The sequence below is a fragment of the Gnatocerus cornutus genome, chromosome 5 (genome assembly GCF_029298725.1).
Source record: "Gnatocerus cornutus isolate USDA-ARS CGAHR chromosome 5, icGnaCorn1.1, whole genome shotgun sequence".
Taxonomy (NCBI): Eukaryota; Metazoa; Arthropoda; class Insecta; order Coleoptera; family Tenebrionidae; genus Gnatocerus; species Gnatocerus cornutus.
Window position 1 is genome coordinate 18503074 of NC_142237.1, and position 520795 is coordinate 19023868.

The 520795-nt window shown below is 36.2% G+C and overlaps 76 protein-coding genes and 1 long non-coding RNA gene across 137 annotated transcripts; 38 read left to right on the forward strand and 39 right to left on the reverse strand.

The window, feature by feature from the left end:
• The first annotated feature begins 20721 nt into the window (after positions 1–20721).
• LOC148175377 (gem-associated protein 6-like) lies at positions 20722–21345 on the forward strand. Its single transcript, XM_088037148.1, has one exon. The coding sequence runs from the start codon at positions 20791–20793 to the stop codon at positions 21259–21261; it is 471 nt and encodes a 156-aa protein (XP_087893274.1). The 5' UTR covers positions 20722–20790; the 3' UTR covers positions 21262–21345.
• On the reverse strand, positions 21250–27255 carry LOC148175378 (armadillo repeat-containing protein 2). Of its 2 annotated transcripts, XM_088037147.1 has the most exons (11): positions 26773–27253; positions 26591–26729; positions 25815–26092; positions 25541–25765; positions 25233–25480; positions 23131–23233; positions 22912–23084; positions 22650–22846; positions 22437–22605; positions 21609–22389; positions 21250–21565 (listed from the first exon to the last, which is right to left on the reverse strand). In XM_088037147.1, exons 1-11 carry the CDS (start codon positions 26894–26896, stop codon positions 21351–21353), a joined length of 2652 nt encoding a protein of 883 aa, XP_087893273.1. In that variant the 5' UTR covers positions 26897–27253; the 3' UTR covers positions 21250–21350. The 2 variants fall into 2 exon arrangements, with proteins under 2 accessions (XP_087893273.1, XP_087893272.1); XM_088037146.1 differs by having other exon boundaries at positions 25233–25765; positions 26773–27255.
• A 395-nt stretch (positions 27256–27650) lies between these two features.
• On the reverse strand, positions 27651–86886 carry LOC148175379 (midasin). The gene is made up of 30 exons (XM_088037609.1): positions 86715–86886; positions 86435–86670; positions 85636–86389; positions 85424–85587; positions 82315–84655; positions 82019–82271; positions 81673–81968; positions 81155–81624; positions 80618–81110; positions 80337–80565; positions 79659–80287; positions 79479–79607; positions 39133–39274; positions 37739–37956; positions 37477–37688; positions 34662–37023; positions 34111–34586; positions 33897–34064; positions 33426–33850; positions 33213–33376; positions 32515–33165; positions 32263–32424; positions 32029–32214; positions 31769–31983; positions 31559–31721; positions 29797–31480; positions 29456–29751; positions 29041–29409; positions 28585–28995; positions 27651–28540 (listed from the first exon to the last, which is right to left on the reverse strand). The coding sequence occupies exons 1-30, from the start codon at positions 86802–86804 to the stop codon at positions 27668–27670; spliced, it is 15261 nt and encodes a 5086-aa protein (XP_087893735.1). The 5' UTR covers positions 86805–86886; the 3' UTR covers positions 27651–27667.
• On the forward strand, positions 54398–79302 carry LOC148175380 (uncharacterized). Of its 2 annotated transcripts, none has more exons than XM_088037610.1 (8): positions 54398–54637; positions 56893–56978; positions 64677–64875; positions 71371–71699; positions 71746–72011; positions 77319–77501; positions 77547–77765; positions 77941–79302. In XM_088037610.1, the coding sequence occupies exons 2-8, from the start codon at positions 56969–56971 to the stop codon at positions 78043–78045; spliced, it is 1311 nt and encodes a 436-aa protein (XP_087893736.1). In that variant the 5' UTR covers positions 54398–54637; positions 56893–56968; the 3' UTR covers positions 78046–79302. The 2 variants fall into 2 exon arrangements, with proteins under 2 accessions (XP_087893736.1, XP_087893737.1); XM_088037611.1 differs by having other exon boundaries at positions 77547–77782; positions 77941–78046.
• Positions 86887–86986: 100 nt separating the features above from the next.
• Tsr1 (Tsr1 ribosome assembly factor) lies at positions 86987–89727 on the forward strand. Its single transcript, XM_088037238.1, has 8 exons — positions 86987–87179; positions 87225–87495; positions 87542–87725; positions 87774–88029; positions 88075–88204; positions 88254–88878; positions 88927–89503; positions 89550–89727. Exons 1-8 carry the CDS (start codon positions 87068–87070, stop codon positions 89693–89695), a joined length of 2301 nt encoding a protein of 766 aa, XP_087893364.1. The 5' UTR covers positions 86987–87067; the 3' UTR covers positions 89696–89727.
• Positions 89728–93144: 3417 nt separating this feature from the next.
• LOC148175382 (uncharacterized) lies at positions 93145–95575 on the forward strand. Its single transcript, XM_088038052.1, has 3 exons — positions 93145–93239; positions 94250–94980; positions 95264–95575. The coding sequence occupies exons 1-3, from the start codon at positions 93219–93221 to the stop codon at positions 95418–95420; spliced, it is 909 nt and encodes a 302-aa protein (XP_087894178.1). The 5' UTR covers positions 93145–93218; the 3' UTR covers positions 95421–95575.
• Dera (deoxyribose-phosphate aldolase) lies at positions 95566–96912 on the reverse strand. The gene is made up of 5 exons (XM_088038051.1): positions 96720–96912; positions 96478–96668; positions 96265–96430; positions 95841–96220; positions 95566–95795 (listed from the first exon to the last, which is right to left on the reverse strand). Exons 1-5 carry the CDS (start codon positions 96748–96750, stop codon positions 95589–95591), a joined length of 975 nt encoding a protein of 324 aa, XP_087894177.1. The 5' UTR covers positions 96751–96912; the 3' UTR covers positions 95566–95588.
• A 232-nt stretch (positions 96913–97144) lies between these two features.
• LOC148175384 (uncharacterized) lies at positions 97145–98658 on the forward strand. Its single transcript, XM_088038050.1, has 3 exons — positions 97145–97490; positions 97538–98033; positions 98083–98658. Exons 1-3 carry the CDS (start codon positions 97308–97310, stop codon positions 98559–98561), a joined length of 1158 nt encoding a protein of 385 aa, XP_087894176.1. The 5' UTR covers positions 97145–97307; the 3' UTR covers positions 98562–98658.
• LOC148175385 (uncharacterized) lies at positions 98647–103631 on the reverse strand. Of its 3 annotated transcripts, none has more exons than XM_088038048.1 (6): positions 103259–103631; positions 100505–100832; positions 99912–100451; positions 99291–99865; positions 98989–99129; positions 98647–98888 (listed from the first exon to the last, which is right to left on the reverse strand). In XM_088038048.1, the coding sequence occupies exons 1-6, from the start codon at positions 103313–103315 to the stop codon at positions 98769–98771; spliced, it is 1761 nt and encodes a 586-aa protein (XP_087894174.1). In that variant the 5' UTR covers positions 103316–103631; the 3' UTR covers positions 98647–98768. The 3 variants fall into 3 exon arrangements, with proteins under 3 accessions (XP_087894174.1, XP_087894173.1, XP_087894175.1); XM_088038047.1 differs by lacking the exon at positions 103259–103631 and adding an exon at positions 101742–101850; XM_088038049.1 differs by lacking the exons at positions 98989–99129; positions 103259–103631 and adding an exon at positions 101742–101850.
• Positions 103632–106759: 3128 nt separating this feature from the next.
• On the reverse strand, positions 106760–109633 carry Pss (phosphatidylserine synthase 1 homolog l(3)77CDf). Its single transcript, XM_088035300.1, has 2 exons — positions 109316–109633; positions 106760–108457 (listed from the first exon to the last, which is right to left on the reverse strand). Exons 1-2 carry the CDS (start codon positions 109471–109473, stop codon positions 107323–107325), a joined length of 1293 nt encoding a protein of 430 aa, XP_087891426.1. The 5' UTR covers positions 109474–109633; the 3' UTR covers positions 106760–107322.
• A 60-nt stretch (positions 109634–109693) lies between these two features.
• EMC4 (ER membrane protein complex subunit 4) lies at positions 109694–110542 on the forward strand. The gene is made up of 2 exons (XM_088035305.1): positions 109694–109994; positions 110041–110542. The coding sequence occupies exons 1-2, from the start codon at positions 109942–109944 to the stop codon at positions 110501–110503; spliced, it is 516 nt and encodes a 171-aa protein (XP_087891431.1). The 5' UTR covers positions 109694–109941; the 3' UTR covers positions 110504–110542.
• Positions 110543–110891: 349 nt separating this feature from the next.
• LOC148175388 (traB domain-containing protein) lies at positions 110892–112479 on the forward strand. Of its 2 annotated transcripts, none has more exons than XM_088035303.1 (5): positions 110892–111174; positions 111222–111469; positions 111513–111764; positions 111812–112115; positions 112160–112479. In XM_088035303.1, the coding sequence occupies exons 1-5, from the start codon at positions 111150–111152 to the stop codon at positions 112468–112470; spliced, it is 1140 nt and encodes a 379-aa protein (XP_087891429.1). In that variant the 5' UTR covers positions 110892–111149; the 3' UTR covers positions 112471–112479. The 2 variants fall into 2 exon arrangements, with proteins under 2 accessions (XP_087891429.1, XP_087891428.1); XM_088035302.1 differs by having other exon boundaries at positions 110893–111174; positions 112157–112479.
• Positions 112480–112547: 68 nt separating this feature from the next.
• On the reverse strand, positions 112548–114039 carry LOC148175389 (formylglycine-generating enzyme). Its single transcript, XM_088035304.1, has 4 exons — positions 113287–114039; positions 113066–113237; positions 112862–113021; positions 112548–112792 (listed from the first exon to the last, which is right to left on the reverse strand). Exons 1-4 carry the CDS (start codon positions 113792–113794, stop codon positions 112655–112657), a joined length of 978 nt encoding a protein of 325 aa, XP_087891430.1. The 5' UTR covers positions 113795–114039; the 3' UTR covers positions 112548–112654.
• Positions 114040–117984: 3945 nt separating this feature from the next.
• LOC148175390 (uncharacterized) lies at positions 117985–123139 on the reverse strand. The gene is made up of 4 exons (XM_088037201.1): positions 123050–123139; positions 122263–122521; positions 119074–119333; positions 117985–118847 (listed from the first exon to the last, which is right to left on the reverse strand). The coding sequence occupies exons 2-4, from the start codon at positions 122517–122519 to the stop codon at positions 118096–118098; spliced, it is 1269 nt and encodes a 422-aa protein (XP_087893327.1). The 5' UTR covers positions 122520–122521; positions 123050–123139; the 3' UTR covers positions 117985–118095.
• Positions 123140–128636: 5497 nt separating this feature from the next.
• On the reverse strand, positions 128637–132020 carry LOC148175391 (uncharacterized). Its single transcript, XM_088036397.1, has 3 exons — positions 131807–132020; positions 130377–130438; positions 128637–130105 (listed from the first exon to the last, which is right to left on the reverse strand). Exons 1-3 carry the CDS (start codon positions 131825–131827, stop codon positions 128749–128751), a joined length of 1440 nt encoding a protein of 479 aa, XP_087892523.1. The 5' UTR covers positions 131828–132020; the 3' UTR covers positions 128637–128748.
• Positions 132021–133636: 1616 nt separating this feature from the next.
• LOC148175392 (uncharacterized) lies at positions 133637–134335 on the forward strand. The gene is made up of 3 exons (XM_088036526.1): positions 133637–133728; positions 133785–133822; positions 133867–134335. The coding sequence occupies exons 2-3, from the start codon at positions 133820–133822 to the stop codon at positions 134230–134232; spliced, it is 369 nt and encodes a 122-aa protein (XP_087892652.1). The 5' UTR covers positions 133637–133728; positions 133785–133819; the 3' UTR covers positions 134233–134335.
• A 4-nt stretch (positions 134336–134339) lies between these two features.
• On the reverse strand, positions 134340–135588 carry LOC148175393 (uncharacterized). The gene is made up of 3 exons (XM_088036470.1): positions 135434–135588; positions 135158–135380; positions 134340–135114 (listed from the first exon to the last, which is right to left on the reverse strand). The coding sequence occupies exons 1-3, from the start codon at positions 135443–135445 to the stop codon at positions 134405–134407; spliced, it is 945 nt and encodes a 314-aa protein (XP_087892596.1). The 5' UTR covers positions 135446–135588; the 3' UTR covers positions 134340–134404.
• An 888-nt stretch (positions 135589–136476) lies between these two features.
• Positions 136477–139213, reverse strand: Cpr73D (Cuticular protein 73D). Of its 2 annotated transcripts, none has more exons than XM_088036367.1 (4): positions 139118–139213; positions 137929–138536; positions 137065–137885; positions 136477–137019 (listed from the first exon to the last, which is right to left on the reverse strand). In XM_088036367.1, exons 1-4 carry the CDS (start codon positions 139130–139132, stop codon positions 136538–136540), a joined length of 1926 nt encoding a protein of 641 aa, XP_087892493.1. In that variant the 5' UTR covers positions 139133–139213; the 3' UTR covers positions 136477–136537. The 2 variants fall into 2 exon arrangements, with proteins under 2 accessions (XP_087892493.1, XP_087892494.1); XM_088036368.1 differs by lacking the exon at positions 139118–139213 and adding an exon at positions 138589–138935.
• A 3346-nt stretch (positions 139214–142559) lies between these two features.
• Positions 142560–146262, reverse strand: Obp73a (Odorant-binding protein 73a). The gene is made up of 6 exons (XM_088036516.1): positions 146003–146262; positions 145865–145961; positions 145507–145595; positions 145187–145222; positions 142907–143063; positions 142560–142783 (listed from the first exon to the last, which is right to left on the reverse strand). Exons 1-6 carry the CDS (start codon positions 146072–146074, stop codon positions 142698–142700), a joined length of 537 nt encoding a protein of 178 aa, XP_087892642.1. The 5' UTR covers positions 146075–146262; the 3' UTR covers positions 142560–142697.
• A 6743-nt stretch (positions 146263–153005) lies between these two features.
• On the forward strand, positions 153006–155980 carry LOC148175396 (1-acyl-sn-glycerol-3-phosphate acyltransferase delta-like). 7 transcript variants are annotated; one of them, XM_088036444.1, is made up of 6 exons: positions 153006–153164; positions 153601–153800; positions 153845–154017; positions 154065–154226; positions 155021–155579; positions 155627–155980. In XM_088036444.1, exons 2-6 carry the CDS (start codon positions 153623–153625, stop codon positions 155713–155715), a joined length of 1161 nt encoding a protein of 386 aa, XP_087892570.1. In that variant the 5' UTR covers positions 153006–153164; positions 153601–153622; the 3' UTR covers positions 155716–155980. The 7 variants fall into 7 exon arrangements, with proteins under 7 accessions (XP_087892570.1, XP_087892565.1, XP_087892564.1 ...); XM_088036439.1 differs by lacking the exon at positions 153006–153164 and adding an exon at positions 153175–153418 and having other exon boundaries at positions 153587–153800; XM_088036438.1 differs by lacking the exon at positions 153006–153164 and adding an exon at positions 153175–153418.
• Positions 155851–156593, reverse strand: gdl (gonadal protein gdl). The gene is made up of 3 exons (XM_088036518.1): positions 156509–156593; positions 156303–156463; positions 155851–156255 (listed from the first exon to the last, which is right to left on the reverse strand). Exons 1-3 carry the CDS (start codon positions 156586–156588, stop codon positions 155981–155983), a joined length of 516 nt encoding a protein of 171 aa, XP_087892644.1. The 5' UTR covers positions 156589–156593; the 3' UTR covers positions 155851–155980.
• Positions 156594–156893: 300 nt separating this feature from the next.
• Positions 156894–158004, forward strand: LOC148175398 (osteopetrosis-associated transmembrane protein 1). The gene is made up of 6 exons (XM_088036484.1): positions 156894–156984; positions 157032–157200; positions 157245–157359; positions 157409–157635; positions 157682–157844; positions 157893–158004. Exons 1-6 carry the CDS (start codon positions 156947–156949, stop codon positions 157940–157942), a joined length of 762 nt encoding a protein of 253 aa, XP_087892610.1. The 5' UTR covers positions 156894–156946; the 3' UTR covers positions 157943–158004.
• Positions 157955–158955, reverse strand: Pex2 (peroxisomal biogenesis factor 2). Its single transcript, XM_088036517.1, has 4 exons — positions 158845–158955; positions 158385–158801; positions 158129–158338; positions 157955–158084 (listed from the first exon to the last, which is right to left on the reverse strand). Exons 1-4 carry the CDS (start codon positions 158953–158955, stop codon positions 157995–157997), a joined length of 828 nt encoding a protein of 275 aa, XP_087892643.1. The 3' UTR covers positions 157955–157994.
• A 202-nt stretch (positions 158956–159157) lies between these two features.
• On the forward strand, positions 159158–160423 carry Eaf6 (chromatin modification-related protein EAF6/MEAF6). Its single transcript, XM_088036506.1, has 4 exons — positions 159158–159243; positions 159289–159492; positions 159541–159577; positions 160013–160423. Exons 1-4 carry the CDS (start codon positions 159166–159168, stop codon positions 160255–160257), a joined length of 564 nt encoding a protein of 187 aa, XP_087892632.1. The 5' UTR covers positions 159158–159165; the 3' UTR covers positions 160258–160423.
• An 826-nt stretch (positions 160424–161249) lies between these two features.
• On the reverse strand, positions 161250–163060 carry LOC148175401 (uncharacterized). Its single transcript, XM_088036501.1, has 3 exons — positions 162090–163060; positions 161914–162042; positions 161250–161868 (listed from the first exon to the last, which is right to left on the reverse strand). Exons 1-3 carry the CDS (start codon positions 162105–162107, stop codon positions 161341–161343), a joined length of 675 nt encoding a protein of 224 aa, XP_087892627.1. The 5' UTR covers positions 162108–163060; the 3' UTR covers positions 161250–161340.
• Positions 163061–163674: 614 nt separating this feature from the next.
• On the forward strand, positions 163675–167849 carry Gclc (glutamate--cysteine ligase). The gene is made up of 7 exons (XM_088036369.1): positions 163675–164463; positions 165933–166105; positions 166154–166350; positions 166396–166962; positions 167009–167203; positions 167251–167432; positions 167480–167849. The coding sequence occupies exons 1-7, from the start codon at positions 164018–164020 to the stop codon at positions 167634–167636; spliced, it is 1917 nt and encodes a 638-aa protein (XP_087892495.1). The 5' UTR covers positions 163675–164017; the 3' UTR covers positions 167637–167849.
• Positions 167850–167942: 93 nt separating this feature from the next.
• RpLP0 (ribosomal protein LP0) lies at positions 167943–169665 on the reverse strand. The gene is made up of 4 exons (XM_088036469.1): positions 169588–169665; positions 169150–169240; positions 168190–168945; positions 167943–168138 (listed from the first exon to the last, which is right to left on the reverse strand). Exons 2-4 carry the CDS (start codon positions 169201–169203, stop codon positions 167998–168000), a joined length of 951 nt encoding a protein of 316 aa, XP_087892595.1. The 5' UTR covers positions 169204–169240; positions 169588–169665; the 3' UTR covers positions 167943–167997.
• A 6760-nt stretch (positions 169666–176425) lies between these two features.
• Dh44 (corticotropin-releasing diuretic hormone 44) lies at positions 176426–215331 on the forward strand. Of its 3 annotated transcripts, none has more exons than XM_088036523.1 (3): positions 176426–176643; positions 211857–212108; positions 214468–215331. In XM_088036523.1, the coding sequence occupies exons 2-3, from the start codon at positions 211866–211868 to the stop codon at positions 214696–214698; spliced, it is 474 nt and encodes a 157-aa protein (XP_087892649.1). In that variant the 5' UTR covers positions 176426–176643; positions 211857–211865; the 3' UTR covers positions 214699–215331. The 3 variants fall into 3 exon arrangements, with proteins under 3 accessions (XP_087892649.1, XP_087892646.1, XP_087892645.1); XM_088036520.1 differs by lacking the exon at positions 214468–215331 and adding an exon at positions 212397–212853 and having other exon boundaries at positions 176558–176643; XM_088036519.1 differs by lacking the exon at positions 176426–176643 and adding an exon at positions 210068–210165.
• On the forward strand, positions 192205–195271 carry LOC148175405 (uncharacterized). The gene is made up of 6 exons (XM_088036981.1): positions 192205–192242; positions 192293–192384; positions 192535–192586; positions 192650–192731; positions 192818–192851; positions 193023–195271. The coding sequence occupies exons 1-6, from the start codon at positions 192205–192207 to the stop codon at positions 195269–195271; spliced, it is 2547 nt and encodes an 848-aa protein (XP_087893107.1).
• On the reverse strand, positions 203473–204811 carry LOC148175406 (uncharacterized). The gene is made up of 2 exons (XM_088036463.1): positions 204594–204811; positions 203473–204548 (listed from the first exon to the last, which is right to left on the reverse strand). The coding sequence occupies exons 1-2, from the start codon at positions 204723–204725 to the stop codon at positions 203664–203666; spliced, it is 1017 nt and encodes a 338-aa protein (XP_087892589.1). The 5' UTR covers positions 204726–204811; the 3' UTR covers positions 203473–203663.
• A 63-nt stretch (positions 215332–215394) lies between the features above and the next one.
• On the reverse strand, positions 215395–216363 carry Mpv17 (Mitochondrial inner membrane protein MPV17). The gene is made up of 2 exons (XM_088036511.1): positions 215997–216363; positions 215395–215945 (listed from the first exon to the last, which is right to left on the reverse strand). Exons 1-2 carry the CDS (start codon positions 216183–216185, stop codon positions 215595–215597), a joined length of 540 nt encoding a protein of 179 aa, XP_087892637.1. The 5' UTR covers positions 216186–216363; the 3' UTR covers positions 215395–215594.
• LOC148175408 (uncharacterized protein C9orf85 homolog) lies at positions 215875–217906 on the forward strand. Of its 3 annotated transcripts, none has more exons than XM_088036513.1 (2): positions 215875–215973; positions 217257–217906. In XM_088036513.1, the coding sequence occupies exon 2, from the start codon at positions 217257–217259 to the stop codon at positions 217794–217796; it is 540 nt and encodes a 179-aa protein (XP_087892639.1). In that variant the 5' UTR covers positions 215875–215973; the 3' UTR covers positions 217797–217906. The 3 variants fall into 3 exon arrangements, with proteins under 3 accessions (XP_087892639.1, XP_087892640.1, XP_087892641.1); XM_088036514.1 differs by lacking the exon at positions 215875–215973 and adding an exon at positions 217113–217205; XM_088036515.1 differs by lacking the exon at positions 215875–215973 and adding an exon at positions 217117–217201.
• Positions 217907–217967: 61 nt separating this feature from the next.
• On the forward strand, positions 217968–219289 carry CSN6 (COP9 signalosome subunit 6). The gene is made up of 5 exons (XM_088036465.1): positions 217968–218277; positions 218323–218454; positions 218501–218652; positions 218700–219059; positions 219109–219289. The coding sequence occupies exons 1-5, from the start codon at positions 218076–218078 to the stop codon at positions 219247–219249; spliced, it is 987 nt and encodes a 328-aa protein (XP_087892591.1). The 5' UTR covers positions 217968–218075; the 3' UTR covers positions 219250–219289.
• LOC148175410 (uncharacterized) lies at positions 219252–223413 on the reverse strand. Of its 2 annotated transcripts, XM_088036352.1 has the most exons (11): positions 223254–223413; positions 222765–222899; positions 222519–222715; positions 222240–222472; positions 222016–222192; positions 221675–221839; positions 221110–221629; positions 220868–221060; positions 220340–220823; positions 220127–220273; positions 219252–219907 (listed from the first exon to the last, which is right to left on the reverse strand). In XM_088036352.1, exons 2-11 carry the CDS (start codon positions 222893–222895, stop codon positions 219575–219577), a joined length of 2580 nt encoding a protein of 859 aa, XP_087892478.1. In that variant the 5' UTR covers positions 222896–222899; positions 223254–223413; the 3' UTR covers positions 219252–219574. The 2 variants fall into 2 exon arrangements, with proteins under 2 accessions (XP_087892478.1, XP_087892479.1); XM_088036353.1 differs by lacking the exon at positions 220127–220273 and having other exon boundaries at positions 223254–223411.
• Positions 223414–225699: 2286 nt separating this feature from the next.
• LOC148175411 (leukocyte elastase inhibitor-like) lies at positions 225700–243484 on the forward strand. 26 transcript variants are annotated; one of them, XM_088036423.1, is made up of 3 exons: positions 225700–225805; positions 230418–231470; positions 243198–243484. In XM_088036423.1, exons 1-3 carry the CDS (start codon positions 225730–225732, stop codon positions 243329–243331), a joined length of 1263 nt encoding a protein of 420 aa, XP_087892549.1. In that variant the 5' UTR covers positions 225700–225729; the 3' UTR covers positions 243332–243484. The 26 variants fall into 26 exon arrangements, with proteins under 26 accessions (XP_087892549.1, XP_087892537.1, XP_087892541.1 ...); XM_088036411.1 differs by lacking the exon at positions 243198–243484 and adding an exon at positions 242287–242479; XM_088036415.1 differs by lacking the exon at positions 243198–243484 and adding an exon at positions 242046–242280.
• Positions 226138–227424, reverse strand: LOC148175412 (uncharacterized). Its single transcript, XM_088036476.1, has 3 exons — positions 227226–227424; positions 226744–227182; positions 226138–226696 (listed from the first exon to the last, which is right to left on the reverse strand). Exons 1-3 carry the CDS (start codon positions 227340–227342, stop codon positions 226398–226400), a joined length of 855 nt encoding a protein of 284 aa, XP_087892602.1. The 5' UTR covers positions 227343–227424; the 3' UTR covers positions 226138–226397.
• A 98-nt stretch (positions 243485–243582) lies between the features above and the next one.
• Positions 243583–245048, forward strand: LOC148175413 (dnaJ protein homolog 1-like). The gene has a single exon (XM_088036460.1). It carries the CDS (start codon positions 243901–243903, stop codon positions 244933–244935), a length of 1035 nt encoding a protein of 344 aa, XP_087892586.1. The 5' UTR covers positions 243583–243900; the 3' UTR covers positions 244936–245048.
• Positions 245049–245099: 51 nt separating this feature from the next.
• LOC148175414 (4'-phosphopantetheine phosphatase) lies at positions 245100–247069 on the forward strand. Its single transcript, XM_088036457.1, has 4 exons — positions 245100–245759; positions 245798–246143; positions 246191–246479; positions 246525–247069. Exons 1-4 carry the CDS (start codon positions 245521–245523, stop codon positions 246713–246715), a joined length of 1065 nt encoding a protein of 354 aa, XP_087892583.1. The 5' UTR covers positions 245100–245520; the 3' UTR covers positions 246716–247069.
• Positions 247007–249531, forward strand: LOC148175415 (myotubularin-related protein 9). 2 transcript variants are annotated; one of them, XM_088036381.1, is made up of 5 exons: positions 247007–247097; positions 247271–247453; positions 247500–248220; positions 248267–248494; positions 248542–249531. In XM_088036381.1, exons 2-5 carry the CDS (start codon positions 247307–247309, stop codon positions 249138–249140), a joined length of 1695 nt encoding a protein of 564 aa, XP_087892507.1. In that variant the 5' UTR covers positions 247007–247097; positions 247271–247306; the 3' UTR covers positions 249141–249531. The 2 variants fall into 2 exon arrangements, with proteins under 2 accessions (XP_087892507.1, XP_087892506.1); XM_088036380.1 differs by lacking the exon at positions 247007–247097 and adding an exon at positions 247132–247223.
• A 19181-nt stretch (positions 249532–268712) lies between these two features.
• On the forward strand, positions 268713–271541 carry LOC148175416 (uncharacterized). Of its 4 annotated transcripts, none has more exons than XM_088036446.1 (5): positions 268713–268802; positions 269235–269317; positions 269368–269917; positions 270751–270931; positions 270989–271541. In XM_088036446.1, exons 2-5 carry the CDS (start codon positions 269275–269277, stop codon positions 271373–271375), a joined length of 1161 nt encoding a protein of 386 aa, XP_087892572.1. In that variant the 5' UTR covers positions 268713–268802; positions 269235–269274; the 3' UTR covers positions 271376–271541. The 4 variants fall into 4 exon arrangements, with proteins under 4 accessions (XP_087892572.1, XP_087892571.1, XP_087892575.1 ...); XM_088036445.1 differs by having other exon boundaries at positions 268754–269006; XM_088036449.1 differs by having other exon boundaries at positions 268754–269006; positions 270781–270931.
• A 420-nt stretch (positions 271542–271961) lies between these two features.
• NaPi-III (Na[+]-dependent inorganic phosphate cotransporter type III) lies at positions 271962–274881 on the reverse strand. Its single transcript, XM_088036384.1, has 6 exons — positions 274786–274881; positions 273695–273951; positions 273047–273646; positions 272368–273001; positions 272170–272322; positions 271962–272120 (listed from the first exon to the last, which is right to left on the reverse strand). The coding sequence occupies exons 2-6, from the start codon at positions 273888–273890 to the stop codon at positions 272027–272029; spliced, it is 1677 nt and encodes a 558-aa protein (XP_087892510.1). The 5' UTR covers positions 273891–273951; positions 274786–274881; the 3' UTR covers positions 271962–272026.
• Positions 274882–275173: 292 nt separating this feature from the next.
• On the reverse strand, positions 275174–276137 carry DCTN3-p24 (Dynactin 3, p24 subunit). Its single transcript, XM_088036507.1, has 2 exons — positions 276051–276137; positions 275174–276003 (listed from the first exon to the last, which is right to left on the reverse strand). Exon 2 carries the CDS (start codon positions 275973–275975, stop codon positions 275412–275414), a length of 564 nt encoding a protein of 187 aa, XP_087892633.1. The 5' UTR covers positions 275976–276003; positions 276051–276137; the 3' UTR covers positions 275174–275411.
• A 516-nt stretch (positions 276138–276653) lies between these two features.
• LOC148175419 (uncharacterized) lies at positions 276654–296142 on the reverse strand. Of its 2 annotated transcripts, XM_088036334.1 has the most exons (15): positions 295954–296142; positions 295299–295379; positions 284872–285526; positions 283506–283652; positions 283071–283192; positions 282365–282773; positions 278981–282311; positions 278847–278931; positions 278556–278795; positions 278367–278503; positions 278076–278319; positions 277719–278026; positions 277509–277671; positions 277313–277458; positions 276654–277265 (listed from the first exon to the last, which is right to left on the reverse strand). In XM_088036334.1, exons 3-15 carry the CDS (start codon positions 285522–285524, stop codon positions 277083–277085), a joined length of 6168 nt encoding a protein of 2055 aa, XP_087892460.1. In that variant the 5' UTR covers positions 285525–285526; positions 295299–295379; positions 295954–296142; the 3' UTR covers positions 276654–277082. The 2 variants fall into 2 exon arrangements, with proteins under 2 accessions (XP_087892460.1, XP_087892461.1); XM_088036335.1 differs by lacking the exon at positions 283506–283652.
• Positions 296143–297833: 1691 nt separating this feature from the next.
• Positions 297834–300091, reverse strand: LOC148175420 (MFS-type transporter SLC18B1-like). Its single transcript, XM_088036385.1, has 7 exons — positions 299803–300091; positions 299405–299574; positions 299027–299358; positions 298670–298976; positions 298527–298622; positions 298158–298475; positions 297834–298108 (listed from the first exon to the last, which is right to left on the reverse strand). Exons 1-7 carry the CDS (start codon positions 299908–299910, stop codon positions 297904–297906), a joined length of 1536 nt encoding a protein of 511 aa, XP_087892511.1. The 5' UTR covers positions 299911–300091; the 3' UTR covers positions 297834–297903.
• A 1661-nt stretch (positions 300092–301752) lies between these two features.
• Positions 301753–306527, reverse strand: LOC148175421 (protein takeout-like). Its single transcript, XM_088036485.1, has 5 exons — positions 306342–306527; positions 303311–303551; positions 302942–303075; positions 302087–302239; positions 301753–302041 (listed from the first exon to the last, which is right to left on the reverse strand). The coding sequence occupies exons 1-5, from the start codon at positions 306418–306420 to the stop codon at positions 301887–301889; spliced, it is 762 nt and encodes a 253-aa protein (XP_087892611.1). The 5' UTR covers positions 306421–306527; the 3' UTR covers positions 301753–301886.
• A 2746-nt stretch (positions 306528–309273) lies between these two features.
• On the reverse strand, positions 309274–311614 carry LOC148175422 (protein takeout-like). Its single transcript, XM_088036477.1, has 5 exons — positions 311014–311614; positions 310511–310603; positions 309995–310142; positions 309661–309944; positions 309274–309612 (listed from the first exon to the last, which is right to left on the reverse strand). Exons 1-5 carry the CDS (start codon positions 311099–311101, stop codon positions 309416–309418), a joined length of 810 nt encoding a protein of 269 aa, XP_087892603.1. The 5' UTR covers positions 311102–311614; the 3' UTR covers positions 309274–309415.
• Positions 311615–311655: 41 nt separating this feature from the next.
• Positions 311656–313206, reverse strand: LOC148175423 (protein takeout-like). The gene is made up of 5 exons (XM_088036488.1): positions 312957–313206; positions 312668–312908; positions 312486–312619; positions 312290–312439; positions 311656–311843 (listed from the first exon to the last, which is right to left on the reverse strand). The coding sequence occupies exons 1-5, from the start codon at positions 313030–313032 to the stop codon at positions 311692–311694; spliced, it is 753 nt and encodes a 250-aa protein (XP_087892614.1). The 5' UTR covers positions 313033–313206; the 3' UTR covers positions 311656–311691.
• Positions 313207–313318: 112 nt separating this feature from the next.
• On the forward strand, positions 313319–316489 carry LOC148175424 (protein takeout-like). The gene is made up of 3 exons (XM_088036494.1): positions 313319–313536; positions 315755–316120; positions 316170–316489. Exons 1-3 carry the CDS (start codon positions 313467–313469, stop codon positions 316469–316471), a joined length of 738 nt encoding a protein of 245 aa, XP_087892620.1. The 5' UTR covers positions 313319–313466; the 3' UTR covers positions 316472–316489.
• Positions 316490–317391: 902 nt separating this feature from the next.
• Positions 317392–318233, forward strand: LOC148175425 (circadian clock-controlled protein daywake-like). Its single transcript, XM_088036495.1, has 3 exons — positions 317392–317473; positions 317521–317886; positions 317932–318233. Exons 1-3 carry the CDS (start codon positions 317407–317409, stop codon positions 318231–318233), a joined length of 735 nt encoding a protein of 244 aa, XP_087892621.1. The 5' UTR covers positions 317392–317406.
• A 2020-nt stretch (positions 318234–320253) lies between these two features.
• LOC148175426 (uncharacterized) lies at positions 320254–323332 on the reverse strand. The gene is made up of 16 exons (XM_088036983.1): positions 323327–323332; positions 323278–323283; positions 322885–322910; positions 322610–322761; positions 322192–322293; positions 322005–322124; positions 321927–321963; positions 321852–321866; positions 321697–321800; positions 321497–321507; positions 321358–321422; positions 321202–321290; positions 320869–321109; positions 320659–320792; positions 320464–320616; positions 320254–320412 (listed from the first exon to the last, which is right to left on the reverse strand). The coding sequence occupies exons 1-16, from the start codon at positions 323330–323332 to the stop codon at positions 320255–320257; spliced, it is 1419 nt and encodes a 472-aa protein (XP_087893109.1). The 3' UTR covers position 320254.
• Positions 323333–324346: 1014 nt separating this feature from the next.
• On the reverse strand, positions 324347–325506 carry LOC148175427 (uncharacterized). Its single transcript, XM_088036487.1, has 5 exons — positions 325332–325506; positions 325042–325282; positions 324867–325000; positions 324670–324819; positions 324347–324623 (listed from the first exon to the last, which is right to left on the reverse strand). Exons 1-5 carry the CDS (start codon positions 325402–325404, stop codon positions 324466–324468), a joined length of 756 nt encoding a protein of 251 aa, XP_087892613.1. The 5' UTR covers positions 325405–325506; the 3' UTR covers positions 324347–324465.
• A 1033-nt stretch (positions 325507–326539) lies between these two features.
• On the reverse strand, positions 326540–329696 carry LOC148175428 (uncharacterized). The gene is made up of 5 exons (XM_088036490.1): positions 329607–329696; positions 329268–329517; positions 328940–329073; positions 326979–327128; positions 326540–326799 (listed from the first exon to the last, which is right to left on the reverse strand). Exons 1-5 carry the CDS (start codon positions 329662–329664, stop codon positions 326648–326650), a joined length of 744 nt encoding a protein of 247 aa, XP_087892616.1. The 5' UTR covers positions 329665–329696; the 3' UTR covers positions 326540–326647.
• A 1195-nt stretch (positions 329697–330891) lies between these two features.
• Positions 330892–333282, reverse strand: LOC148175429 (protein takeout-like). Of its 3 annotated transcripts, XM_088036483.1 has the most exons (5): positions 333186–333282; positions 332978–333135; positions 331517–331757; positions 331336–331469; positions 330892–331284 (listed from the first exon to the last, which is right to left on the reverse strand). In XM_088036483.1, the coding sequence occupies exons 2-5, from the start codon at positions 333036–333038 to the stop codon at positions 330986–330988; spliced, it is 735 nt and encodes a 244-aa protein (XP_087892609.1). In that variant the 5' UTR covers positions 333039–333135; positions 333186–333282; the 3' UTR covers positions 330892–330985. The 3 variants fall into 3 exon arrangements, with proteins under 3 accessions (XP_087892609.1, XP_087892606.1, XP_087892605.1); XM_088036480.1 differs by having other exon boundaries at positions 332978–333271; XM_088036479.1 differs by lacking the exons at positions 332978–333135; positions 333186–333282 and adding an exon at positions 332530–332641.
• Positions 333283–337033: 3751 nt separating this feature from the next.
• On the forward strand, positions 337034–340983 carry LOC148175430 (putative beta-carotene-binding protein). Its single transcript, XM_088036492.1, has 5 exons — positions 337034–337154; positions 340061–340301; positions 340347–340477; positions 340527–340676; positions 340730–340983. The coding sequence occupies exons 1-5, from the start codon at positions 337094–337096 to the stop codon at positions 340882–340884; spliced, it is 738 nt and encodes a 245-aa protein (XP_087892618.1). The 5' UTR covers positions 337034–337093; the 3' UTR covers positions 340885–340983.
• Positions 340984–341103: 120 nt separating this feature from the next.
• On the reverse strand, positions 341104–344019 carry LOC148175431 (circadian clock-controlled protein daywake-like). The gene is made up of 6 exons (XM_088036496.1): positions 343910–344019; positions 343760–343852; positions 343578–343716; positions 343398–343531; positions 341381–341530; positions 341104–341333 (listed from the first exon to the last, which is right to left on the reverse strand). The coding sequence occupies exons 1-6, from the start codon at positions 343971–343973 to the stop codon at positions 341182–341184; spliced, it is 732 nt and encodes a 243-aa protein (XP_087892622.1). The 5' UTR covers positions 343974–344019; the 3' UTR covers positions 341104–341181.
• A 298-nt stretch (positions 344020–344317) lies between these two features.
• Jhbp2 (Juvenile hormone binding protein 2) lies at positions 344318–346886 on the reverse strand. The gene is made up of 5 exons (XM_088036491.1): positions 346735–346886; positions 346350–346593; positions 344768–344901; positions 344574–344723; positions 344318–344527 (listed from the first exon to the last, which is right to left on the reverse strand). The coding sequence occupies exons 1-5, from the start codon at positions 346796–346798 to the stop codon at positions 344379–344381; spliced, it is 741 nt and encodes a 246-aa protein (XP_087892617.1). The 5' UTR covers positions 346799–346886; the 3' UTR covers positions 344318–344378.
• A 1807-nt stretch (positions 346887–348693) lies between these two features.
• On the reverse strand, positions 348694–350623 carry LOC148175433 (protein takeout-like). The gene is made up of 5 exons (XM_088036486.1): positions 350344–350623; positions 349501–349741; positions 349320–349453; positions 349119–349268; positions 348694–349072 (listed from the first exon to the last, which is right to left on the reverse strand). The coding sequence occupies exons 1-5, from the start codon at positions 350408–350410 to the stop codon at positions 348906–348908; spliced, it is 759 nt and encodes a 252-aa protein (XP_087892612.1). The 5' UTR covers positions 350411–350623; the 3' UTR covers positions 348694–348905.
• A 4045-nt stretch (positions 350624–354668) lies between these two features.
• On the forward strand, positions 354669–356004 carry Jhbp16 (Juvenile hormone binding protein 16). The gene is made up of 5 exons (XM_088036489.1): positions 354669–354815; positions 355099–355191; positions 355239–355386; positions 355435–355727; positions 355774–356004. The coding sequence occupies exons 1-5, from the start codon at positions 354755–354757 to the stop codon at positions 355923–355925; spliced, it is 747 nt and encodes a 248-aa protein (XP_087892615.1). The 5' UTR covers positions 354669–354754; the 3' UTR covers positions 355926–356004.
• A 3202-nt stretch (positions 356005–359206) lies between these two features.
• Positions 359207–370749, forward strand: RasGAP1 (Ras GTPase activating protein 1). 2 transcript variants are annotated; one of them, XM_088036355.1, is made up of 12 exons: positions 359207–359274; positions 359327–359511; positions 359735–359855; positions 359907–360527; positions 363152–363344; positions 363393–363541; positions 366753–367173; positions 367224–367459; positions 369044–369150; positions 369201–369444; positions 369497–369820; positions 369872–370749. In XM_088036355.1, exons 2-12 carry the CDS (start codon positions 359463–359465, stop codon positions 369942–369944), a joined length of 2538 nt encoding a protein of 845 aa, XP_087892481.1. In that variant the 5' UTR covers positions 359207–359274; positions 359327–359462; the 3' UTR covers positions 369945–370749. The 2 variants fall into 2 exon arrangements, with proteins under 2 accessions (XP_087892481.1, XP_087892480.1); XM_088036354.1 differs by having other exon boundaries at positions 359208–359511.
• Positions 370750–371066: 317 nt separating this feature from the next.
• On the forward strand, positions 371067–373775 carry CngB (Cyclic nucleotide-gated ion channel subunit B). The gene is made up of 5 exons (XM_088036362.1): positions 371067–371338; positions 371465–371598; positions 371645–372179; positions 372314–372893; positions 372941–373775. The coding sequence occupies exons 1-5, from the start codon at positions 371312–371314 to the stop codon at positions 373675–373677; spliced, it is 2013 nt and encodes a 670-aa protein (XP_087892488.1). The 5' UTR covers positions 371067–371311; the 3' UTR covers positions 373678–373775.
• A 9424-nt stretch (positions 373776–383199) lies between these two features.
• Positions 383200–384713, forward strand: LOC148175437 (outer dynein arm-docking complex subunit 4-like). The gene is made up of 2 exons (XM_088036458.1): positions 383200–383966; positions 384031–384713. Exons 1-2 carry the CDS (start codon positions 383535–383537, stop codon positions 384631–384633), a joined length of 1035 nt encoding a protein of 344 aa, XP_087892584.1. The 5' UTR covers positions 383200–383534; the 3' UTR covers positions 384634–384713.
• A 1431-nt stretch (positions 384714–386144) lies between these two features.
• On the forward strand, positions 386145–396235 carry LOC148175438 (uncharacterized). Of its 2 annotated transcripts, XM_088036455.1 has the most exons (6): positions 386145–386402; positions 393635–394085; positions 394311–394421; positions 394546–394620; positions 395604–395813; positions 395860–396235. In XM_088036455.1, exons 1-6 carry the CDS (start codon positions 386247–386249, stop codon positions 395937–395939), a joined length of 1083 nt encoding a protein of 360 aa, XP_087892581.1. In that variant the 5' UTR covers positions 386145–386246; the 3' UTR covers positions 395940–396235. The 2 variants fall into 2 exon arrangements, with proteins under 2 accessions (XP_087892581.1, XP_087892582.1); XM_088036456.1 differs by lacking the exon at positions 394546–394620 and having other exon boundaries at positions 386146–386402.
• Positions 396236–397065: 830 nt separating this feature from the next.
• On the forward strand, positions 397066–458942 carry tai (basic helix-loop-helix family member taiman). 8 transcript variants are annotated; one of them, XM_088036339.1, is made up of 12 exons: positions 397066–397150; positions 447813–447920; positions 448779–449816; positions 450660–451425; positions 453129–453407; positions 453491–454183; positions 454234–454842; positions 454949–455213; positions 455681–455872; positions 456558–456734; positions 457884–457963; positions 458147–458942. In XM_088036339.1, exons 1-12 carry the CDS (start codon positions 397086–397088, stop codon positions 458219–458221), a joined length of 4347 nt encoding a protein of 1448 aa, XP_087892465.1. In that variant the 5' UTR covers positions 397066–397085; the 3' UTR covers positions 458222–458942. The 8 variants fall into 8 exon arrangements, with proteins under 8 accessions (XP_087892465.1, XP_087892468.1, XP_087892467.1 ...); XM_088036342.1 differs by lacking the exon at positions 397066–397150 and adding an exon at positions 397994–398276; XM_088036341.1 differs by lacking the exon at positions 397066–397150 and adding an exon at positions 416679–416786.
• LOC148175440 (uncharacterized) lies at positions 415559–416668 on the forward strand. 3 transcript variants are annotated; one of them, XR_015770134.1, is made up of 2 exons: positions 415559–415806; positions 416360–416668. It is a non-coding gene; the product is annotated as an uncharacterized LOC148175440 (long non-coding RNA). The 3 variants fall into 3 exon arrangements; XR_015770133.1 differs by having other exon boundaries at positions 416387–416668; XR_015770135.1 differs by having other exon boundaries at positions 416427–416668.
• A 179-nt stretch (positions 458943–459121) lies between the features above and the next one.
• LOC148175441 (COMM domain-containing protein 2) lies at positions 459122–459999 on the forward strand. The gene is made up of 4 exons (XM_088036503.1): positions 459122–459267; positions 459317–459477; positions 459525–459698; positions 459745–459999. Exons 1-4 carry the CDS (start codon positions 459201–459203, stop codon positions 459961–459963), a joined length of 621 nt encoding a protein of 206 aa, XP_087892629.1. The 5' UTR covers positions 459122–459200; the 3' UTR covers positions 459964–459999.
• On the reverse strand, positions 459957–461511 carry Hacd1 (3-hydroxyacyl-CoA dehydratase 1). The gene is made up of 5 exons (XM_088036499.1): positions 461419–461511; positions 461135–461358; positions 460347–460691; positions 460125–460303; positions 459957–460074 (listed from the first exon to the last, which is right to left on the reverse strand). The coding sequence occupies exons 2-5, from the start codon at positions 461221–461223 to the stop codon at positions 460001–460003; spliced, it is 687 nt and encodes a 228-aa protein (XP_087892625.1). The 5' UTR covers positions 461224–461358; positions 461419–461511; the 3' UTR covers positions 459957–460000.
• A 96-nt stretch (positions 461512–461607) lies between these two features.
• Positions 461608–464130, forward strand: LOC148175443 (PAX3- and PAX7-binding protein 1). The gene is made up of 2 exons (XM_088036359.1): positions 461608–462504; positions 462555–464130. Exons 1-2 carry the CDS (start codon positions 461733–461735, stop codon positions 464087–464089), a joined length of 2307 nt encoding a protein of 768 aa, XP_087892485.1. The 5' UTR covers positions 461608–461732; the 3' UTR covers positions 464090–464130.
• Positions 464131–464176: 46 nt separating this feature from the next.
• Positions 464177–464582, forward strand: LOC148175444 (uncharacterized). The gene is made up of 2 exons (XM_088036528.1): positions 464177–464236; positions 464283–464582. Exons 1-2 carry the CDS (start codon positions 464177–464179, stop codon positions 464529–464531), a joined length of 309 nt encoding a protein of 102 aa, XP_087892654.1. The 3' UTR covers positions 464532–464582.
• A 125-nt stretch (positions 464583–464707) lies between these two features.
• On the forward strand, positions 464708–465978 carry LOC148175445 (uncharacterized). The gene is made up of 2 exons (XM_088036468.1): positions 464708–465002; positions 465049–465978. Exons 1-2 carry the CDS (start codon positions 464856–464858, stop codon positions 465859–465861), a joined length of 960 nt encoding a protein of 319 aa, XP_087892594.1. The 5' UTR covers positions 464708–464855; the 3' UTR covers positions 465862–465978.
• Positions 465979–466013: 35 nt separating this feature from the next.
• beta3GalTII (beta-1,3-galactosyltransferase 6) lies at positions 466014–467320 on the forward strand. Its single transcript, XM_088036452.1, has 2 exons — positions 466014–466937; positions 466984–467320. The coding sequence occupies exons 1-2, from the start codon at positions 466087–466089 to the stop codon at positions 467258–467260; spliced, it is 1128 nt and encodes a 375-aa protein (XP_087892578.1). The 5' UTR covers positions 466014–466086; the 3' UTR covers positions 467261–467320.
• TfIIFbeta (transcription factor TFIIFbeta) lies at positions 467250–468317 on the reverse strand. Its single transcript, XM_088036478.1, has 4 exons — positions 468104–468317; positions 467909–468057; positions 467648–467859; positions 467250–467601 (listed from the first exon to the last, which is right to left on the reverse strand). Exons 1-4 carry the CDS (start codon positions 468247–468249, stop codon positions 467308–467310), a joined length of 801 nt encoding a protein of 266 aa, XP_087892604.1. The 5' UTR covers positions 468250–468317; the 3' UTR covers positions 467250–467307.
• Positions 468318–471075: 2758 nt separating this feature from the next.
• On the reverse strand, positions 471076–475639 carry LOC148175448 (sodium-dependent proline transporter-like). The gene is made up of 16 exons (XM_088036984.1): positions 475595–475639; positions 475398–475459; positions 475329–475344; positions 475231–475282; positions 473374–473429; positions 473174–473327; positions 473001–473132; positions 472764–472959; positions 472590–472719; positions 472411–472545; positions 472131–472368; positions 471972–472087; positions 471801–471929; positions 471559–471756; positions 471389–471520; positions 471076–471342 (listed from the first exon to the last, which is right to left on the reverse strand). Exons 1-16 carry the CDS (start codon positions 475637–475639, stop codon positions 471289–471291), a joined length of 1845 nt encoding a protein of 614 aa, XP_087893110.1. The 3' UTR covers positions 471076–471288.
• Positions 475640–481948: 6309 nt separating this feature from the next.
• Positions 481949–484028, reverse strand: hb (zinc finger protein hunchback). Its single transcript, XM_088036391.1, has 3 exons — positions 483920–484028; positions 483761–483865; positions 481949–483703 (listed from the first exon to the last, which is right to left on the reverse strand). The coding sequence occupies exons 2-3, from the start codon at positions 483854–483856 to the stop codon at positions 482312–482314; spliced, it is 1488 nt and encodes a 495-aa protein (XP_087892517.1). The 5' UTR covers positions 483857–483865; positions 483920–484028; the 3' UTR covers positions 481949–482311.
• A 19103-nt stretch (positions 484029–503131) lies between these two features.
• Positions 503132–505657, forward strand: LOC148175450 (uncharacterized). Its single transcript, XM_088036464.1, has 6 exons — positions 503132–503238; positions 504359–504463; positions 504510–504707; positions 504753–504935; positions 504982–505197; positions 505244–505657. Exons 2-6 carry the CDS (start codon positions 504362–504364, stop codon positions 505538–505540), a joined length of 996 nt encoding a protein of 331 aa, XP_087892590.1. The 5' UTR covers positions 503132–503238; positions 504359–504361; the 3' UTR covers positions 505541–505657.
• On the reverse strand, positions 505655–507148 carry LOC148175451 (O-glucosyltransferase rumi homolog). Its single transcript, XM_088036436.1, has 4 exons — positions 506977–507148; positions 506766–506934; positions 506238–506718; positions 505655–506191 (listed from the first exon to the last, which is right to left on the reverse strand). The coding sequence occupies exons 1-4, from the start codon at positions 507095–507097 to the stop codon at positions 505766–505768; spliced, it is 1197 nt and encodes a 398-aa protein (XP_087892562.1). The 5' UTR covers positions 507098–507148; the 3' UTR covers positions 505655–505765.
• A 277-nt stretch (positions 507149–507425) lies between these two features.
• On the reverse strand, positions 507426–508901 carry Tmem43 (Transmembrane protein 43). The gene is made up of 6 exons (XM_088036450.1): positions 508797–508901; positions 508530–508753; positions 508351–508482; positions 508061–508301; positions 507799–508018; positions 507426–507756 (listed from the first exon to the last, which is right to left on the reverse strand). The coding sequence occupies exons 1-6, from the start codon at positions 508899–508901 to the stop codon at positions 507530–507532; spliced, it is 1149 nt and encodes a 382-aa protein (XP_087892576.1). The 3' UTR covers positions 507426–507529.
• Positions 508902–508945: 44 nt separating this feature from the next.
• Positions 508946–514688, forward strand: SiaT (beta-galactoside-a-2,6-sialyltransferase). The gene is made up of 4 exons (XM_088036402.1): positions 508946–509036; positions 509176–509882; positions 509927–510301; positions 514070–514688. The coding sequence occupies exons 2-4, from the start codon at positions 509186–509188 to the stop codon at positions 514309–514311; spliced, it is 1314 nt and encodes a 437-aa protein (XP_087892528.1). The 5' UTR covers positions 508946–509036; positions 509176–509185; the 3' UTR covers positions 514312–514688.
• Positions 514689–520795: the final 6107 nt, after the last annotated feature.

Here is a 520795-nt window from a genome sequence, read left to right on the forward strand (position 1 = left end):
ATTTTCAAAGTTAAATATCTCGGAAACTATTAGAGATATTGAGATGCGGTTTGCGCCATCGTTTTTCTCGGCTCATTTTACGTTAGAAAAAGTGCTTAAAAGTCCAAAATTCGATAGTCGATTTTTCGCGAAAAAAAATTGCGACTCAAACGATGAAAATTTTTAATTTTTTTTAATTTTTGGCCATAACTCGCAAACTATTTGTCCTATAGATTTCAAATTTGGCCAGTAGATAGATTTTGAGCTCCTCTTTCGACTGATGTATAATTCAATGCTATAGTCCATACAGTGAGAGTTTGAGTGACAGAAAAGTCACTAAATCTACGCAATATAGAGTGTACTATACGCGCGAAATTTAAAATAACAAAATAACCCTAGTTACTGACAACCCTGTTAACCCATTTCGCGTAGAAATTTAGTGTTTTTAGTGTATTTTGTAGCATAATTTGCTGCCAACCTATATGTCAACTGTCGAAATGTCCCAATCTCTCACCGGATATTTTATATACACTATTTTTTTTATTTTTTTTAGAGCCAAAGAATCTGGCTTGTATTTTAACCGCAAAAATTGTTTGAAATTGAATTCAACGGTTTGAATTTACTGACGAATAAACACGAAGGACAGTTTTTTGCTCAATTACCGAAGTTTCGTAATGACTTATAAATCACTTAATTTCAATCAGTTCAACGCTGCCACTCGACGGAGTCGGATGTTGTGTATGTGAAGTGAAAATGTGCCGTTTTGGATTAAAATTGTAAAGGTAGGTGCTAAACAAGTTTATTTGGGAACAATGCAGTGCAGAAACATTTCGCGGGACTTTCGATTCAATGCAGAGTTTAGTTGATAGAGCTTCACGCGTTAACTTCTCTAGTGGACAGATACAGTAATTTAATTAAAATATCGGGTTTATTTAATTTCAAGTTTCTTCACTTTGGGATTTAGAAACATTTATTAGTACACAATGTTCTTTTGAGATAGTATTATAAATCGGTCGAGGTGTCAATCGGATCGCGCTTTTGGAATTGAATAGTTGCGGGGTGGTTTCTAGCAGATAGTTTAGTTAGTGCCGTTTCAGTTTAGACATTTCGCGTTAGTTTCTCGGGTCGTTTTGTTTATTAGTTTCAACAATTTTGCTATGGTTTAAAGTTAATCGATGAACAGCGCAATTTGATGGTGTTAGTCGGACCGCGCTTTTGGAATTAAATAGTTGAGGAAAGGGCACTAGCAGATAGTTTACTTAGAGATGATTCTATTTAGACACATTTTGCATTAGTTTCTCGGGACTTGTCGTTTATTTTGATTGGTTTAAACAATTTTGCTTTTGTTTAAAGTTATTATACGGCTTTACGCGTTAGCTCTTCAAGTGGATAGAAAAATATAGGAGACGTTCGGTTTATTCCCTTTAAATTTTCATAGTTTTAAAGTGCAGTGTCTTTGTTAGCGCAAACCATTTTTTGCGCAATAAAAAAAACACGTAATTAGGTGATTTAGCGATTTTGTCTGGGCCTTTGTCTGCCACTATTAATTTTTTTGCAATGACAAAAAAAAGTTAGGTATCACGTAACAGTATTTAATTAGTCGGTCGAGAGGGCAGTTGTGCAGTGGCTCTCGACGAAGAAAGACGTGTTATCAGTGCGTTTGTAGAAATAAAGTGATTTTTGAATTGAATCGTCGCAGGGTGAGTACTAGAGTGATGGTTGATTTAGGGACGTTTCACGTTAGTTTGTTGTGATTTTTCGATTACCTTTTGTGTTCGCTGATTGTACTTGCTCGTTGGAGGTGTTAGACGGACCGCGCTTTTGGAATTAAATACATAGTTGCAAAGTGGGTACTAGTGGATAGTTTACTTTTAGAACCGTTTCCATTTAGACACTTCACATTCGTTCCTCGGGATTTTCGTTTATTAGTCTACACAATTTAAAGTTATTTAAAATGTGTTTAAATGTTATTCAGTGCGCGGCTCATTTGAGAACTTTGTTTTGATTCGATTTGATTTTTAACTCCGCCTGCAGCGTCCTAGGGTGTATTAAGTTATGCACTAAGGACGCTGCTGCCGGTCCCAAGCCCGGATAAAAGGAGGAGGGTTTGTGGACAGGTTTGCTAGCGACTTGTCCACTGTAAAAAAAACATGAGAAGCTTCAGGACTCATTCCTGTTGGCTCTCTCCACGGAAATCTTCAGATGGGTTGATGGGAACAAATGTTGCACTCTTTTCTTAGTTATAAAGCATAGAAGCGATTCCTCAAGTGTGTCTTTTCGATTAATTTCTGTTTGTTTCAGATATTCATTACCGGAAGGATAAGAAGATCTTCAATAAAAAATTTGTATATTTTTATTTCAGAGCTCTCCTGTACCTAGTATAGTTAGTGATTAAGTTAGCAAGTAAGTTTAGAAAGTAAGTTTTGAAATAAGTTAATTTAATGAAGATGCGCCAATGAATGTAATTGAAATATTTAACTCTCGGGAAACTAACATCTTGGGATATTAATATGAGCCTAACACAAGCATGGAATGTAATATGTTTTAGGTTCTCCTGGTCGACTTCGAGGAAGATCTTCATGGATGGGAGAAGACAACGCCCCGGCCAGCAAGCAAGTCCCATTTCATTACTACTTTCCTTTTTAGGGCTTGACTAGAAGTTTTTAATGTTCTGAATGTTACAGAGAGCAGCCGTCATCGAAAAGGAGGACACGACTTCGACTTCCAGGACCGTCTTCAAGAGTGCGAGGAATCAACGCCCCGGCCGGCAAGCAAGTTTCATTTTAATTATACTAGATTCCTTTTCAGGGCTCGTCTAGGAGTTTTTAATGTTTTGAATGTTACAGAGAGCAGCCGTCATCGAGGTGGAGGACACGACTTCGACTTCCAGGACCGTCTTCAAGAGTGCGAGGATTCAACGCCCCGGCCAGCAAGCAAGTGTCATTTTATTTATACTAGATTCCTTTTCAGGGCTTGACTAGAAGTTTTTAATGTTCTGAATGTTACAGAGAGCAGCCGTCATCGAAAAGGAGGACACGACTTCGACTTCCAGGACCGTCTTCAAGAGTGCGAGGATTCAACGCCCTGGCCAGCAAGCAAGTGTCATTTTATTTATACTAGATTCCTTTTCAGGGCTCGTCTAGGAGTTTTTAATGTTCTGAATGTTGCAGAGAGCAGCCGTCATCGAGGAGGAGGACACGACTTCGACTTCCAGGACCGTCTTCAAAAGTGCGAGGATTCAACGCCCCGGCCGGCAAGCAAGTGTCATTTTATTTATACTAGATTCCTTTTCAGGGCTTGTCTAGGAGTTTTTAATGTTCTGAGTGTTACAGAGAGCAGCCGTCATCGAGGAGGAGGACACGACTTCGACTTCCAGGACCGTCTTCAAAAGTGCGAGGATTCAACGCCCCGGCCGGCAAGCAAGTTTCATTTTATTTATACTAGATTCCTTTTCAGGGCTCGTCTAGGAGTTTTTAATGTTCTGAATGTTACAGAGAGCAGCCGTCTTCGAGGTGGAGGACAGGACATCGACTTCCAGGACCGTCTTCAAGAGTGCGAGGATTCAACGCCCTGGCCAGCAAGCAAGTGTCATTTTATTTATACTAGATTCCTTTTCAGGGCTCGTCTTGGAGTTTTTAATGTTCTGAATGTTACAGGGAACAGCCGTCATCGAGGTGGAGGACACGACTTCGACTTCCAGGACCGTCTTCAAGAGTGCGAGGATTCAACGCCCTGGCCAGCAAGCAAGTGTCATTTTATTTATACTAGATTCCTTTTCAGGGCTCGTCTTGGAGTTTTTAATGTTCTGAATGTTACAGGGAACAGCCGTCATTAAGGAGGAGGACACGACTTCGACTTCCAGGACCGTCTTCAAGAGTGTGAGGATTCAACGCCCCGGCCAGCAAGCAAGTGTCATTTTATTTATACTAGATTCCTTTTCAGGGCTTGTCTAGGAGTTTTTAATGTTCTGAATGTTACAGAGAGCAGCCGTCTTCGAGGTGGAGGACAGGACATCGACTTCCAGGGCCGTCTTCAAGAGTGCGAGGATTCAACGCCCTGGCCAGCAAGCAAGTGTCATTTTATTTATACTAGATTCCTTTTCAGGGCTCGTCTAGGAGTTTTTAATGTTCTGAATGTTACAGAGAGCAGCCGTCATCGAGGAGGAAGACACGACTTTGACTTCCAGGGCCGTCTTCAAGAGTGCGAGGATTCAACGCCCTGGCCAGCGAGCAAGTGTCATTTTATTTATACTAGATTCCTTTTCAGGGCTCGTCTAGGAGTTTTTAATGTTCTGAATGTTGCAGAGAGCAGCCGTCATCGAGGAGGAGGACACGACTTCGACTTCCAGGACCGTCTTCAAAAGTGCGAGGATTCAACGCCCCGGCCGGCAAGCAAGTTTCATTTTATTTATACTAGATTCCTTTTCAGGGCTCGTCTAGGAGTTTTTAATGTTCTGAGTGTTACAGAGAGCAGCCGTCATCGAGGAGGAAGACACGACTTTAACTTCCAGGGCCGTCTTCAAGAGTGCGAGGATTCAACGTCCCGGCCAGCAAGCAAGTTTCATTTTATTTATACTAGATTCTTTTTCAGGGCTCGTCTAGAAGTTTTTAATGTGTTGAATATTACAGAAAGTAGCCGACATCGAGGTGGACTTTCAGGACCGTCTTCATGAGACTTCTTGTCATTAATGTATTTTTTTCTTCATTTCAGAGCTCACCTGTACCTAGTATAGTTAGTTAAGTTAGCAATTAAGTTAGCAAATAAGTTTAGAATGTAAATTATGTAAAAAAGTTTTAGAATAAGTTATAATATGCATGCATGTCAGAAAACGGGATAATAAGTAAATATAAATAACATTAAGTTTTTAACAAGATCTAACTGGGAAACTAACGGTACTAACGCCATTATGTGATGTAATATGTTTCAGATTTAATAATCCACCAGGTCGGGCTGTCAGCGTAGAAGATGTCGACGACAGGTTTGAGTTTCTAATCCTTTCCTCTTTCAGGTTTGAAAATGTTGGGTGCTAGCACCGGTTTGTATCTTTTTTAATTTTTGTTGTTTTGTTTTGTGTTGTGTTCTTTGTTTCAGATAGCAGAGTTCTGCAGAGTTCCCTTGGTCACTTGTGGAGCGCTTGCGCCCACTACACCAGGGCCGGCCGGCCGAAAGGTCGGCCGGTCTCACCAAAAGAAATTGTTTCCAGAGCAGAAACTGCAAGAGTTCCAGGATCTCTCAAGCGGTTCGTGGATTCCGAAGTTTCCGGAGATGTGCCTACAAATAAAGCGATAAGTTTCTAACCGTTTCTCTTTTAGGTTTGAAAATGTAAAGTGCTAGCACCCACTTGTATCCTTTTTTAATTTTTGTTGATTTGTTTTGTGTTGTGTTCTTTGTTTCAGATAGCAGAGTTCTGCAGAGTTCCCTTGGTCACTTGTGGAGCGCTTGCGCCCACTACACCAGGGCCGGCCGGCCGAAAGGTCGGCCGGTCTCACCAAAAGAAATTGTTTCCAGAGCAGAAACTGCAAGAGTTCCAGGATCTCTCAAGCGGTTCGTGGATTCCGAAGTTTCCGGAGATGTGCCTACAAATAAAGCGATAAGTTTCTAACCGTTTCTCTTTTAGGTTTGAAAATGTAAAGTGCTAGCACCCACTTGTATCCTTTTTTAATTTTTGTTGATTTGTTTTGTGTTGTGTTCTTTGTTTCAGATAGCAGAGTTCTGCAGAGTTCCCTTGGTCACTTGTGGAGCGCTTGCGCCCACTACACCAGGGTCGGCCGGCCGAAAGGTCGGCCGGTCTCACCAAAAGAAATTGTTTCCAGAGCAGAAACTGCAAGAGTTCCAGGATCTCTCAAGCGGTTCGTGGATTCCGAAGTTTCCGGAGATGTGCCTACAAATAAAGCGATAAGTTTCTAACCGTTTCTCTTTTAGGTTTGAAAATGTAAAGTGCTAGCACCCACTTGTATCCTTTTTTAATTTTTGTTGATTTGTTTTGTGTTGTGTTCTTTGTTTCAGATAGCAGAGTTCTGCAGAGTTCCCTTGGTCACTTGTGGAGCGCTTGCGCCCACTACACCAGGGCCGGCCGGCCGAAAGGTCGGCCGGTCTCACCAAAAGAAATTGTTTCCAGAGCAGAAACTGCAAGAGTTCCAGGATCTCTCAAGCGGTTCGTGGATTCCGAAGTTTCCGGAGATGTGCCTACAAATAAAGCGATAAGTTTCTAACCGTTTCTCTTTTAGGTTTGAAAATGTAAAGTGCTAGCACCCACTTGTATCCTTTTTTAATTTTTGTTGATTTGTTTTGTGTTGTGTTATTTTGTTTCAGTCAGCAGAGTTCTGCAGGGTTCCCTTGGTCACTTGTGGAGCGCTTGCGCCCACTACACCAGGGTCGGCCTTTGGGCCGGCCCGTCTCACTAAAATAAGTTTTTTCCAGAGCAGAAATAACAGAGGACCAGTTGTCAAACGAGCCGTTCTTGAAGACACAAGATACTCAGCGAAGGTAACAGTTTTTCTTTTTGTAATCACTGTTCCCAATAACACGAAATGTAATTTCAGATTCGGAGTCCAAAGGAAATCCAGCCTCGCATCGTCTACAGCTAGGAAGTGGAGACTCCTGGTGAGTACATTTCTTCCTTTCACTATTACGCACAAAACAGATACTTACACACAAACAGATTTTTAACTCCGCCTGCAGCGTCCTGGAGTGCATTAAGTAAGGCACTAAGGACGCTGCTGCCGGTCCCAAGCCCGGATAAAAGGAGGAGGGTTTGTGGACACGGTTTGCTAGCGATCTGTTCACTGTAAAAAAACATGAGAAGCTTCAGGACTCATTCCTGTTGGCTCTCTCCACGGAAATCTTCAGATGGGTTGATGGGAACAAATGTTGCACTCTTTTTTTAGTCATGAAGCAGAGAAGCGATTCCTCAAGTGTGTGTCTTTATTAATTTCTTTTTTGATATTTCTAGGTAGCATTGGATGAAAGAGGGAATTTCTAGGGCAGCAGTTTTTGAATTGGAAGATTGAATTTCCTTCACGAACTGGATGGATAGAATGTGGATCGCCGAGTACATCGATGGATTGGCAAGCACCCAACTCAACCTCCCACAACTAACTGACTTCTTGATGCCTTTCACTAATTTCTGTTTGTTTCAGGTGTATTCCAGTTCCATTCTCTTCAGCGATTCTTCTTTCTTGTAATTACTATCTTTTGTATGTCTTCATTTCAGAGCTCTTCTGTACCTAGTATAGCTAGCTAAGTTAGCAATTAAGTTAGCAACTAAGTTTAGAAATAAGGTTTTGTGATAAGTTATAGTACAAGTGCACTACTAACAAAACGGGATTTACAATCTAACTGAAAGATTTTAATTAATGGAAAACCAACATTTTGGGACTAACACGAATATGCAACATGATTTGTTTCAGATTTTAAAATTCTGCGAATTTTCCGGTTTCACAACATTGCAGTCCACCAGATCGGGCTGTCAACGCAGAAGATGACGACTTCCCGGAGGATCTTCAGGATGCGAGCAATCAACGCCTCGGCTAGCACGCAAGTCCCATTTCATTACTACTTTCCTTTTCAGGGCTTGACTAGAAGTTTTTAATGTTCTGAGTGTTACAGATTGCAGCAGTCATCATCGAAGTAGAGGACAAGACGTCAACTTCCAGAAGGTCCTTCAGGATGCAAGGAATCAACGCCCCGGCCAGCACGCAAGTTCCATTTCATTACTACTTTCCTTTTCAGGGCTTGACTAGAAGTTTTTAATGTTCTGAGTGTTACAGATTGCAGCAGTCATCATCGAAGTGGAGCACAGGACGTCAACTTCCAGAAGGTCTTTCAGGATGCGAGGAATCAAGGCCCCGGCCAGCAAGCAAGTTTTATTTCATTTTACTACTTTCCTTTTCAGAGCTTGTTTATAACTGAATTCTTGATTATTTTCACTAATTTTTGCTTCGTTCAGGTGTATTCCAGAGAAGAATTTTCTTCAGTGTTCCTTCTTCCTTATAATTAATGTCTTTTGTATGTCTTTATTTCAGAGCTCTCCTGTACCTAGTATAGTTAGTTAAGTTAGTTAAGTTAGCAATTAAGTAAGCAACTAAGTGTAGAAAGTAAGTTATAAAATAAGTTTTAGAATAAGTGCGCAAATAATAAATCGGAATATGAAAACAATTATTTGGTAACATTGGGGTTTTAACCATAACTAACTATTGGGAATCTAACATTTCGGAGTACTAATACGGGACTAACACCAATATGTAACTATAATACGTTTTAGATTTTAGAATTCTGCAGGATATTCCAGTGCCCACAACGTCACAGTCCACTAGGTCGAGCTGTCAACGCCGAAGATGTCGACGACAGGTTTGAGTTTCTAACCGTTTCTCTTTCAGGTTTTGAAATGTTGAGTGCTAGCACTCAATGGGTTTGTTGATTTGTTTTGTGTTGTGTTGTTTTTGTTTCAGATAGCAGAGTTCTGCAGAGTTCCCTTGGTCACTTGTGGAGCGCTTGCGCCCACTACACCAGGGTCGGCCTTTGGGCCGGCCCGTCTCACTAAAATAAGTTTTTTCCAGAGCCCAAATGGCAGGGGACCAGTAGTCGAACAAGCCGTTTTTGAAGAAATAAGATGTCCAACCACGGTAATTGATTTTCTTTTTGTAATTACTGTCTCCAATAACACGAAGTGTAATTTCAGATTCGAAGTCCAAAGGAAATCGATCCTCTCATCGTCGTCAGCCAGGAAGTGGAGAGCGCCGCCCCCAGTGAGTACATTTCTTCCTTTCACTATTACGCACAAAACAGATACTTACACACAAACAGATTTTTAACTCCGCCTGCAGTGTCCTGGGGTGCATTAAGTAAGGCACTAAGGACGCTGCTGCCGGTCCCAAGCCCGGATAAAAGGAGGAGGGTTGGTGGACACGGTTTGCTAGCGACCTGTCCACTGTAAAAAAACATGAGAAGCTTCAGGACTCATTTCTGTTGGCTCTCTCCACGGAAATCTTCAGATGGTTTGATGGGAACAAATGTTGCACTCTTTTCTTAGTCATAAAGCATAGAAGCGATTCCTCAAGTGTGTCTTTTCGATTAATTTCTTTCTGTTTCTGATATTCATTCCCGAAAGGATAAGATCTTCAATAAAAAATTCTAATTTCAGAAACGGAGTCCAAAGGAAATCGAGCCGCTCGTCGTCTACCAGCTAGGGGGTGGAGACCCCCGGGTTAGTGTACATTTGTTTCCTTTACACTCACAGATAAAACACGTGTTGTTCTCTTTTCTTTCGAGTCAATCATCGTGGATCCAATTCTGGAGAGTCCGGTCCTGACTAAATACACCGATACGATATGACGCTTCACATCTATTTTTAGCTTTCATGGGTTGAAAAAGCTAGAGATTGTAAAAATGTATTAATTTAATTAAATTATGTTTGAATTATTAGTATTATGAATGTATTGTGAATGTGGGGCATATCACTGCAACTTTAATTCGATAGAACTGATTTGGTCACAATTAAAACATTTCGTCCGGAAGAAGAATGTTGGGCCCAAATTTGGATCTTCCACATTGGCTTTAATTCGCGGAGGAGTTGCAACCATACCTGGTCAAACTGCGTGCAGCACGTAAATAAAGAAGATTTTTATAGGCAAAATTTTGTGCCGGAGCTTATTGTTAATTTAGAGGAAGACTCAGGTTGCGACTGATACTTGAGTTTAATAAATTTTAACTTTATTTTGTTATTTTGTAACTATACCAAACTCGAGTTATTATACATCAGTGAACGCAGAATTTTACGCAGATTCCAAATCTGAGATTTAAATTCAGATCCGACAGCAAATAACTGAGTTATGGCCGATCAAAGTTTCGGATAGTTGATTTTCATTTTTTCTCAATTTTCCCAATTTTCAAAGTTAAATATCTCGGAAACTATTAGAGATATTGAGATGCGGTTTGCGCCATCGTTTTTCTCGGCTCATTTTACGTTAGAAAAAGTGCTTAAAAGTCCAAAATTCGATAGTCGATTTTTCGCGAAAAAAAATTGCGACTCAAACGATGAAAATTTTTCATTTATTTTAATTTTTGGCCATAACTCGCAAACTATTTGTCCTATAGATTTCAAATTTGGCCAGTAGATAGATTTTAATCTCCTCTTTCGATTGATATATAATTCAATGCTATTAAACGTCATTTTCATTTTGAAAACATTGATTGAAAATCACCCTAAAATGATGTTTTCAAAACAGTTTTTGGCCAATACCTCGTTTATTTATTAAGCAAACTCAACAAATTTGGGTCTCATTTTACGCAAAATTTCACGCTGAATCCAAAAATATGATAATTTTATAAAATTTGTCAATAAATAACCGAGTTATGGCCGTTTGAAATTTTGGGTTGTCGCCCGAGGGTCAAATTTTCGAAGGTTCGAAACAATTCATGCTCAATATCTCGAAAACTATTCCAGATATTGGAATGCGGTTTGCGGCATCGTTTTTCTCGCTATTTTTTACATAAGAAATCGTTTTTAGATTTTCCAAAAGTCGAAATTTGCAAACTTTTGCGAAAATTCATGATTAAAACTATACCAAATTTCTCATATCGATATCTCGCTTATTTTTTAGAGTAAACTCGAGTTATTATACATCAGTTAACGCAGAATTTTACGCAGATTCCAAATCTGGTATTTAAATTCAGATCCGACAACAAATAACTGAGTTATGGCCGATCAAAGTTTCGGATAGTTGATTTTCATTTTTTCTCATTTTTCCCAATTTTCAAAGTTAAATATCTCGGAAACTATTAGAGATATTGAGATGCGGTTTGCGCCATCGTTTTTCTCGGCTCATTTTACGTTAGAAAAAGTGCTTAAAAGTCCAAAATTCGATAGTCGATTTTTCGCGAAAAAAAATTGCGACTCAAACGATGAAAATTTTTAATTTTTTTTAATTTTTGGCCATAACTCGCAAACTATTTGTCCTATAGATTTCAAATTTGGCCAGTAGATAGATTTTGAGCTCCTCTTTCGACTGATGTATAATTCAATGCTATAGTCCATACAGTGAGAGTTTGAATGACAGAAAAGTCACTAAATCTACGCAATATAGAGTGTACTATACGCGCGAAATTTAAAATAACAAAATAACCCTAGTTACTGACAACCCTGTTAACCCATTTCGCGTAGAAATTTAGTGTTTTTAGTGTATTTTGTAGCATAATTTGCTGCCAACCTATATGTCAACTGTCGAAATGTCCCAATCTCTCACCGGATATTTTATATACACTATTTTTTTTATTTTTTTTAGAGCCAAAGAATCTGGCTTGTATTTTAACCGCAAAAATTGTTTGAAATTGAATTCAACGGTTTGAATTTACTGACGAATAAACACGAAGGACAGTTTTTTGCTCAATTACCGAAGTTTCGTAATGACTTATAAATCACTTAATTTCAATCAGTTCAACGCTGCCACTCGACGGAGTCGGATGTTGTGTATGTGAAGTGAAAATGTGCCGTTTTGGATTAAAATTGTAAAGGTAGGTGCTAAACAAGTTTATTTGGGAACAATGCAGTGCAGAAACATTTCGCGGGACTTTCGATTCAATGCAGAGTTTAGTTGATAGAGCTTCACGCGTTAACTTCTCTAGTGGACAGATACAGTAATTTAATTAAAATATCGTGTTTATTTAATTTCAAGTTTCTTCACTTTGGGATTTAGAAACATTTATTAGTACACAATGTTCTTTTGAGATAGTATTATAAATCGGTCGAGGTGTCAATCGGATCGCGCTTTTGGAATTGAATAGTTGCGGGGTGGTTTCTAGCAGATAGTTTAGTTAGTGCCGTTTCAGTTTAGACATTTCGCGTTAGTTTCTCGGGTCGTTTTGTTTATTAGTTTCAACAATTTTGCTATGGTTTAAAGTTAATCGATGAACAGCGCAATTTGATGGTGTTAGTCGGACCGCGCTTTTGGAATTAAATAGTTGAGGAAAGGGCACTAGCAGATAGTTTACTTAGAGATGATTCTATTTAGACACATTTTGCATTAGTTTCTCGGGACTTGTCGTTTATTTTGATTGGTTTAAACAATTTTGCTTTTGTTTAAAGTTATTATACGGCTTTACGCGTTAGCTCTTCAAGTGGATAGAAAAATATAGGAGACGTTCGGTTTATTCCCTTTAAATTTTCATAGTTTTAAAGTGCAGTGTCTTTGTTAGCGCAAACCATTTTTTGCGCAATAAAAAAAACACGTAATTAGGTGATTTAGCGATTTTGTCTGGGCCTTTGTCTGCCACTATTAATTTTTTTGCAATGACAAAAAAAAGTTAGGTATCACGTAACAGTATTTAATTAGTCGGTCGAGAGGGCAGTTGTGCAGTGGCTCTCGACGAAGAAAGACGTGTTATCAGTGCGTTTGTAGAAATAAAGTGATTTTTGAATTGAATCGTCGCAGGGTGAGTACTAGAGTGATGGTTGATTTAGGGACGTTTCACGTTAGTTTGTTGTGATTTTTCGATTACCTTTTGTGTTCGCTGATTGTACTTGCTCGTTGGAGGTGTTAGACGGACCGCGCTTTTGGAATTAAATACATAGTTGCAAAGTGGGTACTAGTGGATAGTTTACTTTTAGAACCGTTTCCATTTAGACACTTCACATTCGTTCCTCGGGATTTTCGTTTATTAGTCTACACAATTTAAAGTTATTTAAAATGTGTTTAAATGTTATTCAGTGCGCGGCTCATTTGAGAACTTTGTTTTGATTCGATTTGATTTTTAACTCCGCCTGCAGCGTCCTAGGGTGTATTAAGTTATGCACTAAGGACGCTGCTGCCGGTCCCAAGCCCGGATAAAAGGAGGAGGGTTTGTGGACAGGTTTGCTAGCGACTTGTCCACTGTAAAAAAAACATGAGAAGCTTCAGGACTCATTCCTGTTGGCTCTCTCCACGGAAATCTTCAGATGGGTTGATGGGAACAAATGTTGCACTCTTTTCTTAGTTATAAAGCATAGAAGCGATTCCTCAAGTGTGTCTTTTCGATTAATTTCTGTTTGTTTCAGATATTCATTACCGGAAGGATAAGAAGATCTTCAATAAAAAATTTGTATATTTTTATTTCAGAGCTCTCCTGTACCTAGTATAGTTAGTGATTAAGTTAGCAAGTAAGTTTAGAAAGTAAGTTTTGAAATAAGTTAATTTAATGAAGATGCGCCAATGAATGTAATTGAAATATTTAACTCTCGGGAAACTAACATCTTGGGATATTAATATGAGCCTAACACAAGCATGGAATGTAATATGTTTTAGGTTCTCCTGGTCGACTTCGAGGAAGATCTTCATGGATGGGAGAAGACAACGCCCCGGCCAGCAAGCAAGTCCCATTTCATTACTACTTTCCTTTTTAGGGCTTGACTAGAAGTTTTTAATGTTCTGAATGTTACAGAGAGCAGCCGTCATCGAAAAGGAGGACACGACTTCGACTTCCAGGACCGTCTTCAAGAGTGCGAGGAATCAACGCCCCGGCCGGCAAGCAAGTTTCATTTTAATTATACTAGATTCCTTTTCAGGGCTCGTCTAGAAGTTTTTAATGTTTTGAATGTTACAGAGAGCAGCCGTCATCGAGGTGGAGGACACGACTTCGACTTCCAGGACCGTCTTCAAGAGTGCGAGGATTCAACGCCCCGGCCAGCAAGCAAGTGTCATTTTATTTATACTAGATTCCTTTTCAGGGCTTGTCTAGGAGTTTTTAATGTTCTGAGTGTTACAGAGAGCAGCCGTCATCGAGGAGGAAGACACGACTTTAACTTCCAGGGCCGTCTTCAAGAGTGCGAGGATTCAACGCCCCGGCCGGCAAGCAAGTTTCATTTTATTTATACTAGATTCCTTTTCAGGGCTTGTCTAGAAGTTTTTAATGTTCTGAATGTTACAGAGAGCAGCCGTCTTCGAGGTGGAGGACAGGACATCGACTTCCAGGGCCGTCTTCAAGAGTGCGAGGATTCAACGCCCTGGCCAGCAAGCAAGTTTCATTTTATTTATACTAGATTCCTTTTCAGGGCTCGTCTAGGAGTTTTTAATGTTCTGAGTGTTACAGAGAGCAGCCGTCATCGAGGTGGAGGACAGGACATCGACTTCCAGGGCCGTCTTCAAGAGTGCGAGGATTCAACGCCCCGGCCGGCAAGCAAGTTTCATTTTATTTATACTAGATTCCTTTTCAGGGCTCGTCTAGGAGTTTTTAATGTTCTGAATGTTGCAGAGAGCAGCCGTCATCGAGGAGGAGGACACGACTTCGACTTCCAGGACCGTCTTCAAAAGTGCGAGGATTCAACGCCCCGGCCGGCAAGCAAGTTTCATTTTATTTATACTAGATTCCTTTTCAGGGCTCGTCTAGGAGTTTTTAATGTTCTGAGTGTTACAGAGAGCAGCCGTCTTCGAGGTGGAGGACAGGACATCGACTTCCAGGGCCGTCTTCAAGAGTGCGAGGATTCAACGCCCTGGCCAGCAAGCAAGTGTCATTTTATTTATACTAGATTCCTTTTCAGGGCTTGTCTAGAAGTTTTTAATGTTCTGAGTGTTACAGAGAGCAGCCGTCTTCGAGGTGGAGGACAGGACATCGACTTCCAGGGCCGTCTTCAAGAGTGCGAGGATTCAACGCCCTGGCCAGCAAGCAAGTTTCATTTTATTTATACTAGATTCCTTTTCAGGGCTCGTCTAGGAGTTTTTAATGTTCTGAGTGTTACAGAGAGCAGCCGTCATCGAGGTGGAGGACAGGACATCGACTTCCAGGGCCGTCTTCAAGAGTGCGAGGATTCAACGCCCCGGCCGGCAAGCAAGTTTCATTTTATTTATACTAGATTCCTTTTCAGGGCTCGTCTAGGAGTTTTTAATGTTCTGAATGTTGCAGAGAGCAGCCGTCATCGAGGAGGAGGACACGACTTCGACTTCCAGGACCGTCTTCAAAAGTGCGAGGATTCAACGCCCCGGCCGGCAAGCAAGTTTCATTTTATTTATACTAGATTCCTTTTCAGGGCTCGTCTAGGAGTTTTTAATGTTCTGAGTGTTACAGAGAGCAGCCGTCTTCGAGGTGGAGGACAGGACATCGACTTCCAGGGCCGTCTTCAAGAGTGCGAGGATTCAACGCCCTGGCCAGCAAGCAAGTGTCATTTTATTTATACTAGATTCCTTTTCAGGGCTTGTCTAGAAGTTTTTAATGTTCTGAGTGTTACAGAGAGCAGCCGTCTTCGAGGTGGAGGACAGGACATCGACTTCCAGGGCCGTCTTCAAGAGTGCGAGGATTCAACGCCCTGGCCAGCAAGCAAGTTTCATTTTATTTATACTAGATTCCTTTTCAGGGCTCGTCTAGGAGTTTTTAATGTTCTTAATGTTACAGGAAACAGCCGTCATCGAGGTGGAGGACACGACTTCGACTTCCAGGGCCGTCTTCAAGAGTGCGAGGATTCAATGCCCCGGCCAGCAAGCAAGTGTCATTTTATTTATACTAGATTCCTTTTCAGGGCTCGTCTAGGAGTTTTTAATGTTCTGAGTGTTACAGAGAGCAGCCGTCATCGAGGAGGAAGACACGACTTTAACTTCCAGGGCCGTCTTCAAGAGTGCGAGGATTCAACGCCCCGGTCGGCAAGCAAGTTTCATTTTATTTATACTAGATTCCTTTTCAGGGCTCGTCTAGGAGTTTTTAATGTTCTGAATGTTGCAGAGAGCAGCCGTCATCGAGGAGGAGGACACGACTTCGACTTCCAGGACCGTCTTCAAAAGTGCGAGGATTCAACGCCCCGGCCGGCAAGCAAGTTTCATTTTATTTATACTAGATTCCTTTTCAGGGCTCGTCTAGGAGTTTTTAATGTTCTGAATGTTACAGAGAGCAGCCGTCTTCGAGGTGGAGGACAGGACATCGACTTCCAGGGCCGTCTTCAAGAGTGCGAGGATTCAACGCCCTGGCCAGCAAGCAAGTTTCATTTTATTTATACTAGATTCCTTTTCAGGGCTCGTCTAGGAGTTTTTAATGTTCTTAATGTTACAGGAAACAGCCGTCATCGAGGTGGAGGACACGACTTCGACTTCCAGGGCCGTCTTCAAGAGTGCGAGGATTCAATGCCCCGGCCAGCAAGCAAGTGTCATTTTATTTATACTAGATTCCTTTTCAGGGCTCGTCTAGGAGTTTTTAATGTTCTGAATGTTGCAGAGAGCAGCCGTCATCGAGGTGGAGGACAGGACATCGACTTCCAGGGCCGTCTTCAAGAGTGCGAGGATTCAACGCCCCGGCCAGCAAGCAAGTGTCATTTTATTTATACTAGATTCCTTTTCAGGGTTTGTCTAGAAGTTTTTAATGTTCTGAGTGTTACAGAGAGCAGCCGTCTTCGAGGTGGAGGACAGGACATCGACTTCCAGGGCCGTCTTCAAGAGTGCGAGGATTCAACGCCCTGGCCAGCAAGCAAGTTTCATTTTATTTATACTAGATTCCTTTTCAGGGCTCGTCTAGGAGTTTTTAATGTTCTGAATGTTGCAGAGAGCAGCCGTCATCGAGGTGGAGGACACGACTTCGACTTCCAGGGCCGTCTTTAAGAGTGCGAGGATTCAACGCCTCGGCCGGCAAGCAAGTTTCATTTTATTTATACTAGATTCCTTTTCAGGGCTCGTCTAGGAGTTTTTAATGTTCTGAATGTTGCAGAGAGCAGCCGTCATCGAGGAGGAGGACACGACTTCGACTTCCAGGACCGTCTTCAAAAGTGCGAGGATTCAACGCCCCGGCCGGCAAGCAAGTTTCATTTTATTTATACTAGATTCCTTTTCAGGGCTCGTCTAGGAGTTTTTAATGTTCTGAATGTTGCAGAGAGCAGCCGTCATCGAGGAGGAGGACAGGACATCGACTTCCAGGGCCGTCTTCAAGAGTGCGAGGATTCAACGCCCTGGCCAGCAAGCAAGTGTCATTTTATTTATACTAGATTCCTTTTCAGGGCTCGTCTAGGAGTTTTTAATGTTCTGAATGTTGCAGAGAGCAGCCGTCATCGAGGTGGAGGACAGGACATCGACTTCCAGGGCCGTCTTCAAGAGTGCGAGGATTCAACGCCCCGGCCAGCAAGCAAGTGTCATTTTATTTATACTAGATTCCTTTTCAGGGTTTGTCTAGAAGTTTTTAATGTTCTGAGTGTTACAGAGAGCAGCCGTCTTCGAGGTGGAGGACAGGACATCGACTTCCAGGGCCGTCTTCAAGAGTGCGAGGATTCAACGCCCTGGCCAGCAAGCAAGTTTCATTTTATTTATACTAGATTCCTTTTCAGGGCTCGTCTAGGAGTTTTTAATGTTCTTAATGTTACAGGGAACAGCCGTCATCGAGGTGGAGGACACGACTTCGACTTCCAGGACCGTCTTCAAAATTGCGAGGATTCAACGCCCCGGCCAGCAAGCAAGTGTCATTTTATTTATACTAGATTCCTTTTCAGGGCTCGTCTAGGAGTTTTTAATGTTCTGAATGTTGCAGAGAGCAGCCGTCATCGAGGTGGAGGACACGACTTCGACTTCCAGGGCCGTCTTTAAGAGTGCGAGGATTCAACGCCTCGGCCGGCAAGCAAGTTTCATTTTATTTATACTAGATTCCTTTTCAGGGCTCGTCTAGGAGTTTTTAATGTTCTGAATGTTGCAGAGAGCAGCCGTCATCGAGGAGGAGGACACGACTTCGACTTCCAGGACCGTCTTCAAAAGTGCGAGGATTCAACGCCCCGGCCGGCAAGCAAGTTTCATTTTATTTATACTAGATTCCTTTTCAGGGCTCGTCTAGGAGTTTTTAATGTTCTGAATGTTGCAGAGAGCAGCCGTCATCGAGGAGGAGGACAGGACATCGACTTCCAGGGCCGTCTTCAAGAGTGCGAGGATTCAACGCCCTGGCCAGCAAGCAAGTGTCATTTTATTTATACTAGATTCCTTTTCAGGGCTCGTCTAGGAGTTTTTAATGTTCTGAATGTTACAGAGAGCAGCCGTCTTCGAGGTGGAGGACACGACTTCGACTTCCAGGGCCGTCTTCAAGAGTGCGAGGATTCAACGCCCCGGCCAGCACGCAAGTTTCATTTCATTTTACTACTTTCCTTTTCAGAGCTTGTCTAGATCAAAATTTATTTGATTCTTTTCACTAATTTCTGTTTGTTTCAGATGTATTCCAGTGAAGAATTTTCTTCAGTGATTCTTCCTTCTTCTAATTAATGTCTTTTGTATGTTTTTATTTCAGAGCTCTCCTGTATCTAGTATAGTTAGTTAAGTTATCAATTAAGTTAGCAACTAAGTTTAGAAAGTAAGTTATGAAATAAGTTTTAGAATAAGTGCGCTAATAATAAATCAGAATGTGAAAATAATTATTTGGTAATATTGGGGTTTTTAACTATAACTAACTATTGGGAAACTAACATTTTGGGATACTAACACGGGACTAACACGAATATGCAACATAATACGTTTCAGATTTTAGAATTCTGCAGGATTCCAGTACCCACAACGTCACAATCCACCAGGTCGAGCTGCCAACGCTGAAGATGTCGACGACAGGTTTGAGTTTCTAACCGTTTCTTTTTCAGTTTTGGAAATGTTGAGTGCTAGCACTCAATGGTTTGTTGATTTGTTTTGTGTTGTGTTTCTGTTTTAGATAGCAGAGTTCTGCAGAGTTCCCTTGGTCACTTGTGGAGCGCTTGCGCCCACTACACCAGGGTCGGCCTTTGGGCCGGCCCGCCTCACTAAAATAAGTTTTTTCCAGAGCAGAAATGACAAAAAACCAGAAGTCAAACGAGCCGTTCTTGAAGACACAAGATGATCAGCGAAGGTAACAGTTTTTCATTTTATAATTGCTGTCCCCAATAACACGAAATGTAATTTCAGATACGGAGTCCAAAGGAAATCGAGCCTCGCATCGTCTACAACTAGGAAGTGGAGATCTCCGGTGAGTACATTTCTTCCTTTCACTATTACGCACAAAACAGATACTTACACACAAACAGATTTTTAACTCCGCCTGCAGCGTCCTGGGGTGTATTAAGTAATGCACTAAGGACGCTGCTGCCGGTCCCAAGCCCGGATAAAAGGAGGAGGGTTTGTGGACAGGTTTGCTAGCGACTTGTCCACTGTAAAAAAAACATGAGAAGCTTCAGGACTCATTCCTGTTGGCTCTCTCCACGGAAATCTTCAGATGGGTTGATGGGAACAAATGTGGCACTCTTTTCTTAGTCATAAAGCATAGGAGCGATTCTTCAAGTGTGTCTTTTCGATTAATTTCTGTTTATTTCAGATATTCATTCCCGAAACGATAAGAAGATCTTCAATTAAAAATTCTAATTTCAGAAACGGAGTCCAAAGGAAATCGAGCCGCTCTGATAGGATCTAATTTAATAACTTCATCTATTTTCGTTTCGGGTTTTATTCTCAAATATCTTCGCTTTTTACTTCTTTTTTGATGGGCGTGGTAAATTATACGGAGTCTCATTCTCAGGAGGAGCTGGTACATAATTCACTTGGTGTTCAGGCTCCTCTTGTTGATAAGTTTGAACATTTTTATAGTACATTTGGGGCATATCTGATTGTTGATAATAATATTGCTGGGTTGACCCATCGCCTGGACTAGTATAGCCGTAGTGCATCTCAGGAGTTTGTACCTGAACAGCGCTGTAAGCACCATCTGAGATTGCAATTTTGATCGTTTTAATCCCTTTATTTTAATTTTGATAGTTTTGGGAGTGCCTTTGTTAGCGAACAATTTTTTGCGCAATAAGAAAAACAGTTAGGTAATTACGTAATCCCAAACCAAAAATTCAAACCAAAAATAAAAAAAATAAAAAATTTTCATCGTTTGAGTCGGATTTTTTTTCGCGAAAAATCGATTATCAAATTTTGGGCTTTTGACTTGTGTGAAAATAACAAAATAACCCCAGTTACTGACAATCCTGTCCCATTTCGCGTAGGAATTTACTGTTTTTAGTGTATTTTGTAGCATAATTTGCTGCCTATATGTCAACTGTCGTAATCTCCCAATCTCTCACCGGATATACTATATCTATTTTTAAGATAATAAAAATGGTGTTAAAACGAGACGTAAATAGTAATAAATTATTATTGAAAAAAATCAAGTGGAGTGTAAAAGATTGAAAATTATCCCGGCGCATCCACCATTTTTCATAAACAATAAAATTCTTTTTCATCAAGTTAAATCTAAAGACACAAATTTTAGAAATTTTTATTATTGAAGGTGAAGCAAAAATATGAGAAATCCTACAGCAAAATTCGTAATTTTGGTAATTTTAGTTCAACACCTATGCAATTTGAAGAAATTACAAGTTTTTAATCGAATATTAACTCTACGAAATTGTAGATCAAAAACCACAAATTTTATAATTTTGATTTTCAAGGCGAAGCAGATGTATGAAAAATTTCTAAAAAACGTAATTTTGGTTATTTTAGTGCAACAGCTATGAAACTTCAAGTAATTACTAGTTTTAGATCGTTTAATCACTCTGCAAAATTCTTAAACTCGAAAAGAAGATCAAAAAACACAAATTTTAGATATTTTATTTTTAAAGTGAGGCAAAAATATGGGAAATCCCACTCTAAAAATCTTAATTTTGGCAATTTTAGTGTAACAGCTATGAAATTTCAGGAAATTACTACTTTGTCTACATAAAAGTTACTAGGAAAGTAATGCAGTAACTGCCAAATGATTATTTTATTTGTGGCGGTGTGTGCTGGTCTTCGTGGTGGGGGTGATTTTGCAATAGAGAGTTAACTTCACACAAGTGACTTTACTGTTCTAACCTCACTTTTTTGTTGATGTGTTTAAAATTCAAACCCTTGTGCTATGGAGGAAGCTGTATTCAACTCCGACGTGTTGTACCTAAAGGATTTAATAGGGAAAACAGTAACTGTTGAGACCGTGGACGGTAATATTCACACGGGGGTAGTTTACGTTGTGGACCCAGTCTTCAAGACGCTCGTTTTGATAAACAAAGACTCTAATCGCCTTGAATTCATCCTTCACCATGCCTTAAAGTCATTTACTGTATTACCCGAGGCTCGAAAAGAAGAATTTCTTGTTGAAAACACAAGCAACGGGTACAGTGCTGAAGACTTGGAGCAAAGAAGACTGAAACTAGTGAAATGGCTAAAGCACATGTTTCTCGACGTTAAAGAAGACGGTGATTTACTTAGAGTTGAAGACCACTTGGTGATAGGGCCCCCATACGGTAAAACAGAGTGTCTTTGCGATAACACCATCGTTTTGGAAAGGATAAGGAATATCATAGATGTGATGCCTGTGGACTTTAAATAGGAATAGTTTATTTTCCAATTAACACTGTTAAAAAATTTATAATTAAACAATAAATAAAAGGGCTCTTTCAGCCTTCTAGTTAAATATCTCTACCAAGCTGTGAAGCTAAGATTTGTATTGGAGTCCTTCTTAGTAACCGCCTCGTTCTCAATATGAATCTGATCAAAAGTCTCCAAGAAGTACTCAATTTTCTCTAAAAGATTCGTCGCGACACTTGCGAACTCCTCCCAGATGAGATACTCCTGCGTGACGTAGACTTCACTGTCTTCCGAGTTCTCGGTGATCCCGAAGAGCTTTTCCTCGTCTAAAAAAAAGAGTAACGTTTCGAACTCAATCGGAAAACTCACCAAGATAGTCGGCCAGTATCACCAAAAGCTGTTGAATCTCGTCGTCGGGGATAAGCTCGTACAAATCCACCGTGTCGATGCAGTAATTCCAAAGCACCTGACAGACCAACATCCCCAAAAGCCAATCATTCTGCGCGAAGTTGGTCAAAATCGTAATCAACTTAGCGACTCCTCCGTGGTTCTTAAATAAATTCCTCGATTTGTTGTCCGCCATCAAGTTAACGAAAACCCCGATCGTCGTCTTAAGGAGAGTCAAATCAACCTTATCTAGGATGTTGATGAGGACGTGGAACACCTCCGATTTCGCGATGTAATCCCGCGTGATTTTAGACCGCGAGAGGTTGCCGAGGATGCGCATGGACTCGATGACACATTCTTTGTTTCGTGATTTGCAATATTCGGTGATTCCCTCGACGATTTCGACTTGTTTGATGTGAAAAACGTCCTGTTCCATGTCGGAGGTGTAGTAATACGACAAGTTATTGAGGGTGCTCAGGATGGACATGACGAGCTCCTCGTTCTTTTTAAAGGGGTTGCTGATCAACACTTTCAGGAACTCGTCCACGAGGAGACAGCCGTACTCGTCGTTGACGGCTTTCCCGATTTCGGGGTTGATCACGATGTTTGCTATGACTCTGATGACTTTGACCATGACGTCTTCGGGGTTCCCGTTTTCGATAGAGTCGTTTTCGGTTTTCAGCGAGCAGATCTTTAGGGTCCTTTCGAGGTAGATTTTCCACAGGTTGAGGAGACTAGCGACTGAGTTCTTCTCGTGGTAAAACTGGAAATGAGGGGGTAAAGACGGAAGGGGTTTTTAAATTAACTCACTTTAACTCTGGTGTTGTCGATTTTCGCCACCATGTTCCCGAGGGTGTATGCGAGTCGGACGACGATCTCCTCATTTCCCGGGTACTTTTCAAACAGGTGGATAAACACCTTGTAAATATCTTTGTATTCAACCAAACTGTCGCAACAGCAGTCGTTCGTTGATACGGTGCTGCAACGGCGATTCTAATTGCGCCTTTCTAGTTAAAGTCTTACCTTAATATCCTCGATATGTTGCTTATAATATCTAAATCCGAAGAAAACAAATTCATGGTTTGACACAACTGTTGGACAGCCCCACAAGATATAAAAATTTCGTAAATACTTTCCTCTGACACTATATTTCTTAAGGCACCAGTTAATTGGAATAAGGCATGATTGGTCTGCTCGGGCATCGGCGTTTTGTCCATTTTCTAAAACAAGATATTGTTGGATGAGCGCGAAACTTGGCCATTTATACTACGACAGCTAAACTTACAACGTTGTTGATAATTTTGATATGTAAAACCATCAACTGTAAAATTCCTAGCGATAAAATCTTATCCAAAAGTTTCGTGTTCATCGTTAAAAATTTGACGGAGCCATAGCCGTAGACGCACGCTTCGGCGTCGTCTAAAGGGCTCGAGCGTCCCAAGGCGTCCAAAAATAATTCTGCAAACCCAATTGTAGCTAAAAACGCGTGGAAAGAGAAACTTACCTAAGATATTTTTCTGGAAGAATAAGTGGTCGTTTTTGTCGTTTTTCGATACTTTAAATATCAGTTTGCACACTCCGCTCAAGTTATTTCCGGTTACTTTGAGCTGAAATTTTTTTAAAATTATGTAATTCGGTCTAAAAGTGGCTCATTGTACACCGACGCTTCGTAATAATTCATGTCGGGTCTATTATTGGATTAAACAGTCGAAGTTTGATCAATACTCTGATATTGGCAACTAATTAAACTATAGTCGGAATTTTATAACTTTGGTTTAACCCCGCCCACATGAACAAATGACGATTTGAATTTGTCGAATTAAGAAATGGCTAGCCTCCTTTACTCAACACTATCAAAAATTTGACGGCTCAAGTGTCACACATGTCAAGAAGATTTGCGGTTTTGCGAGAATTTATTTAATCGTGAAAGTTTCGTCGATTTTGATAGTGTTTCATCTTCTAATGTGTGGACATTTCTACCCCGACTTTTAGCAAATATCGACGAACTATCAAAATTTTGCGGAGTGAATCAGACTTCCAGCTAAAATTTAATTGGCCCAAAAGGTAGGCGGAATTAAACCAAAGTTACAAAATTCTGAGTATAGATTTGATGTTTTTAGTGTTGGGAAGTTAAAATGTGTTGGCCCTTAATAGAAAATACAGAATGTTCCAGAACTCGTGACCCAGAGAAAAAAGGCTTTTGAAGGCAACAATTCTGAATCCAAAATTTTACCTCAAAAAATAATGAAGATAAGGGGAAAAAACGGTAGCCAATCCCGAAGCAGAACAGAATTTGAAAATCGGTAACTATGAACACAAACTATCCCTCATTGGTCATATGAATATTACACTTTCGTTACCTAGGATATTTTACTCGATCTCTAGAATAAGCTTCCGAGATTGGTTGTTGATTTTTTATCCTTTCTCGAATACTATGAAACTTAAGCAATTTTTGTTTTGTAATTTACAATCTGTATTGCTGTCGGCACCCAAGGTTACTAAAATTAACAGGTTTGCTATGAAGCTTTGAGCCAATAGAAGCAGGCCTCCAGAACTGGCGCGAATACGTCATCGGAAAGCTCTTTTAAATTCCGATTCAATTTTTTCATTGCTAATATCTATTATTTAAAATAGCAATATTTAACACTCTGATGTTTCTACAAAAACTTTGTTAAACAACAATGGCGATCAACAATGTTTTTACACCGCAGAACAATTGACAGAACTTTCTTGTGACGTCATTTATTGTCGCATGTATCTAGCAACCAAAAGGGGGTGGATTTTCAGCCTTAAGGGGTAGCACATCCCCACTACACATCTCTGTTTAAATCACTGCGGCGCTCACCGCGAAAATTCATGTGCGTTGGGTACGCAATATAGAAGGGGTCAATTTCAAGTTATTTACGTAGCGACGCCGCAAACGACTTGAAATTGACCCCTTAGTAACGAGCAAACCTGCTTAATTTAGGAACCTTGGTCGGCACCTCCTTTTGTTCTCTGGGTCATGAGTTCTGGGACAGCCTGTATGTAGTGCTACCAACACAGCAGGAAAAAAAACAAAGCTTACTACACCACTGACCTGTGACAACAGAGGATGACACATTTTTAAAATAGTTTTTGATGAATCGGCAAAGATAACATGCACGCATCAGTGGAAAAAGGTTTTGCATGTCACGTAATATCATAAAAGCAGTGTAATTATCAAATTTAAAATTTTATTCTAATTCTAAAAAACGGAAGTATTTAGCAACGTTAATTACAGCCCAGAACAATAAATAATTTCAATCAAAATACAGTCAAACAGTTCAGTTTTTTTTGAATATTTGATAGATTGTTAAACAGGAAATAGAGCATGTAAGTTAATAGAATGAATGGAAAATTACCAACCAAACAAAATTGATGAATCGACTCTAAATTTTGATTGATTATCTGAATTTCCAGTGATAAATATTCATCAGCCGGTAAAACAAAATTTTCTACATGAACTGTCGGAAAACAGTTGTATTTAATTAACTGATAATTTTGTCAATAATGCCCTCGTTTGGGGTGTTTGCCCCTACAGTAGAACAACAGCACTTATCGCCTCGGTGCAATGTCAACACTCACCCCCAGAATCACCCTTGCGATGTTCAACAAAAGCTTCTCGTTCTGCGCCTCCACGAATTTATACAGCGCTTTCAAAACGTGAATCTTCATCTTCGAGGTAACTTTCGTGGTCAAGAGATTTTCTTTCTCCATGCGGTCGTACAACTCCTCCAAAAGCTCGATGACGCGTTCCTCATTGTCCATTTTAACACTTTCGTAATTGAGGTCGTTAAGAACGTCCTCCACGGTCCTCTCTTTCCCTTCCGCGGCTAAAATTGAATTTTGTATTTTATTTCTGCGCTGGGGACTCAGTTCCCGGTTAAAGTAACCTGTCGTGACAAAAAGAGTTTCGGAATTTTCGATTATCTGCTTATTATCGAATATTTTGTTAAGGTTTTGTGGCCCCAAAAGAAGACATTGAGAGAGGTTTTTTTGCTTGATGGACGGATGGCCGAACGGAGAATCAAAACTTTCAAAGTCTGTGCGTTCTTGCGGAGAACTGAACGCTTTTCGCGGTAGATCGACAGGCTTAGCTTCTTCTTGCTCCTCAGGTACTGCAATTCGTACCGTTTTGTTACGTTGTTAGAGAAGGAACTCACTTACAGTTATCTAAAGACGTCGTATTTTTGAAGATTTTCCTCTTCTGGAGGGGCTTCAAGTGGTCCAACGACGGTAAGCGCACTTTGTTAAGAGAGGGCTCTTTCAGCCCGATGTTGAAGATCTTATTATCGCTGATTTCTGACAACGAGTGTGAACGTTGCTTCGATTTAGGGGTGGTGGGCACGGGGATTTTCGCCGATGAGAGCATCTGGGGGCTGAGGATGAGGTTGGAGTCGGGGATGGCGATGGGAATTTCCGCTTCATTTTGAAGGTATCTTAAGCTAAAATGAAGAAATTACGTGTTACCCGGCGCCGCCACCATCAATTTGCGGGAAAATTGATCTGATAAGCCCCGTCCAGCTGCTTTGTACGTGGAAACCCATTTCCTTTAATAAAAGGTCGAGTTCTACGTCTTTGCGTTCTTAATCAAGATTCTCTGAACGAAACCTTCGCTGACATGCATGAGAATTAATGTCGCGATAGCATCGAGTCAAGGTCAAAAAACCCTTGTTGTTGTGAACCGTATTTGCGAAAAACCTCCAAAGCTGCAACACCCCCAAACAAAAAATTTGATTGATGTTAAGAAATCGATTTGCGCCGAAGAAAAACCGCGACCTTGGTGTACTTCCAGTGGAGCGAATCACAGTAAACATTTCTTTGCACTTATCGATCGGAGGATTCTATTTATTCTGTCGGGGATCTCATTTGAGCTGACAGGGATAATTTTATTTTTCACTTAGGGTAATGAAAAATGACCGACTTAATTAGATTGAACTCACCTAAAAGAACTCGGCGGTCTGTTCGACTTGGCCTTTTTGCCAAAAAGCAGGCGCTCTTTATTTCTCGGGGTGAAGGGTCTTTGAGTCTGCAACGGCTTAATAGAAGTGGAAACGAAGGAGCTTTCCGCCATCTGCGACTCTGAAAAACGAGTTAAAAACTGTAAGAAAATTCAAAAACTTACCTCGTATTGCCAATCGCGCCTCGTTGATAATCTCCGCGCTGGTTTTCCTTGCAGGGGGCTCGTAGAAAGGCAACGACACTTTACTAATGCCCCCGAATTTAAAATCATCACTTTTTGCCTCCATGGTTTTGTATCATCGTGTTTTGGGGGAAAGACGCGCGTGGTGTTTCGTGCGGGGCTCTTGCTGGCAAACTGCGACTTTTCCACTGGAAACGACGGGAATGATACGACTATTGATTATTTCATGGAATTAGAAATGTTCTAGACATGCAACGGATGAACACGGAAAAATCAATAGGAAAAAGAAAAGGCAAAAACGAAATGTCGTTGACACTGTTTAATAACCATTGAGGAGAAAAAGACATTTGTCAGATGTGACATTAGTAGGTTACGCTCATGATGGATTATTTGAGTTATTGTTGGGCGCATTATTTCGATTTTTGTTGAGCGGATGTGATGGGCGCTCCGGAAGATTAGCGCTCATGCTTGATCGCAATTTTGACACTTCATTTCGGTGTTATGGCAGCAATACAAAGCTCCTAAGATCCAAGACTTTGAGTAACTGCTCATTTGTGCCTGCATCCTCTTCTAACATCTTATCGATTCGTTTGAAACCATCCAGGCTTATCCAGTTTTGTTGGTCAAATATTTCCAGTACGCCACGTATTTTCCAGTTATTGGTTTCAGAATGAAATGTTGATTTGAAAGATTACAAATCAATACAATCCGTGTCCAATTTCCCTACAAACCTACATTTCGTGCGTTTTATTGGCTTGACAAACACATTATCTGTTAACGACGAAATATTCAAAATTAATTGGGTCACTTCCTGTAAATATTTCATGACCTTCAATTGGGTGAAGGTAAATAACAACAAATTTTCCTATTTTATTTTTTATTGCTTATCTAAATTCGAGACAACTTCAAACCACTGTCTCAGCGCATCACTTAAAACGTTTGGCAAAGAATTAATGTCCCTCAAAATTATATAAAACGAAAAAGGGAAAACGTCCATATAACTCTGGATTCCCAACAGCTTCCCGTCTTTGAACGTGGGCATCCGGATGTCCAAAATTGAGTTTTTATTCTCCGGATTATCAATTATAACAAAGACCATAAATATGTTAGACAACTTCGCTCTTCTCACCGCTTGGCGAACCACAGATTCACCTTCAGAGTACACTCCTCTGCCGTCACTTACTACAACCAACAACTTAGCATTCAAAGCCGCAGACTGCAACTGAGATTGCACCAACATCTCCGTAACAAAATCCACTAACTTCGCCACACAAGTTTTGTTTTGATCAAATTTAAACTTTTGTAATAACTTCACACCGCTTCTATCTGTAAATTGATCAGTCAGTTTGTGAAGGATTTCTGTATTCTCCCCGAAGCTAACAACAGACAATTGTCCACTTTCCAACAACGAGAGAGCTTTCGAGATTAACGCGACGCTCTCGAAAGCGAGTTCTTTGGAATGATTATCGGCCATCGACGACGAGTCATCGATAGCAAGCACGATTTGGTACTCTCGTTTCGATGGTTTCGTGCGACGTAACCAAATTTTGTCTTTCCGGAACTGCGAGGCAATGTAAGGGATGACTTTTCTCATGTTGATCCGGCGCCCCGTTCTGTAGTCTCCTTTCAAGCGGCTGCACTGCGTGGGCTCCAACACCAATCGGAGTTGCTCTGAAAGATCTTGCGCTAAAGAGGACATCACTGAGGAGATTTTTTGCCACGCGCGATCGGCCTCGACATCCGAAGGAACCTAAAAACAACTATAATTATTGTTTCCACGGTTTAGAATGGTACCTCTGTCCACGACGACAACTGCGTTTCCACTTCTGATCGTAAAGAAGTCATTTGTTCTGGAGTTAGTCTGGGTGCTGACATGTTTCTGAGCTCGTCGTAAAGCGTGTGATAGGAGGAGTCCACACCTCTTGCAGCTCCGAAAGTTGCAGTTATGTCGCCTTCTATTTCGACGTCTTGGAGTTCGTCGAGAATATCGCCTTCGGGGTGTTGCTTCTTGTCTCGTTTGGTCTTCTTTGATTCTGTCTTCTCCGGTTTTTGAGCCGCCACGTCGATATCAATCTCTTCTTCCTCCCGTTCTGGTGGAACGGTCTCCGAAGATTCTATTTCTTCTTCTTTCGTTTCTTCATCTCCAGTTTTCGGTTCTTCGTACTTCTGCGTTTCTGCTTGTTCTTTCGTTGCCACATCTAAAACCTGACGAAAACGTAGCACCGCAAAAAGGAAATCAAAAGAACATACTTGTGTGGTCGAGTCTTTAGCGTCCTTGATGTGTTTATACATTTCTGCCTCTTCTTTGTCGTCGCCGAGCTCTTGACCCTCTTCTTCATTATCTTCCTTCGTGTCGACAGTCTTCAATTTCTTCTTCACCGGCTCATTGACATTCCCCAGACTTCGTTGAGCGTCGGAGTCTCCAGGCTTCTGTTGCTGCTTCAACTCGTCTCTTTGTCGTTTGGAACCTTGCATCTCTTGAGGTGCTGTGGTTTGAGCAGAATGTCCGGTGGAACTCTCCTCCATTTGGGACTGTCCGACTCCTTCTTTATCGGGTTTGTCTTCTTGACATAATTCTTCGTTAGGCTGATTCGAAGATTGGGACTCGCTGGGAGTGGTCTATAAAGTAACTTAAGTAACGCAAAGAATGAAGAAGCAAAAGTACCTTATCAGTAGCGTCCGCGTTGTCAGTTTCCATCGCTTCAACGTGGTCTTGGTTGGTTTGAGTTTGATCCATACCCGACTCATCTACTTCTTTTTCTTCATTGGTTTTGTCGTCTTCATCGTCTGCGACTTTATCGGCTTGCTCGTCGCGCTGTTTTTTACCACCGTCTTCATCGTCGGGCTCATCGTCTTGTGTTTTAACAATGTCTTCGTCCTCGCTGCTGTACTCATTCTCTTGTTCTTCCTGGTCCTGTTCTTTCTCTTCTTCCTTTTCTTTATTTTCGAAGGGATTATCCTCTGAAATTTAAATATTAGAAGAGATACGAGTAAAACTGAACGCACCTTTCATGTTGTCGACATCGAAGGGATTTTCTTCAGGATTTTCATTATCTTGTTCCTGCCCGTCATCCAACTGGAAATCATCCGGTAAATCCATAGGCTCCGGTTCCGGCAACTCGGGTTGGTGGCCGTGGTAAGGATCAGTTTGGTCATCATCAAACTCCGGCTCTTCCATCTCGTTGATCTCCTTCTTATTCTCCTCTTTCTCCTTGTTTGAATCTTTGTCAGGTTTCTCATCGTCATTTTTACCTTTCTGGTTATCGTTGGCTCCTAATTCTTGCTCGCCCTCTTTCTCTCCATCTCCTCGCTCTTCTTTATCTTCACCTTCGACGTTTTCTTCATCGTCAGATCCGAACGTCTCTTTATCCTGTTTGTTAGCATCCTTCTCTGTGTCACCCATTTGTTCATCCGCATCCGACTCTTCACTCTCTTCGTCATCTTCTTTGGGCTCAACATCTTGCAATTTACTGTCGAAATCTTCACTCATTTCAATACCTTTGTCTTCTTCTCCACAGTCAGGATCATCGGTTTTCTCCTTTTCTTGTCCAGAGGGTTGCGCATCGTCCAATTGGTCTTCAGACTCGATCTTATCCGAGACGTCTTTTTCGCCCTGGCCTTCCCCGAGACCTAAACCATCCGACGGTTTACTCACACCTTTTTCGTCTTCGTCTGTGAGCTCTGGAGGGACGCAGAAACCTTTCGACGCTAAATCAATGAATATATTGATCAAAATCGAGCTCATCTTGCAGATGACTCGGTAGGCTGAAACTTGCTGCGTTAAGAAGTACTGGTGGTATAGAATTATCTGTTCCAACAGCGGCAACAGGCAACCGATAAGAGTCTTGCGTTCTTCCAAGTGTTGAGGGGGCACCGTGAAGAAGTCTCTGGCAATTTCATCGCACGACTTGAGAATCGCTTTGATACGTAAAATGTTGAAGTCGCTTTGGAGATTTTCCACGATTGCCACTTTAAGGTGGTCGTCTTCAATCGGTGCTTCTTCGTCCCAAGATATTTCGGGTTCGCTGAAGTACTTCTGGTGGAGACTGCGGATAACTGTGGAGATGTCTTCAGACAAATTGTTGATTAACTTCTCGAATTTTGATATGGAAGAGACGTGTGGTTGGTGGTCTTCTACTAATTTGAGGTCGTTAAGCTCGGAGGCTAACCATGACAAAGTTTGACTGACTTTCGTGTGCCCGAAAAGTGAGATGAGACTCTGTAAATTGGTTTTAATCTCGTCGAGTTTAGTCTCAATTGAGCTCAAATCCGAGATCGGGATAAAAGAGAACGTCGCGACGTCGAATTCGGTGTGGGGAATTTCTCCTTTGGATCTCTCAATTTCGCTGCTGATTTTGTTCCTAGTGCTCAAAATTTCATTGATTAAGCTCAATGCGGTATTCCAATTTTGATCGTGTTTGTAGTGGATACTCTCAATTGGAGCCGGTTTCAAAATTACGATTTCCTGGGACGTGGTGAATTCGTCTTCAGGACAGGTGTTTAAAATGATCTTGACTTGGTTCACCACGACGTAGAGATTTTTCATCGTTTTCAAAATCCTCGCGGCTGTTTCGGTGTGTAAGAATTGTTTCCCTTCGCAAAGTTTCGTCATCTGAGTGGTGAAATGCCTCAGGTAATAAAAGGAAGTGCTGCTTTCGGTAAGTTGAGCTTTATGTCTCCGCGCCAGACTCTGAAAGACCCAATCGATCGCTGCAGTTTTCCGGATAACGTTGCAGGAAAAGTGTGTAGGTGGCGTAGGTTGACTTACCAGTAAATTCGAGGCAAACCCTCTGCATCTCGCTACGTTTTGTTGTCCCAAGTCAGCCGCTGGTGATTTAAGAGCCGTATCCAAGACGTCAGCCCGCATTAGAGCCTTTAAATAGTACATCTCGCAGCTGTCCCAGATCGTTAGAATTTTTTCGTCGCACCGGCTAAAAAATTAAGTTAAATAGATATCTTCGCTGAGCTCTTTTATTACTTGTAGTTGATGTGGCTGAAGTTTGCGCTGATATCAACCGGTTTCAGTAGGAAATCCTCCGTTGCCATTTTTAGCTTCGCTTCCACGAGTCCGCTGCGGAATGAAAGTCCCAGTTTCGACAAAGTCTTGAATAAGTCGGCTAAAGCTCTGTGTTTCTGGTTTAGAATACTTTTAGCCAATGACTTTTGTTTGCTCTTCTCCAGGGTTGTATCGACCTAAAAATCATCGTCAAATCAGGATAAAATGACGTATCGATTTACCTCTAGACCCTGCAGATGAGTGCTGGTTTCAATGACTTGCGTCACGAAATTGTCCAAAGTTTGTATCATCTTGGGGTATTTCATCGTTGAAATCGAATCCTTACACAGCTTGCGTAGTTCGGTGAAATATGAGTCTATTTTGTTTAAAAGTTCCAGACGACACTTTGAACTCCTCGGGCTTAATTTCTATAAATCACGAGTTAGTCGAGACTTTTGGAATATTTTTGGGCTCACCTTTTTAGACGGCTCTTTTGCTACGTAAACTGACGGGTCGGGGCTGTAATGATACGTTTTGACGACATTCCTCTGCGGTCTGTCCCAAATTCCGACGTTTTCAATTTTGTTGGAATTGCTTGTGTTGACCAAATAGGTTGACACTGGTTGATTTAGCACGTCCTGGCGAAAATGGGTGAGAGGTTAGTCATGTTTGGGGAGGGAAGATATTTTGGGGGTGGATGAAATCAACCGTTATAATTAGCACGTTACCTTAAACTCCCTGACGTATTTGTGGAGCGTTTTGTGCGACTTATCCACCGTTTCCTTAATCGCCCAGTAGTTAACATCCTTCCACCTGACGATCTTCACGTAATCTCTCAACTTCTTCTCGATCGGAGTTCTAAGGTCCTTAATTTTATTAGCAACGCTCGAACTGAACTGTTGGAAGTAGTTGTAGACGTTCCATAATATACAAACGAACGTCTCAGTTTTTCTGGTCCGTTTTAAATGTATGGCATGACAATGGAACGCGTGTAGCAGATTTAATCTACTCTGGAATTCGGCCAAATTTGACTTCGTGATATAACTCTGGAGTGCCTCTATTAATTCAATATCAGTAGTCTTTTCTTCGGATGTAAACTCTTCCATTATGTTGTACAAATAAAACCACCACTTGTACGTAGCTTCGTTTAGACGGGCGAACGTACTGTTCAGTAAGTCTTTCCAGACGTTGAGTTCCATTTTTCTCCAAGAGATAATTTGTTGTGTGATCGTCTGGGAGAATTCGCTCAGGCTGACACCTGAATGCGCCACTTCTTCCCATTCGTGACATTTACTTAGGAGAATTTCGAAACCGGTGAGGAATCGCGACAAAGGACTGCTCACGTCGAAACTGGAAACTCGTTCAATGACGGTGGTAATCTAAAATGAAGTGAAGAACAAACGGAAAATGAACAATTTTTAAATACCGTTTTGAGAGTCGGATGATCCGGCCATTCATCCAGTAATCCCTCAACTTTCATTCGTAGCTCCTCCAGTATATGAAAGGAAGCCTTGACTTCTTCAACGTTGGAATCTTTATAAAAGTCGCACCGTTTGTTATGTAGAGTTTTTACAGGCGAAGGAGGCTCCTCTGGAAATGCATTTGCTAATTTATAAAGGAAAGTAACGAGAATGCTCACCTAAATTATTCGTTTCTCCGTAGCTTTGCACGAAGGTAAGTAAGACGCTTATGCTCTCTATTAATTCTTTATCCATTCTATAATCCAAGGCGGGGAAAACTTTCCCACAAATTTCCTTAAACACTTTGTATTTTTCCACAAGCGGTTGTACGAAATTCGGAACAGCTGTAGGATTCTTTTTCGGGTTCAACCACTCAGTTTTCGTGATACTCTGAACGAGAGTTAAATGCAAATCAACGACGAATTTGGTATCATCGCTTGAAATTACACCAATAAATGTGTTATCGGTTGACTGAGGTGCGGGATCATCCGTTAAATTACCAGTTTTTCCCAAATCTGCAAAATCAACTTCGTGGTAATTTGGAAAGAGTTCTTTCAGTTCGTCGTCGATTTGTTCACTTTCCGGTTTATCGTCACATTTTGTCCTGCAAAAAAAATTGAACGACACGGTGATGGTATAGACAGACTTACTTAGTTTTGTACAAAGAATCGGCTTCTTTTTCCGCGAGCTCGCGGTTTTTCTCCTGCTCGTTCCACGCCGATACGAAGGCTTTCAGGAAATTTTCAAAGTGCGAAAAATTCGAATTACCCTCAATCACGCAGTTGTTGAAGCTTTCTTGTATCCCGCATTTCAACAATCTAAAATGAGTCGTTTGCAGGAGAGTCAACTACTATTGATTCTCACCTTAAATTTGCCCGTTTTCCATCCTCCAGTACGTGTTCGACGAAATTATATATTCTGGGGTTGGTATACATATCAATTACACATTCATAATCAGCGTGTTCTCGGTCAAGTTGTGGCATCCTAACCAAATTCAATAATTCCTCTTGCACGTCAACCCCCAACTTTCCGTACTCGAACCGCAAAAGAAGTTTCCGTAATAGCTCCAAATTTGATTTGAGACCGAAGACGAACTCGCTCACGTTACTTAAAAGAGGCTCGATAACATCAGGATAAGACGAAGTGTATTTAGTCCATTCGTAAATGAGATTTGCGAAACTTGAAGCCGCAGACTCGTACTGTTTTAAAATTCGACGGGATTCCTCCGGGCAAAAAGTAGAGTCGGCTTTGATTAAATCCTTGATCGACTTATCCAGACTCTGAATAATCCCGTCGATGTAGTTGGGGGATAAAATTGTGGAAAAAGCGTGATTCACAACCTGAAAAAATTACGTACATTTACGGTTGTTCACAAGTGACTCTTATCCATAATTAATTATAAAAAATTGACTCACCTTGACGACGTCGTCGTAGAGCACTTCCTTGGGTCGGACGGCGACGTAGGTCCCCAGCTCCTCATTTTTAGTGCGCAAAGTTTTAATCGCCTCCAACACGGGCTTGTAATGTGGATGCAAAGTTCGGTCATTGCCACTATAAACTTCGTTGGCATTAAGGAAACTATCTCTTAAATCCTCGAAATTACTGATGGTTTCAACACAATATTTCTTCTTTAGGGTTTTCTTTGCCGAAGGGTCTATTAAGGGTAATCTCGAGTTCAAGATGGCTTTAGCGTAGCTCACTTCCATGTGCATGTTATAAACGAGAAGAAGACTCTCATGGAAGTCCCGACACTCGCTCAAATTCGAGTAATTCTCAACGGAACTACTCAAATGTCGCATGAAAGATTTGCTCAAGTCGCACGACGCCGATAATTGTTGCCAACAAACTTTTACTAATTGATTGACATCGGTTTGAATATTCAAACTTTCACAAAGAGAAGCGACGAATAATTGGAAACGATTAGAGATAAATTTGCGCTCGTTTTGTAGATAATCATAGCTCCGGTGTTGTAGCTGTTGTAAATTCCGCCACAACGTCAAATTCAATTGGTTATGCTGTTTCATCAGCTGTCTGAAATTACCAAATTTGGTTACGCTACCGCTGGTAGTGTCCATTAGTAAATGACATAAATGATACATTAATACCGGACTGAACCCCGACATGACCTCATTTTGCGGTAAAACCGGAGTCATATACACGAAAAATGTCCTCAGCAGCGCATGGGTTAACCTCAAGTCACCCGATTTACTGTAATTCACTAGATTGGTGACCAATTCGACGGGGAGACTCGGACACGACTTGAACTCTTCAGAGTTTGTCGCAATGTCGCTCGGAGAAAGTATCGCCTGTTTGAGCAACAACTGCACCAGGTGTTCAATCACTGGAAGCACTTCCGTCGGTTTTTCAATGACGTCGTCTTCAAGCGACTTCAGAAGCTTCTTACGTGTCTCCAAGTCAGTGTCGTCTAGACCCAGAGCGATCAATTGGTGTCGCGGCTTCGTCTGGTTCACAGCTTCTCGGAAACTCACAGAAAACTCGATTTCCGCGGCGGAGACTTTCGGCGGAGGATGATAATCAGACTTCTGGAAACTCCTGCTGAACTTGTGGAGGAGTGAAAACTGTTTTTCCAGACTCCCGTTGATGCTGTGAATAATCGCGCTCAGTTTTGACGGGAACTCGGAGTTCAGCAACACCTTAACTTTCTCGACAGAGTACTTAAGAAACCACCGGTAGTGTACTTTCAGTGACGTTACTATGAGGTGGCGTTGGCGGCGATCAATCCGTTGCACGTTCACCAAGGAACATCGGTAAAAAATGAACCTCCACGTCAACAACTCGAGGATTTGAACGACGTCTTCGTTCCCAAGTTCGACGTTCTCCTTCAGAGCCGCGAGTAAAAACTGGTTGTACTCTTCAATTAAATCCAGGAAGTTGTCGACGAGGACGTCGTCGAACTGATCTTCGACGAGGTTTTTCCGTTTTCTTCTGACGTACTCGTTCAGAGACACCTGTCCTTGCTTTTCTGTGCTCTCCAGCTGCTCCTTCTTAAACCCGGCGATTACGTGCAGTCCCAAAATGAACCTGTTACTCCTGAACTGATTCCTCCCCAAATACCTCGTCTCAGCAACCCACCCACAATCTCCCGGAAAGTCCTTAACGAGAGGGAAACTCGTAACAAATTTATACAGTGCTTCGGAGGTCGCGAACAAATCGCAACACTCATCACTTAATAAATTACTAAAATAACGAAAGCGGATTTGCAAATCCTCGGCGCTGCTAATGCCGTAGAAATTAATCAACAAATATTTCATCCGATTATTAATACGCCCTGGAAGTTTCTCCCGCGGCACCAGCTGTCTCAAAGAAGTGGCTTGCTGCTTAATTTTCTCCAGATCGGAAGAAACATGCAATCTGTCCGTTTTCATCGTCACGTCATCACAAAACACGTCATTACCACTCAAAACGTTTCTAATTTCATTGATGATGACCGACTCGAAGTCGTTGCAGCTGAACTCCATCGAAGATCTCGTCTTGTAATAAATCTCCATCATCGTCGTGGCGAAAGCTCGGACCTCATCGACGCCGTGTCGAAGTTGCTGGGAAATTAAAGCGGACGCCCGCAGTAACTCATTCGTGTTTGGTTTTTCTCCCAGAATCAAATCGGAAACGAAATCATGTAAATGCAACAAGGAATCGATGTGGCTCATATTTCTCAACCCCTTTCGACTTATTAAGCTTTTCGTGTCGAGAGCATTCCTCCGGCCTGTTTCTTTTTCGCTCAAGATGTAAATTTCCACGCCTCTGTTTCTCATCGCCCTAAATAAATTCAAGCGAATTAATGCGAAAGTTTTAAATAAAACACATTTTTTCCAGCGCGAATGTGGAAATAACTCGAATTCCATTTCCCGAAATTAAACGCGGCCCTTTCATGTGCCGAACGAATTGTTGTATCGAACGATTTTGATGGGTTTTTATTCCCGCGCTAATTTCGCTTTTCTCGCCAACGAAACGAGCGATGTGCCTCTTATTCATTTTTCTAATAACTCTACAATTACGTGCCCATCAAAGCCGTGAAATATCGACTTCATAAATTCGCGTTTCAGTTTTACGATTCATTTCAAGATTTTATTCCGCGGAACCGAGCATACTGTCTGTTAAGAATAATTAAGACGCATTTCGAGGATATTAGATTATGGTAATCAGTTTTCATGAGAGCTTTACGTATCAACACTAGAAGGATAATTAAAACAGTGTCGCATTGAAACTTACCGAGAAATCTCCCCGTTTTTGGGGTCCATCGTCAAGAAGAGCCTAAAATCGGGATGTGGAACGACCTCGACCATCCGTCCATCGGCATTCACGCCTCTTTCGCTCACCGTTAAAACGCCTTTCGGCTCTAAAAGCGCGTTAAGTCTGTCCAAAACGGCGGCACTGCACAGGTTAACATTATCGACGAGTAACCACGATCCATCTTGTAAGCACTGAAATCAATTTCTTAAGACGTACATTTAACACCGCTTATCATCTATACTTTTATCAAAACGGAATCTACCCATTCGAACTTGCCGCCGGCATTCAAAGACCCTTCATTTATTACCGACAATCTCATTTTCTCAGCTTTATTCCGCAAAACATGTATGGATTTTTTCTCCTCGTCACTTTCGCAGAGGACATCCCAGATCTTTTCCAATTCATCAAGTTTTTTCAGAAACAATTTCGTTTCTTCTTCCATAGTTTGCGCTTGGGTGTCTGAAATAGAAATGTTATGCTCAACATGGTAATAATTGGATTTCGAATTCAATATTCATGGCGGATTTAGCATGGGATCATAAATTTTCAAATTTATTGGTATTACAAAAACAGAGCGTGGAAATTCGTTAATTTTACACGACTAAGCAGGGGGCGCATGCATAAATAAATCCACTTTTGAGATTTAATTAATTCCCCTTATGACAATATGCTTATTGGCTAAGCCGTGATATGTTCAGTTGTATAATTTATACATGGCATTATTACGTTGGAAATGTAACGGGGCGCGATGATGGATGTCTACGATTAAACTCAGGTGCGAAATTAGAACTATCAAAGCGTAATCAATTATACAAGTAAAATCAAATTCCGCATTGATCGGCTTTAAACGCTGTTTATTATTACCACCAAGCGTATATCTTTCTTAAGACCGGACCGAATTTATCGCCCGGAAAAGATAGCGATTAATATAAATTATTACGTGTAGAGGCATTTTCCCACGTCTGATACACAATGCAACTGATAAAATCGATAAAGGAAAACTGAAATGCAGAGTGCAGTGATAATAAATTTGACACGCCATGTTCTGCATGAGATACATTTCAAATAAATCGAGGAAAGTGCCAACTTCTTCCAGGATTTATGGAATCCGTTTCGGCTATTTTTAACACTGATGGCCTTTTTCTTGCGACGGCGCATCCACCATTTTTTTTCGAAATTAATTACTGTTTAACTTTAGCTCATTTTCCGATAATCCTCTTTTAAAACCAAGTTTTAACTGCACGTGCACGATAAGCCAGTTTGTAAAGCTAATCTAGCAAAAGATTGTGATTTTCGGCACGTCTCCCGCGTACATTTATGTAAACTCCGGCCCTGGAAAGTATTAAAATCGTATCCGTTTTCTCGTCCTGATTAGACTCTTGAAGAAAAATCAATTACACGTTTCCTCGCACGTTACCAAACTAGGCAAAAAAACGAGATCCAATTGGCAGCAAGCACCGAGCTTCAACTTTAATGAAAAAACGTTGATATTAAAATTCTCTGTCAGTGTGGCCGAGCTGATTTATAGTATCGCAATCTCGCAGTTTTGTGGCCGGAATTTTAAAGCATCGTGAAAAAGGAAAAACTGCCATTTCTGACGACATTATGTTGTTGTAAAAAAGGAAACTTTCTTACCAGAATCCACGTTCGAGTAACCCTTCCAAAGGCGGAGTAATTCGGTGCAAGGTCGAGCTTTTACGAGTCGGGTTCGTACGCTTTCTAGCAGGACTTGTTCTGTTTGCTTCACGATCTCTTCTAAATGTCGAGTGTAATCAGTCTGAAAAGAAGAGTTAAGTGAATAAATTGTAAAGTGGGACGGGATAAATGAAGCGGATTAAGGAAAAGACATAACTGGGTATTGCGTGGAAATATTTCGAATATTTAAATTTTTGAGGGTGCAGGGTAGTATAATTTTATTGACGAATTTACGAGTTTGCCGCAATGGTATTGCCAATGCCATATCTGTGGAACTGATAACCTCGCAGCGGCAGTTGTAATGAATAAAAACAGGAAATTGTACGAAAATATGTTGTAAATGGAGAATAACATTTTTCAAGTTATTCGATTTTTTTACAAAATTCCTGTTCCTAAATCCCTCAGTCCTTCAGATCCTCAAATACTAAAGGCTTTCTTTTCATATTTACGTTTGAAACTTTCTTTTTCTCTATTTAACTTCTTCACTTTTCTTTTACTTCCAATTTCTTATGTGTATATTATCTAAATCTGGGACTTTTATATCGATTTTTAATACATACAGGGTCCGGCAACACTTGTGTCCACCCCTAAAATCGTCTTTAATTTTAAAGATAAAATTTTGAAACTTTGCATACGCTCATAGTTGACAAAGCTCTAGAAGCTGGCGCAAAAATTTATTTTTTATACCGTTTGGTTGGCGTCGCGACGCCTAAGAAGTATAATTTTTAGCGATTTTTGAGTTTTTGCGGAAAAATTCGCGAATTCAATTTTTTTCATCATAACTGTGATACAAATACATATCTGAGTTTTTATTTTAAATCTAATACAAATTGTGTTTAAAATTTGCGAAGAAAACCCTGTTTTATCAAGTTAGCTTTCAAAATTATGACAGCGCAGTGGCAAACTACGTTTACACCAAAATTTCACAAGTCAATTCATTCACTCTTATAAAGGTTAATTTTGATTAACACAAGCATGTTGCACTTTATGGACACCAGAATTTGTTAATTAACATCGACAAAGCGACAATTTTACCAAGTAAGACTTTTGTTACAATCCGAAGCGAACCAAAGGATAGATGTCATTTGTGACACAAGATGTTGACAGATGGGTGTAAACGTAAACGTAGAAACTAACTTGATAAAACAGCATTTTTTTCTCACATTTTGAAGACAATTTGCACTGAATCTAAAATAACAACTGAGATATTTTTAACACATTCATATTAAAAAAAAAAATAATTAGACGTTGATATCACAAACCCTCGCGATTTTGGAGTGGACACAAGTGTTGCCAGACCCTGTATATTTTTATTTTCGATGTATCATTAAAAATCGATATTGCGGTTTCGATGTATGTATTTTATTTTACACTCTTAATTTTGGTGATATTTATAAAGAAGAAATTTAATCAAAGGGAGTTATATTTTAAAATTTTGTTTATTCTTATTAATCTTGAATTTGTTATTTTTTTTATAATTTATTCACTTATTATTTTGTTTATTACTTAAGGTTTTTATTTAATTTTGTTTTTCTCGTATTTGCTTATTATTTTGTTGCTTTATTAAGAATTTTATTTATTTTTGTTTTTCACAATGAACTATGCTATATTGAGTTTTTTTATTTATTATTTTTCAAAATCGATGTTTTCTCCGATGTATTGGAGATCGATGTAATTGTGCTCTTGTTGAAATTGAGTTCAACATCGATTTTCCAGATTTAATATTATCGATTCCTTCAATCTATGTTTTGAATTCTGTTTTTTAGACCAATTAGGTCGTTTAGATTCTTCGAATTTTTTAGAAGCTCTGAAATTTATAACAAATCTAAAAAAAATTCTCTAATTTCTCTAGACTCTGAATTATAGAAACATTCGATTTCAATTCTAATCAGTTCGTAAAATCGTGAAGAAAAAAAAAACAGAAAATCAAGTACAACATTCTAAATATGTTCACCCATAAAATCCGCCCTTGAGCAATGAATAACCGGACACCCCGTCATTAACTCCCCCAAGTGATGGTTGAATAATATCAGCTAATGTATACAATACCCCTTTCAGCAAAATTCCGCCTAAATCGCTCTCAGAACGAATGATCCGCGCCCGAAAGAGGTTTATAAGCTTATAAATGGATAAGAAGGTGATGTGTGACGTGTTCTCGAGATCATCTTCGCTTTTTCGACGGCGTCTAAATGTTAGGGCCCGTCATCAACACTTCAGACACATATTACAAAATCCCACGGAAGCAATGAGTGGTCAGGTCAAGCATAGCTTCCAATATCCGCGCGTAAATATGCAGAAATAAACATGAATCCGTGGAAATCCGGAACCGTTGAAACACGTGTTAATTTGTAAAAAACAGAAAGCTTTTAAACGGGGTTGATTTCACACAGAATCATTATCTCGGATGATGGCACACTAATTTCAACACGTTGATGGAGTTATCTTTTTGACTGGTGTCTGTTCACGATCCTTTGAGGGATTTGTTTGAACTGGCAGGGGGTTTTAATTAACGATTTTCATAGATTGTAAAATTGATGCTTTACACTTGTGTTGGTAGTTGATAAATTTAGTTTTTCAGACAGTCCCATTTAGCAACACAATATGTAATGTAAATTGACAAACGAATCAACTTTCCAATATTCACACCTAATGATCTGAAACAAAATCCCATTTTGCATCACTGTCAATTTTGTAAATTAGCTGACCCGTTTCGAGTTTTCTCTCAAAACAATGTTATTTCGTAATGTAATTCTCAAAATAAACATCTCGGGAATTCGAGCGAAAAAACAACAAAGAAATATCAATCTGGACGTAATATCTCGCTCCGTCAAACATTCCGAGCAAGTGGTATTAAACAATAATCTCATCGGTATGAAAAAACACCAAACACACTATAGAGGTTTATTTTTTCGAGATAAGGGGTGCAGACTTCAGGCATTTTAAAGACAAACAAGCAATATATCTCCATTATCAAAACTTTATAAATACAGAACATTGTCAAGTTCTGCGCAACAATTAATCAAAGATGGTAATGGAGGAAAATAGAAAAGCACAATGCGAATTTTTAGTCCAAACTATTAACAATGAATTGCAAAACAAGCTTGTATAGAAGCTTATCATCTAGGAGGAATACCCGTATCAAAACGACCAAGACAGTATTCCGCTTTATCAACACATCTTTAGTGTGAAACTCATAGCAAGAGTTCATGACTTTAATGAAAGGAACTAGACTCAAGTTGATGATTTTAGCAGTGGCGCATCCACCATTTTTCACCTTCCTCTTAACCATCCATTTGTATTAATCCCCGTGTTGTATTTCCCAATACAGTAATATTTACCCATCTACTCACCCATTATCCACCTGATTAGTCTCACATTGTCCGATAATGTCGTGTAATTAACACATTGCCCACATCCTCTCAATTACGAATCTGGCGTAAGCACACACGTACCGAAATTATCTCGATACTGCACAATTGAATATTACAGAGTACTCAGTAGATAATTGATGTAGCGAGCAGCCTAATTGCTTGTTATTTCACCGCATTGTTGAGCTTAATCTTAGGAAACAAAAGCTCCGACACTTTCGTAATTCCAGCCCGGCGGTCAAGGAAATCGTAATAGATAAAATTCGCCGTGAAAGAACAGCAATAAGTGCGTCAAAACCGTTGTTGTGGATTTTATGTCGATGTTCAAAAATGCGCCGGCAATAAAGTTTACGTGAGAGTGGTTTAGGGACGAATTTTTTGCACACTTTTTTTTTGGTGAGCGATTGCCACATCTTGTCCGGATATTTTCACAGGCGATTGTGTAATTTTTTAGGGTGCTCGAAAGTTTGATTAATTTCTTACATTCGAGGAGGTTTCATTACCGTTACGAGCGGTTGTTTTGTTTTTTTGGGGACATTGAGGACGACGCCGGAGGAAACTCTTATTGGAAAATAAGACATTGAGGATTTTTTTCTCTCCAGTGGTCTACAATGTATGTTTGTGCACCTTATTAACATCAAAAAGTTTACGATTCGGTTTACACCCTCCATTGCATTGTAAGGTTATTACTGGTATAAAGAAAGAATTGTTAAGGTTTTCCGATACCTCGACTACATGTTATATGAATCAATTTTTCGTTTTTCATTCTTAAATTAATTTAAGGTATTTTCCGGAATTTTTAGTGCTCCAGATCTCCAGAACTACGTTTAGAAAACTATGTAAATCAACTTCGGTCAATATTTCGCTAATTTTTGGAGCACACTTAAGTTCTAGAGTACTCTTTTTACGCAGAATTTTACGCCGATTTCAAATCCGTTCTCAAAATCGACGTATAATAATAAATAACTAATTGTAAGTTATGAGTGACTAAAGTTTCAGATAGTGAATCATCTCCACCGTCTTTCTCCGGCTTTTCTTGCTTAGAGTCCGATGATAGTCGGAAAAAAATTCAAAAGAAAATTTTTAAATTTTTGTTTTCTTGACCGTCACTCGAAAAATATTTGACCTACCGATTTGAGATTTTGCTAGTTGATAGAGCCCGAGCTGCTCTTTCGATTGATGTTAAACTCAACAATATTTTTTGTCGTTTTCACCCCAAAAAAGTTCCTTAAAAATCACCTCAAAAAAAAAATTGGTCAATATCTTGTTTATTTGTTAAAGAAGCTAACGTTATTGAGGTTCATTTAATGCAGAATTCAAAACTGTGTTAATTTTTCCCGTACGGCAACAAATAACTGGGTAATGGCTGATTAAATTTTGGGGTTGTCGCCAGAGGGTCGATTTTTAAAGATTCGAAAATGTATGCATCATAGCTTGGAAACTACGACAGATAGAAAGATGCCGTTTTTGCCATTTCTCTCGTCCTTTTGTTGCCGGTTTAAAAATTTCGAATTTTTCAAGGCAAACCGACATATTTCGAATTTTTCAAGGCAAACCGACATATTTCGATGAATATTTTTTCCGGAATTCTCGTTTTTTTACAGTTTTTGTTTGTTTCTGTGCAGTTTTTAATTATACCATCATTTTCCGAACATAATCCTCTTAAGGGGCAGTTAACCACAGAATAAACACGCAAAAGAGCTCTTCAAAACAAGCATAAAATATATAAATAGACTAAATGTTTTAATTAATAAAAATTGGGTTACGGTATTGTTGACAACCGACATAAACGGCTTTATAGCAAATAAACTGTAAAAAGATGCTTAAGAGAACAAGCATCGAAGAATCGAAAATAAATGTTCGCCTATAATTTTTTAAAAATAGTTGCAGTGCGACGTCTGAAAAATATAAGCTGAGAATCTGCGAATTTGTAGACATTTTTGTTTACGACAAAAATGGGAATAGCCGCGAACAAAGCTACTTCCTGGGATTATCTGTCATATAAACTGCAATTTAGAGATTAAAGCGAATTTTACGATATCCGTTTTCATGACAAAAATCGTGCATTCGTGCAGACATTACCAGACTAGAATTTAATTATTCTTTCGAAATAAAATATGCACATGATGGCGACGTCCGTTTTTAATTTTTAATGGACCAATAAAAACAATTTCGCCACAAAAACCCAACAGGGGTAGTTTGGTGAGTGAAAACCCACCAAATTCCCCCGCCGTAAAATAATTAAATTCCTTTCTTGAGAGGTTTTAAATATACTGCTATGAAATAAATTATCCCGGAAGCCGATACCTGAGTTGTTTGTTAAATTTAATTTCCGGTAAACATATTAACACCAATGATATTATTATGACCACATTAAAATAAGTTTTATTGCGGAGTCCATAAAAGTGAGTCCTTCGTTGCCGCAATTTCATGTAAAATTTACAATTGAGGTTTGGGTTGAAGTAACATTTCCATAGACGACATATTTAATAAAGTTTACACAATTTACATTCAAAACGTTTTGATAGTGAAATGAGCACCCAGAGACTTGTCTAGTAAAATTCAAAGAAATGGAAAATCTCAAAGCGTCTCCGAGAATCGTTTTGTATTTACAGAGGCACAAAACCTCGCAAATTTAAAATTGAAATCACGGAATACTTAATTACTGTTTGCAGGTGCTTAATAGTCACTTTTCAGTCAAAAATTTCACGCAACTTTGCCAACCCGATGCAATTAACGGCAGGCCTGTCCCACATAAATCTCTATTTTTTGTAAGACTCCGCTAGATAAAACAGCCCCAGCAACACAATAGTCCAACGAATTATTGTTCATTATTTCCATTGTTCCATCCGGACATCGATCACTGGTCGCTGTTCTGCAGCAGCAATCAATCATGCCACGACTCAGCTTTTGTTCCCACCGAAAAGAATCGGGTTTTAAGTGATCCTAGATAAACCTGACTCCTTCAACATTTTAACATTTTTAATTTCTCGTGTGTGAAGTATAAACTCGGTTTAATTAAATTTGAAACTTGTTTAACACCACTTGCAGGATTAATTAATCATTGAAGAGATGTGCATGACGTTGTGCCGAGAATTTGCAGGGATTGGGAAAGTGTCTGACATGCAAATAGGAATTAACTTTTTCTACGGAAAAACTGCAGGGACAAATTGAGGTTTATACAGTCAAATTGTAGATTTTACATAAAAATCGCAACGCATCCACCAAAGTCCGTATTTTGATCACATCCCTGTAATTGAATCCGGGGATTTCCACAAAGAAAAATTCATATTTTCATTAAAACAACATGCTTTCTAAAACACTCAAACCCTTTGAAAACCACATTAGCCGACATTTGTACAAAATCCCAACAAATTCATTTAAAATTCTTACGCAATCCTGTTACAATGTCCTTTCTAGAAAACAATACAAAGCGTGTGTGGTAATACCGAGGACAATGAATACGAAAACGTGAGTGGGCTAGCGAAAATACCGGAAAGGATCCCTCCAAAGCTTTAAAAATGTATTCAAATCGCGCGTTTTAAGGATCTACGTTTATATACCTTTTGATAAATGCGTCCATTTTTTCTGTTTCGCTTGATTAATACCTTAGAATTTCACAAAATGGTGTCGCGGCAGTAAACTCGATGTCATCGACGTGATTTCAGTTTAATGTCGTTGGCTGTGATCCACAAGGATTAGTGCAAGCGTAGGACACTGACATTGCAGGATAATAAAAGAATTTTGCGGCTGAAATAATAGACGGCATAAAATCCCAGATTTAAGAAATTTATCTGTCGCGGTCGTACAGAGCGAAATATAACAAGAAAAAAAGTTTAATTAAGTGTTTACACAACCCAATGACAAATAAAATAAAATATGACGAAATAAACAACATAGCGCACCATTTTATCAACTCTAACAACATATTCTCTCTTGCTATTGTTCATTATTTATTAAAATCCAGTGATGTTTTTTATCGCTCCCTGAAAAACCTGCGGCAATTTATTATAACCATACCGCATCTGTCTTCCTGTCAGTAAAATATGTTGCATAAGTTTTATCGATGTAAAGGTTTAATCGACGACGACGATAGACATCCTGAAAGACATTAGCTTTCTAAAGCGCATTTATTCTGGATTTTTGTCGGGTAAATACGCGCAGATTTCGACGTCATATTTGAAAGGAAATGTGCAAACGTTTCATCGCGATAAAATCCTAGTTTTGTGCAAACAGTGTAGATTAAACCCGATAAAGTAAATTACTTGAAGCACTATAAATTCCACTTGCGGTGAAATGCTTGATGTTTCAACAATTTGTTGTAAATTTTGTCTTCAAACAACTAGGTTAGCTTTCCTTCTAAATTCCCTATTATGTTTCTACAAGTTTTCCGAACAAATCTAACGAAGTTTCTGAATCAATCTCGGAAGTAGGAGTAACCGAGAATATCGATAACATAAGAAAACTCTTTTTCTGGGAAATTTCCTTGATTATTTTATTTGTATTTCTTACCGCAGCACTTTTTCAGGCTCCTGCTTCAAATAGTGAATATTAAGTTCAGCTCTCGCTAATTTAATTTTTGTTTCATTCGGCATGAAACCGACTTTCTGATGTGAAATGAAGAAACGCTAAACCATTTATCTTTAAAGAGTAATGAGGATAAAAATCATCTTTTTACAGTGAAAAATATTCGGGCATCAGTTACCGGACTCGGGATCTGGCAAACGTGTGACACGGCAATTATTTGAGGGAAGAATAATTCGTTGGAAATTTAATTCGTTTGAAGTAGACTTTGTTGCATAGATTTCACTCTTTCTCCATAAATTTTCTTAACGTTTGTACGGCTGCTTTAATGGTCATAAAAAGGCCATTATCAACCTGACGAATACCTGAGGTGAGTAAAAGCTAACCGTCTGTAAATCCGATAAGTATCGAATTGAACGCACTAGTGTAAAATCAAGACTAAACGATAATCGCCTCAGATGTTTACACTGCAAACTTTTCCATCGATTTCCGTTTTGCTTCTTGTTTCCTCAACTGATTGTGTGATATAAATCAAAATTTTGGAACTTTGATCCCGGAGCGCAAGCAAATACCGGATGCATAATGTATGACTATGTTTTCCTTCGATCGAGTGTCTCTTTCTGATCCTCATTCGCATCAATTTACATAATAATAAATTTATACGTCAACAACGGCTGCGTCTACAATAATTACGATGGGAATTTAGTTTGTGGTAATAATCCCAAAAAGTCGGAACGACAAAGGGCGGGTCTAACAACGATAAACTTATGACTGGGTCATGTTCGGAGCGAACGTTCATTATATTAGAGCGGAGACTGCATGAAACAAATCTCTAGCTTTATTAGTCACGAACGATATCTGCTGATTTAACTCCAAAGTTGATTTTTGTAACGTAATGGCGCCAGGATTGTATTAAGCCCACGAGGCAGGTTGTGAGTAAGTTTATGACGTGAAATAATTAATGAGTTAGCTGTAGTTACTCCATTTTCTAATTGGTAATTAACCGATGTGTAACAACACTCCTAAGGCCCGAAAACAAGTTGTGTGAGGGTGTAATTGAATGCGAAAATTATCACATTATGTGTTATAATTTCTGCGGCGAGGATAAGCTCACTTTTCGTGGTATTTATGTAAAAGTGCAATCCCTGATATCGTGTTGTGTAAAAATGCCAGCTCTACATTATCTCTAAAAGCTTCTCATAAAAATCTCAACATTACATTCCTTTATCATTTAAATGAGACAGAAGCAAAAATTTGTTGCTTTGTCCAGTTGCTAAAAGGCGCCGCTTTTTCTCACTTTATGTAATTTTTCGTTTCAGGCAATCATCTTTCCTATTATTCTCAATGAAATATGCCACAATTAAGGATTATAAATAGTTCTATTTCTCTATATCCGTGCCTGCTGCGCGAGTTTTCGATCTCCTTTATTTAATAAGACCACAAGAATCCCCCTCTTATTCAACGTCAGTGTGTTTCACCGATTTCTTCAACTAACTCTAGTTATTAGAAAATTTAATCGCATTGTCCCGGAAACTGTGTTTTTGTCCCCTCGAACTTTTCCGAAATGGGATTTTCTTTAAGAGTACCATCATTAATCATCGAGCTGCAGAATTAGCTGCCATAACCTATTTCACGAAAAGTTTTTAATGTTGTCTGATCCACGTCTTGGGGAATTTTCACCGGGAAGTTTTAATAACGACTTTCCCCTCGTATCCATTCACGAATCGCACTGTCATTGTCAAATTTCCATTAGAAAGCACGATCCATCATAATTTTTCAGTTTGCTTCTTGCCATCTTACGTCACAATTGTCGGGAAATAATTCCTTTTCACACGCGGAATTGGATCTTCAAACAAAACACGAAATGTAGGAAAAAACGCTTCTTTTCATGTCATTTTCCGTGGTCGTTTATTTACTTATTAGAATGTCAAGATCTCCTCGAACTTTTAGTATCATGTCAGGATCGGCAAACTCCCCAGAATTTCTACACGAAATGTTAAAAAAAGGCCGTTGCTTAAGTAAATACGATCAATCTTGTTAGAAATATGTTTTTTTGGAACGTCGACCTCTGGGCAGTGCTCACGTACAACTCTCCCTTGAACTGTATCATCGAAAGACAAGGGCGGAATAAAAATACGGGAAAAACAGCCAAACTGAAGAATTTCCCGCAGCCTCCATAAATTTATCTTAATAATAATACCATACATTGATTCAATTTCCCCCACGAGAATTGCGGTGATAATAAACGCCGTAAATCGGGAAAGATCACAAATAGAGATTGGATTTATTGGCGATGTTAAAAATAGAAACTCGATTCTTTATTCTGAGTTTACAAGGAATTTCGTTATTTCAGGTGCTTTCATATTTTCTCGTAAAAATATCTCGGTTTTATGTCATAGTTAAAAATGGTGGATGCGCCAGGATAGTTGCGACTTTTTTAATATCGTTTCAAATGTGCAGAGATGTTTTCCCCGAAATGCAGATAATTGAGTGTGAATCTAATGAAAACAGTGACCAATGCACGCCGAAATTGAAAATAAATAAACCGGCGGATCCACAATTTTCACTTTATGACATTGTTGTATAAATACCCACTCAATTACTTGGATAATTACGCGTAAACATGTAATTTCCCTCGAAAGTAATTACGATCAAAATACTAGTTCGGAAACCAAAGTTTTGCCATTGTGATATGAAAATTAGCCCGCATCACCGGGAAACAGAGATTATGAAAACCAATTGTTGGAAACCTGTTTCAATATTTCCGCACGAATTAGAGTTGTTTTCTGGTAAAAACCGGTTATCCGGGAAACCCATTTATTTATATTATGCGAAGGCTTCAGTTCGTAACTTTGCACAATTAGGGTTTCAACAAAAAATGCTATCAAATGATATCGCGCAAACTGAAGTTTTAAGTTTCAGCCGCTCAGAAAGGAACAAAAAATCGGTCAATCTCTGACGTCAACGCCTAATTCCTGCACAAAAAGACTAAAGGTAAAACTCTCGTAAAAGCGAACAAAACCGGAACGTTCGGTTTTATTTGTCTATACAAGCCGGGACGAGTTTGACAAATCTGTTTTTGTCCTTTGATGCTATTTCTAGCCCAGGCCGTGGAATCTTTCTTTAACTTCGTTAAGAAATTTCGGTAATCTTGTTAATCTCGTGGTGACTCATTTCACTTCGACAAGCTATAAAGCGGTTGAAAATTAAACACGAAGCGCCGGTTGTTTTCCAATAAGATCGATATGTGTGATTCCTATTAGCATTTCCGAGTGTACTTTCCATGCAAATGGAAGGAAACTGTAGCGAGATGTTCCAGTGGCGGGTCGTGACTAAGTGATCGGGAGAAATTAGCGAGGAGAGCTTTTCAGATTCCATTATCTTATTAAGAACAGTCTTCTTGGTATTTATTGACGATCTATCGTTATAAATTTCAGATTTTATCACGTCTGCTGGGTGCACAAAAATCGACATGTGGTGAAGCGTTTAAAGCCGCCCGCCTCTGTTGACATTCAAATCGACAACTTCTAGAATTGATTGTGATTGATAACATTATATGTAGGAGTTTCTCTAATGAAAACAAAGTGGCTTCTTTGCGGTGATCAACGAGCCAGCACAAAAAATTCTTATCTGTACTTGACGACGAATACTTGAGGTAAAATGAGGGTAAAATCGAAGCCCGTTTTATGAAACACTTATGGGGTAACTAACGGACGCTTAAGCCTCATTTCCACGGTCCGTTCTAGAGAGAACAGAATTTGATTTACGATGGAATTTGAGTTATTGCACCATATTTTGCGGTCAGAAAATTTGCAAATCCTATTGCACCCTTGGTTTACAATCCTCTGTTCCGATTCGGGCGGACAAGCTGGTTGAAACGCCGAACCAACACACGGACTGCTACATTTGGTGATAACCAAACAGTTTTAATTACTCCAATTCTTTTAATTTGAACACTAATTTTTTTTCATAATGTTAATAAGGTAAATAACACATAAATGTGGATTAATTTTAATAAATATGCTGATAAATGTAGATGAACATACTTATTTCCTGCATTGAAATGTACAGAATCATTGTATGAAAACAGGCGCGAATGAATGCAGGTAGGTACGTTTCTTATCTCTGTGAGTGGATTTACCCTTTTGAAATAACCGACAGGTCTGTATTTTTGTGGATTTGGTCAGTTATTACCTGAGGATTTGAATTTTTAATTTTGTTCTATGAATTAAATTTTCTGAATATTAGTGAAAGTTAACATACCAGACATATCCACGAACTAAGTAACTTGAAATATAAATAAAATAAAATAAATTTATAAACATTCTGTACTGGTTTAAATGCACGAACCATCTTGTCTGTTCGACGGACATTTCAACGCAGAACCAAGACAGAACGCACCGGACAGTTCAACACAGAACGCACAGAATAATTGAAATTAGCCGCTCCTTTGGAGAAAACTTCCAATAAACAATGCATTTCAGAATTTTTGTATAATTAATCTCGTTAAATAGGAATAAAAAAATGTTACTGTATTTCAATTGATTATTCCTGACATTATTTTACTGGTGGAGAAGTTATTTTAACATCAAGCTAAATATTGCAATGAAATATACAAAATTATTGTATGAAAACAGGCGTGAATGGATACAGGTATGTAGGTTTCTTATCTCTGTGAGAGGATTTACCCTTTTGAAGAAACCGACAGGTAGTATTTTTGTGGATTTGGTCCGACTTATTACCTGAAGATTTGAATTTTTAATTTTGTTTTCTGACTTTCTGACTTACCACGGTTTATATAAGAATTTACCTACAATATAAAGTTTACTGCTTTAATTGAACGAACTATCTTGTCTGTTCGACATCGGTTCGGCGGCATTTCAACACAGAACAAAACACAGAACGCACAGTAATAAAATTGGCCGCATAGAATGAACCTAACATATGAAATTATTTTGTACGTTCGAAAAACAGGGATTTTTGTATGCTTGGTCTGCGTTCTATGAATTGAATCTTTTGGATTTTGGTCAGAGATATTACCTGAAGATTTAAATTTTTAATTTTGTTCTATGAATTAAATTTTCTGAATATTAGTCAAAATTACCATAGCTGACATATCCACGTAATAAGTAACTTGAAGTATAAATAAAATGAAACAAATTTAAGAACATTCTGTACTAGTTCAACTGAACGAACGAACCATCTTGTCTGTTCGACATCGGTTCGGCGGACATTTCAACACAGAACCAAGACAGAACGCACCGGACAGTTCGACAGAGAACCGAGACGAAACGCAGAGAACCTAATTAATTTTTTTTAATTGCACTTCATGATTGCTGACAATTGATTGGTAAAAATGAAAGTTATTTAACATCAAATAGTAGCTGCAGTTTTCAGATTATAACTTTTGAAATGGCCAAAAAAAAGTTCAAATGATAAGATCTAAGGTCATTCTCAAATATCAAACATAACGTATTTGATCAGTGGCTATTTAATTCTCCTAAAAATTATAACACGTTGGACGAACAAGTTGGTTCTGTCCGTTCTGTCTTGGTTTTGTATTGAAATGTCCGTCGAACCGATGTCGAACAGACAAGATGATTCGTTGAGTTGAACCAGTACAGAATTTATTTAATTTCATTGATCCTTCAAGTTTCTTATTTCGTAGATATGTTGTGTAAGTAAATTCTACTAAAATCTATTTAGCAGATTTAATTTACAGGATCAAATAAAAAACTTAACTCTCCAGGTAATAAACCCAACTAAATCCATAAGAATATAGAGGCCTGTCAATTACTTCAAAAGGGTTAATTCACTTACATAGATAAGAAACCTACCTGTATTTATCCACCTTTTTCCATACAATGATTCTGTAAATTACAATGCAGGAAATAAATATATTCATCTGCATTTATCGCCATCTTTATTAAAATGAATCCACATTTATATAAGTTAACCTTAAACATTATGATAAAAAATTAGTGTTCAAATTAAAAGACTTGGAGTAATTAAAACTGTTTGGTTACGATAAAATGTAGCAGTCCGTGTGGTGGTTCGGCGTTTCAACCAGCTTGTCCGCCCGAATCGGAACAGAGGATTGTAAACCAAGGGTGCAATAGGATTTGCAAATTTTCTGACCGCAAAATATGGTGCAATAACTCAAATTCCATCGTAAATCAAATTCTGTTCTCTCTAGAACGGACCGTGGAAATGAGGCTTTAGGGCATTTTTATCGGCACTAAATTTTCCACCAAATTCGACTCCAGATTATTTTTTACAAGTACACTTTGGAGAGTGGAAAAATAAATACCGCGGCGACATGAAGACAAACTTGCAGGTAATTAACCGATAGGACTCACCGGCAAAAAAGAAAATTGTTATTAATGGCGTCATTAGCTCGTTTTTATGTACACATGTGGAAATTTTGCTAGGCGATTTATAGAATTTTAAAAATGAAGAATTTTATGGAGCGCTTTTATGGGAATTAATTAGTAAGCAACAACGCGGGAGCTCATTCAAGTTAAATGAAGGAAAGCGTAGGAATTTTGATTTTAGGACAATACAAAACTCGTACAAAAGATCTGCAGGAGTCAGAGATCTACAAAAAAATCTTTTATTTGATGATGTGCTCTTTAAATTTCATGGACTTTCAACGCTACCTTCCACAATTCTCTTCCTTTAAGAATAATTTAATATGGAAAAGTTACCGCAGATGCACTTTTCATAAAATCCCCTTTTTATTCATCACTTTTACAGCTAGAACGTCACATTTGCCTTTTTTTTAAGACTTATAACGAACTAATAACAGGAAATTTCGTAAAATCCATGGAACTTAAACACTAAAGTTTGAATTGCAAATACCGGGATTAACTAGTTCGAAGTCTGCGTCATCGTGACGTCATTTCTCCTTACTTCATATTAATGATTTTCCTATTTAATTCTAAATACATAATTTATAATTTCAACGTCCCTGACGGCAGCACCCTAATTCTTTAATTTCCACAATAAGCTGATCTTCCCTTTATAATTACCGCTTTACAACGAACAGTGAAAAATTTCCATATTTAATTAAAATCCTATTATATCCTCGCAATCTTTCATTAAAAGAATTTAAAGAATCTTCGCAAAAAAATCCGCCCCACTTGTACAATTATACCTCACGGAAGTCTTCAGAAACTTTTCATACGTCACCATTTCGACCAATTAAAGAGCATAACCCGCCGTGAGCAGACCTCGGCACTCACCCCTGGGATATCAAGAGAGAGCGATGGGGTGGCACACGTTACAGCATCCCTGCAGTATCCTCGCGATCTCCGGCACAAATACACGCGAGAGTTCGCCACGGAGTTACTCAGACGCACGGAATTAAAAAAACTTCGGTGAAGTGCCGCTAATTAAACAGGAATTGGTACAGCCGACCGACACCGAGTGCGTCGAGTCTTCATTTTTAGCGAGAAACTTTCATAACAATGTAATAGAATTGTTGTTATTAGCTCCAAACGAGGATTTGAGACTTTACAAAATTAATTAATGCGCTAAGCTCTGGGAGATCAGTAAGTTTGATTCCGTTAATTAAAAAGTGAAAACGAGTTGAGGGTGTGTAGTTGGGGGGGTTGAATTTTAATCTAAATCGCTCCGTTACTCCCACAAACGTTTTTGTTTTGTTTGTGTAATTGTACCCCAGTGGTGTGATTTTTTACACAATGCACGTGGTTAAATGTACCTGGGTGGATTTTCTTTTTGGAAGAGCAGATATCGATTGTGTTAAACTGTGAATTTTGAAATGTTCTTGGCACTAATCCAAGGACTCCCTAAAAGACGACTCTTGCTGTCCCAATGAAAGAAATAAATTATTTTTATCTCCACCCAGTGTTTACGATAACTTTGAAATTAAAAGAAGGTAGAAGGGCCCAAGGGTAAACAAACACATTATAGACCAAAGTACAAAAAGTTCTGTGGTAAAACGGACCTTATTCAACCAGTTTAAGCGCTTACGCATAAAAATGAAACTTGTTTTGCTAAAAAGCTTCGCAGGTTTTGAAATTTCCACACCGAATTTTCCGCCCCCGTGCTTTCAGTTGAACCGATATTTCACCGTGACAATATTTAAGTAATTATTTTTCTTGTAATCCACCCCCGACGGTTTAAGTATGCAAAAACGCAGGCTGCATTATCAAAAAATCTCCCGGGTTTTCCCGACTTTCCAAACTTACGTGCTTTGCGTTTCAACATCCAGGTGCTACAAAATTTAGTTCGCTTAATGAATAAGAACGTGTTTCGTTAAAATCAACCCCTAGCTAACAATAGCCGCAGAAAAATAGAACAAACAAGCCAAACACAACTTTCGTACAATTTTCAACAACATTAAGCACCCAAAGTCGTAACATTTCCTTCTTATTGTCCCAAAAACAATTGTAAGGGTCGGATCGTAATTTAATTGTCGTGTTGCGTAACTTTGTTGGAGGCAATACGGTTAACATTCTAAAATATAATAAATCGTCTTTAACAAACAACGTTTCGATTCATAGATAATGTAATCGCGCAGTCGAGAGAGATTTACGATTTTAAATCGGGCATTGGAGAGTGGCAGATTTGGATGTTATGTAATGTCAAAATTTGCATTTGGTTTCCATTGGAGCCAGACTGGATGAAGATTCTTTTCTCTGTTAATGAGAGTGCTGGCAATTTGCATTTTTTTCGGGGAAAAATAAACAAATTTTCTCCGTAAATAATTAGTAATTATAATATAATAATATAATAATAATAATATAATTAATTATTACCAGTGGCACCTTTGATTTACTAAAAGTGCTTCCTCAGGGTGAAATATTTACTCTTGGCCTGCTTAAAATAGAGAACCCTTTAAAATGACGAAGCTTTGCAACTCCGGACAAAGTTAATCCAACAGCTCTTGAAGGAAATTGTAAGCTATAAATTTTACTGCACGCAGCATATAAAGGTTCGCGTATAACTCGATCGTATTGTGCTGTGTTAACCTTTTTGTACTAAAACTGACCAAAAAATCAATCACTACAGAAAATTTGATTCAATTAATTTCAAGCTTTGTTTTTTCCGTTTAATCTCACTTGACAAGCTTTTATCACCCCATTTAACTGCACACGTTAAAGTAATATACCAAAACGACCAATTTTATGCCAAGCTTTATGATCGTTCACTGAAATTTCTTAGACCTGAGATTGCAAGGAGACATTAAAACCTCCTTTTATGCAAAAAATACGATTTCTTTAATAAAAAACAAACGAATCAATATCCATTAAGAGAAGCCACCCTTTTTATATCCGCTTCAAGAAAACGGGAAGATAAATCAAAATTCAAATGATGCGCTGGGATAACCTCGATTCCAGGCAACGACCCAACCTGGTGTTGTTTTTTTGTCTTTATCTGTGTACGCCACTGATTTAAACAAGGGTTCTATCATCGCTATTCTCTGCACTGTTCAAGTTGTAAAATTATGTGTATATTATCGCATTCCTTCAACTTTAAGGTCTTCGGTTAAGCCGGTCCATATTTCATGTGTCTACCATCCCATAAATAATTTAGACACTTTCATTTTCACACGAAAATATATTTTCGATAGGTGAATGGGACTTTAAAACAACACTGATAAATCTAATTTCGCTTTCACTGTGGGGTGGATTTCCAGAGAATCTGGTACTAATTAGACTCCTTGATTACAAACTAACTGACATGGTATGCGAAATCGTCAAAACGGGTTGAGTTTCCACGTCAGCTGTGGGTCAGGTGAAAACTCGCTAAAAGAAAATAAAACAATCGTTCTCGCTTCCAGGATACAAGTGCCACAAATCATGGTCGCACCATCTTCTGATAAAATGAAATAAAATAAAGAAGAACAAACAGACAAAATGGCGGCGGGTAAGTATCTCCCAAAACCAAATACTATAAAAAAAAAACCGCAAACCTTGTGTTGACTCACTTCCGCTTCAACGGAAAAGTTCAGTCAATATTGGAAAACTGTAACGATATATTAATATGAAAATTACGCTCGACATAAATTTCCCTACGTCAAATAAAATTCAAGGGTGAAAAATTGTTGATTTGTTAAAGATTGCTCGGGTTTTGGAGTTTTCCGAGATTTGAACAAGGGGAGTTGGAACTTTGTGATGACTTTGAAAGGTAGTTGAATTATATATTGACCTCAGCTGCGAGGGTAGATCGAGACAAAAAGATACTTTGCCGGTTAAGAGGTAATTCTGGACAAACGTCAACACCCAACTTTTACCACTTGAGGTCCCAAAAATTGTTCTCATCTGGAAAAGCCGTAAATCATTCGAAAAAAGTCCCCACAATCCCAATAAGAATTTAGGGGAAATGGTGGATGCGCCGGGTTTAAAAAAAAAATTATGGAAACATGTTCACTTTAACTAAAATCTACTGCAATTTCCCCTAATTTCAACCCGCTCGTTCCAAAAACGAAGCCGCTGCGCAATTACAATCCTTCCTGCCACATTATTAGTACCAGAATGAGCTAATTTAAAAACAGTAATGACTCCGCACAGTTGAATTTGCATCCTGTCGACTTCAGTTTAGTAAATCTCAAAAGTAATTATCTAATTTATAAATAAATTCAACAATCAATTCATTCAAAATTCCCAATTCAATTAAAGGAGCACTTCACCCAAATTTACAATTCCGCCTCATAAATTCCACCGCTAAAAAATCGCCTTCACACCAATTCAAACACTCACAAAGAACATTTTAAAAAGAACCGGGAAATTTCCTGTTCTAGAAGGTTTGTTTTTGTGCCCGTTAATAAATGACTGTGGATGGTCCTCAATTTTATAGAGTCGGGAAACTTTTCCAGGGAAATTATGTAAATGTCAGTAAGAGCTTTCCTGGAAGAAAAATTCACACGTTGCAAAGTTGAAACAAACTTTTCCCCGGGAATCAAAATAATTGTGATTTTTGGAAGTTCGTTTAATGAAATTTATTCATGAAGGGACGACGAATAAAACACGTGATCTGGACAAATTGATATTGATGTTCGCATGAGCTGGATTTATTCGAAAGCGCCGCTTTTATGATTAATACCTGAAGTGATGAATTTTAGGATTACAAAGAGGGGTGAAAAATGGCCAATAATGTGTTTTTTGTGATTTCTTGCTAAACTGTCGCTGAAAGAGGTGTATCCAATAAAAAAGATCATTTTAGGGTGGTGATTTGTCAGGAATTACGACTCAATTTGTTAGTCAACGGAGAATGGGATTGAGACGAACTACAATTTATTTTATCCTCTCGGATTCCAAAGAAATAAGATTTAAAGACCAATATGTAAATAGCACACGTCGACCATCAATCAGTAGAAAAATCTTCACCCCCGACCCTGATAACTAACCACCTACACCGCAAATACCTCGTCGATGATCCGCAAACTTACCAAACTCACCAACTTTATTAAACCAATATTAACAAACCAACAGGAAGAAACTCCCAAACTCCTTAATCATCTCTAAACGTATTTTTTGTTTACCAAATAAACCGATGAATGAAAAGCGAACGTAATTAATTTCGACCAATAAAAGTTGTTTTCATCCGACAAATTTTTTGTTACGTTAGTTAATCGAATCTTATTGGGAGATATCATCACGCAACCTAATCAATCATTTTACGAAGTTTCCTATATCTGGTACCAAAGCCATTAGGAGCTTTCAAAAGCTTTTGTTTGCGAAACTTGATGCCTGATGAAGTATCTACAGACAAGTCCGATGCAGCTGTGATTAATTTTAAAAGAAACTTTGCTATTGAAAACGATTTACATTCAGAAAAAGCTGCAGGTCAAGCTAAAGATGCAATCGTAATAATTAAGTGCGCGCAAGTTTTTCTTTTAATTCCTTATCAACTGCAGATTTTCTTTGCAAACTTTAAATAGATAAATCCGGAAAATGATCTCTTTGTGCGCTTGTCTCCACAAAGAAAAATCATTATAAAGAAACGACAAAACAAAATCCTCGAGGTAGTTCGCGAATGTCGCCTGGAATGTGATATAATATGCGCAATTTACTTTCACTTCCTGAAGCTTGAAAAGGAATTTAGCTAGAGCTTCTTTTAATCTCTATTTTTACAGAAATTAATGTCTGGAAGAACATGAAGCATTAATTTCGGAGCTGGAAGATATCATTTCGTATTAACTGAGATTGGAATCAAGTTTTCCGGCCACCTTAGAGCAGTGGCTCCCAATAGAAAACACACGGAATTTCCTAACTCTAGGATAGACCTAGAAACTGAATTTACACTCAGAAATTCTTTAAAAAACTTGCCAATTTAAAATTAAAAAATTTGCTGAAAAATGCTGAAATAAAATTTTAAAATATGCAATAAGAAGAACTAGCAAAAATTTTGAATTCAGCGAATCTAAACCACCTTAAAAATTCAAAAACGTTTAAACTATTTCTGCAGAGAAAAACAAACTTGACAAACAAAGATTTGAAAGTCCTTCGATTAAGAAATGAGAAATCTGAAAAATCAGAAATACGATCTTCAAGTAAGTTCTTCCAATCGAAAATTTAAAAGTAGACAGCCAATAGAAATGTAAGTACAGAAAATCAAATATCGAATTTCCTAAATTCTAGAATAGACCTAAAAACTGAATTTATGTGCGGAAAATATTGGAGAACTGATATTCTTTTGACTGCAGGTGAGAGAATTTGATAATTTGGGATCAGAAAATTTACTGAAAAATCCTGGAAATTGCAGAAATAGAACTGAAAATGCAAATTTAAAAATTTCAGAAACTTAAAAACTTTTAATTTATTCCTGCTGAAGAAAATTAAATTATAACATCAACTACAAAATTACAGAATCTTCAATTTTTGAACCGAAGAACTTGGCTACGGATTTTAAAACGACCACTGACATTTAAAAGTCTCCGCTAATAAAACGAAAAATCTGAAAAATTATAAATACGATCTTCAATGCTTTCATGTTCTCTGAATTCAAAATTTAAAAGTAAAAATCAAAAATCGGATTTCCTAAACTCTAGCATAGACCTAAAAATTGAATTTAGGCTTGGAAAATCTTGCAAAGTTGGAATTCTGTTGTTTACTGCAAGTAAGAAAACTTTTGAATTTGATAATTTCAAATCAGAAACTTTGCTTGAAAATGCTTTAAACTGCAGAAATAGAATTTCAAAATATGGAATAAAAATTTAAAATCTGCGAAGAACTGATTCGCAGTCTCAGAAATTCAATAACTTTTAATTATTCCTGCTGAGACAAATAATTATAACATCAACAGTAATTGTAAAATTCCGAAAACTTTCAATTTTTAAACCGAAGAGTTTAACTGGGAATTTAAAAATGAATATATCTGAAAATTTAAAGACCTTCAATTAATAAATGAGGAAACTGAAAAATTATAATTACAATCTTCAACGCTCTCTAGTTCTTGGAATCCAAAATTTAAAAGTAAACCAATACAAAAGAACAGAATATCAAAAAAACAAAAATCAAATTATCTAAACTCTAGAATACACCTAAAAACTGAATTTAAACTCGGAAAATCTTCAAGAGTTGAGATTCTGTTTACTGAGAGTGAGAAAACAAAAAAACGTAATAATTTGGAATCAGAAAACTTGATGGAAATTGCAGAAATAAAATTTAAAAATATGGAATAAAAAAAATATATAAAAAAAACTAAAGTCTGTGAATCTATAAATCTTATAAATTCAAAAACTTTTAAATTATTTCTGCTAAAAAAAATGGTAACATTAACAACTGAAAAATAGCGAAACCCTCAACTTTTGAACTGAAGAACTTAGCTGCAAATTTTAAAACCGAACATCTGAAAATGTAAAAGCCTTCGATTAACGAGAAATCTAAAAAAATCATAAATAGGAAATTCAATCTCTCAGTTCTTGTAATCTAAAAATGAGAAAAAATCTGACCCAATAATCTATGAACTGAAAATTCTTAGAACTAATAGTAGAAGTAGAATTTAGAGACCTCAAGTTTATTAAACTAAAATTTCAAAAATTTAATATCAACTTAAAAGAATCTGGAGCCACTAGAAATTGACAGTGTTAAAAATAAAAGGCCCTTTAAGAAAACCTAAAAAATTGCCCATAGTTTGAGCCTCCCACCGCTTGAGAGCCACTGTCCTCCCTGTCCAAATCTTTCTCACTGGCATAACTCGCATAATTATACAAAGTCAGGTACCGGGCTTTCATGCCGTTTATAATAGAGATCCATGTTGACTTGGGTCGTCTCCAAGATCTCATTTTCTTTAACGACCGTTATTTGACTAAAATATTCCTAGTTTTTGCACCAGCAATTATCCCAATTGTAATCCCAACCTGAAAATCTCAAGGAAACGTAGAACTAGGTTAATACTACAAATTTATGGCATTTCCTCTTCTTCCTGCTTCGTACCAAATCAAAAAAAGTCAATAAATATTATTCATCTTACAATAAAATTTAATTACGCCGATCGCTCATCTCACTGAATGACAATAACTCCATGATAAAGTCAATTATTTTCGCACGGAGACGAGTAAAGTAAATGTAATTAAAACTCTCATCTCAAAATTTAATCTTGGGCTGATAGCAACATTCGATATATGAGAAAAGTTCGTAGCACTGCGAGTGGCCTGGAAAAGTTTCATCTAGGGAATTAAGGCCAGAAAAACACTGCTTTGTTGTTTAGTTTAGCGCCTATAATAGGTGACATAATTTATCGTCGTGAGAGAAAAAAATTCCAGCAATTCTGCAAGTTTCACGTAATTGAGTCAAACGGAAAGAATGATGAGAAGAGGATTTTGTATCGTAAATTGCTTGGTTTATTAGAGAGATTGGAGCACGCTGTTTCAAATGGAATTGTTACTTCTTCAATTATTAAAGAGGTTTTTATGTGGTTAGACTTCTGTCGGATTCATTGTTTCGAGTCACTGAGTGGAAACTTCGTAGATGTTTTTGTTTTCATTTTTTCCTGGGAAATTCAAGAAAAGAATGAAATTCACATCGCTGACAAAACCGCATGCAATCTAATTAATTCTACAGCTTGCATCAGCTGCGTCCTAAATTTCCCGTATCACTATTTATTAAAATCGTGATGTGCAGTTTGCAGGAAATTTCCTGTGTGGGATTTTGGTAAACCTTGCGATTCTCACACATTGTAGGAAATATTAGAAGCAATTTCTCTACTCTCATATTTCAAAAGTCTTCTCCGTTATCACAAGAAGCTTTTATTTTTCTACATCCAAAATGTTCGGTTCGGTTATTTGCATCATAAAAGAAACAAAGCAACAAAACACAAAGGTAAACAGAAATAAAGAATTTATTCTGCCATAAAATACTTATCTACAAATCAAACAAAAGATCGCTACAATAAAAACTAGCGTGGAAATTGCGAGCTTTATGTTTGTTCCTGATAAAGCTAGAAACAGCTACAACGCATGCAGGACTAAGATAAAATAAGCCCTTCGAAAAATAATTTATGCAAAGATTTACCTACATTTCCCAGTAATGGAAATGAAAGAGAATCGCACCTAACCACGCTGATAAAGCTCGTAATTACCAGGATAAATTTATTCGGGAGCTTCCCTTTCGATGGAATTAATCGGTTCTTTTGTTAAACTTTCCTTCTGGAATACGCCACATCTGAACTTTCACTTGAGGGATTTTACGACTGTCAGCTTAGGCTCAAACGAAATTTGGTAAAATAAAAACGTCACATTATCAATCATAGCTCCGTGGTTATCGACTTGAGATAAAATGAGATGCTTTTTTATCGCGATATCTTAAAGAGGGTAATAACCATTAAGGTGCCTTAAAGTCGGAGAACCTATATTCTCACAGGCTAAAAGCGACAAAATTTGCGCCCTTTGTTAAAGTTCTGCAATGCAGGATGTGTTTGAGATTTAATTATTAAAGAACGATCTCACAGGAAGTCGCCCTTCGCCCTGTTAATAATGGAAAAGATCGCACGAAAGCTGCAATTTTCAGGAATTTTCGGGAAGAATTAACTACCCTCAACTACACCAAATCCCCGAAGAATTCATGAAATTTAGTTCGCATGTCCATGTCATTTGTTAGTGGCTTTGAATCGTGTCCGATTGATAAAAGAATCCAATTAGAGACCATTTTATTGGCAGATATTTCGTTTTGTTCGCTGGAAGTCATTACCGAACTTGTTTGTTTTACTCATTCAAGTTTAATTGAGTAAAATGTACAAAAAATGAGTGCACTAATGGCTCGTTTAAAAATGTACAATAACGCACTCGTATGAATTTTTATCCGTTTGAATAAATCTTTTTGTGAGAATCCACTTAAATCGACTTGATTTGAATAAGTTCAATACATTATTCAGCGTATTGCAGTCAACAAGAGGCGTAAACATGAATGTAACCTTGAAGTTCTTTAAAAATTCAACACGTTATAACAAGTAACTGCATGCGACGAGTAAATCTTTTCGTTAAATAAGAGCCAATGTTGTTTATCTAGTATACAAAGGCTTACAGCCGTAGATAAACAACACAACCGTCAGAGAAAATAGTTTTATAGAGACCCTCAAGATGGATGTGTTCTATACGACAAATATTTCAGATGGCTCTATTGGATTAGGGTCGTTGGATTTATTCGACACTACCCTTAGAGGATTGATATCACTCTTTTTCGTTTCACATGGAAATGTTTCAGGATCTTGTCCTTTTTACAGGTAATTCCCAACACGGAATACCCCAGGAATTTACTTTACGAATGGGTAAATGGGACTTTAAAACCGTTCTTTTTATGGTGGAAACTTAATTAAAGGCTACGCTTTTTGAAGGCAATTTACATGTAGATGATAAACAAACAGAAACGATTATGGTCTTTTCTTCAAACAATTTCTATAACGTGTGTGAACATGGCGGTGTAATCATTTGAACACGCTGAAGAGCAAACATTTACATGACATATTTATGCAAATCGTGGCTAATCATAATTGAATTGACGCTGCATACGGTAAATGGAACTACCGGCGCATCCACCATTTGCCCAAAAAATTTTTAATAAAAAAAAAAATACTGGAAATCGATGCATATAAATTTTATTACCCGCTCTCTGATGAATTCTTTTCACGCATTGAAATTGATTTTATTAATTTTTAATTTGCATTGTCATCAACGCAAAAATCACATTTCCCCAAAAACAAATACAATCACCAACCTAATCTAATTGTCCGCATAAATTAAATCCCACTACCACAAAATAACGGCACGAATAAACTGCAATAGTCGAAATTCGCTCTTTTACTGCGAACTCACCCCATCCATAAATGCTAGAAAATTACCCATTCGACTGCGATTTTATCGATGCAAGCGCTTCCCTGAAGGAAGGAAAAAACGTGCAATCTTTCTCAACGCAACGAGATAATTTTAATACAATTCCACTGCATGTTATGCATCCATCACCCGACCATTCTTTCCATCTGTTTCCAGTCATAACATTAGCCTCAGGCTGTCGAAAAATGTGTTTACACTGAAAACAACATTAAAAGCCCCCTTATAAGGACCTTCAGAGTGATTCATGGGGTTTGCGGTTACGTTGATTCCCTATGTATACCGGATTTCTCTGACAGGTTCTGCGGTGGCGATGATCGGTGCGAATTTACGTTTTGGGAACATTGTCGCCAACGCAAGTCAAAATGCCACTAAAGTCTTTCAGTGTCATCCTGGAGGAACGGCGGAGGCGGCGTTGATATTCGCCTTAGGAACGATGGGGATGGCCGCAAATATCGCACTCATGGGGGTTATATTGGCCAACCGACAACTTAGGAGGTGAGTTGACTACTTTTTACCTTACTAGATACTTTATGAGTTTTCTTGACACTACAATGCGAGCTAACAAACTAAGTTTGACTCGAGCAAGCGGTGGCATTTGTATTCACGCCGATATATCAAGTTTACTTTAGGAAAGAACACATCGCGGGCTGAAATGCCAACATGCAACGGAAGGTGAATTGCTGCCAACGGCGAATTTTAAATTTCAATCAGATTGTGACGGGTGACGCGGGCTATAAACTGTTACAAACTGTAAGAAAAATAAAAATCACATTCTAGCCGAAATGATGGTGGATGCGCCGGGAAAAATTGTGATATTAAACTGAAATTACCCCACGCATGGAACCAACTAAAACTTGTTATTGGTAATACAATAACCGATGGAAACGTGCTGACTAACTTTTAGAACAAGCTCACTGTTGTTTCGTGGAAGTTAAACGTTTTTTAATCCCAAGTCTGCGACATTTATCATTGTGTAATAAAAGTTTTATAGTGTTTTAAGCCGCTAGCTCAAAGAAGCGACTGAAAGTCGAGTTTGGTAAAGTCTAGAATTTTTGGAACAGCAATAAACGTGTGGGCGTAATTCGCTTCTTACTGCAGAGACACAAATTTAACGAAAATTCAATAACGAGAGATGATTAAGCTCGATCCAATGGTACGTTAATTTTATGGCGCACTTAAAGTTCTTGTTTTGTTATAGAATATAACATATAAATTGTACAACTCGCTAGCTACTCTAACATCTCAGACGAGTGTTCTTTTGAATTTCCTTCAATTAGTAAAACCCATTTGTTCCTTCCATTACTTATCAACTGTCCAATGAAACTCCAAATAGATTCCTACATAAAAATTCTAAGTGCACTTCGTAACGATCATTTCCGTCCCAAATAAAACTTGCTGAAATTCCACTCGACATTCAGATTTCGTAAAATAAAACAAACTCTTCCACACTACAAGACTTAGCGACAGTTTCATACATGCTGCTGTTATTGAACCGGTGACACAAATATAAGACATAATAAATGTTGGCATAAATCCCGGCGAGATATATGCGTTCGAATCATATTGTACTGGAAATATGAGATATTTATTCAGACCTAATAAAAAGAAGTTTCGCATGGGGTCTTTCGTCCGCAATGTGGGCGTTTCATAGTTTCAGAAGTGTGCCCCCAGTCTCATACATTATGCAGGATGATTGTACAGTTACGTGCAAAGTAAATGCCTCGTGCAAATGGCTATTTATTAAATGCTAGAACAAGCGGATTCGAGGAACAATAAAACGGGAGAGAACAAAACTTGACACATCAGATTCTCGCGGGTTTTTAGATCAAACCGTTGGTTTATGGAGGGGAATCTGTGAAATGACCCGGGAAAAACTCAACCCCAAGACTAAATTTTTTTTCGCTCTAATCCACAAGTGAAATATCACCATTTCTTACCTTTGGTCCACGCTGGTCAAATATAAAATTTAAAGCGGCTTATCCCTTTATTCCCCGTTTCCTTAATTCCAAGGATTCCGCTTGGCTTTTGACAAATGCCGCAACATCGTTAGACCGCCTGGTTGAATTCGAAGCGGCTTTTTCGCTATGTATATTTGAACAGCGGCCGTAGTTTTACAACACCTGTGGCGTTAATAATTGAGTGGCTTTCTGGAAAGGTTTATTGACAATACCACTTAACGCTGGCATCCTCGCAAGAGCCATTTCATTGCACTTTCTACATTAACTTATCCAATCCATAGCTAATTTCGCGAAAATTCAGACTGACACGTCGTAAATCGCACGGAAAGTTCAACCGGTTTTTGTTACGCGCCTCTTGTCAAATGCTAAAGTAACAGAGACGTTTCAGTTCCGGTGATTCCGGTTGGTTGTGCACTTGAAAAAGGACCTTTAGTTTAGTCTTTTGGATAAAGATTTTATAATGGTCGTCTTGGAAGAGTTTTTTCTGAGCGTTAATTTACCAATTCTTTGCTGCAGTTTTTCCGCTGGGAAATGTGAAGAAGAGAAATTTCAGTTTTTACTTTAATAACGAAGAGTAATTAAGAGCGTTCGTTGGTGGTGAAATGCACTGGAGACCTCATTGAGAGAGGCAAAGTGATGGGAATTTTCTTAGCGTTCCTGAGGTAATTTCGACGTGCATTTGCACTTCAACGTGGCCAAATTGATTCAATTTATTCACAATTAACAGACTGTAGGCGACCGGAACAGTTCTATTCAACGTTATTTTGACATGAACAAAGTGGTACTACCAACTAAAAATATCGATTAACGTTGAAGAGTTTCAATAAAATGTTACTAGCTCGGCTTCACATGTTCATTTCACTTCTGTAAAACAATACAGCAGTAAGGGTCCTTGTCTCATTCCCAGGGAATGTAATCTCGTCCTAGCAACGAAACAATGTAAATTACAATAAGACGAGCTCCACATTTTTGTCATCAGATTTAAATTCATCATCCTGTGAAATCAGTGAAGTTGCAACACAGAATCAGAGCTGTGGAAAAACTGGCGCCAGATGCAAACCTCTTAACGTTATCTTGCACAGTTAAACCAACTAGACCGTTATGATTACACCAAATTCTAGGCATCTAGCAGTAAGTAGTTTGAGAGAATGTAACTGGAACGAAATTCAGGTACATTCCCTAAGAATGAAGCAATTTCTAACTAACGCTAAGGAGCTACTTTAAACGATGACAAAAGTAATTATCCAGGTTTGAAGCTGAGATGTGACAAAAGTAGAAAACAGACTGTTTTGGATTTAAATGCAAATTTTCACTTGGGAACGGTTTGTAAAGTTCGCGCTCAAGCCTTAAATTAGATGTGTCGGGTCATGGAGGAAGAAAACTTATTTAGTTGTTGCAATGTGGTTAATGCAAGAGAACATGTTGTCATCAACGAATAGTAAAACTTGCCCACCATCACAAAAACGCGCCAATATACCGTTGTGACGAACCATTATAATGGAATTATACTTCTAAATGAGACAGGGCAAATCGTATTTCATTTTTTATTGTACATAATTCGGCGGAAATTTCTCGCTCCGTCACCCAATATAATTATAAGGATCCCTCTAGTGTAATTGATTTCGTGGACGAAAGAGTCGTAAAGAAGAGCCAAGGACGAAGGATAATTTTTATTCAAACAAAGTTAATTTGCTTCTAATTAAAGTGTTGGAGTGCACCTTTTGGGTATTGTGAAGAATTACTTCGTAAACGCGATATTGTAGCTTGAAATTACCTTAGATTTGATTGAACAAAGCTTTTTATTTTTGTAATCCTCCAACAAAAAGAAGGAAAATTAACATAAAAATCTATGCAACACACTTTAAATTTGAAAGCCTAGATTGGGAGCTACCGCGATAGTATATCACTCAAGACGTAAACAAATGGTCTTAGCATGTTTGCGGAGGAAATATAAAACATTTCCGGGAAATATGGCGCTTTTCATACGACTAATTGTCTAGCAACACCACCCGCTTACGCAATAGAAATAAACCGCATACCCGCAGAATTAATCATTAGAATATTATTCATAAAGTTCATGCATATTTATCTCCCGACTTCCGGCTTTTGGTAGGGGAATCACCATTAAAATTTAAAACGACTAGACAAAATTAATACACAGTTTCATGTGTGACAGTCTCAACAAGAAAAGGTTTTAAAGCCAAACTCCCAGTAGATATCTCTATAAAGATCGATGTTGCTATTTAACAATTTGATAGCGTCTAACATCTATCATCCTACTCCAACACCCTTTATCTTGTACAGAGATCCCAACTTTGTAGCAAATATCCTTCCTGCCCCGGCCAAGTTTAAAGAAAAATGATTATAATTAAGTTGCTTGTGAGATAAAACGTACAGACAGATAATAGCAAAAGTTAATTGAAGTTGATACCGAGTTTTTAACTTATCAAAACAATTGCGTACAATTCTTCTTCGAAACATTTGACAATTTCCGGCTTCCCTTTCTTTCATTAAACGGTGATCGATAACCACCTTTTGGCTACAAAGCTCAACAGACCAAAGATTAAGTGCGGCTCCTAATCTTGATAATTGATGAAGATTCAGGTCAAAAATATAGCGGAAAAGGGATTCATTTATTACAACCCGACAAACGTTTATCGTGCTATCAATAAAAAGTGTGTACTTTATAGCTTGTATTTTCGAATTCCTCCGTTTCCATGCATTTTTAAACCGAAAAAAGCAAAGTTGGTGCATCAGTTGGGCCTACAGTAAAACTTGGTTCAAAGTTAAATGGGTTACATCGATTCAATTTATTTCGTTTTTCGTTTACAACTGACATGAACACACTTTCGGAGAGGCGATACAAAAACTTCGGTTATAAACTGGCTCGGTTGGCAACAAAGACTCGCAAAATTTAAACTCTAAGAAAATGTATGTACGCTGGCAAAAAACAGTCTTGATGCAGTAGATCATAAATTGTAATCTACCAAAGAAAAGACGGCAGATAATTAGCTACAACTGATGGATTTCAAAATTCTTAGCCCGGCGCATCCACCATATATCAAATCATTGACCGGATGTGTAAGTTAGATCTAATTAGATCAGAATCAGTGACCGGACACGTCAGTTCGAATTAATTAGTTACAAACGATTACTTCGAGAGATAAAAAGGAGTCATCTTGGGAGACAGTTTCAATTAATTTTTTGTTGGGAAAAAAATAATTAATAGTTTAAAATCGGGGCTGCTTCGAACAGGATGAACTCTATCAACTTCACTTTGGTGGAAATAATTGACAATTGGCTGTCCAAAGAAATGATAAATTTTCGGAGAATTGCAAAACATTACGGGACAATTAAGCGAGTTTGCAAATTTTTGGTCAAATTAAAACGTATAAACAATTATTTTGAGTACTGCAAGCACTCACAAATCACAGTAAAATGTTTCGGGGTGCAAATATTCGTTATTTCAGTTAATAAATCAAATTATCTGTCAAGTTCAAACACGCACATTTCAAATTTCAGCACCCTTGTAATCATTTCGATACAGCAGGGTTGGCAACCCGGCAAATTAAAAATACAAATGAATCAAAAGTTTGGAAATTGGTCCAGGCGAGAAAACCGCAACTTTATTAGCTTAGCGGAGCTCTAAAGTGAAAAGAAATGCCTCCCTTGTAAAAATGTTCAAGTTGATAGGTGCCAACTTCACCATTGAAATTTCAAGAAATCAAAGTAAACAAATGCCATGTTGAAACTATTGGTTTTAGAATAAAACGACAAAAACCGTATAAGCAAAGTTTTGAACTTAAATCTTCTATAAAGTTGTTAAGTTCGCGTAACCCTTTATTCTAGCATATGCACTCAAAGTTAATGTTTCTTACTTCAAGGCTGTTAAAACATGAATAATCGTAAAGAACAGGTGCACTCAAAATGTCGGAAAAAACGTAAACATGTAAATTACCAGTTAGAAGAAGAGATGCACTCAGTGCCCAATTCGGACGTTTCCGCCCTGGGCCAGTGCCCCCATTGTCCGCTGATTTATCGAAATCCCGATTTTCCCTTGGTTCGCATTTTTGACGCGTCCAGCGTGATTTCGCTGATTGGAAAATTGCAAAGAAGCGATTCTATCGATCATGTCATTTATCACCTGCTCCCGCAAATTTTCGCTCTTGTATGCTCCTTTCTACAGCCTTATTAATTTTATCAAATTCTGAGCAATTTGCTTCTCCATAGCGCAGTCCGAGCAGTTATTTCCGACCACATATCGTAAAGGAACACAACAATGGAAAGTGTCGACGTACTGAACGATAATAATCTCTAACACAAGAACCCAGTCGGCGGAAACAGGACCTAAAAGTCTCATTTCCTGAGTGGCGGTGCCATCGGAATTAGATTTGTAAAGGGCTCGTATTGACTCTTAACAGACTTGCAGTGTGCTGCTCTTTTGGTGCGGTGAGAAAGATCTCTAGAAACGAAAGTGAATTATAAAATAAGACACGACGGCTCGAGTTTCACCGGAAATTAATTTTTTAAATGCCTAATCTTATCGATTTTAAACGGAACACGCTGTTAGATCACTTTGAGCACCGGCAATTTGCTCCAACTAAACCAACAGCCCCGTTTAAATAAACAGGAATAAAACACTGAATAATGACCGTGGCTGGTTGGATAAATATTTACCATGCTCGTATCGAGTGTCTTTTTTGCTTCATTTTCTTCCTTCGCGCTTTACATATGCGTGAATTTCTCGCAAACAATTTCAAACAAAGCTTATTTAAAATTCCACCCACCAAACGAACTCCCAGCGCTGCGTGCGTTGAACACTGGAAAACGCTTAAAATTATTGACTGTCCTCGATCATCACCGATGAGTTCTTTAATCTAATTTCGCCATGTAATTAAGAGTTGAAATTAACAACTTCAGTCAGGCCGCGGGCGTAATAAATTACGTGATTATTTTATCCAAGACAGGTCGCTCCTTAAGTAAAACGAAACTCCTTAAAAAGCAGTTTATCATGGACTTTTTCTTGTTTCAGATGGTCTCAGGGTCTGCTATTCCATCAAGGCGCGGTGGATTGTGCCAGAGCGGCGTTGTTACTCCCTTTAGGAATTTCAATACTCCACTGCCAGCCCGTGCAGAAGTGCTCCCTCGTGGAAACTGCCTTCCTTCTTTTGGTCACGGTCGCCACGGTTAATATGCTGACCACGGTTTTGAATGATTCTCCCGTGTTCCCTGAAGACGATGATGCTGACTCTTTGTCGGATGTCCCGCTGTTGATGGACTCGCCTCAGTGCGTGCTTTTCGGGACTTTTATGATTTGGTTCGCTTCCATCACCATCAACTTGGGGCCCACGTTCCTCTCCGGTGAGTTTTTATTACTTGAAGTTACAGCTATTGCGGTGTTTTTCAGGTGCTCTGGCGGCACAAGGTGAAGCGGGCCATAAAGCCCCATCGTGTCCCTTGATCCACGGCCCTTTAAGACACTACATCCTAAACGCCCTTTGGATCGCCGTCAATTTGGTGTGTGTGTTTTTAACTCTTTTCCACTTGAGAAAACTGCACCGAGACCTTACCAAAGCGAACGTCGAAGCCGTGAGAGTGGCGGGTCTAGTCACCACTCTCGTGAACGTGACAGGGGGCGGTGGTGCAACGGGGACCAACGCAAACGGGGAGAGGGTAGGTAATTAAGCTACACGTACTCATCATCTGCAGACGACATCTAAACACATGCTATAACTATCTCCTTGGCATAATGAACGGAGCCACTATATTTCATAACGAGATGGTTTGTGCTTTACCAGGACTTAAAGTACTTGTACTTTTAAGTCCTGTTGCATAAATTATAACAACAGCTTAGGTGATAGCGTACTTATGTTACTTATATCGCACAGCGTCGAAACCGGAAGATCCCGGATAAAAACAATATAAAAAAAATGGGAGCGCCAGACTTGATAAATATTTAGGGGCGCTGCTTGCGGTTCGAGTTTTTCAACTCTTAGCACCGATCGAGCATGTAAAGTGCCTTTAAAATATTTCATACGGGTACTTTCCCGAAGAATCAGCGCAATTTTAAAGGAAACAAGTGCGTTTAAAACCTTTGTTACTCCGGTTCACAAACTTCTTCAAACGGCCTTAATGTGGAAAACGTTGTTTCGAGGGGAAACATAAATCCACCTCTTTTGTACAATCATGTGAATAATTAACGCGGGAGAAGACGTCGCTGTCGCGTAGACTTTAAAACTCTCGACAAATAAAATTAAGTGCCTCGAAGTAACAAATTAGTCTGCTTCTTCTAAGTGTGTTGCAAAAATTCATTTCGTTAAAAATTCATTCAACTTGCCATCTGCAAAAACGTAATCTCTGCGTTTTTGCGACTTTCTAGGTACTTACATAGATTAGTTGCTTACGGTCTCGAGGAATAAACACATTTGTAATAAAAAGTCAAACTTTTTACCTTGGTTCGTAGATAACTACAGCCGCGGACACAAAATCTTAGACGTCATTTTTATGTTGATTTTTCGGGTTGTCGCCAAAGAGCCAAATTTTTTTAGAAACAATTCGTGCTCGATAGCTCGGAAACTATTTCAGATATTGAAATGCGGTTTATACCATTGTTTTTCTCGCGACTTTTTACATAAGAAATAGTTCTTTGATTTTTCTACAGTCGAAAGTTGCAAATTCTCGCAAAAATTCATGGCTAAAACTATGCCAAATTTCTGATATTGATATCTCGCTTATTTTTTAGAGTAAATTGAAGTTATTATACATCAGTGTACGCAGAATTTTCCGCAGATTCCAAATCTGGGATTTAAATTCAGATCCGACAACAAATAACTGAGTTATGGCCGATCAAAGTTTCGGATAGTTGATTTTCATTTTTTCTCATTTTTCCCAATTTTCAAAGTTAAATATCTCGGAAACTATTAGAGATATTGAGATGCGCTTTGCGTCATCGTTTTTCTCGGCTCATTTTACTTTAGAAAAAGTGCTTAAAAGCCCAAAATTCGATAGTCGATTTTTCGCGAAAAAAAATTGCGACTCAAACGATGAAAATTTTTCATTTTTTTTTATTTTTGGCCATAACTCGTAAACTATTTGTCCTATAGATCTCAAATTTGGCCAGTAGATAGATTTTGAGCTCCTCTTTCGACTGATGTATCATTCAATGCTATTAAACGTCATTTTCATTTTGAAAACATTGATTGAAAATCACTCTAAAATGATGTTTTCAAAACAGTTTTTTTCCAATACCTCATTTATTTATTAAGCAAACTCAACAAATTTATGTCACATTTTACGCAGAATTTCACGCTGAATCCAAAAACATGATAATTTTTTAAAATTTGTCAATAAATAACCGAGTTATGGCCGTTTGAAATTTTGGGTTGTCGCCAGAGGGTCGAATTTTTGAAGGTACCAAACAATTCATGCTCGATATCTCGGAAACTATTTCAGATATTGGAATGCGGTTTGCGGCATCGATTTTCTCGCGATTTTTTACATAAGAAATAGTTTTTAGATTTTCCAATAGTCGAAAGTTGCAAATTTTCGCAAAAATTCATGACTAAAACTTTGGCCAAACTTCTCATATCGATATCTCGCTTATTTTTTAGAGTAAACTTAAGTTATTATACATCAGTGAACGCAGAATTTTACGCAGATTCCAAATCTGGGATTTAAATTCAGATCCGACAACAAATAACTGAGTTATGGCCGATCAAAGTTTCGGATAGTTGATTTTCATTTTTTCTCATTTTTCCCAATTTTCAAAGTTAAATATCTCGGAAACTATTAGAGATATTGAGATGCGGTTTGTGTCATCGTTTTTCTCGGCTCATTTTACTTTAGAAAAAGTGCTTAAAAGCCCAAAATTCGATAGCCGATTTTTCGCGAAAAAAAATTGCGACTCAAACGATGAAAATTTTTCATTTTTTTTTATTTTTGGCCATAACTCGTAAACTATTTGTCCTATAGATCTCAAATTTGGCCAGTAGATAGATTTTGAGCTCCTCTTTCGACTGATGTATAATTCAATGCTATTAAACGTCATTTTCATTTTGAAAACATTGATTGAAAATCACTCTAAAATGATGTTTTCAAAACAGTTTTTTTCCAATACCTCATTTATTTATTAAGCAAACTCAACAAATTTATGTCACATTTTACGCAGAATTTCACGCTGAATCCAAAAACATGATAATTTTTTAAAATTTGTCAATAAATAACCGAGTTATGGCCGTTTGAAATTTTGGGTTGTCGCCAGAGGGTCGAATTTTTGAAGGTACCAAACAATTCATGCTCGATATCTCGGAAACTATTTCAGATATTGGAATGCGGTTTGCGGCATCGATTTTCTCGCGATTTTTTACATAAGAAATAGTTTTTAGATTTTCCAATAGTCGAAAGTTGCAAATTTTCGCAAAAATTCATGACTAAAACTTTGGCCAAACTTCTCATATCGATATCTCGCTTATTGTTTAGAGTAAACTTGAGTTATTATACATCAGTGAACGCAGAATTTTACGCAGATTCCAAATCTGGGATTTAAATTCAGATCCGACAACAAATAACTGAGTTATAGCCGATCAAAGTTTCGGATAGTTGATTTTCATTTTTTCTCATTTTTCCCAATTTTCAAAGTTAAATATCTCGGAAACTATTAGAGATATGGAGATGCGGTTTGCGTCATTGTTTTTCTCGGCTCATTTTACGTTAGAAAAAGTGCTTAAAAGCCCAAAATTCGATAGTCGATTTTTCGCGAAAAAAAATTGCGACTCAAACGATGAAAATTTTTCATTTTTTTTTATTTTTGGCCATAACTCGTAAACTATTTGTCCTATAGATCTCAAATTCGGCCAGTAGATAGATTTTGAGCTCCTCTTTCGACTGATGTATAATTCAATGCTATTAAACGTCATTTTCATTTTGAAAACATTGATTGAAAATCACTCTAAAATGATGTTTTCAAAACAGTTTTTTTCCAATACCTCATTTATTTATTAAGCAAACTCAATAAATTTATGTCTCATTTTACGCAGAATTTCACGCTGAATCCAAAAACATGATAATTTTTTAAAATTTGTCAATAAATAACCGAGTTATGGCCGTTTGAAATTTTGGGTTGTCGCCAGAGGGTCAAATTTTCGAAGGTTCGAAACAATTCATGCTCGATATCTCGGAAACTATTTCAGATATTGGAATGCGGTTTGCGGCATCGTTTTTCTTGTGATTTTTTACATAAGAAATAGTTTTTAGATTTCCCAATAGTCGAAAGTTGCAAATTTTCCCAAAAATTCATGACTAAAACTATGGCAAACTTTTGATATCGATATCTCGCTTATTTTTTAGAGTAAACTTAAGTTATTATACATCAGTGTACGCAGAATTTCACGCAGATTGCAAATCTAGGATTTAAATTCAGGTCCGACAACAAATAACTGAGTTATGGCCGATCAAAGTTTCGGAAAGTTGATTTTCATTTTTTCTCATTTTTCGTAATTTTTAAAGTTAAATATCTCGGAAACTATTTGAGATATTAAGATGCGGTTTGCGCCATTCGTTTTCTCGGCTCATTTTACGTTAGAAAATGTTCTCAAAAGCCCAAAATTCGATAGTCGATTTTTCGCGAAAAAAAAATGCGACTCAAACGATGAAAATTTTTCATATTTTTTATTTTTGGCCATAACTTGTAAACTATTTGTCCGATCGATCTTAAATTTAGCCAGTAGATAGATTTCGAGCTCCTTTTTCGACTGATGTATAATTCAAAGCTATTAAACGTGGTTTTCATGTTGAAAACATTAATTGAAAATCACTCTAAAATGACGTCTTCAAAACCGTTTTTGACCAATGTCTCGTTTATTTATTAAGAAAACTCAACAAATCTGGGCTCATTTTACGCAGAATGTCTCGCTGGATCCAAAAACACGAGAATTTTCAATTTTCGTCAACAAATAACTGAGTTATGGTCGTTTGAATTTGTGGGTTGTCGCCAGAGGGCCAAATTTTTGATAGTTCAAAACAATTCGTGCTCGATATCTCGGAAACTATTTCAGATATTGAAATGCGGTTTACGCCATCGTTTTTCTCGCGATTTTTTACATAAGAAAAAGCTCTTTGATTTTTCCATAGTCGAAATTTGCAAATTTTCGCAAAAATTCACGACTAGAAATAGTTTGGCATAGGCCAAACTTCTGATATCGACATCTCGCTTATTTTTTAGAGTAAACTTAAGTTATTATCAGTGTATGCAGAATTTTCAAAATCTGAACGCTTTTGTGTCAAATTTTACACAAACTTTATACAGAGTGATTTTTATAAACGCAGCCCTGTGCATTACTGTCATTGCCATTACTGACGTTTAAAATATCAAAGTATTGACAAGTTGACAATTAAGAATTATCATGACTGAAGTATTTAAAACGGATAAAATTAGGACAGCCTCTTTAGTACAGAGTGGTATGATCTAGTCAGATTCTCACAATATTGAAAGTACCAAAAATTTTGAAATTAAAAAATTATAACTCAAAATTGGCAATGCAAAAAAGTAAGGTTACAAATTCTAAGAGGGGTTTTACACAATGCGACAATTAGATAACATTGACGTCTAAGTTTTTTTGTCCGTGGCTGTATGTAGTCTACAAAAAAAAAATTCAAAACGATTCAGTTTCCATCTACGAGACGTAATCTCTCCCAATTCAAGATTAACCAATAATCCCACTTTTACTCTCAGGTCCACATAACAAAACTGAGAACACACCGGATTTTTATCTACCGGAAAACATAAAAGCGAAATTGGAAAAAACAAAGTTCCAACTTAAATTGACTGTTTCCAATACATTTTAAACCATCATAAATCTCATTTATGACAGCCGATATCGGTCCCAAACAAAATTAAATAAAACTCGCAGTAAATAACAGTTTATGCAGAGGTTGGCATGCTTCCGCATCCTTTGTCTGTTATTATAGCCGTTCCCATTTCAGGCTTCCGGAGCCCTGGAAGAGCACCGGAGGATGCGCGAATACCTCCGGAGAATGGAACGCGACGGCGTTCAAAGAGTGAAGATGTTTCTCGTTATCACGGCGGCGTACGTCCTTTTCTGGGGGCCACTTTTCTTCGTCACGCTAGTCAACCACCCGATTGTGGGGAATCCACTCGGGCATGAGGTAAAGAAAAACATTCAAAGAAGACGTTCAAACAGTGTGTTCCAGATAACGCTGCACATATCATACGTTCACGCCATCGTCAACCCCACGCTGTTCTTAGTTTTGCACCGAGGGCTGCGGAGGGCAACTCTCGACCTGTGCTGCGGCTGGATTCCCTTGTGGTTAGGAAATCCCACTGTGCCCCCACCCCCGGATCCTCCTAGAGCTGACATATCTCTGCTTAAGCCACCCCTACCCGTGCCAGCCCACCCTGATAGCTCTATGGTAATTAAATATTATATGTAAGTGGTGTACACAGCATGTTCTTTTACTATCTTATATCCTTAAGCACCGAGTAGTTTTGGGACATTTCTAATTAGAGTCGAAATTTAGCTAGACAAATCACACAGTAGAAATCGCGACTAAAACAGTTCATGTTAAATTCGCTTTTCTGTTACAGGGAGACTCCGATTTGAGTCCGTGGGCTCCGGAACCGATAAACGGAGGAATACAAATCCCGCTTTACATCAGCCCGGAGCCGAGTTCGCCACCTGAGAGCGACTAGCATCCGGATTGGGATAGATCCACCAGGATCTAGCCTTCTTCAAGAATCATACATACGATCAAAGACTGCAACCTGAAGGATTTACGTGAAATTTAAGAAAATCAAGACTGTTAAAGTTCTTCGGATTTGACGTTTCTTCTAGTCTAAATCAGTTGTGAGTCTAAATCGAATCTCGAAAATTTGGATTTCACTTGACCAAAATGTTAACTCTTTGTGAGGATGATAATAAAGACGTGGCCAAATTCACAACTCCAAGCGGATCACAATCATTACAGTAGTCCAATCAAGTTATAAGTAAACGCACGTATCGTTAGATGAGTAAAGCGGTTTGAATGACTGTTTTAGTTACACTTGAAGAGTGAAAAAAGGATAATTTGATTGGTCTATGGTACAACTTTGTTTCACTGTCACTGCGTCAACGAATAACCACTTCAAAGGTAGCAAACTTTTCCTGCGCGCTATAAATCGCCTACAAAGGAATTGATAATTTTAAGGAACACGGCACGTATAGCGAAGACCTGGTACTAACTATATCATTGTAAAAGAACACTGTCAATGGGTACTAATATTTTAATACAAATCAAGAACTGATATTGTAAATCTCAAAGTCTTTCTCGTAGAATAGAAATTTCTCATCTGCAATTACTAAAATGAACGTCCACACCTTGAAATTGCTCAAAAACTTGGGATGCCGACGATGCAACCAAATTTTAGAAATTGCAGTTTAACATTACATGTAATAGAATAGTACTTAGGACCACAGCTGCAATCAAATCCGTGTGATTAGATCGTAAATGTCACATAGAACACATTTTCAATAATGGGAAATCTGTCATGCACGAGCTTATCGTTTCACGCCATTTTAGACATATCTTATCATTTTTTTTTCCACCCTGTACACTTTAGCATAGTTACACTATATCATGTAAAGTAAAACAAAGCTAAAGAGTGTATTCTTTCGTTGTGTGAGTCAAAGTTGTCGTCAAGTCGATTTCTCAGAATAAACGCAATAACACGATTTTGTCCAAATGTATTCAGGTTTAAAAAGTAACCACTAAACCATGTGCCTAAATGTATAAATATTAAAGAATTGCTTTTGTATATAAACAACAGTAACGTAAGTTACACCGAAGTAAACCGTTACTCTAAATTGTGGAAGATCAAAGTAAATAATATCGTTATTTGTCTAATGCACTCTTAATATATTCTTCCAGGAGATTCTGTTTCTATATGTATACTCAAAAAATAAAGATTTATGAGAGCACTCAGCCCGATTATTTACCCCACACCAAAAATATTCAAATTTCGCGCCTTAAATTACCATTCACACGTCATTTTTCATCAGATTTGACGTTAAATCAAAGGCGACTGGACGCTTTTTTTGTCATCATAAAGCGCGAAATTTGAAATTTCCACTAGATTTGTGCACTAACCTGTTCAAATCCTCCAAGAATATCAGTGGTATCCATCGCGGACGTCACCGGCAAAGTTTTCAAACTTTTCCCGATGATGTTAGCCAAAGCTCGTACTACTGCGCTCTTCCCCGACGCCGAAGGGCCCACCTGGAACAGCACTCTCCAATAAAACTCGTCGGTTTTCTCTGTCAAACTTACCAACAAACTCATCCAGTTGAGATTAACACAGTACGCTAAACTTCTCAAAACTGGCAACTGACTTCTCAAAACTAGACAGCTCTTATCTTGGCTGATCACGTCCGCGTCAATGCCAGAGCTATTTCTATTCAGACTCACGTCGCCGATAAAGACTTTTTCATTATTCACGTAGAAAATTGGAGCGTCTCCTGAAATTTCGCGCTCGAAAACTTCCGCAAATATCTCGTTGACCGTAGTTTTATCACTTAATGTTCTCATGCGATCGGCGTAAATTAAGTGAACTAGACATTCAGGTTGGTGAAATCTGTCGTCGCTGGGGTTTGAGTTATAATGATAGATTGTGGCTTCGCACCAACGGGTTAGGTCACGCAAGTTGAACTCCCAAGGAGATCCCTTGTTACCGAAGGAGTGACTTGCCAGTTCCTGGTGGATTCGGGAATTAAATTTTAACATTTTATCAAGCAATTCCGAGGGGACACCCGGAAACTGGTTCTTTAAAATGAGACCCAAATCGCCATCCGTTAGGGGAGTCACATAAACTTGGATAAACCGGTTTAGGAACGACTGTGGCAACCCTCGGCGAGACCCGCCTTGTTTCAACGGGTTCTGACACGCGAAGAACCGTGTCCCTGTAAGAAAAAACACATAAAAACCCTCCAAAACGACGGAATTTACTACCTGTCTTCACGTGGAACGTCTTTCCTAACTCGGGTATAAAAATCTCCCCGCGATGATCCAAACACGCATTCAACCCCTCCAAAACTGACTGCGACGCCAAATTCAACTCGTCCAACAAAATCCAATGCCCGTCTTTTAGTGCTTGGAGAAGCGGGCCATCGCGCCAACAAAACTGACCACCAGTGCCCCCTTCCAGTGGTAAATCAGCCCCAAACAAATCCGAAATATCCTTAAATAAACAATGAGATTAACACCACAAACAAACAAACAAACGAACTTACTGTCTGGTCCGACAAATTAACCCTGAAAATTTTATGACGGGCAGCTTTGGCCAGAGCCGTAACGAGGCTGGTTTTGCCCACTCCAGGGCTGCCTTCTAGTAAAATGGCTTTGTTCAGTTGCATCCCTCGGAGGAGTCGCAACGTGTTGTAGGTCGTTGTGGGCGCGTTGAACGAGAAGGGGTTGGTTCCCGGGGGCTCACCCCCAAAGTCTATGTAAAACGGTGGGACTCCGAAGTGGGTGCAAGTCTCCTCGATGCTCAGTTTCGGAGTTGAGGATATTTGGGTTTGGAGCTGAGACTTGATGAAGGCCGCACTCTGACGGTGAAATTTCTCCAACGCCACTAAATTCTCTGTGCCTGTGATCCCCGAACCGAGACCATCGAGGAATGTTAAGTGTGCCCCGTGATGGTACGCCTCCGGTACTCCAATCTTCTCGGAACATTTGTTGATGAAAGCCACCCAAGTAAGAATGTCGCGAATGCTCACAGTGCATCTAAAAATCCAATCAGAACCTTTCAAACTTAAAGTTAAACCCACCTCTTTCCAATCTCCGTCTTTTTGAACCAGTCAACGAAATCCATGATCTTTTTTCCGACACCACTAGACCCATCCTGCTGATTCCCAAACGAAATTCCCTCTTGGATATTTTGTTCAATGATTGCGATTTGATCGTCCCGATCAGTGCAAGATTCACACCAGATTTCAGTAAAACGATTGCGCAGAGCCGGAGAGAGTTCCTTTTTACCAAAGTCCCCGCCGGGGTTCATAGTTCCAACGAAGTAGAAGGTTGGATTGGCCACTATAAGTTCCGAGTTGTTCAAATTGTTAATGTCTGCGCCCTTCTCGGCCAAGAGCAAAGACCGTTCTGGTTCTAAAAGCGAGTTGAGACGCTCCAAGACACTATCATCCGCCAGCGAAATTTCATCAGCCAAGAAAACGTTGCCTTTTAGCATGGCTTGGATGAGTGGCCCATCGACCCACTCAAACAACTTGTTGATTTCTTCACCCTAAAAGTCACGTGTTAAACCCCACCAATCGGTAGTTTTTGAACTTACCACGTGGTCTCTCACTGGACGCAATCCACCAATGAAATCGCTGCTTTCCGTGTGCATGTGACAGTTCACTGATAACAGTTGTTGTTGGTTCAACTCAGCGATCAACTGACAGACTGTGGTCTTCCCGCCTCCGGTCTCACCGACCAGAAGCACAGGCTCTTTGAACTGGAAGGCTTTAGCTACCAGAACCGCCAATTGTCTCATGTTGTAAGTCCAGACAATGTTAGGGTACCTGTGGCTGTTCTCTTGGATCTTCGTTAAGATGTCTCGAGTAATCGTCGAAGTCTTTTCCGAAACTTAAAAGTAAAAATAAGGAGAATAAAAGACAAAGTTTTAGGAGGCTTACGGGTGAAGAGATGGCAAGGTTCGACCTTACGTTTCAACTGTTTCTGAAGGACTTCAATTATCTCCTTTTTCTCCTCGAGTTTTCGTACCCTCCCTGCTAAAACAAGGTAGCCTTCATCCGCCAAATGTTGGTCCCAATCGTACAATTTATCGGAAATCTTCGCAAGACGGTACCGTTCGCCCCAACGGAACAAATCCCGGAGAGTAATGAACCCTTTTTTCCCCGCAAACGCCGCAGAGCCACGTCTCCTCATCTACAACCAAAATCAGACAAAGAACCACAACCACAAAACCCACCTGGAGCTCCGTCATGACGTTGATCATCTTCTTCGCATAAGACGGAGCCATCTGACACCGCTTATGCAAAATAAACTCCAGCTCGTGAGGAGGAATCTCGTTGAAATGGAGCTCCACGAATCGATTCCTGAATGCACGAGACAACATTTTACGGCCTCCATACGAACCTGGAGGATTCTGAGTGGCGAAGAGCATGAAGTTAGCACTCGCTTTAACCGTTTCTTGAGTTTCAGGGATGAACAACTCGCGATTGTCGTCGAGAACTCTGTTTAAAGCCTCGAGGACGTCAGTTGGAGCGAGATTGAGCTCGTCTAAGATGATCCAATGGCCTTTCCGCATGGCTTCGACAAGCAGGCCTTCTCTGAAGACGAGTTTCCCTTCGGAGTCCGCGACGTAGGAACCGATGTATTCCTGGAGGTCTGTGTGCTCGTGGTTGTTAATCCGCACACACTTATTTCCACTTGATTTGGCTAGGAACGTAATTAGACTAGTCTTGCCAACGGAGGTGTCACCTTGGAGGAGGACTGGTAATCGTCCAATCGACACGATGCGCACCAAGTCCTTCAAGTTCTTTCTAACGGAAGTAGTGAGGATGTAGTCTTCCGGTGTGACACCCTCGAGGTCGCCTTTATGAACCCAATAGCCCTCAAACTGTACGTAATCGTCCGGGTTGTCTTTCGGGGGCGGAATGGACTGCTTCACTACCGCCTTCAAGGCTTTTTCGTCCCCAATCAAATACTTGCCAATCATTTTCTCCACCGCAACGTAAGAAGAAGAGTCCAACTGGGTTAAGAAACTCAAGCAGAAGGCTTCGTACAAACTCTTCTTGACCATCCCGCACGGGTTTCTTGCGGCGATCATCAAAGCCCGACACAACGACCGCAGAGAGAAATGAGGTTTGTGCCCCAAACCGTCCGTCAGAACAGTTTCCGCTTCCTTCCGAACTTTGAGATAAAACTCAACGATCTTATTGACTTCGGTGTCTTTTAACGAAAACGCGTCCAGGTAGCTCCCAACCAAGAGTAAAAGATCGTTTTTCTGAGTCAACTCATCGACGAAGAACTCGGTAAAGCGGTTCCGTAGCCCTGCAGGCAAATCCTTCTTCCCCACGTCAGTCGAAGGGTTCATACAAGCAAACAGGGTGAAATTCGGGTGTCTTTTCACAGGTTGTTTATCGCCACGTTCGAGAAGACACAACGAGCCCTGGCTCCCTTCAAGCAGCCCAGAAAGACACTCTAAAGTCTCCGCGTTGGCTAAATTGATCTCGTCTAGCAAGACCCAGTAGCCGTTCTCCACAGCTCTGACTAAACTTCCCTCGATGAAAGCAAACGCTAAAGAACTCTTCTGTCTGAGTTGTAAACTTATCTTGTGGAGCTTCTCTCCAACAGCTTGCCACAACGGTAGCAACTCCTTCTTCGCCGCTGATGGTTTTGAAAGTCGAGCTATCGCGGCTTCGTAGCTTTTAGTCATCAACTTCACCAGGTCCGAGTATCGTTGCTCGTTATAACAATACGCAATGTGCCCTAAGAACGTGCGGTTTGGTTCAACTTGGAAGTATTGACAGAAAACTGTTTCAAATTCTTGTTTTATCGGATTGACTACGAATTTAAGATCCACGGGTTTGTAACCACCAAGCAAATCCGCCGAGTCCGATTGTTGGTTCATGTTAATAACCACAAGCTTTTGTCCGATAGCGTTCGCTAAATATTGAACTGAAGAAGTCTTCCCTGTTCCGGTCTCCCCAACCAAAAGCACAGGTTCGTTCAACTGTACGCAACACATTACGCGTTCCAGCAAGACCGCTGAAGGCCGCGTGAAGTAGTAACTCTGACGATAAGACAACACCTCGCCATCTCGCGCGATAGTAGCACGCCCAACTTCCAACGTCCCTGGAGTTAGTTTAATTGTCGGTTTGTAACTCTTCAAAAAGTACTCAGCTTTCTCGTTAATAATCCCCAAATGTGTGCTAATTTCCTTAGCCAAATTCAACGCTTCGTCCGGTTTAGAAAAAGAACAACAAAACACATCGATGGCGTCTTGAAGCACCTTGAGAGCACTACTTTGGCTACTAATATTAAAATCAGATGCCGCTCTCGAGCACCATTTGAAGAAATCTCTCGTTGAGATCAATCGAGTTGTTTTAAAGATGTTCTCTTTAAAGAGATAAAAAACGCTGATCATGCGATCGGCGATTGTCGTAAACCGCGGGTGAAGAGTAATGAGGATTTCTTTAAGTTCTTCAGGGGATAATGAATCGATGTTGACTTGAAGGACGTGCTTTTCAAGAAGAGTCATGGCGTTTGAGTGTTTTTTGTGGTGGCCTGTGATTGTTGATACGAGCCTGAAATTAGATTTAGTTAAGAACGAGAAGAAAATAAAAGAGCGTCGTCTGATGAAACACATAAGAAACTAGTAAAGTTGAAGTCTCTTGATACGAAGTTTGTTGGAGAAACTCGTCAAAGTTTAACGAGCTTGTTGTAGTTTAATCAGATTGGACAGCAGAATTATTTATAATATAGCGGAATTATGGACTTATTAAATAAACTAAAAAAATCTTGTTAATATTTAAAACTCTTTGAAAGGAACATTTTTCACAGTAAATGTCATCAATGACAACTACATGCATAGCGATCCATGTTTTTAGTTTAATTTGCGTTTACTCATTGACGGCTGTGGAACTGAATTTAACGTTTGAAAAAAAAGTTGGATTTGTTATTTGGCTGAAAAGTGGCTTTGCTGTCTCCCAATTTTGCATACGCTCGGCTACGCTACGCTTCGCCTCGCTATTAATTTAATTTCTCGACAAAAAGTATCACTTTTCAGCCGTATAACAAAATCTACTATTTTATACTTAGAGATATTAGCTGTAGTTTTCCATTTTGGTTTTTTGGTTCTCAACAAAATTTACTTTAATATTTTTCAAATGCAAGTTCAACATTTTAGACGACTGCGGTAACTGCATATCAGTTACCCGAATTTTGAGCAAGTAAAACCATGATCGATTCAAAACAGCTAGTTTTCCGCCAATTTAAAGTACAATAACTTTTCTATTTCACATGAAAGTCAACAATACGAAAGTGCAAGTGTTAAGAAAATCTTCTAAACTCACCTTTGTGTGAAAAACAACTGGAATCCCGGACTCACAGCGACAGAATCCCGGTATCCCGGAACAGTCAAACTCTCATTTTCCAACAAGCTGGACAAAACAGAAGCTATATCCATACTAGCTGAGTCAATATCCTCCAGCAACAACCAATGTCCCTCAACAACAGCCTAAAACCCATCGTTTAAATCTAATTTTATAAAACCACGCGAAAATACCTGTGTCAGAACCCCGGGCTGCCACACAAATTCCCCTGGAATATCCGTACATCTGTATGTCCCCAATAACATCTTACTATCAGTCTGATCTCCTAATTGCACTTTGATGAAATTCTCCCCTAATTTTCGCCCCGTTTTCTTCGCGATGTGTTCTACTAGAGTGGTCTTACCACAACCCACAGGACCTTGAAGACAAACAGCTCTGTTTGATGAGAGCCCCATTGCAATTTTCTTCAGGTTGTTACAGGTAGAGTCAACAGGAACTAAAGTGTCTTCAGTGCGATAACAAGAAAGAATTCTGGGGATGTAAACACCAGAGATGTTGACAACGTCACTGGGCTCAACTTTAACAGAGACGTGAGGATGTTGGTCTAGGCTTATAGTCTGTTCCGATTCAACCAAAGTTGATTTTAAGTTGTAGACGCAAGTGAAGGTTTGGTGGGATTTTAATGAGACTTTCGAGACTACAAAAACTTGTAGCTCTTTTTCACTCATGTGGGTGACTGTGGCAATGCAATGACAGGCAACCCATCTGACTTTTTCCTCAGAGTGGCTTAAGTAGTTTTCTATGAACTCTGACCAGTCCCATTGTTTCTCATACCAAGAAGGGTTGCTTCGAAGTAAGAGATAACAACTCTCGACGACTTCCAAATCGGTTATTGCCACATTCTCCGCCATTTTCGCCTTTTTAGCGGGGCTGTGATCCTCAGAAATAAAAGGAGCGGGATTGGTTTCAAAATACTTAGTGGCGCACCTAGAAAACAATATTTAGATGGAGCTACAAACGTAACGACACTACCATTGCAAGTCATCTCTCATTTGCACTATCTTCCCTAAAAGAACGCAGTTTTGTCTGTGGTGCTCACTGTTAAAAACGCGAGATGTGGAAAAAGACACAATTTTTGCTAAGAATTCACAAAAATGCGTGCACACATCGTGGAAATAGCCGGGAACTGTAATAAGCCGCCGCGCGATGTAATGCAAATGTAAGTCATTTTTTTGGTTTCGATCCAAACTCTTGTTCTTCTCGGTTAACTAAAATTTTCGTTCAAAACATGGATTGCACAAATTGCTGTTACCTTAAAAGCAATAGAGAACTGCTCGTTGACATCACAAAACGTCCGTAAAGTCTTCAGAAGCCCCTCACTTTCTTTACACGTGTTCGTCATGTTTTAAAACTAGTTATAAACCCGATTGAACGAACACTGACACACTAGAACTAAGACTAACCTCCTCAAAACACGCGGTGGACTTAACTTCTCGACAACAGAATGCGCATGCGTGATTACATAGCAGCCAACACAACAACAAAAATACGGAAGCGTGATTGGCTGAAACGTAGTAACTTTTCTCTTTGAAGGTTTTACGTATTGTTATTGACGGTGGTGTGGTGTTGTGTCAATTTGCACGTGGCCTCAAAATTGGAAAGTTAATGGGAGTTGATAAAGTACAGACCCACAGACCGGGTCTTTTGAAACAAACTAACAAGTCTCATAAGCATGGTCGACACCGATCCAAAGGGTCGATCACTAGCGACATCAAAGGTTGGTATTTGAGGTTGTGTCCAGTTTCACATTTTGATGCTCTAGGTAAAATCAACGTGAAAACTCTATCGAAAAAGGCGAAACGAGCTTTAAATCGAGAGGAAAGACGTCATCAAGCTTTGCAAATCCGCCAAAACAAGCGCAATGAAGTGTTGAGTAAAAAAAGGTCTTTAGGTGGGCTCGATTATGCCCCGTTTTTGGTCTGTTTGCTGCCTTTGAACAAACATACGGATCCTGCGGAGGTTTTAGAGCGTTTGGTGAAATGTGACACTGAGGCTGTTGTTAACAAGAGCCCCTCTGGAGTAACACACATTTGGTAAGAGAGACTCATGTGAGAAACCCCTTCAATCATTTTTTTTTAGTACCCCACGATTTAAGCAGAGATTTTCCTTTGTGGTTCCCACTACTGACAATGAACTGGCTGTCTTAGATGCACTGAAAGTTTGCGACACTGTAGTCTTTCTATTGTCCACTTCAGGAGGTGTTGATGAAGACACTTTGATCGACAAATGGGGGCAAAACATCCTCATGTCTTCATTTTCACAGGTTTTATCGTAAAATTCATTCAACACTTATGCCAACTGTGTGCTTTAGGGTCTCCCAACTCCCGTCATTGCTGTCACAGACCTGGAAAATATCACCCAGAAAAGAAGAAATGACTACAAGCAACAAGTGCAAAAATTAACCTCCAAGTGGCTCCCCGACGAAAAAATCATATCTGTAGATAATGATACAGACTGTATAAACTTACTGAGAAAAATTGGAAACCAAAAACGAAGAACTGTGTTGTACCGAGACAGAAGACCCCACATCTACTCTGAAAAAGTAGAGTTTACTCCAGATGATTCAGGTTAGAATTAGCCTCCTCGTGACTGTTCTCACGCCCCCATTTCAGGCCCTTATGGAACCTTGAAGGTGACGGGTTATTTGCGAGGTTCTCCACTGTCTGTTAATAGCCTCGTCCACTTACCGGGAATCGGCGATTTTCAGTTGTCTCAAATAGACGCTCCGTCTGACCCCTACAAGTATGACGAATCGATTACGTCCAATATTTGTCTACAACTTTTTTTCTAGGGATAAAAGCACTGTGGAGTCTGATAGAGTTTTAGATCGAGCAGACCCGGCGAAACAAGAGTCTTTAGACGCTGAAAACGTCCCCGATCCTATGGACGCTGAACAAACCTGGCCAACAAACGAAGAACTAGAAATGGCAGAGAAAGGGAAGAAAGTTAAAAAGGTCCCCAAAGGGTGGTCAGAGTACCAAGCAGCGTGGATCCCAGACGACGACGCCGAGTTCCAAGACGATGTCGATTCAGACGAAGAATCAGAGATGGAGGCCATGTCTGAAGAGAAATCCGACTCTGAGCACGAAGAATTCGAAACAATGACGGAGTCAGAGGTGGCTCCCAACGACGAGAAGTACGATCAGGAGATGGACTTGCTCGAGGAACGACAAGAATTGGAGAAGTTGAAGGCTGCAAAGAGCGATAGAATGTTCCCTGATGAAGTCGACACGCCTCTGGATCAACCAGCGAGAGTCAGGTTCCAGAAATATAGAGGACTGGAGAGTTTCCGCACGTCCCCGTGGGATCCTAAAGAGAACTTACCGTTCGACTACGCGAGAATCTTCCAGTTCCAAAATTTTGATCGGACCAAGAAGAGGGTACTGAAGGAACAAGAGGACGTCGATGGTGCTAAAGTAAGTCTGGATAGTCAATAATCAGGCAATAATAAGTTTGACCCACAGCCAGGATGGTACCTCACCGTCCACGTGAAACAAGTTTCCCAGTTGTTGTGGGCAAACTTCGAGAAACTCTCCTCTCCTTTGATCCTCTTCGGGTTGCTCCCTCACGAATATAAAATGTCTGCGATCAACGTCGTGTTGAAACGCACCCCTAATTTTTCCCTCCCCATCAAATCCAAGGAGAGGCTAATTTTCCAGTGTGGCTACAGGCGCTTTGCCACCAACCCCATTTTCAGTCAGCACACAAATGGACAGAAGCACAAATTCGAGCGTTTCTTCCAGCCAGAGTCCACCGCGGTGGCGACTTTCTTCGGGCGGATACAGTTTCCGCCGTCTCCCGTTCTTTGCTACAGGGAAGAAAACGGACAGTTGACGCTAGTGGCGACGGGAAGTCTCCTCTCCTGTAATCCCGATAGGATCATATTGAAACGGATCGTTTTATCGGGACACCCTTTCAAGATCTACAAGCGATCGGCTGTGATCCGATTTCTGTTCTTCAACAGAGAGGATATTGTCTATTTCAAACCGTGCAAACTGCGGACGAAGATGGGGCGCACTGGACACATTAAAGAGCCTCTAGGTAGGGTCGAATCGATTGGTAAAGTGTCACTTGAGCTTGATTTTAGGTACCCATGGTCACGTCAAGTGCGTGTTTGATGGGCAGTTGAAGTCTCAAGACACCGTTCTGTTGAATTTGTACAAGAGAGTGTTTCCTAAGTGGAGCTACGAGGACCTCGTGGTGAGCGTCGCGAGCGAAGAAATGGACATGTAAATTATTTATTGTTGAATAAATGCTACAAATTAGTCTCTGTTTAATTACCGAAGAGGACACAAAAATTATCACATCGCTACCTGAGCAATTACCAACGTGGGAAGTTATTCAGAAATGTTAAGTGAAGGCTTCTGGTTATCTTCCGCATCTCGACTAATTACCACTCACTTAAATTAAATCTTTTTAATCACACTGATGGCCATTTCGTTTAAAAAACAGGACCTTGAATTTTTAAATCCGTCTTTGTGCGCTTTTCAATTGATAACATCTTCATTGTCCTGAAGAAGAAAGGTACGAAAAGTGAGTCACAAGAATATAAAACGTTTTATTGCGGCCATCTCGTGCTATATGCGGAAGAAAATAACACCTTGTTGGGCAAAAGATGTAAATTTTATAGATAATGCGAATTAAAACGAACACGGATGTTTTTTGTATTCTATGAATCCGTGTCACCCGGAAAATTATGATCTCTAATTGTTATTGAAACTACGTCGAATCGAAAAAACCGGGGATACGGAAATTTCCTGCCCGATCACGATTTTTTCCAGTGTTATTAGATAATCGTGCTTCTTCATTGTCAATGTTAATTGAACGCTCAATTTGTGGAAATGTTATTGAACTAGAAATTGAAAAACCACAACGAGATCGCCGCTAATTAAGACAACTCTTATTAGAGATCGTTTCTTTGAGTAAACAAAACAAACAGCCGGAGTGGTTAAACAAACTTGAGTTAATTGGATGGAGAGTAATGAGAAAAAGGACTTGTTTAAAATGGACACGAGCTCATTTTCGGCTTGTGAATTTGCAGCTTTTATGCTCCATGAGAGGCGAAAGTTTACTTTACAAAGGATTTTGTTTTATCATCAGAGACAGTTTAATTACTTACATAAAAGAGTGTAAAAAATGTTATAATCAATACATAACATTTGATTGTTATGTAATCGGAATAAGAATTGGAACAATTTCCTGGGTAATTTCTATTCATGAAAAACTTGCGCTCATTACCGGACACACGCCAACACAAATGCATCTTTAGAAACGTGTTGCAAAACAGAGAAAATGAATCTTGAATTATTGTTGAACGAAGGAATTCAAATTTCGCGCTTCTCATAAGAAACATGAAGTTAAATTATTTTAAAAAAATTAGGAATCTCAAAAATATCAAAAAATAAAGATGTATAATAAAGAAAGACCATGGAAAAAGTTTTAGGAATCTCGGAGGGATCTAGAAAAAGTACAGAAATTAATAAAATTTAGAAAAAATTGAAATCCATGGCATTCAGGAATTAAAAAAAAAACAAAAGAGTCTACAGATTCTAAGGAAAATCTAGAAAATTCAAGAAGAAGACAATAGAAATTGGAGAATATCAAAAATCAAAAAAACCTGAAACCGAAGAACTGACAAAGTTTAGTTATTTAGAAGCTTGAAAAACTTAGAAATAAGAAACTAAACGTCTATAAATAAAAACTGGGTAAAAACCAAAAAAGTTTAAGAATCCTAAAACTTCAACAATGTGGAAATTAACAAAATTGAGAATGGAAGCCTGACAAACTAAAAACTTTTTCATGCTGAATTTTGAGCATCCCAAAAATTTTCAAAATAAAATGTATTAGTTCTGGAAAATAGGATTCCAACGTCGTGATTCCTCGCTTAAACTCGATTAAATTCAGCAAAACGCACGACTCAAGTTTTTGAAATATTGACATAAAATACGCCACACCAAAACTAATTTAAATGCGTCAGATCAGGTAAAAACAATTGTCATAAAATTTAACGATCGCTGATACCAACAATAAAATTGAATATCCAAGAGACTGTCGTGTTTCACATGCGAATTGGTGATAAATTCGTAATTTTTAGTATGCATACTCAGAATAATTAGATAATTAATTATGACCTTTATTCCACGCATTGCTACAAATTTTGATAAAGTCGTAATTAGTTAATAACAAATCTAAGCAATTTACTGTGAAATTAGAATTAGCATATCGTACGGCCTTTCAATTTATTGCCAGCCAGTCTGGAATTGCTTGATTGTTTTTCCAGTTTCAATATAATTGTAAGCAATCACAAAGAGTCGTTTTTGCATATTTATTTGTGAAAGTTCAACAATGACAATCTGTTATCATTATTGATCTGTTCCGAGAAACGCGCGACAAAATAAGTTTTTGTTCTGATTGAAACGAAAAAAAATGAATTTGAAAATCGGAATTTAATCGTTGCTTAAGTGAAGGGTTTTGTAATATTTCAAATTTTAATATCGTTGCCATAAAAATGAAGAACTTTCTAGTTTGTTTTAAGACATAATTGGTTTGAAACAATGCGTATTTTTATGTTTTCATGGTTCATTAAAATAACCACAATTTATGGAGATAAAAATATTCATTGTATGGGCAATTGCAATGTTATGTCATACAATGAAACTGCTTATTTGTTTCAAATTATTTCAAATGACGGAGATGAATTCGAATTTCACCGCGGGAATTTCGAAAAATTTCACACCTAAACTGTGCTAAAATTTCGTGGTAATTACCGCATTGGAGCAAAAATCCTGTCCCCAAAAACGAGGAAGATACAATGACCCGGTAAAATTCCAAACTGCTTTGGTTACACGAAATATAAATAAATAAATGAGCAAATACCGGTAGGTTAAGGTTACGTTGCTCAAAACAAATTAGCATAAAATGTCCAATACAATTCTTCTCACAAAACAAAGAACAGACCTCAAATTAATTATTGTATTAAAAATGATTGCATAACTTTTTGAATTTTTGTCGATGAAAGTTGCTGAGACAGAACTGGTATTTTCGTTTTCATAAACTGTAAAATTGCGAGCTTAAAAACCACTGCAATAAAAATGTGAAAAGTCAAACATGAACCGTTTCCGGTAATTTTTTCGGAAAATTGCGCAATGGAATGATTTAGTGACATCCTCACTTTCAGTGATCGATTTTCTCAAATTTCACTGATCAATCGGATCGAGTTTTCTTAAGTTAAAAATCCAATTTCCTCACATACCGGACTTTCTACTATGAATAAATAAACGAATTCAAATCGAGCGTAATTTAAATTGAACACTGCAAAAATTGACAAGAAACTAATATGCAAAACCGCGCTAATATCGAACATTATTAATTTTTTCCGTTTCCTGATTATTCTAATGCTCGCATTTGAATAAATCCTGCAAAATCCAACCACGTGCGATATTACGTGAAAGTTGACATGAAATTTTTACAAGAAATGTCTCCATCGATATCAACGCTAGACGTTGGTTTTTCACTTTCCTAAAAGGTGATAATAGAGATGAACTTTTACTTATTGTTTAAAAACGCGTTTTTTTGCACAAACTCGCAAACTGGACCGACACAAAAGAAAACGAAATTGCCCGAGTAATTTTTAGATGACGTACGAAAATCGGCGCGGGAGAAATGGTAAGCTATATAAGAGCTTAGAAAGGAGGATCATGTTTATATTTATTGTTGTAGTTCCGCAGTGAGACAGTGTTTGGTGTTTACATTAGCAATGGGTTTTCTAAATAAACTGGTAAGTTCTTAAGACTTTGAATTTAAAAAGCTGAGTCTAGGCGGAAACAAATTTGCAAAAAACAGAAAGTGAAATTCATGCATCAGGAATCGGATTCAGATTATTAGAACAGAAAAACGGCACGAATCAGGAAGTGGATTTTTCCGGGCACGCTCTTCAGGGAGCGTCCGATGGCCAATGCCAAAATACTTTCGTTTTTCGGGCGACTTTCTCAACTCCATCATAATAATTCTTCCAGAATTATGTAAAGTCTTGTAACGTTCTTCAAGGCCTGTTTACTGCGCAAAAAATGGGATTTTACCACTCTGGTTCTTTTTGGTAGACGCGCAACAAAGGTAGCCGCAAGGTCACTCATTTTAATTGCTAAGTGGATTTAACATAATTGCCGTGGTTTATGGCATGCAAGATCGATGTCTTTATTTTCAATTGGCGCTGTAATTTCGCGAGGCTTTAATTGGACGTTGCCGGAATTTAAATTAGAGTCGCAATTAACTTAAATTAAAATAAATCGGTTCTTATCATTGAAAGTGAAACTGAGTCATGTGCTAATCGCAGAACCAGTTTATTGTGTTTTGCCGGAATTACGTGTTTCCAGTTCCTAATCTCTCTCGTTTTTTATCCACGCATTGAATTAGATCAGCCACCGTAACCGCGATTGAAAGAAATGGGGAGAAAGTCATATCCATCTCAAGTTCACTGCTAGAGAAATGCACTGTTTATTTTAAAAAAAGTGAAAGGTTGTCTCGATATGATCGAAAATGAAAGCAAGTCTTTCAACCGTCTCGTAATACTGTTTTTGAGAATGTGGCTTTTGACCCAATAATGTAGGTGTTGGCTGAAGATATCTCGTTGCCCTTTACTTTTATGATCATTTGTCTTGTCGCTTACATAAGTGTTTTCATAAAAGGACATCGCTTTTTGAATATCAATTCTAATTACACAACAAGTGCTAAAAAAAGAAAGTGAGCACCACTTAGCGCGAGATGCGGAAATAATTTTGTGACTTTCAGGTGTACTGCATTGCTATCAATTCGATAGCAAGAGCTTTACCGACCACAAAAAGCCCACAGTACCAAACCGAGGAGGCTGACAGTTACAATCCGAGCTACGAAGCATTCGTTATCCCGACTAATCTCCAGTTGCCTAAAACCGAAGCTTCTGAAGTCCCTTTCTACGTCCCTGACTTGAACACTGCTCTTAAAGCTCCTCAATACAACGCCGAACCCAACTACTACGAAGTCCCGATTCCGGCGCAGGACCTCATCGCTCCCGCTGAGAAATCCTGGAACCCTGACAACGACCCCAAGTTCTTCTACGAGGTTCCCGCGTCCCTCACCCAACAAAACATCCCGACCAATTATTATCCAAAGAAGTTCAATAAAGATATCCATGTTAAGAGTAAGCCTTATTCCAGCAAGCCTAAGCAGGAAATCATCCTTGAGCCCATTGAAGAGAAACAGTTTATTGCAAAACAGAAAGCGTTGAGCAAGGTGTACGACAATCTCGCTAAACAAGAAAATAAGAAGGAACTGCAGGTACAATTTGCGCAGCCTAAGGCTTTTCATGCCGATTTCGAAACCGAGAAGCATGGAGGTTTCGGAGGGGCCAGTGCTGATCTAACAGCAGCTTTCGGCGGTTCTTCGGCTCTTACTCATACTCCTCATGGCGAGCGCCAGGAGTTTCACATGGCGGGGCATGATGGGCCCCACAGCTACAAGTGGGGCTATGACACTGGCAAGGGGTAACTTGCATGGCCTTTCTTTTACTAACACTACATGCTTCTAATCAGTCTTTCTGGCTTGAGACGCAACCTTCATTCTTAACACAAATCGCGTTAATTATTTCTCCACATGACTGCTTTATTAATCTTTCAAGCGTGTAAACGACATGAATGGGGTCACTTGCGTACCCCGTCACGATATTACATACTTTTGATTGCGCACTAGGAAAGACATCAGGAAGTGTAATACAGTAACCTTGCACGAACCAGATAATTACGTACTCACGTATTTTGTTGTTTACAGTCACAACAGGCAGTTCAGATATGAAGAAAGAGATAAAGAGGGGATTGTGAAGGGTCATTTCGGTTTCTACGACAAACACGGAAAATTGCAAATGGTCAACTATGACGCACATCCCCACGATGGTTATCACGCTGACGGAAATTTCGGCAAATATTAACCAGTTTTAGCTAAAACACGCTCAAATAACGCTATTGTTTTTGTACAAATCAATGTTTTATATTGGTTTTAGTCGCTAGTGTAGCTCTTGAGAGATGTTAGTTTTTACTCTCTTGTTATCTATTGTTTATTGTATAAAATATACGTTTTAATAAACCCCCAATTTATTTCACCCCATTGTGAATTCGTATGCAACTGGGTAATACTTCGTCGCGTACTTAAACAAGTTGTATTCTATATCACCCAGAAGTCCCGAGGCCCCGAAACGGAACAACTCGCTGCTGAGCCACTCGTCCCCCAACACTTCTTTTACCATCACCAACCAAGAAATTGCATCATTCCCAGTTCTAATACCGCCGGCTGGCTTCAAACCAACCTAGAATCACACCGTTAGGTTTCAACAAAGGTGCAGATTTATTACCTTATAATTAAACTTATCGTAGTACTCTCTAATGGCTCTGGCCATGACGAGCCCAAACTGTAAAGTCGCGTTGATGCTTTCTTTACCAGTAGACGTTTTTATGAAATCTGAGCCTGCCATCATCGCAACCAAAGACGCCTTGTACACATTGTCCAAAGTTCCTAATTCTCCCGTGGCAAGGATGCTTTTCATGTGGGCCTTCGGCCCACAAGCTTCTTTCATCTGTTGGATTTCTTGATATAGCAGCTCCCATTGTCCTGTAAGAACAAGACTTCTGTCGATGACGATGTCGATCTCAGTCGCTCCTTTCTCGACAGCGTATCGAATCTCCTCAAGGCGCGTTTTCAGAGGCATTTGCCCACTAGGGAACCCAGTCGCGACTAAAATCATCACTAAATTTACATTTTCAAACAACCAAGAATACCTGAAGCGACGTTAATTTTATCGTAAACGTTCAGTTTTCTCAAGGTTCTCACAGCGTCCTCAACTCTTGATGGGTACACACAGATCGCTGCTGTTCTGATGGGACAATCGGGGCCGTATTCAAAGCCCAGCTCATTCAGCAAATCTTCAGGTAATGGCTTTGTTGCCTACACAACCAGAGCTAGTTTAGTGGTACTAGAAGATACCTTACTACCTTGTGACACAGCCTGGAGACATTACTCGCAGTGTCATCTCCACCCAAAGTCGTCAAGTCAATACAAGTGATCGCCTTTAGCAACCAGGCCGCTCTGTGCTCATTCTTTAATTCCCGTGAGCTGAGGATGTCTTCAACGGCCGTGTTCACAGCGTTCAGGTTTATAGCGACTTTGTTCAGCCAACCTAAGTCTGAAACACGCAATGTTAAGGGGCCCACAAGGTTACAGAAGGTTTTTTTACCTAACTCACAGCCTGGGTTTCGCTCGAGCATTTTTAATGAAAATTGTTGTTTTAGAAGTACATGATAAGACAATGACGTTTGAAATAAAACGATAAGAGTGGTAAGAGCATGTATTTCGTATAAATAAACAATGATAACAAAATGTGACAGATAAACCTAACCTAAAGTAGTGACAGTGACATCTGTCAGTGTGACATTGATTTGTTACCCGAGGCGATTTTTGCCGGACAGTTGGTATCACAAAAAACTGAATAATTTCGCGTTGATAAAAAACTCAAAAATGACACAGTTTTTGAATAAATTTTTCCAACATCACCGCTTCGTTACATAAGTTGAATTTCACAGCTCCGTTTTCGTTAGTTTGGTATTTTCGTGTTTGCGTCACAGCTGGTAATTTGCACTCGCGAAAAAACTTCGCAAGCCATGACAAGTGACAAGTGACAAGTATGACATTTGGCGAATGTTTTCGTTTTTATTTTAATACGTGGTTATTTTCATTTCGAGTTAATTACCGATTTTTTGATAATTTTAAGTTAAATGTGTGGTAAATGACCCTTCAATGTTAAGCCGCACAGCTCCGAAAGATAATGACTTCAAAACAATTCTGTTTGAAATGGAACAATTTTCATAACAATATTCTCAACGCTTTTGAAAGTCTGCAAAACACAGAAGACCTCGCAGATGTCACGTTAACATCCGAAGGAATCAGTGTGAAAGCGCACAAGTTTATTTTGTCAGCATGTAGTCCGTATTTTCGCACGGTTTTTAAGGTACCCCCTTAGATTCTAACCTCTCAGAACTAACAGTTGTATTGCAGGAAAATCCATGCTCCCATCCGATTATTATTTTGAAAGACGTTTTGTACACTGATTTGATCGCTGTAATCAATTTTATGTATCATGGAGAGGTCTTAGTGTCTGAAGACCAGTTAACCTCATTTCTGCAAACTGCAAAGTTGTTGCAAGTGTCTGGACTGAACAATACAAACGAGACGTACTCAAAAAAGTCCCCAAAGAAGTTAAAAGTGCAGAAGAGCGAAACAGGCGAACAACCCGTGAAAAGGATCAAAGTTTCAAATAAACCTAAGTCTAAAGTGATAAATAGTGATGCCAGCCCCCACTCTCCTAAAGAAACAATTCGGGAACCCCCCAACTGTGACGACAAGAAAGAGAGTGAAGAAGAGTACTGTGCGGACGTCAATGAAAATGTTGAAGTCGTCGTAAACGAAAAGTCTGAGCAGAGTTCTATTTTAGAGGCCGCTCTGGAAAAGCCTGAGAGTATCTTAGAGCGGTCGTTAATGTCGCAGTCTGCTGGTACGCTCATGCGATTTTTGTCGCAATCTTGTCTCATCGAACTTTTCAGGAAAATCCCCATCATCTCTTCCCTTCGCCCAAGATCAAATAATGCCTGACGTTGCCAAGTCTATTTTCATCAGCCGGAAAATCCCAGACGTGGATCTTGAGAGAAAAGTCTCGAAATCCACGTCCTCGGGGTCTTCAAGCCCTTCAACTTTCGACCGTCCTTCCGAGTTCTTGCAACAATCGATCAAAATTGAAGAAGATTCCTATGACAGCATGGAACCCCCTGATGATGTTATCCAACGTGAAGGCAATATTCACATTTCCCGCGCTGTGGAGATACAGCCTCATCACAGTTCGCAGTGCGGGAATTGCCCTCATTGTGGTAAAGTCTATTCTAATCAATCAGCGCTGAAGTACCACGTCAGGTTGGTGCATTCAGACCTGACCAACATGTACTGTTGTCATTTATGTCCCGAAGCCTTTAACTACCGGGAGGGCTATAAAAAACACATGGTGGAAGTCCATTGTATAAGAAATTAGCGTGCTGGGCACGATTTTGTAATTTTATACCGAGCGGTTGACAGTTTTTATAAAAAGCAATAAAAAAATGTAAAAATAGACTATATATTAGTAAAAACTTATAATAGTTCTTCTGTACAAAGTGTAGATAACCGCATATCTACCAGTCAAACATAACTTAACAATTCTCTACAAAGGACGTTCAGATCCAATCAAATAAATGGAAGCTCAGCTATCGAGGGGGTCCGCGATGATTAATTCGTCTGCTTCAGAGGTACTTATTGTGATCATCATTTTCTCCTCGCTCGAACTGTCGGAGGATGCGGACTGCGTAGACGTGGCGGCCTCCTGAAAAAAACGACAGTTCTTGAGAGGGGAAACAACACGGACAAAGCAATGGTGTAAAGATTGGTGTCACAACCAAAAGAAGAAAAAATGGTTTAACTACCTGTGCGTAATTAACTTGTGTGATCTCATATTTTATATTGTTTTTATTGTCAGTTATCCACATAGGTTTTGCCTGGTCGTCATCAGCGTCCCAGTCGTCTTTGTCTTCTTGAACTTCATCAGTGTCGTCTCCGTTTACTCGCTGTAGAAAAAATGAAAATAAAATTTAGAATAAATAAAAGGGGACAAGGTGCAATAAATGAAATGTGAATCTTTACACCATTAGACCAGACGCCACTACCTAGAAACTAGTAGTTCCTTTGTACCACAAACGAACTACTTTCAAAGTGCCCCTTTGCTTACCGTAATTCTTTGTTTCTGGTGCGTCTTGAGATGCTTGGAGAGATGATCAGACCTCATGAACTTCTTACTGCATTCGTTACATTGAAACCGTTTTTCGCCCGTATGCGTCCGCCGATGTCTCTGTAGCTCGTCTGATCTGGTGAACCTCTTCCCACAGAACAACCAACTGCAGACAAACGGACGCTCTCCTGTGTGCCACCTCAAGTGTGCCCTCAAATGCGACGTCTTCCCGTAAACTTTATTACATCCAGGGATGTGACAAATGTGTTGTTTTTTCCTGTCAGCGTGGCGCTCTCCTTCTTGGCAGTTGGGACAAGTACACGCGACTCTCCTCACTCTTTGTTTCTGTAAGCCGTCTTGGCCGTTCTCGCCCACAGGAGTACTGTTGTTGATTTCTGGAGGTGTCGCCGTTACTACCACTCCCGGAGTAAGCGGAGCCGCCGTCTGTTGCGTGGTTGCAACGTTTGGTATCACTTGCCATTTATTCGGGTCGTTGGGGTCCTGTTGGATGTGCTGCCCCACGGCAATTTGCGAAGTGGCGGGCTGCTGCGTGATCACCTGGACATTCCCTAAGCCTGGAAACAAAAGACAGTATTTTACAGTACTCAACATCAATCTCACCTGGGATGTTCTGCATGGTCGGTATCGCTTGAATATTAGGAACTTGTATAATATTGGTCCCCCTAACTTGCTGCAAATTCGTCGCAGGTATCACTGTAAACTGTTGTCCATTGGCCCCGGTGAAAGTCAGCGGCGTCGTGATGTCCGACTGAACAGTGGCACTTTGTGAAACCGACGTGGGTGTTTGAGGCGCCGCCACTGAGGTTGCTATTTGCACCTGTTGCAACTGACCACTTGGTGTAATGATATTTGCAACCTGTGGCATTATGTGTTGAGCTTGAATTATGTTAGGAACCGCCGCCGTTGCCAGCTGCACGGGGAAATGTATAGTCTGGTAGATCGTTTGGCCGTTCCCTGAAGAGATCGGGACTTGGATGGGAATAGTCTGCTGCATCGGAAACTGGACCACTTGTGGCATCGTCGGACGAACCGCCACGCTTTGACCATTGGACAGTTGCACGGTTTGGAGGTTCGTTGGGAGGACACCCGGACCGCGGATTATCTGCCCAGGGCTGAAGATCTGCTGCGGCTGCTGTCCACCTAACGAAAGCGTGTGATTACCCAATCAATAAACACACGTCGTGTCCTTTTACCTGCAAGCGACATGGCAGGGATGAAGAGCGCCTCCTGCCCGTCAACGGTAACAGTCTGCATGGGCTGCATAACATTGTACGCCAGATTCTGTCCTGCAGCGGCGCTGACGATCTGCGCCCCCTGCTGCTGGAGAAGTTGTTGTGAGATCTGCTGTGGTAGTCCTACGGGGACGCTGACCACCTGGGGATTGGCTACGGGCACGTTCTTAACCGGGGTAGGCGTAGTGGACATGGTGATGGTGGGAGGCGTCGGTTCACTCGAGGTGGGTCCGATCCTGCTGCAGGTCGCGGCCAGCAGCGCGAGCGGCGAGGGGGTGGGCTTGTTTTCCTGCAATCACAACAGGGCGGGGCATTAGACCTTGCTGAGGCATGTTTGAGGGTCTTGTGCACGCGGATTTACGATTATAGTGCGTGAAATACTTCGGTTTCAACGTGCGGGAATGTGAGAGCAGTCCAGAGTTGGATTATCTGGCTCCAGCACAGCAGGAATCGTGCTGGTGATTAATTATGTTAACTCAAAGAAACGAGTCTTTTTCAGCAAGAAAAACGTGCAGTTTCAACGGCCCCAACTATTGATTGCCAACGCCTGCGAAACATATGAAATGCTTGCATGCTCAAACATAAATAGAGAAGAATGAATACTCTGATATTTAGAGCGCACCAGAGAACGAATATTAAACAGATCTGCATCATCAATCTCGTCAGATGTTCGTTTAAAACGCTCGGAATCGATTTCTGTTTCGTATCGCAATTAAAAGAAAAAACGCATAAATATCTGTTATTATTCATTCTTTCATCCTCCGCCCCAACGGTTGTTACGTTGTAACCTAAGACCGATGATTTTTTCTGAACTTTACACGTCTATTGTTCCTTACTTGCAGATAAGGTTGAATGCAAACGGGACACTTGCTCCACCTCTCTTCCGCTAGTTGAATATGCTAAAGTTCCTTGTCTGATAAGATAATCACCAGTTATGTAAAGAAAGAGCTGATAAGAATAATCGTAATAATAAGGCTAAAAAACGGACGTTCGCTTTTCGCTTATTTGCATATGAATGCTGGGGTTTTTCATTCAGCGTTTCACCTTAACTTATTGATCGATGAGAATTCTGAAAAACTTCGCGTCTTGTATGAAAATTTCTTCTCTCGATTGGCGACACATAAAATGAGTATGTCGGTGATTGAATTTAGGTAAATCTAATTCTGCAATCTATTTCTACACTCTAGTAGGTACTAACCATTAAACCGGACTTTTTAGGTGTTTTCTTTGATTTAATTTTCGATTTTTGCTTTTTCATTTTCTTTCTTCTAAAAGTCAGCACGCATTCTTTTTTCTAATTTCGAAATCAACACCTGAAACACAAGATAACGTCGCAGAGGCCGATTTTAATTTGGATTTTCCCAAACTCGTCTTATTTCGTTATTAAAGTTTGGTAGCCGCATTTTTCAAATGGAAAATTGAATCTCAAAATTTAAAAACTGGTGCCTTTGATTTTCAGAGCGTAATCCGTTAAATTTTCATTCTAGGAAGGCCTTGCATTTTGAAGGTTGACAAAAAACAGTGAAAAATTCTGCGTTTTTTTTCCAAAGCTGACTGCGAATGGAATTTTAATGGATCACACGATAGACGCAAAATCTTCACGTGCAGTTAATTGCAGGAATTTTATTTATATCATTCGAAAGCGCAAGGCGCGAAATTGGAAGATATTTAGAAATAAGGTTCATTTCGATGTTTTTTCTAAATTGTTTGGGTTTTATGTGAAAAAATGACGATTTACATGTCGATCAAGGCTGCTGTGAAAAACAAAAAATACAATGACAAGACGTGGAGCGCAGACACCCCAATTCTAATAAATGTCATCTATCCAATAATTTTGCGAGGTATTTTGTTATTTATTCAACACTAAAAATCTACTTCAATAATTCCTTCAATAATAATAACTAAATTTACTGTTAAGTGCGGATCTGGTTAAAAACTTTTTAGATCATGCGGTACCAACTGTCGAAAAAAAAAACAAGTTTCCAACATAAAGTAAACAAATGACAATCAAAGTCCACAAATTTAAAACATGCAAAAATAAAAAATCGCCCGTTTATAATGATAATGAAAGGCAATACGAAATATTCATTTATCCCCTGTAATAGACCCGGAAACCGGAAACCCACACTTCTCTGCCCTAATGCTTGCAAATAATATCAGTGGGGTGAGAAACAAATAACTGAGCGGAATTGAAAACGGCACCATAAATATAAAATCCGCTCAACCGAGAAAAATTTTCAATTATTGTAATTTAACTGTCTTCAAGAGACGTTAAACCTCAAGTCTGCAGGTGTAAAGTTGTCATTTCCTACAGAACTGGATGCTATCGTTCAAAGTCAACAAAAAGAATGGACTGTTGACACGTCTAATTGAAATTAATTCAGAAGAGTCGCCTGGGATATAAAAATGTAGTCACTCTAGACCTTGTTTTGTTTTATTGTCAATTGTATGAGATGACCTTGAGAGTATGTCAATGAGATAACAAAATCGCATCGTTTTTTAAGAAGTGTAATTTAGGATGATCGCTCGGTCTCCAAGAAGAAGGATGAGTTCCGACCCCTTGGTTGGAGCCAAAGTTCGACCTCCTCTCCTATCTTGGAACCGGGACAAAAGCAACTCCCACAGCTAACGTCACGATCTCCGCCCTAAACTAACAATCTAGTGGGCCACGGCCTAAAATTACCACCAACTTACACCAGCACAAACTACACCCACCTGTGCCGAGTTTTGAACGTATTCCGTTTTAAGATTTTGGTTCACTTCAGTAGTCATTCTTGTTGTCCATTTGGATAAATACGTTCATTGTTGAACACTGCTCGATCGGTTGATTGTACGATGTGAACCGTGCTTCACTGTACGGAAATCGATATGGTTTCACTGCCTACTTGACGATAGGTTTTTGACACGAATTTAGAAAAAACGAATTTGTTGTAGCCGGTGGGACACTTGTAATTGATAAAACACACAGTTGGGCGTGATGGGGTCTTGCAAGACACCCAACGCTAGCTAAATTGGACAAGTTACAGGCAGGGCAACGAAAGCGCAAACCACGCCATTCTGGGACTGGCTTTGGTGGGGAGGGAACCGAGCTAGCGCGGTCTTTCAAATAACGGATGCCACACAATGCCATAGGCGGAGGCTGGGTTGGGGACGGACTTTATTATCACTATTGTTGCATAACTGCCATGTGCTGCGGATATCTAGCAGGCACTGAAATGTCATTTTTGACATGCTTAATTTGACAAATTTTACATTTATCGCGCTTCGCCTTATTTGGAGACCTGAAATTTTTACCTGGTTTTCCGTTCAGGTAAGAAGATAATCCACTTTTACCTCTTAAGGATCCTCCCGTAGAAGACATTCAAATGCTAGCGTTCCAAGAATATGATAAAAGCATTTGCAGATGTGAAACTTTAAAAGATTTTTCACTTTGTGCCAGTTTTTTGCGGCCGTTACGTTAGAAATGAGCATCTTGGAAAGTCTTGGAGTTAGGAATTCGATGGGTTGGTAGCTCTGAATTACCAATATGAAAAAAAAGTACAGACCTTCCAAAATAAATCTATATTGGACGAATAAAGTCTTCAGCCTTCGTTCTAATGGCAAATATGCCAATCAATAAATTAATTTAACTGATAGGTACGAAAATTAATTGTTAAACTCATAATTGTATTATGTCAAGTGAACGAAGGAAATTTATTGTATTTATGCTTTAGTTTTAAACGTCAATAAATACATGTGAACGTGACAAACACTTCTTTTATTATTTCTTTTTCTTTTTTCGAATTTTTCCGATTTTTTAAAGTTTAGATACCAACGATAAATTTTCCTTGGTTATTAATACAGTTGAGAGCAAATTATTGTGGGAAGCATCCTCAAAATATCAATATGTTTCATTTTATCGTAGTGGGCTTTGTAATTTGAAATATGGTGGTAGCAGTGTATGTAAAGTCCGTTTTTTTTTAAAAACTTCCAACACCGCAATCTTCCCCTGCATTACAACCGGCAACGTTGACTAGGGAGATTTTTAGTGAGAAAATAGTTGTCAAATTTTTGACATTTCTGAAAATTAGGCAGTGTTTCCGTTAAAAACGTTTTTTTACAGCCTGTTGGATTGCAAATCAAAGATTTAATAGTGAAAAGACTCGGCACAGCCTGAAAGGCCGTTTTGTGTAATCAAATTGTCAGTTAGGCAGCTAACCTATTTGATTTTATCACCAAAAAGTCACCATCGACGATGTTGCCGGTTGTAAAGTGCTGGGAGGGTGCAAAGTTGGTGGTTTAAAAAAAAAAAACGGACTTTATATTGATTGTTCAGAATGGCTTTAACAGTGAGGTTTTGCAGCAGTGACCGTGAAATGTAGATTTAATTTTGATGTTCTCTGACATTTCAGAAACGTCAAAAACCTATAGGTACCAACATCTAAACAAAATTACAAGCCTACTAGATATCGATTTTTTTTCTTTTCCTGTTCATTATTTCGGGACATGAATAACCATTAATTAACGTAAGACCGCTCATTTTATCTGAAAATTCATTATTTTTTTGAGTAGCCTACTTGCCTGTCTAACATAAAAAAAACAAACTTTTGAATTGTTATGTCATGTATAACTGCAAAATAAAATACACATAAAACATTAAATATTTATCTTCAGTTTTCACGTAGAATTAAATTTCCATTTAAAAACCAATCTGAAGTCGGGAGCTTTTTATTTAGTAACTCTGTCTGAAACTGGCTGTGATAGGTATTTTAAAATTAGCTATTTTTCTGTTCTTAAACTGCCTAAATTCTGAATAATTTTATTGATCACTCTGTTGAATTAGCCCCAAGATGTTAAATTTCTCTGAATTTCGCAACTACAGTCTTTTTAAACCACCAACAAACACCACCAAAATTCTCTTATTTTACAAACGGCAACATCGCCTAGGGAGATTGTCTGGTGAAAAAACAAATGTCAAATTAGTGAAATTTCTGAAAATTACGCGGTTTTTCCGGTTAAAATGCCTCTTTTACAGTCTGTTGTATTGCAAATCAAAGAATTAATGAAAGTGAAAAGACTCGGAACAGCCTGAAATGCCTATTTACATTATTGAATTTTATCACCAGAAAATCACCATCGACATTTAAAGAAAACATGCAGCTCTTCCATTGTTTCCTAGATTTTTACGTAGTGAAGAAGCTTGTAATTTTCTTCTGGATTAAAATGAATTAGAGAAAACAAAATGAATGCGCTTGCGGAAAATCCGCGCGTTCCGCCACTGCTTAGTTTAGGGTAACCGCCAGCTGATATCCGTCCCGTAAACCAACAGCCGAGGGCTAAGGGGCGTCAGCCGTCTCAAATACGCCGTCCCTCCACTCCCCCCATGTTCAGCTGACCCTGTTGATGGGCTTGTCCCCCGATTTAGTGCACGCTGTGTCGTATCACACTTATCAAACCATCAAAAATCAATAGCGATATTTTATTTCATCCGACACATCAAACGTGTTCGTGTGTACTCTGCCTCTTCATACTCTTCTTGTTTCTTCATTGTTGACTCAAGTTACTTTGTGATTGAACAACGTGTGGTTCATCGACGCAGTGCATGTCTCGCAGAGGTTGCTAACCGAGAATACATGTGCCAACGTCCCCTGCGGGGGCAGTCCCGCGAGGGTGTGTTGCATGGTTACGCCCACCGCCTTTGCACCGAACCTTGGCGAAATTAGTGCCATCACTATGCCTATCGCTGGCTGCAACGGGCAAATTGCAGAGCCAGAAATCCATAAACGCGGGAAGGATATTCAACTCGGGCCTAAATACACCGAATTTATGGCGGTTGCTGCAGAAATAGCTTTAGAACATGCGTTAGAACTTTATGGGAGCTATAATAAACTAGGCGCACAAAGTTGCGGACGCGGTGGAACGAATTTACATATTTTATGACTAATTTCAGAGTTTTAGATGTTGGTTACGACAGACTTTGACGATATTTTTATTATTTTTTCCATTGGAACTAAAATTGATCTGTATATTGCAGATTTTTATTAATTAATTGTTACTTACCTTCTTCGCTTTTTATTTTTGACCTATTGTAAGATTTTTTATTTCTTCTATTTCAGTTGTGTAAATCGGATTTTTTGCATCAAATTTCTATGAAATATGACGTCATAATTTTTGCGGTCAAAACGTGTCCCTAAATTGCCTTTTTTATATAATATTTGGAATTTTAACACAAAAAACAACATTTTTACCAATTTTTATTTTTCTTTGGTATTTGTACAACTTTATTTGTACGGTGAGATGACACTTTGACACTTTAGTTACATTTCTGAAACACCATGCCACAACCATGGTCAAACAAATGACTAATACAGCGTCACTTTCACAACAGGTGCTCAAAAATGGTTTAAAAATGTCGTTTTTTGACCACCTGTTATTTTCACCTGTTGTGATAAAACTACTATTATGAACTAAGTTTACGTTGTGTACTTATACATCACAGCAATCTATCAAATTTAGACACATATCGGTATTATATACCGTGCGATCGAAATAAAGCAGGCCATTGTCACAGCCTGCTTTGCTTTTTTTCGTGCAAAAATGGACCATAGTGAGCCGGGTATGTACTAAAAATACATATTGGTTGTGGTATAGTGACTATAAAATATGAGAAAGCTGTAACAAATCAAAGATTAACTAAATTCGCTAACGATCAACGCATTTTCTACATGACTAGATCACAACAAGAGGTAAAAAATAGCTAAGTCTCAACTAAAATAGAATCACATTAGCAGTCTTGACTTTCAATCGTCTTTGCAGTGGTTGTTTTCCAATGAGGATTTCGACGAAGACTTGATTTTCACCGGACTTGAGTCTCTGGACTTTGGTGATTTTTGATACTTGTTCCACATAACACAGCCAATCACACATCCGAGTGAAATTAGCAACTGTATTATCAACCACACGATTATATTGATTGCTTGAGTGCGTTCGAAGAGTTCTTTTCCATGTTTGATGCAGATCAGTGCTTCCGAGACCATGATGCACCCATAGACCCAACATTGGGTTCCTACTCTTTTGCAAGTGGTGTCAGTGACGTAGCTATAATACTGTCTTACAGAAGGCGCCACTATCACACCAATCAGAATCAATCTAGCTGTGACTAGCACGTGAGAAGCGGGTAATTCGAAAACGTGTTTGAGAAAGAAAGTGTTGAGTTCTGAAGTTTGCCAGAAGAGAACCAACTGGCAGAGAGCGAAAATTCGCATGTATGTGCAGCTCGGGTCTAACCATCGCACGGAAGTGAAACTCTCTGGGGTGAATTGCAACATGGCACGTTTTATCTTGCCTGTAGTCGATTGGATGTGTTTTATACTAACCCATTTGTACTCCCGCATCTCTAAGATCTGACAAATCTTCAACCCGCACCAAATCCCAAAACCATTACAGATTAACACGTCGAGGACGATGGCGTCCCACCAACATTCGATAAAGTTGGGTAAAAGATGAGCAAACGCGATCTCTGTAATCTCCCACATGCAGCTAATCGCCCATAGAATTCCCATGTGTCTGATGAGTATCGCTTTGAACATCCATCCTAGGTAGTGTCCCAGCGCGAAGACGTCCATATGGGACCAGATGCGCTCCACGGTGATGTCCGAGCAGTTGACACCATATTCCTTATCCATGTCTATATGGAAGTCTTTCAAACTTGGGTCGAACCAGAGTAAAATATTCTTGACTGTTTGGTAGTTTTGGAACAGCACAAAGAGACACCCCATGAGGTAAATCACACTCATGCCGAAGACTACCCTCCAGATTGCGGGATGAGGGCGGATAAACGGTCCGTTAGGGAAGGCGAGGACTGAGATGATGAGGAAGAAGAAGATGCAGCATTTTACGCCGGCCCAGATGTTGTTTTCCAGGCTGTCGGTGTCTCTGGAAAGGCAATTTTATCGTACTTATTTTTTTGTTACCAACATTAATAAAAATGCAAGGTCTACTAGTGACGCTTAATTTAATTATTTATTATATGAGGATCAAAGAGATGCTTCGTTTTTTACAATCTTAACACGTTTTCGTAAATCTGAGTTGGGTAATCCTAGATAAAAAAGTGTCATTGAAATTTGAACTCTAGCGTGATATAATATTAGTGGTGTAACTTTTAAGCTTCGATTGCTGATTACTGGCAGATTTGTAAAGATGACTGTCATAAAATCGGAATTATCGTTTCATTACATTTCCGCTTTTAGAAATTAAAAACTGTTCAACTCCACTGTAACTTCCGGAATAAATTCATTCGTTGTCTTCCTGTTCTATTAATTAATAATTTAGAACGTGTTGGCAGCTCTTCATTGCTAACGGTCGGAAAAGTCTGAATCAATATTTTACCAGTTCTACCAACATGTAAAAAACTGAACGGCCTCTTGAACAACGTTTTTTTGTTACAAATTATTTAATTTCTCACGGGTCCATTTGCGCAACATTACGTCACTGTTTGGCTTGAGCCAGCCCTGTACGTATTGAGAATTTAGCATCTCAATTGCGGAATTTCCCCCTCGTTATCACGAACAAGCGCTTAGAATTCTTTGGCGGACTAGTATGAGAAAGACCTTCAACAAAATGTCAAAGATCAGCGATTATCGAAAATTGATGCTTATTAATCCGGAACGCCCCAACAACGCGTGAAAAGTTTTTTAGCGGGTTTTTTGCTTCTCAGTCCGGCGAACATGAATAATAATAAAAAGGCCTTCTGGCAGCTTACATAACTTTTTTATTTTTATTTTAAATACTAACCTGACAAATGCGAAATAGATGACTATTGCTATTGATATAGCAAGGGCTGAGATACTGTGCGGGGTGTAGAACATCCTCAAGGAAATATCATCCACCGGTTTTTCATTGATGGTGTCGAAACCATCAGATTTCGTTTTCCCTTTTGCGTTCCACTCCATTCTACTTATCTAATGAGTAATCATGGACACTAAAATAAACTTAAACTAAACCACTGAGCTGGTGCTCTTTTAAACATGTGATTTATCTAAACCATTAACAACACGCGCGAACACCTCTCAACCATTGGATGACAGATCATCATCGCCAACATAAATCGCGATGTTTATCAAAAATCAGCCTTGAAAAAGTAGTAACTTTCGCTCTGTCTTATTGGTATCGAAAACCAACTAATCGATGGTGGCTACAGCGCCGGTCGCGGTTGTCAAATTCAATAATAAATTAATTGATTAACTGCTTGTCATTTACCTTCGCAGTGTTCAAACCATTTTCGCTCCACTTAAGTGCATCACGACAAGTGTTTTAATTTTTAATAGCCCGCGTGTACTTCCGATGTGTCGTGGCTTGATACACGTAATGACAAGTTGACATAACCTGAAAGAACTGTGTCAATATTTCTCTCGAATAAAATGTCAGGGAAGCAACAAAATAAACGCGTGAAATGGGGTCTAGACACCGTCAGGTAAGACGTCGCGGAAAATAGCGGCAAATTTATCGTACGTTTGTAGAGTTCGCACCTCAACGGAAGGTTTGGCTGAGCCCCCTGCGTACAATGCCTCAGGGTATGCATCGAGTAACGAAGTGTCGAAAAAAACAGACGTGAGTCGGCTGATTACCAAAAAATCGTGGGATTTGGCGTTGGCGCCCTTGAAACAAGTTCCTATGAACCTGTTTATTATGTACATGGCTGGGAACTCTATTTCTATTTTTCCTATAATGATGGTTGGGATGTTGTTGATGAGACCCTTTCAAGCGATTTGGGCGACCAAGAGTACCTTCAAGATGGTGGAAAACACCAGTGCTGTAGCACAGATTTTTGTATATCTTCTAGGAAACTTGATTAATATTGGGTTAGCTTTGTACAAGTGCCAGAGCATGGGGCTACTCCCTACACATTCCAGTGACTGGCTGGCCTTTGTGGAGCCTCCCGTAAGACTAGAATATCTAGGTGGAGGAGTAACACTATTGTAATTAGCATAATTTTATTAAAATAAATCACATCCAGTACTATTCTTTTTTATGCTTATCTGCAAAGTCTTTGATTTTTTCAAATAGAGCCTGAGGGTCGTCTACCCGGGGAACCTGAGAGTAATTAAAGGTCACGTTTTTAAGATAAGAGATAGTCATTGTTAACTTACATCATAATTTTGAGCAAAATAAACTCCAGCATAGAGGCCAACAATAAAACTAAACTGTAAAGAAAAAAAATTAGGAGCACTGTTTTTTAATAGGGGCAACTTACCACTCCTCTGAACATCGCTGGGAATTATTTTGGGGCCGCTTTATTTGATAAGTTTCAGTCAAATGAAATATTTACGTAAAATTCAAGTGACTGAACTTGACAGCTGCGAATGACAATGACAGGTGACAGCTGACATTGTCAAAGTCACGTTGTTATTTTTGTTTACTTTAAAATAGTTTGTTTCTGTTTCAAACATAACGGAGATTAATTGCTCCGATAAAATATCGCACGAATTATTAAATTGGCTTAATTAATTTCCCCCTGGTGTAAAACGAAAAGTCCCTAAACATTTCCAACTTGTCACTTCTTTGACAGTTTTGAAAGTGTCTTTTGTGCCCGTTAGTTTTAGGTAGTTGTAGTTTTATTTGTTTTAAAATGGACAGTTCCCTTACAAACTTCGGTAACTATGAGCCCCCTGGTTTCCCCTTTCCACGTGTAAACTTCCAGAGCTAACTGATAGCACCATTAAAATAAACTCAGATTCTGAGCATGGCTCTGATAAAAGCGAAACAATGGAAATTTTGAGCATTGGGGAAACCGATCAGTCTTCCTCCAACGGGGCTAAATCCGACGAGGATTTCGACAATAATTTACCAGAAACTGTTACTCTTCTGAAACATGAAGCAACAGGTGCCAAAGTTTATCTGGTTGGTACGGCTCATTTCAGTCAAGAGTCCAACGAGGATGTTATCAAAGTAGGGGTATCTTCATTGAGACTTTAATAATTGTGCGTTTTAGGTGATCAGAAATGTTGAACCACATGTGGTTGTCTTAGAACTCTGCGCTTCCCGCACTAATATCCTATCTTTAGATGAGAAAACTATTTTAGAAGAAGCTAAAAACATTGATTTTCAAAAGATTGTAGCTAATATTAAGTCCAGTGGCCTTTATAATGGAATCATGTACATACTGCTGCTTAATATGAGCGCTCACATTACTAAACAGCTAGGGATGGCCCCTGGAGGTGAATTCAGGGCTGCTTATAAAGAAGTACTTTCCCAAGTTGTACTGATTTATTTTAATTGTTTTCATTGTAGGCTGGGAAGATTGAGAACTGTGAAGTCCTGCTAGGGGATAGGCCCTTGGGGATCACTCTCCAAAGGGCGCTTTCAAAACTGACTTGGTTCCAGACGTTCAAACTCGCGTGGCATCTACTTACCTCCAATGAGTCCGTCAGTGTTGAAGACATAGAAAAATGCAAGAAACGCGACATGTTGGAACAATTGTTGACGGAACTCGCTGGGGAGTACCCGGCTTTCCGCGACGTCTTCTTGAACGAAAGAGACGTTTTCCTCACGCATTCCCTCCAAGCGGCAGCTAAGAAAGTCCGGGCTAGAGAAGGTACTTTTTTTTTTGTTCAACACAATTGTATGTCTCTCCAGCAGGTGGTGGAGACGCAAGTGAGCCTGTCAAAGTCGTGGGGGTGGTAGGAATAGGGCACGCCCCCGGAATAACGCGTTTGTGGCCTAAGGACCAAAAGTCCTACATCGCCGAGATTCTCACAGTCCCTCCGCCGTCGTTGACTTCTAAAGTCGTAAGGCTTACATTCCGCATCACTTTGTTATCTTTTGGGGGGTACTTGGTGTACCGTTTTGTTCCTGTTCCCAAGATGCTCAAAGAGAATGCTCATTTGGCTGTCCAGAAGCTGTTGACTAACGTCAGAGGAAGCTCTGACTTTAAGTACACCTTGCCTTAGTTTGGTTGAAGCTCTCGTTTTGTTTGTGAATTTTAAAATTGTTACTGTTTTCTAAGTCATACATTCCAGTTTTAGCATAGTTTTGAATCAATATATTTCTAAAATATTGTAAACAGTGGAAGACTTCATGGCAGGAATTCTTAAGTACTTTTGGTTTTTTTCTTTGTACTCACTGCCAAGGAATTCAAACATCACCCGCGCAACGGAAACCTAAATTCCCCGCTGAGCTATCTTTAGTGTTGAAGGATCTGGCCGCGCATCTGTACCTCCAACAGTACGACTCGTGGCAAAGATACGAGCCCCCTTTTTTCACCTTCGCATCCTAGAATTTTTAATACTATATTTTTGTTATATTCATATTGGTGTAAATAAACACTTTGGTAAAACTCACTGGATCATTCATCCAATTATCTTGGGTCCACTCCCAAACGTTCCCGGCCATATTGTACAGCCCGAATTTGTTCGGGGGGAAACTATCCACGGGGGCTGTCGACAAATACCCATCCTCCGCCGTGTTGGTCGCGGGAAAATCGCCCTGCCAGATATTAGCCCTATAAGTTAAAAATGAGATAGGAAAACAGTCAGGGATACAGACCAGTGTTGTCCTTTGGCGTTAAGTTTGTTCCCCCATGGGTACAATTTCTGTTTCAATCCGGCCCTGCACGCCATCTCCCACTCGGCCTCGGTAGGGAGTCTCTTCCCGATGAAATCGCAGTATTTTCGGGCGTCGTTCCAAGACACGTGGATGACGGGGTGGTCGAGGCGGTCTGCAACCCCAAAATTATCCCAAATGGAAGATAAAATAACTCAAAATACCCTCAATGTTGGAGTTTTTCCCTTCTGGTTCCTTCCAAGAGACTCCTTTCATTTTGATCCACCACGGCGCTTGCACAGCTCTAACATCCTGATACTGATCTCTCTCTTCCTCAGGAACTAACATTTCAAATATAAAACTGTCGCCGAAGTTCTCGGCTTCTGTTAAATACCCTGTTTTTTCAACAAAATTGCGAAATTCCCGATTGGAGACTTCAAACGTATCTAAATAAAAAGATCCAAGCGTAATGTTGCGAACGGGGCCCTCGTGGTCACTCTCAAACACTGGTTTATCAGTTCCCATTTGAAATTCTGCTCGGTCGATGAGAATCATGTTATTCGCGTCGAATTTCGCCCCCACGACGTCTTCATTGAGAGCTTTTGAGTATTTCTCATGAACTTCTTCTTTTGAGCACTGGGAGTTTCTGTTGAGTGCACAGCCACAGTCGCTGGTACAACAGTTGATATTAAGTAAAATGATGATGCTTAAGTATAAGAGACTTAAGTACATTTTACGTAGGAATGTAAAAAGAACTAATAAAAAAGCTTGAAAGTTAAGGTTAAGAAATGCTAAGAAATGCAGTGAAACGGAACAGCGAATAAAAATTCAGTTCGCATTGTTCGCCACTAAGATTGATATGCGGTTTGTGAGCATTTGATTAATTGGGTCATTATTGTAAAATATGAGGTTATGTTTAATTATGACATTTTAACTGTGCATTTTAATTGGACGCGAGCGCTGGGGTGTGTTCATAAAGAGAGACGTCTGTTGGAGCGTGTGACGTCAGAGGGATGTGATTAACACTCTGAGATTCGTCAAAGTGTTGTTGCGTTTATGAACGGTTTCCGTGGTTATTTAAATGTTCGACAAATAGATACATCACCTACATACAAAACGCAATTTTTGCGAAAATTCATGACAAAAACTATACCAAACTTCTGATATCGACATCTCGCTTATTTTTTCGAGTAAACTTAAGTTATTTACATCAGTGTACGCAGAATTTTTCGCAGATTCCAAATCTGGGATTTAAATTCAGATCCGACAACAAATAACTGAGTTATGGCCGATCAAGGTTTCGGAAAATTGATTTTCATTTTTTCTCATTTTTTCTAATTTTTAAAGTTAAATATCTCGGAAACTGTTTGAGATACTGAGATGCGGTTTGCGCCATTCTTTTTCTCGGCTCGTTTTACGTTAGAAAATGTTATCAAAAGCCCAAAATTCGGTAGTCGATTTTTCGCAAAAAAAAAATCCGACTCAATCGATGAAAATTTTTCAATTTTTTTAATATTGGTCATAACTCGTAAACTATTTGTCTCATTGATCTCAAATTTGGCCAGTAGATAGATTTTGAGCTCCTCTTTCGATTGATGTAATTCAATGCTATTAAACGTCATTTTCATTTTGAAAGCATTGATTGAAAATCACCCTAAAATGATGTTTTCAAAACAGTTTTTTTTTTAATACCTCATTTATTTATTAAGCAAACTCAACAAATTTGGATCTCATTTTACGCAGAATTTCACGCTGAATTCAAAAACATGATAATTTTTGAATTTTTGTCAACAAATAACCGAGTTATGGCCGTTTGAAATTTCGGGTTGTCGCCAGAGGGCCAAATTTTTGACGGTTCAAAACAATTCGTGCTCGATATCTCGGAAACTATTTCAGATATTGGAATGCGGTTTGCGCCATTATTTTTCTCGCGATTTTTTACATAAGAAATAGTTTTTAGATTTTCCAATAGTCGAAAGTTGCAAATTTTCGCAAAAATTCATGACTAAATCTATGGCCAAACTTCTCATATCGATATCTCGCTTATTTTTTAGATAAAAATTGAGTTATCATACAACAGTGTACGCAGAATTTTCCGCAGATTCCAAATCTAGGATTTAAATTTAGATCTGACAACAAATAACTGAGTTATGACCGATCAAAGATTCGGAGAGTTGATTTTCATTTTTTCTTATTTTTCCCAATTTTCAAAGTTAAATATCTCGGAAACTATTAGAGATATTGAGATGCGGTTTGCGCCATCGTTTTTCTCGGCTCATTTTACGTTAGAAAAAGTGCTTAAAAGCCCAAAATTCAATAGTCGATTTTTTGCGAAAAAAATTTGCGACTCAAACGATGAAAATTTTTCATTTTTTATAATTTTTGGCCATAACTCGCAAACTATTTGTCCTATATATCTCAAATTTAGCCAGTAGATAGATTATAAGCTCCTCTTTCGACTGATGTATAATTCAATGCTATTAAACGTCATTTTTATTTTGAAAACATTGATTGAAAATCACCCTAAAATGATGTTTTCAAAACAGTTTTTTTTTAATACCTCATTTATTTATTAAGCAAACTCAACAAATTTGGGTCTCATTTTACGCAAAATTTCACGCTGAATCCAAAAATATGATAATTTTTTAAAATTTGTCAATAAATAACCGAGTTATGGCCGTTTGAAATTTTGGGTTGTCGCCAGAGGGCCAAATTTTTGACGGTTCAAAACAATTCGTGCTCAATATCTCGAAAACTATTCCAGATATTCGAATGCGGTTTGCGGCATCGTTTTTCTCGCGATTTTTTACATAAGAAATAGTTTTTAGATTTTCCAATAGTCGAAATTTGCAAATTTTCGCAAAAATTCATGATTAAAAAACTATGCCAAATTTCTCATATCGATATCTCGCTTATTTTTTAGAGTAAACTTGAGTTATTATACATCACTGAACGCAGAATTTTACGCAGATTCCAAATCTGGGATTTCAATTCAGATTCGACAACAAATAACTGAGTTATGGCCGATCAAAGTTTCGGATAGTTGATTTTCATTTTATCTCATTTTTCCCAATTTTCAAAGTTAAATATCTCGGAAACTATTAGAGATATTGAGATGCGGTTTGCGCCATCGTTTTTCTCGGCTCACTTTACGTTAGAAAATGTTCTCAAAAGCCCAAAATTCGATAGTCGATTTTTCGCAAAAAAAAATTGCGATTCAAAGGATGAAAATTTTTCATTTTTTTTATTTTTGGCCATAACTCGCAAACTATTTGTCCTATTGATCTCAAATTTGGCCAGTAGATAGATTTTGAGCTCCTCTTTCGACTGATGTATAATTCAATGCTATTAAACGTCATTTTCATTTTGAAAGCATTGATTGAAAATCAACCTAAAATGATGTTTTCAAAACAGTTTTTGGCCAATACCTCGTTTATTTATTAAGCAAACTCAACAAATTTGGGTCTCATTTTACGCAGAATTTCACGCTGAATCCAAAAACATGATAATTTTTTTATATTTGTCAATAAATAACCGAGTTATGGCCGTTTGAAATTTCGGGTTGTTGCCAGAGGGCCAAATTTTTGACGGTTCAAAACAATTCGTGCTCGATATCTCGCAAACTATTTCAGATATTGGAATGCGGTTTGCGCCATTGTTTTTCTCGCGATTTTTTACATAAGAAATAGTTTTTAGATTTTCCAATAGTCGAAAGTTGCAAATTTTTGCAAAAATTCTTGACTAAAACTATGGCCAAACTTCTCATATCGATATCTCGCTTATTTTTTAGAGTAAACTTAAGTTATTATACATCAGTGTAACGCAGAATTTTCCGCAGATTCGAAATCTGGGATTTAAATTCAGATTTGACAACAAATAACTGAGTTATGGCCGTTCAAAGTTTCGGAAAGTTGATTTTCATTTTTCCTCATTTTTCGTAATTTATAAAGTTAAATATCTCGAAAACTCTTTGAGATATTGAGATGCGGTTTGCGCCATTCTTTTTCTCGGCTCATTTTACGTTAGAAGATGTTCTCAAAAGCCCAAAATTCGATAGTCGATTTTTCGCGAAAAAAAATTTCGACTCAAACGATGAAAATTTTTCATTTTTTTAATTTTTGGCCATAACTCGTAAACTATTTGCCCGATCGATCTCAAATTTGGCCACTAGATAGATTTTGAGCTCCTCTTTCGACTGATATATAATTCAAAGCTATTAAATGTCGTTTTTATTTTGAAAACATTGATTGAAAATCACCCTAAAATTACGTCTTTAAAACCGTTTTTGGTTAATGCTTCGTTTATTTATCACGCAAACTGAACAAATCTGGGCTCGTTTTACCCAGAATGTCACGCTGAATCCAAAAACATGAAAATTTTCAATTTTCGTCAACAAATAACTGAGTTATAGTCGGTTGAATTTTTGGGTTGTCGCCAGAGGGCCAAATTTTTGGAGGTTCGAAACAATTCGTGCGCGATATCTCGGAAACTATTTCAGATATTGAGCTGCGGTTTACGCCATCGTTTTCTCGCGATTTTTTACATAAGAAAAAGTTCTTTGATTTTTCTTCAGTCGAAATTTGCAAATTTTCGCAAAAATTCACGACTAAAACTGACCAAATTTCTGATATCGATATCTCGCTTATTTTTTAGAGTAAACTTAAGTTATTATACATCAGTGTACGCAGAATTTTCTGCAGATTCCAAATCTGAATTTAAATTCAGATTTATGTATAACAGAAAGGTAATAAACGTCGTTTTCCGCTCGGATCTCTAAAATTCGACTTAAGAAATAAAAAAAAGTTTTTTTTGCTTGCCCCATTGCTAAACTCTTTGTCTGACCGACCTAAACTGTGCTCGAAATGTCCGTATGTCTAATAATAACAAATTAGGAGCGATGAAAATTTCCTGTAGTTGCCAAATGAATTAAAAAAGTATACACGATATATTTAAATAAGAAACCTACAATTTAGAAGTATGGTGTCCGCAGAGCAATCGCTAATTAAGCCTAATCAGTTATCACAAAATATCACTCAGGACTTCTTCTTTTTGTTCTTCTCTTCAACTCCTTCTCCCCGGCTAGGTCCAGCAACCGCTGTAGCTCTTGGACTGGAAACTGCCACTCCTTCTTTACCCACAAAAGCGGTACCGCGTGGCGCGGCTGCAGCTACGCCTCCAGGTCCAGCAAGAGCGATGGCTCCAGGTTGAGCTTGAGCAATAGTTGGCTCTCCTTCTTTCTCAGCAGCCGAGACGACTTCGTCTTGCATTTCTTCTTCTTTGTCGTCTTCGTCCTCTTCTTCATCATGTTGTTGTTCCGCGTCGATCACCACAGCATCATCGTCTTGTTGTACTAAGCCATAATCGTCTTGGTACTGAGCGTTTTGCTTCAAATTAGGGGTTTTAAAAAGCGACTCCTGGAAACTTCCGGGTTGATTTAACAGAACGAGGTTGTCTGGATAGCCGAACGGGACTTGTTTGTTGTCATAGTCATTAGATTTACTCCTGAAGAGGTTGTTTTGATAAGGAGAAACTTTCTTGATTGGAGTCTGCGGAATGTAACTGGAATATTTCAAGTTGATTCCCGGATAGATGTTGTTCGTGTACGGATAGTTAGAGAAGAGCGGTTGTCCGTTGAGGATGAAGAATCTTTGCCCAGGCCGAAGATTCGTCTTGGTGTTGAACGCAGGGTTGCGATCAGCCTCGGCGAGACCGTCAGCCTCACTAGCTTGCTTCTTGGAGTTGTCGTCATCTTCAAACGTTTCTAGTTTCTCAGGTTTGTTTTCGCCTGCAACCAAAAGTCACCAATTTTCTTGTCAACTTTCTACACTCTGTTATTACATTTATTATTGTTTCTCCCGTATTACAAGGCAATAATTTATTATTACAGTGAAATTCGCTCGTGCACACCTTATTGCATAAACGGTGTCATTGTCCCCGCACGCGATTTGAATACTCGAAACATATTCGCGTTGACAGTGACCTATTTATGAAACCCGCATAGCAATCATCACCTGTAGGTCTCAACGGCGGAATTTTCGACGGGTTAGTCGGCACTTCTTCGGCGTCTTTCTCAATTGGAGGGATATGTGCTGGTTTGGGGTACCCGGCGACAAAAACAGGACGTGGTGGTGCCGGGGGCGCGTCTCTTAAGATGACATTTGGACCTCCTTGAGGTACCAAGAAGTTTCCAGGTGCTGATCCCGGTTGTAACAGGAAGGGTTGGCCGCCGGGGGCGGCGCCTCCGTGGTAAAGTACGATTTGTGGTTGCACACTGCAATTAAATGTCTTAATTGTGATGGTGGTGACCCTGGGCTAGTAGAGGAATTGTTTGAATTATTATAAGCATGCAGGAGACTTACATAATTTTAAGGACAAGTATTAATTGCTGTTATTAGATATGCATCGGTTTGAGAAAATTGAATTGCCTCATTTGGACTAAATATGTGGCGAGGGGAGGGTGATTAAAAAAAAAGACGTAATTATTGTAATTTACAGGTTACAAAATTCCAATTAACAAGTTCAAGTATTAAATAATTGGTGTGAAGTTTTATAATTGATTTTACGCATTTATTTAGGGAACTTAGAATTTAATTATCACCGTTACGCACTTGTTACATAAGTCATTATTTAGCTTTCATTGTTTACATTCTTGCCATTGCCAGAATTTAGAAATTTTTTATTATCCCGTTTATTTATAGGGTTACTACAATTTACATTTTTTTTAATAAAAATTTTTGTTTATTTACAGCAACTTTTTGATTTTAAGGATAACATAATTGAAATTTTTAGGAATTGGTAACAGATATTTAATTCGTGATTACGGCTGTAAACTTTTAAAACTTTATTTTAAAAGGAACAGATTTTACAAGCTGCCGTTTCATTGTTAATCCTGCATTTTAAGCGTTATAAACTTCAAACATTTTTGGGAGTTCCTGCTATTTATTTTGTGAGTAGGTATGCAACATGCACCTGGAAACAGATTTTAGAAACTCCCATTTCATTGGCAATCGAAATGTTTGATTATGTGTTACCTTATATGTCAAAACTCTTTCATTTTAAGAGTTATCAGGTTAAAACTTCTAGGAGTTACTACTATTTAGTCTCTCATTTAGTATTCACAATTTCAAAATTTATCATTGAACGGGAAATATTTTGGAAGCTGACCTTTCTTTGACAATGGGAATTTTCTATCACGTGTTGCATTATATATAATAACTCTTTTATTTTAAGAGTTATCTGATTGAAATTTCTAGGAATTACCACTTTTTAGTTTCTGATCAAATTCGTAAAATTTTATAATGAAACATTAAAAGGAACAGATTTTATTTAGATGCTGATATTTTTTTAGCAATCGGAATTTTCGTTCATGTGTTACTTTATATCTCGTAACTTTTTCACTTTAAGAGCTACATAGTCGGAACTTCTAGGAGTTATTATCGATTAGCTTCTGATTAGGTATGCAAAATTTTAGAATTAAATACAGTTAAATGGAAACAGATTTTTGAGGATGTCATATTTTTTGGGTATCGGAAGTTTCGATCATGTGTTACTTTATATCCTGTAACTCTTGTATTTTAGGAGCTACAAAGTTGAAATTTCTAGGAGTTACTACAGTTTAGTAGCTGATTAGGTGCATAAAATTTCAAAATTAAACATTAAAAGAAACAGTTTTTAGAGATTGATATTTCTTTGGCAATCGAAATTTTCCATCACGCGTTACTTTATATCTATATTTATATTACAAAGATGAAATTTCTATGAGTTACTACTATTCAGTTCCTCATTAAGCGTGTTAAATTTAAAACTTAAACATCAAAAGGGACAGAGTTCGGAAGCTCACCTTTCTTTGACAATAGGAATTTTCTATCACGTGTTTATATCCAATAACTCTTTTAGTTTAAGAGTTATCTGATTGAAATTTTTAGGAATTACCACTTTTTAGTCTCTTATAAAGTTCGTAAAATTTCATAACGAAACATTAAAAGGAACAGATTTTAAAGGCTGATATTTCTTTGGCAATCGAAATTTTCGATCATGTGTTACTTTATATCTCGTAACTCTTCCACTTTAAGAGCTACATAGTTGGAACTTTTAGGAGTTACTACCGATTAGCTTCTAATTATGTGTGCATAATTTTAGAATTACAGTTAAATAGGAACATATTTTTTTGGCAATCGGAAGTTTCGATCATGTGTTACTTTATATCCTGTAACTCTTTTATTTTAGAAGCTACAAAGTTGAAATTTCTAGGAGTTACTACATTTTAGTGCCTGATTAGGTGCATAAAATTTCAAAATCAAACATTAAAAGGAACAGATTTTAGAAATTGACATTTTTTTGGCAATCGGAATTTTTCATCACGCGTTACTTTATATCCCGTAAATCGTTTATTTTAAGAGTTATAAATTTGAAATTTTTATGAGTTTCTACTATTCAGTTCCTTATTAAGTGTGTAAAATTTTAAACTTAAACATCAAAAGGGACAGATTTTGCAAGCTGACATTTTTTTGGCAGTCGGAATTTTTGATCGATCGGGAGTTACTTTTATTTTAAGAGCTACAAAGTTAAAATTTCTAAGAGTTACTACTATTGATTAAGTATCTAAATTTGAAAATTAAACTTTAAGAGCTAATTTCTTCTATATCGAACGAAAATGGTCCAAAAATATTTCTTTGTACCCATTAATATCATAATTAAAGAACTAAAAATCATTCTTTATAAGAAACAGATTTTAGAGCTGGTCATTATTAGAAGTGAAATTTTAAAATGTTATTTACAAACTCAGTTGCCTTTTCAGTCGTTTGCGCTTTGATGCAATCAAACTATAAAACACTCAAATTGTTTGCTATTGTCGTTTCTCTTTCAAGGCAATTCTATTATATTTTTACATAAGAACAGTTTTATTGTTTACCGCTAAGTTTCTTCTCGCTATGATGTACGCTTGTTAGTATAATTAACCATATTTTATAAAGAATAATAAAAATACCGATAGAAAGTCAAGAGAAATTGAACCATAACTCTGACATTAAATCCCCAAAAAAATCAAAATTCAAGCATAACATTCTCATTATAACAAATCTTTGTTCCTTCAAATTGCGAAATCTCAAACAATAAATACAATAGAAATGGAACACCAAACGTGTGGTTATTTGGTTATTACCAACAAAATTATTTCTACATCTTAAAACTAAAAAAAATACCTGGGAAAGTGTTGTTTATCGCCGATAAAATTATACGGGGGAATCTGAAACTGCGGCTCTAAAACTGACACGTCGTACTGCAGCCCAGGGTTGTACTGTTGTCCAGGATTGTACTGTTGCCCAGGGTTGTACTGTTGCCTTTGGGGGACGAAAAAGACTTGTTTTGGATCAAATCCATTGGACGTTTGCGTCTGGGGTCGGGGAAGACCTTGCGATGAATATACTGCTGCTAAAAGTAGGACTGTATGGAGCAACATTTCTGGAAAATATGAAGAAATGTGCATTTAAGTACACGGTTATACGAAATAGTATATTAAAACACCGAGTTTCATAAGGCAATTTTTTAGGCACGAATCCAAGTTTATAAAACGAGCGGCAAAGCCGCGAGTTTTATAATGGATGAGTGCCTAAATGGCCTTATGAACGAGGTTTTTATATTATTTTTCCTAATTTGTTCTTGTAACAGAGCTATTTTCGCTATTTTCCAATTCGTTTTCAGTGCTAGAATATCCATTTCGATACGGAATGTTAGAATAGCTTTGTTTCCATAGCAACTTGGGAATATTTAAGATACAAATTAGGAAAACTATGTTATAAAACTAAGTCGAAAAATACTAAAGAGGCTGACCCGGTACAAATTTATTCACCCTTAAATTTAAAAAAAAAGATAAATTAAAATGTATTCAAAAAAGTTTCATCTCTTCTGTTGAAAAAATTAAATTAAATCTCAAAGAAACTGGGAAATATCAACACGAAATAAAATTAAAAAACTCTTGAAAGCACTCACCAGCTAAAACTCACGACAGCCCCGTGCACAAGAGTGATAACTAATAACTCCTTCAGAGGACCAACGACCTCTCTTATACACGCCTGAAGGAGGGGAGGAGTCACCAATGCCAAGTGTCTTCAACGTTGTCCCGATGATACCAACATCTTGGATGCACCTCACGATTTTTATTTTATTCATTTGTGAAATATAGTTTCTTTTCATTCTTGCACTTCGAGTCATTCTTGCTTTTGCTAAATTTAAGAGTCGTTTGTATTCAGTGGGTGGATTTATCGTCTTATTATGGGGCAGTGCCAAAATCCTGAGGGTCATTGTCAAGACAATTTTTTCGTGTTTTATCTCGAAGATTTTAATTTCTTATTTCTTAATAAAATGAAGTCTCAACCCGGAAAAATCCGGACACTTTCAAACGAAGTGGTACAATTCCTTCGATTTAATTGAAATTGCTTCTATTTATTATATTTACATTCAGTCTCGTAGAACATTTTTTCTGGGATTTTTTTCTTTTGTGCTCAAATAGTCGGTCAGTGAGAGCACCAATCCAGGACCGTGCTTATGATTTTTTTTAAGGAAGTGACAGGCCTTTCCTCGACAATTAATATCCGATATCCGTTGAGCGTTTCCGTATTTAGATAAAATTACAAACGTATAATTGTCCAAAAAATCCAAAAGATCGATGTTGGTAATGCTGTCGTACTTACGAGTTAACGTTCTGTTTATTTACACCAAAACGAAAAAACAGTTAAACAAAGCGCAGAAAATTACACCAAATTAAATGTACCACTATTGTTTGCTGAAGATTTTCCGAAGAATGCGTCCAATTGCCGCCAATTTTCACTTTTTGTTTACACTTTTTCATATTGTTAAAAACAGGTGAGCGTGCTCTCTAATCAACAAATAATATAATACAAAAATCCTAATCAAATCCGAACGAAAGTTTAACACGCCTTTTGAGATTAACAAAGAAAAGAAAGTAATATCTTTGTCACTGCAAGTTCTGAAAGTACAAAATGAGCGAACGCATTAGAGTCTTGATTACCTTTTTTCGATCCCATTTCTAATTGATTGCATGTCCCAAGGACAGCCGTGTTGTTTAGTCTGGAAATTTTTGACTCTGCCCATAAAAAGGAGTGACTTTTGACTCATCAGATTTCTGAATAAATTTGTGGGTTGAAACCCAACTTGATGGTAATCTGACTCAAATGAGATCAAGCGTAAATCCACTCGTGGTTAACTTCAAAGAAAATTATGCAAGGGACAAGTATTGTCATGACACAGCATAGAGAGTGTTAAGAAAATGTTGTCACCGTGACATGCAGATATGTTTTGAAATTTTACAGAAATTAGTCTTCACTGATGAGCATTGACCTTGCTATTGCTTGTGGAGAATAACAATCGATTTTGGTTTAGTATGCTCTTTATGTTGGCACTGCTTAAATTGTTTCTGTTTACGGATGATTGCGAAGAAAGAGAAAGATGATTATTAATAAAATTGGATTTTGAAAGCTTGAGATTGTTGCAGATCCCAACAAATAAGGAAGTTAATTGTAATTATTATAGAGGTGCACCTTTAAATTCTTGCAATTTCAAGCGTGTGGTAATACTGTTGTGGAATAAACCAACCACTGATGATTTTATGGGGAAAAAAGTAGACTAAACTTAGTACTTTTCGCACTGTCTTGTTAATAGCACAACGACCTCTAACTTATTGTTATTGAAATTCTTTAATTTACATAAATAAATACTTTGTTTTGCCAGGTTTTACTATTTCATTTATCAGTGAGATACAATAAAACGGTGGATGCAACAAAAATATTTTAATACTAATGTTTTCAGTGAATCATTGAAGTTCTATGAGGAAATCGCATCCACTGAATTTATTTGTGGAAATCTCGGAAAATACTCGGTTTGAAGGCTGAAAAATAGATAAAAAAAATTATATGGTTCACCAAACATGATGAATCAACTAAACTAATTATTTTTTGCTAGACTTTATGATTAAGTTACATCCCGACAACATCCCCATCAAATGTTTCATTGATGCGGAAAAATTGTGGTAAACTTTTTGCAGATTTTCTTCGGCGGCTGGGGGGCATTGGATTTTTTTTACATGTTGGTAGCAATGACGTGCGCCACTCAATAATGACATGTTTGCACATCAAACAACAACTTTTTTATACAGTCTAAAAGAAGTTAATTTGTGGGAAGGACCAAGCGTGAAAAATGAAGCTCAATTTTGCACGATTTTGACCTTTGATTCTTTGGGAAATTGTCGGTGGATTGGTTTTATTAAAAGACTTGAAAATATGAAGTATGAGCAATTTTCAGTGCTTTGTTCGCTTCTAATTTAACTGTTTCTTCGGTCTGAAAGTTTGTTTGCTGTTAGATTGTTTGGAGCGGAAAATATGTATGAAAATGCAGGCTATGGAAAATTCGGAGTAAAATGATGGAATTTTTTTGAACTTTTAAAACTGTGGAAGTTTTCAGACTCCATTCCTGCACCATCTGAATTTTCATAGGTATTTTTGGTTTTTTTATTATTTATTATCTTTCTTCTTTGCATTCATTTATAGTTTTTCATATTGTAATTTTTTAAATATGTAAAGCACCACCGAGTTTTTCATATTTTTTATATCTACCTCTTAAAATTAGTTAAAATCTTTGTATCTCTTCAATTCTCTTTTAAATTAGGATTTCTCTCTGGGTATTAATAATTTCCTCAATTTTTGGAGATTTGATGATGTTCCTGGCTTCGTAAATTCCTAGCTCATCTCAAAGAAGTAAAAACTTAAGAAATGAAAAATTTAAAACATTATTTGAATACTGTTGAATCGGAAATTTGAAGGTGACATAGTTTGGGAAGTTTAGAACCTGACTAAAACCTAAAAAACATCAATTTTGTGGTCGCAAGTTTCCACACTGACGTGCATTCGCAACTCAGAATTTCGACCACTGGGTAGTTTCCCAGTGCTAAAACTACTCATAAAAAACATTTTCTCCGTGTTTATCACGTACCATCACAGTACCACGTAATTAAGCCCATTAAATTCAATTCACTCTTCGATTACCATATTAATTAAGATAAATTGTTTAGTTTCTTATTCCTCTCAAGTTTCCAATCAATGCCACTGCACATGGGAAATTGCATTTTCCGCAAGTTCTCTTCTTTGTTGCTATCATTTTTATGAACCAATAAATTCCAACCCAAACGGTATTTCACCCGTTATTTTAAATGCGTCCAGATCGATGCTATTAAACTGGTTCCATTAAAAAAAACCTGAAATTAACAGTTCCGTTGGACCGGTGGCCTTAATAAGGTCAACCAAAGACGTAACAATAGAATCGATTTTATTCAGTTTCTACGTTTGATGATATTTGCTTATAATTTTATTGAGCAACTCGCTGGCGGCGTCTGGTTTAGTGCTAGAGCCGTATCTCTTCGGTTTGGTACCTGCGATGTACCCCTCCGCGTAGATAGGAACTAGAGCTTGATCAGGAGCCACTCCTGCGATAGCGGTACCAACAGGTCGGGCAATGGCGAGTCCTCCAGGTCCTACCACAGCAGTCGCGATGGGTTTACTAGCGGCAACACCTCCTTCACCTGAAGAAAACAGTCAAGCTTAATTTAACAGTGGTGGGTTTTTACCAGCGACGGCGAGTCCCACAGGTTTGGCTTCAGCAACGGAGGCGTCATCTGCAGGAAGTCCGATGGAAATAGCATCGCCGTCTTCGCCTTCCTCGTTTTCTTCCTCTTCCTTGGGCTTATTCTTCTTCTTTTCTTCCTCCTCCTGTTTTTTTCTTTCTTCCTCCTCTTCCTCTTTCTTTTTTTCTTCCTCTTCTTTCTTCCTATCTTCCTCTTCTTTTTTCTTCTTGTCTTTCTCCCGTTGAGTCAACTTCTTTCGTTCAAACCACTCAGTTAGTCCTTCTCGGTTCTCAAAACTAAACGAGTCTTCTCGTTCTTGCAGGCGGGTGAGGTCCTTTGCTGAAGAATTCAACTCGTCCATGTTCTTCTGGTACAAACTCTCCTCGTTTTCACTCAACTTTCCATTCTTCTTCGCGGCTTCTTGTAACTTTATGATGTTAACAGCCGTACGGTGGATGTTCCGGAGACTCGACCCAAAATTAATATCTTGTTTAGTCGGCAAGGGCGGATTCTCCAACTCCGACGTGTTAACAGCGTCTTCAGGAGTAGGAGTGTGCACAGGAGTCTTCACAATATGCGTTATAACAGAACCATCAGGTCTTTCAATAATTTGTAAAGATTGACCTTTTCCACCTCCATAGAACGGAATTAGGGTGACTTTAGATTGGGGGTCTTGCAAAGAACTGAAATTAAGATGCAGAAATTGTATTCACGCCGAAGAAACGTTAACTAGGTAACAAATTTATGCTTCTTGAATCGTAAAGGCGCCAAGACGAAACTGGTGGTGGAAGACGTGCTTTTGCTTGGTATTCTTCAGAAATGTGTTACTTTTAAATTATAATTATGTAATGGTCAATTGGTGGATGCGTGATGCGAATGGTAAGGCGATGAAGAGGTAATTGTGGGATGATTAGTGTTAATTAAAAATGCGGAGGAAATTAGAAATTTTATTTTGCTAATTACATATTTACAGTTTGTACAATTGGCCTTCAAGGTACAAAATGCGATTCTTTTATGAAATTTTTGTGGTTTTAACTGCAGATTTGAGCTTCCGGGATTTTGTTTGCCAAAAAATGTACCTCACCATAAAATACAGCTTTGGTTAAATAAAGAGTAACTTTTATATCCAACATTTAATTTTTTTTTTATTTTTTTTTTCAAAACGGTTTAATTTCCTGAGGCTCCATTTTCATATTTTGGGATTTTCACTTTTTATCTCTTGTCTAAAAAATCTTTGGAATTTGACAGTTGCCGTTTAAACGTCAAAATTGACATATACTAAGTACCAACTTGAAAAAAAAAATGTAAAGCCTCAGACAAGTGTAAAATTTCTATCAAAAAATAAAATCACAAAAAACGTGAAAAAAACTAATAATAATTATAAATCACTACAAAAAGGAACTATTCCGTAAAACACCTCTTAACTGCTCATTTCGCGATAATATCATCATAAATAATTTCCAAATCGCTCTGAGCGTGTGCTATTCCTCCAGGTCCAGCGATCGCAACAGCCTCTGGCTCAAACAAAATATCAACATTAGTTCCTTGCCTCAAAATGGCTCTAGACATCGGTGTTGAAATCGCCTTTCCTTCGATTCCTGCAACTGCTTTAGCCACCGGTTTTAAAATCAAAGTTGTAATTTTATCATCACTTGAATCTTTGCGAAAACTGATAATTCTATCAGTGTTGATAGTGTTCTTGTTTTTCAAGAAATGAAATAACGGGTGAGCTCGATAAGGAGCTGAAGTGTTGTAGTCTTCTGTGGTGTCTCTTCTTGGTGCGTTAGTAAAAGCAGGGGAGGTTTTTGGTGGAGACCATTGCAAATAATGAGGTCCGGTAAGGAATGTTATGTATCTGAAGAAGAAAAGAAGATTAGTAAGCAAATTTAACTAACTAATGAGAGGTGGTAGTAAGTTAGTAAAGACGCTACTGATAATAAGGGACTGTGTAAAAAAATATATTTTTATTATTATAACTTTGTGAACTAAACCTAATTTGGCACAATCCGTACACTGGTGTATAATGTGTTGCCTATAACAACAACGTAAAACTAAATCAACCCTTATTATAATAAATAACTGGCCCTACGGCAACAATCTTCCCTATTCTCGACGGCAGGTGTCCACTTCCTCTCGTCTTGTTCTTATTATGATCCGCTATAACCTGCGCCAAGTTTATATTAGGCTCCACGGCGACGACTTTCGTCCCTGATCCAGCAATAGCCAGACTATCAGGATGCGTGTAGGCAAACCCATTTGGCCCCACGATCGCCGTGCCTCCACTTCCAGCGGTCGCTATTCCTCCAGGTCCCGCAATGGCAACCCCTCCTTTCCTCACTTTAATCTTGTGAACAAAAATCCCACTCCCTGTGTTATCCTTACTGACCAATTTCTTCGTTCCTTGATTAGAAATCTGGATTTCCTCCGCTTTCTCCTCATCTTCAGCGACGACCTCATCGTCGAAAAGAACTTGATCGCGGACTGGTGGCGACTGTCTCAGCTCGCTTGTTTCATTAACTCCTTTCGCTTCTCTGAAGTTGAGCTTGAGCTGTAACGGATCTTCTCTATTATCGGTAATTTGCAAGTCCTCGATGTCCAAAACTGTGGTTAAGTCGGAGTCGTCGTTATTTTGTACAGTTATCTCCGCGCCTTTACCATTATCTACAACGTTGTACGTCATTTTAGTGTCAAGTTGTTTTGCTTTCGTCGCTGATGGCTTCTTCTTATTGTCCGTTTTTTTACAATTTCCAGGTGAAGAAGCTTGAGGACCGTACTCTACCATTGTGGTAACAGCATTCATCATGTGTACAAAGGGGTCATGGACGACGATCGGGAAAAACTGTCCAAACGGCCACTGCCACTGTTGTTTCCCCGGTCGGGAGGCGTACAACTGAGACTGGTAAAAATTCGGGTACTGGGAGCCCCCAACTATACTTTTGATATTATCTACAGTCTGTTTTTCCAAGTGTGCTTTATTGTCGTAAAACATGTTTGGAGCCCCCATGTACCCCATAGGAGGCAGCACCATGCTCTGTTGATGCGTCACTTTCCGTTTAATATAATGCCCAGGAGGTACTTCTTCTTGGGCCGAAGAGGGCGAAATCCTCGTGTTACCAGCAACATCTTGTTTCTCAATGTAATCAAAAATGGGATTCGTGAACGGATCTCGAGGAAACTTAAAATTGTTGGCTTCCCTGTGAGGCTCTTGCGCTCTCAGGTGGTAACTAAATGGGAAGTGGTAAGGTCTCGGTTTCTTCTTATTCAACCCCTGTTTCTCGTTGACTAGCGCGATTTTTTCCAAAATCTCCTTCGTGCTTTCCTCCAACTCTTTCTCAACAACTTCCGGTTGTCTCGTGTCTGCAAACAAGTCTCGAGAGTCTGGATGGAGCTCAATGACATCTTGTTTTTCGACCCTAAAACACAATGTTGTAATTCTCCACAGGAACCAAGAAGGAATTTTGTTAATCACATTAATACTGAAAAGAATATTAGTAACTTACCCTAAGAGTAAAGAAATGGCATCCACAGTTCTTCTAAAACTACACTTTACCACACTACTTGTTGCAGCCGAAAAAGTATATTACAACAGTTTTACTACCCCTAAACACATAAGTTGTCAGTCACAAAGTAGTTAGATACGTTTTGGCAAGCTGATAGGCATAACAGGAGAAAATTTTGACTTACTCGACGGCCGGTTCTTGGGTGTTGAGTTGCGGTCTACAGTGCGTCAAAGCTAAAGTTGATATCTAGAAATAAGAAGAGAAAAATTAGGTCATTTGCCCAAAAGTGACGTAATGCTCATGCGAATTGATACAGCTCCTAAATTTGTTTTCTTATTTAAAAGTACTTTTAAATAAAGCAAAAACAAGAAGCAAAACAATTTAAATTCGTGTTATTTGTTTTGTTTGCAATTTTCTACATGTTGGTACTACTGATAACAATAACTACATATTTTGCAGAGTAACCAACTTACATATTTCAAATTTCTGGTTAGAAACTATTTTTAAACTCCAGCTCATTGCCATCAGTCCACTCTACTGTAAAAATTTTCTAAAATTCTTGTTTGTAAATCTGGCTTTCAATTATTTAGAGAGAAAATTAGGGGAAAATTGAATAACGATTTTTGGAGTTAACACGTTGTCAAAGTTTAGTGTATCAACATCTAACATTAGTTAAGAATTAATCAAAGGTAAGTTCCAAAAAAGAGATTTAAATAAGGATTAAACAAGTTTTGGCAAACTTGCGCAGGACGATTAGCTTATACGGATGTCTCAATTGCTCCAAGGTCAAACGCTTTTTCTGCCAACTGTTTCGAATAAAAAATTCTAAGGGCTGCTTCCAACTTTACTTTTTAATAAGTGGACCGATAGTAATGAACTCTAGAATATTTCTAATATATTATATCATATTACGTCATGGAGCACATTTTTTCAAAAATTGAGCTGTGTAAATCAAACTTTTAAACTAGGCATAATTATAATTTTTGTAGGCTTAACAATGATATTAATAAAAGAAAAGAGACAACAGAAAATCGAGCTACGTGAGGCTTTGAAATTTGAAATAAAATGGTTTGTTTGTGGATTTATTGGATTATTTTTAAATGAATTTAAATTAAAATTGACTTTAAAACTGAAACCTAAATAAGCTCCAAAAACAGAAATACGCTCTGGTATTTATGACAGATCTCATCTACACCTAACCCCAAACTGTCAGCACTTGACGTAATAACCAGTGCTACCAACAGGTTTGAAATTCCAAAGCCTCCTTCAAGCGAATAAATTACAAAATGTTAGTTTTTGCGGTGCTCCATTTGTCTTAATGTCCACCTTTGGGAGAATATCGAAATGTAAACAGGAACATTAAAATAGTGATAATGGAAACGAGTTGAGATAGCAGGTGTCAAAGTACCCAAAAAAATGAAAAAAAATCGACACACATTTTTGTAAAAATGATCGTAACGGTAATCTACATACCTAACAATTACAGTACTTGTTGAATTAGCATTTAATTTTGGTTGTAATGCCTGTGGCCAGAGTTCATTACTCGATCAACCGCAAAAATAGTTATTTACATGACTTTTTTCTAACGCCCCTAAATAGATAAAAATTACTTACAAGAAAAATCCAGTAAATCATTTCGTAAACGATTTTAACACTACATGGACATTTGTCGAACTGTCTTCTCAATATTTACTTGCAGCCTTTTTAAAAGTAACGGAAGATATTATTGGGAGCTCCTATTGGTAGAATACCAATTGAGAAGGAGAGACGACATCAAAAGTTACTTCTTTTACGTAAAGAAGGGGCAGGTAACGTTATCTAACGTGATGAGGAAGACACCTTGACTAAGGGTGGGCGAAATTTCGCAAAAAAAATAAAATCTTCTGTTTTAGAACTTTTGGTATTCTAATTAATACAACAGTAAACATTACATCACACAACAGTTCCGTGGATCAAAATCTTTGACATCAAGTGCAAAAAACTGGTTCTCGAATGATCGAAGTTTGCCTTCGAGCAATACCAAGATCCGTTACTTTTATTGTAACAACAATAAAAATGGAGTAAAGTTTCGCTACCAAGACGCCACTCGTAACTGTAAATGTTTTATTTTTTACAATGTTGAGATGGTCATTATGGGATTAAAATGGTACTGTTAGAATATTAATAGGAGTCTTCAAACCTTCACTCGTACCAACATAATGGTACTCTTAGGCGTCAACCTGTGCAAATTTATCAGGTACTTATTAGTAAAAGTTATGGTGGAAGAAAACTGCTTGGGCGTCAATTGAGTTCATCGACCAATCTCTTGCAATGTCAAGGTTGCTGCGTAAACAGTGCAACCAAGGCAGTACCATGATTGTGGGTTTCATACTCTTAATATTACAAGAATTAACTGTAACTCCTAAACTTTTCTATTGGCGGAGGCGCAATTTCGCAATGGTAAATCTTCTGTGTGAAGTGAAACTAAAAAGACATTACGTTAATAGTCACATTAAATTTTACCTGAGTAGTACTGAGAATACAAATCCGTCTCACGTTTTGTTACATATTCGAATTTTATTGTTGCAATGGTACGGTCTGGATCTGAATAACAGAATGGGTTTGGTAGACTTGGGTGTGTCTTTTTGCATTTGAATTAAACAATGTACTAATGTTGCTACTTTATGGGTAATAACAAGTTTAAATTTCAATAATACAAAGTTGCATTCTGTTTGGAAAATTGGTTTAGCCTTCAAGAAGGATCACGTTGAATCGCTTGGTCTGGTCGCGGACTAGACCTTTTATAAAAATGGAACCAGTTTCATTTAATGTGTTTTACACCACGGTAGATTTTCTGTGCTTTTACTAAATTCTGAATTCTTATAAAATCGTTTTAGAATCAAGCCGCAGAAACATTAATCACAATTTGCCATCCAATGAACAACAACTGCTTGCAAGGAACCAATGAAAAAGTTTCGCAACAATTGTTTTATCAATAAACACTGGAAAAGCCAATAAATTGATTCTCTTTTGTGCGGGATTTAATTAGCCCATAAATCCATCCAATAAAACGACAGTTTTGTACAAACATGTAGCCAATGAAAAGCTACCCAGTACATTAAGCGATCGAGTTGGTTGTTTTGTGTAGTTTTTATTATAAAAACTACTTCGATGAAGATAACGTCAGCCAATCAATTAATTCTTTTTTTGGGTTCAATCTAATTTCGACCACATTCTCCATTGTTTGTATAATAGTACTGCTAACTGTTGATTTCGAGATTCCAAAGCTACCAACATATTAATAAAATTTGAACTCCTGAAAGGTAATTTTTGTGCGCGAAAAAAAAGCCCTACAAGCAAAGTCTAGGAATTAGCATCAAACCGATTCTTGTCTCCAACCGTGGTGTAAAAGCAATCAATACCACAAACGTCCGGTCGCTTTGTTTTTGTAATAGTGAAGAACATGGCCTATTGGTTACATTCCAAGAAAAATGCATCCGTCTGGTACAGCCTTCATAAAACTTGAAAACTCCAGATTTTGATATCCATTTAAAGATGTAAGCATTTTTACACCAACCCCTATATAAAACACCTCTCATTCTCTAATCACCAGTAGACCAACAACCACGAGAGACAAAAGACTTCATAATGGTAAGTGCTGACCCTCATACTCTCTCTTCTAATTTATATTTTAGTTAGTGCTTCTCGCTGTAATTTCGCTCGTCGCTTTTGCCCAATCTGCAACTTTACTTCCAGTGGATTCTTCCTCCGTCAATGTTAAACAATCCGGCCATGATTACTCGTACACAATTCAAGAGAATCATGGAATTGCTATTGAACCTCTGCCACATCGCCAGATTCCTGTAATTAAAATCGCACCGGAAAACAACTTGAAACATGAGCATTTACCGATTAAGGAGCAAGAAGTGAAGCCTTTGCAGCATATTAAGACAACGCAGATTCATTACTCGCCTGTGGTTTATTACTTACCGGCGCATCAGTACGGAATTCCTTATGCTTATGGGGTGAACTACCCCTATAATCTTATTGGTGCTTTTTAAGTTGAAAGTGACTTAGGGTTAAATGGGGGCTGGAGGTTTTTGGGGTTTAGAGCTTAGCAATGAATGGATGTGGTAACTGGTGAAAAATAAAAAGTATGAAGATATTTAGTGTTTTATTTATTGTTACGAAGAGTTGCATAGGCAACACATTATACACAAGTATATCTTGTTTTTAGAACATGTAAAAATATCCAAATCCTTTGTGATTGGGGTTATTTAACAAAAACAGTAATTGATCTCTTATTGATAAAGATAACGGCACGTCCGCGTTTTTAGCCGCGGGCTGTGGTGTCTCTTCGTCTGTTTTTCTTCCTTTCGCACCTTTCCACAGCGATCCTCCAACTGGTAAAAACCCGGTCTCACTTCCGGCAACGTACCGCAAGTCGTGGAAACCCCCTTCGTTTTCAAACGAGTACCCCCCATAGACATTCCCTTTGGAGTCCGCAATCTCATGTCGGGACTGCGTTGGAGTCGAAAATTCAAAACTGTAAGACCCATCGTGGTTCCGCGGTTGGTAAAAAATAGCAGACTCAGGTGACTGGCGAAGACCATTCGGCTGCGCTAAGCTTCCTCCAGTTACCACAAACCCCGTGTTTGCCCCGGCTGAATAAGACAAATCATGCTTTGTCTCCCCATCACTGTACGAGTATTTCCCCAGGACGTTGTTGTTGGAGTCTGCAAATTCTTGTCTCGTCGAGTCTTTCGAGGCGTAGAAAAACGCGTACGAGCCGTCAGGGTTAAAACTCCCGTGGGTTTGCTCAGGTGAAGCGGTGGTTGTGGACACAGTTTCAGTAGTTTCCTCATGAACTTTCTCGTCTTCCACCGGCTCTTCCTGAGGGAGTTCAGATGCGGATTCGATGACTTCACTATCACTATCAGTTTCTAAGAAGAGGATTTACGACTCACGTAGAAAATTAATACTCACGTTCGCTTCCCGAAGGAACAAATCCTTCAACTCCCGCTGTGTACTTCACCTCAACATCCTCACCCAAGGCATTCTTGTAAAAGTACTTTCCGGAAACCTGGTTAAAAGCGTCTGCGGTCTGTTCAACACCGCCGTACCCATACTTATAGCTACCATCGTCTTTAGAAAGAAAAAACTGGGACTGCGTCAAACTTTTTTTACAAACGAGGAGAAAAACGAGCGTCTGAAACTCTTGTGTTGTAGTTTTTACAACAACAACCGCCGCGTCGTACTTACAGAAAGCTTCATTACTGTGGAGGAACAGTGTCACAAGAACGTTTTTTGTCTAGATCGCAAGAGTCTTTATATCTATTCCGGGTTATAATTGATCTACATACGAAGCGCGTGATTGGGTTATCTACAAATCTCAAGGATTTTTAGTTGTAGGAGAGAAGCAGGGACCAACCCAAAAACTCGTAGTCGACTTATTGTTATGCGCTATTTAAGAAGCTGCATGTTTACTGCGAAGAAACGCCGCATTATGCAAAAATGGTGATAAGGCAACGATTTTGGCACCTAGAAATTTAATTTTATTAATTACGATTTTTGGTTAATTAAAATTTTAAATTTGCCGCCTTTGATCTATCGTGACAAATTGACTATTAACACGTCGCTTTTAAATTATCGTCAAATTTGCTCAAATTTGGATTAGATTTGAACGTTCGCAACTATTTTGACGTCAAAACTGGAACAAAAACCAAAAGAAAATATCGTTAGTTTGGGAACATGCGGTACATTTTTGAGTACCCACATGTTGTACCTTTAAAGAACAAAAGACGACCTTTATTTAAATTAATGTCGTCATTTCTATTGTCATTACAACGATTAAATTTTAATTGACTTATCTCATCTTGGTTACCTACGCGGAATAATTAGCTTCGGGGAAAAATTATTTCCCTAAGTAATGTAGGCATAATGATAAAGATAATGTCTTTCGGACTAAATTTATGTTTGTAATTTTTTTTCTGTTTCAATTCAATCATTTTGACTTGGAATTTTGCGGAAATGAAGATCGCTTTATGTTTCAGGATTTTTTGCTCTCAACAGTACTGAACCATCTAAGTCAAGAAAATGAGACAAATTTAACATTTCTTATTAGCTTTATTTACAATCTTCATACATTACATCCTTCATAAAAATGTTAATACAAAATCTCCGAATGTGTGTCACTGATAACTTACACATGTTTTTAATTGTTTAAACAATTTTCTTTAAGTAATAACAACCTTGGGAAAAATTAAATATGCGCATAAAAGAGTTCTCACAATAATTCACTAATCTTTCAATTAACTTTATATTAAAAATCTTATTAAATATTACAAAAATAATTGTTCAAATAAATTATTCATCAACTGTTGTCGCTTCAACGTCCGCTTCTGTAGTACTCGCTATCGTCGTCGTTATCGTACTTTCTGTAGCGGTAGTATTGCTGACTATATCACTAGCTGCCGAATTTAGCTGCTCTGTTTTTATGTTCATTTCTTCGTTGTATTGCTCACTAGGTGAAGGAACTTTAGAAACCAAAGGCAACAAATCAATAGACTGCACGTGAGCCCGCACCGAGACACCTGGAGGGACCGTGAAGAGTTTGTCGCCAACATTTGTGACGATGGTACCAGAACACCGGGGACAATTACCACCACTAGGTCCTGGTTGGATCTGGATTACCGGAGGTCGTGGAGGACGAGCGTTTGATTCGCTTCCAAATAAACCGTTAGCGTCGTCGTAGTCATCTATTGGACGTGGAGGAGATGTACTACCAGGACGTGAAGGACGTGGTGGTGGCGTAACGCCAAAACCACCAGGACGTGGCGCCTCGCCTCCTAAACTCCTAAATTATATTTGGTTTTCTTGGCAGTTATACGCACCTGATTCGTCAGGAGTTGGTTTGTAGCTACCGTCGTCTTGGTTGGGGTCACCTGGGGGAATGTAGGCGCCATCATTGCCGGGTTCGTAAGAACCATCGTCGGTTGGTCTTTGGGTTCCGGGACCCCCCACAGGTCGGGAGGGTTTGGTAGGTTTTGATGGACGTGGACGAGACGCGGCGCCGCCTCCAGAAGGTCCGAATAACTCACCTTCGAAATCGTCGCCTGAATCGTTATCGTCGCCAAAATCGTCTCCTGTTGGGACAGTCGGCCGCGGTGGTAAAGGTGGTCGACTTCCTCCTGGTCTGTTTGCACCACCACCACCTCCTCCTGGTCTGTTTGCACTACCACCACCTCCTCCTGGTCTGTTGCCACCCCCACCGCCTCCGGACGGTCCATCAAACCCTCCACCCTCATCGCCATCAAAACCGCCTCCTGAGGGCTTGTTGAAATCATCCCCGCTACCGTCGCCTCCTGCCGCCGGGACGTTATCATTGTCGAACGAGTCATCCTTGTCGGGCCTTTCGGGCCTCGCGCCGCCCCCACTGGGTTTCACGTGCCCACTGGCGGCGGTATCAAAAACATCATCCTTCGTGTAGTCGTAGAAATCCGGTGGAATAATATCGGGGCTCCCGAACGGGTACACCGTCGGTAAATGCGGTCCTTTAACATTCTTAAGAACTCTGTATCCCGTTTCAGGTCCTGCAATGTAATGCACGGAGTGTTGCACTCCCTTATCGTCCAAATAAGTGTACGACCCTCTAACATGTCCGGAGGAGTCGCTCGTTTCCGTCCTCCGTTGATCAGGTCCCGCTGAAACAAACCTAAAATCTTTGTTATCAGAAGATATTTAACCTTTCAACTGACCGATAACTGCCATCGAGACCTCTCTGAATCGACGTTCTTCCTCTAGGAATCGGTTTCCCGCGCCCCCTGTAGAACAACCTTCCGTAGTAAGCCCTCGGGTTTGAATCTGGAAACGGTGTTTTCACATGAAATCCCGTGTTCTTCCCGGCGATGAACTCCACGTTGTGCAATTCCCCCACGTCGTCTATGTAGTTGTATCTTCCTGTAACATCCCCAGCTCTGTTAGCATTCTCTTGTCTGTTGTAAGTCCTCGTTTTAAACTGGAAACTGTAACTGGGATCTTCGAAAGGATCGTAGTACGGGTCATCCTTGGACCCAATAGGACGCGGACCATTTTGATTCAAGTCGTACTTCCGATGGATGTTTTTCCCTCGCGGTCTGTATCCTCGAGGACCAGCAGTGTACTCCACCGAGTCAATCCGACCAGTTCCAGGATTCCTTCCGCCGAATTCCCCTCTCACGACGTTATTCCTGTTACCAGCAGCGTGATGGTACGAGTCAGGGTTGTTATATCCAAACTGGAACGATCCGTCGCGATGAACAATGTTGTAGTCATCATCAGCAGCTTCAACCGTCGCAAGAACCAGAAGAAAACACCATGATGGCCACTGCACAAAAATTAAGAATTAGATCCAAAACACGAGTCACTTCTCCACTCACATTTCCCCACATCTTGCCACACGTGCTACTGAACCCCAAAATCCATAAAGAACTTTTATATAGTGGTGGTTGCAATAGTGGGGCACCAACACTATTTTTTATTCAGCATTGTTTTTAATAAGACATATGCAAATAAGCGACCATTTTAGCACTGTTTGCTTGCAAAATGAAACTTGATGAACATCCAACTGGACCATTGTAATGCGAGAGAGTGCTTTCTAGCGTAAAGATCCCAGAGATGCCCTTGCAAATCATTCCTTGGTCTGGTGATTACAATTAAGTTGGGACCTCAGATTTTGATGGTAAGAGTGGGTGCGTAATTAAGGGAAAAATCTATTTTATAGTTGTCACAGTTTGATTAAACTAACGTAATTAAACTTAAAAGCCATCAGCTTAAGATTTTATTAAGATACCCAAATAAATTACTCTTGGATTAGACAAATGGCCTCCAGTCGCGGTAAAATTTATTGGTCAATTGTTCACAAATTTCTAACGATAAAAGTAATAACCTATCTTACGAAATTCTTACCCTTATAGTCCTCATCTTCACACTAGACTAGCTTTTTGCTTCTTGTGGTTCAGTTTTATCCCACAAAACCGGATATCATGTGATTCGATGCTCATTTTGAAGTAAAAATTAGTTCTGCTGGGTTTTTTAGCCTAATTACGTCTAATTTCAAGTTAAAATGTTTCAATTCTTTGAAACACTCGGTATATGTTCACATAACCGACTCATTTATAAATCCGTTCAAGGTCTGTTATTGTTGTTCTTCTGGGCATTGGTTTCATTAAGACTTAAATGGTAAGTCATTTAAATAAAACCCGCCCAAATTTCATGACAATTACTCATTCAACTAGTCTTTGGAATTTGAAATTATGTTGGTAGGCCCTGTGCGTTGACATCTTGACGTTGTGATTGAAATGTCACACCTCCAAGGCCTCCTAGATCCTCCCTAATTAGCGACAAAATTCCACAATTATGAAAATCCAGCGACATTCCCACAAAACTGAGAAAAAGTTGCCGAAATTGACTTCACCTTCGATCTCATTCAGACAAAGCTGCAATAATTAATCGTGTGAACTTATCAGATTTTGAAGTTGAGGTCGATCAGGAACATTTCAAGAATGTGGGTGTCGCAATTTTAAGTTTTTGTGGTAACCTTGTTGAAGATGTTACAGTCGGGTTGTTGGAATATCTTTTTAAAAGTCATCCATTGTGTATCAAACAATGCACTGAAGTCGTTTGTAAAATTTTAACGCTGCAGTGAAGTTTGAACTGATCATGAGGATCAGCCTCCAAATGTTTTCCGTTTTTTAACATGTGATCTTCTATGTAGATCTGCTGGAATGTTGCGAAGAACAAAGGTGGATGTGTTAAAACCATTTATAGCCTGTTCTAGGTTTTAGGCCTAAAGAAGTCTTATTTATTTTATTATAAAAACCATAAATTGACAAGTAATTACCTAGTTAATTAATTCAAAAAAATAGAGAGGCAAAAGTTACAAGCATTTTTGTAGAAAAAAAATGGTTGTGAAATCTTAACAAATATTTACCTATGTGGTTATTATTTTGGGTTTATTAAACAATTCAAAAAGAATAAATTAAAAAAATTCAATGTTAATAACTCTCAAACTAAGCAATTTACATTTACATTTAATTTTGGAATGTTTTCCCAAATTAAATTTCTAAAATCTCTTTCGTCGTAGTCAAAATTTCAAAATTTTGTGTGCTTTACTATAAATTCAAAACTAGTAAAATCTAACTCTCAAACCAAAATAATTACAAAACGTCTGATCAAATTTCCAGTTTCTAATTCGGGTTTTTAAAATTTTTAAATTTGTAAATTTATCTACAATGCAGTTATAAATTTGTAAATTTCTGTCTTTAATGGACAATCAAAAACTAGTAAATTTTGAAAATTTGGAGCTCATAAGCCAAAAAAAAAATTTACATCAGTAAGTGTTCTGATAAAATCGCAAAATTTTCGAATGTCTTCCAAATAAAATATATAAAATCTTTTCTATCGTAGTAAAAATTTCAAAATTTTGTTTGATTAACTAAGAGTTCAAATCTAGTAAAAACCGAAAATCATTATAGGAGTTAACAAAATGTCCCGATCAAGTTTCTAGTTTTTACTTTATGTTGTATTTCTAATTTTAAAATTTGTAAAGTTGGCCACACTGCAGCTATAATTTTATAATGTTCTGTATATAATAAACAATCAAAAACTAGTAAATCCTGAACTTTTGAAGTCCGTAACCCTCAAAATAAATTATTTACATAAAATTGAAAAATTTTCGAATGTTTCCCAAATAAAATTTCGAAAATCTTTCTCATCGTAGCATAAATTTTTGAATTTTGTGTGCTTGATTAAGAATTTAAAGCTAGTATATTCTGAAAATTTTAGGTGAATAACTCTTAAACCAAAATAATTACCAGACTTGAGAGAATGTCCTGGTAAAATTTGTTATTTTTAAATCAAGTTTGAATTAAAATTTGCAAACTTTTTCACACCGCAGTGTCAGTTAATTAAAAATTAAAAAAAAAAATAAAATTTAAAGCCAGTAGCTCTCAAAATTAATAATTTACTGAAGAATATTTTGCAAAAAACGCTAAAATTTCGTTAATTTTGTAATTAAAATTTCTCAAGTTTCCACCATCCAGATGTAATTTTAAAATTTCGGGTACTTAATAAACATTACAAAAATAGTGAATCTTGAAAATTTGAAACCAAAAAATAAATAATTTACAAGACTTAATAAAACGCTATGTTGAAATTGCTAATTTTTTGATATCAAAAATTCTAAAATTTTTCCCGCCGAAACAACAATATTTTGACAATAATCGAAAATTTTGAAAATTTGAAGTTTGTTAGGGTAACGTAGCCAGTGATTGGCAGGTTTAATAAGCCTTCATGTAAACTTAGATTGCAACACACTTTGTGGTATTTATCTACGGAAATAAGAATGGAAATTCAGTTTTCATCATTTTAGTAAAAAAGAGTTGCAGGTAAATAAGTTGATATTTCATTTATTCCAAAAAAATAAAAAAATTAAAATACGAATGGGAAAGGAAACAACATATTGAACATATCAAAAACACAAAGTGAAGACAGAGTAGGCCAATAACTAGGCAAAATAAACAAAAAAATATTATTTTTTAACTATTTAGGACAATAACTGATAAATTAAACACAAATTAAATGATCAACTTAACGATTACTAATACATTTGAAGCAATTTTTGAAAAGATGAATTTCTTTCAGCGAAATTTAGCCTTAGAAGTCAATCGCTATGTGTGTTACTCCACCCGCAAAAAAAATAAAACAAATAATACATACAAAAATGATGAAATTTTTTTATTAAACAAGTCGAAAATTTCCTTTACGAACAGCTCTGATAGGCATAAATTTATTAATTGTAATACGTAATAAAAAAATTGGAATGTAGGCAACCAATTATACAAACATATTAAATGTTTTTTGACACAATCCTATAATGTTTTATTATCGATACTAAATCAATATACGCAAAAAAAAACATTTTAATTATACGCAGAGTGAGTCATTCATTGCTGAATCAAAAAAAATTGCTCTTTTTTTAATATACAGAGTGATTCCAACTTGAGCCACCCAACCGTACAAGACGCGCTTTATGGTATCTGACTGCATCGTTAAAATTTTGCAAACGACATTACAGCATTGTTCTCTTTATCTTTCTTTTAATATACAATGGGTGGATGGTTTTATGAGATATTCTAATAAGACGTCTGTAACATCCTCTAGCGAAGTTACGACAATAAACAATAACTCTATAGTCTATTAATTTTATTGCGGGAAAACAGCAAAATCCCCGCAAAATTTAGGACTTAATTTCAACTTCGCACATTGAATTTATTGCTGTTTCAGGTAACTTTTTTCTTAATTTTCATAATTTAACAGTTTCGTCATTCATTATTAGTAATTAGACTCGTTAAAACTAAGTATTTATTAAGTGTCAATGTACTTATGTACAAACTATGAGCAATTAAAAAAATGATTTGATGGGTGATCGCTAAATTTTGTTGACTAGTAGCTAATGTCGCAATGGTCCAATTTCCTGGCCATGACTTCAGGGCGTTTGGCCGCAATAGTCTCCGATTTTCTCCGCAACACAATCGAACACGTCATAGGCAATATCGCACGTTTTTCCATGTTCTGTAACAAATCAAAAAACAATAACAGAAGATAATTTCTTGGGTAATTAGGTCAGGCGATAAAATTACGCAAATACCTGTCATAACCCGTGAGAAAATCAACTTTTTTTAAACAGATACGAACCTTGGAGGGATTCAGACGTTTTGATGTAAGTTTTTTGGGCTTTGTTCAAGCAAAAGTTCACCGATTGGAGGGTCGCAATGACGTAGTCTTTCTGGGTTATGCCTTCGGTGTAGAGAGCTACGAGGCCGTCCACTGTGGGGAAGCCTCTGTCATTAACCTAAGCCAAAATATAATTGTTTAAGTTTGCATAATGGTATAACAAACTGGTATTAGAGCCTCATTTCCTCAATTGCGGTTTTGCAATGTGAAGTTGCATAAAAGTATTTATTCTAGAAAAACCAAGGGCAGGCCTTGTACCGATATCAATTGTTTCAATTAAAAATAGAAAGTTTCAATTAACTGGAAAAATTGTCACCGTTATCTAGTCTAGGCGGCTCGACGTTTTTCTGTGTAGTGGTAGCACTGTTATCTAACGATTTTGACATTTCAGCGGCATAATTTGCATTTCAATTAGCGATTAACCTTAAACTGTCAAAGGTGCGTTGAAAAAAAGGAAAAAATGCGACAAGCATAAAGACAGTAATTATGATGGCAGAGAAATCGTCCAATATTTCATAATGGACGTCAATAGTAATAAATTATATTATAGTTAGACCTTTACATAAGAAATGTGCCACTTTTCGAAATATACGTTTAGCAATATTCTTCAACTTCTTTAATCATATTTTGATAACGTTTGTACACGAAATGACTCAAGTCACAAAAATTCTAGTTTTTTGTACTAATTAAACCTGTGATATAATTTTTAGTTGGTCTTTTAATCAAAAATTTGTCAAATTTCTCCATTTCAGCTATAATTTCGTATTTTACGGTTCAACAAAAAAAAAACGAACAAAAAATACAAAATTCTGAAAATTTGAAGCCTCTAACTCCCAAAATTATTGATTTTTAGCTAATCTCTCAAACTAGTTATCAAAAATACTAAGAATACTAAAAATGCTTAGCATTTTCTGACGAAATTTGGTGTTTGCGGATAAATAGCATTAATAAACCGTCGAAACCCAGTAAATTTACAAAATTTAAAGACTATAGCTCTGAAAATAAATATTTAAAGAGTTCATAGAACTGTCTAATAAAACTACAAATTTTTACTTGGTTTTTCAGTCAAAAATTTTTAAAATATTCTCTAGTAAAACTATAATTTTAATTTGGTGCCTTTAATAAGTAGTCTAAAACCAGTAAATCCCCAAATTTTAAAACTAATAGATCTAAAAATAAATAATTTGCAAGAGTCAATAGGGCGCTCTAATAAAACTGCTAATTTTTAGTTGGTCACTCAATCAAAAATTTTGAAAATATTCTCGAGTAATACTATAATTATTGTCTAACTTGGTGATCTTAATAGACGGTCGAAAAACAATATTTCCAATATTTCAAATTTATATCTCACAAAATAAATAATAAAAGTTAATAGAAAACTCTCTGATGAAACTGCTCATTTTTAGTTAATTTCTCATTTCAAAATTTTTAAAATATTCTTCAGTAAAACTATAATTTTGAAATTTATATCTCTCAAAATAAATAATCGTTAATTTTTAGTTGGTCTCTCATTTAAATTTTTTTAATTTCCCCGAATAAAACTATTTATAATTTTCCAATTTGGTAACTTTATACATAGTTCAAAAACAGTAGGTAAATCCCCAATATTTGAAAATTTTTAAAATATTTTCCAGTAGAACTATAATTTTTTAATTTGGTGGCTTTAATCAACAGCCAAAGACCAGTAAATACGCAAAATTTGAAGCTTATATCTTCCGAAATAAAGAATTTACAATAGTTAGTAGAACGCTCTGATAAAACTGCCAAGTTTTAGTTGATCTCTCAAGTGAAAAATTAAAAAATATTTTATAATTTGGTGTAGTTTAGTGTCTTTACTAAAAGTAGTTTAAAACCAGTAAATTCTCAAATTTTAAAATTTATGACTTTCCAAATAAATAATTTACAAAAGTTAAACTAATTTTTTATTTAATTTTTCAATAAAAATTTTAAAAATTCCGTTAGTGCAGTTATAATTTTGAAATTTCATGCGGTCGATAAGTAGTTCAAAACTAACAAATTCTGAAATATTCAAAAGAATTTGTATCATCATATCGTAAACTGTCCCAAAATCGTTCCAAAGATTCCAATTTTTTGTTTAAATGGAGCAAACAACTTTTATTTTAAGCACTTTCCTCAGTACAATTACCTTCTGCCAAAACTTTCTTTGATGCAACTTAATCACCGTGACAACGTTACGAAATTTTGATTCCATTACCAAATTTCCACCAAAAATTCACTTACCGCTTTCATTTTACGGTAGACACACTGAAGCAGGCACTAAAACAGAAATCGTGCTAAAAGTCAGTTAATTAACATTCATCGACAATAAACCCAGATCTAGTTTTCATTCGCTAATTTGCAATTACCAAACCGAAAATTGGGACCACATTGTGTGCAACTTGATGCAAGTTATGTAACTTTAAGTAAAGTTCTGTTTTCAATGAGTAAATGATAACCAGTTTAGAAAGCTGATTGCAAAATGTATGTCGAGACTTTAATTTTGAGGGAAATGTTTGGGTTATTGTTGATGAAGAGGTCATTGACGAAACTGGAGGACTCACCCCGGCGATCCGCTTCTCGTCGTCGGAGAATGTGGAGCGCTTGGTTCTGCTCTTCTCGGGGTTTTGGTGATTGAGGGCTTCAAGAGCCTCTGCGAGAAAAAAACAGAACCTGTTAAATTTAATGGTAGAAAGTAAATTTATCGTGCTTTCTAGATAGATTAAGAAGTGCAGGTCCGACTCAGGCACGTTTACCCTATGTTCTCACCGAAAACAAAAATAAGTCATAAATTATTAATAAGCAAAAAATTCCGTTTCCAAACATATAATTATTGTGACGTTAATCTCTAACAAAACATCTAAAAATGAGAAAATCAAACTGTGACCTTAAAGCAGAGAATGGCATTTTCATGGACATTACCTGACAAAATCGCCAATTTGATCTCATCCTGGCACTGATTGATAACATCTTCAATCTTCTTCGGCGCCGTGGGTGGAATTTCACATTTATTCGCCACCTAGACGAAGAATTAGCTCGATCAAACAACAAAAATCTTACCTGTGTCTCGCTGTTAACAACAGCAACAACCGCCAAAATAACAAATATTTTCGCGCACATTTTCAACTCCATCCGCACTTCTTCACCGAGTGAAATAAAGTGATCCACCGCGGCTCAAGACGAATTACATACAAGAAGATTTTAATTGTAACAGGTTTGCAAGAAATGTGGGGAGTGTGACAGAACCAATAAAAATCGCTCGAATGTTGATGAAATCATGTAAATATATGTCTACAAACGCTGCCTTTATAAATATTCACCGCAATGGACTTTCACTGTTAAATAATAGTAATGCTTGAGTTGTGTGAAGATGATGAAGATAAATGCGAATGATTTTGGGGCAAAATTTGTACAATGGGAGGTTGTGATGCAACGATGGTAAATCAGTTACACTTGTTAAGTTCCATCCTGACATTAATTTGCTGCTTAAGTACACATTGGGAGATTTAAGAAGATAAGTCGATTGGGATCTTGAACGAAATTGGTTCAAATTTATTAGGTTCCGAATGGTGTTGTGTAAGGATACAAAGCGTGCGCAATTAGATCATTTCCTTTTCCTCCTCATGTTTAATTTTAATATTATTACGACTTGCTAAACGGGGTAAAGAAAGTCGAGTTTGAAATTGTTTATTAGCTTCCTTCATTTCACTGGTTTCGAAGTGGTTTCAACAATCAGAGGGTTTTTAATTAATTATATTTCCGTAAATGTTCTTTTAATTAAATTATAAATTAATTATTTATTTATAATTTTTATGTTGAATTCCGCCTCAGTGCGTCTGGTGTATGCAACCAACATTACACAGATGGTAACAAATCGATTATATCAAGCCCAATTCTTGGATTTACAAAACATTTCTTCCATTTCATTAATCAAGTTTATAAATAATTAAGTCAAACAAATCCGTTTTTTATTAATTGTCATGGCGACCACTCGCATCATACAGTGTGTCAATTGATACGTTAAGTAAAATGTTGCCAAATGAAAATCAACCAAAAATTGAATCTAAAAACCAGAAAAATATGGGAAATGTAGATTTTTATTAATACAATTCGTTATCAAGTTGTTAATGAGTAATTCAACATAATTTGTTCTTAGTTTTATTTTTCAATTTCTTAAACAAATCAGTTGAATGCTGCCAACTTTAAAACGCTATAACTTATTAAAGAAGATAAAAAATAACTTCCGATTGTATAATAATCTATGTTTTACGATTCTACGGTATAGTTTAGTGTCCATAAAGTGACTCTTTATGGCGTCCGTAATGATAAAGTAAAACGGCCGCTTATCAGTGTCAAATAATTATGAATAATAATACAATTTAACCCCCTGTATGCGTTGTAAATTGTATCGTCATACACAATTTTGGACTTGGTATAAAGAAGAAATTCCTTCTTAGAGGAAAGAATATTCCTTAGCTTTCAACGCTATTCTAGTTATTTCTTCCATTTTATGCACGATTTAAATAGTTTACTTTGGAACCGTCACAAGTTTCGATATCAAAACTCATTCTTTTGAAAGAAAATTATCTTCATCTACATACAAAACGCAGTTTTCGCAAAAATTCATGACTAAAACTATGCCAAACTTCTGATATTGATATCTCGCTTATTTTTAAGAGTATACTTAAGTTATTCAGTTCACATCAGTGAACGCAGAATTTTACGCAGATTCCAAATCTGGGATTTAAATTCAGATACGACTGCAAATAACCGAGTTATGGCTGATTAAAATTTTGAAATGTTGATTTTCTTTTTTTCTCATTTTTCCTTATTTTTAAAGCTAAATATCTCGGAAACTATTTGAGATATTGAGATGCGGTTTGCGCCATTCTTTTTCTCGGCTCATTTTACGTTAGAAAATGTTATCAAAAGCCCAAAATTCGATAGTCGATTTTCGCGAAAAAAAAACCCACTAAATCGATAAAAAAATTTCATTTTTTTTATTTTTGGCCATAACTCGTAAGCTATTTGTCCGATCGATCTCAAATTTAGCCAGTAGATAGATTTCGAGCTCCTCTTTCGACTGATGTATAATTCAAAGCTATTAAACGTCGTTTTCATTTTGAAAATATTGATTGAAAATCACCCTAAAATGACGTTCTCAAAACAGTTTTTGGCCAATGCCTCGTTTATTTATTAAGCAAACTCAACAAATTTGGGTCTCATTTTACGCAGAATGTCACGCTGAATCCAAAAACATGAGAATTTTCAATTTTCGTCAACAAATAACTGAGTTATGGTCGTTTGAATTTTTGGGTTGTCGCCAGAGGGCCAAATTTTTGAAGGTTCCAAACAATTCGTGCTCAATATCTCGAAAACTATTCCAGATATTCGAATGCGGTTTGCGGCATCGTTTTTCTCGCGATTTTTTACATAAGAAATAGTTTTTAGATTTTCCAATACTCGAAATTTGCAAATTTTCGCAAAAATTCATGATTAAAAAACTATGCCAAATTTCTCATATCGATATCTCGCTTATTTTTTAGAGTAAACTTGAGTTATTATACATCACTGAACGCAGAATTTTACGCAGATTCCAAATCTGGGATTTAAATTCACATACGACTGCAAATAACCGAGTTATGGCTGATTAAAGTTTTGAAATGTTGATTTTCATTTTTTCTCAATTTTCCTTATTTTTAAAGCTAAGTATCTCGGAAACTATTTGAGATATTGAGATGCGGTTTGCGCCATACTTTTTCTCGGCTCATTTTACATTAGAAAATGTTATCAAAAGCAAAAAATTCGATAGTCGATTTTTCGCAAAAAAAAAATCCGACTCAATCGTTAAAAAAATTTCATTTTTTTTATTTTTGGCCAAAACTCGTAAGCTATTTGTCCGATCGATCTCAAATTTAGCCAGTAGATAGATTTCGAGCTCCTCTTTCGACTGATGTATAATTCAAAGCTATTAAACGTTGTTTTCATGTTGAAAATATTGATTGAAAATCACCCTAAAATGACGTTCTCAAAACAGTTTTTGGCCAATGCCTCGTTTATTTATTAAGCAAACTCAACAAATTTGGGTCTCATTTTACGCAGAATGTCACGCTGAATCCAAAAACATGAGAATTTTTAATTTTCGTCAACAAATAACTGAGTTATGGTCGTTTAAATATTTGGGTTGTCGCCAGAGGGCCAAATTTTTGAAGGTTCCAAACAATTCGTGCTCAATATCTCGAAAACTATTCCAGATATTCGAATGCGGTTTGCGGCATCGTTTTTCTCGCGATTTTTTACATAAGAAATAGTTTTTAGATTTTCCAATAATCGAAATTTGCAAATTTTCGCAAAAATTCTTGATTAAAATACTATGCCAAACTTCTCATATCGATATCTCGCTTATTTTTTAGAGTAAACTTGAGTTATTATACATCAGTGAACGCAGAATTTTACGCAGATTCCAAATCTGGGAGTTAAATTCAGATACGACTGCAAATAACCGAGTTATGGCTGATTAAAATTTTGAAATGTTGATTTTCATTTTTTCTCATTTTTCCTTATTTTTAAAGCTAAATATCTCGGAAACTATTTGAGATATTGAGATGCGGTTTGCGCCATTCTTTTTCTCGGCTCATTTTACATTAGAAAATGTTATCAAAAGCCCAAAATTCGATAGTCAATTTTTCGCGAAAAAAAAATCCGACTCAATCGTTAAAAAAATTTCATTTTTTTTATTTTTGGCCAAAACTCGTAAGCTATTTGTCCGATCGATCTCAAATTTAGCCAGTAGATAGATTTCGAGCTCCTCTTTCGACTGATGTATAATTCAAAGCTATTAAACGTTGTTTTCATGTTGAAAATATTGATTGAAAATCACCCTAAAATGACGTTCTCAAAACAGTTTTTGGCCAATGCCTCGTTTATTTATTAAGCAAACTCAACAAATTTGGGTCTCATTTTACGCAGAATGTCACGCTGAATCCAAAAACATGAGAATTTTCAATTTTCGTCAACAAATAACTGAGTTATGGTCGTTTGAATTTTTGGGTTGTCGCCAGAGGGCCAAATTTTTGAAGGTTCCAAACAATTCGTGCTCAATATCTCGAAAACTATTCCAGATATTCGAATGCGGTTTGCGGCATCGTTTTTCTCGCGATTTTTTACATAAGAAATAGTTTTTAGATTTTCCAATACTCGAAATTTGCAAATTTTCGCAAAAATTCATGATTAAAAAACTATGCCAAATTTCTCATATCGATATCTCGCTTATTTATTAGAGTAAACTTGAGTTATTATACATCACTGAACGCAGAATTTTACGCAGATTCCAAATCTGGTATTTAAATTCAGATCCGACAACAAATAACTGAGTTATGGCCGATCAAAGTTTCGGATAGTTAATTTTCATTTTTTCTCATTTTTCCCAATTTTCAAAGTTAAATATCTCGGAAACTATTAGAGATATTGAGATGCGGTTTGCGCCATTCTTTTTCTCGGCTCATTTTACATTAGAAAATGTTATCAAAAGCCCAAAATTCGATAGTCGATTTTTCGCGAAAAAAAAATGCGACTCAATCGATAAAAAAATTTCATTTTTTATATTTTTGGCCATAACTCGTAAGCTATTTGTCCGGTTGATCTCAAATTTAGCCAGTAGATAGATTTCAAGCTCCTCTTTCGACTGATGTATAATTCAAAGCTATTAAACGTCGTTTTCATTTTGAAAATTTTGATTGAGAATCACCCTAAAATGACGTTCTCAAAACAGTTTTTGGCCAATGCCTCGTTTATTTATTAAGCAAACTCAACAAATTTGGGTCTCATTTTACGCAGAATGTCACGCTGAATCCAAAAACATGAGAATTTTCAATTTTCGTCAACAAATAACTGAGTTATGGTCGTTTGAATTTTTGGGTTGTCGCCAGAGGGCCAAATTTTTTAAGGTTCCAAACAATTCGTGCTCAATATCTCGAAAATTATTCCAGATATTGGAATACGGTTTGCGGCATCGTTTTTCTCGCGATTTTTTACATAAGAAATAGTTTTTAGATATTTCAATAGTCGAAATTTGCAAATTTTCGTGAAAATTCATGATTAAAAAACTATGCGAAACTTCTCATATCGATATCTCCCTTATTTTTTAGCGTAAACTTGAGTTATTATACATCAGTGAACGCAGAATTTTACGCAGATTCCAAATCTGGTATTTAAATTCAGATCCGACAACAAATAACTGAGTTATGGCCGATCAAAGTTTCGGATAGTTGATTTTCATTTTTTCTCATTTTTCCCAATTTTCAAAGTTAAATATCTCGGAAACTATTAGAGATATTGAGATGCGGTTTGCGCCATCGTTTTTCTCGGCTCATTTTACGCTAGAAAATGTTCTCAAAAGCCCAAAATTCGATAGTCGATTTTTCGCAAAAAAAAATTGCGATTCAAACGATGAAAATTTTTCATTTTTTTTATTTTTGGCCATAACTCGTAAGCTATTTGTCCGATTGATCTCAAATTTAGCCAGTAGATAGATTTCAAGCTCCTTTTTCGACTGATGTATAATTCAAAGCTATTAAACGTCGTTTTCATTTTGAAAATATTGATTGAAAATCACCCTAAAATGACGTTCTCAAAACAGTTTTTGGCCAATGCCTCGTTTATTTATTAAGCAAACTCAACAAATTTGGGTCTCATTTTACGCAGAATGTCACGCTGAATTCAAAAACATGAGAATTTTCAATTTTCGTCAACAAATAACTGAGTTATGGTCGTTTGCATTTTTGGATTGTCGTCAGAGGGCCAAACTTTTCAAGGTTCCAAACAATTCGTGCTTAATATCTCGAAAACTATTCCAGATATTCGAATGCGGTTTGCGGCATCGTTTTTCTCGCGGTTTTTTACATAAGAAATAGTTTTTAGATTTTCCAATAATCGAAATTTGCAAATTTTCGCAAAAATTCTTGATTAAAAAACTATGCCAAACTTCTCAGATCGATATCTCGCTTATTTTTTAGAGTAAACTTGAGTTATTATACATCAGTGAACGCAGAATTTTACGCAGATTCCAAATCTGGGATTTAAATTCAGATACGACTGCAAATAACCGAGTTATGGCTGATTAAAATTTTGAAATGTTGATTTTCATTTTTCCTCATTTTTCATTATTTTTAAAGCTAAATATCTCGGAAACTATTTGAGATATTGAGATGCGGTTTGCGCCATTCTTTTTCTCGGTTCATTTTACATTAGAAAATGTTATCAAAAGCCCAAAATTCGATAGTCGATTTTTCGCGAAAAAAAAATCCGACTCAATCGTTAAAAAAATTTCATTTTTTTTATTTTTGGCCAAAACTCGTAAGCTATTTGTCCGATCGATCTCAAATTTAGCCAGTAGATAGATTTCGAGCTCCTCTTTCGACTGATGTATAATTCAAAGCTAATAAACGTCGTTTTCATTTTGAAAACATTGATTGAAAATCACCCTAAAATGACGTTCTCAAAACCGTTTTTGACCAATGCCTCGTTTATTTATTAAGCAAACTCAACAAATTTGGGTCTCATTTTACGCAGAATGTCACGCTGAATCCAAAAACATGAGAATTTTCAATTTTCGTCAACAAATAACTGAGTTATGGTCGTTTGAATTTTTGGGTTGTCGTCAGAGGGCCAAATTTTTGAAGGTTCCAAACAATTCGTGCTTAATATCTCGAAAACTATTCCAGATATTGGAATGCGGTTTGCGGCATCGTTTTTCTCGCGATTTTTTATATAAGAAAAAAGTCATAGATTTTTCAAAAGTCGAAATGTGCAAATTTTAAATGTCAAAGTTTTGATATCGACATCTCGCTTATTTTTTCTAGTAAACTTGAGTTATTATACATCAGTGTAATGCAGAATTTTCCGCAGATTCCAAATCTGGGATTTAAATTCAAAGTCGACAACAAATTTTACACAAACTTTACACAGAGTGATTTTTATGAACGCAGCCCTGTACTGTAGTCATAAATTTCGGTCCCTTTAGATGTCGTTTAATCCGTCGATTCTCCGTAATTCCTTTTGATTATTCCCTTTCGCGTTTTGTTGTAAACAGGATGCAGACAGCGCACAGGCATTTCTGCGACCCTGACCGCACGCCACTGCCCTCCCGTTATTGAACTTAGATAAAGTAATCGAAAAGATAAGATTCGGAGATAAGATTTAACGCTTATTTATTGATAAAAAGGTAAACAACCCTTGAATAACAACAAAAAGATTTTCTTCATTGTCCAAACTATTGTTAGCATGAACTTTGGTTTACGTATAAAAACGTTAGCGAAGTCCTAACGTTATCATGTAAATACCATTCATTTAAAATTAGTTGTCAGAACGAGTAATAGCAAAGTATCGCGGCACCGAAAGTGGGGTTGTAATTATACAAAATAACACTTCTTCTTTGAAGTTTTTTTATCCGTGTTCATTCGAAGTCCAACTGTCAAGGTAGGTTAACCTCACTTTGTTAATTTGTCATTTTGTCAAGGTTAAAAGTCATCATTTAATCAAATCTCACGAAAATCTTCCTTTGGAGCCCCAAAAAATTAACAGTAGGTAGTTTGCTCTATTTATCTGTGTTTATATAAACGTAAGAATTGAATTGACTGGGATTAGTTTATTTGTTGTAGGTTGTAAGAAATAGTCTCAAAAATGGACTTTTCTAAATTAAAACACTCACGACTTGTACATCTCTGTTTCGCCATCACCTTCTTCAGTTCTGGAGTCATCATCAATTTAATTCAGTGTTTCTTTTACTTGACACTAAGACCGTTCAATAAGAGACTCTACAGAAAGTTGAACTGGTACTTCTGTTTCACGATATACTCACGTAAGTCATTATATTGATAAATCACGTCTAAATTCGCCCCATAGAACTCGTTTTTCTGGGCGATTGGTGGTCAGGCTCCCGGATAAAATTCTACATTGATAAAGAAGAGTTTGATAAGTACTATGGTAAAGAACATGCATACTGCGTAATGAATCACACTTATGAAATAGACTGGCTGGTGGGCTGGATGATATGCGACCGAATTCATCTCTTAGGGGTAACATTTCATGGTGGAACCCCAAAATTCTAGTCTTTATTTTACAGAACTGTAAAGCCTACGCAAAGAAAGTCATACAGTACATCCCTGTACTGGGCTGGGGGTGGAAATGCTCCGAGTTTGTTTTCCTCGAGCGCTCCTTTGATAAAGATAAAGAGGTGATAAATTCACAAATCACGAAATTAGCAGAACATCCGGATCCTATGTGGGTAAGACAAACATATCCTGGTTGTTATCACAAATCAATATGATTTGTTTGTTTTGCGATAAGATTCCTTATCTAACACAATTTTTCGAATTAGGCAAAAATATGCTCGTGACCTTTACATTGTGTGATTAAATAACGGAATTTTAAAACAATTTTTACGTGGTGTCATCACTGTCTGCATTGTTTTACATGTTTGATAGACTCAGTAAACCTGAACTGAAGTTATCAGTTTCTATTTGAAGAAATTGAGAGCAATGAACGATTTTTATAGCGAGGAACAAAGTGATGTTTGATGCTTATCTTGAATTATTTGTTGTTTTTGTTTATTTTTTTTTGACAACACTTTGTTTTATGTTTTATGAAATTGTAAAAAAATATTGAAATCGTATAAATCTAGGTCAAAATAAAGTGCACGTTTATTGTCGTTGAAATACAGGGCAACTGTTAAAAGGACGTCATCATAATTATCATGTAATATAATTAATTAATGACAATTAACGACAATGTAGTCAATTAATGACTACAACAGGTAATTTGTGTCTACAACAAAAAGGTATTATGCAAATAATGGTACAAGAAATGTTTTTTTTTTTTATTTATTTTACCAGCAATAGTGTTTAGCCTACGGTAACAATGTTATTACGTCTACTTCGTTGTAGTTTAGTCACAGTTTACACAACTAAATGTTTGAATACCTAATCCACGTTTTTTATGTACGTCCGATACTGTACTCGTACTTAAAAAAAATATTTTACTTCCTTCTCTGTAATTTCGTACAATCTCTTTTCCCCGCAGCTGCTTCTTTTCCCCGAAGGCACAAGGTTCACCCCAGCCAAGCACAAAATCTCCGTCGAATTCGCCCGCCAAAAGAGCCTCCCCGAACTGAAGCACCATCTTCTTCCAAGAACTAAAGGTTTCCTCGCCAGTTTGCCCTCAATGAAGGGCAAAGTCCCCGCTCTCTTAAACATAGAAATATGTTTCGACGAAAAAGACCCTCACAAACCCACGATAAGAAATCTCTTGTTCGGAAAACCTGTGATTGCTCACATGTACATGAAGCGCATTCCTCTGGAAGAAGTGCCCGAGTCCGAACCTGAACAAGAAGAGTTTCTCCGAGAATTGTTCGTCCAGAAAGACAAACTTAGGGATAGTTTTATAAAAACTGGAGATTTTTTTGAGACTTCTGGGATTCCGAGACTGGAGCCGTTTGAGGTGGAGCGCAGGATCAACTCTGTGGTTAATATCGCCGTTTGGATAGTTCTGATTTGTTGTCCGATTGTTTATTATTTGATTAAGTTGCTGTTTAGTGGGGAGTTGTTGTACTTTTCCATTGGTGCTAGCATTATAGGAGCTTGTAAGTATTTTCTGGTTTTCACAAGAAACTGAAGAGTTGTGTTGCAGTTTACTTGCTGTTGAACAAAACCATTGGGATGTCCGAGATCAAAAAGGGATCCTCTTATGGAACGAATACTCCAAAGAAAAACGCATAAGTAGTGCTTTCGACGGTATTATTTTAAAATAAGACATTGCGTTGTTCGTGCCAAGCTCTTAGGCATTTTTTTTTAACCAACCTTAGCGTCTAACGCATAAACGCAACAGTTACTGAAGAGATTTAGCCAGCAAAAGAAGACTCATCTGTTTTATATTATTTCTTGTAAGACTCACATTGTAACAATAGGAGATTCATGTTCTAAATTATTAGAATTTTTTATGTATATTTGTTAATGTTATATAAATAGAAAATTTTAAAACGCATCAACTCGGAAGCGTCATTTTACTCAGCCTCATCATAAAGTCAAGCAAATGCATTTGTACTTTAATTTCTACAGCATTTTTCGTCACGTAAAATCCCGGAACTCCCGCCTGCTCCAGAACCTGTTGCTGATCAGCAACTTTTTGGTCCAACTGTAGAACCAGCCCCATATCAAACTGCTTTAACTGTTCTTTTTGCGCCACCATTAACTTTCTTAACGCCTCTACTTTCTGCTCAGAATCACCGCTGTACTGAGACAGCAGTTCGTGCTCCTCCACTAAAACTAAGAGTCAGTATGTGTCAGTACAGTGGGGCTATAAATACTCTTTTTGGAGTTCAGAAACTGGAGGCGCTGCTGGTACAAGTGCTGCTCCGTCACGTGCTGAATTTCCAACAGCCCTTTTACGATTTCGAAAACAGTGTCGTTGAGTAGACAATTGGCCAAGCTTGATAGGAGCTCGTAGGACAGCCGCATTTGGTACTTCCTACAAAATTACAATTGTTTGGTGTTTATTTTATATGACACCTACGCGGGGAGGTCTCTGGCCATGTTCTGGAGCTGCTCCAGGAGGAAGTACAGCTTCTTTTGTAGAATTTCAGGGGGGTCCATGATGGGGCCCAACGATTTGACGGAAGAATTATAGGTTATGTCACACGTGTCAAACTTTCCGTGCTTGTAAGTGTAAAACGCCCTTAGCTATCATCACAGGAATATCGTCTTCGCGTTAAAACACTGCGAAAGCCCATTTGCAGAGTGCAAAACTACCGAATTCTGCGAATTTTAGTTTGAAAGTATTGCGAGTAGTTCTAAAGTCTACCTACAAATCGTAGGTGCACTTCCGAGACAGAAGTGTCAAACTAGGTTATGTCATTGTTGTGATAATGAAAAGGAAAAGATTTCCACGGTAGTTTTTATGATTCACTTTATCACTTATCTGCTGCGGAATTCCATTATGCCCTAGTTTGTCATGTGGATCTCCATCGCTTTTCTCGTTGTCGCTCATTCGTAAGTAGCAATAAATTCCCGAAATTGGAAAAAATTGTGAATTCTAGGACAATGTCAGTGAGTGAAGACCCTTGTGATCTGCTTAGAAATAAATTGGCGAATTCCACGGCCGAGTTTGTATCCTGTGCCATTAATAATTCAAGGCCTGTAACACTTTGTTCAACATGTGTTGAGAGCTATTTAGATATTCTTGACACATATCAAAACATGACAAAGGTGAAGTTGTGTGCTGGTTATGCAGTAAATAAAGCTGTCTTTAGCTTGTAGATAATTCAACTCATTGTATTGATAGGTTTGTACATCTAGATAGATTAGAAATTGTAAATAGTCTCTACAGTAATAGCTACAGTTTGTGGAATGATGCAAAGTGCTACAGTGAGTTTTCAAATAATTGGCTTTTAGCTATTTAACTAAAATGTTTCAGTTTGTTTCGAGTCTGATAATGGTACACTAACTGCCAATAAATCTGACCAAGCAGAGAGATTTTATCAGTACTATGATAACTTCACTTCCTGTGTTACAGAATATAATGGCAGTGACACTACTTTGTGTACACACTGTATGAACAATTACACCACCCTGTATGAATATTATTATGAAATTAGTAACGAAAATGAGAGGATTGGTACCTGCATGGACATGGTTGACTTGGTATGGGACCATCACTGGTAACAAAGAACCTGAGAATATTTTACAGATGAACACAACAATGTCGTTTTGGAGCCAAAGATGCTGCAAGTACAGGAGACACCAAGAATATATTTTTATCGCTTCAACAATTGTCGTTTTAATCGCAACTTTGTGTTTCTACGTCCTCGCGCAGTTCTGTTCCGTTAGGAAAGCCCCAATGATACTTCATCGTAAGTTAGTTTTCCAACCCTTAATGTTGTGTACAAGGTTTTTTCCAGAACGCAGACTCGCGGAGTCCTTCAACCAAACAAGTGCTTTAGATGAATAAAAACAAGTGAAACTGTGATCCCTGTTCCATTTTACTATAATAAATATGTTATTTACATCACAGACACTCTATCACATAGAACGTTGGGATTTCTGTGCTCACAGATGGGGCACTCGTACTTGGAATCGGCAGTCTGGTTACCCTAAAATGATTTTTAAAACAGTATCTCGTGGTATTGTGCCTTACTTTTAAACACACGTAGCAAAAAATATGGGCACAACCCATATGATGGGGCAAAATGGGGTTTTCTCCACAATGGGCACATTTGGAATGCATTGTCATCACGCGGGAGTTCAGTACGACGTACGTTGGTCTCTTATGAAACGGATTGTATTGTCTCGCCATCCTTCGGATTTTGTGGTAATTAATGAGGGGTAAAATATGAATGAGAATGTCCTATAAAACTAGAGTAAAAAACTGTGTAGAAAAGACGTTTTCTCACTATGAATCCGTTCCATAGAAGCTCCCGCGCCATGTACTTTGATTCGAAGAACCTCGGGGAGCTCTCACTAGCGTACACTTGCTCGAGCCCCAAAATCCTTTCGATCAACAGCGGTTTGGCCCCTCTCCGCAAAAATATCGACATATTAATAAAATTCATCACAACTAGAATTGTCTGGAGCTTGAAAATGTACGTGTTGACTTTATGGGAGGGTTTCCACAATTCGAAGCGCGTTTTCACGTATTCGCAACAGTTCCCAAGTAAATAGAGCACCTTTTTAGTGTTTGAGATGTTGCGGTATTTGATTGAGAGGAGCTGCTGGCCGAAGGTACTCCCCCCTCGACAAACCGAGTTTCTCAGTAGTGCTAACCGAAGGATTAGGCCTAGTTCCGGCTCAAAGGGGGCCACAAACCCAGGCTGGAACCAACTCTGTATTGGGGTCTCCAACTGGGCTACTTACAGGGAGGAATCTACTCGTGTCGTGTATTATCTGCATTAGAGCCTTGTAGATTTCGTTGTCGAGGAAGATTGCGTTCATTTGGGTGACGCGTAATAAGTTGTCTTTCGACATTTTTCCAATTTGGGGCTGTGACAGAAGATATAACCTCAAATCTAACTTGGGGATTTCAGGGAATTTGTTTTTTGTACATTGACAGGTGAAAGATCTGTCATATCTGACACTTTTTTGACAGCGTTGGTTAACAATAATCGTTTTTTTGTGACGAAAATGAGTGAAATTCGTGGATTTTAGCCCCCAGAGTTTGCAGTAATTACCAGCGGGATGTCCTCCAAGAACAGCGTCTCCGTAGACGCCCGCCAGGAGCTCGCAGAGCTCGTCAAACGGAAGGCTGAAATTGGGGTAAGATTCTTTGTGTCCGCAGCCCGGTCATGATTAAATTCTTAGGACACGCTAGCGAATTTAGAAAGACAGATCTATGCGTTTGAGGGGTCATACTTGGAAGACACGCAGTTGTACGGTAACATAATCCGAGGTTGGGATCGCTATTTATCGAGCAATAAAACAACAAATTCGAAAGCTGATAAGCGGAATCGAAAGTTTAAAGAAGCAGAACGTTTATTTTCAAAGTCTTCAATTACTTCAATGGCTGTGAGTTGGTTTTATTGTAATGTTTTTGTTCTATCATGTCTATTTTAGGCTGTTAGCGGAATTGTTGATCAAAGCCAGGAGAAAAGTAAGAATAGTTATGACAAAAGTAATTTTGTGTAGATGTAGAGTAGTCGTAGCCCCACTTGTTCTAGAGAAATAGGAAGATTACCTCATGTAGATCTAGATGAGGTAACGTTTCGATTTTGTCTAGTTGTAACCACTCTTGTACCTTTTTTTCTGCTTGAGCAAGAAAGACGTTGTCAAAGTCTGTTCAGTGTGAATGAATCTTTAGATAGTATCACTAACAATTACGTTTTTTCGACAACCATGTTCACAATCTGAGGATCCCACGCTTTGTGTTGTAGTTAGTTGTACAATCAAATACCTTAACAGAAAAATTTCCAGTGATCGATTCCGAATTTTTTCAGCCGAGTGAATGATTGGCCTAGTTTTTCTGTGCAGGTATTAGACCCGATCGCTGTTTTTTCCAATTGATTATAGCGTTATTTTTTACCCGTAGTGGAACCTCATAGCGATACCGAATCTCAGACAAATGAAGATTCTAGTGATACTAACTTAGGTCCAAATTCAAATCACATAGATTCAGGGATGAAAAATGCGGGGAAACATTCTACAAATTCGCTCAACGGAGTTCAGAATGGGCTCGATCATCGTAACAGTCCTAATAGAGACATTTCTGCCAAGCAGAAAAGTTTTAGTGCGAGTGCCAAGAAAACGAATAACAAGAAAGCTAGACATAGATGACTTTGGTGTTGCGTGTTTACAGTTGAGATTTTGAGATGTGTTCAAGCATGTTTCATCGCTAATGTGTGTTTTTTGACTTGCAAATTTTCAATCAAGTACCTGCATTTTGGAAATTAACGGTTTTCTGATAAGTGTAATTTTAGTAATAAAAATGACAAACAAACAATTTCTTATTTTTCCCACATTGTTGATTCACTTAAAATTTAATCTTCTTAATCTTTCCGGTTTTAAAAGTCCCACTTTTCTTTATAAAAGCCAAAAATTTCAGAAAAATAAGAGTGAATCTAATTGATTCGATTTTTCTTATCTCTGATTAGACAAAAACAAGAGAACGTTTTCCTAAAGAGTCGGAAATCCGTCCAAGCGACATTCTTATGCAATGTAGATCGATCCTTTTTCCAGTTTTTTCATCTTCCTTATGCACTCAACAAGTTATATGAAATCGTGTTTACTTCCTAACGTTATCTCTTCGAAAAATATGCCTCAATAAAATAAAGTGTATTAATTGCAACTCGTTAATTAAGTAGCTATCACGTGGGTAGTGGAATTAATTAGAGTTATATAATGATCTAAATTAAACAGTCAGGATGTAAATCTCTCACGCCACGGAATTTCGAATTTTATCCTAATGAATTTTTTCACAACTTGAGATATTCAAATTCGCTTTCTTTTATCGCCTTTGGAATAATTCGAACGTGAAACGTTTGGTAGAAACTTGTAATTATAATGCACGCGCCGCGCCATTATGGGCAAAAATGTGACAGCTTTGGGTCACGTTTTATCATAATTATCTGCATTCTTAGCCCAACCTTCAAATAGGAAGTTAACTACATCCGATTTTAATTTATCTCTTGATTATGGATTACTTTCTATCACTTGCTGTTACGATTACGTATTTATGACTTCACTTTCTCCCATACAAAATTTTTAGATGTCATTAAACCATGGAAATGGATTTCCTATAATTAAAACTTCGAATTTTTCCACTATTTTATTCAACAACACCTCAAAATATTATCACAATCAGTTTGTACAAATACAAAATATAAGGGACTAGGATAGAGAAGAAGCTTCACCGGGCGGTCATCCCACGTGCGGCTTGGTGTTGTGGACTTGGGCATGGAATCCAGACTTCCAGTCAGCGAAGTACTTTACAGTTCTTACATTCCCGTCTTCCTCCAGGAGAGAATACTCCCCATTGACTTCATCCCCTTTTCGCTCTTCTCTGTGCCTCTTCACATCGCCCGTTTTATGGTCATTCACCGAGTACTCGAATTTGTAGTACGCATTCTTCTTGTGGTGATGATCGTGGTCGTGGTCATGGTCGTGTCCGTGATCAAGATCATGATTCGCCAAACCATGGTACTCTTGCCGGAACGACTGCTGGCTCGTCCCGGACCCATGATGGACAGATTGGCTCAGTTGCGAGCTGTGGTGGTCGTTTTGTTGGTACACTGTGGCACTACCATGGTGCCCTTGTTCTTGCAAGTGTGACCCGCGGTATCCATGCCCACCGCCGTGTTGTTCTTGCAAATGTTGCACGCCCAAATCCAGCTGAGGATGGTACGTCTGCCCGTGCTCCTGCAGAGGTAAATTCCCTATATGTGGTACCTGCAAATCCCGAATTACTCCAAATCCACCAAAAACCCTTTTTACCTTATCAGGACACCCCGTGAAGTGGCTCTGTTTGTAGCACTCGGGGGTGCACACCGGCACGTACACCACCCCATGTTTGGGGTGCCCGCCGAAGCAAGTTCGCGTGATGATTGCTAACACTAGGGTAATCTGCAACGAAAAATTATAGTACCTGACAGTGCTATAATGCGACTTACCAACGTCAGACTTGCCATCGCGTCAATTCTTCACTGATCTTGCGGCGAGATGCCGTTCTGCTTTTATACTACTGGAATTGCTTCATATTTTGAATCAAAAATGATCGATCAACTGGTTTGTTATCGTCGCTAATTGGTCGAGGAAAAGTAAAACGTGCCAGGTCCACTGGAAGCTGGCTATCTGCACTTGGGAGAAAGGTGTAATGATAACACAAACATCGCAGTAATTGCGGCAGTAATTCTTATCCAGTTCCGAATTAAAAAGAATTTGAAATTATAACATCGACGGATTTTAGCGATGAATTATTCATTGTTACGTGCCCGCGGATTTCACAGAGACACCCTGTATGTAACGACTTACACAAGCGTTTATTACTACCTGTACTTGCAGTGGTGTAGCCTATAAATTATCTTGCTTTAGAAACTGGAGTAATAACCAATTAAGCGACGACACATACCCAGGAAAATCGGAGGAAATAAACTAAAAAACAGTTTAGTATAAGTGAAAATAATCGCCGATGAAGAGTTGTGCTCTAAACTGGCAATAATTAATTTTTAATAGTTCGAGGTGAAAAAACCGGGCAATTTTAACCATTTTTGGGTGAATGTCCTCATTGTAAAAATCGAAAACAACTTCGCAAAATCGTTTCATAATTCTAATTTGTTCTGCATTTTTCCAGCGGGGTCAGGAAGTTCAAATAATGGGTGTAGGTAGAACGGCTGAATAATAGCTTGCCGGTTTTTGCTCCAATTATTGTAATTCGATTAAGACTAATTTAGAATTACCGGTTTGTAGGCTATATATAACTGCATTAAGTTACAAAAGGAACTATAATTATTCACTCTTAAAGGCGCTATAAATCTACGCCTTAAAAAATTTTGTAGGCGAAGTGAAAATGGTGTTTCCTAAATTTTCAAATCCATCATTTTTGACAAATGTAAGCGAAAAATTCATGCGCTGGAATGTGAATACTTTTTAATGCAATATTTTAATTTCTTTAAAATGTAATAAGTGAGATATCTATTACTTTCGGTTCTATTTCATCAGTACTTTTACTTCTGATTTGATTAGATTTTTACTTGATTTCCCATTAACAGGATGAACTGAAATAGTCCCGCCAAATTCTAGGATTTTATAGAATCCATAAAACTGAACATTCTTCAAAAATCGTAAGTTCTTAAAGAATCTCAGGGAATTTCAAAACATTCAATTGAATTTAAAGAAGTTTAAAATTCTGAAAATTGAAAAAAAGCTACGATATATCGTGCTCATAGGATTTTAAATATATTTTTTGTTAGACTCAGCACTTCTTTATCACCACGCTTATTAATAAAACTTTTCCTAAAAGTCTATTCTGGCAAGTCACGATGCCTGAAAAAGCCTAGAATTTTCTATGACGCCACAAGACTCGGCACTTTTCTTATCAGGAAGTATATAAAACCTTCGCTGAAAAACTAATAATTTAGTTGCGCGTTATCAAACGACGAAACCACCCCATTTCCGCTTTTAAATATTTTTTAATTAAGAATACAGAAATCTGTCAATTCATTGTTATAGTATTGAGTCGAAGGACGAGATGTCGCCACACAACTTCATTCAAATTTGACACCTCAAGGCCACATACGTCACTCGTGCTGTCAAACTAGTGGTCAAAAGAAATGTGTTATAAAAAAGTGCAGAATTCAAACTAAAGAATAGTTCAGAGTAGATACTCGTCTGTATCTTATCAGTTTGTGTAACATCTTGTGATAAATTCGCGTACTTTCGCCTGTCATTCTTAGTGTGAAATAGATAGCAGAAGTGTGCGTTCCAATTCATTCCCAAGTCCGGGAACTAAACAGTTTTAACAAATAAAAAACTTGCATTGACTCGTAGAAATTTCGAGGTCTTCAGTGATAAGATAGTGTTTGTGTGACAATTTCGTATTATGGGTTTACTCTCTGAAGGAAGTCCTTTATCCTGGGAAAAAACGAAGGAATTAGCCGAGCACGTCCGGGAGCACGGGATTATCCAGTTTATAAATTTATACAAGCGTCTCCGAGACCGCCAGGGTGATATTCTCAAATGGGGCGACGAGGTGGAGTACATTATTGTTAAATTCAACGACGAGAAGAAACAGGCTAAGGTTAGCTTAAGAGCGCAGGAAATCCTCGCCGAGTTGAACAAAAAAGAGCTTGAGAATCCAGAAGGAGTTAAATCTCTGTGGAGGCCCGAATACGGGGCTTACATGATCGAAGGAACACCGGGGAAACCCTATGGGGGTTTATTGGCGCATTTTAATATTGTTGAAGCCAATATGAGGCACCGGAGGGAAGAAGCGACGCAGCTTTTGAAACCCGATGAATGTCTGATGTCTTTGACTAGTTTCCCTAGGTTGGTATAATATGATGTAATATTTGACTTGTAATGCTGAAAATTGAGTTATCAAGTTTGGGAGTGTGATTCAGCGGAAAGTATTCTAATCGATAGCTGACACGTTTTCATAGTAACATTAGTGTAAACGCATTGATTTTTTGCTTGTTTACCACGTTTTTTAACATCGAGGAAAAAATAGAAGTAGGCTTTAAAATTTGGGGACCTATTGGTAGCACTGGTTGCTGTCAAGTTGGGTTTAACCTTAAGCTGTCACAACAGACCATGATTTTGCAATTAAATCCGCAATTAAACTTAAGTGGTGATAACTTTATCAAAAGTTAATCCTTTAATATGTGGTGCAGAAAAACACCGATTTGATTTGACTCGAGATATGATTTTAACTCTGAAGTGGTATTGATAAGACTAAAGTTCTAGTAGGCTTTGTGTTTTCTGAGTCTGTTGTCAAAGAGGCAGAGTTGCCAACGTATTTGAAACAACAAAGCCTCCTCAGACACGATTTTTCGTATGCAAATGACTTGGAAATTACTGTTTCAACATGAATAAGCAATTATTAAAACGTAGCTTCAATTGGTGATGTAATCGGCAAAACTTGTTACGCTCTTAATTTCAATTTGCAACTCGTCATTATCCATCATTTGAATGATTACATAACGTTCGATTTGAAGGGAGTTGATTTTCTGCGTGTTAAGTATGAAATATTTCTTGAGCATATCACGCAGTTTTAATGAGATCTAATTAAATATGTAAATGAGTCATGATAGATATCAATTAAAAAAATTATCTTTTTTAACCTCACGTACCCAATGGCGCATTAAACATGTAAATTTCGAGTTTCTGTTTTTATTTATTAAATAATTTGTCACTGTTATCTGTAACTACTGTAACTAATTTGTGTCAAGCGCTAAAAAAGAGCCCCAAGTACGAATAATTCGGTCTGGTAAATGACAATGGTTATCATTTTATCACTAAATAAATAAAAATGTTTGCGCGTTACCTTGACTCGCTGTATTGGAAAATCATTTAGATAAAGTCGGCATGTATTGTCAAGTGATAATAAAAAAGAATATCGTGTAACGATAATGATATCGTGCACGGGAAGTTATAATTGTGTGTTTTTTATGGTTTCTTGGAAAATGGAAACCGCAAATGTCTCGTTTCTTATCTGTTGATTTAGCTTCTTGTTGCAAAACCGGCTGTGCAAATGATTCAATGAATGTCGTAAAGAATTTTTTCCAGGGCTTTAAAAATCGAAAGCAGGTTGGTAGCCCTGTTAACAAACCCGAAACTGTTGAAATGACAATCAACAAATCTCAAATTCCACATGTGCACAATGCAGATGGCTTGCATCATTTGACTAAAAATAATTTGCAGTGGTAATTTATGTCACAATAAAACAGCAATTTGGCAAATAATCAGATAACTGGAAGCTGAACGTCATTCGCTCATCCGGAGCATTTTTTTTTCAGATTGGGCTCTGAAAACTTCACGGACCCCCCAACTCAACCGACGCCCACCCAAGGAGCCACCAGATCCCTTTTTTTCCCGGACGAGGCGATTTTTCCGGGTCACCCCCGCTTTAAAACGCTCTCCAGAAATATACGACTCAGAAGAGGTGAAAAAGTCGCCATCAATCTGCCAAGTACACACTTAGAAATTATCTTTCAATCTGTTTAATAGTGAATTTCAGTTTTCAAGGACCAAAACACAAAAATCCCCGTAGATGATTCGCATAAATATTCCGCAGCCGCGTTGCCTGACCATGTCTACATGGACGCCATGGGGTTCGGAATGGGCTGTTGTTGTCTACAGTTGACGTTCCAAGCGTGCAATATAAGTGAAGCTAGGACTTTGTATGATCAATTAACGCCGCTCTGTCCCATCATGGTAAAGTAACAAATGAAGTTACCACCATTAGCAGTTTCTTTTTAGTTGGCTTTGACAGCGGCGTCTCCTCTTCATCGCGGCTTCGTCACTGACGTCGATTGTCGATGGAACGTCATCTCTTGCTCGGTTGATTGTCGGACTAAGGAAGAACGCGGCCTGGAACCCCTTAAGAACAATAAATTTGTGATAAAGAAATCTAGGTATGATTCAATAGACTCGTATTTGTCTCCACAAGGCGAAAAGTTCAACGATGTGCCCTTGGTTTATGATCCCAAGATCTACCAAAAACTCGTCGACAACGACATCGATCACCTGTTGGCTCAACACGTCGCTCATCTTTTTATAAGAGACACCGTGTCTCTCTTCTCTGAGAAAGTCCACCAGAACGATACTGAAGATACTGATCACTTCGAGAACATACAGTCAACGAACTGGCAGACGATGCGCTTCAAACCGCCTCCACCGAACTCCACCATCGGATGGAGGGTCGAATTTCGACCCTGTGAAGTGCAGATTACCGATTTTGAGAACGCGGCTATCGTTTGCTTCGTCGTACTCTTGACCAGAGTCATCTTGTCTTACAATCTTGACTTCTTGATACCTATAAGCAAAGTAAGTAGTACTACCAACATGGCGAAATAATTAAAGCCTCCTGCAGGTGGATGAAAACATGCAAAACGCCCAACAACGCGACGCCTGCAAAGAGCGTAAATTTTGGTTCAGGAAAGAAATAACGACTCATATTAGCCCCCCGGAAGCCAACGAGTGCTGTAAAAAAGGAACAACAAACTGTGAGCCTACCAACTGTGAAGCCTACGCTTGTATGACCGTCAACGAGATTATAAACGGAAAGGTAAGTCATGACAATGTATTGTCGTCGTATGAACCCGTTGATTACAGGAGGGCGAATTTCCAGGTCTCATTCCTTTGATCAACACGTATTTGAGTGGTATGGACGTTGACGCAGACACTCACTGTACAATTCAACAGTATTTGAAGTTTATTCAACGGCGAGCGTCTGGTGAAATTTTCACCACCGCCTCGTGGATAAGGAAGTTTGTAACTGAACATTCGGAGTACCAGTAAGTGATGGAGTTTCACGCGCTTGTGTCACAATTTACTGTTGCAGGAAAGACTCCAAAGTGACGGATCGGATCAATTATGATTTGTTGAAAACAATCAGTGCCATACAGAAGGGAGAATTGTCTTGTCCGGAACTGCTGGGGTATTCTACCATGTCGAAGACAAAAGAGAATATTCCGTCGGCGTTATCAAAGACTTGTTAACGCGGACGCGCTTTTGTTAATCGTACTTAACATAGCTTTGAACACTATTTTTTTAATGTTGACTTTTGCAATTTTTTAAGTAGATGTGTGAAGACACCGAGACGAGCAGTAGCGTTTCTACAGTAGCTGACAGTATTTCACAGAGAGAGCATTTATGTTGTTTTATATAAATGTTTTGTTGTTTAGAGTTTTAAATAAAAATGATTTATTTTTCTCACGTTTTTTCTTAACTTCAAACATTCGGAGCTCATTTATTAGGGGAAGACAGGAAACGGGACAAAATGTGTGGAATATCAAACCCTCAACCTTGTTCCATTGTTTATTGACAGTCTGGCGTTATGCAGATGCAAACAAAACCTTCTTAGTCAAAGAGACCAAAGCCCATATCATCATCTTCGCTCTCGGACTCCTCTTTCTTTTCTTCCTTCTTCGCAGCAGCTGGTGCAGCGGCGGCCGGGGCGGCAGCAGCAGCAGGAGCGGCGGCGGCGAACTTGCTCGGGTCCTAAGAAAACTCAATAAACCTCAATTTTACAATCATAGTTCGATTCTTTACCTTGATGTACTCCTTGATAGTGGTGGCTTCCTTGAACTCAACCTCGGTGACGGCAGCAATAGCCAAAAGATTCTTGAATCCGTTGGCGATACTGTGAGGCGCAGACGCAATGGTGGGATACCCAACAGCCAAGCAAACAGCAGCGACGTTAGCAACACCAGCCAAGAACCTCTCTCTAAGATCCTCAGGTTTGATGTCCAAAATCGCTGGAGCAAAGATGGTGCCAGAGTCGTACACTTGTTCAACGATCAAACCGTAAGAAAACGGAGAGATGTTCAACATGTTCAAAAGAGTGGCTTCAGAGGCACCAACTTTGTCTCCAGGCTTCAGAATGTGGACGTCATTGATGATTTCAATAGTACCCTTGGAAATCTTGGTCGGGATCGACAGAGCTTGGAAGAAACTTGTTTTTTCGGGACCTAAACCGGTGTTCTGAGCTGGGATGATAACAGGCAATGGGGCGATCGCGCCAGCACGAGCAGGAGCACGGACTTTGTTCTCAAGAAGCTTGTCGCGGACTTCCACGAGGTCACCGCGAGTGAAGACAAAACCGACATTTCCTTTGATGCGAGGGAGAAGTTTCTCCAGGGCCGGGTTGCGTTCGCAATGACCCTTGATGGCTTTACGCATCATGGTGTTCTTACCCATGAGGACCACAGCGGAACCTCGGAGGGAAATGCGGATTTGTTGCATCTGCTTGGAGCCGACATTGTCAGCGCCGACAATGAAACATTTGGGGTAGTCTTCAAGAAGTTGCTGGAAACAATAAAAGTGTCACCGCGAGAAGAAACTGGAGGTCAAATGCAGTCGCACGGTTTAGTCAGTTAAAAATTTCCACAAATGAGGCCAGCATGGTAGTGGGTTCTGCTATTTCTAGCTCTACCATGCGTGACTTTTCAGAGACGAAAAATATCATCATTTAAGGCAGTTGAGAGGAAAACCACACAACGAGATACTCACGACTAATTTGCTGAAGTAGTTGGACTTCCAGGTTGCCTTGTCCTCCCTACCCATCTTTGAAGTGTGTAGGGACTCTGAATGAATTTAAGAACTGAAAAGAGAGGAATTTAATAACATACGTGAACATAACCTCAATTCTGATGAGACGTGTTTTTGCCAACAATTCTAGTCAAAAGACATGATTTGACATCACACTCTCTCGTACGTGCCCCAATTAGAGCAAGCACCTAAAAACAGCGATTTATTTGCTGAATTTGTAAACACTTTCACATAACCTAAAAACTTAAATTTCGTTTTTCTTAACAAAAACAAGTTCATTTTATGGAAAGAACGGTAAAAACAGTCTTGGCATTATTTTGGGAACGTAAAAACGGAATAAAAACGTCGAATTCTGTTAAGATGATTGAGATTTTATAAGAAAAAGTAAAAACAACTTACCTCGGCGGAGACAACAGGCGCAATGGCTGAGTTTTGTTTCCGTCGCGGCAACTTCACACCACTGCAAGAGCGCTGGTTGTTTTAAAATTTGGCGCCAAGGTGGTTGAAAATTCGTTACGACATCGTCACATTCTCGTGTCTTCTTACTGACGATTTTTTATCCTCTGTTAGTCTCATTCGATTGTCTCCTCTTTGACGGTGCCACATTTTCTTATTACATTTTCTTTGAGAGATAAAAGCGATAAAAAGGCCTCCCGGTCTCCGTCCTACAACAATTTAAAAAACTGGTTTATTTGTAATCTCGGTGTTTTATAAAAACATCAAAGAGAATTAATTAGCGCGTTGTCGTTTTAATCAATTTTGGAAAATTCTTTATCTTGAATAAATTTGGGGTGTTGTGTGTTCGAAATAATTGTATCGTGCACTGACTCTGGAATAAAAATAAAGATAAATGTAATAAATGAGGACGATGAGAGTAGAATTACAAGAGTAAATAAATAATAAATGCGGAGGTGGATTATGGAAATAAAAGCGCAATAAAAGGTCGATTAGAGGTAATTGTTTTAAGTCAACTTTTTCGGCTTGAATTCGGTCTGAAAAGTGAAGCTCTGTTGTACCTAATTTTAAAGTGGCCCGGCGCATCCACCATTTTCAATTGTCTTTGAATTCCCTCGGGACTCTCTTGATTAAACTCTCTTCATTAGCTCCCAGCGAAATTTTTCAACTAAAATATCACCAAGATATTTGTGTACATAGTAAGTTAAAATTACGCGTTTATTCTTACCGTAGCTTCGCGCAAAAGAATGCGCAATAATTATTCTTAGTAAATTTCCTTCGCTGCAAGAAATCACGAATATTCATTAGCAACAAGCGTGTAATTTACGTTGATTAATCTGACATTAGACTTTTAAAAAGGCAGTTGATGTAGAAATTAAACGCTCTATTCAGTGATCAAACGCAATTATCGCTTCACGACTGATCAGTTCAGTATTTCGTTTCATTAAGCTCTCATGATAATTTTTCGTAAAAAATTATTTAAATTGCACGTCACGGTCGAAAATAGACGAAGTAATTTACTTCCATTATGGAAATTATTCCGGCGAAACGGATACAAATTTTGACACTATTTTTATAAACAGTTTCAATTAGATCGGGCTGAGAATGGAAGCTAAAGAGCTCGAAAATGTCGATCATTCTAACGCCGCTTTGTAGCTATAAACGTCACATTTTTTCGTGTATATAAAAATTTATCATGCAGATAAAAGAGGATATTTCCATCTGGAAATTTTCTGGAATAATGCTGGATTTATCCCGGCTTTGTGCGCAAAGGCTGTGCTCTTGATTATGTAAAACATATTCGCAACAAATCCCAACTATCTCTCGCCTTTATAGAAACTACTAAATTCAAATTGTAACGGAACAATTGTGATGAATGCAAATAGTCCGAGTATAAGCTTCCAAGCAGTGGAGTTCGTCACTTAATTCGCTCCCTACTGGCCCTTGATTAGCACCGCCTCTGGTAATCCTGTTTCATACACAGACGGTGAAATGTTGCAACTCAATATGAATGCAAAGAAGTTAAGCTCATGAAGGATCGCCGCAGAAAGTTCTTAAGTAGTTCTAATCCACTTAAACTTCCTGCATATTAAAATTAGGCGCTCTGAAAATGATAAAGAAGAGAAATAAAAGACACAGACAAAGAGTAGACTTTTAATTAATTTCTAGTCTAGTCGTGTAATTTTGTCACTTTAGAACTGTAAATATTTCGGCACGTTCCGAAGGTTTACAATCCTCGTTAATAATTCTTTCGGAAATGGGCGAGTTGACAAGGTAATCATTTATTCAAACAACTCCACGGTAATCGTGTTTGGCTAATGTGAAAAATCGAACTGCTGATACAGAGGTATGAAAATTATGAATTTCACGAGAATTCTCGAGTCTGACCCGCGCCCACGGAAGGCTAAGACTTCCGCAAGAAATTCCCAAAATTCCAGGCTTCCCGGACATGTCCGGGACTTGAACTCACCGGTAACCTAAACACGCGAAATTTTAGGGTACATTTCCCCTGCGTATCCGGAGAATAATAGTTCTGCATACACGCATTTAATTATTTTTCGTTGTTTTTCGGCAACATTAGCATAAATTTCCCTGAAAATCGCAATAAACCCGAGATAATTCCTAATTTTCCCCTTTTAATTAAACAAAATGCTCCCAGCGCTGTAGCACATATCAAAGGCAAATTCTCCTCGAACCACGTTCACGTCATTCCAGGTGAGGTCCTAACAACGAAAATCCTCCCGGAGCTTGTCACGTGATTTATCTAAATCCAGAAAATGTGAGTCAACTTTTTCCCAATTTTGTTTGCAATAAACTCCACTTTCCTATAATTTTCGATTCACGGGAAAATTCGCAATATGCTCGGGTCGTTATGAAATTTCTCTATTTGCTACTTTTCGTTTCATGATGCTCTAACCGCCGGTGCGTTATCCTTTTTAAATCTTAATCCAGCGATTTCGTATTCCTGTCGCCGCCGAGTTCCAGGATCAGGATTTTTATGTAAGTTTAAGTATGGCGAAAACTGTCATAATTGTGGTAATTATGTAAGAGCGAGGGTTGTGTAAACATGTGGAGACGTAATGTTGAACGTCTGCTGCTGTCATAATAACACCGGTGATAAAATTATATGTCTGGTATTTTCTTTAATGTCATTTCATTCTATTCCTCGCTTATCCACGTTTTAGTTAAGGTTACACGCAACTAATTGGATACTCAATCTTTTGTGGTAAAAATTGTTGAAAAAAATCTACTGTCCACTTACGGGATTATTGATTTTGTCGACCACCAACATGATTAACTAGCCCTTCAAATTTAACATTTTTTTCCTTTCACAGCTCTGAGTTTTAGTTAAAAAATTAAATTGTTGTAGTAAAGTCTCTCCGGCGCATCCACCCCTTTTCTTTCTTGTTTTTCTCTTCAAATTAACGACGCTTTGCTTTCACCAAAATGTAAATAAGGCATTAACTCAAGAACTATCTGCTTTGCAAGTAATTTTTGCAGACCACAAAGTTAATTCCTTTATTTCAGCGCCGAAAAGCTTTGAATAATTTGACTGTAATTATTTTATTGTCATATAACAAGCTTTGAGCAAGAGAGGCATTTGCATTAATTAAAATGCTTTGATTGTACTCCCACTTATGTTCCCTTTTTAACGAAATTAATCAGTAGAAGGCAAAGGAAAGATTATTTAATTTTGGCCACACCTGAAGAAGCATCGCTTTGATTTGGAAATATTCAGAACTCTCAAGTTACCGCCGATATAATCGCTGCTTCTGCAAGTGAGCGATAATTCAATTCGGGCGAAATTTCGCAAGAAAAAATTTTAATAAACTGAAACAACGGTCTCGGCAATTTTGAGTTCGCTCGACTGTTTGGTTTCGTTCAGTTATAAAGTCGCACATAAAAAAGCATCTGAATTTTTGTTGCGTACTCAAAAAAATTGTTCGTTTTGTAATTAATATCTACTTAGAGAGTTTGGTCACATATTTCTGGTAATTTTAACTGGCATTAACCTTTAGGTTGTTTACTAGTTTAAATGTGTTTATAAATTTCGTCAGATTATGAAAGAGTAGACCAGAAGATACAATTTTTGGGAAATTTAAAATTGAGAATAAACCCAATTTTTTTAAATACAGTTTTGTTATTTTAGTAATTTTTATGCTATAGCTATACAACTTGGAGAATTTACTAAATAAAACTGTAGAGCAAATGAGACAATATTTATAATTTTTAATAATCACTTTTGTTCATTTTTGCGATATGGTAATATATTATAATTTTACTAGTTATGTAATATTTATTACATCCGCCAAATTAGAAAATTGGAGACCAGAAGAAACAGTTTTTAGAATTTTTTATTTAATGGTCAGAGGAAAAATTTAGAATTCTTGAAAAAGAAAATTATAATTCATATAATTTTATAGCCAAGCTAATAAAATTTAGGCAGTTTACTAGTTTGAACATATTTATCAAAATTGGGCCAAACTATAAAACTTCACTGCAGAAGGGACAGTTTTTAGAAACTTTTTAATATAAATATAAAAATTAATATAAAAAAATATCATTCTGGTAATTTTTGCGCTATGGCAATAAAGTTTTGCGATTTTACTAGTTTGAATTTGTTTATTAACTCTGCCTAATTGGTTAAAAGCAAATGAGAGAATTTTTATATTATTTTGTTTTACAGACGAATTTAAAAGTTCAATTTTTTTTTTAAATAAAAATTTGTATTTCTGCTAATATTTGCGCTGTGGCAATAAAATGTGCGGAACTTACTAGTTCAAACATGTTTATAACCTTCTCCAAATAATAAACTTGTAGAGTAGAAGAAACAGTTTTTATAATTTATTACTTCGAAAGTAAATTTAAAATTTTGTATTTTCAGTAATTCTAACAATAAGAGTATGACAATAAAATTTTTGAATTTCACTAGTTTGAGCATGTTGATCAACGTCGCAGAATAAGAAAATTTTCCATTTCCATCCCATCCATCCATCCCAGCAAACTAAATTTATCTGAAATTGGCAAATTCTCGTTTTGTGGCTACTGAATTATGTATTTATTGAATTAGCAATGTAGAACTAATAAGTTCAGATTTAATTAGTGAAAAGAACGTCGCCGTCGCCACGAAAAAATTTCAATAAACTCGAAGTGTGCGTGAGTGATTCTCGTCAATTTTGACTTCTTTCGCCTGTTTACTCCCATCCAATAATAAATTCCCACGTAAAAACATCCCAAGAAATGAGTCCAAGTTTGTAAATATTTTCCAATTTGATGTATTAGCAAATTATTGGTTGCAACACGATAAATATAGGTGCTCCGTTACGCAATTTTATAGAAAGGTTTCAGCTGATAATAAAGTTTCCATTGAAACAAGCAAAATGAACATTGTTATATTGTAATAAAATGAGCTTTTATCGAACACTGTCAACGTGTCGTATTTTTATTTGTTCAAGCTCGTACAATGTTCCATTTAATTGATTTAAACAATCGCATTGGAAGTTTATAGTGCATGGAAAAATTTCAGTATGGAAAACCGCTCACCTTTAACTATCTAATCTTCAGCGACGATGTTTGTGGGGAAAATATTATTGTAAGTTATCGCTTCACGTTTAACAGATTTAGATAATCGGAGCCACTCACGTGAATATTAAATTATTGTGAAATATGCGGAAATAATTGCAACGTAATCGGTTTCATATCAAATTTATACGTCTATAAGATGGTGGATGCGCCGGTTTATGATTAGAGTGCTCCTAAAACAACTTGTAGATTAGCGCCAGGTTATAATGTGTGCTTTTAAGAAACTCCACGCCTCGAAACAAAGAAAACTGGCATTGTTACAACTCGTCCTGTTCATTTTCTCTAATTTGAGCTGCACTGAATTTCACTTCCAACTTGTCCATTTTTTTTAACGCGTAAATTTCCGGTCTGTTAGTTCCACAAAATGTGACAAGGTCAATTGTGTTGTATTGTGTATAGAAATCGATTTGGAAAGAAAGAATTAATTAAAGAAATGAAAAGGAAACCAACAATTTAATCTAAAAAGCGACCTTTCATTAATTTTGGTGTCAAGATTTTTTTGTTTGGTGTTGTTGTGGTGCAATATGTGCAATATTTGCTCTTGATAAAGATAATTGTGTTATTAAATTAATAGATATGTAATTTGGTAGTTTATATGAGTGGTATTACCGAGGGACGTGACAAAGCGATTTAAAAGTTAGTTCGCGATAATGTTTGATGGTCGTAAATGAGCGTAATCGGAAAAGTTGTAAATGAGTCATTTTGATAAAATTGCTTGGGGACGAGTGAACAATATTTCGCAGTTTTGCAATTTGAAAGTTTTTTTTAGATATTCTTGCAAAAACGCAACAGGTTTATGTATCGTAGTTACAAAAAATAGTAAAATTTGTCTTTTTGCTCTCTAATTTTGAGATTTTGTACAGTTTTAATAATAAATAAAATTAAATTTTCCATTTTTAAGAGTTTTCGTGTTACACGATTGGTAATGGTTTTGTAACCACGACTTGATTTTCAAATTTAATTTAAAATTTGACATTTCTTGAGTTTCACGGTCACTGAATTTTAACCTAACCTCACAACCTGTATTTACATCTATTATATTTAGGTACATATTCAATTATATTGATACATTTTTTATTCACGCAGCAATTTATTAAACACAAATTGTAAAATCCAAATTGACCAAGAACTTGACAGAAAGCAGGTGACAGCCAAATTAATTAGTTCTGCCAATTCTTAAAAAACAAAATTTCCTGCTTTGAGTTTTTTTATAGATACCTATAAACGACTCAAAATTGAGTACTCTAATGGACCTATTAAAGCAGCAAATTCGAAAAACAATTTTAAAATAGCTTTGTTCCAAAATTTAATTTTCAGAGCATTAAAATTACCGAAATTTCGGATTTGTCAGTACCAGACTTTATAATTCAAAATTTTGGTTCACTATTAAAAAGACAATTTTTAACTGCAGAGGTTCGTTTTTTTTAACTTTTTTATCCTTTTTAATTTCGTTGTGATACAGTTCTGTATTATTTTTTTTTACTTTCCTTTATAAATAAATTTATGAAAGAAAACATTCCACTTTTTTGTCCATTTCCCTCCCCGTGCCTCACTTTCAGCAGCACCCATCCCAGCTCATCACTTTAACTCTCCCTGATGGCTGTTGAATCGTTTTGATTCTTGCGGAATGAAGTCATGAGCCATCAGCATCAAGTAAATGACCGACGCGCATGTCACTGCCTATAAAGACGCTCTATCACCGTCGCGACGTCCATAACCTGCGTGATCTTTACCACTTACAGTCGGCACCATCACCATCGGCTTGTGCTCTTTCAGCAACTTTTTCGCACTTTTGTCGTTCGCGACTCGGTGTTCGGAGTTTATCCAGAAAAATCCCCCGCACCTTTGTTAAGGAAACTACTCCCGAACTTGTTCGCCAACCTGTTGAATTTAACTTTGATAGTCAGAAGTCATAAGGTAAGTGCATTTTAACTTTTTTAAATTTTAATGGGAGTGGAGTTTTTTTACTTGAGCACTCAAGTAGAAATGTACACGTAATAATACCGTTTTCCACTACAGGGAGTTAAAAATCGAAAGCTTGATTGTTTCCGGACGGTGATCGTGCTCGATCTTTGGGCTAAAGTTTTAGCTTGAGGTAGTTTTCCGCAAATATTTAATTTCTGAGGGTTTTGATGTTGTTAACTTAAGTTATTACAAAAGAGGGTGTGTCTTACCATGCGTGAAATTTCAATGAGCTGCTTATTAAAGTAAGCTCTTAAGTAAATGTTCTCAAAGTGGTTGATGGAAGTGATAATGAGATGTTCTCAGATCTGAAATTAATAAGTTCACTACACGCAAACTTCCAAGATGGACAATTTATTTGGACGAGTTTGACCCAAAAAGTGCGTATCAACAAACATTTATTTATATTCTTTGTTTAGGACTTAAGATAAAAAATTAAATAAAAATAAATGGTGGATGCGCCGGGCCAAAATTTTTATTTTCTTTTCTAATTTAAGTGTTTTTTCTAAAAAATAACAATCAATGAAAATGATTTGGTTGTAAAAACGAGAAATTTTAAAAACATCTACAAAATTAAAAATAAATATTTTTTTTATAGAATCAATTTTTAAACAAAATTCATGTTTTAATTCTCAATTTCATTATCAATGACACTTTTTTGTACATTGTAAAAACAAACAAAATTTATAGAATTTACTACTTGCGTCTTGTTTCTAAATGTCAACATTTTACAGCAAGAAACTTTCATTTTGAAGACGAACCAAAAATTTTACTCACCTTCAATAAATTCTGTAAGTTTGCCACTTTTTATTCTAAAACAAGGAAAATTTTACAATTTTTTAGTTGTTTATTAATTAAGCTCAATTTTAAAATTTTAGAGCAACATTTAAAAAAAATATTTTGAAGATGACCGAAAAAGTTCTTTTACTTTCTTTTCGTAACTTTGCTAGATTTAATCCTAAAATTGTAAAATTTGGAGGTTTTACTATTTTATACCTGCTTATCTACAAGGATAAATTTCAAAATTTTAGAACAAAAACCAAAAATTTTAAAGATTTTAATTTTGAAGACGAATAAAAAATTTCCACCGTTTTCTATTAAATTTCGTAACTTTGCCAGTTTTAATCCAAAAGTAGTAAAATGTTAAAGTTTTACTATTATCTAGCTCAAACTTAACTAAATTGTAAAATTTTACAGCAAAAATCTGATTAAAAAAAAATTGAAAGCGAATCAAAAATTTTCATCGCTTTGTATTAAATTCCGTCATTTTACCATTTTTACTTCTAATATGAAATTTGAAGGTTTTACTGTTTTGTAAATCTTTATCAACTGAGCTAAATTAAAAAAGTTTAGAGCAAAATCAACATAAAAAAATAAAAATAGACGAATTAAAAACTTTCATCGCTTTGCATTTATTTTTCAGTTTGCCAGTTTTAATTCTAAAATAGTGAAATTTAGAGCCTTACTATTTTGTAAATTTTTATTAGACAAATTAAAAATTTTTCTTTTTTTCTATGAAATTTTGTGAAATAGTCACTTCTACTCTTGAAATTGTAAAAATTCGTGCTTTTACTACTTCCGACTTGATTATTGACGGTATTCAAAATTTTAGAGATAAAAACAGAATTATTAAAAAAGAATATTTTTGAAGACGTTTTGGAGATTTTAATACTTTCGATCAACTATGCTCATTTTCAAAATTTTAGAACAGGAAATAATAATTTTAGAAATTTTTATCATTATGACAAACCAAATCATTTAGAAGCAAATTAACCACAATTATTAGTAAAACTGTCTCACACAAAAACGATAAGTTTTATATCCAAATAATAAATCTTAATAAAAATTAAAAATACAAATGTAGAAATAAAATTTCAAAATATCCAATTTTTATATTTCTTCAAAATGTGCTAAAACAACAAATTAAAAACTAAATTTCTAAGTTGGACCAAGCAAGTTTATCTCGTAAAAATTTCTTGTAAAAAATCTGAACACGACTTCTTCTATTCTTAGGTTTTTTTGCCCGGCGCATCCACCAAAATTCCACTTCTATTTTTCCTTTCACAAATCCACTTTAATTATCTCATCATTAATGGAACTCCATCCTTTGAACTCTTTGATTCTTCTTAAAAACCGTATTTTCCATATTCAGAAATAGCATGCAAACAAGCGCAAATACGAATCTCAACCGATCCGATTATTATCAAGCGCAAAAAAGGAAATCCGACTCTTATGAAAATCCTTTGACCGTTAAATGTGAGGAGTAAAATTACCGAGTTCTTTTAAAAACAGTTTTCCCTAAACAGTCACCTGATCTTTTTTTAAAGTGTTGCACTAAAAGTGATACCCAGTAATTTCAGCTCAAGTTGATTTAATTTGTTCACAACAATTAATCATACTGTGACTTTGTAAATAAATTCCAGCAACAAATCCGAAAGAAAGTAGATGATTGATGGTTATATAAATATTTACGATACATTTCGGAATTTCAATCAGTGGGATATAGTTTGGTTTATTTGTGTAGATGCAACGAGCAGGTTGATTTCGATTCTTCCGCGTGGGTTGATAGTAAATCGAAAATTGCTTTTAAAAAGTCAAGTACTTTGTGTGTAATTAATTCTAACTCGTCTCGATGAAGCGAGCAAACGTCTAACACAAACTTGAGGAACAACGAAACGGGCTTAGGGCAAGAAACATGTATCCACACCAAATTTGATTAATAAAGTTTGCTTAACGAGAAAGACTGAACAACACTTAACCTGACAGTACGAATAATTTTGAGCCTTTTCCCAGAATTGTTCTCAAATAAATTTCATTCCTGATAACTAGGTCAGCCATCTCGCTATAAATTAATTTGCTAAAACTCCACCGTCTTTGATCTTACCCACAATTGTTGTTTTTTCTTGCGAAAATAATATTTGAAATTGCTTGAAGTTTTCTTCCATCAATCTTCTCTCCTTCAATTTTCAAGAGTATATGCAGGAGGCCCAAGAGACTCAAAATACCGGCCATTAATCTCAAGCCATTATAAATACTTAATTTGTTAAGAGGTGACAGTTTTACCTGAATTGTACAACGATTAATTCACAACTGACATGGGAATAAAGAGAAAATCTTTTGGTGTGAAGAGGTGGTGATTAACATAGCTAATTGTCGGGGTGCGTAAAATTTTAGCGAAAGTTTTAATTTGACTCGTTCGGTGGGTAAATTGAATTAAAACTTTCAATTGGATCAGCTTTGTGTGCAAACTCTTACGTTTTAGAATTTATCGCAATTTTGTTTTTTGATACGTGTTGTTCACTTCTAATTAAGAAATTAATTTAATTTGGCGTTTTAATAAGAGTTTTAATAAGGAACAGATAGCAATTCTGAAAAGAAGCCGTTTATTAAGATTTAAGAAAATTATGAAGAAATTTTAAGATTTTTTTGTTGCTACCAAATATCTTAGTTTTCAAGATTTCTAAATTTGTATTCATTATCAAGATAATTTAAAGAGAGGATTTTAACGAAATTCAATAAAAAATGTAGATTTTTATTCGTCTTTAAAATAAAAATTCTAAAAATTTTTCAATCAATTTAGATCAATTGATAAGCAGCTAGATAATAATAAAACCTCTAAATAACACTATTTTAGAATTAAAACTAGCAAAGTTACAGAATTTAATCGTAAACAGTGTAAATTTATTATCCTTCTTCGCAATAAAATTTTCTAAAAAATCTGTTTCTTGTTCTAAAATATTGTAATTTAGCACAATCTATAAACATTAATTCTTTTACGATTAAAATTGTCAAAGTTACAAAATTCAATGAAAAGTAGAAGAAATTTTTGGTTTTGGTCTTCAAAATACACATTTTTAAAAACACAGTTTCTTGCTTTAAAGTTTTGAAGTCAAACTCCGTTGATCAGCAACCGGAAAATTGTAAAACTTTTAAAATTTCACTGTTTTAGAATAAAAAGTGGCAAAGTTACAAAACTTAATAGAAAGTAGATAAAATTTTTGATTCGTCTTCAAAATAAAAATTTCTAATAATTCAGTTTTTTGATCTAAAATTTACTTTACGACTTCAACTAAAGCAACTAAAAACAAAATACTAAACCCTCCTAATTTCTATTTTGGAATTAAAATTGACAAAGTTACGGAATTTAATAGAAAACTCTAGATTCATTAATCAAAATTGATTTAAAATTAAAACTTTCTAAAACTTCTGTTTCCTGCTTTTTATTAAATTTCAAACTAACAACTAGAAAACCGTAAAACCTCCAAATTTCGCTTTTTTAGAATTTAAACTGGCAAAGTTAATAAATTTAATAGAAGCAGTAGAAAATTTTGATTAGTGTTCAAAATAAAAATTTCTAAAAAATCTCTAACTTGTTCTCAAATTTTAAAATTAGTGCCAAATTAAATAAGCAACTGTATACAAAATATTAAAACTTCCATATTTTACTACTTTAGAATTAAAACTGGTTATCCTACGGAAAAAAAAGGGAAAATTGTGATTTGTTTTAAAAAAAAAATCTAAAAATTCCTGTTCTTGTTCTAAATTTTTGATATTTACTCCAAATATTAAGCAACAACAAAATAGTAAATCCTCCAAATTTCACTATTTTTGGAATAAAACTAGCAAAGTAACAAAGTTTAATAGAAATCGCTGGAAACTTTTGATTTGTCTTCAAAATATATTTAAAGAAAGAAAATGCTTTGAATATTGAATCGTGAATTCCGAATTTTTATTCATTTGTATTTATTTTTATTTATATTTATTTGGTTTATTACAAACATTCAAAACAAACCCGCCAAGCAGGTTAAACTATCGAGCCCCAACTACCACATTAACTTTTCCCTCTGTAAATGCGAATTTCTCTAATTAAACTGTAATTTGTCCATAACTACTCTACATTGGTCATTCTAACGTAATTCGGTACAAATTTCCACCTCCAACGCTCGGCAAATGGATGTAACGTATCCCAAAGCTTACATAAAATAAAAATGATAGCACAACATCCACGTAAATACTCTGCTTAAATTTTACAGCGAAATTTACCGAATTGTGTAATAAGCGCAAATAGCATCTGCATCACGAAGAGCGTTTATTAATGCAAATGGCGTACAATTTATTCTGGACAAGACGTTTGTTTGTTTAATTCATCGGAAATACAAGCTGGAAATTAGCTGTGGATAAAAAATCGGTGGGCTTGGAATTAGTTGCGCGACTGGCAAAGTTTAAGTAATTAAGCTCGTAATTACATAAAATATTTTCGTAAGAAAACGCGCGTTTAATTTTAACATGACAATGACAATTTGCGGTGTGGCACTCTCTAGACAAAAACCGTCTCCATAGGTCCCTAAAGGTGGCAAAGCGGACGATGTTAATGCTTCAGTGATAAAGTTCAGAACGATGTGTTTTTGATTTAATTAGCAAACTCAATTTGAAGCTTGCTCGTTCATTCGCACTGCAATCTTGCAAGCTCTTACAGATCGCTTATCAAAAGGACCAACTCTAATGAATACTATTATTTCTTATTGACCTTTACAGATATTTCAAGCCAGGCGAAAAGCCAATATTTTCCAGATTATCGAAAAAACGTACGTCAATATTTGCTCAAAATTGATTACATCACGTGTCTAAAACTCATTATTAAAAACACAATGTTTCAGAATAAACTCTGTCGAGATTGGAAATCTGATATAATAGTGTGAATGCGGTGGCGGCCATTTCTGCAATTAAAACTGCGGGTGTTGACCCATTTCCAAGGTGATGCAGAGATTCTGTTCAAGTGTAATGACATGCTACCGGTTTTATTCTGATTCGGAAAAAGCGATTTTTCGAAGCACGTGCCACTTTTTCGGAAGGAGCAATTTAGGGCTCTTAATTGCTTTCAATTTAGTTTGAAATCTAGGGATTTATTAGCGTAGATGCTCTGTTTTTTAAATTTTAATTGGAATTCTGCTTTATTAACGGTGGGGATTGAAAATTTCTAATCTTTGTTAAAAATTCGCTTTACAGCCCCTAGCTGCGATAAACTTGTTTGACAGATTTTCGCGCAATGATATTAAACCTGAAATATTGGAAAATAATAAAAAGGTATTACACGCTGTGCATTGTACCGTTTGCTTACTTCTCCACGCCGTCACTCATCGGAGGTTTTGCGATTTACTACCCTTTCATTCAAACAAGCGACCTTAAAACCCAACGAGACAGAACCGATCCACGTGGTCCCAATCATTATCGCCACAATAGCTCTTGTCTACAGTCTTTTTAATGAAGGCGTTTACTTTATCTAAACAAATCGTTCCTATCGTGACAAAACCAGAACTTTCAATTCAATCGACGTTTCCGATGAATAGGTAAACCTTAGACAACCTGAATCAATTTAGCGTTTTCAAGGGTTCCCCCTTGAGCCCCTATGTAATTAACTCGTGAGTGAAGTGGCGCGGGTCGAAATTGTCAAGAGGTAGAACGTCAATGAGATATAAAAAGATCGCTTCTAATCCAACTAGTTAAATATTTTAAGTGGTATAACAGTATTGGAATTAGATTTTCTCGTTTTAATTTAATCCGTTCGTAATTTATTTATTATCGATTTATAAGTCGGTGCTTCGGTCTCTTTTTCTTTGGAGCTCATCCGACAAGTTGATTCGGTTGGGGTTTACATTGGGTTTCTTTGAGCGGAATAAATTTCGGTGCTGCTGTTTTTTTCTAAAGAGAGGCTCAAGTTTTTCTAATGTAATTTTCTACGGACAAGTGAACTCCGGTAAGTTGCGAGACAATTTCCCGTTGCGCAAAGCTAAAAAAACCCACATGTAAAAAATTCGCTCCGGTAGAGTCGCGCAAGAAATATGTACCTACGAATAAATTTCAAAATAATTTTTAATTAGTTTTGTTTAATTGGGTTCTTTGCATCGATTAAAGGACAATCTCATTTCAACAAGACCACAAATAATAACTGGATTTGAATTGAATTTCACTTAATTAGAATTAAAACGGGCCCAGTTAGAGAATTAAAGAGAAAAAAGTCGAAATTTCTCAAAATTTTGTTTCTTGCTTTAAAATTTTCAAATTTACCCCAGTTGATAAACAGCTAAAAAATTGTAAAACTTCCCTCCTCTCAAATTTCACTGTTTTAGAATAAAAACTGCCAAAGTTACAGAACTTAATAAAAAGTAGAGAACATTTTTGGTTCGTCTTAAAAATAAAAATTTCCAATGATTCAGTTTCTTGCTCTAAAATTTTTAAATTTAATGCACTTAAAATAGTAATTTCACTAGTTTGGAATTAAAATTGACAAAGTATAATTAATTAAGGAATTTAATAGAAAATTAATTTTTGATCCGTCTTTTTTTTTGCTCTAAAATTTTGAAATTTCCCTCTGTTAATAAGCAACTACAAAATAGTAAAATCTCCAAATTTCACTATTTTGAGATTAAAACTGGCATAGTAGCGAAATTTAATAGAAAACGGTAGAAATTTTGGATTCATCTTACAAATAAAAATTTCTAAAAATTTTGTTTTTTGCTCTAAAAATTTGAAACTTATGTCAAATAATAAAAAACAACAAAATAGTAAAATATCCAAATTTCACTGTTTTATGATTACAACTAGCAAAGTACGAAATTTAATAGAAACGAGTGAAAAATTTTTATTCATCTTACAAATAAAAATTTATAAAAATTCTATTTTTTACTATAAAATTTTGAAACTTACCTCAGTTAATAAACAACTACAAAATAGTTAGATCTCCAAATTTCACTATTTTATGATTAAAACTGGCAATGTTACGAAATTTAATAAAAACTGATGTACATTTTTTATTCATCTAACAAATAAAACTTCATAAAAATTCTGTTTTTTACTATAAAATTTTGAAACTTATCTCAGTCAATAAACAACTACAAAATAGTAAAAATTTCAAATTTCACTATTTTAAGAATAAAACTGGCACAGTTACAAAATTTAATAGAAAACGATAGAATATTTTGTTTCCTCTTACAAAAAAAAAAAAATGAAAATTCAGTTTCTTGTTTTAAAATCTTGAAAATCAACACAAGTGATAACAAGCCGAAATGAGTAAAATTTCAAAATTACACTGTTTTAGGATCAAAAATGAAAGTTACTCAATTTAATAGAAAACGGTTGTAATTTGTGATTCATCATGAAAACCAAAATTTCAAAAAGTTCTGTTTCTTGATCTAAAATTTTAATTAAAAAAAAATAAACCTAGTTAATGAGCAGCCACAAAGTAGTAAAACATTCAAATTTTATTATTTTAGAAATATTTTAGAAATTACGGAATTTAATAGAAAACCATGGAAATTTTTTATTCGTACAATTACAAATATAAATTTTAAAAAATTCTGTTTCTAAAAATTTAACACAGTCAAAATAAGTAAAATTACCAAAGTACACAGTTTTAGGATAAAATTGGCAAAGTGAGAAATTTTTGATCGTTTTCAAAGTGAAAATTTCTAAACATTGCTCTGAAATTGTTAAAATAGTTACAATACAAAATAACGAGTTCACAATTTTAGGATTAAAACTGAAGAAACAACACAAGTTGCGAGACAATTTCCCGTTGCGTAAATCTAGAAAAATCCACACGTAAAAAATTTGCTCCGGCAGAGTCGCGTACGAATTGCTACTAAATTTCAAATTTAATTTTTAATTAGTTCTGTTTAATTGAGTTCTTTGCACCAATTATTGGAAAATTTCATTTCAATGCGACTAAAAATAATAACAGAATTAGAGGTACATATTTGAAAAGACGTTTCCGTTAAATTGAATAAAAAATTAGCATTTGTAATTACAACTTACAAAATACTGATCGTATCGGAGTAAAATTCAGTGAACTTACAGATTTTGAGGTACTTTTTCGATTCATGTCGATTTCAACCAAATTTGTTAAATATATCATCTAAAAAATTGATCTTCAAAAGCGAAGTACAAAATTGTGTACAAATTGCCCTATTATTTCAAAACCGAGAAAATTTCATCAAATATTCTACAATACAAAACCAGCTGGTGCTCACAAAAATCATGAATGAAATTTCTCCCAATTCGAAAGCTTTCCGGAATCCAGACAATTTATTTTGACTCCAGTGTGAACGTGCTTAACTGTACTGCTAATATTTTTAAAATTCAATGCCATTAATAATTTTAAAGGCACCATCAACTACCAGATGGTGGAAAAAGAAACGAAATTTTATGTCAATATTTTCTACGTATCTGACTACTTTTCTGTGTAATTCAGTTTTGTTTGACGGAACGAGAAGAAGTGTATTCTCGATATATGCGAATTTTTCCGTTTGGAATAGAATGTAGGTCACATCAGATAAAATGTTTTGTGAAAATTAATTTAACCAAAAACCACTGAAAATGTAAACAGAATCAGAATTTGTATCAAAAACATTTGGAATAAAATTACCCTGCACATATTACCGCTTTTTTTGAAATAACTCTTTCGACATTTAATCTCATGTAAATTAAAAAACACACAATACCCTAAAAAGTAATCTAACTTTAAGCTCGGGCCTATTTAAATTCACCATTGTCGCCCCGAACATAAATCACAAATGCAAGAATGTATGCAAAACTTTTTGTTTAAAACTCCTGGGTTTTGTTAATGAGAGAAGCCACAGGTGCGCCAATTCAAGTCTCTTGGAATAGCCGCAAACAATTTAAGGAACTAACTTAACTCTTGTGGTAAAGTTACGTAATTCCTCGCATGTCATTCTGGACGTCGTGGTGGTTAGTCAAAGTTTAAGTCGAGTAATTGTAGTTTTGTCTGTGTGTTAGGCACGTTTGAAGTTGGAGATTAAAGAAAAAGTTTGTTTAATTATGGCTTTTACGATTAAGACGATAAAATTTACAACGAGAGTAAAAATAAAATTTTAATGCCAAAATAATTTTCATGAAGTAGTCACAAAATGTTATTGCAGCAAGAAGAGTCGCAGGTTTATGGTTATAACGAACTGTGCACTATAATTCTTGCATTGTAATCTTAAATCGATTAACGTTTCCGGCTTCTTCCGGTACATTTTGAGAAGTTTGGTGGATGCGCCGGTTTTAAAACATCTTGTTTATTATGGTTTCAATATTAACAATCTCAATTTTAAATTAATTAATTAAAATTAAATTTTTAAAATTGATATTTCTGAAACTGAATCAAACATGCAAAGCTCCACTTTGTTTCTTATAATTTAAATTTTATCGATTAAATTTTATTATCATTAGTGCCGTTTTAAAGCCAACACTTTTGGACCAACAAAAAATTCAACCGTTTTCTATTAAATTCTATAATTTTGACAAATTTTATTCTAAAATAGTGGAATTTGGAGATATTGCTACTTTAGATTGCTATCAACTGTGCAAAATTACAAAATTACAAAAGGATTTAAAAATTTTCAGCTTTTTTTTCTACTAAATTCCATAACATTGGCAATTTTCATCCTAAAACAGTAAAATTTAGAGACTGCTTTTGTAGAGATTATTAATAATAACTGTCAAGTTACAAAATCTTAGAAGCAAAATGTGATTTTTTAGAATTCTCCTTTTCTAGATCAACAAAACTTTTCCATAAAATTCCGTAATTTTCGCAATTTTAAGTCTGAAACAATAAAATTTGGAGACGCTTTTTTCTTTACACTTGTCCATCAAGACCGCGAAATTACAAAATTTTAGGGCAAAAAATAGAATTTCTAGAAATTTTGATCCTAGAAACGTTTTTTCTAATAATTTCCGTAATTGTGCCAATTTTGATTCTAAATTAGTAAAATGTATAGACTTTACTATTTTTGGGCAGATTAATAACTGTGCCAATTTACAAAATTTTTGGACAAAAATGTGAATTTTTAGAAATTTTCTTTTTCTGGACCAACAAAAACTTTAAACTGTTTTCTGTTAAATTTCGGAATGTTGGCAATTTTGATTCTAAAACTGTAAAACTTGGAGATATTACTACTTTAGATTTGTCTATCAGCTGTTCTAAATTCCAAAATTTTAAGACAAGAAATAAAATTCTTTGTTTTTTTTTCAGAACAATTCAAAAATTATTTCTAGCTTTTTTTTGACTTACTAATCTTATGCCGATTTTTGCATAATTTCCTAAAAACCAGATTTTGGGCAACAAATTTTTAAGTGGTTTTTCTCAAAATGTATAAAAATCAGAGACCCATTTTGTTTCTTATAATTTTATATTAAAGATTTAATTTTAATATAATTAGTACTGTTTGGAGTCCAATGGTTCACGACCGTAACCCATTTTTTTCAATTTACAAAACGAATTTTGAGTTCCAAAGTTTTTCTGCTAATGTATAAAAAATGCTCCATTTGGAGTTCCATTTGGTTTCTTATAATTTTAATTTAATCGGTTAAAGAATAATATAATTTATGTTGTTTAGAAGCTCACAGTAGACGATCTTGTAAACATTTTTTTCAAAATTTTCTGAAAACCAGATTTTTAGTTACAAATTTTTAAAATTGATTTTTCTGAAAATGTATCAAAAATGCAAAAACCCATTTTCTTTCTTATAATTTCAATTTTATTAATTAAATAATAATATAATTAGTGCCATTTAAAAGCTAACAGTGGACGATCTTATTCTGATTTTTCTCAAAATTTTCTAAAAACCAGATTTTGAGTATCAAATTTTTAAAATTGAGTTTTCTGAAAATGTCTCACAAACCCAGAGTTTTGTTTTATTTCTTATAATTTAAATTTTATCGATTAAATTTTATTATCATTGGTGCCGATTTGAAGCCAATACTTCATAATCTTATACCGATTTTTTTCATAATTTCCTAAAAACCAGATTTTGGGCTACAAATTTTTAAGTGATTTTTCTGAAAATGTATAAAAATCGGAGACCTATTTTGTTTCTTATAATTTTATATTAAAGATTTAATTTTAATATAATTAGTACTGTTTTGAGTCCAATGATTCACGATTGTAAGACTTTTTTTCTCAATTTTATTTACAAAACGGATTTTGAGTTCCAAATTTTTAAAATTGGTTTTTCTGCAAATGGATAAAAAATGCAGAGCTCCATTTGGTTTCTTATAATTTTAATTTAATCGGTTAAAGAATAATATGATTAATGTTGTTTAGAAACTCATAGTAGACAATTTTATTATAATTTTTCTCAAAATTTTTTGAAAACCAGATTTTTAATTACAAATTTTTAAAATAGATTTTTCTAAAAATGTATCAAAAATGCAGAGCTTCTATAATTTCAATTTTATTGATTAAATAATTATATAATTAGTGCCATTTAGAAATTAACAGTGGACGATCTTATTCTGATTTTTCTCAAAATTTCCTAAAACCAGATTTTGAGTTACAAATTTTTAAATTAGATTGTATTTAAAATGTATAAAAATGCAAAAACCCATTTTCTTTCTTATAATTTTAATTTTATTAATTAAATAATATAATAATTAGTGCCGTTTAGAAGCTAACAGTAGACGATAACAGTAGAAGTATCAAATTCTTAAAATTAAGTTTTCTGTAAATGTCTTATTTTTCTTATATGAAAAAGTTTTATTTATTTCTTATAATTTCAATTTCATCAATTAAATTCTATTATATTTAGTGCCGTTTTGAAGCAAACAGTCCAACATCTTATTCCGGTTTTTGTCAAAAAATTTTGAAAACCGGATTGTGAGTTACAAATTTTGAAAATTGATTTTTTTGAGAATGTATCAAAAATATAATGACTCATTTACAAATTTTTTTAATATAATTAGTGGCGTTTTGAGTCCAAAGATGCATGTCTTTGCTCCACTTTTCTTTCAAAATTTTCTGTACACCCTATTAAGAGTACCAAATTTTTAAAATTATATTTTTTAAAAATGTGACCGGAATTAACCGCCTCGAATTTATTTAAAAAAAAACTTGACATGCAGAAAGTTTTACCGTTCGCTGCAGGCGATTATTAGAAAAATTCTCTGCATTTTAAGCACTCAACTTAATGACTGGAAAAATCGATAAAAGCTGAAAACTAAAAGAAATTCGAAAATGAAGTAACTCTAATTAATTTATGCAGAACATGATTTTTATTTTCGTCTAATTATTCAAAAAAAGCGGAAAATTTCCCTGCGCTCGATAAACCTGATTACGAAACGTGAATGACAATCCTCGTCATTTTGAGCACTAAAGGTAATGACTGGAAAAATCAATAAAAGTCACTGGTGGTCTCCATCGCGATTTTTCCTCCGCAAAACATTAAACTTAATGATAGCATAAAAGATCGCGCAATTAGTAAATAACACGAAACAAATTAAGTTCATTAATAAATTAATGAAGTTTGAGGGAAAAACCGAATCTGGTTGTCACGGTAGCGTCTAATTAATTTCGAGTAAACCCAACATCTAAGTTTACATCTCTTTAACGATGATTTTGTCTTGTTATAACTTTTGTGCGGGATTTACCTGCAATAAAAGAGTTATTAGAAATATTTTCTTTCTATAAAAGTGGGTTTTGATATCAGCTCCGGTTGAGTGCTGGTGACATGTGGTAATAAATGTATATCTACTCTCCTGAAAACAAAGAGCTTGTAAACATGACGGTTACATCTCTTCAAAAATAAATTAATTTAGCGTTGTGTGGAACAATGGGAATGGCTGGGAAGAGCCAAAGGCACAGCAACAAGAAGATGTAAATATATGACAAGGTTATATGACCTGTTGTGCAGGTGTCTCTTGAAAAGAACCGAAATCCATAATTAATTAAGTGAATTAGCTCGCTTCTCCCTTATTAACTTACCAAATTTATTCCAAACAGGTTTTCGTTTGTCTTTCATTAATTATCTCGAATTACAAAACACTCGAAAATCCTTCCTCTCTCAGCATATAAATTACATCAACTCCGATCTGATTTTCCGACTGATCTGCCATGATCACCACTAACGATTACAATTTCATAGCGTAATTACCATTACAAAGACGCCGTAAATTTCGAGTAATTTCAAAACTTCTCGTCTCGGAAATAAGAATAAGACCTCTTACAGCACGAAATTGTTCCATCTGCACCTCAAAATTAAGTAATTAAAAAGTCCCCGCATGACTCTTTTTCTTGTAAATATTTGAACGGCTGTAAGTGCACGTTTCGCTCCGAGGGAATCGGGAGTTTTTGCAGCAGGTGTGCAATTAGAAGAGCTGTTAACGCAGCCGTTTCAAATGAAGCAATTAGATAAAATGGATAGTCATTTAGTGTCGCAAACCATAAATAAATACTCTGCTTTATCACGGAACTAAGCAAGCAGAGTCTGCGAGGAGAAAATAAACATGTTAATTGCAGCCCCCATTGCTAATTACGATGCATGCATGCAAAAAGGCTCTACATTTCACTTTCGCTAAAATTTCATTGAATCCAGCTTGTAAAGACGAATTGTTTAGACTTCATTTCGTCTACCTTCCAACGCACATCTGTGACACTTCGGCTTCAATGAACGCAGTCTCAATAGTTTCAGAGGTAAACAACTAACAATGATTTCTTGAAAACGCGAGACTTGCGAAGTTTGCTGTTAATTACACTGCGTGACTACGTTTGGTATACATATACTCTAAAAACTGATAGATGTAATAGATTTTAATATGACTTAAGCTGTTAACCGCAAAGCAACCACGTTGCGTTTACAATAAGTTTACAAGAAGTTAAAAAGTGTTATTTTTAGGCGACTTAAACTGAAAATGAAATTTTTAGGCCTTAAAAGCGGCCTAAAAGTGAGTCTTTTCTGGCCGCAAACATTTTCGGCCGATCTATGGTGGCGCCATCTACCCATAGTTTTGCATATTACATCAAGATACCGATATTACCCTCAATTTTATAATTATTTGGGTAAAATCAAATCGACAAACTGCTGTAAAGTGCAATAAAGACGTGTTGAATTATTGAAAATGAGCATGTCTAGCAGTGCTCTTGCAACAACATTAAAAAACACATTAAACCTAATTCATACAAATTGTGAAGCTACACGTGCTAAAACTGCAAATGTAAATAAAGAAAATATGAACTTTTCTGAAGGATTCATAAATATTTACAATTATTCAGTTGTTATAATTGACTGAATCAATAAATCATAAATAAAAATTAATTAACTTGTAAATTTAATGATGTCGCCTAAAAAACCTTGTGTGTAACACGGCCAAAAAGTGCCATTTTGCCCTCGCCTTCTTTCTAAAGAAAATTAAGAAAAAGCTCGGCCAAAAAAGAACCACTTTTACACAAATACAAAATGTACACAAATAGCTATTTTTCTGCAGGGAATTTTTATAAGCGCCAAATTTAAAATGCGGCTTGGTTACCTATTTTTATGGGTGCCATATATGACTATCGGTCTTACTTGGTTTAAAATGTAGTTAAAATTCTAAAATTAAAATATGAAAATTAAGAAATGGGCTTCCGTTCTCTCTATGTTTGTGAGCTAAAATATCCCGATTCATTGTTGCTTGGAACTATTGAAATTGATTGTTTTTTGCTCATTAAATGCTGTCTTTTATGCGGCAAAAACGTTCGTTAAAATGAGTATTTTGCTAAAGGCTAGAGACAGTTTCTTCCGGTAACGTTGTGGATTTATTAATTGACTCAATTTATGTGACAAACTATCAGAAATGTAGTAAATATTTCAAAGTTTCAGCGCACCCACAAATATGTTTTGTGCTTATTTTCAATTTATACTTTTGCGCATCCACTATATTTACGTAACTAATATTTTGCTTCAATATTTTCTAATCCGGTCCTGCTAACTTTTTCACTTAACTTAGAGGTGATCAAAAATTGCAAATTTGTATTGCTTTAGGATAAAAAATGCCAAAATAATAAAATTTAGAAAAAAGTCTGTAAATTTTTAGATCGTTCACGAGAAAACATTCTAAAAGTTCTATTTTTTTGTCCTAAAATTTTGTAATTTAGTACAGTATACAGGGTCCGGCAACACTTATGCCCACCCCAAAATCATTTTTGAAGAAAAAATTTCGAAAATGTGCATATGTTTAGAGTTGACAAAGCTCTAGAAACAGGCGCAAAAATTGGTTGTTTATCACCGATAGTTTTGGCGTCGCGACGCCTTAAAAATTTATTTTTTAGCTAAATTTTCTGAAATCTACAGCTTATTTAATTTTTTCCAATATACAGTATGTCCCTGGATTAGGTTCACAAGAGAGAAAAAGTTTATTTTCTATTTTACAAAAAAATGACAAAGAAATAACCTTTTTTAATTTTTTCATATTTTTATTTATTAAATTTTATAGTCGTATTTAAATAATAGCAGGCTGTGGATGCACAATATCAAATAGTGCGTTAAAAATTAAAGGAAAATTTACCTAATAATGTTTCCCAGCCCTGCTACAATGGGGACTGGATGTACTCCTTCCTCACCTAATGCGCATTTTCCGGGCATGTATCACTCTCAGATACATCCCGGTAGAATGGAGAGAAGTAAAGGTGGTTTTTATACCAAAACCAGGACGTAATGATTACACTGCGCCCAAGTCTTACCGACCAATCAGCCTAACATCGTTTTTACTGAAAACGCTAGAGCGATTGTGTGAGAGAGCACTTCGAGAAAGAGTGCAAATGTCTTTACACCCTAGGCAACATGCTTTCACCCCTGGCAGGTCTACCGAAACTGCTCTACACGAAGTGGTAGGCAGAATTGAGAGATCCTTGGAGGTGAAGCAGTCAACTCTAGGAGTATTTATAGATATCGAAGGAGCGTTTGATAAAACCACCTTCTCTTCAATCAGAACCGCCCTGTTAAAATATAACGTCTCCCCGACTCTTGTCGAGTGGATTGGACACATGTTGCAGTGGAGGACAATCACAGTAGGCCACGGAGCCGTAAGTACAAAGGCTGTAGTGGGACGAGGCTGTCCGCAAGGCGGAGTCTTGTCACCGCTGCTATGGAACATAGTGATTAACAGCCTACTTGAAATTCTAAACGACCATGGATTTTATACCGTCGGTTATGCAGATGACATTGTTATCATGATTACTGGAAACTTTGAGGGAGTCCTGTGCAACTCAATGCAAGAAGCTCTCTCGATAATTCAGAAATGGTGTGAAAAGAACAGTCTGACAGTGAATCCTCACAAAACAGAGCTTGTTCTTTTCACAAACAAAAGAAGGCTGGCCCCTATGCGTCTACCTTCAATTTTCGGTACTTCCTTACAGCTTGCAAAAGAGGTGAAATATCTGGGCATCACTCTTGATAGTAAGCTGAACTGGAGTAGACACCTTGAAGTAAAAACCGAAAAAGCATATAGGGCTTTTTGGCAATGTCGATCAGCCATTGGCACCACCTGGGGCTTAACTCCAAGGGTGGTTCTTTGGCTGTACACTGCAATCATAAGACCTATGCTTACTTACGGTGCAATAGTTTGGTGGCCCAGAACTGAACAAGAAACAGCAAAGAAGCGCCTGAACCAGGTGCAACGTCTAGCTTGCATTGCTGCTACAGGTGCCATGAGAACTACACCCACTGCTGCGTTAGAGACTGCCCTTTCGTTACTACCCCTAGACATTTACGTTCAGGAGGTGGCGACAAGAACGGCGCTCCGACTAAAAGCGGTGGGAATGTGGAAGGTGGGGAGCTCGGCCAGTCGACACGGAAGCATCCTTAGAAAGGCTGTCAAAAAGATACCTTTACTAGGGGCACCTGTGGACAGACGTACACCGACCTTTGTTTTCAACAAACCCTACCAAATCCACCTAGAAGATTCATCCACTGCGGACGAAACACCGTACGACATCGTCCTTTACACTGATGGATCTAAAAATAACTTAGGTTCAGGAGCTGGTCTGTACTGTCAACAACTGAACTTAAAAGAAACAATACCACTTGGAGAAGGACCCACAACATTCCAAGCGGAAATCGTACCTATTCTACACGGAGTCCTAGAGATGTTGCATCTAAACATCACAAACAAAAACCTTCTATTTCTGACGGATAGCAAGGCAGTTTTACAAGCTTTAAAGTGCAACAAGATCACTTCAAAGTTAATATACGAAACCCACGAAGAACTCACAAGGTTGTCCAGAACAAACTTGATCACTCTGGCTTGGGTTAAAGGACACAAAGATAACAGCGGCAACGACATCGCCGACGGCTTGGCGAAAGGCGGATCCAGGAAACCATATGGACCGGGACCAACCATACCCCTAAACCTCGAAGCAATGTACGGACTGATAAACAAAAGCAATCTCGAGCACCACAGCAATAGATGGCGAAACACTATCGGTTGTCGGATCTCGAGACAAACAATGCCAGTACCTCTTCAAAAGGTCACAAATTATCTACTGCGGTTGTCTAGAGGAAACCTCCGCTTATTAGTGGGAATTCTTACGGGACACTGCGGTTTAAATAAGCACCTACACCAGGTAGGTGTAAAAAGCAACCCTCAATGCAGAGGATGTGAAGAAGACGACGAGACCGTGGAGCATGTATTTTGTCACTGCCCCGCGCTCGTCGATTTAAGAAGATCCATGTGGGGAAAGGATCAATACCCAGATATGGGCATGGTCCCCAGCACTTCCCCCTCCGCCCTCCTTCAATTTGCTTTGAAGCTGGGCTGGTTCGAGGGAAGCTAGCTGGGAAAAATGGGAGGCAGCACAATGGGCCGATTGCGGCCTGAGTGCAGTGAATACATCACCCTCCCCCTTAATACCATACCATACCATACCTAATAATGTGTAGGTATTAAAAAATTGCATAAGAAATGCACTTGCATCCTTAACAATAATTGAGGAAATCCGAAACAATGTTAAAGAATTACGAGTTAGAATTAAACTGTGCTGACACAGGTAATGGGTCAATCAAATAGTAGAAATTGGTTTGAGTTAAGGAATAAATTTCATTTCTTTGACATTTTTTGCAAAATTAAAACAGCGTTTTTTTCGCAAATTTTAAACATAATTTAAAATAAAAACTCAAATATTTGTACCACAATTATGTTGAAATCGCGAAAATTTCCGCAAAAACTCGAAAATCTGTAAATCATACTGTAAGAAAAAACAAATTTTTTCGTCAGCTTCTAGAGCTTTGTCAACTTTGAGCGTATGCAAAATTTTCAATATTTTATTTTAAAATTAAAGACGATTTTGGGGGTGGACACAAGTGTTGCCGGACCCTGTATTAATTATTACCAAATCTTGAGTTTAAAAATCAAAATTGCCATCGTTACGAAATTTAATGGAAAACGGTTCAATTTTTTTGTTATTTTAAAAAACAAAAATTTCAAAAAATTTACATTCTTGGTTTAAAAGTCTGTAACTTGGCATAGTTATTAAACTAGTCAAAAATAGTAACGTAAAATAGTAATTCTATTGGCTTAGGATTAAAAGCCACAGTTATACAATTCAGGAGAAAAAAAAAACTGAAAATTTTTAGTTCGTTCAGTAGAAAAATTTCTAAAAATTTTATTTTATCTTAACATTTTGTAATTTAGCACGGTTGATAGACAAGTCTAAAGTAGTAATGCCGCCTAATCAGTGTTTTTGATTCAAAATTATCAAATTAACGGTTCAAATTATTAGTTCGTCTAAACAAAAATAATTTCCAAAAATTGAAAATTTTATTCTAGCGACCCGAATACTTCACACTCTATAAAGACAACAGTACATTTTTTAAGCCAAGTCCTAACTCAATTAAATCCATTTCCATTATTAACCCAAACTCTAAAGCCACTTCGCTGTAAAAATGACCACGAGCTGAAACGTAGAATTAATAAATCCAACTTTTCACTTATTTGCATTATAAAGTTAAATAATAAAAATTTTCCAATTAAGATATGAATCGTGCAAAAAATCCCAAGTTTGACTCGTCTTTATGACGCTTAACTTTTTTAATAAAAGAAGAACCATGTTCAGTAGTTAACTTTGCAACATGGAAAATGAAATTAGAGCTTTGCGGTGCTGCACTTCTTAAATATTAAAACCGTAAAAATGTTGAAATAGATCAAAGCTTCCTTTCAAACCCATTGAATCCGCCCCAAATGCAAAAAATACAATTTAGTCTCCCAGATCCATCATAGATATTAAAATCCGAGCTACCATCAATTTCATTACATCTCCATAAACCGAACTTTTCATTCCTGGCTCTTTTTGTTTCAGATGTATGAACTGTGTCCTGTATTAGTTTTTATTCCGACGAAATGATAAAATATTTCTCTTTCATGTCAAATGCTTTTTAAATTCCCATGAATACCGAAACGATTCATTAAAAATCAAACTAAAAGCTCTGAAAGCTTCAGGAAATTATACCGATAGGTGTGGAATTTACGTGTACAAAACACAATTCATTTAACACGATGAGTAACGTGTCAGGTCGGTATTGCGAATTTGTGATGGGTGGAGACAAACTGGTCGAAATTTAGTGGAAATGGATTAACGGTTAGAAGAACTCCCCAGTGCCTTCAGCAATTTGCTTTGTCAGAAAAGTGTAAAGCAAACGAGTGGATATTTACATCGCAAATAAGAAGTGGTGGAAGAATATAAATTTTAATAAATTTTCGTTTCTTTTACAGGTGAGTTCTAGGCAGAGTGGTCGGGTAAGTTGGAAATTTACAACATTTTCATTAATTTAATTATTACATCTGATTGGAATAAATACATTTTAAATTATTTGCAATGCGTGTTGAAAACGTAAATACAAATTTACTGACAATCATGGAACTACATTAATTGCAAGATAAATTGATAATAAATTTAACAGACAAAGCACGTTGTAAATATCGCCGGTGTGACATATTTACGCTTATCATGCATAATTAACAGTTTTATTGTTGATTTTTACACGGGGAAAATTGCGATTTGTTGTTTCGACGTCAGAATATTTGTTTCGGTTTAATAATTTCGAGTCCGGCACTGCTGTTTTGCTGTCACGGCTTTACACATTGTTGGAGCATTTTTAAATTTTTTTTATTTTACTGGTTTACCAGTTTTATAGAGTCGCTGAAACTAAAATTTTCCTCTGGCGTCAAAACAGCTCTGATCAAAAGAAATTAAATTAATTTTTTAAAATGCTTAGATTTTTTTAATACCATTTTCCCTCACGCTCTTCTTAAGCTTCGCAAACATAAATCCACTCCTCATCATAAAAAATCTTGATAGTATAAAAAAGAACGTGTCCTTATACATAATAACTGCAGCTGAAGTTATTTCCTCTATATCTCTCCGAAAATTTGATTTTTTCCATTATCACACCCCACAAACCCTCTTTTATACAACGAAATATTTTATAAATCTAAATCCCATTGATCACCTGTTGTATAATTTATCGATTACTTAGTCAACGACAGGATGTTCCAAAATATATTATCGTAGGCGTGTAACGTACTATAATACTCTAAAGTATAACTTTCAGAACGATAAAATCGCAGCTTTGAGAAGTTTCTGGACTCCATGGGAACAAACAGTGAACCGCAGTGATCTGTCGTGGGCGTGTAACTTTATTTTAAGACTTTTTAATGACCCACTGACCTGCGGCTTATTTTTGGAGAATTTATTTTCATTTCTGAGGACCTAATTTAGCAGTAATCAATACCGTAAAGGTTGTAATGTTATAAATAGAGTGTGAGCGTCCCCTGATAATTATTGGTAATAATAGAAATACGATTCAGAAGGTGGTGAAAGTTGTCGGTATTTTTGGTGGATGCGCCGGGAGAAATAAACAGGAAGCTTTTAATTCAGCGCGCCCATCACTGTCCCATTTTACCATTTGCTGGACAAACACGCCTCGAGCACCAGCTTTGTGGTTTACAGGACCGGACAGAGTCCGATTTAATGGTTGTCGCCTTTAAGAAGTGCTTTCTAGAAGCTTTCAAAGCTTTACTCTGACGTCACGTCATGTTGTAACTTCCATCACGCTACAGGTGGCTTTTCTCTAAAAAAGAAAACTAATCGAACTTTGATCACTTGTGACAACATAGTTGGAAATATTAGCCACAAGTTTCGTAATGTCGTTACTGTTCTATTCAAATAACGTTTCTCATTATCTCCTTCAATGAATGAGTTGGTAATTACAAGTTGGAAGTTTTCTTCATTTGTAGCGCAGTATTTTCAAAAGTCGGCCTACGTGCTGATCAATAGAGAGTTAGGGCTTTCAAACCGATATCTACCTAATATCACCGACATAATAGAGCATATCAAGTCACGTAGCTCTTGACGCTGTAATGACATCTGTGGATTACAATGGTCTTGTCAAAACACCGCCAAAACTACTAAAGCTCTTGTCTGAAGCTCGGAATCGATGGTCATCAATTAATTTTCCATTTATACCGCCTTTAAAACCGACATAAATGCGGTAATTTAAATGCGAGTAGGCGAAATTACGTGGCACTGAAGCGAAATGTTTTGTGCTTTTAAGCTGTGACGAAAACTGTCTGAAAGCTCGCGATATTTTTAAAGTTACAGCTAATCGCTTTAATGTTCAAAACTGTTTGCGTTTTTTGTGAATTCGTTCGTATTTCATATTTAAATTTCTCGCACGGTTATAACTTTGTATTTATAAGTAGAGAATGTTCATTTATTATTGTTTTAATGGCTGCAAGTCTCAGAGAGCAGAGTTTTCTTCTAATTAGACATAAAATGCATGTTTATGGCACTTTGAATTATATTTTGTGTCGTATTTCTGGAAGGATAAACTAAGAGCTGCAAGCGGAAATAAATCATTTTAATCAGTTTGCTTATCAGAAACGACGGTATTAACAAGTTCGGAAATAAATCAGTAATTTGTGATTTTTGCTCCGTTTTTGTTACTTTATATCCACTAAACCTGGAGCACTGAAATAGCTCGCTGCGCTCGCCCCAAACTTCGGAATGCTCCAATGCTTTCAAAAAAACTTATGATTAGGTACACTAGACAACAATTTTTGAATTAAATTTGTGCTGGAATACTGAAAACTCATTTTTAAATTAGAATTGCCTTCTTATTCTAAATCCGAAACCCGTTTTACCCCATCAGGTCAGGACTCAGAGATAAATACTTTTTTGAGTACCCCACGTTCATTTTTGTTTATTTAATTATTAAAACTATTTAATTTATCATTAGAAAGATAATAAAATAAACTTCTCAATCAACTGTAAAAGTTGCTAAAGGAGTTAATTATGCCTAAAATAATTTCGAAAAACGAACGGATTTTAAAAACTCTTTGACACTTTTTTGCATAGAACTCCTAAACTGATACTTTCATTTTTTTATTGTTATACGTCTATACATATATAAAGATCAGATTTTTGCTGCATTTAATAGTTACATGACAAAAATATGGGGTAATTAAAAAAAATCTCTTTTTGCTAACTGTCAAAGAGTTTGTAACAACTGTACTTTAAATGCGACTTTTTAGTCTTTTAATTTTTACTCGATCATTGGTAGTCCTGTCGTTCGGACGATTTCGTGCAGATTTCTGCTGTTTTCTTGGAATTCAGCCGTTAAATCTTAATAAAAATTTGTGGTTTTGTAAATTTCGAGCTTTTCTTTACGAATTCAAGCCAAAAAACGGCAAAAATCAGCGAAAAATCGTCATTTTGCATCGAAATAAGCGGATTTTTCTAAGAAATTTGATGATTTCGTGCAGATTTTTGCTGTTTTCCTGCAATTCAGCCGTTGAATTTTGATAAAAATTGGTGGTTTTGTAGATTTCGAGCTCTTCTTTGCGAATTCAAGTCAGAAAACAGTGAAAATCAGCGAGAAATCGTCGTTTTGCATCGAAATAAGCAGATTTCTCTAAGAAATTTGATGATTTCGTGCAGATTTCTGCTGTTTTCTTGCAATTGAGCCGTTGAATCTTGATAAAAATTTGAAGTTTTGTAGATTTCTAGCTCTTATTTGCAAATTCAAGCCAGAAAACGGCGAACAATTCGACAATGTCACGTAAACAAAACTTTAACTACTCTGCGACGACATGCAGACCTACCAACATAATTTAAATTTTTAAGACCAAAAAATAGTTAAGTAGATTCTTTAATACATTCGATTAAAATATGCAAAATCCATTTGATACCAAATCTGTTGGCTCAGATATTTAACGAATGGACGAATATTGAAACCAGACGCTGAAAAAATCGCTATTCTGGTTTAAATAGCATCACTGTGTATATTTCCTTCCTCTATAGATTCCCGACAAAAACGCTTGTTTTGAATCACAATTCCCGGGAAATATTCCTTCTTGTTACGATATTTCAGAAACCTCTCGCGTTCCTGCAGTAACAGATACCAGCGAACTACAGATAACAACATTCGAGTCGAAGCGCAATAAATACGTTTGGGACATCGTCACTTCCGTCTATTTTTCATATATTGGAAGTTCTATCGCTGTGATAACCGCCATAAAAACGTAGTCAACTTCAGAGTTTTCTGTTCTAATTAACAGAATTGGGGGTGACAGGCGAGAAGCTTGTTTGAAATTTAAATTTGCATTCATTCTTTCAAGTGCATTCGTCGGACTCTTCATCCAAAGCTCTGTTTTCATGCGTTGCTTTGACGGATAGTACAAAACCTCAAGCCGTTTGTGGACCAACTCAAGTGATAAATTAATGTAATCATTTACAATAATCTGAAAGAGCTGTCTAATGTTACGCCGGAGTTGGCTTTATTAGACCACTGAAGACGTTTCGGGGAATTTTCGGTGGCATAAATCACCTGTTGGTAGTTTGTTAGCGTGACTATGTGTAGTTAACGGTTTAGCAAAAGAAATAGCTGAAAGAGCCGAAGGGGAAAGTTTGTAGATTATCTAAAATTTTCAGTTGAGCAACGATGTGGGTATAATTAGTTGAAACGGTTTTACTGATAAAAAGCACCTGCGTTTTTGAGAGATTGGGATTTCTGAGAACTGTGACATTGCTACCAACCAATTTTCTATTTTGTTGATTGACTAACGGCTATATTACGAAGCAGTGACTGATATAAAATAAATAGAAATCTTACGAATGCGCGGTTTATTTGGATTAGGAAAATAAATAACGTTTTTACGGTCGAGTTGTTCCAGAGTGTGTGCTCGTCTAAATTTGCAATAGAATTGATAACTATGTGCGGAAATATCAAGGGGCTGCTAATCAATAATTTCAGGTGGAAAAGGTAATTGTGCTCCACTTAATAGTCGAGAAAATATCTCAAACGTTTTATTGTTAAAACTGAACCGGCGCCTCCACCATTGTTAGGCACAAAAATATTTTTAATCTTTTAAACTTCTATGAAATTATAATTATTTTTGCTCGGTTGGAAAGATAGTTCAATTTAATTAAAATGAGCTCATTTTCTTCGCTGTAATTTCAGAAATAATTGAGCAAGATATTTGTATCAATTAGTGTTGCCTTAAAGCATCAGTCGAGACTTTAATCAAGAAAACCAACAGATTTCAAAAAAGTTGAGCCTACAAAGCTTTTTCTTTTTCAAATGTGATTATAAGCGGTTTTAAGAAACAAATTTGAGCTTCAAAATGATGTGACTTTAATAAAAATTGCAGGACCGGATTAGACAATACGATGTCTGTTTTTTTACTTCTGTTTTTAAACTGTTCTGATTACGCTGTAAATAATAGAACGAAGAGTTCAGATTTTTTTCATAATTTTTAGCCTTTATTGAAATCGCAAAACCGTTATTCATAATTTTATTAACAGCAAAAAGTTTATATTGTGTCGGTTTATCAAAATCGCATTCACACCTTCTGTTTTTGACAGGGTTTACTACTTGTTTTTCTCTCTTTGGAAAAATTGCTTTTCTAAAAAAAACTGGGGAAACAAACGAAAGTTTTGATTTGAAACAGAATTAAAGCAAGAAAAATGTGGGAAATAGAAAAAGCATTTTCGGTGACTAAAACGAAAAAGAAACTATAAAATAAAAAACGTCAAAAAATATTGGTTTTGATAGAAATAGAACAGAAACTGTGTAAAACAAAGTACTACAAGAAAATATTAAAATCAAAAAAGGTAAAATTGCATAAAATAAAAACAACAAATTATAAAGAAGCTCTTCAAGATAAAACTAAAAAAGATCGCAACGAAAAAATTGTAAAAAATTAATGAACACATAGATAATCGTCATAGAATGAAAGAGTTTAAGACAGCAGAAATCCACCAATTAGAACAAACTGTATAATGTCAAAAAAAAAACAGATAGAGATAATAAAAGAAGTAAAATCAAAATGAGCAAAATGGCAAAATAAAAACTGTTCTAAAAATGGGGCAAATACCGAATAAGAATAAACAAACCTTATTGTGGTAAACTGCTGAGATAATAGAAGAAATAAACATAAAAAAATGTAAAATGGCAAATGAATTGAACAAACCGAAACAAACGAGATCAAAATAAAATAAAATTAAAGAGACTAAAATTAGAATGAGTAAAATCCCAAAATTTTTTCTCATCGATATTATTTAATTTGTTGAAAATTAAGAACTCTGAAATTAAATGAATGTGAGCGATATGATTTTGATTTAAAAAATCTTACACAATTAGCAGTACGCAAAAAAAACTTATTTTTGTTAAAAACCCTAATAAAATATCTGACCATGCTAATTTGAATATTAACAAATGAAAAAAATGTTTTAATTTAAAATTTAATGAATGCTATTGAATTGATGTATAAATCCAGTTGGTCTAGATTAAATTTCGTATTTTTGCTATTTTTAGAAATACAAGAATAAAATCTGAAACATTACTAACTTTGACACATTTATTAACTAACTTTTTAAAAAAAAATCCGCTCCGACACCTTTTTTCGATGTGCTAAAAATGGTGGATGCGCTAGGATAAACATCCATCAAAACTAAAAAACAGAAATAATTCTTTATTTTTATTAAAATTCTTCTGAGCCATCCTCGGTCATTTTATTTTACAAACGTACAGAATCTACAAGCGTATTAAGTATCCTACAAAAACAAACAATTCTAGAGATCACAATTTTACAGTTCCGTTCCTCTTCAGTCAGCTTCTACCCTGGAACAACTCTAAACGTAAACCGACAAAAATAAAACACTAAAAACCCTAAAGCAAATCACTCGGCTTGATATCATTATCCTGAAACTCTTTAATATCATTAGGCCCAAACTCCTTCGTAATATAATAAATCGGGATGTCCTCCACCAAAGTTTTCGACCTGTAATGTCTATTATTTATATGTTTCAACATACACGACTTTAACGAAAACTTCTCTCCGCAAGTATCACAAATGTAGGGCTTCTCCCCCGTGTGCGTCCTCATATGAACCTGTAAATGTGTCGACTGAGTGAACCTGCGACTACACAAAGTGCACTCAAAGTTTTTAATTCCAAGATGAATGCGCATATGTCTCTGCACCCCGTTAGAAAACGGGAAACTTTTCCCGCAAATCGTGCACAAAAACGGCGTTCTTTTCGTTTTATGTCCCGGCGGGGCGTTGTGCGATTTTACGTGTCTCCTTTGTGACGACTGTCTTTGGAACTTTTTGTCGCAGATAGTACATGAATAGTTTTTTTCACCAGTGTGGGATGTTACGTGTTCTTTGAGGTGGTACGCTTGTTTGAACTCTTTCCCGCAGTATGGACAGACGTATTTGCGGATTTCGTTGTGGACGCGGGCGAGGTGCTTCCGGAGCTGCCAGTTTTTACCGAACTGAGCCCCACAGTACTCACACGGAAGGACTTCCGTGGTTTTAGTCTTACGTTTCCGTTTACTGTCGGTTTTGTTCGATTCGTCACTTGTATAATCACTTTTGGCGTCACTATCACTGTCGGAGGACCCAAAAGTGTCTTCAAAAGGGTCCTGCAGCTCCAATTTCACCTCAGTCTTTCGCAGCGACTCCTGAGACTCCAAAACAGTCATTCTAAACTTGTAACTGATCCGTAAATTTTTTATACACAACCCACACATCTCCATGTTGTCATTCTCGACCTGAAACCCCCTTTTAGTTTGATTTAGAGGCGAAGAACAACGTACCAAATCCGAGGACACACAACTTTTCAATTTATCCAAATACGTGATTTTGTCAGTATCGCTACTTTGCACGTTGTAGAATTTCTTGGAATCGCTCTTTCGACAGGTGTAGCACGTTTTCACCTCATCACTCATTTTTATTCAACATTTACCAAACAAAATTCGATTTTTAGGTTAGGCGGTGAGAATTGACACCTGACATCACAGGGGTCTACTTTATCGATCGCGTAGAGAGCGCGGGCGCAAAATTCGATTTAAAGCTGATGAAAAAAATTATCTCGCAATCATTAAAGAGTTTTCGTATAATACGAAAGTTTACCAACAATTTCACTTCAAAGCACAGCGTACTGCAGAGACTGAATGCTTCGCATTTTTAAGAGAACACAGAAAATCTACCTCTGGTCCTTTAAATTTCATTCTTAAAATTCCGACGCTTAGAAATAAATTAATTTCAAAGATGAAAAGGTAATTTCAGGGATGTTTTCCACGTTGTAATTTCCTGCGTTTATTTAAAAAAGCTGCATCGTGACAAGCTTGCGACTTGCATTTTAATTAGAAAAGTTCTGGTTCATTCTTAGGGGTATGTGGAAAATTTACACAAATTTTAGTTAATTTATTGCGCAGAATTTTTAATAAAAATGTGAGTTTTGAATTCAATTTGATGTTATGAAATAAGGTTACATCAACAAACTCTAGAGACAGATTAAATTCAAATTCAATTATCTAAATTGGGCTACAATAAAATGAGTGAAGTTGTTCAAGCTAATTACTCTAATTATAACACCGAAAGTAAACTTAAACTTGATTTATATTTCATTTCTCGATTGGTGGATCTTTTAAGTATGATTTTCGTAAATTGGAAAGTAAAAATTTGATCTAATAACGTAACAATCCAGAAAATTTAATCTCACTATTGAAGCGAGTTTCTTTAAATTAACTAGTGAAAGTTATAGAAATGTACTCGTAAATCTGTTACTTCTTAGGTTTACAGTTTATTGATTTAATGCTGAGCGTATAAAAAATTCCAGAAAAGTCACCCAATAGCAATTTATTTTCTTCACATCAAAGTCTTTCTAGTTCGACAGGTATTAAATCAGAATGTTATGATCCGTTAGTAAACTTTTTTTTAATTGCGCTCAAACGATGGAAAATATTGAATTTTGTATTTTTGGCTGCTATTCCTGTATTACTTAACTTACCAATCTTAGATTTGGTCAGTTTATAGACTTTGAACTGCTCTTTCGATTGATATACATGACAGATAAATTAGGTGTCGTTTTCCTCTCAAAAAAGCTTCTTGAATATGTCCACCAAATGAAATCGAGAAATTTTAAATGTGCCAATATCTAATTTATTTGTGGAACAATTATAACAGTATGAGCACTCAATTTACGCAGATTTTCACGCTGTATCCCAAAATGTACTCATTTTCTCCATACACACACTTCTAGCTTCTAACCCCCCAAAAAATTCATTTTTTTGAAGAAAATATTCGCCACCCAAACAATGAAAAAATTGAATTTTTGATTTATTTTGGCTACCATTCCTGAATTACTTGACTTATCAATCTGAGATTTGATCCTTGTATAGACAATGAACTGCTCTTTTCATTCATGTACAAGACAGAAAGATTAGACGTCGTTTTCTTTTCAAAAAAATTACCCTCAATATTACCCTCAAATGTCATCGAGAAAATCTAAATGTGCCAATATCTAATTTATTTGTGGGGCAAACATAAAGTGTGAGCGCTTATTTTACGCAAATTTTCACGCTGAATTTCAAACTGTGCTAATTTTTTTCGTACATCAATAACTGAGTTAGAAGCGATTGAAATTTCGGCTATTCATCAATTGGCCAAAATTTCTAAATTTCGGAATTTTTCTGAATTACTTGACCCATCAATCTGAGATTTAGTCAACTTCTTGAAAATTACCCCCAAACATCAAGTGTGTAGAAAAATATAAAATACAGCAACGCGTAGGTTGGTAGACTAAATATAATTTTTTTTGATTGTGGAATTTAGAAATTAGGCTTCGGAAAAAATCATAAAGACAAGAAATTAGCTGTAAGTTAAGTAATTTAATTATCTGGAGCACCTAAGCAACAAAGAACGAAATTTTTCTCTGCCAACTTCTCCCCGCGCTTTCTTTTATGAAGTTTCGCGAATCCTTTCACTCTTATTTATTCAACACCCGTCAAAAGAGTTTATCCTCGCAACATATAAATCTTATAATAAAAATCCATATACACGGAAGTGATATTCCCACTTTTGACACTCCGCCACCAAACTTTAATATTCTCTCTATATGCAAACATCGAAAAGCCGCAACGAAAGCAACAAAAACTGCCACCTCCAGTTCCCAATCGCACAGATTAGCTAATCCATAGTCCATTACACGGTCCAAGAATTCGGCAAAGACGTTGACCGCCGCCGCAGCTGCAGACTATTTGACCAAGCTTTCAATCAATCTACAGGTTCGAACAGCAAACAGAACACACCCATTTATTCCAGTAAATAGCACGTAAAAAGTTTGACCTGTTAAATAGGTCAAAGCATCATCACATGGGAGCTTTGACCACTGAAGCTCGCCCGGATTATGTGATAAAAGCAAACGTTTGTATGTTAATAACTGGCACCGTTTGATCAAAGTTGGGCGTATCAAAAATTCCCGGGAGGATTTGTGTCATTATTGAAACCTCAAACAATCAATAAAAATGAATTTTGATAAAGCGAGTGTAAACATTTTAAAAGAAAAATATTTTACCACGGGTAAGAAAACAATATGGGCAAATATTTACGCGCCGTGGGAGTAATTTGTTGAAAAAATGGTTATCAATCATACTTTATAAAATTAAGCGCCCCCGCACGTACGTAATTTTCAAAGTTTTTTTAGAATAATTAATAATCAATAATTGAATTCTCGTCGTTAAAATGAAATTTGTAACGTGGAGAACGTTTTGTCTTTGTCAATTTGTAGTATTTTAGCTAATGAATGCAGCATAATGGAACCACTTTTATGACTAAAACCCAATAAATTTCTGATAATACAATTCTCCAAAATTACTGTCTCATTTTGTAAACATCACAATATTACAACGTCACTTACATGCTAACTCCACAATAAAAATCTTGTTAATTAATCATAAGGTGATGACGGCTTTGCTTTTACAATCTTGTGACAGTCACAATCATTCTGAATCATCCATTTGTTTAACAATTTTGGCCAAAATTAATTTATCTTAAAACAAATCATTTTGTTTGTTACTAAATTTCTAGGGCACATATTTGCTCGATTTCCTTCATTTGAATAATCACGTGCTATTGATGTTGGGTCACGGATATTGAAAGAATTCGAAAATCAATATTTGCTTGGAAAATAATATATTAAACATATAATTTAGATGATGGCTAATTTGTTGAATTGTTATGAGAAAGGACAACACGACGGTGGGTTATCCAATGTTATCCTCAATGTTAAATAATATAAATAAGAATTGTTGCATAAATTTAACAAAAAGATGTGGTCTGGGAATAACCAGTTTTTAATTCGTTCTTATGAGTTTGCAGAAATGCAGGTAATGTGGTATTCGAATTTGTTTGGAATTACACCACAGTGTAGCCCAATATAAAAAAGACTTCATTTACTGGTCTAAAACTCTGTACAAAATCTCATGTTTCAATTTTAAAAATTGTGTTAAAACGAGACAATTTTGCGACTAACAACGTAAATTTAGCTCATTTGATACCTGGATTAATACTGAAGCAAAACTAAGTTAGTTATTTCACTCAAAATTTTATGCAGAATTCAAAACTAAATTAGAAGCGATTGAAGCTGCAAAAAGGTAATTTTAAGTTCCAACATTTTTGAGAAACTACAACGGTACAACACAGAAATTTCAATTTTAAGCTTTTATTGCTTCAAATCTGGTCTTAGATATCCAAAATTTTATAGACAACTTTTTTCGAAAAAAAAATGTTTGACTTATGCTAAATACATATGGTAATTTTTGAATTTCTGTTTTTTAACCACCAATTGTAACTATTTTACCTACCGATCTAAAATTTGACCATTTGATAGATTTCGAGCTGCTTCATGAGCAAACATGAGGTGTAAGCGCCCATTTTACTCAGATTTTCACGCTGAATCTCAAACTGTGCTTATTTTTTCCGCGTCCTAAAAATTAACTGAGTTAGAAACGATTGAAATTTTAGATAGTTGCCAAATGACCAAAATTTGTAAAATTCCGGAAATTTCCGGATCTGGTATCTCCGGAACTAGAACAAATAAAAAGATGAGATTTCCACCATCGTTTTTCTTATGTCTTGTAAGTTAAAAATCCGTTCTTACTACGACTCAAAAAAAATGCATGCAATTTAAAAAAAAATTGAAAACAATCTATACCTAATAAAATTAAATTTTTAGATTTTTGACCGCAATATCTGAGTTACTTGAGCTATCGATTCAAAATTTTGTCAGTTTATAGACATTGATGACACTGCTTTTTCGAATGATGTAACACAGAAAGACTAAAAGTTATTTTCCTTTCGAAAAGCCACTTTCAAAAGCCATCCAGAAAATTTAAATGTGCTAATATCTAATTTATTTTTAGAACAAACATGAAATATAAATGCTCATTTTACTCAGATTTTCACGCTAAAGTAAAAACTGTGTTCATTTTCTTCGTACACCAAAAAATAATTAACTACGACAGATAGAAAGATAAGGTTTTTCCAATAATTTTTCTCGTATTGTCTTTGTAACAAAGTTTCTCTTAAATTTTCCAGAATTTCATAATTTAATTTAATAACCGCCAAAAACTACCAACAAATTCTTCAAATCTGTGAAATCTAAGTTAGGTATCTGTTACTACTGTCTTCACGGTCACTCAAATTTATGTCTTATTGGCCCGAGAAATTGTTATAATTTTTATGCTACGTCGACCAAGAATTGTGCTATTTTCAAGTTACAATATCTTTCGAGCAAAATCCACTTAAGATCAAAATCAAAATCACTTTTAAGAGGGTAAGTTGTTTGGCAAAAATTCTTGGAATTAAATTCCAGAAAAAAATAGTATTTGATTTAAGTCTAAAGTCCCTATGCTGTAATAGAAACAAATCTAGGATATCAACACATTCTTAGTGGGTCAAATTTAAACTTTCTAGCGCAAGTAGTCGTATGAATTTCCACCAAATCCCAATTTCCATCGTTGCAGCTCGCGGATTTTGCAAACGGTATTTACGAATCAAATCCAAACTACTACATATTTATTAGTTACAAAAGCAATTAGATCTTGGACAACCGCTAATGGTCCCCAAACAATAATTTATTATCGGAAAGTTTCACGTACAAAAAAATTTCAAACAACTATATAACTAATGACATCGTTTTGTTTGTTTGCGTCACGTGACTATCATTAATCTCACACTTCAACATATATAGTTGTGAAACATTGCAAGATTTCACAAATCTACCACTTTAGACTTTATCATGACAACATTAAATCCATTATAATCCTTGCAGTGAGTGTAAAGTTAAGTGATTTGTTTATTCTTGGCCATTTATGAAACATCAATGTGAGTACTAAATGAGAATGCTTTTTTATTGAGCGTTTTTGAAAGCTCTCAAAAGTTGTAGTGGCGGTATTAATAGAAGTTCTAAATTTAACGTCAATTAGTGATTTATATTTCAACGAATTACCCAATATTTGCCGAGATATCATCTTTGGATCAGAGTTTTATTACATCGCTATCACGATATGATGAAGATAAATAAAACAATATAAAAAGAATGAATATTTATTTTTAGCCGCGACAGATTATTTCCATAGTCTGTCGTCCCGTTTAATCAGCACAGAAATAAATAAAATTGCTAAATCACATTATTAGGAAACAACCGCAATTAACATATCCAACTAACCTTTCAACTCGTCTTCGGGTGTCTGATAAAATTTTCCATCATTTTTCTTCAAAGAACACGCACAAATAAAATGGTCACTGCCATTAATCTATTTTCTGACGTCTTGTTTCTTTATTACACAGGTAATTTTCACCCTTTATGAAAATCGAGCTAAATAAAGCTTGTGATGGCGCTTTTAAATGGTCGCTCAAGTCATAAAGAAAATTAAGACCGCAATTTTTGCTATAAAAGATGCTTCAGAAAGGTGGTGGATGTTGTGCGTACTTTTCATTCTGCAGAGAACAGTTGGCTTTTCTACTGATTTTAGTGGGTACGTAAAGTGGTGCAAAAAAAGTGAGTTTAGTCTGGAGAAATTCGATTTGTTTGTGACAAACATTTCGTGCTTGGAATGGTATTTTACAAATTCGAAGATGCACGATTCATGACTTTGTTGTTAAGTTTCAAACTAATACTTTGTTGGAGGTTGCAATACGACACTTTTCGATTCATACGCAAGTTTGGTTGTTGGATTTTAAGGGAATTTATTTCGATAAATCTTGCTCATTTGTGAAGAAAACTTAAGTTAAAGGGTACTCAATTACGCAGAATTTCACGCAAATTCCAAATCCGTGCTCGAAATCCACGTACGACAACAAATAACTGAGTCATAACCGATTAGAAGTTTAAATAATTAATTTTTTTTTTGAAAAATTTTGAAATTATAATAAAATCAAGCGAGGAATCTTCCCTTCTGTATAATTGAATTTCACCTTTTAAATCCCTCGATTTGCTTGACCCCGAGTTCAACAACACCCCTTTCGAATAAAATATTTACCGGATTTTTATCCACGACAGTTCGAAACTTCCGCTATTTTCCCCGATTGATTGCAATCAAAACATTCCGTTCCTAGCGACATTTAAAGAAAACAGACTTTATTTCATTGTCGACTTTTTATTTTCCGAGCAAACACAGCGGATTTATCCGCTCATAAAATCCCTATTTGTTCACTCCACTTTGCGATTTGAATTTTCCAGTCCCATTACGAACCTGCGGATGAGTGTTTGCTGGAAAACAGGTATCTGCTTCAACAAACATCGCGGATTACACTTTCCTAAATAATTCCGCAATGTTGGAAGTTAAATAAATACGAGCGAGGGAGTTTTTTGGTTTGTGTTATTTATGAGTCTCATTGCACGAGATGGACGGTCTTGAGATAAGGACGTGACGGAGATATTGGAAATCTTGAGTTCGATTATTGCATTCTTTGAAGGTCTTTACGATTCCGAGAGAGTTCGGAGCACAGTAGCACATAAATATTGTTTTAAAAATATGTGGAGATCATAATTCTGACTTTTTACGTCTTTCCAGGACCGTAACATGCGCGTGCCCATCTATTTGGTGTGCGCTGCTTTGGTTGTCGTCGTGAGGAGTGAAGACCATTCAAATTTCTACGGAGGGAGATATTTAGAGCCTGTCGATGTTGCCGCTGACCAAGAAACTGTCAGTTATCTTCTGCCAAAACTCACCGCGAAGTACAGACCTAACAGCGACTGGAGCGGAGTTACAGACCCCAGATTTTACGTTTTGACGGAGATGGAATCCAACGACATCGACAATCAGGTATAACCAATGAATTACAAAGCAAAAGCAAAAAATTAAATAATAGTGTCGATCAGTGGTAGTAAAACCCTGGTAGTGTGGTTCAAGAAGATTTTTTTCAAAATCACCCTGTAAGTATTTCTCCTTTGATGTGAATGAAATAGGAAATTGGCACTTTGTAGAGCATGGAATGACCACAAACACAAAGTAGTTTTATTTGAATTAACACGACACAAACAAAACTGACAGTAGAATTTCTTTTTTGTGCATCGAATGGTGGCAAGTCAGACTAATTCATTCTTTTTTTAGGTGCCTATCCAAAGGTCCATTCAAAGAAGAAGTCCAACAATTTCGATAACAGCACCGATAGACGTTTTGCGAAAGTCCTGGGAACAAGAAAGGGCCCGAAAACAGATGATGAAAAACCGAGAATTCCTCAAAAACCTACAATAGATAAACCTGTCACGATAAACGCTTGAGTTTTTATTGCGAAAGCCCTTCAATAAAGACTCGGTGTTTATGTAATACTTTTGGCAACAAAAGTCACATATGCTAGTCATTTGTAAATTTAATGTAAATGTTTTTCAATTCAGTATAACTTCAGTATTTATGTGCAGTTGTAATGCAAATTAAATAGAAAGCTAGTCAACGTTTTGCAGGGAGTTTGTTTAATTTGCATTATGCTATTTTTTACTTCAGCTATGTATTTATACTATTTATTTTATTTTGTTACGAATAGAAAATAAAAGGAGAAGTTTAGTCATGATTGGGATGTTTATTCTTAGCGCGGACGCAAAACGGGCATTTGCAAGATTTTTGGAACATGGGCCTTAAATTTTCTCTGGACTTATAGATACGATTACTTCATCCTGGACCCAATGACATGAAGAACATTTATGATTTTTTTCAGATTTTTATCGATTCAGTGAAGAACTCCAAGTTCAAGTTTAAACTTAAACTACTTGGTAATTTTTTGTTTGGTGCTACAGAGTCTCACGAGACGGATATAGATTTCGGGCGTCAAAATACATTAATCGACTAAATTTTAACATTCTACTACCCTCAGCTTGAGAATTTGCATTTTGATTGAATCCTGCAATATGGTAATTTTACAGGAGATACACTCGCGGCCCCAAATCTTCAGAACCCGTCTCTGGATTTGGTTAAGATTAGGTAATCTTGACGTCGACATCCCGAAATATTCGTGTGATTTTTTTCGTAATTTTGTAGCCACTGGTTTTACTTTTACTGTAGAAGAAACACAAGTTATCCAAAAAATTACTAAAAATTCAAAACTTGCCGCCAATTTTTTTGTCGTGATCGCACTTCTTTCAATGTCAAAGGGGTGAAATTAGAACATCAACATGCGTTAATTATCCAAATTTTAGCTTTGTACGACGTTCAGATTGAAAAGTAGAATTTTGTTTGTGATAATCCAATGTGGTCAATTTTCAGCTCATACGATTCAGGGCCCAAATTTTCAAAACCCATCAATGGATTTTTCTTTTACTATTTTTTTTAGTCAAAGAGTATCTGTAATTATTTTCAAGCTTATAAACTCAATTTATACTTTGCATAATCAGATTGAAATTTAGGATTTTGTGAAAAATTTTTACGAAGAAATATTTGGGATCGTAAATTATATTACCTGACAATGAATTTAATTGAGATTATGCCAGTTTAAAGCTAATATTGTAAAGATCATTTATGGTTTATTTATATTTTTTTAGCTTAACAGTTTTTATAGAGCTTTGAAGAAATCTGAAAGTCCCCAAAAAATCGTAAAGCAATTTCTGTAAAAATCCTAAATAAATCACAACTATTGCAACTTACCTTTCTCACCACGATTACGCAATCTAGAATTATCAAAATTCAACACACGTGAAGAAGTCCCCGATAAAATCACTGTAATTTCACAGATAACAAAGGTTCAAAACGGTTTCTATTATCAAAAACCTTCCCCTGCCTAAACACAATCAGGTGAATTACGTGAGCTGTTTTTTTGCTTCAGCTAATAACTTGTTTGTGCCCTTGAATCTACCCATAGTCTTTTGTAATTTTTTTAAGACGTCTCCCAACCCCGAACATTCCGCTTTCTGAGCACATCAAACACTTTTGTCGCTTCCCATTATTCCCCGACTCCTGAATTTCATGAAACTCAGCCTGTTGTACAAAACACCTCAAAACGCAACGTGAGAAAGTTGTAAATACCTGAAATGACAAACGTAGAAACTTCCAGTTCATTGACTTTGCACAAAGCGGATTCCCCGAAAATCCTATCAACAAGCCTGGAGCAAATCGGATCATCTTTTTACATAAACTGTGCTTGAAATTAACGGGTTGGAGGAATAAAATCTTCTGATTAGCTGTTTTTTTTCAGAACAAGATAAGCCCAGAATCTCGGAGTAAAAGAGCCGGAGCTTTGGGAGAATCTGGAGCGTCTCTTTCAATTGTAAATTCCTTGGACGTCCTTCGCAACCGACTCTTACTCGAAATTGCCAGAAAGAAGGCTAAAGAAGGAGCTAATCGGAACCGACAAATCCTGCTGACACTGGGCAAAAGAGCATTCCTGCAATCACGAGCTTCCGGAAATTACGACAATAATGTATAAATCGAGCAAGAGTTTCATCGAATTTCTCGGTGAAATCTCCATCACCTGCTGCTTTCCTTCTTCGCTCTCCGTCAGTGAATAGTTTCTGGACTAGTTAACATTCTTTTGGATAAATCAAAATGCGTAGTCCAAGTGAAGTAGATACAGGTGTCCTGTAAGTACTTTGAGTTACCGTAACATGTAGACAAGTCAAATCAAAATAGGTGCAAGTTTTGTTACGTTCTTGAGGGACACCTGTAGTTAGTTTCCGTTGCTCGTACTGATTTTGTTGACGCTTATCGGCCTATACAGTATTAAAAAAAGCATAAATGTACCTAAATTTATCTACCTTCAACGTCTATGATTGAATGTTGATATTTTTTTATTATATAAGTGTCCACAATGTTTGTAAGGAGAGGGATTGATCTGAATGATGTATATTTTGTGGACATACAACGACTATTTGTTCACATCTGTAACTTTCTTAGTAGCTATAAATAAATGTTATGTTATAAAAGACACAAATATATAGTATATTTTATAATGTGTTTAAATAATTGAATTTTTAAGATGTACGTAGATGTCTTCTGTTACCGATGTGTATCATATAATGTACAAAATAAATGGAATTAAAAAGAATAAAAAAAAGTCGCATCTAGTGTGTATTATTAAAAACACCTCTTCATCCTAAAAACTAAAATTCAACAACAAATAACCGTTTCAAATAGCATAAATGACTCCGAAAGTTTTAAACGTCAGAGGAATCAATTAGAAACACCTTTTCACCCTTATATAAACATTTATTTACATCTAAACAAAATATAGTAAAAATAAAGCGCTATCTTCATAATACTGAAGTCTGGAAAGAGAGCAAAAAAATAAAATTTCTACAAAACATAAATGCGCAGCTTTTTGGTTTACTCCTCTTTAGGCTTCGTCACGTAACACATATAAGTGTTCCAAAACAACGCAACGATCTGCACAACCAAAACTTGGAAATGCAACGGTACAAAGCTAAAATTAATGATCTGAACTGCCGGCCACAGCTTGTAATTATTAATCAGAACATCCCAATATACACTCTTAAAAGTATTCTTAATATTTTCCCTCGACTGTCCCTGCAAAACATTCGCGCTCAGGATGAACCCACCGATTCCAAACGGAGCGAATAAAATCTGATCACACGCCATTTTTTTCAAACCGGAGTATCTCCCGCCAGATCCAATCAACCTATCCAAGCACCGGTACCATATCGTTAAAACAGGTCCCTGTGAAGTTGTTTACATTGTTCACGAGGTGAGTGTTACATTTTTACTTACCAGATAAAAAGCGCCCACGCAAAAAAATTGGAGGGTCCTTTTCGCGTCGTACGTCTTTAGGGTTCGTTTTTCGATGAAAACTTGAGCGATTACATCGCCGCTACCTACGAGAAGGCTTGTTTGAATGGTTTGGGAAGTTACGGGATATCGAATTAGAAGAGATTTGTAGGCTGAGAATAAGCGACTCATTTTGTACTTTGAATGGCCGTGCCTGGGAGTGAGGGGAATTTAAACCATTTCGGGGGAAAAAAAATGAGGTGTTATCACGATTTTTAGGTTAAACTGTCAAGTTCATTTTGAGCATGGCACACTTGAAAAATTGAGTGTGACGTGGCGCCATCTGTGGATTAAACAGGCGTCGTCGCATACCGGGCTTTTAAATTCGAATTATGTTGGTAGCTCTAAGTAACTATCCTACATGAGATTTTTTTATGTTATTCAGACACAACGGTGGCACCAACATGACAAATCATCTAATTTTGGCTGAACGTAGTTGTAGATGTCATTGTCACAAAATTATCAGTAACTTCACACTTCCCTTCTTACGGTGGTATATTTCAGGTAAAAAAAACCCTTTTCGTAAGTCCAAAAATGTTCGCCAAAGTAATCAAAAGACACCATTTTCTTAGAAGACTGTACCAACTCCAACGTCCCCAGAAACTCCCCATCCCTAAGGTTCTCGTCCTCACCACTCCTTATCCCTTTGCGAACCTCAGCGTCAGAGACACGATGGAAAACTTCGACGCGAAACTCCAAGAAGCGTGCCAACAAGGAGAGAGTGCTGTCAACGAACTGATGAGCTTCTTGAAACAGAACGTTCAGGATATCAGCAAGGATTACAAAGAGTCTTTGAAGAAGCAAATAGAGATTGTCGAAGCAGCAACAAAAGCAGGGGCTCAGTCTTCGAAATGGGACGAGTTACCAGAATTTCGAACCAAAACTGAAGACCTCAGTCGTCAGTTTAATGAGTTTGCTGCTACTATTCAAGTTCTTGGGAATCTCGCCGCGAACAAACTTTTGCAACTTGTGGGCACCCACAGTAAATTGTTGGAAGAGAAGCATAAAGAGCTGGAGAAGATTGTCACGAAGGAGCTTAAAGAGATAAAAGCTTTAGAGGCGAAGTTGTTGGCCAAGAACAAAAACAGTATAGAGAAGGCGAAATAAAGTAGAAAAAAAAAGTTCGACTCCTTTTATCATTTTTTCTTGTTGGTAACACCTCCAAATAGCTTCTTCTAACTTCTACATTTTTTCTTTCCACAGATGAGTACCCAGAAAGGCAACAACCACAGAAGTCGCCCCCAGAAGCACCAGAACAAGACCTCCTTCAAAAACAGTCTCCACGACACCAGCCAACGAACCAAAACCATCAATAATATCCAAGTCAGCGATGTTTGCACGCGATGTAAAGAAATAATCGAGTGGAAAATTAAGTACAAAAAGTACAAACCGCTTACGCAACCAAGAAAATGCGTGCGATGCGAGCAAAAAAACGTCAAAAAAGCATACCATGTTATGTGTACGGAATGCGGCAGAAAACTAGGGCTGTGTACGAAATGCTGCGAAGCTAAAGAGGTGATCACCGCGGAGCCCGACAAAGAAGAGCAGTTAAAGTTGGACAACGAGATGAAGACTTTGCTGCAATCGCTACCAGAGAGAAAAAGACGGACGTTTTTGAGGTACATGAGCAAGAAAGGCGACGGCGAAGATAAAGAGGAGGATCTGAGAGGGAAGCTGGAGGCTCTCAAAGCCGAAGACGACGATTTGAGTGATTTCGACGAGTTTGATGACTCTGATGAGTGACTTTCAAATTTCGCGCCCCACGTGGATTGATAATGTGGATATCTGCACTCTGTTGCGTTGTTGTTTTTCTCAAGACCTTGAATTTTTATTAAAGTTATCATTAAAACTAACTCGTACATTCGTTCTTTTTTTTCACTTCCTCAATAATTAGTTCACGGGTCAAATTTGAAAATTAAGCCGGTAACGTAGATCCGTGTCGGTAAAACAGCGCTCTGATTACCTGTCAAAAGTCAAAACACTGCGACCCGTCCGATCATTTTCAAACAAAACTTTGCAAAAATGACTTCTAAAGAATCTATGGAGATGGAAGTGGACACTGCAGCCCCCGCAGACGCGAAGAACCCGCCCGAAGCCTCAGAGAAAGGGGTTATGGCAGGAGGGGCTGTCGGTTCAGTAACCTGCTCGTTGCACCCCCTGGTTATTATGAACGTTTCTGAGCACTGGACGCGAGAGAGGGCACAGGAGGGCTCAGTCCAACAAGGTTTGACTACAATTTATCGTGTTCTTTTGTAATGTAAAGTTGTAGTGATTGGGGCCCTCATTGGGAAGCAAAAGGGGCGCAACATTGAAATCATGAACTCGTTTGAGCTAGTGTTTAGTATGATCGGGGGGGATGTTATTATAGATCGAGACTACTACAATATGAAAGAGGAGCAATGTAAGTGTGGTTGCAATTTTAGCTTTTATGACTTTTGTCTTTGCAGTTAAACAAGTCTTTAGTGATATGGATTTTATTGGGTGGTACACCACTGGAGATGCCCCCGCCAGCATGGATATTAAGATTCACAAACAGATCTGTGATATTAACGAGTCCCCCATTTTGTTGAAGCTGAACCCCCATGATAAGAATATTGATGTATTTTTATTCATCAATCAGTTTCTATATTAACAGTGTTGTTGTAGCACCTACCAGTGGCTCTCTATGAGTCGGTCATTGATCTAGTAGGAGGAGAAGCCACAATGTTGTTTGTAAATTTAGCCTACACTCTAGCTACTGAAGAAGCAGAAAGAATAGGAGTTGACCATGTGGCTAGAATGTCTTCAACAGACTCAGGAGAGAGCTCTTTAGTTGCTGAACACTTGACAGCTCAACATAGCGCTATAAAAATGTTGCACTCGCGTGTGAGGCTTGTTTTAGAGTACATGAAAGCTGTGCAAAGTGGACAGTTGCCCACAAACCACGAGATTCTTCGTGAAGCTTACTCTTTATGCCACAGACTCCCAGTAATCCAAAGCCCAAGATTTAGACAAGACTTTTACAATGTTGGTAACTTCAATCTTGTTCTCATTGTACTAATTTTTAAGTTTCCAGCAATGCAATGACGTGGGTCTGATGACGTATTTGGGTACTCTAACAAAAGGCTGTAATGATCTAAATCAGTTTGTAAATAAGTTCAATATTTTGTATGATAGGCAAGGCTTGGGAAGGAGAATGAGAGGGATTTTCTTCTAAAGCACGCCTGTAGTGTCTATTAAACAATCCTTCATTATTACATATTGTCTTTTCTTGTACATTGTGCGCGTTTATATCAAAAGGTAGCAAAAGGCGTTGATATCAAAATTTGGGAAGACTAGCCTGGTGATAGAGAGACTCCTGAGGGCGTATCACAGAAGCAAAGGCAACAGTTCCAAATTCTTAATTTTATCTCATTCTTAATTCCTCCAAACACATCAAAAGTCTCTCCATGACCACCACAAGTGGCACTCAATTGAAGATATCGTTTTTGTACACTTTGTTGCGTAAGAAAAATAAAATATGTCTGTAGAAAAAATTACAGTTACGTCCTTTCTATTCCTATTAATTCTTCGAATAGTGTGCCCCCATCTTCGCGCCCATGCAACACCTGATTTGAGTATCTTAGAGTAGCTTGAGCAAGATCTTTAACAGTCCATTTTCTATCGACGAGTATTCTACAGACAGTGTCTAATTTTGCTAGTTTTGTATGACCACAAGTGTAGTATCTAAGAAATGGAATTCCAGCGACGCTCGCTGCGAGCCACTGGATTATCACTTTTAGTTGGACGTCTCCACATCTGGAGGAGCCGCAGCCCCAATTTCCGGTGGAGACGGGTTTCAGCCCGTTCGAGGGCTTGCGGATCATCTCGGATATCTGAAACGGGGGGCTTTAGGGTGCTTACACTCAAAAGGCTGACCCTCACGGGAGTTTTCTAACTTTTATTTATGGGTTTTTAGTTCGTCCTTGAAACTTTAACGCAAAGTTAGAAAAATCCGAGAATTGTTATGACCAGGGAAGAAAAGGCCAAGACGTTAGTTCGTCACGTAGAAAGAAAGGCACGTTAGAATTAGTACAGTTAGTCAAACACATTACCTTCTCTTCTTGAGGCATATTTAGACTAAAAGTAACATCTTCCAACGTCTGAACGATGGCTTCATTAACACAAGATATAAACCAAGCCTTACGTTTAGCTGTTAAACTATCTCTAGGTTTGTTTTCATCTATCTGCTCTGTATCTATCTGTTAAAAAAATATAACTTCTACCATGCCTTTCTTACTACCACTCCTCGTCGTCAACACACTTACCAATTGAGCCGCGAGCTTGTGCTTCTGTCTTGCTAACTCAAGACTTAGCGATTTGGCACTAAGAACCAACTTGTTCTTCTTGGGGGTGTTATAATCAGCAACCCGTGCAGCATCCACGCTTTCCGCCAGTGGTACTGGAACCCCCGCGAAGGACTCACTTAGAGTTCTTTTGAGAAGAGACCCAGCGAACTGAACCACCGCGAGTTCTCTCCCTTCGAGCTCTTTTTTGGTGCCTTTGTCGGTTTCAAGAATGGGGTTTTGGAGCCACCGCGTGAACTGCTCGTAAACTTCTTCTAACTCGGAGCTGTACTCCGTGCTGAAGCTATACTCTGAAGACTTGTTCGATTCTTTTCTGCTAAGAGCAGACTGCTTGCTGCGGAACTTATCAATCCATTGCCGCTCCTGTTGTAAGGAGTCCTGGAGGAAGTTTTCGTCGAGGGAATCTTCCTTGAGGGCGAAACCAGTGGAGCCCCCACGCCGCACTCTGGAATTCTAGTTAGATTTTCATGGGAAGGTGGTGGTACTCACTTGATCTGGTGGTCTTGGACGTCTGAGCCAGCGATGGATATCCCGACGGCATAACTCGACTCTTCAGAACTGGTTAAACTCTCTGAAATCTCTCTCCTTAAAGCGTCTCTGAGTCTTTGAGCAAAAGTGTGTCTTCGCTCGGGCGTCTCCAGGTCTATACTGTACCGCTTGTGGAAGTTCTCATCCTCGCTACCTGAAGTGTTACATGTGAGAAGGAATAGTTGGACACCACCTCAAGTTACCATCATCTAAACTAGTTTTGGCACTGATGAACTCCTCCTCGCTGGATTCGCAACTGGAGTAGACACTCACTGGAGGAGTGTCCACCTTTTGTCTTGTCACCGGAAGACATTCTCCTGAAGACCCCAACACTATAAACCTCCCGCGTCTGTTATTAACCAACATCTCATTGGTGACCCCTTTCTTCTGCAACGCTTTGTCCGCCTCCAATTGGACTCGGAGTTTATCCTTTGAAACATTGTTATTATCACAAAGAGAAGGAGGAGACGCGCTTCTGTTGGTACTGCAACTCTGTTGGGTAATCAGCGGGATCGGTGGATCTGATTGAGTAGACCCTATAGACTCCCCAATGGGTGATAACCTTCGGGGACGACTCTGTACAATTGGCACTTCGTTGTTTTTGTATTGCTTTTGCTGGAAGGCGAGAAGACACTTGTTGAGTTCTCGTAAGATGTTATCTTCTTCGTATTGGCCAATGGGCAGTTTTTTGTAATCGTCGGCATCGATACAGCAAATGGTCATCTACAAAAGGGGGTTACTTTGTGAAAAGAAAGGGGGCGAAACTACTTCTTGGGGGGCTTCTATTTTTTCCAAGCACGCTCGGGTTTTTGGGTCCACGATTCGGGATATATGGCGGATTTTTTCTACAGTTAGGGCTTCGTTATCTTCTAGGGCTTCTACGTTTAGTAACACGGTAAGGAGTTCTGGATACGTGACTAAATTTATGCATTCCTAGAAGAGAGAAATTCGATAAAAAAAAATCTTGGGACTTTTGGGAAAAACAACTGAAATCTTTGACCTTATTTAACAATTCAAAAGTGTGGAAAATTTCATAGAACTTCTTAATACATATGTGTGGCTACATTTTCGGTGTTAAAACTACGAGCTCAAAATTTCGTTAATCTCACCTGAGTACTTCCATCACTTAAAACACTCCCTCCAACCTTCGAACTAGCAAAACAAATCTGCAACGAGTCCGTCTCTGTCCTTTCCAATTTCCCTTCATGTCTTATCTGCAACGGACACAGTGGCAGACTACATTCTAACCAGTCTTCAATAGTCAACCATTCTTTACTTGTCATCACCTACAAATTTTTTTCAAGTTGGTGTCACTGCCCCCATACTTCCCTACCTGTCGCGATATTTTAAGGCACCCTGTATCGTTATTTTCCAACCAATCAAAATAATACAAAATGCTCTTAAACTTGGATTTCTGCACATTATGATGCAAATGTTTGAAAAAATGAGTAAAATTAAAATTCTGTAGAGTCGGATGACTTTTATCGGACCTCCTAGGAAACGTGGAGAAAAACGCGTTTGCAATGAGAGCCGCCACGAAAGAATACTCGAGCTCCGTGCAATCAGCTACAAAAAATAAAGTAATTCTAATTTCCCACGGTTTTCCCATTACTTTGCTGTTGTAAACTGAAATGTAATCCATTTTTCGGTTTGTGCTCCTTCAGTTTTAAGGCTCTTTGAACGATGTTCGGTAACGTCTTACTCAAAAAATTGCTTCGTTCTTCACTGGTAAGATCATTATCTAAAAAATTTAAAAGTCCCACAAAAATATCAGGGTCATTGGTATCTTCTTCTGGATCTAAACTGACGCTGAAAAAACTCCAAATTTTATCAGATTTTTTCGAGGTTTGACCCTCACTTGCAGATATCGTGTATCTTTTGCATTCCTTCGATCAGTTCTAACGTGTTTTTCGTGTTGGATATTCGTTTTAAGTGCTTCTTGACGGAGTCCCACCAGGGAAGGTCGCAAGGGAGCATTACTAGAGCCATTTCGCTGCAAGGTGAATAAAAAGTGAGAATTTTTGGGGAGCTTTGCTCCCAATTTAACCAAAGCTGCGCTGCTTAAAAAAAGTTTAACGTGTGTATAATAACGTTAAAAATAATTTGCAAGTAAATTAGCTTAATTTATAGGATGATTAATTAAACTGTCACGCCGGTAATCTCAAGAATCGATCCGTTAGATATCACAATAAAATTCCGGGATTTGATAAAACGTCTGGTATCAATTTAATCATGACTCATGGACACATTGCTTGCATGGAACTTGGCAAGTCATTATTGTCTCTTTCATCCCAAAATTCCCGGTTATAACCTCAATCCATCCCTTAAAACGCACCCTTTATCTTACCTTATCTCAAATTTCTCCAATATCTTCACCAACTAACTAATAATAATCGGGTATTTTTAGAACCATCATCGCACGTCCACATATTCTCCTTCCTCGTTACCAAAACACTCTCTTCCCCATCCCAACTCTTTTATCAAAAATCTGTTTTGATTAATGAAATCTACCGTGATACACATTCACTACACTTTGCTGTTGTCATATTTCCCGAACGCTCCGAATTGTGGAACTGGCAGCCCTAAAAATACGACGTCGGGACGCCCAAGTGCGCTCTCTCTATGTTCGATGGATGCGGGTTTGAATGTACGTTTGGGTGATTGTAGCGTCGCGGTGCTAGTTTGCAGGCGCTTCGCCTGAAGGCGGCAGCTTTGATATTTGATTGTTCTCATTTCGTCATCGAAATGTTTGAACGCGCATGTTTTAGAAGATTCAAATAAACGACGTCTAACGTGTTTGCTTGCAATTTACGGATTTATAATGGATTGGAGGTAATTATAGGTGCGTGTTTGACTTGGTTGTGACGTCATGGGAGAGTAAATAGGGACGAAAGCGTTGACGTCATGGGTTGGTATTGAGTGATGGCGCGGGGGATTGGATGATTCAGGGAAAAGTTGGGACGGAGATTTTGATGATGAATGAAAATTTTTCGAGATGGAATTTTATTAGAGAATCAACTCAAATTCTCAAAAATGTTATAAAAAAAATAAAAACTTATTATCTAGCATTTTTTGCACGTAATTGTAAAAATTTTACACAAATTTCTTAACTCCATGTATTACTAAAAAAATTGATATTTCTGTGTTTAACCACATAAAAAGAATCAGATGATAGCCAAAAATCGGTTAAAATTGGTTTAGCAAACATGTAAAATTTTATCTGACTTGGCGCATCCACCATATTTTAATTCCAAAAATTAGTATTTTTTTAATTCTGTGGGATTTTTCCTTATTTTTATGTTTTTATATAAATAAATAGATCCTTAAGTGACCACAGATTCCTTAAGATTTTAATTTAGGCTAGAAATTTTGTGTAGATCGTTTCTGTTTCATTTTCATAACATTTTTATTTTTTGAACTGAAACCTTAAAATTTCCGGAGTTTCTAACCTTCTTTATTAAACTTACTAAATGGCAACATAATTCCTCAAACAAAGCAATTTTTAGAATTTTTTAATTTAAAGGCAATAGAATAAGTTGAAAGTTGCTATGGTCTTGGTCTCAGTTTTGTAACATTGCAATTTTTAGAACAATAATTTTCAAATTTGCGTAGGTTCAGGTCACCTTCTTAAGTTTACCAAACGGCAAACTCATATTTTGAACGAAATAATTTTTGGAAATTTTTAATTAAAAAGGCGACAGAATAATTTGAAATTTACGATCATCTTGGTCTCAGTTTTGTAACATTGTAACTTTTGGAACTGTAACCTTGAAATTTCTGTAGGTTGTATTTTCAGGTCTCTTTCTAAAATTTACCAAACGGCAAACACATATCATAAAGGAAACAATTTTTAGAAATTTTGAACTAAAAAGCAATAGAATAATTTGAAATTTGCGATCATTTCGGTTTCAGTTTGTAAAATTGTAATTTTTGGCACCGTAATCTTGAAATTTCCGAAGGTTGCCCAATTTCAGGGACCTTTTTAAGTTTACCAAACGCCAAACTCATATCTTGAACATGACAACTTTTAGAAACTTTTGTCGAAAGGGCAACAGAACATTTTGAAATTTCTGATCGTCTCGGTCTCAGTTTTATAACACTGCAATTTTTGGAACTGTAATCTTGAAATTTCCGGAGATTATAACTTCAGGCATCCTTCTTAAGTTTACCAAGCGACAAATTCATATTTTGAACAAGACCATTTTTAGAAATTTTTAATTGAAAAAATAATATATTTATTTAGAATTTTTTTTGGTCTCTATTTAAGGAAAAAAAAAGAAATTCTGATTTATCTCGATAAACCTTTTAGCGGTTGTTATTAACGTGATTTGAACGAGCGCATCCACCATTTTTTTCAAGAATTTTCAAAATTTGCAATTATCTTCATTCTGTAAATAAATTGAAAAACCTCTCGTTTTTCTTTTCAAACAGATGAAATCTACAAAAAAATTACAAAGATTTCCTCAAATTTAAGTTTCAGCTAAAACAATTTTTAAGAAACTTTTTTAGAAGCCAATAATAGTCGCCACAATTCTGATAACTGAGATAAAACCGCTGACTCTTGAACTGTTTTCAAATAACCTGTGAATCATAGACCTTAAATAATCTCTTATCAGTACCAACAAAAATTGAAAAAAATGATTCGAGAAAATACACCTCATAAATCATCACAGAAAAATCTCGTTTTAAACAATTCCAGTTTATTTAAGTAACGCCTACGTGTGGAAACGTTATGTGTCACTTTTAGCACCTGCGTACCGGTAGATAAGAATGTATAGATAACGCAATTATAGATAATATTTAACGTAAAAGCGGCGCACCTAATGGATAGTAATAAAAAGTGTGTGGAAACAAGTCAGTGCTTTCAATATCTGTCGATATCTTACTCGTGTTTGTTAAGTAAGTTTTGATTTAATTTAGAGTAATTAGAATAAGAATCAGCTTCGATTAAAGATTAATAAACAAACTGAAAATTTTAATTTGAAGCGTATTTTCAAACAAAATTTTCTTTTCCATTGTTGCGGTGCAATTGCAAAAGAAAGTGTTTTTGCGCGAATTAAATAAATATTTATATTTCTTAAATAGCCAGTTACTGTTTTCGTTTGCGTCTTTATCGCCGATATTTTCTTATAAGCTTATAAACGATTAATAAAAGAGATTAGATGTACTTAATCTAGATTCGAGGAAAGTTACATAATAATCTGACTAAGCTTTATAAAAAATGAAAAACATTTATAAAAAAGATGATTAAATCTTTATTCAGTTGTGAATGAACGAGGCAGACAACAAATAATGAGTTTATCAAATGCGTCAACAGGAAGGTACAATTACTTATAATTACTTAACATTTGTACTAAGAATATGAGGAGAAATAGTAACAACTGTGTAGGTGGAAGTAATTTAAAATGATCAACAACTAAGTCTACTAATTATTACTCATAGCAGATGTAAATGAGGTACTTTGGAAGCAATAACTGCAAACTGACCTACATCAGAAACGCAGCAAGAAAAAAATAGAAATAAAGAGTGTCCCTAAAGTAAATTTCACGCTTGCAGTTCCATTCCAACACACTTTTTTAACCGCGTTAGCACTCAATCCTCTCCTGTTCAATAAATTGTGGACACTGTGTATATCAGTTTGAGCAAGTTTGTTCTCCCGACTCAAAAGAATGGTAAAGAGTTGCCTCTCCGGTAGACGATGGCAGAATGTTAGTACCAAGTGGTTCCCAACGGCTTTGATCACCTGCACGGTACCCGCAAAATCGCTGTATTGTGGTTCCAGTTCTGAACCTGTAAAACTCTAGTAGTTACGCGAACTAGAATAAAACCAACGGTACCATTCTGTGGTCCTGAACTTATCCAAAATCCAGGTCTACTCGTGTTATATTTGAGGTGGTACTCGGTTCCACTCCCGTTTTCGTCCCACCAGATCCTGACGCGTTTCATGCTGAAGGGAAATTCGCGCTCTCGGTTGTTGTTTTTGGTACCATAACGTCTATTGTTGTAATTTCTATTGTTGTACTGATTGTTGTAGTCTTGGCGTGGACGACCGTACTGGTCGTACTCGGGGGTTGTTGTCCTGTCGGTGGGATACGGGGGTCTCCTCTCCCCGTAGTTGTACCCATAATTGTAGTTTTTATACAAAGGGTTGTACGCAGGGAGCGGATAATTCTTGTCTTCTGATATGTGCAAGATTGGACAGGAAGTACCAATGTAGACGTAATGCTCCTCGGAGTTGTGGGTGAGGATCTCAATCCCGTACCACATCCCCATCAACTAATCACAATAAAAATACTACTAAAATTGAGAGAAAACTCACCTGTTCGATATTCACGTGCTGCTGGGGGTTCATATCGGCGCAATAAAAATACGAAGACGACGTGTCCCCCCAAGACAGTTTTATTAAGACACAGAGAACTGCAGCCAGCGACCACATTTTCACAGATTAACTTAGACAGTCGAGCACCCACAACAATTCTTCTTAGACTGATTTTAATGTAAAAATTGGACGTCGTTTGACCCATGTGCGGGGAAGTATTACGTGTCTTTTTAATCTAATTAAAAACAATAACAATCATTTGTATGGTAATGACGACTTGGCGAAGGAGGAGATAAGTAAAATTCCAATTGGTTGCTGTAGTAATTAATTAATGGGTTTGGTGGGTTAAAGTGTGCGCGTTTATTTAAAGGAAATAATTAAGAGAATTGGTAGTTAGAATTTTAATTTCTTCCGGGGGTTTTAGGTCCAATTGTTGGGTTTCCAAAATAAAATTCTCTTTTTTGACAGTCTAAAAATACAGTAGAAATTTGGAAGCTTTTCACTTATGGATTGATTGTGTCAAATTACCTAGAAAGCTATCGGCAACGAAATTTAGAAATTTATTTTTACCGAGTTTTATTAAAATCTGGAACTCTGATTTGAACAATCCTTAACTCTGCTAATGTTAGTATTACTCGACTAATTTTTAAGTGTTCAAAATATCAAAATAAATTTAAAAAAAACATTTATTAAAAATCTGAAACTCTGGTAATTTTGGCACCATATAACGAAATTTGCAGATTTATTACTTTTAGCTCGTTTAATAACTTTTCAAAATTTAAAAATTTTTGAGCGAGAAATTTTCATTTAGCGGACCCACCAAAAATTTTCTGCAATTTTTATTAAAAAGATCATTTTAGCACTATAACAACGACTTCTATGAAATCTACTAATTTAGACTCGTTTATTATTTGTTCAAATTTCCAAAATTTTAAGGCAAAAATAACAAATTTTAGACATTTTTATTTTAAGAACCAACTGAAAATTGCCTGTGAGTTTTATTAAATTCTGCCCTATAACAACCAAATTTGCAGAAACTACTAATTTTTTTTTGTTTATTAACTATAGAAAAATCCAAAATTCTATAGCAAAAAAGACGAATTTTAAAAATATTGATTTTGAAATCTAACAAAAAAATTCTGAAATTTTTTATTAAAAATTGGTAACTCTGGTAATATTAGCCCAATAACAACAAAATTTGCAGAATTTACAATTTTTGGTTTGTTTATTAACTATTCAAAATTCCAAAAATTTAGAGCAAGAAAGACAAATTGTATAAATTTTTGTTTTAAAAACCAACTTAAAAATTTCAATTTTTTTATAAAAAATCTGTAGCGGTGATAACTTTAGTTCAATAACAACGAAAATTGGCGAAACTACTACTTTTGACTCGTTTAATAACTTTTTAAAATTTCAACTTTGGGAAAGGAAGATACATATTTTTCAAAATTTTATTTTGAGAAAAAACAAAAAAATGTAAGAATTTTGATTAAACTTTGGTAATTTTGGCACTGTAACAACGAAATTTGCAGAATTTACTGTTTTTTGCTCGTTCATTATTTTTCAAAATTCCAAAATTTTCTAGCAAAAAAGACGAATTTTAGAAATTTTTGTTTAGTGAACCTACCAACAATTTTGTGCAATTTTATATTAAAATCTGTAGCGCTGGTAATTTTAGCATTATAACAATGAAATTTGCAGAAACTGCTACTTTTCTATCTTCTATCTTCTATCTTCTAGCAAATTAGACGAATTTTAGAAATTTTTGTTTAGTAAACCTACCAAACATTTTCTGCGATTTTAATTAAAAATCTGTAACAATGGTAATTTAAGCACTAGAGCAACAAAATTTGAGGGCTTTACTAATTTTAACTTGTTTATTAAGTGTAGAAAATTCCAGAATTCTAGAGCATGAAAGACAAATTTTAGGAATATTTATTTTAAGGACCAACCAACAATTTTGTGCAATTTTATATTAAAATCTGTAGCGCTGGTAATTTTAGCACTATAACAATGAAATTTACAGAAACTGCCACTTTTGGCTCATGTATCAACTGTTCAAAATTCCAAAATTCTAGAGCAAGAAAGACAAATTTTAGAATTTTTTTATTTTGAGATTCGTCAAAAATGTTCATAATTTGTATTAAATCTCTTATTTGTAATATAGGTAATTTTAGCACCGAAACAACTAAATTATTGGATACAATAACTTTTGATTCGTTTATTTACTGTACCAAATTACAAAATTCTAGAAAAGAAACTAATTTTATAAATTGAAAAAAGCAAAGTTTTCTCGAAACTATTGTTGTTTCTTCTTGTCTAAAACGCTAAAATCGATCGTTTCCATTACCCTCCAGAGCCAATATTGACTTTTTACTGTTATCCTTATCACCCAACAAAAATCCCAGATAACTTTTTCCATCATCCACCATCAGTTCTTTGCGTCTCAACTCATATTTTTACTGTGAATCACAATAGTGTTTGTTACATGTTGTATCGTCATATTACCTTTTTATAAATAATAGTAGCGGGGAAAAACCATTTAACTTTTATAAACAGAGATAATTTAATCACGACTCTTCATTCTTCATTGTGCTAGTTTTTAACTGTGACTTGCTGGCAGCAGCATCATGAAGGGTACGTAAAAAAATTGCATTTCCCATTTCTACGATAGTGAAAGTATTTTAGTCGCCGTTATATAAGTAAAAATTATCATTCGCATGCGTGCTTAGAATAGAACTAAGAAAAACAGATCAATAGTCTCCTAAAAATGAGGAACTATTAATTCCTAGATGTAGTCCAGTGGTGACTACGACCAACTCGCAGCTGCTGTAAGATTTTTCATCTTTTATTAACAAATTTTCATGTTTTTAAGCTAATTTTGATTTTACGATCAATTTTCCAAAGCTTCAGTACAATAATTAGTGTATTATTGGTTGCCTATCTAGGCACGCAGCAGGAAACATTCCTGCTGAACCGTTGACCTTGATGCCCCCAAATGCCGGCAGGATTAGCTGTCAGTTGCTCAAAACAAAACACGTCATGTAAATATCCCAATGTTGCACCACACCTAATTTTTGTATGCGCGATACTTCTGAAAACTCCCTTCAAAATAAGTTGATGCTTCATGTTAGAAGCTCTTACGGTGCGTACCGCTTAGTCAATCATTTTCACTTTCATTTCCCGTTTCAGTTCTCTTCGGGATAGTTCTCGCAGTCCTCCTCTCTCCACCCACCATGGCTGAAAACAAAGAAGAGCTCCAAGTGGTCCAAGGCAACAACCTCTTCACCACCCGCCTTTACAACCTCCTCGCAGCTGAACCAGGCAATGTCTTCTTCTCCCCCATCAGCGTCCACGCCGTCCTCTCCATGGCGTTCCAAGGCGCGCAGGGGACCACTGCGGAGAAGATGGCCGCAGCTCTTCAACTCCCAGACGCGGCTGTCGCAGCGCGAGGGTATAATTCCGTGATGACCCGCTTGAACTCCGTGGAAAACGTCAGTCTTTTGATGGCCAACAAAGTCTACCTCATGGATGGTTTTGAGCTTCTCTCTGATTTTGGGTCGGCGGTCACTAAACACTTCTTGTCTGAAGTCCAATTGCTGAACTTCGGGAAGAATGAAGAAGCGGCTACTACGATCAATAGCTGGGTTGAAGACAAAACTAACAAGAAGATCAAAGATTTGATCCAACCGAGCGATTTGGATGAGTTGACGCGGTTGGTTCTTGTCAATGCGATTTACTTCAAAGGCAACTGGAAGCACAAGTTTGACCCGGAAGCTACAAAAACTGAACCGTTCTTCTTGAATGATAACGACAAAGTTGATGTTCAAATGATGCACATCAAGAAGAAGTTTTACTACAAAGCTGATGAAGAGTTGGATGCGCAGATCTTAGAGTTGCCTTACACCAACGAGGATCTTAGCATGATCATCATCTTACCGAACAAGATCACGGGAATTGGGGATCTTGAAAAGAAGTTGGAGAATAAGAATCTCACTGAACTCACTGAGGGATTGTGGCAGACTGAAGTAAACGTCGCGCTGCCGAAATTCAAGATTGAACAGACCATCCAATTGAACGATGTCTTGAAGAAGCTTGGTCTGGAAGAGATCTTTTCCGAGGACAAAGCTAATTTCCGCGGAATGATCAAACTGACACCCGGTGAAAACTTGTATGTCAGTAAAGTCGTCCAGAAGGCCTTCATCGAAGTGAACGAGGAAGGAGCGGAAGCAGCTGCTGCCACTGGTAAGTTTTATCGCTTTGGGTACTTGAAACTTTCTGTTTATTAAATGAGCTTGCTTCTCTTGGTTCTAACACTGCATGTTTCGCCTCCTAACACTCTTTCTTTTGCGATGTCGAAATTAACGGTCGCTATTCCTCAGGTGCTGTTATTAGGATGACAAGATCTTTAGTGATAACTGAAGAATTCACCGCGGATCATCCGTTCGTTTTTTATCTCGTTCATAAGCACGCAGGGGTGCTGTTTTACGGAAAAATCGCGCGGTTGTCGGCGGTCCGGAAACGGACAATCGATGAACTTTAATCTGGGTTATGTTGTGCCGTTTGGGAAATTTTAACCCTTCAGATTGTAACAATTTTTATTTGTTTAGAGAGAACGGTGGGTTGCAGAATCGTGTTAATTCCAGACTTTAGAGCAAATCGTCCGTTTTTCCTTATGATTATTGACGAAGCTAAGTCGAATCCACTCATAGTTGCGAGATTTTCCGATCTGAGATTTGCAGGGGTTGGTAATAATACAGTTTTGTTAGCCTAGGTTCAGTTATTGTTATTGTGGGTCGGTCTTGGATGTGGAAATGCGACGAAAGAGTCGAATTCACGTGCCTAGAACGGCCACATTGGTGTATTTCATGTGTTACATACTAAGAATTCTTCAATAAATCGTAATAATCGCATTTCTCTCATTAAATTCCTTGAAAAATCGAAGCGAAACGTGCCATTATGGTAACCTTGAGTTACAGTTTGGGTTAATGGTATTACGTAATCTCGCATGTTTTGTTCATTCTAATAATTGCGACTGATAAAAAAACCTCCGCAATTTTTTATACTGACACTCGTCATTTTTATTAGCAGTAGCAATGGCAATGTGCAGGCGAAATTCATCCCTCAGAACTCGGGTATTTGTGGCGGATCACACCTTCATTAGTATTTTATGCGAAAAAAGATCTATCGCGCTCTTCAAAGGTCGCATTGCTAATCCTGCAGAACAAAATATTTTCTAAACACATGTAAGTAGATGCTCGCTTTACTCTCAGTTTACATACTGAGTGTTTTGTAAATAAAGAGCTGCTTTTAATGAACAGAATCTGGAAAGTACCTTCAGTGTTTCGTGTCGTATTATTCGGATATTATTGCATCATTGCACAGGAAAGGGTCTAAATGTTCCAGTTGATAGGTAAAATTGTATTTAAAAATTTTTTAGTCAACATTTTTCAAAATTCTTTCTTTTGCTCTATAATTTTGAAATTTTGACGAGTTGATAAGCTGATGATTTGACACACATAGCAAGCAGGTCAAAAATAGTAACATTGCTAAATTTTATTGCTCTCGTTATGATAATTACAGAATTACAGCCTCTAATATAAAAAGTTAAAATTCCTTGGTTCATAATAACAGTAAAAATGGAAAATTCTAAAATTTGTGTTTTTTGTTCTATAATTTTATAATTTGACACAGTCAGAAAGCGAGTAAAAATAAATAAATAAATAAAATAATAACTATACAGATATAAATCTTATAATTTTGAATTTTGGCACAATTAAAAATCAAATTAGACATAATAGCGTGCAAATTTGATTATTATAAATATGAAAATTTCTCAAATTCATTTCTGCCTCTCGATAATATTTGGAGTTGGCCTAATTAATTAGGTAACAAATCAATGATCGTAACTTACCAAAATTTCATTACGTTACCTCGAAAAATTTACGAATTACAATTTTTAGTTCGTTCTTTATCAAAATTAAGCAAATTTGGATAAATAATAACATGAAGATGAAAATAAACCTAATATAAATTGAGGTTAAGATTTTGAGAGATCTAAAAATCGTGGTTCCAGCGTTTAACACCTTTTAAATAAGCTTCAAAATAAAATTCATGGCTAAGAACCGAGACATAAAATTTTGCCATATTTCGCCAATCTCAACGTCGTTGAAAATATAAAATTAACTCTCAGTATACATAAGAAAGTAATGCAATAATTTTATTAATATTTTTTGTCCTTAATTGTATTTAAATACTATTTTTTCTTTTGATAGCTGTTATATTAAAAGGACGCAGAATTCTCTTGGCCAAAACATTTAGAGCTGACCACCCTTTCGTTTGCGTATTGTCCTCAAATCATACCAAACATCTCTTCATGGGAAGAATTACAAACTTGACAAGCAATTAAAATATCTCTTATTATGTTAAACGTGTAATTTTTATATGTATTTTATACAGGATGATTTAAAAAAATAATTTCGATAACCAAAACGAGTTTTTAATGAACAGAACAGTTTAAAAAGTGCCTCAGTGTTATGTGTCGTGGCGAAGTATTATTGCATCATTGTACCTAATTGTACCAGCAAATTGAAAAAAAAAAGATTAAATTCATACAATTAATCAATAAATGCACAATGATTTTCCAAGGATCCCAGCGAATTTGACTTGCAAAAATGATGCAATAATTTTATTACTAACCACCAGTTTTAGTGACATTTTTTTCTTTTGCTAGCCGTTCTAATGAAGCGAACCATGTGCCTCCGAATTCCAATGGTCAAAACATTTACAGCTGACCATCCGTTCATTTACGTATTGGCTTCCAATCGTACTAGTCAACTTTTCATGGGCAAAATTACAAACTTGGAGAAAAATTAAGCTAATTATCTGAATTTATAAATAAATAAAAAATTACAAGACCATTTTTAAGCTTTAATTTTAATTTGAATGATGCAATAATTTGATTTTTTGTTGCCAGTCATTTTAATTTACAATTTTTCTTTTAGTACGTTTTATAATGCGTAGAGGACGGCCCCCAATTCCATTTAAAGTCGACCATCCTTTTATTTGCGTGTTGGCTTCAAATCGTACCAATCATATCTACATGGGCAAAATAACAAATTTGGAAAGAAATTAATTAAAATAGTTTGGCTTTTATATTTTTGCATTTGATCGAACACCGACAACTACATTCTTTTTTTTTTTTGTTAGTTATAATTATAAAGAAGCGCATCGTGATGAAGCGTCCTCGAGTTCCAATAAGAATCATATCATTTGAAGCCGATCACCCTTTTATCTATATTTTGGCTATAAAACATATCAATTACCTTTTCATGGGCAGAATTGCGGAATTAAAACGAAGTTGATGACAGTGAGTTTTGGATTTTTTTAAATAATTGCCGCTGCAAGCTTCCGAGTCTATTTATTATGATTTTTTTATTTTGCCAAGGCTAACAATCGCTCTGAATAGATACAAATTAACGTTATCAGTTTCAGTTGACTAAAGTATTTTTTATCGTAGGTAAGATAATCAAACGGAAGAAATGTCAAATAATTCAACGTCCACCACTCTATTTCACAGCTGATCATCCTTTTGTTTATACTCTGGTTTATAAGAGAACCAACCAACTTTTTAATGGAAGAGTTGTCAAACTTCCTGAGGTTTAACTTTTTACTTTGTAATTTTGTGTATACTGTCTAAATAAACAGAAAGTTTTAACTGACGCCCAAATATTATTACCAAAAATTGAAACCATGACCTTAATTCCAATTTTTAACAGCAATGATAATGATGGCTACAAGTATGATGATGCCGCGGCCAATACCCCAATTTAGGGCGGACCATCCCTTTATTTATACCTTGGTCACGAAGCGTACTACCCCACTTTTCATGGGCAAAATGTCGAAATTTGATTGAATTTTGTAAACAATTAAAAAACAGTTATTTTAGCTTCCTTGTAATTTCAACCCTTTTTTCTACTGCATTTTTCTTTATCTTGCTCATTTTTTTAATTTCATTTTTTATACATAGGTGTGCTAATGATGATGGCATGTAGTTTACCTCTTCCTCCTCAACAATTCACAGCGGATCATCCATTTATTTACATACTCGCTGAGAAAAGAACAAACCAACTTTTTGCTGGTCGCTTTTCGAAACCATAATTATGATCGCACACTTTTGCTTACAACGAAATGGATATTAAAAGAAAAGATGTACAATTAAAGAAAATAAATTGACATGAGGACACTTTTTTTGCCATTTTTTTTCTTCGGGAACTTTTCTTCTTATTACTGTGGAATTCTCTCTGCCACAACCTGCTAATCATTCTCTTATTATTTTATATACGCATCTTGCAAATAAATATGAGCATTTTGTTAGAAAAATAATTGCGCTACAGGGGCTTGAAATGTATAATACGGGCGGTTTTAAAAGGGGCTTCAGTAATTTATTAATGATCTAACGTAAGCATTTTGATTGTAGGCGTGGTCCTTCAGTTCAAAAGTGCAGTATAAATTAAAGTATCAATTAAAGGAAATAAGTTAACATATATGCAGGGTGTCCCAGAACTCGCGCCCCAGAGAAAAAGGGAGGCAACAATTCTGAACCAAAATTTCGAAACCATAATTTTTTAACTCAAAAAATAACCGAAATAAGACAAAAAAACTGTAGCCAATCTTGAAGCTGAACAGAATTTGAAAATTGGTAACTATGGACACATACTATCATCCATTGGTCAGATGAACATTAGACTCTCGTTGCCTAGGAAATTGGGTTGGCCTTTTTACTCCACTTCTCGAATAAGCTTTCGGGATTGGTTGTTAACTTTTTATCAGTTCTTGAATACTATTAAACTTAGTCAATTTTTGTTTTGAAATTTACCATCTGTATTGCTGTCGGCACCTTCCCTTGCTCTATGGGGCGCGAGTTCTGGGACACCCTGTATACTCGTTAGTTTCATCATTTTTTCCACTCCAAAGAAGAAGTTCTAAAGACTGGGTTTTGAACTCATTATTAATTCCAATCATTTTTTTATTGTTACAGCTATTATAAAATTATCATGTTGGGTGAATCTCTACGAAAACAATTCTTCTTCTCTGTTGAGCATCCATTTATTGTTGTTTTGTTAGATAAATCAAAAAGTCAGCGAAACGTGTTATTTTTTTTTTATTTTTTTTTGTTAGTTATAACAATAATATTTGAATACAACCGCCTTTTTATCAATATTTTGACCAGAAAACATACCAATTATCTTTTCATGGGCAGAACTGCGGAATTAAAAACAATTAAAAGTTATGCATTTTTCATGAATGGCGCTACAAGCTTCCGAGTCTTTTTATTACTCCTATATTTTCTTAATTTTGCCAATGCTAAGTTATTGCTCTGTATACATAAAAATTACCGTTATCATTATCAGTTTCAGTTGACTGAAGTATTTTTTATCGTAGGTATGATAATCAACCGGACGAGAAGTAAAAAAATTCAACGTAGTCTTTATTTCACAGCTGATCATCCTTTCGTTCTTGCTCTGGTTTATAAGAGAATCAACCAACTTTTTAATGGAAGAATTGTAAAACTTGCTGAGGTTTAACTTTTTACTTTGTAATTTTGTGTACATATACACACTGTCTAAATAAAAAGAAAGTTTTAACTAAAGCCTAAGTATTATTAAGAAAAATTTTAACCATGATTTGATTTAAATTCTTTATCAGCAGTAATAGTAATGGCGATGGCTACAAGTATTATGATGCCGCGGCCAATACCCCAATTCAGGGCGAACCATCCTTTTATCTATAGCTTGGTCACGAAACGTACTACCCCACTTTTCATAGGCAAAATGTCGAAATTTGATTGAATTTTGTAAACAGTAAAAAAAAACAGTTATTTTAGCTTGCTTGTGCTTTTAACCTTTTTCGTCGTCTGTGTCGTTCAATCTTTCTACTGCATTTTCTTTATCTTGCTCATTTTTTAATTTCATTTATTTCTATACATAGGTATGATAATGATGATGCGATGTAGTTTACCTCTTCCTCCTCAACAATTCACAGGGGATCATCCATTTATTTACATACTCGCTGAGAAAAGAACAAACCAACTATTTGCTGGTCGCTTTTCGAAACCATAATTGTAATTGCAAACTTTTGCTTACAACGAAATCGATATTAAAAGAAAGATGTAATTTTAAAGGAAATAAATTGACATGAGGACATGTTGCCATTTTTTTCTTTTTATAGATGTGGGTTTCTCTCTACAACTACCTGCTAATCATTCTCTTATTATTTTATATACTCATCTTGTAAATAAATAAGAGTACATATTTTGTTAAAAAAATAATTGCGCTAAAGGGGCTTGAAATGAATAATACGGGCTGTTTTAAACGGGGCTTTAATGCTTACACCAGTAATTATTATTATTAATGATCTAACGTAAGCATTTTGATTGTAGGCGTGATCCTTCAATTCAAAAGTGCATTTGTTGGTCCTCAACTCAGATTCAAAGCGGATCATCCTTTTATTTTTGCTCTTCTGGAGAAAAGAACAAACCAACTTTTTAAAGGAAGAATTGTTAATCCCAGTGCAGCATAAACCAAAGAATTTCAATTAAAGGAAATAAATTAGCATGTACTCGTTAGATTTATCATTTTTTCCACTCCAAAGGAGTTCTAAAGACTGGATTTTGGATTTATGATTATTTCCAAACATTTTTTTTATTGTTACAGCTATCATCATGGTGGGTTACTCTATGCGACAACAATTTTTCTTCACTGTTGACCATCCGTTTATTGTTTTTTTGGTGGATAAATCAAACAGTCAGCGAAACGTGTTATTTTTTGGAAGAGTTGCAAACCCATGAAGTTCTTGTAAATCCTTTTTGAATAAATCGGTATTTTAATCATTACCATAGATTTTATTTCTTTTATACTAATTTTTTGTAAAAAGGTAATATTTATTTAGCATCATTTCACAACCAGAAACTCTAGAAACTGAAAATTTTTTATAACAATAAAAGTGCTACTATGTATAATAATAATTCCTGCAATTTATTAGACTGCTCAGAGTATATTAGTAATTTGCTCAGTTCATATAATGCATGTGTCTTTTTCATGGTTCAATTTTCTCTGTTTTTAACTTCATGTATTCTTCCCACATAGCGATAGTGTTGGAGATGTTCTGCGGTTTACTTCCTTCTCCTGAAGAGTTGATAGCAGATCATCCATTCATTTATATACTCTCTAAGGAAACTGAGGAATCTACTTACATATTTTTTACTGGTCGTGTTTCCAATCCTAACTTGTAATGTCTGCCAGAATTATAGACGAATTCTGGATAAGAGAGAAAGTAGCAATTTCTATTTAGTCCTGCAAATTAGACAGTTTTTGGGTCGAAATTTACTAATTTCGATCTCTGTGTTGAACAAACCAAATTGTAAAATTGTAACAGCATGTAGAGGAAAATAAAAAAAAATGCTCCAGGATCAGGGGGAAAATGGCAATTTTTCATAAAACATTCTATTTGGACATTTGTTGCAATAAAGGGTTGAAAATTTTTAAGTTTACTATTTTTGATCTGTGCATTAAACATTCCAAATTACAAAATCGTAACTGCACGGGGAGAAAATTAAAAAAAATATATTCTGAGATCAGAGAAAATGTGGCAGTTTTTTCATAAGACATTCTATTTAATCCCGTCAATTGGACATTTTTTGCGTTAAAAAGTTAAATTGTTCAGGGTCTACTATTTTAAATTTGTATATTATGGGCATAAAATTACAAAATTGTAACTGCACAGGAAGAAAAATAGATTTTTTTTCCGGGATCAGAGAAAAAGTAGCAATTTTCTCAAAAGACGTTCTATTTAATACCGTAAATTGTACATTTTTTGGGTTGAAGGTTTGAAATTTTCAGGGTTTATTAATTTCGACCTGTGCATTAGACTCGCCAAATTACAAAATTGCAACTGCACGGGGAGAAAAATTTAAAATTTTTATTCCGGGATCAGAGAAAAAATTGATTGAGGATTGAAGCTTTCAAGATTTCCTAGTTTCGATCCACCCATTAGATACACTAAATTTGAAAATTGTAACTGCACGGGGAGAAAATTTGATTTTTTTTCGGGATCAAGAATAACTCATAAAACGTATCATTTAGTCTTGTAAATTATGTTAAAGGGTTGAAATTTTAAGAGTTTGCTAGTTTTAATCTCTGCATGAGACACACCAAATTACAAAACTATACTAAATACCCACAAAAATTACACAATTATTTTATTTTCTTTTCGTTCCGTTTTCTGCTTGCATGTACCTTTTAAATAATAATAACTCTTTCCCATTTTCTAACTCTATTCATTCTTCACATACAGCGAAATCAATGGAGAGGTTCATGACTTCTTCTCCTGATCCTGAAGAATTTAATGTCGATCATGCGTTCATTTATATTCTTTCTGAAAATACTACTAACCAACTTTTTACTGGTCGCCTTTCCAATCCAGAATTTTAATTTTATTGACGGGATTTTTACTAACATCCCTTTTTTGCACAGCTATTGTCACATTGGGGGCTACCTTTGCATCGATTCAGAATCCGGAAAGAAACTTCACTGTAGATCACTCTTTTAGTTTCATGTTAGTGGAAAAACGAAACAACAATATTCTATTTATTGGAAAAGTGATCAAACCTGAGATTTAGCTCAGTTTCTGTAGAATAAAAGTTCGAATTGTGTGATTATAATTTCGCTTTGTTATGGATAACTTAAAATAAAGGACAATAATGCATTCAACAGAGTTTCATTTTAGTTCAAACTAACAGGAAATCAACTCAATTTTGCATGTTTTTCACGTAACTGGGACTTTTTCTGACTCACATTTTTTTTTATTTAGACGTTGTTTTCCTCCCTGGATGCACCTCAGAGGAGCCCCATTTTACTGGCGACCATCCATTTATTTTCTGTGTATCATACAAATCAAATTTATTTTTCGGCAAGCTTGTAAACCCTCATAAATTGTAATTTTATTCTTAGGTTTGATCTTCGTTACAAAGATGTCATTCGCGACATTCCCAGAATTGTTCTTCACTGCTGACCATCCATTCATTTTCCTACTAACTCAACACTCAACTACCAAAACAGTTTTGTTCTTTGGAAAAATGACTGAAATTTAATGTAATTAGTAATTACCTCTTTGCCAATAAATAAATAAATAAATAAATAAATAAATAAATAAATAAATAAATAAATAAATAAATAAATAAATAAATAAATAAATAAATAAATAAATAAATAAATAAATAAATAAATAAATAAATAAAATTGTTGTTACAGTTGTTGTGATGGCTGTAGCTTACTCCTTACCACGACATTATTTCTTCACTGCTGATCATCCTTTTGTAATTTTCTTGGTGGAATCAAGGAGAGAATCAAACGTGCTGTTTACCGGAAAAATCGAAAATCCCTGTATTAATAATGTGAATAAATAGAAATGAAAAAAGCGTGTTATGATCTGTCATTCTAATCACAGTACCGAGCAATGAAACCAGGGCTAAAGTCTCTGTTTTTTAGGTGTGATCATGGCGGTGTTCCGCTGCGCCCTTGAACAAGTGGAAGAAGTTTTTTTTACTGCCGATCATCCGTTTATTTTCGTACTAAAAGAAAAGACAAATATTTTGTTTCATGGGAAAATAGCGAATTTGGTTCAGGCTGTTTGAAATAAAAAGTCTTCACTACTCCTCGCATGTGCTTATTAATTTGCTTAATAATACTGACGACTATTTTCGTTTTTTTTTTCTATTGGCAGCTCTGGAGTTCTACGTGACACAATGTATGGTCGTGGGTCCCCCAGAATTGTATTTCACTGTCGATAATCCATTTATTCTTCATCTAGTTAAGAGGACGTCCTCTGTAAAAACTAGTTTGTTTACTGGAGGGATAAGAGCACCCCGGCTATAAGTGAAAAATTTTGTTGGTCGTCTAATCATTCTTTAGTTGACAAATCGTCGTCCAAAAATGTTTTTTTTTATCGGAAAAGTAATAATTTTCTGACTTTTTAACGGCAGTTTTCTAAGTTCTGAGTTTGATTTTCCGCTGTCTTTACATTGACTATATTTTTTTTAAAGATATGGCTTGATCCGACTTGAATGCTATTTTGAAGAACCCGAAGAATTGTTCTTCACTGCTGATCATCCATTTATGATTTTGCTCCTGGAAAAATCGCTCGATCAGTTAAACAAAAATCTATTTTACGGCAAAATTGTAAATCCGCTTTAAGATTTTGTAGCTGTTTTCACGAAGCATAGTTATGACAAGAGTTTTATCATTCAATAATTTATAAGTTCCAAGTTTTTGCTTATTTTTCAGTTTAAATTCCACTCTTTTTGTTTTTGAAGAGGTGTAAGAATAAATAGAACTTTATTTCATTGTTGACCACCCATTTTTTTTCAACTACTCGAAAAAACGCCTAGAATGTTTTATTCTGCGGGAAAATAACAACGGAATTATAATCCTATAACCCAAGTTTTCCTAATACCTACCTCTGCCCCTCCAGATTAGTACGTGAAGAACAATTTTTTCTGTTTCTTTGTGTTGACTTTTTCTTTTTGTTAAAGGACTAATGATCGAAGTTGAACGCATGATGATAATATCCGAAGAATTGTTCTTCACTGGTGATCACCCATTTATGATTTTGGTGCTGGAAAGAGCACCCGATCAATTATGCAAAAATCTATTTTGTGGAAAAATTGTAAATCCGCTTTAATGTTTTGTCGCCATTGTCACGAAGCATAAATTGAAAGCTTTTCCTATTTTTTAGTTTAAATTCCTCTCCTTTTGTTAATAGAAATGGATTTCATTATTGGATGCTGCCTTGAAGAGGTAGAAGAAGAAAAAGAACTTCTTTTCACTGTTGACCACTCATTTATTTTTCAATTACGGGAAAAACCCGCCAGAAATGTTTTATTCTGCGGGAAAATAACGGAATTGTAATTTAAGTTTTTCTAGTACCTACCTCTACCCCTCCAGATTAGTACGTGAAGAACAAATTTTTCTGTTTCTTTTTGTTGACATTTTTTTTGTTAAAGGAGTTCTGATCGAAGTTGATCGCATCGCGATAAAATCCGAAGAATTGTTCTTCACTGCTGATCACCCATTTATGATTTTGCTGCTGGAGAAAGCGCCCAATCAATTAAGCAAAAATCTATTTTGTGGAAAAATTGTAAATTTGCCTTAATTTTTGTAACTAATTTCACGTAAATATAGTAATTGTTGGCATAATTTGTTGTTGTTTTTTCTTCCCGTTCTATTTAGTTTGCGCTTGTAATTTGTTTAGTTTGGAAGAATGTCCCAGAACTCAAGAAACAGAGAACAAGAGGTGCCGCTAGCAATACAGATGGTAAATTTTAAAACAAAAATTAGCAACCAACCCCGAAAGCTTATTCTAGAGGCTTCCTAGACAACGAGAGTTTAATATTCATCTGACCAATGAATGATAAGTTTGTGTCCATAGTTACCGATTTTCAAATTCGGTTCTGTTTCGGGATTGGCTACCGTTTTTTCGTCTTATCTCGATTATTTTTTCAGCTAAAAAATTTTTGTTTCGAAATTTTGGTTCAGAATTGTTGCCTTGATAAGCCTTTTTTCTCTGGATCACGAGTTCTGGGACACCTTTATAAGTTCTAGAATTTTCTTTGCGGCGACCCGTAGAATTACGAATCCATTTCACTTTTTGCTCTTGAGTAAAACCAATGTAATATTTTTATCATTTATTTATCACACTTTATTAAGTACACCATAAACATATTAGTTTATTGTTGTTTACTATTTCCAACTCTTGCAAAACTTTCATTTGCATGTAATCTCTTTTTAATAATGAACTATGTAGTAGTAAATAGAAATCGTTTTTGTAATTAGTTGTATGTTTTAAGCTTTATAATGACACAATTACTATACGCCTAATTTTTTGCTAATTACCTAATAATTGTATTATTTGCAGCAATAATGTTTGACTGTATCTCCTACTCTCTAGTGGAAGTTCAGGAAATCTTCGTCACTGCCGATCATCCGTTTATTTATATCCTTAAGAACAAAGCTAATGTTTTATTTATCGGGAAAATATCTACAATCTAAAATTATTGAAATTCAAAAAATTATAGCAGTATTATTTTACGCATTGTAGCCACTTCCTCACAACCCCTGGAAAAATTGAAGAAAAAATCCGAAAACCAAAAATATACATATCTACTTATATGAAACAAAAATAAATATGAAGTAATAACTGTGGCACTGTTTTTGTTGTACAACTCCTTATCGCTTCATAAAAAAATCCTAAAAATTCCACATTTTTCATTAATAACTGTGCTATTAGCCACATTAGCATAGTAATTATTACGAGGCACTAAAACAACAATAAATTCCCTAAAACTTTCCTTTCCCCGGCAATGGAACAATCCAGGTTATTCCAGCAGCCCGGAAACATGCGACGCGAACACTCTGGACACATTCTGGAACGTTCTAGAAATTCCTAACCTAATATAAAGAAGCGACGAGGCGCTGCGCAGTCAGTTATCAAACGAAACGCAAACAGTTGTGAGAAAAGTTTTTATTTGTACCCCAAAGTTGTCTCAGTTTTTGTGTTTGAATCAACAAGACTGTGAATTTCCGTGTTTTTCTAAGCATTACTTCCATTTACATCCATAATGGGTAAAGACTACTATAAAATCCTGGGAATTTCCAAGGGCGCCAGTGACGACGACATCAAAAAAGCCTACCGAAAACTCGCCCTCAAGTACCATCCAGACAAGAACAAAGCGAAAGAAGCTGAGGAACGCTTTAAAGAAGTCGCTGAAGCTTACGAGGTCCTGTCTGATAAGAAAAAGCGTGACATTTACGACGCATATGGCGAGGAAGGTCTCAAAGGAGGAACCCCAGGGGATACGGGAGCTGGAGGTCCTGGAGGCTTCACATACACTTACCACGGTGACCCCCGTGCTACTTTCGCGCAGTTCTTCGGCAATGCGAACCCCTTCGCTGCGTTTTTCGGGGGTAACCAGGCGATGTTCGGCTTCGACGACGAAATGGACGCTGATCCTTTCATCAACATGAATACAGCCAGGGGGCCTGGAGGCGCTTTCCGCAGCCAGTCCTTCAACTTCCAAGGAAACCACCCATCGCGTGGGAAAGAAAAACAAGACCCTGCGATCGAACACGATCTCTACGTCTCTTTGGAGGACATCGCCAAAGGGTGCACTAAGAAAATGAAAATCAGCAGGAAGGTGTTGCAACCGGACGGCTCCACCAGGAGCGAAGACAAAGTCCTGACTATCAACATCAAACCTGGGTGGAAAGCAGGAACAAAGATTACATTCCCAAGAGAAGGAGACCAAGGAATGAACAAAATTCCAGCAGACATCGTTTTCATCATCAGAGACAAACCACATTCCCTGTTCAAACGTGAAGGCAGCGATGTTAAGTACGCGGCGAAGATCACTTTGAAGCAAGCCCTGTGCGGGTGCTCCATCGAGGTCCCCACGCTCGCGGGACAGAAAATTCCCATTCACTTCACCAATGAAGTTGTCAAGCCCAACACCACAAGAAGGCTACAAGGGTACGGGCTGCCGCTACCAAAGGAGCCGTCACGGAAGGGCGACCTCATCGTCACATTCGACATCAAATTCCCGGAGCGCTTGTCCCAATCCGCCAGGGACATCTTATATGATACTTTGCCTAATTAAACAATTTTGTATATAAAAGTGTACGTTTTAGTACAAGTAATTTAGTTAGTCTCGATTGTGATGTTTATAGATGTATTTTTATTTATAATAAATCCGTTTCTTTATTTTTATAATTGTTCGTTCCTAGATTCCTGGGGCTGGGGGCCTCGTCTGACAGCTGTCACTTTGACACATAAAACGTCAAGTTGGGTTATGTTGAAGTCAAAAGATACAGAAGATTAGAGAAGTTTGCAGTTCAAAGTACCATCGTTAGCAAATCTCCATTTTATTCCAATTTCTAATATCCGTTTATTTATTACAACAAATTTTCGTGGTCTCATCTGACAAACGTCACTTTGACAACCGCAACGTCAAGTTAGGTTATAAATCCTCAAACGTCGAAATCGAAACATTCAAAAGCCCGTCAATGAATACATTCCTTTAAAATTTCCTCTACCTGCGTCTAGTCCGTTTTTCTCCGTTTTCTGCGATAGACACACAATGACTTGTTTGTTAATAAAAGTGATATCTCCGAGACAATAACAGACATTTGATCCCGAAACAATACAGAGCAAACACGGCCAACACAAATGAAGTGAGGTTAAAATGGGTGAAAATGTGTGCCCCTTACTTAAGAACCCCCACGGGTACAACCCGGACACCATAGACCTCGTGAACAACTTGAAAGAGCGCGAGTACTGGCTGCCCTGTCTGGAGAACATGGTGAAGAAATTCGTCGCAAAAGCCAGTTTTCTGAACCCGGAGACTCCAGGAGCCACAGAGAAGGCCGAGGAGTGCTTCCAGAAGTTCCACGAGTTGGTTGAAAAAGCGCGCCAGGACACCAGGTACTGACTTGTTGAGTTTTCCTTCATTGTTTGTTTAGCGTTTTAGCCCCCTTGAGCATCCGCACGTTGTTGGAGTTCAACGAGCGGACTCTGCGGCAGAACTTCAAAGACGCGTGGTACAGACAGAAGGAAACCGAGACCAAAGCGGCGCTGAAGGAACTTAAAGACAGGCTACACTATATTGATTCTATCCAAGATTTTGAGGCTAAGTGGCTTGAGATAGTCACCGGAGTTCTAGCGGGGAACGTGTTCGATTGGGGGTCCACCGTGGTGGCCGACATTTTGGAGACTTCTCACAATTTCGGGCTGTCTCAAGCGATGACGACGATCGAGAGACGGCCTTGGTTTAGAGACAATTTAGACAGTTGGATTAGCAGAATTAAGGTACTCATGTGACTGTTATCTCTTGTTGATTCAACTTAACTTTTCAGCGCGAAGCGTATAAAGAAGTCGTGATCTTTGTGGACAACGCGGGCGTGGATTTCGTCCTCGGGATTCTCCCCCTTGTCCGCGAGTTCTTGAAGCAAAACTCTAAAGTCATTGTCACGGCGAACTCGTCTCCAGCGTTAAACGATGTCACTTGCCATGAGCTAAAGTTGTATTCGCAACAAGCGGCCGACTGCTGCCCCGTCCTTGAAAAAGCCTTGACTACGGGGCAGCTCGTCATGGCAGAGAATGGACAAAAGGGGCCCTGTTTAGATCTGACGAATTTGTCTCCGGGTATTGACTACACGCGCGTTTTCATCTAATCAAAAAATGTTTCAGAGTTGTGTCACCTCATGTCTTCAGCCGATCTGATAGTGATAGAAGGGATGGGCCGAGCCGTGCATACGAATTTATACGCCAAATTCAAAGTGGACAGTGTCAAACTAGCAGTGTTAAAAAACGAATGGCTGGCCAACAGTTTAGGGGCCCGACAGTTCTCTGTCATTTTTAATTATGAAACAGCAACATAGTTGATTCAGTGCTGTGATAGCAAAGACTTTTTTTCAATATATTTCTAATTTTTTATTGCAAGAGTGATACAACGGGTTGTTATGTACGACGCAGATCAAACTGCCATTCAAATCTCAACTGGTCTTTACCGAATTTCTTAGAACAACACAGAACTGCAGAATTAGTTCAAATTATCTTTAGATGTTATGTTAATTAGTCCTAATTTGTGGCTGTCAACGTGACAGAAAGTGTCAGCTGCTGAACTGTCACCGTGACAGCCGGAACGTCAAAACTGTCACTGTGACAGCTGTCAGTGTCAACCTGTGTAAAACGAATAATGTAAATTCTAGTACAAATAAACCATGAAATTATCATTTATTTTGTTCAGCAATAGACAAGAAGGTTAGTTTCAGTTAACATGACAGCTGCCACCGAGCATACGTCAGTTCGTACATAAACACCAAAACAAATAATGATAAATCCGCTTTATTCCCTTTGCTGACACGAATAACCACTTTAACACTCATCGTAAGAGTCCTTTGGAGTTACCGCTCAAACCTAACCTCACTTTTTAGTTTGAATCAGAGATCCGGGGGGCGTATGACGAATAAATGGAGTTCGCAGAGCTCATAGCCACGCCGAAATTGGATGGGGTGATCCTCCACAGCCCCTTCCACGAGCCCGTCGATGGCACTCTGTGCGTGACCGGTCATCATTTGATCCTCTCTTCGCGAAAAGAAGACGTGCAGGAGCTCTGGGTAAGTTTCACCTTCTTACCATCATCGTACTACCAGGAACTTGTAGCTGCTCCACCAGTGCATTGACTCAGTTGAGAAGAAGCAGAGCGGTGGCAACAGCCAGAACGGGGGCTCAATCGTGCTGAAGTGCAAAGACTTCAGGGTGATCCAGTTGGATATTTCAAACACGGAGGAGTTGCTCAACGTGTACGCGTCCATAGAGAAGTTGTCGAATTTGGACCGAGCCGAGTCTCTTTATCCCTTTTTCTACCGCCCCATGTACAATATTCTAGAGGATGGATACACGCTGTTTAAGTTAGAAATAGAGTACGCAAAGTTGTTGGCTAGTGACGAATGGAGGATATCCCATATCAATAAAAACTATACTGTTTGCCCCAGTTATAGTTCTAGTATTATAGTTCCTAAGTCAATTGAGGACGATGTTATCGTAGCGTCTGCGAGTTTCCGGGACGGGGGGCGCTTCCCCGTCTTGAGTTACCGTCACGATAACGGCGCGATTTTGCTACGGAGTAGTCAGCCTTTACTGAATAACAACAACAGAAGGAGCAGGGCGGATGAGAAGATCCTGAATGTTATTCTAGGGAGTGGAAAAAAGGGCTACATTATTGATACCCGCAGTACGAACTATGTGAGCCACTGTAAAGGCAAAGGTGGAGGTACCGAGCCTGACGCCCACTACACCCAGTGGAAGAGAGTGCACAAGCCGTTGGACAAAATCGCGAAATGCGACGGCTCTCTTTTAGACAGTCTATCGAAGTTGATTGATGGTGCGTGTAACAACTTCTTTGGTACAGTTTCATTACGTTTTTCCAGCTTGTAACGACACGAACTGCTCGGCGGACAAGTGGATGTCGCGTCTGGAGAGCAGCAACTGGTTGTCGCACGTCCAGAACGCCCTCAATGCTTCTTGTCTCGTCGCGCAATGCGTGGACCAAGACGGAGCGTCGGTGTTGGTCCACGGGAGTAGTGGTCTTGATTCCACTCTCTTGGTTACGTCGGTGGCCCAAGTCATCCTCAACCCCGACTGTCGAACAGTCAGAGGTGCGTTCTTCTGGTTGTCAACACCAAAACTAACTTTTTTGTTCCAGGCCTTCAAGCTTTGATCGAGCGCGAGTGGCTCCAAGCCGGGCATCCCTTCCAACTCCGCCATTCCAAATCCTGCTACTCTAACAGCAGGTCCAAGGGCCAACAGCCGACATTCCTTCTTTTCATCGACTGCATTCAACAGCTCCACTACCAGTTTCCTTGTAGCTTCGAGTTCACCACCCAAATGCTAGTTCAGCTCTTCGAGCACTCGTATTTCAGCCAGTTCGGGACTTTCCTTGGTAATAATGAGGCCGAACGTGAGGCAATGAAGTTGTCCAAAAAGACAACAAGTCTGTGGTCGTACGTGAACAGACCTGATGTGTTAACGTCGCTGTTGAACCCGTTGTACGAACCTAATAAAACGGCGATTTGGCCCAGCGTCGCTCCTGTTAGCATCGTTCTGTGGTCAGGATTATACCTTAGATGGGTGATCAATCAAATCGACACAAAAAAGTGTTTGATGAAGATACAGAATATCATCGAATATGATAAAAATCTGAAGAGCAAAGCGCTAAAGTTAAGGAAGGAATTAATGGATCTCTATAAAGAATACGAGAAGTTAGAAGCTCAAGCCGAGAATGCCGATTCTGATAGTAGTTAGTATAAAGACAAGACTTCTAGTCAGTTGAATTAGACGCTGAAGCCTTTTAAGGTGTTCCATGACAAGACTACTTATTTTGTTACATTATTCTTAGTTACAGTAGGATTTTATTTTTTTACTATGACGCTGTTGGAGTCTTTAACATATCATTTTCATTTAGTACAATTCCAAGACGCCTGAATGCACCAGTTGAAAATATCCCGCATTTTTTTAGTTCTATTCAATATGTACTTTTCAGTATTTCAATTCAATTACGTTACACTTAAGTTAATGCATATTACACTGTTACTGCCCGAAAAAGAATGTTTTGTTTGAGATGTTTCTTAAGTGATGCACCATATTTTGTACTTTATACAACGCTTTGAATATAGCAATGGATATTAAATATTAATTGTGTTTTATGTAATGGTCCTTCCAGGCTTAAGGGGGTTGACTCCCCGTAGATTGTTGAGTTTGAGGATTTCGCTTCAAATCTGCAAGGTTTACTTGTATTGGACGTTTCATTAAATTATAAAATATTAGTAAGTGGACGTGAATTTGCAACAAAGTAATTGCCAGTTCTTCTCAATATCAACGTTTCATAATCACATTTTTTAATACCGTAAGCTAAAACTGAATCATTTATTTATTTTTCTTGCTAATTTGCGCAACTGTAAATATTGAGACAGTTTGTGAATCATTATTAATAATTTCATTTCTTTGCACTTTTTTCAATGAAGTGGATGACACCAGGGGTGTGTTCATAAAGTGAGACGTCTGTTGAAGTGTGTGACGTCAGAGTGATGTGATTAACAAATAGGTACATCACCTACATACACAACGCAATTTTCGCGAAAATTCATGACAAAAACTATACCAAACTTCTGATATCGACATCTCGCTTATTTTTTGAGTAAACTTAAGTTATTATACATCAGTGGACGCAGAATTTTCTGCAGATTCCAAATCTGAGATTTAAATTCAGATCCGACAACAAATAACTGAGTTATGGTCGATCAAAGTTTCGGAAAGTTGATTTTCATTTTTCCTCATTTTTCGTAATTTTTAAAGTTAAATATCTCGGAAACTATTAGAGATATTGAGATGCGGTTTGCGCCATCGTTTTTCTCGGCTCATTTTACGTTAGAAAAATTGCTTAAAAGCCCAAATTTCGATAGTCGATTTTTCGCGAAAAAAAATTGCGACTCAAACGATGAAAATTTTTCATTTTTTTTTATTTTTGGCATAACTCGCAAACTATTTGTCCTATAGATCTCAAATTTGGCCAATAGATAGATTTTGAGCTCCTCTTTCGACTGATATATAATACAAAGGTATTAAACGTCGTTTTTACATTAAAAATAGTGATTGAAAATCACCCTAAAATGACCACTTCCAAACAGTTTTTTTTCAATGCTTTCTTTATTCCGTAGGTAAACTCAATAAATTTCGACTCATTTTACGCAGAATCTCACGCTGAATCCAAATCTGGAATTTAAATTCAGATCCGACAACAAATAACTGAGTTATGGCCGTTTGAATTTTTGGGTTGTCACCAGAAGGCCAAATTTTTGAAGGTTCCAAACAATTCATGCTCGATATCTCGAAAACTATTTTAGATATTGGAATCCGGTTTGCGGCATCGTTTTTCTCGCGATTTTTTACATAAGAAATAGTTTTTAGAATTTCCAATAGTCGAAAGTTGCAAATTTTCGCAAAAATTCATGACTAAAACTATGGCCAAACTTCTCATATCGATATCTCGCTTATTCTTTAGAGGAAACTTGAGTTATTATACATCAGTCAACGCAGAATTTTACGCAGATTCCAAATCTGTGATTTAAATTCAGATACGACTGCACATAACTGAGTTATGGCCGATCAAAGTTTCGCATAGTTGATTTTCATTTTTTCTCATTTTTCCCAATTTTCAAAGTTAAATATCTCGGAAACTATTAGAGATATTGAGATGCGGTTTGCGCCATCGTTTTTCTCGGCTCATTTTACGTTAGAAAATGTTCTCAAAAGCCCAAAACTCGATAGTCGATTTTTCGCGAAAAAAAATTGCGACTCAAACGATGAAAATTTTTCATTTTTTTTATTTTTGGCCATAACTCGCAAACTATTTGTCCTGTAGATCTCAAATTTGGCCAGTAGATATATTTTGAGCTCCTCTTTCGACTGATGTATAATGCAATGCTATTAAACGTCATTTTCATTTTGAAAACATTGATTAAAAATCACCCTAAAATGACATTTTCAAAACAGTTTTTGGCCAATGCCTTGTTTATTTATTATGCAAGCTCAACAAATTTGGGTCTCATTTTACGCAGAATGTCACGCTGCATCCAAAAACATGAGAATTTTCCATTTTCGTCAACAAATAACTGAGTTATGGACGTTTGAATTTTTGGGTCGTCGCCAGAGGGCCAAATTTTTGAAGGTTCGAAACAATTCATGCTCGATATCTCGGAAACTATTTCAGATTTTGAGATGCGGTTTGCGCCATCGTTTTTCTCGTGATTTTTTACATAAGAAAAAGTTTTTTGATTTGTCTACAGTCGAAATTTGCAAATTTTCACAAAAATTCGTGACTAAAACTATGCCAAACTTCCGATTATCAACATCTCGCAGCCCAGCAGTACGACTTATCGCTTACTTGTATAAAGTGTTGCCTAACTTGACAATTTCTGTACCAATTTTTCAATTTATTCAGTTTTTTGTTTAGTTTGTTTACCAACATTTTTGCAAGAATAATAAGAGGATCGATCAACAATAAATGTAATTTTTATAGTTCACGTTTTAAGAGCTTAGAGAAATAACAACACGGCAAATGAATGCCGTTTCCTCCTCCAAGCCTTTTTCCCGCCCGATCGGGTTGTTTTTTTCGTAATAAAGCTGACAAAGAGCGCCTCCGGAATGACAAAATTCAATTATCAACGGTTTTCGAACAGTGATTCAGAAACCCCCTTGTTTTCAGTTTTGTTCCACCTGAGCAAGTCATGTTTAAACAGTAATCCCCAAACTGTGCACCAACAGGTGAACACAATGTCAAATAAATTCTACCTGCTCAGTCCACCAGGTGTTCCATCAACTTTCCGCCAAGTTCAAAACAAAGTCTTTGTTTAATGAGCGAGCGGTTACAAGAGTAATCGGCAATCTCATTGCTATAAGTGCAATGGTCTACATATTATGCAAATTTATTCCGCCCGTTGAGGGTGCCGCTGGTTTGGTATCCCTGTAAAAGAGGGTCTTCCAAACAACGTGCAAGACAGACATATTCAAGGCTGGCCCTGTCCCACCACATTCTTTACCGACCGTTGCTGGTTCTTTACAACTGTTGGCGTGTAGTGAAACTGCATCTTCCTTACTATTGAGCGTTAGAAACAATACAAGAGGATGAGGAACGAGCGGTTGGACAGCGGTTGAAAAGAGATAATTTATTACAGGGACTTCAACTTCCACTTCTTGGCGCCAAGAAGAGAAAATCGCAACAAGTGGCTGATAAACAGAGCTTTTTTTCTCGTAGTAAATTTTCGAATTTTTCGACCTCTGGAGTCAATTTCACAGTGGCCCAGTCCACTAGTCATCACCACTGGACCGTGAAGAGAATAATGCCGCGTCCATCTTTGACGAATGGTTGGAAAACGTAGTTTGGAAATTTCGTTCTTTGTTGGACGCCAACATTAATCTCACAATCATCTTAACCGGAACCTTTTTTTCACACATCAGATAAGTGGATACAGTTATTTATTTATATTTTAAGTGTGGGCCCATTAAAATTCATCATTTTAAATGAAGAGGAAATATTTAAATTATAACGAACGTGGTCTTTGAGACTTTTTGTGGGATTTGCATAAGTTTTCCTGCGCAAATTTACCGGTATGCTGGCAATTATCCTGAAAAATGGGCACATATGGGATAGGGGCTGAGGCTTTCTTTCGCTAGGAATAATGTAATTCACGCCATGGAGGTACTCATCTCATTTGATTACATTTATTCAAATTGGAAGCTGCAATCTCATTGTTCTTATTACGGCGAACTGCGGAGGATTCTTACCTAAAAAGTTTGGCATTCATTAAAGCTCAATACACATAGGTCTACAAAAAAATTGCAATTTTTCAGAGCGTTCTGTTGACTCTCGTAAATTTTTTATTTTGAGAGATAAAAACTTACAATTTTCAGGATTTACTAGTTTGTGACTGTTCATTATGGACACCAACTTGCAGAATTATAGGTCCAGTGGGGAAAATTTTAGAAATTTTTATTGGAAGACGAAGTAAAAAATGGCAATGTCACATTAAAAGGTTATTTTAGCACTCGTAAATTATTTATTTTGAGAGATAAAAGCTCTAAATTTTCAGAATTTATTAGTTTATGTCCGTTAATTGTGGAGGGCCAAATTGCAGAATTGTAGCTCCAGAGGGGAAGATTTTAGAAATTTTTATTGGAAGACGAAATAAAAATTTGTGATGTCATATCAGAGCGTTATATTAACTCGCCTGAATTATTTACTTCGAAAGTTAAAAGCTTCAAATTTGTAGGATTTACTAGTTTATGCTTGTTTATTATTGACACCAAATTGCAGAGTTTTAGCTCTACTTGAGAAGATTTTAGAAATTTTGATTGAATGACGAAATATATGCCAAATGTCATTATCAGAGCGTTATATTAACTTATATATTTTGAGAGATAAAATTTTGAAGATTTAAGAACTCAAAATTACAAAATTATCGAGAAACTAAGAAAAATTTTGATTGGAATGTCAATTTGTTGTTTGTAGAACAATTTTCAGGATTAACTAATTTTTTATCGTTTATTAAGAACTTTGAATTACAAAATTATAGGTTCAGTGGAGAACAATTGTAATGAACTACAGACTACAGAAGACAATAAAGAATAACTTAGAAACCTTCAACATAAATATAAATAAAGATCCCATTAGCAAACACTCGTTTAAAGTATCGTTTACATATTTTAACCGTGTTTTAATAGAATTAAAATTCCCACGTTCGAAATGAGTTTAGTTTGTTATGAATGATTTTGATATGAAATCGTTCTTTGTCAAACCTAATTGTAACGATTTTTGTTGCGAATTAGGTAATTAAAACATGTAAACATTCGTATTTACATAAATAAAACAGTTAATGCAAATGACAGAGTTTTTGCATACATAACATCGCGTGTTCGCAATGTGAATACAGCAATTAAGTAATATTTTCGATCAATGTAAGTAGCTTTATAAAATATATTGACACTGATCGATAAATTAAACGGAGCATAGTTGAATGAATTGAAATGTTTACGTTTAAAGCAGTCACAATAATTACCTAAATAAAACAAATTTCCTAATTATGATCCTGTTATTCTCTTTACTAAAAATAAGAGGGTTTATTGAACTGGAAGGATGCGTGTGCATTCTCAGAGATAAAGTAAAGTAAACAGCAAATATCGTTTAGAATAAATTCATATATCGACTGGAAAGTCCTCAATTTTCCCACTTTCCTAGGATTTCAACAATCATGCATTTAATGACAAGTTGATAAGTGTTTTCCCACAAGGAAGTCTATCGCTGCTTCTTCTTTCTAGTCGCGGGGGCGGGTAATGAAATATTTCTCGAAACACTCCCACAAGTCTGTGGTACACACATCCAAGGTACAAACAACCATCTTTTGTTTCGCTGAATCTTGCAACACATGCAAAGACGTCGACGGTCGTCTGCTGACTTCAACAATTCTTTGTTTGTTTGGGGTAAACAGGTCTGGAGAGTTTGACAACGCTTCTGATTCATTATCAATGGTTTTTCCCTTTCCAATGATTGAGTTTTTCACAAAAAGTGGTACGACCTTCTGGGACACGAGTTTTAAAGAACGAGAATTAGGTCGAATCAATTTCATCAAGGCGATGCAAAGATGAGATTACAATAATTCTGATTTCATGTCATTGGATTTGGACGAGCGGGCAGTTCGTGACGATTAAAATGAGGTGCATTCAATAAATGAACACTCAGTCTGGGATTAAATGGATTTATAATCAAATATAGAAATTCGCCTTGAATGAAGCTGAGTTTTCGCTACTCAGCAAAGTAAATTTTCTTGGATCTTCCCCATTGGAGCTACAATTTTGTAACTTGGCGCCCTCAATAAACAGTCAAAAAGTAGCAAATGCTGAAATTTTGAAGCTTTTGTTTCCCAAAATAAATAATTTATGAGCTCTAATAGAAAGGTTTAATATCACATTGTTATTTTTTATTTCGTTTTAATAAATTTTTTTAAAACCTTCCCCACTAGTGTCCATAATAAACAGTCATAAACAAGTAAATTCTGAAAATTTGAAGCTGTTATCTCTCGGAATAAATAATTTACGAGAGTTAATATAACGCTCTGATATGAAATTACAATCTTTTATTTCGTCTTTCAATGAAAATATCTAAAATCTTCTCCACTGGAGCTACAATTCTGCCACTTGGTGCCCGGTATAAATGGTCATAAACTAGTAAATCCTCAAAATTTGAAGGTTGTATATCTCAATATAAATAATTTACAAGAGTTAACATAACGCTCTCATAACACTGTCAATTCTTATTTGATCTTCCAATAATTAAAATTTCTAAAATATTCTACACTAGAGCTAGAATTTTGTAATTTGATGGCTTTAATAAACAGTCAAAAACTAGTAAATCCTGACAATTTGAAGCTCCTTTCTCTAAAAATAAACAATTTACGAAAGTTAATATAACGCTCTGATATGACATTGGCATTTTTTATTTCGTCATTTAATCAAATATTCCTAAATCTTCTCCAGTAGAGCTAAAACTCTGCAATTTGGGGTCCATAATAAACAGACATAATCTAGTAAATAATACAAATTTGAAGCTTTTAACTCTCGAAGTAAATAATTTAGGCGAGTTAATATAACGCTCTGATATGACATTGCCATTTTTAATTCGTATTCAAATCAAAATTTTTAAAATCTTCCTCACTGGAGATTTAATTCGGCAATGTGGTGTCCATAATAAACAGGCAAAAACCAGTAAATTCTAAAACTTTGAAACTTTTCTTCTAAAAATAAATAATTTACCAGTTATATAACGCACTCATGACACTACCAATTTTTATTTGATCTTCTAATGAAAATTTCTAAAATCTTCTCCACTTGAACTACAATTTTGTAATTTGGTGCCCTTAATAAACAGTCAAAAAGTAGTGAATTCTGAAATTTTGAAGCTTTTTTCTCTAAAAATAAACAATTTACGAGAGTTAATATAACGCTCTGATATGACATTGGCATTTTTTAGTTCGTCATTCAATCAAAATTTCTAAAATCTTCTCCAGTAGAGCTAAAATTCTGCAATTTGGTGTCCATAATAAACAGGCATAAACTAGTAAATCCTACAAATTTGAAGCTTCTAACTCTCGAAGTAAATAATTTAGGCGAGTTAATATAACGCTCTGATATGACATTGCCATTTTTAATTCGTATTCAAATCAAAATTTTTAAAATCTTCCTCACTGGAGATTTAATTCGGCAATGTGGTGTCCATAATAAACAGGCAAAAACCAGTAAATTCTAAAACTTTGAAACTTTTCTTCTATAAATAAATAATTTACCAGTTATATAACGCACTCGTGACATTACCAATTTTTATTTGATCTTCTAATGAAAATTTCTAAAATCTTCCCCACTTGAACTACAATTTTGTAATTTGGGGCCCTTAATAAACAGTCAAAAAGTAGTGAATTCTGAAATTTTGAAGCTTTTTTCTCTAAAAATAAACAATTTACGAGAGTTAATATAACGCTCTGATATGACATTGGCATTTTTTAGTTCGTCATTCAATCAAAATTCCTAAAATCTTCTCCAGTAGAGCTAAAACTCTCCAATTTGGTGTCATTAATAAACAGGCATAAACTAGTAAATCCTACAAATTTGAAGCTTCTAACTCTCGAAGTAAATAATTTAGGCTAGTTAATATATCGCTCTGATATGACATCACAAATTTTTATTTCGTCTTCCAATAAAAATTTCTCTCAAATCTTCCCCTCTGGAGCTAGAATTCTGCAATTTGGCCTCCACAATAAACGAATATAAACTAACAAATTCTGAAAATGTAAAGCTTTTATCTCTCAAAATAAATAATTTACGAGTGCTAAAATAACTCTTTAATGTGACATTGCCATTTTTTATTTCGTCTTCCAATAAAAATTTCTAAAATTTTCCCCACTGGACCTATAATTCTATAATAATAATAATAATAATAATAATAATAAGTTGGTGTCCGTAATAAACAGTCACAAATTAGTAAACCCTGAAAATTGGAAGGTTTTATCTCAAAACTTTTAACTTTTAACTCTCAAAGTAAACAATTTACGATAGCTAATATTTTGCTTTGATAATCAAAATTTCGAAGGTCTTTCTCACTGGAGCTACAATTTTGCGCTTTTGCAAACAGTCATACATTAATGAATCCTGAAAATTCGAAGCTTTATACTATCAAAATAATTAATTTACGAGAGTTAACAGAACGCTCTGATGAAATAGGCAATTATTTATAAAATCTCATCTTTATTAGGTAGCTTTAACAACATAAATACAAAATTGAATAAAAGCAACAGAAAATGATGAAAATAAAATTAGGAATCTGTTGGTACAAGGCAGACGAATTAAATCGAAAAGTGAAAGGCCTGAGTATAAAAATCCTTCAAAATGGGAAAAATTTAAACGAGAAGCACTGATTTGTACCTTCACTGTGCACATTCCAGATTTGGTTCCACTAAAGATCATAATTTAATGAGGAAATTTTAAAGTTTCTCTGCAAGGAAGTAAAAGCAAACTTTAATCGCACTAGATATTAGTTATTAGACCTTTTCGAGCTGAAAATGTGGTTATCTAAGAAGTATTACCATCATCCATCATCTACTTGTTATACCAATTTTTATTAGCACCACATTGCGTACAATCTCCTCAGCGACGTGCTTATTACCTTGAAGACATTCATCTATAAACTAGTCCAGTACACCTTTGGTGATGGTATTTTACAAGGAAAAAAACGTGATTCAATGCTTTGTTGTCTTGAATAGCTTCATTTAATAACTCACTCTAATTAAGTACATTCTGGTTGAACAAATTTGACCATAACGACGACGAAAAACTTTCCTCGAGTTTCCCAACATTGAGGTGAAGACACTGTATGAACCTTTGTAATTCTCGGGTTCTCGGAAATGAAATGAACCTTTGAAAGTTTGTTCACGACCGTAAATGCGCGTGTTTGTTTTTTTCCACAACAATGGGCCAAGTTTGATTAAGTTATTGACCACGAAACAGATCAATGGTAAATAAATAAAGACAGAGGCCATAAACACACCATCAATTCGATATTATATCCTTGGGCCTTTTGTAATTTATTACCAGTGAAATCAATAAATTTCCTAGCACGCCTCTAGACCAAAGTAGAGGAAATTAGACACTACCTGTCATAATTCGGGGCGGAGGAAAATCGCAGACTGGCTAAGACTTCTCACGCATAAATTTAATGGATTAAACCCAACGATATGCAAAACAGCGCTTTTGAAGCCATTAAACATGAAATTCTTATTCAAGACATCCAGAGCCGGATTCGCGCGGTTTTCGGTGGGAAATAACGTGAATCATTAGATATTTGCGGGATGATTCAAATGAAGAGTAATTTTACCAGCTGAGGGTATATGGGGGACACGCGACTGTTAATAGTCCTCGCTCGTGACTCTATCAATTGAACCAATTATCTCGGCTCTTATATACAAATTTTAAAGCCCGCATCTGTCTAGGAAAATTAATAAAAGGGAACGATGCAACAAAAATCAATGTGCATCCAAGCGTTGATGTTAAAATTTCGACGCGACTTTCTACATTTCGATGGTTTCAGGGCTGTGTTCATTACGGCAGAAATTTTTCTTTTCTCTATATTGTAGATTAAAAAGTTCAAGAACTCGGAAGCAGCGACCATGACGCTACCATGGTATCAGCGGTGACAGACTTTTTATTACAACATTGAGGAGCTGGGAAAGACGGTTTGTGGAATGCTGGACTGAAAATTTCATGATATTTCGTCATGGGGAGAAATTTATTCGAATCGGCCAAACTCGTGCCAACTTCTTTTTCATTTCCTTGCACTCATCGCAGGCAAAAAATGAGCGTCATTTGGCACAGTTCTTAAGCTCGTCGAAAATAGTTTTCTAAGATTTCTCTCTTTTGCTGCATGATTTTCGGATTTATCAAAACGTACAGAGCAGAAGAGAAATTGTTAAAATTACATCACCTTTTGCACCATTGTAAATTTCCCAGTTTCTTCACTGTCGTAAAATTATCTTTTTTCTCCACAGCTCATCTCACTGTGGTAAATCTTGTATTGTGAAGCGCTTCAGTTAATTCCCATTAAATTTACCTTAAAATTAGCAGTGCCATGGTTTTTACGTAGCATTGTGTGTTTTAACGATTTTTTGCTTCTTTGTCAAATTAAATTATTAAAACCATTACCCATAAAACAAATTGTTGAAAAAAACAAATATTTGAGTTATCTCATCTCCAGCAGATGTTTAATAAAATTCGGCGTGAATTCGAACGTAAATGAAATTTATTCACCTCTCGCTTAGTTCTGTCCAATTTGTGTTATGGTAATTAATTTCAGTCAGTGGTACCATTAGCATAATTTTCCCATAGTGGAAGAGCAGAGAAGATGGAACAGGTGCTTTGTTTGCGAGAATTCAAATGTAAATGTGGTAAAACCAATGAAAAGCGCATTTTGGTAGTTTTACCTGTTCCGGAACTACCTAACAAGTCCGGATCGGTACTACTTTCTGATCCTCCGCATCGCTTCCAGCAACACGTATCTATTGTTTTTGCGTCCGATTTTGATAGAACTGTACGCGTTCTCGGCTTCAAAGATTTTCTTTGTCGTGGAGAGGCGGCCGTTTGTTACAGTTAGGCAGAGAGGGGTCTGTACCTTACACAAAGGGGTCTGACTCACTATCTTGCTCTTTTTCTCAGGTAGGTATCCTACCACCTGCCTTTCGATGATTATTATTTCGTTCCCAGTGGCGTGCCGTGTTCTACCACGTTTAATTACAACATTTTTCCCGAGAAATTCACAACTTGTTGAATGCATTCGTTTGGAATAGCAATGGAGCGAAAAGTGGAGCCAGTGGAGCAGTACCACTGGAGTTTGGTCTTTCTTCTTTGATTGACGAGCCGTCCTTGTCGATGAGAGTACAGTACGCTCAAGAAAATCGAGATAGTCATTATTGTGGGTTTTTGTGGTCAACGCTCACGAACAGACTACGATCGTGTAATCACCGTTTTGAAGAGACTTCCGTCTTTTCAGAGCTTGGAAATTGGTTTTCTTTGAGATTCATGCAAATGGTGGGGTAATTAAGTTTTGTAACGAGTTCATCGTGGTCGAAAGTGGAAGATTGACACTTTCGATAAGTAAAAGACATGTTAGTTGGAGGATACATTAGTGTCAAATGGAGCTTCGTTTGTGCATTAGATTGTAATCTACGGATTGACTTCAATTTGTCGAGGCGGTCGCAATGGCCACTGCAAGAGGAACTTTAATGGCAAAGTGGAGGGTAAAAAATTAAATTTTTTCTTATTTATTCCTGCTTTTCGTGTTCTTTCCACTTTTTTCTTTATCTCTTGTCAATGATTCTTCATCTTATAATTTTATTTTTTTAAATCTGAGCCTGTAATTTTCAGACCAGGGCAATAAAATGGGGAAGTGGCTTAGATTATCTTTCTGACTGCCAAATTGAGCGAAAGGGGCAAATTTTAGAAATTAGCACTTTTAGGATTTTTTACATTAGAGCCTGTAACTCCTGTTATTTTCCTGCGAGGGTAATAAAATTTGGGGATGTTAGAATTTTTGACACGCTTTCTATTTGTGCCAAATTAGAAACCTATAGAACAAAATATACAAATTTTAGAAATATTAATTCCAACTTTTAACGTTAGTGCCTGTAATTTATCTAGTTTTCATGCTAATACAATAAAATTTGGAGGTGTTACTATTTTTGACTCGCTTTCCACCTAAGCCAAATAAGAATAATATGAAGCAAAAGACAAAATTAAAAAAATATGTTTTCAGAACGAATCAAAAATTTTTAGCTTTTTACTTTAGAACCTGTAATTTCCGTAATTTTCACGCAATTTAGGGATGTTATTATTTTTGACCTTCTTTCTACCTGTGTCAAATTAGAAAATTATATAGCAAAAGACACAACTTTAGAATTTTTTATTTTTTGGACAACCAAGAAATTTAAACTTTTTACGTTAGAACCTGTAATTTCCATAATTTTCATACGATGGCGATAAAGTTTAGGGATGTTATAATTTTTGACCGTCTTTTTACCTGTGCCAAATTTGAAAATTATAAAGCAAAAGACACAAATTTTAGAATTTTTTATTTTTAGAATAAACCAAGAAATTTAAACTTTCTACGTTAGTGCCTGTAATTTCTGTAACTTTCATGCTAATACAATAAAATTTGAAAATGTTACTATATTTGACTCGCTTTACAACTGTGCCAAATTAGAACATTATAATGCAAAAGCGACAAATTTTAGATTTTTTTTATTTTTAGGACAAATCAAAAAAATTTAAGTTTTTACATTAGAACCTGTAATTTCTGTAATTTTCATGCGAGGGCGATAAAGTTTGGGGATTTATTTTTGACCGTCTTTTTACCTGTGCCAAATTTGAAAATTATAAAGCAAAAGACACAAATTTTAGAATTTTTTTTTGGGACAAACCAAGAAATTTAAACTTTCTACATTAGTGCCTGTAATTTCTGTAACTTTCAATACCATAAAATTTGAAAATGTTACTATTTTTGACTCGGTTTACAACTATTCTTTCTACCTGTGTCAAATTAGAAAATTATATAGCAAAAGACACAAATTTTAGAATTTTTTATTTTTTGGACAACCAAGAAATTTAAACTTTTTACGTTAGAACCTGTAATTTCCATAATTTTCATACGATGGCGATAAAGTTTAGGGATGTTATAATTTTTGACCGTCTTTTTACCTGTGCCAAATTTGAAAATTATAAAGCAAAAGACACAAATTTTAGAATTTTTTTTGGGACAAACCAAGAAATTTAAACTTTCTACATTAGTGCCTGTAATTTCTGTAACTTTCAATACCTTAAAATTTGAAAATGTTACTATTTTTGACTCGTTTTACAACTATGCCAAATTAGAACATTATAAGCCAAAACGACAAATTTTAGATTTTTTTTATTTTTAGGACGAATAAAAAAATTTCAACTTTTTACATTAGAACCTGTAATTTCCGTAATTTTCATGCGAGGGCGATAAAGTTTGGGGATGTTATTATTTTTGACCGTCTTTCTACCTGTGCAAAATTTGAAGATTATAAAGCAAAAGACACAAATTTTAGAATTTTTTATTTTTAGAATAAACCAAGAAATTTAAACTTTCTACGTTAGTGCCTGTAATTTCTGTAACTTTCATGCTAATACAATAAAATTTGAAAATGTTACTATATTTGACTCGCTTTACAACTGTGCCAAATTAGAACATTATAAAGCAAATGCGACAAATTTTAGATTTTTTTATTTTTAGGACAAATCAAAAAACTTTAAGTTTTTAGATTAGAACCTGTAATTTTCGTAACTTTCATGTTAGAGCGATAAAGTTTGGGGATGTTATAATTTTTGACCGTCTTTTTACCTGTGCCAAATTTGAAAATGATAAAACGAAAGACACAAATTTTAGAATTTTTTATTTTTAGAATAAACCAAGAAATTTAAACTTTCTACGTTAGTGCCTGTAATTTCTGTAACTTTCGTGCTAATACAATAAAATTTAAAAATGTTACTATATTTGACTCGCTTTATAACTATGCCAAATTAGAACATTATAATGCAAAAGCGTCAAATTTTAATTTTTTTTATTTTTAGGACGAATAAAATTTTTTTGACTTTTTACATTAGAAACTGTAGTTTCCTTAATTTTAATGCGTGGGCGATAAAGTTTGGGGATGTTATTATTTTTGATCGTCTCTCTACCTGTGCAAAATTTGAAAATTATAAAGCAAAAGACACAAATTATAGAATTGTTTATTTTTAGGACAAAGTAAGAAATTTAAACTTTCTACGTTATTGCCTGTAATTTCTGTATTTTTTTTTTCTAATACAATAAAATTTGAAGATTTGAAGTTACTATTTTTGACTCGCCTTCCAACTGTGCCTTATTAGAACAACAAAATGCAAAAAGGACAAATTTTAGAATGTTTTATTTTTAGCTGAAATAAAAAACTTAACTTTTTCCCTTAAAACCTTTAATTTCTGTAATTTTCATATGAGGGCAATAAAATTTTACAAAAGTATTAATTTTTGCCCCGCTTTATAACTGTGCCAAATTAGAAAATTATACATCAAAAGACACAAATTTTGAAATTTTTTATTTTGAGAACGAACCATAAATTTTATATTTTTACTTTAGAACCTGTAATTCCTGTAATTTCCATGCGAAGGTAATAAAATTTCCAAAACTATTTTTGACTTGCTTTTAATACCTGCACCAAACCACACAATTATAGAATGAGAGAAACAAATTTCTTCAAGGGCTGATAAAACTAGTAAAAATGAAATTTGCGTTGGCGTCAAAATAGTCTAAAAATTTGTAGAGAAACTTAAGGGTTCGTAGATCCAAAAAAAATCACCACGCCGAGAGTTGTGGCGGAAACCAATCCACCGGAACGAAACGGGCCCGGAAAACACCTGTCACTTAATTCTGAGAAAATCCCGCACACGGACTTGGCGTCCAGGAGATTGCCAAAATAACAAAGATAAATAATTTGAGGAAGTGATCCATAATAGTCCGAAACCTAGCGACATATCTCGCTACCAAGCCGAAGAATGTTGGCTAAAAAACCTCCTTGATCCTCGAGAATAATAAAACTTATTGTCTATTCATCTAGGAACCAGTAGAGAGCCGTCAAGGAAGCGGATGCTGGCAGTTCTTGTTTTCTGACATGATAAAGGATAATAACGTAAAACAAACTTCCATCTATCGTTATGGGTACCTAGTCAAGACTTACGTGCACAACACCCGGCAAACACGTATAGTTCAAGGGCAGTCATCTCTTCTCTGCCGAGTTGTGGAGAAATGGCTTTAGCGGTCACTTTATAAAACCACACCAGTGGCGGCAACAGTCTTAGCAGCGTGCATCCGGCATCGGCCCTCGTGTGAAACCAGCGATAAAATGGGGGGTAACTCGAGAACACAGAAATGCGAAACGAAACCAGATAAAATTAGTTCGATTAAAGTTTTTGACTCTTGCAGCTCCCACGATCTTTAACCTCCAACACAAAGGAGAAGATGACGGACCGACATCTTGTTAATAGAAACTTCCAAGAATCCAGACCTAGCACCTAATTTCACTTGCGATTTATTCCTTGCACTCAGTAACGCTGACTTGGACATTCTTGAGTGCAACAATGTGCAGGTCTATTTGTATGCATCAGGACTCTTTGGTCAAATGCACTGAGATTGGTGTTCGGTGTCAACACTTTTGTGATAAGAATTTCCGCGAAGTCTGGAGAAATATTTGATGGGATAAACACGGCGTCTCTGGAATTCGAAGTGTGTTGGTAGGACTGATCGCTTTGACGGAAGAACCACTAATTTGTAACAAGTCAGGCCACTTTTAACATTGGTCAATTTTGAATTCAAACTCGAAAGTCTCATTGGACGCTTTTTACTTGTAATTGTAGTTGTTTGCCAACTAAATAAAAAAAGGTTTGAAAATTGGCGCTAAATTTGAAATTTTGTATATTTTTGTGGCCAAAAATTCTGTTTTTAAAACTCAAAACTTATAAATTATTATTATTATTATTATTATTTTTTTTTAAAACCACCAATAGCGCAATCTTTCCCTGCATTACAACCGGCAACGTTGCCTAGGGAGAATTTTGGTGAGAAAATAGTTGTCAAATTTTTTACATTTGTGAAAATTAGGCAGTGTTTCCGTTAAAAACGTTTCTTTTACAGCCCGTTGGATTGCAACTCAAAGGATTTAATAGTGAAAAGACTCGACACAGCATAAAAGGCCGTTTTGTGTAATCAAATTGTCAATTAGGCAGCTAACCTATTTGATTTTATCACCAAAAAATCACCATCGACTTTACAAACCTGTCAGTCTGAAATGTAAAATTTGGATATTCACGTGACCATAAATGAGAAAATTTAGTGGGTTGGCATTCCTGATTCTTTACAATCCAATGAGTAAAAAAATTGGGGCACAAGCGAACTTTGATGTTGGTATGCCTGGCTTTCAATTCATTTTATAAACTGTGAAGTTAATAAAAAATATTCAATTAGACACAAATTTTTGAAAATATTGAGCCAAAAAAAAAAAGTTTCAAGTTTACAACCTCATAAATTTGTTCAATTTCTCGATGTTGTATTTTAAATTGAACATGTGCGTGGGTGCTGCCAACTGTAGAAAAGGCGGGAATTTTAAAAATCAAAGTGGAAAAAAGTGAAATAAACGTAACATTTTGGCCAACTAATTTATGCACTCTTGTGGTTCTTGCAGAGCAACGGACGGAGTTTACGGACAGGATAAGAATCTTTTTTGAATCTATTAAGCATTTCCTCCGTCAAATTAAAAACCTGCCTCGCCAGTTTTCTTTAGAAAAAAGCGCATCTGTGAGAATTAAAGTGACTAAACTAAAAATTTATGATTTTAATGGCGGTGGTAGATAAATAGACACATTAATTGTGTGAAGGTTATGATTTGCGTCTTCCTTTGTGGAGATTAATGGTAGTGAATTATGGAAATGCGAATTAAAGAGAAACGTTTTTCTGGGGACGCTTTCCAGTTTTTATTCAAAGTTGCTTTGTTTGAGTGTAAACAAATCCTTAGCCTAAACAAAGATCTGATAAAGATACAGAAAAATAAAAACAAACTTGATATCCCGACGCATGCTCCTAGCGGTACCTAATTAAAAACGAATTATAAAAGAAATCGGCCGAAAAGGTAAATCGGTCTAAAATGGCAGTTAATTGAGCTTTCGGAATTTTCCATAATGATGTCCACGAAAAAATCTCGATCATTAACAACAAAGGAAATGGTGTTATAAAAAGAACAATGACTGCGGAATCTCACATTCCAGAATTCTGTTAAGACGATGAATGAGACTTTGATTACAAATCGGTCGACGGTTTTTCCAGGAACAATTAAGTTTTAATGAACGGAGCCAGCGCCAAAACCGTTTTGGCGGGAAATGCATCACTTATAATTACACTTATTAGAAGAAAAATCTCGAAAACGATAATTTTAACATCCTGATGACGCCACCAAATTTTTGGATGAGTGTGGATCTAGTCATGATTTAAATCAAACATGCACCAAACCCTCACCCATCAAAAACTTAAGGATAACACTTTTGGGTAAAATTGCTTATTTTCTTACCACTTTTCACTGAAGAAGAAACACAAACACACCACACAAAGAAAAACAACAAAAAAAATCAACAAGAATTTAAATCACAGTATTCTGCCTTCCTCTACAGTCGGTTTCTAAATGGTTTCCGATTTATTTTTCAAAAATTCTACGGTTGGCTTGGAAGGAGTGGGAGCTAATGATAGGTGCCTCGGCCAATCGGACGTTTTACCTCCAAGGAGAGGGGAGGACTACGGTTGGCCTTTGGTTGGCGTTGGATCGTATGTCGCAGCTTGGACCAGCGGGTACTCACGCTATTATACGTAATATGGTGTTTTTTTTTTTGTTATTGTTGGGATGAAAAGTTGATTATGGTTAATAAGAGAGTTGGGGAAAAGTGGGGAAATGACAAAATCGCGATTGCGAGGGAATGGAATGGCAGCGGTTATAGAGCGGCGCTTGGTTCGGACAGGCGGTTTTTAGCGACGCGACCGGTCGACCGGCGGAGGGGAAGATCTTGTTGCCAAATTAAAAAAAAATATATAAAATGGCTGTTTAACAGAATTTACTTCATTTTTGATAATATGATAAATCGAAATGAGGTTTTTGTGTTTTGAATTGTCATTTTTAATCAAAGCGACATTTCATACTGCCATTTTCACTCAAAATGACAAAAAATGCTTAAATGATATAAAATTATTGAACATGTAAGTAGTTCAAGACGTATTTTATCTGGCTACAATTGTTGTTCTCAACTGTATATAATAGAGCTCATTACTAATAGTCCACTCATTAAAAAGTTAAGTTGGCAGCAGCCCCTAGCGATTTTTATCCATAACAGTTGACAGCGAACGTTTGACCTTGACACAACTGTGGCATGCGTAGAAGCTAATCGTCTTACGCAAGAACGCAAAAACTTGTTAAATCTCTATTGCAACCTTTCTTTTACAACAAAATTTTAATTAATCATTGATTAATACACTCGACTTTGACAACGTGTTAACCTCAAAAATCGCCACCTTCAATTTTCCCTTAATTTTCTCCCCAAAGAATTGAAAGCCTGATTTACACCCAAGAATTTTCGAAAATTTACACAGGAGAGTGGACTGATAGCAATGAGCTGGACTTAAGAACATATTTTTTTAATATTTGGATTGTAGAGAATCAGGAACGCTAATTCGCGAAGTCAAAAAGGCAGTTATAGGCAGACGTTTTGTCAACTAGTTTTTTTTTTTACTTTAATAAATAAAAAAACGTTTTTTTAATATAATCGTCAGCAGTAAAACTTTTTTTTTATTTAAACATGTGTTCATTTTAAATTGTTGTCTAGTAGGGTATGAGATTTTGAGTGAAGTCATGTCTGAGAAATTATGATATGATAATGATGACAGTTTGCTCACAAAGAACATTTCTTTTCAATGTAAAAACCATACTTATACAATTAAAAGGCTTTAGAAGTTTTAATGAGAAACTGGCAACAAGAATGTTTTTGTTGGAATCTGAGATTCACAAGTTTGCAGTTCCTAACCTCAAAATTATAGTAAAGAAAAGACATACGTCAATTTCAGTCAAAACTGGCAGAACAACAACTCAAAAAAAAACAAACGGTTTATATGTATTGGATTTACTGTCGTTTTACTTTTTTTTGTTTAAATGTTATTATGTACTAGTAAATTGATAGAGGTTATGAACTATTTTTTTTGTTAATTGTGTCTCCATTTTTTTAATTTTTTTTAAATTCAAACTGTAGAAAATCATGTTTGTACAGTTTTTTTACTTCTCGGATGGTAGGGAATTAAGAGTGTCAACCAACTAAATTTTCTGCAGTTACAAAGTCTTTCAGGGCTACCAAAAATTAAACTTTATGTAAATGAAAACGACGAATAATTCTTTTTCATTCTACTAACCAGTTTCCAGATTTTTTGACCCCCACTGTACAGAGACACGTTTTTAACTTCTTGATTTGTAAAGAAATAATGAATTTTTAATAAAACGCGTATTGATTTCTGTGCTATTGTCGGTAAAAGCAGTCTGTTGCTGCGCCAAGTTTTGAATTTCTTCGTTGGTGACGTCACAGCTCCGCGGCGCCATCGCGCGGTTGTTTGGTCGATGGCAACGCTTCCTGTAAGTCGGTAATTCGTAAGAATTCGCCTGAAAACTCTGCAGTCCCTAGATGTGGTGGCGATTTGGGCATCATACTCTTTTCGAGTTGTTATAAAACCTTAAAAATAGTGTAGGTAATCGTAAAAAATCTCTGTAAATACGTTAAAGTAGTGTAAAGTGCTTGAAAAACTTGTCATTTGGACAAACTTGTGCACATAACCTAACTGTATTGACATTTGTGTGAAATTGTTTTCAAACATCATTGGCTTAATTTTTCATGTGGCGTTATAAATAAAGCAGAATAATTGATTGCACTTTCCCTTAGGGCTTTTAGGTAAGGATAAAACGGAAAAATATTCCCACACCCATCCCCTCCATAGTGACGTCACTAGTCAATTTTGTTGCATGTTGACCTAAACATCGGCCCAAGAGATAAGTTTTTGTTGAAAATCGCCCAAAAATCGGGTATTTACATTGTCAGAGTGCGTCGCTAACATAAAACCACCGTCTCCTTGCCGCAGACTTTGACGCGTTTTGATGACTGATTGTGAGTAACTTTCAGGAAGCTGGCATTGTCCCCCTCGAGTTTCTGAGCAGCATTTATGAAAATGTCGAGTCCTAACGAGTACCAAATGGGTGAAGTAGGTCAGTATTTACAAATCGTACGAAAACAGCCGTGGAAGGTCTCTAATCAGTGTTCACAGATCACCAAAGATTCCAGTCCACGAGCAGTGCTGAGGAAGAAGCGGAAACGGGCTCTGACGACGAGCAGCCCATCATGTACCATTACCACACTATCGAAAAAGCCGCAATCAAACGCCGCGGACACCTACCTAAAGACTCCGTTAAAATACTGAAGAACTGGTTATATGAACACCGTTTCAACGCGTACCCCACTGAAGTCGAAAAAAACATTCTCTCCCAGGAAACAAACCTAACAGTTCTGCAAATCAGCAACTGGTTTATCAACGCGCGACGACGATACCTCCCTGAAATGATGAGGAGAGAAGGCTATGATTCCATGCATTACACCATCACCAGGCGCAGGAGGGTCCGTCGCGGCGTCAACGGGGAGGTTTATCACAAGGGTAGTAAACAAATGCGAATTGACGGTGGAAGTGAAGACAGTCAGTCAGATTATGAGGAAAACACAAATGGGTACTGTGAGGAAGAAGGCGGAAGGAAATTCAACCCTTGGCAGGCTGATATTCATTATGGACTTACTGTTAATCCCGCTGATAGAGGGTAAGATCTTACTGTTGCTCATCAAAAAATATGACACATGACAGCTGTCAAATGTCAATCTCTTGTCATTATTGTCATTAGTGTCATTTCATTAAATGAGGGCCGGACTCGGGCGAGGGATTTAAATTTCGCAAGAGGGCCGTCGAGGGAAAACGGTCAAATGCGGCGGAACTCTCTTTTGCGCTAAAAGACTAGAAATTGTCCACAATTTCACTCAAAATTGGCCTGTTATTGTCAAGTCTCGACAAAAAAATGAAAATTAATAGTAAAACTCTCGCAATTTTCCAGAAAACGCGAACGGAAAAAAGTCATTGAAAGCCCTCACGTGACTAGTCACTATTAAAAAAACTTGTTTGTAAAACGTGACGAAAATTAATGAATTTATAATGTTTTTTAACTTCAAAGTTTCCAAATTCCCGCTTTTCCCTCTCTAAATCCATGATCGATATGATAACAAGATGGCCGCCATGTTGAAGGTCACCATTCGACTTGGATCTTTTGAGATTTTTTGTTGGGAAAACACACAAAGGGTTGCTAATTTTTGATGAAATTTTGTTATGTTTTTGGGCATAGAATTTGTCAAATTTTTTTGCAAGCCGTTTTGTCGTCGAAGATGAATGTTGAAATTTCTCTTTGTTTCGTTTACCTGTATAAATGATTCATTTGACAACTAACACTTCAAAATGGCCGCCAAAAATCAATTTTTCTTTTTTCTCATTGTTTTGCCAGTATTAAATTCATTTTTAAACACATTTTAGTCCGTCTTAAAAAACACAAAAAATCTAAAAAAATAATTTTTAATAACATTCTTTTCTATCCTTCATAAAAACAAGAAAAAAGTCTTCATTTCGTGCGCCTTGCAGAACTGAGGCCCTAGAAGTGGGCCATACAGAAGAAGTAGAAAGCACCAATGACGTTCCCACCGTCGCCTACCCATCCAGTCTTGTGATGGTGAAGACCACCTCCGGCAAAAATGTCATACTAAAAGTGGTTCCTCAACAAAGCGACGATAACGTAAGTGTTCTCCTTCCTGTCCCCCGTTTGTGCGACTTACCAGTAACTTTTCCTTAGGCTCCCAAAACTTTCCTGTTGAAGACCGCAAAATTGGTAAAGCAAACGGCATCACCATGTGAGATTATACCAAAAGCGGAAGTTGTCGAGCAATACGAAGAAGACGAATGTCAGCTGCAATATGAACAAGAAGAACAGGTGGAGGAGCAAGTGGCTTATTGCGAAGACGTGGAAGAAGAAGAAGGAGAGGTCCAAGGAGAGACTGTAATTGAAGAAGGCTCATTTTTGAACGAACAGTTGTTTGAGAACGAAGAGGTGTTTGTTAATGAGGTGACTTTGGAGGACAACGTGAATGAGGTTACAATCGAAGATGAGGTTACTTTGGAAGCCGCGTCGAGCAACGAAGAAGAGGAAGAACAAGAACAGGCGGTTAATATGCTTCAGTAAACACACACTTAAGTAATTTATTTATTGCAAGTTGAAAATATTCTTCTTACATGTTATTGTAAGTTTTTTTTTTGTACAATGTACAATTTCTTTTATAGGATTTGGATGTAATTACTTGTACCCAAAAGTCAACTAGTTAAAATAGAATATTTTTTATAAAACTTTATTCGCTAACCATAATTTGACATGTGCCACAATTTCGTCACTGTACAAAATATATTCGGAAATTAGAATCCAATTTATAAATCGCGTATTGTGTAGTGAAACAAAGTGTCGTACCAACAATATCTCTGTTTTTAACAACTTGAACGAGAACAAGACACGAAATTATTCAATCACAGACATGCCTCTAGAACTAGCCAAATTAATACATTTCTCTAAAAATAAAGTTTCTTCAAGGGTTGGAAAGTAACACATCAATCCCCTAATCTAACAGCATGTTGAGACATTGATTTTTCATGTGATCATGCAGATAATATTTACACAGTTCGAGGCCTTAAAGTTGTGTGCGAATTTGCTTCCTACTAGAATTTGGATATTCATGGTATCCTGAGGGATCATGGAGAGAACTAGAGCAACTACGACCTTAATAAGATTTCACATTTATTTGAAACGTGTATATTATCTGGGTGATCTACTCTTAGTCCAGTGTTAATCCAGAACTAGATAACGTAACAAAAACATGATGGCGGCTGATAATAAAGCTGCTATGGGGACTGTCACTAACCAGGCGGAAATGATGTTCCTGGAAAATAACGCTTGAAGAAACCAGAAAATCGTCAATTAGAACTCACCTAAATAAACTCCAGTCTACTCCTTTCTTCGTCGCACTAAAATACCCAACGAAAACAACAGAACCGACTTTACAATGAGTGGTCGAAATGGGAATCCCAATTTTACTGGCCAATAATACTGTGAATGCAGCACCAATTTCAATAGTAAAACCACTAAAACAGAAAGTTACGACAGTTCTAAAGTCAGTTTTTACTCACGTTGACGGGGTTATCGTAGTCAAGTCTTCACCGATCGTCTGTATGACTCTCCTCCCCCAAAGCCAGAGCCCCACGGAAATCCCAAATCCCCCAAACAAGAGGATATACAGCGGAGTCTCCGACTTTTGGTACACCGTTCCTTCCGTGTAAATCAACCAAAGAGTGATAAGCGGTCCTATTGCGTTACTCACATCGTTGCCTCCATGGGCGAAGCTCCCGAACATCGCCGTTAGAATCTGCAAGAAACTAAACAACTTCGAGACACTCTTGTTCTCGACTTGGTTCTGTTCGTCTTTAATGTCTAAAGCGCACATTCCTTGGTCACTCTGGATCCTCTGGTTCTTGGTAATGATCAGAGGCACCCCACTGGAGCTCGGAGACAGCGTAGGATTGACATCAGTGGTGCTCTCAACTAATTGTAAAGTCTTAGGTCTTGAGTGAATTTCAGTCTCTTTCGCCGGCATGTAACCATTTTTGTTGTCGCTGGTCTGGATGGGGAAGATGTATTTTGCTGCAGTGATGCGGTTCTCCATGGCTTGAAGCTCTGTAGTTTCTGATATAACAGTTAATTGACGTTCGGATAAAGCCGTGGAGTTGCGGTTGGATTTCTTGGGGCTTCCTTCAGGGGAAGTGTCTAAAAATTGAATTTACTCGTTGGCTCTTCGCGTGAAGGTTCTACCTGTTGACTCGCCGATGTTGAAGTTAACGGTGGGCTTCTCAGCCAGAAGATCGGCTTTGATTCTTCGTCTCTGCCGTGGTACCACAACCAACCAGATGAAGATCATACAAATCAGCGCGATGGAAAGACTGATGGTAGCTGCGAGCCACAACGGAATATTGTCCATGTAAAGTAACCTTGGCCCATCGTGGACGATGGAAAACACGTTAACTAAGATAGTGAAGCTGTAGAAAAGAGGCAGAGACATCAGTCCGGCTTCCAAAGGGTCAGGCTTTGACAAAATCCCGTGTTTTATAATGAGGAGTATGACGACGGAAGTGACTCCGCTCAGCACCGGCGAGATGAACCAAGACCCGATGATCTTCCCCAGGGTCCCCCAGTGTACCCCTCTGGTGCCTCGCGCGACTAGACTGTATCCAACAGTGGCCCCCACGATGCTATGAGTGCCTGATATGGGTAACTTGAAGAACGTCGCTACCATCAACCAGACCGCGCTCGATGTCAGCGCGCTTAGAGACCCCAACATTAGTTCGATTTCCGAGTCTTTGTAGACTTGAACGTCAAGAATTCCTTTGCGCATCGTGTCCGACACCTTGTAACCTTCCAATTAACGTTAATTTCGCGATGTCGCGTAAATAATTTCATTACCTATTAAAATAGCTCCAGCAACTTCGAAAACTGTCGCCAGACAACATGCTTGGAATATCGTGAGGACTTTCGAGCCGACGCTGGTGCCGAAGGAGTTGGCCACATCGTTCGCCCCAATGCCGAAAGCGAGGATGAAGGCTATCACAAAACCTAATACGATGATCCATATTAGATTGGAGGAGTAGGGCTCCAACATTCTGGTCGGTTGAAAATGAGGATGTTATGCTTTGTGGACACTCATTGCAGAAGAGAGTAGCCTGGAAAGTTCACACTGAGTCTTGGGAGGTATAGCTAATTCTCTTAAATAGCCTTCGCGTCATCGGTTTTAACGAGTGTGCACTTTGGGGTCACACAAGAAGCAGGAAAGTGCAGGTTGCAGAATAAGCTGTTAAATTGTTTATTTTTTAAGTTTGTCCTTGTGCATTTGTTGCTTACGAAGGAAGGAATCATCCTTAAATTGAACATCATAAATCAAACAAGAAGTTAGCAAGTCTTAGCGAAACTTTCTTGATTACAGCGCTGAAGTTTGTTTCGGATAAAATCGATACAACTTCTGATTCTGGAAAATTAATATTGAATTTAGCCCCGTAATGACCGAATTTAGGGTGGATAAACAAGCCATTAACACTGCAATTAAGCAGAGTGCCGACCGTTTGTTTTTGTGACCAAACCTTGCGAACTCCGAGTGGGCAGTTTAATTATTTGATGTGGAATTAACAGAGTAAATATTTTCCCTAAGAACTTATTTTAGTTCGGTCTTCCAGCGCGCCAATTGCGCAACCTGGTGATTGACAATTTCGTGGTTTTATGAAATATTAGGAGAGAAGACTATTTTAGGCGAATGATGTCACAGGAGCACCTTCTATTCCCGAGCTTTTGACGCGAAAATTGGCCAAAGTCTTGATGGTAAAAACCGCCGTGTTTAATAAAATGACTATTGATTTTGCAAGCGGTAAAGGCACGTGTTGCTGCGGCACAACCACCAAAAGCCCATGCATGCGGTGTGGTAAAAGGGTGCTAATTAAGCCCAAAACTAGCAAAAGGGTGACTATATTACTATTGCTTTTCAAAATAGGCGGAAATATATTTACTTTTAGAGCTTCTCTGGGTCGGCGACGACGACGGTTTTCGTCATGATTCTATGACGCCATGTTCAAGGGAACACGCGAGGACGCATGGCATCTGGAATTTAGCAAGGGTGACGCCAGGGCCGGATTTGCGCGAAAGGGATAAACAGGAATAATCAAAACTTGATGGGGAAGAATCCTGAAAATTTGTTGTGACGAAGTGGTGGGAAGAATGAAACAGTAGTGTCGCGTTACCGCGCGTCTTTAAATAACAGAAAAGGTAGATGAAGGTCCTCTAGGATCAAGAATAAGGGAAATTTAAAACGTGTATTATTGGTTGCATAACCAACATCAGGAAATGTGGGGTTTACGAGTACGGACAAAATTAGGGTAATAACACGAAAACAGTCAATTTGAAAATAACATTACTTTATTAAAAAAATCAGTGTCACAATAAAGGTGAACGAATAAGAGAATTAACAATGAAAATTTACAAGTGAATATTAGTAAGGAAGCCAGGGAAAATCCTAAACCTAAGGAAACTATAATATTTGAGTTACACTCGTCATAATTTGGTTCACAGTTGAAGTACAGTGTCTTGAGAAAACTTGAGCGCGGCCCAACTCAATCAAACTTAAATTAAACCTAACCTATTCCTCTGTAACAAACTTCGGTAATAAAGCCGCCTCTAGATCACTAATAGCCTGATCAAGTTGTGCAAACAACACTTTAATCGACGTGATAATATCATTATACTGCTGCAGCGCCCCAACTGTCTTCTTTGTAACTTCTTGACTCTCTTCAAAAATCTTCAAGTTAGAAATGGCCAAACTCTCTAATTTATCCGTTAATTCCGAGACTCTCATAATGCTGACTGAATCCGTATAAGGAGTGAGATTTTCGAACGTGGAAATTAACTTCACTGTGTCTTTTAATTCAGGGTAGAGCTCCAGGAGGTAGTGGCGTTTGGCTTCGACTTCTACTTCGTTTTCGCCGTTACAGGGGTCGAGGAAATCGTTAATTGTGGTCATGTGTTGCAGAATTGAGGTAATTGCTTCACGACAACTTAAGGCAGAGCTGATCATTGTCTGGGTTTGGAGGAGTAAGTCTGTGATTTGTTGGGTCTTGTCGTCGTTGGTGAAGTTTGGGTTTTTGGGGAGAATCTGGAGCTCCAGGGCTTCTATGCGCTTTTCGAGGTAGTCGAGGGAGTCCATTGCGGAGATCTACTACGGAGGAACCGCTCTGAAAGGAGAATTTGAATAAAAATGACTAAAGTTTAGATTTCTAACCAATTGATAGATAAATGACAGATGACATCTAGGGACTTTCACGCTTCACATCTCACCAATTTCTTCTTCTCTTGGATTTAAAATAAATAATCAATACGGTTTTATTACGTGCCGTAATTGAGGTAATAAGAAAAACAATTCTCCAGTGTTGTTAGTATTAAATTTGAATTTTTGGTATAAGATGAATAAGTATGTTGGTCACACTGATAGTCACTAAGCGAAGCGTCACTTGTTTTAAAAGTGTGTGTCTTTTGTGTTCAGAAAGTGCAGTTTTCTTGTATTTTGTGCTAGAACTCATAGGAGGGACACTCAAAATCGTCTTCTCGGGGTAATTATCCTTAATTTGATATATAATTTGTTAGGGTGCGAGACGTAAAGCCTCTGACCAAGATTCTAAAAATTGTCACCAAAAATTGTTAAATTGTGTTTTAAAACTACAGTTCAATTCATATTTTTGTCATTTATTCACTAATCATATTTTTTATTGTTTCAGGTAAGTGTTTTTGATGTCTAGAATTCTACATCTCCAAGCCTCATCAACCACGTGAGTGTTGGGTCTTCTCAAGTTTTATCTTGTTTTGCTAATTGAATCAGAGATCGTGGGAAAATGTTTTTGTGACTTTATTCAGAGTTAAGAGTACAGCTAATTTGGAAGATAATTAATTATTACGTAAATGCGCTTATTTACATGTCCCCGCCGTCCATGCTTGCATATTGGCACAAGAAAGTGTGACTAGCAATACAAAAACGAGATAGTTTTTAACTTTATTGGACGGATTCGGCCTCGTATTAATAAAAGATGCGTAAAAAAGATACATTATAACAGTAACAGAAATAAAATAGTAATTAAACTATACAATATTTACAACAGCATTCAAGTTGGTACCGAAATACGAATACGAAACTGTTAAATTTCTTGACTAGTTTCCACTTTTGCGTCCGCAAAAGTGGAAGTTAGTTTTTTCCAATGTTGTAGTAATTGAGCTACATGATACCTGTTAAAATAAAACTAATTCTACGTCAAGTCTATAATCACGCACTTGCAGGTTTTTGACCTATTGTATTTATCACCCACTTCCTCATTTTTTCGTTTATTGAAGTGTAGATCGCGGGATGTTTGCTCTTCGCGCAATTATCGTGGTGGCTGAGGATGCCCTGCAGTTCCCAGGTGTTTGCACTTTCTGCGAAGCACATCAAAGGAGCTCCCTCATCATTCTGAAAACATTTTGTTAGCAATTTTTTTTTAAACTATAGCAACATACGTAGCAGGGAGTTTTCTCAGAGTCTGTGTAACCAGCACAGATCTTGTCTTTGCTCATCAAGCCGTTGTAATGCTTCGTTGAGTTGCACTCTTCCGAGTCGACAATGGGTACTGGAAGGTAGTGGAGGTACTGATTCTTGCTCGGTTCTGTAAAAAAATGTTAATACCATCGAATAACGATGAGTTTACAAGTTTACCTCCGGGCTTGCTGACACCCCATCCTGCGATAACGCAGAGTTGACGGGGCTCGATATCGTTCTCAGGTAGACACATGGCGCTCACGTTTCTTGTCATCGTCAAAGGCTTCACGAGTTCGACCAAAACCGCGTCATTTGCGTACTCAAAGTGAGAAAACTTCGCCTGAAAAAACATCATGAGGCTTTTTCTTTCATTGTTGCGTTTTTTACCTGTGGGTGCGGCAGTATTCGACTGACTTGTCCAACTTGAGTGGTGGAATTATCCAAGTTGCTGAAAAAGTTGGTACTACCAGCGTACAATATCCAGTCGCTTGGGAGTACTGGAGTGGTACGCGCTAAGTCGTATACGCAACTATAACTGGCCATGACCCACGTGGGAGCTACCAAAGTCGCAGTACACTGCAAGTTCTGTCTCTTGTTGTAAAGAAGTGTCAGACTTGGCCATTGGGTTTCCACTCCGCGGTTACCACCAATGATGCGGGCCGAGTGGACGTCAAGAGTCGAATGGCTTCCACAAGCTGAAGAAAAGTTAGTCTTCGTCGTTTCGTAATAATAGTACCAACTTACCAAATTCTTGACACGTGATTGTCACCACGGTTTCGCAGGAATTGGTTTTTTCGAGTTGCGTTAAAACGGAAGCGCCGTAAGTTTGCTCGGGTTTCAGTTTGAGGAATATTTCCTGGGTTTCCGGGGCGGTACTTTCAGTGAGCGATGATCCTCCATACCCTAGTTTTCGACAGATTTGGTCCGAGTGAGTTTGGTTCCATTTATCCGAGCACACTGGGTACCATGAGTTGTTTCCAGATTTGACCTGACAAAATCATTTTATTTTTGAACCCCCCAAAGATTCGTACTCACCTCTAGATATTTCTTCTCTAGTCGGACACAGCCCCACTCGTCTGATTGATCAGCGCACTGACTCGCCCCGTCGCACACTTGCTCTTGTTTAATGCAGCCCCCGCCGATGGCACACTTGAACTCGTCGTTGCCACACTCTGAAAGAAGAAGTTAGACCGTTCAGAGAACCAGATTGTTAGAAAGTCGTACCACAAGAGCTTTCATCTTCTGCATTTATACAGTCGGACTCGCCATCGCATCTCCAGGTCTTTGGTACGCAAGTATTTTGTTCGGTGCAATGGAATGAATCTTCGCTACATTGATTGGTTGGACAGTTGTGCTCGTCTGACCCATCAAGACACTGGGATTTACCATCACACTTCCATAGGATGGGGAGGCAGCGGTTTCCTTGCCCGCAAGAAAATTCGTCGAAGCGACACGACCAATGGTCTAAAAACGCACCATTAATGGTTCGATCTTACCGTAAACTCCAGTACTTACCACAACTTGTTTCGTCACTACCATCGTTGCAGTTCTGGATACCATCGCACACAAGGTGTCTCTTCAAACACTGCCCACTTGCGCACTAAAAAAGAATTAGTATCTGTACCACCCAATCTCTCAATGGTACTTACTTGGAAGTTGTTAGGACACCCGTTCTTGACACAGTCGATTTCATCAGAACCATCACTACAATCATCTACAGAGTCGCACCTGTCATTTTCTGGGATGCAGTAACTACCATCTTTGACAGAAGTACCATTAACGCACTGGAACTGCCCATAACTACACCGTGCAGAATCTGGCACAGCAAAGTCTTCTGTGACTGGTCTGATGTCACTAAAAGGATGAGGTTGCGTGTCGCTAGGAACAGCAGATGTTAAAATCTCGTCTTCTGGCACTGTAGTGATGCCTTTCTCCAATTTGACTTTCTTCTCATATTTGGGTTTCTCTTTCTCGTAGTAGTTCTTCTTGCTGCCTTTACTTTCGTCGTACTTTGAAGGTTCTGATTCTGAAGGACCATTGTCAGTTTTGGTCGTGGTGGCGTCATTGATATCGTTCTCAGTATGATGGAACTTGTCCATTACGACTTGTTCTTCGATGGAGATGTCGTTTTCGGTATTTTCCAGTGGACTGGCGGCATCAAAAGCAACTCGTTTTTCGTTCACTTTACTTTCGTTATCTTCGTCAGATGGCAGCGGTACCACTGAGAGATCCTCTTCTATCGTCGGAATTTCAGTAGATTTCGCAGCCAAGAAGAGTTTCTCGGTTGTGGTGAAATCGGTTATAGCCTCGTTGACTTCGTAGGCTTGAGCAGTGTTGTCCGCTGCAGGCGTTGTCGAGTCTTCAGTTTGGTTTTTAGCATCAAAACGCACCGACTCTGTAACTGTGTCTAAAATTTCTGCGTGTACCGTTGAAGGAGTCTCCTTAGTGGTTGGAACTTCAGTCGTGATTATCTTGGTTTCAGGGACTTTTTCTCTATTAGTCGTTGTTTCCAACGCTATCAAGTCTTCAGTGCTGGTACTAATATCATCTGATACTTCCGAGGATTTGTTTTCTTGCGCAGCATTGTCGAAGAAACTGTTGCTATGGACGTTGTTTAAAATTTCTGGTGCTATCGTTGGATGGGTTTCTTCAGTTGTGGTGGTAGTAACTGGAGTGGTGATAACTACAGATCCTTCCGAAGTGGCAAGTGCTTGATTTTCAGTTACATTCATCGTTGCTTCCGTTGTTACTTCTTGTACCACAACGGGAACAACGAATGATCCAGTTTCTTTCGAATCTTCCATTTTCGGTACAAAGGTCGTCACTTCTATCTTATCAAGAACTTCATTGTCGTTACCACTTAAGGGTACGACTTTTAAAGCATCAGTGACGTTGGTGTCATGGGGGTTGGTAACATTCATTTGGTCGTTATCAAGGCGTCGCGGTGGTGTAGCTTCCGTTTCATCATCATGTGTTTCATTTTGCGGGAAAATGTGCTCTCCAAGATGCAGTTTGTTGACGAAGGTGTCGTTATCAATTTCCGGTAAAAACGGGGACATGTTATCCATAGCGCTCGTATTTTCCGTGCTGTCTATTACAGTAGCGTTTCCAAGTTCGGTGGAGTTTTTGATTTCTAAATCTGATGGTAAGACAACTGGCTGCTCGTTAATGATGATTGGTACTGTTTGGTTTTCTTCGGTTTCATGGACTTGGAGCAAGCGTGGTTGCTCGTTGACTTGTACCGGGATTAAAAGGTTTTCTTCGTGTGTTTGAGTGGTCAGCACGGGGTTTTCTGTGGTTACGTTGCTTTGCACGATTTCCATCACTGCTGGTGGAGCTTCAGTTTCTGCAGCTTTTGGTGTTGTTGTTATTTCTGGTTCGGCAAAAATGATGGAGTCTTGATTGTGTCTGGGTTCATTTTCAGTCCGTGGGGTAGTGGTAACGACAGGAACTATTACTTCAGAAGTAGACTCAGTTGAAGAAGGCGAAACTTCGTGGTTAGTCTCAGTCTTATTTTCGATTTCTGTCTTCTCCGTAGAGGATGTAATCTGCTCAGTGCTATGTTCAACTGTTATTATTGGAGATGGCTCTGCAGGTGGCTCCGTTGTCGGTTCAGCAACGGGTTCTGTATTGTGTTCTACAGCAGTAGGTTCCGCAGCTGGTTCTACATTTTGTTCAGTGCGAATTACTTGAGGTGCGATGGGTTCGGCTGTTGGTTCGGCTGTCGGTTCTGCTGCAGGTTCGGCTGTTGGTTCCGCAGCAGGTTCAGTTGTCGGCTGTGCTGCAATTTCAATCTTTACATCTGCTGCAGAGTCGGCTTTCGGTTCGGGTGTTGGTTCCGCTGCAGGTTCAGATTTCGGTTCCGCTGCAGGTTCGGGTGTTGGTTCCGCTGCAGGTTCGGGTGTTGGTTCCGCTGCAGGTTCGGGTGTTGGTTCTGCTGCAGGTTCGGGTGTTGGTTCTGCTGCAGGTTCGGGTGTTGGTTCCGCTGCAGGTTCGGCACTTGGTTCTGCTGCTGGTTCGGCAGTTGGTTCCGCTGCAGGTTCGGCAGTCGGTTCCGCTGCAGGTTCCGCCGTTGGTTCGGCTGTAGGTTCTGCCGCAGGTTCTACGACGCCAACCACACTAGACTGTGGTTCTTTTGTGGTTGTGACTACCTCGTGTTCAGCTGCAGGCTCTGACGTGGGCTCCGGAATTGTCTCAATATCGTGCTCATTGCTACTCTCAGTACTAGACTTTTGCGTGGTTGGTTCAGCGCTGGGTTCCTCAGGCACCACAGCCACGATGGAGTCGTGTTCGTTATTGTGTCTTTCCGTGGTCGGTACTTCCTGGACATAGTTTTGATTGGAGTGTTCCTCTGGGTTTTCTGTCGATTCGGGTTCTATTATAGGTACTGTTTCTTCTTGATGATGATAAGTTTCGACCAGCTTTGGTTCGGTAACTGGTTCGGGTTCAGGTTCAGCTGTTGGTTCTGGTTCTGGTTCGTGGATTTCATGTTCTTTCGTGGGTTCAGGCGAAGGCGAAGGCTCAGCTTGTGGTTGTACAGTCGTGTGATGCTCTTCTTCATGGGTCGGTTCAGGTTCAGGTTCCGGAGATGGTTCAGCTTTTGGTTCCGAAGTTGGTTCATGTTGCTCGTGGTAATGATGCTCCTGGAATTGAACATCATAGTCTTCCTGGTCACCGCAAGTTTTCCCATCGTGATTCAAATATTTTCCATCTGGACATAAGCACATGAAATTAGCCAATTTGTAGTCAAAGCTACAGTTGTATTCACATCCATTATTATCTATTTTGCATGAATCGATAATTCTTTCGACAGTGACAGTGTTGTCAACGACGTGATATGTGTCTACAAAACCATTATTGTTGTCGACAATGTTTCTCATTTTTCGTTTTAACATTTCTTCAGTGATTGGATCTTTGGCATTATGAATTCCGTCTTTAAACACCCACGTGATGCGATAGTTGACAACGACACTTCCGGAGCTGAAACGGGAACATTAACGACATGGAATAAAAAAAAAAACTAGAAAACTCACGAAAAGTCCATGACTTTGACTTCGATATCGGCGGCTCCGTAGTTCAATACATCACTAGAAAACAGGGAGTTCTTCAGGGCAGTCTCCACTTGTTCGGCGAGCTTTTTGTATTCAGTGCTGTTCTTATCGGCTAACGCGGGGGTGAATTCGAGGTTGTCTATTTTGAGCTGAGATTCAAGCGCTCGAGGAACTTGGATCATAGACGTGTCAGTGGTTGGTAGCGCCGGAGGGACGGTTACAATCGGGGGTTTGGGAGTTAAATCCGTTGGCGGTTTCGTAGTATCATTTATTACATTTTTCGGGAGTCCGAATACTCCGCCTGCTTTAATGATGGGTGCTTCGGTGGCCCCGGAGCCGAAATGCCGCGCGCTCACCTCGTGGATGGGGCCTTGATTGCCAATTACACCAACTGTGAAAAAAAATCGAGAGTTAATGCTAATTTCATTTTAAACAACTTTGTTTACAACAAAATGATGCTAATTTTATTAAGGCTAAACAGGATAAACGGCATTTTTCGCAACAAAAACTAGCACTATTGTCGTGGGCTATAATTATGAAGTGTGTCAAAGATTGTAATTAAATTAATTGTTGTTTTGGTACAAAAATAGGCAAAGAATGGAGAAAGGAAGATCTTAGGATGCAAATCATTCTTCTCGGTACTGATAGTATCAAATCGTGCAAGTTTTCGTTCCAAAATTACACTTACCTGCTGCCAAGATGCCGATGATAACGGCCGCGGCAACAATGCACAAGCACAATCCCCAACACAGACATTTGTTCCGTTTTTTCTTATTTCTTTTGTCCATGGTAACATACAGCTTTTCACCTCTGCAAATAAACCCTCCGTTAACATTTCATCAAGTTAAGTCGAATCAGCTACAGCTTAGCGTGATGAAGATAAACAGAAAAGCTCAGTCAGAATGAGTCTGTTTATCGTCATTTTGAGTAGTTAAAGGGCTTTAGCGTCTAAATTAAACCAACACCCAGTCATATCCACCATACACCAATGTTCCCCTATGTTTGTTTGTATTTCGGGCCGAATAAAATTATCGATCGATGTTGCCAAGTTTTGTCAATAGTTTTATTCAACCTTAGTGGTACCCGGTACTTATGGTGTCGTGGTATGAATGAATGTTGGTACCGTGTGTGTTCTAATGACGTCAGCCAGTCTGGGTATTCCACTACACCCTGTTCCGGGGATGTTATGGATAATCCTGTCATATTGTCAACTCCTGATGTAGCAATCATCTCGGCAAAAGTCACGCTGTTTCGACCTTTTCGAGTTTTGCTACAGACAAAAATTCTATTATAATGTACCACGTATTTCCCCTCGAAAGCGAAAGTGATTTTTTGACATGAATAGCAAGATGTTTTGGCAATCGAATTTCCTTGCTTTCAGAACATCCTTTATTTTGTACACGTCCAGGTTTCATCACGAGAAGGTAACAATCGGACTATTAAAAGTGATGATTTGGACTTTCCAAATAACAATCATCTGAACTTGGCAAGTGTGCAACGCGATTCAATTATTTTGATTTATTCCTTTAATTAGAAACTAATCAATTTATTGCCTGTTATAAAACAGGAAGATGTTCGAAATTCTTGTGTAGAAACTTTTATTTATATAATGTCGATTTTAAAGCGGTTTAACACTTTTCCGTTTAATTAAAATATAATTGAATTTGTGTTTTTATCGCGGCATTGGCAATGACATTGAAACATATTGTACTTTTACAAATTAAAATTCTCGTAGATCGGGAGCAAAATCTGAAATATTTTTATCTTCAGAGAAGAATGCAGGATTTAGATTTATAGAATATCTACCCGCATTACTTTCTCCAAGTGTGACCCTCATTTTTTAAGAAAATTACACGTGTGTACGTATCTAATCATTCTATTTTACATACTTTCAATTTAACTTTCAAACCGAGAGCCAGTTAGTGATATGAGGGTAAATGTGATAATTGTTGGTGATTTGCGACAACTCTGTCACCTTTTTATTTTCAAAAGTTGCTAAGCTTACTAATTTTTTCGCGGATGTAAACTCGCCATTGCTATTTTTAAAACCATGCCAATTGTCGAGGTCGACAGCTCCAAACTAAAAGTCCGAATCTGTTTTTGAGTATTTAAGAAAAGTTAGGAAATACATGACAATAAATTCTAAATGGTTTAATTTTTTTGATCAAGCTGTATATTTGTTTGAATTATCTCTAAATTTTGAGTAATAGAACTGCCAAACACCGGCACCGCTCGAATAATTTCAACCCATTTGGGACATTCTAAATAAGTAGGTAACAAAGCATCCGATTGTTTAGACTCCGTTAAATCAAGTCTATAATTTAGTCGGTTTTATTGTTTCTTTATTTATTGGCAATTGAATCGAATGTAGGTGTAGTTCATTTCTGCTAATTTGCGTGAAATTCTTATAGTGTCATTGCAATCTGCCGTACCTAAATTCAACCGGAAATACAAAATCGTCCGCCAGTTGCGAAATCCGTTAAACTTACCTCATATATTTCCTATGCTCGTTAACAGGAACAAAGTATTCATCGTAAGGATTCCCAATTTCTGCGTCGTTCTCCTTTTTGACCGGAATGCTGGTCATTCCATTGGTGCCGTTCTCATAAGCACCTGTCACATCTTTCCCTGCAGGTTTGAGATTGATTAACTCTAAATTAACGGCTTCAGTCAAAGGTTCCTCATTTTTATTCGGCGACGTGAGTCCCAACATGGTGGACGAGTTCAAGTCTCCATTATATGGCTTATTATTACCGAAAGTGGACTTAACTTCCGGTTTGTACTCTTCTTCTTGGAAAGCGGGATTATCGACGCCTTCATCGGCCTTTTTCCGTATCCTCGGCGATTCATTAAGATAACTAGTACTTTTATAGTTCTTGCTCATCTCTTCGAGATTGCTGTGATGTTCGAGAGTCTCGTTGATGTTGAGATTAGCCGTTGAAAGATAATGCGGCTGTTTCGTGGCCTTTGTCTCTTGAAAATCGGTTTCATCGTAATTAACTGGTAGGGTAATCTCGTTCTTGTGGTAGAAATTGTTGGGTTCTGGTTGTGGAGTCGTCGTGTCTAAAGAGGAACTGTTATCATGGCCGGAATGCGAATCTTGAGCCGTATCGCTGCCACCGTAGCTGCTATCAGCATCCATTTCTGCAAAGAAGAAAGTACTTTCACTCAAAGATTTTTCAAATGCAACAACGAAAAAACCTTTCTCTTAAAGATGAGCTTAACACTGAAGATATGAATGGAGAGCGCATTTCACCTGTTGGTGATGACTCGCGGCTAAACAACCAGACGCAAAGAACTACTCTCACGCCCGTGCCAACCCCGAAACACACATTTTGACGTACTGATTTCAGAATTGCATCGATAAAACTGATCAAATTGCACGCTGTATTAAGATGGCGATTGTTGCGAAATCGACCGTTTGAAAGTGAACAATAGCGGGAAAATGGATTTTGATATTGATATTCTAGAAACAAAAGTGAATATTTACAAGGCGAGCATCCGTCGAAATTGTATACAGTACGTCCCGTTGCGTCTCTAATTATCATTATTACATAATAAATTTATACATGTACAATTTGAAATAAAGTCAAGAAACGCGTGTGAATTCTTTCGATGACGGAAGTCGAAGGTACAATGAGATTAGAGTTGGGTTATACTCATGGCATCACTGAGTATTACGTGAGTAAATCGTGCATTATATTACTTGAAACTACCTTAGCTACCCACGCGGCAATTCCGACCTGGATTTTTATTGTGTGCAAATAGAATAGTGTTATGAATGTCGTTATTGCAGCTTGCAAATCACGTCAGAGCTGTTGCAACCAAAAGGCCCCATTCTCGTTCGCCTCAAAAATTTTGGCATTATGTATTTAAAGCTTTAAACCCAACAGGACTGACCATTTTAACGTGCAACCGTCTTCTACTTCCTTTGACTGCTGGGATATTCGATGCAATCGCTCTTGATCAGCTTCACATAACAAAACAAGAGTCATAACAAGTTAATAAAACCCACTTTATTGCACCAATTTTCCTGTCAACTTGATAGAGTAGTTACAATTTACAATAGTATTACTACTGTTTTTCTACGAGTCATTGTTCAGTTGAGCACATTTGATACTAAATATTTCCATACCGGCACGAACCCCTGAAACGTGCTTTTCTGAAACGAACGAAACGCAATTTAGATAACCTGGGAAATTGTTATGTCTACAATCTCGCATTGTTTTTCTGCCTATGCCACACTATAAAAGCTCAAGAATTTCTAGTCTACCCTATGATTTCCATAATATCCCAATATTAATCTGTGGGAACCAATGGTATTCGTGTCAACCCAATTTCGTCTGGTGTGCGAATTTCAACGAAAAACTGGTCGGTTTTACATACACAACGTGACCATGTCCGCCAACGGCTATAACCAAACATCCTAAACCATGAGCAAGAGAGTGGTTGACCTTGATTGTCCCACCAGTTGGATATAGAAGGAAAAGAACCCAACCGTTTCGCCTGTCCAAGAAACACAATTCCGTAACTACCATTACTCATAAACGAACTCACCAACTGCAGTTCCTATGTGTTCTTTTAGTTCATTGTTTCAAGATCGAGACGGTTACTGAATTGAGGAGAACAAAGCTCATCTACATTTCCTGCACGAGGGGTTGGAAGCTTTCGTTTAGACCCGGCGCTGATTCGAGATAATGAAGAGCGAAAGCTTCCGCTCGCGTGCAGTTTTAATCAGGGATTTGTAATTAACGATAGAAATAACAGTGATCAGGCGTGGTTTAATTACCGACTCTTTACTTCAACCAAAGCTTCACTTTCGGTGGCAAATTATTTAAATCACAGCACGAAACTTTGAGAGAACCGGAAGCCGTGTAATTTCCTCTCTTGAGAAGATTCGGTGGGAGCTCAAAGCATTCATACTCTATAATTATCTAGTTAAATAACTCTTATTACGCCAACATTGCTCAAAAGCTCATAACCGTGAAATTCCGGTTAATAAAACTCGATCTTTTTTTATATCATCATTAGACCAAATACGAAGACCCCCCAAGGTCGGTGAGCTACCTTTATCCTTAATTGTTTGAAAGGTCAAAAATTTGCTCTAACATCATCGATAAAACACTAGAAAGTTGTTCCAACGTCATCTATATCTTAACATAATTCAATTAACCTAGAAAAACGTGTTATTCGAAAGTAAAATTAAGGCACCTCCTACTGAAAAATGTGACCGTGGAAGACTTCGTAAAGAACGGAAGGAACAGAAGAAGTCAAAGAACATTAACCTTAGTCCAGACATAGTCATAAATGCAAAACCGAACCAATAAACGTTGTAGGCGTCTCTGCAATTACCGGCGATGTTGCAGACGAACACAAGAAACCAACTCCTGAGCGTGTCCAGACTGCAAAGCTCATAGCTCGCTTATGACGTCATTACTTTAGCTTTGTTCTTGTGGAAACACTCGAGTTTGCAATTAATTGAACTTGACCCATAAGTGGAACGGAAAAGAATTCGGAACTATTACTAAATTGGGTCCTTTCACTTTTTTCCAGACGAAGAGGTTTTTTTATTGGCGGAATCTACCGAGATTTGGTTCGGTGAATAATTTTTGGGGTTTTAGGAAAATTTGTTTTGGTCGGTTTTACTGGAGCGTTGCTGGAAATTGAAATTTTAATAGTAAAGTGACTAATATTTAATGTTGTAAAAGTGGTAATTTGTTTATGAAGGTTAAGAAGGGAATAATTGTCGGGCGAATAGTTATGACAGATAATTTATCACTAGTTTTCATTAAAAATGCAATTATAATTGTTATTGACGCAATTCGTTGTTGACTTATGAGCTTTTGGATGATGCTTTGTTTTTATATTAGAATATTAAGGGGATTCCAGCGGTATTTCGCTTACCTAAGGGAACTGTAAAGTAAAACCAAATTTCTCGAAAATATAGGGGAATTTTTTGATGATGAAAGATGGGGTTTACGCCATTGTTTTTTTCGATTTTTTTTATAAGAATCTGATGTTACATATCTTGGATTTAAAAATTTAATTTTTTTGAAAAAAATATAAGTATATAGAATTCTATTTCGGTGGATATAGCAAGCAAGTTATTGGTTCTCATTTTACTCAGAATTTTACGCAGAATCCAAAACATAGGTTTGCTATTTTTAACGTAGGTTCAGAATATACCAAAAAATGTTACAAAACTCAGCTGAGCACTCAGTTTCTTTAGATTTTCAACTTGCAACTTTTGAAACGCAGTACATTTTGACTTTATTTTTGTATTCTTTTTATACTTTCTTTGATTTTTTCAGTCTTCAGCTTAATTTGCTGTTTTTTCAGACTGTCAGTTTAATTTACTTATTGTGCATAGAACTTTGCACGCATTCTTTACCTGCTCAGCGAACTTGACCCATAAATGTAACGGAAAGAATTTAGACCCATAACCAATTCCTTTCACTTTTTTCCAGACAATATCGAACCAGCGCGAATTATTTCTCTGAATCATTATGCTTCTAAGGAGTGATTAATCTCACTGCTCTACCGAACCACTAAAATAAATCGTACGCGTTCTAGTTCCAGACACTTAACTTACATAACTGGAAAGAATTGGAAATCATGTCTTGGAGGCACTGAAAAATCAGTCTGAGGAATTCTAAAGACGACCTAACGTCGACCTTAAAAGCACGCTCACTTTCATTTCATCATAAAGAGGAACATCTCCAGCAGTTTCGAAATGTCAAAAGTAAAAACAACTGGGCAAAGGAAACAATTACGGACTTTGGAGGACGCAACCTTTAATCTTCTGGAACTGTATGGATACGACGTCGAAGATGAGCAGTTTTTTGTCTTACATAATGAGAAACCGCGAAGGTCACGATCAGAAAAACTAATTGACATTTGGATTCTATTTTTATCTAGCACAGGCAAAGACAAAATGCCTTGCAACACGAGTTGTTATCACGTGAAAGTGACATTCTCGTTCTGGGGCGTTGAAATTCAGTCACGTAGAAGAATAGTTCTTGCTTTAATTACCATAAAATCGATCAAATATTTAGTTATATCATCATCAAATTTTTGGGCGAATGACGAAAATGTTATTTTCCAGAACTTTAGTGGAGTGTGAAGTGTGAAACACGTCAATTTTGAAAGTCTTGGCCTCCATGCAACTATAAATTTATGCAATTTGTGACAATTTTTACTAATGAATGGGCGCAAATCTGTCATTATCTGCTTGGGCGCTTTTAGAAAAGTTGTAAAAATGACGTGACGCAAGTTCTAATAGATCACGGAATGAGGAAGAAGAAGAAGCGCGTTGATTAACAATTTATAAGATTGTGGCGAGAAATATGAAGCAGATTTACGAGTTTAGAAAGTTTTAAAAGACTTCGGGATATAAAAGAGAGACGGGAATTAAAATTCTTGGGAAATGAGAGATGGGCGATGGGCAGTTCAAGGATGGCCATGTTGTAGACTTAAGTACCCATTTTAGAAGTCTAGAAAAAAATTCTAATTTCTTAAAGTTTGCCAATATGAATAATCGAAAATATTTTAGGCCTCTTCAGAACAACGAATTCCAGGTATTTTCTGAACGACCTAAATCTTTGTCAAATTTGAGACCGTTTTTTGTTTAATTAACCTAAAATGTCATTCTACTTTTCGTAAACCACTTCCCCAATTCCTCATTTTGTAAGTACATAATGGTCTAATGACAACGTTAATCGCGCAATTAAATTTAATTGTGGATTAATTCTTTAAACCTTAATTTTTTAATACGATCTGAAATCTTCCACCGCCTTGACGTCAAAAGACCATGATTTGCACTAAAGATTCTCGTTTAATTGTCCAAAGAACACGTTTTCAATACACTGCAAACGTAGAATTTTGCTCCATTCTCTCAAACGACCTTGTTGAAGACAGATAAAAAATTTAATGAAATAATTACCAGAAAAACTCGTCAAAATCGTGTGCAATTACTCCAATAGGATAATTTTAATCGCCAGCAGTGCCAACAGAAAAATCGTCGGCAATATTCACCGTTTCGGTATTTAGAAAGTGCATTTCACGAACCCAGCGACAGCATGTATCAAAAAGCGGCAAATACAGTGTCATGTCAATTATAATTACACCAAGTTTCGAGTTTCACAATAAAAATTAAACAAAAGTGGGTTGCAATTTTTTGTTGAATTTTACTACTCATCTGAAGCTCACCTCGAGCTGCATTTCTCTTGCTGGGAGTGTTTAAGAATCTCAATAATGTCAATCTGGGATGTATGTATAACTACAAAGCCCGTGGGCGTTAAACGGGAAATAGTTGCATTAATAAGTCAAAGGCCGCAATAATTGGATGATTGTTGCAATCAATGAAAATTTAATCGTTCAAGTTGGGGCGTGGGCGAGGAAAAATGAATGTGACGCGATGATATTAAGACATTTAATGTGAAAGTTGCGACAGTTGGTGGAATCGCGTAAACTGTCACTATAAATTTCTAAAGCATCTCATTAATAAATAATAAGGCTATTAATGTAAACAAAATGATGTGTGATGAGATTACGCTAGAAAAGGCTTGTTATCTCAGAACGGGTTTCAGCTGTGAGTGATTTTAGCTCTTAATTTGGTCGCTCGGTATATCTGTCATCTTCCCGTTTCCTCAATCATCCTCGACCGTTATTTGGTGAGAAATAAATGAGAAACAGTACAATAAGCTAGCGGATTTCATTATACGCAGTTTTCTGGAAAATGTTTTCTTTTATCACGACGTTATCAAATTTAGATGGTGAATTAAAGCTTGGAATTTCTAGAAGAGTGCTCGTGGATTTAACGTTATGTGCATTTTTCTTGGAAGAATCAGCGGTTTATTGGTTTTATTTTAATGGCTTAATACGTGTTCTTTTCTGAGGACTGGTAATTAACACGCAGAAGCGTGAAGTCGGCTACAAGGTAGAAAAACACCTCATGATTCATTCATTTTTCAAAGAGCGTAAAATGCGAAAAAAAAAACGAAAATGTGAACATGCTTATTCATCTGAACAATACTTCTTTCAACTTTTTTTTAGTTATTTGTTTATGCATTTTAACAAAATTAAGCTATTTACTTATAATATCATTGTTAGAACAAATTATTGTTCCCAGATATTATATTATTATTCTAAAAAAATATGTAGATAATTATAATCATCATTAGTATTCTTTGCAATATTGGACTTGTTAGTATAATTCTAGTGAAACTGCTCGTTATTGAGTTTCATCAAGCAACTAGTCAATAGCTCAATCAGCAAATCTGTCAGCTCCTTGCAAAAAATTCCGCATCTTCCTTGGAGAAAGTGTTCATGATCACCCGTTCCTCACATTTTTACTCTTCATATAAATAATTGCACTCTCACTTCTCGCCTTGCAAATTTTCCAATTTTTTCTCAATTTCTCGTGTTAATTTTTTGTTCTTTGTTCAGTCCAACGCACAATAAGAGGCGTTAAACAATCCCCTCTTTGAGCAAGGAAAACCGTTGCAACAGACTATGACGTGTCAAATATTAGCCTGTTTTATGAATGGATAAAAGAACGGCTGAAGGACAACCTCTCCTTATAAGTGAAACGGTTCCTGTTACATATTCATAAAAAGCATTGTCGCTAAGATAGGAATGTTCCAACTCAAAACTGCAAAAAATCGTAACTTATTGGATCTATCACGTGCGGCTGTTAGGTAATTTCTATTTCTCGTCATGGTTGGAAAATTCTTGAAATCGATAGTCATACGGGTGACAAAACTGAGAAAATGTTGTATCAAGGTAGATTGGATATGAATCTGCATGGCAAAAATGGAAGAGTTCGTAGCGTGACTGCACGTTGAACTCTCTTTGTGTGGAGAGGTCGCGAATCTTCACCTCTTATTTTAACGTCTTTTCAGTGTTTCAATTGGTTTACGCGGAGTAATTATCTTATTTGACATTGACAGCAATCGTACCAAGGTTTGACTAGAAAGTCAAATTTCGGGATTTGCGTTTTTACCTTGTCCATTCCTCTTTACCGTTATTACACATTCAAACGTTGTCTCTGAGTAAAAGTGAAATCCAAACAATTCGCCTCGAGCACTGATCTATATATTGTATGTTTTATTACAAGAACGTCCTTGCAAATCGTAACAGGCTAATCAACCATGGAAATTGCAAGAAGTCGAGGTTTTACCACTCGGACGAATTTTCCGTTTTTTCAGGTCAACGCCCGGTGGATGAATGGACCGAATTAGACAGTTTACAAATGATCCTTTGTTGGTGGAGAGTGTTAAGGCATGCATGTAATTCGAGATTTTAATATACCATACAGTGCGAGTCTAGTGAGATGGAAACTTTTTCATTCATGAGCTGAGACAATGGGGGAAAAGTCTTGTGGTTTTTGCGTTCAATCGATGAAATTGTTATCTTTACAGGTATTTGTTTAATTGCATTTTAATAGGCTTGGTTTATGTAATTCCAAGGTGGATTTTATAATCGATTTCGTTATATCATAATTTCTTGGTGTCTTTTGACGCGGCTTTTCATGGTAACGAATCTACAATTTTGAATTAATTAATTTTCTAGACTGTGTTATTACTTTCTATACTGTTTTTGATCTGATTTTCTCTCAGAGCAGGTTCACAAATATTTTCACAAAAAAGTCATCTTTTTCGCAAATATTCATGAAAAATGCCAACTATCTATCACAGTGAAAGACGCCACACTTTCTGTAAACACTTTTAGTGATTGAAAGGAGATTCTAAGAACAATGATCACATTTTCTGCCGTGGGGAACAATATCTCATTCTCTCTAATATTTCAAAAATCGCCGCCCCAAATTCGGTGAAGGATTATTATATTTTACTGCCACTTAATTGCTCTTCGAATTGTTAATTTAGGTCGAATTTACATAGTCACATTAGTCGATTATCAATAATTAAGATCGTAAAGTGTAGAAAATTTAAGACCCAATTATCTATTTGTGCAGACTTGTTCTGATCTTGACCTGAAAGATATCGTTAAAATGAAGGATATTTTAAAATAAAGTGATATATTACAAATCTGTATAATGTTGGCAAAAGGCGACTTGTTATTTTATACGAAAGTGGTGTAACAGTTGGTAAGAGAAAGGTGCAGGCCAAGGAAAACATATCAAAAAGATCATTAACATAACACCGAAATTAAGATGTTAACAGTTTGATGATTGTTTTCAGTGAACGCTCGAGTCAATGTAATGAAAACAGTCGTGTAAGTTTGTTTGCACATCCTGTATACAAGAGCAAAAACCTGAAAACTGCCGGTTATCGGCGTTTCCTCAGGTTCTACTTTAAATCTTGGTCGTGGTGATTATGGAGTTATCACGGAAATGTAGTAAACAAAATGTGAATCATTGATGAATTATTAATAAGTAGAACACGTAAATTTGTTATTTTATTGCCGTTAGAGTTATTCTCCGGCTATTTTGTGGTTGTTTGTAACCATTATGCAATTGGTTGGTCACACTGGAGGCTACTTGCATTTGCACGTCTTTGTTGTGATGACACTGCTATTAAGACTTATTGTGTTATCGGAAAACATGTAAATTGCCTCTTTTAAGCATGACGTATTCATCAGAAAATTGAGATGCTTTTTAGATAAAATTCGCTTTCTGATCCAGGATGCCGTTTAAAGGTTATGAATTATCTCTAAACCATTATTATTTATTATTATCATTCCTATTTAAATTCGGATAAACTTAACATCCGGTACAGTTAACCTTGTAATTTTGATTTAGATTAAACGCCAATGACATAATCCAAGGTTCCAAAATATACAAACTTAACCGTTTTATTACTGAGCAATGGTCTAATTTCAAGTTAACTTGCGCGGTTTTGTAAGCGAAATGCAAAATGAGCTCGTTTTGATTTAAATTTCTCAAATTTGAATTCCTGAAGCCATAATTTGTAATATGATCGCTACAATTTCAACCAAGAAATCGATCGTCTAAAAGATTCTAAACTATGTGGAAAATTCGGAATGCTTAATATATCCTGTAGCTATCGAGGAAACTTCATATATCCAGGTCACATTATAAGTACTAATTGGTCATAATTAGAAAATCACAAAAACTACTTTTTCTGTTTATCACTTGCATTTTTGCAACAGCAATGTACTTTTAGCAGTAGATAAAATGACGTCACAAACCACTCATGACGTGTTCTCCCTGATTGCATGGCCCACATTAAAATGTCATTAAACTGTACACTCCTTGAACAAAATGGTGAAAATACACGTTTAAATAAATTACACCTTCGAGTACAGTAACCAAAAATTATCATTTTAGTACGTAACAAATCAAAATTTACCAAACCGACCTTGACTGATGCAAACGAAAGTCGTCAATCATTTTCACTAGTTTTGATTTCTATTTGTCGAAGAGTTCAACGCATTCGTAATTAGGAGATAAAGCTATTTTGATATTTCTTGTCAATTAGAAAGTGCGCAAATGGTTTGTCTCTTGACGTACCGTCGAAGTCTCTCGTTACGAAATGACTTTTATGATTTGATTGAAAAAGGCGTCACAGTCTATCGGTTTGACCCATAGCTGTTTATTGGACAAGAGACGACGTTTGCCATGGACATACTGATTAGTCATCGGTCATTGAGCACTCTATAACATCCTGTTAGGGACGGACGAAGAGAGAACTAAAAATTGAGGAATTTTATTAACACGTGGATCGCGAAAAAGTCACTTTCTGCATTAATTAACGGTTGAGTAATAAGTTTGGGGCTTCCGGTTCTACGCCGAATTGCGGAAGGAAACGATGCACTTGTGCATAGGCAAACAGACGAACCGAGAAAGTCAATATTTCAAGATTGGTTCGTCATTTCGGTTTCTTTATTAGCGTGTTAACTCTAATGGAATTATCGGGAATTAGCGGGGACTCACCTATGACGGTGAAAAACACTATATCATGGTATGAAGCACTGCACTAATTTATGGTGTTAACACCCTAATCTTCGGGGACACCTGAAACAACGATAACAAATTAAAATGTTGAAAAGTTAACAGGTTGTGTTTGCTTGATTACCCAAAATATTCCGATTTCTATAGTTTAATTGGCAATGGTGAAATAATTTGGCTTTCAAATTCTTTAAAACGTGCGTTATGTGTGTTGTGTGAACGAGCCTTTCCTTTACTTTTCAGTTGGTATTGTTGGATGACCTTTGCAACAATTTATTCAAGCCAGAACAAAAGGAGTATAATTGAGTGGGATATTTAATTAATTAAGCCGATTTTGCAAGTTTGTGGTAGATCTCCAGATGATCGTCACTTGCATAAAACTATTAAATTTAATAGACTCCATTGTGCAAGAAATTCTTTGCACAAATAGACTGGAAACTGTTGAAACTGCAAATACAGTGACGTCATGACAAAATTTAGAAGTATGCTAAAGACAAACAAAAGGGTAGTGAGGTGCAGCCTTACGACGCCTGATAATCCAAAAATGCAGTTGCAACAACGTTACTCAAATGTTCAAATCTTATTAGAACTTGCCAAGCGTGGGTGCTAAATTTTTCCACAACTTCTAGTTTGAACCTACCATGAATTGCAGAGATGTCAGATCCTCCCGGATGCTGCTCCTGCACACATTCACTTTTTATAAATGAACTTATGGTAGAAAATCACAAAGGTCACTAATACAGTCTTTCGCCACTTGTTGCCCGGTTCTTGTCGGTCGCTTACTGAGGGTTCATGACGAAGAGAACCACAGGTAACACCGGTTCACCTGTTTGAATGCAAGGTGGGGCAAAACAGAGTGTGTGGAGGATAGGTGGTCCGAAAATTATTGGTCATACAGACGTTTTTACGACACGAGAGAAAAATAGATTTCACGGAATATGCTTATCAGAACAGCTATAGCTCGGTCGTAAAATTTTGAACACTGTTCCGATATTATATAATTTGAGTATTTAATTCAAAAATGCGAAAAGAACGAGCGATCTGTGATCTAAATTGGTTACTGAGGTAATTGAACTACTTTTACATTTTATTATAGCTGAAATAGTTTTATGTAATGCTGTAACTGCAACTTTTACATGTTCTTAAAAGGAGTAAAAAGAGATGATAAAAATGTTACTTTTCTTGTTTTTCTTTCTTCGACTGAATTTATTTACAATTGTATAATGTTACTACCCACCTAATGGAAATCGCACCGTTCTTGAAACTATACAGCGTGTTCACAAATATGTTAAATATTTCAAATATTTCCGGTCGCAGGTAAAATCTGATTTATTAAGGGAAGCAACCCTCCGGAAATGCGGCATCCTTCGAGGAAAAGCAACAATTGTCTTGAAGATTAACTACTCCAATTTAATACAAAGGAAGTTGTTATAGCATACTTTATAACGCGACTATTTATCTTCCAAATGGATAATCAGCCGTAACGATCAGACCTAAAGATTCGCCATGTGTAATTAAACTAAATGTTGAAGCAACGAAGCAAAGAGATCGCAATCTGAAACGAACTAGAAGATTCGTTTTCGGAACTGTTGACTTCCTAGAAGAATCACCGGAGCCCTAGGTCTGAGTAATTCTTTTTTAACGACTCGCTTTCTCAAATTCTGTTCAATTTTCAAGGCCAGTTCGTGCTTTACTTCTAATTAATTAATTTAGCACGAGTTTTCTAAAGTAAAATAGTTTAGTTCACATGCAGTTTCTTTAATGGATCGTGAGATCTATAATTATGGCACTGGTGTATTATTATATAGTGTTTACGGGCAATATTGGGTTATTGTGGTTAATGAAGCATCCACGGAGGTGCAGTTAAAGTAGTAATGGCTCATTCTGTTTATTTGAAGTAATTGAGCTTTGTTCTATTGCTAAAAATCTGTTTAGTCGTATGCTAAAATTGCTCATAAAAGTCGTCTTATCAACTTTCTAACTTTCTTGGAACTGTTTATCTCATTTCGGGGATTATAGGGTTTCAGGTAATAAAGGTGGCTCTAAATTGCTGGTTAATAGCTGCTCGAACGAACTGAAGAGTTGTTTTGGATATGTTGAGATTTTACCAGTGGGTGTTCATGGGTGTAATTTTCGTAATTTCTAGACCATGGACTGAATGGTAAAATGTTGATTTAGAGGTGAGGGCTGAAACTTCTTGTGTTAGCAGCTTGTTTTACTAAATATTTTTTTAATTATCGCCACTTCCTCATTTAGCGAACTTTCGAACAACCATGAAATGGTTACTCAAATCGGATTGTAATTTAATGAGTGTAATTTGGAATGTAAAAAATTTCAAGCTTGCAATTTCACAAATAAAAATTTGCAGAAATTAAACAGAAAGTTCTAAAAAACTGCTAATTTTTGGTCCTCGATTTTGTAGATTTGTGTGTTTAACATGGAAGGTTAAACCAGTAACTGCTGAAAATCTCAAGCGTGTAACCCAATAAATGAAAAAACTCCGGAAATAATTAACTCTGGTTGTAAATAAAACTTTTTATTAAAACTGTATCACTATCCTAAATTACAAAATAAAATAATCATTACAATCTCAAGCAACTCCCTGCAAATACGAAGTAGTCGCCCCCCCATTCCTGTCCACAGTTCCATAACTGTAGCTATACGGTCCAAGCGTTAAACTGGTTGCATCTCTTTTGGGCCAGGCTTGACTCTTGTAACTATTACAGGCGATCAAGCTATTCATAGCTGGAGGTCGACTCTTTTCGATGGAGATTCCGTTTCCAACAGACCTTATGCTGTGAAGTAAAAAATTAGTTACTAAATTAAACGAAGAATTTAACTGACCTTCTGACGCTTTCGTTCACACTGGCTTGCTGCGATTTTCCGTAGCTACTTTCGGGGATGTCCCCGTTGGCTACGTGCTTCTCTTCTTTGAGTTCGACGTACACTTGTTGTTTCTTGCCGAAGACTAGGAAGAGCGTGACGATAAGTCCGATGCCTAAGTGGAGGGCGACGATGAACATCGATGAGTGTCTGAATCCGATGTTGTCGTAGAGGATACCGCTGATGGAAGGTCCAATGAAGGCGCCGAGGGCGAAGGTGCTAGTCCAGAGCCCGGAGATCAAACCAAAGGTTTCGAGGTTGTTGGGAAATCCGTGGGCTCTAGTGAAAGAATGTCAATCTCTGGGAGTTACCGAGCTGAATTTTACTTACATGCTCGTCCTGAGAGCGTCGGTGAAAGATGCAACCAACTGCGCGGCGATTCCCAGACCGTGCAGAACTAACCCAACGATAGTCACCCATAAAATCCTAAAATTTGCTGTTAGGAAGATCCAGGAGAGGAGGATCAGACTTACGTTTGAGTGGGTACAAAAGGCGCTGGTCCAACCAAACTGAAACCTGCTGCCACGAGGACTGTTCCTATAATTGTAATGACTTTTGGATGACAATACTTATCACAGAGCATTCCAAAACCGGGGGCTGTCACGGCATATACGCCCCCGTTTATCACAAACATTAACCCCAGAATAATGGGGGCTAGGTAAAATTGGCGAAGATGAGGCTCTAAAGTTGCTTGTAAAAACCCAATTGACATGCTCGTTACCACGATGCTACCGCAGGCTACGAGGACGCCGGGGATACGCAGGGCTTTGAACATGGAAGCTGAAACAAAAAGATTAAGCTGAAGAAGGAGGACGCTAGGGTTAACTTACGCCCTTTTTCTCTATCTGTACCATCTTCATGTTTGGGTAAAACGAAAGCTGTTAAAATGGCTGATAAGAAAAGCGCTGAACCCATGATAGCGAAAGGCAGAGTGTACCCCCCCACTTGGTACAAAGCACCGCCGACTGTGGGCCCCACGATCAGCCCCAAACCGAAAAACGTCTCCAAGGATGCAAAAGTCGTGGCCACATTGTCTGGGAACTCCTTCGCGATGATTGCAAAGCTCGCCGTCAAGAAAGCTGCATTTCCCATCGCCTCAACGATCCTGATGATAAAACTAAGAATAATGAAAGGATAATGACCCTCGACTTTATCCAAGAGTCTGAAATATCTTCGTTAGTTTAGTCCAGAACCAACCCAAAGAATACCCAAATAAAATGGCGCAAATGCCCGTTGTGTAAATCCCTCCATTGAAGGTAACTTTCGGTCCTATCTTATTTAGATGCTGTCCATATATGGGACTGATGAGAAAAACGATAAGCTCGAAAATACCAAAAACTAGCCCATACTCTGTGGCCGTGCATCCTTTTCTTTCGGCCTGAAAATGAGCGAAATATGGTCAGGGGGATATTTCATGCTTCATTATTTTATCCAGAAAGATCAAGTTTAATTGAAATTGAAAATATGTTGACAAAAATTTCGAGTGATGTAATTTGTTTTTGACAACATAAATACTGCAATTAGTGCTATCGAAATTTAGGGGAAATCTGGTTAAATTGCACTTTGTGTAGGAAGAATTTAATGAAAAAAAAAGAATGATTCTCACTTCGGCGGGATAAAAAGGCGCTTGCAAAGACACACAAATCGCATTACAGAAGTCAGCGATACTGATCACAACCAAAGTCAGCCACTGTCGCTTGGTAAACTGCACCATCTTGACTTTTTTCTCGAAAATTTATCAGTTCTTCACTTTTTTCACAAATCACAACACTAAACAGAAGTACGACAGTTCCATAAATATTAAATAGTTATTATAGAAGAACGTTCGATTTATCATATTGCCGAAAGTGCCATCGTCACACTGTAACTTTTTTGAACGCAAAATTCGAATGATTTGGCTCCATTGGACACACGAAGGAGGAGCCATGTCTCGGTTCAAAGTTTACAAAGTTTATCGGTTTGCCATGATTATGATAAATAAGCATGTTTTTACTTTGGTACAAAAATTTGCTTTCTTCGTGCTATATTGTGGATTTAAAGGGTTTTTGACACTTTTTTGTCATATCGTCGAGTTGGTTTTCCTAACAAAGCAGATGGTTTTCTTGGTGGAATTTCATGAGATCATGAGGAATGTTAAAGAGCTGTTATCAAATCATAATATTTACATTTAAATGGACAATGCTTCGTTATAGTTGAACAGGGCAAAGGTTGCTTAATTTTTCTTTGTTATTGGGGCTAGAATTGTTCAGTTAAAGGATTAAGTCGATGATGTGTCGTTTGTTTTAATAGGTAGCTGATTTGTAAATAAAAGATTAAAAAAGGGGACAAGGATAAGGATTTTGTGGGGCACCATTTTATGAGTTTTCGGGCAAGAAGAAGTTATCGTCTTTTCGAGAGGAGTCTGTATTTTTCTTTTCTAAAAATAGTGTTTTTACATTTTAAAATGCGTTCCAATTTGGAATAAGATTTCTAAAAGCGCTTTCTAAAAGGATTCAGATTTTGGAAATTGAAAACTGGAGACTTTGATGGCTACAAATTACAGACTGTTTTATAATTTGATGATAAATAATAATTCTTGGTGTTTTCCAAAATTACGGAAATTTCCGTTATGGCCATTTAATCTAAATAAATAAGCGCTTTTATTGGCAAATTCACTTAGTGATTGCATGACTTTTACCATCTCAATAATTGAATGACGCAATTTAATCAAACCTTGCTATGAGCTTGATTTATTACCTAAATATTGCGTCACGGCTTGATAGATTTTTTTATAAGAAAAAAAACATTTTTCCAAGAATTTGGAAATTTTAGATCATAAAATTTTGATTTTGTTATAGAATGCAACTTTAAAATAGCAGAAATCGAAGACTTTTAATTTAATAAATGTCAATAAAATCTCAAGATCGAACGAGAAGATTTTCTGAATCATTCTAGATCAATTGACCAAAACGTAAATCAATCCCACTTCCTATTTTGAATGGAATATTTTTAGAAACTTAATCTCGTGAAAAACATATTTTTCTGTAAATTGATTTAATACGATACTGATAACTCGCAATTAAATAATCGACGAATTGTTGAAATAGCAAGAGCGACTATTTGCAACATTGTACAAAAACCTTACAATTTATGTTTAATTAATCTGAGATAATTCGTCGCTTAGACGCGTAATTCCGTTCCAAAAACTAATTAATCATATTTTTAATTACACGTCTCGTAATATTTAAACTGAATTGACCTTTTGATTGTTACATTCTTCTTTTCAAACAAATTCTACGCATTGCCCACATTCGTTCATTGTACTACAAGCAATAAAGGCGATAATATTATTTCTAATATTAAAATAAAGCAATATTTATCATTCTGTGCGACGATTTTATAGATTCTTGTAATCGAATTTGTAATTTCAAGGCACCACCAAAATAAAATTATAACTACATATTTTATCGCAACGATAAGGAGTTATGTGTTTTGTCTTTGACTCATCGATAATAAGGACACTCAAAGTTAAAGTCGGAATGCAACAGATTTTTTTTCGCACTGATAAAACTGCGCATTTGATAATTTGTACAATTTATTAAAAACATCAAAAAAAATATCTTACAATTGTAAAAAATAATTCTAAATGGCGATTTCCACAAAATCGCCAATAGACATTATCCAATTAAATAACTAGAATTTGCTCTACGCCTACGCATCAGGCAACCAGAGTTTCAATGGTAGCTTCAAGAAAGCGCCGTTCAAGAAATTCTTGAAGTGTTTGGCGATAGCAGCATTGGCTGCAGGTTTCATTTCGGCGATGATTTCATTGGCGTTGTTGTTCAGAAATTGGTTCATTGCTTCGCCTGAAAAAAAACATTAGACACAGAAAAAGGCATTAAACGGATTACCAATGATGTTGCCGTGGTTGATGACGTCTCGGACTCTGAATCTACTCTTCTGGAGTTTGAAATCCACGAGGAGTTTCTCAATTCGCATGAATCTCGTGTTGGATTTGTCTTTGTACTCTTTGCCGAAGATTTTGGCTGCCGCGTCCACGTCGACTGGAAAACGGGGTTTTAAATGGGCGAGAAAATGGGATCGAGTTTAGGTTTAAAAAGTGTGCAATTAATTACGAGTTTGATTTTTTCTAAAACTGTTTTGAAGTTTTGAAATATGTGAAATTCTTTTAATTCTTTCGTAATTTTGATGACTCCTAAACGTTCTTAGAGTTTTCAAAAAAATTTTTGGATTTTGTCCATTTTTTGTTTATTTTTTAGACTCTAAATTAACCTTTCTATTCTATTTCAGATTTTTTAATTTTTCGAACATTCTTCCACTGATTTTTTTGACTTGTTGAGAAATTGGTTTTTCTCATTTTTCTGAAACGTCTGACTACCGATTTTTTTATTATCTTATTTTTTTTTGGATTTTGTGTATTTCTAGGATTCTCTTTTATATTTATCTTTATATTTCTCTTTTATATTTTTGTACATTTAAAATCTTGAGCTTGTGAGAGTTTTTAATGTTTTTTTAATCTCCTATAATTTTTTGGACTATTTGGAGATTCCACGTCTTCTTTTGAATTAGATATTTTTATACACATATTTGGTTCGTTTGTAAGCTCATAATTCATTGAATTTACGAAATTGTCAAACTGTTGAGCCGATTTGCAAATTTGAAAGTCTAAAAACTTGAAGATTGGGTTGACCAAAACTGTAGTATTTATTTGTTGTCAAAAGCCTCTTAAATTGTGATTTACTTACGGAAAATGGCCCAGAAGTCCCCTTTGGACCTGACAGGAAACAGCAGTACATTTCCATTAACTTCGTACTTTCCTTTAATTTCCACTCTCGGCAACTTGAACCCCAATTCGATATTGTAATTTGTAATATCCGCTCTGAAACAACAATTGTGACATAGAAAATGACCAATATTTACACAGTTACGTGCATTTATTATGTATTTTTTGTATTAGAATTCGCGTGAAGTACAACCATATGTCAAAATATCGAAATCGAGTGTGATTCAATTAGTATTCAATAGCAGACAATGGCCTTGACATGTAAACAATTCATTGCTTTATTTATCACCGAATCAAACGATGTGGTAACATTGAAAATTTCGTATCTCACTTGATTTTGTTTATGGTATAGTTGCTGCCACCAGCGGCCGTGACATTGTGGAATAAAGCGCGTATCCTGAATGCTCCCTGACCATTTTCCATAAGAAGACGATCGATTTTCAATGGGTCTATACTAGGGACGTTGATGTCTTTTATACCATTTTGGAGATATGGTCGGAGGTGGTTAAAAGTGTGTTGGAGGCATTTGTTGATGTCGGGGTCGGATTTGTAGCATGGGATGATGTACTCAGCTAAAAAAAAAAAATTAAAATTGGTGGTAGCATCGCGGATATTTTTAGCATTAAATTTCATTAAAACATTGTTGGAGTTTGTTTATATCGGGTTAATTATAGAAAAGTTATTCAGGTTTAACTTGGTGTTGTAGGCGAGCGTCGTTTTGAATTTTAAATATGAAATGATAAACAAAGAAATTTATTACTCCTAATATTTAATTTTGTTCAATTTGAGAAAACATGAGTAAAATTAGGGAGGGAAGTTGGCAGCACTATTTATTTATTTTTATTTTTTTTTTAATTTTAAATTAGAATTGGATTTATTAATTTAGCGGTAAGCAGGTATTCTCGAGCAATTTAAAAAACAAACAATAAATTTTTATGTATTTATTTATTTTATTCATTTTTATATTTATATTTATTTTCTTCCGAAATATTGTGTAAATTTGACATTAAGTTTCTAGTGAAATTTCAAATTATTTATTTAATTTTGAAAAAGTCTTCTTCGTGCTTAATTCGTCTAAACGAGAAGTGTGCATTAAGAGAAAACATGACTAAAATTAGGGAAATTGGCAGCACTATTAGCATGAAAATTATAAGGTTCTAAGTGATTTTTGTGAACATTTAAATTGTTTGTTGATCCTGTCATTTCTTTAAATAAATACTTAATAAATTAGAGAGCTATCACTAATAACGTGAACACTGGTCAATTTATTGCAAATGTTAGTTAGAACCTTATAGTTCTCAGGTCGCGATTTATTTATTTTTATTTTGTTTTAATTTAAAATTTAGAATGTGATTTTTTAATTTAGCGGTAAGCAGGTATTCTTGAGCAATTTAAAAAGAAAAACAATAAATTTTTATTTATTTATTTTTTTTATTAATTTTTATTTATTTATTTTTATTTATATTTATTTTCTTCCGAAATATTGTTTAAATTTAATATTAAATTTCTAGTGAAATTTCAAATTATTTATTTAATTTTGAAAAAATTTTCTTTGTGCTTAATTCGTCTAACCGAGAGGTGCATCAAGAGAAACCATGAGTAAAATTAGGGAAATTGGCAGCACTATTTATTTATTTTTATTATTTTTAATTTAAAATTAGAATAGGATTTTCTAATTTAGCGGAAAGCAGGTATTCTCCAGCAATTTAAAAAACAAACATTAAATTTTTATTTATTTATTTTTATTTATGTATATTTATTTTCTTCCGAAATATTGTCTAAATTTAACATTAAATTTTTAGTGAAATTTCAAATTATTTATTTAATTAATTATTAATTTTGAAAGAGTCTTCTTTGTGCTTAATTCGTCTAAACGAAAAGTGCATCAAGAGAAAACATTAGTAAAATTAGGGAAATTGCCGGCACACTATTTATTTATTTATTTTTATTTTTTTTAATTTAAAATTAGAATAGGATTTTCTAATTTAGCGGTAAGCAGGTATTCTCGAGCAATTTAAAAAACAAACAATAAATTTTTATTTATTTATTTTTTTTATTAATTTTTATTTATATTTATTTTCTTCCAAAATATTGTCTAAGTTTGACATTAAATTTCTAGTAAAATTTTAAATTATTTATTTAATTTTGAAAAAGTGTTCGTGCTTAATTCGTCTAAACGAGAAGTGCATCAAGAGAAAACATGAGTAAAATTAGGAAAATTGGCAGCACTATTTATTTATTTTTATTTTTTTTAATTTAAAATTAGAATAGAATTTTCTAATTTAGCGGTAAGGAGGTATTCTCGAGCAATTAAAAAAAAACAATAAATTTTTATTTATATTTATTTTCTTCCGAAATATTGTTTAAATTTGCCATTAAATTTTTAGTGAAATTTCAAATTATTTATTTAATTTTGAAAAAGTCTTCTTCGTGCTTAATTTGTCTAAACGAGAAGTGCATCTAGTCTTACGCAAGCACTTGGGAATAAGAACATTTATGGTACTATGGTTAATTCTTTCCTCTTTATGGTCTGATGTTGCGCAACTAATTACCCTCCAGCTTCTCTACTTCTTCAATACAATAGCAAAAAAGTAAACGTTAAAAACTCATTACATTACCAACTTATAAAAGAAAATTTCGCTATTACGTCGTCCACAATTTCAACTGAACTTGTCCCACTCGTCCCACTCGAGAAAGTCAATCAGTATGTCATCTTTCAATTAATTGATTACACAACAATAATTATTTGTGTCAAAATGAAGCTTTCGGGAACTCTTTATGGGTCATCCTTCTGAAGACTAATTGCTATTATCTAACAATGATAGTGAAAGTGACACTGAGTAAGACAATTATGCTTTCTCCGTTTGCCGGTACATTATGTGGGAAAAAGACGCCACTACATCCATAGACGGAACTTGGTACACATTGAAAAATCCGCGGAAATTATATAACGATTATATAATTTCGAAACGAGACCGTGACATACCTTCAAGCAGAACCAAATCTTCGTGAAGCAAGTTACGTTATATCATGGGTGTTATCGATGCGTTTATCCTGCAAACAGGAAATACCGCGATGTTTGGTTAGAAAAGAAAAGTTGCGTTACGTGTTGTCATCATAATGTCATGGTAAATCGCGGTATGGCATGTGGAGATTACGGGAAATGCGGGGTTGATTAAATTGACGGAAGATCAAAATTTTTGCTCCCGCAACTTCACGTTTACTACGAATTGTTAAAAATCAAAATTGATAAAACCTCGCCACTTCCTTCTTTCATTTTCCATTCCATTGTTAGATTTTCCACTAGCGGTTTACCTTAGATCGAAAGAAAGGCGCAACCTTCGGTTAAAAAAAGTACTTACGTGTGGTAAGAGTTTCATTTTTCTCTTCAGCAATAACGCCAACTAAAACTAGGATAAAAACTAAAAACTTCTTCATCATTATCACAGTGTTGATTCGAACTTGTCTTTATTACTTGTCGCACATTATTTAACATTTACCTTCATGGAGAAAGCACGTGTACCTTTAGTTTTATACAGTATTTTAGTTTTGGTAGGGGTTAGTACGAACCTTTGCCGGTGTAAACCGCTGGTAGGGGAATTACAAAGAGTACCACCCATGTATTACATGGTAATATAAACAATTTGTATGCATTGTGCAATGAGGATGTCAAAAAGAGTCTATTGATGAAATCTCACTAAGGTCATAATGGTCTATTAGCAAAGAGTTTATTGGTCTTGGTGATGTGCTCCCAGAAAGCTTAATTATTTTGTTGCCATCGTACTTCTGCATTGTTTTGAGGCGGAAATTGGAAATTCTTTAGATGCTGGTGACACGTGGTTTACATCTTTATCAACATTTCAAGGCTCTTTTAGTTTCAATGTTTTATTTTATTTGTTTATTATTGTTGGGAAGATAGTAGTTTTTAATAACAATAACTGTGCGTTTGATGACGACAGTGGAGCTCATAGAGGCGCCACTTTGCTTACAATTAGATAACATCTTACATTTGTTATAGTAAAACGAAAATAATGTAACTTTCGTTTTTAAACGGACTCTAATTACAGAAAACTATGTGGAAATGTCCCGGTTAATCCGAGGCCGATTAATGTTACTCTCAATAACAAACCTTGCAATTTAGATTTATTAATTAGTGCTGTTAAAAATATATTATGATTACTTGTCACGAATTGTTTCAAACAAAAGCATTGTTGTTACAAATGGAGACGGGAACGAAATTTGCATTATGATTGGCTGGGAAATGTGTTAAAAATAATGCTTAGTAGTAGGGAGTTTTTATTTGCATGCAGTGTGAATCAATAGAAGGAAAGAGTTTTTTTACCCCATTTGTGGTTTTACGTTGAAAAGTCAGTTGAAAGTCATGGCCTATTCAGGACTATGACTGTGATTGCAAGTTTAATGTCAAATTCTTATTTATTTCACAATGTTGAAAATGCAGCGAAAAATGTTTTTTTTGTTCTAAAATATTTAGAAAAGAATAATAAATTTATGGCGGTTAATTTTTTGGCATGTTGGTATCGCCTATTGATATTTTTATGTTATGGGAATTTACTTGGAATGCTCAAACTGAATTAAATAAAAATTTTGTTTTTTTTAATGAAGCTGTCAATTTTTTATTAGAATATTAAAATGCTCAAACTGAAAAAATAAAATAAAACATTTTAGTTGGTTTTAACAGAAAATTTAATTCCCAGTTAGTCCTGAAAAATTAAATTTCTGAAATTTTATTTCTTGTTCTAAAATTTTTGTGTTAATAATGATACTATAGTTATTTGTGTACCAAGGCCAAAAAGTGTTTCTTTTTTGACCAAGCTTTATTTTAGAAAGCGAAGACAAAATGGCTTTTTTGGCCGTGATACACACAAGATTTTTTAACCAACTTTATTACATTTACAGGTTTATTAATTTTTATTAATGATTTATTGATCCAATCATTTATAACAACTGAATATTTGTTAATGGTTATGGATCTTTCCGAAAAGTTTATATTTTTTTATTTACATTTGTAATTTTACAATTTGTATAAACTAGGTTTGATGTACAGCAGCACTTTTGTCACTGCTAGACATGTTTATCTCAATAATTCAACACGTATTTGTTGCACTTAATTACACCTGTTTGTTGATTTGATTTTACCCAAATTAAGATAAAATTGGGAGTAATAATATTGTTATCATGATGTAAGATAAAAAAATCATTGATAAATAACTTCACTTTAGGACGGACGAAAATATAAGCGGCCAGAAAACAGTCATTCCTCGTCCGCTTTTGAGAACTAAAAATTAAATTTTTTATTAAAAGTTTGCTTCAAAAATATTTTTTTATTTATATACAGGGTGGCTCAGAGCTCATGACCTAGAAAACAAAGGGAGGTGGCGACAGCAATACAGATGGTAAATTTTAAAACAAAAATCGATTAAATTTAATAGTATTTGAGAAAGGATAAAAAATTAACAGCCAATTCCGAAAGCTTATTTTAAAAGTGGATTAAATTTCTTATTTTTAAATGCTGTTTAGCTTCGGGATTGGCTACTGTTTTTCGTCTTAACTCTATTATTTTTTGAGCTAAAAAAATTTTGGTTTAGAATTTGTTGCCTCCAAAAGTTTTTTTCTCTGGGTTACAAGTTCTGGACACTTGTATACATATGCACTTATAAATACATATTTTTATAACATACTGATTCAGTCTATAAGTGAATTTGTATACTACTCTATTATAATTAGATTTGAAGGGATTTTTTTAATTAATGAACTCACTTTACGCCGAATTTTGCAAGTTAGCTTACGACTACAAACACCACAAAAATATTATTGTGATTGTTTGCATTGCTGGGAGGGATTTTCTAGACGCTTGCCTGGTCCCAGAGAAGGTATGCATTATATTGACTTGTGTGAATAAAAGGTTGCGTGAATTTTATCCTTTTTCTATACTACTATGATATTTTTTTATTTTATTTTCTTTATTGGGGTGTATTTTGTTACGTTTTTATTTTTTATTTGTTTTAAGTGCATTTTATAAATTTTTATTGACAAAATTCAAAATACAAGACCAAAAAGTTAAATTAAAAATCGAATTAAAGAATTACTTACAATTTAACTTTATTAAGCATTGGTATTTGTATGTTAAGAACAAAAAGTTTGGTCACTAAAGGTAACTCGTTTTTTGTTTGCTTGCTTGCTTTTTTTATTTATTTTTTAAATGCGTTTTTAACCATTTTACTTTATTATTCGTTTATTTTCAGTAAGGAAAAGGTCAAAATAAAAATTCAACAACTTTCATAACAACTTTATGAATGTAGGTACTAAAATATACAGCTACAATTTTTGACAAAAAATAATAATCAGCTGAACTATAACAGTAAAACACGTAACTAAAACGTTACTGTGAAGCTTATGTTTATTCTTACATTAGATATCACTGAGTGCTTTTAAGCTCTTCTTGGTACTTTTTATATTCTTCATCGTTCAGCAGCCAAAGATCTGTTGGTAGTTTAGTGTAAACATTGTTCATGACGTCTGTGAAAATTTCCGCTAAGCTGTTGCCAATATTGTCTTGCAACTCAGAAACGATTTCCAAAGCGTTCTGATTGATAAATTGGTTGACAGTTTGACCTACAATTCAATAATTATTTGAGAATCGTAACGTAAAGACATACGCACCCAAAATTTTATTGCCGTTAAACAAATTCTGCAATTTCACTTTCATCCCTCCAACAGTAAAGGAAACGTGCATTTTCGTAATTTTCACAATTTCTCTACCATCAACAAGAGGGAAATCGACATCAGTTGTTACTTTAGTCTGTACGTTGATCAGTCTCAAATCGCAAGGTCCATGACCTACCAACGGAAGAACTAAAATTTTTCCTTTGAGATTGTACTGAGATTTGATGTTGAGGAGTGGTAAGTCTAAGCCGAAACTCCACTTCTTTTTGGCGATGTCCAATCTAAACATACACAGGGAATAAGTAGGTTGAATTTGATTTGAAGTAGTTACTCTGTGTAGGTCGGGGTTGAGTTTGATGGCCCTGCTACTAGTAAGTCATAGAGTCCTCCGGTGAGGGTGATCGCACCGGAACCTTTGCTGATGGTCACTCGGTCTAGGGGAAGGGGTTCGAAGGGGTCCACGTTCATTTCGGGGATTCCTAGAGGGGTACAAAGCTCTTCAGTTTATCTTGTTGTCAATGTATATTTTGTTGTATAAAATTTAAAAAAAAATACAATGAATTTTTAATTTATGGGAGACATTTTTTTTGCCTTTTTGAAATAACGTATTATTCATATTTTCTATTTGCAATCTGATGTATTCACTGACCTATCATTTTTCCATGGCCTAGTTTAACTCTAAATTTGTTACCATTTTTTAACTTTGTTATTGAGTATAGTTTATCACGCGTTTGTTATTTTTACACTATGAGAAAAAACAACAAAATGCAATAGAACAACAGAAGAATGCAATTTTTTGTCGTTTATTTCTTACTAATTTAATGCGAAATTTTCACTTGGCACTCACCTTTAGCTAATTGTGGAAACATGGCCGCGAACAAATCATTTAAGCATTTATTTAATTCCGGGTCGGACCTTCTACAAACCACAAGCCATGGGGCTGAAAAATAATAATAATAAACAACAGATAAAAAATCTTGTTTCTCATTCAGAGTCAGGAATTTTTTAAGTCGTCGAACTTGAAGCTTTTATTTTGAACCGGAGTCAGAGCCCGGAAGCTCCAACATCCGGTTAGTCGTCTGGAAACAGTTCCGGACTTTAGAAATGTAAATTTCTATATTTACCAGTTTACATTTTTGATGTTAAAGTTGGATGCTTAAGAGTTGATACCTGAATGAACAAAAATAATCTGATTATAGTATGTAATTGAGGCAAAAACTATTACGATTAATTCGGAATCTAGAATCACTTCCAACGCAGCATTAAAATTTCCATTATTCTGCAGGTCGTACACAAAAAAAATTAAGTAACAATGTTCAATTAGAAGTAAAAATTGAAAATTCCACTTACGTCGTTTGGTGACTAGCGGTGCTTCCTTCACTTGATAACCCGAAACGTATAAACAAGTTAGAACCAAAAGAATACAAAATCGATACATTTTTGGTAAAGCTGAAAACCCTGTAGCCACAATGACCCGTATACGAATGACTCTGTGGTTTTACTAAAGCAAATTAACTTCACCCCATCCTACCCAAAATTGGAATTCTTCGAGAACAAGCCAATATGACACTTCTTACCTTCATCTTTAAGGTGTTTATTGCGTCATTTCGGAGTGAAAGTGGAAACAAGACATTTCTCTTAGATGGAATGCGTTGTAAATATTACGTATGGCGAACTGTTTAATTCACAATCATAATCAATCTGTAATTATGAGGCACACTTATGAACTTTTGATTGAAAACTGAAAACGACTTTCCTAGTTCTTGCACAAGTTGCCTGATAACCCAATTGTACATTCTTCAGCAGTAATGCACAAGTTTCCGTACTTCCTTACGATACTTTCTCCCATTATTTTTAAGAATTTGTATTATGTAAGACGAATCGGAAAATATTACGTCAAGGCTAGGACGAGTAAACAAGTTCTAACATCCACGATGACGATTGAACATTTAGTTCATGATTACCACTTTTGCATATTCAAGAAAACACAGGAATTTTTAATTACATGTATTGTCGTAAAATTTGCAATTAGCTTGGTAACAACAGGTTTAGAGGATACTTGTGAAAGATTTTGTTGGATAGTTTTTTGAAGATATTGGCGATTGTGTCCTCCAGAACTGGTTTGATTTCGTTAGCTACGTTCTTCCAGTTGTCGTTCAGAAATAAATTCATTGCTTCACCTGAAAGTAAATTTTTTGGGCAATGTTTGCAATAGTTCAGATCCGGAAAGTTCCATTCGATTTGTACAGATGTTTTAATAAGCATGAGGAAAAGAGAATGTGAAGGAAGAATTTTAATCAAAGATAGAATTTTCTGGAAGCTTAATTTTAAGCTCGCTAAGTTACTTTAACATACTGCAATGTTGCAATTCAAATTTCTACTTCCTTCCATTTCTCTCTATTTCAACTTCTAAGGATTAAGAGAATTAAAACTATTAAAACTAGAAAGCTTAAATAGAAAGTGCTTAGGATTAAACGTTCTAAGTAGAGTTTTAAGTAGTCCTGAAAATTTCTAGTTCTAAAAGCCCCAAAAATAAAATTAAGATGGATAATTGGGACACTGCTTGTTCTGCCGAAATTGGCAAATTGGCTAAAAATCAAATTACATTTCGCCCTCTCTAACTTACCCAATTCTTTGTCACCATTAAACAAATCATCAAGTTGGATTGTGGCATGACCGATGTTGAAATCAACATAAAAGTCTTTCACATTAAAATACGTCTCATTGTCCTTTCTAATCCTTTGTCCTTGCATTACGATAGTTGCATCAATGTCGGCTGAAAATGGGTTTTATTACGAAAGAAAATCGCTCATAACCCTTACAATAGTTTCCTCTACTTATCCCAGTCCCTGAAATGGGCATCATCAAAATCCTCCCATCCATGGTATATCTGCTTATCAATTCCAGTCGTGGTAACCACAACTTAATCTTGATTCTATTCCTATCCATGTCGATCCTATTATCAATTTTTAACACCGTGAAGTTCGAAAATTTACAAACCTACTTAACATGTCTTAGTACAAATTTTGATGGTCCATATACCCTAACATTTCGATAGGTCGATCTGACAGCCACAGCTCCCGATCCTTGATCTATAACAACTTCCGGTATCTTCAGCGGTTCACAGCTAGGAATATGAAACTCAGGAATTCCCTTCGCCAAAAGCGGTCGTAAATGTTCAACAGAATTCTTCACGCATTCGTTGAGACGTGGATCTGAACGGCGACATACTTTTAAGAAGGAGGCTGAACAAACAGAATGGTTTTAACATCTCTGCAAATAATCGGACTTACGTAATCTTTGGTGCGTTGTGGCCGAAATCAAAGTCAGAATCGCGGGAAAGACGAGGAAATTTTTTTTGAAACTCATTGTATCGAGCCTAAAAACTGCACTAAGTGTACTAAGTGGTTATGAAAATCATTGTGGAAAACGCGGGGTCAGCAGATTCGGCGACACACATTTCTGCAATCTTTGTGCAATCTTTCAGTTTGTTGTAATCATTTCTGGATTAAGCACATTTATCCTTGCACCGCGTCATGCGTAGTCGTTAATATTTCTAGAAATCTCGATCTGGTTTACCTCTCCTCCCGGAAACAATTAAATTTGTCTTGTACAAACTGTCCTCAAGTGGAGCTAACAACGCATGTGTTTTTTAAAAGACGTTGAAGGTTGATTTTCTCTTTTGATAATGAACTTCAGATGCGTGAATGAGTCGATTTACCATAAAAATCCCAGGCTTATATATAGGATCTTTTAACATTGGCCTTTGAGTATTTTTCATTGCAAGTTGTGTGGTGCGCGACATGGGTTCCACTTGCACTTTCGTTCTGTTGGTGATGGTGATCGCGGGATCTGCAAACTCGAAACGAATACGTGAGATCTATTGTTTATTTAGTTTGACTGCAATTAGGCGAGGACCCATGTTGGTGTTTTACATATCAGGACCGGCAACACTTGTGGGCACCCTCAAAATTGTTTTTATTTTTTAAGATTTTGAAATTTTACATTCGGTTACAGTTGATAAAACTCTAAAATTTGACCAAAAAATTATTTATCGATAGTTTTGGCGTCATGACGCCTTAAAAATGTAAAAATTTTTTTTAATGATTTTCGAAGGTTTTTGGAACCAATCGCTAATTACTTGTGAAATTGTCGTTTCGTCAACGTTGATTAATGATGTCTAGTGTTCGAAAAGTACAATACCACCTGCGTAATCAAAATTGACCTTCATACAAAACTAACTTGATAAAAGTGCGTTTTTCCTCAAAGTTTAAACAGAATTTTAATAAGATTTGAGAAACACTATTTGTATCATAGTTATCTTAACAAGAACAAATTTTTCTCTCAAATTTTCGAGCTTAATATCAACTATAACCGTATCCAAGTTTGTAACTTCTTGTCTTTGAAATTAAACACGATTTTCAGGGTATCTATAAGCGTAGTTGAATTCTGTACAAGGAGGTTGATTGATATAGTCATTTTCTCTTTCTGCATTTGCATTGTAAATTGTGCATTTTTGTGCATAAACAATAAGTGGAGAAAATGGAGCGGACGCTGAGAATAATTAAGCAGGAATATTAATTATAATTAATTTACTAAGCTGTTTTTTCTCTGCCAATTTGGTGGGGCTTTAATAATTAATTTATTTTATTACAGTTTTTAGAAATCATAAAAATACTAGTTTTTATGGATCTTTAAATTGTGTCTTCCAAAATTCTACGTAAAACTCTAAATCATGGCTATAACTCTCAAAATTGTAACTGATTTGCAAACAAATTTATAAATTTTTTGCCACTACAGCTGTAATTATTCTGTGTACTTAATTATACCGTACAAAACTAAATCCTAACACCTGTAAGCCCCAAAATTATTAATTATTGGGTTAGTCAGTTTTTCATTCAAAGTTTCTAAAAGTTTCCAATCTGCAGTTATAATTTTGTAGTTTTGTTTCCTTAAAGTCGTTTAAACAGACCAAATCTAATAAAAATAAAAAATCTAAACCAATTATTTTAATAAAGAATTTACGAGAGTTAATAGAACGTGTTGATAAAGTTTTCAATTTAGAATGAAAACCTATTTTGGTGGATATTTAGACTCAAACTATGTAATTTTTTTTCGGTAGATATCTAGCTTATTTGTGAAGCAAACTTAAAGATATTACTAATTTTACGCAGAATTTTAGGCAGATTTCAAAACTGCTGTAATTTTTTCCACACGTCAACAAACAACTGTCGGTGTTTCATATCTCCGGAGTTACAAATTATTGTTGGCATCATTTTTCTAGCTAAGAAATTCTTCTTATTCCGAATTTATTTATTTTTTTAATTTTACAATTTCGGTGGTTGTTTAATAAATAATTTACTGCAGCTATAAATAAAACTTCTTAAAACATTGACCCTTTGAACCCTTAATTTAATAATTTATAAGAATTAACAAAACGGCTCCATTGGAATAGTCAATTTCTAGTTTTTTAAACAAACTTTCTGAAATTTTTACCACTGTGACTGAGGTATAATTTTGTAGCTTGTTAAAATAATGCGACACCTGCATATTGTTAATAAAAATAATGCGACACTTGTATACAGCAAAAATGTCTTTATACAAAATCAATAAATAACGTCAACAACATTTAATTATCCTGTCACAAGTATAGTAATTGATTATATTAAAACAACATCTAAAAATATCCACATTTTTTTCCATTTCCTACATGCTGCGTCTGTTCTATAAATCCCATCAAAAATAATCATAATAATCAATCGTTTTCCCTTTATGTCGCAATAATTTACAACACAACATTGCCAATATCTCACATTTCGAAATCTACCTACTAAATGCTTATATCTCAGCGAAGTGACTGGTTTTATCAAACTCGTTTGAAAAATCAGGAGTACCTACGGCTTATTGGTCAATTGTTACTCAATTTTGATTTCAAGCATGAAAGATGTGTCACATAAACGTTGTTTTTCTCATAAAACGATTGTCATGTTCTTACAACGCAACGAAGTGATATTGTGACACTTACATGGGTCATCGCAGCACGTTGTTGGCATTGTAACGTGGAAATTAGCAAAAATGCTTTTCTTTGCAGCTCCTTACCTCACATTATGTCGCCGTCACGATCCAGCTTTAAATCAATGCGTACGAAACACCGTGGAGCAACTCAGACCGCATCTTTTAAATGGAGTTCCAGAGTTCTTATTACCACCGCTAAATCCTCTGGTTCTTCCTCAAGCTGGGTTAGACAGCGGCGATAACTTCCGAGCTTCGTTTCGAGACATTGAAGTTTACTACACCAACGAGTTTAAAATTGAGCATTTAGATATAGACTTAGATCGGTTACACATTGAATTAGGTCTTAGCTTCCAAAGACTGAGGATCAAATCGCAGTATCAAATCGATGGAAGGTTGTTAATTCTTCAGCTTCACGGCCAGGGTGCAGCTGACGGAAATTTAAGTGAGTTTGTGTACTTTTCGGCGTGCACGTGTTTACGGAGTTTTTTCAGCTAATATTTTTGCAAATGCGACTTTTGAAGGAAAACTACAACGCAAAAAAGGCAAGGAATTTCTCACTCTTCAGACGGCCAACTTGAACATGCAGCTAGGGAAACCTGTTTTTCATTTCGATAGGATCTTTGGAGATAATATTGAGTTGAATGATCAAACTAATAGAATTATCAACGAGAATGTTGTTGATATTATTGATGAGTTGAAGCCTGTGATTGATAAGACGATTATCGAGTTTGCATTTGGAATTGTTAGTAGGATATTTAATAGGTTTTCGTTAGATGAGCTGTTTCCAAAGTAGAATAAAACGTATTTTTTATTTTGTTGTTTTTGTCGTTTAGATGCGTAAGTGGAAACTACGTCAGTAGCTGAATTAATTCGCAGTTAACTGTTTAGTTGGATAAAAATTGAGAGAAAATATTTATTTAAACAATTTGAGTCAAATCAATTTTACAACGGTACCACTTTATGACTCTTTATTCTTTTAATTATACATTAAATTTAACAAAAACTTTAATACAAAACGGATAAGGGTGTAAGAATTGAATATTTAAAATAATAAAAATAAATTTTGAAAATTTAGAAGATTGAAAAAATTATCTGAAGAATTTAAAGTGTCTAAACTAATTACAATAACGTTTAGATTGCAAAGATCAGGTTTAGAGGACGGCATGATTGAACTGAATTCTTTATAAAAGACAGAATTAGAAACTGCAAATGAATTCATCAATCGCAGAATTATATTTATTTTTCGAACGTTCTTGCAAGTTTAAGTCAACAATTAGTGCAAGTACATATTTGTCACATCGATAATAGCCGTGCACAAACACAAAAAGTAACAGTATGATGACAATTCTACAAACAAAATTTTGAGAATTCGCAGAACCGAAACATATTTATCGTTTTAAAGTTTGCGTTAAAAATTAAGAAAGAGTTTTTGAACTCTCTGCCACTAAAAATTTGTGGAATTCGTTTTTTGACAGTGTCAATTTCATTGTCAATAATATACGAGGAGACCAAAAAGAACCGCAGAAATTTTATTCAGCCTTGCGCGGACAAACAGTAATAAAATTCCCTTGAGTTTACTCAAGCAAATTTCCTAGGTAACCCCCGTAAAACTCCACACGTTTTTTGTCAGTAAACCAGGAAGACCACGTCACGTGTGTTATGTTAAATTTAACGAGACGAAGGACTGTATAAATGCGACGATTTTCGCGAAGACTTCATTGATGATCAATGATGAGTGAGTGCAGTTTTTTCGTGTTTATTTTCTTGGTGTCTTTGACAGCCTCCAAACGCTTTCGTAAGTGAGACTACTGGTAGTGATTTTCTCTCCAATCAAAATTTTAGCCTCTTACATCGACCGCTGCCACCAAAGTGATCTTGATGTTAGTCTTTGCTACAAGAGAGCTTTTGATAGTGCCAAAAAACACTTCACTCGTGGCATCCCGGAGTTTAGTTTCCCTCCGCTCAACCCTCTGGTTCTTCCCCAAATTTCTTTAGACGATAGAAATAGTTTTAAGGCGACGTTCAACAACGTGAAAATTTACAATCTTGACTTGATGGAAGCGCAAAGCGTTGTATTCAATCTCCAGGATAACCAAGGCTTGATTAAAGTGCGTTTTCCAAAGTTACGCATAACTTCCGAGTACAACATCCAAGGAAAAATTCTCTTTCTTCAACTCAACGGAAATGGACCAGCTGATGGAAACTTGAGTAAGAGTTACCGTTGTTGCGTCAAATTGTGACAATAATTTCCAGCTGATGTTACCGCTGAGTTGACTCTAACAGCGGAAAGGTACAAACGGGGCAACAAACAGTATTTCAAATTTTCTTCTTTGGAAGTTGAAGAAAGCGTACGCGATGCGGTTTTTAGGTTTGAAGGACTTTTTAGAGATAATCCTGAGTTGACTGAGCAGACTAACAGAGTGGTTAATGAAAATATCCAGGAGATTTTGAAGGAGTTGAGGCCGGCGACGCATGTGGCGATTAGACAGACTGTTTTGGGGTTGATTGCGAGGATGTTTGAGAAGTTTTCGGTGGAGGAGCTGTTTCCGGAGTGATAGTTGTTTGTGTCGAATAACTTTAAGATTGTTGTAGATAATAAATAAATAATTAAGGAAACAAGTTATTACTGTTCTTGTCAGCGTCGATTAAATTTTAGAAGCTGGAAAGTGTTAAAATGTTTTTAGACGTTTATGACTGTCTTTAGCGAGCAGTATCCTGCAAATATATCCGATGTTACTACAAAATTTCACTGGAAAAAATATGGACGGTAGGCAACCAGAAATGCAGTCGTGAAGCTATTAAACGTTGTTTTCATTTTGGAAACATTGATTGAAAATCACTCTAAAATGACGTTTTCAAAACAGTTTTTGGTCAATGCCTCGTTTATTTATTAAGAAAACTCAACAAATCTTCACAACTTTTACGCAGAATATCACGCTGGATCCAAAAACTTGAGAATTTTCATTTTTCGTCAACAAATAACTGAGTTATGGTCGTTTGAATTTTTGGGTTGTCGCCAGAGGGCCAAATTTTTGAAGCATTTTTGAAACAATTCGTGCTCGATATCTCGGAAACGATTTCAGATATTGAGATGCGGGTTACGCCATCGTTTTTCTCGCGATTTTTTACATAAGAAATAGTTCATAAATTTTCCAAAAGTCGAAATTTGCACATTTTTGCAAAAATTTAGGACTAAAACTGTGCCAAACTTCTGATATCGACATCTCGCTTATTTTTTCGAGTAAACTTGAGTTATTATACATCAGTGTATGCAGAATTTTCCGCAGATTCCAAATCTGGGATTTAAATTCAGATCTGACAACAAATAACTGAGGTATCGCCGATCAAAGTTTCGGAAAGTTGATTTTCATTTTTCTTCATTTTTTGTAATTTTTAAAGTTAAATATCTCGGAAACCATTTGAGATATTGAGATGCGGTTTGCGCCATTCTTTTTCTCGGCTCATTTTACGTTAGAAAATGTTCTCAAAAGCCCAAAATTCGATAGTGAATTTTTCGCGAAAAAAAATTCCGACTCAATCGATGAAAATTTTTCAATTTTTTTAATATTGGTCATAACTCGTAGATTATTTGTCCGATTGATCTCCAATTTGGCCAGGAGATAGATTTAGAGCTCCTCTTTCGACTGATGTAAAATTCAAAGCTATTAAACGTCGTTTTCATTTTGAAAACATTGATTCAAATCAGCCTAAAATGACGTTTTCAAAACAGTTTTTGGCCATTGCCTCGTTTATTTATTAAGCAAACTCAACAAATTTGGGTCCCATTTTACGCAGAATATCACGCTGAATCCAAAAACATGAGAATTTTCAATTTTTGTCAACAAATAACTGAGTTATGGTCGTTTGAATTTTTGGGTTGTCGCCAGAGGCCCCAATTTTTGAAGGTTCGAAACAATTCGTGCTTGATAACTCGGAAACTATTTCAGATATTGAGATGCGGTTTACGCCATCGTTTTTCTCGCGATTTTTTACATAAGAAATAGTTCATAGATTTTTCAAAAGTCGAAATTTGCAAATTTTCGCAAAAATTCATGACTCAAACTGTGCCAAACTTCTGATATCGACATATCGCTTATTTTTTCGAGTAAACTTAAGTTATTATACATCAGTGTATGCAGAATTTTCCGTAGATTCGAAATCTGGGATTTAAATTCAAATCCGACAACAAATAACTGAGGTATGGTCGATCAAAGCATTGGGCATCTTTATGATCTGTCACATTTTACACAAACTTTACACAGAGTGATTTTTATGACCGTAGCCTAGAGGTGGCGAAATATGCCAATTTGTTATTGCTATTTTGCTAACTTAAAAAATTCCCTTAAACGGGCCGTGCGTTTTACCGGTGCGATTTTTTCTCCCTAGTCTTTACACACGGCTGTGCTTAAATATCTATATTAAAATAGGTGGATGCGCCGGGTCATGGTTAACATTTTGATGTAACTGAAACCTTATTAAAAGTACCAAAATTAAATCAATTTTTTTATTTTAATATGAAAAAGCAGTAATAATTTATTGACTAGTTCTAACAATACTTCATGAAATTTGCGTACTTTCAACTGCGAACTGGATACAGCTCGTCGAAAGGAACTCTAAACGTGGACTTTTTCTGAAAATCGTAAATAATTTCTTCGATGATTTTTTCCACGGCAGGTTTGACTTCTTCTATCAGTTCTTTCTGGTAGTCCTTGAATACTTTTTCCGCAGCTTTGGCTACAGTAAAAAATTTTAACATCTTCGTTCACTTAGAATACTATTATTTACCAAAAACTTCGTTTCCGTCGAAAAGTCCATCGTAATGATAATCCGTCACTTTCCCAACTTTAATAGAAATGATCGGCGCGACAAGCTCTAAATACCTAATTCCTCTTTTTTCAACTAGTTTCCCGTCTTGCTTCAAAATCCCACTGGAACTCGCTAAGAATCACCACTAAAAAACCGCTCGATTTGTATACTCACAGACGTTGAATTGCATGTTTCCTTTTCCTCCCAAAGGAATCGACAAAAGCTTTCCTGTAGCTTCATACTTCCCTTTCATGAAAATAGGTCCCAAGTGCAGGATGGAATCAAACTTTAAATTTTTGACGTCAAAACTAAAATCATGTCAGGTTCAATGTTACGGTTCTTTACTACAACAATTTCAAGGTTTTAACATAACAAGGAACTTACTCGAATTTCTCAAAGTCGTACCCATCAAAACCGAAAATATCCAAGTCCTTCAACATCATATTAAAACTAACGGAATCTCCTCCTTGTCGCAGGGAAATTTCCGGGACGTGGAACGGCGAAATCGGTGGTAAATTGAACTCGGGAATTCCTTCTTTTAGGAACGGTTTCATTAACCTTGCTGCTTCGACCATGCACTTATTTATTTTCGGATCGTCACGGTAACACCTCGGAAATTTTGATACTGAAAGGTCACGATTTGTTTTGTTTTTTTTTACAATTTTGCAACGTAATTAGTTGACTTAATTTAAGCAGGATATACACTTTTGGACTTACGCCATTTTTTTGGTGCAGCTTCAGTGATGTTAATGAATGCACAGGCGGTGAGACTTAAAATGGTGATTACTGATAAATTGCACATTTTGCTGCACTGTTAGAGGTTGAACGTTAAACTAAAAGGTCGACGAGGAATTTTTCTTTTATATGTTTTACTTGACTTTATGCCCTTGATTATAAACGAAAACCTTAAAAAAGTTGACAGACGGCAATGTATCTACCTGTAATTTAATACAAACAAATATAATTCCACTTAAAAATAGGCGTGGATGATAAAAACAATTTATGTTTAAACCGGTCCAGACTCTAGAAAAAACGGTTTAAAGCTATTGTAGATTTTTTTTTGATTCTTTGACGTAGGCTAGAATTCTCTAAGGTTTATCATTTGGTTTTATATTCTAGATTCTGTGGATTCGTAGAATTATCTAGAATTCCGTAGATTTTTGGAATTTTCTTAGAATTTTGTACTTTCGTTAGATTTTTGGATTCTTTAACTCAAATTTGCAATATTCGATCGAACTTCTAAGGTTTCCTCGAATTTTTGATATTTTTCTAGAAGTTTGTGACTAAATTCTGTGATTTTATCACATTTGGACACTCTAAAATTTTCGAGAAACTTAAAATTGAATTAATTCGTTTTTTTAAATCACAGGTGTTCTAGAAATCTGCAAGAATTATTGAATTTAATAGTCGCTTATATTAGAATGGGGTAAATATAAGAGCACGACAAATATAAAGATTTTCCCGATAGAATAACCCCGACTGATTAGTTGTTAATCAACGACAAATTTAATTAACTGAACGACAGAGGATGAACGATGAAAAAAGGTGAATGTCAGACATTAATAATAATTTTAGCGACAAAAAAATATGTGATGTTTTCTTTGATAGAATGGCTAAAATCGGCAACGAACAAACTTCACCTCACAACAAGGAAAAAAATTGACAGTCGTGCAATCTACTAAAAACGGCAAACTAATGTTTTCCAACTGTCGTACAAGATATTTTGAAAATTTGTTTGTCTGATTTTGAGTTTTTTTCTATCTCCTACGTTCGGTAGTTTGCTGGTTTTATTTTGTTGTGCTGCTATGGCTGTCGAGAAATAAAAATTTTTATCGTTAAAAAATTGTGTAGTCTACCATTGTTGCATCGTTGAAGTTATTAAACAACCAGGTAAAATCAATTAATTGCCTCGAGAATATCTTTATTGTCTTGATAAATATAACTTGCCGCCCGTTTTTTTTATTTTACTGGGAAATAAAATTTCACGTCGTTCAATCTTTTATTTTGTCGTTCTATATAAATAGTGTCTTGCAACTGATAATTTGGTCGATTTTTCAATTGTTCCCATCGTTAATTTCATTTTATCTGTCGTGCTGAAAAATGCCACCCTATTAGAATTATTTGCGTTTCATTAGAGTCTTTGAATAAATAGTTTGAATCTTTAAATTCTCTCGATTTTTTCTCAATTTTCTAGGTGTGTTAGTCTCTCGGATTATCTTTTTTTTCAGAAAGTTTATTGTGGATTCTATGAAATGGCTAAGATAAAATATTATAAAACTTCACAGGATTTTTCACAGTTTTTTTCCTATTTTTTTAGTGTTTTTTAGGGTATACACAGGGTCCGGCAACACTTGTGTCCACTCCCAAAATCGTCTTTAATTTTAAAGATAATATAGTTGCCATAGTTGCTCATAGTTGACAAAGCTCTAGAAGCCGGCGCAAAAATCTATTTTTATCACCTATAGTTTTGGCGTCGTGACGCCTTAAAAATGTATTTTCCAGCTAATTGTGAGGGTTTGTGAAATCAACCCCTAATTTGGTATTTTTTCAATATAAATGTGTTAAAAATATCTCAGTTGTCATTTTAGATTTAATGTAAATTGAATTCACTAATTGACGAAAAAATGCTGTTTTATCAAGTTAGTTTCCAATTTCATTACGTCAAAATTGGGAACTACGTTTACACCGGTCTGTCAACATCTTCTGTCACAAATGACATTTTGTCCTTTGGTTCGCTTTAGATTGTAACAAAAGTCTTACTTGATGAAATTGCCGTTTGTCGATGTTAATTACCAATTTCTAGTGTCCAGACGAGCAAATGCCCGAGTTAATCTAAATTGACCTTCATGCGAGAGAATGAAGTGACTTGTGAAATTTTGGTGTAAACGTAGTTTGTCATAATGTTTAAAACTAACAGCACAGTAAACAACACAATTTGCATTAAAAAATTCAAATATTTGTATCACAGTTATGTTGAAAAAAATTTAAATCCGCAAAAACTAAAAAATCGCTAAAAATTATACTTTTTAGGCGTCGCGACGCCAAACAAACCGAGATATAAAAACAAATTTTTGTGTCAGCTTCTGGAGCTGTGTTAACTTTGAGCGTATGCAAATTTTCAAAATTTTATCTTTAAAATTAAAGACGATTTTAGTGGTGGACACAAATGTTGCCGGGCCCTGTGGAATTTTTGAATTCCGGTTGTTCTTAAGAAGTTTTACAAGGTTTCAGCGGATCATAAAGAAACCAATCTAGTTCAAAAATTTAAAAATCGGTAATATAATAAAACTAACATGTTTAGGACGTCTCAAGGATAAATCGATGTAATTCAAGCCAAGACACATCACATCACACTGTTCTTGTATTTATTTACTTTTTTTAATTATACGCTATTATCTTAATCACTCAATGATTGTATGGAAAGTAAACACTTATTACTTATTACTCCTACATTACAATCGCGGATAACACCAGTAAAAAAATCAACAACTTCCTTTTTGTTTAATTTCCATTAACAAAGGTATTTTAGGATTAATTGTGTAAATATAAACTGTAAAACCTTCGTCAATGTAAACGCGTCACTACCTTGACTGAATTTTTTAAGTTCAGCTTGTAATTATTGGGTTAATTTTTGCAAGGGTAAGATCTTCAAGACAAACCTTGCAAAATCTAAGATTAGTGGCGCTTCAAATGAAAGTTGTTTGTTTTGATAATGAGAGATTTCCATGATTGAGTGGATTAAAACTGAACATCCTTCCAAGTGACGCAAGCAACATAATTATGCTAAATTAAAATACGATTTTGCCTAATCTGAATAATCAATTCTCTTCGATTTGATGCTGCAATATAAAGCCTCCAGTAATTACGTTCGATTTTCGATCATTTATTTATATCACTTTACAGGTGCGTGTCACAATCACCTTGACATTTACATAATTTAGGTCGTTTTTTACTATATTACTGGTGGATGTAAAAAGGGCTCTAGTCCACAGGATACAACTTATCGAACGGGACGTTGTCTTCAAGACCCCTCAGAAGCCACTGCTCGTAAATGTTAGTCACTGCTTGTTCTATCACAGGTTTCAAGTCTTCAAAGAGCTCGTTCACATTGTCGTTGATCACAGTATTAGTCACTTTATCTAGAAAAATCAAATTGTATTGGATAACAAGAAGACATAAACTTACTTAGTTGCTCATTCCCATCAAAAAGTCCATTGAGTTGCACTTTTGGCCCCCCAACTGAGATGGTACTATTCGTGGTGATAGGTCTGACGTACGTGACGCCTCTCTTCTTAAAAAACTCCACTTTTTGGTACGCAGTGATGTTAGTATTATCTTGAAAAAAATTTAAAGGATGCTCTTAATTTTTTTAGTTTTCTTACCAATGCTCGCCACAAACTTTCCTTTTCCTTCGATAGGCGCCAAAAGAATCTTTCCAGTTACCACATAATCCCCGGCTAATCTCAACGCATCGATGGTAGCTTTGCAGAACCACTGCAGCTCTGCAACGTCAAAACTACCCCCAGCGTGATATTTTCTTTCATTTGGTCAACTTACTCAAATTGCGAGAATTTGTAGGACCCCAATCCTCTCACCTCAATATTCTTCAGGAGAGCTTTGAAATTAAGGGCTTGGGTCCCTTGCTCCAGAGTGATTTCCGGGATAACATAGGGCTCGATTCCTGGGATTCCCAACTCTGGGACTCCTTTTATCAGGAACGGCTTCACGGTTTCTGTCGCCTTCAATAGACACTCGTTGAGTTTAGGGTCGTAGCGTTTACATCTCGGAAAATACGATGCTGGAATGCACAAGTTGCGCAATTTCTTACTTTAAATTGACATACTTACGCAGGTCTTTGGTTGCTGCATTCACGAATATGAAACACGCAGAATGAAGGAGAATGTTTACAAATAAAGGCATGATTTCAACGACGTACTGCACTGGTAAAGGTTAGATAAACAACTGCTGGGAAGCAAAGTTGGGAAATTTATATGTTCAGTGGGTTAAAACACCTTGACACTGGTTCGAAACGAAAGAGTGCTAATAAAAAGACTTTTGTTGTCTTGTTTTGATAAAATAATTATTAATGGTTAAAGTAGTTTGACTAGGAGTTATCGAAGTTGTCAGGAGTCCGACTCTATTTTGAACGAAACTGGTTTTTTGAGCTTATTAACATATTAAACCAAAAATTACAACGTTAACATTATTGCCTAGAAAATTTGGATACTATGATCAACTGGCGTGTTTTTAGAACATTAATTAAATAATAGGAATTTAAATGATCCACTTATTGAATTTGTCAGAACTTTCCGTTAAAAGCCATCAGAATTTAACGAATCCAGAATCGAATTTCTTAAGGGAAATACAAAATACCAGCATCTTAAAAACTCGTAAAATTACATAATTATTTCATGATTATTTCTTACTCCTAGTATTTATTTATTAAAAAAAAATCATCATATTTCCCGCAAAAATTAATATGTTATAGAACGATTTTTCTAAATGAATAATTCTTCATAATTCTTAGATTCTTCCAAGACATAACAATAACCTTGACATTTAAAGAAATTATTTTTAAGAATTCTTTTCATTTTCGTTTTTTTTAAGATTTATTTTTATGTTATAAATCACAGATATTTTCATAGATTCATAGATAAGGGCAATCCCCTTTTAATTTTTAACAATTTTAATTCAATTTAAAAAATTGTTGTTTTTTTAAAATTGTTTTAAATAAAAAATTAATGCATCTTTAAATTTCTTCATTTTTGACCCTGTTTCGATAACCAGAAAATATTCCTACATATTACGAAATTTAAATTTTTAATATGTATAAAGAACAAAACAACCTTTTACTCGCAGCTGTAGCTAAAATGTCATATTATAAATTATAATGCATCGAGAAATGCACTTTCTGCGGCGATATTGATATACAATGCTCGAATTGATTTGTCTTGACCCAGTTAAAAAAGAACTGGTTTTCAACACCCACTAAAATCTTAAATTGCATTTCATAAGTACAGTGTTGATTGGGGTATAACATAAAAAGACAACTAAATACAGTAAAAACATTTTATTTGTATACCTAAGAGTCTAAAAATCAAAGTAAAAAAACTAACTCTGCGTGGTAAAACTACAAAAAACTGCCACACTCCTCAGGTACAGATTATTCAGGAAGCCACTCTTTGGCAGGAACAGTGCTCAAAACTTGATCCAACACAACCCTGTAAAGTTCAGTGGCGGTTTCTACGAAAATTGGGTTAATGGCGTCCATGACACGACGAGGGTTGTCGTTGTAGAAATTTGCGATGAGATCGGCTAAAACAAATTCAATTAAGTAATTGCAAATTTGATTTGATTGTAGCGTGCTATTAATAAAGAAACCTTGGTTTGTTTGTAGTCGTCCCAACTGCGTAACTTATTGATGTCTTTTAATTAACACTTGTGTGTTGTGGCGATAAATTAAGTTAATTTTGGTTATTTAGAGAAAGTTTTACCTCCAAATTGCAGAGATGGATTTTCTGCAACCAACTTGACTTTGCCGTCACCGACTCTGATTTTCATGCTGAATTTGTCAACTTTGAAGTATTTGACTCCGTTTTTGTCGACGGTTTTGAGGTTGCCTTTGGCGTAGAGTTGGGTGTTAGCTGAAATATGTATTATTATCAGTTTTTCTAAAAGTAAGCGAAAACATGATCAGATTTTGTCGATGAAAATATGTATCTACATGTACTAAATGTGAACGACTTTTTCGTTGTCATGGATTTTTCTCTGAATTTCCATAATGTAAATCAGACGTTGAGCAGTGGCGTTCTTTTTGACTTTTCTCTAAACATTTTATTTTACCTATAAAACTACTACTAATCAGCAGCCACTGCTCTTGGTTTTTCGACTAAAGTTTAATGTTTAGCCGATTTTAACTAACTACTGTCATAAATTGTCATAAATGACGATTAGAAGTGCGCCTATGATTTAAAGTGAAAATTACGCTAGACAATTTTGCCGTACACATTTCGTTGTCGTCGATAGTATCATAATGAACGGAATAATTTAGAAGTAATTACAAACTCTAATGATACTGATATCATGAGTTTATAAAAATTCCAATATTGCTGAGATATATAGGGGAGAGGGGGGCATAGCGGGGTACCGGGGCATAGCGGGGCAACACTCCTGCTGCTCAAATCAAACGCCGTGAAAAAAGTCGAATAGCGCATTTTGATTGGTTGTCAGTTGACAGTTGACCATGTGTGTTTTATAAAACAAAGTGTGAAAACCTATATGTTTTATAAAACAAAATGTGAAATTCAGTGTTTGCGTTAAAAAATTAGAGAGCAAATTTTTTTCAAACCTAGTCATACAAATGTAGTGGCTAAATATGATGAGCCTGCGCATTTGTGTGCAATATGCATTGATGCCTAAGTAATTTTAAAACAGTTATTAAAAAATTTGATTTCCCCATAGGGTACCCCACTTTACCCCTATGCGCGGGGCAAATCCCATTTTTCAAAATAATGCTTACATGTCGTAAGTTTTTTATTGTAATCAAAAAAAGTACAACAAAAATCATCCGCAATACATTAGTCTATGATATTTAGTAAAAAAATTTTGTTAATTTCTATTATTTTAGAATGCGTGGCTAATTAATTGTTAAGTTCCCCACTATGCCCCCCTTTTCCCTACCTATGCAGTACAGAAAATAACAGATTTTGAATTTAGATTTTTTTTGCTTCTGAATTCTTTGATTTTTTTTTTAATTTATACGTTTTAGTGTATTCTAGATTTTTTTGGAAAGTTTCGGGAAATTTGTAAAATTTCCAGATAGTCCTGGAGAATAACGAGGGATTCTGTAAAGTCTCGGAAATTTCAGGGAGGTTTAGAGAATTGCAAAGAATCCAAGAATATCGTACAGAACTATAAAGAATTCTAATGCCAATAGAATTTAAAAAATTGATCGAAAAAAATTCTAAGAAAAAAATAAACACAGATTCTAAAAATACAAAACATAATACGAATACAAGAAAATCATTGAGCTCAAAAGAATCTTAAAATTAAAGACAATCTAAAAACGCTCAAGTAGATCAAAGATATCGTTTCGATTATACTCGTAAGATTAAGCTTTTTTTGAATGATTCAAGTTTTTTATAGAGCTTTTTGAAGAATTTTGAAGAGTTCCGAAAAGTTTGGGAAAAACTCAGAGAACTAAAGATAAACCTGAAGAATCACCAGCAATCTTGTAAATCTTGAGAAGCCCCGATAAAGTCCACTTCTTAAAACGTCTTAAAAGATCACAGGAAATTGAAAGAGAAATTGTAGGGAATTCAAAAAACTCAAAGAAATTTAGGTAAACTCTAGAAAATCAAAATTTGGTAGAATGCCGGAAAATTTTATAATTTTATAATTATAACCACTTAATTTATGAAGATGAATTGGGGGCTAACGTTATTTTAATACTTACTGAAGTTTCCATTGAAGTAGCCCTTGCTCCTCAAAGGGATAATCAGCAACTGCCCGTTAGCATCATAATCCATCTCCAAATTAGTCCACGGGAATGTCAACCTCATCTCAGCGGTGTAATTATTTGGATTAGCCCTAAAACCACTTCCTCTTAATTTCAAATTTCACTTTCACGTCCCATTAAACAATCGGAAATCATTGAGATTTCCGTGAAAGTAACTCAGATCAAAGTCAAAACCAGTTTATTGACCCGTTGCATTTCATCAAATTAAATTAGATGCTACATTGAACTTTCGTTGTGTAATTCATGACTATATTACGTATCTTACCTAATATCCTCAATTACGAAATTACTAGCGCCGAGAACTTTAACATTTTTCAAGACTGCGTTAATGCTGACCAGATCATTAACGGTTCTGTCTACTGTAACAAACGGCAATTCCAGAGGATCAATTGGAGGCATGTTCAATTCCGGGACTCCTTTGACCAGTTGAGGGACGGATTTCTCGAGGTTTTTTTGCAGACATTTTTCGTACTCAGGATCAGATTTGCGGCATACTAAATTCGATAGGCGATCGGCTGTGGAAGATTGCATAAGTAGAAAGCGGGGTGACTGAAGGAAATTTGAATGCGAGGTGCGAACGGGAGCTAATTTGAAAAATACGTACGCAAAACTTTGCCTTGGGTGACGAAGACTAGCACACTTAACACAACAAGATATTTCATGGTGGAAAATAATAATAAAACGTGGAATGAACTCCATTGCGCCTTTATAAAAAGGAAAAGTGCACCTCCCAACTTTTACCACCACCACGAAAGGCAACTTTTACTCAACGCGGCTAATCGTTTGCGTTGTTATCTCATCATTACAATAATTTTATGTCGTTTTTAATTATTCCCATTTGTTTAGTTTTCGAAATTTCTACAATAAAAAACCGGGAAACAAAGATTTTGTTTATCTCCGAACAAAGAATATCTCAATTTGGTTTGCTAATGTTGTCAAAATATTGTTGTGTAATTCCGTTAAGTAATTTAGCGTGTTCTAATTAAATTAGCGGAAATAACGAATTTGCTACCATTAACGATGAGGAACTTTTTAATCATTAATAATTTCTGTAGTTTCACAATGCAATGGTTAATTTCCCGATTTCATGATTTTTTTAAATTACGCTGATTGTTTTAAGTTATTGTGAAAATCGAATTACGACTTAATTTGGTGAGATTTTGTAACCATGCATGCTATGACAAATACCAAACACGCGCTTCAATCTCAGACATGACTTTGTCAATATTTATTTTTATCAATTGCTTGACAATAGCAGTATATAATTGCATGCATTTTTTCGCATAATGGAAGAACTTGTTGTCCTTGATCTTTTTATTGAATTCTTGTTTTTAAATTGTTAATCTTCAAGTTTGCCTTAAACCAGTTACATCTGTCTTTAATTATAATTACGCACCACTTATTGTGAGGTTGTTAATTAGAACGTTTATTGACGAGATTTTAAAGGATTAGCAAAAATATAAGAATAAATAACGGGAGACTCATTTTTAAGTTTAGTGGTTTCAATGTGATAATTGCGGTCAAGTTCTACATAAAAAAAAGTATAAAGCGTTAATAGTTCTAATAAATTTGATGATTCTTTAAAATTGCAATTTAATGAATTAATTTTTATTAATTCTTGTTTATAAATTGTCGTACTAAAAAGTTTCTTGTGAACGTTTCTGTAAGAAAAACTAAATTAATTGGTTGCCTATCCAACAAGAAGAAAATTATTGGTAAAACGAACAGGAAAATTTTAAAAACTGCAATTGTATATTTAGATTCTCCAAAAACAAATACTTTGAATTTTATGGATTTTATTATTTTATTGGAATTATCTAAATCTATTTAATCTGAATAAAACTGAATAGACATGCAGAAAATTAATAATTTACCTAAATTCAACTCAATTCTTGAAATCACATTTTTATTTCTTCTTAAACTAAATACAGCAGTCGCAATACAAGACTTAAATTAACTTAATTAAGTTGTTAATAAACCTATTTATGGAAACAGCTCATGATAAGTAAATTTCAGCGTTATTTTATTCGCGATATCAGTGAACTTTTCAGCCAACGAATTTTCCAAAACCGGCTTAATCTCATTGATAAAAACGTCACTATTATCATTGATGACATCATTTGTAGCTCTCCCCAAAATAGGATCATCTCTGAATAAGTTTCCTAGTCGTATCGTAGACGAACCAATATTCAATCTCAATCTCATTTTATCGAACTTCAAGTACTCTTCTCCGTCTTTCTTAATCCTGTTGCCTTTCAAAATGCAATCGAAGCTGTAATTAGCTGCAAAATTACGAATTAAAAGTGAAAAATCCGAATTAAATTAGAACGCACTGAAATTTCCCTCAATGGGTCCAACTCCTTTGTACTGCAAAAGCAGGATCTTCATATCAATATCGTAGTCTCCTTCGAAATGCAAATGCGGAATTCGCGCTTTGAAGGCGAATTTTGCTTTTCGGATATTCGGTCTGGAAGATAACTCGTCTAAATTTTAGTTTTAAAACGTTGGACTTACTTCAGTTCCAAAATTTCGAACGTTGAAGGTCCCCATACTCGGAGGTTGGTGATGTTTGCGTCGATTTTAGCAGACGAGGGGCCACTTCGCAGTTTTACTTCGTCGAGAGGGAGGGGTTCAATTGGGGGCACGCTGAGCTCGGGGATTCCGTCTTTTAGTTTCGGCCGGAGGAGGTTTACTGAGTTTATGATGCAAGTGGCGAGGTTGGGATCGGTAGATTTGCAGACTTTGATGTAGGGGGCTAAAAAATCAACCATCACCAGTTTTTTATTTGCCAATGTCAATAGAGCCATGCAATATTAGTATATTGAACAAACTGACTCATCATTTGAACACGTTTTTTTTACCTTCGAATTTCTAATTAACTTGTCATCAGCACTCGGTTGCAATTTAATAATAAAATTAATTTCTACTGATTATAAGGTCAGTCTGAGGTTGTTTAACATGACCAGAAAATGTTACAAAGTAGTTTACATGGGTACCTAAAAACTAAGGTCGTCGAAAATTGGTTCTAATTAAATTTGCAGATAATAGAGCTCACGTCAAGTTTTTTTGCAAATTAGGTACGCTTATCTAAAGTTTTAGTGATTTTATAATTTGGGGTTTGGTAAAGACGTAATGAGTATGCAGCATTACGCTTCCGGTTAATTTGTATTTACACATTTTTTGTTTTGTTTACAAATAAATAGTTGCTCACCAAGTTATGTCTCTGTCGTTATTTTTACACTGAAACTTGCAGTACCATTATAAATATGAAATATATTTTAGGCTGGTTTTGAAGTAAGACTTCTTTTTTCTGTACAAAGAAGGCGATTTAATTAATTCTTTCTGCACCGAAATTGCAACACAATGGCTTCTACACTGAAGGTTGCTATTGATATGCACAAAGTATACATAACGTACTTGAGAAATGAAATTACAGAATCGCCAATTTCCGAGTGATGTACAATGTACATGCAGAAACAACGCAATAACAATAAACAGGTGTCCTAAAGGCCACTGAATCGACTTACCTTTGTCATCACGAAGAAAAAGATAAAAATAAAGAATAAAAAACAGATAACCGTAAAAGCACAGAGTGAAAAATGAATATTGACGCATTTTGCAGGACGTTTTATAAATGACAAAGTGTCTCATAAATAAATAAGATTGTAACCTTGAGCCCCTTATTATAATAATTTAATTATTTTCTTAGTTTTATGCAGAAATTTTAACAGAGAAACGTTGAGATTACGCAATTGGATTTAAGTAAGTCGTGGAAAAGTTTACCGGTACGGAAAAATTTGGAATTTCGCGACGGACAATATCAATTTATTGACATTTCTGTTGTTAAAAGATTCAGGTTATCACTTTCACCCGCTCGACTAGTTTCAATAAAATTTTGTAGCAAGAAATCCCATTTTAGGATTTGATACGTAATTCAGACAAACCTCAAATTAAATTAATTATAATTGAACTTACGTAAAGCAGCCGATGTGAAGTACACTGCTCCCAACACTATAAACAAATAACTCAATTCCATTTTTCTGTTTGAATTAATCACTGCTTAAAAGTTGGTTGCAAATAAGTGTCTGACTTCAAAAGCCAAAAGTTTTATAGGGGAACTTAAAGTCCTTGGACTGGAAAAGCAGTTGTAGCAATATCAAATGATTAAATTTAATATTACTACCATAAAGGAAGTGTCTTTGGCGATGAATACGAAATGGTTTATTGTTTCAATACTTGGACGCTTTAAACATTATCTTAAGGGAGACAGAGTGGGGAATTGACCAGTACCGGTTTCCCGTAGATTTAAAAAATAATGTAATTTTAATGAGACCAACAGTGATGTTTAGTCTAGAAAGGTGCTAAAACTGCCATAATACCCACAAAGTAAGACACAAGGACAATATTACAATGGAGATAATTCAAAAAATGTCACTGAAAAAGGAAAATGAAGAATCACTGTTTGCAACGTCAAACCCACGATTTAATCGCGAGCTGACATTGACATATCATTAAAAGTCTGGTCCTACTTGTTTTGAATTCAACTTTTTTTACCTGGAAGTTAGGACTAAAATTGGTGAAAATAGAGCAAGTGTTGCTTATTTTGATAAACATCACACTATGGAAGGTCGGTCACTTTTTTTTCTCTATTTCGCACGCGGAATCAGTTTGCTTCACAAGCCAAAATAATTAATAAAGCATGGAATTTTTACAATTATAGTCAGAATTTTATAACTTTGGTTTAACTCCGCCTACCTTTTGGGCCAATTGAATTTAAGCTGGAAGTCTGATTTACTCTGCAACATTTTGATAGTTCGTTGATATTTTCCAGAAGCCAGGGTCGAAATGTCTACACATTAGAAGACGAAACAAGATCAAAATCGACGAAGGATTCACGATTAATGAAATTCCCGCAAAACTGCAAATCTTCTTGACAAGTGTGACACTAGAGTTGTTAAATTTTTGATTATGTTGTGTAAAGGAGGCTAGCCATTCCTTAATTCGACAAATTCAAATCGTCATTTGTCAATGTGGGAGGGGTTAAAAACTAAAGTTACAAAATTCCGACTATAATTAATATTTTTTTTGCAAATTATACACTGCGCGGCAAAAAAATGATCCACACCAACTAACAAGACTTTGTTTTGGTAAAGCATTTGTAAGACAAACCGAAAACGCAAATTAAACTTTTACAGCAGGATTCTTCACCTTTCTGTAACTGATTTAACACAAATGCGGTAATAAATCGCTAAAGAAGACGTCAGAAATTTGATTGGCTGTATGTCACGAAGAATACTGACTTTTATTAGTATTTGAAGAGATAAAACACTCTGTCAAGGCCAACTGTAAAACTCGAGTTAAAATTCTCAGCAATCTTCAATTTTGTTTTTTGTAATTTTTTGCAACTTTTTTTAGAAAAAAATTGATTTCAAATTGTCAGAATTGCTTTAATAAGTATGTATTAGAGACTAGTTTGGAAAAAATAACTAAATTAATTAAAAAAAATTACAAATTTTGCGTAAATTTTCCGATGCAGTGTATGATTTTATGAAGACTAGAGACAAAAAGTGTGAAGGGCAATAGGAGATAAATAAATTTTGATAATAATCAACATCGAAAATATACTCGCTTTATTGTTAGTCATTATCCAGTTTGGTGATTCATCAAACTGGAAACTGAAAATGACCCAATTAATAGGCGATAAAAGTAATTTTTCTTGTTGGAAAAACCCCTAAAATTACTAGTCTGATGAAATCTTAATGGACATTTCCTGTTCAGATTAATCAGTGACCGCACGCATTTAAAATTTGAAATGAAGGAAGAAAAAAAAGTGCAGCAAAGATGTAAATATTATGTGACCTCCATCTCAGGATGGAGTATTTGCATATCTAAGACTTATTGCAGTATGAGTATGCAATCTATTTTAAATTTTAGTTGAAAGTATTTTGGGTTGTCTAACAGTGAAGAAACGCGCTAACAAAATGCGATCAGGAAAGCAAACAAAAAATTACTCAAGCTATTTTTTTTTAGCTTTGCTACAATTAATAGGTAGAAATTTTAATTTAATTATTTTAGGAAATTAGAAAAAAAATTGGGGTATATGTAAAAAATTAATTATTTACATTTCCCTGATTTTTATTTTGGCTATTTGATACCTATTAAAATCTTCTGGGAGCTTTTTGAGCTTTCTTGGTTTTTGAATGGTTTGCCTACTTTTAACGTAAAATGTTTATTATTTGTGCCTATTTAAAAATTCTAAAGCAGAATATTTTATTTAAAATCCACTTTTTCTGCGCAACAAAATGGGGAATCTAATTGTAATCAGATTAAATCCTAATAAACAATTCATTCATTGGCTGGAATTGTCTTTATTAAAGTAGTTTTTATAACACAAAACGCTGGCAAACAATCAACTCGGATCGGCTATAATAACCATTTAAAACTGTTGTTTATTGGATATATTTGTAAGCTAATAATTACTAATTTAGTCACGCATAAAATGAATAATTTCCATGGATGTTGAAAACGAAAAACAGGCAAAACAATCAAAATTGTTTTCCATGTTTTGGTGGCTTTGAAAATTCTTTGATTTTCTATGGATTTTGTATTTTTTATATTATCTAGTTAACATTTTTTCTATATTTTTTAATGATGCCTAAACTATTTTATGAATTAATTTGAAATAACATTGAAATTTAAGTTTTATTTTTTACTAATGTCTTAATAACTTTGAATTCTAAAAATATCTCAAATTATGAATTCTCTATACAATCAAAATTTAATTTGAAGGTTCGAAAGAGCAAAACACTTGTGGTCACCCTCAATCACCTTGTGGTCTTTAATTTTAGAGATAAACTTTTAGAGAAAATCCTGGAATTATAGAGAATTTAAAAACTTAAAACAATCCAACTGAATCTTGACAGTTCTAAAGAATTTTTAAAATATTTCAAAGACAACATTTTTCTCAGATTCTGTGTCTTCTAATTCGTCGAATTCTTTGTTCTTTAGCACTTTTAGATTCTTTAGATATTTATTACAGTTATATTCTTTAAATGCTTTTTTATGTTTTCTTAGAATTATATCATGTAAATATATTAACTTCTCAGATACTTCTGAAAATCCGATATTCTGAAAAAACGAAAATTTGACGTTCTGGTGACAGAATAATTAATAATTTTGAAGTTATGAATTGAGATTGTGGGAAAACGCATTTATCGTAAAATCTGCTCTTTATTAGACTGAAAAAATATATAAAAAACAAGAAAATTAATTCTTGATCTGTAGCAACTTTTTATTCAATCATTAATTTGTACCTACATAATTATCCAGATTTACGACTTTAATGTAGAACCTTAGCCAGCTTCTGTTGACTATGACTTCTATTCTTGACACAGATCAAATTTGCAGTGTTACAAATAAATCAATTATTTTAATTAATTACAAAAAATAACCATACCATACCATATAAACAACGACACAAGTTGTTTTCTGCACGTTTCTACAGTAATGGAAAATTTGAGTCAATTTTTCATAGAGACGTTCTAAACATAACTAATCAATTCTTAGTAGTGTTCAGTTTCAACCTACGTCAATACAACAATATTTTACGATTCTTGCAAATTTTCTTTTATTCCGACTTTCATTTTAAGGTGAACATCATCTCAAGTTGTTGACATTGAGATGATTTTTATTCGGGAAAATTGTTTGTGTCGTGTTAAAAGTTGCATGACCACAAACAAACTTGCTTCGAATTCTATTTATCTCATCTTTTACGGGTTTTCCACTTCGGTGGTAAGGTTACGTAAAACGTTTTTAGCAAATCAAAGATCATAGTATTTAATCACACTTAATTTCTATACCTATAGCTATAGGTGTATTATTTGGGAAAATAAATCAGTTGTTAGTTTTATTAATTACAAATTACATGTCTTAAAGACAACGAAGATAGGAAAGATTTCTAGAGTTTAAGGTCGAAATGGATGAAGCTCTTTTATTATTATTGATACGTTGACGTCAGAGGGGAGATGGTATATAATACAGAAGTCTCCCATTCCACAATCATTGTACTTAAGCAACTGGTTAATACTCATTATGTTCTTGCAATATTTCCTGTTTTTGTGTGTGGTGGGGTTTGGTATCACAAGGGAGATCCGTAAGTATGCTTAATTAATTACTAATTAGGGTAATTGCGCTTTGCGAATGTGCTAATTATTCAAAAACACACTGCAGGTTAGATTTTAATTACAATTAATTTGGTTATTTTTGCTACTTTGACCTTCACACGACAAAAAATAAGGAATTAGTCTTTGGGATGCGCGAATTTAACAATTATAACTCGATGAATTGTAAAAGCCTTGACGGATAATAATCGTTTAGTTTATTTTTATTTATAATGGAATTTTGTGTAGTTTTTTCAGAATATTTCAAGCTGTTTTTCAAATGACGCTATAATTGACGAAAATACAAATTTTTAGTTTTTTGTAAAAATGGTGGATGCGCCACAGTTTTTGTAATTTTGTACGATGAGTTTAATTTAGTCAAGTGTGAGATGATTAAATAACATGAAAATAATTAGGATGGACATTTCTTTAATACCATTTCAAATCTCAGCTGCAAATGTCAAAGTTTCCAAAATTCTCAAAAATGTATTAACTCTTACAATAAAACGCATTTTTTTAATCAGATTTTTAATTTCTCTACTCAAAATTTATTTAATAATTAATTACTATACAGAGTCCAGCAACACATGTGTCTGCCCTTGAAATTGTCTTTAATTTTAAAGATAAAATTTTGAAAATTTGAATACGTTTATAGTTGAGTTGCTGAAGCAAAAATTTGTGTTTCATTAGCGATAGTTTTGGCGTCGTGACGCCTTAAAAATGTAATTTTTAGCTAATTGATTGTGGAATGTACCCTTAATTTAATTTTTTTAATATAAATGTATTAAAAATATATCAGTTGTCATTTTAGATTTAATGCAAATTGTATTTAAAATTTGAGAAAAAAATGCTGTTTTATCAAGTCAGTTTCCAATTTCATTATGTCAAAATTGCGAACTACGTTTACACCCATCTGTCAACATTTTGTGTCACAATTGACATCTATCCTTTGGCTCGCTTTAGATTGTAACAAAAGTCTTACTTGGTGAAATTGTCGCTTTGTCGATGTTAATTAACAATAAGTGCAACTTGCCCGTGTCAATCAAAATTAACCTTTATAAGAAGAATGAAATTTTGGTGTAAACGTAGTTTGCCACTGCGCTGTCATAATTTTGCAAACTAACTTGATAAAACAGCGTTTTTTTCGCAGATTTTAAACACAATTTGCATTAGATTTAAAATAAAAACTCAGATATTTGTATGACAGTTATGTTGAAAAAAAATTGAATTCGCGAATATTTCCGCAAAAACTTAAAAATCGCTAAAAATTATACTTCTTAGGCGTCGCGACGCCAACCAAACCGTGATAAAAAACGAATGTTTGCGTCAGCTTCTAGAGCCGTTTGCAAATTTCTAAAATTTTAGATTTAAAATTAAAGACTATTTTAGGGGTGGATTTAGTGTTGCCGGACCCTGTATAGATAGAGCTCATTACTAATAGTACACTCATTAAAAAGTTAAGTTGGCAGCAGCGTTTGCGTTTTGCGTTTTTTATCTAGTACTAACGAATTAATTTGTCCTCTCTATAATCGATTAGGAAATGTTTACAATTTAATTCAATTGCCTTGACGAGTAATTATTTGGTTAATTTTTATTTATAATGGAATTATGTGGTTAATACTTTTTTCACCGAACTAGTTTTACATTTGAAGGTCGTCGACTTGAGCTGAAAATTATACAAGAGGAATTACCTAAAATTTTTCGTCGTATTTACATCACAAATAAATAGAGGAAGTTAAACGATTTATTTAAAAAAATGTCAAAACTTTAGATGGAGCTCCAAATCAAAATCATATTAATTTAATATTGTTTAAATGTTCAAAACCGGACCATCATTGGAAAAATGAAAGTTGTACAATTAGTGATGCGCCGAATTTTTATTATTTTTTTGAAGAATTTTTTATTATGCTAAAAACATTACAAAAATATTATAGCAAAATCAGCTAGCCTCAGTTAAAAATCGGATGATTTTGAAATTGCAAAACCTACCAAAGCTGTCAAAATAAAATTTAAAATTTGAAAAATTGCTCAAAATACATAAGTAGTATAAACGGGTGTCTAAATAAAAATCTGGTTAAGAGCGTAATGCCACCAGCTTTTGTTTTTTTCCGTATGTCGGTTCCAAACTCATCGGCTGTCAACACGTTGTCACACATTATAGGTTATTTCTCCATAATCTTTCAAAAAAACATTTTGTTACAATCAACAGTAAAGTATGACCAAACATCATTGAGTTTGCGTCCATTTCTAAAATAGCTTTCAACCATAAGGGCTTTTTGTTCACAAGAGAACACCATTTTTGAACAATAATAAACACGTTCAACGAATGACGGCTGTCAAAACTGATTTAGGAGAAGACATGGAAAAAAACAAAAGCTGGTGGCATTACATTCTTGACCAGATTTTTATTTAGACACTCGTCAAAGTACATAAGAGACACAAATTAATTTTAAAATTTGCTATGATTTGATGACATTTTCAATTAATAAAAAACGCAGTTTTTGAAAAGATTAGAAAAAAAAATAGAGGATGCGCATTGCAGCATTGTTCCTTCAGAATTACGTAAATTGAATACATTTAATTCGATTAGCAGGAATACTGCATCAATACATGACTAACTCATTGACACATATCCATACATGAATAATTGCATTGCGTTGTTGCATTAGTCTCTACCCAGTAATTAGAAAAATGCCATTTCATTAATCACCGGACATTTTTTCTAAGGTCACCCTGTATAAATTATAAAGGTGATTACGGACAGAGATGCACCTCTGAGTTAATATTTGATTTATCAACACTTCAAGGAAACAGAAAATACGTGTGTTTGCATTAAAGCAGAGTGGGATAGGTTAGGATACGAAGGTCACTTTCAATGAGATTTATGTAATCTTTTTAGCTAATTACATCCATGTCTGCAAGCGCTCGGATCCTAGAGTAGCACGCTGCATAAGAGAATCCGTGGAATTCCTGCGACCGCATCTCAAATCCGGGATTCCTGAACTCGATGTCCCGTCTCTGGAGCCCTTGCATATTGACGAGATCACCATTTTTAGGGGTGAACCACCAACTAATTTCAAGGCTCTGTTGAGGAATGTCCAAGTGCACGGTGCCAGCGACTTCCAAATAACCAAACTAAAGTAAATTCTGTTCGTGGTGGTGCGTCGAGCTAATTTTTCTTCCAGAGTCAATGTGGACAAACACACGTACCGCGTCGGAGTGAAATTCCCCAAAATGAGATTCGACGGGGACTACGACATCGACGCCAGACTGGTCGTCCCCATCAAGGGGACAGGCAAATTTGCCGCCGACATCAGTAAGTGTTGGAAAAACCGCGCGGCGCGTCATTATCCAGTTTTTTGCAGCTGATGTAGATGGTCAAGGAGTCTTGAAGGCCGAGCTTACCAACCAAAACGGACACCGTGAAATTAGATTTACTTCCTTTGATTTCGCGATTAAAGTTGGTGATTATAAAATACACCTTGATAATCTTTTTAATGGAGACGAAGTTCTGAGTACGAAATTTAGACGCAAATTATTATAATTTTGTTAAAAACGCTAATTTTAGGTAAGGCGGTGACTGATGTCCTCCACGAAAACAAGGCGGAGCTGATTCAACGTGCTCTGCCTTTTATACAGAGTAAAACGTCAGAAATTCTACTTGAAGCTGCTAATAAAATTACTGTCGGGTTGGATTACGATCAAGTTTTCCCGGAAAAATGAAAGAGCTGAGGAGGAATGTTCTGTGATTTGATGGATAACTTTTACATTGTACTATGTATGATACATTCGTGAAAATAGACCCTTTTTTTTAGATTATGACTTCCGATTTTACTTTTGTAGTGTGAATTTTTCGTTTCTGTTTTAACCTCTCGACAATATTTTTATAATTTCCTTAATTCCGATCAATCAATCTATTTGATTTTATAAAAAACTATCCCATAATGTTTAGAATTTATTGTTTTTTTCTGACTATTTTTACACCAATATCACAATTTGTACGCGGTTTAACCACCTTAACTACTCCGGAAAAAGTTCGTCGTATGAAAACTTCTCTACTATCTTATTGGCAATATCTAAGAAGGTTCGAGACAGTCCCTTTTCGATTCCAGGCATCAGTTCTCCCAGGAACATGTCTAAATTTTTATTGATCACATCGTTCATCATCCCCACTAGAAGAAAACAATCAAAAAGTTGTCGTTTTAATTCAGCAACTTACGTAGAAGTTTATCTCCATTGAAGAGATTCTCCATTCTGACTTGGCCACCTCCAATTTTAACGTGGATGTCAATAGAGGTGTATCTTATGTATTGAGCGCCGTCTTTTTCGTAAAGTTCTCCTTGAAGGTGACACACTGACTCACATTCAGCTGGAAAATTGCAACTTTTTATGTTTGCATATTGTGCATGTTTTATAAAAATTACTTATCCAATTGGCTTTTACTCTGCGAACGTATGTCTTTTTGTTGTCGTTTCTGTATCTGCCCTTTTAAGTAACATTACTTCAGCGCCGCCTACCGCCAAGTGATTGCATTTATTGTAGTAAAATAAAGCGTTTCCCGCGTTATCGCGTTACTTTCGGGGCTTAAAATTGCATTGTCCTGCAGATTTTTTGTTGTACACTTTGCATAAAAAGTTACACACTGTTCGTGGAGTATTTTAAATAAAAGATCTCTCCTGTAAACGTTTCTGTGGTGTTGCTTAAGTAAAAGACATGAAACCTGATAATAGGCTTATTTTTTGCATCAATTTGTCATTACACTAGTTAACTGAAAAAGTGGGAGTTATTTTCAACGTAAAATTGCTTTGATCCATCAGGTCCGGACTTAGAGATATTAGTGAAAAAATATTTTTTAGGTTATGCTGCATAACTAAGTTTCTGTTTAAAAATGGAATTCTGCAATTCTGTTTTAGAAAGCCTATTAAATAAGCTTGCCAACGAGCTACAGAACTTAACGCTGGGGTCAGTAATTTCAGAGATATTAATAAAAAACTAAATTCAAAAATCCAAAAAAATTTACTTTTAAAAGAATTCCAGGCAGCAACACTATTGGTGGTTCCGTTTTGGGTACAAAACTAAATCTTTTATCGGTTTTCTGGTTTGTAGGACAACGAAAAGTTCATCTTGCTTTTTTCTGTCTGTTTTTACAGCCGTGACAAACAGATTTCTTAACCACAATAATTGATAAGGTGGAAAGATAAAACTATTATGTTACTTAAAATTTACTGCAATTGTACATAATTTGGTTTTGGAACGATTTGAGTCTGGTATTTGGTAATGAAACTAGCAAATTTATGAGCGCGCGTTTACTTATAAAGTTAAGCATTTGCTCGCTTTTACTAATAAATCGATAGACTTTTGAAACTGAAGAATTATATCAAATGATCAAAGAATTAAATCTGCATAGGAAATGCAAGTAATTTTAAAAACATCAAAGAGGATCTAAAAAATTATACACCGTGATTCAAAATGATTTTCATCTATTTGGCTTTGGAATCAAATCTTTTTGTGCCGCTCGCACTGTACTAGTTCTGTCACTTTGGACTTCTGTCAATTGTGTCACTTGTCAAACGCCAATAGGAAAAGAATTTAAACAACAAACAGCTAAATTAAGCAAAGGTTGAGTCAGTTTTATCGCCTCAACGATCCAGCCGTCCTAGATCACTGTCTACCTAATAATTTTTTAAAAGTATTTTAAGGTTATGTAACAAACATTTCAATCATTATCTTCGCAAAGCGGCATTTTTTAGTTTGTTCAGCAAATTATAGGTGACTAGATGAAAATCTTTTTGAAACACAATGTGCTTACATAGAAAATGGAAATTCTAATCAATGTGATGAATCTGAAACAAATAAAGCGTCCGAATATGAAAGAGAAAAGTTTAAGAGAAATTTGTGTATTACAAGATTCTAAAGAAAATTTGAAGAAAATCGAATCTAAAAAGAATTTGAGGGAACCTTGAAGATGAAGAAAACTTGAAAGAAGGGGAAAAAAATTGATTGAAAATAATATGAAGAAATTTCTGGAAACTAACTAACTATATCTGGGATCCCAAAAATTGGCAGAATATTAAACTTTTAAGAATAATTTAAGAATTTAAGCTGAATAGATAATAAAAAAATTAAACAAAACCCAGAAAAAACGTAATGGTCAAATTATAAAAGAATCAAGAAAACTACCTAAACTTAAATTCTATAAATATGGAAGCACAGAAAGCTTTATATTGTTCACTTACTGACATTCGCTTCCAGATTCCCGTTTCCACGCACCGGAAGCAAAAGAATTTTCCCATCAACCTTATAATCCGCTTCAATCCTCAGCTTAGGAATATCAATAAACATTTTAAAAGCGTGATTTTCCAAATCCGTGCTGCAATGAAACATTAAACTGTGTCTTCGTGTGTCTTGAAACGTACTCAATACGTTTGAGAACAAAGTCGCTACATCCATACGCGCTCACATTCGTCGTTGTGATTTTCATCCCTGCCGCTTCCTCACAGATCAAATCCTTCATTACTAAAGGCTCGATACTCGGAATGTGGTACTCTGGAACACCTAAAAACAACCTTAAAACTGTTCAAAACTTCTCCACACCAACCTGAGACCAAGTGATGTCTCAACTCATCAACTGACTCTATCAAACACTGCTCCATGTCTGGATGCCCTCGATGGCAAACTTTTATGAAATCAGCTGAAAGAAATTAAAGCTCAGTATGTCTCTGAGAATAATCTTACAGGCCAAACTTACGGATTTCGGTGGCGCGGACACCACAGCACCACACCACAACTAGAAAAGTCTTGCAAAAAACCATTGTGGAAACTAGAAGCGTCTGTTGTGTGTTTCCGATTTAATTTATAGCCCTCTATAAAATTATCGATCACGTGTGTGCATTTCCTGATTTGACAAGGTTGAAGTCGTGTTGTGATAAAATCTTGGCAATTTTTTCGCAGGAAAGCAGAGGCTACCATTATCGATCACCCCGTCAAAATTGGTACTAAAATATAGAGTAATTTTGTTGAATTTTGATTTAATTACTGGGATACGTCTCTGCCAGTCGAGGTAATTGTAACCTGTGTTTCCTTTGAAAAAAATGATGTAACGCGTAATTTTGTAATAACAGTCTGAAATGTCGATCTGTTATTAGAGACACGAGGCATTAAAGGCTGTTATTTACTTTAATAATTTATTTAAAATAGAATGACAAATAAATTAACGATTACGATATCCACGCGTCGTAGGGGATGTTAGCGAAGAGGTTCTCGACAAAGTTCCGCATGAGCCCCAGGAGTTTCTTCTTGAGATCTGGCTTCATTTCCTTCAGGAGCTCTTGCGCATTGGTGTTAATAAATAGATTCAAAGCAGCCTCTGCAACCATATTTTAGTCACTCAAACTACAATTTTAGTTACTTACGAATCACACTGTTGTGATTATGCACGTTCTCCACTCCCATCCGTATTTTCTTCACGCTAAAGTCCATTTTTATCTGTTGGAGGGAGAGGAAAGTTCGGTCTCCAATTCGATGGGGACTTGCCCGGATGTAAACTTTACATTTGATACCCTCTAAAAAAATATTGAGCACGTGAAATTATTACGGGGTTTTTTACCGTATTCCCCCCAGTATTCGCCGCCTCCAGAGGCTTGTACGAGGATGAGAACGCCACTGGATTCGTAGTTTGCTCGGACAGAAACCTTTGGTATAAACATTGTGAATTGGAATTGGTGGGTGTTAACGTCGGATCTGGAAAAAAAATCTTTGTATGGATGGTGAATGGAGGAAGTACCATCAGACTGCGAGTCATCAGTAGATAGTTTTGTACAGGAAATGTGGTCAAATGTTAAAGAGCCACAACGAAGTTATTGTCTTTTTGTCGAAAATTTTCCATTCTTTTGCACAAATTTGCGTTTTGGCGTCACGTTATCAATTTTTCAAAGAATCAGAAACTGAAACTAGAATTTTGGGAAAATACTATACAGGATACTTGTGTCCACCCCTGAAATCGTCTTTAATTTTAAAGTTACAATTTTGAAAAATTTTATACGTTCATAGTTGACAAAGCTCTAGAAGCTGACGCAAGAATTTGTTTTTTATCACGGTTTCGTTGGCGTCGCGACGCCTAAGAAGTATAATTTTTAGCGATTTTTTAGTTTTTGCGGAAATATTCGCGAATTCAATTTTTTTCCAACATAACTGTGATACAAATATCTGAGTTTTTATTTTAAATCTGATGCAAATTGTGTTTAAAATTTGCGAAAAAACGTTGTTTTATCAAGTTAGTTTTCAAAATTATGACAGCGCAGCGGCAAACTACGTTTAACCAAAATTTCACAAGTCACTTCATTCACTCTTATAAAGGTTAATTTTGATTAACACGGGCATGTTGCACTTTAATGTTAATTTAATGTTAATTAACATCGACAAAGCGACAATTTCACCAAGTAAGACTTTTGTTGCAATTTAATGCGAGCCAAAGGGTAGATGTCAATTGTGACACAAGATGTTGACAGATGGGTGTAAACGTAGTTCTCAATTTTGACGTAATGAAATTGGAAACTAACTTGATAAAACAGCATTTTTTTCTCAAATTTTGAAGACAATTTGCATTGAATCTAAAATAACAACTGAGATATTTTTAATACATTTATATTGAAAACAAATTAAATTAGACATTCAATTCACAATTAACTAAAAATTACATTTTTAAGGCGTCGCGACGCCAAAAGTATCAGTGCTAAAAAACAAATTTTTGCGTCACCTTCTAGAGCTTTGTCAACTGTGAGCCTATGCAAATTTTCACAATTTTATCTTTAAAATTAAAGACGGCAAGTGTTGCCGGACCCTGTAGAATTCGTTTTTTATTTATTTTTTTTGATACGCCATAAGTTTTCCTTCGGTGCTGATAAACTCACCCAATAGACGCAATTTTCTTCACTTTTACTAATTTTCAATTGTACGTAATAACCCATTATTCATCAACGCATTAGAATTTTTTACCACGAAAAGAAAGTTACCCTAATTTCCATCCACGCGAATGAAAATTTCTTTTCTAATTAGCCACCAATTACCCTTCAAAAACAGAATTGAATCGAAAGTCTCCTTAAATCTCCGTACGATATGAAATAAACAAATTCTTAGTTCCAGTTCAGTACCTCGACCCAAAAACTAAACCCAAAGAAACACCTACCCACCTAACGGCAGTTACGCTGATGTTGCTGACCCCATAAGCATGAATATTCCTAAATGATGCCCTATATCCATCAGGTCCACTTCCAAGCGCTATACCAATTTCATCTATGATAATAGGTTCAGGTTCCGTTAGTCCAAGCTCTGGAATTCCTCGTCGCATATTAGCAACAAGATAGTTTGCCGAGTGCTGAAGACATACGTTGATATTTGGGTCATCTTGGTGGCATTGCTTGAGGAAATAAAATGCTGAAAATTATCAAACTGTTTACTCAACAATGGAACTCGGTCAACGCGAAAGTGTCATTAGCACGTCAAACTAACAGTAATGGCTTTTCGAAATGGGTTAAGCAACTCGTAATTATTCCAATTACTTAATTAATTACTTACGATCTTGTGTTGTGATTTCGTGGACGCTAAAGATAAAACACACAAGGATGAGCACTTTGGTCATACTTTATTGATTTAATCGTGGTCCTCCACTTCTGAAGATATTCTTGCACCAACTGACCTCGTAGAGGTACGACCGTGACTTTGAACTCGGCCATGGAGGGGACTTTTATATCCAAGAAATCGTGGCGAAGAAATGAATCATGAAGTTCTTTAACACTAAGAATGTCATTGGTCAATTAAGTCTTGTCGTGTAAAAGAGGAAAAACGAGCGATGACTAGATATCAAAAAATCAACAACGCCGAAATTGCTTACAAATAGTTTCAATTAAACACTTTTAGGTCAGTGCTGTTGTCGTAATAAATAATGACGTTTACATGTACGACAGCTAAGTTGGGACTTTCTCCAGAAAACGGTGAATTTCGGAATCAAATTTAAGAAAAAAACGTGATATATGGCAGGTAACATTTCGAATAATGACGTGATTATGTCAGGATGCACGTCAGATGAAATTTGCAAGTGCGTCATTGCGCGTCAACTGTCAAAATTTGCATAATTTACTTCAGGAGAACTGCGTTTTTATTTTGAATAGACTTTGGAGCTTGTAAGTGTTGCCAAACATTATATTAGGCGACCTTTTCGTCTGAAAAAAAATCTTTTTTTGGCGACTTAAACTAAAAATGGAATTTTTAGGCCTCAAAAGCGGCCCAAAAGTAAGTCTTTTCTGGCCGCAAACATTTTTGGCCGATCTATGGTGGCGCCATCTACCCATAGTTTTGCATATTACATCAAGATACCGATATTACCCTCAATTTTATAATTATTTGGGTAAAATGAAATCGACAAACTGCTGTAAAGTGCAACAAAGACGTGTTGAATTATTGCAAATGAACAATTCATACAAATTGTGATGCTACACATGCCGAATCGGCGAATATAAATAAAGAAAATACTTTTCTGAAGGATTAATAAATATTTACAATTATTCAGTTGTTACAAATGATTAAATCAATAAATCATAAATAAAAATTATGTCATGATGTCGCCTGTGTGTAATTACGGCCAAAAAGTGCCATTTTGCCCTAGAAGAGATCCAAAATTTCATATTGTAGAGATGTTTGAGGGAGAAGGTAAATCAATAAGTGAATTATTAATAAAATATTGCTCATGGAGGATCTTCTGTTGATCTTGCTATTTTCAGGCTTGCCCTCGCCATCTTTGTGGCCTCGCCTATCGGCTCGGCCAAAAAAGAAACACTTTTTGGCCTTGGTACACAAATAACTATTTTTAAATGCCATCCGGAAAATCTAAATATGCCAATATCTAGTCAACTTATCTAGGAAAATCTAAAGTAAGCGCTTCTATTTATTAATTATTAATTCTATTATTAATCTATTATGAATTCAAAACTGTGCTCAAAATTGTCCCACGTCAAAAAATAACTGAATTAGAGATGGTTGAAGTTTCAGGTAGTCGTCGAATGACCAAAATTTGTGAAATTTTGGAATTTTCCGGGCTCGATATCGCCGAAATTAACTCCCATAGAAAGATCTACTGACGTCCGATAAATCGAAAAAAGTTAGAAAAATTAGGATTTTGGTTTTTGGTTTTCTAGTTTCTGTTTTGAACAAAATTTGGCACTTTTGGAACTGAAGAATTTTGATCTAAAGAGAATATTTTCAGTGGTGGTTTCCAAGTACATGAACTTTTTTCGAGTAATTATTTTGTACATAACTTATCTATCCAATTAATGAAATTTGAGTGATTTGCACGATAATTTATTATAATTATAGAAAGTTTCGTTGCATCAATTACAAAATGCTTTAACTTTTTCAATACTTACCTAACTTTTATTTAGTATTTTTATTCATAGTTTCATAATTCATTCCAAGTTTGTTTTGTTTCAGATTACAATTTGAATTAAAAACCACGATGATGGTAAGTTTTTTAAAACACACTTTTAGTAATTGTAAGATTTTATTAAGAAACAACAATTTCTAAATTACAACGAACGCAAAATCAATTCCGTGCGACCTTACTGTAATAAATACAACACTAAAACCCTCAGATTCGGTTCGACCAATCTCAGTGCCTCATGTTTCGAGCATTTTTGAGTATCTACATATCACTACTTTTTCCCTATTTTACTACACACTAAAATCCAAAAATCTTAAGCTGATTTCTGCTTCGGCACGTAGAACATATCAATGGGAACGTGAGTCAACAACTTATTGGCGATACTCATGAACAAAGCCGAGAGTTTTTTCCTCAACTGGGGCTTCATCACTTTGAACACTTCGTGGCCGTTTTCGCGCAAGAACAAGTTAATAGCTTCAGCTGAAACAAACATTGAATATGAAGTTAGACTAATGCGAAAACTTACTCAAAATTCTGTTATTCTTGTAGATGTTCTTCACAGTCATTCGTATATTTTTTACTGTTAAATCCACATTTAGACTGTCAACGTGGAGGAACCTCAAGTTTTCCTTCTCGCTGACACTGGCAGTGCCTTTTACCATCGCGTTAATGTCCTCTACGTACATAAAAACAGACTTTATTGCTCTTAACTAAAATTAATAGTTACCTAACTGGGCATTAAACGTGCCGTTACCACTCGCCGGTAAGATAATAAGCACCCCACTGCTTTGGTATCTCGAATTTATCCTCAATAGAGGTATGTTAATTCTCGCTTCGAACGGTTTTCTATTCTCGCTCAATCTGGAAAAATCGGTTACAAATGGATACTGTTATCAAGTCTCGGTTACTTGAGTTTTGACACTGTGAAGTTGCTCGCTCCAAAAATATCAATCTCTTTCAAAGACACTTTGTAACCATTCGGGCCTGTCGTTAATGACAGAGAGAGCTCGTCCATGAGGAAGGGCTCCACTGTTGGGAGTTCGATTTCGGGGATTCCTGTAGCTAAGTAGGGCTTCAAGTGGTGGACAGCGCTTTCGAAGCATTGGATGATCTTCGGATCGCCTTCGAAGCACTGCTTCACGTATGGGGCTGAAAGAAGAGGTTTGAATAGTTCAGAGAGAGGAGTGTGAAACATATTAAGTGCAATTAATTTTCCCCACTTCCCCTACACTTGAAAACTTCTCCGTTGAAGATGTCAATGGCCCTTGACGACTTTCCTTTGCTCTCTTCTTTTTGCAGTTGCAAGTGAAAGCATATTTTTTTCATGTGCGTGAAACTAAATTACGCATATCATTAAAAAGACGCAAGAAGACAAAAAACGGTAACGGTAATGACCTTGCTTTTCTTGACAAAGGGAATTGCTATGCAAATCGATGAATGAATAACAAATTTACGCAATAGACACACTTCAGAGCTTCAACTTTTTAAGTATAGCTTTGCGGCAAAGCGGAAATGCATTGCATGTACGGGTAAATGCTTATTTAAGGCAATCAATGCACGAGTAAAGTTTTACTTTTACTATTATATAAAATAGATAAAAATTGGATGCATCAGGAATTTTCTTAGCCATGGAGCGCACCTAACTTTTTAAAAATGCACTCACAACTCGCGTTTGCAAATAAAATTTCGCAACACTCTGTGCAGATTAATTACTGAAAAATACAAGGTTAGTGCTCTTTTATTGTACTTACGAACTGTGGTGACATTGATGGTGGCGTCACAAAACACCCCGAGAAGCGCAAATAAAAATAGAAGCATTTTGTAAAATCACTGGTTTTCACAACAACAAAGTCGGTGGCGAACTGATAACTAATAGTTAAAGTTAAACAAAAGTTGTCACTTTCTCTTAGTGGATAGCGAATTCACTTTGCTTTTCAAAGTGAATTAATACGATTTAATATGTGGATTTGGAACATACTGTATCAACTTTCGTGGTTTCTTGTAATTAAGCAATGTTTGATATAAATGTGGTGTTTAAATATCAACAAACGAGAGTTTCTTGTTTTGCAATGTTTCGTGGGGAGAACGTTGGCTAATCCGATTTTTTGTACAGAGCAATTCTGCGAGGAGGTGATTGAAAGACAATGCAAACATCTCAAAGTTGCTTTATTAATTTAATTGAATAGTTATTTGTTTAAAGTTCAAATAATCAACGAAATTAGTCGTAAACGCACAATTAAATTTACGTGTTGCAATACAAATTTGTACAATTTTAGACTGTCGATAATGACTTAAGGCAGTAGGTTACCACGGTGCTGATTTTTTTTGTTTAAGTTTCCCATAAAAACTGCTTTATCGAGGTTGAGTAAAATAAAAATGAAATAATAAGTAATAATCTTGTAAAAATCAACCGATGCATTGTTGCTTCAAGGACTGCAAATGAAGTGAACGGAGAGAGGATTAACATCTTTCATTTTCAAATAATTTGAAAGTACTTGTGCAAAGATTCATTCAACTGAGAAATAATTAATACCGCTCGTTTGGTATTTATAAATGTGTCTAAAAATTAATTATATTTTAATTATTACGTCCGTAATTAAACTTTTTTGTTGTTTATTATAGAAGTGGTAATAAAATTGGACCATGATTTCAATTGTCTTCTAATCAAAGCGAAATAAAAATTGTGTTGTAAATCAAATCACATCAAATTGTGGTTTTTAGCGCGCAACTAAATATGGTTACTTGTTTGGAAGGTTGCCAGTCTTTAAATAACAGTACATTTGAAAGTTACCTGTAATAAAGATTCGAATCTCGGAAAAATTCAAATTCTTTACAAATTTTTGTGATTTTTAAACATTTTATTTTTCCATTTTCTACGTACTTCAGTCTGCGAAGATTTTACTAAAACTTTGATCTTTTACTTTCGAATTTTTACAAAAATTTCTTAAAAACGACCATCAACCCCCAAAAGATTATTTCAGTTGATATCCATCTTGTTTGTGGTATAAAATTAAAGTTATAGGTACTCATTTTATGAAGAATTTTACGCTGAATTTAAAAATACCGCTATTCCTTATTTTTTAATGATCGTCAACAAATAATTGAATTGAAAACGATTGATAATAATAATTATTTCAAAAGTGAATTTTGAATTTCAAAAATTTTTGATTGATAATAAACGACAGATAGAAAGATTCTGTTTGCGTCATTATTTTTCCCGCATTTTTTTTGCTTAGAATCCACTCTCAGATCTTCAAATTTCAAGGGTCAATCTTTTTGGAAAAAAAATTTTACTTACGATTAACAATTTTAAAATTTTGTTTCTTTGACTCGTAAATTATTTAATACTCGATCTGGGATTTCGTCAGACCTCGAGCTGCACTCTCGATTGATATAACACAAAATATTAAACGTCTTTTTCGGCTTAAAAAAGTTTTATGAAAAATTATCTAAAGACCAAAAAGACCTCCTGAAATCTTATTCCAGTCAATATCTAGTTTATTCGTTAAGCAAACTAACGTTATTTGAGCTCATTTAACGCAGAACTTCACGCAGAATTCAAAATTGTGCGAATTATTAAGGCACGTCAACAAATAACCGAATTAGAAGCTTTTGAAGTTTTGGGTTGTTGCCAGAAGGCAAACATTTTGAAGCACCGGAATATTTAGTGTTCATTCTCCGGAACTACGTTAGATAGAACGACGCGGTTTGCGCCATAGCTTTTTCTCGCTTTTTTTGCTAAGATTTTTATGAATTTTTGTACAGTATAACAGTAAAATATAATTTATTGAAACTTTGACAATTTTTTATATTTCCTTAAAAAGCACTGAAGATATTAGCTACACCATATTGCACGTCCCCATCAGACTCGGCAATTTGCGTACATCCTGGAGACCGCAATTTTTATTTGAAATCAAACGGCATTGGAATTTATTTTTATTATATATATTTTTTCTAGATGAATCTAAATGCTAGCAAAAAAATTAAAAATTTAATTTTTTACAGGGGTCAATACAAAAATGCATGATTTTTTACCATTTTTTTACAAAGACAATTGTTGGATCAAATCTTGGTGTTGACAAAAATTGTCAAAAATACAATTTATTCTCAAACACCAAATTTTGTCAAAAAATGCTGACGCGCGTTTTGATAGTAATGATACCTCAGCCTCAGCATTCTTTGACAAAATTTGGCGTTTGGAAATAAATTGTATTTTTGATACATTTTTTATAACTTTTTTTGTAAAAAAAAATATTAATGATAATATTCCGATTTTAGGTTCATATAGAGCGCAATACTATAGAGAAAATACCTGAAAATTTTCAAAACGATTGGTCAAAAACTTTTTAAGCTAGAGTGTACACAAGTTCAAAAAAATGATTTGAGAAAAGCGCGTTTGAAAAGGAAGTACCAAAAAACAAAGTCAAAGCAGTATTTTTTTTAATTGCTTACCGGTTAATTGGCTATTTCAGTACTATAGAGTAATCCTTTTTTGAAAACTTTACCACTATAACAACAGAACGAGTCGGAATTTTTGTTTAAAATTTTGAGAACATATTTTTCAATAGTTTCTCTAACAATTTATGAAATAAAAAAACACGATTTTTTAAACCATCTAACCCTATTTCCATATGGAAATTTTGTTTTCAAGTTTGGAAGCTTTATAGCTACGAGACTACGACAGAGAGATTTAATCTGCGCCATTGTTTTTCTCGCACATTTCTAGCTCGAGTCTCTTAGAACTCCAAAATTTGTTGGTCGATTGTTTAGGAAAAAAATCTGATTTAAACGATGACAAATTTTGAATTTTTGTTTTTTGACCGCCTCTCGTAAACTATTTGATGTATCAATCTGAGATTTGGCCAGTTGATAGATGTCAAGCTTTTCCGATTTGTCTATAACTTAAAATTGTTAAACGTCGTTTTTACCCCGAAAAAAGCTGCGTGAAAATCTATTTTGGCCGATATTTAGCTTATTTGTGAAGCAAACTTAATGTTATAGGTGCTTGCTTGACGCAGAATTTCACACAGAATACAAAACGGTGCTATTTTTTCTCTCAGGTCAACAAATAACTGAATTAGAGGCGTTTGAAATTTTAGGTTGTTGCTAGAGAGCTAAAATAATGGATTTCCGGAAATGTCTGTGATCGCCGGAATGACGACAAATAAAAAGATATAGCTTTAGCCATCGTTTCTTTTGCTGCAAGAGTCTAATTTAACATATAAAATTTAATTTTTTGAAAAATAAATCTGACGCAAACGACATAAATATATCTTTGTCGATATCTAGATTATTTGTTGAGCAAACTTCTTCAATTTTAAATGTTCTTCAATTTATCTCATACATCAACAAATATCTGAATTAATAGGTAACTCGAATCATCGCAATTTTGCGCTTGTTGCTTCGCTAATTACGACTTCCTAAAATTCTATATCCAGTGTCTCCGTCTATTTTTTCAAGATTAACACCGGAAGCAGTCACGTCTAAAAATATTCAAAAACCGATAATAATTATTTAATTATTTAAAGTCATTCAATTGGTAAGAAAAGCAATAATTTCAATTATTCTACTCCACAAAACAATCTATTTAACAGAAAAAACAAAAATTACTTTTAAATTTACCGAACAATGACTTGGCCATGTTAGCATTCGATGGCTCAACATTTTGACACTGACTTTAATTGGTACAAATGCCGACCTTCTGAAGACCGTAAATGACGGTAATTTCGGGTCATTGATCGTTCTCGTTACCTAAATGATTATTTTGCTTATCTGATTCATGATTGGCGTTTTCAGGAAATTCTGCGAAGAGATTCAAACCGAACTCTTATTTGACATTTAGGCAGACATTTACTTTCACTAGACTGAACTCTTCAACAAATATCATAAAATTTCGGCTTTCTTACATCATTTGCCATCCTTTTAATAATAAAGTGGCACGTATTTTCCATACTTCACTATTATTAAAAGTAGCAGCTAAGAGAAAGTGTCTTGGACGAGTAGGCAATAATTTACCTGATTCTTAAATTCCTACGAGCAAGTGGGGTAATCTTGTTCAAAATACCACTTTCATTACACTTTATACCTTTTAAGAGACCAGTAAAGGGGCAGCGTTGGTACTAGTGATTGTGATGTGAATTTTTTTTTGTGGTGACAACAAAAATGAAGTTACTGGTTTTAACAGTTTTGCTGGTTGGTAGTGCAAGATGCCAAATCGTCCTAGGTAAGTTAATTTTCGTTTTTAATTTTTTGCATGAATTAAATTAAAAAGCACAAATGGAAATTTTTCCTAAACATCCGTGACGCTTTAAAAAGTTCGATTTAACTCAATAAACCTATGTCAACTTTCACATTGTATAACTCTCATAATACAGAAACTTAGCACGTGTTTCAGAAATGCAGAGATAAGTTACTTTCCATTGTAACGATGTTATCGGTTTTATTGTGAAATTCGTTGATGTTACTTAAGTAATTGTAATTAAGCTTCCCGTAATTACGTTTTCTAGAGGACTATTTCAAAGACTGCCAAAAGACGGAAGAAACCTTTGACGATTGCGTCAAAGATGGGCTCAATTCTCTACGCCCCTTCTTCAAAACAGGTAAGTTTTTATATAATTCTAATTACTTAATTACGCGAAAATTACAGGTTTACCCGACTACAAAATTTCACCTTTCGACCCATTTTTCGCCGCTGAAGTCCCGCAGAAGCGACGAGGACCTTTCTATAACTACAAACTGATTTTACGCAATGTTACCGAAAGTGGGTGGACCTCATCGCAAATCAACAAATTCCGGTAACAAATTAACGACCGTTTTCTATTTTTATCACAGGCGATTTTCAGGACCGACTTTAACAGGAATTTTATCGAATTCACCCAGTTTTTCCCCGATAAACGACTGAACGGGATGTACGAAATCGAGGGGAGTTTCTTCGGGAACAAAATCACGAATTCCGGGACTTGGGAGCTCAGATTGAATGATTATGTCCAGACGATGACTGTGACAAGAAAGCCAAAGAGAGACGCGAATGGGGTGCAAGATCCTCATCCTCCGCTTAAAGTCGACGTCCAATTGGAATCCTGTCAGAAATTGGAGTTGCATATTGGAAACTTGGCTCGAGGACGGACTCTTATCGGTTTGTGGAGGTTTTTGTGGCAATTAAAAGTGATTTTTTATTGCAGAAAACATGTTGGATCGGATTATCAACACTGCCTGGCAGCCAGGTTTCTACGTCTTGAGACCCATCATCAACGATCTTGTGGGCACTGCTTTTACAGAGATTTTGAACAATAATTTCAGGAAGTTTCCTTTTGAAAAGATGTTTGCAAATTGAAGTTCAACGGGCTACTTTAACAGTTATTTCTAGTCACTTTTTACTAATTCAAGGGGCACAATTAGTGAAGTTTCGTTGACATCGTGACACAAATTGGAGTTAGGAGTTTTTACTTTTCCGCAACCTTAAGACAAATAAAGAGTTAATTACTTAAGTAGAAAACTGCCTCATTTTTTAATGATCTTTTCTTGTTAATTATAATGTTTTCTCTCTGACTTATGACCTCTTTGAAGTCTTTGCCGCTCCGGGAATTTGTTCAGTCGCCGTTTCAACGCTTTGCATTTGTTGAATTTCGTGGAACATTGGCGCCACACTTCGCTGGTTTCTACATCTTTAAACAGTTTTTTGCGGATATTTCTAGCAAAGAATTTACAAGTTTGTTTTGTCTTTTTTTGACGTTTTCGTACAATTTTTACAAATCAACGAATATTGGTGGGAGCATTTATGATTTACTGGTTGCATATCCAACTCTTATTATTATTCTATTCAAGAATTGACAGATCGGTGATTGTCTACATTTTTTAAGTCGAATTACACTAGAATAACGTATAACTGGTTGCATTTAAGATTCAGGGTCGGAAAGTTATATGAATCACACTGTATATACCACTAAACTCATTTCGAAATAGGTGATAGCACCCATATTTTCACAACATCGACAAAATTGCGGATGTACATATTTTTAATGGGAACAAGTCACAGGAAAGTAAATATTTGAAGTTGGGAGGTGATATGGTACACTTTGCAAATAAACTTTATTAATCCGGATGTTATTCTAATGCAACAAATAACGTCTAACGTTTTATCTAATCCGATCCAACAAAGTGTGAACATCTTCTAAAAAAGCGCCGTGGCTGTAATCTGACCGGAAACGGATATGATTAAATTATTTTAATGAGAACGGATTCATTATGCACTTTCGGTAAATGGAACAGAAAATGCACGCCGATCCCGATCATGTCTTAAAAGCAGGAAGATTGAATTAGGAGGGAAGTTCGCACCGGAAGTGGTTTTATGAATGGTTCTATTTACGTTCGTTTCGGAGTAGGGTTTAGCCCTTTTACGAACGTCTGCTTTTTTATTTACCTACAAACGTGGATTCTGAACGAATTTGTTTTCAACTAACAAAAAATCGGTCAACAGCTGTTCACGCTTCATTTTAAATAGGATTCACTTCCGGTTAAATTTTGATAAACGGATTTATTTTCGATCCAGTTCTAAATGTGGGGATAAAACGACGTCTGTACAATTCAAGTCTTCGGATACATTTTTCATTCGAATTTACCTATCAGTTATTTTTACTTTGTTTGGAGAGAAAATGGGGTTAATACTCTTACAAGGTTTTTAACTTTGTTCCTACATATTTCTTTCGTGTTTGACATTATTTTCCTCAATGGAAGGAAAGTAAGATAAACTGTTTAGACTCGTTTCTTCTAAATTAGTCAATTCTGATCACCTAAAATATTTTCACTTTTATCTTCCCACGATTTCGCAACGAATTTCATTGTCTCCCTTCGCCTTCATTCTTAATTTACGCATTGCGTTCATCATTGTCCTTTTGCAACTGTCCATCGTTAATGCGAGTTAAATTACGAGAGTTCTTTGCATACCTACAATTTGAGCAACATTAGCAGAAAAAAACTCGAAATTGTGGGATTTAATTGTCTGTACAGAGAACATTAAAACTGATGGTATTGTTGTAAATCTGGTTTGCTCTCACGACATTATTAATGTTTATTAAAGATAAAATTACGAAAATTTGTCGACAAAGAAAATAAGTATGTTATGGGAGATTGCCCGCATTGAAAAAAACGCTCTAAAAATCAGAAATATGCAGACGTTGTTGAATTATTTAGACAAACGATAAAATCTTGTTCAGGCACGATTATGATCCGAGAAAATAAAAGTTCGTTAATTTTAATGATGTTATGAAGTTTTCTCTCTATGGATAGCGAAGGAAGTGGTTAAAACAGAATACATTTTCTTTGCGGCTTGGGATAGTCGCAAGGAAAGGAAGTCGAATAATTGTAGCTTCTGTTGGAAAAATGTTGTAACAAAGAAAACGTCAAATGGCCTCCATTAATGTACATATTTGGGTTCAATCAAATAAACGATAAGAACGTGATAAAATATAATACATTTATTGACTGTGCCGATGTCGATTCTTGGCATTAATAAATTACGATAAATCGTGGACATCAATAAGTCGGGCATTGTTACTTTCTGGTTCATTTAAGTAGAATGGCGCCGACAGGAAAACTAGTTTATGGGTGTTTTTTTAACGATCTTTATGGTGTGGTTATCAGTGGGGCGGCAAATTGGGGAGTCGGGCAAGGGCAAGATATACAGGATGATCTTTAAAGATCGGCAAAAGGATTTTCGCATGAGCGTCCTGGTCCAGAAGTTACATTTATATACTACTGAAGAGTAACCCTGCCCTATGTCATTAATACGCAGGAAATGACAAACCGGTACTAAAATAACGGAAATGTAACATGAGACTCGACTTTTAGTACGTGAATTGGGATGTGTCATAATTTCTCAAATTTTCATGCATTTCAGCTGTTGGAAGATGGAAAATTAATTCTTCTATTAATAACACCGTCTTCGTCTGAGTGTTATTCGATACTGCCTTCTGAGATGACACAAATGTAAGGTGATTTAGGGTTGCTGCTATATTTATAATCAAATATTTCTGGGTGTTATTTATTGTTGAGGGATTTACTGTCTTCAGTTACAAAGAAAGAGTTATGTCTAGACAGGCAGTGGATATCTAAAGTCCTCCAAATTCTAAATATCTAAAGGGAAATAGAAAAAACAGAAAAAAACCTCGAGAAAAATTCAATAAATTTTATTCGAAATCTTTAAATACAGTCAAACTTGTGCAACATTAATTACCATTTTAACTAAAAGTTTAATCTGAATTTAAATGATCAAAATATCCGACAAATTGCGGAATTTTGGCGTCTCGCTTATCGCCGCCACTTCCGGTGTCATTTTCTCTTTCCTCGCCCATGTTTTCCGTACCAAACCCATTCATAAATCGAATTTTCGTGTTCCACATTGCGGGGGTGTGCGTCAATACTTATCCACCCGAATGACTTCACATTCATGACGTCATTTTCCCATATCGACCCATCCCCCAAAATCGCCCAATTCCACGTGCTCTCACCTCATTTTCCATGACTTATTAATGGCAATAGATAAATTACGGGAACGCTATGCGCTTTTTCTGTTCATTCATACATTTGGATCTTGCGCTGTTTGCGCTACTTTGTAACGATTTGCCCCGGCTACCGTATCCAGTCGAGTGTCGCCTTCCTCGTCGATTCATTCATAAAATCGAGTGGTGAATAACATCAGCACGTGTCAAGCAGCCCCATTCATTTCCCCCATTTTAGAAAAATGGCGCCTTTTTTCACCGCGAAACTGGTCAAGTCGGCTATGGAACTGGGCGACTAGATTCGGTCGACTGTACTGTACTCATGTCAAACCGATCCATTCATTTTTTCAACAGAACATGGAGTAGACAGAAACATGGCGGACGTCTCAGTAAGAGTCAAGGAAAGGCTCAAAATTAAAATCGGTGAGTAATTAACGATTTTATTTAATGGGATTAGTGGAATTCGTGTTGTTATCGATGGGTTGGTAAGACGTGAAACAAACGATCGTCTTTTGTTGTTAAATGTCAACGGTGCTTTGTTGACATTTTGAGGTTTAAACACAAGCAGGTGGTAACTATTTTTCGAAGCTTTTCGTTAAAATAACAGAGTCGTGCTTGTATTAACACGCCAAACGTCTTTTTACAGGAGAAGCCAAGCAACTACAACCTAGATCTAATTTATCTTCGGTCACCAGAGATGTCTACTGCACTCTGTCTCTGGATCAGGAGGAAATCTACAGGACTAAGACAGCCGAAAAGACTCTCAAGTAAGTCCCAACTTGTTCCACACCCCTCGGCTTCAATAAACTCTTTTTTAGCCCCTTTTTTGGCGAGGAATACCAATTCGAGATCCCCCGCGAGTTCCGCTACATCTCCATCTACCTCTTCGACAGAGACAAACACCTCAAACAGAACAAAGTCTTGGGTAAAGTTGCCATAAAGCGGGAGGAACTCTCTTCTTACAACAACAAAGACCACTGGTTTGCTATAAAACCCGTAGATGCAGACTCAGAAGTCCAAGGCACAGTTAACATCGAACTCAAATTCACTTCAAGCTACCAAAAGAATAAAAATGTGACGAATTACGCGAGGAACGACCGTTTATCGGTTCAAGTAGTGAAATGTCTGGATCTGACGCTTAAAAATGGTGCATGTGATCCATATGCTGTGGCTTGTGTGACTTATATGAACCGAAAGACTGTTTCAAAGAGGACTAAGGTTAGGAAAAAAACGACGTCTCCGCAGTTTGACGAAGTGTTTACTTTTGACGCGTATGAGGCTAAAGAGGGGTTGTGTGGGGAAGGGGAGGCTGAGATTTGTGAGTTGAATGTGTCCATTTGGCATGATGCTCCAGGCATGGGGGATGACGTTTTTTTGGGAGAAGTGAGAGTGCAGCTGAGTGGGATACAGCAGCAGAATGCGGCGCATAGGAATGCGTGGTAAGTTTAGGGTAAAAAACACACTCCTTTTCCTATGAGGTCATTTTACATTGCTATTACCTCATGTTTGATCAAGTTTACATTTATTGTACTGAAAGAATGCTCATGTTCTACTTTTACCCCAAATCAATTTGTTCATTTGTTTCCCGACAACTGTCTAAATATGCCTCGTGTTTTTGTGACTTTCCTGTCGCTCTAGTCACTCAGATTGTCGCTTGTCATGAGGTCATGTTACATGGTGACTATTTCAGCACTGATGTCATTACATTTGTTGTATTTGAGGTAAAAAGAACGTTCTTTGTTTAAGTGCTCACCAGCTCACCTTATTTACCTCAGCAGTGCCAAGTTGTGATTATTCAATGACTAATATTCACAGTCATGTTCTTTTAATTGTATTTTACCCCATGTAATAGAGGCTATTCGTTTAGTTGCCACTTTTTGTCTTACCTTTTGCTGCAATCGTCATATTCACTCATTTCAAACCATTGATAGATACACTAATTGAGGTAAACAGCACGTTTTTGCAAGTGTTTATGTTTTTGTTTACCTTAGAATTGTCAGTTATTCCAAGACAAGTTTAACCACTTTTTTACCCCATGTCATGCGAGTTTTTATTTTATTATTTTATCTAATATGTCATAGTAATGTGACGCTTTACTTCACACTTTTAAACGAGAAAAGTAGCGAAAAACTTGCTTGTAAGCAATAACCATAGACGATTAAGCAGTAGTTTAATTTTTAATTTACCTATTGCTTGATTGTTTATGGCAGTAACCTTCGTTTCTTTTGATAGCGTTAAATTACCCTTAGCAGCGAGGGTTATAGCGCAAATAGCCACCTATATGCTTTGTGAACAACAACCATGTCAATGACATTGTCAAATTTCTTTGCGCATCTCTCATCACTGTTATTACGTGAAAATTGCGACATATTGGATAAACCGTTGTATAGCATACGTGGGTTCTTAGGAATTACCTATTCGAGGTATTCAAACTAAACCTCTTGTAGCTAATATTCAAAATAACCCACTTATACCATAAATAATTATTTCTGTTCGAAGTAATCAAGTGTTTCGCTACAACAGAATTAACAAGGCAAAAATCTCTAAAAGAAAGGGGCTAAAAATTTCCAATTAATCATGACATCAGCACAAAAATCAGCTGACATGCAATTACACAACAATCTAAATTTTCTTGTCTACTACCCATAAATTCACGATTGAAACTGTATTTTGTTGCAGTTTTGATGCACTTTTAAAAAAGCACCAAATCACGATGTACAATTAGTGCTATTACATCGTTAAACTGTAATCGTAAAATTATTACCTTCGTTCAAGCAGTGACAGGATATTACTTGCAGTCTATAATAAAACCTCAAATGTCTGTTTGGTTATCATTTTCTCATTACCGAAGTAGATAATCTCAGGTAATAATTATTTGTGATTTATAACATACACTTCCATTTGACCCGTATTTCGGATTAAATTAACTAACGGAAATACATAATAGAAATGTGATTAAAAATCATGTTAATAACCGTGAGATTAACATCAAAGCTTTGTATAATAAAACAACGTCGGTGACGAACTTTGCGTAGGATCACATTGGTCGTATCCGTTTTTCATGATTCATAAGTCATGACGACTGACGACAGACGTGCTGTAATAATTACATTAAGATGGCTAAAACTGACTTGTGGGACTTCCATGAAGTGACAATAATAGATAAAAAAACTTGTTTAACCACTTTTCCTCGATTCGAAAAATCCACTTTTTACAAAACTTGGCGTCCTAATTAAATAAATTTGCTGTTAGTTTCCTTCGGTGTAAGTACATCGTTTCCGGTCTGTTATCTGTTACGTTTTTAGAGTTTACAGTTAATTGGCAGCTATCAATGGTCAGTCGTCTTTTTCGAAATCGAGTCGCGCTTGGAAATCGCTTTGCGTGTCGTTGATAGACCCGCAAAATTGCTCGTGACGACATGTCATGCAGTCATGAGAAAAACGCTCTTTAAATACGCCCTCATAACTCATGAATGAAATCTTACCTGGCGATCACACTACAGTTTTACAATGAACAATAAGAATTGTAAATTTCGTACATGCAAAGGAAATCTTAATTTTCCAAAGAAACTGGTTCATGACATCATTCCAACTGTGTGAAAATTTGTCATCGAAGGCCGTTTGCGATAACCTGTCGAAACAATACGGAGAAATTCTAATTCCATAAATCTGATCTTATCACGGTACCGAAAAGGGAAAATATCAATTAATCAACGCTGAAATTTAATGATTGAGGTCACATTCTTGACATAGTTCCAAAAGTGTCTTTCGCAGAAATGTCACTTGTCCGATCTTAACACTTCCGACACTGGAAGTCTTTGAATTCCGGATTTTATTTTCCATTGTTTTTTATTGTTGTTTTGACTGTTGAGAGAATTTATTGTTGTAAAACGAACGCTGGGTATCAATGAGTGTCGTAAACCAAGTCGTAAATTTAATTGATTCAATGACTAATTAATTAAATCACAGATGTGGCGAATGAGTAACTATACCTATTTGCGGTTGCATAAAAATGAGCGTCATCGTTTTTCATGACGTGTCGATATATTCTAATCGTTTTTCAGGTATTTCCTCCAGCCCAGATCCACAAGAAATCGTCCGTCCTTCACGTACTCAACACCCCCTGGAACCCGCTTATCCCAAGACAATTCCCTCGGATCTCTCAGACTCCAGGTCCAGTACAACGAGGACAGGGTCTTCCCCGCTGAAATCTACGAATCCCTCAGAAGTCTCCTTTTGAAAAGTGTCCAAACTAAGGTTTAAAATCGGTTTTGAGTCGAAGGAGAGCTAATTTTACTCTTGCAGCCAATCACATCGAGCGCTGTCTATGTTCTTGGCGAGCTGATTTCCAGTAAAACAGAAATTGCACAACCATTGGTCAGGATATTTATGCATCATGGTCAGATCGTCCCCATCATCAAAGCTCTGGCTGATGCTGAAATTTCAATGTTGACGTAAGTAATCTCATTCTAGTATTGTTCTAAAAACAAACAATCCTACGATAATACACAAATCAAAATGTTTCTGTTGGTAGACATGTGATTAGTAATGTTGACCGTAATCAATAATTGCTACTAGACTAATTAAGAGCCAATTTATCGATAAAAGTATCACAGTTGTTATTATCCATTTTTAGAAACAAGGTCGTTTGTTCATTGAAAGTTTACAGAACTGAGATTCTGACATTCCACAATCAAATTTTGGTACGAACATGTGAAAGTTGGACGAAATAAAAATAAATATTGCACATTGATAACGAGTTGAGAAACCGATAATTTGCATGACCATGTTTGTAATGTACGATATGCATGATTTTTGTGTCAGTCGATAATGTAACAAATTAATCAATCGGTTCATTCAGAACTATTTTTGGAAGTTGATCGTTCGGATTTACGAAATGTAAATTGTAAAAAAAAACATACAAAGACATGACCAAAGGTCTCAAAGTGTCAAACGTGGTGAACTTGAGACCACGACGATGATAATGGAATAGTATATTGTATAACAAGTGTTGGAAATAAAAGATTTCACACGAGTTTTGCAGAATTGAGTCACGAGCCGTAGGCGAGTGGCTTAAGCAAACGAGTGTGAAATCGAATTTTCAACACGTGTTGTACACGATATTTTTCTGACGATCACAAAAATCGCAGAGTTAATATATATTTTTTTAATTAAAGTTTATATTTTACGCTCTTCCACTTGCTAATAACGGTGCAAAAACACGTCAAGTTATCCCTGGGCAAGTTAAAACTTAAAATGTCATTCGGCAGCGCACCTAGCCGCGGACAAAATAATTATGCCGTTGCGCCGAAAGTTAGATACCGATAATGCCCGATCTGCGTCAACCTGTGTGCAATATAAAAACACACCGTTGTCGGCCAATCAGAGATCTCAAATTTTTCATTGCACACGGGTCCGCGCTTCGTTCGTCTTCGCACTGAAATTGTTTGCAATTTTAAATTTTCACTACGAGAAAACTGTATGAAATGTGGCATATTTTATAGTGGTCGTCGGAAAATACATTTTGCATAGTTACACTCCCGCTCAAAAGTATTTGCCCACAAACATTTTTTTGTAAATTTTTATGTAAACAAATTTGTAAAAGCAGGTCATGATTTTTTTTCATAATTTGATAACACTGACAAGACAATAGAAAAATGATAATTAAAAGTGACATTTCGCTGTATTTAATGACATTTGATACATGACATAACTTCAAATGACTGATTCATAGTCAGTGTTGCCAACCTTATTCAGTCATGGCCTGTGTGATTAATTTAGAGAACTTAATCCAGAAAAATCTGAGGTGAGTGTTAATTGAAGATTTCACACTGGGAAAATCCTAAAAAGTGAGGAAATGCAGAAAAACAAATAAAACGACAATAATAGTAAAACAGAGAGTCTAATAAAACAAAACAAAAAAATAAAATGTAAAAAATTAAACTAGAAGATTCTATTAAAGCGAAAGACGCGTATAAAAGATAAATAAAAATAGAACAGAAAGAGAATTGCGAAAAAAATCTTAGTAAGTTTGAGCTGAGAATTTTAAAACGTTTGAAACGAACACGAAGAAATGTACAGAATAAAAGGAAATGAAGAAAAATCCAAAGAATTTGAAGAAAATAACGAAGACCTTTTTACAAGTGGTGGATTCTCCGTACGGCGACCACAAGATGGCTCAAACTGGATGAAGAAATGACGTCAAATTCCTCCAAGGACTCCAAAATAATTTCTTTCTTCCTCTATTGTTTGGCGTTTTTTGTTTTCATGTTTATATACTTCATTGATGCTAACAGCAATTTTTTTCTTTTTTTAATGTTTTAAGAAAATATCAATTTTTTTATTTTTTAATGTACTTTTCAAAATTTTGAAAAAGTTATCGTTTCATATATTTTCACAATCCATCAGCCTATAAATGCAAAGACGAAAGTGTTTGTTTATAACGTTTTTTTAATATCTTGAAGTTGTTTGTCAACAAAACTTCTTTAATTTGTGGTTGCGGAAGTTTATTGTTCTTCAAGTTTTCTCAAAAAATTAGTGACAGTTTTGTACAGAAATGGTGAAGAAAGTTAAGTTAACGCGTGCAATGATTATCGCTTACCACATAATTAGCAGAAATAACCGCGAAATCGCAAAAGAATTAATAATATTTTTAAGTGAGCAAATACTTTTGAGCGGTAGTGTACATCAAAATTGCAAGTTTTGAAAAAATGTGTCGCTTAAATTCATCGTAGTGCGTGAAATTAGTGCAATTAGGTTTAATTTAATCGTAATCTGAACTTGTGGAAATTTTTGGTAGTAAATTTGACAACTTGCAAATGTTAAATTTGCTGTGCTAATCAGTGAGTTTCCTGGTAGTCAATTTTAAACTGAATTAATTGTAAAAAACGTTTAATTTGGTCAAATGACGAAATACAATAAGGAATCTGAGAAAAAGATGCACTTAACCTTGATTAAAAAAGATTAAATATGGGAAAGAGATAAATGAGAGAATGCTAAAAGAAGATGACTTCACTGTTATATATGTACAACTTTCCGTTAATTAGTCAACAAAATTATTTAACTAGGAAGTGGAATTAGTTTTTGTAAAAACAAAATTAAACATTATGCCATAAAGCAAATTCTGACGGACAGTGAATCACGTTTTAAAAGCAATTTTATGTTATCTTAATCCTCGCTTTGCTTTATCACGTGTGTTCTGCAGTTGTTCTGTAACAGAACGTTATTTCCAAAACACGCCAACAAAAGCTTTTGTTCAATTTATGCACGACCGCCCACCAACTTATCAAAACTTTCCTCAACGAAGCAGAAACAAGCAATTTCACGATAATTAAGAAAACTCCAACTCTGCTAAAATTCAGATTAATTAATCTCTTAAAAAAACAGAACGGGGGTGGATATAACGGATAACGAAATTGCGAGCGCCCACGTTGGCAATTTCATGAATGAAAACGACACCCCCAACCCCCAACCCACTCATATTTCCATTGACAGGCCACCCACCGTTTCGTAACTTTGTATGAGTGGATAAATATTTGATTGTGGAACTGCACCCACGTTTGTGGAATCGATACGTTTAATTGAGCGATTGTTTTGTTTGGAAAGGTGGAAATTCGAATCCACGACCGGAAATTATGACGGTGCAAGATTTTTTTTTCTTTTCAGAGATCCGACTACAATATTCCGCGGTAATACTCTCGTCTCGAAGATGATGGACGAAGCGATGCGACTCATCGGCCTCCAGTACCTCCACAAGACCCTTCGGCCAACCATCGAGCTGATCTTCAGCGAAAGAAAACCATGCGAAATCGATCCAACGCGCGTCCGTGATTCCAACACCGTCCAAACGAACCTCAACAATCTCAAGACTTACGTCCTCAAAGTTTTCAAAGCAATAACTCAAAGTGCAGTTCATTGTCCAGCTCTCATGTGCCAGATATTCTACAATCTCAAAGAATGCGCGATGAAACGGTTCCCCGAAAACAGAGAAGTTCGATATTCGGTTATATCGGGATTTATTTTTCTCAGATTTTTCGCACCTGCGATATTAGGACCCAGACTTTTCGATCTGACGAACGAACAAATTGTAAGTTTGTGGTAATTTTAGTTATTGATGTAACGACACGGTTATTGCAGGATAATCAAATGAATAGAACGTTGACGTTAATCTCGAAAACCATTCAGTCTTTGGGGAATTTGGTGAGCTGCCGCTCGAGCCAACAAGTCTGCAAGGAAGAATACATGGAGTCGTTGTACAAAGAATTTTACACGGATACTCATGTCACGGCCGTTCGGCAGTTTTTAGAGATTATTTCGGCTATTTCGAATCCTGAGAACAGGGATAATGATACTCCGGTTACTTTAAAAGAGGGGTGAGTATGCTCCTCCAAGGGCGAAACGTTGATATTAATTGTTTTTTCACCACTGCTGCGTGCAGGGAAATCAAAAGGTCAGTTTTACATTTTTAGCGCAAAACGCTGAGAATTCTCTAAATTGTACAATATACAGGGTGATTCTTAAAAAGGTCCCTAAAATCCTCTAAAGATATCTTTATCCAAAATGCACTAATAAAGTAGTCTTTATTCACTTATTTAAGACAGATTAAAGTACTCTATTATTCTCTAGAAGCCATAAGGAAAATTATGCTACATTTCCATGACAAGGTACGCATGGCTTTCTAAATGCTAAAAATTTGTCACTGCTGTCACTTCTATCAATTCTTTTAATGCCTTAGTTGCAACCAACAGAGACTTTGGATAAAATCTAGTATTACATTCGAGTGTAAGAACAAATTATTCACTCCAAAAATCAGTTATTCTCGAGATCTAGATCGAGAGAATACGATTTTTTGTCGTGAATAATTTGCTTCTTTACACTCTTATTATACAGGGTCTGGCAACACTTGTGTCCACCCCCAAAATCGTCTTTAATTTTAAAGTTACAATTTTGAAAATTTGCATACGTTCATAGTTAACAAAGCTCTAGAAGCTGACGCAAAAATTTGTTTTTTATCACGGTTTGGTTGGCGTCGCGACGTCTAAGAAATATCATTTTTAGCGATTTTCGAGTTTTAGCGGAAATATTCGCGAATTCAATTTTTTTCCAACATAACTGTGATACAAATATCTAAGTTTTAATTTTAAATCTAATGCAAATCGTGTTTAAAATTTGCGAAAAAAAACGCTGTTTTATCAAGTTAGTTTTCAAAATTCTGACAGCGCAGCGGCAAACTACGTTTACACCAGAATTTCACAAGTCACTTGGTTCACTCTTATAAAGGTTAATTTTGATTAACACAGGTATGTGGTACTTTATGGACACCAGAAATCGTTAATTAACATCGACAAAGCGACAGTAAGACATTTGTTACAATCTAAAGCGAACCAAAGGATAGATGTCATTTGTGACACAAGATGTTGACAGATGGGTGTAAACGTAGTTCCCAATTTTGACGTAATGAAATTGGAAACTAACTTGATAAAACAGCATTTTTTTCTCAAATTTTGGAGACAATTTACATTGAATCTAAAATGACAACTGAGATATTTTTAACACATTTATATTGAAATTAAATTAATATAAAAAAATTAAATTATTGGTTGATATCACAAACCCTCACAATTAACTAAAAATTACATTTTTAAGGTGTCGCGACGCCAAAACTATCAGTGATAAAAAACAAATTTTTGCGTCAGCTTCTAGAGTTTTGTCAACTGTGAGCGTATGCAAATTTTCAAAATTTAATCTTTAACATTAAAGACGATTTTGGGGGTGGACACAAGTGTTGCCGGACCCTGTATAATAAATATCTATTAATGAATTGTCTTGAAAACCACCAAAGAACTTTTGCAAAGAAATTACAAATTTTCAAGTCTTCATAATAATTTGTGACGTTTAAGAACAACCCTGAAAACACCACTTTACATCCCCAAAAATCACACTTCTTTCTTCGACAGACTGATGATCAAACGTGCTCAAGGAAGAAAACGATTCGGAAGGAAGAATTTCAAACAAAGATATTTCAGGCTGACCACTCATAGTTTAAGCTACTCGAAGAGTAAAGGTAAGTTCTACCAACATTATAAAAAAAAATGACTGTATCGTGTCCTTCAGGGAAAGAAGCCCTCTGTCAGATACCGCTCTCCAATATCCTGGCCGTGGAACGCCTCACCGAAAAGTCCTTCAAAATGAAGAACATGTTCCAGATAGTCCAAGACGGCCGAACTTTGTACGTCCAAGCCGCGAATTGCGTCGAAGAGAAAGAATGGGTGGATCTCCTCACGAAGATGTGCCAGACGAACCAAAATCGGTTGAACCAGTACCACCCGTGCGCGTTTATCAATGGGAAATGGTCATGGTAAGTCCCTCAATTCCATTTTTGAGTGTCTTCATTCGAAGGATTTTTTTAGTTGTGAGTCGTTCAACGAGCTCGCTCCTGGTTGCAGTAAAGTCTCCTCACATGAAAGCAATAATTTTCATATAACATTAGACCCGGAGAGGGAGCTGCAGAGGATTCACTCTTTGATTATATCTCAGATGAACCGTCTGGAGATGATAATATGTCAGCCAGACACGTTTCTCAAAGGTATACTCCAGTTCAAGTCGAACGGAATTCAAGACTTCAAGGACTGTTTTATCGTCTTGCGGGAGTTAAGAGACGTTGCTACGAAAATCGAAACCAAACATAAGACGTACATGCGCATGTTAGCGAAAGACACGAAATACGGCAGCCTGTGAGTAAAAAAGATTTTGGTTTGTTGCATAAATGACTGTTTTTGTTGTAGAGCTGCTCCGATTGGTGACGACAACTATTTGTTGGCATCGAAGATGAACCTTGATTCGTTCTTACGGCGATAATTACTTCCGGCACTGTACAAAATACAACAAAAATCTCAATTTGAAGACTGCAAAATTAATTTAAGCAATTAAAGAACACCAGTGTATTATTCTAAAAGAAACCCTAATCTTAATGTCGGGAATATATTTTTGATTAGTTATTAAGGTTTTAAAGACAATCATTGTTTTAGTTTTTCCAGTGTATATTTATATTGTTTTTATTTCTTTGTATTACGTGAGTACAAATACGTTGTAAAAAGCGTGTCTTATATAAATACATCCTTATAATAGCGTCGATGCAGGGTTGTAATTTTAAGGAAAGTCATTGCGTATACGTGAATTATTTTTACTAACATTTTATCCGTACAGAGGAAATTTATAAGGATGATATTTTAGATACTGTAATGTATAGTGTAAATAATTGTTAGAGGCCATGAACGCAGGGCATTTATAAATTGAAGTTCATTTATTTTTTAATACTGTTTTGTTGTTTGAGTAACAGCTTTTTTAATCTTTTTTAATTTTATATTAATGACATGTGAAACTTCTTAACAATTCTGTGTACCACTTTCCTAATGTAGCCCAAAATTATCAAGCAGTCTAACGTCAAACGGTACCGCTTAGTAGCTAGAAACTCCATAGCCGTTAGAGAAAAAGAAAATTCGTTTTAATATGTAATTTGGTGTTTTTTATAATTATAATTTCGCATTTAATGTAATGTTAATTATCGTTTTTATTAACTTATTAACTTTCTTAAAAAGTTGTTTGTACTGTTCACGTTGATTTAAGTGTTATGAAATTTCAAAACTTATTTCAAATAAATTTTATTATTATTTTAAACCCGCATTCATTTCAACAATAAATATTTGTTTTTAATTACTTTCCAAACAGACACTAATTGCTGTTTGCACACTGCGTCTCATTTGAAAAACTACAATAAAAAAGTAACCACGGTAAGTCCAAGTTTGAAATAAATTCATTGCGTTATTTGTCACCGGCGCATCCACCAAATTTCAATTTTAAATCTAGTTGGCTGTAACTACGAACGTATGTCTTGATATCTGTCATTCCCTAACATTCTGTTAGTAATTTGATGTATTCATGCCAAGTTAAGACACACGTCCAGTGCCAGCCGGCTAGATAAAAAATTCAATTGATCACTATGACCTATTAACTGTAATAATTCAAGTGACTCATCCATTGTTACCTTGACGCGGTCTGCGTTAATTAATCTGGCACCCACAAGCCCATCATTTTAATTATGGAAATCTAATCTCAAAATCGATCCAAAAACACTGTAGCCATGGTAACGTCCTTCCCGTCGCCGTTCTCTTTTCATGTCTCTAGTAGCTATCTGGATGACACGCAACGCGCATTAATAGTCAGAAATGGAAAACATTTACCGCTTCAAAAAGGTAATCACTTAACAAAATAATTGCTTGCTGCCAGTAATTGTTTAAATCACTTTATTTAATTCGAGTTGTCGATTCTAAGCACGCAGCGCTTGTTGTCATTGCTCACAACGAAAACTTACGTTCCAGAGAATGGTGTATCCGGAAAAGTTATCTTTGGACCAAGTTGTGAATAAGAGCAGTGGACAGACGTCGTGGTGCAGTGGACCAGTCGCCCGGTATCACAAGAGTAACGACAGTGTGAGTGTGGACAACGTGGCGACGTAAGTGTAAATTTTTATTTTATTGAGAGTACGTGAGTTTTTGTAGGTCTGCAAATCGCCAGTTTATCCAAGACCGCATCCGCCACCTCGTGGAAGCTTTTAGCACGAGAGCTCAAGCCGCCAGGGAACATATAGAGACCCCGGCAACCCCCTCGTCGATCAGCAGTAGGGAGACAGTGGAGCCAACTCCTGTGACGAGAAAACCTAAACTTAGTACCTCAGATAAGAGTGTGGAAGTTGTCGTCCAGACCAAAACCAAATCGAATTTTATCTATAGGAACGTTAAATATGTTGTAGATAACAAAACTATCGATCCTAATAGTAAAGTGTATATTTCGTGGATGTCCATCGCTGCCATGGCGGTTATGTATAACGCTTGGGTCATTCCATTGAGGAGCACTTTTCCGTATCAGACACCCCAGAATAGGCCAGTGTGGATGGCGTTTGATTACATAGCTGATTTTGTTTACTTTATCGATATGATTCTAATCCAGCCAAGAGTTAAATATTTGAACGAGGGGTTTTGGGTTACTGACATGGCGCAGCTGAGACATAACTACATTAAGAAGAAGGCTTTCAAGGTAATGGAAGTGGGTTCGTATTGATTCTCTGAGATTTGTGATGCTCGAAAAGAAAAACAACAAAGTCGGTGAAATGTATTTATCCCGGCGCATCCACCATTCTAACATGAATAAAATCAGATTTTATTTTTTAGCTGGACTTGATCTCGCTCCTCCCTTTAGACCTCTTCTACTTCATAACAGGCCCAGACTTCGTAATCCTCCGCTTTCCTCGCTTCTTCAAACTTCACACGTTCCGCGAGTTCTTCAGCTTCGTGGATAAACTCCTCGCTAATCCTTACATAATAAGGATAACCCGCACCCTCATGTACATGATGTACTTAATCCATCTAAATGCATGCGCATACTATGCGTTTTCCGCGTGGCAAGGAGTCGGCAGCAATAACTTCGTCTTTGACGGTGTCAACAACGCATATATTAAATGTTTCTACTTCGCGACAAAAACCGCAACATCTATCGGTAAAAACCCGAAGCCGACTCAAGAGATTGAGTACATGTTCATGACTTTCTCCTGGCTGATGGGAGTGTTTGTCTTCGCTTTGTTAATCGGACAGATAAGAGATATAATTTCGACGGCGACGCGGTCCAAAACTGAGTACCGAAAATTGGTTGATGAGACTCTTGAGTACATGAGGAGGTTGAATCTACCGCAGGACATGCAGAAGAGGGTGCAGATGTGGTTTAATTACACGTGGGAAACTCAACACACTCTTGGTACGTCCTTCACGTTCCTCCACAGTTTTTCATGTTAACTGTTTCAGATGAAAACAACATCATGGACTGCTTGCCTCACAAAATGAAAACCGACATCGCCATCAACGTCCACATCCAAACTCTCAGCAAAGTAAAACTCTTCGCTGACTGCGACGAAGCTCTTCTCCGCGAGCTTGTCCTCCAGTTAAAATCCGTTATTTACCTTCCCGGCGACATCATCTGCAAGAAAGGTGACGTCGGCAAAGAGATGTACATCATTCAATCTGGAAAAGTCCAAGTCATCGGCAGAACAGACACCGAAGTTCTTGCCACCCTCTCCGAAGGCTCTGTCTTTGGCGAAATTAGTCTACTCGGCATCTCCGGGATGAATCGAAGAACAGCGGATGTTAGATCCCAGGGACATTCAAATTTGTTCGTTTTGAGCAAAGCTGATCTCAATGCGGCGCTGTCGCACTATCCGGAAGCTCAAGAATTGCTCAATAAAAAAGCGAAGATGCTCATGAAGAAGAACGCGGCGTTGGAGAGGAAACATAATGCGATGATTATTATTGATAATCCGACGCCGCCGCTGAAACAAGCGAAGTTGTTGGAGACGGTGCTCCAGGTTGTGCCGCCTGATTCCAAGACTAATCGGTTGTTGAGGTATGGGAGTCGCGGGAAGCCGAGGGGGAACCCCGAGTACGATAGGTTTAAATACAGGAATAGTTTGCCGAGTATCAAGAATTGTGCCAATATTGATAGGACTTTTCAGGCGAAAGTTACAGTGCACAGGACTATGAGTTGAAGTGGGTTGTTGTAAATATGTAAAAAAGATACGAGGATATGCAGCCAGTCAAAAAAATATGCAATAGAATATTTAGATACTTTAAACACGTTTTTCTTGGATTAGTTGCGTGAATACCTTTAATCCTCTTCCTCTGATGCTCGAGGCCAATCTGACCGGGAGCTGGCAACTTTCTCTTACAATATAGTAATCCAATAATTCCCACTTTTTAAAAAATAAAAATCTTAAAATATTAACTTGTGGAATAATACAGAAATGTCCCATAAATTTCACAGATTATAGGCCAGTTTAGATTATAATTTCATTGACATTAACTTAATCGGGCATTTAATTTGATGATTGCGGATTGCCTACATTTGATTGGCGAAAAAACACGCTATTTTAACACTTAACTTAACCGAAATAAACATTTAATTTTTAATTAACTTTCGGTAAACCAAGCCTCGATATTACGAATATTTGGCTATTATAAATATTTTTTCTTCATTTTGTAAATTACAATTTTGTACACTTCTTTCTTATTAACTATGTAGTACCAAAGGTAAAAAACACTCAAAGGATATTATTTGTTGAACGCACTTTTATCAGAGTCATTTGAAAGGATTAAACACTCAGAAAAGTTGCCGAATCTCAGAACCGACAGGCACGTTTATTTTTAAATGCTCCCAGAGTGAATAAGCGACACGAAATATAATAGGACGGAATTACGAGTCTCTAATGGCAGTTTGCAACGAAATTGATCATAGTGGTTCTTGGTATAGGAAAAAGTCTGGTAGCACCGGACACACGTACGAAAATAGCTATTTGTGTACCAAACCCAAAAAGTGTTTCTTTTTTGGCCGAGCCATTTTTTAATGGCCGAGGCCAGAAAAAAGGCGAGGGCATATTGGCACTTTTTGGCCACACACAAGATTTTTTAGGCGACATCATTAAATTTAAATTTTTATTTATGATTTATTAATTTAATCACTTATTACTTTATCACTGAATAATTGTAAATATTTATGAAACCTTCAGAAAGTTCTTTATTTACATTCGCAGTTTCGGCATGTGTAGCTTCACATTTTGTATGATTTAGGTTTAATGTGCTTTTTGATGTTGTTGCAGCAGCACTGCTAGACATGTTCATTTTCAATAATTCAACACGTACAGCAGTTTGACTATTTGATTTTACCCAAGTTATTATAAAATTGGGGGTAATGTCGGTATCTTGATGTAATATACAAAACTATGGACAGATGGCGCCAGCATAAATTGGCCAAAAATGCTTGCGGCCAGAAAATACTTACTTTTAGGCCGTTTTTGAGGCCTAAAAATTCCATTTTCGATTTAAGTCGTCTAAAAATAATATTTTTATCTTCTTTTTTGTAAAATAATTTAATAACAATAAATCAATATTTAAAATTAAAAAAAATAAACAATTTAATTTTAAAACTGCAAATATTTTCGTCGTATTAAGTAAAACTGATTTTTTGTGGCGGGTAAGGCCTGACACCAAAAATTTTAATGAAAAACTATGTGTTTTTATAGAAAACATACATATAATGTTTCTTTTTAAGGCTGGTGCAGCTTTCATGTGCCCAATTGTCACAAATTTGGCACGCAACCCAATCTGTTTCATTACAAAACATACACTTTGTTTCTTCTTCATTTTTGTCATTTTCCACTGTTTTTTTTTATCTCCGAACAATTTCTAAGTTTTTTCGTTAAAATTTGTCATTAATTTAAGTTAAATGTTATCTCTTAGCCGTTTTAACGTTTTTATTATTTTTTTAAACATCTGTCCGGTATTAGATAACTGACATTTTTTTTAAATATGCTTTTTTACTTAGATTATACAGAGTGTCCCAGAACACGTGACCCAGAAAAAAAAGGGCTTATGAAGGCAAAACTCTGAACTAAAATTTCGAAACAAAATTTTTCTAGCTCAAAAAATAATCGAGCTAAGACCAAAAAAAGGTAGCCAATCCGGAAGCTGAACAGAATTTGAAAATCGGTTAATAAATTACACTCTCGTTGCCTAGGAAATTTTACTCCATCTCTAGAATAAGCTTCCGGGATTGGTTGTTAATTTTTATCCTTTCTGGAATACTATTAAACTTAAGCAATTTTTGTTTTACAATTTAACATTTGTATGGCTGCCGGCACTCTCCCTTGCTCTATGGGTCATGAGTTCTAGGACACCTGTAGAATAACACTTCTACTAAAATGGTACATGACGGGAAGTAAATTGATTATAAGAACATTCACGTTTGGCAGAAAATTTTACAAACAAAAACTCACTAAAACACCAACAAAACGGTTTTTACAATTTTACTACTAACCGACAGGTATTTGATAGTACATTATCTATCGTTGGTTGATAATGGCTTTCTAACTTTATAATGACTTTATTATTAATTTTTTTCTATAATTTCTTCTTGTAGAAATCTACAATGTCCGGCGTTACACGCTGTTCGACACTATAAGACTTTCCCTACTACATATTAAAGCTATGAATAAAAATAATTAGAAATAATATCTTAAATTCAAACGGTTATTTTGTTTGGGTCTTTAAAATTTATTCAATTTGAACATTATCTTAATAAGTCGGAGTTATTTGGCCGCCCCCAACGTCTGCATTGCACATATGGACGGCTCGGACGTGGAAGCAATACAATAAGAGGCTAATCAAAATTTGTATATTTGAATGCTTCGTCTTAAATCTAAGGAAATCTTAAAAAGTCATCAATTTAAAAATGCCCGAGAATTCCAGAAAATCTAAAAAATCACGTAGAATAGCATTGATTGATAAAAAATTACAATAACACATAATTCCATAAGAACTTTTGTGTATTGCTCTTTGAGTTAGTAGAAGAAATCATGACAGAAGAAAAATTGTGACGAAACTTTATCACATTCATTGATTTATTAAAAAAGGAATAATTTTGTAGCCTTTAAATACGAATTTTCCTATTGTTAGACATTCAACTTTCAGGATAATGTTTCTGCGTATTTTGTATTGCCTAGCCCTCATTGCACGTCTTCTTGTAATTACCACATTGACACGAATTGATCAAATATTAAACACCGCTCGTACAACCTCCACACGAATTTTCAATTACCCATTTCGAAACAATATTTGCCATAAATAATAATCAATATTGACTGTACAGTGACACACAACATAATTTTAGGCAACAATAAAACCGTCATAAAAGTTTTGAAAGAAGTCGCATTCGTGAATGAATTATGAAGCATAAAAGGTGGCGCATACTCATCTAACTTTGACCTACAAACAAAGCATTATCATTATCGTACCTACACCTTAATTAACTCGCACGTTAATTCGATTTATAGCCCCCCAAATAAAACGATAGCACGCCCCTGGAACGAGGAGGAGCAGGGGACAGTCTTTCAAAGACAAATCGCGTGTTGTTGAGAACAATTTCGGACACGCAACCGAAGAATTATGAATTAACATCGTGTTTATTTTCTTAGGACTGTATTGATTATTGCATTTCAAGAGAAATTGGAGTTTTTTTCCTATAATATATTTATATAATCGTAGGTTTATGCGGCTTTGAAGTGAAACGATTTCGGGATAAACAGAGCAGAAAAAAAGTGTTAACTTTATGGCCGCTGATTTCTTTCGTTTTATTGTGTCTGACCACATTTTTATTTCAATAATTTTATGCTTAGATAAAATAGCCGCGGATGTTTAATTCACGTGGTTCAAACTTGAAGATTAACATAAATTTCACTTTCTGCATTCTGCGAATTTCTAAAGTTACGACTCTATAGGTTCACCCATAATGAGCAGCTCTATATGTTAAGTGGGCAATAAAGAGTTAATTCTAATCAAGTCGAATTTATCCTTTTTCCGGTCGCGAGAAAATCCTCCTATTTCAACAAATCGATTATTGCGTCAATCATCTCGAGTACACCTGTACGAGTCGCCCCTGTCCCGGTATGGGGTTGGTTTATAAGCGGTTTTGTTCGCGGTCGTTTCCGTAATCAGTTTGTTCTAATCCCTTTAACGCGCGCGGATTTCGGGTCCCAATCGCAGATGGTTCCTTCCCGAAAGGATTTCTGTCCTTGGATTTAATTCCTCGACGTTAGCCACTTCAAGGTGAGTTTGATCGACTTTAACACGAAACACGAGCTTATTCTTGGGATCTCATTTCCTTAAAGCGATTACGAAGTTTGTGGGAAAAATTTCGTTATTCGCGGTGTGTTAATTTATGTAATTTTATCTTAAGATTTCACGTGTTTTCGCGTAGAATTACGTACCTGTTGTCTATGTGATTGGCGTCAGTGTAATTTTTTATGGAATTAATTCGTTGTGTTGTGGAAACGCGATGAGGTGTATCAATTTATTAGTATTTATGGTAATTTCATTTAATTTTCTTCGGTTGGCAAGAATGAAGAGAATTACCACATTCGAGGCTTTTAACTTGTCACATCAATTTCGAGATTTAAATTTAATTGGGGTAATTTAATTAAGTCGAGGGATTTTAGGATATATTTACTTAATCAATTCTAAATTTTTAAATTTAATTAAACCTTGTGCAAATGGTCGAAATAAATTTAAGCATCTTTTTTTTACTTTATAATTTTGTAGTTTGGCACATTTAAGAAACAGGTCAAAAGTAGTAATTTCTCCAAATTGGATTGACACAATTTTTAAACCTCCAAAATTGTCGAATTTAATAAAAATATCACAAACACATATTTTAATTTTTCTCAAAATGAAAAAAATGAAAAAATGTGTATTATATCCTCCAATAAAATCCGTAATTTTGATAATTTTAGTACTACAGCTATGAAATTTGGGGAAGTTATTACATATTTTTAAGTCGTCGAAATTACAAAACTGTAATTTTTCCAAATTTTTATGTCTGGCACTTCTAGAGCTGTCAAATTTAATAAAACAAAAAAAATAGTTTGCTCAAAAATAAATTTATAAAATGATTTTTGTGCTCTAGGTTTTTTTAATCACATTTTAGAAACAAGTCAAAAGTAATAATTTCCCCAAATTTAATAATCATAACTTCCAAAACTGCCAAATTTAATTAAAATGTAAAATTTTTAGTTTTTCTCAAAATAAATTTTTTAGGCGACTTAAACTGAAAATGGAATTTTTAGTCTTCGAAACCGATCTTTTCTGGCCGCAATCATTTTTGGCCAATCTATAATGGCGCCATCTATCCATATTTTTGCATATTATATCAAGATACCGACATTACCCCTAATTTTATAATTATTTGGGTAAAATCAAATCGACAAACTGCTGTAAAGTGGAACAAAGACGTGTTGAATTATTGAAAATGAACATGGATAGCAGTGCTGCTGCAACAACATAAAAAAGCACATTAAACCTAATTTATACAAATTGTGAAGCTACACATGCCGAAACGGCAAATGTAAATAAAGAAAATATGAACTTTTCTGAAGGATTCATAAATATTTCCAATTATTCAGTTGTTATAAATGATTAAATCAACAAATCATAAATAAAAAATAATTAACTTGTAAATTTAATGATGTCGCCTAAAAAATATTCTGTGTATCACAACCAAAAAGTGCCATTTTGCCCTCGCCTATTGCCTCGGCCATTAAAATAAGCTCGGCCAAAAAAGAAACACTTTTTGGCCTTGGTACACTAATAACTATTTTAAATCTTCTTTTTCGCTGCAAATTTCGTGCACTTAAAACTGTTTAAAAGTAACTATTTACGTAACACGTTGGAGGAAGTAATCTTTTCAAATTTGATTGCCATAACTCTATAAAGTTCCAGAATTATAATTTTATTATCATGTTTTTTTTTTAAATCTGTCTTTTTGCTCCATAATAAAAACAGTTACACTAATAAATGAATTAAAAATAGTTATATTGATAAAAATTTTCAATGTCTCGCGACAGCATTCCAAGAATATTCGATTTGCAATATTCTAAATATGAAGGCAGTAAAAACCATTTCCATATTTTTTCTCCGATACTTCGCATATGTCGTTCTAAATTCTGCCCCCCTTTCTATATATTATTTATCATTTGAAAAATGTTGCGACACACGTTTCCTTCCTCCATTCTTCTTTGTCTCCATTTATGCATTGCTACCGTGCTCATTATATTTGTTACGTCAATAATTTCCTGTCGCATTACTTGTCTCCGAGTTATGACTCAATGTTTGGTCCCAAATAAATCTCCAATCAATAAAGAGACAATTCCCTCGCTCAAACTTGTTTCATTAAGACTAAACGGCCGAAATATTAACTAGAAAATTTAAACAAAACCACAATGATGCAAAGCAATTTCCAAAGTTTCGTGTTTAAAACTTGTAGGTATATATAAATCACGTATAAAATATTTACGGAAATTGAATTGCTTTTGTAACATGCAAGCGAAGATAATTACGAGAAAAGTCCATCAGTCCGGAATGAAAACGGTCTTTTTAATAATTTTTTTGTTAATCTAGCGATGGCGGATGAAAGAAAACGACAACGGACCGAGTCTATGATTAAACTCGCCAACCAAAAGAAGGAATCCAAACTGTGGTATGAAGAAGCAAATAGCCACATTAAAGTTGGGAACTTGTCTAAAGCCATCTTTTCGTATAATAAGGTAAGTTTGCGCATCCGGAACTGCATAATATTGCTTTAAAAGCATGACACTGCGATTTCTTCTACGAAAAGTTTCACTGATTAAATGGGGGTTCAAGGTGCTTCATTGTTATTTCAAACGATTTCGGGATTTTTACCTAGTTTGGCCCATAAAACACCGACTTTATCTCTCCTTTTAAAAACTCAAGAAACTCGATTCTAAATTTTTAATTATATGCACCGTGTGAGCCCAACTATTTACTTCAAGAGTTGAAATTTAGAGTGCTTTTAGCTGTATTCACCGACTGAATTATTTCTGAATCGATAAATTAGGCTGCAATTGAGAATTCCAGTAACTGAGTAAATAGCAATAATGTATCGAGCAAAACGATATCTCGAAGGATTAAATTTAGACGTGGATTACATGCAACAACTGAACTTGCTTGATTAGCTAAGCAACTTTCAATCAAAATTCAACGGTTATTCCGGGTTTAATCAAATTGGGACAGAGAAATGGATGCGAGCGCCGTTTTAATATTGTTATTGCAGCCATTGACGAGGAAGGGAAAAACGAGAAAACTTTGCCACGTTTTAGTTAATTAAATTACATATCAACGATGAAGGATTGGAAGGTTGCTAAAAGGATGAGGTCGAATTTGAATAGACCGAAGATTTTCTATTTTTGGTTACACCTAAAAATAAAAATTTCTTAAATTTATCTGCTTTATTGTATAATTTTGTAATTTATCTCTAATAAAAAAGCCACTGGTAGTACACTTCTCAAATTCAATCACCACGACCAATAAAACAGATAACTAGTAACCTCTTAAAATTACATTGATATAGGATCAACACTATTCTCGTGTAAAAAATATAAAATATTTTCAGAATTTTTAAATTTTAAATATACAGGGTGTTTTTGAAATACACTACCAAACAAAACACGGTAATTGGTGAAGATAAATAACTACAATCAATTGACAAAAAACGTACATAAAAGTCTTTTCGTTTTCGAGACAAAATAAATCGAATATTTGGTAAAAATTTTTAGTTCGCTACTGGATTAAAGAATATAATCTTGACTATTTAGCAACAATCCAACGTTTGTTCTTTTAGGTGGATATTTTCATCAGTGGTGTTCCAAGTAGGTGGTAAAAGTGTTTTCTTTTTTATCATTAAAAAATAGTCATTTCGATTTCTTAAGGCTCCCAAAGATCATGTTTAATTTTTAGTAGTGTATTTCATAAACAGCCTGTACGTAAATTTATAAAATTTGTTTTTTTTTTGCTTTAGTATTTTGAATTTTGATTCAGTTAACAAATAGGATAAAAGTAGTGAGCTACATCCTATAGTAAAAACTCTATTTCCTTAGCTCTATAATTTTTATTTTGGTGCAGTCAAGAATCGAGTTAAAATTAGTGATCGCTTAAAATTTCATACCGTAGAAATTTTGCAATTTAGAGGTTTTAGAAGACAATATAAAATTTGTTTTTTTTTATAAACAAAAATTTTAAAAATTTGTCTCTTTGGCTTTATATTTTTGAATTTTGGTTTTTAGTGTTAACAAATGGGTCAAAACTAGTAATATTTGAAAATTTCATGGCTGTACAATAGAAGTTTTCCAAATTAGAAGTCTTAAAAGAAAATACATACTGTTTTTTTTTTGTTTATTATAAAAATAAAAAATTATAAAATTCGTCTCCTTGGATCTACAGGGTGTTTTTGAAATGCATGGACAAATTTTTTTGTGCTATTCCAGAAGGAGTATGAAGTATGAAAAACCAATTTTTAGGTCAAAAACTGACAAGGTAAAATTAACCCCAATCCACGAACTTTCTACACCACTGGCAAAAAACGCACCTGGAATGGCTTGTTTCCTGCAACCAGCAACTTGAGTTTCTCAACTTTTAAAATCAGTGGCGCACAAGCAAATTTATTGAAATTTTTGTGTCATTTTAACTCGAAAACAACAAAACTTTTACTGAAACTTTTTTCTCTTAATAGGCTCAAATTGTGTCAAGGCATTACTACACGCTTTTTGTAGATGCATTTCAAAAACACCCTGTATATTGTTGAATTTTGGTGCACAAACGGGTCAAAATTAGTAACGTCCTAAAATTTCATGGCCGTACCGATATGCATTTCCAGTTTAGAGATCCTAGAAGAAAATACCGAAATTTTTGGGTTTATCATAAAATTAATAATATTTGAATTCCATTTTTTTTATCTATATTTTTAAATTTTGGAACTGTTAACAAACGGGTCAAAATTTTATGTTCTAAAATTTTATGGCCGTACAGTAAAAATTTGTCAAGTTAGAGGTTCTAGAAGAAAACATTTAAATTTTTTGGTTTCTTATAAAATAAAGATTAAAAAAAATGTGTTTTTTTGAAATTTGGTACATTTAACAAACGGGTTATTAGTAATTCCTAAAGCTGGCCGTATCCCAAAAATTTTTCAAGTTAAAGGTCTTTAAAAAAAATACTGAAATTTTTTAGTATATTATAAAAAAAATTCTAAAATTCGTTTTCTCGGATTTATATTTTTGAATTTTAGAACAGGGTGCTCTAGAACTCGCGCCCCAGAAAGCAAATTTTCTAAGTTAGAAGTTCTAGAAAAAATATTTTGGTTTATTACACACATAAAAATAAAAATTTCTAAAATTTGTCTTTTTGCCTCTATATTTTTTAATTTTGGTACAACGAACGAGTAAAGATTAGTGACCTACCTATATTTCATTTCTATAGTGTCAAAATTGTCAGAGACAGGCGTTAGAAAAAGTTCTGAAATGTTTTGGTACTTTTTAAAATTAAAAGAATTTAAAAATTTGTGTTTTTGCTCTGTGATTTTGTAATTTGGTACAATTAATAATCAGACTACAAGAAAAATCTTCTTTAAATGGACCTAATTGCTATGGCGCTAACACTAAAACAAATGAAGAATAGCCAGAATTAAAGTGCTTTCAAACGCTTTCAAATTTTGAACAAACGCCGAATTTCCGATTTTCAATTTAATTTCTTCCCTCTTCAAACCGATCACCAAAACCCGCCGATAAGCCAGCCAATTACTCCACCCTTAAAAAGGGGAGGTGTCGCCGAAGAGTGCGATATTGGGTGCCATGGTTAAAATTGATCACACCTGAGTATCCATAGAAACCAACGCCAAGAGTGTCGATTTTCGCAACCCGAATCCGATTATTAGTGCTAATTCCCAATAAATCCACTCAATATTCACCAAACTGTGGTAATTATATCGCACCCGCTTTTACCAATTAACATGGCCGAGGAAGTGCAATCAATTGCAAGAATGGAGGCGGAACTCCTCCAGAGTTTCGTGGGGATAACAGTCGATCCGAGTAAACAAGCAGAAACCCAACCCGAAGAGCCTGACAAAGCTGACGAGGAAGAAAAGAAGAAACCTGAGGACGCAATGTCCCCCGAACAAGTCAACGAAGAGGTAAAAAAGAAGAAGAAGAGGAAGAGGCGCAGTGGGAGGAAAAACGAGGAGTTGTACTGCGACAAAGACAGGGCGGCGGCGGTCAACATGGGATCGAAAGATATAAAACAGAGTTTGAAGTTGAAGAGGAAGGAGGACCGGACGAAGAATTTGCAGATACCCGAGGAGGCTGAGCCGGGAACGTTTCTAGCGCTGGGGCACTACGAGATGTGCCGCGGGGATCTTCAGATCGCTGTTAACTTTATTTCAAAGGTTCTAAAAGTCGACGCACTTTCTTAATTATGTACCAAGTTGTTTATGACCATTTTTTTTCCAGGCTCTGGAGCTGAACCCCGCCGAGAAAAGCGCTCTCGTCGCCCGCAGTAAGTGTTACATTCTTCTGGGACAACCTGAGAAGGCCCTCGAAGACGCGGAAACGGCCCTCAACATCGACAAAGCATACCTCCGGGCAATCTACCAGAAAGCTGAGGCTCTGTACTACCTCGGCGACTTTGAACACAGTCTTATGTACTATCATAGAGGACTTCACATCAGGCCAGATCACGAAGACTTTAAATTGGGAGTTCATAAAGCGCAGAAGGCTATCGAGAACGCGATTGGGGCCCCGAACGTCTTTTCCAACCTCCTAACACCTAAACCTTCGTCGAGTCGCACGGAGAAATCTAAAGTGAGCAGTAGCGAATCTGGGAAGAGTAGTCAGACTCGGGGCTCCCGGAGCAAGTCCGGGAGGAAGAGTCGCTTGTTGAGGGAGCTGGGACCTGATAAGGAGTACCTGGATAACCTAATGAAGAACCCCAATCTTAAGTGTAAATTCAAAGAAGACGACTCGGGAGTGGTGAAGACCATCGAGGAGACCGTCGACTATTTAAACGCACGGCAGGAGTTTTGGAGACAGCAATTACCCGCGCATTTAAAATGATAACAAAGTAGAGCAAATTTAACATTATCGGCAGTAATTACTAGATAAGAGTTATCAGAGTTTCTTTAAATTTGTACATGCAGGACTTGTGATGTTAATAAAGATTACACATAAACTCAACAGTGACATTAAAATTTATGACTTTTCGGTACCTTGAAGACGCTCGAAAATATTGTCATATTTTGCTACTATTGAATAACCTTAACGCTGAGATTAATTTACATAGAGATAAAAACAATTCCTGTTTGTCGTAGAGTTTATTGCTTTCAACAATGTCATTAGAAATCACAAACAGCACGTGCGCATAAAAACGAAGAGAAACGCGATGAAGAAGATATAACAAATGGAAGATTACTCAAGTGCAATGAGATAATTAAAGCGAGCATAGGACCGTGTTTGAGGTAATTTCGAAACGTTTCAAACCAAATATTAGACAGTGTGGTAATGCACAAATACGCACAAATTGTTCAACGCTCCACTGCGATTTATGTAAAAGTGCACTTTAATTTCACTTCACCGAAAGTTGTGCAAAATTCTGAAGACTGTAGCGACTTTGCTTCAGGTGCTCCATAAATTAAACGTGCTAAAACCAATAACTTCAAACGAGATTTTATGATAATGAACTTTTCCCTGTCGACAAAAAAAGTAAAAGTTATGTTATTATAAAAGACATAACTTCGATAAAAAGAAGTGTAATTTAATTTGAACCAGTTCTAGAATAAATTAAACTAGAACGAGTGATTACTAGAATTCATTTTATTGCATTTTAAATTTATGGAGGCCTTAGATGGAGATCGAGAGAAATGCAGCACAATGGAAAGTGTTACGAAATTCGGCGCCAGCTTATCAGGGAATAATGCAGAAAATAATCAATAAGTTTGGTTTTGGGACTGCAAATAAATTTATCTTATCTGAAGATTAAGCTTTATTTGTAGAGATTACTCAAAAAGTGGCTGATTCGAAGAAATGGCGGAGGAGAAGTTAAAAACAGAACGAAGAACAAGAAGAACTTTATCTTATTTTCTTTCGTTGTTTTTGTTCCTCATGATATTATCTTCATCTTCTTTAGTTTATTCATACTCGTTCTTTTTGGTGTCGAATCGCTACGACTTTTTAGATTCTCTGAATTCTGTACATTTTCCCAAACCTAAAGAAAAACCTCAACTTGGACCACCCTGTATATAAAAAAAACATCTAAGAAAATTGCAAAAATTCTCGAAAATTCCTTAAAAAAAATGTGTTTTTACGATTCTTTTTTTCGACCCTTTTTCTGTTTCAATTGCTTCTAATGACGCATTTCTCCAGCGTATTTAAATTCTTGCCTTCGTGGTTTCGCCTCTGTTTGTCGATTTTTCCACACGATTCTCCCAATTTTGAGCAGACCAAAATCACAAATAATGCTTTCCAACATTCGGGAACTATCCCAATTTCCCTCTGCTTCCTCGAAATTCCCAATTCCATCGAAATTTCCGTGTTAAGGAGCGCATATCGCTCCACTACTCAACGCTCGAAGGTAGTAGATATTCCACTAACTTCAGTCGTCTATCGTTCGTTGCTCGAGCTACACCAGTTAAAAACCTCGTCAGTCGCGCACTCCATTTCATTTCAGTGCGATGTTGGTGCAAACTGAGACCGATACCGGACCCCCGGAGCGACCCTCCGGAGTCTTGGATTCTCCTATATTGGCAAGAGTGGAAAGGGTCTTGTTGAGGCACGAAGAAGGGCACGAAAGGGATAGGAGGCACTTCCAAAGGCCGGAATACACGCAGGTAGGAAACATACAGAGTGTATCGTTATCGTGATCGGACTCCTGACGTTTATTTATTTTTGATTAACTCTCATCAAACAAGGAAGGTCAAGTTATTTCAAGCTCTGCCACTGCATTGATAATGTTAACGAATTGGGTGCGAAAACAACCACATGTTAAGGAAAAAAACGATAAAGCGACACATGCTGTGACATTCCGGAGGCGTTTTTGCGCGAATTGTGTCTGGAGATGGGAAAACCGCGACTCAAAAATTTCGTACCTTTCTCACTTTCTTATCCAGAAAAGTCGCTCGAGAGAAAGCACGATAATTACATCGCGTAACTGGGCTGTGCTTAAAATTCGTATTTCGTCGTGCCCTGTGAATTTGTTTAAATAGTGACGTCCCAAGTAAATTGCCGTTTAAAAGAGAATGTCGGTGACGGAGTCATTTGCATGGAAGTCCAAACAGGTCGAGAGTGACATTAATATTTCAGTAGCCATTAGGGCGAAAACACCCCTTTTTCCGTCCCTGTCGTACAAACAGAAACTTTGGAATAGTGATAAGGTGTTTGCAGTTGATTGATGGTAAGAAAATTTTCTTCTGACTCACTAACTCTTTTTGATTAGATCACCAAACTATTAAAGTAAATAATTGTTTCCGAGTTTATCACGAATTACAACAATATCAAAGCTGGTTTTATTAATAGATTTGTGCGATTACACATCTAAGTGGTATTTTTAATGAAGGAAATTACAGGAAATATACTCGCGTTAAGCGTACGACTAATCGATACTTTTCACTGTAAATTTTTTAGTGGAAGTTACGTCACAATGCAAGTTATGTGAAATGCTTTAAAAATTATGCGAAGTAAGGCGAGCACAATTTTGTGAATGAAGCGTTTTAGAAGTGAAGAATCATCATAATGAGTTTGAGCTATTTAGTGGGGTGATTTGAAAGAAAAACCTGAAATTTCGTGGCACAGGTCCAAATTTGTGGGTTTTTACATGATTTTATCTGGTTTTAGATTCCGAATTTTTATGATGTCAAGATAAGTAATCTGTTCCTGGAAGTTTAATAGTATATTACGCAACGTGTGGGGTAAGAAGCCAATTACGCACGAGGGGAAAAATTGTGCGCGAGGCGAAGCCGAGCGCTATAATTCCACGAGAGCGTAATTGGCCTTACCCCCGAGTTGCGTACTATACTTTTTCTACGACTTGCTTTCCCGCAGCCGTGAAATTTTTTTCGATTATTTTTGATAAATTACAACTAAAGTTGAATTTTACATGATTTTTATTAAGACATTGTTAATTCAAACATTATTATAAGGAACAACTCAACAAGAACAAAGAACCATTTTCACAAATTATGAACAATTTCACAATGTTTTTCAACTCCTGTTATAGTAAACTATGAATTACTTGAATCCATCCGATTGTCTCATCAAGTATCCCCGTAATTTCTCGTAATTTGCAATAGTAACGACGTGTTTGAAGGTTAACGTAGTCTCAACATTGAATAAAAAGCCCATAGGGACGAAGCAGGTTTGAAATCTTGTTTTAACTTGCCAAAATACGCTAGTAAAACACTCTTGGAGAAGGACTGCACTCCGCCGCCCGCACGTCAGGTCATGAACTTGCTATACACCGACTCAAACCGCTCTTTTAACATTTTCGACATAAGATCATCAGTTGCACTAACTGCTTGTGCCGCAATTTTGGGGGTGTAGCTTGCAGTTCACACTCGGAGTCACTGATCATGATGAAACACACCAATACAAATTGCAAATGTCAATTTTGACAAATTTTTATGACATCCACAGCAACTGCTATTCCTCTGCACTATTATGTAATTATATATATTACCCACTGGTCATTACGTTGCAGTGTGTGTAACCATGGATTTACTTTGAAAGACAACCGTTTGTAATTTGTAGATTACTATAACAGGAGTAGAAAAATATCATTACTGATTTCACTCCTTTTTTGGCTTCTTAGATTCTCGAATTCAAGGAATAAAAATCTGTCAAAAACTAGGCTTGTAGGAAAATGAGAAATTGTACAAAAATGAAAATTCTAAAATTCTGAGAAACTTTTGATATTGAGGAAAACGAGACAACCCAAAAACCGTCAAGCACGTTTCATTAGAAATCGAGAACGAATGTAGGAATCTAAGGCCTTCAAAAACTGCAATCCCACAATCTGCAACTTTAAAACCTTGACTGCAAAACACCGTAAATCTAAGAACAATACGAATCCAGCACGCTTCAACAATTCCTCGTTTTTTCTTCAACATCTTTGAGTCAGTGCCACTGATTAGCACAATTAAACTGTTAAAATCGAGCAGAATTCGCGTTGCACAGACTACATTTTGTCGAAACATGAAACATTCTCCGCGAATCTCTCCTTTATGACATAAGCACGAAATGATTCATCAGCGTTTTAACACCAATCAACTCATTTAACACTGTGATCTTGTCATTATTAAAATTAGAGTTCCGTTGACCCACCCGGAGAAGAGACTAGACAACAATGATGAATAATGACAGCGCTTTCTTTTTCACATTAAAGTTAGTAACTTCTCAACCGTTGATTTGCATGTTTTCAATTGCAGACGACAATGTGTGTTTAGCCTTGGTGATGGGCAATTAGCTGTCATGAATGAAAATGTTAGAAAAAAGACAAAATGCAACTCTCTGCGGGAATTTTAACCAAGCGGTGCCGTATTTCTTTCTTATTCTTATTACCCAACACGATGAGATAACGTGGAGACTATCTGAAAAATCTTACAAGTCAACAGTGAGGTGAAGACAGGCGGTGGGGAATTTCAGGCACGTCTCTGCTAATCGCATTAAGAATTTCCCATATTTTAGGTATTGAGGCGAATTCTAATGAGAGCTTTGTCTTGACGGTTGAGAAAAGTCGATGGTCAGTCGGTGCATGTTCGATAAAAACTCTTTGTCCGATAGCTGGTAATTAAACAGTCCCTGAACACACTTCCGAAACAATCAATGCTTATTAATACGCTTAATTGTTTTAAATAACAGTCGGCTCTTATTAGAAAGCAGTAATAACATGTTGAAATATCAAGTTTACAATTAAATGATAACGTTTTCCGGTCATGTAAATCTTAAAAAACCACAACAAACAAGACACTGATTAGTTTAATCTCAGACACACGTGTGCGTTTTTTCATCGAACTTTATCGCTCAAAAAACCAACCAGTGTCAAAATTCGCGTGAATTATTATGATAATGATAACCTAGAATTATCAGATGTCGTTATCTTCAACCGTGTCATAATAAAAAACATTGCATGCGAACACAATCAGCAGCTAACTTATTATTAATGCATCGAGAGAAATTTGCTACCTCGAGTTGTACGTTTTATTTCATCGTTATCCATGACTTGCATTCCCATTTATAGGCATCTACTTTTGCTCGCCAAAACTCGCAAATAGAAATTGGTTCGTGTCAAAGTCGGAGCAAAAAATTATAGTGTTTACGCGGCAATTTTCTGTGAAATCCGGATCGAGTTATTTAATTAAATTTGAAGTAATTGCGAAAATTGGAGTTGATTGAGTAATGGGGAAAAGCACGTAGAGGTGCTCCGATCGATCAAATATTCAATTCTTTGTTCAAAGAGGCGGAAATCAAATCTGAAGGTGAAAATGCGTTATTCCAATTTTCAGCTTTCTACACACTCGACTTGATAAATTAGCGTTTTGGCGTGCAAACGTCAAAAGTTTTGAGATGGAAAAGCGGCATAAAATAGGATCTTATTTTGTTAGATTGAGAGGTGGGAATTTTTGACCTTAAATATTAATGAAAATTTTAAATTAAGTTTTAAAAGATCCGGTGTCTATTACACAATTTTTTAAATCGTTTTACCACAAAATAAGAGAATGAAATTATACAATGTCTCCGGATTGAGTTCACAAGAGGGAAAAAAAGTTTATTTTCCATTTTACAAAAAAATGACAAAGGAATAACATTTTTTGCTTATTTCAAAACAGATAAATCTGCAATTAAAATTTCAAAATTATGAGTTTGTACTCTTAAAATTAATTTTTTCATTATTTTTATTTATTAAATTTTGTAATCGTATTTAAATAATAGCAGGCTGTGGGTTCACAATATCAAATAGTGCTTTAAAGATTAAAGAAAAATTTACCCAATAATGTGTAAGCATTAAAAAATTCGAAAAAAAATGCAATTGCATCCTTAACAATAATTGAGAAAATTCGAAACAGTCTTAAAGAATTACGAGTTTGAATTGAACTATGTGCTAAAACAGGTAATGGGTCAATCAAATAGTGGAAATTGGTTTGAGTTAAGGAACAAATTTCATTCCTTTGACATTTTTTGCTAAATTAAAAATAAAAAAATTCTTAGTTATTTTTTGTTTTTTCGATTTTAAGAACACAGCTTGATAATATTAAAGTTTTAATTAAAGATTTATTTATTTTAAATTAAGCAAAAAATATTATTCCTTTGTAATTTTTTTGTTAAATGAAAAATAACGTTTTTTTCCTTCTTGTGAACTCAATCCGGGGACATACTGTATATTATCCAAAAAATAAAAGATCTAGAAAATTTTAACGACGTGAAAGAGGTTCGGGACACTTAAAGAAACCTAAAGAACGTGAAAATTTTCGCAAATCTGCGGCATAAATCCAAAGAACCAAAATCGATCGTTCACCAAAACCACTTTCACGGTACCAATTTTCGGACAATGGAATTCCAATCGCCATTACTCACATGTCTTTTTAACACAGCCGAACTTCCTGTTATGACTGATTATTATGTAAGACACGATAAAGTTTACAAACTACTGATTGAGTATCGAACGACAATTACTCAAAATGACGCAACTCTACGAAAGTGGTCAAAGAAAATCCCCCAAAGTTTCTAAATTTAGCCCCATTTATTTTATCTCGGATGTGTCATCATTGTGACTGTCGTGGGGGTGTCAGATATTACCATCTAAACAATAAGCAACGCGCGTAGGCGGTGCCAATCATCATTTTACGATTTACGCAGGAAATCGTTGCGATTTTTAAACGGTGTCGTATTGATTGGCATTCTGCGTTTGCATCGTCTTTCCGCTACAGGATGACACATACTGCATCTTGTAATTAGCATTGGTGATGGCGTCATAATAAACGATATTTATTGAGAGTGAGCAATTGTGGTGTTGCTCATAATGAGATTTCGCAACACATCCTTCCGGTTTCCTCGGGATTTGGTAATTTTGCAAGGCCGAGGCGGTCGTTTGATCTCAAGAATCGAAGCGGGTCAAATTGTTGTATGACTTCGGATTAAGATATTTGTGTCACGTTTTACGTAAACTTATCACAAAGGACTGATTACTTTCTTCCGCATTAAGTGGCTCGTCGGCGGCTAACGTAACGAAATTAGAGAAAGCGAACTAAGATACCCCTAAAATACGTCATTTGTTTAACCAATTGATAACCATAAACTAGGTCGAGCCAATATAATAAACTATAATTGTGTCACCTGCGAGTTTTCAGTTCTAATTGCAACAAAATCATTCCACCTGTTGTACTTTCTCTGATAATTATCACTGTTGCAGTGCAACAAAGTAATGATGGAGATTAGTTTTATGTAAAAATCAAAGTCCTACTTTTGTCGGTTTTGGAACAATACCCATCAAGAATTTTATTTACTTTCTACGCGAATTTAAGAAAGTTATCATTTTTATTACTGTCTGAAATTACTGATACTAGAATTTTTCTCGTTGCATTACCATATTTATTGCATCCAAGCGCATAAATGCACTCTATTTATCAGCTGGATGTAAGAATAGTGTCCTATTTCCTTTTTCCGTATCTATAAATTTGCATACTTCATGCGAGTTTTGCCTATTATGAATTCTATCCTTCCATCTCTCTATTCTTGCGACATCCTCCTCGGACACGCTCATCTCTCATGTAGCAATTAAGTTTCCAACAATTATTAACAACGCCGCACTTTTAAAAATAGATAAAAATGGTAAGTCAGAAGCCAGAACTTCCTTCCTCGCTATCACACTTGATAACGAACAAAAAGCGGCTTTCTGTTTATTATTGTTTATCTTTCCATGTAAAACTGGAGGTACGAAATATGTAAACTAGGGGAAACCTTATTACAAGAATGTATCCATTTCCAAATTGCAGTCTGGATCATCTAAATTCCAGACTGAAAAAGGAGGAATTCGCATTTATATGAATGCAGTCTGCATTCTTCACGTTTCGAACTGTTTTAATAAATCTCTAAAAGCAATAGCTTGTAGTGGTGGGTATTTTTACATTGCATTTTCGGACAATGACCGAATAAAAGGGAAAATGGGGTTGACGCGAGCTAGCAAAAGAAAGGCCTGATTTCTTGAAAGCTTATTTTTAGTTATTGTAAATTGCATTGTAACCTACTTCCTTGGCAGATCAATAATGGTGCAATTCCAGTTGTAATGATCTACTTTTCTTAGGTCTCCAAATTCTGGAAAAATTGAGATGTTATGGATCGATTGACTGGGAAATCAAAGAGGAAAAAATGAGAGTATTGGAATTTCTAATGTGAAAGTTCTAATTTACACCCCGAAAACCTTGAGATATTTAAAATTAAAAAGATTTAAAACTTGAGAACCTGAAATTATTCTTACATTTTCAAGGAATGAAGATAAAAAAAATGCGAATGAGTGAATCAACAAAAGAAAACCAAAAAAACTCAACACGTGTCGCCTCTGTATATTTTGAACAAACATAAATTTACGTATCTCCTGCCTATCGCTGGGAGCTCAATAAATACGATAAAACTTTGAGCTGAGCCTTATATTTATTCTTTGGCGATTATTTACCTTTCGCATATTTCCATCCATAAATAAGAGCAAGAAAGTTTTTCCTCTCCATTTGAGGACGATTTATACTAAATGCAAACTGAAAATAGTGGCGTTTCAAATTAATCCCTCGTTTCTCTCAATATAAAAGTCACATCATAACTAATTTCGCAGTTTAAGCGGATGCAAATCGGTCGAAGTCTTCCGGGACAACGACCGCAAGCATTTTTATCTCGCACCACAAGATAACTACTTTTGGTATGTAAAATCCAATAGAATTCTGCGAACGCTGTATTGACGTTTTTCGCTCCGTTTTGGTGGTAATACTGTTTATTAATGTTTTCCCCGAGTCGGTTCCCTGGGGCATCTTAAGCATCTTAATAAATACTAGACGAGTTTTCATGAGGTTCTTTTTTGCAGTCTCTTCTTTCGAATTTTGGAAAGGAGTCGACTGCCACGATCAAACGAGGCCTTCTCTGGCAACAACGAAAGAAGCTCTTCAGTAGATGGAAAGAACGCTATTTTATATTGACGAGGGATTACTTGTATTGTTTTCAAAGGGCCTCTGGGGCTGATAAAATATCAGAAATGGGGCAGTTTCTCTTCAAAGTCAAGTTGGTTGACATTGAACGAGTGGAATGGGAGAATAAGAAGACTTACAGTATTGTCGCGTTGGTTTTGGGAAGAGACGGGAAAATCTACTTGAGGACTCCAGAAGGATTGGAAGACTGGTTCGAATTAATAGAAGAATGCACACATTTGAGTAAGGAAAAGAGGAAAGCGATGAGGCACTCACACGACGGGAAGAATAGGGATAATAATAACGTCACAGGATCGCTAGGGGAGTGGATGTTGCCTCACCACAAACTGCGTAAGTTTTTTATTTGTTTTGGTGGAACTAATCAATATTATCTAAATATCAAACAAAATAATCCTTGAAATTCCAAACTTGGGTGTCACAATATTTGCCAACGATCGTTAAAGCTGTCTCAATTTTCGAGCCTTGACATTGTATTTATTTATTGGGGCATTAGGGAACCCATAACCAATTTTATCTCTCAAAACTTCATATCCTCATATATTCACTTTATTGCAGCGTTGAGGCAATTACCAATAGACACAGTGAAACAGGACACAGTAAGAAGACGCGATTGGGTCCCTAGTGACAGGGATTGGGAGCATCCTACTCTCGATAACAGACTATCTCGTAAGTAAAATGAAAATTGTTGCAGAAGAATTTTTACGCTCACTGTTATTATTACATTAATTGTGTTTGTCCTCTTTATGTCTCTACTAACATTTCTGCACTTAACAAACTGCTTTTTTTCAAGGCAAAAACTATGAGAACAAAAAACACAAAGCAAAGAGTTGGAGATACCAGCCGTTTTCGTTTAGAAAAAAAAAGAGTAAGTGATTTTGGTTTTTTGCAGCTGGGGCTCTAGCTTGCTGTGCTGTACTGTTCTATTCGTTTCGCTTCCAATACTAAGAGTTTTTGAGAACATAATAATGCAAATTTTTTTGAAGAAAAAAATTTAGGACTTCTAAACTGATGATCTACGGAACTGACGAACAAAACTTGACGAACGAAAAATTTAAAAGCCACATTTCTTTAGACTTGTTATTTTATCTCTTAGATAAGCAAAATATGCAATTTATTTGCAAGCTATGAGACATCTAAAAAAACAGTTAGCAAACATGCATTTCTCATAAAACCCGCTCTTTAGTCAACTATATTTGCACACCGAACTACCGAAATCGCGATGAATCAGTGTCTGAGATCACTTTGTGACACACTTCAACTCACCGACGACAAAAAGAGTAAATTTAGCCTTTTCAGAAGCCTGTCTATAAATCCAGCTTGGATTTTTCTTTGTTCTAATCTCAAGATTTCTACTAATGTACACTTTCTACGCTAAACTGTCGCGCTCCGCATTTTGAAAATTAACGTAAAATGTCAGTGTTGCTCCGTGTGAAAGCAATTAGAACCTTGTCACCGCAGCCAAATAAAGGTCATACTTTCCCTTACTGTACCTCCATGATGTAATTACTACAACCGCTTCAAGTACAACAGGTGTTACAGTTATGGCAACGTTTTAATTTAAGCTGTTTACACAAGTTAAGACGTTTTTTCCATAATCCTGAAATGTTAGTTACACAGTAAGATAAATTTATTCGTATTTAATTAGTAGATGGAGATAAGACTGTTGTTTTATTACGGTCAGCTAGATAAAAATAAAGCTTAGAACATTGCACATAACTGTTCACTTTGCAGTTTCTACCGGGAATTATCTCTAATGCTAGTTCCACACTTCATGAACTCTGCAAATGATACTTTTTAACGTCGCAACTGACGTTAACGAGCGTTTCTAAAAACTCGCTTTTCTTTCAGTTTTAACTGACATCGACATTAACACCTACGACGATAGCACCCTTGAAGCCCCATCGATAAAGTCATACCGGATGAACCAAGACGTTTTGTGCATTCAACCCCCTTCGCTCAGAGGGATGGGAATGGGCTCCTTCCGTTCAACTAGGGAAACTTCCAATTTCAAACGGAACGTCCCCAATGTTCAAGACATCCAGTTTATGAAATTTAGAGGTAAATTTAAAGACACACGTAGTCAAAACTAATTTGGTTCTTTCAGAGCGTTCATATAGTGACATTCAAAGAGACGACAGAAGAGTGTGGCGAGGTGGTCCTAATGATAATCGCAGATATCATTAGTTGAGATGGACTAGTCATTTAGATATTAACTGCTGCAGTTATCGAATCATTTATAAGACATGTATTTATTTTTCGTTATTTTTGTATGTTTATCAATTTATAGGCGTTTTACCTGTGTGTGGTAGGCGCTTGTTGTAAGGACCAAAGAGTCTCTCATTTGTTCATGCTAACAGTTACAAGTACCTATTTATTGAAGTTATATTAGGCTGTTTAGAGACAATCGATTAGGAGTTAATGTTGCGTTGGAAAACTAACTGTAAGACTAAACGTTTCAATAAAAGGCAATTATTTATAAAGAGTTTTGTCTTCTTGGAAAGATCTCAATACAAAAGTCTTTACAGAGCCGAAAACTTCCAAAGACCACAAGAAATCTTGAGCCTTTGAAGAGTTTGGGGAGGAAGATCTAAGAGCCAAAAGGATTTAAAGAATATAATGAGTGAGAGCTAAAAACTGAGGAATTGAAGACAAAAACTTGTCATCGCTCTCCAAAAGGTCAGCCTTGACACTGCCCGGTTTATTTTTCCACGTTTTACACTCCAAATAATCTTGTAATTCAACTCGGAATCTATTTTTTTTGTAAACCAATTTAGAAGATAAACACTGTCATGATAATGATCCGCCCGACCAAGCGCATCCTGTCGTTAAAAATTTATTAGTTTCCTTTTTATTGGGTCTATTTCAATGAGCTGCACTGTTTTAGCCAGTTCCTTGTATAAATCCAACCAAGAGCGATAAAAACAAAGCGCTTGGAGTCGAAAACAATGAAGAAATATCCAATTCTTTTTCCTCATCAAAATCAAGTCCAAACAAGTCATAACAAACCAATGGCCCGTTATGAGTCTCTTCCACCCAAAAATCAAGTCTACATGCAAATATTCCGATGAAATGGATAGTGACGCGTTGCTGGTTGCCTAGCAACATTGTTGTCAAGCACAGGAGCGCATGGAGATTAGAACTCTGCCAATACAATTCCTCTTGCACTTCTTTATCAATATCGCAATTTTACCATGTTTAACCAAAGACAGTGAACATTTCCACGAAATAACGAAAGCAAAGTTCTAACTTTCAAGTAGCATGTTAAGAGTCTGCAGTGACAACGTCGCCGTTGCAAGAATTCCCTTTTTTCGTCATGGGTAGATCCACCGAATGGAGTCTTTCAACTCTAATTATGGCTACTTTGGTGAGGGCGAAGACAACAGGACGGAACAAAGGTAAGAACGAACTTAAAACGATTTGAAAGAGGAAGAGTGTGAAAGTGTAATGAATGGAAATTTAAATTAAGCGCGCTTCACCCTCTGGCGGTGGTGACATGAAATTACGCGAGTTTGAAATTCAAATTGAGACAAATTGTGCGCAAAAACTGCACGACAGTTTTTTGGAGTTTGCAGATACTTTTGGGGGGTCATAACTAATTAAGGATCTTACCTTTGATGGTGTTTTCGGGGTAGTGGCACTCAAATCACTAAAACTTGTAAAAACGCAGTTTAGAGGTGTTTAACTTAGTGACGATACCACACTTCAGCTCTGTTGCGAAAAACACATCGAAAATTCGAAAAGGCACTCGCGGAAGAGAATGACGCATTTGGGGATTTTCGACAACCAACCTTGAAACCGAAAAGTTCCTATTTGACTTGGGTTCGAATTTTAAGAAAAATCCCTTATAATTAATTTTGAGACGTTTTTTTTCTTTGAATCATTTTTTATTGCCGGGCGCCTGCTGCAAGAAGGTGGCGCCTTCCGCGGCGCTCCCTCGACTTTCCTTTGCGCGTTTGCTTGAAAACCCGTGTAGAGAGCACCACCTCTCCCATGTGAGGTTGCCGGTTCCCGAAATGATTTTTTTTCTCCCGTGGGAATTTCTTTAATTTCTCTCCCAATTTGTGGGTTTGGTTGGATGAAGTTTAATTTCTAATATTGGTAAAATTGTAAATGAATTCAGGCTGACAGGTGCATGTCAATGTTTTGTCCATAACCTTGAATCCAGCCAATGGGAGTCCGCGCCGCGTTACACTAGCCAATGAAATTCGTCAGAGAGCCAGGGTCAACAAATCCTTGTGAAATAGCCGAGTTTTGTGTCGGCCATGTTGAAAACAACCTTTTCTTCGACGTGTGCTATTTTTTGGTATTTTTCACGTGTTTTGGTGCAATAAAGGCTAATAACGTTCGTTCAAGTGTTGTGACGTGGTTTTGAGTCGGTGGTTTGTGCAGTGCGAAAGTCCCGATGGAACCTTTGCAAGGCAATATACGGTGTTTTCATGTAACGAGACCTTGAATAGTGTTTGGCTTCCAAGCAAACTTTTTAGTTTTGGATAGAGTTCAGTATGATTTTTAAGGAAACAGGTAATTTCTTTTTGTTATTTTGAAGGGTTTTTGCCAAAACTGGACGAATTGCGAAATTTGCAATGTTGCGAACTGTATTGCAAAATTTAGGTTAGGAACTCTTAGACAGCAGGTAAATAATATGCTTGCAGTGCATAATTGTTTTCCTGCGTTTCACTCTTCTCATGACAAGTGTCATGTTATTTTTATATTGGTAATGGTGTACTTTATTTGTTTATTGATTCGTGATAAGCACACATTTTTGTTCCCACCCTGTCTGCTTTTTTGGTGTTGCTGATACTGCCAGACAAATGCAAATTTGCACAAGAAACCCCCATATTTTCTGACAGTCCCAAAAATGGTACTAAAGTGGTACAAAAATCACAGGCCATTGGTGCAGCAGTACTAATTTTACCTTCAAAACACTGCACAGCTGCTTTTTTACTTCACAATTCGTGACAGTTGACATTTCATCAAGCTGTCATGGGGTTGGTACCCTTACAATGGTACAAAATACCAAAGGCAACCAAATTTTGGTGACAGCAGTCATGTGCACTCTGACTTCATTAAAACCATTACATAACACTTTGATATTTAAGGTTATTATGTTTTAAGTGGTGTTAATACATAAATTAATGTGTAATAAATAATGAGGAAAATTAATTATAAAAAGGAACGTTTATTTTATTAATTAATTAGATACAATATTACCACAGTTGTGGTTAATTAAATATTGCATTTAAATTGAAATTAATTGCAATTTTTAGTTATAATACAACAAATTAGTAGCATGTCTAGGAATGTTTCGAAAAACGGCGGTAAGTGGGCCGTGCATTTTTTTCGTGGTGGTTGCAGTGTTTGTCGAGCTGTCATAGGAGAGATTCGTTATCATGACGAATGGCTATTGTAATATTTAACTTCCAAGTTTATTTATTCTTCTTTGACTTGAAGTCTTATAGAGTGTGCCATAATATGAACTTCTGTAGTTCTTTTGGTTACGAGCATCTGCTTTGACAGTTATTTTTATTATAACAAGGTTGGCATTTCTATCTGGCACGAAGTGGAATATTGACATGTCACACCGGCGATCGTTTTTTATACCCTAAAACCTCAACTATATTGAAACTTCCCAATGCAGAAATTATCTATTTCTTACGCTTTCTTGCAGAGTGAGTCGAAATTAAAGTTGTCATTTGGAAATTTTGGCATTATAATTGTCAAATGTCCATTTGGTTTCCAATCTCACCAACTGTTTAGGGTGATTTGGTGTCGCCAGCTATAGTTAACACTTACTAATAATTTTTATGTTTTGTGAATGGATATTACAGTCGGTGTAGGTTGCAAGTGTCTACTTTGACAGTAGTTTTTTTATTTAAGGTTGGAATCTTGATGAATTAATTTTGAAAATTTTAAGATAACATAGTTTGGTATCATAGTTCCCCCAGAATGTGACATTTGTCAATTTTGACATAAAAATTGCTGTGCATTAATGTTACGTAAATTAATTAGTGCAAGTCCTTAAACATGTTCCAAGTGTAGTGACATTTTCCTTAGTTGCGATTGCTGTTTAAAAAAGGTTACACAAATCTAACTGCGACGTATTACAATGACGGAACTTAGACGATCGTCTTTTGTACCCCAAAACAACACTGCCATTGCAACATTTGCAACAGGAACGAATTACACGATGAAAATTTTAAAAATTGTGACTTTGGGTGGACATTTGCAACCTAAACCAATTGTACATAACATCGTCAATGCAACATTATGCAAGAGGAGCTAATTACACGGTGAAAATTTAATAATTTGCAACTTGCGGTAACAATCTGAAAATTTGGAACCTCAAAACTTTAAAATTTAGATCTGAGAGCATGAAAACATGTAAAAAATTGTTATTATATTTGAGAACTTAAATCAATCAAAAATTTGGGTGTTAATTCGTTTGAAAAATATTAAATAAAAATTTGCTTGTTAGAATTCACTTTTAAAAAAATAATCGATGAGGATATATGATTTAGATATCCCTAAATATATTTAAAATTAGCTCTGACAATCAAGTTTACACTCTGAGAACGTTGGATCTGAAAATTCAATTTGCAGATTTTGAGATATTTTTATGCTATTGGTTATTTGTTAATCTGAAGTTCAAATTTAATTTTTAGGTCCTATCTTGAAAATAAAAATTGAACTCAAACATCTGAAAAATCTGTAAATTTGTTTTAAAGTTAGATGACAATTCTGGCCGTTGTAAGTAAAAAGCACTCTCGCACAAAATCGCATAAACACGCAAGAAAAAGCATTGGCAACAATTCAAATTGATGATTATTACAGAAAATCGCATTAGTTCTTAAAAGAACACTTACCGATGGAAATGGTGCAGATCGCTGTCTTTGCGAACCGATTTGCAGATTAAACGCTCAATTTAATCTCCCAAAATTAATTAAACACGGAGTTAAATGTTCCCGGCCACTGCTGAAGATCGACTGATCAAACAAAGGCCGATTTTTTAGCGTGTCATGTAATTATTCTTATCAGACGTTTTTGCAAGTCTGATCATGAACATCGTCCGAGTTACCTCCTAATTACACCTACATTTGAATGTTTTATGAACTGTAACAAGAAAAGTTTTATCAATTTTTCTGGGTCTGTGAAGAATGTCTGGTTAATTCGACCGTCTAGTTCGGCCAATTTGGGAACACCTGGTCTGTGGATCTGTCTTAATGATGGCTCAGAAGTACCGTTTTTTGGTGTAGCACACAATTATTAGTCATTTTATAATTTTCAAACTCGCATCTCTGCATTACCGCCCAAGGCTGGGAAAGTCTCCTAATGTCACCATAACTTGTTTACCCATTTAGACACATCTTGTAATTTTTGGAGTTAGTAAGCTGAAGGCGCCCCAGCAGTAATTGTACCACGCGACCATGGAGCCCACACAGGTCAGATCATCCTGGTGTGCCCATATCTGTCTCACTTAATCTTAATATACTTTAGAAACAGGTGAAATTCTCAACGCTTGAATAATTCAGTGCTGTAACGCCGTTAACGGAGGCTGTGACGTCGCGACGCCTTTCTGCGAATACCACGAGGCGCATTTTATGACGGTCCTAACCTATCCCATGGTCTATTGTGTCTGTTGTTTGATGAGGCCATCACACTCGATTTATGACCTCCCATAACGACATGAGCAATTTTAATTGCATTTTTCATTGGTTTCACCATTAATCCGCCGCGAACTCGAACGTTTGTTGTTTTATTTGTTGTTGGACTCTGGCGGTTATTTTCAGAACGAACAGATGTATCAAATTAGCTATGTATTTGAAGGACGAGGGAGGTTTCAAAGTAACAAGCGATCTAGGGGGAAGGCGCCTGAGAGTACCCAGTTCCGGTTATCCGCGTTGTTTGTTCCCGTGGCGGTGAATTTGTGGTTTTCCCGTCTTTACATCGCCATGGAGATCGGTCCCTGACAACCGCCTTGTACTCTTCGGAATATAAGCTCTAAATTGCTTGTGCCATTTGCAAGCAATAAGAAAATTAAAAATGTCATTCTCGTCGACGTTCGCGACGTCAGATGTTTATGGTTCGGATATTAGAACGAGGACAATCGTCAATTTTATGAGGGGCGGTTTCATCTCGACGTGTTCTTGAAACAAAGTTATTTACTTTTGATGTAAAAGTAAATTAAAGACTTTCTTTAACAAAAAGCTCGCAATACTGGCAAATTTTGCTTGAGAACTATTCGGGCTTTTCACGGTCATTACTAGAATTTCATGTCCAGACAACAAAGCCGCTCTACGAAAGTATTTGATATGGTCACAGTCTGATTACATACCATCCACGAAGATAGTTGTCATTTACCATAAACAAAAAATAAATTGCAGTTGGAGTTACGTCATCCCATCGAATAAAACCCATCGTGGAAAATCGATCTGTTAATTTCATCTTGCGCACGAAATATCTAATAATGGTCTAGGAGATTACAATGCAAATTCTGTAGAGGTTGGGAGTGATCGCTTTGGTTAAGCTAATTTAGAACGGACCTGCTTTTAAATCAAATATTGTCTTATGTCATCCTTAAATTTAGGGATTTTGAGGTTTTTAGATTCTTTTATACAGGCTGGCTCAGAACTCATGACCCAGAGAGCAAGGGAAGGTGCCGACATTAACCCTTTAACTGTTGTAAACATATATATATGTTTTGCCATTTATCTCAGAAAATACAAATGATAAGAATCGAATAAATAGATTCACATTTACATGACACTTTCGGTTATACCGGAAATGGCCGTCAACTTGCTTATTTTAAATAGAACACCCTATATTTTATTGCATTTTTGAATTCTATATGTAAATTGAAGATGACTTTCTATATTCCGTGTTCTACCTAAATTGAATCATTCCTGAATAATCTCGATTTAAAAAAAATAATTAAATTTGCATTACAAAAAAATACATATTTCCATAAAAATTTTTGAGAATTTTTTATTTCCCTTAGACCACCAAATTTGTTTATAAAAGATCCGCATAAAATTGAATTGTTACCATTTCAAAGTATGCTTAAAAAAATTGGAAAGAAAAGAGTAAAAACACTTCTTTTTTCCGTATTTTTAGTAGGAAATAAGTGTTCAATAGATTAGTTAATTAATTAATAATTATTGTACGTTTTTTCCAAATAACGTGGCAATTTTGAAATATACAGGGTGTCTTCATAAAGGCCGGCCTTAAAAAAGCATAAAAACGTGGTTTTTGTTCTTATATCAGTTTCACTTCTTAAGATAGAAGCAGCTGTAACAAACAGATAAATACCTTTTTATTAGGAAATTCAGTAAACTTTAAAGAACGCTGTAACCATAATAATGAAGTTTTAAAGCATTTGCAACGAATGCAACCAATTTTAATAATCAAAACGTCATTACTATTGGGTATTGAAAGTGTTAAATTTGAAAAAAAAGTTTTGTGTACTACATGGCAACACCGTATAATTACATCTTTGTTAAAAACATATGAAACTACGAAAACTGCAAAATAGCCAATGAAATTGACTTTTGTTAGGTTTTCATTTACTTGTTTGCATACATTCACATGGTAGAATTTTCTGCAAAAGAGTTTTGTGCAATGTAGCTCGTGCTTGGGAAGTGCGATGGAAATCATGAATCATTTATTAATTCGTTATTAAAAAAATGCAAGTTATTAAGTAACAAAATTCATTAAAATCAACCTTTATAGGTACACAGGTACTAACAGTGTTGCCAAATTAGCTCAGTAATAATACTCAATATCTTAAGAAATATGCTATTTACAAAAACAATTTTTTCAACAATACTTTATATTTTTAACTTTCTAAAGATGGTGGTGGAGAGTTTATTCGCGACTTACGATACACCCTGTATATTATATCGTAGTTATCTCGGAAAAATCAAGATATTTCTGAAATGGTTCAATTTAAGTACAGAACATTATACATAAAATAACCCTAACTTGGATGTCGAATCTGAAAATGCAATAATATATGGGGTGTTTTATTTAAAATAAGCAAGTTGACTACTTCCGATCTAACCGGAAGTGTCACGAATATGTGAATATTGTCTTTCGATTTGTCTTATTCGCTTATTTTTGTTCCCAAAATTTTAAATTTTCATCTTTTGTAGTTTATGAGAAAAATGTCAAAACGTATATATACGTTTACAATAGTTAAAGGGTTAATACAGATTCAAAACCAAAATTGTCTAACTTTCATAGTATTCGAACAAGAACGAAAAACTGGAGGCCAATTTCGAAAGCTTTTAACTCCATTATCTTTTGCCTTAAACAATTTTCGTTTCTAAATTTTGGTTTTGAATAGCTTGTTTTCTCTGGAACACGAGTTCTGGGACATTCTGTATATATAAATTGTCAGGTTCTTCACCTTTAAAATGTAGATGTTTTATTTAAGCTTCAATTTCGATGTTTTGCAAGTTTTTCAAGTTCTAAAATTTTTGCAGCTTGCAATTCTGTTTTTTTGAATTTCTTAGGTTCTTGTTAGTTTCAAAATTCACAGGTTTTTATGTTGAAAATTGTTTAATTTATTAAATTAGGATATTTTGAAAACTCTTTGAAAAAAAATTTGAAATCTGTCTTTCAAGTTCTGAAATTTTTATGCTTTTTTCTTTTTAGTCTTTTAGCTTGTCAAACTCTCGGATTCCTAGATTTCTCAAATTTTATAGGTTTTTTTTATATCTATTGAAAATTTTCTAAATTTCTAAGCCACTGTAAATTCTCTGAAGTTCTTTGAATTGCTTACATTTCATGTTTGCCTAGGAGTTTTTACCTAAATTCTTTGAATTTTGTGTATTCCTTCTATGCATAATTTTCTTAATATTTTTGATTCTTTACATTTCTCTTGCATCTTTTCATCTGAGAAGCATCAGGTCTAAAAACATGTGAAAGTATCTGCGTAGTAGCACAAGACTCAAAATTTCCAGAAGATCAAGGCGCATTCAGGAAGACCTTGAGAAATCTAAGACCAATTTCCATTTTTCCTCCGTTATACCATGGTCAGATGCTATCTCCTCGAATCAATTTTCGTTATTGTACCGGTAGTAATCGATCACTGCAGTGTGAATAATAGTCTCACTAGCAGTGGCTACATAACTGTTTTACCATTACGTAAATGTAATCTTGTTTGTCAAAGTTGCGTGTGTTGCAATGTTCCTTTCTAATGTGACGCCTAATTCTGTTGCCGACTGAAAGCGCTAATTGACCCATCAAGGGAGGGATTGGCGAAAATTTCGCCGTCCGCCTGTGTGAAGCAAACTCGCCTCTCCCATATGCGGTTAGTACCATTTGTCCCATCAACTTTACGACCATGGTACTGTCGGAAGTGGCACATACTGGTCGCGTTGCGCGTGCCATATCGCGTGCTGTATGACGGGCTGCTGGACATCCGGCGTCCGTGGGGCTCCATCGGCCTTGTTCGGTCCTTCACCGGTTGTTACCCCGTCTGTTTCCAACACCGCAGCATGTCGCTGGTTTAAACGAAGCCTCTTAATTCTCAAGCTAATTTGGATTACACCGTTTCAGTCGATAAACGGCGAGGGAGGCGGAATTTCGACGTTTTAATGAAAGACAAGAGTTGTAACGGCACTTTCCTCTCGATTAAATGAGACGTCGATACCAAGGGTGCGTTCGTAATAGATTGGTAATGACGAGAACCATTGTGGAAAAACTCGGAGGAAAGTTGTTTGTGGCACGTGGCGAATTGATAACAGTAAATCGGTTTTGCAATCAAATGCTGTGCGAAATTATGATGGTTTTTATGCTGAATTGGACAATAAAACCGAGGACTAGTTCGAATTTGGCATTTTTTTTAACTTCGCCACCAGACGATCTGAAGATTTATTGCGATATGAATTCTGTGAATAATAAAAATTTACCAAATTACTTTAATTTCGCTTTTAATTGGTTCAAATGCAAGCAATAAAACATACTTATTCCGTCAACGGATCAATTTGACACGCTTCAGGACTTCCAAAGACCTTGGTATCCTATTCGATAGCATATGGTTCTTCAGGACTTTGTGGAATTAAAATGAACGTCGGATTTATTAATAATTCAAATCTCCATTGTAATTGGCGCAAGCAAACTCACGTTATTAGGGCTCATTTTACGCAGAATTTCAGCCAAAATCCAAAGCTGCAAAAATTTTGAAGCTCTGTAATTTTCGATTAAAATATTTACAACTAAATTCAATAACTCTGTGATTTTTCTGATTCTTGCAACAAATCAACAAGCAACAAACATTTTTTATTCTTTTACATTATCAATGAAATAGCAGGCTCTTATATTTTATATTTGAATGTAAAATTATTTTCTAGAACTTCTTGGCATCTCGTCTTTTATAATCCTGAAACGTCTTAGTCCTCTTGTTGAAATCCTGACCTGCAGCTCCAATTACTTTTCCCTGGCTTTGCTGAATCTCATGTCACGGAATCCAGCTCATTTCCTATCGTCAAAGGATGCACCACAAGATGTTAAATAAATCCCTTGCCTTAAAGTAAATAAAAATGTCCAGCCACAGGGGACAATCCAACCCGTTCGTGGGTGGTACCCTCCATAGTGAGAAACGCGATAGTCTATCACGGCTGATGTATGTACGACACTTTACCGCAATATCTCTCTGTTCCCCCGTGGATTAGAACAGGATTTTGTGCTTTATATCAAGGGTGGAAATTGATTAAAATTGATACTAAAAACTCGCAACGAATCATCTTAACCAGTCATAATTGCGTTGGTTGCGAACATGATTTTCGGCTTTACTGTATTAGGTTGGTACCGGTATGCAAACAAAAATTAAAATAAGTGTGTGGGTATAACATTTTGCGCATAATAAAATACTTTTATGAAAACACGCGACTTTGGTTTTACACGGCGGCACAGGGACTTCATTTGTGGGTTAGTAGGACGTCCATGTAATTCGTTATCGGCAAAGAGCGGCAAACACCTGCTGTATCCAACAAAAACCAAACGGTAAATGATTTAGAAAGAACAAATTTAATTTTGAACGTAGGGAAAATGACTGCCCACTCGGCTGGGAAATGGACTTTTCCGCGCCATTAAATGCTAAATCGTAAGTGTGAGATAGTTTTTTTTATTATTGTCGGTAAATAAAACACGATTGCATTGGTCAGAGAAAGGGATATTTACTGCTGATTTATGGACTGTTAGCGCTAAAGCTAACAAGATTAATTCTATTTTTGAAAACGGGATCAGGATATTGATTTTTCATCCATTTTTCATGCGTTGACTCCTGTAAACGAACATTTTCAGTGCAATATTAGGATTATATTTTAAAATATCACTTAGCAAGTGCATTCAACTGCATCGCCCACAGGTGCCGCTTGGCATAAACATCAAAAGAAAATGGACGTTCGTTTACATTTGTTCAAACCGTGCAGAATTCAGAGATGATGCACTCGGAGCGGGTACATCTCTTTCAGATTATAAACAGTGTAATTACGGTTAGCGTTACAATATACAGAAAGCGCTAGCTAAACGATAAAACCCGAATAAATTTACCACTGTCAAAACAATAACACCAAAGGGTGCGAATTGGATATTCATAACGTGTTGGCAGGAAGACAGTTGTTTGTCGTAAATCCGCGAAGATTCTACTTCTTAATCACAGTAACGCGCTTGGAATTGGAAAACAATAAATCAAAACGTTATCACCGTGTACTTTGCACGAAAGACATGGTCTTGTAATTTCAGCATTACTTTGTCTATTATCTCTATTTAACTGACAGTTTATAGAATTAACTAGCGCTGTCGGGTATTAAAGTACGCATCGTAATGACTCCTGGGGCCTTTTCATCAATTAAACGTGTCTATTTATCAAGTTGGAAGAGTAAGACATTATCCATACGTTACGTCGGTTGGGTATTTGCGATAGAACGTTTTCGTGGTGCTGATGGGTGCGAACCATGAGCTGAAAATATACACACTAATTTAATCATCTTGCTTATTAATCGTGAGATATTTACCTTTTTAATACAGCCGGAATCTAAAACATAGGAAATGTGCCTAAAGTTGCCGCATTGTTCACATTGAAACCACTTTTCAGAATTTCGTAGATCATGACAAGGAGCCAAATTCTCAGGTTTTTCAGAGCTGAAGTCGGAGATAATTCTTGTAAAATCCTGAGTTTTTTAAAAAATCGCAGATTAGCTCTTCGTGGGGAGGAACGATTTCAGCGCATTTTGACGGCTGTTTCTACAGACTTTGTGCCTATTCAAACCGAACACAATTCAATATCTATCAGCTTGAAACTCGCCGATAAAAAACCGAAACGGGAACAAAGACATTCCACAAAACCACAATCCACCTGCAAGTCGAAGTTTATCTATGACGTCTCGAAACGGCATCGATTTTACCCAGACCTTGGTTTTCGCCCATTTCGAAAGTGAAATTAATAAAAATTTGGTGATTGAATGCGGGATAATTTAAATAATTTGGGAGACCCTCATAATTCGTTCCCGGATCCCAATTTGCATGCAATAGGAAATAAAAGCGTGAAATAAATTGGAATGAAGTTGCAGCAGCCGGCATAATGATCGTACAAGCCGTGTCCAATTACTTACTGAATGGTTGTAAATATATGGGAAAGGTTCCATATCGCGACGCGTGCTGCATCTATGACAGCTCCCACAAATCAGGACTTGATTAAATTCAGTTGAATTAATGTCAGGGTTGTAATCATGAAACTAGTTATCATGATCCCGCAGGATGAGAAAAAATGGCTTGATTTATTGGGGCGTTATTGGATTGTTATTGTATTGTAATGAGATTGTGTTGTGGGTATCGAGGTAGAAGAAACAGGACGACCCATTTAATATGGTCGTATAAATGGAACGCAAGTAATTTTTCAAGCAATTGCTTTGCGGACGTTGTTGCTGAAACTAATTTCCGATTCCGTTATTGACAATTAAAGCAAGTTCAATTGCTACAAACGACGAAATACTGTAAGGATTTGCTCGAGTGGACATTAAATTACCATTATGAAGAAATATTTCGAATTCACGGATACGATAAATCAATTTTGTTTGAAAATACTTTGATTTGAAGCTAGGAATTGGAGCAATATCATAGAAGCAGGTCATGTGAAAAGAGTGAAAGTCATTGCCATGTTTCTCTCACTCTTACAAACGCTGTGGTTTATAAATTGATGATGCAACTGTTCCTTACATCATTCTTTAGCCAACGTTTTGAAAGCTTTCAGTGGTTCTTTTCGTTGGTACGAAACAGTTACACATAACCTCAACTGTTCCTTCTTCACCTTTGCCATTTACTTTTCTTCTCTACATTCTCTCAACATATGGTCTTTTCTTTTTCTTTTAGAAACCATTCGTGGTATCAACAAAAACTCGTTCTCTTTAGTCCTGCGTGGAACCTTGCGTTCAATTTCCTTTCTCTTACCTCTGAAATTCTGCTCTGTTGCACTTTTTGGATTTCTCAGCAGCGACATAAACACACAAGCCATTATATTTTTCTATGCATATTAGCCTATTAGGTGAAATTAAGTACATTTTACTACTCCGGAATTACAAGGTTGGGTATGCTGTAATAATCGCATGTAACATGGAACCTTATAATTCCAGCGATTTATTGAACTAATTTTATGTCTCAGGAAAGTTCAGTTAATCACAGGTTTTTTTAGCTTCCTGTCGTAATTTATGTAAACGGATTAGTAGTTGCTGCGATAGCAGTAAATGCTAGGTAGAAAATTGCTTGATTCTAAAATTGCTAGCTCTAAAACGCACCTAGCACCTAGTGCCTTTGAAGTTCAGGTTTTGATTTTTTTTTATTGATCTTTTCTTGGATTTTCACAGGCTTTCAAAAATATGTCAGAAATTAAGTTTTATTCATTTTCTATTTTCCAGCTCAATGTTCAGTTTATCTTTCTGAAATCCTTTAGATTTTTCTTGGATTTTCTAAATTCTCTCTTTGATCTCGTCCAGAGTATCCAGAATCTTTTTGATCTCTTCTTACATTCGTCTGATTCCCTTCAGGTTTTTTTTCTAAATTCTAGATTTTTCTTAAAATTTAAGTTTTTGTTAGATTTTCAGTAGGTTCATTAAGTTTCTTTCATTTTTGATTTCCCAGCTCAAAGGTAAGTTACTTATACTCTATCTTTCCAAAATTCTCATTCAGGTTTTTCTTAGATTTTCTAAATTTTCTCGTAGATCCCGTTTAGAGTCTCTAGTAATTTTCTGATCTCTTCCTATATTCGCCTGATTCCCTTCTGCTTTTCTACAAATTGTATTAGATTTTTCTTAAAATTATAGTTTGTGTTATTAGATTTTTAGAAGGTTCTTTAAGTTTCATTCATTTTTTATTTCCCAACTCAAAGTTGAGTTACTTATACTTTATCTTTCCGAAATTATTCAAGTTTTTCTTAGAATTTCTAAATTTTCTCGTAGATCCCGTTTTGTCTCTAGTAACTTTCTGATCTCGTCTATATTCGCCTGATTCCTTTCTGCTTTTCTACAAATTGTATTAGTTTGTTATTAGATTTTAAGAAGCTTCTTTAAGTTTCATTCATTTTTCATTTCCCAGCTCAAAGTTGAGTTACTTATAATTTATCTTTCGGAAATTCTTCAGGTTTTTAGACTTTCTAAATTTTCTTGTAGATTCCGTTTAGAGTCTCTAGTAACTTTCTGATCTCTTCTGATATTCGCCTGATTCTCCTCTGGTTTTCTACAAATTGTATTAGATTTTTCTTAAAATTCTAGTTTGTATTATTAGATTTTAAGAAGGTTCTTTAAGTTTCATTCATTTTTCATTTCTCAGCTCAAAGTTGAGTTACTTATACTTTATCTTTCCAAAATTCTTCAGGTTTTTCTTAGACTTTCTAAATTTTCTTGTAGATTCCGTTTAGAGTCTCTAGTAACTTTCTGATCTCTTCTGATATTCGTCTGATTCTTCTCTGGTTTTCTACAAATTGTATTAGATTTTTCTTAAAATTTTAGTTTGTGTTATTAGATTTTAAGAAGGTTCTTTAAGTTTCATTCATTTTTCATTTCCCAGCTCAATGTTGAGTTACTTATACTTTATCTTTCCGAAATTCTTCAGGATTTTTTTAGATTTTCTAAATTTTCTCGTAGATCCCGTTTAGAGTCTCTAGTAACTTTCTGATCTCTTCCTATACTCGCCTGATTCCCCTTCTGGTTTTCTACAAATTGTATTAAATTTTTCTCAGAATTTGGAAGATTTTCTTTAGATTTTTTTTAAATTCTTACTACATTTTCTTCAGATTCTTCTTATATTCTCAATTTTTTTGTTTTTTTGTTCTCTTTATTTTGAAATTTTCGAAATTTAGTCTTTAAAGAGTGAAACCTAATCAAAATATGATCTAAATTAAATCAGGGTGTTTTGATTTTGGTTTGATAAGAACATAAATAAGAAAAATCGAAATAAAATTGGCAAATTTTTTTAATTCTGGTGAAATACAAGCAGCCAAATTTGGCGTGCCGCAAAGAGCCAAATCAAAGCCGAGAAGCCTCATAATTCCAATCTCCTGAACGCATTGAATTGTTTATCACAACTGACTTTATTTTGCCTGCGACAATAAATCTCCCACATCCCCCGCATTGGCTCCAATAATTTTATTTGAAGATAAAAACGCTCCGCGCACGTCATTTCCAGATTTTTCTCATTCGTCAACCGCCATAATAAATTCATAGTAATTGGGTTTTTGAAAAGCATGCAGTTTGCATTTGCAAGCCAGACTCGTACAGTAAAATGCGAATCTCAGAAGCGTTACCGAAGCGGAAAGGCTGGCACTTAATGAGGTGTGGAACGTACTTCACCAACACATCGAAAGCGAGAGTGCAGCATGGTTAGCGTCACGTGTTTGCCAAAATAGCAAGAGTCACATTCTGGCAATGGGCCATCGTACACCTTTTGAACACTGTAGTTTCATCTACGCAACTACAAACAAAGAAAATTTTACAGCCAGGTGCGAAAACAACAAAAGCCACTTCTGGAAAATAATTAAGTTGGTAATTACTGTTTAGGTTCGCCCGGTGATTTAATATGGATGACGTCAGATAATAATTCGCGGTATTATAAAGTTATCGTGGCGTTTTTTTAATTACCATTTTTATCTGGCTAATTTCCGGTTAGCTTGCCCGAATTAGACGAGTAGTTTCAAGGGATAAAAACGTCATTATAATAGCAAATTTTCTAGGAAAAACCGCCACCGCGGTGCGGTGTCCATGGAAGCGTTACTTGCACTTTTCTTCAGCTCTAAAATCCAAAAATAGCCTTATCAATGTTAATTTTGCAGACAATGTTGAAACCTGTTATTGTACCCATAAACTACGAGTATTTCCATGTTCTCGAATAGCTAAAATACCAAACGAGTTTGTATCCCCGTAAAATATATCACAGATATGTTCATGGCATGTTAGTGCTTGTTAATGGATCTAATATGCATCCAACAATAACTCCTTGCAGTTTTGTGCATGGAAACATCTCTCCTCGACTGCAATAAATTCTACCGATTTCTGTACCTGCCGAAGAGAAATTCTCGTAATTACTTGCCAAGATCTTGCAATAGTCGAGGGTGCAGGGTATTTCAATTAACACCTTGCCTGGATATTAGTGTGGGACGTCATTCAACCACATCTGCAGTATTATGTGTACTTTATCTCGGAAAGGGTTAATGGTCTACTCCAATTAAGAGATCTTGTTTCACCAAGGCTTTGACAAAAGATGAAGGAGTGGTAAAATCTCTTGTTACCATCGTTTTTTGGTTATTGTATTATTAGCGTCGTCAAATTGCAAAAAGGTTATGTAACCAAGGACGCTGTCAAACAGATGGTGCACGTCTTAAAAATATTTTTAGTGGGCCATTAAAGTTTATTATTTATAACCATCCAAAATTTTATAACTTGCGATGCGATGAGGACTTTGGATTTTCAAAACTGTTGGCAGCCCTGGCTGATTCTAAAAACCAAACCAAGCAGACAAATTTTTAAAGGAAACTCCTCACAGGATTAAAGAACTAAAGTGCAGTTTAGGTCAAAAATCTTTTCCTGCCAAAAATTTCAGAACTTCTAAGTAGATTTGACTGTCATATTTAATTGTTATACAGGGTGATTTTTTAAAAACGTCAGGCGTTGTGGCATTTTTATTTATGAACCGATTTCAAAAATTTAAAAAACAAATTAAATGGTTTTTAATTTACTATAAACTGATGATTTTAAAATTTTTCTAAATGTTTTAGTATCTTTTGGTCGATACTCAACTTTCTTATTTTAAATTGGCAACCATTTTTTTTTTCATAATTTGGAAGATATTAATTTTCTTGATTCAGAAATGTGTAATATTCTACTTTTACAAAAAATATTTTAAAAAAAATTATCAAAATTGAAAAAACATAGGCAATAAAAGTTAATAAAATCTAAGTGCATGATGATGTCAATTGTACCATGATAAACACGGGATGGCGTTTTAACTGTATTTTAATTAAATTAGGTAGATGTTTTTTCTGATTTGTAATTATTATTGTTTTTTGTTATTAATAATTTAAGAAAAAAATTGCTAATCCTTTCTGTTATTTGCTGCTTTTTGACATTACAATAACGGCATTCTTTTATTTGACACCACGCACCTAGATTTGATTAACTTTTATTATCAAAAATACAATTTACTCCCAAGCACCAAATTTCGTCAAAAAATGCTGACGCATGCGAATAAATTGTACTTTTGATAATTTTTGTCAACACCAAGAATTGATCCAATAAAATTCTTTAACTTTTATTGCCTAATGTTTTTCATTTTTGATATCTTTTTTTAAATATTTTTTGTAAAAGTAGAACATATTACACATTTCTGAATCAAGAAAATTAATATCTTCCAAATTATGAAAAAAAAAATGGTTGCCAATTTAAAATAAGAAAGTTAAGTATCGACCAAAAGATACTAAAGACATTTAGAAAAAAATTAAAATCATCAATTTATAGGGAATTAAAAACCATTTAATTCGTTTTTAAAATTTTTGAAATCGGTTCATAAATACAAATTCTACAACGCCTGCCGTTTTAAAAAATCACCCTGTAGAAAGTCGGAAGTCAACACTGATCAAGTACAATTTAAGACACAACATAATTTGGGTTATAAATTTGACTGTGAAAGGACGATATTAGCTAAATTTTGATCAAATTTTGACACTGCATCCAGTTCTAGTCGGATTTGACTGAAATTATGCTTCGCTCCAGTTTTGACTACATTAGCCCGATTTGGATAACACTTCAATTTTTAATAAACCATTTAATTATCGTACCACTGATCAATTACAATCTATTAGAACTGAACTTGAAGCCGCAAACTCCGAATACCACACATAAAGATCTTGACGCATGTCTCTCATTAAATTTTATGTGCGCAATTTAAATTTGTAATATGGAAAACTCTTGTAAACATCGACACGTCGATGATCAGATACTATCTTCCAAACTCCGACTCAGAAAAAGCCATTTTGTTTACATTTAGACACACCAAAAACACGATAAACCGGAAGATGTTCAACTACGGCTAAAACTACAAATGACATCTTATGCTAAGTGGCGTCTTGTCTTGAATGCAAAGCAGTTTCATCAACTAGGTGCGCGGTGTTTTGAATTTCGGAGACAAAGAAATGGGTCTGTGCTTTTTCAATGAAATCAGTTAGATAGTGGAGAATTTGAAATGTAGATGAAGAGAATGTGGGTCACAAAAATGCGATTTTTTTTTACACCGCGTCGCCATTTTGAGAAAACTTCAGTTCAATCACGTTCCGTGGTAGATGCAAACATACAAATGTTATGATTTCGAATTCAACGAACGTAATAATTTATTAATACGTATAATACGAGAGTTGATTCGTTAGGAGTTATTGTTTGGAGGATGGCGATCTGTTGACTGCTAATTCGGAGGGACCTTGCAAATCTGGCCAAGGCGGCTTTGAAGTTTGGTGGTACAAATTCACTATTTTTTTCAAGTCAGCACTGGCTTTAATCAGTAAGTACAAACGTGCAGGCCCGGCTTCGCTCATGAAGTAACTTTGTTCATTTGGAAACACTCAACACAGGCAACCTTCACCTGATTTTCCCAACGATGAAGTGCAACAATGTAATGGCGCAATGTCGCGGTTTAATTTTTATAATCGCCTTATGACACGTTTATCTCTGATTGTCTGAAGTTAGCGCCGTTTCACATTATTGTGGCCGAAATCAGCTCGTTCGTTAATTAATTTCGTGGACAAATTCATTTGCGTGATGAAAAAACTGCGGAAAATCGGAGAGCTTATTGTTCGCGGTTTTTATTAACTGGCCAGAGCGGAAAATGTGCAGTCGAATTTCTTCTTCAGGTTCTCCGAATTCGCTCCTTTCTTTTCGATTTCTTCAGGTTTTATTGATTGTTTTGGAGATGTTTTCTTTCATTTCTTCTGATTCTTCTGATTTTCCAAAATTTTTGGATGTTTTTTTTATTTAAAGTTTCTAGATGCTTTATCAGCTTGACTTCATAGCAGTTGACTGACTTAAGTGACAAAGGACAACATTCTTTAGAAGCTGCTACGCGAATATGTAAAATTATAATTTGGTCTTAAACGCTGTTTCGTCGTCAAGCAGGCTGGGGCCACCCCTAACGAAACCGAGAGTCTTTTTTCCACCGTGCCGCCTCCGTTGTTTTATATAATAACAAAACTTTTGCCGTCTCCTCTAATGTTTTATTTATGTTGACCGACACGATAGACGCAGCGTTTCACGGAGTCGGCTCTGGGCCCTCTACCGGCGTGTTGGAACAAACGAAAAGCGAACATTAGTCAACTTGATTTCGTTGGAGTTGGTGTTCGACCAAAGCGTGCTTCGATCACTTTTTAGAACACTTGTATCTGTAACTGTTTCGCTTGAACTATTTGTGCACTACTTGTCAGCTTTTTGTGTCTTGCATAAACTATTCGTGTGATGTTTAATAAGTGAACATTTTTGTGTGTCCAGAAACCACCCCATGGATATATCAAAAAATTGAAGTACGCACTCGAGAATTGTTTGCACCTGCGCATGTTTGGAGACAACACGTGTTGATTAATTCTAAATTCAGAGGGATAGAATGAGAAATTGTTGAGACGTAGTTTTTTTTGTAGCCAAGCAAACCGGTTGCCAAAAATGCTAAAAATCCCATTGCAAGGGTTGTAATTTATGTGTTGTTTGCTTTAATCCTAGAATTGTGGGTCGCTGACGGGTTACAGCTAATACTTCTTCAATCGAACTCCGTGTAAATATAAACTGAATATTTATAAACATGTCTGGCGTGTTTAAACTTAAAAGGCTAGGTCAGTTCTAGCGATTTTTCTAGCCCCCCCGAAACCGACGAACGTTCCACTTTGCGGGCTTATTTTTATTTACTCCGGTCCTTGAGCCCATATCGTGATATTGGACCAGATTTTTCCAAGCACGTGGAGCTCCTCTTCTTCGCATTGTCCGCGTCATGAATATGTGCCAACAGTTGTAGTCATAATGAGTGTTGCTCCATCTGCGATGACTTCACTTTTACCATTGTAGCGATTTTTGTGGTATGTCCAGGTGCAAATAATTCCTCTGAGTCAACAGTGCATCGTCCATCAAGGTCTTTTTTTAACTATGTGTTTAGTGCTGCGTTTCGGCAAACACGACAACTGGTTGTTAAAAGGTTTCTCCAAGCAGAAATTCCTCGTGTGCCATCATCCTTCATATTAACTCCACCAGTGTACTTGTGTCCAAATGTGACTATTTATAGTTCAACATTTAATGTGATGTGTACCTTGTTCTTCTAAAAGGAATTTTCCCATTTTACAAACGTCGCGGCCGGCACGGAGTTGTATAGACAAGATTTTCCGAAGGCAGAGGCGGCGGCTGGTCCAAGCGTCTTTCTCGGATCTTTGGATCGGGCCGATTATCTGCCGCCGCCTCCAGCCGCCTCACCACCCGCCGATGTCGCCCACATGTCCATCGGTTTCGTCGAGAATGCCGGGTGAGTTCTCGGTTTGATTTATGGTTACTTTGATTGAACACCTGTAGTGCGAGCTTTCGGAATTAAATGTCAAACGACCGAGATAAATTTTCACTTGTTTAAACCAACGAAATTTAACTCACTGCTGTCAGTGAAATTGCCACATTCATTCAAGCATGAATATGCTCGCGCTACTTGACATAATTCAATCTTATTGTGCAATATTTCATGGAAAAATCGCACCATTTGTCGTTTGGAATGCTTCTTTGTTATTTATTTATCTCGCATGTTTACAATTTGATAAATCTAACTGTCACATTCGATTCAAGGTAGCTAATTATCAATTGTTATGTGGTCATAAAAGCGCTAATCTTCTTGAGAACTACTCCTTTATGTATTTATACCATAAACATAACATGTAATCGATTTTCTTGGATCGCATATTACACTACAATAAAACGCCAGTAATTAATGGGAAATTGATAAATTTATTGCCTCGCAACGATTCTTCAATTTAGCAGCTGAGAAGTGTTAATCTCGATCTAATTCGAAAAAACTTGACCCACATCAAATTTTATCTAAGGAATTCGATTATCGTCGATCAAGGGTGGCCCTGATCGAAAATTCTAGGTAAAAAGCTCGATAAACAGCTCCAATTTTTTTGTTAAAAATAGGGAAATTTGATGAGAACCACAAAGTTAAAACTTGAAAGAAACAGTGAAGAAATTGAAAGAACTCCAATTTTTCAAGAACTGGGAAATTAAAAAACTTGAGATTACGAAAATGTAAGAAAAGTCCAATGATTTGAGAATTGAATTTTTGAACTTTGGAAATGAGGAAGCTTAAATCTTTCAAAACTGAAAATCTGAGCAAAGTGGCTTATAAGGGAGCTTACATACTTGAAAACTCGAAAATTAGCACCTGAAAACAACTTAAAAAATGGAAATCAGATAAGCCGACATTTTTTTATCTTGATCTCAAAAGAACTTGACCCACATCGCATTTTATTCAAGTAATCTTAAACTAAATAATAATTTATTACCATTCGCATGTAGATCCAGAATAGCTCGAAGAAATTCGCAAATTCGTTGATGATCTAATCGCATTTAATTCTGGGCGTATTTAGTGCTAATTTATTCAAAGTACGAAATGGATAAATCGTACCAACTCTTAAGTAAGCACGACTTTTGATTAAATTCATATATGAAAATTAAAAATCTCCATTACATGACCAAAGTAAGCATAATAACTCTTAAATTGTTCGTTATCAATTTTATTGCGATATGGATAGTTAATTTAGAGTGACTTACGTACCATGAAATTGTATTTAACCATTTCTGTCTGCATTGTATAGACAATTTATTGTTTTTCCAAAAGTAATCATTGAAAGTAGTTCAAGGTTTGTTACAGTTAAATTTTAATTGGTGAAAATTTTCTGTTACGTTGCAACAAAGATTTGAAATTCAGAATCATAAGAGAAGAATGATCAAAAACCGCAGAGAAGACAGCACTACAAATCAACACACAAACATGCTAATTTATGAGGATTAAGTCAAACGAGGGAATAATGTAACATGGATATGAAAAACTGAGCAGCGCTTCTAAACCTGTTTTGAAATTTTTCAAAAATTTTGATCCGAGTTCAAGTGATGATTGATCTACAGTGGAATTCAAGAAAAACAATTTTCGAGTTGGATTTGGTAACCACAGACTCTTCATGTGTAATTTATTTCTAATACAGCAATTAGCACCGTGCAATTTTGGTTTGAGCTGGATATATTACTCTAGGCGAACTGCAAACCTCAATATTGCGTGAGGCAATTACGCTTCATCTTCCATGAATTCCTGCGCTTTTTACATCCTCCGGGAAAGTTGTAATATTTGGTTCAGAAAACGGCGCAATTTAGTAATTCGTCAAAGGGGTTTTCAACAGTGAAATGTGATCCGTCTTTGGATATCTGACTCTGTGCTCTATCAACAATAGAAGGGTTTTAAGGGGATGGATAGTCTTGGACACAATCAATTTCTTTGGAAAGCGAATTTTAGGCACTTCCACCCTGTCGCGGGTTATTGTCCCTCCTAATGAGTCACAAGTGCTCTATTTCAGTCTGTAGGTGCTAAACGATATGACACATTCTGTAATTTATAGACCGGGCAAAAGAACGAGTGAGCCTATAATTGTGTAAACTGTTGATATTTGTGCACATTATCTATTCACTAATATACCAGAAATTATCACAACGCAAACATGTTTACTACTGTTAAACGACCAGAGCTGTTTAAAAAACTTGACTACTTTGTTACGTACGAAATCGGGTATATACGTACGCCATCTGTCTAAAAATACTTCTCATTGTGTAGGTCAGGCATCATATCTAAACATTTTTTAAGTGATGGGATTAGACTGCAAATTGAAGTTGTTAGCGACGTCCCCGCAGAAAAACACAAGAAATCACGACTGTGATATAATATAACGCAAATAAATTACGTAACGTGGCGCAATAATAATATAATTTCATAATATGTCGAATTGGATTTTGTTGGCATAATACAGCTCGAACAATTTTCTGTTGTATGGAGTTATGATAATTTAAATGGTATAATTAATGGCACCCCGTCGATTTAACTGGATGAATATGTTGTAATCAACCGAATGAATACAAAATTAAAATTTGTTTGCCATTCTGCGGTTTGTATACAAATATTGATTTGGTTATTATCTGCTTTTTTAACAGGCGATTAAATCCGCTCTGGAAAACATGTTTTTTCCAACTGATTGCAGTTGAGACATGGATGTAGGTTTCGGACAATGAAACTTTTCTTGGAATTTTAATTATTGACGTAGGCATCGCGGAATTGTCTAAAATTCGTTAATTGCCGGGGATTTTTCTAGTGAATGAATGAGCGGGGTCAAACGAAGCGTGGAAAATTGGGTAACATTGTGTTCAGGGGAAAAGGGAAATTTGTTGCTTGCTTGCGAAAACAGTTAAATTAAAGAGACTGGGAAGCTTTTTGGATGCTCGTTCTGTGGGACAAAACAGGAGGGAAAATGAGGAGGAAGAAGCGCCAAAAGCCACAGAATTCCGGAATTTTGAGGAAAAATTCTTCAGTTTCAGAAAATTGGAGATAATTTTGGGAAATTCAAGCGATTGCCACAGCATACCAACGAGAATGCAGAAAATATTTAGAGAAGTTTACAGAATCTGAGAAAGTCCTGGCGACTAAAGTCTTGGAAAACTCTAAAGAATCCTGAAAAAGGGAGAATAACGCGTTGCATTTAAGGACTTCTATTTTCTTTTCGAAATGACTTCCCAGTTCGCCGGTCCGAAGCGATATTGATTAGTACTATCAACTGTGTCCAATCTCGTGAAATTCAAAAATAATCGACTCAATAATAACAAACATTTTAATGAGAATTCAGCAACGCAATTTAGAACCCTCGATATAATAACAGCGGAATGATTGCGGCTGAAATATTTTAATTGCGCCTTTTGTAGCAACACATGAGAAAGCATTTCCACGATTTTTCTCCTCCACTCGCTTGTTTTTTTATTATACAGATCTTAAAAGAAAGAGCTCCTTCAGTATAATCCATTATGCTAACGACGCCCTTCTGTGGCAGTGTGTGGCAGCTTACACAGCTTATTTGGATAGCCGATGATAAATTCGGTTTGGACAACATCCTGTGGAGATCGGAAGTGAACACCCTTTCGCCAGATAACTGCGTTATATTGTAGGATGTCGATACGGAAATTGACTTACTTAGCAACATCCTAATGTTATCGATTTTCAACTGTATGCAAAGAGGAACAAGAAAAGACTGAGGCCCTTACTACAATTGATAACGATAGAGGATAGTGTTATGTGGCGCCATGTTGACGCTCTTCGTCTGCAATTTACTTCCCTGGAATCCCGCTTGCTTCTGAGGGAATTTATCTTTATTGCGCTAGGGGATAAACTAGTGAAATCCTTGCAAGGACGTTCTCGTGTTCTCGTTGTTTGGAGACTTCAATGAGGGGATTTATCATTGTTATAAAATCATTAGGTTTACATGTACAGCCGAGTGAAACGAAGCCGTCACAGTCACACAAATTCTGCTGTAATTTACAGCCAACCTTGAGCCGCGGGCTGTTATACTGTAACGTTGACGCGGATGCACTTTCAATTTGCCAGGAAGACCATGCTTGGACGAATTTGACCATATTTTGAAGAAAAAGCCCACACATTTGGATCCTCACTGTACGATGGGAGATAATGGAGATAACATCTCCGCACGTTTCACTTTCGACGATGCATCATAATGTGAGCATAATGACATCCATAAAAGTGAAAAAGACCTCTTCAAGGCAGCTGTATCGCATGAGCGACCACTTGAGATCTTTTTCCTTTTGCCTGTCATAATTTTACACGTTAAGCACTTCATTTGTCGAGAAAAACTGTGATGACATTTAAAAATTGACTTCGATTTTGCAAAGCAAAATACCTGGAAATGGTCTAAACATCAAAACATCATTCGGATGTTAACCCTGATTATGGAATCTTTATTTTTAATATGATTACAAGCCACATGTTACAATAGTTGGTAAAAACAACACTCAACAACATTCTTTAATCAGAATATGCAAACAGCTACATAAATTATTATCAAATTAACCGAAACGCCCAGCATCATCAATTAATTACGATCATGGAAGCACGAACAGCTTGATATTTATTGCAATCACAATAAAACTAGCCAATAGTTCATTAGACCGTTTATGTAGGGTTTAAGCCAAAGGTGTCAATAAATATATCTATCGATATGTAAATATGACACTTTATTAACCTTGGACACGCACTGCGTAAAAAACGCACAGCACCCAGATCTAGTTCCCTCAGTCACGTCAATGGGCAATACCAATAAAGATAAGGACCCATGCCATTTTCAATGTTTTTCCTTTGCCAAAAAGTCTCTCATTCACGCCAAATTCCCTGAAAACCCAAAAATAAAAAAAGGTGACGGCACGACATCAAAAGTAAACGACAATTAACGTGGGAGCTAAACAGCAAAACGTTTTCTATGACTATGAGAGTTGGAATCGCTGCAAAGTCGGCGATCTGAATGGCCGCAGGCTGAACAACACGGGCAGGGATTGGGGGGCACTGGGGCATCTCGGGGGCTCAGTGGAGGGAGCGAGCTCGGGAGCAGTCACCGCGCCAAGGCCAAGGCTGTGAGCGGTAAACAACGTCGTCGTCGTCGCCATCGACACACTCACACCGGTTCTTGGGATGGAAGTCGCTGGATGGGGCGGCGGAAAATTCGGTTATGACTGCGCTGCGAAATTTTCAGATCCTTTTTTTGTTTTTTTGTTTTGCGCGTTTGGTCATCAACATCCAATGAACTGTTTCTTTTTTGTGCAGCTAGAAATATATCCAATCAGCGACGTTTTGGTAGAGATAGAGAGCCAATGGGTGAAAAGTTGGGATCGAGTTGGTTGCGTTTTTTGTTATAAAAATGCTTTGATAAGGACAATGCAAGCCAATGAGCGAAGTCGTTTTTGGGTTCTTTAATTCCATTGGGATAACATTCTTTATTTTGCTACGAAAAATGGGTGGATCGATAAATAATGATGTCAAAAAGTAGTAAACTTGCCAAATTACGTAACTGTGGCATTAAAACTACAAAAATTAACTTTTAGAACGTAGCATTAGTCTAAAATCCTGAAAATTTAAGGTTCAAAAAATGGTTAGAGAATCTGAGAAAGTTCTGGCGAATACTAGAAATTCATAAAGAATCCCAAAGAATCCAGGAATATCGCTGAGAATTAATGAAAATTCTCTAGAAAAAAAAAACAATTTCAATATCGAATTGAGGGAATTTTAAGGAAATTAATAAAATTTGAGAAAGTCCTAGAGAACCTTTATTGATTTGCCGAATTTTTGGGAATCTGAATAAGTATGTAGTAAAAGAGAATTTTAGAAGGTAAAAGGATTGAGGTAGAAGAGGACAAAAATAAAAATTCTAAAGAATTTTGGACTTATTTAAACAATTTTAATTTATTTTTAAGTTCAATTGCTCAAGTTTTCAAAAACACATTAGATCCGCCAATTGACATTCTTAAATTTCATTATTATCATTATTTTAAATGCAATTTTTTGGTTTGTACGTCAAAAGTAGTCAATCAGCCAAATATTGTAACTGTGGCATTAAAATTACAAAAATTAACTTTTGGAACGTAGGCATTAATTTAGAAACTTGAAAATTTACATTCAAATAATGTTTAGGGAATCCTAGAAATTTATAAAGAAACCGAAGGAATCCTAGAATATCGCTGAAAATTTAAGAAAATCCTCTAGAAATTTTTTTTTAAATGATTAAAAGAATTTTAGGGAAATTAATAAAATTTGTGAAAGAGAATATTTATAGATTTGCCGAATTTTTGGAAAACTAAAAACGCAGTGAAAAAGCGGGAGTTTTAGAAAATGAAAGGATGGAGATGGAATAAAGAGGACTAAATGAAAATTCTAAAGAATCCTGGAGAGTTGTTGACAAGTCCTGCCGGATTTTTTTAAGAATGTAATAAATTCTGGAGAATTCTAAATAAACAAAAATAATTAAAAAGTTTAAAGGATTTACAGGATTTTATAGAATCGGTGAAATCTTGCAGAATATCGTAAGAAAATCCTGGAGAAACCTAAGGATTTGAAAAAGTAGTCTGATGAGCTATACAGGGTGTCCTAGAACTCGCGCCCCAGAGAGAAAGGGCTTATGGAGGCAACAATTCTGAATCAAAATTTTAAAACCATAATTTTTTAACTCAAAAAATAACCGAAATAAGACAAAAAAACTGTAGCCAATCCCGAAGCCGAACAGAATTTGAAAATTGGTAACTATGGACACATACTATCATCCATTGGTCAGTTAAGCATTAGATTCTCGTTGCCTAGGAAATTGGGATGGCCATTTACTCCACTTCTCGAATAAGCTTTTGGGATTGGTTGTTAACTTTTTATCAGTTCTCGAATACTACTAAAGTTAGTCAATTTTTGTTTTGAAATTTACCATCTGTATTGCTGTCGGCACCCTCCCTTGCTCTCTGGGGCGCGAGTTCTGGGACACCCTGTATAATCCAAAATCTCGAAAACCTAAAGATTGGTTTATAAAAAAAATTGCTGTCAAATTCACAGCTTTATTGATTTGTTTTTCAGGTTTATTTTGCGCGTTTGGTCATCAACATCCAATGAACTGTTTCTTTTTTGTGCAGCTTAGAAATATATCCAATCAGCCACGTTTTGATAGAGATATAGAGCCAATGGGAAAAAAGTTGGGATCGAGTTAGTTGCTCGGGTGCGTTTTTTGTCATAAAAACTACTTTGATAAGGACAATGCGAGCCAATGAGCGAAGTCTTTTTTGGGTTCTTTAATTCCATTGGGATAACATTCTCCATTTTGCTACGAAAAATGTGTCAAAAAGTAGTAAACCTACCAAATTTCGTAACTGTGGCTTTAAAACTACAAAAATTAACTTTTGGAACGTAGCATTAGTCTAAAATCCTGAAAATTTAAGCTTCAAATAAATGGTTAGAGAATCTGAGAAAGTGCTGGCGAATCCTAGAAATTCATAAAGAAATTCTCAAAAAAAAAAAATGAAAATTCAAAAGAATCTTAGGAGAATTAATAAAATTTGAGAAAGTTCTAGAGAATCTTTATTGATTTGCCGAATCCTTGGGAATCTGAAAAAGCATCGATAAGAGAGAATTTTCGAAGGTAGAAGGATGGAGATAAAAAGGACAAAAATAAAAATTCTAAAGAATTCTGGAGATTTTAAACAATTTTACAAAGTTCAATTTTTCAAGTTTCCAAATCTATATTAGATCCGCCAATTCACATTCTTAAATTTTATTGTTCTCATTATTTTAAATGCAATTTTTTGGTTTGTGCGTTTCTATCATCAACACCCAAGGAAATGTTTCTTCTTCGTGCAGCTTAGAAATGTATCCAATCAACAACAGTTTTATTAGAGCTAGTTAGCCAATGAAAGAAAAGTTGAGATGGAGTTGGTTGCTCGGGTGCGTTTTTTGTTATAAAAACTTTTGATAAGGACAATGCGAGCCAATAAGCGAATTCTTTTATTATTTCATTCTTTATTTTGCTACGAAAAATGGGCGGATTGGTTAATAAACATGCCAAATAGAGGTAAATCTGCTATATTTCGTAACTGTGGCATTAAAACTTCCAAAAATGTCATTTTATACAAACTTTGGACACGTAACATTTGTCTAGAAACATGAAAATTTGGATTCAAAAAATGTTAGAAAATTAGAGAATTTGAGAAAGCCCTGGCGAATCCTAGAAATTTATAAAGAATTCCAAGGAATTCTAGAATATCGCTGAAAATTTAAGAAAATTCTCTAGAAAGAAAAAGAAAATTCGAAAGAATCTAAAAAAGTTCTACAGATTTTTTATGGATTTTGCCGAATTTTTGAGAATCTGAAAAAGCATAGAAAAATAGGGAATTTTAAAATATGGTACGATGGAGGATTAAAGAATGAATGAAAATTCTAGACAATTTTACAAAGTCTTAGCTGATTTTTTTAAGAATGTAATAAATTCTGGAGAATCCTGGATAAACAAAAATAATGTAAGAATCGGTGAAATTCTTGCATAATATCGTAAGGATTCATGAGGAAAGCCTGAATAAACTTTGGGAGTTGAAAATGTAATCTGATAAGCTGTAGAATCCAAGAACTAGAAAACCTAAAGATTGAAAAAAATTGTTTTCAAATTCTCAAGCTGTCAGCTTTATTGATTTCTTTTTCAGGTTTGTTGATTTTTTTATGGTAACTGAGATTGAGTCTTGAAACAATTTTGAAAAAAAAAAACGTCAAAATCTGCGGAACTAGCTTTCTAGATGTGAAGACGAAGCTCTTCCCGTAATTCGTGTCATTAGACCACCGCCCGCAGGTTTTATCAACGCCATAAAACCAATTACGAGATAAATATTTTGCTAGGTCTCTTAGATTTGTTTTATTATTATTATAGATAATAAGGCTACTATTAAAGTGACTCCATCTGATAGTGAATAAATTGCCTCCATAAATCATCGACGTGCCTTTTTTATTAAACAGAAAGTGTACCCAACGATAATTAGGTTTTCTTTTGTTAGATGAACATGTGGGAGATTCAGATTTACGTTATCACCGATTTTTCTAATCCGTAAGATTCACGTGTATGACTTTAGGTTCAGGTTCGTTTCCCACGTTACATGTGTTGGGTGTGTACACTGCCTCAAGATATAATTTAAGTACAGTTATGCGACAATGAATAAGGTATTCTCTTGGTGTGGATGTAATTAACCCCAGGCGAACAGGGCAAATAATAAATAGATTTTAAACGAGTCGAAATGGCAGATTATGTTGTTCGAGGCAATACAAATATTGCGGTTTTGGGAAGATTGAATATTTATGATTATATATGGTTGAAATTAAAAGAAAGTTTCGCTTCGATGCGTGCATTATAAATGGAAGCAATTTAACCATTCTGAATGTTCAGCAAATAGCGAGCAATTAGAGCCAAATGCATGTTAATTATGAAGTGGCATTTACGATTCAGGTGCATTGTTTTCGTTATGTAAGAATATTGCAACAATGCGTTAAATATACAATAATAAGTGGCTTCCACTTGGCTCGCTGCGCTCGCCCTCGGCGCCTAAAAATTTTCTTTTACAGCGAAAATTAAAATTTTCCGCCTGAAAGTACCACAAAGCAACTCAGTTCCATGTTAATTATGCGCATTTATGCCATGATATGCTGGAATAATCACATAATGCATTGTTTCTTCTAAGGAGAGTGTTTGCTATTGTTATGCTTTTATTAATTAGCTCCATGAATAATAAATCGTGACGTTTAACGGTACGTTATAACTAGATTATAACGAAGCAGCGCCATTTTCCACGATTTGCTCAAAATCTCTGGTAACCGGAAGATCGGAATTCCCGATCAAAAAAGAAGATCAAAGACCCAAGATGGCAGAACCGACCTTGTAAATCAACTGCACTCTGGGAGTCTTGGTCCGCGAGATGGAGCTAAATCACAGATAGTACCGATCGGGGTCACGAAAGTACCGACAAGGTTTTGTGACGTAACGTAAAAATCTCGTGAACAAAACACCGCTAAAGTTTTATTTTTGTTGTTAAATAAGCGCAATGGACCAATGAAGGAGTTCTCGGGAGAATAAATTAATGTTCATTAATTATATTTTTTTCGAAATAATTACGTTGTGATGTCTAATTAATTCTGAAGTCAGCGATTCGTTGAAAACTCGTGCGATAGACGGCGGGCTAATTATGATTATTTCCTAAGGCAGGATTTTTTCTTGGTCGGTACGTTTTCCTGAATGGAGCAGGTATCTAGACAGACGATGTTCCCACCTACAAGTGCATAATAATTGCACGTCCTTGTGCCGTTGACCAAATGGGTTCTGGCCTCGTCGGACATGCCAGTGATGCTATTTAAGGCGAAATTCTCTAGCGTTTTAATCTAAGTGACAGAGTGAGTTATATTGTCCAATATTGGATGGAACGTAACAAGGAAGAGTGGAAAGATTGCTTGGATAAATCACTTTTCTTTTCAGGAGATGATTGCGGAATATCTTCACGTATGCGAAATAATCAGCATAATGACATGTATGTGGTTCATTTCGGAACTGTGGCGTTGCAGGACGGGTCCTAAAGTTTTGGGTCTTTGACCTGTGTAACGTTTCTTATTCCGAACATCGAACTCGACATTGCTTGTCGATCTAAATTGTTTGCTGGATACACACGCGCATTCCACGTTTCTCGGAGAAATGGAGGAAAAGAGGAAAATTGCCTTCCAGGGGTATTTGTCTTCTAAATATAGAGGAGGTACTCGCCCAAGAGATCCTACCTTTCTCAAATACTCTCTATGATCCCAAATTTTCAGCGTCTAGAGCTTTTTACTTTCTTTTTTTAATATTGCGAATCCTTAATTTAGCGCAGTTTCGCTTTTCTATCCAAGAGGTTTTTTTGAAAATAATCTTCTAAGAATGAAGGAGAAGCGCGAAAATTACTAGTCAGATAAACCGACTAAAATGATTACAACTTTAGATTCTCTTTAAATTTTTTCCATCGTCTCTCTATTCTCTTCTTCATTTTTTCGATTCGATTTTTTAAACCATTCTTTTGATTCTTTTTATAAATTTGGAAATAAGCTCGAACTTTTAAAATCAAATCTACAGTATGTCCCCGGATTGAGTCAACAAGAGGAAAAAAAACGTTATTTTTCATTTTACAAAAAAATGACAAAGGAATAATATTTTTTGCTTAATTTAAAATAAATAAATCTTTAATTAAAACTTTAATATTATGAAGCTGTGTTCTTAAAATCGAAAGAACAAAAAATAACGAAGAACTTTTTTATTTTTAATTTTGCAAAAAATGTCAAAGGAATTAAATTTGTTCCTTAACTCAAACCAATTTCCACTATTTGATTGACCCATTACCTGTTTAAGCACATAGTTCAATTCTAACTCGTAATTCTTTAAGACTGTTTCGAATTTTCTCAATTATTGTTAAGGATGCAATTGCATTTTTTTTCAATTTTTTAATTCGTACACATTATTGGGTAAATTTTTCTTTAATCTTTAACGCACTATTTGATATTGTGAATCCACAGCCTGCTATTATTAAATACGATTACAAAATTTAATAAAAAAAAATAATGAAAAAATTAATTTTAAGAGTACAAACTAATAATTTTGAAATTTTAATTGCAGATTTATCTGTTTTGTAATAAGCAAAAATTGTTATTCTTTTGTCATTTTTATGTAAAGTGGAAAATAAACTTTTTTTCCCTCTTGTGAACTCAATCCGGGGACATACTGTAATTATTGTACTTTTGTAAGAAAACACATGAATTATGATTATTTATACACGAAAACAAAAACACTTTCTATTTGTCACTTTATCTTGTTTGTCAAACCGTTGGGTTGTTGTCACCCATTTTTACCACGACACGTAACCGATTCCAACCATCTCTGAAATGTCAGAAATGCAACTTATACGTAACTCAAAACTTTTTGTACATTTTCTAATTAGAGCAGTGTTTATTTTCTCGAATGTGTTAATAATCGCCGACTATTCCACATTCATAAAATTTTTACAACCTTTGATCAACCGCATCCACAATTTGCACACCCATAAATCGTCAATTCGCACAGTTTCTCTTTCGCGAAGTGCAATTAAAAATGAGTTAGACGAAACAGGTGTAAATGTAAACACGAAAAACGGTTTGAGATCATCATCTGACATCACCGGAATATGGAAAAAAGCGAAAGTTACAATCATTAGCGGTTACCAGTTCTGAAGATCTTGATGTGAAAAGACCTCGTATTAAAATTTCCTCACTTCGAAGGCCGTGCTCAGAACGCATGAAACGTAATTCAGGTTTATGTAGCAGGTACTCCAATTAGTCCTTTGCTTGAAATAAATGGAGGTTTTGTGATGTAAACAACGAAATCATAGAGTTTTTCCAGTACAACAATGTACGTTGTTTTGATTGTTGAGCGATAAACACGTGCAGAATTTCCATGTATTTCTTCATGGTTAAATCAATTTATCGTATTTGTTCGATTGACAGTGAAAAGTCAAAAACGGACTGAGGTGGTCGTCGTAATTAACCGCAAGAGTCTTCATATACCGTACAGTCACGGAAACAGATAAACAAACGGAAATGGTGATTAACTCCTTATTGCAACACATGGTGCACCTCACGTTCAGCAATGGTTTATAACCGTTATTATAGCTTTACAGCATCAATACCTCTTTATTAATTACATTTCTTAAACATTTCGTAATCCCTTTGTGATGAACATCTCAGAAATAAATGTGAGAACGCTTTTTATAATCGCCGTCGAGGGGCGAAACTTTCCCTTAACTCGCCCTTTCATAAATTTACATACACACAATACAAGTCTGAAAGCTGAAAGGTGGGAATTTGACGAAAAGTTTGAAACTTTTAGAAGCTCATGTAGGATTTGATTTGGCAGTTTACAAGTTCGCAACGGTTTCGGAGATACAAACATGTTTTGAAAAAACAACGCGATCGTTATCTGTACAAGTTTCAATGAAAAGGAAACAGAATCGACTTTGACATTCAACCTGAACTGCCTGAAATAACTTAAGTGTTAAGTGTGCGTCAAAGAGGTGCAAAGACTGCAAGCCGCGGGTGCACGAGCGTGACGAACTGAGCAGACCTTTGACATCATCCGGAGATACAGATCTTAAATACGTAAATGTTTCAGAGATTTCAGGTTCTCAAAATTTTGGATTTTTTTAGGTTTACTTAAATTCAACTTATCGAATTTTTTTTAGGACACTATGAAATCTATACAATTCGAAAAAGTATCCCATCGATTTTGTAACTCTTCTTCTTTATCTCCTACTGTTTTAAACGTGATTTAGTGTCGTCTTTCAGTATTCTCTTGCATGTTTTCTGACAGCTTTGGAAGCACCAAATTAACAGCGCCCTCCAATTACCCACATTTTTATGCTAATTCCCCAATAAATCTCTCTGCTATTTCCCAAGAAAATCACTTTATTCGCTCTCCTAATTATCATCTAGATTCGTATCCACACATTATAAATGGTTTTATCAATTATCACTGATTCCATTTTTAATATAATTAAATTTAACTGCATAAATTTGTTTATATTAAATCTGTTTTCTTTTTACTACCGGCAATTCCTGACGAAATTCATTCAAGAAACTGGTTTGTATTTTGATTGCGGGAGAAAAAACCTCATTTTTAATTAAACACATTTGTAATAACGTAGCGCGTACTTTTTTACTGGAAAATCCCTGGAAGAAATTCGAAATTTGTGTTACCAACCGTGCAATAATACAAACTGTGTCAACTTTACCTTGAATGACAATTACCTGTATTTCCTTTTCGATTTATATGAATCATTCGGTGTACGCCAAATTGTTTATTTAATTACGTTATTTTGTTGTAATGCGTGCATTGTCGCCATGCAAATGCGAAAACGACATTGTTTTTCATTGTTAACACAGTTACACAATTCGCGAATTTTAGAATTGAAGATTTTTATCAATAAATTCAATTAAACAGTGCGTTTAAAAATTTCATATTCTTGCAGCAACAAATCGACTTTCATTTATTCTTTCGCCACAGTATCAACAAACGTCATATCCGAATTGTCGTTTCTATTGTAGTCGTAGGGAATATCGTGTTACTGCACGTCAGATTTCACTTCTTGTATTATGTAAAAGCACGGACAAGAACCTTCCCTTCATATTTTTCTGGTTAAATGTTACCAGACTCGTTTTACATTCGCAGATTCCCTCTGCGTGTATTACAAAGATTTGCATGCCAACTCGAGGGGATTAAAAGTAACGGTAAACAAGTTTGTTAAGCTTATCAAAAGAAACTGGATAAGATTCCAGGCGAGATTTTCCAAAACTGCTGGAATTCCGAACTTGTAGTGACGCTTTGTTTTGTTTGTTTCAGGTGAGTTACCAGCTGCGGGGCCAAATCTCCAGGATTGGCATGGTAAATTACAAAAAGAAGCGTGGAAAACTAGTTACAGGTTGGGGACAATACTTGGATTAAGTATTTGATGACGTCAAAACATAATATCGGTAATAATGCCAGCGAGTACACAACGTAATTCGCTGTTTGTGCGGTCTAAACTGTCTAAATAAATGACGTGGATAGATAAATGAAAGGTATATAATGCAAAAAACGATTTAAATTTGTAAGCTCGAACTAGCAATTTAAACAGTTTAATGAAGAAGTTACGTAAGAATATAATAGATACTGTAATTTGTAACTGAATATTAATATTAATTAGAAAAGGTGTTCAAAGAATACGTAATTTCATGTTCACCTGGGGAATTTAATTAGATTTTTTTTACCCGCAGAAGAAATGATTGTCTTCTATCTTCAACTTTATGTTTGACTATCTGACAAGCTCAAAGTTTTTATTTACAAGCTAAGATGGCGATAATTGTAAAGTTTGTCACAATCGACGGAACACCAAGCAAATCCAACCAAGTTCGTACATTACGTGCTCTAATGAACACAAACAAAAATGTCTACACTCTTTAGCTCCACTCTCCCAGTTCGCAGCACGCCATTGTACGATTAATGACTTTTCAAAGCCCAGAATACAAAGTTTAAACCGATCGGAACAGAAGCTCTGTTTTCCTTAAGGGGATTCCAGCCGTATTTCGCTTATGGGAATTGCAATGTAAAGTTATGACATGACATAACAAAATATCTCGAGAAACAAGTGGGACTGTTTATGACTTTTTTTCAATACAGCTGTCGGCAACCTACAGAATTCCAGTTTTCTAGGATTTGCTTACCTAATTGGGATTTTTTTCGAAAAATATATATTATCTAATTTATTTTTGGAGTAAATGAGAAACTTATTTTATCTCATTTTAAGCAGAATTTTAAGCAGATTCCCAAATGAGTCGTCAGAATCCACGTACGTCAACAACAACATCATTTTATTTTGTGATCCAGGCGGCTTTGAATCAAATCCACGTAGGTCTCCTGCTAACAGTTTTGACATTTTCAGATTAGAACCTGGAAAAGGAGACAAACTTTGAAAGTGGTGGTACACTAATAAATCGTCATAAAATAACCATTGTTACATCCACTCAGTCATTAAAACACTTTGGGCCGGTTGCAGAAACACGGTTCAAACTTCGATTTGAACCAGTGCAATTGATCCAGTTCAAATTTTGAACCAGGGTTAATCTACCGTCGCGTTGCGCAAGCAAAATTCACGTGAGGATTTATTAAACCGGTTCAAAATAGTTCTTTGATTGCAAATTTTCGCAAAATTTTGATATCGCCATCTCGCGTATTTTTCGAGTAAACTCAAGTTATTGCACATCAGTGTACGCAGAATTTTCCGCAGATTCCAAATCTGGGATTTAAATTCAGATCCGACAACAAATAACTGAGGTATGGTCGATCAAAGTTTCGGATAGTTGATTTTCATTTTTTCTCATTTTTCCCAATTTTCAAAGTTAAATATCTCGGAAACTATTAGAGATATTGAGATGCGGTTTGCGCCATCGTTTTTCTCGGCTCATTTTACGTTAGAAAATGTTCTCAAAAGCCCAAAATTCGATAGTCGATTTTTCGCGAAAAAAAATTGCGACTCAAACGATAAAAAAATTTCAATTTTTTTATTTTTGGCCATAACTTGTAAACCGTTTGTTTGATCGATCTCAAATTGGGCCAGTAGATAGATTTTGAGCTCCTCTTTCGAACGATATATAATACAAAGGTATTAAACGTCGTTTTTACATAAAAAATAGTGTTTGAAAATCACCCCAAAATGAACACTTCCAAACAGTTTTTGGTCAATGCCTTCTTTATTTCTTAAGTAAACTCAACAAATTTTGACTCATTTTACGCAGAATGTCACGCTGAATCCAAATCTGAAATTTAAATTCAGATCCGACAACAAATAACTGAGTTATGGCCGATCAAAGTTTCGGATAGTTGATTTTCATTTTTTCTCATTTTTCCCAATATTCAAAGTTCAATATCTCGGAAACTATTAGAGATATTGAGATGCGGTTTGCGCCATCGTTTTTCTCGGCTCATTTTACGTTAGAAAAAGTACTTAAAAGCCGAAAATTCGATGGTCGATTTTTTGCGAAAAAAAAATCCGACTCAATCGATAAAAAATTTTCAATTTTTTTATTTTTGACCATAACTCGTAAATCGTTTGTTTGATCGATCTCAAATTGGGCCAGTAGATAGATTTCGAGCTCCTCTTTCGAATGATATATAATACAAAGCTATTAAACGTCGTTTTTACATTAAAAATAGTGATTGAAAATCACCCCAAAATGACCACTTCCAAACAGTTTTTGGTCAATGCTTTCTTTATTTCGTAGGTAAACTCAATAAATTTTGACTCATTTTACGCAGAATGTCACACTGAATCCAAATCTGGAATTTAAATTCAGATCCGACAACAAATAACTGAGTTATGGCCGTTTGAATTTTAGGGTTGTCGCCAGAGGGCCAAATTTTTGAAGGTTCCAAACAATTCGTGACCAATATCTCGAAAACTATGCCAGATATTGGAATGCGGTTTGCGGCATCGTTTTTCTCGGGATTTTTTACATAAGAAATAGTTTTTAGATTTTCCAATAGTCGAAAATTGCAAATTTTCGCAAAAATTCATGACTAAAACTATGGCCAAACTTCTCATATCGATATCTCTCTTATTTTTTTAGAGTAAACGAGTTATTATACATCAGTGAACGCAGAATTTTACGCAGATTCCAAATCTGGGATTTAAATTCAGATCCGACAACAAATAACTGAGTTATGGCCGATCAAAGTTTCGGATAGTTGATTTTCATTTTTTCTCATTTTTCCCAATATTCAAAGTTCAATATCTCGGAAACTATTAGAGATATTGAGATGCGTTTTGCGCCATCGTTTTTCTCGGCTCATTTTACGTTAGAAAATGTTCTCAAAAGCCCAAAATTCGATAGTCGATTTTTCGCGAAAAAAAATTGCGACTCAAACGATAAAAAAATTTCAATTTTTTTATTTTTGGCCATAACTTGTAAACCGTTTGTTTGATCGATCTCAAATTGGGCCAGTAGATAGATTTTGAGCTCCTCTTTCGAACGATATATAATACAAAGGTATTAAACGTCGTTTTTACATAAAAAATAGTGTTTGAAAATCACCCCAAAATGAACACTTCCAAACAGTTTTTGGTCAATGCCTTCTTTATTTATTAAGTAAACTCAACAAATTTTGACTCATTTTACGCAGAATGTCACGCTGAATCCAAAACTGGAATTTAAATTCAGATCCGACAACAAATAACTGAGTTATGGCCGATCAAAGTTTCGGATAGTTGATTTTCATTTTTTCTCATTTTTCCCAATATTCAAAGTTCAATATCTCGGAAACTATTAGAGATATTGAGATGCGGTTTGCGCCATCGTTTTTCTCGGCTCATTTTACGTTAGAAAAAGTGCTTAAAAGCCGAAAATTCGATAGTCGATTTTTTGCGAAAAAAAAATCCGACTCAATCGATAAAAAATTTTCAATTTTTTCATTTTTGACCATAACTCGTAAACCGTTTGTTTGATCGATCTCAAATTGGGCCAGTAGATAGATTTCGAGCTCCTCTTTCGAATGATATATAATACAAAGGTATTAAACGTCGTTTTTACATTAAAAATAGTGATTGAAAATCACCCCAAAATGACCACTTCCAAACAGTTTTTGGTCAATGCTTTCTTTATTTCGTAGGTAAACTCAATAAATTTTGACTCATTTTACGCAGAATGTCACGCTGAATCCAAATCTGGAATTTAAATTCAGATCCGACAACAAATAACTGAGTTATGGCCGTTTGAATTTTTGGGTTTTCGCCAGAGGGCCAAATTTTCGAAGGTTCAAAACAATTCATGCTTGATATCTCGGAAACTATTTCAGATATTGAAATGCGGTTTACGCCATCGTTTTTCTCGCGATTTTTTACATCAGAAATAGTTCTTTGATTTTTCTACAGTCGAAATTTGCAAATGTTCGCAAAAATTCATGACTAAAACTATGCCAAACTTCTGATATCGACATCTCGCTTATTTTTTCGAGTAGACTTGAGTTATTTTGAGTTATATTAAACCTGGAATTTAAATTCATTTGAATTTTGAATTTGAATTTGTAATTTAAAAATTCATAAATCCAGCTGTCACTTTGAACACCAGCTTATTCCACCTCTAAACCTGGCTTAGTTTAACACCACGGTAACTTGTATTTGAACCGGTCATAAATGTTTGTGCAACGCAAAAATCATTTAAGCCTGGGTTAAGTTAGATTTGAACCGGTTCAAATTTTGAACCGTGTTTCTGCAACCGGCCCATAGTGAATAGCACCGCTGAAAACCTTTTTCGGTCAAAATCTCGTTTATTTGAACAACAAAAGTTATGTTATAGGCGCTTATTTAATATTATTTATTTAATTTAATAACCTAATAACTTAGTTATGGTCGATTAAAGTTTTAAGTTGTCATTAGAGAGCCAAAATTTTTTTTGCTAATCCTGAAATTTTTTTTTTTAATTTACAGGGTAGATCTTTGGGTTAAGCCGACATTTTTTAATTTTTAAAGCTTCATATCTCTAGAGCTTCGTCAAATGTCGCATTTTTTGCTAAGAATGAAAGATTTTAGGTATTTATAGATATCTGGATACTTGTTTAAGAATAGTCAAATTCTGCTAACAAATCGTTCAAATTTGTGAAAAATAGTAACCAAAATGCAAGTTGGGTTCCTGTTTTTACAATTTTTAAGGTGTTTTCATTAAATATAGGTTTTGGTGTCCCAGGGGATTGTTATAATTTTAACTGCTACGTCTACCGAAATTGTGCTGTTTTCAATTTTACGATTATCTTTCGAATAGATTCCCCTTAATTGATTCAAATACCGAGACAAGCTTCTTTCCATCAGTTCGCATCCCCTAGCCTGGAAATTAATGATTTATGATGGGGGTTCCACCTTGTTGGAATCCAGACGTCTTAATGGTCCTCTCTCCAGACGCTCCGGCAACGTTTATCCAAACGACGCGATTGCGCCATTTAGCTCGTTTATGTACTCAAATCACAACAGTACTCAAAAAGAATATTTGAACAGTTTAAGCAAACAGGGAAAAATCGTGTTTGACTATCCATTAAGGACACTTCGTGCTTATAAAAATTATCTTCATTATCCTGTTCAACTTTTACAGTCGGCTATCGATTTTACGAAAGTTATGATACTCGGTAAAAGACTAGACGCAATGCGTGCGTCGTCGTCGGCGGCGGCGGCGTCGCCTCGATCGATAAGAGTTCTGCCGGTGGCGGTATCGAGCTGTGGCCGTGGGGCAGGTTAGTCGAGGGTCAAGGACAAACAGCAGAGAAGCGGCCGCCGCCCAAACACTCTCACGCTTCGTGGCGGCGGCGGCGATTATTATTTCTACTGCGTTCAAATCAAGTTATCGTTATCAGCTGTCATGAACGGATTTATTGTTCAATGATAAATGTCTTGGATGACAGACTAAATCTTTGTTTATGCGTTTATTAAAAAATTTACAAAGAAAATTTTATTCATTAAATACGACATTATCTCGACTGATAAAAATTCAATTTTGTTTCATTATTACCACGTTTGAATTTAAATTAAATGTTTGCTACACCTGCTCTATTAATTTATTTTGCTTTTCGTCTGTTCGGTTTCCTTTTTGAAAGCTTCGTTTCAAAAATTCTTGATGATATCGGCAAATAAAGCACATAAAAAATTGGCGGCGGGTTGTTTAGTTTTGCAAAGGTGCAGAATATATTAACTATTGAGTTAGGGAATTTTTTATACCGGATGGGTCTTATTAGAATATAGAAAAGGAATATTTTATTGGTCTGTAATAAGTCTTGAAATTGACTTAGTTTGGTATCTGTTTTTGAGTCATTACGCAAATTCCATTCGACCGAAAAACTGTAATTGAAATTAATCGTTTTGAGCAATAATTCGAAGGCACGTTCCGTGGTCTCGTTTTCAACAACTTTGGCTTTATTGCATAAATGATAATGTGTGAATTCGTTAACAATCAAACAGTTACTGATTTACATACACATGCTGATGAAATAGGCAATGGATTAACCACAGCAGTTATGTTGGTTGTGCTAACGGTATGTATAGTAACATACATCCAAGATGCCTACTTACTGAGAATAATACCAGTTTTTATCTTGAACAAACACGTATTTTTGCTTTCATATTTCCGTTAATCTTATTCAGGCAAAAAAACAGCGGAGGAACCGTTTGCTTGAAGGACGAAATTATAACATTACGCAACAAACAATTAAAGAGTTTTTTCTTCGACGACAACACCCACACATGACAGTGCTGGCAAACGCCACAAAAAAGATAAGTGAAGCTGTAAGCGGAAGTATTTCCTCTTAAAATCTGCGTAACATATGTCAATAAACTTTTTTATACAACGCCGGCGGTATCAAAATTCTGTGATAATTTTGAAGGCTGATTGCGTCGTCTAGAATAGTCACATTTTGCAGATTGAGCTGTAACTGTTTTTACCACAATTTCTGTACCCAGTGAGCTGTTGAAAGAGCAAAATGATTAAATTGACAGTCTTTGATATTACACCCAAGTTTTTACTGTTACGACCGCTAATAATTGGTCGTGACCGAATTACAAGATGGCAATCTTGTAAAACAATTTGGTGGTGGTGGCGATGATGCTACAACAATAACAGTGTTGTCATCGTTTAGTTGTAACTTTATGGTTAGCTAGTTAACAAGAGGGAAACGTGCGAATGGCAAAAAATTATCCTCCAACTTAATCGTGCGGTTATTACGGCCATTATCTATGGGAAGACTCCCAATTTATGGTAGCCTTTCACTGGATGTGCTGCATCATCTTCCATAACGGGCTTGGAAGCGATAGATGCCAAAGTATTGTGCGGATAATGCCGAAATTACGGTCAGTTTGTTGGACTGGCGATTTGGGTAATTGGGACTTTTTCATCTTATCTGATTTGGGAAACTTCAAATTTTGGAGAAATCAACCCCAAACTCGTCAACTCTCAAAGAATCCTTCCAGAACTTTCCCTGGACTGATAAACTGATTGCTTACAATATTGCGCATGTTTGAGTTAAAGGATTTCAAATTTGAGAAAATCAACCCAAAACCTTTCAGCCGACTCGTCAAATTCTTCAAAATTTTTGAGAGTCCAATATCGCGAATCATTGGACCACCAAGTAATCTAATCTGATCGATAACTCCAGAAATCGCAACTCCTCTAATTAAAAAATGTTGTAATTATTATCTCCCAGTGTAGAGATTTGTTAGTGGTGGCCCAAACTCTAGGAAAATGTAGGAAATTCTAGTTTCTTCATTAAAGTAAGTACGCTGCTGTTTATTTCGTTTTCTACACAAGTGCATGGGAATTTCTCTGCTAAAGTTTACCTCTGTGTACACAGGATAGATGGCAACATTGTAAATAAACAGTTACTCTTACTTTATAGCTGACATTGATAACAGCTTTCGCGAGCATACACACATATCGAGCGGTGACGTCACGATGACGCTTTCCACTGTAATTCAACTAAGCTGAAAGTGATGGCGCTGCTGTTCCGAAAAAAATTGTTTCGAGTTGTCTGTGGTTTTGTAAGCGATAAAAATTGAAACTGGTCAATACTCGGCCGCCTACTTGTGTTTGTTTTGTCATTAAGCCCTCGCATTTTTCTGTCATTTTTAAGTCAGTGACAGTAGCGTTTTTGTTTTGTTCTGAAATTACCAGATAAGCCTCAGACAAAGAGAAAATTGCAGAGATAATTCGTAAATAAATAAAACTACGCACGAGATACCAAAAAGCAATGTCCGATAAGTTAATTGAGAAAAACATTTCCATTTTATCAGGTGTTGCCATAGAAATGTCTTGTTTTCTAATTATCTGATACCAGTATGGCACCACGTGGTGCAATGTGATTTTTGTGGAATTGACATGTCTTCTGCACGTTATGTTATTACAAGAGAGAACATGCAACGGCGCAAGAAGTTGATGCAACATCTGTAGATTGTTTTTATTGGATAAATAATATTGTGGATTCTCACGGAAGATAACAGAACTGCTTGACTTACGGAGTAAGTTTTTTGTAAAAGAGTCAGACTTCCGAAAAGCTTTCGAAAATTTCTGACGAGTTATCATTATATGTTTAGGTTTTCAGCCGTTTCTAGGTTGAGGTTGTCAGAGAGTGTTCAAGGTTTCGGTTTCTAGGTTTATCTTTTGCCAAATTTTAGTGTGTGGACGGTTGTTTCTGCCATTAAAATAATGAATATCGAACCTTATTTGGATTACGATAATAATTTGAAGTTTTTGACCTGAGCCTGGTCAAACATGAGGATGTCGAATTTCTCATTTTAGAATTCAAAGATGCTATTATAAATTCAAAATTTTAATTTCCAATTTAAAAATCCTAGCCTGTATTTCCATAGTTTAAAACACAATTCTCATCAGAATTTGACAAATTGAGTCCCCGATTCGAGTCCCCATTCCACCCACAGTCAATTTTATTTTTAGTGGTACCTCATAAAAACCCCACAGCACAACTTCTCGTTCCTGCCGTCTTTTGATGTTACAGTCAGGTATATAGTAAAATTACTCACCGCTTCGTTAAAGCATTATTATTATTGTCGTCTTAGTAAGCGGTAAGTAGGACATCCGCACATATAACGTAGGCATTGTAATCGGCTCATAAAACCTATAAGTAATATAATAAAATGTTGAAACAAACCGCATATTGTCGACTTCCAAAATCGAATTTAATCTAAACTCATGCTCAAGGTGCTGCTCACATTGTAAGTCACGCAATAACCTGCTGACCACGAGCAAGAAAGAGCCTAGGACGCAGACAATTGTGTTAATTCCAAGCGAAAATGACAGAAACGTATTGGAGGCATTAAAATCACCATCTTGCATAAGTCGAGATCTTGACTTTCAAATTGAGATGTTGCTGAACTACGCCACGATCGGAAATGGTTGATTTGATATGTGGAGTTTCCCCAAAAATGCCTCATTTGGCATTGTTGAATCACGCGACATTGACACACTAACTTTTATCATTGAACAACTTGATGACGTCTCTTGTTCATACCGAAAAAAATTCGTATTATTACACAAATTACCCGGCAATGCTTGAATAATCGCGCAAAAACGAAAGTAAAGAAATATTTGGTAATGATTTTGAAATAGAATCTGGTTGTGGTTATTGTTAGTGGCTCGCCTCGATCGAAATCGCTCGATTTGGACCCTCCGACGTTGCCTTCGGATTTGCATACACCTGTAATTTGCGGGTTTTTTCATGATCGTTCACGTAATCACGAACTAAACGTTTCATGTATTCGAGATAATAAATTTGAAGCCGATGTTGGAAATAATTGTGGCAGAACTTATAAATAGAAATTGCTGTCAAGGTTTGATTCCGTTGAATCAAGTCGGTGATAAAAATTCCAAAGTACCACATTGTTCAGAGATGTGGAAAAATGTCACTCACTGAACAGGCTCTGGATTGGGGAAATTCACATTCCACGCAGTTTTTAAGTTGGCACCGTTGAAGGATACGAACAGTTTCTTCTTTTGCCTATTTTTCCTATTTATGACAAAATCCAAACCAATTTTACGTGTTTTTACTGCGAATTTCTCCAACGCAAGCTTCACGAAAACATAAAGTGGGGAACAAACAGGTTATCATCGAGCGTTTTGTTCAAGGAAAATAAAGAAAACTTTGCTGCGAATGTGGAAAATTTAAATTTGAAATAGAGACCGCGCGTGTACTGTAATTTGTTGCATTTTCGTAATCGCAGTTTCACATGGTTTCCCACTTTTTATTTTCCACACGTGAGTCAAGTTCTCAATGATTAATCCTCAATGTCACTCTATAAATAAGATCTGTGCAAAAAACGATATCTAGGTTGGAAAGACAGTTCAGCCTTAAGGTCTGCATCATTGAATCTGAATCGATTCTAATTGAAAAGCAATTCTATCAAAATTAGGTTGTCAAAAAGGTGACCGGCTTAGGTTTGTATAATTTTGGCCAAGGTTGGTCATTTTGGATCATTTTCAGGTGAAATAGAAAATTTTGTTTTGTCAGGTATAAATTGGTTTGAAAATGGCAGAAAACAAGTCACTTTTTCATGTGGGCCTAGTTTAGTTTTTTCGCGGGTACAAATTTTCCAGTTTTTGGTTTAAAGTGGTTTGCAGGATGACAAGTTCAGGTTGGTTTAAGTTGGTAATTTTTTTACAAAAGGTCAACTTTAGGTTTAGATTAATGATTAAAAGTGTCTCAGTCTCAATCTCAAAAGAATGTCTTCTGCTGATTAATTTATTAAGAAGGTAAAAGTGGTACCTAATTTCGTTTTTGTGGATCTAAAAATGTTTTGCGTATTTATTTCTATTGAAAAGAACGCTCGGTTCAGATTTGTTTATCAAATTTATCAAATACAAATATTTTTGTTGGTAAATAACGATTCCAAATTTTGTTCGTTATCAGACTGCTAGGTTTCAAAGGTTATTTTTTTCGTGAAACCTTCAAATTTACAGTCTAAACGGGTCTAGGGAGAATTTAGATCCGAAATTTATGTTGGTAGCCTTTTCTGTTATTCTGCGACAAAGTGACCAACCCGTAAAATAAAAGTAGGCCTCATTGAAAAACACCACAATAATTTCCAGTTGCTTTAATTTCTGGTTCTCTTTAATTGTTAAATGTCAAGGTTTGTTTGAGCTACGCCTTTTTGTTAAGATGCCAAATGTAGTGTGTCAAAACTAGAAATGCCAACTATGTAATTTGAAACAAAATGTTTCCAGCAAAACTGAAGTACTGGAATAATTTTTAGAAACTGTATTTTTCAAAAAATGACCATGAAAATGACTGTCCTTAAATGTCCTAAGCTGGAAAAGTCACAATTCACTCTGATTCACAAAATGGTTGTGACAGAATGGTATTACCACTCAATTAAATAGTGAAATTATCTGTGGTCAATTTTGCATAAATCATTTAATAATTTGATGGCAGTAACTGACGCCAGTTTTAATAGTGCACTTCTAGAAATGCAGCTTAGATCCAAAACTGTGACGTCGCTTTGGCTGTAGATCAAAAGGTATTTAATTATACAACACTTTAAACACAAAGTTCATAGTTATTAACTTGTCAAATACACTTAAAGCGAACTGATTTGCCCACAAACTGGAGGCAGTAACCACACGAGTTGTTCCTTCAAACGTGTGTAGTCTTAACACCACAGATCAAGGATGTTGATGATAAGTTATCACAACCAGAGTCAACAAAGGCGATCAATTTCCCTCGTTTGAAACTCGAATTGGATCATGCCATAAGCCAGTTACCGTCGTGAGGCTTCGAATGTCTATATTCGCCACCTTTTGCGCCGTAGAACCCGCTCTTCCTAACCTTAGTCCGCGCAATTTTTCAGCTGAAACTTTGCAAAAAAACCTATTTTTGATCATCAGCCTTGCTGTTTCGATCAAAACCACGAATCGGCAGCGTTCGCGGTATCCGACTGCGTCACAGCGACCTACTAACCCCATTTGAAATCCTCACGGCTCGACTACGTCGACGTTGCCATTGAGTCGCCGGCTTGCAAAGTAAGAGTACGTCGTCGATTCCGACACTTTCCACAGTGCGCGAACATTACCCGTTAGTGTTCTTAAAAAATGTGTACCAGTTACAAGAACTCGAGGACCTTCAGTGATACCAAAAGTGCGACAAATTTGTGCGTGCGACAGTGTTTTTCTAGTCATTGCCCCCTTCACCTGTGAACATGTTGGAACACAGTGCTATGTATCTGAACGTGCCACCACAGTACGAAGATGACACGTCTTTCTTCCCGGATTTTTACACACGGTACGTGGTCAATGCGCAATTCGGTTGATAGTGGAAAAATATTTTAGCAAAACAATTATTTTTATACGCGAGGATAAGGATTGTACTGGAAATTACTAGATAACGAACTGAACAAATAAAAAATATCGTAGCGAAAAGTTGTTTATATGACTCAAACGGTTATGGGAAATGCGAATTTTCCATGGAGAAAACGTACCGGCTGCTTTATCTAAAATTGTGACGCTCAAATAGGCCCGAAAAGAAGGACGTAGGTCGGTTCACATTTGGGCCCATTTGTACGTCACAACAACGTGTTTCTAGTATCGATTTTGTCGCGAAACTGACGTCATGGTAGGTTTGATTGTTCCCCGATTACCAATGGTTGCGCTGTTCACTTCACTTAGCTGTAAGCTAAGACGTGAGTTCTTACATCCGAGGCAACGCCAAACTGCAAAACACGCCCAGACAATGAACCAAAAGATAACCTATCAATTTTTTTGTTATCAAGGTGTTGACAATGCGCCATTACCATTCGCGAATTTTGCACAACAGCCAATTAAAGTCACTTTTATCTCCAACAAAAGGAACTCCCGAAAAACGCCCGCGGGCGCATTTGGAAGTCATCTTACCGAAAAACATGGAACTGAACAAAGCGACAAGTTGCCGACAAGTCAATTTAATAAATTCACGTGCGGAGAATTCCGAGTTGTCATTTTCCAGAGGCTGCAGTTAACATCTCGGAAAAAATAAGACGGAAAATGATAACAGCCGAGGCGTGATTGATGGATTTCAAATATCCAATGAATATTTATAATAGAGATTAGTTTCCAGCTCTTTTGTGTAACACGAAACGCGCGTTTTTTGCGAATTAACCAATTGGAAAGTCGCGATTTTGTTAACAGCGGTTACAAGACTTCGTCGCAATAAACGTTGAAGGACGAGTGGGTTTAGGGCTGTAGAAACTTAACGTCTATACGATATCTATTGTTGGAAGGTTCAATGTTTTGGCCGTAATTATGCGAACTGGAATTAACATTTTAGAGGTTGTTGTCGCTCCTATTCGTTTTGATACCAAGGAAGTCCAACTTTGACATTTGGTTCCGAATGAAAATAACACGAACTGACACACTTACATAATTCGAGGAGCCTAGAAATTGCTGTATTATTGGGTGGATTTTCCGTGCCATCAATTTGGTGTTTTATCAAGAAAAGCGTTTTGACAATTACCTTGTTTTTCGCGTCAACATGTCCGGAATAACATGAGGTTATCATATCAATGACACAATGATATGGCGAACATGTATAGCAATCATGGTCTCGTCAAAACTTTTGCGACGAAAATGTACCATGGATGCCCACGAAACTTGTTAGACAAGTTATGTCTATGGCCATGAATATGCAAGCTATTCGTCGGAACGTAATTATCAAAGACAAGGCGACAGCTGGTGGAAAAAGAAGACACTAGACTATCGCAACTAACATGTAAACGCACTACAAGCGTTTAATTACCTCAACAATGGTTAAGACGAGGTATTGTTGTCGGTTTACAGAATTTTTCGTTGTAAAATCGCCAATTCGTGCCGATTAATCTGTATTTCGTTACGCTGTGAAGCATGAGATTTGTGTCAGCCTGGAAGAAAAAACGGATACCTCTAGACATGGCTCATAATCAATCCTGTTATAACATGAATAATGATGGGCTCATTAATCTTGGATTTAACAGGTTTCTGATAAATTTTCTTTTAATGTGTGAATTTTTCGAGGTACTACTCTCACGATAATTAATTCTATCATAATTACAATTATCACGAAGTAGAAAGTTTGTTTATTTAACGTAACGCACGTATCTAATGCGTTGAATAAATTCTTTATGCTGCCTGAACTCTGTCAATAATTGATACGATTGTGATGGATTTTGGGTAAACAAGACGTGTGATAATACAACAGGAGCGATTTTTCGCCGTTTTATGGGCGTGGATCGCTGTGTTGATAGTTTTAATATTGTAAACATTTTCAAGGATCGAGTGGGATTGCAATTTTTATGTTGGTAGCACTTTCTTTCCCTGTCTGTTGATATTGACGTTAAAGTGATAAAAGACTACAGATTTCAATTATAGTTTTAAATGTTGGTAGTACTGAGAATCTCGAGAGACGAATAAATCCGAAAAACTCAATATTAGTCCTGGAAATTGACGGCCAATTGATCCTGGAGAGTTTTACAAAATCGCAGAAAACTCCAGAAAATTCAATAGCTTTTTAAGAACTCTAGAAAAACGAAAGAAACGAAGAAAGTTGTAGCAACTTGTAGAGAATCCTGGAGAGTCGAGAAGAATCGTGGACATAAACTGACAACATTCGGGGAATTTTAGAAAATCGCATAAAACTACAGAGAATCCTGAAGAATCCGAGAAGAACCAAGAAGGTACAAGAGTATTCTAGAAAATCGAATGAATACAAATAAATAAAAATGTTTAATGTCCAATAAATAAATCTCTGAAAATCCAGAAAGAGTTTGAATGAACAAAAAATTCTGGAGGGGCCTGGCGAATTTTACTAAATCTTAAAGAAGAACCTTAAAGAACTCAATAAATGCAAAGAAAATCATAGAAAATTTTAGAAAACCTCGAAAAAATTTAAAAAGTTTAAATGAAGTCTTGAAAACTGAAAGTAAAATAATATTAAATTATTCAAAATTGAAAGGATTTTTAGAATTGTTCAGAATCCGGGAGAGGTCGGGTGAATTTTGGAAAGTTTCGGAGTCTAATAATAGGACTAAAAAAGAAAGAAATGGCAGATGAAACATTGTTCTTTCCTTAATTGAGTGGCATTTTTCCTGTCATTTTTTCTCCTACTTCCATTTAAAACCACAACTCATGTATGACTAGACGAAATCCCGTACCATAAATTATTAATGTTTTGTTATTTCGCGCTCAAAGGTCGAACCAATTAAAGTTTTAATTGGCAATTTTTCGTGAGTAAACCCGACTCGAACTATGCATTTGTAAATAAATCATTCTCAGTTTTATTTATGAAATTGATATAAAATCGCGCCGAGAAAACCGACAAAGAATTGTGGTGGGTAGCGAAAGTTGTGGGTTCTCATATCCATGTATTTTTAGCTGCCATTAATGATTCATAAATATGACGTGGCAATATTTTCACGATGGGGTTGAGTTGCAGTTTTATTGATCAAATCGATCAAGAAACTCTCAGCGGTGCTTGGTAATAAAACTGCGTAATTGGCTGTTTATAATTTTATTCTGATTAAGTTGCGACGTGCCTTCGCGTTTCCGCAGCCCACTCCGAGCACAAATTTGCTATCAAGTCTCTGGGCGTTAATGAATTCAAGTAATAAATTAAATGATGTAAAAATGATCGTATCGAAATAATGTAAAAATAAATTGGACGGAAGTGCGCTAATTTAAAAACTTATTAGAAAAAAGCAGCTAAAAGATGTCGGCTGCGAAAAAATGTCGTCAGGTATTTCCTCCGGTTTAATGAAGAGACAAGTTGAGCAACTAAAAGTCCCTGAAAAATCAAAGCAAATCGTTTTTATGACCGTAATCTATTTTAGTTCTGCGGTGAAATTCGTTTTGATTTTACGAGCACGTCTCAGCTGTGATGTTGAGCCGCGACCTACCACAATCTAGGTGGCTCAACGATGCGTGGGAGGCGGCGGGTGCGTCGGTGGCGGCGCACGCGCAAAACGCCTGTTGCGTGCCGACGTCGAGACGCCTTCACTCTCGAGTATTGATTGTCATTTTTCAAGAACGGCGGGGCCGTCGGCGGCGTCTCAAAAATCGATGTGGGAACGAAATTGTCTAGCAAGGACGTTTAGATTACGGTCCTGGGGGAAGGAATGAAGAAATTGGATAAGTGTCCAGATCAAACGAAGGTTAAAAAGAAGAGAATTTTTAATTAGTCGGGTTCTTTTCCATGCTTTCGAGGAGTTGTTGATGGGAAATGCTCGAGTATTGTTGGCGATTCGAAACAAAAACAAGCCACAAAAGCGTCTCACTATTAACAAGCTGAGTTTCTAATACCTATTCATTGTCAAGTGCGCGTGACGTCATAAGCATGTAATACTACTCCTATTGTGTAGACAACACAGAATACCACAGTAATTTTGTTACACTTTACGGTTCCACGCGATTGTTGTTTCACCGAAAATTCAAGGTGGATTTGGTGGTTCGAGGCTGCGCCATGTTCGCAGCCTTTCTCTTGCGGTTGCCGCAAATTCAAAAAAACAGGAAGGAAAATTTGCGAAATATTCGACAAAAGACGGAGCCGCTTCCTGACACGTCATTATTCAAACATTATATTTATTTGTTCTACATTTCACTATCTACACTTTTTTCCGTAAATCACATTTATTGACTGATTACTGATTAACCAACATAGATCGAAGTAGGCTCTGGAATTTAAACGCTGTTGGTAGCTCTGCCTGTCAAAACTTCTAATATCAATGACAATGGTACCAACAGTAATACAATTTTTGCAACTGGTACTTTAGAATTTGCTTTTATGGAGAATTTCTTGGAATTGTGTTGATTTTGTGACGTTTTCTGACTGAATTTTTGTTTCAGACTCGGTCCGTGTGAGCTACAGGACCCGGTGTGGGCTAAGATGAGCGCCTTGGCCACCGGTGTCAACAAGAAAAGGAAAAAATCTGAGACCAAACCTCAGGCGCAAATGTAAGTAGCCTTTTTCCCCGTAAATCTCGCGCTTGAAAGCTAACGCTGACGAAGAAATTTTCTCGTATGTGCGAAGTAGAAATCTTGACAAAGCAGATAGCACAATCCGCATCTTCTAAGAATCTGGAAACCGATAGGAAGTGCTTAACTGCACAATAGACGAGCGCAATAGAGTTTTGCTTTTATCAGCATCGCATTATTCTTTTCGAGTTGATGTAAAGTGGTGAAGAAGTCCTCGATGGTCGTGCTCGTGGGTTTCATAATAGTAATTGCTTCTGTATTTAACAATAACAATAAATATGTAGTGTAATAATGATATCTGGATTTCCCATGTATACACGAAATGTGGGTCAGGTTACGTTGCATGTTGTCATTTATACTGGATATTTTATACAACGTGCGGCGATGTGTAGTTAACATGATGCAATCTAATTATTAGTCAGAGCGACGTTTTGGGTTGTTGTAAGAAATTCTAGTAATTTTCGACAACTGACTATATCGTGACGTCGGAAAATGATGATGAAGCACAAAATCGAGAAAAATGTGAACAGGTGTTCTGCTTGTATTGCAGGAACGCTTTCAAGATGGCGTGAACCTTCATAACCTCGAGGATTCTTAGGTTGGTAGCAGCTTTGAGGGCTTTGGGTTAGCAAGATAACGATATTCACATTCCTTCGAAAGTTGATACTCTTAGTAATCGCTTCCCCACCATGTGCTTTATTTTTCTGTGTTGAAACATGCTGAGCAAGCTTTTTCCGTGTAACCGTTCTGTGTATTAATCAGAACAGCAGTAACAAATTGCGGTGTTAACGCGTAGGTCCCGATAAAAATGAGTGATTCTGACTTTTCTTGTTCCAGTAACAAATGCAACAATGAGAAACGGCGCCGAGAGCAAGAGAACATCTACATAGAAGAGCTGGCAGAGCTAATATCCGCCAATTTCGCGGACATGAGCTCGTTGTCAGTGAAGCCGGACAAGTGCGCTATCCTTCAAGAAACTGTTAACCAGATTCGAAGCATCAAACAGCGAGAGTCCGCTTCTCAATCTAGAGACCCCGTTCAGCAAGGGGAGGTTTCTTCGTCGCGACCGATTATCCTATCGAACGAAGTCTACGGTCCTTTACTTCTAGAAGCTCTCGAAGGTTTCCTCTTCGTGGTGAACACGGAAGGCAAAGTCGAGCACGTTACCGAGAACGTTTCGAATTACATCAAGTACACCAGAGAGGACATCTTCGGGAATAGTATCTACAACTTCATCCATCTGGGTGACCACGCGCGTTTCAGCAGCACGTTAATGCCGATGACCATCGGTTGGGACAGCGACACGAATCCGACACGATCGCGATCTTTTAGTGCGCGGTTCCTGGTCAAACCTCCGGACGACCAAGAAGAATCCGTCGAGGAGAAAACCACACGCGACAACATCTACCAGGTGATGCACATCTCCAGCACCCAGCTGAGGGACCCATCGGAAAACGAAGAGGATCAACAGCAAAAACGCAACGACAAAGACAAAGACGGGCCGTATCTTTTGTGCGTGGCTAGTCGCGTTACTCAGAGGGAGAAAATCCCGACGATTGTCGAACAGTTCACCACCAAATTAGACACCTCGGGTAAAATCATCGCCGTTGATACGACAGGACTATCGCCGTTTTATACGCAAAATATCACTAAAGAGTTCTTTAATCGGCCGCTCAGGGATTTGGTGCCCCAATCGGATCTACATAAACTTAACGGGCTTCTTAAAGACTGTATTAATGTGGGACACGCGCAGAGTCAGCTGTACAAACTGCAAATTAGTTCAGACAGATTTTTGACAGTGCAAACCAAAACGAAACTTTTCAAAGGAGGTCCGTCTGATCCTGAATTCATCATGGCCACGCACTCTGTACTGAGGTAAGAACGACCGTTCGAGCCTTTTTGGGGTAAATCGACAATGTTTGACCGCATTCTTTGGCGATAATGACGCATCTTCCTTTGTTGTCAATACGACAAACATTCCCCAAATTTCGTCTTATCTATGCTAACAAAATCATTGATAACACTGCAATAATTACAGCCGAATTTTGACCGCCTGCAGCTCGAAGAATGCAAGCTATTTGGTTCAAAATCGTTGCATTATATTTACTTTGTTTGTCAATCTTTTAAGGTAACGATAATAACAACTAGCAATTTTATTGTCACGCTTAAGCAACATTAGGTTTGTTTGAAAACTTTGTGCTATACGGTTGTTATTGCTATCGTTTTAATAACAACTCCTGGTATTTTATTTTATCGCACGTGTTATTGTTATAGTCGAAAGTCTGATGACAAGGCTACCACAAAGTCGCTAATGAGTTTGGCGCTTAACGCCCTATTTTAAAACTATAAAAAGCCACTTTCTTCTGGGCGTGGTTGATGTTGGGTGTGTGCTTTGATCGTTTGGGTAAAACACTAATAAAATTGAGGTAATTATTGTACCGACTGGGATCATCGCAGTAAATTATCGGAGGCAAATTAAAGGTAGTGGGAATGCATCGATTTGCCACAAATAACACCTCCAAGTGTCTCAAAAATTGCGACAGGAGGCTATAGAAATTGACTTTAGTTGGCACCACTGCCGTCGCTTTTACATTTTTAGGTTAAGATGATGATATGATTGGCGTTTTGTGATATCTGCTCTCGGTCATGTGAATTTCGAAAAGACAGCGTCACTTCGTCTGAGTCGAACCCGAAAATAGCTTTCTTTCTTTTTTGCAGCGACTTCGACGCGATCGGCCCATCGGACCCGGGAGGCGGCGGCACGAGTGGCGTCGGCGGCCCCCTGATGACGAGCGTGGTGAATGGCGCCCGTAACGGCACAGCCCCCATGAACACCGCTCCTGACGTATCTGTATCCAATGCCCTGATGAATTCCGGTAACACTGCCTCTTTCTCAACGTATACGTTAGAGCCGGACTTTTCTTTCGACATTTTCCCTTCGTCGACTTTCGAGTTGGAGACGTCTGCTTGGACGGAAACACGGCCGGAGTCGAGGCAGAGTGGAACTCCTGTGTCTACTCCGACGCCGAGGCCTCCTAGTAATCCTGCGTATAGTCCTGCGACCACAGTGGCGCAGAGTCCTTTGGCGTCGTTTGTTACCCAACCCAGTCCGTCGACTCCTGCAGCTCCCAATCCCTATACTAGCACTTTCCCCTTTAGCCCGTTACCGGAGCAGAATTACAATGTCGAAGAACCGAAAGATACCAAAGCTAATGTTTTGGACGAGGCGTCCACCATGATGGCCGAGTCCGGTAGATTAAGAAATTTGTTGACTAAGCCGCCGACCGTCGCTGATTCTTCGGCGAATAACAACGACGGGAGGAACAAACATACGATTTTGAAGTGTCTGTTGAATCAGCAGGACGAAGATGATAATAGGAGTGATAATAGGACGAGTCCCAGGGCCGGGCTTGTTAATAGAGGACCAGTTGCTGGACCTTCAGAGTTACCGAAGACATCCACAGAAAATCAGATGTTGTTACAGGTGAGTTGGCAACACACAATACTTCGAGATGTACGAAAGAGGCGCTCGTTATCTTATCTGTCAATGTTCTCGACTTGAACCGCGTTTGTGTATTGACGTCTAATATTAGAAGCAAAAACTGATAAGTCGTAGCCGCAAAAGACTCAATCGGACGGGTCCAAAATCCGTCAGAGGAGGCGTGGGATTTTTAGCACATTCATTATAAATTTTTTTTCTTTCGAGGTTCTAAAGTAAAATTCAATGTTTTTAGCTCAAAAAAAAGGTTCTCAAATACAGTTTTCGATGTTTTCAAACTCAGAAAAAAATTCCTTCTGATTTTTAGATTCGTAGATTTTGAAACTCCAGTCTTCGATTTTTTTTTGTTTTTAAATCCGTTGTTTTTATAGTTTTTCCTTATCGAATTATCCTCATTTTTAGATTTTCTCATTGTTCAATTTTCCCATGGGATCGTTTGATTTTTTTGCTTCTAAAGCTCTCAAATATCGAGTTTTTAACACATTTACCTTCTGAATCATGTATTCTCAGTCCCTCCGATTGTTAAATTTTACATTTTTTATTCCTCGACTCTCGCATTCTCGTATGCTAAAAAGGTCAATTTTTTGAGATTGTTTGATAATCAAAATTGAAAATGTTATTTTGAGCATCAGTTTATCTCGATTTTGTCATTCCTGGGGCGTAAGAACTTCAATTTGAGAACTCAGAGTTATCAACAGACTTCGAATTCCAACGCTAATGACAATGACGTCAAACTGAAATAGAGAAGTTGCTTGAGTTTTCGCAATTTTTATCGCCTGCCGTTGTTGTATTCTTTCATCGCACCAACAACTGTTATCAAATATGATTCATGGTACTAATTCTGGTAAACACGTTTCAAAGGCACGCAAAAGAAAGTCCAAATACGCCTGTAATACAGCAATTAAATTCTCATCATTTGCCGGACGCCAAAGATTGATGGTATTGTGTTCTTATCTATCGTAAGGTTATCTCGAAAGATTTTTACAAATTGTAAATACCTTTGATAGTGTTTTGTGTCTGAAATTTCCAATTTCATTCAATCATGAGAACCGAATGTGGCTCCTTATCCGCGAACGCGAAATTGGAGTCACGTTTTGCTAATTGTAGGTATTTTAGTTTTCAGTGCTATCGAACAGTTATTATGTAATTTAGGTCATTGATGAGTCAATGACAGGAAGTAACTACTTCTCTCTGTTAAATAAACAATAAATACTTTCCTAAAATGGTGAATACATATCGGAGACGTGCTGGCGAGTTGTTTTTGGTTGTTGTAATTTTTCAGTTCTGTGAAAGTTGGAAATGTGGCGAAACCCCGGGATTTTTTACCTGGCTTTCGGTGCCCTTTTCTGCCTGCTATTGTAAAATCCCCGGCAATTCTCAAATACAGTTACTACATGCACAATACAGAATATCTGGTGTTCTGTTGTCGTCGTCTCCCCATCTCTGTCGCTCACGCAGCGCACGTCTCATTTTGTGTACTCAAGTACAAAATATTATCAGATATACTTTTCTCGGTTGGCAGTTCCTCAATGCGATAAAGCATTTACCTAACCGGCAGAGAAGCAGCAAGAGCGTTCAGTTTGTGCGTGTGACTAATGGTCATTTCGACCATGTTAGCTGTGAGTTTAGTTTGAAACTTTGATGGATATAATTTTTTGTCGTGACTCATTCTTTTTCTGTTTGTTTAGTTGTTGAACGACAGAAGCGACGACGACGATAATCTCGAAGCCAGAGCTGGCGTTCGGAAGAAAAGCGAACTCCTGCATCAGTTACTAAAAACCGAAAGCAGAGATAACGAAGACGAGAAGAAGAGCGACATTCAGACGAGCGAAGATTCGTTATTGCGGAGTTTGGGGTTCTCTAACTCGCCCTCGTCGCCGAACGGCGAGCCCGGGAGGACCAGGAAGAGGCCCAGCGATGACAGGGACGACCCCATCGCCAACAAACGACCCTCCGACGGCTCTCAGGTACGCAACACGTGTTTTCATACATTAAACATGCGTGATGCGTCATACGCCTCCATCTGTTTTGATGAATCGCGTTTTTGTAGGTGTCGTCAACGGGCACGGGAACCGGTAGCAAGCTCTGCGAGAAGAACAAGATGTTGGCTTCTCTGCTGGCGAAGCAACCCAATAACCAACAGCCCATCCCTCACATACCCTCGAGCGTCTTGTCGGCGACGCCCCAAGACGGTCTCCCTCGGATCTCATTACCCGACACTGTAAAGACGAGCAAACCTATGCCAACGCGTTCCACTACCTCCGCTACACCACAAAGGACTGTTGTGAAAAATGCTGTGCCGGACATGTCGCGAATGAACACTCGACAACCAAACACAAACTACCTCAATACAATGCTAACACATACGAACAGTATCCATCATCAACGAACGAATAATCAGATGGGGCAAGTTGAATCGGGCTCGTACACGTCACCTACTAGTTCTAGTGCTGAAGGGAACATGGACGCTCAAATGTGGGGTGATAATAACAATGTGTCCGCGAACGATCCGCTTCTCTCGGATATCTTAGATCAAGTCATGGACATCGTGCCGGACGAAATCGGGCGAGCTTTCTCGCACGGGGAAGGACAACAACAAAGCAACTTCCAGAACGAGTTGAGCGAGAAAATGGCGATTAACATCATCCAGAAGTCGCTGATGCAGTGCGAGTCGGCGGTGAAGAGTCCTTCATCGCCGACTATAACTTTGCCGGGGACTCCACCGGCGTACAACCCTGCCACGGTACGTAATTTTGCTTTTTCTCAAACGTCAATTACTGTTGCCTGTTGCAGATGACGACGCAGAACAGCCAAATGCGCCCCTTTCAGCCCCCGCCGAACTACCCCCAGTCCGGTTTCATCTCCAAACAGCGCCTCCCAGTGCGCCCGGGCGCCCCTCAATACGCAGTGGCTAGCAATAACCAACTTCTCATCCAACGTAAACAACAAGAAGAGCGACGCCGTCTTCTTCAACAGCAACAACAGCAGGAACTCCTCATTCCGTCCAACGCTACGACAGGTGAACTTGGCTCAATCCAAAATATCGACAACCTTCTCAACAGTACAGTAGCCCCCAATGTATCCCTACAAAGATCAGCCAGCTTGCCAGAGTCTCAACTTTCTCCGAATTACGGCGGCCAGATGAATCAACAGAACCAGAGAATCAACAGCCAACAGCCGTATTCGCCCCATTCTCAGTTGGTTTCGCCGATCGGGCAACAGTCGGGATTTCCACAGAACTCGGCTAATTACCAACAAGCTGCAGCGAGACTGTCGCCACAGTTTAACCAGCAGATGTCGTTAAGACAGGCGTATCCGCAAGGGAACCCACAGGGACAGAACTGGCAACAGAATTCCGCGAGACTTAGCATGCAGAATCCGATGTTGAACGCCCAGCTCACTGTAAGTTGTCTCGCTAAGAATCACTAACAGTGCTTTTGTTACAAAGTCCACGTAGCTTTGCGTGTTTTCTGTAGACTCGACACTCTAACACCCATTTACACCGTAGGGCAACTATATGTCAAGGGGGCCTAACGGTCGAAATTTTCAGAGAACACCTAACCAACCTCAACAAGGTCCACCTCAGCAACCAGCACAGCAGCAAAGATCTATAAACAGTCCCGGAACGGTGACGTCGCGGCACTCACCTTACCAACAGGACGCTTTTCCTCCGCCGAGTTCCCCCAATTCTGCCGCATTTAACCACAACCAGAATCAGTACCTGAGGCTACAGCGCGCCAACAGCGTGCCCACTGCCACAACCCAGTTGCCAGGTATGCTATCACAGTTTATATCTCGACACCACTGAAGACCACAGCTTTTGACGAGTTAATGAGTGTGTGGTTTCTTCTTTTTTTTCTTGACTTGTATTAGACTTAGAAGATTTCAGTAATTTTGCAAATTCACTGCGAGTTTTTGAGTTTTTTATTTAATCTTTTGGGACCGTATTCAGCATGGTTTGAATTTGCTACCCATGCATTTGTAGAGAGTTTTAGATCATGCAGTGGTTATATTGCATGGTAGACTTCTAGTTGCGTCTTTCAATGAGAGAGTTGTCTTTCATTGAAGGAGGGCGGTGAGTATCCGGGCGGCCCGTTTTGCAAGACTGAAAAAACGCAGGCGTTTGTATGGTACTCGACTGAAATATGCTCTCATGGGACGTCTTTGCTATTCCGGTCTGGTGCCATACGAATCAACAGAAGGCGTAGCCAGATCTGAGAGGGTGGCGTGTGTGTTGCAGGTGGCCTGGGATCCCCCCGGCCATACGGCAGGGAACACCACCCACATCCCTATCCCCCAATTCCTTCCAACCCCCACCAACACCCCATGATGTACCAACAAGACTCCTCCCAGTACTGTTATGATCAGACGGGTTTACAGTTAGCCTACAATGGCGCAGACAGGGGTCGAGCGCCCCCACACCTCCAAGCCGGTAAGTTGTCGGCGGCATCATAGGGGCACACTCAACACTCCCAGAGCAAATCTCTAGAACGGAGCCGAACCCTTTTTTTCGTTTCTTTTGTTTTTTTTTAAGAAGTTCCCTCAACAGTTCTGGAGATTTATCGGTCATTTCACAAGCACTCATCGGCACATCGCCCTGTGTCTAACACTCATTACATTTACATGTGCTCGCCTCATGGCTGTGCTAAAATCCACTGGGGTAATATCGTCCTGTACCGTCCCTGTTTACCCTTGTACCCATGTATCGCCATGTCTTCATTGATATGTGTTTGTTTTCCATGCTGTGCTGTTATTTTATGTTGCTTTTAGTGTGTGTTTTTATGTGCTTTTTATGTTTTTTTTTGCCACTGGAAAGTGCCGCTGACGAGAAAATCGCTTTTTATGTCGTAACAATTGAATCATCAGTCATAGAGTTTGCTATGGGCATGACATTTTGTAGACGCTTCCTTTATTTTGATGGAATATTCAAGTCATACCACGAAAACAACCAACCACGCTGCGACCAGAAACCGCAGCGTGGTTGATTGACTACCCGAAAATCGTTGATTAATGAATGAATTTTCTTGATATTTGTCATGCACGTGGGCACGTCGTGATCATCGACGACTTCACCCTCGAGTGTTCAGAACCTCGCAATTAACCCCGTTTGTGTCCAGGTGTGTCCGCAAGTGCCCCCGCATCGGAATTTGTTCGGCAAGAGTTACGTGCGGTGGTTGGTGCCAGAACAGGGCAGGCTCAGTCTGCTCCTAATAGGACTCCTCAGTCTCAGTTACTCAACCAGCAACAAGTTGATCTCGACGCCTTAGGACTTACATTCGAACTGCCCACATCTGGTGAGTTCGAATTTTGTTTTCAAATGGTTTGAATTTGGAGAAAATCAGATATTTTTTGTACATTGTAGCTTGTACTAACGCTAAGTTAACGATGTAAATAGCTAGGAGGAGGTAGAATAGTGTAAAAAGTCGAAACGGTTTTTCCTTACCACGAGAGAATTATAGATTCAGGTGGAATTTCATAATGCTCGCAACTGATACCGATTACATTTTTTTATTTAATTGCGTAATGGAACTTAATATTCATGGGATTCATTAACGCTTAAATAATGCTGCTTTTAATTAAATCGTAATTAAGTCACGTTATTTAATATGGAAACAAAAGTAAACAGTTACAGAGAGCCTTGAGTTTGCGTTAGCACAATATAAATTGTTCATTGTTATTATATTGTTTATCTGTTAACTCAAAGAACAAGAGAACAGGGAACAAACTAAATTTAGTTGGTAAGAAATGCATCCAATTGTTGAGCTCACTGTGCAAAATGTTTTTTTTGGCCAGGTTTATATTCTAGGGAGAAATTCAAATTTTTCTTTGTAGTGACTCACTTTTTTAGATTAATCTCGTCAGAGTTTGTTTGCATGAAAACGAATTACTTTTCTGGAAATGTGGCAGATTTGTAGTAACTGCCATGTTTCATGGAACCCGTTTTATTAATAATTAATTATCAAACTAACGATGAACTAGTATCAAAAGTTATAGAACTCGTTAGCTGATCGAGTTGATGTTAGCAAGTTCTATGACCACACCTGTCGTGCCCAAATATCACGTTCCAATTTCTAGGAATAAAATTCTGCATTGGCAAGAATCAAAGGCGCACCTGACGAGGATAAACGGTAAAAAAAGCGAAATCCGGAAACTAGTTTCACTAACACCATCTAACCATGAAATTTGCCAATTTCCAGTACAAAAAATATTTGATTTTGTGTTGTTACTAGCCCATGTTCTGTCGTATCAACGTAACGTTGATCCAACGTGACGTGCATTTAATGTGACATCCTGTATTATACTCTCCCTGTGTGTTTTTGTATACTAAACATATTAAGGGGCAGAGAGCACCCGCGTCGCTTTGGAAAGTTGCAGAGGACAGTCCAAAGCGGTAACGGTACTCCTGCAGGGAGTGCGTACAATGACATCGTTGTTGCGTGCAGGTGCGAGTGATAGCCCGAAACATTGGGGTGCGATGGGTTCAGATTTGGGCTCAATGTCTCCACAGCCAGCGACCTCCAGGGTAAGCCAAGCAAGCCACAAAACCTTCCTTACTGCTTGTCCCGCTTGCTCTGTTACTAACCGTTGCATGTTGGGGTATCATGGATAAGTGTACAGTGTTGTCCATGATGGTCCAGTAATAGACTTTCTGCGTCCGCTCTGTAGATTTCGTGATGAAGTTGGTACTGATTATTTGTTGTTACAGACTACTATGGAAGAGGCGCGGCCAGGTGATCACACTAACAAGTCGTCACTGCTGCAGAAGCTGCTGTCCGAGTGACCACCGCGTGTACATAATAGAGATATATACTACTAGGTACCTCATCGGTTCAGTACCGCAGGCTGTAATTTAGACAGGTTAGCTGTATCAAGTGCATTACTACGTTGCTTGTTCGTTTCGTTAGGGTAGTGCGGAGCGAGGGAAGGCGCAGAGGGCTTGAGTGCAATTGTAAATAATTAGAAGGACTTTGTTTATATTTATATATACATATTATATATAAATAACAATTATACATAATTATATTTTATTATTGGACTTGTTTTAAATTTTGATTATGATTACGTAATTGGAGCGGCGGCTGAGCGGTAGCTGCAGCACCCATCCTGTTATTAGTTATTATTTTGGATGTGTTTAGTGTTGTCTTCCTTTCAGTGAGTGTTCAAGCTACGCATTACCAAAAAACAAAAAAAATGGATTTTAAAATAATAACAAATAGTAACTGTTAATATTTTATACATAATTTAAAATACGTTATTTGGAGAGCTCGTTTTGTTGGACATTGTGATAGGCATCCAAGCCATGTTACTGTTGCTAGGAACGTTCCTAGACCTTATTAGTAATAGCATTCATACTTGATTATTGTCAATTACACCCCGCCACTAAATTAAAAGAAATGAACAAATTGACAGACAAAACATTATTTAATTACACAGATATTTTTTGTACATTATTGGAGTTTTGAAATATATCTATATATATTAAAATAAAACTATAATTTCTATGTTTTTATTTCTTTTCCTTCCCGCCACATCCAACATTAAATAAAAATAAAAAAAGCTGGAAGGACTAAAGACAAATATAAAAAGTGTATCTTAAATTTTCTGTTTAAACTTCCCGCCTCCTCGTGATTGGTCCATTTGAGCTGTCACACGTTCCTCCAATTGCATAATAGGACCATTTAAATTCTTCGGCTCCTGATTGGTCCGCTCCAGCTGTCACTTTTAACGTCATTCAAATAGGTTATGTTGTGATTTCAAAAATGTTGATTTCGCTCAGAAACGACCACAAAGAGCACTTAACTTTGCTCACTACTCAGACTGTGCAAGGTGAGTCAAAAAACTTACTCAATTTCCTTTAATTCCAATTATTTCCCAGTTCTTGTCGACTTTTGCAAACTAGCCATTGACTTCCTTCAAAACGGCCCGAATTTGAAGCTCTACACTACAGCGGCTGAGAAGTTATCTGTGGATTTGGATTCTGTTCAAAATTGCGTCTACGGTTTGGTTAATCTTCTTCTAATTAGTTGTAAATACAAGGTTGTTTATTGTTGAGGTTAGAATCGCAGCTTATTTCAGTGTTGTAGCTCAGTGAGGCGGATTTTAGAGACTCTATTCTAACGATTGGTTTCTCGAGCGAACAACACAGCATCCTCCATAAGTTCTACGAGTCAAAAAAGGATGAAATTGCGCAGATCATAGGCAAACTGAACGTGAGTGAGCCCCATTATGATGATTTAGATTGGAGGTTTGAAGTTCAGGTGAGTGGGGCTAACAGTGAAACCCTGATCGGCATTGATTATCTAGGTGTCGTCGAGAGCCCTCCTGCACCAGGTGATCCCTCTCATGACGTTAGACTTGAGTTTAAAAACACTGAAAGAGGATGGGAGTGGGTTTGAAAAGGAACACTTGTTGCTGCAGACAGACGTTACAAATTTGGTGCACATAACGCAAGAACTCGAAAAGGCTCTGAGTGAATCAAGGAGTAGACATTCCAGGAAAATCCAAAGAAGTTTATATAGTTAAAAAACACGTTTATTGTTCAACAAGTTGTTTGGGCAGTTTATGTGTCTTTCTTCTTGCCCCCAAGAACCTTCTTCCTTAGACTCCACATGTGCAAGTAGAGTTTTGGGAACACTAAACAATCAATGTAAAGTTACGGATAAACAACCCCTTCTGGTACTCACGTGGAATGTAAAGCGACATGATGATCCACAGCACCACTTGGTAATTGAAAATAAAGTTAACGCTATTGGGCATTTCCACAGTAAAGATTTTCTTCTCCCCGATTTCCTTCTGGGCGGCATAACAACACAGTAGTTCCCCAGTGACACCAATTGGGTACAGAATAATGAACGTGGTGTACCTACACTCTGATAAAGTTTCAACCACGCAGCTAATTAACTTACCTCAGCCACGTGACAATGAATGGAACTCCTCCTGCCAAGTTCAAGGCGTAATTTCCATATCTGATTATTTCAGTGACCGCCCAAGCTGCAAGAGCTAAATGCAAGCCGACAGTTTCACGAGCAGCTTGTGTTGTTAGGATGACTCCGCAAACGACGATGACTCTGGAGGCTACTTGCATTGCTGTGATTATAGGGTTTGATGGGACCATTCTTGTGGCGGCGTGGACGATTTCCAAAACTGCGGCATTTTGGAAGACTATCAAAGGCCACTTTATGGTGTTGTACAAGGGTGTTGCTTTATCAGAGAGGTGGTGCGTGATGAGGAGGTAGAGGAGATAAGTCCAACTGGAAAAACAAATTTGCATTCGTTCCCAGTGTTTTGCACACAAAGCCGGGCCTCATTGAATAACAAATTTCTTGTTGTGGAAAAGTGACAACTCACCACTTATGAATACGAGAATTTAATTAGTCGAGCCTTAAAAACTCTTTTAATTGATTTCAAATAGGTAAAGTTTAGGAGCACTTACAGAGCAATTATTACACAATTGTCTTAAAAACCCAATTATAAAATTTGTTACGCAAATTTCTTTACAACATAAGCAAAAAAAACTTCAATACCTAAGCAATTAATTGTATTATCGGCTGCAATGTGTTAAAACCCATTAGCTGACCGGTTAAAGGTCAGCTTTAACTAATTATTTAAACAATTAAACAAAGTTATTGTTTGGAAAACATTGTAAACACATTTTTGTGCTTTATAACTTTGAAGGTGATTGAAATAAACTCACCCAACAGTTTCCACCACATTATACCCAATTAAATAATTCTTCACCGTGCCGGAGGGCCCCTTCTTTACTTTAGCTCCAGTATTTGCCATTTTAACTTAATTTTAAATCATCTAATACAACACTACAAGCGGAGATGAGTGACGATTGGATCGGACGACTCAAGAACCAGTGATTGAACCCACCAAACCTGTCACGATACGTGCAAAGCCCCCACTTTTTTAGGTCTAAAGGTAAAGGCCAAATTAGCGTTTTAGGCAACCAGTGAAATTGGTAATTGAACCGACATGAAGGCGCTTGAGGTCTTTCTCACTGAACGAGGCCCCAATTCCAACTTTCCAAACTTTTGAATTCTTGAATTTACAAAAACATAACCTGTAAGCATGACACTTCGTTACGTTTCAAATTACAGAAACCTGTAAACGTGAAGTACGATGAAACAAATCTTTGGGAGACCACAGTAAAACAATTAAAGAGACAAGATTGGCCCCCGTGAACATTTCAATCAAGCCCTATGATTGTTACGAAAGATTTTAGACCTTGATCACCTCAAACATAACCTCACTTTCTTCTGTCAACGTTTGTTTTCATCGCGACTATCATGTCTTTATTCCGCAAGCCGAAAAAAACCATCCAGCGGCGCGTTTTCACCGAAAACGACGATGAGGATGAAGAGTCGATGGATGTGGAAGAGCAGCACTCCACCGAGCGTGAACACAAGAAAAAAGACAAGCCCTTGAAACACAAGCAAAAGCAGCCCCTTCTCAGTTTTGAGACCGAGGAAGAGGGTGAGGTGTTTCAAGTGAAGAAATCGTCGCACACTAAGAGAGTCATGAAAATGTTCGAGAAAGAACGGCAAAAGAAAAAAGAAATTAAACCAGAGAAGGAGAGTAATAAATCAAAGGAGAAGACTGAGATTGTCACTGATGACTTGGTGTTGGTTGTGAATCACAAGACGACGAATCAGCCGTTGATTTTAAGCGGGCGGGATGCGCTGTGTGCTGGGAAAGATGATCTTTCGTCTGAGGAGGACGAGGGGCCGACCCACAGGTTTTCAAAACCCGATAATTTTAAGAGGGTTTTGGAGTCCGGGGCGATTCCTGACGCGGCGATGATACATGCAGCCAGGAAGAGTAGGCAAAGAGCAAGGGAAATGGGGGATTGTATCCCGTTGGAGGAGGAGGAACCTGAAGATAAAGGGCGTTTGATGAGGGAGGACGACAACGACGGAAGCGACGACGAGAGGATCGACATGGATGTAAACTTGGCGCTACGCGACCAAGAGAGGAGAAGAGAGCAGTTCTTGGCGGCGCAGGAGTCAGACCAGGAGGTTGACGAATGGGAGCACCAGCAAATTCGGAAAGGAGTCACCGGTAAGCACGAACCCCCCAAACTTGATAACGACTAACTTTCCAACTTGTAGGAGCCGCAGCAAACTTACCCCCGGATGTTCTTTACGTTGAAACTCCCCAGCAGCCTGTCTCGCAAATCCCGATCCAGGCGATCGATCCTGGGGTCCCGAGGACTCCTCAAATGATCGCGGAAAAGCTCCGCGAACACTACGAGAGTGTCTGCGTCTCCAGAGACAACAACATAAAGAAACTCCAACAAACACAACAGGAAATCGAGCAGATCACTCTCGAGCTCAACGACTTGAAAACGAAGGCCCCAGTGGCCGCCGAACGCTTCAAGTTCTACCAAGAGTTGCGTGGGTACATCACCGACTTAGTGGAGTGTTTGGACGAGAAAGTCGGCGTCATAGGAAGCTTGGAGCAACGCGCAATGGACCACTTGGCTAAACGCTCGGAATGGTTGATCGAGCGGCGTCGCCAGGATGTCCGCGACCAAGCTGAAGAAGCGACCAACAAAGCGGGGATAATGAAAGCTGCAGAGGACGAGGAAAAAGTCCGACGAGCCGCGGAGAGGGAAGGACGTCGGACGCGGCGACGACGCGCTCGAGAAATCGCAGGACAGCCCAAACACGTGGAAGGGATGTCGAGCGATGATGAAATCTCCCAGCAAGACACCCTCAACTTCGACAAAGAACGCGAACAGCTCGATACGGAGATACAAGTCGTCTTTGAGGACGTCATGGAGGACTTCTCTTCAGTTGCTAACATTCTGATCAAGTTTGAGGAGTGGCGAGAGACGGATGTTGCAGCTTACAACGAAGCGTACGCTACTCTTTGTTTGCCGAAAGTGGTGAGCCCTCTGGTGCGGCTCGATTTGATCTTCTGGGACCCTTTGAACGACTCCGTGGACATCGAGCGACTGGAATGGTACCGAACGCTTGCTCTGTACGGTCTTCACGACGATGAAACGGAAGTGACGCTAGCTCAAGATCCTGATATCAATCTTTTACCGACCATAGTTGAAAAAATTATCATCCCCAAGTTGACACAACTCGTTGATCGGTGTTGGGACCCTTTATCCAGCTCGCAGACGCTGAAACTTGTAGGCATCATCACGCGCTACGTTCGGAAGTTTCCCACGCTCGGACCGGCGAGCAAAGCTCTAACGAACTTGTTTAACGCGATTCTGCATAAGATGAAGTGTGCCCTCGAGCACGACGTTTTCATTCCATTAACTCCTAAGCTGATTGAGAGCAAATCGCCTTTTTTCCAAAGACAGTTCGCTAGTGGTTTGAAGTTACTTAAGAACATAACGAGCTGGCAAGGAGTGTTAAACGACAACACGTTGAAAGAACTAGCTTTGACGTCACTGTTAAACCGATATTTACTCAGCGCGGTCAAGTTCTGCATGCTCACAGACGCCGTGTCCAAAGTCAGTTTAATCAGTTTGATTTTACCGAGAGTGTGGCTGCAAAGCAACACAACCGAACTCAAGATGTTCAATAGCAGCGTGTTGAACCTGTCGCAACAGTTGGATAAAAACAACCCTCTGCACTTGGAGAGCATAGAACTCTTAAACAACATTCTTAAGACTCTGCGCACTTAATGTAAAACGCCCAAAGAGCAATTAAAGATCATTTTTATTAAGTATTGTTTGTCTGCAATGTAGGAGGTTTCAATCGCTGTTTGAACAATGACACTGAAAAGATGGTTTCGGTTGTTATTATTCGCGCTCGGGTTCATTCTCATCCAGGTTTGTCAGTCCAAAGATTTGCAGTATCTGTAGGTGTTGATTTTAGACTCCGTTCAAGAAACGCGGCGAAGAAACCAACAAAATTGTGTTGTTTGCGAAGTTCTTTGCCACTTTTATGGACAACACGTTTATGTTTATAGTGCTGCAGGGTCAAATGCTAAAGAAAATCTTCTACAATTTGGACGTGGCCAGTTTGGACAATATCGCGCTTATGACTGACATGTTTGACTACGGATATGAAATGCAGGACAACTTCTGGAACATGATAAGTGCGGTCACGGGGTTACAATTCTAAGGACTTTTGGTGATGTCTAAAGAGTATTTTTTAATAAAAGTTAGGAAGAAATTACGTGTTTTTGTGTTCCCATTTTTTAGAAAAAAAAGGTGCAGACACAAGAGAAGAAAGATTTCGCGCCAATACTCAAACCGGTTGGTTTCTTCTAGTGACTTTTCCGCTGCTCTATTGTCGCCCCGAAGTTTGTTACTGTAACGGTTTTGTTTTGTTTTGATCCCATTCAAATTCAAATCGTTTTTGTGGTCCAGAAAAACCGGAAAAAGAACGTTACTGGGCGTTTTTAAGCTTTAAAACTGTTCACTTGCTGCCTTAAGTACAACAAAAATGGGATCTCAAGAGAGCAAAGTGGAGCAGCCTCAGGAAACCGTTTTCTCTGAAAGTGTAGTGGTGGAGAGTGCCCCATCGACACCGATTTTGACCCCTCTGGATCCAAGATCCCCAAGTGCTAACATTGCGAGGACCCCACTTGAAGTAAGTAAGACTTTTGTGGATTCTGTGGGTAATTTTGTGCTTCCAGACTATTCTTGGGGGTAAAACTGTGGAAAAGTGTGGAAACAAAGAAGTTGGCAATGTGATATTAGGATTGGATCCCAGATCCCCGACGGTGGAATTCAGTAGGACCCCCATAATCGTCGGAGCTGTCGCCAAAGACAAGCCAAAGCTCCAGAATAAGAATCTTGAAAATGTGTTGAAACAGGAGATTCTGAAAACGCCTGTTGGCCCCAAACTGTTGGATAGTAGCCCGATTTCTGCAGCCCCTCACTACAAGAGGAAATCGTTCGTCGGTTTGCTTGAGACCAATATTGATTATACTGAGACTGATCTAGACACTGTCCAAGCTCAAGTGTCCCTCAATCAAAGCTTACCAGTAGAGATTAAGGAAGATTTACCTTGCAACAAACTCAAAGACCAAATGGAGGCGCTGCACATTGAAAGCGCCGTCACGGAAAGCCTTGAAAAGTGTGACAAGAATGAGAACGAAGAAAAGATCAACATTACAGCTCAGGTCAAAGATTTTGATAAAAAACTCACGAATTTGATTTACGAAGACGACAGCGACGATAATAAACTCACCCTAAAAATTGCCAAAGTTAAAGAGAACAATCGCACGCCTCTGGGTGATAGGAACTTAAATGAGGAAAAAAGGGCCAGAAATCGTCTGAAAGTTAGTGACAAACCTAGGAAGTCCGACGGTAGTAAAATCCCGGTTTTTAAAGATTATCATTGTAGAAAAATGACGGTTCAGTGTGAAAACACTCCGCCAAAGAAACCAGAAGAGGGGCTGAAAAAAGTGCCCCACTGGGACGCCGACAAGACTCTAATTATTTAATTTATTCTACCCAGTGCGAATGGTGGCCTCAAATGGTGTATATTTATCGTAATTAATTTGTAAATACTTGGATTATTGTCTTGCCGTTCATAATAAACTCAATTTCTTTTAAATATTTGTAGGAGTTTTGAAATTTTACGATTGGTACCCCCGAAGTTCCTAAGTCACTTTTTAGGTTAAGTGTCAACTTCAAATTTCATAACATGTTCCCGTAGCCCCAGAACAATGCTTGATGCGATGCGAAGAAAAGTCAGTAAACTGAAATACTATAAGACGCCTCTTTTGATGGCATTCTCGTTCCTCCTCGGCTGCATGTTAACCATAAATCTAACCCCCATTGATAGAACCTGCAAACTCGAAGACTCCGATCGCGAATACAATATAATGAGGAACTCGAAGTTGAAGAACCCTGATCTCATTGTGTTGATTTTCTCAGCCCCCAAGAACCTCGACAAGCGTAACGTTGTGCGTCAAACGTGGCTGCAACTGGTCGATACAAGCCCAGAAAACGAAAACGTTAAGTTTAAAATGAAGCATTATTTCGTTATAGGGAGTCTCGGGTTGTCTGTGGATGATCTCTTACATTTAACCACAGAACAGTCTCAGTTTAGTGATATTCTAATTCTTCCAATGTATGATAGTTACGAGAATCTTACAATGAAAGTTTTGAAGAGTTTTGAATGGCTGAGTGAACAATTTGATTATGGACTTGGATTTAAATACGTTTTAAAGTGTGATGATGATAGTTTTGTCAGGTTGGACAAATTGTCGACGGAAGTTGCCAACATTGAGTTAATTTACGTAAAATCAGAGTTGAGACATTCCAAGACTTTGATTGAAGACACATCGTCTCCGTTCATTCGCACGAACTTGCAAATGAACGAGAATCAGGTGAAGCATGACGTACAATTGTACTGGGGCTACTTCCATGGAAATGCCCGCATTAAGGCGTCCGGGAAGTGGAAACAATCCAACTGGATCGTTTGCGATCGGTACCCCCCTTACGCCCTCGGTGGGGGCTACATTCTATCAAAGAAACTAGTCTCTTTCATTGCCAAGAATCAAGACAGTTTTAGGTACGTAAATCCGTGAAAATTCAACCTTTCTTACGGTTTTTTGCAGGACTTACAACGCTGAAGATGTGAGCGTGGGAATTTGGCTGTCTTCAGTCAACAACGTCCTTAGGATTCACGACATTAGATTTGATACGGAGTGGACTTCACGGGGCTGCCAAAACCACTATTTGATCACACACAACATATCAAAAGACGACATGCTGAAAATGTACGACAACATCGTCGCTTCCAACAATTTGTGTAACATGAACGTTATAAAAAGGCGTTACTACTTCTACAATTGGGCTGTGCCCCCTAGTCAATGCTGTAGCGTTAAGGACTAAATTTAGTGTATTTAAACCACATTAAAGAGCCATAAAATAAATAAAACTTAATCATCATCAGATTGAGAGTCTTTCTTTTCATCACTGACTTCAGGCTGCTTGTAGTGCCTATATTCAGGTTTCAACTCCCACATGTTTTTGTGGGGGTTCTTTAAATTGTAGTTGCACACTTCTTTGAGGATCTCTTTTAAATAAGTGATTGGTTGTTTGGTGATTTTGACCAGATCGCGAATGTTGTAGTACTGGTGCTTTTCAAAGGCTGCAAACAACATCTCCAGTACTGCGTCCTTATCGTCACGAGCCTTCTTTCCTTCAGCTTTCTTCCTCTCCATGTATTCAATCTAAAATCACAAAATAGAAGACGAAAAGAGGCGAAATTGCAATTACGTTGTTTTTATGATCAGAGACTGGTTTATACGACGTGACGACTCTCTCCAATTGCTTGACTTTTCGAGTCGGAAGAGACGCTTTCCTGATTGATTCCAACTTCAGCTTCATGTAGCAATTATCGGCATAAGGCCTACACTCCAATTTCTGCACAATTTTCCCTTCCATGTACAACTTCTCAGTTTCTGGTATCACAGCGTCAGTTTGCGAGGCTACAAATCACAACTTTAGAAAACGACATGCACAATCCAACTCACTCACGGATAACATGCGAGAAAACCCCCAACGTCTGCTGGGTGACTTTCGACACATCCAATCTGTGATCTTTTGGAATGGGTTCTTCGCCAGGCTCGCTCAGATTCAAAATTGCGGATGATAGCGTTAGAGACACTTGTGCCTTAGCGCCAGACCTTGTTTAATCAGCTATTACAGTACCAAATTTGAGTTGTTACTTACTTGCAAATTTTTAGTTTTCCTACTTCCATGTCGCTGGGGGCCTTTTCCCATCTATTTGCCACGTATTTGGGAACTTTGACGAGCCAGACGCCACGATTTGCGTTGGATAGGTCTAAATCGCGGTCAATATGGGAATCTTTCGACATTGTGTTGATTGGAAAAGTACCAGTGTTGTTAGGTTATAATTGTGTCAAAATCAAATGTCAAATGTAAGTGTCAGGCAGTTAGGGAGAAGCTAGATACCAATTCTGGAAAATTAAAAAAACCAGGCGTTTTTGTATTTAATGTGTATAATGTGTTGCCTATACAAAACTAAATGTTTGAATTTTAGTAGAAAAATGTTAAATAATTTATTTAATAATTTTATTATCAAAGTCAAAGCGTTTTATTAACATGTAATATTTATTCATAGTGGGGAAAAATGCATTACAACTGCAATTATGTTAAATGTAGTCATTTTGATAATGATTATCTTGAGTTTTAATTTTTACATTTAATTTTTTTTAAAGAAACTATTAATTTTGGAAAAGAACAGTTGCCCAGATATAAAACAAAATTCTTTGTGTTGGTATACTCAATAATTTAATTGAAATTGAGTAAATCTCGCAACTAATTCAACGATTGCTCAAATTTGATTGACGGAAAAACGGTCACATGTCACTTTAACATGATGTTAAATATTTAATCAGAATTAAAAGTTTTGTGTGGTTTTTGTAAATCAACCTTTTGTCTATCAAAGTAGTAATTCAAGCAAAAATTCTTAAACTGAGCACGTAAAAGGGCATTAATCTAATTTTTTTTATAAAAATATGTTTGGTATTTTTGAAAATTAAAGAGTTTTTCGTGTACATTTCAGGATTATCTACTCGTACAAAAAAAATCAAAACTCCAAATGTTAATTCATGACCATAAAAAGTAATGGAGTTTTGCACTATTTCCTATGCACTTCGGTAGGGGTCAGAAATTGCTTTAAAATAATGAATATTTAGAACAATTTTTGCAAAAGGCATATTTTTATCTTTTTAGTAATCCCAAAGATCTCTTAAGTCTCTTATAATCGCCCAAAAACTCTTCAAAATATTTAAGCCGATAAACAACTAAAAATGAATCTCATTATTAATAACTCGCGACGTGAGAATTATAAGGTTCTAAGTGATTTTTTGTGAGAATTTAAATTGTTGTTTTGCAATTTTGTTTTAAACATTTTCTATCAAGTATAAAAAAGAAGTAAATTAATACTTTAACAAGACAAAATGCCCCCCCCCCCCCCTATTAATTGATTATGTCTTAATATAAATACTTAATAAATTAAAGAGATATCACTGTTTTCGTGAACACTGATCAATTTAATGCAAATGTTAATTACAACCTTATCGTTCTCAGGTCGCGAACTATTTTTTTTAACTGAAGGCACTATGGAAATCTAAGACTTTTTTGAAGTTTTTCCAACTTTAACATCAATATCAGATCGTTTGTACACTTTCAAGAACTTCCATCAACCAAGAGCTTTGTTCCATCGAGCTCCAAATAACGTTTTAAGTTCTTAATTTGTATTTAGAAGCAGCGAATGTTTGAGCAGTCGTTGAAAGTTAGAAACGGTTGGTACTACTTCTGTCACAGAAAAAAAATTGTATGAAAGCAAATATAGCAATTGAAGATAATTAACAGGCAAGGATTAACATAATCGTGTAATTAAAACCGCTCGGCCATAGGCCAGGTTCTCTTTTTCTCCGCTTTTTTTCCAGTCGTCCTTTTAGTGGTCGTTCAAAGCAAACGTTAGGAAACGTCCGCTCGTGTTCCATGGGCTAATAAATAAAATATCAATGACAATCGTCGGGCTGTCACGATTTAGGTTCTTTGTATGGCACATGTGCGGCTCTGGCCAGGTGCTGGACCTTCAATTCGGCTTCGATCGGTTTGTGGACACTATTCTCGTGCTCAAATTAAAACTCGAAACCTCTTTTTAAACAAAAAACATGTAACTAGTCTAGAGGTAGAAAAAGTGTTTATTGTGAACCTCCACTAATCTGGTGGTATGCAGGAGTACTTGCCTGAGCCATCAATGAAAAGATCTGACCGCTCACTGAAGTAGTCGATGCACATTTTTGTCGAAAAAAGCGAAATTCAATAGAACGAAATCCATTCAAAGTGGTCTTACCAGTTCTTTGTTACGTGCGTTCAAAGCCCACGGTAATTTTATAATGATTACAAAATGTTGCAGAAAACATCTAAATTTTATCAGGCTTGATGTTATCACTGCCGTTTTTTACGGGCGATTGCATGCGTGTCCCTGAATAAGTAGTTTTAGGGAAACGATGCTATCAGATTTTGTCAATTGTGCGTCTCAAACAGCTGAACCGTAAACATCAAGATAAACGTAAAAAATACGAAACTACAAATTTCTCGATACAACCACGTTTTGTGTTGTTTCTTTTCAGGCACACTTCTTGATTTTTTGCCAGTGGTCAGTAAAAAGGCAGGTGGTGGTCTGCACACGGCTACTTAGGGTTATACGGTCCATTATGGTCCTCAAAGGCTCGAATGTGACTTGGCTTACACAAAAACACGGAAATCTGCGCGTTTTCGCGCGTTAAAAAATCCTCCCCAAAGTCATGAACAACCTGCATCCACCTGAAGCTGCCACTAAAAAAACCCTTACCTGTTCCACATAAAAAACCACCTAAAAAGCTCTCACCCAACACCGAGATTACACGTGCCCGAGCAAAAAATCTCCCTCCGAAAATAACCCTCGCAAAAAATCCCCTCGTTCTTTGTATGTGCAGCACCCCTATGTAAATCCAGTACATAACACACATAAAGTGCACCCTGCGTTTTTTTATTATTAGACTTTCGCTACCCTCATGAAAGCGTGCTAAGCACGCGCAAAACCGCCCTTTTTACATTTTTGAGGGGATAATTTTATTAGTAGATAGCCATATTGTAAAACACGCGACGAAAAATAACACGGGCAGCTGGATTTCGGATGATCAATCATCCACAAGAATTGTCAGGTCACGGGTATCACAATATGATCTTTAATACTTCGTACTCCTCGTCTTAAAAACTTTTAATGCGTTTTTGAACGGGGGCCGCATTATGCACGTGTGTGGTTTTTTCAGAGTCCTTTAAGGGTGACTTGCGGAAAATTTGTAAAGACTTGTTTGAGTTTCAGGTACAAAGTCGTTTCATTGCGGCCCTCCATCTTCGGAACTGCGGCGGGAAGTTACGCGTTTTCTTCTCTGGAAAAATCGTCTCAATTTTCTCATTTCTCACAGTTTCTCTTACCTTTGCAATTTTAGACGCAGCGACACCAAAAATTGGTACCAATGTTAGTACTATACTTAGCGACAAAGCAACCGTTTCGTACTCATTTCTCTTCTCTTGGAACTTCACAAAGAGCGACGCAACGAAAAAAAACTACCAGCATTCGCTAGATTCTAGCTCAAGATACTTACCAGAAAAAGCACCGGAAGGAGGTACCACGTGGACTTGAAGTAGTAATGAGGTAAGAAGCTCAACATGAACTCGATGTCGTCGCAGAACGTCGTCATCCCATAGTAGTAGGACGCTGAAGAAAACTCAAAGAACAGAATAATGAGGAGAGCCGTTCCTATAAAAAACTCGTTGATGGCCATCATCAGAGGGTAGCCAAGCTGGGGTGGTGTTAGTAGCGACCAGAGAGAGTTTTTTTCAGTACCTTTGTTACGTCGATGTTGGTGATGAAGATGCACAAAACCGAGCAGACTAAAATAGTGGTTTCTCTTCGGTGGCGCTTGAAACTGATGTAAGTGCTGATGTAATGAAGAATGATCTGTGTGTATTCCAGCTAGAAAAGTGTAAAAAACATTCTTTCATTGCATTTTCTTACCGTGGTAAAGAAGCAGGTACAAAACAACATTAAATAATACAAAAAGAGTGTAAATTTCCCTAGACCACTGCTCATACTGTTAAACAACTTTGTTACGATGACAAACGTCCCGACCTCTAAAACAACCATGAAAACCCATCACTGACCCATCATCCTCACCTTCACGGCTCAAAGCAACAATCGCATCAATCGTACTGTTGTTTTCACGCGCTGCAACTCCTGCAGCACTAAACATTATAATTCCTGCTAACAAAGTAGAAAGAACCACAAAGACGTTGATGATCATGCAGTCGTACCGCGACCAGTATTTGATTGTTGAAATCGTCCAGAAGGTGGTCAAAGGTCCGGTACCAACGCCAAGAGTCACTATGGTTTGTTCAAACGGGTACACCCACGTCTGGGGAAAATTAGAGGTGAAAATGGGGTGAATAAGACTCACTTTGAGGTTTCCCAAATCGTTTTTTGTTGGGATGAACATTCTGGAGAGGCCCTGCAGGGCGCCTTTCGTGGTGGAGCTCACCACAGCCACGTACAGGAGGATTAGGAAGGTGGAGGAGCTCATGACGATGGGAATCTAAAAGTTTGAGTCAGAGGTGAGGTTCTGGGGGCGATACAGACCCATGGGTTCTTAAAGAGACCGAAGATGAGAATTAGACCTAGGAAGGTGTAGACCAAGACCAGTATAGTGGCGTTGCGATAGTTGTACTGGTCGCCACCCTCAATATCTATGAATTTGTTCACAAACAGACTAGAATTAACGAGATTATGTTGGAAATCCTCCAGTTCACTCACTCCAAGTAAAGCTGCTCGGGAGTCCGTGTCAAGTTTGCGCTTTCATCGCAGCCGTGCTCTTTCAGGCGCTCCGAGCAGTACGAATGCGACATCCTCTTCGACCAAGCCGTGAAAACGTAAACTAGAGAGTACATCATCACCACGTTGTACACCAAATTCGCCATGATGCAGTAGAGTACCATGGCAAGAGTTATCCCTAAAATGCACGTTTAGCTACTTTAAAACACTCAGAAGTACCTTCCAGTGCCGGGCAAAATGCCAAAATCTTCGCAAAACCTTTGTAAAAGTACTGACTCAAACTCAGCTCGAAAACCAACAAAGAGGTGCTGAACAGCGCTGTGTAGGCAAGGTACAAGTAGACGTAACTGGCTAAAAGAAAGTCAGAAGAGATTAACTGAAGTAGTACCGACCGTTTCCAAATTTCAACGACTGCTCGGGGAATCTCCACACATTCGCTGGTCCTAAACAGAAACTGAAGACACGAAACGCCAGTTTAACTCGATGGAACCAAGTTTCTGGGTCAGGGAAACTTTTGAATGTGGAGAACATGTCGGAAGGCGCAGTCTGAAAATTGTCGGTAAAGAGTTTGGAGATCTTCCAGGGAGCTTACACTGCCTGCAGCAGTGCCGGTGCCGTCTCTTGGTCTCAATAAGGTGATGTAGGAGTCTTCGTTGTAGAAAGTGTCGGCTTGGGAGATGCTGCGGAGGTCGTACCGCATTTTAGATGATAATTGGCCTGACATGAATAAATAGAATTGTCAGTTTTAATGTGACGGGGAAATTATCCACGTTGCCAATTATCCTGGTCAGATTAAACCTGAAAAAAATGAAAGGAAGTAGCTCTACCACTACCACGCTAAGATTTCAGCCCCCATATGCCACATGCTGACCAAAGATTCCGCCACCCAATTTTAACGACATCTCGAGAGAGAGAAAAATACAAAATAATGCCGAAAAATGTGGTTATTGAGCTGAGACTGTGAGTGTTTTTGGTGGATTCAACGCTGTTTTTTACCATTCTATAGAATGCTCGGGCGGACAGTTCTTTGATGGATTGGGCAGACTGTGTAAACCACACAGTGTTTACTGTGTTGCCCTGGTTAGTACCAATGGGCTCATGGGTTAAGCTGGTAGTAATCTCTCGATGGTATGGGAGTGCGAGCTAAACGGAAGGACAAAATTGTGAATAATGATGAAAGGTATAGAAAAAGGAAAAAATAAGTCAATGATACAATACTTTCGAGATATGAAGTGACAGCTGATATGGTCTAGGATGGGTGTTTTGATGGGTGTGTGACGTGCGCTGGAGGAGATTATCAGGCTGCATTTTAATAACAATTTCACAGTTATTTCCAGCAAAAAATTGTGCCGTTGCTAACGGAACTTATCTGACCGTTAAAGAGTTAAACCATAAACCCCGTTATCTCGGCGCGGTTCAAGTCAAAGGGTTGCAATAAAATAATAAAAGTAAGGGTTGTTTTTTTGCTCAACAGGTAAGCAAACCCACCCCGCCAAGTCCCGTTAATTACTCCTCCGTACAGAAATACCAAGAATAATCACCCTCGGTGATGTATAGAAAGCTGTCAGAGATTTAGTTTTATTGACCGCAGACGTCGATTTTTTTTGCCGGCAGCTGCGACGACTTCAAGACCGTTAAAATGTCTCGAAGTTTTTGGATTCAGCCACCCCTCGAAAAAGTGTAAACGAGATGTATCGAATGTATTGATTTCTTCAGAGAAACGTGCTACTTAGGGTGGACCCTCTCTTCTGTAAAGATTTTTTATGGAGTTAATTTAAGTTGCGATTTCATTAGTTGCAAAAGGAAAATTAATGATCTTGGGGCTGTTTTAACGGCTAATGACATAATGGATCGGAAATAAATATAGCACGTGCCATTTGTTTCAAGCAAAAGCTTCGGAACGAACATGTAATTATAGATTTTCTGTTTCGGCGTTTCCAAACATCTGGCATTGTTTTAAATCAATTTGTGGGGATGTTAATTTGGGGAGAACACGGGCGGAATTAAGAAATTTTGCAGGGCAGAGGTTTGAAGGAAAGGACTTATTAAAAAAATAAGTTGCAACATTTTAAAACAAGAATATGAATTCTTTGAAATTTTCTTATCCTAGATCAATAGCAAACTTGGCAATTTTGATTTTGAAACTGTGGAGTTTGGACGCGTTACTACTTAAAATTAATTTATTAACTGTGCCAAGTTAAAATATTTTATAAGATGGGAATTATTAGAACATTTTATAATCTAAATAAACAAAAATTTTAACCCGTTGTGCATTAAATTCTATAATTTTGACAATTTTGATTCTGAAACACTAATTCTATTGTGCTAAATTTTGTGAAAAGAAATAAAATTTTTAGAAACTATTTCTACCGAACAATCTAAACATTTTGTTTGTTTACATAACACTTTGGCAAATTATCATTACTCTTGAGTAGTTTAATATCTGTACCAAGTTGTGAAATTAAAGGAGAACATTGTGAATTTTTAGAAATTTTTATTTTCTTAAATAAACAAAAATTTTACCCATTTTGTATAAAATGCTATAACATTAGCAATTTTAATTCTAAAACAATACTATTTGGTGGCGTTACTACTTTAGACGTGTTTATTTACTACGCCAAATTACAACATTTTAGGGCAATAAATAAAATTTCTAGAATTATTTTTAACGATATGATCTAAAAATGTTTAAATTTTTCTACTAAATTTTATAACTTTTTTCTACTAAATTTTATAACTGACAATTTTGATTCTAAAATAAATAAATTTAGAGAAATCACTACTTTCGGAAAGTTTAATTATATTGTGCACACTAAGAAAATTTTAAGAGAAGAATGTAAATTTTTAGAAATTCTCATATTCTAGATGAACAAAAACTGTTAACAGTTTTCTATTAAATCTTGTAACTTCAATAGTTTTTGTTCTAAAACAATAGGATTTGATACCGTTACTACTTTAGACTTGTTTATTTACTGTACTAAATTACAAAATTTTAGAAAATGAAATAGAATTTTTTTTTGACCAAAATTTGTCAAATTTTTCTTTGAACAAAATGGTTTAAATTTTTTTCTACTAAATTTTATAACATTGGTAATTTGTAACGTAAAACAATAAAATTTTGAGAAGTCGCTACTTCTAAGTTGAATTATTAGTAATTTTAATATTTTAGAACAACGAAATATTTTAACCGTTTTCTAGAAACTTCTGTAACTTTGGGCAGTTTTCATTCTAAAGCTGAAGGATTTGGTGGCGTTACTACTTTAAACCTGTTTATTTACTACGCAAAATTATAACATTTTAGGACGATAAATACAAATTTTAGAATTATTTTTAACGATACGATTTAAAAATGTTTTTTCTACTAAATTTTATTACTGACAATTTTGATTCTAAAATAAATAAATTTAGAGGAATCGCTACTTTTCTACGTTTTCTACTGAATCCTGTAACTTCAGTAGTTTTTGTTCTAAAACAATAAGATTTGATGCCGCTACTACTTTAAACTTGTTTATTTACTGTACTAAAATACAACATTTTAGAAAATAAAACAGAATTTTTAGATTTTTTTTTTAACTAAATTGTTTATATTTTTTTAGATTTTCTTCTACTAAATTTTATAACTTTGATAATTTGTAACGTAAAACAATAAAATTTTGAGAAGTTGCTACTTCTAAGTAGAATGTGAATTTTTAGGAATTGTCATATGCTAGAATAAAATTCTAGAACAACGAAAAATTTTAACCGTTTTCTAGAAACTTCCGTAACTTTGGGCAGTTTTCATTCTAAAACCGAAGAATTTGGCGGCATTACTACTTTACACTTGTTTAATTACTGCACAAAACGACATTTTCGAACAAGAAATAACAATTTTAGATTTTTTTTTAAAGAAACGATTTAAAAATGTTTAGGTTTTTTTACTAAATTTTATAATTTGGGAAATTTTGATCTTAAAATAATAAAATTTATAGGTGTCACTACTTCCGAATAGTCTAATTACTGTTTTGAAAAAAACTTTGAATTTTTAGAAATTTTCTTATTCTAGACGAACAAAAATTTTTAACTGTTTTCTAAACTTTAGCAGTTTTTGTTTTAAAACAGTTAGATTTGGTGCTGTTACTACTTTAGACTTGTTTATTTACTATTTACTAAAGATTTAAAAAAAAATCCACAGAACGCTTTGAAATTTTAATTTTTTCTACAACATATTATAATTTTGGCAATTTATGTCCTTAAACAATAAAATTTTAAGCAGTCACTACTTCTGAGTAGCTTAATTACTGTGCTAAGTTACAAATTTTTAGCCAAATAATGTAAATTTTTAGTAATTTTCATACTGTAGAAGAGCAACAAATTGTAAAACTAAGGCAGTCTTCATTCTAAAACAGAAGGATTTGGTGAAGTTTCTACTTTTGACTTGTTTATTTACCTCCTGTGCTAAATTACAATTTTTTTAAAAATTCTACGAACAATCAATATTTTTCGTTTTTTAAAAACTTAGCCAATTCTACCCTGGCTTAAAATTCAATTAAGCAAGCTAATAATTCCTTTCGCATCAGCACGACCAAATTGCATTTTCTCCAATTTTCCCGCCCCTCCCGAATTTGTTCCGTTCATGACCAGTTTGCAATTATTCATCTGTCCCCTGCAATACTGACCACTGGTCAGTGTGACTCACCCCTTGTACTAACTCCCATGAAAAGTAGTCCTTACCGCCCTTATAAAAGCATTTAATGATAAATGTGTGTTGGGGGTGAAAACCCGTCCATCACACCGAATTTAAATTTCCACCATTTTGTTCTCGAATCGAGGCGTGGTCGTAAAGAGCATAAAAAATCCCCCTCGGGGTTAACCCTACGACAGGTACATTTTTAACCCTCATAAAAAAGCGGCACCAATTATAAGAGGCTCGAGCCCCCCCGGTTGGATCTTTTTAAATAGGGGAAGTCGCGTGCCGTTTTTTATTTCCGTGTAAATAGCGAGGGAAAAAACTCCCCTCGTGGGTAAAAAAGGCACGCGTTTGTACTATATCAATTTCAGGGATGTACTGGAATTTTTTTATTGGAATTGGAGATTTTCTCACGAGCTGTCCCACGCATATGGCGCCTTTCAATTCAAAAATAATTCATGTGTGCGATGGGGATGTGACAATTAAAGCCATTAAATTGGCTCGTAAGCTGGGATTACGCGTTTCTTCGAATGTCCGAATGGTCAAAGCGCTATTTTCAATTGTTGGTGATAAATGTAACATCGGAAATAATGGCGTGTCCACCCCACACCATTGTCCGAATTCTCTTTCGTTTCATTGTGCTTTCGATCCTTCCGATTTAACCCTGGCGATGGCTTATGAGGTGGGGGAGCAACAGAAAAATTTAATTTGAAACTGGGCATCTGTCGAAAACGACAAATTCCCAAATAACTCAATAAAAATTCGAAAGTGCGCACGGACTCTTCTGTTCGTTATTTTCTCATCAGAATACCATCTGCTCAAGTTGAGTCATTATCAGTCATGATAACACACAATTAAAAACCAATAAACTTATAGTAAAATACCTCAGCTCATTACTAATTACAATCAATTAGTAGTAATAGTAAGACCACACTGATTTTTTATTTTCGTCCCAAACGCGCAACACATTTTTCTACTTAACCTCTGCCCATTCCTTGAACAAGGTGCACATAAAAACTAAATCTCTCCCACATGTGCATGCATACAGCTATATTTTATTCCGCGTTTCCCCCATTTCCTTAAAACAGATTCATTCATAAGGCATCGCGCAAGGGGACGATGTTTTTGACAGTGCAACCTCTTAGCTACTTCCGGTGGTGTAACAAAACTGACGACATTTGACCCCATGAGCACGTGGATGTGCGGAGACGCCCTTGATGGGGCTGAAAGCTTTGAGTGGTTCTTTACAATGGCTTTTTTCAGGCGGAGGCAAATTTAGAGGAATCAATAATTCGGTACCTCAGAAGAATAAGGGTCTCCAATTTTTGTGAAAAATAAGTTAAATAATGTCTTTTATAACTCTTTACATCTTCTTTAAGTCAGAACAATTTTAGGTTTCTCTGAGGAACTAAGTCATCATGTTAGAAGCATAAAGAAACAACTCCTTACAGGTCTAAATCAACTGATCAAAACTTACCCAAATTGCTGATAAAGGCAAGAACATATATTATTTGGAAATACTAAAGAAAAAAATCCGTGTATTGGAACATTCCATTAAAATTATAAATATAAGACCAAAAAATGGCAGCAATTTTTTTTAAGAGCCTGTATTTTTTTTATTTTGTATGCGATTTTAACGACATTTTTGAAGATTGTCACTCTCAACTACCTTATTTAAGGTGTCGATTTAAAAAAATTTAGACCGGAAAAGAGAATTTTTAAAAATTTTGATTTATAGGAGCAAAAAAAAAATTTTAATTAAAGAAAAATGTGACCAAAAATTTTTAACGATCTGTAAGTTCTTCATTTTTAATGCCACTATAACCAAATTTGTGGAATTTATAAGTCATGACTGTCTTATTAAGAGTGCCGATTTAGAAAATTTTAGACTCAAAGGAGAATATTTAGAAATTTTTATTTGGACAACTGTGAAAATGTCAATTTTTTTCAACACTGTAATTTCGATATTTTTAGTGTGACATGAACGAATTTATGAATGTTTATCTTTTGTTTGTTTTAGTAATATCACTTATTTGCAAAAATTTAGATCAAAAAGTCGAATTTTTAGACATTTTGGTTTTAAAACCAAAAAATGCCACCAATTTTTTTTAAGATTCTGTAATTCCTTAATTTTTATGCGATTTTAACGACATTTGTGGAGATTGTCACTCTCGATTGTCTTATTAAGAATGTCAATTTAGAAAATTTTAACCAAAAAGGAAAATATTTAGAAATTTTTATTTGGACAACTGTGAAAATGTCAATTTTTTCAACACTGTAATTTCGATATTTTTAGTGTGACAGGAACGAATTTATGAATGTTTTTTCTTTTGTTTGTTTTAGTAATATCACTTATTGCAAAAATTTAGATCAAAAAATCGAATTTTTAAAATTTAATTTTTTTTTTTAAATTTTAGTTTTAAGATTAAAAAAATGCCACTATTTTTTTAAGATCCTGTAATTCCTTTATTTTTTATGTGACTTTAACGACATTTGTGGAGATTATCACTCTCGACTATCTTATTAAGAATGTCGATTTAGAAAAATTTAAATCAAAAAGAAGAATATTTAGAAATTTCTATTTGGACAACTGTGAAAATGTCAATTTTTTCAACACTGTAATTTCGATATTTTTAGTGTGACAGGAACGAATTTATGAATGTTTTTTCTTTTGTTTGTTTTAGTAATATCACTTATTGCAAAAATTTAGATCAAAAAATCGAATTTTTAAAATTTAATTTTTTTTTTTAAATTTTAGTTTTAAGATTAAAAAAATGTCACTATTTTTTAAGATCCTGTAATTCCTTTATTTTTTATGCGACTTTAACGACATTTGTGGAGATTATCACTCTCGACTATCTTATTAAGAATGTCGATTTAGAAAAATTTAAATCAAAAAGAAGAATATTTAGAAATTTCTATTTGAACAACTTTGAAAATGTCTTTTTTTCAACACTGTAATTTTGTAATTTTTATTGTGACAGGAACAAAATTTATGCATGTTGTTTCTTTTGTTTGTTTTTGTAATATCACTAATTTGCAGAAATTTTGATCAAAAAGTCAAATTTTTAGAAATCTTCGTTTTAAGACCAAAAAAAAATGCCACCAATTTTTTTAAAACCCTGTAATTTCTTTATTTTTTATGTGGTTTTAACAAAATTTGTGGAGATTATCACTCTTGACTGTCTTATTTAGAGTGCCAATTTACAAAAATTTAAAGTAAAAAGAAAAATTTGTAGAAATTTTTATTTCGAGTAGCTAAAAAAATTTACAAAAAAAACTAAAATTTCGACATTTTTGGTGTCACAAGAACAAAATTTGTGAAAGTTTTTTTAAGGTTAAATAGTCCATAGAAGTTGCTAAATTTCGGTTAACTTTAATATCCATTATTTCTAATAAAGAATTACCTTTTTTTTGTAAAAACATTTTAATTTTTTTTTTTGAAAGTTTCTAGATTAAATGGGACTTAAGTCCAGATAATTTTTCTTAGAAGCATAAGGAACCAAGTGTAAAAATATGCCCAAAAAATTATTTTTGGATCAAAGGTTACGTCTATTACGCACGATTTGAAATAAACAGTCATCAATAATTCGCAATTAGCTCTTAAATTGCATATTTGAAAAGAGATTATTAACACCACCGCGATTTTTTAGAATATCTGTTTTGTTAATTTTCTCGAAACTATAGTTTCTGCTTCTGAGGTACCGAATTGTGGAAAGTGGATAGAATTTCAAAGAAATCATTCACAGTTTTGGCGCATCCACCATTTTTGCAGGCTGTTAAAACTCCGCGTTTTTCACATTATGAAGTTAGTTGCTTTCATCTTAAGCAGAATTACATGAGGAGTTCTCTGGTGTGCGTAAAATAAACCTGTGATCATTGGTTTCCGAGTTATTTTCATTTCAGATTTCGAAATACTAAAATGAAAAAAAAAATAAAATCTTCACTTTTTCGATTGATGCCAACTGTGACCACGACTGACCACGGAAAAGTCGCTGAAATTTAGGCGAACAAAATGACGATTTCTCGCTGATTTTCGCCGTTTTCTGGCTTGAATTCGCAAAGAAGAGCTCGAAATCTACAAAACCATCAATTTTCATCAAGATTCAACGGCTGAATTGCAAGAAAATAACAGAAATCTGCACGAAATCATCAATGGGTTTTCTCTTAGTTGTTAGAAGTTTTATAATTAACTGATGTGTACAAATTTACCTACAATCCATGAATGCTTGCCAAATTATTTTCACTACAAATTTCTATTCAAAAAAGTACGAATTTTTAATTTTTCGCTTCAAATTTTTAAAATGCTTCATCGATTGCAACAAAATTTCGCCAATTCTGTAAAGTTTTGATCTCGAAAAAAAAAACCTAAATTAAGATATTAGAAAAAAATCGCTTAATTGTTGAGTGAATCTTAAGAGTTTTTTAAGACAAAATAAGGATTTTGCAATGCGTAAAACCTTGCATTTTTAGCAGAGTTTTTAGAAATAAGACGAGAACCTGCATCTTAGCTTTTATTATTTGGCTTAAACAATAGTATAATACACACAACTATCGTACACAATCTTTTGATTTCAGCTCGAGCACTGCAATGCTATACAAAACATCGAATGTATTTACAAATCAGTCTTATATGATGGCCCCACAATTAGGTACAAAAATATGATAAACTTAGACGACTATCATTAAAACACTAGTACCGAAAATATCAAAAAATAAGTTACATTGATCTAATCAAAAACGGCGCTAACTACTGATAGAATAATAAAATTGCACTCGGATCGAGAGGCGACCCCATGACTAGTGAAATTAAAACTACAAAGAACTCTACACTAACTAACCTAATCAGTCTCATTAAAAAAAATTACGAATGAGCAACGCGTGCGAGGTGCAAGAAAAAAGTGACTTTATCTGGGCAGTCAGTTCCGCACATGTTACAAGTGAATGGGTTGTTGTACCCATGGTAGCCCATATGGATTGTGTACATGACGTCGTTCCCAAACGAAATGTCGCAGTATTGGCAACTCTTCTTCTCTTCTTCCTTGTTGTTGTTGCTGTCGGCGGCGACAACATCCGGAGTGTCTTTCTCCTCTTTGACCACCGCCTCGACATTGCTGAACATGGTGGTGGACATGTCTTCCTCGTCCTCCGAGTCGTTGGAAGCCGCCGGGTCGATTCTGAACGCAGGACCTTTGCGACGACTCTTCTGTTGATCGCTGGAGCCCGGTTTGCTCAAATCTAATACTTTACTAGGTTCGGGTTCTTCAGCTAGAGCTTGACGCTCTTGGAAAAGCCGCTGGAGGAGTTGAACTTGAGCTTGGGCACCCAGGAATGGGTACGGAGGGAATGGTAGTTGTGGACTCGGGACCAAATATGGATGGAGTTCACTCCGCGGTCGTTCTTCGTTCTTTGATTTGAGTTTCGGGCCGCGACGGGTGCCGTACACGTCGATGATGACGTCCGGACACGGTTTGCCTTCATCATCGAGCACGACGCCTGGACTATGCTGGTATCTCCGCAGATGCAGTTTCAAAGAATGGCAATACTTCGTGGCGTAGTTGCAATCGCGGCAGCTGAAGCGGTAGACACTAGAGTGCGACTTCTGGTGGGAGTTCAACATGGATTTGTTCACACAGCTGTAATCGCATTTGTTGCATTGGAAAGGTTTCGAACCGGCGTGGTTCCGAAGGTGGTACTCCAAGTGGTGCTTGTACTCTGTTACAAAAGGACACTTGGGACAAGTCAGGATTTTATCTTCACGGATGTGGGTTCTGGTGTGGTTCCATTGGTCGATCTTCGTGTTGGCGACGAAGTCGCACTGTTTACATTTGAACATCTTAATTTTACCATGCGAGTTTACTTTTGGAACCCTCAGACTCTCATCAAACTCATCCGTGTCGCTCTTATTGGACATCTCGTCCATAGACTCGCTCTTGGACAATAATAAATTTTTTTCCAGAGTCATCTCCAATCTGCGGATGTGATCCTCTCCTTTGATCTGAGCCGGAGAACCACAAGGAGTCAGAGTATTATCAGTGTCGTCCTTTTCGCTTTTGGGGGAGACCAGCGGTTCGGAATTCGGCGGAGTTAGGGGGTTGAGGTACGGATTCACTCCATACAACGAGAGTGATGGTACCATGGGGGTGGAACAAAACCTCCCCGCGCCTTGGGGCCGCGGCGATTGGTAGTTCTGTTCTTGACTGCTGTCGGAACCCGGAGACGCAACTCCAGAGTCGTTTTTATCTTCCTCCAGTTTCTGGAACGAGAGGAAATAAAACCTGCTTAAGAAAATGTCGAAAAAAAAAAAACGTACCTCAGTTCTGGGGCCAATTTGCCAAGCCATGTGTGGCGATCTTGGTTCCAATTGATAATTAACACTTTGCATGATATTAGCACTCATATCGATCATCTCACGCCACTGTAACAATAAAAATAGTTAAAAAAAGAAGCAAACTTCTCAACTATTTCCTACCTAAACAGTTTATTTTTAAAAGCACCCACACAACACTACAAGACGATACAATAATAAAATCTCTCTGTCATGACATGATCATGACCACCGCCGAAGTAAGAATGAAGTTTTTGGTAGACCATGCCAAATCAGAGATAGCCATGTCCAGTTACTCCCACCCTCGGTTTGACTTCACCCCTCCAGTTCATCCCCTCCTAAGGACGCTTTCTAAAGCTCGACGATTTACGATACATCGCCATAATAAAGCTTTATATCAGATTAAAAAAGTAATCGTTATTTTCGAGAAGAATAATAAACGAGCTTAATAAAAGTTATATTAAAAATAGTTAAAAAATATTGCGGGGTCGTAATGGGAATGGCGAAAATCGGGGCAAAATTATGGGCAATCGATTGGGGAAAATTGCCGACTTTCATCGCTTTCATCAGTTGGATTATAAAAATTCTGTTTAGCACGGGGAAATTTTCAGATTTCTTAATTTTGTATGGCGTCACATTCAGTTCTTGGCACGATTTTAAAATTTTAGAAGCACTGTGGTTTTTAAAAATTAACAAACATAATTTCATTAGTCAGGTCCGATCAGTTTTGTAATTTTTTCGACCGTCTTCACAATAAGTATTTCTACAGTCTTTTATGTTCTAAATGTTTATAAACCAGCTAGTTTTGTAGAGAAACTATCAATGCAAATTTTGATTCTAAAATAAATAAATTTAGAGGAATTACTATTTCCGGAAAGTTTAATTATTGTGCAAACTTACAAACTGGTAACAGTTTTCTATTAAATCCTGTAATTTCAGTAATAATAAGATTTGATACCATTACTACTTTCGACTTGTTTATTTACTGTACTAAATTACAAAAATTTTAGAAAATAAAACAGAATTTTTTGATTTTTTTTTAACAAAATTGTTTAAATTTTTTTCTACTAAATTTTATAACTTTGGTAATTTGTAACGTAAGACAATACAATTTTGAGAAATCGCTACTTCCAAGTAGAATGTGAATTTTTAGTAATTGTCATATGCTAGAATAACGAAAATTCTAGAACAACGAAAAATTGTAACCGTTTTATAGAAACTTCCGTAACTTTGGCCAGTTTTCATTCTAAAGCTGAAGAATTAGCGGCGTTACTAGTTTAGACTTGTTTATTTACTGTGCTAAATTACAAATTTTTGGGACAAGAAATAGAATTTTTTTACGATCTATTTATTGTAAGAAAATTATCTAATAAAGCTTTATATCAGATTAAAAAAGTAATCGTTATTTTCGAGAAGAATAATAAATAAAGTTATATTAAAAATAATTAAACAATATTGCGGGGTCGTAATGGGAATGGCGAAAATCGGGGCAAAATTCTGGGCAATCGATAGGGGAAAATTGTCGACTTCCATCGCTTTCATCAGTTGGATTATACAAATTCTGTTTAGCACGGTGAAATTTTCAGATATTTGAAAAACTGATTTCTTAATTTTGTATAGCGTCAGATTCAATTCTTGGCACAATTTTAAAATTTTAGAAGCACTGCGGTTTTTAAAAATTGTCAAACATAATTTCCAGGTCCGATCAGTTTTGTAATTTTTTCGACTGTCTTCAGAATGAGTATTTCTATAGTCTATTGTGGTCTAAATGTTTATAAACCCTCTAGTTTTGTAGAGAAACTATCAATGCAAACATGACAAAAACTTCTTTGTTGTGATGGCAAAACTAAGCAAATTACAGAGCGTTCTCGATTCTGTTCAAAATAAAAATTTCTAAAATATGTTGCCTTTAATGTAAATTTTCGTAAAATGGTAAATTTTTAAACAAACTAAAAAATTGCGCCATCCATAAGTTTGATAGAAGAAGCTCCAAAATTAAAAGAATTACATCTTGAATAAAATTTCTAAAAAAATTTCTCTTTAGTCTAAATATTTGTAAATTGGTGTAATTTGTAAAAATCCGAATAGCCACGTAAATAACTATACAAATCTCTAAATCGAACAAAATCACAGGGTGTTTAATAAAATTGTCTAACTTTTTGTTTCATCATCAAAAACTGTCTTTTATGATCTAAATTTTTGAAATTGGTGAAGTCAGACAAAATAATATAGTCCACCAAATCTTCAAAACGGACGGAATTAATTCTGTGAATGTTTATTGTGTTATTTTTTCCGTATTTTTACACTAATTTAAATTCAATTCAAATTTGCATGTTTTTATTTAATTTCTTGCCAAATTTCGCCAAAACAGGCCAAAATAAAAGAGAACGAAATAAACCCCCTTTGCACAAATATTTGTCATTTTCCCACCGTCGCCCATTTCTTGCAGTTCAAGGGTTGAGCTTAACTCGGTTGCCACTTTTTCCAAGAACCCTTTCTTTAGAAATACTTTTACCTGAACCGCGACTTTACGGTCTATTGGAAAAATTTCTCCAACAAAACGTTTCTCGAGAATTCGTCTCGACATTTACATATTTATGGAGTTTTACTCTTTCAGTTTGGAAAAAAGCAATAAAAGTTGACATGCAAATTTATCAGACTTACCAAGCCAAGTCCTTGGAATTGTCACTAAAAATTCACAACGACTGTCAAAGCATGAATGTTGATATTATCGGTGGTTCGTATGAATATATGGAAGTAGCACATGAGCCACCCCTCATCCCCACTATTTGGTTGGAACCAGACAAAAGAGGGAATGTTTTCTAATGGGGCATTTTAAGCGTTTTCTGATTGAGAGAGGAAAAAATGAAATACAAAAGCAAAGTCCTGAAAATCGGCGGTGACGTACGATAAATAACCTGAAAATAGAAATGGTTGCGCAAACGGTTTTGTAAAACACATAAAATATTTCAAGAAAATAACAAATACAGAGAAAATGGGGGAGACCCAAATTTATAAGATTACACAATCGCTATCTCAAAAAATAACATCAATCAAGTTTTACACGCATTTCATAAAAATAACAACACTTTGACTTGTTTCCTAAATAAATCATAATAAGAAAAATATTTACTCGAACGGAAACGCAATAAAAAACTTTAAAACGGCCACTACTAGACCAAAGTAAAAAGGTCAAGGTGTTGTCTTATCAACCATTTTTAACTCGTGTTATTGAGGAAGTTTTAAGAATTGTCATTACATAATTAACGCGCGTTCTTCACGTGATAACTTGGGCCATTTTGGTCGATATCCAATACGAAAATCATATTTCATCTCTCTCTCACCCCTTGCAGCTTCACCCTCGCCGATTTGCTATTGGCCGCGAAAGCCACCCTCACCCTTTGCTATTTTGTTGTTTTTCACGAAAAAAAGAGCGCAGTCATCGACTGGAAAGAGCATTCGACATGTTATCATAGACAAACAATTTCGGTCAAAATTTACTAAACATACAAACAATAAATGCACTGTTTAAATACGTTCTATCTAAAAATAACACTCTTATTTTTTCTTTGGATGCACTTTGGTTTTCTCGGGTAAATAGCGAAAGATACGTAATCTTAGGGATGCGGATGTCGATAAACCAATTCAAATAAAAATTCTGATATCGATGCGGTTCGAGGAAAGTACCAACGTTGACACTTTTTTCTCCGCTGCCGAAGAACTGTTGAAATGTTCATGTTATCGCTTCGGCTTTTTTACGTTTCATGATGTTCCGACGTGATTGTGTGCGTGAAATTAAAATGACTCATGTTTTCTTCGGTAAACTTGCTCAATGCACTGATCATTACGATTTTATCGGACTTGCTAAGTACTTTGAATTTTTAAAGTTCATTTACCTAATGAGGGAAAGTATTTGTGCATAATAAATATTTTGCGAGGCCTCACAACAATAGGAAAAAAATAAGATAAAATTGTTTTGGTTGCGGCTGTTGATTTATTTCTGCGATATTTTCTACGGTTTTCTTGGAAACGACGTTTCCCGGGTTTTAGTTACAATTCCCAGATATTTCGAACTGTATTTTCGTATTTCGTTTTCTTTAATGTTTTTAAATTTTATTTTTGTTCATTCACTTCCAACTTTCGGGTATTTTCTAGGAATTTTACGTTTCTTATTCGTTCTCAAAATAAATATTTTCTTCAAATTTCAAAGCAAAGAATTCAATTATAATTTCAAATTTTTATATGGAATCGGTTTGCATGTTTTGGAATACGAGCGATAGTCCCATATTTGTGTTTCTCAAAACAAAATAAAATTTTCCAAAAACCGTTTTTTCCAAAATTTTTGGAAATTTATGTACAGAATATTTAATAAAATTTAGTTCATCGAATTACAAATTTCTGAAAACTGTCTATGCTCTAAATTTTTGAAATTTGACGTAAATTGAAAAGTCACTAAAAACAATAAATTCAAATAGTATTTCATAAGTGTAGCTCGAAGACCAAGAATTACAGGGTGTTTTTAGTTCATGATCAAATTGAAAATTTTCAAAAACTGCTCTCTATTATGTATTTTTTTGAGTGTAACTTATAAATACACTAAGAACAACAATATCTGCAAGTCTCATAATTATGGCTTGAAAACTAACAGAATTACAGAGGGTTTAATAAACTTCTCAAAATTTTTAGTTTATCATTAATTAAAACGAAAATTTCAAAACTGCTCTCTTTTGTCTAATTTTTTGGAATTTGGCGTAATTTGTTAAGGCACTAAAAATAGTAAAATACATAAGCTTCATAACTGTAGCTCAAAGACCAACAGCATTACAGGGTGTTTAAAAAAAATGTTAAAATTTTTAGTTTATCGTCAAAAAAAAAACTTTTAAAAATGTTTTCTTCTCTTTTAAATTGGTGTAGTTTATAAAGATACCTAAATTAATAAAATCCGCAAGTTTCATAATTGTGGTTTCAAAACTAGCATAATTACAGGACGTTCCACGAAAATTTTAAGTTCATAATTAAAATGAAAATTTCTAAAAACTGTTTTGCCCAATTTTTTGAAAATTATTGTTTAATTTCTAAAGACGCGTAGAATAATAAACTCCCCAAATTTCATCATTATAACTTAAAATTTAGCACAATTACAAAGAATTACAAAATTTTTAATTCACCATCTAAATAAAAAATTCTAAAAACTGTTCTCTATTGTCTAATTTAAAAAAAATAGTGTGGTTGATAAAGACATTAAAAATAATGAAATCCGCAAGTTTCATAATTGTGGTTTCAAAACTAGCAGAATTTCACGGCGTTTAACGAAATAATCAAAATTTTGAGTTCATAATCAAAATGAAAATTTGTAAAAACTGCTTTATTTTGTCTATTTTCTTAAAAATTAGTGCAATTTCTGAAGACGGCTTAGAATAATAAACTTCTCCAATTTCATCATTATAGCTTCAAAACTAACAGAATTACAAAGTGTTTAATAAAATTGACAACATTTTTAGTCCACCATTTAAATAAAAGATTCTAAAAACTGTTCTCTATTGTCTAATAAAATTAGTGTAATTTCTAAAAATACTAATAATAATAAAAATCGCAAGCTTCATGATTGTTGCTTTGAAATTAACAAAATTACAGGGTGTTTAATGAAACTGTCCAAATTTTTAGTCTATCATCAACATAGAAATTTCTAAAAACTGTTTTCGTTTGTCTATATTTTTGTAAATTAAAATGTTTAATTTGTAAAGACACTACAAATAGTAAAATCCTTAATCTTCACAACAATGGCTTCTATACTAACGGAACTACAGGGCGTTTAATTAAATTCGGTCCTGTTCAAAATTCAATGTTACAAAAACTGCTCCTTTAGTTTAAATTCTATTTTCGACCAATTTTGTCATTACGTACTACAGCGTGTTCTACTGAATTTCGTAAAAAAGGTTTAAATTTTTGTAACTAAATGCCAAAAATTTTGTGAGCACTATTGAATTGCATTTAAACTGCAGATCTGATCCAAACAATCGTAAATTTTAAAATACCGGCTAAACAAAAATAAGGTCTAATTATTTTTAGCTTCCTGTTGATAAAAATTGTAAAGAAACCGTTTGAAATTCTAAACAATTTTTATGGATGTACTAAATCTAATTCCCGATAATAATAATTTCATATTTTTTGTTGAAATTTGTAGGTTAAAAAACACTTTATCTCCACCAGATACAGTTAATTTATTCTAAAATCAACTATCTCGGCACGTGCGGATAAATAAAATAATTTATTTTCTTATCACAAATGATTATTCTTTCGTACTTGTGTAAAAAGTCATGGTAAACACAAATCTATGATAAAATTTGAACAGTGATTGAACGAGATTTGATTAATTACAGCTCCCACATTCCCGCAATAAAACTCTAAATTTAGAAATTGGAAATAGAAATACACGCACAACTTTTTCTTACAAAAAAAATTCATTGGTGGTCCTTTTTTGCATGCCACTCACAAAACATCCCGACAAAGATAAACTTTCATATTTTTTGTTGATTCGGAGATGATCCACGCCAAATGTGCCAAGCAAAAAAGACAATAACCGCCCTGAAACCGGACCTTAGAAAAAACATATTACCCTTTTGAAAAGGGTGAGTGACCCTTTAAGGTAAAAGTAACCCTACACTGCAACATCTGCCGCTATGCAAAGGCGAAAACAAATCTGAGAGTGGGTGGATTTTCCAAGAATTTGCGAAATAATAGCAGATGTGGAAAAAAATCATGTGAAAAACACATCAATTTTCCTTTCACCTGACACTTTGCACGGCTATTTATCTAAATCGCACGACAGGTAGGGGATAAAAAACACCCTCGGGTTTTTTAGGTGGAGGTTTCAACGCTGACTTCTTATTATGGTAAGCTTAGGGGAGGAACATCAATAAAAATGACTTTAAAGATCACCCTAATAAGTAGTCTACTAAACGTTTTACACGCCGCAAAAAATCCCCATAAAAAGAGGGATCTTCAATGGGGACGTTTTCAAAGCCGATCCTCCTTTTCTTCAGTGGTGAGAGAGACGAAGACACCAAACACAGTTTCTCAGGCCCAAAATTCCTTGAATGGAAAAAAGCACCTTGTCGCCCGTTTTTCTCCTCGTAAGTTTGCAATTTGGAAACAATTAGCCATGCAGGATTACCTGCAATGGTTTTTAAATTGCCACCAAAAGTAGCAGCTATCAATTTCTAGTGATAAATTTAGCTCGCTTCGAAGAAGTCTATCATCACAGAAACATCATTATTTTAATCACTTAGAAAACAGGGACGTGTGTGGACACATTTTTCAAGTAGGAAGTGCTTGCAGAAGACCGCCTCGTGTGTCTTTTTTTGTTATTTTTGGATTTTACGAACATGGCTGTCACAATGATTGAGACCTGGCAGATGTATTATTTTAGGAACATGTGCCTTCTTGAGGAAAGGTCGAGCGGTGCGTCGAGCTTTGACTCGGATTGTTTGCATGCGTAAAATCACGGATTCCAAGAAAAAAGAGGAAAAAAGCTCAAAAAGTTATGATCCAGATGCAGCTTTCTCATGACAGTGCTAACCAAGGAGATAGAAACCCAAGACTCGCCAAATCCGGCGTGTTTTTCACACTAACTTATATCACATCTTTTTGTAAATTGGTGTAATTTGTCAGGACGCCAAGAAAAGGAACACCCGTAACTTTCATTATTGTATCTCCTAAACTAACAGAATTAGAGGGTGTTTAATAAAATTGTCAAAATTTTTCGTTCATTACTAAAATGAAAATTTCTAAACACTGTCCACTATAGTAATTTTTTGAAAATTGATGAAATTTCTAAAGACAGAATATTTATTTCCCCAAGTTTCATAATTATGACATCGAAATTAACAGAATTACAGAGTGTTTAATATAACTGTCAAAATCTTTAGTTTATCATTAATTTGAAAATTTTAAAACTGTTTTCTAAAGTGTTTTTTTTTTAAGTTGGTGTAATTTATAAAGACACTAAAAAAATAAAATCCGCAAGTTTCATAATTCTGACTTGAAAATTAATAGAATTACAAAGTGTTTAAAAAAATTGCCAACATTTTCAGTTCATCAAAATAAAAATTTCTAAAAACTAATCTCTATTGTCAATTTTTTTGTAATTAGGCGTAATTTGTAAAGACACTAAAGTGAGTAAAATCCTTTAGTTTTATAATTGTAGCTCGAAAACCAACAGAATTACAAAGTGGTTAAAAAATTTATCGAAATAAAAAAATTCTAAAACTGTTTTCTGTTGTGGTTTCAAAGCTAGCGGAACTACAGGGTGTTTAACGAAATAGTCAAAATTTCAAAAAACTGTTTTAATTTGTTTATTTTTTTTTAAATTAGCGTAATTTCTAAAGACGCTTAGAATAATAGACTCCGCAAATTTCATCATTATGGCTTCAAAAATAGCAGAATTACAAAGTAATAAATTAGCCAAAATTTTTAGTTTACCTATTAGTCTATTTCTTTTTAAATTAGTAAAATTTGTAAAGACATTAAGATCAATAAAATCAACAAGTTTCATAATTTTGGGTCCAAAATTAAGAGAATTACAGGAAGTTTAATAAACTTGTAAAGATTTTTTCTTCATCTTCAGAGTGATAATTTTTAAAAACTGTTTTATATTGTATAATTTTCTGAAAATTAGTATAATCTCTAAAGGCGCATAAAATAATAAACTCCCTTAATTTCATCATTATGGCTTTAAAATTAGCAGAATTACAAAGTAACAATTTTGCCAAAATTTTTAGTTTACCTATTAGTCTATTTTTTTTAAAACCGGTGAAATTTGTGAAGACATTAAGAACAAGAAAATTGGCAAGTTTCATAATTTTGGGTCCAAAATTAAGAGAATTACAGGAAGTTTAATAAACTTGTAAAGATTTTTTCTTCATCATTAGAATGAAAATTTTTAAAAACAGTTTTATTTTGTCTAATTTTTTTAAAATTAGCGTAATTTCTAAAGACGCTTAAAAATAATAAACTTCGCAAACTTCATCATATAGCTTCAAAATTAGCAGAATTACAAAGTAATAAATTTGCCAAAATTTTTAATTTACGTATTAGTCTATTTTTTTGAAATTAGTAAAATTTGTAAAGACATTAAAAACAATAAAATCGACAAGTTTCATAATTTTGGGTTCAAAATTAAGACAATTACAGGGAGTTTAATAAACTTATCAAGATTTTTTCTTTATTTTCACAATGAAAATTTTTAAAAATTGTTTTATATTGTCTAATTTTCTAAAAATTGATGTAATTTCTAAAGGCGCTTAAAATAATAAACTCCGCAAACTTCATCATTATGGCTTCAAAAATTGCCAATATTGCAAATTGCCAATATTTTCAGTTCATCACCAGAATGAAAATTTCTAAAAAAATTTCTCTATTGTGTAATTTTCTGAAAATCGGTGAAATTTGTAAAGACCGTAAAAACAAACAATAAAATCCGGAGGTTTCATAATTATGGCATTGAAATTAACAGAATTACAGTGTGTTTAAAAAACTAAGAATAGTAAAAGCCATTCCAGTTTCATAATTGTAGCTTAAAGACCAGCAGTATTACAGGGTGTTTAAAAAAATGTTTAGTTTATCATCAAAATAAAAAATTCTGAAATCTGTTTTCTATTGTCTAATTCTTTGAAAATAAGTGTAATTTATAAACACATTTTAGAACAATAAAATTCACAAGTTTCATAATTGTGATTTCAAAACTAGCAGAATTACAGGGTGTTTAACAAAATAGTCAACATTTTTAGTTTATCATCAAAATGAAAATTTCTAAAAGCTGTTCTATTTTATCTAGTTTTCTGAAAATCAGTGTGATTTCTAAAGACGCTTAGAATAATAAACTCCGCAAATTTCGTCATTATGAAATCAAAATTAACATAACTACAGCGTTTAATAAAATTGCCAAAATTTTCAGTTCATCATCAAAGTGAAAATTTCTAAAAATTGTAATTTTTGTAATTTTCTGAAAGAACTCTCTAGGATTTATAATTGACCTTTTGAAATTAATAGAATCATAGTGTATTTAATAAACTTGTCAACATTTTAATTTTTAGTTTTTTAGTTGTAATTTAGGTAATTTATAGAGACACTAAAGTAATAAAATCCGTAAAAGTCTCATAACCGTCCCACTAAAATTAACAGAATTACAAGATGTTAAATACCAATTTCCAAATTTTTAATTTATTTATTTATCAAAATGAAAATTTTTAATAACTGCCCTCTACAAATCTAATTTTTATAATTTGCTGCACTTTCTAAATACTAATAGAATAATAAAATCTGCAAATTTTATAATGACTACATCAAAATTAACAATATTAAAGGGAATTTAATAAAATTGTCTAAATTTTTAATCCTTCATTGAAATGAGAAGAAAATTTCTAAATACTGTCGTCTTCATTCTATTTTTTTCTAATTTTGGCGTAATTTGTAGACACTAAAAATAATAAAATCTGGCAGTTTTATATTTTTAGCATCAAAATGTTACATTTTTTAGTTTACCATAAAAATAAAAAATTCTGTAAACTGTTTTATATATTGTCTAATTCTTTGAAAATTGGTGAAATTTGTAAAAAAACTAAGAACAATAAAATCGGCAAATTTCATAATTTTGGCTTCAAAATTAACAAAATGACAGGATGTTTAATAAAATTGATGAACTTTCCAATGATTGAGACTTGGAAAAATTGAGCGATTGAGCTTTGAAAATCACGAAAAAAAGAAATAATTTACAAAACGTTCCAAATACAGGTCTTCCCCTTTTTTTTTCTGTGGCGGAACCTCCGTGCTCCGGCGTGTTTTTCACACTAACTTCTCTCACATCTCTCGGCTAGTAACATCATTAAAACCCCAGAAAATGCCGCGAATTCCACCGCCCCCAAGAATGCGGAGTTTCCGACACCTTTTCTGTAGCGAATTCGCTAACAAGCTTCTGGTTCCTGAAGCAAAAGCAAGTTTTTAACAAGACGCAGCCTCCAGAGACACAAACTTCCTGTCCTACCGGTCATCCATCCTCTCCACTTTCAAGTGGACGATAAACGACAAATTGAGAACAACCAAAACATCGTAAATAATTCGTTCGTGTTTTCTTGAGTAACTTCCTATTTTTTCAACCAAATGCTACTTTGCCTAAAGCACGTGCTAGTGAAAGCACGCAGCTTTGATAGAGATAAGTCGACTTAAATGTGGGGCTCATTAGGTCTGAGTGCGTCAGAAATGTTTTTTAAGGGAAATTGCTGGAAAAGTACGGCCACCAACGAAGTTATCGAGAAATTTTTTATCGCTTAAAACGTATTAAAATCCAATTTTGTAATAGAGAACACACGTGGACAGGTATTGCTTACATAACTCATTAAAGACGTGGCGCCACTGTTTGATAAAAATTCGAATTGCAGAATAGACAGCGTGGCAATGCAGTTTAAGATAATTATTTGTTGATTTGTCTTATTTTTTACTAACTAATCAGTGATGAAGTCAGATGCAAAGTTTCCACAACAAAACCGAACTCACTGGAATATTTGTGTTATTTTTTATTCTTCATTATCACTTTGATGTAATTTTGTATGTTTCCAAGGAAAATGACCTAGTTAACCTGTTTATTGATATCTCAACATTACTTTGATGATCGCCCAATTATTTTCTGGTGGGAAAGGCAGCTTTGCTCCCTCTTTTCAAAAATCTGCAATTTTACAAAATTTTCAATAGATTCTCTTCCCATGCATGACGGTAAACCCCATAAATTTAATGTTTCATACGTAGAGGATGAAAAATTGTCCGAGTGTTTATCTACGCTACAATTACCGGGGGTCAAAAAATTTAACCCCAGGGGCGGCCCGGACAAAAGCCCCATATTGTCTCGAGCAGTAAAGGCCACCATAAAATTTTCGTACCTTTTGTGTAACTGGCCAAGGGTCAGTTTTTCAATATAAAACAGATCATATAAATCAAGTATTGACTTTTGTTAAAATGACCTATGTGGTTGACTTTTGGCCTACATCTGTTCTTGGCCATCAACGGGGTTGACTTAATCCCGTGTCAAATTGTATTGTGGAAATTTTAACGAATTTTTCAGTTCACACGAGCTTAATCTGGAGACAAAGGCGCAATTAAGAACGATATGGGTATCATTGCCAAAATAAATAAAACCGATCATTATAGTTTTATCAAGTTGATCTAATATTGTTTTGACGTATGGGCCCTGGGGCAATGGCGGCCACCCCTATCTACTCCATTGTTTTATTTATTTTCGTTGCCATTTCCCATCGGTTAGGGTTGTGTTTATTTTTAACCCCAATAAAGGACGAATTGATCGTTTTTGTTGGAGAGGAAAGGAAGGAAAATTTCAAATGTTCCCAGATGATATGTAACAGTTGCTGAAATGGCTGCAAATAAATTCCACGCCAGACTCTTTCAAGTACTAATCTGAAATAATGATTTTTGGGGCACCACCCCCGTTCCAATATTCGGACAATGGAGTGGACATATTGTAGGAGTCTGCTGGACGTTGGGCAGTTCACATGAAACTGAATCTATAACGAACAGGATATGCCAGAATTCACATTTCCGATTATTCTATATTATGTGGAAGGATAATATTTTCTTTTCAACTATTTAGTTACTTGACAATGCTCTTTGTTGGTCAAGAGCTCTCGATTGTGTTTAGGTCTATTTTGCAATTTTAAAGAAATTAGAGGTAATCGCTTCAGTTTCCTGCCTCAATTTTCCACTCGAAGTTGAGGACAAATTAACTATCCGAAAGTGTTAAAAAACTGAAACTCGAAAATCCAAAATTTACTACAAAATCATCAAAACTATAGTATAACTCCAAATTTATTTATAGTTTCTAAAAACTGTTCTCTACGGTCTACATTTTTGTAATTTACAGCGACACTAAAAATAGTAAAATCCGTAAATTTTATAACTGTAGCTTCAAAACTAACCAAATTACAAAATGTTTGATAAAATGGTTTAAAATTTTTTTTTATCATTAAAATAAAAAACTGGTTTTCTATGGTCTAAATTTTTGTAATTTAGGTAATTTATAGAGACACAAGATCAGCTATAATAACTATTGTAATAAAAAGATTTTTCCTGAAAGCTCTTTAACGACTTTAAGATACCAATTTCCTCAAATTTCATAGCCGTGGCACTAAAATTATTAAAACTACGAACTTTAGTCTAAAATATAGTAAATTTTTGCTTCGTTTTCAAAACAAAAATTTCTAAAATTGGTGTTTTTTGCTCTACAATTTTCAAACTTGGTAGAGATAATAAACGACTTAAAAGTAGTAATTTGCCCAAATTTCATATCTGTGGCACTAAAATTACCAAAACTTCAAATTTTAATCTAAGAAATCGAAAATTTTTGCTTCGTTATCAAAATGAAAATTCCCAAAATTGGTGTCTTTTGCTCTACAATTTTGAAATTTAGTAGAGATAATAAATGACTTTAAAATAGTAATTTCCTCAAATTTCATAGCTGTGGCACTAAAATTACCAAAACTACGAATTTTATTCTAAGGTATCGAAAATTTTTGCTTCGTTTTCAAAATAAAAATTTCCAAAATTGGTATCTCTTGCTCTATAATTTTGAAATATGGTAGAGATTATAAACAACTTAAAAGTAGTCATTTTCCCAAAATTCATAGCTGTGGCACTAAAATGATCAAAATTACGATTTTAAGTATAAGAAATCGAAAATTTTTGCTTTGTTTTCAAAATGAAAATTTCTATAAGTGGTGTCTTTTGCTCTACAATTTTGAAATTTGGTAGAGGTAAGAAACGATTTAAAAATAGTTCTTTCCCCAAATTTCATAACTCTGGCACTAAAATTACCAAAACTACGAATTTTATTCTACGATATCAAAATTTTTTGCACTGTTTTTAAAATAAAAAACATTTCTTAATTTTTTTTTATAAAACACTCAAAATTAGTATAAATAACAAAAGGTTACGGAAGTAAAATATTTACTGAAATTTTAAAAATATATTTTTTTTCATCTTTTGATGGAGGAGTGATTTTAGTTGGTGACAATAAACCACAATCTTTTTAATGAGTTTTAAATTTTGACTTTTCCGAAAAATTATTTAAACATCTATTGTAAATAAACATATCTGTATGTGATTTTGTAATGCTTAATTTACATACTTTTCCCAAATCAGTTATTAAACAATAATGACCAATAAATCTTTCACGATTTTTTTTCAAATATATTCAATTTATATGATTTTGTTCTACTTTTTTCGTGTGAAAAATAATGAATCTTGAACAATTTAATATTTATTATTGTAGGAGAAATCGTTTATTGAAATTTCTTTTATCTGAACGAGTACTTCGATTAAAATCCTCTAAATTTTTAGTCCATGATCAAAATGAAAGTTTCTAAAAATTTTCCTCTATGGTCTACATTTTTGTAATTTGCTTTACTTTCTAAAGACAATAAACGAATAATAAAATCCGCAAGTTTCATAATTACGGCATTAAAATTAACAGAATTGCAAGGTATTTAATAAAATCATTTAAATTTTTGGTTTATCATAGAAATAAAAGATTCTAAAAACTGTTCTCCACAGTCCAAATTTTGGTAATTTAGTGTAATTTGTAAAAACACTAAAAATTGTAAAATCTATAAGTTTCATAGCTCCAAAACTAACAGAGTTACAGGGTGTTCAATAAAATTTTCCAAATTTCTAATAATACAGAATACAGAATCTGAAAAATTTGACGAAGTTTTAGAACAAATTTACAAAGAACTAATAATTTGAGCACTAAAAATAAAAAAATTAGATTATCTTAAAATGAAGGCAACTTGAAATTTTGAAAACTATAACTGATAAGAAACTTATTATTAAAATTACTTGATGGCGCGGCGCAGCGTTTAATTAACAATTAAACTGTGAAAAATAAAACAGCGCTTACGTTCGTAGATACATAGACATAACTCAATTCCGATAAGAACCAGAATCACGTTTTTATATAACCACGACATAAAATTATTCCATATTTTTCTCATTTTTAATCAATGTAAATACGTTTTTATGATTAATTCGCTCGGAGGCCATCCCGATAACTGAAACTTCTGAAACTTACATAACTTCGAAAGTCTGTCCTTTATTCAAATTTCTTAGAAGCAGCTTTCTTCCGCTTTTGACCCATTTGCGCAACTTTTTGTAATAAAAGCTCGAAAAAGTGAAAGCCCGAAAAAACGCCCATTGTCCAATCCGTCACGACAATTTATTACCATGACATTTGGGCAATTATGGGTCGTTTGGGGATAAAAGAGCACTTTTTGAACCATCTCTGCCAACGACTTTAATTAGGCTAAAGTGTGAAAGCGATACAGTCAGCACCACGGAAAAAAAAATCCGGGGGTGAATTCTGGGATTGCCGAGCACATGTTATCAAGGAGGAAGAGGATGTGCCGGTTTTGCGGACACAACTTTTTATGGTGGATAGTGAAATGTGATATTTTCGGGGGTGACGGCAAACCTCATTGGAAATTATCTTTAATTGAGTCTCTTTAACCACTTCCTTTTCGTGGTGGTTTTTGGGCAGTCACGCTTCTTGATCAAGAATGTTTTAGCGCGAAATTCAGTGTGATTTATGCACCAAAAACGGATCAAATGTCACATTTCCTGGTCCAGAGAACCCAATTAAAATTTCTATATATAAAAAGCTGTGATTGCACTATCTAGCAGTGACCCATATCTTTTTATTTGTTTTAAATACTATTTATAAGATGCGAACATTAACCTAGTTCTTCCAGTCTTTTGTGTAAGAGACACAATCATTTTCTCATTGCGTAATTGCAGCGTCGGTTTGGAGGAATTTGTTCCCAGATGCTCTTCGGTAGCCAGACTATTGTTGGATGAGATTTACGACCAGACAGAACGGATAAAATTCAAAGAACTTTTTGCCTAAAATATTTGTCTTCAATAAAAATAGACTGTTGGGGGTGAAGATCTATGCAAAAACACCAAACTTCCATTAGTCATTTCTCCTTTTAATATCCCGATATTAAAAAAGCAATCTATCTTCTGATTACCGCCCCCCGCTCCGAGGGTGGCGGCGGAGGCAGGAACTTCTCCAATACGAATGACAGTCGTCGATATATGTTTTAGTATCGAACGGTAATAAAATCTAAAATGGCTGGCGAGCGACGAGGGTTGTTCATCTCTCACCCCCAGCATCCTCCCCCGCAATCTACAATGAGTCATGCGGGGGTGGTGGCCCTTCGACAGATGCACATTATAACGAATTAAAATGACCGGCAGGTATTGAACGAATCACTCTTTCAAGGCTACGAAAATAATGCAACAAAAGGTTATGACAGTGTCCGAATTTCTTTACCTGAATTCATAATTTTAAAAGGGTTGCTTTTTTGGGGTTTCAGGTAAAAGTTGGGAGGATTCGAAGGCTAAGAGAAAAATTGTTGTGGCGAGGCTTATCGTTTCTCCTATTTGCATTTGATAGTTGTTTATCGCTTCTTCTGGGAATTGTTTGAGTTTCCGTACATTTTTTATCTGGTGTTGGCGAACTTGAGAATTAGAGGAAGAGAAGAAATACCAAAGAAATATGATAAAAAATGGGAAAAAACGAAAGAGCTGCTGATACGGAGTGAAATTTTTGCGGTGCTGTACTAAAATAACATTTAGGATGATTGACTATTCGTGTTTTAGCTCATTAAAACTGAAAAGGTGAAATCAATCAAACAATAACCGATGAGACGTGGTATTAACGGGCTAAATTGGTCGGTTATATTAATTTTTTAGTTAAATATCATGCAATTGATTCCATACAGCTATTAAGAAGGGAAGTTTTAGATAAATAATGAATGTATTGAACGCACGTTATAGGCAACCAACTATACACAAAATCGTTTTTTCTGCATAATTTAGCGTAATAATTCTTCTGATTGTTTAGCTTAGTGCTAGAATTTTTCAGATTATTACAGATTCTATTAATTTTATTTTCGTTGCCACTGTTTTCTAGCACTTTTTACTTATTATTTTCAATTTCATCTCCAAGAAAAAATCTGAGAAAGAATTGGAAGAATCATGAGATTGAAGAACCCAAACAATTTGATAAAACTGTATAATTTTATGAAAAGTTTTAAAAGTAGCGAATCTCTTAATCTAAACAGATCCTGGGTCGTCCTTGTCATAATCGTAATCAACCCCAAAATCAAAACTGTCGATGCTCCCCAAAGTCTGTTCAACGTTCATCTAAAACAGAATGTCAATCTGTCGATCAGAAAACCCCCCAAAAGACCTGTAGTTCAACGACAGTTTCCAAAATTTCGTTGATAATGTCGCGGCAAATTTGTTTGTGCAGAGCTTCGTTTTCTTCCTTCGGAAGACTTTCTGTTTTCTCGCTAACTATTTCCACTTGTTTAATCTTGGATGGTGCTGGCTTTTCACTTCCACCTTCGTCGTGGAAAGAAAACCTGCATTGAGTTCTATGTTCATCTAGGTCTTGTCCCTACAACGTGGAAAAGCATGAAAATGACCAAAGTACCACCAACAGTACTCTTCTTCTAAGATACATTCTAACTTCTTCCTTTACATCCATCGATGACTGGGCAAAATACTTCCCGATGACCTCATGAATGTTAGACTTAGCTTTCGTTCTCATCACGAGTCTCAGGATCATCATAATTATACCTCTAATCTTAAGAATCAATTAAATTATCGTTCCAACAGTTAGTCTTACTTCAGGATGTTGCGCCAAGTACTTGTGATCCGATCTGACTTGTTCCCTCTTCCAGATGTTTAATTTCGCTTTTTGCTCAGGCGTCAAAGTCTCTAAAATGTAGGATCTCATTCCATGAGGCGTGTCACATGAATGAAAATCCAAAATTGTGGAAATGTCCCACGAGTCGTCAACCATTTTGATTGTTATACAGTATGGTCTAGATAATGAGCGAATTGCGTTTTAACAGTTAATGCGTGGGAATCTTCCGCTTGAATTTTATCTTCGATCAAACTGACAATTATCCGCTAATTTGTGGCGGAGGTTGCTTGATAGAAAATGGGGAAAACTGCTGAAGAAAATTCGGTAAAAAGTTTAGATGAATTTTAATTCCGTTTATTAGTGAAAAAAAATTGCATAAAGTTGCCGAAGAAAACCGGAAATGGGAAATTTCTTCACGTGTTTGTGGTGATTATGTTTTATATCAATTCTTGGTATTAAACGGAATAATGTGTGTCGTATTCCAGTTTTCATCCTCTTTTTATTCCATTTTTAACGGGTTTGCCTATAAGTAATATTTTTCTATATTTTTTTTACTGATCACATTAACTACTTTTTGATTGCATTTTTTAGACTGACTGGTTTGTTTCCTTTCCAATTTTTCACATTTTCATATTTATTTTGCAGATTCTGCCTCGTATTCTTCAGATTGTTTTAGGAATCCCTTCTTAAAATCTTCAATTTCTTGATTAAACTTCTCGTTTTTCCAGATTTTTGTCCGAATTCTTTAGAATCTTATTCAAATTCCCCAAATTCTTAAAATTATTGTTGTTTTCTTCAGATTTCTTACATTCTTCCTTGTTGTCCCTGACTTTTAATTATTTTCTTTTAATTAAAAATTTTTCAATTAATTTTTTCGCCCTCCTTCACGTCCGTTGGTACTTGAACTTGACAGAGCGCATTTTAAGAAATTGGTGGACCTCAAAATGTTAAGCAAATATTTAAACATTAATTATGCAAGTCGACACGTTCAGCTGCGCTGTATACACAGCTCAGAGCTTCAATGTTTGTTTTTAATAAATCTGAATATGAATTTTGTGGAGTGAAACGAAACGTTTTCTTCATTGTTAGAAACCTGAAAGGCAGACAAATATTTAAAATAGATCCCGAAAAAAAAATTCCAATAGATCAACGAACCTGAAGAAACAAAGATCTGTAATTTGAGCACTTTCGTGCCATTTCCAGCAGTGATAATAACACCTTGAACAGGTGAAGAAAGACAAACGGCTAACGAGACCAATTTTCTTCGCAAGAAGTTGAGAGGACGCGGAAAAGTTCAACAAAAGTCCAGTGGTTTCAATGTGATCATTGCCACTAACGGGACTGGATGTAAATCCTCCGAAACATGAGTATTGTACATTTAAATTTACATATTTTGGCACTCTTGCGGTTCCAAAAGGTCTAATTGCATTCAGATTTAAAAACGGTAAAATGATGCAAATTGTAACATCTCTGTTACATGCATCAATTACTTTAATAGAGCTTATTAGTTTGACCTAACGAATCCTTTTCCCACATCGATCACACCTCCAGGACTCATGAACTTGGAAATGGTAACAAAAAGTCAAGCATCTTCTGGATGGAAGAGGTGGAAGAATATAAATGGTGAACGAAAACAAGTTGAGTTCAAGTGAAGACGAGCTCTGTGTGGTGTCCTCAAGTTCGACTCAAGGTAAGACTCTCGCTAATTCTAATTAAGAACTCGCGTTTTGGATTTTTTTCTTTTAACTTCAATGAATGTGGAAGCGGTAGCAATTATTTTAAGAAAAAAATGATAAAACGGGAATTGTTCGCAAAAACAAAAACGATCAAATTGATGGGATGCTCATATGAACCGGACACTTGAAACCCGTTCTGTGGAATTTAAAAAAAGGTACGATTGCTGGTACCGTTGATGACTTAGGTCTTTATGAATGAGCCCAATTCGAGTAGTGAAATTGCGAAACGGCTAACGGGGTACCCTAAAATGACAAACAAATAAAAATTGATGTCAATAACGGAAAAACGTGCGTGTCAGACTGAACAATGATTGATTTAGATCAATAATGCCCCAGTCGTGCCACTTTTGACTCATGAAGGCTCGTAATCTGTTCGGACAGCATAATTACGCGTTACGCAAGCTCTTGCAAAATGTTTTTATTAATCCACTAACGGAGCTTCGATTGATTTCGATTTTCCACCGGATGTTTATTTAATTTGAATAAACACGACTTGATTGAAGATCCACGGTTAATGGCGCGAAATATGTTTGCATAAATTTTATTTAATTACGTTCTAAGTAGCGGTTTTTACCGTGGGAGTTGCAAGTTCACTAATTTGATGCTTTGGACAAAATGAAGAAGATGGAGCATTATTTTGGAGCGTTGACCTTTGCAAAGTTTTTTTGTTGTGTTGTTAAACTTTTATGGCTAAATTATTTTATCAATTTTCTGAGCGAGGTATCGGCATAATTGGGTTCTTTGATGGAGGAAAAAAGCCGGAACGCTTTCAAGTGGAAGAAATTCTTTGCAGCAAATTAAAATAAAAAAATAAATTAACTTCCTGTTAACGGATTAAATTTTTATTTTTTTTTTAAATTGAATACATTTAAAAACCCAAAAATTCTAATAACTTTGGAATCCTAATTTTTTATTTTAAATCATTTAAAAACTAGAGTAATTAATGAGTCGCTACAATTATGTAACCACAATGTAAGCAAAAACATCCCATTGTTTATAAACACGTTCGTGTTTAACAATATCGCAACTCTTCCATTCATCGCTTCGCCCATTCATCCATTCTTCCCCTTGCAGAAAATGAAGCTCCTCGTGGTCTTGACCCTCTCAGCCCTCACCCTTACCGCCGCCTCGTTCGGCGGCAGTGAAGACAAATTCCTCAAGAAGTACGCCATGATGAAGGTAACAATTTTTTACAATCCACATGTGCCTAAGCGAAATTTTAAAGATATACGAGAGTTGTTTCGGTCCCGAAGTCGTCCGCCAAATCCGCAAAGAAATGAGAGCAGCTTGCCTCAAATGTTCGGCTCTTGAAACTCCTTCAACCACCGAACCCGCGCCTCCTAACAAAAACGAAGAATTGTACCCAGGACAACCGAGTTTCGACGCGGAAAAGCTTCATCAGGCGATTTTAGCGTACAGACCGGTAAGTGAAAGAAGTGCACTTCCACTTTTCATGATGGACTTTTAGAACTCGCCACCCCCGTACTACCGCCCGTACGCTCCCTCTCCAGGGATGGCGCCCTATTATAGTCTGCCGTACGCGAATCCCGGGTATCCCGCTAGTCCGTTCATGTATCCCGGATTCCCTCAACAGTCGCCGTACGGTGGCTATCCCGTTCTTGGACAGTCGATGTATGGAAACAGAGTCTCGGTAAGTTTCTCCAAGGTTTAACGACATCCTCTCATTGTTTCTTCAGAGGGACATGGATATTAAGGCTCAACTAGAAGCTCTGACTTCTAAGATGAGCAGTAAAGTACGCAACGTCACCTGCGTTATGCAAGAACTCGGTTATTTAGACGAGAACTTGGAGCCAAACTTCCAGAAGATCACCGAACGCATTTCAAACTTACCCGTTGGCGAGGAACTCAAGAGAGACATGCAAGACGGAGTGACTTTCTGTCAACAGTTTTCGGTATGTTGCGACTCCTCTGGTAACCTGTCTTGACAATTTTTTGTAGCAATGCGTCCCTGAGGTTAAAAAAGACAGATCCCCTCTTTCCCGCGAGTTGATACGACCAATGTTCTTCTTTAAGTGTTACAAACACAAAAAGTTGGAAGCTTGTATCATGAAGGACGTCAGAGAGAAGTACGCGGGAGTTACAGACGATGAGTTTGACAATGATGTCGAACTAAGACGGACGGGGAAGGCGGCCAACATCCCCAAAGCCGAAGAAGAGATTAACGAGTTGGCTTCTTCCATGTACGAGTTTTTGTACGGGAGCGAGAGCAATGTTAACATGGACGGGGTGTTGTAAGAGATTTTATTTCTTACTCTTGGGGATTTGAATTTTGACGACGAAACTCGTCCAAGATACGTTTTGTTGTTAAAATTTAACAGCGGGGTTTTGAGGAAATAAACTTTTGGTGAATGAGTTCAAGTTTTATTACACTTCTAATCTAACAACAAAATATCACGGTTACTCAATACAACACTTAAAGCTAATTATTGTCAATTATTGTCATTGTTGCGTATAGTCAAATTATTTCTTTATTTCCACCAGACTGTCATCAAGCTGTGGCTTGAAATTAAGCAATTTTGTGTATTTTTTGAGGAGTTTCCTCCAGTAGCAGCTCACGTCGGTCATCTTCAAATTGTTCCAAATCATGTTGTACCCATTTTGCGCTATCTCTTTAGCAACCTCATCGTTATTGACCACGAAGTCTAACAACTCTTCTAAGTTGTCTTTCCCACTGTTTGCTTCAACTGGAATGTAATGGATCCAGGGTACCATTGCTGGGTAAAAAAACTCCAGCCAATCGTCTCCAACATGAAAAACCAGAGATTTACACAAGAGAACGTGTTTGAATCGGAAACTAGCAGCGACTCCTCTAAAGTTAAAGAGGTACTTGTACTTGCAATGTTCTTCAAACGGCACCTCAGGAGCTGGAGGCTCGTGTAAAGTGTCCTGAAGACAAAAAATAAATGAGACAGTCACGACGAAATCCCATTACCGCGTCAGACTTCCACGCTTGGTTCTTGGTGTATTGAGCGTCCACTAAATGGGGCTTTTCACGCGATAAGAGCACCAATGGGTCTCTTTCCGCGCTAGTGCGAGAGCCGCGGAAAAAACCTTTGGGGATCTTATCTTCCCATGCTGTGTCATTTCCGATTTTACCCAACTTGGTGCGGTGAACGTCCCATCGACCTATTCCAGTAGGATATAATGAAATTGCCGGGCCCCCTTCCCAAAACGCCCAGGCGGGGTACATGATATCATGGTAGTCCCCTGTTTTACTGAACGAAAAAACCGGGCCAAACCCCCCGTAGTTCTTATGAATTTGGGGCCAATCTCGCGTGTTTATAACAAATTCGCTGTCTGAGAGTTCTGGTAGGAGCTCCAGAAGGAAGTGTTCAATTCCAGCGCAACGGGCAGGGAACATGCAGTTCTTATCTCGGTACAGTCTGTGGTCAATAATCTGATACCTCGTTCCTCTAGAAACGCCCACAAGAAGTTGCTGTTGCCGCAAAAGTTCACTTACTTATTTTTGATATTGTTAATCATTTGGTAGTCTATTCCTTTTTTGAACACCTTCAAGTCTTTAGATATGAGTGGAGCGTGGCAGTTGCATTTGGTGTTGTCGCAGGAGACGTACCTGTCTTTGGCTGCGTTGATCAGTGAAAGAAACTTGGAATATTTCGAGTTCGCATCTGGAAACTTACTTGTAAACGAGTTGGAGAGTGTAACACTACCTTTAGAGTATTTGTTGACGTGAGATTTGTTACAACTCGACGTTTCGCTCTTTAAACAAACCTCTTCAGAGCTGCAACAGGTTGATAACATGGAAAATGTGAGGAGGAAACAAAACTTCATGATTGTTGATTGAGGTTAGGATGGAAATCACAGAATAGGTAATGGAAATGGAAATGACAACGTCAACAAGGGGTGGCAGACACACCAACGTGAGGACATAAAATTACCAAGAATTGAAATTCTTGAAGGAAATTAAGACCACTGGAGGCCGTAAATTGGGATTTAATCATATTTCAGGCTTGAGCGGGAGTGTTTAAAGAAAATTAGATCAATCAGGTGTATGTGGAATAGTCGTACGATTATTTGTTCCCCTTTAGTGCCACCAAAACTAGAAAACTAAAGACACTATAATTTCAAATTTTCAGCGCCTTTAACAATAAAAACCTAAAACTTTCTGCATATTTATTGCTCTCGTTACAATACAACCCAGCGCGTGGAACTCCAGTTCCTCTGCGTTTTCCGGAGACTAAAATACTCGCTTTTCCCTAGAATTCATCTGTTGTAGAACCCATTCTGATTCTGGGCAATGTTGTACATCCCAATCGTACAATAAAAGAACGGGCTAATCGCTGCAGCTACCAATCCCGCCCCCAGCATCGGTCGGTACAAAATCCAAGCAACTGCAATCACAAGCAGCGAGACTGAAACCGAAATCGCGAAATTCGTGGAAGACGTCATATCACCAACAACAATATTCCTCAAAAACGGAACCCTGAAAACTACAATTCTGCGTTAGAATTCAGACCAAATTGGAACCTCACAGAGTATTTTGATGAGTCTAGCGAGACAGATGGAAGACGCGTATAAAATAAAAATTCCGGCAGCTCGGAGCTTCCACGTTTCTAATCTGACGTCCGAGTGCTCCGCGTTGAACATCTGATTAATGCTGAGGTCTCCATGGCGTAAGAGAGCCAGCCTGTGGCCTTTGGTAGTCGTGTAAGGAACGAGAGCCCCATCTTTCTGCATCGCGATTACTGTAACCTAAATTGGAGTCAAAATTGTCTTTAACGTGGTAAAACGCACAATTTCGTTGTTGATTCCAGCGTAGTAGAACTGGACGCGGATGTCCCCAACTTCGGGGTTCCATACGTCGTCACAATGGTAGTAAATCCCCATGTGAAGCTTCACGTCTCGTCTTTCAGGACGTTCATCGCTCGTGACTTCAACGTAATCGGTAAACTTCTCTTTGATTTCCGTTCCTAAAGTGAGGTGACCCACGCGTACAAACGGAGAGACGTAAACGTAACTTTTGAGGGGAATCTCCCTGAAAAACGCGCATTAAATTCGCTACAAGTCTTAGACTGTTAGGCTACGTGGGGTTGTGGTGTCCGTGTCGTATATAAAAAGTGCTGCTATCCACTAGTCTGTCTCTCCACTCAGTCACATAATAATAGTCAGAAGAAGCATAGTTGTTCTCGTCGTCGTTATTTCCGTAGTCTCGGGGGCTATAATTGATTAATTAGGTCCTTAGTGAGTGGAGAGTGTAACTCACGAGCGCTCTTCCACCCATTGGTACATTTGGACCCTCCGTTTTAATTTCACAGCCTGTATAGATATTCCATATTCAGGCTCTGTCAGGGGTTCGTCAATTAGCAGAGGCCCGGTAATGTGAACTAGGTGACCATCAAGCTCCGGACGCACCTTTTCATAAGTGTTGAGCGAGATGACATGGTTGTAGGCCTCGTCCAGAGAATGGGCATGATGCACAGCCCTGCCCTGCAAACACAACATAACCTCAAACCTCAACCGGAAAACTCACCTCATTCCACGTGAGCAACAAAACTCCAAGAACAAGAAGCGCAATTCCAATCAAAGAAGTCAACCAACTTCTCTGGAACTCGTCGATTAGAGACGATGAGGGCATAATTAGAAAGTGATTATGACAAACAAAAAACACGCATGCTCGCAGTGTGGCATAAGTTCCAGGGGTAAGCAAGGGCTGCCGAAAAATGCCTTTTTTGTCGTTTCGTAATAGGAAAACAGCCCCATATCGTAAACCGTGAGTATTCAAGTCTTTCACCACTCAGAGAATTGTTAGTTTTGTTGAATTTTCCGTTTTTACTATTATTGTGGGTTGGGGATATTGATTTTTTACTGTGGGAGATTGGTGCTCAATTTGAATTTCGGCACGGTTTCAGCTAATTCACCATGAGAGCTCTAGTGGTGTCCATATGGGTTTTTATCAACCTGGTCTTCTTCGGGATGTGCGGGTACATGTACCTGCTGTGGTCCCAGTACTGGATGTTTATGGAACGCCAAACAGGAACCACAACATCCACGTACGACCAACAAATCTACTATTACAACAGAGGGTATCTTCCTACCGACAACAAGACCCATAACACCTCAGAAACAAAAGTCCGGGCCAAGCACAGCCTTAGAGACAACATCACTTTTACTTTAATCAAAAATAGCAAGCCGAGATTTCCAAATTTGCAAGGAAAAGACTTTGAGTTGGACACGAAGAAATACACGTGTGCTAGTAATGAGACCTCCGAGGATTGCTCGCGGAAGACGGCGGAGTTCAAAGATAAAATTCTAAAGGAGCTAAGGAGGGTCCTCGATGACGAAGGCAACGTTCTTAGGAATGGAATGGAGAATCCGTACAACGTCCAGTACGAAGGCTCCAAAGGAAACTTGGAGAACAAATCACCGAAAGAAATTATGTGCGAGCTGAAACGAGTCAAAGTGAAGACTTTGAAACGCGGGGATGTCGACGGGGGCCCGCACAACTTGGGGGATTTTCTCCCCAAGCGGGGGCTGTTCGAGAACAAGAAAATAGGCAGTTGCGCCATCGTAGCGAGCGCGGGGGCGCTCAAAGGCTCGCGTTTAGGAAAAACGATAGGTAAAACCGTTCAAGAAAATCCAGAATGATAATTTCATTTCTAGACTCCCACGACTTGGTTCTCCGCTTTAACCACGCCCCCACCAGGGGCTTCGAAGAAGACGTCGGCAAAAAGACGACGATTCGTTTTTTGAACTCCCAAGTTGTTACACGAAATGAATTTAAATTTCTCGAATCAGATATCTATAAAAATGTCACTATCGTCGCGTGGGATCCGAGCAATTATAAAGTGCCGCTTGATGAGTGGCTTGAAAAACCCGAATTTAATTTATTTCCTGCGTATGTTGAATACAAGAAGAAGAATGACAAAGCTAGATTTTTCCTTTTAAATCCGCAGAGTTTGTGGGAGTTGTGGGATTTTCTCCAAAATAATTTTCCGAGTAGACTCAGACGGAATCCTCTGTCGTCGGGATTTTTAGGTCAGTATGCAAGAAACGAAAAAAACTAATCTAAGAGATTATCAATGAGATTGAACGGATGTACCGAATGTTCTCACGTGGACAATTTGTTTATTTGTTATTTATTATTTATTTTTATGTTCTGCATGTTGAAAGTTGGTAGATACTGGGAAGTTAGTAACACGACATTAGAAACCTTTATGTGCACTTATTGACCGTTCTCAAGACTAGATCCATTGTTAAGCAATAATATAAGGCAGTCTCAGGGGTCAATTCTAATTCAGTGCCGCAAATCGGATGCGCAGCGCAGTTGCTGCACTGTCACTTGCGAAAAAATTGAAGCAAATGGCGCTAAAGCATTATCGAGCGCTTCAATTTTTTTAGCATAGGGTACACTAGGGGTGTGTTCATAAAGTGAGACGTCTATTGGACCGTGTGACGTCAGAGTGATGTGATTAACACTCTGAGATTCGCCAGAGTGCTGTTGCGTTTATGAACGGTTTCCGTGGTTATTTAAATGTTTGACAAATAGGTACATCACATACATATAAAACGTAATTTTCGCGAAAATTCATGACATGACAAATTTTGCAAATTTTCGCAAACATTTATGACTAAAACCATGCCAAACTTTTGATATGCATATCTCGCTTATTTTTTCGAGTAAATTTAAGTTATTATGCATCAATGTAGGCAGAATTTTCCGCAGATTCCAAATCATCCCAGATTTTAAATTCAGATTTGACAACAAATAACTGAGTTATGGCCGATCAAAGTCTCGGAAAGTTGATTTTCATTTTTTCTTAATTTTCGTAATTTTTAAAGTTAAATATCTCGGAAACTGTTTGAAATATTGAGATGCGGTTTGCGCCATTCTTTTTCTCGGCTCATTTTACGTTAGAAAATGTTATCAAAAGCCCAAAATTCAATAGTCGATTTGTAGCGAAAAAAAATTCCGACTCAATCAATAAAAATTTTTCAATTTTTTTAATATTGGTCATAACTTGTAAAATATTTGTCCGATTGATCTCAAATTTGGCCAGGAGATGGATTTCGAGCTTCTTTTTCGACTGATATATAATTCAAAGCTATTAAACGTTGTTTTCATTTTGAAAACATTGATTGAAAATCACCCTAAAATGACGTTTTCTAAACAGTTTTTGGCCAATGCCTCGTTTATTTATTAAGCGAACTCAACAAATCTGGGCTCATTTTACGCAGAATGTCACGCTGAATCCAAAAACATAAGAATTTTCAATTTTCGTCAACAAATAACTAAGTTATGTCGTTTGAATTTTTGGGTTGTCGCCAGAGGGCCAAATTTTTGAAGGTTCGAAACAATTCGTGCTCGATATCTTGGAAACTATTTCAGATATTGAGCTGCGGTTTGCGCCATCGTTTTTCTCGCGAATTTTTACATAAGAAAAAGTTCTTTGATTTTTCTACAGTCAAAATTTGCAAATTTTTGCAAAAATTCATGACTAAAACTATGCCAAACTTCTGATATCGACATCTCGCTTATTTTTTCGAGCAAACTTGTGTTATTATACATCAGTGTATGCATAATTTTCCGCAGATTCCAAATCTGGAATTTAAATTCAGATTCGACAACAAATAACTGAGTTATGGCCGATCAAAGTTTCGGAAAGTTGATTTTCATTTTTCCTCATTTTTTCTATTTTTTAAAGTTAAATAGTTAAATATTTCGGAAACTGTTTGAAATATTGAGATGCGGTTTGCGCCATTCTTTTTCTCGGCGCATTTTACGTTAGAAAATGTTATCAAGAGCCCAAAATTCGATAGTCAATTTTTCTCAAAAAAAAATTCCGACTCAATCAATAAAAATTTTTCAATTTTTTCTTTTTTGGCCGTAACTCGTAAACAATTTTTCTAATCAATCTCAACTTTGGGCAGTAGATAGATTTCGAGCTCCTCTTTCGACTGATGTATAATTCAAAGCTAATAAACGTCGTTTTCATTTTGAAAACATTGATTGAAAATGACGTTTTCAAATCAGTTTTTGACGAATACAACTTTCATTTATTTAGGAAACTTGACAAATTTGGGTTTCATTTTACGCAGAATGTCAAGCTGAATCCAAAAACATGAGAATTTTCAATTTTCGTCAACAAATAACTGAGTTATGGTCGTTTGAATTTTTGGGTTGTCGCCAGAGGGCCAAATTTTTGAAGGTTCGAATCAATTCGTGCTTGATATCTCCGAAACTATTTCAGATATTGAGATGCGGTTTACGCCATCGTTTTTCTCGCGATTTTTTACATAAGAAATAGTTCTTTGATTTTTCTACAGTCAAAATTTGCAAATTTTCGTAAAAATTTATAACTAAAACTATGCCAAACTTCAGATATCGATATCTCGCTTATTTTTTAGAGTAAACTTAAGTTATTTACATCAGTGTACGCAGAATTTTCCGCAGATTCCAAATCTGGAATTTAAATTCAGATCCGACAACAAATAACTGAGTTATGGCCGATCAAAGTTTCGGAAAGTTGATTTTCATTTTTCCTTATTTCTCCAATTTGTCCGATCGATCCCAAATTTGGCCAGTAGATAGATCTCGAGCTTCTTTTTCGATTTAGGAATTTGACCAAAATCATTGGTGCGGGAGAAGTTGGTTAATATTAAAAAATGTAGATTTTTTTAATAAACAAAAAATTTTTTAAAAATGGATTTTTCTAAACCAAAAAATTGAAGCACAATTTTCAACGGGGTGCGGAGAGTGACAGAAAGCATTGCGCATCTTTATGAACGCTTTTGTGTCACATTTTACTCAAACTTTACACAGAGTGATTTTTATGAACGCAGCCTAGTTATCGAAACGACTTGCATCACCTTATTATAGTAGTGCAAACCAGTTAAGCAAAATTTAGCTCGAAGATTCTGGTAAAATGAAATAGGATCATTTTGATAATTTCCAACACCCTTAAATGAATCGTGTCATAAACAATGCGCGCAATTCTGTTTATATTCTTAAGAAATCGCAGAAAAATGATTAATTACCGCGTGTTTTCCATTAAAATAACTAATTTAGTCGGATGCAACTTACAAATTTTCCACGACGGAAACAAAATGTTATCCGAACTATAATTACTTTAATTGTTTCATTCATCTATTGATTTAAATGACCTTAAATTTTGATTACAATGCACATGATTCTAGAGAAAAATGACCTAACTGGTCTTAATAATATCTTTATTTTAATTGAAATTGATTCTGTGAATTACGTTTTTATGATTATGCGGAATAAATGATAGTTTTTGCTTTTTTATAAAACCTTGTGGTGAACATTTTTAAAATTTTTCAAATTTTGTGCCTATATTTGTATTTAAATTCTTGTGGTGTAACTAAGCAAGAGTCATAAATTTTATTACAACAGCTCATGGATTAACTGAATTACATAGTGTTTAAATAAATTCTTTTTTTTTTAATAGAAAAAATCGTGTGTCGCTTAATCACCGTGAATTACTATCTTCACGCTTGTCCACTTTTCGGAACTACGTTTAGGAAGTGGTTTGGAGCTGTTTCAAAATCCGTTGTTAAATTTTTTATGCGGAAATGATTCGCCGCGGCTTGTGCATTATGAAACAGCTTTTAGAGAAATCTAATATTGTTATATAAACCGTTTTTGCATCGCTTTTTGATCCAGAATTCGTGACTTGACGAAAATTGTTTTTATCACAATCCAGAATAATTAGTAACCACTCTGATTCAATAATTCCACGAAGGATGCGTCGGTATTTATAATTTTTGAGTCGAATTCTTTTGCAGGTCTTGGGATTTTGCTCCCTTTGTGCAACTTCATCGACATCTTTGAATACGTCCCTTCGACTCGCGTCACGAAGCGCTGCCATTACTACGATCCTGAAGACAATCCCGCTTGTACTTTCGGAGTTTGGCATCCTTTGGCTGCTGAAAAACTTCTAACTTACTACGTTAACACAAACGACGATCGGAAAGTTTTCCAGGATGGTTATGTCCGAATTCCAGGATTTAAAAACTTCAAATGTTGAATCGTTTTCTGTTTTTCCATTAGGATGTTTTCAAACGACGTCAATTAATTGCAAACTCCAGATGTGGTGATGATGATTCACTGAGGTTCTGGCGGCTCTTTTCCGTTTTTGCGTATGAGTTATAAGCGGTTTTGTGGTTAATTTGAGAACGTTTGTTAGCCAGACAACGTTTCCGGAAGTTTTCGGGTTCAAATGGAGGATCGTTCTTGTTAGTCGTTCAAATTTCGCACAAGGAGCTATTTTAGGGTAGAGACAAAAATCTTCACCTGGCTTTAAAACGAATCTTGTGATAATGATAACTATTCGGTGATAATCTAAATTTGGAGTTGTCTCGTAGATGTTCAATAGATCGATACAAAATAAAAAATTACAGAGTTCTTCGCATTTTTAATTACATTTTCCACAATTTTTTGTTAGAACCCCGAATAAAAAGTTCTAAAAATTGTATTTCGCAGTCTAAATTTTTATAACTTGGCAACTTTTATCAAGAAGCTAAAAGTAGTGACACCATCAAATTTCATAAGTGTAGTTTTACAACTAACGGAATTACAGAGTGTCCAAATAAATTATCTAAAAATTTTTGTTGGATCTCGAAATACAAATTTCTAAAAACTGTATTTTGCACTCCAAAATTTTATAACTTGACAGTTTTGATCAACAAGATAAAGTTAGTAATGCCCCCAAATTTTATGAGTGTAGCTTCGCAGCTAACAAAATTACAGGGTGTTCAAAGAATTTGGACCTCGAAATATTTTTTTTAAATGTGTCTTTCGGGGTCTAAATCTTTGTAACTTTGCAACTTTTTTCAGAAAGCTAAAAGTAGTAACACCTGTGACTTTATAACCAACAGAATCAGAGTATAATTTTTTTTAATTTTTGTTGGGTGTTGAAATAAAAATTTCTAAAAAGTGTCTTTTGCACTCAAAATTTTTGGAACTTGGTGGCATTCATCAAGCAGCCTAAAGGAGTAGCATCCACAAATTTCATGACTGTAACTACACAGCTAACATAATTACAGGGTGTTCAAATAAATTTTCTAAAAATGTTTGTAGGACTACTAAATAAAAATTTATAAAAACTTTTGCAGACAAAAATTTTGTAACTTGGTAACATGACAAAATGTCATGAAATTAAAAGCAGCAACACCCGCAAAATTCGTTAATGCAGCTTGATAAATAACAGAACTACACTGTGTCCAAATAAATTTTCGAAAAATATTTGTTGGACCTCAAAGTAAAAATTTCTAAAAACTGTTTTTTGTAGACCAAATTTTTGTAACTTGGCAATTTGGTCAAGAGGATTCAAGTATTAACACCCACAAAATTTCTTAGTGTAGCTTTATAACTAAGATAATTACAGGGTGTTAAATATTTTTTTTAAATTTTTGTTGAATTTCGAAATAAAAATTTCTTTTGTACTCCAAATTTTTGGAACTTGGCATTTATCAAGAAGCTTAAAGGAGTAGCATTTACAAATTTCATGAGTGTAACTACGTAGTTAACATAATTACAGGGTGTTCAAATAAATTTTCTAAACATTTTTGTTGAACCACGAAATAAAAATTTCTAAAAACTGTTTTTGGCAGACAAAAATTTTGTAACTTGGCGATTTTTGTCATGAAATTGAAAGTAGTAACACCAGCAAAATTCGTTAATGCAGCTTGATAAATAACAGAACTACACTGTGTCCAAATAAATTTTTGAAAAATATTTGTTGGGCCTCGAAGTAAAAATTTTTAAAAAGTGTCTTTTACACTCCAAAATTTTGAAACTTGGTGGCATTTATCAAGAAGCTTAAAGGAGTATCATCCACAAATTTCATGAGTGTAACTACAAACCTAACATAATTACAGGGTGTTCAAATAAATTTACTAAAAATATTTGTAGGACCACTAAATAAAAATTTCTAAAAACTGTCTTGTGCAGACAAAAATTTTGTAACTTGGCGCTTTTTGTCATGAAATTGAAAGTAGTAACACCAGCAAAATTCGTTAATGCAGCTTGATAAATAACAGAACTACACTGTGTCCAAATAAATTTTTGAAAAATATTTGTTGGGCCTCGAAGTAAAAATTTTTAAAAAGTGTCTTTTACACTCCAAAATTTTGAAACTTGGTGGCATTTATCAAGAAGCTTAAAGGAGTATCATCCACAAATTTCATGAGTGTAACTACAAACCTAACATAATTACAGGGTGTTCAAATAAATTTACTAAAAATATTTGTAGGACCACTAAATAAAAATTTCTAAAAACTGTCTTGTGCAGACAAAAATTTTGTAACTTGGCGCTTTTTGTCATGAAATTGAAAGTAGTAACACCAGCAAAATTCGTTAATGCAGCTTGATAAATAACAGAACTACACTGTGTCCAAATAAATTTTTGAAAAATATTTGTTGGGCCTCGAAGTAAAATTTTTTAAAAAGTGTCTTTTACACTCCAAATTTTTGGAACTTGGTGGCATTTATCAAGAAGCTTAAAGGAGTATCATCCACAAATTTCATGAGTGTAACTACAAACCTAACATAATTACAGGGTGTTCAAATAAATTTACTAAAAATATTTGTAGGACCACTAAATAAAAATTTCTAAAAACTGTCTTGTGCAGTCAAAAATTTTGTAACTTGGCGATTTTTATCAAGAAATTAAAAGCAGCAACACCCGCAAAATTCGTTAATGCAGCTTGATAAATAACAGAACTACACTGTGTCCAAATAAATTTTTGAAAAATATTTGTTGGACCTCGAAGTAAAAATTTCTAAAAACCGTCTTTTGTAGACCAAATTTTTGTAACTTGGCAGTTTGGTCATGAAGATTAAAGTAGTAACACCCACAAATTTTCTTAGTGTAGCTTTATAACTAAGATAATTACAGGGTGTTCAAGTAATTTAAAAAAAAATGTTTGTTGAACTTCGAAATAAGAATTTCTAAAAAGTGTTTTAAGCAAACTAAAATTTCGTCATTTGGCAGCTTTTATTGAGAAGCTTAAAGAAATAACATCCTCATTTTTTTAGTGTAGTTACATAACAAAGAAAATTACAGGGTGTTTAAATAAATTTTCAAGATATTGTGTTCATCCAAAGTTTCTAACAACTGTTTTTATTAGTCTAAATTTCTGTAACTTGACGTTTTTTACGCCAAAGCTAACAGTAGTAACTTAAATAAATTTTGTTTGTGTAGTTACCAAAATAACGAAATTACAGGGTGTTTAAATATTTTTTTAATCTCATGAAAACTCGTATTTTCGTGAATTTCACATAAACAAGGTTAACGACATCGCAGGATGTTTCAGCTACTAAAGAAATATTATTACCATCCATTGGCATTGCTTTAAATAATTAGATATCAAATCTGTAATTTCAGAGCTATACAGCTATATAAAAAAATATCTATAAATGTGCCATTATTATTTTTTATCACATACACCCAAAGTAAATAGACTAACATTGCAATTTCTTCTCGGAATGTTTCTACAATGAAGACATTATAACAGAAAAACACGCTGCTCTGAATAAAAAACAAATTATCACCCGGCCACTTTGAATCACCAAATATATGCTCTGTCCAATCCTAACATTGTTTTCGTCCTTTGTCCCAGCCATGAATCACAAAAGGCGATGTTTCGTTGACAAAGACTAAGCCACACTGAAATATTTTAATCCATCTTCAACTCGACGAAATCTGTCAAATCATCTCGCCTGTATGAATTTTTATGCTCCCGTTAGTTTTTTTAGTCACTATATAGAATTGCAAGTAAAAAATGAGAACCAATAAATCAATTGTAAATTTAAATTTTGACAAACAAACAAGATATTTTGCATTGTTATGCTCTTAAGATTAGTATCAATGCAGTTATGATAAACGTTTTAGCTTGTTTAACATGCATGTCGTAGATGTATGCAGCTATAAAGTGGAAGGAAAAAGAACAAAGAGAGTGTCCTCTTGCTGCCCAACCCATTTATTGAAATTTTTCTTTGGGTATCAATGAATCAACAAATTAACCCCGAGATCATGATCAACCGAATTTTAATGAACGATCTGAATTTCAATTAGGCGGACTTTTTATGGGATACTCCAATCCAAACTTCCGATAATCTAAAGATTGTATCTACTATTGTTTCGATCCCTAGTGAATCACCTCAAAAATCATCCACCAAGCGCGATTATTGTTATTGTTTTTATAACTTCTGCATTTTTGTTGTTGAAAAACCTTGGCGCTGATGAGTTGGATGAGTAATTTTGACGATGAATTATATTGTGTTAACAAAGCAATCTTACCTAGACACACCTAATTAGGACGAAACCGATAACAATTGCTTAAATCTGAAAAACCCTAGAAAAATTACAATTAGTTTTCATCCAATTATCAACAGGATGGTGATATCTCGACATTGAAAAGTGCCCCACCTTTGGGCGTCATTTTTGTTTACTTTTATGGGGGGTAAAATCCCAATTTTGGTCTTTAACTAGTTTAAATGTTTATTTATATTTTCATTGATTTTATTACGTACATCCTAAAAATGATTCATTTGATAAGCCCACAAATTATGACGTTTGATCTAATGCTAATAAAGCGCTTAGTGGACTTTACTCGCTTCATCTAGTTCTTCGCTAAACTAGAAGCGTGGAAATTCCGGTGACGCCTTACAATTAAAAGTTGATAATGATAGATTTAAACAATTTTAAAGGTTGATTGAAAAAAGGTATTAAAATTGTCCTCACTTGGCCGAGATTCACTTCCTTGACTTCCGACTTTACGATTCCAGTGCGTATCGATTCGGAATATTTAAATATAAAAGTGTTAATTTACATACAAGTTTACAGACTTAACGTTAAACAATCGATTATTGTTTACACGCATCTCCAACTCGAAGGTCTTGTCAAGGTACAAAGAAAAAAGTATCTAAATCTAAAGGATTTCCGTTTTTAATCTTCAATGAATCTGGAATTGCAATTGTTGCGTAAAGGACATCGAACTTTACATCTTCAAAATAACTGAAATGTATTGATTTTAACTGTGCCAATTACGGATTTAGGCTCGTATTTATAGGTACTCAGTGTAAGCAGTAAACCAAAGGAAAATAAAGACTTTTTAGAATTCGTGCCAATTTCGTAATTTTCGAATATCTGATAGACTCATTTTCTTATCAGTACATATTGCAGCAGGTTGTATTTGTTCGAACTTTTCCCTTTTAAGTCGCTTTTATCAAAAATGTGTATTTTTAGATTAATCATCATCAAAATCGATTCTCTCTGACGATGGGTCTAGTAAAATCGGATAATAAATTGTTTGATAACATTCTTTCGAAGTACAACGGATATCATTTTTATTTGTCATAAAGTAAATAAAAATGATTGAGAACTGTTAGTAGCTCTCTATTTCGAAATACGAAAATAATTTTCTTATGACTGTTGCTAGTTTAAAGGAATTTTTATTTTGAGGATCAATAAAAATGTTGCGAAATTTCTTAACAAGCACTTACAGGATTTTTAGATTTATAGATTACCTATTTCGACTTCTGCAGAAGCACTCTTTTCCAACAATAAATATTTACACATTATCATAAAACGTCCAACTCATTTCAAGCAGCTCTGTTTTAAAATTTTTGGTTCATTGTTAAAATAAAAAATAAATTTTGTCCCTTCAAGCTTATGTATAATTTTGTAATTTGACACAGTTAATAAGGAGCTCCATATTACGAATCTCTTTAAATTTGATTACTGAGGCATTTTAATTACCAAAGTTACAACTCTGAATACAAATTTTAGCAGTTTTCGTTTTTTCAAAAAATAATTTTTTTTAAAATTAATCAATCGCTGTTGCTTTATTATTTTGAAATTTGGCACACTTGATAACCAAGTCTAAATTACTAACCTCTCCAAATTTGATTGCTGTGGCGTTCGAATTACCAGAGTTACAAGCCCTAATATTTTTTATTTTTTATTTTTTTTAATTTTTGGTTCATCTTCGGAATAAAAAATTCAAAATTTTGTCTTGTTTGTCTTACAATTTTACCAGTTAATACAGTTAATAAGCAACTTCAAGTAAGTGATCTCACCAAATTTGTTTGCTGTGGCGTTAAAATTAGCAAAGTTACAACCCCTAATTTTTTTTTTGCATTTTTCGGTTTATCCAAAAGATAAAAATTTCTAAAATCAGTTGTTGTTGCTCTATAATTTTTAAATTCGGCACAGGTGGTAATTAAGTCTGAATTAGTAATTACCTAGAATTTGATTGCTGTGACGTTCAAATTACCAGAGCTACAAGCTTTAATAATTTTTTTGTTGAAAATCATTAGCTCAACTTTGGAATAAAAAATTCCAGATTTTATCTTATTTGACTTACATTTTCACTATTTGATACAGTTAATAAGCAACTTCAAATGAGTGACCTCGCCAAATTAGATTGCTGAGGGGTTAAAATTAGCACAGTTACATCCCTAAATACTATTTCCCATATTATCCAAAAAATTAAATTTTTATAACT

Coding starts and splice junctions, on each gene's coding strand:
- LOC148175377 (XM_088037148.1), top strand. CDS start 20,791: ATGGAGGAAGCTGTATTCAACTCCGACGTGTTGTACCTAAAGGATTTA.
- LOC148175378 (XM_088037146.1), bottom strand. CDS start 26,896: ATGGAGGCAAAAAGTGATGATTTTAAATTCGGGGGCATTAGTAAAGTG. Junction 25,766..25,814: donor TACGACGTCTTTAGATAACT/GTAAGTGAGTTC, acceptor TACGAATTGCAG/TACCTGAGGAGCAAGAAGAA. Junction 22,847..22,911: donor TCAAAATTATCAACAACGTT/GTAAGTTTAGCT, acceptor ATCTTGTTTTAG/AAAATGGACAAAACGCCGAT.
- LOC148175380 (XM_088037610.1), top strand. Junction 72,012..77,318: donor CCAACGCAAACGGGGAGAGG/GTAGGTAATTAA, acceptor TTCCCATTTCAG/GCTTCCGGAGCCCTGGAAGA. Junction 77,766..77,940: donor CCCACCCTGATAGCTCTATG/GTAATTAAATAT, acceptor TTTCTGTTACAG/GGAGACTCCGATTTGAGTCC.
- LOC148175379 (XM_088037609.1), bottom strand. CDS start 86,804: ATGACGAACACGTGTAAAGAAAGTGAGGGGCTTCTGAAGACTTTACGG. Junction 86,390..86,434: donor ATGAGAGATGACTTGCAATG/GTAGTGTCGTTA, acceptor ATTGTTTTCTAG/GTGCGCCACTAAGTATTTTG. Junction 81,625..81,672: donor GTCCAGTGAGAGACCACGTG/GTAAGTTCAAAA, acceptor CGTGACTTTTAG/GGTGAAGAAATCAACAAGTT.
- Tsr1 (XM_088037238.1), top strand. CDS start 87,068: ATGGGAGTTGATAAAGTACAGACCCACAGACCGGGTCTTTTGAAACAA. Junction 88,030..88,074: donor GTTTACTCCAGATGATTCAG/GTTAGAATTAGC, acceptor CCCCCATTTCAG/GCCCTTATGGAACCTTGAAG. Junction 88,879..88,926: donor AGGACGTCGATGGTGCTAAA/GTAAGTCTGGAT, acceptor TTTGACCCACAG/CCAGGATGGTACCTCACCGT.
- LOC148175382 (XM_088038052.1), top strand. CDS start 93,219: ATGGGTTTTCTAAATAAACTG. Junction 93,240..94,249: donor TGGGTTTTCTAAATAAACTG/GTAAGTTCTTAA, acceptor TGTGACTTTCAG/GTGTACTGCATTGCTATCAA. Junction 94,981..95,263: donor GGCTATGACACTGGCAAGGG/GTAACTTGCATG, acceptor TGTTGTTTACAG/TCACAACAGGCAGTTCAGAT.
- Dera (XM_088038051.1), bottom strand. CDS start 96,750: ATGCTCGAGCGAAACCCAGGCTGTGAGTTAG. Junction 96,431..96,477: donor TCTCCAGGCTGTGTCACAAG/GTAGTAAGGTAT, acceptor CTGGTTGTGTAG/GCAACAAAGCCATTACCTGA. Junction 95,796..95,840: donor ACGATAAGTTTAATTATAAG/GTAATAAATCTG, acceptor GTGTGATTCTAG/GTTGGTTTGAAGCCAGCCGG.
- LOC148175384 (XM_088038050.1), top strand. CDS start 97,308: ATGACTTCAAAACAATTCTGTTTGAAATGGAACAATTTTCATAACAAT. Junction 97,491..97,537: donor ATTTTCGCACGGTTTTTAAG/GTACCCCCTTAG, acceptor GTTGTATTGCAG/GAAAATCCATGCTCCCATCC. Junction 98,034..98,082: donor GTTAATGTCGCAGTCTGCTG/GTACGCTCATGC, acceptor CGAACTTTTCAG/GAAAATCCCCATCATCTCTT.
- LOC148175385 (XM_088038047.1), bottom strand. CDS start 101,801: ATGAAAAAGCAAAAATCGAAAATTAAATCAAAGAAAACACCTAAAAAG. Junction 100,452..100,504: donor CCCTGCCATGTCGCTTGCAG/GTAAAAGGACAC, acceptor CGCTTTCGTTAG/GTGGACAGCAGCCGCAGCAG. Junction 99,866..99,911: donor GACCATGCAGAACATCCCAG/GTGAGATTGATG, acceptor TTTTGTTTCCAG/GCTTAGGGAATGTCCAGGTG.
- Pss (XM_088035300.1), bottom strand. CDS start 109,473: ATGGAGTGGAACGCAAAAGGGAAAACGAAATCTGATGGTTTCGACACC. Junction 108,458..109,315: donor ATCTATTTCGCATTTGTCAG/GTTAGTATTTAA, acceptor TTGCCTTTCCAG/AGACACCGACAGCCTGGAAA.
- EMC4 (XM_088035305.1), top strand. CDS start 109,942: ATGTCAGGGAAGCAACAAAATAAACGCGTGAAATGGGGTCTAGACACC. Junction 109,995..110,040: donor TGGGGTCTAGACACCGTCAG/GTAAGACGTCGC, acceptor GTACGTTTGTAG/AGTTCGCACCTCAACGGAAG.
- LOC148175388 (XM_088035302.1), top strand. CDS start 111,150: ATGGACAGTTCCCTTACAAACTTCG. Junction 111,470..111,512: donor CCAACGAGGATGTTATCAAA/GTAGGGGTATCT, acceptor TGTGCGTTTTAG/GTGATCAGAAATGTTGAACC. Junction 112,116..112,156: donor GAAAGTCCGGGCTAGAGAAG/GTACTTTTTTTT, acceptor ATGTCTCTCCAG/CAGGTGGTGGAGACGCAAGT.
- LOC148175389 (XM_088035304.1), bottom strand. CDS start 113,794: ATGTACTTAAGTCTCTTATACTTAAGCATCATCATTTTACTTAATATC. Junction 113,238..113,286: donor GAAAAACTCCAACATTGAGG/GTATTTTGAGTT, acceptor TTGGGGTTGCAG/ACCGCCTCGACCACCCCGTC. Junction 113,022..113,065: donor AACGCCAAAGGACAACACTG/GTCTGTATCCCT, acceptor TTTAACTTATAG/GGCTAATATCTGGCAGGGCG.
- LOC148175390 (XM_088037201.1), bottom strand. CDS start 122,519: ATGTTGCTCCATACAGTCCTACTTTTAGCAGCAGTATATTCATCGCAA. Junction 119,334..122,262: donor GATAAACAACACTTTCCCAG/GTATTTTTTTTA, acceptor ATTTAATTGCAG/TGTGCAACCACAAATCGTAC. Junction 118,848..119,073: donor TCCGCCGTTGAGACCTACAG/GTGATGATTGCT, acceptor TTTTGGTTGCAG/GCGAAAACAAACCTGAGAAA.
- LOC148175391 (XM_088036397.1), bottom strand. CDS start 131,827: ATGATTTACTGGATTTTTCTT. Junction 130,439..131,806: donor TGATTTACTGGATTTTTCTT/GTAAGTAATTTT, acceptor TCTTATTTCTAG/ATATCAACTTTAGCTTTGAC. Junction 130,106..130,376: donor ACCCAAGAACCGGCCGTCGA/GTAAGTCAAAAT, acceptor ATTGTGTTTTAG/GGTCGAAAAACAAGATGTCA.
- LOC148175393 (XM_088036470.1), bottom strand. Junction 135,115..135,157: donor TGTTCCTTCGGGAAGCGAAC/GTGAGTATTAAT, acceptor TCCTCTTCTTAG/AAACTGATAGTGATAGTGAA.
- Cpr73D (XM_088036367.1), bottom strand. Junction 137,886..137,928: donor GGTCTCGATGGCAGTTATCG/GTCAGTTGAAAG, acceptor CAAAGATTTTAG/GTTTGTTTCAGCGGGACCTG. Junction 137,020..137,064: donor ACCAACTCCTGACGAATCAG/GTGCGTATAACT, acceptor TTAGGAGTTTAG/GAGGCGAGGCGCCACGTCCT.
- Obp73a (XM_088036516.1), bottom strand. CDS start 146,074: ATGGAGTTGAAAATGTGCGCGAAAATATTTGTTATTTTGGCGGTTGTT. Junction 145,223..145,506: donor ACGAGAAGCGGATCGCCGGG/GTGAGTCCTCCA, acceptor TTTCTGTTTTAG/TGCCTGCTTCAGTGTGTCTA. Junction 142,784..142,906: donor AACGTCTGAATCCCTCCAAG/GTTCGTATCTGT, acceptor GATTTGTTACAG/AACATGGAAAAACGTGCGAT.
- LOC148175396 (XM_088036444.1), top strand. CDS start 153,623: ATGGACTTTTCTAAATTAAAACACTCACGACTTGTACATCTCTGTTTC. Junction 153,801..153,844: donor CTGTTTCACGATATACTCAC/GTAAGTCATTAT, acceptor TTCGCCCCATAG/AACTCGTTTTTCTGGGCGAT. Junction 155,580..155,626: donor TGCTAGCATTATAGGAGCTT/GTAAGTATTTTC, acceptor GTTGTGTTGCAG/TTTACTTGCTGTTGAACAAA.
- gdl (XM_088036518.1), bottom strand. CDS start 156,588: ATGGACCCCCCTGAAATTCTACAAAAGAAGCTGTACTTCCTCCTGGAG. Junction 156,464..156,508: donor ATGGCCAGAGACCTCCCCGC/GTAGGTGTCATA, acceptor GTAATTTTGTAG/GAAGTACCAAATGCGGCTGT. Junction 156,256..156,302: donor GTTTCTGAACTCCAAAAAGA/GTATTTATAGCC, acceptor TCTTAGTTTTAG/TGGAGGAGCACGAACTGCTG.
- LOC148175398 (XM_088036484.1), top strand. CDS start 156,947: ATGTGGATCTCCATCGCTTTTCTCGTTGTCGCTCATTC. Junction 157,201..157,244: donor CATATCAAAACATGACAAAG/GTGAAGTTGTGT, acceptor AGCTGTCTTTAG/CTTGTAGATAATTCAACTCA. Junction 157,845..157,892: donor AGCCCCAATGATACTTCATC/GTAAGTTAGTTT, acceptor GGTTTTTTCCAG/AACGCAGACTCGCGGAGTCC.
- Pex2 (XM_088036517.1), bottom strand. CDS start 158,955: ATGTCGAAAGACAACTTATTACGCGTCACCCAAATGAACGCAATCTTC. Junction 158,339..158,384: donor TTCTATGGAACGGATTCATA/GTGAGAAAACGT, acceptor CTAGTTTTATAG/GACATTCTCATTCATATTTT. Junction 158,085..158,128: donor TTTGCTACGTGTGTTTAAAA/GTAAGGCACAAT, acceptor AAATCATTTTAG/GGTAACCAGACTGCCGATTC.
- Eaf6 (XM_088036506.1), top strand. CDS start 159,166: ATGTCCTCCAAGAACAGCGTCTCCGTAGACGCCCGCCAGGAGCTCGCA. Junction 159,493..159,540: donor CTTCAATTACTTCAATGGCT/GTGAGTTGGTTT, acceptor TGTCTATTTTAG/GCTGTTAGCGGAATTGTTGA. Junction 159,578..160,012: donor TGATCAAAGCCAGGAGAAAA/GTAAGAATAGTT, acceptor TTTTACCCGTAG/TGGAACCTCATAGCGATACC.
- LOC148175401 (XM_088036501.1), bottom strand. Junction 161,869..161,913: donor TCACGGGGTGTCCTGATAAG/GTAAAAAGGGTT, acceptor CGGGATTTGCAG/GTACCACATATAGGGAATTT.
- Gclc (XM_088036369.1), top strand. CDS start 164,018: ATGGGTTTACTCTCTGAAGGAAGTCCTTTATCCTGGGAAAAAACGAAG. Junction 166,963..167,008: donor TCTTGATACCTATAAGCAAA/GTAAGTAGTACT, acceptor AGCCTCCTGCAG/GTGGATGAAAACATGCAAAA. Junction 167,204..167,250: donor ACGAGATTATAAACGGAAAG/GTAAGTCATGAC, acceptor CGTTGATTACAG/GAGGGCGAATTTCCAGGTCT.
- RpLP0 (XM_088036469.1), bottom strand. CDS start 169,203: ATGGGTAGGGAGGACAAGGCAACCTGGAAGTCCAACTACTTCAGCAAA. Junction 168,946..169,149: donor ACTACTTCAGCAAATTAGTC/GTGAGTATCTCG, acceptor TATTGTTTCCAG/CAACTTCTTGAAGACTACCC. Junction 168,139..168,189: donor CTATCAAGGAGTACATCAAG/GTAAAGAATCGA, acceptor GAGTTTTCTTAG/GACCCGAGCAAGTTCGCCGC.
- LOC148175405 (XM_088036981.1), top strand. CDS start 192,205: ATGAGTATTTTGCTAAAGGCTAGAGACAGTTTCTTCCG. Junction 192,385..192,534: donor TGCGCATCCACTATATTTAC/GTAACTAATATT, acceptor GTAAATTTTTAG/ATCGTTCACGAGAAAACATT. Junction 192,732..192,817: donor TTGGTTGTTTATCACCGATA/GTTTTGGCGTCG, acceptor TCCAATATACAG/TATGTCCCTGGATTAGGTTC.
- LOC148175406 (XM_088036463.1), bottom strand. CDS start 204,725: ATGAGTGATGAGGTGAAAACGTGCTACACCTGTCGAAAGAGCGATTCC. Junction 204,549..204,593: donor GTTGTGTGTCCTCGGATTTG/GTACGTTGTTCT, acceptor AGGGGGTTTCAG/GTCGAGAATGACAACATGGA.
- Dh44 (XM_088036523.1), top strand. CDS start 211,866: ATGCGCGTGCCCATCTATTTGGTGTGCGCTGCTTTGGTTGTCGTCGTG. Junction 212,109..214,467: donor CCAACGACATCGACAATCAG/GTATAACCAATG, acceptor GTTTTTTTTCAG/AACAAGATAAGCCCAGAATC.
- Mpv17 (XM_088036511.1), bottom strand. CDS start 216,185: ATGAGTCGCTTATTCTCAGCCTACAAATCTCTTCTAATTCGATATCCC. Junction 215,946..215,996: donor GCGTGGGCGCTTTTTATCTG/GTAAGTAAAAAT, acceptor ACAACTTCACAG/GGACCTGTTTTAACGATATG.
- LOC148175408 (XM_088036513.1), top strand. CDS start 217,257: ATGAGTACCCAGAAAGGCAACAACCACAGAAGTCGCCCCCAGAAGCAC.
- CSN6 (XM_088036465.1), top strand. CDS start 218,076: ATGACTTCTAAAGAATCTATGGAGATGGAAGTGGACACTGCAGCCCCC. Junction 218,278..218,322: donor GGAGGGCTCAGTCCAACAAG/GTTTGACTACAA, acceptor GTAAAGTTGTAG/TGATTGGGGCCCTCATTGGG. Junction 218,455..218,500: donor CAATATGAAAGAGGAGCAAT/GTAAGTGTGGTT, acceptor TTGTCTTTGCAG/TTAAACAAGTCTTTAGTGAT.
- LOC148175410 (XM_088036352.1), bottom strand. CDS start 222,895: ATGGCTCTAGTAATGCTCCCTTGCGACCTTCCCTGGTGGGACTCCGTC. Junction 221,630..221,674: donor AAATAGAAGCCCCCCAAGAA/GTAGTTTCGCCC, acceptor CCCCTTTTGTAG/ATGACCATTTGCTGTATCGA. Junction 220,824..220,867: donor GTCCAAGACCACCAGATCAA/GTGAGTACCACC, acceptor CTAGAATTCCAG/AGTGCGGCGTGGGGGCTCCA.
- LOC148175411 (XM_088036403.1), top strand. CDS start 225,730: ATGGATAGTAATAAAAAGTGTGTGGAAACAAGTCAGTGCTTTCAATAT. Junction 225,806..230,417: donor ATCTTACTCGTGTTTGTTAA/GTAAGTTTTGAT, acceptor TTCCCGTTTCAG/TTCTCTTCGGGATAGTTCTC. Junction 231,471..231,607: donor GGAAGCAGCTGCTGCCACTG/GTAAGTTTTATC, acceptor GCTATTCCTCAG/GTGCTGTTATTAGGATGACA.
- LOC148175412 (XM_088036476.1), bottom strand. CDS start 227,342: ATGTGGTCGCTGGCTGCAGTTCTCTGTGTCTTAATAAAACTGTCTTGG. Junction 227,183..227,225: donor AGCACGTGAATATCGAACAG/GTGAGTTTTCTC, acceptor TATTGTGATTAG/TTGATGGGGATGTGGTACGG. Junction 226,697..226,743: donor AAGTTCAGGACCACAGAATG/GTACCGTTGGTT, acceptor AGAGTTTTACAG/GTTCAGAACTGGAACCACAA.
- LOC148175413 (XM_088036460.1), top strand. CDS start 243,901: ATGGGTAAAGACTACTATAAAATCCTGGGAATTTCCAAGGGCGCCAGT.
- LOC148175414 (XM_088036457.1), top strand. CDS start 245,521: ATGGGTGAAAATGTGTGCCCCTTACTTAAGAACCCCCACGGGTACAAC. Junction 245,760..245,797: donor AAAGCGCGCCAGGACACCAG/GTACTGACTTGT, acceptor TTGTTTGTTTAG/CGTTTTAGCCCCCTTGAGCA. Junction 246,144..246,190: donor GTTGGATTAGCAGAATTAAG/GTACTCATGTGA, acceptor TTAACTTTTCAG/CGCGAAGCGTATAAAGAAGT.
- LOC148175415 (XM_088036381.1), top strand. CDS start 247,307: ATGGAGTTCGCAGAGCTCATAGCCACGCCGAAATTGGATGGGGTGATC. Junction 248,221..248,266: donor TCTATCGAAGTTGATTGATG/GTGCGTGTAACA, acceptor ACGTTTTTCCAG/CTTGTAACGACACGAACTGC. Junction 248,495..248,541: donor CGACTGTCGAACAGTCAGAG/GTGCGTTCTTCT, acceptor TTTTTGTTCCAG/GCCTTCAAGCTTTGATCGAG.
- LOC148175416 (XM_088036446.1), top strand. CDS start 269,275: ATGAAAATGTCGAGTCCTAACGAGTACCAAATGGGTGAAGTAG. Junction 269,318..269,367: donor GTACCAAATGGGTGAAGTAG/GTCAGTATTTAC, acceptor GTCTCTAATCAG/TGTTCACAGATCACCAAAGA. Junction 270,932..270,988: donor CTCAACAAAGCGACGATAAC/GTAAGTGTTCTC, acceptor ACTTTTCCTTAG/GCTCCCAAAACTTTCCTGTT.
- NaPi-III (XM_088036384.1), bottom strand. CDS start 273,890: ATGTTGGAGCCCTACTCCTCCAATCTAATATGGATCATCGTATTAGGT. Junction 273,002..273,046: donor CAACATCGGCGAGTCAACAG/GTAGAACCTTCA, acceptor TTCAATTTTTAG/ACACTTCCCCTGAAGGAAGC. Junction 272,121..272,169: donor GTAGACTGGAGTTTATTTAG/GTGAGTTCTAAT, acceptor GTTATTTTCCAG/GAACATCATTTCCGCCTGGT.
- DCTN3-p24 (XM_088036507.1), bottom strand. CDS start 275,975: ATGGACTCCCTCGACTACCTCGAAAAGCGCATAGAAGCCCTGGAGCTC.
- LOC148175419 (XM_088036334.1), bottom strand. CDS start 285,524: ATGGATGCTGATAGCAGCTACGGTGGCAGCGATACGGCTCAAGATTCG. Junction 282,774..283,070: donor CATCGGCATCTTGGCAGCAG/GTAAGTGTAATT, acceptor TTTTTTTCACAG/TTGGTGTAATTGGCAATCAA. Junction 278,932..278,980: donor GGTGTCCTAACAACTTCCAA/GTAAGTACCATT, acceptor ATTCTTTTTTAG/TGCGCAAGTGGGCAGTGTTT.
- LOC148175420 (XM_088036385.1), bottom strand. CDS start 299,910: ATGGTGCAGTTTACCAAGCGACAGTGGCTGACTTTGGTTGTGATCAGT. Junction 299,359..299,404: donor ATTTGCGCCATTTTATTTGG/GTATTCTTTGGG, acceptor AAGATATTTCAG/ACTCTTGGATAAAGTCGAGG. Junction 298,476..298,526: donor GACGCTCTCAGGACGAGCAT/GTAAGTAAAATT, acceptor TTCTTTCACTAG/AGCCCACGGATTTCCCAACA.
- LOC148175421 (XM_088036485.1), bottom strand. CDS start 306,420: ATGATGAAGAAGTTTTTAGTTTTTATCCTAGTTTTAGTTGGCGTTATT. Junction 303,552..306,341: donor AAATGAAACTCTTACCACAC/GTAAGTACTTTT, acceptor TTTTTTTTTTAG/CTGAGTACATCATCCCATGC. Junction 302,042..302,086: donor CAACCACGGCAACATCATTG/GTAATCCGTTTA, acceptor GTTTTTTTTCAG/GCGAAGCAATGAACCAATTT.
- LOC148175422 (XM_088036477.1), bottom strand. CDS start 311,101: ATGTATCGATTTTGTATTCTTTTGGTTCTAACTTGTTTATACGTTTCG. Junction 310,604..311,013: donor ACCGCTAGTCACCAAACGAC/GTAAGTGGAATT, acceptor ATTATTTTTCAG/CCCCATGGCTTGTGGTTTGT. Junction 309,613..309,660: donor TAACGGCAATAAAATTTTGG/GTGCGTATGTCT, acceptor ATTGAATTGTAG/GTCAAACTGTCAACCAATTT.
- LOC148175423 (XM_088036488.1), bottom strand. CDS start 313,032: ATGAGTTTCAAAAAAAATTTCCTCGTCTTTCCCGCGATTCTGACTTTG. Junction 312,909..312,956: donor CACAACGCACCAAAGATTAC/GTAAGTCCGATT, acceptor CTGTTTGTTCAG/CCTCCTTCTTAAAAGTATGT. Junction 312,620..312,667: donor TTTGTACTAAGACATGTTAA/GTAGGTTTGTAA, acceptor AATTGATAATAG/GATCGACATGGATAGGAATA.
- LOC148175424 (XM_088036494.1), top strand. CDS start 313,467: ATGGGTTCCACTTGCACTTTCGTTCTGTTGGTGATGGTGATCGCGGGA. Junction 313,537..315,754: donor TGCAAACTCGAAACGAATAC/GTGAGATCTATT, acceptor TTTTCTTTGCAG/CTCCTTACCTCACATTATGT. Junction 316,121..316,169: donor TGCAGCTGACGGAAATTTAA/GTGAGTTTGTGT, acceptor GAGTTTTTTCAG/CTAATATTTTTGCAAATGCG.
- LOC148175425 (XM_088036495.1), top strand. CDS start 317,407: ATGATGAGTGAGTGCAGTTTTTTCGTGTTTATTTTCTTGGTGTCTTTG. Junction 317,474..317,520: donor GACAGCCTCCAAACGCTTTC/GTAAGTGAGACT, acceptor TCAAAATTTTAG/CCTCTTACATCGACCGCTGC. Junction 317,887..317,931: donor ACCAGCTGATGGAAACTTGA/GTAAGAGTTACC, acceptor AATAATTTCCAG/CTGATGTTACCGCTGAGTTG.
- LOC148175426 (XM_088036983.1), bottom strand. Junction 322,125..322,191: donor TCAAAATATCTTGTACGACA/GTTGGAAAACAT, acceptor CCTTGTTGTGAG/GTGAAGTTTGTTCGTTGCCG. Junction 320,413..320,463: donor CGACGGAAACGAAGTTTTTG/GTAAATAATAGT, acceptor TTTTTACTGTAG/CCAAAGCTGCGGAAAAAGTA.
- LOC148175427 (XM_088036487.1), bottom strand. CDS start 325,404: ATGCCTTTATTTGTAAACATTCTCCTTCATTCTGCGTGTTTCATATTC. Junction 325,283..325,331: donor TGCAGCAACCAAAGACCTGC/GTAAGTATGTCA, acceptor TGTGCATTCCAG/CATCGTATTTTCCGAGATGT. Junction 324,624..324,669: donor TGATGGGAATGAGCAACTAA/GTAAGTTTATGT, acceptor TGATTTTTCTAG/ATAAAGTGACTAATACTGTG.
- LOC148175428 (XM_088036490.1), bottom strand. CDS start 329,664: ATGAAATATCTTGTTGTGTTAAGTGTGCTAGTCTTCGTCACCCAAGGC. Junction 329,074..329,267: donor TTCGTAATTGAGGATATTAG/GTAAGATACGTA, acceptor AAGTGGTTTTAG/GGCTAATCCAAATAATTACA. Junction 327,129..328,939: donor CTACTTCAATGGAAACTTCA/GTAAGTATTAAA, acceptor TACATATTTCAG/CTAACACCCAACTCTACGCC.
- LOC148175429 (XM_088036479.1), bottom strand. CDS start 332,617: ATGCGTCAATATTCATTTTTCACTCTGTGCTTTTACGGTTATCTGTTT. Junction 331,470..331,516: donor TTCGAAATTTTGGAACTGAA/GTAAGTCCAACG, acceptor GTTATCTTCCAG/ACCGAATATCCGAAAAGCAA. Junction 331,285..331,335: donor ACCCATTGAGGGAAATTTCA/GTGCGTTCTAAT, acceptor GTAATTTTGCAG/CTAATTACAGCTTCGATTGC.
- LOC148175430 (XM_088036492.1), top strand. CDS start 337,094: ATGTTCTTGCAATATTTCCTGTTTTTGTGTGTGGTGGGGTTTGGTATC. Junction 337,155..340,060: donor TGGTATCACAAGGGAGATCC/GTAAGTATGCTT, acceptor TAATCTTTTTAG/CTAATTACATCCATGTCTGC. Junction 340,302..340,346: donor TTCCAAATAACCAAACTAAA/GTAAATTCTGTT, acceptor TTTTTCTTCCAG/AGTCAATGTGGACAAACACA.
- LOC148175431 (XM_088036496.1), bottom strand. CDS start 343,973: ATGGTTTTTTGCAAGACTTTTCTAGTTGTGGTGTGGTGCTGTGGTGTC. Junction 343,853..343,909: donor TGTCCGCGCCACCGAAATCC/GTAAGTTTGGCC, acceptor AATTTCTTTCAG/CTGATTTCATAAAAGTTTGC. Junction 341,531..343,397: donor GAATCTGGAAGCGAATGTCA/GTAAGTGAACAA, acceptor GCAATTTTCCAG/CTGAATGTGAGTCAGTGTGT.
- Jhbp2 (XM_088036491.1), bottom strand. CDS start 346,798: ATGACCAAAGTGCTCATCCTTGTGTGTTTTATCTTTAGCGTCCACGAA. Junction 344,902..346,349: donor ATCAGCGTAACTGCCGTTAG/GTGGGTAGGTGT, acceptor TTTTTTTTCCAG/ATCCGACGTTAACACCCACC. Junction 344,528..344,573: donor TAATCACAACAGTGTGATTC/GTAAGTAACTAA, acceptor ATATGGTTGCAG/AGGCTGCTTTGAATCTATTT.
- LOC148175433 (XM_088036486.1), bottom strand. CDS start 350,410: ATGCTTCTATTTTTATTTGCGCTTCTCGGGGTGTTTTGTGACGCCACC. Junction 349,742..350,343: donor CATCAATGTCACCACAGTTC/GTAAGTACAATA, acceptor CTCTTCTTTCAG/CCCCATACGTGAAGCAGTGC. Junction 349,073..349,118: donor CAAGAATAACAGAATTTTGA/GTAAGTTTTCGC, acceptor TGTTTGTTTCAG/CTGAAGCTATTAACTTGTTC.
- Jhbp16 (XM_088036489.1), top strand. CDS start 354,755: ATGAAGTTACTGGTTTTAACAGTTTTGCTGGTTGGTAGTGCAAGATGC. Junction 354,816..355,098: donor AAGATGCCAAATCGTCCTAG/GTAAGTTAATTT, acceptor TACGTTTTCTAG/AGGACTATTTCAAAGACTGC. Junction 355,387..355,434: donor TCGCAAATCAACAAATTCCG/GTAACAAATTAA, acceptor GGCGATTTTCAG/GACCGACTTTAACAGGAATT.
- RasGAP1 (XM_088036355.1), top strand. CDS start 359,463: ATGGCGGACGTCTCAGTAAGAGTCAAGGAAAGGCTCAAAATTAAAATC. Junction 359,856..359,906: donor ACAGCCGAAAAGACTCTCAA/GTAAGTCCCAAC, acceptor ACTCTTTTTTAG/CCCCTTTTTTGGCGAGGAAT. Junction 363,345..363,392: donor TGAAAAGTGTCCAAACTAAG/GTTTAAAATCGG, acceptor TTACTCTTGCAG/CCAATCACATCGAGCGCTGT.
- CngB (XM_088036362.1), top strand. CDS start 371,312: ATGGAAAACATTTACCGCTTCAAAAAG. Junction 371,339..371,464: donor ACATTTACCGCTTCAAAAAG/GTAATCACTTAA, acceptor CTTACGTTCCAG/AGAATGGTGTATCCGGAAAA. Junction 371,599..371,644: donor AGTGTGGACAACGTGGCGAC/GTAAGTGTAAAT, acceptor GAGTTTTTGTAG/GTCTGCAAATCGCCAGTTTA.
- LOC148175437 (XM_088036458.1), top strand. CDS start 383,535: ATGGCCGAGGAAGTGCAATCAATTGCAAGAATGGAGGCGGAACTCCTC. Junction 383,967..384,030: donor CTGTTAACTTTATTTCAAAG/GTTCTAAAAGTC, acceptor TTTTTTTTCCAG/GCTCTGGAGCTGAACCCCGC.
- LOC148175438 (XM_088036455.1), top strand. CDS start 386,247: ATGTTGGTGCAAACTGAGACCGATACCGGACCCCCGGAGCGACCCTCC. Junction 394,422..394,545: donor TCTCGATAACAGACTATCTC/GTAAGTAAAATG, acceptor CTTTTTTTCAAG/GCAAAAACTATGAGAACAAA. Junction 394,621..395,603: donor TTCGTTTAGAAAAAAAAAGA/GTAAGTGATTTT, acceptor CTTTTCTTTCAG/TTTTAACTGACATCGACATT.
- tai (XM_088036338.1), top strand. CDS start 443,165: ATGTTGGAACACAGTGCTATGTATCTGAACGTGCCACCACAGTACGAA. Junction 449,817..450,659: donor GCCACGCACTCTGTACTGAG/GTAAGAACGACC, acceptor TCTTTTTTGCAG/CGACTTCGACGCGATCGGCC. Junction 454,843..454,948: donor TGTTGAACGCCCAGCTCACT/GTAAGTTGTCTC, acceptor TTTACACCGTAG/GGCAACTATATGTCAAGGGG.
- LOC148175441 (XM_088036503.1), top strand. CDS start 459,201: ATGTTGATTTCGCTCAGAAACGACCACAAAGAGCACTTAACTTTGCTC. Junction 459,478..459,524: donor TAATTAGTTGTAAATACAAG/GTTGTTTATTGT, acceptor TCAGTGTTGTAG/CTCAGTGAGGCGGATTTTAG. Junction 459,699..459,744: donor ATTGGAGGTTTGAAGTTCAG/GTGAGTGGGGCT, acceptor TTGATTATCTAG/GTGTCGTCGAGAGCCCTCCT.
- Hacd1 (XM_088036499.1), bottom strand. CDS start 461,223: ATGGCAAATACTGGAGCTAAAGTAAAGAAGGGGCCCTCCGGCACGGTG. Junction 460,304..460,346: donor TTCATTGTCACGTGGCTGAG/GTAAGTTAATTA, acceptor ATCAGAGTGTAG/GTACACCACGTTCATTATTC. Junction 460,075..460,124: donor CATGTCGCTTTACATTCCAC/GTGAGTACCAGA, acceptor TTGATTGTTTAG/TGTTCCCAAAACTCTACTTG.
- LOC148175443 (XM_088036359.1), top strand. CDS start 461,733: ATGTCTTTATTCCGCAAGCCGAAAAAAACCATCCAGCGGCGCGTTTTC. Junction 462,505..462,554: donor AATTCGGAAAGGAGTCACCG/GTAAGCACGAAC, acceptor TCCAACTTGTAG/GAGCCGCAGCAAACTTACCC.
- LOC148175444 (XM_088036528.1), top strand. CDS start 464,177: ATGACACTGAAAAGATGGTTTCGGTTGTTATTATTCGCGCTCGGGTTC. Junction 464,237..464,282: donor TCGGGTTCATTCTCATCCAG/GTTTGTCAGTCC, acceptor TGTTGATTTTAG/ACTCCGTTCAAGAAACGCGG.
- LOC148175445 (XM_088036468.1), top strand. CDS start 464,856: ATGGGATCTCAAGAGAGCAAAGTGGAGCAGCCTCAGGAAACCGTTTTC. Junction 465,003..465,048: donor TTGCGAGGACCCCACTTGAA/GTAAGTAAGACT, acceptor TTGTGCTTCCAG/ACTATTCTTGGGGGTAAAAC.
- beta3GalTII (XM_088036452.1), top strand. CDS start 466,087: ATGCTTGATGCGATGCGAAGAAAAGTCAGTAAACTGAAATACTATAAG. Junction 466,938..466,983: donor AAGAATCAAGACAGTTTTAG/GTACGTAAATCC, acceptor GGTTTTTTGCAG/GACTTACAACGCTGAAGATG.
- TfIIFbeta (XM_088036478.1), bottom strand. CDS start 468,249: ATGTCGAAAGATTCCCATATTGACCGCGATTTAGACCTATCCAACGCA. Junction 468,058..468,103: donor GGAAAACTAAAAATTTGCAA/GTAAGTAACAAC, acceptor TGATTAAACAAG/GTCTGGCGCTAAGGCACAAG. Junction 467,602..467,647: donor TCTCTGATCATAAAAACAAC/GTAATTGCAATT, acceptor TTGTGATTTTAG/ATTGAATACATGGAGAGGAA.
- LOC148175448 (XM_088036984.1), bottom strand. CDS start 475,639: ATGAGAATTTCTAAAAATTTACATTCTTCTCTTAAAATTTTCTTA. Junction 473,133..473,173: donor GTCGTTGAAATTTGGAAACG/GTCGGTACTACT, acceptor ACTTTCTTTTAG/CCAGTTACGTCTACTTGTAC. Junction 471,930..471,971: donor GTACCTGCTTCTTTACCACG/GTAAGAAAATGC, acceptor ACACTTTTCTAG/CTGGAATACACACAGATCAT.
- hb (XM_088036391.1), bottom strand. CDS start 483,856: ATGATCGATATGAGTGCTAATATCATGCAAAGTGTTAATTATCAATTG. Junction 483,704..483,760: donor AAATTGGCCCCAGAACTGAG/GTACGTTTTTTT, acceptor CTCTCGTTCCAG/AAACTGGAGGAAGATAAAAA.
- LOC148175450 (XM_088036464.1), top strand. CDS start 504,362: ATGAAGCTCCTCGTGGTCTTGACCCTCTCAGCCCTCACCCTTACCGCC. Junction 504,708..504,752: donor CGATTTTAGCGTACAGACCG/GTAAGTGAAAGA, acceptor ATGGACTTTTAG/AACTCGCCACCCCCGTACTA. Junction 504,936..504,981: donor TGTATGGAAACAGAGTCTCG/GTAAGTTTCTCC, acceptor TTGTTTCTTCAG/AGGGACATGGATATTAAGGC.
- LOC148175451 (XM_088036436.1), bottom strand. CDS start 507,097: ATGAAGTTTTGTTTCCTCCTCACATTTTCCATGTTATCAACCTGTTGC. Junction 506,935..506,976: donor CGTCAACAAATACTCTAAAG/GTAGTGTTACAC, acceptor GTAAGTTTCCAG/ATGCGAACTCGAAATATTCC. Junction 506,719..506,765: donor ATTAACAATATCAAAAATAA/GTAAGTGAACTT, acceptor GGGCGTTTCTAG/AGGAACGAGGTATCAGATTA.
- Tmem43 (XM_088036450.1), bottom strand. CDS start 508,901: ATGCCCTCATCGTCTCTAATCGACGAGTTCCAGAGAAGTTGGTTGACT. Junction 508,302..508,350: donor CACGGACACCACAACCCCAC/GTAGCCTAACAG, acceptor CGCGTTTTTCAG/GGAGATTCCCCTCAAAAGTT. Junction 508,019..508,060: donor CTGGAATCAACAACGAAATT/GTGCGTTTTACC, acceptor ACTCCAATTTAG/GTTACAGTAATCGCGATGCA.
- SiaT (XM_088036402.1), top strand. CDS start 509,186: ATGAGAGCTCTAGTGGTGTCCATATGGGTTTTTATCAACCTGGTCTTC. Junction 509,883..509,926: donor GCGTTTAGGAAAAACGATAG/GTAAAACCGTTC, acceptor TTTCATTTCTAG/ACTCCCACGACTTGGTTCTC. Junction 510,302..514,069: donor TCTGTCGTCGGGATTTTTAG/GTCAGTATGCAA, acceptor ATTCTTTTGCAG/GTCTTGGGATTTTGCTCCCT.